This window comes from Macaca nemestrina, chromosome 7, assembly GCF_043159975.1.
Source record: "Macaca nemestrina isolate mMacNem1 chromosome 7, mMacNem.hap1, whole genome shotgun sequence".
Taxonomy (NCBI): Eukaryota; Metazoa; Chordata; class Mammalia; order Primates; family Cercopithecidae; genus Macaca; species Macaca nemestrina.
In genome coordinates this window covers 159,480,938-159,986,941 of record NC_092131.1, presented here as the reverse complement: position 1 = coordinate 159,986,941, position 506,004 = coordinate 159,480,938, and the positions used below count along the sequence as shown (strand labels likewise).

General features: G+C 43.4%; 8 protein-coding genes, 1 long non-coding RNA gene, 1 other non-coding gene and 1 pseudogene across 42 annotated transcripts; 4 read left to right on the top strand and 7 right to left on the bottom strand.

The window, feature by feature from the left end:
- Positions 1–9,265: 9,265 nt before the first annotated feature.
- On the bottom strand, positions 9,266–35,589 carry LOC105491721 (phospholipase A2 group IVD). Of its 6 annotated transcripts, none has more exons than XM_011758369.2 (21): positions 35,340–35,589; positions 32,558–32,735; positions 30,623–30,695; positions 30,295–30,431; positions 29,190–29,321; positions 28,465–28,505; positions 28,071–28,113; positions 26,676–26,739; positions 26,158–26,294; positions 24,908–25,015; positions 24,427–24,464; positions 24,110–24,245; positions 23,632–23,768; positions 21,853–22,075; positions 14,462–14,579; positions 13,970–14,107; positions 13,634–13,741; positions 13,311–13,505; positions 12,906–13,072; positions 12,103–12,289; positions 9,266–11,135 (listed from the first exon to the last, which is right to left on the bottom strand). In XM_011758369.2, exons 2-21 carry the CDS (start codon positions 32,618–32,620, stop codon positions 10,909–10,911), a joined length of 2,472 nt encoding a protein of 823 aa, XP_011756671.2. In that variant the 5' UTR covers positions 32,621–32,735; positions 35,340–35,589; the 3' UTR covers positions 9,266–10,908. The 6 variants fall into 6 exon arrangements, with proteins under 6 accessions (XP_011756671.2, XP_011756677.2, XP_011756687.2 ...); XM_011758375.2 differs by having other exon boundaries at positions 30,623–30,692; XM_011758385.2 differs by lacking the exon at positions 32,558–32,735.
- A 46,223-nt stretch (positions 35,590–81,812) lies between these two features.
- On the bottom strand, positions 81,813–97,634 carry LOC105491717 (phospholipase A2 group IVF). 2 transcript variants are annotated; one of them, XM_011758344.3, is made up of 20 exons: positions 97,437–97,634; positions 96,528–96,600; positions 95,353–95,489; positions 95,120–95,248; positions 94,649–94,689; positions 94,330–94,372; positions 93,779–93,845; positions 91,208–91,377; positions 90,974–91,087; positions 90,706–90,743; positions 90,319–90,454; positions 88,543–88,679; positions 88,040–88,262; positions 87,046–87,160; positions 86,688–86,825; positions 86,493–86,600; positions 85,032–85,226; positions 84,562–84,728; positions 83,126–83,312; positions 81,813–82,814 (listed from the first exon to the last, which is right to left on the bottom strand). In XM_011758344.3, exons 1-20 carry the CDS (start codon positions 97,545–97,547, stop codon positions 82,594–82,596), a joined length of 2,550 nt encoding a protein of 849 aa, XP_011756646.2. In that variant the 5' UTR covers positions 97,548–97,634; the 3' UTR covers positions 81,813–82,593. The 2 variants fall into 2 exon arrangements, with proteins under 2 accessions (XP_011756646.2, XP_011756657.2); XM_011758355.3 differs by lacking the exon at positions 83,126–83,312 and having other exon boundaries at positions 82,599–82,814; positions 97,437–97,618.
- A 2,284-nt stretch (positions 97,635–99,918) lies between these two features.
- Positions 99,919–146,951, bottom strand: LOC105491715 (VPS39 subunit of HOPS complex). 3 transcript variants are annotated; one of them, XM_011758320.2, is made up of 26 exons: positions 146,720–146,951; positions 138,184–138,249; positions 132,327–132,359; positions 131,760–131,824; positions 131,058–131,100; positions 130,109–130,203; positions 128,756–128,854; positions 128,268–128,360; positions 125,579–125,762; positions 119,221–119,341; positions 118,989–119,109; positions 114,929–115,058; positions 110,906–111,048; positions 108,582–108,725; positions 107,967–108,108; positions 107,758–107,844; positions 107,354–107,427; positions 106,915–107,013; positions 106,193–106,310; positions 105,562–105,690; positions 104,837–104,939; positions 104,566–104,611; positions 103,540–103,689; positions 103,251–103,385; positions 102,904–102,995; positions 99,919–102,045 (listed from the first exon to the last, which is right to left on the bottom strand). In XM_011758320.2, exons 1-26 carry the CDS (start codon positions 146,790–146,792, stop codon positions 101,970–101,972), a joined length of 2,661 nt encoding a protein of 886 aa, XP_011756622.1. In that variant the 5' UTR covers positions 146,793–146,951; the 3' UTR covers positions 99,919–101,969. The 3 variants fall into 3 exon arrangements, with proteins under 3 accessions (XP_011756622.1, XP_011756633.1, XP_024652119.1); XM_011758331.2 differs by lacking the exon at positions 132,327–132,359; XM_024796351.2 differs by lacking the exons at positions 138,184–138,249; positions 146,720–146,951 and adding an exon at positions 133,779–133,797.
- A 2,717-nt stretch (positions 146,952–149,668) lies between these two features.
- Positions 149,669–212,001, bottom strand: LOC105491681 (transmembrane protein 87A). Of its 3 annotated transcripts, none has more exons than XM_011758264.3 (20): positions 211,858–212,001; positions 210,675–210,735; positions 206,888–206,973; positions 203,111–203,224; positions 200,202–200,255; positions 199,965–200,009; positions 184,100–184,217; positions 179,823–179,884; positions 177,305–177,488; positions 176,196–176,295; positions 172,805–172,898; positions 171,142–171,213; positions 167,990–168,098; positions 166,983–167,041; positions 166,078–166,181; positions 158,811–158,884; positions 158,342–158,403; positions 157,089–157,144; positions 156,567–156,597; positions 149,669–150,376 (listed from the first exon to the last, which is right to left on the bottom strand). In XM_011758264.3, exons 1-20 carry the CDS (start codon positions 211,999–212,001, stop codon positions 150,335–150,337), a joined length of 1,671 nt encoding a protein of 556 aa, XP_011756566.2. In that variant the 3' UTR covers positions 149,669–150,334. The 3 variants fall into 3 exon arrangements, with proteins under 3 accessions (XP_011756566.2, XP_011756567.2, XP_070923135.1); XM_011758265.3 differs by lacking the exon at positions 171,142–171,213 and adding an exon at positions 170,493–170,561; XM_071067034.1 differs by lacking the exons at positions 171,142–171,213; positions 211,858–212,001 and adding exons at positions 170,493–170,561; positions 211,503–211,761 and having other exon boundaries at positions 210,675–210,737.
- Positions 211,957–308,194, top strand: LOC105491688 (glucosidase alpha, neutral C). Of its 7 annotated transcripts, none has more exons than XM_071067030.1 (25): positions 211,957–212,047; positions 213,031–213,115; positions 215,328–215,390; positions 217,325–217,433; positions 226,717–226,844; positions 237,918–238,100; positions 242,963–243,008; positions 257,584–257,650; positions 259,269–259,365; positions 261,020–261,200; positions 261,430–261,583; positions 274,835–275,070; positions 279,328–279,454; positions 280,398–280,477; positions 282,341–282,484; positions 283,595–283,691; positions 291,452–291,553; positions 292,723–292,966; positions 294,076–294,140; positions 296,463–296,539; positions 299,154–299,228; positions 301,490–301,603; positions 302,802–302,914; positions 305,079–305,182; positions 305,786–307,416. In XM_071067030.1, the coding sequence occupies exons 2-25, from the start codon at positions 213,087–213,089 to the stop codon at positions 305,893–305,895; spliced, it is 2,745 nt and encodes a 914-aa protein (XP_070923131.1). In that variant the 5' UTR covers positions 211,957–212,047; positions 213,031–213,086; the 3' UTR covers positions 305,896–307,416. The 7 variants fall into 7 exon arrangements, 6 of the variants coding, with proteins under 6 accessions (XP_070923131.1, XP_070923133.1, XP_011756573.2 ...); XM_071067031.1 differs by lacking the exon at positions 211,957–212,047 and adding an exon at positions 308,081–308,194 and having other exon boundaries at positions 212,221–213,115; positions 305,786–305,880; XM_071067032.1 differs by lacking the exon at positions 213,031–213,115 and having other exon boundaries at positions 211,964–212,047.
- On the top strand, positions 263,068–266,001 carry LOC139364153 (BCL2/adenovirus E1B 19 kDa protein-interacting protein 3-like; annotated as a pseudogene).
- On the top strand, positions 308,111–369,914 carry LOC105491693 (calpain 3). Of its 5 annotated transcripts, XM_011758284.3 has the most exons (25): positions 308,111–308,194; positions 311,956–312,273; positions 340,622–340,691; positions 342,321–342,439; positions 344,223–344,356; positions 345,385–345,553; positions 346,410–346,553; positions 349,070–349,153; positions 350,723–350,808; positions 353,225–353,302; positions 357,395–357,555; positions 359,540–359,709; positions 360,021–360,032; positions 360,676–360,884; positions 361,644–361,680; positions 363,800–363,817; positions 365,766–365,879; positions 366,912–366,989; positions 367,388–367,445; positions 367,530–367,594; positions 368,029–368,097; positions 368,189–368,267; positions 368,485–368,601; positions 368,878–368,936; positions 369,324–369,712. In XM_011758284.3, exons 2-25 carry the CDS (start codon positions 311,965–311,967, stop codon positions 369,348–369,350), a joined length of 2,466 nt encoding a protein of 821 aa, XP_011756586.1. In that variant the 5' UTR covers positions 308,111–308,194; positions 311,956–311,964; the 3' UTR covers positions 369,351–369,712. The 5 variants fall into 5 exon arrangements, with proteins under 5 accessions (XP_011756586.1, XP_011756581.1, XP_011756596.1 ...); XM_011758279.3 differs by lacking the exon at positions 308,111–308,194 and having other exon boundaries at positions 309,477–312,273; positions 369,324–369,914; XM_011758294.3 differs by lacking the exons at positions 308,111–308,194; positions 363,800–363,817 and having other exon boundaries at positions 310,073–312,273; positions 369,324–369,914.
- LOC139355455 (uncharacterized) lies at positions 311,643–312,921 on the bottom strand. Of its 2 annotated transcripts, XR_011606131.1 has the most exons (3): positions 312,844–312,921; positions 312,652–312,748; positions 311,643–312,523 (listed from the first exon to the last, which is right to left on the bottom strand). It is a non-coding gene; the product is annotated as an uncharacterized lncRNA (long non-coding RNA). The 2 variants fall into 2 exon arrangements; XR_011606130.1 differs by having other exon boundaries at positions 311,643–312,748.
- Positions 369,915–370,416: 502 nt separating the features above from the next.
- On the bottom strand, positions 370,417–453,879 carry LOC105491652 (zinc finger protein 106). Of its 9 annotated transcripts, none has more exons than XM_011758233.3 (22): positions 453,717–453,879; positions 430,479–430,564; positions 423,479–423,540; positions 413,951–414,151; positions 406,792–408,975; positions 405,083–405,716; positions 403,588–403,657; positions 401,823–401,977; positions 401,186–401,246; positions 399,114–399,455; positions 396,105–396,885; positions 395,683–395,738; positions 394,289–394,434; positions 392,467–392,601; positions 385,301–385,417; positions 382,080–382,271; positions 381,243–381,305; positions 379,724–379,843; positions 379,149–379,220; positions 378,310–378,381; positions 375,398–375,544; positions 370,417–374,951 (listed from the first exon to the last, which is right to left on the bottom strand). In XM_011758233.3, the coding sequence occupies exons 2-22, from the start codon at positions 430,530–430,532 to the stop codon at positions 374,895–374,897; spliced, it is 5,721 nt and encodes a 1,906-aa protein (XP_011756535.2). In that variant the 5' UTR covers positions 430,533–430,564; positions 453,717–453,879; the 3' UTR covers positions 370,417–374,894. The 9 variants fall into 9 exon arrangements, with proteins under 9 accessions (XP_011756535.2, XP_011756552.2, XP_070923126.1 ...); XM_011758250.2 differs by having other exon boundaries at positions 396,105–396,624; XM_071067025.1 differs by having other exon boundaries at positions 423,458–423,540; positions 453,717–453,864.
- Positions 384,874–384,980, bottom strand: LOC112428734 (U6 spliceosomal RNA). The gene has a single exon (XR_003020783.1). It is a non-coding gene; the product is annotated as a U6 spliceosomal RNA (small nuclear RNA).
- A 1,641-nt stretch (positions 453,880–455,520) lies between the features above and the next one.
- LOC105491627 (synaptosome associated protein 23) lies at positions 455,521–497,646 on the top strand. Of its 4 annotated transcripts, none has more exons than XM_011758210.3 (9): positions 455,521–455,672; positions 475,779–475,849; positions 477,557–477,598; positions 478,015–478,063; positions 479,298–479,415; positions 486,116–486,148; positions 492,525–492,683; positions 493,928–494,072; positions 495,984–497,646. In XM_011758210.3, exons 2-9 carry the CDS (start codon positions 475,793–475,795, stop codon positions 496,047–496,049), a joined length of 669 nt encoding a protein of 222 aa, XP_011756512.1. In that variant the 5' UTR covers positions 455,521–455,672; positions 475,779–475,792; the 3' UTR covers positions 496,050–497,646. The 4 variants fall into 4 exon arrangements, with proteins under 4 accessions (XP_011756512.1, XP_011756505.1, XP_011756520.1 ...); XM_011758203.3 differs by lacking the exon at positions 455,521–455,672 and adding an exon at positions 458,730–458,865; XM_071067037.1 differs by lacking the exon at positions 455,521–455,672 and adding an exon at positions 474,120–474,218.
- Positions 497,647–506,004: the final 8,358 nt, after the last annotated feature.

Genomic DNA, 506,004 nt, shown 5'->3' with positions numbered 1-506,004 from the left:
TTAATCAGTATCCCTGGGACTTTCCTGGTTATCGCTGATGGGAGAAGTCCAGGAAGGAAAGGAGCGTGTCTAAGCTCAAAGGTTGAAGGCTTCAAGACTTAGAAGTCAATTCGATCAATAATGAGAAAGAATATAATCTCAAGGTGCGTTCCAGAGTAGGGAGTATGTATCCTGACCTTGGGGACAAGTCATCGCCCCGGCCTAGACAAAGATGATGTAAAACACCTGCGTCAGGGTTGTGACAGCCTCCTGACGTCGAGGAGCGCCCACCCCTTCCTGGATGATGTGGCTCGCCAGCTCACACTTTCTCCGCCTCCTCTGGCCGTGCCTGCTTCAGTAAGTGCCCCTGCCATCCACCCAGTTGTGTAATGGATTAGTCAAGACTCCCTCAGTCATAGGTAGGAGCCAAACTAAGCAAGCTGAAGCATAAAAAGCAATTTACTGCCTCACCTAGCTGGGCAAGAGGCCGAACTAACTCACAGGTTTGACACAAGGAAGATTCCGGGAAGTTGAGGAAGAACAGAACCTGGGATTGGCAGCGGCCAGGACTCTTTGTCCTGCCCCTGTCTCCTCTGTCCCCCTTCGTCCATTGGCCTCATTCTCTCCTGCTGTAGACAGCCCCCCTCCACTGGTGGGGATACAGCCGCTGGCAGCCCAGGCTCAGCTACCCCAACATCAAGGGAGAAGTTTTTCAACAGGAAGCTTTATAATAGGGGAGGGCTCAGATGAGCTTGCTCAAGTTAGGTGTCTCCCCCCACCCCTAGGCAATCCCCAGTGGCAAGGAGATGACACACTGAGATAGGCCAGTCCTGGTCACACCCTCTCGCCTGGGGCCGCTGGGCAGGAGTCATCAACAGAGAAGAGTGACAGGAACACTTACTTGGCAGGCACAAATCATAGGTTGCTGTGCTCCACTATACAGATGATGACACCCTCAGATTTTCTTTTCCTTAGTAAACTCTTAAAGCGAGACATATACACAGAAAACTGCATGAATGATGAGTGTGCAGTGTCTATTCACAAGAGCAAAGACATGGAATCAACCCAGGCGCCCATCAAAAGTAGATTTTTTAAAAATGTGGTCCATATACAACATGGAATACTACACAGCCATTAAAAAGAACAAAATCGTGTCCTTAGCAGTAACATGGGTAAGGCTGGAGGCTGTTATCTTAATTGAAATAACACAGAATCAGAAAACTAAATACTATGTGTTCTTACCTGTAAGTGGCAGACACAAAGATGGGAAAAATAAACACTGGGAATTCCAAAAGCAGGGAGGGAGAGAGTGGGAGAAGGGTGGAGAAACTGCCTACTGGGTATTACGTTCACTATTTGGGTAGAGCCCAAACCTCAGTATCACGCAATATACCCATGTAACAAACCTCTACATGCACCCCCAGAATCTAAAATTTGTTTTAAAAACGAAAATACTTATAGCAAAATGAAAGATGTCTTTAAGTTCACCTTTCAGAGATAACACTGTTTATTATTTTCTTCAAGAATCTCATTTCTATTTATTTATTTATGTGTTTTTTTTTTTTAGAGACAGGGTCACTCCAGGCCCAGGCTGGAGTGCAGTGATGCAAGCATAGTTCACTGTAGCCTCAGACTCCCCTGTTCAAGCAATCCACCTGCTTTGGCCTCCCACAGCGCTGGAATTACAGGCTATGAGCCAGCACACCCGGCCAATAATCATTTTTATAGGCTCACGTTTAAAAAATAAAATAGTATACTGTATAAAGAAAAACAATGTGCAGCTTCACGAAGTTTCCCTTTTGAATACACGTATGTAAAAAGCATCCTGATTGAGAGACAGAACGTCACCAGCATCCTAGAAACCCTCGTTGGCTTGCTTCCAATCATGGCGCTCCTGTCTTCCAAAGGTAAGTGCTGTCCTGATTTCTGCTAATGTAATTAGTTTGATCAATTTTGGAACTTTATACCAACGCAGCTGTTCAATATTTTATTCTTTCATGCCTTGCTTCCTACATTTAACATTATGTTTATGAAACCCATCCATACTGTGGGTAATACACAGTGTTTGTTTTCGTGGCTGCATAATATTCCATTGTATGAATACACCAAACTTTATTTGCCCATTTTACTGTTGAGGGACACCCTAGCCGTGAAGAGGAAAATCCCAAGTGCCATTGGGTTGTGACAGTACTGTGAGACACTTTAGCTAGGCATTTATGTCTTTGAATTTTGCTTTGAATCATGTCCTTCTTTGAATATAGGTGTAAATGCTGGCTTCTAATTAATATATAAGGTTGTTACATGAGTTTAAAAGTGTTATTTCAGCCAGGTGCAGTGGTTCATGCTTGTAATCGTAGCACTTTGAGAGGCTGAGGCAGAAGGATTGCTTGAGCCCAAGAGTTCGAGACCAGCCTGAGCAACATAGCAGGACTTCTATAAATAAGAGCGTATTTTGTGGAAAGGTTTACAGAGTGACGAGTATGTCCTGTGATCCTGGGGTCCACTACTCCAGGTAAATAATTGTCCTGGCAACACAGTCACTTGGCAACACAGCCCCCTGGTGGCAGCCACCTGAACTGCAATCTTACCTCATAGAAAAGGTTAATTGCTGGTTTTCAAACCAGGCATTACAGCAAGCGTCACAACCCAGGACATAATTTATACTTAAACCAGTAATCATTTATGTGAATAAAAGTGCTCCATCTCCATGGCATTGTATCCAATCAGGATACAAGTCCATCTCTAAAATAATGATAAAAAATTTTAAAGAACTACCATTTATCAAGTACTTCCTGTTTCTGGTATCACACCAAACACTTCACATACAGTATTCAGCGCCATCCCTCCAGCAGTGCTGCGGAGTGCCATCGTTGTCACCTTTTAGAGACGAGGAAGCAGAAGCTTGCAAACCTTCAGGAATCATCTCAAGGTGAATGGAGCCAGGATGGCTTCTCCCACGATCCTGGTCTCCTCTGCCCCCTGCGATTGGAGGCACCTGGCTGTTCCACGCTCACTCAAGGTTCATTCCCACAGACCAGCCCCCGCCCCGAGGAGGGCTGGAGTCAGAGAACAGCTCCCACTTTCTCCTGCAGCTCTCTGCTGGGAGGCACATACTTCTAGTTCCTCTTCCCCCGTCCATACCTACCAGGGGGACAATCTGTTTTTCCCACTAGTAGAAGCCCAAGGCATTATCTGGGGCACATTGTACTAGCGGCTGGGATTCACGTGCGTGTCTTCCCCATCTTTCTGTGCCCAGGCAGTGTCAGGCTGGCCTGTCCTCCGTCCCTCCTTGGCTGCTCATGACCAGGTGGCAGGTAGAATAACCAACTTGCCCCGCTTCTCCATTTTTGCACTGAAAATCTCCCATCTCAGGAACCCCCTTGGCTCCAGGCAAGCTGCCTTTCCCCCTCAATCTTGGACAAGTCAGGCCCAAATTGCACCACAGATTCAGCTGTCCTAGATCCTGTGCGAGGATGAGAAACTCGTTAGGTCTCCTGGCTTATGATGCGTCGGCGAATCCAGCAAACCAGAGCCCTGCGTTGGGATTAACGATTAACAGGGGCTTGTCCTGCCTGTGAAAACAGGCCTTGGCAGCACGTCGGGTAGCCCAGCATGTGACTTCTGCAGGCAGGTGGCCTGGATTCGGATCCTGGTTCCACCTCCTGCTGGCTCTGTGGCTTTGAGCAGGTTATTTCACCAACCTGACCTCAGAACCCAATGCTGAGCACAGCACATACCTCACTGTGGCTGTTGTGAAAACTCAATATGAAAATGCGGATGCTTGGAAGCGTTCAGCTCACAGGTTGTGCTCCGCAAATGACAGCCCTTGCCATTCTCTTTGTTCCACGAGCTGCCAAATTGCCTCCCAAGTTCTAATCCTAAGACTTACTTATTTTTATTATGAAATGCTTCATAAATACAAAGGAATATAGATCACACATTCATATATAAAATGTGAAGAGTAACAAAATATATACCCATGTACTCAAACCTCCCTCCCTCTCCTTAAAATAGAATATTACCGACCAGGCATGGTGGTTCACATCTGTAATTCAGCAGTTTGGGAGGCCAAGTCAGGAGGATCGCTTGAGCCCAAAAGTTCAAAACCAGCCTGGGCAACATGGCGACACCCCATCTCTCCAAAAAAAAAAAAATTAGCAGGTGGTGGAGGGGTGGTGTGCACCTGTGGTCCCAGCTACTTGGAAGGTTGAGGTGGGAGGATCGCTTGAGCCTGGAAGGTGGAGGTTTCAGTGAACTGAGATCATGCTGCTGCACTCTAGCCTGGGTGACAGAGTGAGACCTTGTCTAAAAATAATAATAATAATAATAATATTACCAATGCTTTTGTATCCCCCTCTAATCATAACCTTCCCTGTAATGATAACTAATCTGAATTTTGTCATTTCCTCACTTTTTGTTATATGTTTACTACATATGTATGTATTGCTAATAACATATTGTTATGCTTGAGATATTTGGGTCCTGATCCAAATGCAATCATACTTATTTTTTTTTTCATTCAACATTGTGTTTTTGAGATTCATCCATGTTAATGTATGAAGCTGTAGTTCATTATTTTTCCCTGCTGTACAGCATTCCACTATTTGAATGTGTGGTCATTCGTCGATCTACTCCCCTATGCAAACAGTGCCACCACAAACGCTTTCATAGGTTTCCCGGTGCACGTGCGCACAAATGACTCTACAGTATCCATCTAATCCGAGAAGCCTTCACTGATGGCTCAGTGGCAACGGCCTGCCCTCTGGTTTGGTTTTCCTTGTGACCAGAATTCTGAGCTCAACCCTCTCTGCTGCATTAAAATCTTTTTCTGTATTTAAAGGAGGATTCAGGATTATGAGTGACAGAAAAACTCAAGTGATATCAAGCCAAAAAAAAAAAAAAGGTGGGGTAGAGAGGAGAATTGTATTGGGATGAATGATGGAGCAGGTTAGAGGGGACTGGTTGAATCTTAGCCTAAGCGCTGTCCACATAGCCCTGTGGATCTCTCGGTCACAGGGGTTGGCCACCCCCGTTTTCCTTCCATCCTTGGACAGACTCTTCCCTCCTCGGGAACAGACAGTGGCAGTCACTTCTGCCTGCGGTGCCCAGGTCTGAGTCCAGTGGGAGGGAGCGTCTATCTCTGCAGCTTTAAAAAAGCCTCCTGGTGTGTCACTGGTCACCTGCTCATGCCTATGCTAATCTCTGTGGCCAGAGGAATGCAGTCCATCCCTCGAGTTAGGGTGCAGTCAGTCACTGCCCTAAGCTTTCAGGCTGAGAGTGAAGTCAAGGGGATTTCTTCCCAGGGAAATAGGGGTACTGCTCCTAAAAGAAGGGTAATGACCACAGACGGCCCAAAACAGTAAGCGTCGTGCAGGCTTGGTGGCTCACACCTGTAATCCCAGCATGTGGGAAGCCAAGGTGGGCAGATTGCTTGAGGCCAGGAATTTGAGACCAACCTGAGCAAAATAGTGAGATCCTGTCTCTACAAAAAATAAAATTAGCTAGGTGGGAAAATGCACACCTGTTGTCCCAGGTATTCTGGAGGCTGAGGCAGGAGGATCACTTGTACCCAGGAGATCACGGCTGCAGTGAGCTATGATCACGCTACTGCACTCCAGCCTGGACAACAGAGTAAGACTGTCTCTAACAAAAAGCAAACAAAAAGTGAGTGTCCAACGCGCCCTGGGCTTGCTGTGTGACCTTGGACAAGAAACTTCACATCCCAAGTGTCTGAGTCTTCATCTTGGATGAGTGTGGCAGAGCTGAAGGTCCCTGAGATCCCATCGGGCCTTGACCTCTGATTGTGTGGGCTCTGGCTGCCCTGTCGTCCTCTTCCTTGCCACTCTTGTGGTCTTTAACATCATAGCTTGTCCAGTCCTCCGGATCTTTCCCCTATAATGTTGAGTGCATACTTCTGGGATCACCTCCATGAGCTCATTCCTCTTGCTGACAACATGGCTTCTCAGAGGTAGCCCACAGGAGGACAGCTCCTCAAACTGCACCCTCTGCCAAGACCGGGAGCCTCTCAAGAGTGCCTCATCATGCTCGCCACCACCGGCCTTTCAGGCCACAGCCTTCAGAGTCTTCTGTGGATCTCCATCTTCCTTAAGCCCCTAAACCTGCTCTATTATGGAATTTGGGCCTTTGTTTCCTCCTCTCAGAGTTCTTCTTGTTTGTTCACATCAATGAAGCCAGCTGCCATATTGTGACTACCCCATGGACAGGCCCATGTGGCAAGGAACTGAGGGCGGCCTCGGGATACATGGCCCACGAGGAGCTGACCCCTGCCAGCAGCCACATGTGTGAGCCGGAGACAGATCCCTCCCCAGCTGAGCCTCGGGGTGAGGACAGCCCCCGGCCAACACCTTGATTGCAGAGGGCAGCTAAGCCATGCCTCAATTCCTGACCCACAGAAACTGAATGAGCTCCAGAAAACCATTGTCAAGCAACAGAGATAGTGGGCATCCTGATCGTGTTCCTCAGCTGTAAGGAAATGAATCTAGGAGTTCACTTCACTATTCAGGATGACAGGTTTGGTTTTTTCATCAAATATATACTGTATTTGTCAATGCTCTACAGAGAAACAGAACTAACAGAGAGAGAGAGAGAGGGGGAGAGAGAGAGAGAGAGAGAGGCGCGAGAGAGACTTTTTTTATTGTTTATTTTTGTTTTCGTTTTTGAGATGGAGTTTTGCTCTTGTCACCCAGGCCAGAGTGCAATGGTGCGATCTCAGCTCACTGCAACCTCCACCTCCCGAGTTCAAGCAATTCTCCTGCCTCAGCCTCCTGAGCTGGGATTACAGGCATGTGCCACCATGCCTGGCTAATTTTTGTATTTTTAGTAGAGATGGGGTTTCACCATGTTGGCCAGGCTGGTCTCATACTCCTGGCCTCAGATGACCCACCCACCTTGGCCTCCCAAAGTGCTGGGATTCTAAGCGTGAGCCACCGTACCCAGCCAAGACATGTATTTTAAGGAATTAGCTCAACATGGTGGAGGCTTGTTGAGTCCAGAGTCTGATGGGGCAGGCTGGCATGCTGGAGACCGAGGGAGGAGTTGTAGTTGGGGTCCAATGGCACTCTGCCAACAGAATTCCTTCTTGCTGCAGGGAGGTCAGTCTTTAGTCTATTAAGGTCTTCAACTGATTGGTTAAGGCCCACCCACATGGTGGAGGATAACCTACTTTACTCAAAATCCACTAATTTATTTATAATTATTATTATTGTTATAGAGACAGGGTCTCACTTTACTGCCTACACTGGTCTTGAACTCCTGGCTTCACATGATCCTCTTGCCTCAGCCTCCCACAGTGCTGAGATTACTGGCATGAGCCACTGCACTCAGTCCAAAATCCAGTAATTTAAATGCTCACGTCCCTTCACAGAAGCACCTAGAATACTTTTAAACCAAATCTCTGGGCACTGGAGCACAGCCAAGTTGACACATAAAACGAACCAGCACAGTTACCTACATCAAGTTATGCAGATGCCCTAATTTATTAACAGCTGTTCATAATTTCCGAGTTTGTGTTGAATTTTATCAAGCAATTACTTTTATATTATTGTTCTCATTTGTTTATACATTGTTTTTTAAAAATTGTAAATATTCTAATATAAAAGCATTCTTGCATAGTTGAGATAAATCCAACTCGCTGAGGAAAAGGGAGCGTCTCTCAGTCCATCTTGCTCGCCGTTCCCCTGCCCACAGCCTGTGGTGAGCAGAGGGCAGAGTGCCAGCCATGTCCTGGGACTGTTGACAGATAGCCTGCTGTCTTCCTGTCTCTGGGCCGGCCCTGGGAGGGGCCCACAGGATGCAGGAAGAGCACTGTGCAATTTACATTGATGCCTTTGTGTGAGGGCCTGACAGCTGCTGGAGTCACGGTCCTCACCCAGGTCAGTGTGGGGCTGGGAGGGCCTCCGGGTGTTCAGGTAGTCAGGGGCTGGGGTGACAGCAGCCAGTGGGGGGCGGGTGTATGAGACAGATAAACACCCACATTCACATGCCAGGTGTGGCTTTGAGCCTCAGCCCAGCCACTCTCCTCAGCTGTCTGGCTGGCTTTATTGGAAGTTCACCAAACAGAAAAGGTCTCTTTTTTTTCTACTGTGCTGGCTCGCTCTCCAGAGTGCCTGCAGTTGGCCAAACCCTGAGGTTGGGAGCACAGTCCTCCAGACCACCACATCTTCCTGGACGTCTGACCTCTGCAGCAGAGGTTACCAAACTGTCCTGTCCGAGGGAACAGTCCCCACAAGACTGCCCCAACTTCAGCCACCAGCCTCAAGTTCAGAGTCCCCAGGGCCACCTTCACTTCAGACCAGTTGGCTTTAGTCTCCAAAGCCCCCCAGCAAACAAAGACACTCCTGTCACACAGGACATTCCAGGACCCACAGGTCACCTCCCACTAGCCAAGGGCAGAGGCTGGACCTCTCTTTGGGTGAGGTTAATTCTAAACTGTGAATAGGGCATGTTACAAAGTCAGTGACCAAAGACGCAGAGTGGTGTGGCTGTCAGAAGCTCCAGTCCTGGATCCGCCACCTTTGAGGTTAGCAAGTTATTTAATCCCTGTGGACGCCTACCGGCCAGAGGCCATCAAGAACAGCCCCGCAGTCAAGCAAATTGGAGTTAATTGGTACCCACTGCACTAAGAAGACTGCACACTAGGGGGCAGCGCAGAGTCTCATTAAGTGTGTTGTGGGGGTGGGGGTGCTTACTGAAGGATTTGGGCATTTGTAGGGGTGATATTAGGAGATGTTCAAGGAAGCAAAGTGTTTCTCTGAGGATTGGGTGCTGTTGGGGAGTGGGGTAAGTCTACAATTGGGGATCTTCACAATTTGTATCCAGGAGGTGGAAGAACAGGGGAGGTACGAAAAGCCTGGCAGGGAAACAGCAGTCTCTCGTGTGAAACAGGAGAGGGCACTGTTTGGCCATTTTTGTGGTTTCACGGTGACCTCGTTTTTTGGTCCACGCTCAGGCATATTTATGGAGTGGCCTTGATTCTGTCCTGCTGCATCATGGGGGCACGGTGACCCTGCCTGACGCGGGCGTTCTGTGAAGTTTGTGTGCATCAGGCAGACACCAGGGCCCGGCAGACGAGTCACGGGATGCTTTGTTCTGTTCCTTTCCCACCCCTGAGTTTCATTATTGATGACACGGAGACGGTAATTCTACCTAACACATTAGGCAGCTGTGAGAATTAAGGGGAATAATGTAAAACGCCCAGCATAAAATAAAACACAACGGCCAGTCAATTCCCATTATCATTGTTAAAAAAAATCAAAGTCTGTGATAAAATGGAAAAAGTGAAGAATCAAAATAAAGCCAAATGCAGAAGAGGCACAGGGAAGGAAGCTGAGAGAGGACATCAGATAAGGGCAGTCCCTGAGCCAAGATCTGTCCCGAAGCTCCTGGGGCCAGGTGTGTGTGTGTGTGTGTGTGTGTGTGTGTGTGCCCGCACCCTTGCATGAGGAAGGTAAGAAATGTGCCAGCAGCTGGCTGTTGTGGCTCATGCCTGTAATCCCAGCACTTTGGGAGGCTGAGGCAAGAGGACTGCTTGAGTTCACGAGTTCAAGACCAGCCTGGGCAACTTGGTGAGACCTCATCGCTACAAAAAAATTTTTTTCAAATTTAGCCAAGTATGGTGTTACATGCCTGTAGTCCCAGCTACTTGGGAGGCTGAAGTGGAAGGATCACTTGAGCCTAGGAAGTTGAGGATGCAGTGAGCCATGATTGCACCATTGAACTCAGCCTGGGTGACAGAGTATGATGAGATTCTATCTCAAAAAAAAAAGGGGGTTATATACCATAATCAAATGGAAACTGCCCCAGGAATGCAAAGTTGGTTTAATATCCAAAAACCAATTAATGCAATAGAGTACATTAATAAAATACAAGACAAAACCACATGATCATGCCCATAGACACAGAAAAATCAGTTGACAAAACCTAACACCCTTTCATCATAAAACACTCAATAAACTAGAAATAAAAGAGAACTTTCTCAACCTGATAAAGGATGTCTAAGAAAAACCCACAGTTAAAATCACACTAAATGGTTAGAGACGTATGCTCTCCTCTCAGTGTCAGGAACAAGACAAGATGTCTGCTCTTGAAACGTGTATTCATCATTGTACTGGTCAGGGCAATTGGGAAAAATAAATAAAAGGCATTCGGATCAGAAAGGAAGAAGTAAAACCATCTCTATTTGAAGATGGCATGATCTGTCTACAGAAAATTTTAAGAAATCTGCAAAAGTACTAGAGCCGGTAAACAACTTCAGCAAGACTGTGGAATACAAGATCAATATTTAAAAATCCATTGTATTTCTATAAAATAGCAATGAATAATCTAAAATGAAATTAAGAAAATAACTCCACTTATAAACAAGAATAAAATATTTAGGAATAAATTTAAACAAGTACTAGACTTGCATACTGAAAGCAGGAGGAGAAAGAGGAGAAGGACAAGGAGAGGAGGAGGAGGATGAGGAGCAGGAAGAAGACGGGGAGGCAATGTGTTCAGGATGTCTTGTGATTCCCGAGACCTGAAGCCACCTGTCAGGTCAGGCATCCCCTGTCCTTCCTCTCCCTACTCCTGATCTGCCGCCTCCGGCTTGCACCTCAAATCTATTCTTCTCAGGCATGGAAGTAATTGTGGTGTGAAAGTCTGCCTGGTTGGACCAGCTGTTCCACACACTGGCCTGGCGAAGTTATTTTCTACTCTTCTCAAGCCAGCCATGAACGTAAGGGAGAACTCTGCACTGGATGCAGTTCCCTCTGGGCAGTGAGACCAGCTGCAGAGGCCACCCAGGCCTGGGAGTGCCCAGAACTCCAGCCGGGAAGGCCTGTGGCTGAGCTCAGCTGCAGATCAGGTTATGCCCGCAGGCCCTGGAGGGTCAGATTGTGGCCCTCAGGGTCCTGGGGGCTCTGAGCAGCCTCAGGTCTGTGCCCCTGGAGGCCTCGCCTCTAGGGCCCGGTGCTTCAGTGCAGTCCTCAGGGCCTGCAGGATGGCACCCTGGCTGGTCTGCACGTTGTAGTCACTGAGCCGTAGCAGGCGCTCAAAGTCTTCCTCCTTGTAGGTCATGTTGGACAGGGCATAGGGGGAGGTAGCCCCGGTGAGATTCACTTGGCCAGCCTGGAGCTCTGCGGGGCTGCGCTGGACACCTGCCCAGGGGTGAGAGGGGTGTCAGGAGCAGAACGCTGGGGTCTCCACAGCCTGGCAGCAGCGCACAGGGAGGGCTGCCCCCACTGGAGGAGCCCCTGCTTTCCTCCCAGCTCTCTGTGTCCTTTGCCCAGGGATGTAAGTGTGGGTGGCAGGGTGCTCTTTGGAAGGATACTATTTGGTGGTAGAAAATACAATTTCATATTTCGTTGCCTTGCAGCGTGACACTCCTTAGGCTATTCTGGCAGCCCCACATGTCTGTACATTGCTTCGAGGCAAGGTGGAAATAGCCAGAAGAAGGAAGTCAACTGGGTTTGTGAACGGATTCTTAGGACTCACAGTGGAAGCAAGGGGGCAGCGAGAACTTGCTGAGACATGAAGGTTCTTTAGAATTCTCAGATGTGGGCTGAGCATGTTCAGAGGAAAGCTGGGAGATCTAGAATGATGGTGGGAACCGGAAAGCTGGGAATATCGCACAAAGACGGCAATGAGTTTTTCCCACCAGAAGGAAATAAAATTCTGACCAGTTGGTGAGAAGAGAGGATAGGAAGGAATGTGATGGGGGTTTACATTTCGGGAGCCCCTGAGGAGAGGCCCATCTCCTTGAGAAGGGGCCCAGCCTGGGCTGGGGAAGGATGATGGAGAGGCCGACTGAGTTTCCCACAGAGCAGGAAAGCAGAGGAGCCCCGGGCAGCTGGGGGCACTAGGGCAGATGGAAGGGCCGCAGGAGCCCGGCGTCATGACAAAGGGGACCACTGCATAGTGACCCTGCCAACAGAGGGCCTGCAGGGATGAGGGCATCAGCAAGGAGGCCAGGGTGGGCTCTAAGGTCTGGGTGGGCCTGGATGGGCCTGTCCTGAAGCCTTCTCCGGGCAGACTCACTTCCCTTCCCTCTGCTGGGCGGCAGGGGGCCCAGGGCAGGCCTCTGAGGGGCCAGGCAGCCTGGGTGCTTGCGAGGGGATGCCTCACCGGGGGCTGAGTGGTCCTTGAAGGAGGCATTGACCAGCGGGAAATGCAGCAGGATCGGGGCCTCGGGGCAGGCGGGGTCTGAGAAGAGGTGGCACTCCCTTGGCTGCTGGTGGTCCTGAGGGCTGGGTTCCACCCGGGGGAAGGGCAGCCCCCGGGCCCGGCAGTACAGCTCTGTCTGCTGCAGTGCCTGGTGGGGAGAAGGTGGCCCGGAGAGAACCAGCCCGTCCCAGGTCAGTGCTGGGCCAGTTCCAGCACACACCAGCTGCCTGTGTCAAGACAGCGGCCTGGCTCTGTCCTGTCTGTGGTCAGGCCAAGCTGCAGAGTGACTCGGAGGGAGACCCAGGAGGAGTCCAAGGACTCTGGTGGCCTGCAATGTTGCTTGGTTAAAATCTCTAGGTGGGGTACAGACCCACCCCCAGCCCCCCAAACTCCAACTCTGGATTGCTATTGCTGGATTGTTCAAATCCCAGAGCCGGGAGGGGACCTGCATTTGCACGGCGTCTCAGGGGAGGTCTGGGGGATGGACATGGAGATGCTAGGGTCTCCTCTCAGCTCTGTCCAGCCGTTCTTTGGAGGTGTGGGGAGGTCCCTCCCTGTTCACCTGGCCTGGGAGCCCAAGGCCCCTGCACCACCACAGCCCTTCCCACCTGAGGACCCTGGCAGGAGCCAGCAGATCAAGGCCTGACACCCCTCCTTCCCTTCGGGACCCAGGCGGTGTGGGGCAGTAGGTCAGTGGCCCTGCTATTTGCCTCTGGAGCTTGGCCTGGCTGGGCAGAGGGGTTCCCCTGGGGTGACCAGCGTACCTCAAAGGGCGCAGATAGAGAGTAGTCGAAGGAGAGGATGAGGTCCAGCCTGCGGCCCGGCCGGAACATGGAGGGACAGCTGGTGTTGATGAAGTAGCCAGCATCCACCAGGCAGAGCTGGGGCTCCTGGGGAGTCAGCTGGCTGGGCGTGGAGTCAAGCTGGCAGTCTGGTAGGAATTGCAGGATGGTCAGAGGCCACCACCCTGCCACAGGTCATCCATGTCCCCTTCTCTCCTCTGGGTCACTCCCTGAATGCCACCAGTCCTTCCCCAGGACCTTCCAAGGGGATCTTCTCCAGCCCATACCCCAGAAATGGATGCTGACCTCCTAGGCTTCGGCCAGTCCCTGCCACACCACCCAGAGGCCCAACCTTGTGACCTAAGGACCCCTGGCCGCGGCCCCGACCTGCCCAGGTGGAGAAGCCCTTGTGGCTGCAGTAGTCCTGGTGTAGCTGGAGGCCCTGGAGGAAGTTGGGGCTGCGCTGGTGGAGGGGCCTGCCGGTCAGGAAGCCTTTAAATGCCTGGGCCAGCGCCGTGCCCGGCTGCAGCCACGAGGCCTCCAGCCACGAGCAGGTCTCCAAGGAGGTCAGGGGCTCCTTCTCTGAAGCCAGAGAAACAGACATTGGACCCTTCTTCCCCTCACTTCTTCCCCTCAGACACCGCACACCGCAAGCAGAGTCTGAAGGAACAGCATCATCCCAGCCCCCTCAGTGCCCCCACCCTTCCCACCTAAGCTCCTGGTCTTGTCCTTGATGTGCTGTTTCCAGGACTCCCCAGAGCTGGTGAGGTCATACCAGGCGTCCAGCAGGTTCAGGGAGAAAACGTTGCTCCAGATGGCTGAGGGAACCCCAAGAGAGGTCAGCCTCAGGCCCCAGCCAGCGGCCCCACCCTCGGGTGCTGATGGAAAATGGGAGTGGGGAGAGGGCTGCCCCTACCATGTACCGCCCCCCGCCACCTACCCCTCCCCCTCGTCCTGAGGTTCTGCCCCACCTGAGCTACAGGACCCATGTCCATTCAGACGCCTGGCCCAGGGCTGCCCAGGGCCTTCAGAGCCATCACTCTCACCTTCCAGAAAGCAGATCCGGGGCTCCGGGATCCTCCTCATCAGCCGTCCCATGAAGAACTTGGAGCCGAAGAGCTCAGGAGGGACGAAGGCTCCGTACTTCAGGAACCCGACCTCATAGGGGGAGAACTCAACCCACTCTAATGGGGTGGGAGGGAGAGGCAGGAGTGTGAGGGGAGTGGATTACGGAAGCGCCAGCTCTGGCCAAAGATACTGCCCCTGCCCCCAGCAGGCCCGAGCCCCGCTGTGCCTGACGCCAATGCATCAGATGTGAGCAACGTGCACTCTTGGGCTGACCACACCCTTCCCAGGCCTTGGTCCACACCCTCAAGCACTCCCCACTGCCAAACACAGAGAGTGGCCCCAAGTCCCTCAGGACTCAGGAAGGTTGGGCAATCTGTGCGGAGCTTCCAGCGTGAATTCTCTGGGGACTCTCGGGCTGCAGAGGATTTGGAGGGTGGAGTATGAGGAAGGGGGAGTGGGTAGAACTGTACCCTTGAAGTCCAGTGTCTCCAGATTGTTCTCTTTGACATTGAGGCTCAGGTAGAGGGGCAGAGGGTTCTGACCCCGTTCCAGGGCGGCTCTCTGTCCTGACAGCTTCTGATCCATCACCTGGGGCCAGAGGGCATCAGGGCCTAAGTGAGGCTGGGAGTGTCCTGGAGGCAGCGGCTCCACCAGGACAGGGGCAGGATGGGGGACCAGGCTGGGGGTGAGGAGGCACCTCCTCCCATGGGATCTGGGGACCATATGTGGGTCAGTTCCCACTCATGCCCCCGTGTTCCGACCAGCCCTAGATGCAGGGTCGCTGGACAGAGCATGCAGGCTGTGTACTGTCAATCTCCAGCGAGGGCCATTCACAGGGACTACAATGCCAGCAGTGCTTCCAGGCCCATCTTCGTGGGTTTAAGGGTGAAGTGGGTGTGGATACTGACACACAGACACAAGGACACATGCACATATACATGTATTGCTTTGCAGAAAGGACACAGCAATGCCCTTTTAGCATATACCGAAGCCTATGCCAGGGATGGATTGCCTCCTCTTCTAGCTTTTCCTTAATGCAGTTCAAGTTTCAGCCCCTCCCGAATGCTTTCCTTACATCCTTGCCCCACCCCCCATTGTCCCTCTTATTTCTGGCTTTGCACAGCATGAGGTTGTACCCCATTGTTTATTCTTGCCTTCTGTTCTTAATTTCCTCTTCAATAGAGCTCCAAGCTCTGTCTTTGTTTTATCTTATTTTGAGATAGGGTTTCACTCTCTCACCCAGGCTGGAGTGCAGTGGTGCAATCTTGGCTCACTGCAACCTCCGCCTCCCAGGCCCAAGTGATCCTCCCACCTCAGCCTCCTGAGTAGAGTAGCTGGGACTACAAGTTACATTTGGCTAATTTTTGTATTTTTTGTAAAGATGGAGTTACACCATGTTGCCCAGGCTGGTCTCAAATTCCTGAGCTCAAGCAATCCATCTGCCTTGGCCTCTCAAAGTGCTGGGATTACAGGCATGAGGCACCACCATCCATGGCCCAAGTTCTTTGATGGCAACGACTATAGCTTGCCTTTTGGGGGAGCCTCCACAGAGCCTCCCTGAATTGTGGGGGAACAGAAAGACCTCATTCTATGCTGAACTAGAGTTGCAAATGGAGCTCTTCCCAAGCACCAGCAAGGCTAATGGTGCTGCCTGCCGGGAGCATCACCTTGGGAAGGATTCTGCCGCCAGAGCTGAGGTTGATGCCTTCAGCCCTGGGCTGTTTCTACTGGGCAGTACATGTACCACGAATATGTCATCCTTCCTTTGGGCTCTCCAAGCTGAAGAGTGTCTAGTTCTAGAGGCTCCCAACCTGCCACAGCAGCCCTTATCATCAGATTGACTCAGTGAATGTGTACATGTGAGAGCATGTGAAGCATGTGGACCTCTGGGTCTCCACTGAGAATCAGCCTGTCAGAAGTCACTTTGGAGTTTGCCTTTTAAAAACCTGCAGATGATCCTGATGGCCAGCCAGGTGTGAGGATTCCTACCCAGCCCACTCAAGGAGGGTCCCTCTCCCACATCCATGGCAAAACCCAACACACCCAGTGTGTGTGTCCTCCTCGCTGGCAGCTCATCTGTCCCTGACAAGAACACTCATGTGTCAACCAGTCGTTTTTCCACCCCATTCTTCAATGGTCCCCAGTATGAGTTATAGGGAATTTGCAGGAAATCTCTAAACAGGGCTCAATCCCCTGCCATGGATGGTGGTGGTATATGGACAAGTCAGTCCTTAGGTACAAATGTGTGTACATGATCCCTTCTCAAAATCTTTTTATTTAGAAACTCTGTTGCTCTTTTGATACATATGATGAGGGAAAATGTGTCCTTTTACTACAGTTGCGCAATTTATGCCCTAGGGAAAGTTCTGGAAAAAGATCAGCACACCCCTGCATCTACTGAAACAGCACCCACCCAGTATGTCTAATGGCTCACCAGTAAGCTGCGGCAGGACTCTCAGTCTCTAACCCCCCAGTTTCCAAGCGAGTAACCCCAACCCTGCAGAACACCGTTCTGATGATTTGAGGGTCCCATGGGAAACACTGGAGCTTGGTGCAGTACTGGCAATGCAGACTAAATGGAAGGCAAGTGTGTCAGTTCTTAACTCAGGAAAGGATAAGAGAACTACTCTGAGTTTCTCCTTGAGGAATGATGAGCAGCTTCTAAGCAGTTCAGTACTTGCCAGCAAAAGACTGAAGAAAAAAGTTTCAAAGAGATGAGAGTTTGAGAAGCACTTATTATAGCTAGTGTATTTTATGAATGGGTTTTTATAAAAACCTAATCATTATTAAAGATGTATGTAGGCTAATAAAGTCATTCTGAGCAAAATTTCAGGGTATGATATTCATTAATATTAACGAAATTGTGATTTGTCATAAATGGAGTTATATTTTCTGACATTGTAAAGTGACTTTTGGTACTTTAGATTATTACATTATAGAGGTAATAAATACCTGTTTTTATCTAACATCTTTAAAAAATTAGAAATAGACACTAAAATTGCCTGAATAAAACATTATTTTATAAAGTCTACAATGAATGTTGGCTTTAAGAGGTAAGGTATGATAAACAGAAGAAAAAAAATAATAAATTGAAAACCTTTCCTATTGGGACAAAATTTTAAAAATAGCATAGGTGCTTTTTTTTGAGACAGAGTCTCACTCTAAAGCCCAGGCTGGAATGCAGTGGCATGATTACAGCTCGCTGCAGCCTCAACCTCCCATGTTCAAGCAATCCTCCCACATTAGCCTCCTGAGTAGCTGGGACTATAGGTGTGTGCCACCACGCCCAGCTAATTTTTAAATTTTTTGTAGAGACGGGGTCTCACTATGTTGTTCAGGTTCATTTTTAAGAATATATAGGTATCTAATAATACCACAAGCATTTCTATTTTTGTGAACAATTAAAAAATTGTCTTCTAAAAATGTTTATAAAGCTTACACACAAAACCATGCATTAAGTCATTACTGGAGGATCCAATGGTAATTAAATAAGTCTGCTGTATAGCCTAGAATCAAACTGCATTTTCTAGCACCTTGTAAAGGGAACTGTTAAAAAAAGCTTCTCCCATTCTATAGTAACTAACTGCTGCCACCCAGCAGGAAAGTCAGTTAATAAAACATGACATCATCAAAACTGAATATGAACTTAAACAGTAGATCCAAAGACTACATAGCACATAGTGATAAAACGAAAATATTTCTAGTAATTATGTTGGCTTTATAAATTCAATGCCATTTCAATAAAAATCCCAAAAACATTTGTCACAAAACATGACTAGGTGATTCTATCATATAATTAGAACAGCAGGCCAGGTGTAATGGCTCACACCTGTAATCTCAGCACTTTGGGAGGCTGAAACAGGTGGATCACTCAAGGCCAGGAGTTGAAGGGCAGCCTGGGCAAAGTGGTGAAAAACCATCTCTACTAAAAATACAAAAATTCGCCGGGCATGGTGGTGTATGCCTGTAGTCCCAGGTGCGTGGAAGGCTGAGGCACAAGAATCACTTGAACCCAGGAGAAAGAGGTTGCAGTGAGCCGAGATTGTGCCACTGCACTCCAGCCTGGGTGACAGAGCAAGACTCTGAGGAAAAGAAGGAAGGGAGGGAGGGAGAGGGAAGGAGGGAGGGAGGGGAGGGGAGGGGAGGGGAGGGAAGGAAGGAAGGAAGGAAGGAAGGAAGGAAGGAAGGAAGGAAGGAAGGAAGGAAGGGAGGGAGGGAGGGAGGGAGGGAGGGAGGGAGGGAGGGAGGGAGGAAGGAAGGAAGGAAGGAAGGAAGGAAAGAAACAGCAAAGGGGCAAGTACAACCAAGAGAATACTGAAGAAGAATTCAAGTGGACTGGTAACTTGGCCTATCAGATACCAAGATTTATCACAAAACTTTAGTCAGTGTGCTATTGGCATAGGGATAGAGAATCTGTCCTGTTGGAACAGAATAGGGCACTCAGGAAGAGTCCCGGGAATATAAATATACGAAAAATATATGAAACCTGATATATGACAAAACTAGCAATGCAGATCAGTGGAGAAAAAATTCAGTAGATGAGACTGGGAGAATTTGTTATTAATGTGAGAAAAAGCAAAGTTGGATCCCTAGCCACATGATACCTGGAGATAAATTCTGGGTAGATTAAAGTCCTATTAATAAGAAATAAATCTTTTAAAAATTTTATAAGAATGTATAGAAAGATATTTTATAACTTTGGCGGAGGGAAAAGGAAGACTCCCCAAAATACAAACCATAAAGGAGAATGATAAATTAGATTATACTGAAATTATGCATTAAAACCATTAGAACTGATGAGGGTTCACATCAAAAATATATAAAGAATTCCTGCAAAAAAAAAATGAAAAAGTCAAATTAAACAGGAAAATGGAAAGGGGTTTGAATAGGTAATTCATGGAAGAGGAAGCCCAAATGATAAATATACTTAAAAACATAAACTGTCTAACTAAAATTCAAAGAAATGCTAAATGATAAATGTTCCTTTCACACCCCATAGTTAAACAAAAATTTAAAAGTCTACCCAAGATATAGAGAAAAAGCAACTATTATACACTGGTAGTGGGAGTGTGAATTAACACAACTCCTTTGGAGAATGGTTTGGCAATAGGTAGGAAAGTTGAAGGTGCACAAACCCAGTGGCCCAACAATTTAACTACTGGGTATGTATCTTGGAGGCTTAGAGAATCTCTAATGCAGGTGTACAAGGAGACTTGTACAAAATTGTTCATGCAAATAGTATCATATTTTTCTTAAGGATATATATGTTAAAATTTGTGAACTGGAAAACCTGGAAGAAATAGATAAATTCCTGGACACATTCAACCTACCAAGATTGAACCATGAAGAAATAGAAAAGCTGAACAGACCAATAACAAGCAATGAGATTGAACCAGTAATAAAATGTCACCCATTAAAGGTAAGTCAAGGACCTGATGGCTTCACTGCTGAATTCCACCAAACATTTAAAGAACTAATACCAATTCTACTCAAACTATTCGAAAAAATTCAAGAGGAGGGAATACTTCTAAAGTCATTATCCAAGGCCAGGACTACATTGATACCAAAGCCAGATAAGGACACAAACAAAAAAAGAAACCTACAGGCCAAGACCCCTGATGAATATAGATGCAAAAGTTCTCGACAAAAAACTATCATACCAAATTCAGCAACATATCGAAAAGATTATTCACCATTGATCAAGTGGAATCCATCCCAGGAATGCAAGGATAGTTCAACATACACAAATCAATAAATGTGATACATCATATCAACAGATATAGTTGGGATCAGTGCCCTGGTTACATAATCAAAAATGCCTTCCCAAGTCTCACCTTGTTCTTACCTCTCCTAGAACCTTTGAGAGCTATCTTTTTATTACTAATCTTTGGCCCTTGCTTGATTAACCTCTTAGTAAAGTTTGTGTCTTTTAGATTACAGTAGTTCCAGGTAAAGTCAATGCTGGTACAAGGCTTCCAATCCATCTTGCTTACTGACCAGGAGAATTAAAGTGTTCTGCCTACGGGCCCCTTAGATCGGGTATCCAGAGATTTTTACTCCTCTGGTGCCTGGCCAGGGCCTACGCCCATAACATAAGCAGGAAGCAGTTACAGAAGACAGATTTTCACCCTTCTGCAGCCCTGTTAAGATTAAGGAGGAGGGTCTAATCTCTGAGACAAGAATGAGATAGGAGGCGGGGCTCAACTCTGGAACCAGATTGGAGACTGGCTGAAACAGGGAAAGGCTGAAAGCACCTCTCCGTAAGACATGCTCACCAGTATCATGATAGTTTACTCATTCCCCGGCAACAACCCAGAAGTTACCACCCTTTTTCTAGAAATTTCTGAATAACCTACTCCTTAATTTGCATGTAATTAAAAATGGGTATAAATGTGACTGTGGAACTGCCCCTGAGCTGCTGCTCTGGACACACTGCTGATGGGTGCCCTGCTCTGCAGGAGCAGTCACAGAGCTGTAACACTGTGCCCTTGATAAAGCTGTTTTTCTACCACCAGCTAGCCCTTGAATTTCTTCCTGGGGGAAGCCAAGAACCTCCATGGGTGGAACCCCAGTTTTGAGGCTCCCTTGCTCTGCAACATGATGATAAACCTAAATTCAGGATGGTGTTTGCCCCTGGGGGCAGGAGGGAAATAAGACTGGGGAGGGAATACAAAGGGCTTTAACTGTATCTGTAACATTTCATTTCATAGGCTGGTTGGTAAGGTCATGCATATTCATTATGTCATTATGGTTTATTCAATGTCTTAGGTGTGAAGAGTTTCATAATAAGTAAAGATTGAGATTTGCATAATAAATATTTATAGCTAATACAAAAAATGAGGATGGTAGTTTCTAAGCAGTGTTGTACTTAACCGGTAAGAAAAATATTTAAAGAAAAAAATTCAAGGCAAATTCATTTTTGGTTAGTTTACACGATAATCATTCTTTTTAAATTCCTTCTATAAAAATTTATTTTTATACCCATTAACCAATTTTTCTTCCTCCCCTCCCATGATAATCATACTTGATCAAACTCCTGACCCAAAGATAAAGATGAGTCCTTCTGCTACTAATCTTTTCCTTACATTTTGTCTTTTCATTGTTTCAAATGCTTTTGAAACTTTGTTCAGATAGTTATGTGCGGTAAAACAATAGTGTGAAAAAATAGCTGATTTTAATAATTGTATCAGTGTAAAGTTCAGCAGTTAACTTACTAAGCTTTCCCTCAAGGAGCACTGTAATTTTTTTTAAAAAATGAATGTTTAGTTTTGTCTTGATGCTGTTAGAATAAAGAAAAATAGCTGACACTTCATGCTTATTCTATGCTGAGGTATCACTGAGTATTCCGAACAGCTCTATAACTTAAGAACCGTTGTTATCCCCATTGTACAGATCAGAAAACGGACATACAGAGAAGTTAAATAACTTGCCTAAGGACACACAGCTAGTAAGAGGTAGTAAGAGGACACACAGCTAGTAAGAGGTTAGAACTCAGGCAATCTGGTTCCAGAGTTTGTGCTTTTAACACCACCCTGAAGATGAAGAACAGTACATTTCATATTGCAGGATAAATAAAAATGGTTCTAGCAATCTTACCCACTCAAAACAAAAGCTTTGTTTGCCTGACTGACTTTGATACTGACTCATTCCCAGCTTTTGGGAGATCCAGAAATTTCTGTTTTATAGCAGTTAATTAAAGAATCTGCTAACTCAGAAAGGCAGAATTCCAAAGTCAGGCAGACACTAAAACACAGGGTCTTCCACGCTGCAGGAAATGCGCATCGCATGTCAGCTGCTTGGGCGCTCTGCCTTTGCCCCCGCGGTGCACACACACTTCTCCCCACGTGCTCAGCCGCCCTACCTGGCCGTGCAGCATGGACTCCAGCACTAGCGCCCACAGATCCACAAAAGATGTGGGGTGGCCCTGCTCAGCCCGCAGCTCCAGCTCCCGGCGGTAACTCCCCAGGCGCTCTGGGGAAAAGACCTCCAGCTTGCTCTTGGCCAGGTGCTCCCGGGCGTGTCTGATAGGTCCCTCCAGGTCCTTCTGCGACCACTCAGGGTCCCCGTACAGGTGGGCCATTGTCCTGGGAGAACGAGGGGACACAACAGTAGGAGCCCGAGGCCCAGCATGGGGCGCTGCAAGCCCGCCTTCCCACCCTGCAGCTTCTCCTGACGCGTGGCTTCTGCCGCCAAGGCTGGGCCGATCTGGGAAGCGGGTCTCAGGGCGGTCTCTCCTTCTAGACCGGCGCTGTCCAATATTAATACAATGTTTGCCACGCGCGGAACTTAAAATTTCCTAGTAACCACATTAAAAAGATATACAAGCCTGTAAAATTAATTTTAATATTTTATTTAATCGCTAGATTCAAAAATTATCATTTCAACATGTAATCAATACAGTTACTGATGTAATTTCTATTTTTGTTTTCAAACTAAGTCTTCCAAATTCACTGTGTGTTTTTTTTTTTTTTTTTTTTTTTGAGACAGACTCTTGCTCTGTCGCCAAGGCTGGAGTGCAGTGGGGCAATCTCAGCTCACTGCAAGCTCCGCCACCTGGGTTCATGCCATTCTCCTGCCTCAGCCTCCCCAGCAGCTGGGACTACAGGCACCCACCGCCGTGGCTGGCTACTTTTTGTATTTTTAGTAGAGACGGGGTTTCACCGTGGTAGCCAGGATGGTCTCAATCTCCTGACCTCGTGATCTGCCCACCTCAGACTCCCAAAGTGCTGGGATTACAGGCGTGAGCCACAGCGCTCGGCCTTCACTGTCTATTTATAACACACCTCAATGTGGACTGGCTGCATTTCAAGTGGTCAATAACCACATGTGGCTACTGGCTACCATAGTGGCTTACTGTACTGGACAGCCCAGTTCTGGACCCCACTCCCATCTTCATGGTTCTGTCCTGAAGCCTTTTCACACTGTGCTTGTCAACAGCTGTCACCTAAACTCCTCTGAGGAGTTTCCTCTTCTTTTACTCCTTAAAGTCACATTTCAGTAAGACTCAAAGGAACGAATCTCTAACAGTGGGATGCTGCACCTCATCATGCTGCAGGATGAGGGCGTAGGGAGGTCATGCTATCTTTAGGTAAAAATAGCATTTCGACCTCAATGTCTACACAGTCTTAAATGGACAATAAGGGAATCTACCTCAAGTGTGGTGAAGATTAAATGAAATAATAACAATGAACGATAAAAAGAGCTACCAGTTAGGAACTCCTGGCTGTGCCGGGCATTAAGTTAAGTGCTTTACTTGGGTGATCCTCCGACCCCAGTCCCACGTGGTATGTGCCATGATTGCCCCTGTTTGGAGCTGCGTCAACTGAGAATCGGAGGAGATAAGTTACTCAGGGTCAGCCAGCCAGTAAGTGGTGCTGCCGGGACTCAGACCCAGCTGCATCTGAGCCAGCTACCTCACAGCCCTTCAGTAACATCCGGAACACACCTCCTGCACCACCTTGCTCATGGCAGGGCTTCTGTAAACATCTGTTTCCTCCCTTGTGGGAAAGCTGCTTGGCTCCTATCAGATCACACTGCTCACACCTACTTGGCCTCCCCATACAGAGGGTCCCTCTGGTGTCCACTCTGCCCCACTATGGCCCCTGATCCTCTCTGCCGTCCAGTCCCCCAGAATCCTCACCACGTAGAGCCTGAGACGCCACTGAAGTAGGTCACACAGTCCAGCAGGCCCAGCTTCTGCAGGGCCAACAGGTGGCCGTAGAGTGAGGTCATGGCCCGGGCACCTCCTCCTGTGGCCATGATGCCCACAATGGGTACCTGGACCACATACAGACACAGGCTGGATTAACAAGGAAAGGGGCCAGCTGCCTCCTGTCTCACCCAAAGCCCTGCCCGCTCCCTGTCTCCAGGGCCCACATGGTTGAGGCCTGATAGAGTCAGGGTCAGAGCTAGGTCCAGCCTTCTTCTGGAAGCAACGGCTCTCAGCCCAGGATGGAGCTCCCAAGGGAGTTAGATCCCCAAAGACCACCCACGCTCCCATGTCTCCCCACATATGCCCACTCTCCACTGACTGGAGTTTCTGGAGAGGCATAGGAATCAGGTACTCCCTTATGGCCAGTCCAGGATATCTGCACACACATCTCCCTGCGCCCCCAGACCTCGTCCTCCTGCAGGTCTCCGTCCAGCTGCAGGGCCTGCTTCAGGGCTTTGGCCACCACCTGCTTCCTCCTGCTCAGGAAGGCCTGCTCCTCTGCACACAGATTGAAGCCCAGGTGCACGGCCAGCTCCTTGGAGCTGTGTCAATGGAGGATCCAGGGGTCAGGGGACACCTGCAGAGCTCAGCCACCGGCTGGCCAAGCCCACAGCGAGCTGCCAAAGAAGCCCCTCCTCCAATCTCAAGGACCACCCTTGTCCACAGCCCTCCCCTCCTGCATGCCCGCCTCTCACTGTCCCCACAGATGTGAATGTCCCTTACCAGCCCTCTGCCTTGAGCTGCAGCCTCACTCCTGGGACCTGAAATCAAAGCCAGACACCCTGCTGAGACCCTCCTAGACCCTAAGCAGCACATGGGTATCCCCTGGGGCCTTGGTCCCCTTCATCTTCTTCTTCTTCTTTTTTTTTTTTTTAAGATGGAGTTTCGCTCTTGTTGCTCAGGCTGGAGTGCAGTAGTGCGATCTTGACTCACCGCAACCTCCGCCTCCTGGGTTCAAGCGATTCTCCTGCCTCAGCCTCCAGAGTAGCTGGGATTACAGGTATGTGCCACCATGCCCAGCTAATTTTTGCATTTTTAGTAGAGACAGAATTTCCCCATGTTGGCCAGGCTGTTCTCGAACTCCTGACCTCAGGTGATCCGCCTGGCTCGGCCTCCCAAAGTGCTGGGATTACAGGCTTAAGCCACCGAGCCCAGCCTTATCTTCATTCTTACTGTCATTTCCCATCCAGTTGAGGCCACTTACATCTTGAGCAGGAACATCCATGGTCACCTCCTTCCCGATCAAAGGCCTCAGGGGCACAGTGAGGTGCTGAGCTGAGTTGTCCCCATTCCAGACATTGCTTGTGGAGCTCTGGAGGGAAAGCATCATTCATTCATTCAACAAATCCCTACTGAGTATCTAGACTGTAATCCAGACAGACACAGTCTCTCCCTGATAATACAGAATATTATAATATTGATAAGTATCGTAAGTATAATATTGATAAGTATCATAACTATAAAATTATAAGAGCTACCATTTATGTAGTACAAAGGCATTGTTCTCACTGAATAGCATGTGTAAATTTATAAAGACATGGGTAATGAACTGATGTTAGTAAATGTCGTGAAGGAAATAAGTGGTGTGATATGACAGTTTCTAATGCAACCGAAGGTGGAGTGCGTGGGGTTTATTTGAGGTGGGGGTCAAGGAGGACCCTCTGAAGAGGCAGCATTTGAGCTAAGATGTTGAGGAGGAGGAGGAGGAGGAGGAGGCAGTCTTGGAAGGAGCCAGTGGGGGACAGGAGAGCACCTGGCATGTTGGAAATGACAGAGGAGACAAGGATGGCTGGCACACTGTGCATGGGGGGAGTGTGGAACAAAATGAGGCAGCAGAGGTGGGCGAGTGCCAGGCTGTGCAGGGCCTTGTGGGCACAGATGTCATGTCTTATTCCTTTTTTTTTTTTTTTTTTTTTGAGACGGAGTCTCGCTCTGCCGCCCAGGCTGGAGTGCAGTGGCTGGATCTCAGCTCACTGCAAGCTCCGCCTCCCAGGTTTACGCCATTCTCCTGCCTCAGCCTCCTGAGTAGCTGGGACTACAGGCACCCGCCACCTCGCCCGGCTAGTTTTTTTGTATTTTTTAGTAGAGACGGGTTTTCACCGGGTTAGCCAGGATGGTCTCGATCTCCTGACCTCGTGATCCGCTCGTCTTGGCCTCCCAAAGTGCTGGGATTACAGGCTTGAGCCACCGAGCCCAGCCCGTCATGTCTTATTCTAAGGGTATCACTGGAGGGGCTGCTGGAGGATTCAAAGATTGATATGGTACAGCAACTCCATGACCACTCTGGCCCCTGGTGGTCCTCCATGTCTGCCAAGGGTGAGGTACCTAACTAGGGAGGCTGACAAGGCCACAGGGGCCTTGGCCCTGGTGGGCAGGGAGAGCAGGGAGGGGCCTGCAGCAGCTGGAGCTGCCCAAGCCTGGGGATTACAAATGAGGTCTAGAGCCAAGACCTACCCTCAGGCACCCACTCAGCTCTGTCTCTAGGGCTGCCATGTAGTGGAAGCGGAAGGCAGAGGCTGTGCCCAGGGAGGATGTCTGTGTGTCCTCATAGGACCCCTTCAACTCCAGCTCCAGCTCCAACTTGTCCTGATCTAGGGAGAGAGCGGGCAGGTTAGCATGAGAACAAGAGCCCAGAACCCCAGCTCGGACCTGGAACAGCAGCACCACCACTTGGACTCAGAGGATGCCTGGGAGCCTGGGCCATCGTCAATGGCATTCTGAAAAGGGCCCTTCCCAGTCCACGGGGCCCACAACCTCCCTGCCCCAGACACCTGCCTTCTGCAACATGCTCTCCCCCAGGTCAGGGGACCCTCCTGCCCAAAGGAGACCCATGGGCCTCTGTGCCATGTTGGTGAGAAGGGAGAGGCATGCTCTATCCTGCTGCTGGCCTCCCGCCCTGTGCAGGCTTCCCAGCAATCCTCCTCACCCCCACATCCAGGCAGAGTCCAGGCCTGGTTCCAAGCCGGTCTCACCTGCAACCACAGCGGTGCTACCTGCGCTGTCCAGATGCACATCCAGGCATGACAGCTCTCGGGCCTAGGGAAGACCACATCATGGGCGGGGGCCTCTGCAGGGTAAGCTGAGGTCCCCTCAACTTCAACCCTCTGAGCCCCACTGTCTCAAATCCACCACACACACAAGGAGTTGTGTGGGCTCAGGATGAGTTTGGCTGCAGAGGCCCTTGACCCCATGGCCGATCCTCTGCCGCTGCTGAAACTGATGCTCCCCAGCAGCCAGGCAGGCCTGGCTCCATATCTCCCCACCAGCTCTCCTGGCATTGCCAAACTCCCGAAACCTCCTAGAGTGCCCAATCCTCAGATATAGCTCTTTCTTCTCTTGTTTCCCTGTGGCTTGGAGCTGGAGGAGATATTCTACCACAACTCCAAATAATCTAAGTGAGCCGCCCGTCCACAGGAGGGTGGACTGGGTGCCGGAGAAACACTCCGAACATCTCCTGGCTGTCGTCTGTGGCCTAACTGGGGACACCGACAAGGCCAGGCCCCCGTGGCCTTGCCAAGGGAGTCTGTGTGCGATCTGTGAAGCATACCAGCAGATGCCCGCCACCCACGCTCCACACAATCACTGAATTTGCCCACCCGCTGCGTGTCTCCATCACCTCCTAAGAGGCAGTGCCATTGGCTTGACTTTATTTTCATGTGTATTTTTAAAAGTAATACCCGCCCATCAAACAGCCCCTGGGAGCTTAAATGCTGGGGCTCTAGGTGCCTTCGCACGTGACCCTGGACCCGCCTGCTCCCAGGTCTGTGCTGCTGGTCTGGGATACCGTGTGGCTGATCTGGGACACTGTGATAAAAGCTTCTAGCGCGTCGCCCGCTCGCCCCCTTGCGGCCATTTCTGTTCACTGCAGCTTCGCGAGCCCGCGGTCAGGAGCGCTGACGGGGACTCTCCCCGTCCCCAGTAGGAACTGCCTGAGCCCCGGATCCGATCTCTAGGATCGGGTCTCCGAGGTCGGCAGCACACCGCCCTGGGAGCTCCCTCTGAACCTCGGTGACCTCAACATGAACAACCAGAAGGTGGGCCTGGCCTGCCTGATTTCTTCACCACTTCCCAGGGAAGCGCTCAGTCAGTCCCTAAAACTATGAGTTCACCGCAGGTGACTAAACGCCTTCCGGAAGCACCCCCAACAGCTGTGGGCCAGAACCTCCTCTCGGCAGAGCCCTGCCTCCCCTCTCTCTATGCGCCCCTTAGCTCCAGGCCCCTGCAAGACCCACAGCCCCAGGTGACCACCTGGCTGGAACGCTAGGGGTGGTTTTACCACGAAGCCCTGCCCCTTCCTTGTCCCTGCTGGTCCACACCCCAGGCAGCTGCTCTGGGGCCCCTCCCCTAAGCCTGGGGAAAGCGCTTACCACAAGGACTTTGTTGGTGATGAGGTTTTCTGGGCGATCCGACCTGGAAAAATCAAACCATACAAAGGCAAACGCTTCTTGCATTGACCTCCCCCTCCCGCCCATGTGGGGTCTGCCCGGGTGATGCTGAGGGCTCTGTAGGTCCTGGATAAGGTTCAGAGGGAAGGGGAGATGCTTTGCAGGAAGAGAGGGGAGGGGAGAGAGCAGGCACTGAAAACATCGGCCTTCCTCTGCATTTCCCTGAGAAGCCCCACCCCACACCCAACCTCTCTGGCAGAGGTAGGAGATGAGGGCCAGTCAGGCAGACTGACCACAGGGAGATCTAGGTCAGGGCCATTTCCTCAGACAGAGCCTGAGTCCCGAGACCCTCCCTGGGCTGTGTGACATTACTCACGTTTCTTCCATCAGGAACTCCACATCCAGCTCCTCCTCTCCCTGAAATTAGAGAGGATGAGCAAGTCATCAGCACATACCTATTTCTTCAGAGTTGACACAGTTCTTTTACAGGTGTCATCTCATCCTCTCAAGCAGTCTCTAAGGGAGGCACGTTAGTACAATTATTTCCAATTTACAGATGAGGAAACTGAGGCTACCTGCCCACATTGCCCGTGGCTAGTAAGTCTGCAGAGAACAGGTCTCCCTCCCTTGGAGGTCCCACAACTCTGGGCAAGACTGAAGGGGAAGACAAGGAGCACAGCCAAAGGAGGCATGATGTGCAGGACCCATTTGTTTTTCTTGAGGAGGCCCCAGACCCCCGAACTCTGCCATCCCCACCCCCAGGCTGCAGCAGGAAGGCACGTAAGGCCTTCACAAAGCAGGCCTTGGCACCACCAGCAGGAGTGATGGATGCTAAGCTGTGTTTTGAGGGGTGTTAGGAAGTTCTCCACCTCCCAAAGACTTCCTGCCACCGGTGGCTAAAATTCCTCCACTGGGTGATTTAGCCTGTTAACTGTAAAGTGAAGCCTTCTCCTTGCTTATTAAAATGCAAATATTTCTGGAAGGGGTTTAGATTTTCTGTGAATGAGTTCACCCCAGCAGTCTCCCAACAGGTGGGAGAAACAGCAACTTCCTCAGCTTGGAGTCAGAAGAAGCGCGGCCCACGGGGACTTCCCCACCCACCTGGGGACTCTGGGAGAAGGTTCTCCGGAGCAGCTTGCCAGGGAGGACTTCTGCGATATCATAGAGAACCTTGAAGCAGATGTCATCCTCCGTGATTGAGTCCTCATCATAGATGCTAAGTTCCAGAACATTCTAGGAACCAGGAACAGCGACTTAGCATTTTACCTGCTCATAGCGAGAGTAGCTCACCTCTGTTGAGCCCTTACTTGATGTCTAGAGCCAGAGAAGATTATTATGCCCCCACTCTTCTGCACTTCAAAAAAAAAAAAACTGTAAAACTTAAATATAAGGAAATCTTATTAAATTTCAAATTTCCTCCTTCTAATTTTTGTTTTTATCAAACATAAAATTCTGAGCTGGACATGGTGGCTCATGCCTGTTATCCCAGCACTTTGGGAGGCTGAGGTGGGTGGATCACCTGATGTCAAGAGTTCGAGACCAGCCTGGCCAACGTGGTGAAACCCCATCTCTACTAAAAACACAAAAAAATTAGCTGGACATGGTGATGGGTGCCTATAATCCCAGTTACTCGGGAGGCTGAGGCAGGAGAATCCCTTGAACCTGGGAGGCGGAGGTTGCGGTGAGCTGAGATTGTGCCATTCAACTCCAGCCTGGGCAATAAGAGCAAACTCCGTCTCAAAACAAAAACAAAAACAAAACAAAACAAAACACATAAAAGTCTGTCAAAGAATTCTCTCTTTCTCTCTCTCTGTCTGTGTCTCTGTCTCTCTCCTTGGCTTCTCTGGCTCCCTGAGCTGCACCCTAAGGTATGTGCTGGTGACCTTCCACGGTCTTCCACACACAGTCTCATCTCACCCCACAGCACGACCCAGTCAGGAGGGGGCTCTTACTGTCTCTGTTTCATAGCTAGGCTTCGAGAGGAACCCAGCTTGCGGGAGTCAGTCCCACCGTCAGTTGGTGAAAGGACCATGTTCATGCTTTCATACATTTCCTTGCACACAGCACAGATGGGCCAGGCCACAGAGACCCCCTTCTCCTAACAGTTTCTTTGACAGCCCCGGAGGAAGCATGCTCGACCCCAGGAACCCTCGCATGGGGATCCGGCCTGCTCACAGGGAAGTGGCCAGGAGTCCCCGGCCTTCACCTTGACCTGACTTTGGATAAGGAAATGGAAGGCCTCATTCCACACAGGATGACTGGTGTCGGTGAGCGTCTTGGTCTTAAACTTCATTCCAGGCACGGTCGACAGCTGTAGGATCACGTAAGGGTCGGCCTCACTCACTGCCAAGGTTAAGGAAGGCTCCATGAGGGAGGATTCCTCACACCCCTCTCCACAGGCCACGCCAGTTTCCTATCAAGACCCTGGCGGTCACCACAGGTGACCCAGCCCAGCCCCAGGGTGCTCGTCTTGGCCCTTCCCATGGGATCCGGTCCTCCCTGCTCCCGCCAGAGCGCACAGGACGGTTACTCACACAGGTCGGCCCTGCGCAGGTTCCGCGCCTCCAGGACCCTCACGGTGAGCTGCCAGCAGGCAGAGGCCTCCTGCTGGAGAGAAAATCAAACTCCAGAGTCCTTCCCACATTCCCTCCCCTATGCCTGGAGCTGCTGTGCTGCACCGGGCTGCCGACACCCCTCACCACTCTCCTGGCACTTGGCGGTGCCGACACCGACCGCTGCCAGGCATTCCGAGACACCGTCTGGGGACCACACAGCCTTTGTCCACCTCTGTCTTTGGGGTCAGGGTTCTGGGCTGCAGCAGTCAGGGAATAGCAGCCCACCCAGGGTGGGATTTGTGGAACCCCCTCCCCCTCAGGAACAGAAACATGGGGTAGTGGACAGAGCAAGGAACTGAGGGCCAAGGAGTGGCCACCACATAGGTCAGTTAGATGTCAGCCCTTCCCAGAGCTCCCAGGGAGGGCAGCCCTTTGGCAAAACAAGGGCTACCTTTGGTGACCCTACTGCCAGCACTGCCCACCCCTCAGCCCTTCCGGACAGGAAACAGGCGCATGACTTAAGGGAGGCTGAGCCTCGGCAGCCCAGTCCACAGGTGCTACCCTGGATCTTGGCAATCTGCACTGTAAAGCGTATGAATGAGGAAACTCCAGGAGCACTAGGCCATCGTAGGGAGCAGTCGGTGCTGTGGGTGAAAGGCCACTAAGTATTAAGATGCTGATGAGGCCATGTCAGCCACAGGCAGCCCAGGTGAGAGGGAGAAGCAGCTGAGTGAGCAGAAGCTGGAGGAGAAGATGAACAGAGAGTAGGTGGCAGGAGGGAAAGCGGATGGCCAGTGGGGCGTGGCTGAGACCTGCTGGGGACAGAGCACTGGGGGTGTCCCCACACCCCACTGCTGAGGTCCCTGGCACTGCCGGGATCAGGAGGGCCCTGGGGTTTCTGTTCCTATGCCCTGCTGCTCGGCTTCTTCTGGGTACCTAGCACAGGTTTCTTATAAGCCCCTTTGATGTGAAGTTACTCACATGGGTTTGGCAGGGCAAATGGCATTTTTTTCCTGTGGGCTGACCCCAAGGAAGGTTGTTGGCCTTGCATCCTCTTGGAAAGGAGCCTTCCTAGGAGGACCACCTATGGGGCATGTGGCCGCAGCAGAAAGAGCCCACGTACAGAAGGTCCGTTAGAACAGGGGCTATCAGGAAGGAGCACTGCCTGTGCCAGGGAGTGGGGTAGTGGGAGCCCCCAGCCAGGAGGGGACCCTGCTGGGCCACAGGGTGGCAGGACCCCCAAGGGGCACCAGGCACATGAAGGCCTACGAAATGCTGAACGCAGGAGCCATGCAGTATGGCGGCCCTGCTGAAGAACCCACAGACCACCTTCATTCCAGAAAAATAAAACCCTGCTGGGGCTTCTGCCATTCAGCGGCTCTGCCACCAGGTTAGACTCCCCACTAAGTAAGTATGATTGTCTCAGACCCTTATATCCCTTCACCTGCTCCCCCCTGATCCTGAGGGAGCCACCAGGCAGTGCAGTGTTTGCACAGTGAACATTCGACATCGCATGGCTGGGAGACTGTTGTGGCAAAACCAGAGCTGTTTCCTGCTTTGCGCTCTCCCATGACCAGACCCACTTCCACGCATGTGGTTGGAAGTTCTCGGTGCCTACAAGGACTGGTCTCCGCTCTGCACAGATGCTGCTTGCCAGGGGCTGGCTCAGCACCCACAGGGACCTGACTCTCCACTCACCACCAGAAACCATAAAGGACCACGGGCCGCAGCAAAGCCATATGCCTGGTGGCCCTGCCCCTGCATCTTTCCTCTCTGTGGTTCCATGCCAACGTCCCTGTCACTCCAGGCAGCTTTCCAGCACAGCATGCACGACCTCCCTGAGCAAGGTAGACTTGTTTCTCTCTTCCTGGGGATTAACTCCAGTGGCACCAGCAACATGTCAACTCTACAAACCTTAAGCCTCATAGATGTTGTCAGCGGCAGAGATTTCATGAGCTTCGGGGCATCTAGCTCCATTTCCTCCCCTCACTCAGACTTCACCGCTGCCGGCCACAGGTAGCTCCATTTCCTCCCCTCACTCAGACTCCACCACTGCCGGCCACAGGGAGGTGATGGCTGGGACGCTGGGGCCCTGCAGGGTGTTGAGTTTCAATGTCCCACTCCAAGACAAGACAGGGGAAGGGCAGAGGCAGCCTGGCCTCGTTCCCCTGCTCCCCGGGGCCAGGCCGACGCTCCACAGGTCCACAGCTTGTGGGCTGCTCTAAAGCCACTTGGGCTACTAAGAAATGGCCCCAGTTACTCACTGTCTAGCCAGTCACCATCCCGGGTTTAAGCATTGTAGTTCATTTCTCCCTCCCATCACCCAGAGCTTCTCAACCTCAGAAAGCCCATTTTCCCTAAAGAGAAATCCCAATTCTCTTCGCCTCTAAGATCATCGCTAACATGGAGTGCCCAGAACATGGTATTATTGCGACAATGATTACAATGTCTGGTCTTTACGGGGGCTTCAAGGCAGACTCCGGAGCCAGCTTGTCTGGATTTAAACCCTGGCCCTGCCACTTACTTGCTGTGTGACCTTGGACGAGTCACTAAACTTCTCTTTGCCTTTGTTTCCTCATGTGTAGTGGAAATAATAAGAGTTCTGACCTCACATAGTATTCTGAGGCTTAGAATGTTAATGCCTGCAGGCTGCTTAGGAATAAAGTAAGCAGTTTTTAAGTAACTGCTATTACTACTACTGTTCATTAAGTATTTGTCATGTTTCCAAGCACTGTGGATGTTGCAGATACCAAGATGAAATCAGTTTTGCCAGACCCCAACAAATTAGGGCTGGGAACGCATGAAAGAGCAGAGCTCATGTTTACATGTCTGAGATGAGAGCTGTTTCCAAGGACTTTCTGCAAACCCCACAGAAAACAGCTTCACATCCTTCACACATCCTTCGGCATCTTCATGCCAAAGTCCTTCTTCAGCAGGAAGACGGAAATGAGCGGACCCGCCCTGTCCCCTGCTGGCACCAGTGCCCTGTGGTGGGGCAAAGCAGGAGGTCAGAGAGAAGAGAGGTGGAACCCCTGGGCACAGCCCCTGGTCCTGCGGACTCAGTCCTGCCAATGCCAGTTGGAGGCGAGGTGTTTTCCAGGTGTGGGGAAGACTCAGGCTCCCAAATCGCTGACACTTAGGCTTTTGTTTTACCCGGGAGCTAGACCTTGAGCAGGCTGAGGGAAAAGGGGGAAGGGGCACAGCCTTCGCCAGGGAGATTAGCTGACAAGGTTTATCACTAGACATCCATTAGGACTGCAGCAATTCAGATAAGATGCCCTCAAAAAATACACGTGCCCAGTAACAGCATCTCCACCAATGAACTGACAACTCTGGCTTTGAGCCTCCAGAACCAATGAATTCTGTTTCCAAGCAGTTTCTGTGAGCCTCCCCTTTTCTTTCCAGTGAAAGCTTCCCTTTCCCCTTCCCTCACCATTGCCCTGGCGGCCTGTCATTCGGCACATTCCGAGCCACAGTCATTTATCGTTCCAGAGTAAACACAACATAGTTAGAGATCATTTTCTCTCGTGTCTTTCTGTGGGGTGACAATACTGTACTAAGCATGTTACCTATTGTAACTTTATTTATCCTCCCACAACTTCAAAAGACAGTATTCCCATTTCCTCCCGTTTTCTAGATGAGGGAATTGAGGCTGAGAGAGGCTAACTTGCCGAGGTCACAGAGTTAGCAGACACAGAGTTGGAATTCAAACTTCGAGGCCAGAGCTCACAACCTGTCTATTCTCCCTTCCCAGGACTTTGCTCCTTTGGAAAAGCATGCAACTCTTCCCTCATTGCCCCACGGATATCTAGGATATCTAGACACTAGATTTTCATAGATTTGTCTAATTTGACTAATAGATATTCATAGATTGGTCACAGATTTGACTAATACGATTACTAAGCTAACCGACATAATTAACTGATAGGAATCTTTTCTCCTGAGGGCATAGGGGTGTCACCTTCCCTTGTGAAAGATCTTCCCATCTGAAATACCAGCTTAATTGATGACGAACCCAGAGGCTCCTGGAGGACATTCATCAGCCCAGTCACCTGTAGGTGACAGTAACCTTGGCACACTTAGCCTCATTCCTGGCCACCACCTGGGGCACCGGACCAGGAGCCAGCCCTGCTGGCCTTGGTCCCTGGCAGAGGATGACAACTCTGGGCTTTGGAGAAACACATGACAGAGGTGGGCGCGAGCAGTTTGCAGGCCTCCCTGGCCTGGGTGCAGCCCTCAGCTCTTGGGCTTAGTAAATACTTGGCAGTGGATGGGGATTTGGGCCCCCAGAGCTCCGGAGACACACAGGGTGATCCCAGGAGTCCAGCCAGTTCCAGGAAGTCTGCTGGCCTGTGGTGATGGGGCTGTGGACCTGGTGGGTCTCCTTTTGTGACACACGCAGCCACTATGTTCTCCGATGTTGGTGGGGGGCAGGTCCCTAAGGGCACTGCTGCGGTCACTGGTGGTGGCGAAAGGAAGCTCTGCTGACCAGACTCATGTTTCCCAGACCCCGCATCTACGGATGCTGCGCACCCACCCCACCCACTCTGCATCCCAAATCTCAGACTCCCTCGCCCTCTGGCCCAGTCTGGTAGAGACTGAAATCACCCTGATTCCAGCTACCACATTTCCCAGAAAGCACCCTGGCCCCAGGCCTGCCCTGACTGGTGCCCACATGCTCTGCAGACACTATTACCTGGTAAGGAAGGCCAGGTGGTCCCCCAGGTGACAGACTCTCCATGCTAGCCCTTCCAGCTTCACTCCAGGCCCAGCCCTTGCCAAGATGCTAGCTCTCTGGCTGGGTGGCAGCGACGGTCCCAATGGGATGGGACCAGCATGAATCTGCCAGCCTTCGATGAGCCACGATCCTATAAACAGGTTGGGGCTCCACCCCCAGGTCGCTCCTTCAGCCCTGCACCTGCCGCTCTTCCCCAGGAGGCTGGGTCAACCAGCATCTCCAGAAACCTCTGGCAGGGCTCCAGGACCTGCAGGTGGAGCACCTCTTCCAGACCTGGAGTTTCACGACAGAAGACGCAGCCAGGGGGAGGCAGATGAGTCCCAGGAGTGGTGGCAGGAAGCTGGTTCCCCTGAGGCTGAGGGCAGAGGCTGGGGTAGGGGTAGAGCTGAGGAAACCCCCAGCCCCACCAGAGCCAGGGCAGCCTCTAGAGGAGGGGAGGGCTGAGCACCTGAGACTAGGCAAGGGGCCAGCCCTCCTGGGCAGCTCTGTGCAGGGATCCCTGTCCAGGGGATGAAAACAAGAGCAGTCATGGTGACAGGCCCAGGCTAGTGCGTCCTCCTCACCTGACCTGAGCAGGCTCCAGGGAGCGGCAGAGGGGTCTGGACATCCCCCATCACAAGCCCCCCACCTCCATGCGGCGGGCCCTAAGAATTTAGGGGATTTCCGTTAGACTTTGTAATAAAGGGAAGAGAGAGCAATCAGGAGACTCTTAGGTTACGAAAATTGTAGAAGAAACCTTGTGAAGCCACCTCACCATTTAAAGCATTCAGTGTGCACGAGAGCACTGAACACTCTCCTAAAATGACACGAATTCGGTCATTTTACCATCAATTCTGTATACAGTTGAACAGTGATGATTTGTTTTTCAAAGCAAATGAAACTGAGTTAATGTTAAATTACTACAAATGGATCTCAAATGTATTAGAGTTGGCCAAAACAGAAATCTAATGGTCTATGAACAAGTAAACATTATTTGGATGGAAATACCTGTCATTTGCATGAACCAGATATAAAATCTAATAAAAAAGTGAATGGAGTGGTTGAGCATGGTGGCTCATGTCCGTAATCCCGGCACTTTGGGAGGTCGAGGAGGGAGAATCGCTTGAGGAGGGAATGGAGACCAGCCTGGGCAACATGGTGAGACCCCCATCTCTACAAAAAATTTTTTCTAAATTAGTGGGGCATGGTGGCACGTGCCTGTGGTCCCAGCTACTTAGGAGGCTGAGGTGGAAGAATTGTTTGAGCCCAGGAGTTCAAGGCTGCAGTGAGCTATAATTGCACCTTTGCACTCCAGCCTGGGTAACAGGGTGAGACGCTGTCTCTTTAAAAAAGAAAAAAAAAAAAAAGGAAGTAAGTGTAAGATGGAGAAAACTACAAAGGACAACTTATTTCAAGTGGGTCACAGACAGAGCGATACAGAAAGTCACCCAGCTGGTGACTGGAAAGGCTGGGATTGTACTCTCTATCCTGAAGCCCACCCACCAGAACTTCCCTGGTCCTTGGTGGCCTCCATTGTTTAGGCCTGTTCCAGAGGAATCCTGGGACCTTAGGAGTCTTGATTAACCTCCCTGCCCGTCATCTCCATACGCCCGCCGGGATCCACTGGGGGAGCCTAGGGAGGCAGAGCTGTAGCAAGACGTTCCATGAGGTGACCTCAGCCCCAGCACCCCACTCCAGTATGGGAGGGCCAGGCACCCCCTCCCCGCTAGAGGACAGCTGGGCATGCCCGGAGGAGGGCATGGTGCTCAGTTTCCCCACCTGTGCAATGATGGTGTGGTAGATGCTGGGCCTGGTGAAAACCACGAACTTCCTAATTCAGAGATTCTTAATCTGGGGCTAGGGTCCATGGATGGGAATTAGGATAGGTTTAACCAGCCCTGAAATTGTATAAAAATTATGTGATTATGTATGCATGTGTGAATGTTTCTAGAGAAGGGGTCTAGAACAGCACTGTCCAGTAGGAATGTTTGGGAGCTCTACAGATGTTGTATTAAACTTTCTAGTGGCCACACAAAAAGACGTAAAATGATACAGGTGAAATTAATATATATTTAGCCCAGTAATCTAAGGTATTATCAATTCAACATGTAATCAACATATAAAATTATTAAGGAGATATTTTACTTTTTTTCATACTAAGACTTCAAAATCCACTGTGTTTTATGCTTGCAGCACATCTTAGTTCAGCCCAGCCACATTTCCAGAGTCCAGCAGCTGCATGTGGCTACAGCCTACCTTACCAGAGAACTCAGGTCTACAACTTTAATCAGACTCTCAAAAAGAGTTTGAAATAGATGGGAAACCATTGCTCAACAGGTTGCACGTGGCTACCCCCACTTGAAGAGAGCCGCAGGGTTCTGCATGGATGAGAGGAAATATTTAGGATGCTCCCATCACAGTTTCCATGAATTATGTGCCAAGACTTAGGGTTTTGACACATGGTGGAGACCCAAGGTTGGAAGGCAGAAGCACCCGGAGCAGGGAAGCACAGTGGCTGGCCTTAGGCTGAAGTCCTAAAGATGTCCCCACTCCAACCCTCCAAGGGCTATGAATAGGGCGCTGTGAATAGGGATCAGAGCAAGAACGACAAAGGTCAGGACAAGAAGACAGAAGACAGGCAGAGGTGACCTGGAGGCAGTCAGCCTGGAACAGGGCTGGCAGGCACAGCGGGGCTGGGCTGAGGCCACATGCTGCTCTGCTCACCCAGGCCAGGGGGGTCCTCAAAGGAGGGCCACGCCTGGAGAGCCCATCAGAGCAGACCTGACCTAAGCAGCCACACTGGAGGAGGTCTTGGGTGCCATGCTTTCCACTCTCTCATCCCTCTCCCTTACAGGGTATCCTTCCCACCACTGTCTCTCTCAACATTTGCTCTACACTCACAGTAAACAAACATCATTTTTTTCATGCGGCACTCAAGGCTCCTTTAATTTCCCCAGATTTTCTCTGGAAACCAGCCCTCCCCTACTCTCTTTCCCCTGGGTTTGGGTGCTGTTGACTCCACTTCCAGCTGCAAAAACACAACATGTGGTCCAAGGCTGGCCAGTCAGCTCCTGGAATCTTTCTGACCAAGGTATTTGGTTCATTGGACTCATGACTCCAGCTGGTGCAATCACAACAAATGCTGGTGCATGAAGTTCTGAGAAAGACACTTTGTCTTTCCTGCTGGGCAGAACTTGGGAGGATATGAAGCTGGGCCTGCTAAATGTATCCATATTGCCACCACGAGAGGAAAATTTGTCAGGAAAATGGAGCCAAGAATGATAAATACCTATATAACTAACACTTCCTATGTGTCAGGCAGAGGCAGTTTTATTGTGCAGGTAATGATGCCTAAGCTGGGTCTTCTCCTTGCACACACATGCCCTTCCAAGGCTCCAAAGGGAGCCCTAGCAGTAGGTTCTTGTGATCATACATTTTAGTAAAATTCACAGTAGTAAACGATTGTATCCACAATTGGTAAAGACTGCTGTCTTCCCATTCCTACACTTCCATTAGCATTGGTGTGGCTATAGATATTTTTAGGATCTGGTTAAGGAGAGGTTGAGTTAGAGGTATGTTTTGTTTCAGTTTAGTGAGATATATTTATGGGATTTGCAGTCAGCTTCACATATAGTGAAGTCAGCTTCACATGTAGTCAGCTTCATGTATAGTGAAGTTCACTGTGATGTGGGTGTGTCCTTTGGTGCCAGAAGAATTGGATAGAGGAAGAGAAACGAGGTCTGAAATATCCAGAGCCAGAAACCAATCTGAAAAATTCCTCCAATCCAACACATGACATTATATGTGGAAGACCTGGTTTTCCTTGACACTTGATCAAAACAGAAACTCTCTCTCTCGAAAAAGGTGTTTCCCATCATGTCTTGAATGCATGTTTTCCTTTATCTGAGGGTAATTTTAAGAAATATTAATAGAATATGTATCATGATTCCTATACTACAGCAGCTAGCACAACACCTACAACAGCTTATACACCAAAGAAGCTTGATAGAGGCTGCGGCAGATTCTGTTTTCCAATAATGGTTGCACCAATATCTCCTGTCCATGCTCTTCCAGCACCTTGCCACTCCCCATCAAAAAATAGAGGCCAACTCCCCTTCTCTTAAATCTGGTGGGCTTGTGATTGGTAACTTACAGGATGTGAGAAAAGTGACTGCTTGACTCCCCAGGTTAGATCGTAAGGTGATGCAGCTCTCTTTTTTAATGGCTAGAACACTCCCCCTTAGAGCCCTGAGCCACCAGGTGAAACACCCAGCTCCCCTGAGGCGGCCATACTGTTGGGAAGCCCAGCCATACGGACAGGCCACCAGTGGGCGCTGGAGTCAGCAGCCCTAATTTCCTGCAGGCCCAGCGCAGGCTCCAGACCCATGGACGAATGAGCCTTCCCATGATTTTAGCCCCAGCCGCTGGGTCACCCCTAGCCAGGGCGCTTTCTGAATTTCTGACACACGAAATATCTGTGAGCCTGACAGAGTGGTTGCTGTGTTATGCCATTACATTTTGGGTGATTTATTACATAGCCATAGTAAGTAAAGCAGAGGTTTTCCTAAATTGGCAATGATCCTGAAGTTTTATGTAACATTACCACTAAAGAATTATGAAGCTGAAAGAAACAATAATGAACTACTATTAACTACCAGTAATTTTCTAAACATTCCAAACCACCAGACTAGAGGAAAGATTGCTACCTATTTGCACCAAAGAAAATGATATTACAAAATTGATATTGTTATATAGCAAGGAAGAAATGAAAAAAAAAAAAAACCTCACAAAATGGGTGTTGAACAAAAAGGCAATCAAGGTGTATTCAGGCAAGTAGTGGAGGGACAAGCCTGGAGGTGTGCCTGGCAGCTGATTCACACAAATATCATGGTGTTTTGTTGTTGTTGTTGTTGTTGTTGTTTGAGATGGAGTCTCGCTCTGTGGTCCAGGCTGGAGTGCAGTGGCATGATCTCAACTCACTGCAACCTCCACCTCCCCAGTTCGAGTGATTATGGTGTCTCAGCCACCCCAGCAGCTAGGATTACAGGTGTGCACCACCACGCCTGGCTAATTTTTCTGTTTTTAGCAGAGACAGCGTTTCACCATGTTGGCCAGGCTGGTCAAGAACTCCTGGTCTCAAGTGATCTGCCCGCTTCAGCCTCCCAAAGTGCTGGGATTACAGGCGTGAGCCACTGCACGCGGCCCATATCATGGTATTTTTAAAAATTTTGTGATATTTTAGAATTTATCGACCTTTTAAAATTTGAATTTTTGTGTGATTTATTTTTATCATTTGCAAAGAATATTAACTTTTGTACCTAACTTTGTGTCAACTTGTATAACCTTCAGGCTTCGTAATACACACCCTTGTGTCACACTGTTCAAAGCACTCTATACAGAGAACATTGTTATTTTATCCGCAATTGGTGAAGCTGGCTGTCTTCCTGTTTCTGCCTCTCTACCGACATTGGTGTGGCTATGGATGTTTTTAGGATCTGGCTAAGGAGATTCCCCAAGCCCTGTCAGATGGGGAACTTTTATTATCCTCATTCTACAAATGAGAAAACGGAGGCAGGAGTTGGTTGATGAACTGCCCCCAGGTCACCCTGGGAGTAGAGCCCAGAGGCCACAGCACAGTCTCCCTCCAGAAGAAGTGCAGACAAAAGGGAGCATAGAGTCCCTGGATCAAGCCTTGCCTGAAGGAGTAGATCTAGTCCTGGGCGTTTCACTTGGGTCTCAGCACCTCCCCACCTACCCCAGGAAAGAAGGGTTTGGCCACCCCCTTCCCTTTATCCTTGCTTAGAACAGCACTCGATGACAATGTCACAGAGAAGAGGAGGCAGCTGACTGAAAGGGGTGTAGGAAGCATCAGGGCCGATCATCTGTTGAGTTTCCATTCCAGGCAAAAGCCCTGGAGCAGGTGGTTGGTCAGATGGCAAGATACGTAGCGTGAGGCAGGCATGACACATGCTTCAGTGTTCGGCGCTGAGTACCATGGGAAGGCACAAGTGGGCCTGTACTCTTGCCTCATGAGGAAGTGGTTATTCACTCTGCTGACATGAGAGAAAGGACCATTTCCTGTCCAGGAGTGCTCAGGACCAACCAGGAAAGAGACACCTCACCCCTGTCCGCATTCTAGGGCTACTGGAAAGGATAAGCCTTGCTGTAAGCAAGGGACAGGGCACCACCAAGCCAAGCCATCCATTCATCCCACAAATCATTATTGAGTATCTACCATGTCCCAGACAGACAGCTGTGAGAGTAAAAACAGGCCTGATCCCCACCTCCGGTGTACAACCCACCTTCCACTCCATGTCTCTCAGCCAACGGGGTAAGTACAATGTTCCAGAACCTGGGACATTACACCTCAGGCCCTGGAGTGCTGGGGCAGATATGCAACCCAGAACAGAGCCTCTGGAATTCCATGTAAAGAGCCATGGAAGAACTGTAAACAAATATTAGTCAGCTAATTAACTTAGTTTGGAGGCAGTGGTAGCAGGCCCTTGAGCTTTGGGATAAGAAATAGAACCATGTTTCGTTTTGTTTTTTCTCTGAAATTTTTGTTTGTTTTAATACAATTGAACATTTCATCCCTCCCACAGTAATCAAAGCAAACATTTTATCATTATTTTTACCATATTATTCTTGGTATATCAAACTAAATTCCAGGAATGTAGGAAAGTCTGACTTGGAAATACTATATAGAAAAAGGTTGAATTAACACATTACATTTTTTAGTCTTTCCTTGTAAGTATACATTGACATCTACTTATCTGATAGCAGCACTGCTGGTTTTGAGTGAGTTTGGTTTGGTTTGCTTTCCTTACAGAGGGAATACAGTGTGGCAGTATTATCTTTGGAACAAATTTAAAAAGTAGTAACAAATAACAGAAGAAATACTTCTACACATGTATTTTCCATGGACAATAAATAGATAAGGATATAATTATGAAAAAAATATGCCTCAACTATGCTTTTTAAAATTTCTCTAGGTTTCCTGGTTTTTCTTATTAAAATAGAATGCACTATCAGTACTATCTGTGCTGGGAAAACAAACCCTGAGGTTTGAGTTTCCTCCCTCAGCCCATAGAGTGATATCAAGAGTAAACCTGGATTGAGGTAACCCCGTTTGAGCCAACAGAGAATTCTGTAGTATATCTGGTTATTTTACTAATGTGTACATATTCTAGGTTATAATCAAGATACTCATCAAGTATTTTCTATGAAACTTTTATATCCCCAACAGATTCTTTGATGATTTGTCATGCTACCATAGGAAATTTGAAGAAATAACACATTGTGTAACAGAAATAGACACACAATATAGAGGACAGAAAAGATATAGCTTGAGCCTGGGTTTTTCCTTTAGAATAATTCCTTCTGTAAATCAGACTTTATTTTTACATATAGATTCATCCTATAACTGGTCTTGAATCATAAAGTTAATGACATAGTTGGAAAAATCTAGGCCACACATTTTTGTGGTCTTTTGTCACCCTAGACCACACACAAAAAAACATTCTCCAAGTGGATGCTCTGGTTAGATTACGATGCTCTTAAATAACAATTGACTGAAGTTGAGAATGTAAAGTACACAACTATTTGCAGCAGCAATAGTCTTTCAAAAATGACTAAAACAAACTTTTAAATACAAGGCATATAAAACAGACTATTAAAGAGAGTTTTCCAAACTATATCTAGAAATCCAGGAAAATACGTGTTGCCTCATAATAAAGTTAAATCAATATTATTTCTGAATTCTATAAACACTATCAGAGGTTATCGTTTTATTTGAGAACAATGTTTTAAGATCTCCTGAGGTACCTGCTCTGACCTCTCCCAGAACCCCTCTGCCTCTCCTCACCAGGCCTTCTCCACCTCGAGGGCATCTCCCTGCTCCCCACTCTGCCCTGTTGGCCTTTTCCTCTGATTTCTGTTTTTCGCAAAGCTTCCAAGCAATGGAAATGTGTATGTGTGTTTTAAATGTACTGTATTTGTCACTTTCATATTCTAGTTCATAATATTTTTTAAAAAATAGATTGAGACTTTTATACATTTTCGAAACATAAACCGAAACAAAACTGGTTTAGGCATGAATAGGGCCCTCTAAAAGATTATTTCTGTAGGCTGGTTGATCTGAATAGAAGACACATCTTTCTCGAAACTCCAGTAGTGACCCCCTGCTGACCGCAGATTTGGTAAGAGAATCCCCAGTCCAGATTCTATGTTCAGAGTTTCATCCTAACACTCTATTGCCAGGAGTTCTATGAAATTTTGCCATCCCCTCCCCACATAGCACTGACTCATCTGAAAGGCAATAGGTTTCCTGTAAACACCCAGCTCACCAACAGCTGCCAAGGTGGATGACTGCGAGGTAACGACCAGCCTGCCCTGGGTTCAGGAGGGAGTGGGGTACACGTTTCCCACCTGCAAGGCCAAGGGCCCCAGCCACCCTGCTCTCCTCCTGCCCCTGAGGAAGCAGCACCTGAGCCCCCCGCCAGTGCAGAGGAGACTTCCCTTCTGTGCGCCACCATGGGTGGCCCAGGGGGACTTGAGGTGAAGCCCAGAGCTGAGGGCCAAGCCCAGCCCTCCCCATCACACTCCCTCAGCACCAGCCACAGTTGATGACTTCCCTCACGTGACAGGATTTGAAGTGCATATGTGGATGTGCTTTTAATGTTTTGCCCCTTCCTCCTATTCATTTCTCCCCTTCCTCCTACTCATTTCTCCCATCTTTAGCCAGTGGCACCGACTGTTAAAGCTGGAGATGAGAGAAAGAAAGGGGCCCTCCTGGCTGGGCGCAGTGGCTCACACCTGTAATTCCAGCACTTTGGGAGGCTGAGGCTGGCGGATCAACTGAGGTCAGGAATTCGAGACCAACCTGGCCAGCATGGCAAAACCCCGTCTCTACTAAAAATACAAAACAATTAGCCAGGTATGGTGGTGCACACCTGTAATCCCAGCTACTCGGGAGGCTGAGGCAGGAGAATCACTTGAGCCATAGAGGTGGAGGTTGCAGTGAGCTAAGATTGCACCATTACACTCCAACTGGGGCAATAGAGCAAAACTCTGTCTCAAAAAAAAAGAAAAAGAAAAAGAAAAAGAAAAAAAGGTGGGGGGGGGGGGGGCTCCTTCTGCCTCAAGTCTCAGAGCCAATGTTCCAGAAACAAGGCTCGAAGGCTGACCACTGTGAGGAAAATAAAGACTTTTCTAAATTCCCAAAGTTTCCTTTTACAGACCATAAGCATGGCTTTGAAATGTGGGTCCTGTGAAGAGAGAGTCTTGGAGAAAGTGCCCACCCAGCATACGATGAAAGGAGAAAGCCCCCCTACTTCCGGGAGGGGAGCAGGGAGAAGGACTCACATGTCCTCCCGGCCCAGCCCAAGCCCTCGGGGGTATTCCGCATGAACGAATCACGTGGGTGAAATCCCTTAACTGTGGGCTTGGCCCTGTCTCCACAGGCACATCCTGGGAAAAGTCACGTCCCGGGACAGGAGCACTGTGTCCCTCACAGTGATGCCTGTCAACCGTGGGTGTGGGAAATGATTGGGGAAGGGCCCAGGCAGGATGGGGGCCTGTGGTGGGGCTCTCTCATCTTCCTAGGCCCCTAGTGACCTTCTGGATCCTGATGGAAAGATCCAGAAGTCTTCCTGAACTCCCACTGGGGGTGTGGAGGTAGCTCAGCTGAGAGCAAGAGGCCTGCCTGGAGCTGCCGTGGATAGGATGAGGTGAGGCAGAAGCTGGGGGTGGTCAGCCTGAGCCAGGGCCTGCCCCGACCTGGCCAGCATGGAACACAACAGTGGTCCCATCAGCTGTGGCTTTGGCTGTGCATACAAGCAGGAGCGCAAAGGCCTGGCCAGGGACACCTCAGAAGACCCCACATAGATCCTAGACTATAACCCTCCCAAGACCACTGAGGGTCCCGCATGCTTAGCTGCCATCTCGGCTACAAGGATGGGGTAGAGAGAGCTCCAAAATGAGCATTTCCTAAAAGAAGCTCAGTTTATCCAAAAGTGAACCTGAATTTCTTATGTTAAGTGGGAAACTGTAATTCCTCCCAGCCTATTTGCAACCTCCTCCTTACACAACTGTCCAGAGATTTGGGGACTAGGAAATAAGATGTCACAAGTTACGAAGCAGAAAAGGAATCTAAAGGGGATATCTGGAAAGAGACTCGCAGAAGAGGCATTTCTTAAGTTGAGCCTTTAGAAGATGGGTTGGTGCTTACAGATTATTGCAACACCAATTGACAGCATTCTGTGCTGTTTAAAAGTGGAGTACCATTATTAGACAAAAGCTCTACTTCAGAGGTCATACAGCAGCTGCATTCAGCCTTTTTGGCTGTCTGTAACCCCTCCCCATATCCCCATCTACCCTCTTCTCAGAACCTCTCACCACACTCCATCCTAAGCCCTCTTCCTCATTCAACTACCGCAAACCGCCATCTCTTCCATATCATACTGCCAGCCCTTCTCAAAAAAGCTTGAGTTGGGCCAGGCACGGTGGCTCATGCCTGTAATCCCAGCACTTTGGGAGACCAAGGCAGGCAGATCACCTGAGGTCAGGAGTTCAAGACCAGCCTGGCCAACATGGTGAAACCCCATCTCTACTAAAAATACAAAAATTAGCTGGGCGTGGTAGTGCGCCCCTGTAGTCCCAGCTACTTGAGAGGCTGAGGCAGGAGACTCGCTTGAACATGGGAGGCGGAGGTTGTAGTGAGCCGAGATTGTGCCACTGCACTCCAGCCTGGGTGACAGAGTGAGACTCTGTCTCAAAAACAAAAAACAAAAGCTTGAGTAGAGGAGGTCTCCAAAGCAGATGCTCCACCAGGCATGCGGGGGGATTAGGCACCCACCACAGCCCCTTCACCAGGGCACAGCAGCAGCCCAGAAGCAGAAGTCCTGGGAGTTCCATTCCTAGAAGCCTCGAAGAGCAGGAAGGAAATCAGCCCCTTTCATCAAGGGCTGCCCCTCTGAGGACACCCAGGGAGGATGGCACCAAGATCAGAGGTGTCAGAGCCAGGAGGACAGAGGAACAAGGCCCTAGAATCCTTTTGGCATTTAAAATATGGAATCAGAATCATCTTGAAGGCAGTATCAGTGACTCTGTAATTCTATGTAAGCTGAAAATACTTGCTGAATACAACTCTCCCCTGTACAGACAGGCAGGCCCTGCAATAAAATGTGAAACCAAACTAAGGCACATTCTGTTTCTAAAACCTCTCAAAGTTTTCCTTAATCTTTATACTTCTTTAATCTTTAAGAAAAGAAAGAAAATTATAATCAACAAGGCAAAACTCCTACTGCAAAAATAATGTATACTTTAGTTAAATAATTTCTGGGCGGGGCGCAGTGACTCACACCTGTAATCCCAGCACCTTGGGAGGCCAAGGTGGGTGGATCACTTGAGGTAAGGAATTTGAGACAAGCCTAGCCAATATAGCGAAACCCCGTCTCTACCAAAAATACAAAAATTACCTGGGCCCGGTGGTGCATGCCTGTAATCCCAGATACTTGTGAGGCTGGGGCAGGAGAATTGCTTGAGCCCGGGAGGCAGAGACTGCAGAGAGCTGAGATCATACCACTGCACTCCAGCCTGGGCAACAAGAGTGAAACTCTGTCTCAAGAAAGAGAGTATCTGGACTATAAACGTGGCAGTATTGAAATCAGCAAAGATCATTCTGAATAGAATAGGCCGTCTGTATACAATGAAATCAAAGACCAAGACAACCGGTAAATGCTTTCTTTGATCTTAAAACATCGCAGGCTGGATGCAGTGGCTCATGACTGTAATCCCAGCACTTTGAGGGGCTGAGGTGGGAGGATTGCTTGAGCCCAGGAGTTTGAGACCAGCCTGAGCAACAGTGAGAACTAGTCTCCACAAAAATTTTTTTAAATTAGCCAGGCATGGGAGTGCTCGCCTGTGGTCCCGGCTACTCAGGAAGCTGAAGTGGCAGGATCACTTGAGCCCAGAAGGTCAAGGCTGCAGTGAGCCGAGATAGCACCACTACACTCCAGTGTGGGTGACAGAGCAAGAAAAAAAAAGTGTAACTTCTACAAAAAGATATGAAGTAAATTTTATTAAGAAGATGTCGGCCAGCCGCGGTGGCTCAAGCCTGTAATCCCAGCACTTTGGGAGGCCGAGACGGGCGGATCACGAGGTCAGGAGATCGAGACCATCCTGGCTAACACGGTGAAACCCCGTCTCTACTAAAAAATACAAAAAACTAGCCGGGCGAGGTGGCGGGCGCCTGTAGTCCCAGCTACTCGGGAGGCTGAGGCAGAAGAATGGCGTAAACCCGGGAAGGCGGAGCTTGCAGTGAGCTGAGATCCGGCCACTGCACTCCAGCCTGGGCGACAGAGCCAGACTCCGTCTCAAAAAAAAAAAAAAGAAGATGTCCTCAGTTTTCAAATAAGGGGTGGCCTTATTTGAAGATGAAGGACTGAGAGAAAAGCTAGAAGTTTGAAAGTCTGAAGTTAGTTTCAAGTTAGCTGTTTACCATTCCCATGGCTCATATAGATTCAGAAGAGCTTTTCTAGCAGGTAGAATTATTGGCTCTTAACTCCAAGGTAACAGCTTTGACACACTCAGTTTCTTCAACAGCATACTTTTCAAAAATCTCACGTGTTACTCTCATTCTGACCCACCAGTGTCATGCCTGTCACCCTGGCCGTGCTGAGCTTCCCGCAGTGGGGTTGCTGTGTGGCTTCTGCTGCTGTTCCCACTGGTCTTTAAAAAGGGGGGTTGGGGCCGGGCCTGGAGGCTCATGCCTGTAATCCCAGCACTTTGGGAGGCTGAGGTGGGCAGATCACCTGAGGTCAGGAGTTTAAGACCAGCCTGGCCAATATGGTGAAACTCTGTCTCTACTAAAAATACAAAAAATTAACCAGATGTGGTGGTGGGCACCTATAATCCCAGTTACTTGGGAGACTGAGGCAGGAGAATTGCTTGAACCTGGGAGGCGGAGGTTGCAGTGAGCCAAGATCGTGCCATTGCACTCCAGTCTGGGCAACAAGAGTGAAACTCTGTCTGAAAAATAAATAAATAAATAACATTTAAAAAGGCCAGAGGGTGTCAGGAAGAGACCACTGGCTGAGAATGAGTCTTTTCTTCACAGCCTAAAATCTACTGACCCTAAAGAAACTCACAATATTTGATGGATCCAAGGGGCTTGGAGGAATGAGAATCAGAGGGACAGAGAAACAGACTTGCCCAGATCAAAAGATGCATCGTGAAAGAGCCAAGAATTCAGATCAGACTTACATACCCTGCCATGCACACTTTCTCACAGACACTGTTTAGCTACCAGGAACAAAGAATGTATTTGCATGGGGTGGCAGTTGTGTACCTGGCCCAAGTTCAAAGAGCTGACTGTGGATAATTATCAAGGAAACTGTGCACACCCACCAGCTGGAGCCGTGCCGGGATGGGTTTGTCCCTTCACAGCCATCAGGAAGCTGATAAAGGAGACGCTGAGTTGTGAAGAGGGACAGGGGAGGCCACAGAGTCAAGAGGTGGAGAAGAAAGGATGGTGAATCAGAAAGCAAGACTAGCAACTCAAAACAAAATACCTGTACAGACATAATGTATCCTGAAAGAAGCCGGGCACAGAAGAGTGCATAGTGTGTGATTCCGTGGATACCAAGCTCTAGAACGAACACAATTAATCAATGGTGATGAAACTTAAAACTGTGGTTACCTCTGGTTGAGTGGTATTTTCTGGAAAGAGTCACAAGGGAATCTTCACACATGATGAAAATGTTCTGTATCTTGATCAAGGTGGTGGTCACAGGGGTAGAGACATATAAGCATTGATCCAGCTGCACACCTATGGTCTTGTGCTTTTCTGTCTATGTTATACTCAGTAACATTTTTAAAAAAAACAAAAACATTAAGAGTCTGCAGCTGGGGATGGAAGCAAAGAGCTATAAGCAAACTGATTGGTGGTTCAACTTCTAGAAGTGCTTAGTTACCATGAAAGGTAAAGGTGCAGATTAACCTGAAAATAGGATTAGTTGGAAGTTGGCAGAAGCATAATAGTCCCACAAACCACCTGTCCAGCCTCAGCAGAAGATTAAAGGTTTGCTCTTTAGGGAGGAGCAGGCAGAAGACATGGGAGTCCACGTGCTGGAATGGGAGTCATTGCCTTCAGACCTCTTTCTCCACTCAGCCCTGAGAATGCTGGCATCCAGTCTTACACCTCCCCTGCTGCCACCACCACCAGTATCACCAGGCAAGAGAACAGAAGATCCCTTTCCAGGGAAACACACCAACACAGAAGGAAAAACAAAAACAAACAAAAAACTACCAATACTAACAGGTGATTGTTGTACTCCAGAGTTCCAGGTCCCTGCCTAATCAACCTACGTGGAAGTTCCTATTCAGCCAGGTCAGGCCACGTGCACAGAGCTTCCAGCGATCACTTTAGTGCCTCACTCTTAAATGTGACCAGACAACCTGGGATCACCAAACATTTGAAGAAATCCTCTAACACGATTAAAGATTAAAACTACAAACCAAATAAAGAGACACAGAAACAGAGACAATGCTGGAAATATGAGAAAACTTTTTACAAAGCTGTAAGTAATGTTGTTAAAATAAAAACTTCAGCCAAATTAAATGTAAAGGAGTTTAATTGAGCAATGAACAATTCGCAAATTGGGCAGCCCTCAGAATCACAGCAGACTTAGAGAGACTCCAATGCAACCATGTGGTAGAAGAAGATTTATAGACAAAAATGGGAAGTGATGTACAGAAATCAGAAGTGAGGTACAGAAATAGCTGAATTGGTTACAGCTCAGCATTTGCCATATTTGAACACAGTTTAAACACTCAACAGTATATGAGTGGTTGGCCAAGACCCAGCCACTGTTAAGGCACACAGTCCCAAGGTAGGTTCAGTCTTGTCTACCTATTAGTTAGGTTGCAGTTCGTCCACAAGGACTCAAATATAGAAGTACAGAATCCTTCTCAAGCCATATTTAGTTTGCTTCAACAATGTCTTTACATGAAAAGACACAAAAAAGATGATGAAGATAAAAGATGATGGATCTTTGCAATGAAAAGGGTGGGGATGCCATGAAATGGAATGTTCAGAGTATAAAGAACCCTCGTATGTTAAAAATATGATGGCAGAAATAAGTACAATTAATGGAAGAATTAGATAATAGAGTTGAGAAAATCTCCCTAGAAAAGCAAATCAAAAATTCAAAGAAATGGGTCAGGCGCAGTGGCTTATATCCATAATCCCAGCTCAGCTCTTTGGGAGGCTGAGGCAGGCAGATTGTTCGAGCCCAGGAGTTCTAGACCAGCCCAGACAACATGGTGAAACCCCGTCTCTACAAAAAAATACAAAAATTGGCTGGGCATGGAGGCACATGCCTGTAGTCCCAGGTACTTGGAAGGCTGAGGTGGGTGGACTGCTTGAGCCCTGGAAGCAGAGGTTGCCGTGAGCCGTGATGGCGCCACTGCACTTCAGCCTGGGTGACAGAGTGAGACCTTGCCTCAAAAAAAAAAAAAAAAAAAAAAAAGAAAAGAAAAGAAAAAAAAAGAAAAAAAAAACCAAAGAAATGAAAATAGGAGATAAGATAAGACTATGTATTTAAAAGAGCATGCTAGGAAGCCTAATTTATTCTTTCTTCCCCGCTCCTCTGCCTTCTCCCTCTTTCCTCCCCAATCTTCTTCTCGTCCTCCCCCTTTTTCTTCTCTTCCTCCCCCTCCTCCTCCTCCATTTTTTTCTTCTTCTCCTCTTTAGAGATGTGGTCTCACTCTGTTGCTCAGCTGGAGTGGAGTAATATCTTCTTCTTGGGAGTTCCAGGAGTGGATAAAAGAAATAATTAAAGAAAATTATCAAAGAAATAATACAAGAAAAGATTGCAGGACCAGAAGAGTCTCTAGATAAAAGGGGTCGCTGAGTACACAGAACACCCAGCAAACAAGTAAAAAAACCAAACAAAACCCTCACCAAAGGATATTTATTAAATTTTAGAAAACTGGAAATAAAAAGGTCACACACCAAGGACTAAAAATCATAATGGGATTGAACTTATTAACAGCAACACTGGAGGTTAGGAGACAATGGAGGAATGTCTTGAAATGGGTTTTATGGAAAATTATTTACAACTTAGAAGTTTTTTTCCCCAATCAAACTGCTAGTCAAAAGTGAGAGTAGCATATAGGCATATACAGAAATGCAAGGACTCAAATTTTTTTAGCCTTTCCCACAGGCTACCAAAACATGCTTTCTAGATATTAAAGTGCCATGCATCACATGGGAACCTGTTACCATGCGAATTCTGGTTCAGCGGGTCTGGAGTGGGGCCTGAGCACTTCTGACAAGCTCAAGTGATGCCAGTGCTGCTGATCTGTATCCCACACAGTGAGAGTGAGGTGCTAGAGGACACGTCTCACCAAAATGAAAGAATAAACCAACAAAAAGGAAGAAGTAGGACCCAAGAAATTAAGGATCCAACATAAAAGCAAGTTAATATCCAAAATGATGCTGAAGGGAGATCCCAGGCCATTACCTAAAGGGAAACCAGTCCAGACTAGGACCTATAAGGAGATATTAAAGGAGGAGGAAGTTGAAGAGGAGAAAATAATGAAACTGATGATTACCTTATATATCGAGAGGAGATTTATACTTCTGTTGGAGAGTTAAAAGACAAATTACTGATAGTAACACAGAAATCTAAGCTAATCAGGAAGTAAGGTAATTACTAACTCCAGGGAAAACTAGAAGAATGAAAGTAACCATATCATGCTACATAATCACAATTAAAAAATGAATATTGACTGAAAAATTATAACATAACAATATTGAGGCGCTGAGAGAGGTTAGAGCAACAAAAAATTAAGCTGTCATCTTCCATAATAGGAAGTCAATAAAAATCAAGAAATAATAGTATAAGGATGTTATTTAGAAATCTGAAGATAGGTCTGGGCACCATGGCTCGCGCCTGTAATCCCAGCACTTTGGGAGGCCAAGGTGGGTGAATCGCGAGGTCAGGAGTTCAAGACCAGCCTGGTCAACAAGGTAAAACCCCATCTCTACTAAAAATACAAAAATTAGCTGGGCGTGGAGGCGCATGCCTGTAATTCCAGCTACTCGGAAGGCTGAGGCAGGAGAATCGTTTGAACCCAGGAAGCGGAGGTTGCAGTGAGTCAAGATCGCACCACTGCACTCCAACCTGGGAGACAGAGCGAGACTGTGTTTCAGGAAAGAAAGAAAAAAAAAGAAAGAAAGAAATCTGGAAATCGGGAGATCAATACCAAAAGACACAACTAAAAGAGTCCTCAGCAGTTGCTGCTGGGTGAATAGGAGCAGGGGAGGAAGCTTATGTTTCTTCATCATAAGATTTGTAAAGTTGTTTGACTTTCTAAAAAAATAATTACTTGGGCCGGGCATGGTGGCTCATGCCTGTAATCCCAGCACTTTGGGAGGCCAAGGTGGATAGATCACCTGAGGTCAGGAGTTCGAGACCAGCCTGACCAACATGCAGAAACCTCATCTCTACTAAAAATACAAAAATTAGCCGGGTGTGGTGGTGCATGCCTGTAATCCCAGCTACTTGGGAGGCTGGGGCAGGAGAATCGCTTGAACCCAGGAGGCGGAGGTTGCAGTGAGCTGAGATCACGTCATTGCACTCCAGCCTGGGCAACAAGAGCGAAACTTCGTCTAAAAAAATAAATAAAATAAAAATTACTTGATCAAAATAAACATTTCAAATTAAATGAAAATTATTTGAAAATGTGGATGTTTTGTCATTAATAATAACTGACTTAAACACATATCACAACTAGTTGCCACTCCCCAGTGTTTGGGGACTGCAAACCACAGCTCAGAGGCAGTTTTTTCCCTTTAGATGCTCAATTCTAGGCGAGGCCATATGGGCAGGAAACACATGGAGTACAGCAACAGTAAGTTCAAGAGATGGTTATGAAACTTCCTGACATTCATCAGGTTTCTAGATGAGACAAGATCATGCTGTATCTACTTTTTTCAAAAGAAGAACTTCTCCCTCGCAGGTATATCCAGCCAGTCAGCCCATAGACTAGTCAGTATTTTTTCGGTTGCAAGTACCAGAAACCAAACTTGAAATGGCTTAAGTAGAAAAGCAATTCATGGAGTCCCATAAAGTCCATGGGAAGCCCTGGGAAAAACCTAGGTTCAAATCCTACCTTCAGTATTTACCACTGTGTGACTTAATTGCCTGTAAAATGAATATGATAAAAGCATTATTGTGGATATGAAATGAGTTAACACTTACTTAGCGCCTGGTACAGAGTATATTAGTTCTCCCACTGCTATAAAGAAATACCTGAGACTGGGTAATTTATAAAGAAAAGAAATTTAATTGGCTCAAGATTCCACAGGCTGTACAAGAAGCATGGCTGGGAAGGCAAACTTACAATAGTGGCAGAAGGCAAAGAGGAAGCAGGCACATCTTCACATGGCCAGACCAGGAGAAAGAGAGAGAAGGGAGACGTGCTACACATTTTTGAATAACCAGATCTCCTGAGAACTCATTTATTATCATGAGAACAACAAGGAGGAAATCTGCCCCCGTGATCCAATCAACTTTCACCAGGCCCTTCTTCCAACATTGGGATTACAACTGGACATGAGATTTGAGTGAGGACACAAATCCAGACCATATCACACAGCTAACACTGAACAGATATTATAACATTATTATTATAAGCTATTATTCGGGAATCACAGCAAATCTGGAGAATAAATTAAAAAGTTCATCCTGGACATATTGTAGAGTAACTGCAGAAAACCAAAGATAAAGAAAAAAATACTAAAAGTCTTCAGGAAAAAAGACATAAGTTGCCTATGAAGGATAGGCTGGAGCAGGCTTCTCAACAGCAGTAACTGAAGTCAGAAGAAAGTAAAATATCTTCAAACTGCTGGGAGAAAAGAACCTGCCAACTGAGAATTTTATACTCAGCCAAACTATTATTGAAGGATGAGCATTAAATGAATAATATATCAGATCAACAAAAATGGAAGGTTTACCACTAAGAAACCTCACCAAGCTCTTCTATAGATTTTCCCTAGGCAGATGGAAATAGGTTATTAAACATATGGTAAAGCAAAATATTGACTATACAGATAATAATCATAATGATGACTAATATGGGGAATAAAAAATGAAGGAGGGAAGTAGAACACCAAACAGTAACAAGTGAAATGGGAAGATATGATAGAGCGAAGATTTTAAAACACCTGGCCTTGTTCTGGAATAGGGTAAAGAAGTTGGTTAACTTTAAACTTTGTTAATTCAAGTAAACAGGTTAAAATTTAGAGATACTTACACAAAGAATAAAATTAGAACATGAAATTCCAAGATAATAAACAAGTTAAAATTTAGAGGTACTTACAAAAAGAATAAAATTAGAGCGTGTAAATTCCAAGGTAATAAAGAAGGAGGGAAAAGAAAAGGAATCCAAAAAGTTCTCAGGGGGAAAAAAAATGCAGAAGAAAAGAGTGAATAGAAACCACAAAATAAGATAGCAGGCCGAGTGTGGTCGCTCACATCTGTGATCCCAGCACTTTGGGAGCCTGAGGCAGGCGGATCACCTGAGGTCGGGAATTCGACACCAGCCTGCCCAAGGTGGTGAAACTCCGTCTCTACTAAAACTACAAAAATTAGCCAGGTGTGGTGGCAGGCGCCTGTAATCCCAGCTACTTAGCAGGCTGAGGCAGGCAAATTGCTTGAACTCAGGAGGCGGAGGTTGCAGTGAGCTGAGATCGTGCCACTGGACTCTAGCCTGGGTGACAGAGTGAGACTCCATCTCCAAAAAAAAAAAAAAAAAAAAAAAATAGCAGTAAGAAATCCAAATATATCAATAATCATAATAAATGTTAATGGACTAAACTAATCCATTAAAAACTATAAATTTAATTTTCTATATGCTTGAATTTCTCCTAATAAAAAAATTTTAAAAGAGAGATTGTCAATCTAGTGTTTTCTTTAAACCCCACCTGTGGCTGTTTGCAAGAGCACACTGAAAACATAAGAACACACAAAAAAGTCGAAAATAAGAGATTGGATAAAGAGATTGGACACCAGGCAAACACTGATCGTGAGAAAACTGGTGTATATATAGATAAAAGATACCCTAATGTAAACATCATTAGGAATAAGGAGGATTGCTCTGGAAAGCTTAAAGGAATTTTTCGCCAGGAAGATAGTTTCCACTTGCATGTCTCTAGATAACATAGCCTTAAAATGTTCTAATTAAAACTTGACAAAATTAAAATGTTCTAAGCAAAACTTGACAAATCTACAATTCTACCTCTCTCATCAATGGATAAATAAAACATATAAAATATTATTGAGAATATAGAAGATTTGAACAAGCTTCATCTACAGGACATATACAGACCCCTACAGCCACAACATTTAGGGAATACACCTTCTTCTCAAACACAATCGAACATTTTTTACAAACATTGATCATGAACAGGGTTTTATGGTAAGTCTCAAAAATCTGAAAAAGGTACTGTACAGATAACATTTCTTTTACCAACATGCAAATAAGGTAGAAATCAATCACAAAAATATGCCTTACAAAATCTATGATTCGAGAATTATGAAACACCTTACCAAATGAAAACACAATAAACTTACTTTTTTTTTTTTTTTTTAAAAAGAGCTTTTCTTTAGAACAGAAAAATTGTGAAGATAGTACAGCATTCCCACAGACCCTGTGGCCAGTTTTCCTATTATTAACATCAAACATGAGTATATTTGCTACAATTAACCAATATTGATATGTTATTAACTAAATCTATCCTTTATTCAGATTTCCTTAGTTTTTACCTAATGTCCTCTTCTTTTCCAAGATTCCGTCTAGGATATGACATTTAGTAGTCATGTCTTAGGCTCTTCTTGGCTGCGATGGTTTCTCAGACTTCCCTTGTTTTTGATGACCTTGACAGTCTTGAGAAGTACTGGTCAGGTGTTTTGTAAAATGTCCTTCGATTGAGATGTGTCTGATGTTTTCCTCATTATTAGACTAGAACCATGGTTTTGAGGGAGGAAGACCACAGAGGTAAAGGGACATTTTCCTCACATCACGTCAAGGGTACATGCTATCAATGTGCCTTATCAATATTACTGTTGACCTGATCACCTGATCACCTGGCTGAGGTAGTATTTGCCAATTTTCTCTACTGTAAAGTTACTTCCTCCTTTCCATTCTGTACTCTTTGGAAGCAAGTCACTAAGTGGAGCTCATACTTAAGGGGTGGGGAATCATATTCTACCTCCTTTATTGAGTAGTGTCTACATAAATTATTCGGAATTATTCTGCTTGAAAGATTTGTCTCTTCTTTCCCATTGATTTATTTTATTAGTATTTATTTATATTAGTTTATATTAGTATGGACTCATGGATATTTATTTTATGCTTTGGGTTATAATCCAGTGCTACTTTATTTTTTAATTTTAAAATTTTTTTTTAATTTTTTATTTTATTTAATTTTTTAAAATTTTTAGTTATTATTAATTTTTTTTGAGACAGGACTCTTGCTCTGTCACCCAGGCTGGAGTACAGTGGCATGATCTCAGCTCACTGCAACCTTCGCCTCCCAGGTTCAAGTGATTCTCCTGCCTCAGCCTCCCAAATAGCTGGGATTACAGGTGTGTGCCACCACACCCAGCTAATTTTTTTTTGGATATTTAGTAGAAATGGGGTTTTACCATGTTGGCCAGGCTGGTCTTGAGCTCCTGACCTCAAGTGATCCACCTGCCTCAACCTCCCAAAGTGCTGGGATTACAGGCGTAAACCATCATGCCCAGTCAACTGTATTTATTTTTGTTGCTCAAATTGTTCCAGCATTGGCCATTGGGGGGCATTTGTGGTTGCCTCCTGTGTCTCTTTTGACACACATCTATTGTTTTCCTTTTTGAGCACCTCCTTGCTTTTTGATCACTTCCTTACTTTCTGGCACTACAAGATGCTTTAGGATCATCTTGCATCCTGACTGTTTCCACTCTAGAATGAACCATTTCTCCAAGAACCTGGTTCTTTCTTATTGAAGAATGGTATTAGAAGCCAAGATCTAGGCACCATGTGTGCTCATTGCTACTGGGGTGTCATTGCTTCTAGGTTCTCTCAGCAGACAGGGCTAGGCTGTTTTGTGTGTGTGTGTGTGTGTGTGTGTAACACATATTTAATATATTATATATGTTTATATAAATCCATATGTATATGACATATACTGATCTATGCATACACACATATCTATAACTATTTTTCTATCTATCCATCAATATCTAAACCAAACATGGTATCTCTGACTCTAATCCAGCACCATATTGTTCATTCTAGTAATCCAAAAGTCTTTTGAAAAAATGAATTAGTGGCTAGGTGTGATGGCTCACGCCTGTAATCCCAGCACTTTGGGAGGCCAAAGTGGGTGGATTGCCTGAGGTCAGGAGTTTGAGACCAGCCTGACTAACATGGTAAAACCCTGTCTCTACTAAAAAAAAAAAAAATAGCCAGGCATGGTGGCACACACCTGTAGTCCCATCTACCCAGGAGGCTGAGACAGGACAATTGCTTAAACCTGGGAGGCAGAGGTTGCAGTGAGCTGAGATTGCACCACTGCACTCCAGCCTGGGTGATAGAGCAAGACTCCGTCTCAAAAAAAAAGAAAAAAGAATAAAAGAAAAACTGAATTATTAATCAAAAATCTAACAACAACAAAAAATAAACCCAAGACCCAGATTGCTTTATAGGCAAGTGTTACCAGGTAAAGACTAGACAACATTTTTTTTTTTGAAATGGAGTCTCACTCTGTTGCCCAGGCTGGAGTGCAGTGGCGTGATCTCGGCTCACTGCAAGCTCTGCCTCCTGAGTTCACACCATTCTCCTGCCTCAGCCTCCTGAGTAGCTGGGACTACAGGCGCCCACCACCACGCCCGGCTAATTTTTTGTATTTTTAGTAGAGACGGAGTTTCACCGTGTTAGCCAGGATGCTCTCCATCTCCTGACCTCGTGATCTGCCTGCCTCGGCCTCCCAAAGTGCTGGGATTACAGGCGTGAGCCACCATGCCCGGCCAAGACTAGACAACATTTTAAATGTGCATTTGAAAAACATGAAGACCTCAAGAAAAATGGAAAAAATATGCCACGTTCCTTAGAATCTTTATCTAAAGATATCAATTCTCTCGAAAAACAATCTCTATATTTAATGCAACTTCAAATAGAATCCCAAAAGGGTTTTTCATGAAACTTGATGAGATGAATCAAAAATTTATATGGAAGATCAGAAAAACAGTAATAGCCAAGACAATACTAAAAGAACAGGAAGGAGGTTTGCCTTACTATAAATTAATTACAGCAACTGAGTCTTGGAGCAATAACAGACACACAGACAAATATAACAGAATATGGAACCCAGAAACATACCCATACATAGTTGGAAACTTGTTATATGATAAAAGTGGCAGTGCAGATCAAGGCAGAAAACATACTAGCTATTTAATGGTGCTAGGGAAAACATAAAATCAATTCAGGCCCTATATTTTATTTTATTTTTTTGAGACAGGGTCTGGCTCTGTCATAAGGCTGGAGTACAGTGGTACAACCTTAGCTCACTGCAACGTCCACCTCCCAGGTTCAAATGATCCTCCCACCTCAGCCTCCTGAGTAGCTGGGACTACAGATGCAAGCCACCATGCCTGGCTAATTTTTATATGTTTTGTAGATATGAAGTTTTGCCACGTTTCCCAGGCTAGGCTTGAACTCCTGAGCTCAAGCAATCCTCCCGTCTCAGTCTCCCAAAGTGCTGGGATTACAGGTATGAGCCACCGCGCCTAGACAGGCCCTGCATTTTAAAAGTAAAGGTTAAAACTCTTAGAATCAAATATATGATATTTAGAACATCAAGATAAGGAAGGATTTTTTAAACAAGAAACAAAACCCATAAATCATAAAGGAAAACTATTATTTATTCAATTACATTAAAATATAAAACTTTAAAATAAAAGACATCTTCCAATGTGGAAAAAATAATTCACAGACTGAGGGAAGATATTTGCAATATGTTTAGCCAAAAATGTATTAGAATAAAAAAATTTATAATTTACAAATCAGAAAAAGACAAAGAACTGAATAGAAAAATGGGCAGAATATACAAACCAGCATTATCGCAGATGAGCAAACCAGCATAGACAAAAACACACCCAAAATATGCTGCCTCGCACTAACATTTGGGGAAATGCAAATTAAATCCACAGTGGGATACTATCTCGAACACATCAGATCTGCAAAAACTCAAAAGTCTTAAAAGGTCCCTGAACTCAGCATTTTGCCTTCTCTTAAGTCATTCAAAGCCAACAGGAGAAAATAATAACAGAAACACAAACTCTACCTTTGATGAAATTAAAAAAACATTTGAATCCCAATCCACAAATGTATGTGGATTACCAAAAGCAACGACAAGCAAACAGGAGTGTGGAGGGAAGGGGATCAAGGATGCCTGCAACTTCTGAGCTCACAGACAACTACACGGTGCCCATGCCAAAGGGAGGAACACGCCTTAAATTGCAAAGCCAAAATAATGGATGGGGTGCATGGGCTTGTGGCAGGAACTTCTCTGGAGTTGATTTAGTTATGGGAAGTATTGGGGGCGGGGCTGACTGACAAATCCCAGAAGCAAGACTCTTTAAAGGAGAAGCTGTGTATTCCAACAGCTGCCTATCTCGTTCGGCTGCCTAATGATAAAGCTAAAGGAATTCACACACACTACCCTGAAAGGACAGTTCCTGCTGCAGCACAAGCAGCCCATGGCCCTCCCTGAGACTCGCATTCTGAAATAGCTGGTGTCTGTAGTAGGGTTCTTCAGAGAAACAAATAGGATGTATACAGAGAGAGAAAGAGATTTATTATACGGAACCAGCTCACAGTTATGGAGGCTGGCAAATCCAGAATCTGCAGTGTGGGCCAGCAGGCTGAAGACCCAGGAGAGCTGACGGTGCAGATGAGGTCCAAAGGCAGTCTGCTGCAGAGCAGCCTCTTGCTTGGGGAGGTCAGTCTCTTTGCTCAATTCAGGCCTTTAACTGATTGGATGAGGCGTACCTACATTATGGAGAGCAGTCTGCTTTACTCAGAGTTCACCAATTTAAACGTTAATCTCATCCCAAAACACCCTCCAAATTGACACATAACATTACCCATTACAGTGTCTTAGGTTTGGTTCCTTAGAAGCAGAGCCTGAGACAGGGACCGGGGGCACTTGTGGTACAGGGGGAATAATCCCAGGAGACAGGGAGAGAGGAAAGCAGGGAGGAAAAATAGCTAAACAAACACGTGGTCTCAGTTGCAGCCTCGCTTCAGTCTGATCCCACGGGGACCTCTGCCGCACAAATTGCAACGGAATTTGGAGCAGGGGGCCTGGCCTTCTGAGCCCCTCTGTCTGTTGGGAATTGACTCCTGACAGCCTCAGGGTTGCAGGTATGAGTGAGGACTTAACCTCTCAGGTATGATGGTTCATTGCATGGGCTTTCTTGGCTAGGCTATGATGCCCAGCAGTTTGGTCAAGCACTAGCGTAGATATTGCTATGAAGGTATTTTATAGATGTGACTAATTTACAGTAAGTTGACTTTAAGTACAGGGCATTACCCTCAGTAATGTGGGTGGGCCTCGTTTAATCAGTTGAAAAGCATTGGGAGCAAAAACTGAGGTTTCTCAGAGAAGGAGGAATTCTGCCTAAAGACTGCAGCTCCTGCCTGGGTTTCCAGCCTGCCAGCCTGCGCTACAAATTGCAGCCTGTCAGAGCCCACAATTGCATGAGCCAATTCTCTCCCTCTCTCATTGATATTGTTTCTCTGGAGAACCCTGAGTGATAAAGCAGGTATGGGGCTCTCATTCAGCCAAGAACAAATCTTTGGAGAAGGGGTTAGCTGAGGGCCATCAGCAACCAACCCTCTCAGCACAGGCTGGTCAAAGGAAGCTGTGCAGGCCACCAACAGCATGTACTATGGTCCACCTCCCGAACCACTGAGACCCAATTGCTTCCCACGTTAACTTCACTCAATCTAGGCACAGCTTTTCCAGGAATCTGGCTGGTCACAATTTGTGGGAACATTTACAGGAGAAGAGTTAGTGGAAGGAACTACAGCCCACACCACCGCAGTTTGTCTCAATCTGTCACTGACACTCGTCATCTTCCCCCTCCACCACCCATCTAGGTTCTCCTTCCTCTCAGCGAGCACTCCTGCTGCTCTCTGTGGCTCTCAGGAGGGGTGTTCCAGACTCTTATCTCCGAGGGGTCTGAAGCTCCAGTTATTATGCTTTACTTAGACCATAATAAGAGAAAAGCAAACCCAGGATCACCTGAGTGCCAAACATATTTCTCCCTGCCCCCATCGTCCCACTGTATAGCAGCAACTCTGTCTCTTCCTGATGATCAGGTCAATTACTCCTGCTGGACTTGTAACCCCTTCCTTTGCCTGCTGCAGAACAGGCCGACAGGCCAGCCCTGGTACTGGTGACTAACAGCCTGCTGGACCTCCCTGCCCCAGTCCTAAGCTTGAGCTCTGCCGGCTGGCTCTGGGCCTGGCCCTGGAGGGGTCCACAGGTTGCAAGAAGTACCTTGTGCAATCCACGCTGGAAGCCTGTCCTCACCCAGATCAGGGTGGGGCTGAGGAGGCCCTCAGGGTTTCAGGGCCTGGGTGTAACAGCAGCCAGTCAGATCAGGGTAGACACACACGTATTGTCCCTGAGGCTCAGCCCAGCCCACTCTGGAGGCTGAAGGCCCTCCCATCAGTCCTGCATCTGGCTTCATTGGAAGTTTCCCAAACGCAAACACGCAAAGACTTCTGTTGTTGTTGTTGAACTCAGGCCTCTTACTTTCTCCACACTCATGCCTAAAACACAAGATGCCAAAAAAAAAAAAAAAAAAAAAAAAAAGCCAAGTGCTCAGAGACATACGGTAGTATGGTGGCTAATTCTTTGGGTGTTGGAATGAAAAAAAAAGCCCTGAGTCTGAGTTCAAGGTATGGCTTTGTCACTTTTGACTTTAATGTTCTTGGATAAATAACAATTCTCTGAGCCTCAGTCTCTACATCTATAAAACATGAATATTACCTCCCTCACAGAATTGTGAGGATAAAGGAAAACACATACGTAAAATGTTTGACACAAAACAAGTATTCAACAGAGGCTATATAACATTATTAAAAACAAGAGTTCGTGATAAAATAGGGAACACAGACAGAAAACGCAAAATCAATGCAGAAGACAGAAAGAAATGGAAAACACTGAAGACACTGTGGCAAGCACGAAAATCAGATCTCCTTCAAGAGAACCTGCTGCAGGCTTACAGGGACCACCAGCCCCGGCCACCCTCTGGAGCCATCACTGCGTTCACACCAAGGCCACGCTTTCTTGAGCTACTCCCAGCCACAGACAGAATGTGGTGGGGTACTAGCGTCTGCCCATTCCTGTGGGATATGGAACTCCTCTAATGGGCACCTTTGGCTCCAGGACTCCCATCAGCCAGGCTGGGATTTTCTTAGAACTGCACTGAGTCTGAGGCCCTTCCTTCCATCGCCCCTTCCTTCCCTGTCTCCTTTCATAGGTGTCCAAATGGTATTACAATCTGAAGGCTCTCCTGCTTCTTTCCTTCCTCATTCACAGGTGTTCCCCTCAACAAGTCTCTGGCACAAATAATCCCATCTTGGCCTCTTTAGAGCACCTGAGCTAACACAGGCCCCTTTCCTGATGCTGGGCTTCCTTAGAGGGAGGGTCCTGAGATGATCTGTCCCAAATCCATGTTGTGCACCACCTGGGTGAGGGCAGTCACAGTTTCAGGTTGACATGAAATTCTTTGATCATGGAGCTTGAATGGGAAATAGGAAGTGAGTGTCCTTGGGACATGCTATGATGCCTGATGGTTCATATTCCTCTCTGTACCTGAAGTCACCCCTCAGGTTAAGCAATCCCTGCCTCTTCCTGCCCCCACTCCCTAGGCTGGCTCCTCTGGCCTGCACTTCAAATTCATCCTGCTTGTGCATAAACATAATTAGTGTGAATGCTTTGTTTGGTTGAACAAAGCAAGAAAGTGTGGCCTTGGTGTGAATGCAGTGATAGCTCCAGAGGGTGGCCAGGGGCTGGTGGTCACTATAAGCCTGCAGTAGGTTCTCTTGAAGGAGGTCTGATTCTATACAGGTCTGGGTAAGAGTTTATTGTTGGCTTCTCTGAAACCATAAATGTAAGGGAGAGCTTTAGGTGGTATGTGGCTCCCTGGGCAGGGAGACAAGCTGCAGAGGTGGCCCAAGCCTAGGAGAGCTGGGAAACTCCAGCCCAGGGAGGGCTGTGGCTGTGCCCACTTGCAGGTTGGGTTCAATCCCCAGCCCTTGCAGGGACAGTGTGGCCCTCAGGGTCCTGGGGGCTCTGGGGCAGATAAGGGTCTCTTGAGGACTTCCCTCCACCCCTCACTCCAGGGCCCAGTACATCAGGGCAGTCCTCAAGGTCTGCACATTGTGCTGTGGCCACACAAGTGCAACAAGTGGTTGTCAAAGTCTTTCACTTTGAACATCATGTAGTACAGAGAATAAGGTGAGGAAAAGTCACAAAGGTTTAATTGGCTTCCCTGCCTCCGAGGGGAGAGGAGATTAGGAGCAGGTCACAGAAGGCTGCCCCACATCTAGTAAGCTGAGGTCTCAAAGTAGGGGACAAGCCAGACTTCATGGTTGGAAACATGGAAATGTTGCACATTTTCTGGATTCAGACACATGTAACCACATGTAACCAACACTACAGTGTCATATGAAGTAGTTTCACTACCCTCAAAAGCCTCTGTGCTCTGCCTCTTCATCCCTCCCTCCCACCTAACCCTTGGCAATCACTGATTTTTTTTTCTTTACTATCGTTTAGTTTTTCCTTTTTCAGAATGTCATACAATCGAAATCATCCTCTGTTCTCTTTTCAGACTGGCTCTTTACACATTAAGTTTCCTCCATGTCTTTTCAAGGCTTGACTGCTTATTTCTTTTTAGCACTGAATCATATTCCATTGTGTGGATGTACCCCAGCTTGCTCATCAGTTCACTCACTGAAGGACAGCTTGGTTTCTTCTAAGGTTTAGCAATTATAGCTAAAGCTGCTATCAACATTCATGTGCAGTCTTTGTAAAGAGGTAAGTTTTCAACTCTTTTGGATAAATATTCCAAAATGAAACTGAGAATATGTTTAGTTTTGTAAGAAACCTCCAGATTTGTATCCAAAGTGACTGTATCATTTTGCATTCCCACCATTAATGAATGGAAGTTCCTGTTGCTCCACTTCTTCACCAGCATTTGATGTCGTCAGTGTTCTGGACCTAGTCATTCTCATAGATGTGGAGTGCTATTTCATTATTCCTTTAATTTGCATTTCCCTGATGATGTGTGATATGGAGCATCGTTTCATATGCTTACCTGTCATCTGTATTTCTTCTTTGGTGAGGTGTCTGTTAAGGTCTTTGGCCCATTTTTTAATAGGGTTTTCTTTTTATCAAGTGTTAAGAGTACTTTGTATTTTGGATAATAGTCATTTATTAGATATGTCTTTTGCAAATATTTTCTTCCAGTCTGTGGCTTCTCTTTTCAATCTCTTTGCAGTGTCATTTGAGGAGCAGAAACGGTTTTTTTGTTTTTGTTTTTTGAGACAGTCTTACTTTATTGCCCAGGCTGGAATGCAGTGGCACGATCTCGGCTCACTGCAACTTCCGCCTCCCAGGTTCAAGCAATTCTTCTGCCTCAGCCTCCCAAGTAGCTGGGATCACAGGCATGTGCCACCATGCCCAGCTAATTTTGTATTTTTAGTAGAGATGCAGTTTCACCATGTTAGCCAGGTTGGTCTCAAACTCCTGACCTCAGGTGATCCACCCGCCTCAGCCTCCCAAAGTGCTAGGATTACAAGTGTGCACCATGACGCCTGGCCAAGAAATGTTTTATTTTAGTAAAATCTGGCTTATCAATCATTTCTTTCATGGATGTTGCCTTTGGTATTGTATCCAAAAAGTCATTGCCAAACCCTGTCATCTAGATTTTCTCCTCTTATCTTCTAAGAGTTCTATAGTTTTACATTTTACATTTAAGTCTCTTATCCATTTTGAGATAATTTTTGTAAAGGGTGTAAGGTCTGTGTCTAGCCATCATTTTTTTTTTTTTTTTGCATGTGGATGTCCAGCTGCCCCAGCATCATTTGTTGAAAAGATTCTGCTTTCTTGTATTGCCTTTGCTCCATTGTCAAAGATCCTATATTTATGTGAGTCTATTTCTGGGCTCTCATTCTGTTCCATTGATCTGTTTGTCTCTGTGCTGTGTCTTCATCCCTTCCTCCCCTTTAACCTCTGTCACCAATACCACATTGTCTTGATTATCATAGCTTTATAGTCTTTAAGTTAGATAGTGTCAGTCTACCAACTTTGTTCTCTTTAATGTAGTTTTGGCTACTCAGGGTCTCTTGCCTCCCCATACAAACTCTAGAATCAGTTTGTCGGTATCCACAAACTAGCTTGCCAGGATTTTGATTGGAAGTGCATTAAAACTATAGATCAAGTTGTGGAGAACTGACATCTTGACAATATTGCATCTTCCTAACCATGAATATGGAACATCTCTCCATTTACTTAGTTCTTCTTTAAACTTCTTTCCTTGGGGTTTTATAGTTTTCCTCACATAGATGTTGTGCATATTTTTTAGCTTTATACCTAAGTATTCATTTGTGGGGGTGCTAAGTAGTATTGTGTGTTTTAATTTCAAATTCCACTCATTCATTGCTGGTATATAGGAAAGTGATAGACTTTTGGATATTAAACTTGTATCCTGCAACCTTGCCATAATTGCTTGTTCACTTGGAGTTTTTCTAGTACTTGGTATGGAGTATGTTAATCCAATTTTATTTTATTTTACAAATAACTATCTGGTTATCACAATATCTTATTTAAAAGTTATTTTTGGCCGGGCACGGTGGCTTAAGCCTGTAATCCCAGCACTTTGGGAGGCCGAGGCGGGTGGATCACGAGGTCAGGAGATCGAGACTATCCTGGCTAACATGGTGAAACCCCGTCTCTACTAAAAATACAAAAAACTAGCCGGGCGTGGTGGCGGGCGCCTGTAGTCTCAGCTACTTGGGAGGCTGAGGCGGGAGAATGGCGTGAACCCGGGAGGCGGAGCTTGCAGTGAGCCGAAATCACGCCACTGCACTCCAGCCTGGGAGACACAGCGAGACTCCGTCTCAAAAAAAAAAAAAAAAAAAAAAAGTTTTTTCTTCAGTGATTTGAGATATCATATATAGTTTATACTAAATGTTCATTTGTATTGCCATCTATTTTTATACTTCGTATTCTGTTCCATTCGTTATGTGTCAGCAGCATATAATTTTAATTATAAGGCCTTTACCATGTTTTAATATTTGATAAAGCTCATCCCCTGCCCTCCATTCACACCACAATTATTGCTTTTTTAAGAGAGAGGGTCTCACTGTATTGCTCAGGCTGATCTCAAACTCCTGGCCTCAAGCAGTCCTCTCGCCTTAGCCTCCCAAAGTACTAGAATTATAGGCGTGAGCCACCGTGCCTGGTTTATCTGTTCATATAAACTTTACAATTAACTTGCCTAGCTTAAAAAAGTTATTTTTAATTGAATTACATTGGGGGAAATTGATGACTTTATGACAGGGAGTGATTCTACTTATTTATTTTTTTTGAGACAGAGTTCTGCTTTGTCGCCCAGGCTAAAGCGCAGTGGCACAATCTCAGCTCACTGAAACCTCCGCCTCCCCAGGTTCAAGCAGTTCTTGTGCCTCAGCCTCCTGAGTAGCTGGCCATCGAGCGCCTGCCACCACACACAGCTACTTTTTCGTATTTTAGTAGAGACAGGGTTTCACCATGTTGGCCAAGCTGGTCTTAAACTCCTGATCTCAGGCTATCCGCCCGCCTCAGCCTCCCAAAGTGCTGGGATTACAGGCGTGAGCCACTGCCCCCTGTCTCTATTTACTTATTTATATTTTGGGATAGAGTCTCGCTCTATCACCCAGGCTGGAGTGCAGTGGCACAATCTTGGCTCACTGCAACTTCTGACTCCTGGGTTCAAGTTATTCTCCTGCCTCAGCCTCCTGAGTAATTGGGATTACAAGCGTGTGCCACCACGCCCAGCTAATTTTTTGTATTTTTAGTAGAGAAGGGGTTTCACCATGTTGGCCAAGCTGGTCTTGAACTCCCGATCTCAGGCTATCGGCCCGCCTCAGCCTCCCAAAGTGCTGGGATTACAGGCGTGAGCCACTGCCCCTGGTATCTACTTACTTATTTTTTGAGATGGAGTCTCTAGCACCCAGGCTGGAGTGCAGTGGCGCAATCTTGGCTCACTGCAACTCCTGCCTCCTGGGTTCAAGTTATTCTCCTGCCTTAGCCTCCAGAGTAATTGGGATTATAAGCGTGCGCCACCATGCCCAGCTAATTTTTTGTATTTTTAGTAGAGAAGGGGTTTCACCATGTTGGCCAGGCTGGTCTTGAACTCCTAACCTCCGCCTGCTGAGTTCAAGCAATTCTTGTGTCTCCGCCTCCCTAAGTGCTGGGATTACAGACACGAGTCACTGCATCCAGCCCATTTATTTATTTCAGATTCAGGAGGTATGTGTGTAGGTTTGTTACATGGGTATATTGCATGCTGAAATTTGGGCTTCTAACCCAAGTAGTTTGCCCAAATGATATGGGATGGGACAGGGAAGTGCTGGTTAGAGAAAGGCGGGGTCCCTGGCAAGGACTCCATCCCCATTTTGTGCCCAAATGTTGCATTTCCCAAGACCACCCTGGCCTGCCACACTCTCATCCTGTGCTATAAATACCCTGAGACCCTAGCGGGCCAAGCAGCTGGATATTGAGAGGAACACACTTGTGGAAGAAGACACAAGCCAACTACAGACGGCAAAACTGAAAGGGCACACCGTAACACACGCCCACTGGGGCTTCAGCTATAAACATTCATCCCAAGACACTGCCATGAGGTCAGAACCCCACAGCCTGTCTGTATGCTCCCCTAGAGATTTGAGCAGTGGGACAGTAAGAAGCGAGCCACACCCCCATTGCACACCCTGCAGGGGGATAAGGGAACGTTTCCCATTTCACAAGTATTGAATAGGTAGTTTTTCAACCCTTGCCCCCCTTCCTCTCTCCCTGCTTTTGGAATTCCTAGTGCTTATTGTTCCTATCTTTGTGTTTATTCATATCTAATGTTTAGCTCCCACTTATGAGTAAGGACATGCAGTGTTTGGCTTTCTGTTTATGTTAATTTGCTAAGGATAATGGCCTCCAGCTTCATCCAAGTTGCTGCAAAGGACATGATTTCATTCTTTTTTATAGCTGTGTAGTATTCCATAGTGTTTATGTGCCACATTTTCTTTATCCAATCCACCATTGACGGGCACCTGGGTTGATTCCATGTCTTTGCTCTTGTGAATAGTGCTGTGATGAACATACAAGTGCAGGTGGCTTTTTGGCAGAACAATTTATTTTCCTTTGGTTATATATCCAGTAATAGGATTGCTGGGTTAAATGGTAATTCTATTTTTACTCCTTTGAGAAATCTCCAAACTGCTTTCCACAGGGGCTGAATTAATTTGCACTCCCACCAACAGTGCATAAGCATCCCCTTTTCTCCACAACCTCACCATCATCTGTTATTTTTTGAGGTTTTAACAATAGCCATTCTGACGGGTGGGAGATTAAAAAGTACTTAAAGGAAGTGTATAGCTTTAAATGCATATATTAGAAAACAACCTGGGCTGGGTGTGGTGGCTCACACCTGTAGTCCTAGCATTTTGGGAGGCCAAGGTGGTCAGATAGCTTGAGCCCAGGAGTCTGAGACCATCCAGGGCAACATGGCAAAACCCCATCTCTACAAAAAAAGAAAAAAAATACAAAAATTAGCCAGACCTGGTGGTGCACACTTCTAGTCCCAGCTACCCAGGAGGCTGAGGTGGGAGGATCACTTTAGCCCAGGAAGTCAAGGCTGCAGTGACCCAAGATGGTGCCACTGCACTCCAGCCTGAGCGACAGAACAAGACCTGTCGAGGGGGGCAGAGGGAAGAGGGAAGAGGGGAGAGGGGAGAGGGGAGGGGCTGATAATTAATGATGTTGAACATATTTTCATATATCTATTAGCCATTTTGTATGTCTTCTTTGCAGAAATTTCTGTTCAAGTCCTTTGCTCAGTTTAAAATCAGATTATTTGTGTTGTTTTTGTTTTTTGCTATTGAGTTGCAGGATTTCCTTACATATTTTGGAAATTAACCCCTTATCAGATATATGATTTACAAATGCTTACTCCCATTCTATAGGTTACCTTTAAATTCTGTTAATTGCTTCCTTTGCTATGCAGAAGATTTTAGTTTGATGTTGTCCTTTCTATCTATTTTCAGGTTTGTTTCCTGTGCTTTTAGAGTCATATCCAATAAATCATTACCAATGCCAGTGTCAAGAAGTTTTCCCCTATAGTTTCTTTTAGAAGTTTTACAGTTTCATATCTAACATTTAAGTCTTAAATTCATTTAATTTTTGTGTGTAGTGTAAAGTAGGGTTCTAACTTCATTTTCATTTTCTGGTTTTTTTTTTTTTTTGGCATGTGGATATCCAATTTTCCCAGCACATTTGTTTCAAGAGACTATATTTTCTCACTGTCTCATTGTATATTCTTGGTAACTTTGTCAAAGATCAATTGACCATATATACATATGTTTACTTCTGGGCTCTCTATTTTGTTCAATTGGTCTATATGCCTGTCATTATGACAGTACTTTTTAGAGTCAGACTCATGGAATTTATTTTTGAAGAGTCAGACTCATGGAAGCAGAGAGTACCATAGTAGTTGCCAGAGTTTAGGTCTGAGAGAAATGAGGAATTGTTCAATGGGTACAAAGTTTCACTTTTGCTAGATCATTAAGTTCTGGAGATCTGCTCTACAACATAGCATCATATAGTTAACAACCTGGTATTGTAGAATTCAGAATTTGTTAGAGGGCAGATCCTACCTTAAGTGTTCTTACCACAAAAACAAAACAAAGCAGAAACAAAAACAAAAGCAAGCAGAAACAAAAACAAAACAAAGCAGAAACAAAAACAAAGGACACCAGGAACCTTTTTTAGGGGTTGACTGTGTTGACTTGACTGTGGTGATAATATCACAGGTGTTTGCCTATGTCCAAACTCATCAAATTTTACAAATTAAACATGTGCCGTTCTTTGTATGTCAATTATACACCAAAAAACCTGCTTTTTAAGAAAGGAAACCACTGAGTTGAAATGGTCAGCTTCTGCCTTAAGAAGCTAGACAAAGAGCAAATTAAACTCAAAGTAATTAGAAGGAAGTAAAAAAGAACAAAATTCATTTAAACAGAAAATAGGAAAATAATGCATAAAGTCAACAAAAGCAAAAGTTAGCTCTTCTTGAATATTTAATAAAATTGAGAAATCTCTTCGCTAGACTGACCAAGCAGAGAGAAAACACAAGTGAGCAACATCAGAAATGAAAGGGGACATTACTCTTCATCCTAAAATGAGAGACTTGACCTAGCTAGCCTCTGACATCCCTTCCAGCTCTAGTTCAACCTTCTCCCATGGCTCCCTGCAACTCTATTTCCACTCGTGCTGAACCCACCAGGAAGGAATCCCCCAGTAGCTTCACCAGCTCTGCAAGAGTCACTCACTAGGCTTGAGATGAAGGGGGCCAGGGAAGGAGCCTCCAGTATGACTGTGACTTGGGGTCCTCTGCAGGAAGAGCAGCCTCAGCAGATCGCTGACCCCCTCCCTGGTTGGTAAACTAGGACCCATTGATAGTAAGAAAGTTTGGGATGGGGAGCATCGGAGAAGGGACGTGGAACTACAGACAGAGCTGAGAGCCCTGCACCATAAGGAAATAGCTTCCTCCATGCCTCGGACCCCCCAGCGGTCAGGTTCCAGAACAGTCCTGGATGCCCAGGCTGCTCCCTAGCTGCTCTTTTGCCCACCATTTCTGCAGCCTTGAGCTCCTCCAGCCCATAGTAGGGCACTTCCATCTGCTAATGGATGAAGTCCTCTGGGACACCTAGCAAGAAACACTAGAAGCTCAGGCTGACACAGGCTGTGGTGGTAAATCCCTGGCTGTAACGGCGCTCGATGAAAGGAGATCTCTATCCCTGGGGCTCCCAAATGCCTCTCATTACCAGTTTCCCAGGGTCGGCTGGTCCCCACAGCAAGCCTCCTCTGAGAGGCCCAGTCGGGAACTGCTTGTCTAGACCCAGCTCAGGCCTAGGTGCCCAAGGTCAAGGCTTCAGTAGCCAGGCTCAGTCTGGGAAATAAGATGAGAGACCCAGGATAGTGACCCTGGTGACATGTGGGCCCCCTCTATAGCCAGGATATGGGACCCCAAGGGAGACTTGAGAAGGCAGCCTGCCTCCAACACTTCTCGCTCAGAGAAAGACACAGATCAGGAGCAGGGGCCATGAGGAGGCACCAAGGCGTGGATCAACAGGGGGCTTCTACTAAGTGTGAACCCTGCGGGTGCATCTGGGGAGCCTCTTGTCAGTGTGGTGAGGGCAGGGAAGGGGGTTTGTACGAAGCATGTAGCCTTGTAGCTGTTGATCATAGCAAGCGATGCAAAAATGTATGGCTTGAGGATGGCCCGGCGGTCCCTTAGGCCTGTACTTCCCGCCTGTTTCCATGTGAAGGCACTCCTGGAAAGTGAAGGCATCGATGCGGTACACTGGGTTAAACAGACAAGTCTGCAGGTGGTTGGAGGAGACTGGCAGCAAGACTCCTGTCTTCAGTTTGTGCTGCTCTAATAGAACACTGCAGCCTGGGTGATTTATACAGAACAGAAATGTATTTTTCAAGGTGTCAGCGGGTGAGGGCTGCTGTCTGCTTCCCATATGGCACCCTGTGGCTTTATCCTCCAGAACGAAGAACACCGTGTCCTCACGTGGCAGATGGGTCAGAAGGGGCAAATTTGCCTCCCGAATCCCTTCTGTAAGGTCACTAATCCCCATTCATGAGGGTGGAGTCCTCATGGCCTAATCACCTCCCAAAGTCCCTATCTCTTAATATTGTTGCATTGGGAGCTGAGTTTCAACATGAATTTTGGAGGGGACATCATCTTTCAAAACACAGCAGCTTCTAACAGCCCAGGCCCTTCCAGCCACCTTGGGGACTGAGGAGCTTGGCATCTCCCATCCAGGAATATGAGAGTACAGCTCTGGACTGCAGGCCCCTCCTGCCCTGGCTCTGGCTCCACTCCAAGCCCAGCTCTTAACAAAGATACCTACTCCCCGGGTGGTGGCAGCAACAGTCGCACAGAATGGGAGCTTGAATCTCCTGACCTCAGCAAGGCAGGTATCTATGAAGGCATCCAGGCTCTACCCTCTGGGTGGCTCCACACTGAGTGCTTTTCCCTCAGCTCTTTGAGGCCAGCCAGCACCAGGAACCTCTGGCACAGCTCACACACAAAAAAAGGAAAGGCCAGGCATGCACACAGGGGCACACAAAAGTAGACACCTCCCACCAGGCCAGCAGGTGAGGGAGGGAGATGAGGCAGATCCATGGGCAAAGACGAGGAGCCAGTCCTGTGAAACGTCCCATAAGGTCAGGTCCTCCCCGTGGCCTAGGTGAGGGTTGAGACCAGAAGACTGGTCACTCTGGCCAGCACCACCCCAACCCCCACCAGCGTGGCAGTAGTAAGGCCAGGTCTGAACCAAGCTGCTCTGAATGCACCTGGCAGAAAGTGGGGAGTAATGAGGACTGAGTCACTTAGGACCAGCCAAGAGGCCACTCCTGGGCAGCTTAGCGCAATCAACACCCTGTGTGAAATAATAACCATTTATACTGAGGACTCCCAGGGTGCCGGCCACTGTGCTCACCACGCTGCACACCTTATTTCAATTCACCTTCATGGCAACCTGTGAGCAGGTCCCTGAGAGACTTAGGGAGGCCTGGCAGCTCTCAGGTTAAAAAGCTCCTTATCCTTGCACATGTCAGGTCCAATTAGTCCACCCTCTGATTCAGCTGGTGGAGAGGAAGAACGGATGTCAGCTCAAATTGATGGTGCATTTGGGAATTGAAAAATACATGAGTAATCAACTGGGCGCAGTGGCTCATGCCTGTAATCCCAGCACTTTGGGAGGCCGAGGTGGCCGGATCACCTGAGGTCAGGAGTTTGAGACCAGCCTGACCAACATGGTGAAACCCGTTGCTACTAAAAATACAAAACTTAGCTGGGCGTGGTGGCTGTGCCTGTAATCCCAGCTACTTGGGAGGCTGAGGCAGGAGAAATCACTTGAATCTAGGGGGGCGGAGCTTGCAATGAGCTGAGATCGTACAACTGCACTCCAACCTGGGCAACAGAGTGAGACTCCATCTCAAAAAAAGAAAAAAAAAAAAAAGCGAATAATCAAAAAACTCAGATATTAATAGAATAAAATGTATAAAACAATTCATATCTAAAATTTCTTCATTGTTTCAGATGTAGAATAGTTAATTTAACTTAAATCATTTCTTAAAAAGACAAATTCAGAAAATTTATTGTGTAATTGAAAATACTTTTTAAAAAAATGTTGAGGGTGATCTTAGCCTGTTCTGTCTTTCATCTTGAAACCAGAACTTTTCCTTTATAACATTTTACTCATCCCCACCTTAGTTCATTTGTGTTGCTATGAAAGGATACCTGAAGCTGGGTAATTTATAAAGAAAACAGGTTCATTTGTCTCACGGCTTGGCAGGCTGTACAAAAAGCATGGTGCCAGTGTCTGCGTCTGCTTCTGGTGAGGGCCTCAGACGGCTTCCACTCATGGCAGAGGGCAAGGAGAGCCTTTGTGTGCAGGGATCACAGAGTGAGAGAGAAAGCAAGAGATGGGGGAGGTGCCAGGCTCTTTTCAACAACCAGCTCTTGGAGGAACTTATAGAGTGAGAACTCACCCAGCCCCCAACAAAGAGGGCAATAACCTATTCTTGAGGGATCTGGCCTCATAACCTAACACCTCCCATTAGGCCCCATCTTCAACACTGGGGATTAAATTTCAACATGACATTTGGAGGGAACAAACATCCAAGCCGAAGGACCCCCTATACCAAACCCATCATATTAGTAATAGAAAAGATATAAACATAGGTTAATACATTCATGACCCATGACTCAAAGCAAGAAAGAGAACTCTTCATGAGTCAGAAACTCAGAGGCAGCCCTGAATGAAAGAGGTAAACAGGCAGCGCAGAGGACACATGTGCACGCTACCCAGCCCTCCACGCCAAGGCTGCTACTGCTACTGCTACTGTTACCCAGAGGCTGCAGTGTCCCTTCAAGGCTATGCGAGACCCCCAACAGCATAGTTTCAGCCTCCCTGGCCCCAAGTCCCACACTGCCATCTGCAGGCCAGCCATCATTGCCATGGCATGGCCAAGGACACGCAGCCAGGAGCCATCACAGCCCAGGGCATGCAAGGAACTCTCTCAGAGATGAGGTTACAACCAACAATCACCAAATACATACAGAAGGCAGAATCCATGAAAGAGAGGCAACAAAGAACCTACCCCCAAGGAATCCAGTCATAGAACAATCAGAAAAACGTGTTAAAATACATACGCTAACCTCATCACAGTGAAAGGAATGAAGCCTATTTAGGAAATGAAAACATAGTTTTGGAAAAGATCCACTTAGAGAACTTAAAATGAAAAATGTGATAGTCAAGTTAAACAGAAACCCCAAAAGATGAATCCAGGAGCAGACTGGACACAGGAGAAGATTGTGTTCATGATCTGGAAAATCATGCTAAGAGAATCCCCCGGAATACAGCACAATGGAAAGACAGAATGCATAAGAGGAAAGTTTAGGGATACACAGCATTGATTCAGATATTTCTACATCCATTTAATATGAATTCCAGAAAGGGAGGATGAACAGCACTTTTGACAAAATTGACAGGTAATTTCTTAGAGCTTCAAGAAACATACGTCCAGAAGTCAAAAGAACTCACTGATAATTTTTTCCTTTACACTTTAGAAAAATCAAAATTAAACTTTCGGATTTTATTATTATTGGATTTTAGAGACATAGTTTTACTCTGTCACCCAGGCTGGAGTGCAGTGATGCAATCGTGGCTCACGGCAGCCTCGACCTCCTCCTGGGCTCAAGCAATTCTTTCGCCTCAGCCTCCCACATAGCTGGGACTACAGGTGTACACCACCATGCTCAGCTAATTTTTCATAGAGATGAAGTCTTGCTTTGTTGACCAGGTTTGTCTCTAACCCCTGGCTTCAAGTGATCCTCCTGCCTGGCTTCCCAAATTGTTGGGATTACAGATGTAAGCCATAGAGCCTGGCCAAAGTTAAACTTTAAAAATCAAAGACAGGCTGGGTATGGTGGCTCACACCTGTAATCCTATCACTTTACAGGGCCGAGGTTGGAGGATTGTTTGAGCCCAGGAGTTCGACACCAGCCTAAGCAACATAGGGAGACCCTGTCTCTACAAAATTTTAAAAAATAATAATAAAAATAGCCAGGAATGGTGGCACATGCCTATGGGCCCAGCTTCCTGGGAGGCTGAGTTGGGAGGATGCTTGAGCTTAGGAGGTTGAGGCTGCAGTGAGCCATGATCTGCCACTGCACTCCAGCCTGGGTGACAGAGTGAGACCTCATCTCAGAAAATAATAAATAAATAAAATAAAAAGACAAAGTCCTAAAAATTAGAGAAAGACAAATGACCTGCAATGGAGACTCCAACTGCCATCAGATTGTGTATCAGCAATATCAAATGCAAGAAGGCATTAACATCTGAGCAAATGCAAGCGTGAACCAAGAAATCTATACTCATTCAGGCTATTATTCATAAGTCAGGGCAAGAAAAGACAATTCTAGACATATAAAGACTCAGAATATTTACCATCCACGCACCCTTCATTAAATGTTCAATTTTGCACTCCACTAAAAAGAAAAGCAAACACAAAAGAAAGGAGTTACAAGAAGCAATGACAAACAACTAAATCAAGAAAATATATTGTAAAGTGGAAATAAAAATTTCTATTTTGAAGTTTTTAATACACTGGAAATAAGATTCCAGGTGATTAGTAGAACGTTTGGGTGGTGGGGGAGCAGAGTATAGCGCAGGAAACAGGAAGCCACAAGCATGCCGGGATGCTTGTCTTGTTTGGGGAGAGACAATAGAGACTGGTGGACTTTTTAAAGGGACTTTAAAAAAATAAAAGTTTAGGCTGGGTGCAGTGGCTCATGCCTGTAATCCCAGCACTTTGGGAGGCAGAATTGGGTGGATCACTTGAGGTCAGGAGTTCAAGACCAGCCTGGCCAACATGGTGAAACCCGTCTCTATTAAAAATACAAAAATTAGCTGGGCATGGTGGTACACACCTGTAATCCCAGCTACTCGGGAGGCTGAGGCAGGAGAGTCGCTTGAACCCGGGAGGCAGAGATTGCACCACTGCACTCCAGCCTGGGCGACAGAGTGAGACTCTGTCTAAATGAATGAATGAATATTTAAGTAAGAAGACTTTTTTTTTTTTTTTGAGACAGAGTCTCGCTCTGTCACCCAGGCTGGAGTGCAGTGGCACGATCTTGGCTCACTGCAAGCTATGCCTCCCAAGTTCATGCCATTCTCCTGCCTCAGCCTCCCGAGTAGCTGGGACTACAGATGCCCGTCACCACGCCCGGCTAATTTCTTGTATTTTTAGTACAGACAGGGTTTCACCATGTTAACCAGGATGGTCTCGATCTCCTGACCTCATGATCCTCCCGCCTCAGCCTCCCAAAGTGCTGGGATTGCAGGCGTGAGCCACCACATCCGGCCATAAGAAGACTTTTAATGAGAGCTCAATTTGGAAATAAACCAAATTTCCATCAGCAGGAGAATGGATAAACATTGTGGGATATCCACATAAATCCTAGTGAGTTATACTAAACAAAGAACTACAGACACATCAACAGGGATGACTGGCAAACGCAAAACATGTTGAGTGAGAGAAGCTGGACACAATGAGTGAAAAAGTCAACAAATTGTAAGTCAAAAAAATGTTTGAAAAACTCAACAAATTGTAAGTCAAAAAAATGTTTAAGCAGTTCAATGTAACAATTTTTTCACTGTATCATTCCATTTGTATGAAACTCTGGAAAAGACAAATCCACTGTGGGAGAAAGCTGATCAGTAGTCACCTGGGGCCAGGAGTGGGGAAACTGACTGGGATGGAACACAAGATAACGTTTGGGGTGATGGAAATGTTCCATATCGTGATTGTGGTGGTAGTTACACATGTATATAAATCAGAATTCATTGAACTGTACACTTACTCTCTTGTACACTTTGCACTTGGAGTGAATGTGTGCTATTGTAAATAAATGGTACGTCCATGAAATTGACAAGAGGAACCACCAGAATGGTAGAAATAGGATGCATAACATTCAAACCAGCAGACGGGGGAAGGAAGAAATCAAACCAGAAAGCAGGAAAAGGGAGGAGGAAGACAAAGCATGGCAAACAGAAAACAAGTGTGTCTCAAGACGCAGGACTTGCTTTGAAACCCAGTGATGGTAAAATAAACGGAGAGGTTGGGGTGCAGAGTGAAAGGAGACCTGGGGCATGGCACAGTGTTTTCTGGTACCCAAGATGGAACTGAAAATCTACAGGCCCTTAGAGGCCTTGAGGCACCTCCAGGAAATGCTGGCAGTGTTCAGGGACCCGAAGAGAGGGCGGGAGGACAAGGATGGCAGAAGGGCTGAGGCCAGAGGGAAGAAGGAAAAGCAAGAAGGGGCTTCAATGGTACCAACCCGAACTAGACGAAGCACAAGCAAGGGCCACCTGGACCCTCCTGTGGAAGCCTCAGCCGTCCAGAGGAGCCCAGTGGGGGTGGTGGGATGAGAAAGACGCCCTGCAGTAGACCAAGCAGAGCTGGGCCAGACGTCAGTCATTTAAAGCTCCCCAGGTGAATTCAATGTGCAGCCCAGGTGAGATCCACCACTCTGGGGTCAAAGGATAAAGAGCCACGAGGACTTGTGAACGCCAGCAAATCAGTCAGAGCCTCTCTCAAGAGCACCTGCCTGCCTCTCCCCACCCGGGTGGCTCCACTCTGGGTAGCTCCCCATCCCTTCTCTTCCGTACTCATATTTTCCTCCCCTTTGTCTATTCCTCTTTCCCCAGCCTCGCCTCCTTTTACCACTTACTTTGCCAAAGCTCCCCACCTAGTGTTGGTAGACTTTTCAAACTGTGGCCTTTATTACATGTTTATACAGATAGTCCCCAACTGAATGGTTTGACTCACAATTTTTTTACTTTCCAATGGGTTTATTGGGATGTAACCCCATTGTAAGTCGAGAAGCAACTGTGCATCTTTTTCAAAACCAAGACCTAAATCTTACTAAAGTAACTGGCTTTTTAACATAGTGACTCATTCACTGCTTAGTATTTCCTGTGCCTCAGCTTTCCTAATAGGAAAAAAAATCATTCCCCAGCCCCGACTTCTAGTGGTAAATAGCCTCCCTAACTCGCCCAGGACAGCCCCCTACAGACCACTGTCCTGCATGGAGAAAATTCCAGGACTCCTCTGTTGGGTGTCCCTGTGGAGTTTTACAGGACAGAGGTGCTAGGGAAAAATAGATTCCTGCAGGGTTATGCAGAGTGCCCTGCTTTCTGCTCTGCAGGAATGGTTCCATCTGAAATGAAGGACATTTCATTCAAACCCTCAGCTGATTACCACCACCAACGGAGCAATGTTAGCTGCATGGCCTGGGCTCGGAGAAGGCGGGGGTTACCCATGCCCACCAGCCACCTGCCAGTACCTGAGGCCCCTCTCCCAGTGCTGTACCATCCAAGGAATGGAAAGGATACTTGCTTATTTTTTTTCTGCAGGAGATTCTTGTGAATGCCCAGAGATGCATCGAAGCAGCCAGGGGGCCTGACATTTGAACCAGCCTCTGTCCTCATACTCAGTTGAGGCTGTGGTCCCAGGGCTGCTAGGTCACACAACTCCAAGGCACATCATCGGTTCATGTGAACAGCATCCCCTGAAGCTGTGCAGTGCACAACCTGTGCAGCCATATGTGACAGGCTTGTGGCCCCCTCTTTCTCTCATAAGGGGCTCTGACAAGTTGATGAATGATGCCCTTGCTCCTGTGTTTCTACCCACATTCAAGGGAAACCATTCTTGTTCTTCCGGACAAATCCCTCCAACTCCGTCACCTTCAGGACCTTGAAGCTTATTTCCAGCCATCTTAGACAAGGGTTGGCAATGAGGTAAAGACTCAGATACCACCTCACTGAGAAGTAACCCTGGCCGAGCAGTGGATGAAATGGGTACCCAGACACAGGTATGCAGTGTAAGCAGCCAGGGGACTGCCCGGCTCAAGTGGCCAAAGTGCAGCCCCGAGAAGCTGGAACTGCTTGCCTTTATTCAGTGCAGGCACAATGCCAAAAGCCTGGAGCAAACACTGGAGGTAATTAACATTTATTGTTCCCCTTTCAGGGAACGTCATGTGCGCAGATGATCAAAGGTCAGTTCCTGGTCAACAGAGGTAAACAAGCCTGTTTAAGATAAATTCCCCCACACTCCCTTGTACCTACTCCTTGCCCTCTGCTCAGGGTTATAGAACAGCTGCCTTCAGCTATTCTCCCCCGGGGCTCTGCAGGAGCTTCCAACCTTTCAGAAGGCCTGCTCCCTTCCCTGTAGTTTCTCCCACCACTCTGACCAATCTGCTACACTTGTGGCCCCCTTTTTCTTGCCTTGCCTCATGAAGGGCTCTGACAAAGTTGATGAATGATGTCCCTGCTCCTGTGTTTCTACCCAGCTTCAGCGGAAACCATGCTTGTTCTTCTGGACAAATCCCTCCAACTTTGTCACCTTCAGGACCTTGAAGCTTATTTCCAGCCATCTTAGACAAGGGTTGGGAATGAGGTAAAGACTCAGATCCCTCCTGAGGGGCAGGCATCAAACTGGCCGGGTTATCTTCAGCCCCTCCCCTGGCTTCTCACTCTGCATGGCTCCCAGTCAGTCTTGATGGAGCCTCCCCATCCCTGGCTGAGATCCTCCCTGCACCTCTGGCCAATATCTGGGCCACAGCACCAGTCCAGCCTCCAGCTCCCTGCCCTCGATCTTGTCCCAGTGTCCTCCCAAACCTGATCTGAGCACAAGTGGCATTGTCTACACTTCTGTGTGAGAAGGTCCCCGCCTACTCTGCACAAGCCTTACTGGCCTTGGGGGACAGTCACTGGCCTCTACAACCCTGGGGCTGGTGATCACACAGCTGAAGCAGAGACCCTGATGTAAGCAACTTTTCATGTGTGTGTGTGCCTTTTTCTTGGGAGAGGGTCTGTGGTTTACATCAGCTCTTCAAAAAGTCCAAATGGGTTAAGAATCATGAAAGCACTGCATGCTTTTTTGTGGTTGGTGGGTGATGATCCATCTCTTAGAATGTAGGTTCCCATTCATTTATCAAGTATTTATTGAGCACCTACCATGTATCAGCTGCTGCTCTAGGCACTGAGGATACAGCAGTGAACAAAACAGATGGTAGAATGACTTTCTAGGAGCCAGAGACAGCCTGAGGCTCTAATGGGCACTGAAGAAACACTGCAGATTCTAAGTTGTGAACACTGTGCGGTTCTAAGCTGGGAACCTATGAAGGTTTTACTAACAAGTTATTGATGACAGCAGGCACAGCAGTGTTGATGATGATGGCCACAGCAGGAGCCAGACAAACTCCCAGATAAACCTCTCACTGCTGAACCAAGAGGAGGAGCCGTGCCCTGTGACAGGCAGCCATGGTGAGGAGGCAGAGGAGAACTGAGATGCCCCCACCCCATGCCAGCCCAAATAACTGGCTCCCCCAGCCCTCGCAACTCATGCCAGCTGGAGGGCTGCAGGTCCCAGCCAGGCCAAGACACAGGCTGGGCTCCAGTCCCCCTTCCCCCATCTGGGAGCCAGAACTAGAGTCTTCTTCCCAGACTCAGGACAGGTAAGGCTTCCCAGCACGGGTGTCCCTGACAGCGTGTCTGTGTAAGAGAGCGAGGAGCGAGAGCACAGCCAAGTGGGAGCCCCGGCACAGGGGGCAGAAGGAACAAAGGCTCAAGCGCTGCTGCAGGGTCCTGGGCGGCTCAGCACCAGGGGCATACGCTGCAGAGGCCGTGGCCAGAATGGATCTCCTCTTCACCAATCTGAGGGCTGTCCGCACTAGAGAGGTTCTAGATATTTGGAGAGCCCCTGGTGGGTCAGGGGAAATGGAGAAGAGGGAGAGTGAGAAACAAAACTTGCCAAGACCCATTGGATGCATCTGGGAAAGAGGCAAGAGCCCAGGCGAGGCTCCCTCTGCACTGCCCATGCCACCAACCTACCCCAGGAACTTGCACCACCCCCCTGCCCCGCATACAGGTGCACATCCTCTCCCCCTTATGAACAGATGCCCCTTCTAGACACACTCATTGAGCTACTAGGAATGGTGAGAGTATATTTGCATGACGTGGCCACTACACACATGACCAGAGACTGTGGCCCAGGCTCGAAGAGTGAAGCCTGGGTAATTGGCAGGGAGACATGTGCAGATCTCCCACCTGGAGCAGCCAGAATGGGCCATCACCCCACAGGCTTTAGGTCTCTGGGAAGACAAGGGTGATCTGGGAGGAGGCACGAGGAGGCCAGAAGGCAGAAGGAGGGTTAGGATGATGGAGTCAGCAACATAGGCTGGCCACCCCCACTTGGCCCCTCGTTCTTGATAGCAGTGCATCCAGGAGCTCAAGGTGGGGTTGGGGCTTGGGCCGCTCTGCGGGAAGTGTGGGTGGGTGCATCTCTGCTTTCCGTCTCAGTGTAAGGAGGACAGCTGGCTTCTCGATGCCCTCAGCCCCTGTTCCGTGTGGGTCTGAGAACCTGGGCCCTGTGAGGTGCTTCTGTGTCTGGGGTGGGCCCTGTGGCTCACCTGATTCTCTCCACACCCGGCTGTGAGATGAGTGCTGCTGTCTTCTGCCCTACATCCCCAAGAGCCCCTGGAGAGATCTACTGCCCATCTTCTCCAAAAAACACACAAGGAGAGCCCTGCCCCAAGTCCAAGCTGCAATTCTGCAAGAGCTTTCTGGGGCCTGGGGCACCTTGAGGCAGGTCCTGGAGAGAAGGGAAGCAGACCCCGCACAGCGTCCCCATCGCTCCTCCCTCCACGAGCCCTGGCCACGAACAGGGTGTCTCCTCTCTGTCACAGTCCTCCGCCTCCTGCCTTGGTCAGTCCCCAGCCCTCTCCCGAGCCTGGTGCCGGTCCAGAGCCAGCTGGAGGGCACACTTCAAGGTCTCCACATTGTTCAGAATATTGTATCGACTCAGGGCCACCAGCCGATCAAAGTCCTGGGGCTCATAGGTGAAGTTCATCATGCCATAGGGGGTGTCTGGCCTGTTGATGACAAAGTCCCCAAAGGCCTTCTCCTCAGCTGTTTGTCGCTCCACACCTGTGGGTGGGGGAAGCAGAGAAGCCAGGCTGGAGCCCTCTGTGGAACTGGTTGGTACAGCCCAGAAATCTTCCTTGTGCAGGACACCTGACTGGCTCCATTCGGGCCCTGCTTGGGCCACATCTCAGCTCTCAAAGCCACCAGGAGGGGCTGGCCCCATGTGAACACTGAGACCCAGGGAGCAGAGGGCCAGCTCAGGCCTACCAGGAGGCGCGCTTAGCAACATTCTCCAGGGAACCCACCCTCAGAACAGCATCCCGTCACCATCGCAGGGCTCTGTGGGTCAGTCCCAGGCCTGGAGCTTCCCTAACCTGGGGCCAGGTGTGTGCGGAAGGTACGGTTGACAAGGGGGAAGTGCAGCACGACGGGGGAGCGGGGGTCCTCAGCCTTGGCAAACAGATAGCACTCACGGGCCTCCTCCATGTCTTCAGGGCCCACCTCGATGCTAGGGAAGGGGATTCCTCGGTCCAGGCAGTACTTCTCTGTCATCTTCAAGACCTTAGCAGGAGCAAACCTCTGACTCTGCCTCTCCTCCACCCTGGCCACTCCCCGCCGCCCTGGACTCACACACACCCAGACTTCAATGCCAGCTCTGTTTCTGACTAGCTGAGTGACTTCAGGCAGGTGACAGCTCCTTTCTGAGCTGGTTTCTCATGTGTAAAATAAAAAATGTTTAAACTCCAGGCTGGGCATGGTGGCTCATGCCTGTAATCCCAGCACTTTGGGAGGCCGAGGCTGGCGGATCATGAGGTCAAGAGATCAAGACCACCCTGGCCAACACGGTGAAACCCTGTCTCTACTAAAAATACAAAAATTAGCTGGGCGTGGTGGTGTGTGCCTATAGTCCCAGCTATTCGGGAGGCTGAGGCAGGAGAATCATTTGAACCTAGGAGGCAGAGGTTGCAGTGAGCCAAGATCACACCACTGCACTCCAGCGTGGTGACAGAGCAAGACTTCGTCTCAAAAAAAAAAACACAAAAGCTCCCCTATCCAGTGGGGTTGTGAAGATTAACAATAATCAGTAATGATCAACAACCAATCATCCACTGCCGCAACAGCATTCCTCCCCAGAAGCACTGTGTGGTCTTCCCTTCTGTCACCCCATCTGCTCCCTATCAGAGGCCGATGTCAGTTTCACAAGGTTGACACGCGACAATCACAGAAGGTCCGTGTCAGAAGAGGCTTTGTCAATCCCCAGTCAATCGCAGGCTCTCACTGGACCCAGGACAAGGAGGAGACCAAAGAAGGAAGGGCTGCTCCAGCAGCACCACCAGCGCCCACGCGGGAATGGGGGCCTCCGTCCACCACCCAGCAGAGTTGGAGGGACTTGCTGCAGGGCTTCAGCATCAGAGGGGACCCTCATGGCTCTGTTGTTACCATGGTAACAAAGGGGCCACAGACTCGGGTCCAAGCTGGAGTGGGGAACTCTGTCATGAACGGGCAGAGTCTAGAACTAGGGGGTCTCCTGTGGATGAGGTTAGAAGATTCCTGGGGACCCGCTTTGGCCTCCTCTTCCCACGCCCACCACCATCTCAGCAATTCTCCTGCAACTGGGAGACCTGTGCTGCCAACAGCATTCAGAAGGCAGCCCCTTCACACACAGAGTAGAACCCAGGCCGCCCACAAAGGGCAACCCCCACACACCCAGCCAGTCTCCCTCACCAGAGCCTTCTCTCCCCTCCTCTCCTCCCTCACCCTCTCTGTCCACTCACTGAAGGTGCTCCCCACATCCCTGCCCCCAGCTCACCTCAAAAGGAGCTTCCAAGGAATAGTCGAAGGACAGAATGAGGTCCACGGCTCTCTGAGGCCGCAGAGCCAGTGGGAACGGAGAGTTGATGGCAAAGCCTCCGTCCACCAGGTACAGGCAGTCCCGCATGGGGGTGAGATGGTGGGGGGAGGCGTCTGGGTGTCTGTCTGCAAGGAACCCATGTGTATGCACCGGGATGAATGCAGTTGCTCTTGCTAGCAACCCCTTCTGTATTTGCATTCACACTTGCCTTCTCTCTGTAGAGTTCTCTCTGACAGCCACGAGTCTCCCACCCCAAGCCCTCGGCCCCGCCTTCCAACTTCCAGCAGTACTTAGAGTCGCTCCACATCAGCCCATAGGCAGCAGGAGACCACACCTCAACCCCCAGCCCAAAGCCAGCACTGGCCCCAGTGAACCAGAGGCGCAGGCAGGAAGGGAAGCCCCCATCTCCCACCCAGGGCAGCACTCACCTTTCCAGGCCATAAACTCTCTGTCAGCCACATAGTCCTTGTGCAAGCAGAGACCCCGGGTGAAGTTAAAAATCTGGGCAGAAGTGAAGCGGGAGGTGAATATGCCCAGCACAGCCTGGGAGAAGGGCCCCTGTGGGGTAAGGATCCTTGTTGGCAGCGTCGATGGGTTGTGTGGCTGAGGCTTCTGGCAGTCATCTAGACAGGGGTGGGACAGCGAACTAGAGGGAGAAGTGGCATCCTCCTTTGCCCAGTGGTTCTTATAGTTCAGGGGTGCCCTTCCTCAACACTGAGCCCTCCCCACATCCCTCCTCCTCCCTGACCCCACCTCCCAGGCCTCTGACTGATGCTTCATCGAACCACTTTGAAACGACTTTTTCTTTTGTATCTTCTATGTTTTGTAAACTGCCTATAACATTGTATTTACTAAATAATAATTTATCTTCTACCCTCTCGAAAATAAAGTTTGAGTCTACAGCTTCCAATCAGAACTTCGTCCATTAAACAGTGACTGAGCGGTTATTATGCCCAGCACTGCACCAGGCACGAGGGCTGCGAAGGTGAACGGGGCCTGCGCTGGCCCTCCCAAGTGCACGGCCTACTTGTGGGGAAAGTCACATAAAGAGAGAATAGATGATGACAAAGCCCCGGGGTAAGGATGGCAAGGATGTGCACATGGTTCTAGGGGACCATGGTGGTAAGATTGTCAGGCAGGCCGGGTGCGGTGGCTCACGCCTGTAATCCCAGCACTTTGGGAGGCCGAGACGGGAGGATCACGAGGTCAGGAGATTGAGACCATCCCAGCTAACACGGTGAAACCCCGTCTCTACTAAAATACAAAAAACAAAATTAGCCTGGCGTGGTGGCGGGCGCCTGTAGTCCCAGCTACCTGGAGGCTGAGGCAGGAGAATGGCGTGAACCTGGAGGCGGAGCTTGCAGTGAGCTGAGATGATGCCACTGCACTCCAGCCTGGGCGACAGACAGAGCGAGACTCCGTCTCAAAAAAAAAAAAAAAAAAAAAAGATTCTCAGGCATTGTGGAGGGATGGAGTGGAAAAGGGATGTCTGACAAAATGACATCTGAGCTGAACTGAAGAACAGAGGAAAAGTGATCCAGGGGAGAAAGGCGGGAAAGGTGCTCTGCACCATGGGGCTCCCATGAGCCATTTAAGGACCAGATTGAAGAGGAGCCACTGAAGAGGGGTGGACAGAGTATCAACCCCATACCCAGCAGTCCTGCACCGAGTGGACCTAATCGGATCCCAGAACAGAGAACTCAAAGGTGTGACTTGATCACACCTCTGGACATCTAGAGACCCTAAGCTAAAGGTCATTTCCTCAGGACTTCCCTGAATCCAGTGGGACAGCCAAGTCCTTCTCTGTCCCCTCCCTCATTCTTTGTGTCTCTACCAGGGCCCCGTTGCTAGAATGTGGTGTGGGAGGGGCTCGGGGTCACTACCCTCACCTGTGATATTCACACTGCCTCTGTACCACTCCAGGAAGCTGAGGCCCGAGCCCACAGTCTTTAGGGAGATCTCTTCCAGGCTGGTGGCAAAGGCACTGCCCCACACACCTAAGGAGACAGGCAGGGCCCCACCCCATGTCAGTCAGGGCCTGGCCCCAGCACCTGCCTGTCCCCAGCCCTCCAGCCTCGACTCACCTTGCAGGTAGCAGATCCGGGGCTCGGGCTGGAGCTGCAGCAATCGTCCCATGAAAAGCTCTGAGCCAAAGAGCTCGGTGGGAACATAAGCCCCGTACTTGGGCAAGCCGACCTCGTAGGGCGTGAACTCGCACCACTCTAGGGGCCCGAGTAAAGGGAAAGTCACCAGGGGCTTCCCACCACAGTGCTTGTGCCCAAGCAGGAATCTTAGCTTTGCCAACGACAGGAAGCAGCAGCCCGGCTGTGCTCCAAGGTGGCTGTGTACAATCACCTCCTCTGGGCACCCTGATCACCCCATTCTCTCACCCCCTCCTCCCCACCTCCTCTACCTCCTTCCTTCATCACCACACCCAGGCACCTGCAAAATCTTCCCCACTCATGTCGGTGCAGACGTTGACACTGGTGTAAATGGGGTAAGGGTTCTGACCCTGGCGGACCGCCTCCTGTTGGTCAGACAGCTTGGCAGGGTTCTCCTGGGCAGGAAAGAAGGGAGGCAGCTCGGCCTCTCGGGAGTTCCATTCCCCATCCCTGTGGCCTGGGGCCAGCGCCCTGCAGGGTGTGGCATGCCCACAAGAGAGGCTTTGGGTCATCAAGGCCAGTGCCCTAAGGACAGCTCTCTGAGGGACAGGTTTCAGGCCACAGCCAAGGGGAGCCCAGTGTGGGTCTGTATAATTCCAGGGACTATAGGAACACCCTCCCTCCTTCTTTACTATTCAAAACAGCGTATCAGAACACCAGGAAGTCAGGGTGATGTTGCTAAAGGAATCCTTGAAAAGCCAGTCCAATTTCTTTAAAAAATAAATTACTAAGAAATGTAGATTATTTACTGAGAAATGAGAAATCACTTGTGATATCCATCCACACCTGATCGCCACACACGGGGTGGTGGGGAGCAGCTCCGCATCTTATTGCCTGGAACTGCAACTGGGTCTGAAGTGCCAGGAGCAGCCAGGCGGAGTGAGTTACGGCCGAATTGGCTGGGGAGTGGGTGTGGTGCTGGGCCTCACATCCAGGTGTGGGCTGAAATCTCTTTCAAAAAATCCTGAGACCAGCTAAAATCAGTATCTCTGGAAGGGGGGCCCAGGCATGGGTGTGTTTGCAAAGCTGTGCCGGTGATCTAATATGCAGCCAGAGCTGAGCGCTGTGGACCAGCCTCCTACTCCCCAGGGGTTAGGAGCTAGAGAGGCAAAGTGGTGCCAGCCCACCCTGGAGTCTTACTCCTGACCCCAGGGGAGCTGAGACCTCAAAACAGCTTTGTATATCAGATCTGAGCCTGAGGGATGAGGCAGAAGCAAAGGCGGGTGGAAGGAGTGGAGAGGAGCCTGTGTGTTTCCTTCTGGCTCTTCTCTCACCTCCTGGTACAGGAAATACTCCACAAAGAGGCCCCAGAGGTCGACCGGGGACACGCTGTGGCCACTGCGCTTCCGGACCCCCAGTTCCTGAGCGTAGTACTGTAGCCGCTCCGTGGACAAAGCTCCCATCTTACTGCTGCAGACGTGAACCTGGGCACGCTCAATGGGGCCCTGCAAGGCCACCTGGGACCAGGCTGGGTCCCTGTAGAGTGTGGAGATGCACCTGCGGATGGGGGGTGTGCCTGAGTCAGGGGCAGGAGAGCACGGCCACGGGAGAGAGGGGTGCAGAGTCTGTGAGTGGCCCTCCACCCCCGTTACTTGCCCCTGCTGCCCTGCAAGCAACCCCACTCAAAGGGGCGCTTGGGACTCAGCCTCTTCCTGCCCCTCCTAATCCCCTTGGAGGCAGGATCCCAGCCCCTCAGGGACTCCTTCAGATCACCAGGTCACAACCCCACCCTCTGTGGGGTCTCCTTTACCCTGTGCCCTGCCCCCACCTCACTTACCAGGTGGACCCAGAGACCCCACTCAGGTAGGTCACAGTGTCTAGCAGGCCGAGCTCCTGCAACCCTGCCAGGCTGCCGTACAGAGAGGACATGGCTCGGGTTCCACCCCCGGAACCCAACACAGCCACTACAGGAACCTGGGTACAACAGTAACAAGGAAAACGACTCCGACTACCACCGTCATTTACATATTACATGTAATGCCTATACATGTCGGACATTATTCTAAGAGCCTTACACGTATTATCTCATTGAATCCTCACAGCAGCCCAGTGAGAACCCCATTTCCAGATGAGGAAACTGAGGCAGGGGGTGGTTAAATAATGTGCCCACGATCATACAGTTATTAAGTGATGAGCTCTTACACCTAAGCAGTATGGCTCCAGAGATAGCCCTTCACCATTCGACCTGGAAGATATAGACCTGGAAGGTACATCTGATTCCCCAAAATCAGCTACGGCAGGTTCCTCTCAACCGTGGCACTCTTGATATTCCTGACCAGGTAGCTGTTTGCTGCTGGGGACTGTCCTGTGTGTGGTAGGATGTTTAGCAGCATTTCTGGCCGCCTCTACCCGGTAGAAGCCAGCAGCCTCGCTCCACCTCCCCTTTCCCCAGCAGCAACAACGAAATCCATCTCTACACATGGACAAATGTCCCCTGGGGTGCGGTGGGGAGGAACTCAATTGTGCCCCGCTGAGCACCACTGAGCTAAAGTGACAAAGGCCAGCAAGCAGTCTAGACCTGCCCCCAGACGCCAAAGGGGCCCCGAGGTTTTAAGGTCTCCTCAGGGTCGGAGGTGCCTGAGTGGTCAGAGTCGATACTTTCGGCTGCTTAGCTTTCCCACTAAGACTTGGCTCATTCCACTCTGGATTTTTGGCTCTTTTCCCTATTCTCTTTTCTTCCCTTGTCTTGAAAAAAATGTTCCCTGGCCACTGCTCACGGAAGGCGCTGTTGCTTCAGAGTGCTGGGTGAGACAGAGCAGACGCCTAGCACAGAGCGGGCACACATACTGCCCGAATGAACGAGCGCTGGGCCACAGTGGCAGCGTCTCCTGGGGACTCAGGCAGCCAGGAGGAAGCCGGCAGCCTGTTCCTGATCCCCAGTAAGTCCCTCTCTCAGCACTCCTTTCCTCCTGCCTCCCAACCACAGGCTGGCTGTCTCTAAACCCAGAGGATCCCAGGGACCCCCAAGCTCCACATCCCTTTGATCATGTTACGGACTCAGTTGTGCCCCTCCAAATTCCTGTGTTGGAGCCCTAACCCCCAACGTGATTTGGAAATAGGGCCTACAAGGAGGTGATAAAGGTGAAGTGGGTAAGGGCCTTCAACTGACAGGACTGGGGTCCTTAGAAGAGGAGGAAGAGACCCCAAGGCGTACGCTCTGCACACACACACAGAGGAAGGGCCACGTGAGGACACGGCGAGACAGCTCCACTAGGAAGAGGAGAGGGGCCCGAGCAGAAGCCAGCCCTGATGATGGCACCTTCCTCTTGGACTTCCAGCCTCCAGAACAGAGAGAAAAGTCATTTCTGTCATTTAAGCCACCTGGTCTGTGGGGTTTTGTTACGGCAGTCCATGCAGACCAAGACATCCAGCCTTGGCCAGGACTGTTTGGCGCTCGTCCCATATGGGGTCCTGGCTCTGCCGATGGTGTCCATCAGCTCAGGCAAACAGGCCAACCTCCTCTGGCCCCTCTTAGCCATGCTGGTCCTCTCAAGGGAAGAGGCTCAATTTGGTCCTAGCGGCTCTGGGGTCCAGCTCCTCCTCCATTCCGTACCTGGCCACTGTCCGGAGCCTCACTCAATCCCAGCACCTGCTGCAGGGCCTTGGCCACGACCTGCTTCCTCCTGTCCAGAAACTCCTGCTCCCCGTCACAGAGGTCAAAGCCAAGGCGTAGGTCTAGGTCTCCGGAGCTGTCTCAAGTGGGGCGGGGGCGGGGGGATTTTGGGTGACTGTCCAGTGGAGGAGAGCCCTGGGCCCAGCCCGGGTCTTTCACAGGAGCAGGTCCAAGGGATCCGCCCACCAGCACCAGAACCGGGGAGGGAAAGGTGTCACCCCCACCCCACAGCCTGAGCTTCTTGGGCAAGAGAGTGGAGCATGTTGGGGTGTGTCCCCACACTTCTAGCCCAGCCCCAAGAGGCCTTCTGCCTGGAGTCCCACTCACCTCATTTCCACCTTCACACTCAGAGCCACCTCCTGGCCCTGAAAGACAGAGCAGCCCCAGCCCTGAGCTCTCTGAGCAGGATTCTCCAGGGAAGTGGCTCCCCCACCTGCAGCCCCTATGGCCCTGCCATCACTGGCCCGATGTGGACATCATAACTGAGCTCTGGGCTGACCTGATCCAGCCACCCTCTTGGGTCCCTCCTCCAGACCTCTCTTGGTGGTCACAGAGAGCAGGCAGCAGTCCCTCTGGCACCCAGACAGAGCCTTACCTCCCCCAGGGCCACAGAACACTGTTCCTCCTGGCCTAGGGGCAGAGAGGAGAGCAGGATGCCCCCCTCGCCCAGCTTGCTGGTCTGAGCCTCCAGCTCCGCGCTGGGGTCGCTCTGTGGAGAAGAAAACACCCAAGAAGCTCTCCACGGGGAAGAAAAGGCTCCCCCAACGTGGCCCTGGAACGCCAGTCTGGGCTGAGTTGGATCTACAGACCGTCCTGGCGGCACACTCACCTGCACAGCCGAGAGCTGCTCCATCAGCTCCACGTGTAGCCTGGAGCTCAGCACTGGGTTCACATGGAAGGTAAAGGTGGGTTGGAGGCCTGGCTCTGTGGGAGGCTGCAGGGGCAAGAGCTGTGGCTTCTCGTAGGCCCCAGGCACTGTCAGCTGGAGCTGCCGAGAGCCTGAGAGCAGAAGGCCCAGGTGGGTGCGCAGGTGAGGGGGTGGGTCTGTGTCTGTGCGGCTTATGCTGGCAGCACCCCACCAGCAACCCCTCCCTTCTCTTCCCCTAGGAAATGCCAACTCCTATCGCCCTGCTCTCTCTCGAGCATTGCTCATAGAGAAAGCCTCCAGAAGGACTCGGGTCCTCTAGCCTGCCCTGGTCAGAACTGGAACTCAGGGAAGGGTGGGAAGCACAAAAATGCCTGGAGGGGAAGACAGGGAACGGGGAGGGAGAGGGGCCCTGCCCAGAGCCTGTGGGGCTGATGATTTGAGCTGATTCTATGTTTATTATAAGAATGAGCAGGCCAGGCACGGTGGCTTACGCCTGTAATCCCAGCACTTTGGGAGGCCGAGGCAGGTGGATCATGAGGTCAAGAGATCGAGACCATCCTGGCTAACACGGTGAAACCCCGTCTCTACTAAAAATACAAAAAATTAGCCGGGTGTGGTGGCGGGCACCTGTAGTCCCAGCTACTCAGGAGGCTGAGGCAGGAGAATGGCGTAAACCCGGGAGGCGGAGCTTGCAGTGAGCCGAGATTGTGTCACTGCACTCCAGCCTGGGCGGCAGAGCGAGACTCCATCTCAAAAAAAAAAAAGAATGAGCAGTTTTCAGGCGGTGGTTTCCCCCTTGCCCCACTTCAGGCTCTTTGCTCATTGTGTTGGAGGTTTGTGGCCCGAGAGAAAACCAATAGGCTGCAAGTTGTTCTGGCCTTTGTTTCCAAGTGTAGAACGCTGGGAGAGGAAGGTTTGTAGAGGCAGGAGGAGGAAGAATGGGATACGTGGATACAGAGAGATGCACGTCCTGGAGAAGAGGCAGAGGGCAAGCCCAGACTGGAAGGTGAGGCCCAGGCTGGAAGATGAGGCCCAGACTGGAAGATGAGGCCCAGGCTGGAAGGTGAGGCCCAGGCTGGAAGGTGAGGCCCAGGCTGGAAGGTGAGGCCCAGGCTGGAAGATGAGGCCCAGGCTGGAAGGTGAGGCCCAGGCTGGAAGGTGAGGCCCAGGCTGGAAGGTGAGGCCCAGGCTGGAAGATGAGGCCCAGGCTGGAAGGTGAGGCCCAGGCTGGGAGGAGTGAGGGGGCAGGCTTGTGGGCTTCAGAGCTCCCTGCCCAGCTTCCCAGCAGCTTTCTGGGGAGGAGGCCAGACCCCAGAAAGAAATGACTGCACATGACATCCAGGCAGAGGGGGCCACAGACAGCCTCCCAGCCCCTAACACAACGTGGAAGAACCAGAGACATAAAGTATACGAGGACAGCAGACACTGAGGGATCAGAGGAGTCCCTGCCCTGCAGCCCCTCCTTGCACTTGATGAGGCTCAGAGACTCGACATGACCAAGTGTGGGAAGGGAATTCAAGAATGTAAGGAAAGTGATATTTTATTCATGCCAAGGCCTATGGACTGAGATGGAGACGTGCTATTCGTAAGAAGAAGCCATATAATCCGTGGTTGAGAGAACCGGAGTGTCACCGACCTGGGTTTGACCCTGGCTCTACTACTTACTGGCTGTGTGCCCGTGAGCAAATGTCTTCTTTGGGCCTCAGCCTCATGAATTAGAGGATATTCTAATTGTGCCTGCTTTACAAGGTTGTTAGGAGGATTATAAGACACATTAAAATGCTTAGCCCAGGGCCTGCCTCAGAGTGAGCGCTCAGGGTTCCCTGGGCAGGACTCATCCTGCAGGCTCAGGCTGTCAGCACTGTCACACAGCCACCACTGCTGTCCCACATCTGGACTCCCCCGGCTGGGTGGCTGCCCTCTGTGGCACTGGGTTTGACAACCTCCGTTCTTCATTTCCCCTGTATTCTCACTGCCATGTGATTTCAGCTCCTCCCACTAAAGAGGTCAACTATGTTCCCCACCCTCCAGCTTTGAGTTCAACCCTGTTTGGGCCAATAACATGTTAGGTAGCAGCCAGGATGTGACCAGGCTTAACAAGCGTTTGTTCAGTTGGGCTTGCTCTCTTGTGCCTCTGCTGATGCCTTGAGAACATGCCCAGGCTAATGGGCTTGTCACAGGAGGCAGAGGAGAGACACATAGCACAGGGCTGGGTCACCCCCTGCCAAGCCCAGCCCAGCCCGGCCGGCTGACCACCGGGTGTGTGAGCCGAATAAACGCTGCTTGTATGCCACTGAGATCATGTGGGTGTTTGTTGTAGAGCAATAGTTGGGCGGATACAACCTCTTTGCTCGAATACTTCCAGGGACAGGTCGTTCACTGCCTCCTGGGGCCATCCATCCCATGTTAGTTAGTCGGCTTTGAGCAATGAAAACTTGAAGAGCTTCCTGACCCAGACTCACCTCCTTGACATCAGTAGTCCCAACCCCAGGAGAGAAGGCAAAAGAACCAAGGCCGCTGAGCCAGACTCACCGTACTCTTCCCGTGGGGCAGTCCCATCTCCCCGGAGTGTGCCCTGGATTCTCAGACAGGGGTGAGCCTGAGGAAAGCAGAGGCCTGTGGGAGCCAGACAGCCCACGGCCCCAGCCAGGATGGAGGGAGGGAGGAGTGCCTGGGGCAGGGTCTGGGAAACAGACCTCCCAGGACCTGGGCCTCATGGGTAGGAGTCTTTTGCAGCAGCCCAAGGTTATCCCCAGCCCCTCTTCCCAGACTCAGAGGAAGTGGGCGCTGGTGGGAAAGGGGGAGGAGTTGAGGGGCCATGAGAGTGGCTGCTCCAGTGATCTTAGCAGCCAGAGGCCCAAGTGAGTGACATGCTGTGTGGAAGTAGGAGGCTGGGGTCCTGGGCTGTCCACCAAGTGCCTGGCAGCTTCTTGTCCTTCCCCTAAGGAGGTGCCTCCCTAGCATGCCTCCCCTCTGAGGAGGGATTGGGTGTCCTTCAGAGACAAGTGGACCTGATGGGCCCCATCACAGGCTCCTCACTGCCCCCCGCCCGGAATGCCGCCAAGCTCGTCTTCCCCACTCACCACCAGAACCCCGTTGGTGATGATTTCAGATGCAGGCACCTGGCTGCAAAGGATGAGGAATACAGGGGGAATGCATCTGGCCCCATCATGATGCCTCTACAATCATAATGTGAGTGAAGCAGCGGGCAGAGCCTGGGGAGCACAGCAGGGTTTGGGCTGGGGCGAGCCTGCCGTCCAACATGCAGATGGGTGTCAAGACCAGGCCATCGCCTCCAGACCAGGCCTGCAAGGCCAGTGCAAGACATGGTGACTGGCACCTAGGAGCTGCCATGACTCAAATCTCTGAGTCTCCGAGGGCGTTGGCTCTGCCAGAACTCACCTCTTCTCCAGAACAAATTCCACCTGCAGCTCTTGTGAATCCTAAATGGAGGGGGAGGGAGCACCAGTTTTTTCAAGGCTCCAAAAGCCTCCAGAGCTGTTCCTGCCTGCCAGCCTGCTCGGCTCCAGGAACTAGAAGGGGAGACTGGCATTGTGGCTTGTCATGGACATAGGAGGGGCAGTGGTATCTCCATGGAGAGCCTCATTTATTCCAAAATGTGTGTCAGGCACTGTTCTAGACATTGAGAATCCAGCTGTGACTGAGGCAACACACAGCCCTCAAGGAGCTCATATTTTGGTTTCACGCAAGGAAGATGTATTGGAGGGAAACCTTTATAGGGTCAGGGCTGCGGGATGGAGGAAGGTCTGCCTTGGAGGCTTGGCCTGTGCTGACCAGAGCCCCCTCTTCGGTGGCCCTGTACTGGGCCTCCCCTCCCCCAGCTGGGCTCTCCGCCAGCACTGGTGGGCTCACCTGGCGGTTGAGTGGGAAGCTGTGTCTGTGAGGTTGGCCACACTCGAGGCTCCTCAGGTCAAACAGGAGCTGGGAATACTGGTCGCTGACCAGGATGTCCTTGTCATACAGAGTGAGCTCCAGAACATTCTGGGGACAGGGCAGGCAGGAGGTCGGAGCCTGAGGTAGGACAGGAGGGCAGCTGCCTGAAGATTACCCTTCCTTCCGCGGCCTGGCCCCTGGCTGGCCCTCACCTTCACAGCATCATGGATCTGGTAGTGGAAAGTCTCATTCCACTCGGGGTCACTGCAGTTGGCCACTGTCCTAGTCTGGGCAGGGCTGGGGGACGCCGTGGGCAGCCACAGTTGCACGTAGCAGTCAGCTTTGGACACTGCAGGTAGGACAGGGGAGAGGCCGGGGCCTCAAGCTCTCATTGCTGAAAAGGTTTCCTTGGGGAGGCTAGGGCGGAAGGGGAAGGAGCAGATCGGCGAGGAGGGGAAGCTGCCCATGTGGCATGGTGGGGTGAGGAGGTGGAGGGAGAGCTTTGATGTCTTTCACTCCACCTTGATTCCACACACCTCCCGTTCACCTGAACAGAAATCCTGCAGCAGCCAGTTGGAAAGATCCCATGGTAGCACAGACCATTAACTCCAGCTACTGCATGATTCAGGCAGTAAAATCCCCTCCCTGTGTGGGCACTGGCATGGAAAGCTCCCTGAGAGCACGTGCTGACTTGTAGCCACAGCGGGCCTCACGCTCTCACCCAGGGCGGCACTCCCAGGCACAGGGAGGAGGCCGAGTCTGCACAGCTGTCCCCTTCAGCCCTGCCTGCCCTCACCTCCACGGTCAGCACCAGTCCCTCCACCTACTCCACACACACACGCTCACACACACACTCTTGCACTCACACACGCACACATGTGTGTACGTACTCTCACATTGGCACTCACATACACATGCACTCAGTCACACTGGCACTCACTGTCATGTATGCACACACATATACAACATGCACACACATGTATACACACACGCACTCACTTTCACACACTCACACACACTTGCACTTACACACTCGCACACACATGCACACATGTATACACATACTTGTGCTCCCACACTCGCACTCACACGTTTACATTACACACATACGCTCACACACACGTATACACATGTACTCACACTTGCACTCACACATACTTGCACACACACATACACACATGTATACTCACGTATACACATACACACACGTATACACACACTTGCACACATGTATACACACATACACTCTCGCTTGTACTCACCCATGTATATACTCTCTTACACACACACCCACTGTCTCTCTCTCTCTGTCTTTGCCAGGCTGAGCTGAACTCTGAGGAGGCCTCAGAGAAAGGACAGGGAGAAGGGTGGAGATGGGGTCACTCACGCAGGTCTGTATTCCGGATGTTTGTGGCCCTCAGCACCTTCACCTGGAGGTCATAGTATGGGTGGGTTTCCCGCTGCAACAACAGAACTCCAGGGACTCAGTTAGCTAGTGTGAGCCTGGTCCCTCCCCACATTGTTCCCCTCGTCCCATCACGGAGCAGCAACCTGGCTTAGGGTCACTGATGACTCTGTGCGGGGGAGCAGGGAGACCTTGGCGGGGCCCGGGCATTGGGAATTCAACACCTTCGTGATGCGTCTGGATCCTGGAACCCAACCGGTCTGGGTTCAAATCTGAATCCAGCACGGACTCGCTGAACTATCGATGGCTGTTGTGCACCACACACCTGCGGCCCCCCTCAGACCCTCGCGCCCCCACCCTAGCTTGAGAGCGGCTGTGAGAGCTGCGCTAATGTTGTGCTTGAGGCGATTAAATATTAAAAGAGAAAACGGCGACACCCCTCCCTCGCTTGCTCCCTGACAGAGGCTCAAAGACAGCCTAGGAGGCAGCGAGCAGGTGAGGGGAAGCCGAGAGTCACGGCTGGTACCGGTCTGATGAGTCACCGAGCAGATTACAGCTGGGCTCAGGAGAGAGAGCATCAGCATGCCGCCTGCTGGCAGGGAACCTCTCCCCTCACAACCCCACCAGAGCCGGAGACTCTACAGCCAGGCTCGCGCATCCTTCGCAAAAGCCAACCCACCCCAGACAAGTGTCAGGTGAACTAACCCTCCATTTCCTAATCGGAGGGAGCTATTTTCAAGGTTTAATTTAAGCTCTGCCAGATCATCTAGAATAAACAGGTCCCACCCCAACTCAAAACCCAGGGCTGGGGCTGGTCTCAGTCCTCACAGGGCACTGTAGCTCCCAGGACTCCCCCAGTCTGGGTTTCCCAGGTAATCTCAGGTACGTTACCCGCCAGTGCCTCCGCAGAGGGCCCCTGTTCTCTCTCTTCTGAAGCAGCACTGCCCCCAAGAGGGGCAGCATCTTGCCTGCCAGCCACCTTGGCCAGAGTGCCCAGAGCATGGCTGGGCAGCCCAGGCCCCAGCAGGGAGCCCTGCCAGAGCTCCTCTGGCTGCACAAACTGCTGGCTCAGGTGTGACAGGTAGCACTGAGTTGGGAGGGTGGAGCTGCCTGCCCTGCAGAGGACCCAGGCTGGATGGCCTGCTGGAGGTGGAGTTTGACATGTTCCAGGAAGTGACTAGAGCTTAATTTTCCCAGGCAGGAGCCAGCTCAGTCTGTCTCCATGAGACTCTTGGAGTCTCTGGTTAGCACTCTTGTTCCCAAACCCAGCCCCCTGGTTATCACTGGGCTGTTTGTGAAAAACAGACCCCTCTAGGTGATGCTGGCACAGCTGGCCCAGAGACCAGCTGGCAAGTACAAATCAGTGACTAGTCTCCTTCAGCTGTGGAAAAGGCCTGACACTAGCCACACTTCAAGTCCCTCCTTCCCTGCGGCTCTTGAGCTGAAGCATTTCATCTGGGCTCAAAGATGTTTCTTTATATATATATATACAAATATATGTGTGTGTGTGTATGTATGTTTTTTTTTAAATTATACTTTAAGTTCTAGGGTACATGTGCACAACGTGCACGTTTGTTACATAGGTATAGATGTGCCATGTTGGTGTGCTGCACCCATTAACTCGTCATTTACATTAGGTATATCTCCTAATGCTATCCCTCTCCGCCTGCCACCCCACAACAGGCCCCAGTGTGTGATGTTCCCCTTCCTGTGTCCAAGTGTTCTCATTGTTCAGTTCCCACCTATGAGTGAGAACATGTGGTGTTTGGTTTTCTGTCCTTGCAGTAGTTTGCTCAGAATGATGGTTTCCAGCTTCATCCATGTCCCTACAAAGGACATGAACTCATCAAAGATATTTCTAATCTCTCCTGACCACCCTCATTAATTCTCCAAACACCAAGAGCCTGGTGGGTGCCAGACCTGTGCTAGGCCTAGAAATGCAAAGGTGACAAAGGTGAGGTGGGCCCATCCACATCCTGGAGAAATGCAGTCCATGACTCCCTGTGGCTTCGGCCCAGGCTCGCTTCCTGGGTCAGTGTACGGTGTCTAGGTACAGACAGGCATATGGGCAGGGGTTATAAATAAGGACAGGCCAAACAACAAGTCTGCCTGTCCTTCAGCCACTAGAGATACAGGCTTTAGCGTTCTCTTTGGCCACCGTAGGCCTTAGGCTGCAGATGGATGTGACGTCTGCTCTTCTGTGGACCACAACCATCAGAGTGGCTGAGACAGGCACAGTCTCCAGGAAGAGTGAGGATCTCTGGGGCTGTGAACTGTGGGAGGGACAAAATTTCTGTCCCTCAACTAAGATTCAGTCATCTCCTCTTCCCAAGGCCTAGAGTCGCAGGCTGAAAAATACATCCAAAAAAGATGTGATTCAACTCCAAAATGAACCAAATGGGCAAGTTCAGACCAGAAACTTCCCCCAAAAAGGAAGGTGTGACTGCCAGTGACCAGACCCCAAAGAAGGGCCTGTTTCTGCTTTATTTGGATTGTGAAGCAAAGACCTGGCCTGGGCTCTAAGAAATGAGAGTCCGGCACCTTGGTGATCGCTGTGAATGTGTGCAGGGGACCCGTGGATCCACACAAGAGGAGAGGGCACAGAGCTAGCTGGGGGTGGAACCAGGCTGGGGCCCTAGCTCCCGACTGATGTGAGTCTTTCTGGCTGTATCACCCTCTTCTGGAAGTCATCGGCCCACCACATGATAAAGTCATTGCCCCTAGTGCCAGATGTGACAGAGACAACAAGGGCTACATTTCTCTCTGGAGTTGGCCAAAGTGAACCAACACTTCTCCACTTCCCAAACACCCCTGTGTCCCTCCATCCCAATTCCTTCATCATGGGCTGCAGGAAGAGGCACCAGCTGCTACCACATGAAGGGGGAAAACACTTGGATCTTCCAGACCGCCAGTGTGTCCAGTAGAATTCTGTAATGATGGACATGTTCCGGATCTTCTAGAGCACCAGTGTGTCCGGTAGAATTCTGTAATGATGGACATGTTCCGGATCTTCCAGAGCGCCAGTGTGTCCGGTAGAATTCTGTAATGATGGACATGTTCCGGATCTTCTAGAGCGCCAGTGTGTCCGGTAGAATTCTGTAATGATGGACATGTTCCGGATCTTCTAGAGCGCCAGTGTGTCCGGTAGAATTCTGTAATGATGGACATGTTCCGGATCTGTGCTGACGACTTATCAGCCATGACCACACTGGCTGTACCAAGCGGCATGGGGCAACATTTGTAATGCAACTATTATATTCATTTTTTCTTGGTCACTAATTGGCTTATTCTTCTAAGTTCTTTGCTAAATTACTACCTTTTGTTATTTTCATCAAACTCCACGGGAGGGGGAAATAAAGAGACCCAGACAGGCTTGGTTTCTTGCTTTATTAGGTTTATTATGAGGAGCAGTGATGAGACCTTTATCAGTCTTCACTACAAAGCTTTCATCTCCAGCCTTCCCCATAGCTCTGTGGAGAGCAGAGTTGAGGGAAGGAGAATGGAGTTTGGCAGATGGGGTCATGTATGTATACCAGGAAAGAAAACACACGTTCTTTTTTCTATTGCTTCAAACAGTTCGTGATAATGGAAGATAACAAGCACAGCTAGCCAGGAAGGCAGGGCACACATGGCAGGGCAAGTTCCTGCTATCCAGGGAGGCAGCCCAGGCTTCCCTGATGCTCCTGGAGGAAGCAGGGTCCAAGCTGGCCCGGATGAGGCCACAGGCAGCACTGCTTCTGTGTGGGTATGGCCAGCTGGGAGGTGGCGCCACACACTGCTCCACTGCTCCTCCGAACTCTGGTGAAGGCCTGTCCAGCCTCACAGGCCTGAGCAGAGTCTCCCACGTCTGTGAATGGGGCCAACGGCACTCACTGTCTTTTCAGGCCCCCACGGACGGCATGCCTGGGGGAGCCTAGTCTACTTACCATCAGCACGTTGATCTGTCACACAGCATGAAGCCATGGTTTCCAAAGGACCACGGTATGTCAAGGACAGGCCACTAAAACTGTCAGTGTTGGGCACCATCACCCACCCCAATACCATCGAAGACACTGGTGCAGTGAGACTTCGAGTCTGCAAAAACCCCAGGGAGGACAGGAGGCTGGGCCACTCTCCCTGTGTGTCCTCAGCCTGCAGTGCCTGAAACTCCAGCCTGTGCACCTGTGGCAGGATCCCCCCCACTGCTCCACAGGTGTGGCCGTGAGCTATTTTTAAACCGGCGTGCTGCTGTTCTTGCCCCCCACGTCCTCTCTGCTGTGCCTGAACACCTCTCAGGAACACTTGGCAGCATGCCATTGTCAGTTCCAGGTCCGCTCATCCCCTGCGTCTTGCCGGGACCCACCTTCCTGCGCTATCCCAGCACAACCCTCCAACCACACCACTGCCGAACAAAGCTGGGGAGCCAGGGCAGGCTGTAAGGCAAGTGAATGGAAACTGGCTGGAAAAAGAGAAAGGGCCCAGAGCACAACATCGCCACTCACAACGACTAAGCCAGCTCGCCTGAGTGTCTGGTGAGCGAAAATGGAGCGGGGACCTCTGTGGGAACATGTGTCTAGGGATCACGCGTACCCCAGACAGGGCAGGCTCATCCGCAGGAGCTGCGGTCACACTCGGCCCGGCCTGAGGCGAGGGACGCAGGGCCTGGCCTAGGCAGAGAGTGGTGCTCTCCGAGGCATCTAGGCATGGAGGGTGTGGCCAAAGAGGGTCTATTTACAACATACCCGACAATCAACTAGCACTGTAATCCTAGGAACTGAGACTTCCCCTTGCTTCTCATCTTACCTTGCATAAATATTAGTTATTCCCAGAGTCAGGGAAGTGGGAGAGAAAGCCTGGGTAGGGCAGTGAGGGAAGGGATAAATGGTGAGAAAGAAAAGGAGACTGAAAACTAATAGGGCGGCTACTGAGGACTGCAGGGCATGGCTACCATGGGGACGTAAAACGCTACGCAGAACGTGAGCCATCGGGTCCATGTGGCCAGAAGCTTGAGCGCTGTTCTCTCATGGAACTCTCCAGTGAGCCATGCTGAGGGGTCCTTGTGAAGTCGTATACTTATCTTAATAGAAAAGCCCTTGATGAACAACCCCATGGTTACAAACACTTGTGACAAGTTTCCTTGTTCAGGTGACTGGTATGCAAAGGCAAGATGGTGCACCTCCTCCTGACCAAGCAGGTACTGAATTCTCTGGAATTGCCCACAGTATAATGGTATAAGGTATAACTAATCTCTTTTCCCATTAAAAAGCTGGCAATGCCAGACCATGAGTCTAATTAATTCGGAGTTGTTCCAGGGCACAAGATAGCCAGTAGTGTCCAAATAGGGAGCCTTGTGGTGGTGGCAGCCAGGATTCCTAAGGCCAGGTGCTCCTTCACCTCTCTGGGAGAGCCAAGCTGTCCATCTGCTGGATCCCCAAGATGCTGGGCTCAAGTGTCAGCTGGGTTTACCTCTTTGGAACAGAAGTAGTGCACGACCACTCCATTGGGGTATCTTGCAAATGCACTGCAGGGAAGAAAATGGCTTGGGAGTGAGGACTGCCCCTAAGTGACCACTTCTCTGGCAGCGGCACCTCCTACAGAAGAGGCACATTGCTGGGGGCCCATCCCAGAAGCAGCCCACCCAAACATCAAAGAACAGTTTGCCTTGAGGGGCTCTGGATTTCTGTAGCCATCATCTCTGTCAAATAACCAGAGGATGAGGTGCACACAGTTAAGAGTGCATGGGGTATTTTTTTACTATGCAAAACACACGGCGTAATAAAGATGGGCAGTGCAATAGCCCAAAACTCAGCACTGGCTTCCTCAGAGCCGACAAATGTCCATCAGAACAGATTTCAGGCTAATTCTAAAAAGGACAGCGAGTTTGTCTCTCTAAAGAAAAATATTTTTCCAGCTACATAAGAAAAGGGACAAGTCCCTCTCCTCTGAAGAAAGGGGCTAACTGGAGGATGTGTCTCAACACAGCACGAGGCTGGCTCACCGTCCTACTCCAGTCACACTGCAGTAACTCGAAAGATCTTTTTCTTCCTTCACTAGATCTTCCTTAAAATATAACAACTTTCTGCTGACCTGTATCTCTCTGGCACCCACTATATCAGTTTCTAGCTTCGAGAGAGGAAGAGTTTTATGGACAAGAATCCAACAGCTCCATACCATATATTGCGGGTCTTCAAATTCTCAAAGCCCACTCCCAACAGAGAGAACAGGCTGCTCTTTGAAGGCTCAAGAACTAAAAGTTGTCAGGACAGCCAGCAGCCATGTTCTCCTCCTCTGTTAAAGGGCAGAAATCCATCCTGAGCGTTCTCCACCCCCGGGCACCTCCACAGAGCCCAGACGCTGCACAGGTGTGAAGGAGGCTCACCTATTCCCAATCTTCTTCTTACACACCATGCACACCTTCTCCTCTGTGATGATGCACTTCACCTGCTGGTGTAAAATCCGCTCTTCCTGGACCTGGAAGAACAGGGGGATTGAGGAAGAAGTTCCACAGTGTGGCACCCAGAAACAGGAGGCAGAGGCCGGCACTGTTTCCTCTTTCAGCTGTCACAGATTCTTCTGCTTAGAACACTGGCAATTCAATGTCAAGCTGGCTACTGGATCAGCTTGAGCTGCACTGTACAGGCTCTGCCTTGGTGGGAAGGGAACATGTGGACACTGTCTGATACTGCAAGTTAAAAGCCCACCCGAGTTTGGAAGGCCCATACCTACCCTCAGGAACTCCGCATGGAGAAGGTTCTTGAGCACTTGATTGAACCGTTTCTTTTGTGCATTTTCTTCCAAGACCTTTTCCAGGAAGATGCGTATGTCATTGATCTGAGTGTTTGCTGGCAGAAGGTTGAGGGCCTAGGGACAGGAACAGAGATAGCGACTGTGTGAGGTGGAACAGGAGTGAGAATGCAGCCATGGAGCTCTTGGACCCTAGTCCCTTTCTGCATTTCCTCTTCTCACTCGATGCTCCCTGCAAACACCCTCCATCTCCCTGGGAACAACTCCTGACCTTGGTGGTGTCCAGTTTGCTGTGGTGCAGCTCCAGGACCTGCAGGGCAGCCTGGAGGTTGGCTTTTGGCTCCAGCAGTTCCAGCTTGATTGGCCCCAGGCAGTGAATGCTGGGGGGCGACAGGTACATCCGAAGCAGGGACAGATACACCTGTCTCAGAGAGAAAGGAGCCACGTCAGGCTGGCAGCAACCTGCCCAGAACCCCCAGCACGGAGCGCGCCTAAAGATGCGAGGGGCTCGCCTATAGTAACAGCTATCCCTGAGCATGTAAAACTCGTCATTTTCACCTTTTAAATTGGTAAGGTCAAACAGGCAACGGAAGATGTTAATTAAGGATTGCTTTTTCCCTGAGAGAAAAAAAAAAATGCCTTGTATTTGTTTACCATTATACCATTTACAAAATGCTACCACTGTAAAATAATTCAAAAAGATTCCTCATTTCCTTTGGCTTTAAAAGCTGATACCCTGTCCACACTTTTGCAGGTGGGGATAGCAAGTGAGACGCTGCATTTCCTACTGGTGCCAGTACCACAGGGTCTCGCAACCTCAGTGCACATTCGGGGCCAGATGATTCTTGGTTCGGCGGCTGTCCTGTGTGTTGTTTAGCAGCATCTCTGGCCTCTACCCCCTGGATTCTAGCAGCACCCCTGTCCTCAGTCACAACAATCAAAAATGTCTCCAGATATTGACAAGTCAACGTGTATTCGAGATGTAGTACATCAGAACCATGACAGGTTCCCGCTCGACAGGCGGACCTCATAATTTATGACACAAATCAAGACTCCTGAGAGTAAAGAGACAGGAGTGCTATTAATAATCACAGGGATGACAAAGATGTACACCGGAACTACCCCAAGCACACCAGGACAAATGGTCCCATGTTCTCCCTCAGTACACACATGCAAGATCAATCAGAGCCCTGACCCATGCCCCGTCTCATTCTGCCACTCATATTATTGCCACCTCTGGTCAAACCAACGGGGCGAGGTATGCACACGTGCTCCCTGGGTCAGGGCCACTACTCACATCTTTGTTGCCATCTTTGTTTTGGTCATAGTGTTTGTGGCAGTACCTGTAAGGGAGAGAGCGGTGAGAGCAGGTGGTGTGAGGGGGGCACATTTAAATGAGAGGCTGTGCGTGCAGCCTGTTGGAGCAGCCTAACCATAGCCAAAACTGGGGACCGGGATGGAGGCGATTCTTGCTCCCGCAGCAGAGTATGGGAAGAGGGACTTCTTAGCTCGCTCTCTCTGCGGGGCCTGTAGACTGCTTAGGAGGTAGGATGGCGGGGCAAACTTACTCCTCAGCCATCCTTGTATCCTTCAAGATGTGGACATAAATGAAAAGAGCTTGTTCGTGTTTCCCCATGCGCCCCAACAGGAGAGCTCGTTCTTCTAAGAGGCCTAGGGGGAAAAGGAATATGAGGAACCACTGCCACCAATCATGCAAGCACAAGCTGAGGACCAAGCTGTCCAGAGGAGTGGACACACGGCAATATAAAAGGGAAGAAGATAGGATTCTTACTGCTTGGGTTTTTCTTCAAGGAGAAAATGACTGAAGTTCAAAAGAGGAGGAGGGAGCTACTTTGGGAAGTACTTTATCCCATCTTTTTTGAGATCACATATAAACTGGGTAAGAATATTCATTCAGCAGCCAAGTACTTAACAACCACCTACAAGGTTCAGGTAAGATGGGCAAGTGCTTGCTCTCAGCTCTCATAAAGACAAATCATGCCAGATTACAAAAACTGCTGAGCAATGAACTTGGCCAAGAACATGTTCTGAAGCAAAAAACAGGTTGCAACCTGGCTATCAATTAGCATGTGGTTCACACCCAGGAAGGAGACTTTTCTCAGTTACCATACAAAAGTGAGTCTTCAGAGGGGACAAACAGGAGCACTGGCCTGAAACGCCTGGTTTTTCCAGGCCCAACTTCTGTGGAGAGTTGGGGAACAATGAAAGGGGTGGACTAGTCTTTGCACGACCTTCAGCTGAAGTGGCTTCTGGCCGTAAGCCAGACACTCACCATCAAAGGGAAAATCACAGATGAGCCGGCCCGGATCATAGTAGCTGGAAATCTCCAAGAACATGAGGAGCTTTTGCCGGTATTCTCCCAGTTCGCCCTCTTCCTCTCCAGCTGGGACTGGGGTTTTGCCTTTAAGGGAAACCAAGTTCAACATGAAAGTATGCTGCCAGATGGCAATGTGGGGTCAAGAAAAATGAAGGGAATGGGGTTCAAGGATGTCACCACATGACCAGAAAGGCCTCGAGGGTGGCTTCCATGCTCGCTTCTTTTAGTTCACAGTCTCTATGTGGCCCCAAAACATCAGCTTAAAGTTAAAAACAAATAAGCTGAGTAGAGAAATACTGTGGGCAAACCTGTTTATCAGTATAGCTGCCATCTGGCAGACAGGTCTGTTCCTTCCACCCTCCCCCAGCGATGAATCTGAGACACTCAGACATGCCAGGACCCAGACAAGGGCTCCTGAGTCTCATGTGCCAGGCCCGTGTCACTCAGCTCCCCTGGCTTCTCTTCAGAACTTCTGCCCACTTGGGCAGGGAACAGGGTGGCCTGCGTACCCCCACCACAGGTGGCACCTGGGTCTGTGCTCTCCTCTAAGGCCTGGGGCCAACCGACTTCCTAAGAGAACTGGTACCTGCGGGGAAGGACAGGAGGTACTCCTTCATCAGACCTTGCACCTTTTCACAGTACAGCTGGATCAGGCAGTTGTGGAACCGAGCTCCTGTCTCCTCCCAAACATGGATGATGTGTTCCTGAGGCAAGATGGACGTCTTTGTCACTAGTATTCTCCAGGCTGTGACTTGGTCTCCCAGCCTCCCGCACATTTTTAAGGCCCAAGAGGTCCCATCCAGATTATCCCCTAATCAGGCTGCAGAGACGACCAAGAGACAGCTCATCTAAAGCCACTGGGAAGCTTCACCAGAAGTTTCACAATGCGACCCAGTAACGTGAGGAGCCGTCTTCTCAATTTCTAAACTCCTTTTTACAAATTTGGTCCCATAATCCTCCAAACTCTCACATCGACCCGTGTAATTATGGTTAAGTATCTGCATCCTGGTACTGAAGCCTATTTGATTGTCCTGTGGTCACTTTTGAGTTTGGCTGTACAAATGTGGCTTTGGAATTTTTTTTTCTAAAACATCATTCTTTCATCCCTCTGTACTTTACCTAGATTTGCTAGGTAGCATTTCCAGCTTGGTCTACCGGGATCTTTTTCTTCAGAGGAAGCTGAAACAACCCTCATCCTTCCAATCCGCAAGTGACATAAATCCCAAATCTGAACAGCTGGATAACAGAACCATGCAGTCCTGGATCCTGGGTTTAAAGCTTTTTAGTGCAGACCAAAAAATACCTTACCAGATAAGGAACAGCCAGACCCTTAAAATTCTCTACTAAGAAGCCGAGGACTCGATCACGTGGCAGAGACTCCACTTCTGGGAGATCTTCAGTAAATATCTGTCAGAATGAACCCGAGTTCCAGCAGCAGAACCATCTGACTGCAGTTCCACCAAACACACATGCATGTGAGCGCAGCGATCAAACAGGCTTTAGGAGGGGAAGGGTACGAGAAGGCATCTGCAGGCAGTCAGCGTGTCAGACGAGGCACAGGCCTCCTCAAGCCTGTGTAAGGCTCTCTCTACCAACTTCAGCGCTGGCTCACGCTTCCCAGTCCACCCTTTCTAGCACCAATGAGGACGGATGCATGAATCCACCCTCCTCTCCATCCACTGCTGTCCCAAGTGCAGTCAGGACCAAGTGCGGTACCAGATAAATCCAAGGGACTCCCGTGGCTCACCTTCAGGCCATCTTCTGGGAAGTCTCTCAGCACCCACACAGAGTAGGAGAAAATTAAATGCAGGTTTTCTGTGCCTAGAGGGGAAAGCAGGACTTGTCAGCAGTTGAGGCCCATCTTGCCCGTGGCACTGGGAAGGCAGGTGGGCAGGTTGCCCCAGAATCCATTTTCCTGAAAAGATAGCTCAAGCATGAGCTACTCGGGGCTGTTAGTCCTACTGGGCTGGCTCCATACCAGGGGGCTGTCATAGGTCAACCACCGAGGGATTTTTATGCCATCCGGAGGAATGAAATTGAGTGAACACAAGCATGGAAGGGAGGGGAGCAACCAAGCAGAAACAGAAACGGAGAGAGACCAGGTCGTTTGAACAGGGGCGCTTTCCCCTCCCTTTCAAAAGGTGGACTTACCCAGACGCTGCAGATACTGCACTGTCCTCTCGTGGCCTTTCAGAGGGGAGTTGGCTTTCTTGGACTGGTCCACGAGCACCTGCAGAGCTGGCCACCAAGCCCAAGAACAAGGTCATGAGCCTTTTCCCCATGGGAGATTGGTCACATCTCAGTAGGTTCCGCTGCCATGTACAAGAGTCCCTCCCAGATCCAAGGAACCGCCCCCACACCTTTCTCGTGGAGCCCCTTCTTCTCATACAGGATGATAAGCTCACTGTACTTGTGAGCCTTCTTCAGCACGTGCTCGCTCTCCTCAATGTGGCAGTGATTGTTCTCCAGGCGTAGCAAGGGGGCCACCAGGGCCACGTTCGTCTGCAGAAAGAGCAGGAGTTCAGTGGAAACTGCTTCCCTAGCCCAGGCCTGCTCTAGGCTGAAAGGCCAGGAATGTAGCACAAGCAAGAGGAAGCAGACAGCTTCCTGTCTTTCAGGACAGCAGGTAGAGGCTTTTAGAGCATTTATGGACCTTCGCACAATGTGTTTTAATGTTCTGTGGGGGAGAAGAGGGACAGAACTTCTTGAAGGAAATACTGTCCCAGCTGACTTTGTAGCACGAACTGCAATCCGACCAGAGAAGATGAACCCACTGTACAATTGTGCATTGATATCTTGCCTTATCCTCTTAATTCCAAGAGACTCACAGGCATCAGGAAAGTCTATATGGTTTCCAGAATCAAAGACTTCACTCTTACTAGTGGCAGGTCCCCCGGGGTCTAGCATTCCCTTTTACTTTCCCAGACTGTCAGGGTAACTGGGAATTGCGGCACCCGAGCGCTCAGGTAACTCACATGGAGATAGCACTTGAGCAGGGTGGTGTCGATGATTTGTAGCAGCTTCTTCTTGGATTTGATGGTGGGAGTGCCTTCCATGAGTGGGGAGGTGCTTGACTGGTGATCAGAGTCGTTCAGCTTCTTTACCAATTGACTTCGTTTCTGCAAAGGTCAAAATGTGGGGTTAAGGCCAGGACTAAGTCTTCCTTTGTCACCTGAGCTACTGAGTAATTCTGAATACCTCCAAATCAGCTCATGCCCACTGGCCTGATCTCACATTAGCATTCGATTTTTAGTACTGCCAAACTGCCACGGAGGCAACAACAATTATTTATTGACTATTTACTACAGACCAGGCACCATGCCGAGCACTTTATATATACCGTCTTAATCCTAAAACAAGTGCCGATAATATTATCCTTATTTTACAGGTGAGGAACCCAAGGCACAGATGTCAGCTGCTACGTAAGGGGTAAGGCAGGATTCAAAGGGGGGTCTGACTCCAAAGCCCATGTTCTTTTATTTTTTTAAAAATCAACCTTATTGAGGTATAACTTACAATAAAATCTAATCTTTTAAAGTGTACCATCAGGTACATTTTGACAGATGTGTACATGCATGTAACCACCACCTCAGTGAAGGAAGATAACATTTCTATCACTCCAGAAAGTTCCTCGTGCTGTTCCCAAACAATCCCACCCACTGATCTGCTTTCAATCCCTGGAGATGAGTTTCTGCTTATCCTAGAACTTCATCCAGTAGGTATTCTCTAGAGTCTGGCAGAGCCCATGGTCTTGCTCTGCCATCTCTCTGGCACAATATTAGTGTCAGTTACTTCATGCATTCCCAGTGTCAGTGGAGAAGGCCAGGGAAGGACATGTGCTCACCTTCCTACGGCTAAGACACTGGCAGTGGAGGGCCTTCCACAGTGCCACAGGCTTTGGGAGATACTATGGCCAGGAATCTTTTTTACTTAGCACAGTGTGTGCAGTGTGTAGGCAGTGGCAAGTCTGTGTGCTCCTTGCAGGCTGCCAGCCCCAGGAGGGTACCCTTGGAGCCCCATGTCAAGGAAGGGCCAAGGCCACCCATGCCTGATCAGACCTGCGGGAACTCACTGACCCAGAGGCAGGGAGTGGAAAGCAGCATGACAATTTTTCCAGCAATACTTCTTTTTTTTTTTTTTTTTTGAGACAGAGTCTCGCTCTGTCGCTCAGGCTGGAGTGCAGTGGTGCAATCTCAGCTCACTGCCAGCTCTGCCTCCTGGGTTCACGCAATTCTCCTGCCTCAGCCTCCTGAGTAGCTGGGATTACAGGCGTGGGCCACCACACCCAGCTAATTTTTGTATTTTTAGTAGAGAAGGGTTTCACCATGTTGGCCAGGCTGGTTTCAAACTCCTGAGCTCAGGTGATCTTCCTGTCTCGGCCTTCCAAAGTGCTGGGATTACGGGCAGGAGCCACCGCCCCAGCCAACGGCAATACTCAGTGCCTACCCCGGAGCGTTCTGGAGACCCCTACAAAGGTCTGCAGAACACTTAAGAGGAAAAAATATCAATAAGGTCTCTGATTCTGAATGGGTACACAGGAAATAAACAATAGCCTTCTGTGACAGAAATCTAGGATTAAGGGACTAATGGAGATGCTGGTTTTAGTGCTGACTTAAAATATACATGTCTATAATAGTAAATCATAAAAAATTTTAAATCTAAATACCTCCCTTAAAAACATGTTATAGAAGGATATTTATTGACAAGGAAGTACTTTCTCAGTATATGGCTACATTTTTTAAAAGTAAGCTATAAAACAATCTATAATTTGATATCCATTTGCAATAAATAAACCAAGAAGTAAATAAACAAAAGCTAATTCACAGACATAAATGTCTAGAAGGGCAACACTAAAATGTTAGTTTCTTATATTCTGGTGGTAGAGTTATAGGTAATTTGTGTTTCTGTTTTGTACTTTTTTTGTGTGTTTTCCAAGTGGTTCCACATACAGGAGGCATTTTCCCCAAAACTATGTATGTTACAAAAAGTTTGTTTTAAAAAAAACTTGTATGCGTCTATCAACTAAAATTTACCTTTTTTAGTTTCTATAACAGCTTAGTGTGAATTTACTAGGAATTGGGTGTGTTTATTATTATCAAGATTTGGCAGAAAACCCCACTTCAATGGTACTGTTAAGTTAGAAGAAGTAGCAGAAAGAAACTTTACCCCAGGCAGACTTCCTAGAGCATTAATTTATAGAATGCCTTAGCATTAGAGAAGGCCTTAAATTCCTTGCCATAGAGAAACAAGTACTGAAACTCCCAGGCAAACTCTTTCACGCACTCTGTATTACACCTACCTGTGTCAGGTAGTCAATCAGAGCTAAGTGAGCCTTCTCCAATTCAGCCCCAGAGAGCACAGGCAGTGGGTTGGGATACTGCAACTGCTTCCTGTAGTCTGTGGGCAGCAGGTCCGGGTACAGGCCCATCACGTGGGTGGGATCTATATGGAAGGTAAACATGATTCCTCTGGAAAGGAGCCCAACAATTTAGGGATAAAATAAAACAAGACTATTACTGTAGCAAAATAAGTTCCAGACTGATTTTTTAAAAACAGACTCTCAGTTCATAAACATTCAATGAGCTGTAGACTTATGATTTGAGCATTCTTTATACATATGTTAAAATTCACTAAAACATCACAAAGATGGCATGACTATATTCAAATACACACACAGAATTAGAACTGAATATTTATCAAGCATCTGAAAGTAGAGAATAAAAAGTTTTTAAGGAAAAATGCTGATGTTGAAGTAGAAGAGATCAAGAAACTTAACAATAAAAAATTTGTGTCAAAAAAAGAAACATTACTAAAAAAAAAAAGCAAACAACAGGCTAGGGAATATATTTGTAATACACATGGCAAGAGACTAATTTGTTGATTACAAGACTGGGCAGCATAGTGAGACCCCATGTCTACAAAAAAATTTTAAATTTGCTGGGCATGGTGGCACGTGCCTGTATCCAGCTACTTGGGAGGCTGAGGTGGGAGGATCGCTTGAGCCCAGGAGGTCGAGGCTGCAGTGAGCTGTGGATCATGCCACTATACTCCAGCATGGGCAAGAGTGGAGACCCTGTCTCAAAAAAAATTTTAAAAAGAGGGTAATATGTTGATTAGATAAACAAATTCACATAAATTGGTAATAAAATGTAAGACTTCATTTGATAAATGACCAAAAGACAAGACCAACTGATAAGAGAGTATAAATAAGTGGGAAAATGTTCTGCTACTTTAAGAATCAAAATGGTACACATTAACAATATTAAAGAGGTGACATTTTCCTTCTGCCTTAGAATTTATGTTCTCACAGATGCTCACAGATTTTTTTTTTTTTTAGACAGGGTTTTGCTCTGTCTCCCAGGCTGGAACACAGTGGCACAATCTTGGCTTCTTGTAGTCTTGACCTCTTGGCTCAAGTGATCCTCCTGCCTCACCCTCCCAAGTAGCTGAGACTACAGGCATTACTACCCTGCCAACTAATTACTTTTAAATTTTTTGTAAAGATGATGTCCACGATGTTGCCTACGCTGGTCTTGAACTCCTGGGCTCAAGCAATCCTCTCTCTTTGGTCTCCCAAAAAGCTGGGATTATAGGCATGAGCCACTGTACCTGGCCACTCCCAGATTGTAACAGGAAAATGCTGTAAGTAGCCAACATATCCCCTCACTGCCACTGGGGGCTGGTTAACTGGTTATATAACTTACTATAATTTACATTTATTATAATTTATAATACTGTGGAATGCTATTGTTTATTGGTCAACTGGCACTTCCCATCCATTTCTACTCCTTTCTAGTCCACAGGGGCTATAAAACTGAAAACGACTTTTCTCAAACTCCCTAGCAGTCAGGGTTCTAAGTGAAAATCTGGTTCCACCAGACACAGGCTATGAGATGTGGAAATGAAAGTGAGACGGAAGCCTCCTTCTTCCAGCTCATGCGTGTGTGCCGCCAGACACAGCACTGCCAGTGTCTGGTTACAGCTCTGCCACTCTGTAGAGGCACCTGCCTGGATACAGCAGCCCACACCCAGTCGCCAGCTCTGTGGGAACGGAGGTCACTGCAGGCCTTAGGCAGTGGAAGCAGCAGCAACTTGCTGACCTCTGGGTCACAGGGATATGCCCATATCCATGTCCAGTAGTAGACCCCTGTCTTCTGCTACTTCAACTCATCCAACAATCTGTGTGTCTATATGTGGTAAAATACACACGCTGCAATATTTATCCTTTTAACTATTTGTAAGCCTACAATTCAGCGGCATTAAATACATTCACACTGTTGTGCAACCATCAGTACCATCCATCTCCAGGACTCTTCCACCATCTCAAATTGAAACTGCCCAATAATAAACAATTACTCCCCTATTGTCCCTCCATTCCAGCCCCTGGGAACCTCTATTTTACTTGTGGTCTCCATGAATCTGCCTACTCTAGGTACTTCAGATAAGGGCAAGTTCTCTCTTCCAGGCTATGTGGAGTCTTGGTGGGAGGATAGCTCTAGGGACCTACCTTTGCCTTCAGAAGCAGAGGGGAGCCAAACCTCTTTCTCCACCCCTGGTAGAGTCTGGGGGTCAGACCATGACCTAATCCTGGCTAATCAGATCCCCTGATCTGGAGAAAATGATGCAAGGATACAAGCAGTGTGGTACACACCAACATATATCATACATCCCATCCTATGTGCTCCTCATAGGTAACATGACCCTCCTCCATCAAGAGGCGATGTCTGAACTTCCTTGCCTTGAACATGGCAGGACCCTTATAAACCAACAGAATATAGCAGGAGTGAGAGTCACAAAAGACCACTGAGGCTTCTGCCTAGGTCCCTTAGACACTCCTTCCAGAAACAGCCAGCTGTTACGCATGAGGACACTCAAGCAGCTCTGAAGAGAGACCCACTTGGATAAGAACTGAGGCCCCCAGCTCCAGCTAGCACCACCTTGTCAGCCATATGAGTGAGCCAGCTTGGAAGTGGATCTTCTAGCCCGGTCCAGATTTCAAATGATGGTAGCCCAGTTGACATAAAACTACAACTGCCTGAAAGACGCGAAGCAAGGACAGCGCAGCTGACCCCTTCTCAAATTCCTGACCAACAAGTACTAACAGAGATGGATGACTACGGTTACTTTAAGCCATACAGTTTTGGGGAGATTTGTGACATAGCATTAGATAGCTAATACATCGTAGGGGGCAATTTTTATCAGGGATGCAACAACAGGGGAAGTGGCAGTGGCAACGGCTAAGGAGGTGGCTATGCTAGTGCAGGATGGCCCAGCCTGTCCTGGCTGCAAACTGATCATTCTGTGGCTTCCTGTTTCCAGCTGGGAGGGGCTCCAGAGCTCCCTTCATTTCCATCTATTCCCCACCTAATCTCCCATCAATTTTATGGGTTCTTCCAACTGTCATTACCCTAACGTTCCAATAAACTCTGCTTAATTTATCCAGATTCTACTTAAACGATCCAGAGTTGGTCTCCATTGCTCACAACCAAGAATCTTGACTGATACAGGGAGTCACCACAGTTCATTACTGGCCAAGGTTGAGGAATAGTAGAAAAAAGGCAAAGCAATGAAGAGGAGAAGAGGAGATACTAACTAGTATGATACAGAGTCAAACCAAGTATATATATAGATTGGTTCAAATTAAGCAAAACTGGAATATACAGTTTTGAATATACAGTAATGATATTCAATACTAATAACATCAAACACTTACGGAGCACTTGTTAAGTGCCACACACTGTTCAAAGCACTTCATATAATCCTTACAGCAACACTCTAAGGTAAGTAGTAGTATGATCATCTCTTTTTTGCAGAGGAGAAAGCAGAAACACAGAGAGGTCCAGTACTCTGCCGGATCTGAGGCAGACCCCAGGGCACCTGCTCCTCGCCACTACACTCACGTCGAGAGGTTTCAGGACACTAAGGAAAGGAAGGGCTTCATGGCACTGCCCTGTGTTGGCTCTCAAAAATGATTTGCAGTTTAATTCAAGGAATCTGGTCTAGAACAGCATTCAATAAACACTAGCTGATCAAATACCCATCTGTTGAACTGAATGACCTGCTGCTACCTTTCTTTAATGGCAAGGGCATATCATACTGGAAAACTGGGAGTCCACATTTATTGAGAAGACCAGATTCACAGGATTAGGAGTATAGACAGGTAACCACTATGGCCACCCCACAGGATCTTGCTAGGTATAAGGATCAATTTAGATGAGCCTAAACTCTCTCCATTCTCAGAAGTCTATTATCATTTCTTCCCATACTTTTCAGGCTCCCCTCCTCCACCAGTTCCTTATATGAAGGCCTCACCACTTGTTACCTGTGCCAAGTTTAGCAAAGACCTGCATGGACTCATCAAAACGCTTCTGGCAGAAGAGGTTGAAAGCATACAAGTTCTTGATGTGATGAATCTGTTGTTGCTTTTCACTGTCGGAATCATCTTTCATTTCCTAATAACGAAGTAGAATAGGTAAGAGCTCACTCACTCAACAAATACTGTTCAGTATGTTCTTGATGTTAGAGAAGATGCTAGGAGCTAGAGACGCCAAAGCATACAAGACAAGGCCGGGCGCAGTGGCTCACGCCTGTAATCCCAGCACTTTGGGAGGCCGAGGCGGGCAGATCATGAGGTCAAGAGATCGAGGCCATTCTGGCTAACATGTAAAACCCCGTCTCTACTAAAAATACAAAAAAGTAGCCGGGCATGGTGGCAAGTGCCTGTAGTCCCAGCTACTTGGGAGGCTGAGGCAGGAGAATCACCTGAACCCAGGAGGCAGAGGCTGCGGTGAGTCAAGATCATGCCACTGCACTCCAGCCTGGGTGACCGAGTGAGACTCCATCTCAAAATAAATAAATAAATAAATAAAAAATAAAACAAAGTGTACGAGACAGCCACATGGTATCCGCCTTGCAGCCTGCCCTTACAATCTAACCGTAAGACTGCTAAGTACGCAATTAAAACACAACAGGGTTTCTACGAGATGCCTAACTGGTAATCCTGAAAATTGTCATGGTCATGAAAAACAAGGAAAGATAAAATGTCACAGACCAGAGGACACTAAGGACACATGACAACTAAATGCAATCTGATTTCTGGATTTGATCCTGGAAGAGAAAAAAAGGACACTAATAGAAAAACTGGTCAAATCTGAATAAAACCTAGTTTAGTTTAAAAACACAAAATCAAAACAAAATAGGGTAAGAGTGATGACAAGCATGTGGGAGGGGTCCCCAATCCAGTCTGAGTCAGAGGTCCAGCATGGATTCCAAGAGGAACCTAATCTGAGACATAAAGGATGGGTTGGGTCAGGCACAGTGGCTCACGCCTGTAATCCCAGCACTTTGGGAGACCAAGGTGAGTGGATCACCTCAGGTCAGGAGTTCGAGACCCAGCCTAGCTAACATGGTGAAACCCGTCTCTACTAAAAACACAAAAATTAGCTGGGCGTGGTGGCACATGCCTGTAATCCCAGCTACTCAGGAGGCCAAGGCAGGAGAACTGCTTGAACTCAGGAGGTGGAGGTTGCAGTGAGCCAAGATTGCACCACTGCACTCCAGCCTGGCGACAGAGGAAGACTCTGAACTCTGTCTTGGGGGAAAAAAAAAAAAGAAAGCCATCTGGCATAGCTGGCACAGTTGGGAAAGGTCCTAGTCTCAGTAAAAGCTAAACAAATGCAGCTGCTATGAACTTTGCTTCTTCCTCATAACCTATTTTCTCCTTATACCTCTTTAGCCAATCTTTATCAAATTTAGTTTTTCCTTTCAAAATGTCTCTCAATTTCCCCCCTTCCTTTCTTTTCCTATTACCGCCACACTAGTCCAAGCCATCATCATGTGGCTGTCCCTGCTCTCAGCTCTCCTGCTTGGTGCTTCAAAGACTTCCAAAACCTGGTGCCAGCCTCCCTATCTAGCTGAGTCCCGAACACTTATGCCACACCTTCTTCTCCAGTCAGGACAGGCTCCAAATGTGATAGACATAGGCCACACTTTTCACTTCTTTAACTTCCTCTCCATCTGGAATGGAATGCTCCATTTCCTGCTCTTGATCCTAATCTAACATATTCTTAAAGGGTCAACTCAAGTGTCTAGCCATAGGATGCCTTTTCTAGCCCACAGTGAACTGTCCCTTTCTGACACTTGGCTCCAGGACTTATCAATGCCAAAGTTTAGTTTGTAATTTCCCTCTGAAAGTTCTATTATGTTTGCTTATCTATTAAAATAAAAGATAGGTTTTTCCTGGACTAAGATGATGTCAATCAAACCTTTTTTGTCATAAAAAGGGCAGAACACAAAATAACTATGAGCCTAGAAAAGAGAAGGAAAAATAGGAACCCACTTCCATTTTCTTTACCTGAGATTAAACAACCTGAACTAGGAAGATCACTGAGAAGACTCTGAGACCTTCCTGCTGAGAAAAATAGACTAAAGAGTTTCCTACTGCGTAACCTTTCTATAAAGTTCAAAAACTAAATACATACTTCCATATATTAAATATATGTAAAAGATTAAACATATGTGTTTAATCATTAAATACATATTTTACATGTAAACATACATTTATATATTAAATATACATTTTAAATGTATATGTAAAAGAGTAAGGTCATGATAAATACAAAATTTAGGATAATGATTACATCTGGAGGAGAGGCAGAGGGATGGGATGGGAAGGACTATAAAAAGTTATAAAAGTTATGGTTCTTGGGTAGGATGGTGCATTCATGGGCATTCAATTGTATTATTTTTAAAAATGAAAATAAAATAATACAGGACAATGCATGAGTAGAAAAAAAAACAGTAAGATGCTGAAATTCAGTGCTCCAAGAAAGCAATCATCCTTATGGAATATTAACTATGTCACACTATTAGACTATCAGATTTTTATTTTAAATCCAGAACATATATATCCAAAGTAAATATTCTTCACGAGTAGCTACCATAGATAACTAAAAGTATCTGCATTCTAAAAAATTGCTTTCCTTTCAGAAATTGTTTACAAGATACCCTAGAAATTCAGTTTTATTACTATCATCTTCATAAAAATCTCTTCTTTAAAGTATCACTATCTGAGGCTGGGCATGGTGGTTCACATCTATAACCCCAGCACTTTGGGAGGCTGAGACGGGAGGATCACTTGAGCTCAGGAGTTCAAGGCCAGCCTGGGCAACAAAGTAAGACCCTATCTCTACAAAAAATAAAAAAAATTAGCTGGGTGTGGTGGTACATGTTTGTGGTCCCAGCAATACAGGAGGCTGAGGTGGGCTGATCACTTGAGACCAGGAGGTTGAGGCTGCAGTGAGCCAAGACTGTATCACTGCACTCCAGCCTGGGTGACAGAGTGAGGCCCTGTCTCAAAACAAAACAAAACAAAACAAAACAAAACAACTCAAAAAACCCCCAAATACATAAAGTAGCGATATCTGGTTTAACAACTAGGTTAGGCTCAGAATGTCTTTTGGTTGCTTCCTAAAAGCAAATCCACCCCCTACAGATGACAATAATCATCACTAAGGATGTTTAAAATAACAAGACACAGACTCTGACATCAACCTTGGAACAAGAGGTGGTCACTATTTTGCTGTGGACAAGATCCCTTGCAAACATTACAGCAAGTATCATAAATATAAGACTGCAGCCTGGCTGAATACAACAACTTGAAGCAGTTTCAGAATATCAAAAGAAAGCCTACTTATCCAAACATAGGCGTCTACTGTGGAAGGGAATTTTGAGGGGTCCTCTAGTTGTTGCATTCAACTTGACTATAACAGCATATTTATGATTGTTACTAGAGTTTAATGTCTGCATTATCTTTATTTTATTCTCCCATTAATTTTTTTTTGTTTTTTGAGACAAAGTCTCGCTCTGTCACCCAGGCTGGAGTGCAGTGGCATGACCTCGGCTCACCGCAACCTCTGCTTCCTGGGTTCAAGCAATTCTCCTGCCTCAGCTTCCTGAGTAGCTGGGATTACAGGTGCCTGCCACCATGCCCAGCTAATTTTTGTGTTTTTAGTGGAGACGGGGTTTTGCCATGTTGGCCAAGCAGGTCTCGAACTCCTGATCTCAGGTGATCTGCTCGCCTTGGCCTCCCAAAATGCTGGGATTACAGGCGTGAGCCACCGCTCCTGGCCTCTCACATCAATTCTACAAGGTACTATTACTATAACTGATATTCATTCTACATTGGACAGATAAAGTGAAAAAGTAAAATCACTTAAGAGTTACACAGATACTTTACGGTGGAGTCAGACCTAGTATCCAAGGCCCCGGACTTTCAGCTATGTGCTTAGTCTACTAATCCAAAACAAATATGAACATTGACACTCAAATCACCTACTTTCAAGAACAATAAGGAAGGCAGACTAGTCACGAACGAGACTTACTGCGAGCTGCAGAGCCAATTCAAACTGCTTGTCCTGGAGAAGTTGTTGGATTTGGGTTGCCATCGGGACAGGGATGAGTCTCCAAACAAAATGATTGCTGGCCACATAGATAATGTTTGATCTGGAGGCAAGAGTAAGAATATTAGCAAAAGATCACAGGCTTTGTGATGACACAGGTGACTTTACAATTTTGGGATAATATATAGCCACAGTAAAAAAAGAAATTCTTTACCCTCCTGAGGTAATGAAACGGGGCCTTTGCAATTCAATGCTCTGGACCAGAAGCCTCGGTTCAAATGTTCGGATCTCCACGTATCGAGGCAACACTGCAATGATGTAGGGAGGCTGGTGCTCTGTGAAGGAGAACATATAAAGCAGCTGTTGCGGTCTAAGGCTTTGGGTTTATGCAGTGTTTCAGCTGCCCATTCTAAGATACATTTAAATGGATCTCTAAAAAGTCCACTAGTCAAGTATCAAGCCAGGATCTTACACTGTGATTCAGAAAGAAAGAAAAAAGAACTGGCATGTAATCCCAGCAACTTGAGAGTTTGAGGTGGGAAGGTCGTGTAGGCCGGGAGTTTGAGACCAACCTAGGCAACTTAGTGAGACACTGTCTTGACAAAAACATTTTTTTTTTAATTAGTCAGGTGTGGTGGCACGCGCCTGTAGTCCCAGCTACTCAGGAGGCTGAGGTGCGAAGATCATTTGAGCCCAGGAGTTTGAGGCTGCAATGAGCCATAACTGCACCACTGCACTCCAGCACGGGTGACACAGTGAGATCCTGGCTCTAAAAAAAGAAAAAGAAAAAAAATTGCTTTGCTTGAGTTATGATAAGAGAAATCTTTTGCACAAAAAAGACACATCAGCTGTGCTGACAGTCGCCTGATCCCACTCCTGCCTTATTCCCCAAAGAACTGTATAAAAGTTTCACTTGCTCCCTTTTCATCAGTCACAAAGCCAGGCCAGACAAAGGCCAGTTGCAGCTGCCCGTAACAATGCATCAGTGGGAGAACCAGGTAACAGAACCTCTTCCTTCATTCTCTTAGAAAGGGGGGAAAAGAGGCCGGGCGCAGTGGCTTATGCCTGTAATCCCAGCACTTTGGGAGGCCAAGGTGGGCGGATCACGAGGTCAGGAGATAGAGACCATCCTGGCTAACACGGTGAAACCCCATCTCTACTAAAAATACAAAAAAATTAGCCGGGTGTGGTGGCGGGCGCCTAAAGTCCCAGCCACTCAGGAGGCTGAGGCAGGAGAATGGTGTGAACTCGGGAGGCAGAGCTTGCCGTGAGTCGAGATTGCGCCACTGCACTCCAGCCTGGGTGACAGAGTGAGACCGTCTCAAAATATGAATAAATAAAATAAAAATAATAAATAAATAAATAAAAAGGAAGGGGGGCAGGGAAGGCAAATTCTATTCTCCCTAAAATTATTCTAAGGGAAGAGTTCCACATTTCCAGCCAATGTTGTTTCTGCTAGAGATTTCCACGGAGAAAAGGTGTGATGCTCCACCTGATGGCTGCTATGGTTTGACTGTTTTTATTCCCTCCCCAACTTATGCATTGGACACCTAATCCCCAGTGCAAAAGTGTTGGGAGGTGGGGCCTAATGGGAGGTGTTTAGGTGGTGAGGCTCCAGCCTCATCAACAGTTTAATGTGCTATGAAAAGGGCTTGTGGGAGTGGGTTCTCTCTCTTCTGCCATGTGAGAACACAGAGCTTATCTTCCTCTTACCCTTCTCCTTCCACCATGTGAAGGAGCATCAAAAAGGCCCTTATCAGACACCAGATGCTGGCACCCTGATCTAGGACTTCCAAGTCTCCAAAACTGTGAGGAAACAAATTTCTGTTTTTTATAAATTACCTAGCCTGTGGTATCCTCTTATAGCTGCACAAATGAACTAAGACAACGGCTTAATGGTACACAGAGAAGGTGGCTGGACAGAATTCTCAGTGTAGGCATTTCTATTTGATACTTGCTGTGAAGTCTTACAATTGTTTTCCTCTATTATATCTAAAAAAACACCTTTGATTCATCTATCCATAACATCAAATTTACCCTTCTGATCCAGTACAAATTATTGGGTTATACTCCTTTTCTTCACTCTTCCTCTCTCTTTTGAAAATAACTTTTAATAAATCCACTATTTTTTCTATACTTTTTGACAAGCATGTGACACTCCAAAGCTTAACATGCTGGATGAAGCAGAACAATTCCACACGGTGCTAATGAAGTCAGTATGCAAAAAGCAGAGCTGACAAAACCATAAAATCATTGCAAATCAAGTCTTCCAATATTTGAGAAGTTGTATGGTGAAGGAGATTTAACATAAATGGAGGGAATTTAGAAAATAAGCAACACAAAGCATATCTTTAAAAACACAAATCTCAGAACAAGATTGAATAAGGATCTGCTTTACCTTACAATGAACTGTAAAATAAATTTATTGTTTGTATACTATATGAAACATAATTTCTCTAACTTAGAGATAATAGAAGTATTTTCTATGACTATATTCTGTACTATCTCAAGAATTAGTAAAAAACCACAGTGAGATACCACCTTATCAGCCTTTAGGATGGCTACTATTAAAAAAAAAAAAAGAAAAGAAAGAAAATAACAAGTGTTGATGAGAATATGGAAAAACTGGAACCCTTGTGCACTATTGGTGGGACTGTAAAATGGTGCAGCTGCTATGGAAAACAGTATGGTCGTTCCTCAAAAAATTAAAAATAGAATCACCATATGGTCCAGGAATCCCATTTCTGGGTATATATTCAAAACAATTGAAAATCAGGATTTCAAGGAGATATTTGCACACACATGTTCGTAGCAGCATTATTCACAGTAGCCAAATGGTGAAAGTAACCCAACCATCCATGAACAGATAGACGGATAAAAAAAATGTGGTGTATACATACAGTGGAATAGTACCTTTTTAAGTAATTATTTTATTACCTAAATTTTAAGTGGAATACATATTACCCTTTTAAGGTTCAGCCTGAAAAAGGAAAGCATAACCTTGAAGACATTATGATAAATTAAATAAGGCAGTCACAGAAAGACAAATACTGTATGATTCCCCTTATACGAGGTATCTAGAAGATGTCAAATTCATAGAAGCAGAAAGGAGAATGGCGGCTTCAGGGGTTGGAGGGAGAACTGAGGAGTTGTTAATGGGTATAGAGTTTCAGTTTTGAAACCTAAAAAAGTTCTGAAGATCTATTGTACAACAATGTTAACATACTTAATACCACTTAACCATACACTTAAAAATGGCTCAGGTGGTAAATTGTATGTTATGTGTTTTTTACATTTAAAAATAAAAATGTTTTTAAAAGTAAAAAAAATAGTAAAAAGCAAACCACTACATGCATAATTACCACATAGAAGTTTAACTTCAAAGAATATATTCATAAAAATAATTTCTTAGTGTGTCTAATCTGCTATGAATTTATATTCCTAATTATCCTTTTTTTTTTTTTTTTTTTTTTTTGAGACAGAGTCTCCCTCTGCAGGCCCGGCTGGAATGCAGTGAGTGGTGTGATCACGGCTTACTGCCGCCTCCATCTCCCAGGCTCAAGCAATCCTCCCACCTCAGCCACCAAAGTCCTGGGACTACATGTGTGCAGCACAATGCCCAGCTAATTTCTTAAATTTATTTTTTGTAGGGACAGGGTCTCACTATGTTGTCCAGGCTGGTCTCAAACTCCCGGGCTCAAGTAGTCCTCCTGCCTCAGCCTCCCATTGTGCTGGGATTACAGGCATGAGCTGCTGCACTGGTTTAATTATCCATTTTCTGATAAAAAGTTTTTCCTATTATATTTGCAATTTATACTATCAATGAACAGTACAATCAAATTTCAAAGCTAGGAGGGAACTCAGAAATGAGTAACCTGAGAACTAAGTTGCAGTTCTATCATTTTGAATGCTACTGCTATTATTAGGCTGATATTTTTCATCCTACCAGAAAAATAAAATTAAAAGCGTATTGTTTTATATTGAATTTTTTCTTTTCTTTTTATGCTGGCCTCATTTTGAAAAGTTAGTACAATTCTCTTTAGTGCTAACTTGTAAAACATAAGTAAAATTTCTTTCTCCTTTTAAAATCTGGCCCACTTGAATACGTTCTCATTTAATTAAAAAGGTAATCTATAACAGAAACCCCTTTGGTTGTCATATCTTTTGTTGACAATAGAGATGGTCTGGATCTCTTTATCTCCAAAACTTGGGAGACTGGCTGGTGTACAGCAGGCATATAAATAATGACTGACAAGCATAATGCTGCAATTATTCAGCAAGCATTTTCTAAGTTGCTCTGATGTTTCAGGCACTGTACTATGCAGTAATGACTCAAAGTGGATCAAGACATGCATTCAGACCTCACAGAGCTCCTACAGGAACAGAGGAGACAGACTGCTCACGTGTGACAAGTTGCCATCACAGAGATATCGGAAAGGGTTACGGAAGCACCAAGGAGAAGTGACGAATCCTGTCGGGGGGTCAAAGGAGACCTTACAGGGCAAGTGCCTCAAAATGTACTTCAGCAGTAAGACACAGACATGGTTTTGAGAAGCACCGATGAAGGCCCCAGGCACTAACGAAGGTTGGAAAACAGGAACTCTCACACTGGAAAATCAGAAACACACTTGACCATTATATTACATGCCTCTTAAACTCATCTACCAACGTTCCTCTTCTGAAGGGAAAACAAGGTCCCCTAGAACATCAGGAAGCCTCTCATAGAGCCCCGTAAGCCCCTCAAACTTGTCACTATCCATAATCCTGGACCTTCTAAAATACTGACCTTTTGATTTCTCTTCCTTCTGGTCTACTCATGTCTAACCACAACCAGAATAATCACCCTAGAATATGATGCATTTTTTTGAGATGGAGTGTCGCTCTGTCGCCCAGGCTGGAGTGCAGTGGCGCAATCTCGGCTCACCACAACTTCCGCCTCCCTTCAAGCAATTCTCCTGCCTCAGCCTCCCAAGTAGATGGCACCACAGGCACACACCACCATGCCCGGCTAGCTTTTTTTTTTTTTTTTTTCACATTTTAGTAGAGACAGGGTTTCAACATGTTACGCAGGCTGGTCATGAACTCCTGAGCTCAGGCGATCTGCCTGCCTCACCCTCCCAAAGTGCTGGGATTACAGGTGTGAGCCACCGCGCCCAGCCAGAACATGATGCTTTTATCAAGACATTCTGCCATTTAGGAATCTACTGGCCTCCCAGACCTTCTCACGGACATCTAACAACCAGCCCTATTTCACTGCTCTGTAACTCAGACCACCTGTGTTAAGTCAGGCTCTGTAATGCCCTCTCCCAAATTGGCACGTCTTTGGACTTCCACTCATTTATCAAACCGCTTTCTGCCTAGATTGAATGGAAATTTTTCTTCAAGCCAGGTTCCAAACTCCCTGCCTGACGTAGTCCAATCTTACCTATGTAATGAAACTTCTTCCTGACTAATTAGATAACAAACTTCCCTTTTCCTGAACTACCGAATTTTTTTTTTTTTTTTTTTTTTGAGACGGAGTCTTGCTCTGTCGCCCAGGCTGGAGTGCAGTGGCCGGATCTCAGCTCACTGCAAGCTCCGCCTCCCGGGTTTACGCCATTCTCCTGCCTCAGCCTCCCGAGTAGCTGGGACTGCAGGTGCCCGCCACCTCGCCCGGCTAGTTTTTTGTATTTTTTAGTAGAGACAGGGTTTCACCGTGTTAGCCAGGATGGTCTCGATCTCCTGACCTCGTGATCCGCCCGTCTCGGCCTCCCAAAGTGCTGGGATTACAGGCGTGAGCCACCGCGCCCGGCCTGAACTACCGAATTTTAACTCATCCAATTTAACACCTTAAGCAGTGCCTTGTTTTATCTCTTTATCCAAGACTGTAACTCTTGTCTCCAGAGACAGGGGTCTTTAAAGACAGAAAGCACGTCAGCATGTCCCACTTCACAGCAGCAACTATTTTAGTAATACTCACTCTTCTGACTGAAAATAAAATGAGGCAAGAGTGGTTATATGCTTCCAAGCAATTCCACTGTGGAGAGCTGGGAACCTGAAGCAAGCATAAGAACAGAAGCACCTAATGCGTAGAATAGAGACTGACACCTAAATCACCTAAATGTTGTCTGTGCCTCTAAGCAACAACAACAACAAAATAGCAACAATAGAAAAACCCTTCAACATGGAATTACGACATTAAAAACCCTTCAATATGGAATTACTCATACTATAGGAACATACAACGAATTTCCACTCATTTCCAAATGTAGTCTATTTGCCAGAGGTCACAATCAAAACTCTTAAAAAAAGGAGGAAGAAAAAAAAAACTAAGAAGTAAAAAAATAGCAGTAGATAATCACTTCCTAAAATAAACATTTCTGTTTATATGTTTTCCCCCTCAGCTTCCTGCAAGAACTAGACTATCCCATTTTTAATGACCCTAAAATGTCATCTACTTATAAGAAGGGGAACGGAAAGTGAATGACACAATGTGAAGCAGTCTGCCAAAGCTATGAATGGGACTCCGTTCTTGCAGGAATGGCACACAACCCCAACCCAAAGTGGGAAACAGCAGCTACTGCTGGTCTCACCCATGGCCACGGGTATGTCCGTCCAGTTCAGGGCACACTTCTGTGTGCAGATCCCTTCCTCATTGAGTACCACGGTGAGATCATCCTGGCCCACAGCCACTTTTCCATCTGCCAGAGGTGCAACTAAGGGCTCCAGCTGTTTTCCTGTTGGAAAGAGCTCTTTGATGGACCCCTTTCCATCCACCTATAGGAAGAAACAGAGTGAGTCACCTAGCATTCCCCAGCCAGAGGCAGGAATACAGGCTGGAAAAATCCAGATAGAACCCGAAACCTAGAGGAGCCAATAATGTTCCTTGTTTGACATAAGAAAATGTTACGGAGTTCATTGTAATAAGCTTTGTTATCACAATGTAAAACCCGTTCTTTTGTTCTCTAATGCAAAGAAAAGCATCTAGCCTGGCAACTGACAATGCCAGGTGCTGGCGAGAATGCAGAGCAACTAGAACTCGCATTCACTGCTGGTGGGAATGCAAAATGGGGCAGCCTTTTTGTTTGTTGGTTTCTTATAAAGTTTAAGATACACTTACCATACGCCCCTTAAAGATACACTTATCATATGCCCCAGCAATCCCATTTCCAGGCATTTGCCCAGGAATGAAAATGTATGTTTACACAAACACTTGTATGCAAATGTCTTAGCAGCTTTATTCAAAATTGCTAAAAACTGAAAACAACTTTTTTTTTTTTTAATTGAGACAGAGTCTTGCTCTGACACCCAGGCTGGAGTGCAGTGGCGCAACCTCGGCTCACTGCAACCTCCGCCTCCTGGGTTCAAGCAATTCTCCTGCCTCAGCCTCCCAAGTAGCCGGAACTATAGGCGCCCAGCACCACACCAGGCTATTTTTTTTTTTTGTATTTTTAGTAGAGATGGGGTTCCACCATGTTAGCCAGAATGGTCTCGATCTCCTGACCTCGTGATCTGCCCGTCTTGGCCTCCCAAAGTGCTGGGATTACAGACGTGAGCCACCGCGCCAGTGGAAAACAACTTTGTCCATCAACTGATGAATGGATAAACAAACATCCATGCCATGGACTACTACTCAGCTATGAAAAAGAATAAACTATTAACACGCACAACGACATGGATGAATCTCCAATGCATTCTGCTAAGGGAAAGAAGCCAGACTCAAAAGGTGACATACTGTGTGATTCAATTTATATGACGTTCTGGAAAAGGCAAAGCTATAGGAGATGAAGAGCAGATGAGTGGTTACCACAGGTCTGAGAACAGAAGGAGGTGACTTCAAAGGGGCAATATGAGGGAATGTTGGGGGGTGATGGTAGTGTTGTGCATCTTGAGTGTGGCATTAGTCACATAAATCTAAGCATTTGTCAAAACACAGAACTGTACACCAAAAAGAATACATTTTACTGTATGTAAATAAGTAATTTCTGAATAACCTGGTCCTAAGGCAAGATTTCCCACCCTGCAGGTGATGTCAGCATCCAAGGTAGTCAGAAAACTGAGAGCCTTAACTCCAGCTTTTGCTGAGTTCCCTTACTCCTTGTGAGCTCTCTCACCATCTATAGACCTAATTGCTATTTAGTCAGTTGCACAGCAGTGACTCCTCCTGGAGTCTGCAACTCTGATGCTGATAAAATTAGGATATTCAAATGATACAAAGATGGCACAAATATATTAACAAAGTAACAATGGGGCCGGGCATGGTGACTGTAATCCCAGCACTTTGGGAGGCTGAGGCAGGAGGGCTGCTTGAGCCCAGGAGTTTAAGACCAGCCTATGCAACATATTGCGACCCCATCTCTACAAAAAATACAAAAATTAGCTGGGCACGGTGGTAGGCGTGTGTGATTCCAGCTACCTGGGAGGCTGAGGTGGGAGGATTGCTTGAGCCCAGGAGGCAGAGGTTGCAGTGAGCCAAGATCCTGCCACTGCACTCTAGCCTGGTGACACAGGGAAACCCTGTCTAAAACAAACAAACAAACAAAAAAAAAACAATGAAGAGCTCACCCAGTGGAAGACAGAGAGAAAAGTTTCTAGAATTGCCATGTCTGAATTACGAGAGGGGTGTGAAGCTAAGAGATTTAGGTTATTCAATGAAACGAACAGTGTATCAATCTTCTCTACATATAGTATGCATATTGGAGAAAAACAACATCATGGATATTTACAACTTATGTTAAGAGAAAACACAGGTTATAAAACAATTGTATAACATGGTATTTTTACAAATAGGATGGAAGCTCATATACCAAAAAGTTGGCAGTGACTATTTCTGAGTGGGGGGACTAAGGTTGATTTGTACTTCCTTTATCTCCTTATCTATATTTTCTGTAATAAACACTTGTGGCTTTTGAAATTTGAAAATCACTTTTAGTACAAATATACAAAAAGATAGGAGGGCAGGAGATGAAACTCAAAGTCTTAAAAATACTTAAGTTTATGCTAAAATTAGTTTATAATTCCTGAGCACCGAAGCCTTAGGACAGCAGTCCATGATGATCCACCGGACAGAGGTAAACAGCCTTCATCATTTGTCCCAATAGTCCTGAATAAGACATCTTATTTATGAAAAGTGCTGAGCATGAATGATAACTACACATACAAATAACAAATCCTGTTATGCCAAAAGCTCTACTTAAAGTGGTCTCTTGACCTGGAGTTCAGAGCACATAATCATCTTTCCCAAGACAAACTAATGATATTTGCAAAATAATAAGGTTTTACCCGTATTAGGTAGTAGTCTCTCTTGAAACCCACACAGATAGAATTTTCACACCACGCCATGGACTTGGGCACATCTGGTACACTAAAGTCCCCCTGAAAAAAGAGAGCAAGGATCTGAATGAAATAAATATTTTTTTAAAAAATCATGATTTTCCTGTTATTCTGCAACCTCCATTCTGCAAAACAACCCTCGCCCTCACCAGGCACAATTCTACGGGCACAAGGCCGGGAAACTACCCTTAACAAAAATATAAGTCCACGAACTGGACAAAGTACATTTGGAAACGGTGAAAACCCACTCTGAAATAAACCGATCTGTAGAAACACTGTAGAATCATATTACAAGTAAGCATCAACGAGCTCTCACGCACTTCATACCAGAGTATTCATCTGTGTAGAACGACAAGACTGGAATCCTGAACTTCATTAGAACTGAGCTACTGCAGCAGTTCCTACTCAACCCATGGGCCAAGGAACAGAGGACTCACCTGCAATTCATGAAATTCCCTGTCCTTCCAGAAATAGAGCTGCAGCTTCTTTTTTACTGCCACACACATCCGCAACACCTCCTCACCGGTCTCTGTGTGCTGGGAGGAGACACACAGAGCAAATGAGAATACAATGACTCTCCCTAACTGAGTGATGACTAAATTAGAGACTGTCTACCTTGAAATGGCTACTAGTCTGAAAATTCCCTGTAACACAGTCATCCTGCCAGGAAAGCTGAGCAGAACACCATTCTCTAAGATGCACTAAGAAACAAGCGACTGAGGAACACTTCCTCCGGAAGGGCTGCCAGCCAAAGACCACAGCACCAGCAAATCACATGGACATTCACAATTCAGAGGAGAAAATCCTGGGGCAGTCCTTCCCCTATATAACTCCTCCCCCCTTTTTTTCTCTTAAATGTTTCTTGCTCCTGGCCATCAACGCATGCTGGGTCAGGCGTGACCATGTGCTAGTGACGTCAAGCCCACTTTTAAGCCTTTAAAGAGCAAGGAAAAGAATATTCCTAGGCATAAAATGATGCAGTGTCATTGTAGAACATAAATGCTAAAAAATGGTAAGTTGAGTAGACGGGTGAGGCAGATTCTGAAGAATGCAAAAATGATAAATTGGCAAAAATAAAGAGAGATGTCTTTTCCGAACAATGAAAAGTCCCTAATGACAAAGACCTCAGTGATCTGTTTAAAACAAGAGTCCATTTAATGTCTTATAATTATCTTCATGATATTTTACAGTCTTGCTTTCCCAATAATGGCTTGTCCAGGACAAGCTTTTTGTCCGTGGTTAGTTGTCTCTTGCCAATAGCACTAGATTCTCATTAACCTACACACAGGGAATGCAAACGCTTCAACTTCACGTTACGCACCAATAGAGAAATTTCTCTGACACAATTAAGTATTCTCTTTGGGCCGGACGCGGTGGCTCACACCTGTAATCCCAGCACTTTGGGAGGTCAAGGCAGGCGGATCACCTGAGGTTAGGAGTTCGAGACCAGCCTGGCCAACATGGTGAAACCCCATCTCTAATTTAAAAAATACAAAAAATAGCTGGACATGGTGGTGCATGCCTGTAGTCCCAGCTACAGAGGAGGCTGAGGCAAGATAATCACTTGAGCCCAAGAGGTAGGGGTCGCAGTGAGCCGAGATCATGCCACTACACTCTAGCCTGGGCGACAGAACAAGATTCTATCTCAGGAAAAAAAATTAAAATTATCTTTGGAGTCTCCGTTGGGTATGGATCATCAATGTCATTCTTCCCATCTAATGGTAGGAATGATGTAGGAAAGACTGTATTGATTAAAGCATAAAGCTAAATTTCATCTCGGGTAAACTTACCTGGAGGTCACACGTAAACAGTGATGCTCCCTTTGCCTTTGAAACCGTAGTGATTTGTTGAAATGTCAATAGGTCATGGACATAAATGTTATTTTCTGTTTGGGAGGAGGTATAACATCAGAATCAATGATAATAATTCTCTAGTATAGCCACTATCGAGGCAAAAAAAGTAACTGTGTTAACATTTAGAAGAAGCAAATGGCAGATGTTGGCTGAAGATGTACCTTCAGTTTCACTAAGATGATTCATTCTCACCTATAACCAGCACAAAACATTTAAGAGGTCACCTGGTCTTCTAAACTTGGATATTTTCTTCCTTAAACATTTGAGCTTGGCCAGGCACGGTGGCTCATACCTGTCATCCCAGCACTTTGGGAGGCCGAGACAGGCAGATCACTTGAGGTCAGGAGTTTGCGACCAGTCTGGGTAACATGGTGAAACCCTGTCTCTACTAAAAATACAAAAATTAGCTGGGCATGGTGGTGGGTGCCTGCAATCCCAGCTACTCGGGAGGCTGAAGCAGGAGAATTGCTTGAACCCAGGAGGCAGAGGCTGCTGTGAGCTGAGATCATGCCACTGTAACTTACCACATTGTATCGTGATTACTTCCTGTCATTTAGTCTTTGTAATCAGAACGTAAATCTCAAAGATAGCAACGATGTCTCACTGAACTTGGTATCTCCAATGTCTAGTCCAGACTTTGCATAGAATAGGCTCAATAAATATTTGATCAATGAATGAATGAATGAATAAAGTGAGACTCCTTGGAGAGCAGAGTTCGAGTTTATGGAGGATGCTGCTGCCTTTATTACCCATGTACCCTGTTATACCAGGTTTGGAACACGCCTGTTCGTTGTTAAGTAACCACTATCAAATTAACCATGAAAGGGTTAATTAGTCATCTCTTTTCTTTTTAAACACAGGATACAAATGCAACTCCTTTTCTTACCTAACAAGCTGACCAGAATCTTAAACTGGGAAACCACATGGATCTGGAAAACAGCAAATCATGAGGCTCAATTAAACATTTCTGACAAGGTTTAGCAAATGTTCATTCAATAACAGTACTAAAAAGGGACCACGGAGCCTATCCAGTTACAGGGCTCTCACTTATTTTCTGGGCATTATAATTTCTGTGATTATCATTTCTGCTTGTGAGAGAGGATCTCAGGCACATGATATATGGGCAGAGACCCCTGGATAAATGGAAGGTCAAAGAGAAGAGGATTCGGAGTTAATAAATAACATTACCGGCCGGGCGCGGTGGCTCATGCCTGTAATCCCAGCACTTTGGGAGGCCGAGGCGGGTGGATCACGAGGTCAAGAGATCAAGACCATCCTGGCTAACACAGTGAAACCCCGTCTCTACTAAATAAAAAAAATTAGCTGGGTGTGCTGGCGGGCGCCTGTAGTCCCAGCTACTCGGGAGGCTGAGGCAGGAGAATGGCGTGAACCCAGGAGGCAGAGCTTGCAGTGAGCCAAGATCGCGCCACTGCACTCCAGCCTGGGTGACAGAGCGAGACTCCATCTCAAAAAAATAAATAAATAAATAAATACATACATAAATACATAAATAACATTACCAAAATCCTAGTCTGACAGGGTCTCATATAAGTCAAATATTCTTGTAAGGACTGCCATCACTGCTTACCTGCTGAATTTTTTTGGAGAAGTTCTTATTGGATTTCTCTAGTGTCACTTCAAATCTGTTGCAACCTATGGAAAAGAAATAAACATTGGAAGTTCCAAATACAGGAATACATATAAAAACCACTACTAGAAAAATACTGTTCCATACTGCTGTCCTACATAAATCTTTAGAAGTTCCTGAAAGACTAAAAATCAGAGATCTAAATAGCCAGCTGTCTTACGAGCACTGTAAGATGCTTTCAACTCCAATTTTAGAGCAGAGCGTTTCATGCACCTTCACTCGGCATCAGCAGAAAGGATCACACAAAGTTTACTGAAGCTGCAAGGTACTTGTGAGTCTGAAGATCTTATCTTGCAAAATCAGTACCTTGGCAAAGTGTTCCACAAGGAAGAGTGTAAAAAGTAACAGTCAAACATAAGAGCCCAAGCCATGAAACCCAGCCCAAAGCATCCTCAGATCTAGACCAACTAATTTCCAGCAGCTACTCTTAAGTCCTGTGTCATGGAGACAGAGCAAACACTCAAACCCATCTCCAGAGCTAAGGCAATTCAATGCGTCTACACTTACTGCCACTTTCAGGTGATGCTACAGCTGCTGGCACTGTTACAAAAAAGGGGAAGAAAGTTATATACCATAAAAACATGTGAATTCAGCCTTGCTGGGGATGACAAAAATATTCAGCCTCAGAAGTCACCAATGAGTCAAAAAGAGAGTATCATCATCATCATCATCATCAGAGCAGCTATCATTAAGCAATAACTACATACTGGGTTCTGGGTTTAAAAATTTATACTTTTTTTTTTCTGTAAACTCACAACTCCCAAGAAGTAGGTATTATTATTCCAAGCTCATATCTGAGGGCCCTGAGGGGTAAAGCAGTTAGGTAACAGCCAGTGAGGGAGCCTACAAGCAAACCCAGGCTGACTCTAAAGCCTGTGCCCTGAGCCCACACCCTGCTACCTGCCTTCTAGTTCATGGACAGGATGCTCGTACTGCTGACCCGAATTGTTCCCCACAGCTAGCTCTGCCCTTGCCCTCTGGGAATCAGGGAGACTCTTTGGGGCAGCCATAAGAACTAATGTCACCAAAGCTGGTCTCACTTCTTCCATGTGTCCCTCAGTAGAGGGGATGAAGAAAGGGCCCTAAAGTTGCAGGGAGTGTGCCCTGGTATTCTGCTGTTACATTTCATGAGGAAAAAAAACAATTCAGACACTTCCTACACTTCAAAGCGCCTTATTATTGCACTTAATAATTCTCCTTTTTTTTTTTTTTTGAGACAGAGTATCATTCTGTTGCCCAGACCAGAGTGCAGTGGTGCGATCTCAGCTTACTGCAACTTCCACCTCCTGGGTTCAAGCAATTCTTGTGCCCTTAGCCTCTGGAGTAGCTGGGATTATAGGCATGTACCACCACGCCCAGCTAATTTTTATATTTTTAGTAGAGACGGGGTTTCACCATATTGGCCAGGCTGGTCTTGTACTCTTGACCTCAGGCGATCCACCCACCTCGGCCTGCTGGGATTACAGGTGTGAGCCACTGCTCCAGGCCTATAATTCTCTTTACAAATAGAATTTTCTAAGGCAGAGATTCCTAAACTTTTTTTTCTCCAAATCTTGATATCTTAAAAATTACTGAGGACTTCAAAGAACTCTTTTGGGGATTATATACATGAATATTTACATTAGAAATTTAAATACATTTAAAAACATGTATGTATTTAAAAATAACAATAACCCCATAAGTAAGAACCCACATCTGCTTCTGCATTTAATCTGTTTTGATAATTTAATTTGTTTTGATTGAAGTATATGACAAAAAATCTGTCCTCATGTAGATATACAGTTGAAAAGGGAAAAGTACTTTAATAGATTTTTCAGATTCTTCTTTGACACTATACCAACACTTAACAAATGTAATTTCTCGTAAAGTGAAATCTCATACTTGTCAATGAACTTTTCATTTTCCGTCACGTCAAAAAACATTGGTCTACCTCACACTTTGAATGTATCTTTTACTCACACATGATTTTAAAACTTCATGCATTCGTCATCTGGAAAATGTTGGTTTACTGAGTTATGCAGATTTTCCAATCCAGACCTACATTTCATTATAGGATGTTAAAAAATGACATTCATTATTATCACCCCCAATCTCATCAGAAAAAAATCTTTAATTATGGAGAAGCTGTCACACTCAGTGGGGTGAACACAAGTTTTCCACAATTCTATTTTTTTTCTTGAAAGCTCTAACTTTATTGTTCACAACAAATACTGCCAGTTCCTTTACCTTAAAGCAACAGATTCCCTTTGCTCATTAAAAACAAAACAAAACAAAACAAAAAAAACCTTCCAAATATCCAAATGGTCTGAAAAAACCACAACCTGTCATTCTTTCAAACAAAAACAATACTCCATGAAAAAAGCAGCCAGTTTAGCTCATAACTCAATCACACAAGCATTTTTCCCTCAAGACAGCCATCGGACTTCACGCCTTGGCACACAGCAGAAGTACTGTATGTGTACTTCTCATCATATCACAAGAGATTACTAAAAAGATGTGTTGCCAAAAGTCAAAATACAATAAAAATAACAACTTTTACTGCCTAACCAAGAACATTCTTAAGTGAAACTAGCTTTCTCACACACACACACACACACACACACACGCACACACACAACTGGCCGGGCGTGATGGCTCACGTCTATAATCCCCGCACTTTGGGAGGCCGAGACAGGTAGGTCACCTGAGGTCAGGAGTTCAAGAACAGCCTGGCCAACATGGTGAAATACTGTCTCTAATAAAAATACAAAAATTAGCCATGTGTGGTGGTGGGCACCTGTAATCCCAGTTACTCAGGAGGCTGAGGCACGAGAATTGCTTGAACCTGGGAGGGGGAGGTTGCAGTGAGCCGAGATTGCGCCATTGCATTCCAGCTTAGGTGACAAGAGTGAAATTTCGTCTCAAAAAAAAAAAAAGAAAAAACAACAACAACCCATCACTTGAGGCAAGGAGTTTGAGGCCACCCTGGGCAACAAGAGACACCTCATCTTTATGAGGAGTAAAACCTATCTGGGCATGCTGGTGTGTGCTGGTGGTCCTAGCTGCTTGAGAGGCTGAGGCAGGAGGATCGCCTGAGCCTAGGAGTTACAGGTTGCAGTGAGTCACGATTGTGCCACTGCACTCTAGTCTGAGTGACAGAGTGAGCCCATCTCAAACAAACACAAACAAAAACCCACGGTGAGCACATGGTGAGAATTACACAATGACTATTAGTACAGCTTGGTACCACTTTTTTTTTCTTGTTTTTTTCAAGTCTCTATTTGAAGTTAGGTGCTACTGTTCTGATTTGTGTTCAGGTGCCCACCAGTTTTAATCACCATTCCTTTTGCACCATCATTGTAAATGTCAATACAGTGGGAAAAAAAAAAAAAAGAAATGTTTCAGTGTTTTTGCAAACTTGGTTTTGTCCTTGTAGGTCCTCTGAAAGGATCTTGGGGATCCCCAGGGGTCTAGAGACCACACTTTGAGAACGCTGCTCAGCACGACTGAAACAAACCTAGAGTTGTAAAGGCCTCAGACATGAACTAATCTAACCCCTCTCAGTTCAAGATAAGAGTAGACTGGGCTGGGCACAGTGGTTCACGCCTGTAATCCCAGCACTTTGGGAGGCTGAGGCGGGTGGATCACTTGAGGTCAAGAATTCCAGAATAGCCTGGCCAAGATGGTGAAACCCTGTCTCTAAAAAAATACAAAAATTAGCTGGGCATGGTGGCACGCAACTGTAGTCCCAGAACTTTGGGAGGCTGAGGTGGGCAGATTACTTGAGCCCAGGAATTCAAGTCCAGCCTGGGCAATCTGGCGAAACCCCATCTCTACAAAAGATACAAAAATGGGTTGGACATGTTGGTGTGTGCCTGTGGTCCCAGCTACCTGGGAGGCTGAGATGGGAGGATGGTTTGAACCCAGGAGGTTGAGGCTACAGTGAGCCAGGATAGCGCCACTACACTCCAGTCTAGGCAACAGAGCAAGACCCTGTCTCAAAAAATAAAGGAGTAAAATGAAGCCTAGAGATGTCTGTTGAGAAATGTTTATACTCATGTTTGAGAATTAACCAATTCAAAACACATTTATTGAATAATTACTAGGCTAGACATATCAGAGGATAAAAATGTCACTGGCTCAACTGAGCTCCAGGGAAATGACTGAGATCAGATCGGAGCCTATGATCCCTAGCCCTAGTCTTTTCTTGACCCTATTATCCCCTCCCTTTCCTCAGAAAGACAGTCTACCCATAGATCTATTTAGGCTTGAAATATCTCAAATCTAGAAACCAAACTAACCCTAGAACTAATTCACACAGGCCCAGGTCTATTTCTGGCCCACATCAGGCCAGAGCTGGGCCAGAACTACACTGTTCACCAAGAGTATAGGGAAAAATGACATTTCTTGAAGAAAAAGTTTCAAATCAGAGTTTGATTTCCTAATTGTCTATATTTAAGCTACCTATGGAGAAACTGAGGCCCAGGAACATTAACTAATTTGTCAAAGTTGACATGATAAAATGATCACAGAGCAAGGAATAGTCGCCACTAGGGTTCCAAGCCAGATTAACGCTCATATTACCAGTTTAGGTCTATACTGTGTTGAAAGACTTCATTTGTAAAATCTTGTTTTCAATTTCTGATCACCACTACATCTGAAAGTAGAGAGTCAAAAAACAGTTGTTGAATGCTGAATAAGATAAGCATTTTTAGCTTTAAAATTAAAATGTGAGCTTAATTTTAAAATTATAGACCAGGCAAATATCACAGAATGCAAATATTTTGGCTCTGAGAACTAAAAAAAAAATTTTTTTTTGAGACAAGGTCTGTTGCTAAGGCTGGAGAGCAATGGTGTGATCACAGCTCACTGCAGCCTCAACCTCCTGGGCTCAAGCGATCCTCTCAGCTTAGCCTCCAGAGCAGCTGGAATTATAAGCACGTGCCACCACATTCAGCTAATTTTTAGTAGAGAGGGTGTCGCTATGTTGCCCAGGCTGGTCTCGAACTCCTGGCCTCAATCATTCCTCCTACTTCAGTCTCCCAAAGTGCTCAGATTATAGGCATGAGCCACTTCACCTGGCCAATAATTAAAAATTTAAAACATTAAAACAAAGATCAACAATGTACTGCCCAAGGGCCAAATTGAGGCCTTTGCATGTTTTTGTAAATAAAGTTTTATTGAAACATAACCATATTGAAACATAATTACGTTTTATGAAACATAACCAATTCATTATATATTGCTTACAGCTGCTTTCATGTTACAATGGCAGAGTTAAGTACTTACAACACTGCAAAGCCTAAAATATTTATTCTTTGGACCTTTTCAGAACAAGTTTGCTGACCCCTGATTTAGAGGACAGTTGAAAAACTTAGAAATGAAATAAATTCTCTATTTTGTTCTCTGGTTTATTTTCTTACCCTGCTGCAGAAACTGACCAGGATATCTTTCTCTTTGCCGGGTGCACTAGTAAGGTGCTTTTTCCCCCCAATGTTACCCTTGCTCCAGGTTCCAAAAGACAGCTCTATTTATCTTAAGCTGTCTCTCAAGCTATTTATCAGAGAAATATATATTAGATTGAAAGGTATGAAATTAACTGCAGATTTCTGTAGAGTGGCTTCAGGGCATAATACCTAAACACATCTATTCTCCATAAAGAGAGCACAAAAATGAAAACAGGGAAGGGCAGTGAGGTACTTTCTGCCCCAATAAAAAAACACTCTTTAACAGAATACATTTCAAATACTTTAGTTATTACTCTACGTTACTGACAGTCACATTTGATTAGAATTTTAGTTTTCACAGTTTCTTCAAGCCTATTATTGCATCTGCCCCAACAACTTTGTGAGACAGAGAGTTTATAGAAAACTGATGTTGGAAAGAACCTGCTCACAGTCACGCAGCCGGGGGAAGTGCACATGAACACAAACCCTGGTCCTCTCTTCCTGGTCTACCCCTCACAAGCTAACAAGATATTTTAAACCAATGTTTCCTAATTTTTTTTCCTACCACCACACCATATATACAGGAATCTTATTCCCATTAGTAGTATTTCTTATTACTGGTAGTGAGTCTCTAAGAAAAGAGGAGGAAAACCACCGCCTCCTCTTTTCTTACAGACTCACTACCGGTAATAAGTAATTCAGTAATAAGTAAACCAGCAACTCATCCTCACCTCCCAGATGTAGGTAGGGCAATACAGTTTGAAGGAGAAAAGCCCTAGGCATTCTCAAGTCTTCTCCCCATTTTCCCACCGTGCTCCCTCTAACCTTCACTCTCTCTTTCAATGGTCCAGGAATAACTGATTTCACCGTTGTATACTAGCTGACTATTAAAACATGATTATTATTATTATTATTTTTCATGAGCAATACGCACTTACCAACGTCCTTCCGAATCCTATAGAGAAGAAGATGTCCTTGTTTGGTTCCCACAAGAAGCCATTCCTCTGGAAAAAAAACAGCTTTGAGAAAGGTCAGTCAGCTTGAGTATAACCCTATTTCTTTAGCTGGGGCTTGTAATCAGAAATCAATGTGTCAAGAAAATGAGTTGCTTTTGATAGCAGGTGTTTTGCAAAGCTAAGGAATGTTTATACTCATGTTTGAGAATCAACCAATTAAAAATACATTTATTGAATAATTACTAGGCTAGACATATCAGAGGATAAAAATGTCACTGCCTCAATTAATATTAAACTAATAAAAAAGATAGAAGGGCTTTGTACGTTTAAGATTAAATGATTGATTTTTATTTTTTATTTTATATATACTTATATTAAGATATATATCTTTAGATCTATATTTTTTAATTCAGCTAAAAAGAATATGATGAAAGTTTATAAAATCACAAAATGGAAGTACAAATGTGAAACCAGGTATCCAACCTCAGAAATAATAGCTAAGAGGCATCCTTTAAATGCTTTTACTTTCAGGAAAATAAATGATATAGCATAATAGGCTTACAGAATTCATTATCTCAAAAGATAGTCTAGTAGAAAATATTTAATAACAAGTGTTGATGAGAATATAAAGACATTAGAACCCTCATACACTGCTGGCAGGAATGTAAAATGGGACAGCCACTTTGGAAAAGTCTCGCAGTTCCTCAAAAGGCTAAACATAGCTACCCTGGGAACCAGCAATTCCACTCCTGGGTACATACCCAACAGAAATGAAAACATATTCTACACAAAAACTTGTACACAAATGTTCACAGCAGTATTATTTGTAATAGCTAAAAGATGGAAACAAACCAAATGTCCACCAACTGATGAATGAATAAACAAAATGTGGCATGTCTATATAATGGAATATTAGCTAACAATGAAAAGAAAGAAAGTATGGGTATATGCTGCAACATAGATGCACCTGAAAACATGATGCTTACTGAAGGAAGCCAGACCACAAAAGGCCACATGATTCCATTTATATCAAACGTCCAGAGTAGGCAAATCCACAGAGGTAGAAAGATTAGTGGTTGCCCAGGGTTGGTGAGCTTGGGGGAAAATGGAAAGTAAATACTAATTAAGGTACTGAGTTTCTTCTGAAAGTGATGAATATGTTCTAAAATTAATTGTGGTGATAGTTGCACAACTCTGTGAATGTACTAAAAACCATTTAATTGTACACTTTTTTAAAACTTTTATTTTTTAAGATAGGGTTCCACTCTGTCGCCCAGGCTAGATAGCAGTGGCGTGATCATGGCTCACTGCAGCCTCCACCTCCCTGGCTCAAGTGATCCTCCCACCTCAGCCTCCTGAGTGTGATCATGGCTCACTGCAGCCTCTGCCTCCTGGGCTCAAGTGATATGCCCACCTCAGCCTCCCGAGTGGCAACAACTGCAGGCATGCACAACCACGCTCAGTTATTTTTTTAAAAATTTTTATAGAGATGAGGGCTCATAATATTGCCCAATCTGGTCTCCAACTCTTGACCTCAAGCAATGCCCCTTCAGCTTCCCAAAGTGTTGGGATTACAGGGGTGAGCCACTGTGCCCAGGCAAATTGTACATTTTAAAAGATGGTCTAGGCTAGTGGTTCTTAAACTTTAGTGTATCACAATTATTTGAGAGTTTGTTAAAACAGAATGCTAGGCTCTACCCCAGAGCTTCTGATTCAGTAGGTCTAAAAGTAGGCCCAGGAATTTTCATTTCTAATGACTTCCCAGATGATGCTGATGCTGGTGGTTGAAGGACCACGTTGTGGGAGGCACTGGTCTAGGTAAAAAGAGGCTCCGAAAGAGTTTAAATAACTACCCTGACAGACCCAAATTACGTCATTCGAGGAAGGTAAGCATGTACAGATACTTCCTTCGCTTTTTGATAACATAAAGGTCCCTCATTCCTTTCATAAACTCTGTTGATTCTGGATCTCTGCAAAATAAAATCTTGCATAATAGGACAAATAGATAACTTTTATTGCACATGTATTGTGTTCCAGGAAATGCTAAGCACATCTGTTAGTTCACTAATCCTCACAACTATCCCTTGAAGTAAGTCCTTTTTTCCAATCCCCATTTTATAGATGAGGAAGTTGAGGCCTAGGGAATACATAACTTTTCCAGAGTCACACATGTGGCAAGCAGCAGAGTTGGGATCCCAACCCCAATTTGTCTGATTCCCAACCACATGCTGTGATGTACTTACTAAGGCACCCATGTCAAAAGAATGGGTGTCAGCCAAAGGTTGTCTGAAACACAGTAGTTATATTTATTAAAACAGGTCAGCATCTACATTCTTTATCTAAAGGATCAGTAATACTTCTCCAGGATGATGTTCTTAGGCATCCAGAAAAACAGAGTGATTCTACTTTCTTTGATTTGTGGTCTTAAAGGAAAGGCAGGTCACAAAAAGTAACACTGTGTGCTCTTAATAACATTAAGTTGAAATCAGAAATAACAGCAGCTCTAATGAAGGCTGGAGATTTATGCTGGGACAGAACATGAAAAAGTAAAAGAATTCATTTTGCAATGCTTGCTTTGTAAAAGATATTATCTTTAGAACTTTATTTATAGATATCATGATATCAGGCAATTTGGCAATACTAAAGTTGATTTTTAGGCCACCCACTGATATTTCAGATATAAATAAAATGAAGTGGAAATTTTTTAAAAATCCCCTCATGCATAAAAATCTGTAACCAAAACAAAAGGCCAACATAATGTTCACCATCTTCCCCATTCTTCTCTCTCCACTCTGTCCCCCAAGTCCCCGCCAGTTCCTGTTTTTCTTTATCTATTTTAATAGCCTCAGCTTCCTCCCAAGTTGGCCAGGGTCTATCAATTTTACCTCTAATGGTTCCTCATGACAGCCTCCTGTAGAGTCTCTCCAGGGACCCCTGTGACAGCTTCAACTGGTCTCATTCACTCCATGCATTCTCTCACATTTGCTGTCAGTTATCTTAGAGCAGATCTCTGAAGCTGTCACACTGGGGCTTAAAAAAATCTTAGGAAGCTACACTACCAAAATATGAAGTCAAATTCCTAAACATGACATTCAAGAGTCTATTTTCCATTTTTATTGAAATGTTTGTTGCCAATAGATTTTTAGATTAATTTACTTTTTTTTCTTGTGAACTCAAACTAAGACATGTCAAAACATTTTTAAAAATCAAATGTCTAGGGGCCGGGCATGGTGGCTCACACCTGTAATCCCAGCACTTTGGGAGGCCGAGGTGGGCGAATCACCGGAGGTCAGGAGTTTAAGACCAGCCTGGCCAATATAGTGAAACCCCATCTCTACTAAAAAATACAAAAATTAGGCCAGGTGTGGTGGCTCACGCTTGTAATCCCAGCACTTTGGGAGGCCAAGGCAGGCAGATCACCTGAAGTCAGGAGTTCAAGACCAGTTCAATATAGTGGAACCCTGTCTCTACTAAAAATACAAAAACAATTAGCTGGGCATGGTGTGTGTGCCTGTAATCCCAGCTACTCAGGAGACTGAGGCAAGAGAATCGTGTCAACCCCGGAGGGAGAGGTTGCAGTGAGCTGAGATCGCACCACTGTACTCCAGCCTGGGTGACAGGGCAGGACTCCTGTCTCAAAAAAAAAAAAAAAAAAAAAATTAGCCAGGTGTGGTGGCGAGCACCTGTAATCCCAGGTACTCGGGAGGCTGAGCCAGGAGAATCACTTGAACCCAGGAGGCAGAGGTTGCGCCACTGCACTCCAGCCTAGGTGACAAGTGTGAAACTCCACCTCAAAAAAAAAAAAAAAAAAAAAAAAAAAAAATCAAATGTCTATTCTACTGGTCATAAAAGGGAATCATTCTGATGTATTAAATTCACTGAAAACTTTTAAATCAACCTGATTGATTAAATGTGCCATCAGCCAGAGGACCTGTCCCATGTTGGGTCCTCCACGCTCTAAGACACGTTATTTAACACAGCTGTGCATGCACAACACAGAGAACGACAAGCCTGCAGAGCACGTGCAGCATGGGGTGGACAGACCCTTCTGAGACTCAAGACAGTAACACACAACAGAAAGCGAGACATACTACGCAAACACATAACGCACACATAAGCAAAGCAGTATCAGCCCTGGAAAACTCCTGACGGCCTAACCCTGAGCCACAGGTTGACTTAATTCCTCCTGGGAAGGAGGGCTAGGCCCTGTTGCTCATAATTACCCTAATGGAACTCCTTCCAACAGTGCAATGCAGTCCAGCTTCATGTAATAAATTCCATTTCTGGCCCAATGCTGGCCACTGCAGGGAACACAAAGATGAATAAGATAGTAGTCACTTCCCTTCGTTGGATAACATGGCAAATAACAGTACTTCTCAACTGGGCATAAGCCCCCAGTCAGCTGCATTAGAATCACCTGGACTTATTAAAAATGCACATTCCTGGGCCCTGCACATGGAGATTCAGATTCAATGGCTTTGAGGTGGTACTCTGAAACCTACTTTTTAAAATTTAATTTTGTTGGCTGGGCACAGTGGCTCACGCCTGTAATCCCAGCTCTTTGGGAGGCCGAGGTGGGTGGATCACCTGAGGTCAGGAGTTTGAGACCAGCTTGGCCAACATGGCGAAACCCCGTCTCTACTAAAAGTACAAAAAATAGCCAGGCATGGTGGTAGGCGCCTGTAATCCCAGCTACTCAGGAGGCTGAGGCACAACAATGGCTTGTACAGGTACACGCCTGGGAGGCGGAGGTTGCAGTGAGCTGAGATTGTACTGCTGGACTCCAGCCTGGGTGACATAGCGAGACTTGGTCTCAAAAAATAATAACAATAAAATAAAATAAAATAAAATTTTATTATTTGTTTTTATGAAACATTTTTGTAGTTCCAAAGCTAAAACGATGAAAAGTCTAATTTCTATCATTGTCCATCTTATCCTCTCCTCTCCCTTCTGCTATGAGCATCATTTTAGTAATTTTTGAGTTATCTTTCCATTGTTTCTCTGGAAAATATAGGTATGTACATATATATGGACATACAGATACTCATATATACACATGAAGTCTGCATTTTTTTTTACAGGCTTTGAATATACATTCAAGTTTGGGAACCAGGCTCTAGAAGCAGACATGATTTACAGGACATGTGACCTTGGAAAAATTTCTTAAATTATCTAAGCCTCAGGTCCTTCTTCTGTAAAATGGAGTCTTATTTTATAAAAGCCTAATACAGATTAGCATTTAACAACTGCAAGCTATTACTATTCATATCAACATGAGTCAGGAAACGTTTTAGGTACTCCGGATACAGCAATGTAGAAAACAAAGCTCCTGCCCTGAGGGAACTTATATTCTAATGTGGAGTGAGAGATGCGATAATAATTAAATACATAAAACAACAGTAGATGGTGACCCATGATTAGAAGATAAGGCTAAGAAAACAGCACAGTGGTGGATGTGGCAATCTCTTTCATATAGGATACGTAGGGAAGGTTCCGCTGATTTGGGTGACATTTCAGCAGAGAACTGAGTGAAATGAGGAATGAACCATATATACAAAGGTAAGTGAGTGGCAGGCCGAGGAAGCAGCAAGTGTAAAGGCCCTGAGGTGGGTATGTGCTTTGTGCACTGATGGAACAAGGAAGGCTGTGTGGGACTGGTACCAGAAAGGTGTGAGAGGAAAGTGCACAGGAAACAGGGAAGTTACCAGGGCCTCCGCATGTCAGATGTTGCCAGACAGGGTAAAGACTTTGGAACTTATTCTAGTTGTGATGTAATACCATGGGAGGGTTTTGAGCCGAGGATGGAATCAGATTTAGGTTTTCAAAGTTTCACTCTACCTGGTAGATAAAAAACTGAAAATGGCACAATGGCAAATATAGGGTGGTCAATGAGAAGACTACTACAGTAATTCAGGTGACAGATGATGGTGCCTTCAAGAGTAGGCACCACCAATTATCAAGACAGAAATGACTGGATTTCAGATTTATTCTAGGGGTAGAACACACAAGATTTGCTGATAGATGGGATATAGTGTAAAACAGAATGAAAGAAGTCAGGAACGATTCCAAAGCTTTTGGCCTTAGTCAAAGAGGTAAATAGAAATGCCACTTGCTGAGATGTAAGATACAGGAGGACAGGCATGTTTGAGGGGAGAGGAATCAAGAACTGTTTTGGTTATGCTATGAGATATCCAAATGAAGATGCTGAAAAGGCAGCAGGATTATACATATTTGGAGTTTAGAAAGAAATCACCCTCATCATGTTCCCCTGATTTCCCTTTTTTTTTTTTGAGACGGAGTCTCACTCTGTTGCCCAGGCTGGAGTGCAGTGGTGTGATCTCAGCTCACTGCAAGCTCCGCCTCCTGGGTTCACGCCATTCTCCTGCCTCAGCCTCCCAAGTAGCTGGGACTACAGGCGTCTGCCACCACGCCCGGCTAATTTTTTGTATTTTTAGTAGCGACAGGGTTTCACCATGTTAGCCAGGATGGTCTCGATCTCCTGACCTCGTGATCCGCCTGCCTCAGCCTCCCAAAGTGCTGGGATTACAGGCATGTGCCACCACGCCCAGCCCCCCTGATTTCTATTTCCTAGGAGACAGAGTATGTTGTCTCTAAGACATTTACACCTTAAATATTATTTGGCCCTGTGTGACCTGCCTCTGGAAATTCCTGGACGAACTTTGCATCCAAAGGCACAATGTAGTTAAAAAGGGGTAATGACTAGAAACAGCAATAATTACTGCTGCTCAAATCTGGAAATAAAGCACTTTTGAAGCAGGAGGCAGTTAATGGCCTCTTGTAACCTAATGTGTACCAAAGCGCCTTAGGAAGCAAAGAGCATTTCTCCTGTTTGGTGGGTGATCAAGGAAGGCCAAAAGCTACCTATCGTTTCAAAACTGTGTTCCTGAAAACCACAGGTGCAAGGAATTTTTACTGTGACAAAGTGGAGTTACTGAGAGTCTAGGAGCACTATGTGCTAATGGTCCAACAGGAGATCGGAGTCAAGGATTCTGACGGGCTAAGTCAAGTGTGGCAACAGCTGCATTAATCCTTAATCCCTTTCAGAAACATGTCCTTAGCTGAGTTGGCTACCCCCTCATCCATGTTGCAATAATAGGCAGCATATGTCTCTAGTATCATAATCTGTTCACATGTCTTTGTCCCCCCAATGTGTGTCCTAGGAGCACAGGCACCGTTTCTTATTCATCATTGTATTACTGTCCCTAGCAAAGAGAATGGCCCATGTAGGCACCTAATACGTATATCTGATGAAGCAATGGGGGAATTAATCCCTTCATGCAGCGTCACGTCTTTCATTTAAAAACTTTCTCCTCCTCTATTTAAATGTTTAATGAGAGCATTTAATGACAGAAATTGGTTTTCTTGAGATGTCTGGAGGAAATAGGATTCTCCTCTTAACCCAAAGGACTAGAACTGCTTACTGTGGAGGTGTGATTTTAAAGAGACCCAGAGCTGCTAAAGGAGGAAGGGTGCACATTAACATGAAAATTCTTCGTGAAAGGACCCTACAGAAGAAGTCATGAAGAACTCTGCAAGGATGACTCGGTGACACTGTGAACAGCTGATGCACATAATATCAGACACACCAAGATTCCATGAGGCCCATCATGGTTACCTATGTAGCCCAGTATAAGATCTGATTAAGGGATCTGAATCATCTTTTTATGGTCCTTGACTTCTAGGACCTAAACATTAGGAGGAAAGTTAGAAATGATCTCCTTGGTCTTTGGGGGCTGGTATCAAACCAGTCACTCATAGATAAGAGCACAATGTTCACCGTTATCCCTGAAACCTTCATTTGTATTTCAGAGCACACAAGAGATGTCTGTCCCTGCCTTCTGCACTAGTCAATCCCAAAAGGACTATGCTAGTTTTTATGGATTAGGTTACATGACAGTCTGGAAACTCTTCCGCCTACAGAGTTAGGTAACTTGGACACTTTGGATATAAGGTAATCAACCACTTGGCTAGACTCAAAGGTTAGCTAACTACATGAGTTCCCTACAGGAATGAGAAGTGAACGAGTGATCACTATAGGGAAAAAATAGCATATGGTGTTAACTTGTTCTATGCCCCCAAAACCAGGGTTGACTTTCATCTAGAAAACAACACAAACATCTGGACAACTTCAAGCCCCTGGCAGGCTGAGAACTTCTTACTGCTTTGGCCCTCTAAAATGAAGACTTCTTGGGAATCAAAACGGGCTAAAGCTGAGCACAATTAAAAAGGAAAGCTCATCCTCTCACTCTGCACAGGGAGCAAGAGCAAGGGGAACTCCCCTAAATGACTGGATCACTGGGATCACCCAAGCAGCCCCATAGACATCGATGTCTACAGCCGGTGGTCATCTCTCTGCTTTCTCTCATCCCAAGTCCCTCTCGGGTAGCATCCAACCGAAGCCCACATGGATGAACGCCTGTCCACTTCCCCGGCCTCAGAAAAGATCCGGGCCGCTCCCGTGCTGACTCCGCCTCGGCCCCGCGGCCCCTCGGCTCACCCCAGGCAGCGAGACAGTCGATTTGAAGAGGCAGCTTTTCTAGGATCGGCACTGGCTCGAAAGCGTCGTGCATGGCGGCAAGGGGAGAGTCGCCACCGCCGTCTCGCCCACAGTGTTCCGGGCCGGGTTGGGGTCCGGAACGAGGCTGGGCTAAGAGTAGGCCGGGATCCGGCTAGGATGCCCCCCAGCTACAAGCCCTTCAACAACACAGCCATCGTCAACCCCGGACTTCCTGCTGGTTAGGCCCGCCCCTTCCGCAGCCGAAGTCCCGCCCCTTCCTCCCGGTGCACTCTCAAGGAATTGACTTGTTGCTGAGTTGCCATTGTCACTCTTTACCCAGAGCCACTCTGTCCCGAGTAGCCATGGGCTTACCATAGAAGGAACAAACTGTTAATCTTAGAACTGTTTTAGGCAATGGGTGTGATGGTTAAAAACTCGGCCTTTGGCGTCAGACCTCAGACGGAGATCTACCAATTAGGAAATTCGCTGTGATTTAGAAAATTTAATATTTCGATGCCATACTTTCCTAATCTGCAAAATGATTTGTGTAAATACCTGTGATCCAGTATCATGAGCGCTTAGCAACACCTGACACACACTAAGCTCTCAATAAATGGTAGCTTTAGTATTACCATTATATCCCAATTAGTACAAGCACCTTACCTTTATGCTTTCATGGTTGTTCTAGACCAGCAACAACAGCAGTAGCAGCAGCACCTGTGAACTTGTTAGAAATGCAAAGTTTCAGGCCCATTCCAGTTCTACTGAATCTGAAACTCTGGAAGGAACAGTAATCTATGTTTTAATAAACCCCAAGGTGAGTCCATGCATTTAAAAGCTTGAGAACCACCATCTTAGGCTAGGGTTGTTCAGTGGTAGCACTACCCACCTTTAGGACAGGATAATTTCTTGTTGGGGAGGGGGCATGTTCTGTGCAATGTAAGGTGTTTAACAGTATCCTTAACCTCCACCCACCAGATGCCAGTATCTTCCCTACAGAGGTATAAAAATGTCTCTTTGCTGTATATCCTCTGGAAGGCAAAATCACCCTGAGAACCATTTGAGGCCAATGCTTTTCAAATTGAATGTGCATACAAATCACCTAGAGACAGTGTTAAAATGCCTCTTTTGATTCAGTAGGACCAGAGTAAGACCCTCAATTGAGCATCAAAAATCTCCCAGATGTTGCTCGTCCCTGGATCACATTTTGAGTAGCAAGAGTTTAGGCAACAGATGATTCACTAACTCTTGAAAGTGAGTGAAATAAGCCTCCTTTTAATTTGATGATCATATTCCTACCAATTCAACTTTCCCAAGTTGTGTCTTACATCCTAATATTCCTTTTAGGAAGGTGTCATGGCTCTTCCTCCTACAGGACCCGGGACCTGTACTGTCTGAGGTTACCTTAGTATTCCCCTTGAAGACTTAAAAAACAACAAAACTTAGTTTGAGCTGCAAGAATGATCGATATCTGGTAATTTCCCCCTAGGAAAACATCAGATAGGTCAAAAAATTAAGCATTTGGGTTTAAAGCAAAAATGTAAAAGAAAAAGACTAAGTCTATGATATGAAGCCAAAAAAACTGGTCCTGGTCATTTTATTTTTACACAGTATCAATTTCTTCATATGTAAACTAGGAATACTTGTCCCATCTTAACAAATGCTGTTCTGATAATCAAGTGAAAGTACACTTTCAAGTAGTCATAAACACAAAAATTGCTAAACAAATCCTGTGTTACAGTTGATTTTCACCATAGAAGCTGATCACCTTCTTAAAAATTTAGAATTACCAGCTGTTGTGCTGGAAGGTCTAGTACCTTTTCGTTCAGGCCCAAAACCCTAAGGTTTATATTGTTTTACAGATTAGTGTAAAGCTATAAATTTCTGCTGAACCTGTCCTAAGAAATGACACACTATATCCACTCCCAGTAATACAGAGAGCTGTAAGCAGAATTATCAAGGCCCAAGCTATAGAATTTGTACTATACACTCCTGCTTAACACAAGGGATTTTTGGTTTTTTTTTTCCTAGTCTCAAGTCAACATCAAACCAGCCTAAAAAAATAATTTGACCAACTATCTTGCTGCATTACAACTATTATTCATCTGCTAAGTTTTAATATGCAATAGCAGCATGCAACAATACCACCAGCCTTTGGCTAATGAATTAGCATGAGAATATAGTCAGTTCTTCAGACTGCAGTTCCTCAGAGATACTTCCCAGGAAACTTTTTTTAAAATCACCATAGCAAAGAGTTGTAGAGAAACTACCTAAGGGTTAACACTTTCACTGCAGTATGAGTTAGTGAAGATTGTGGTCATGTGGTCATTGGTTTTAACAGAAAACAAGATAATCTAGAATAAAAGCCATGGAAGGAAATGTTTCATAAGTTTGAGAGAAAGGGTCTTCAGAAAAAGTTTGAAAAAACTGAGAAAAATACATTAATTTTGTTAAATTTTTTTATATTAAAAAGTGGCATGAACTTTTTATGTAGAACAAAAATCTTGGGAAGGCAAAATTGGATAAAACCATTAAAACAGAAATAGAGTGCTTCAAATGAATCCCATCACCTTGTGATGTCCCTTATAAACAGGCTCTAAACCAATACCAGATACCAGAACAGTCCATCCTAAAGAATGAGCAGCAGTCCAGGGCCTCCACATTACTTCATGCAATAACTGTTTAAATTAAGCCAGCAGGACCTGTTTCCTTTGTATAAGCTACCACTTCTGAAGCATTACAGTTCCTCTAGCATGGTGCTCAATCACAGCACTTGGAGCACCTCTCTGCATAAAGGCAAGCAAAACATTGCCTAGGACCCTGCAATGCCACCCTTGGAGGCTTACAAAACAGTAGTTAAAAGTTTTGGAGTGTGCACCACATTGCCAGCAATGGGATGTGTCACAATAGCAGATGTCAAAAGAGTTAAGCTAATATTTCTCTTTAAAGTACATCTGAAATAGAAAAATCTTTAATATACACCATTTGTAAACAAAATTGCACTTGATTTTGCTTTTTTAAATGATCTGAATCATACTGTAACAGTTTCTTTTTTCTTTCTTTTGATCACTCACAGAATTATGGCTCCTTAACTCAGAAGGGCCCTTTTTTTCTCAAAACAACCTCTGCAAGATGTAACCTTGACTTCCCAGGAAAATTAAAGGTAGTTAACAATTTCCCCCATCACCTATGTAACTCCCTAAATAAATAAAAATTACAGGCAGTTGCTCCTGGAGATTACATATTATGGTGTTGATGACAGTCCTTTAGAAGACGTTAAACTTTTTAGTTTGTCAGATTAAAAAAATGAAACATTACAGAAAGTTCAGGAACAACACATTTAAGTTGCATGAACATCCAGTCAGAGTCTGGGAGGAAAGGGGGCATCAGTGTTGTAAATATGAAGCTTGCAGATTTTTCTCATCTTATGAACTTGTTTTCAGTAAGATGTTCTCTTTGTTCTGACACCTCTTGCCAACTCCAATGCCCAAAGATCAAGGAACAGATCAGGATGTCATTGCTTCCTTTAATCCCATGGAGCCGTACAGAAGACTGACACAGATGCTGATCTCTTCCCTGATAGGAGCCATCTTTAACTGCAAATCTTCCCATTCCTTACTCCATTTTGGACCTTTCAAAGTGTGTGATCATTCGTTCCTAGGGACAAAAAAGGTTTAAGTACATTAGGTTAAACTGATCTATATTCCAAATATCTTCTATATAGACTATCCAAGCAAACATCTTCCACGAGTACTTGTTTATGTTAGTTAAATGTTTAGAGAAATGGTTCCTCAACATTTATGAAGATTTTGAACCTACAGATGTCCAGACCTCACCCAAGAACAACTAAATCAAAAGCTCTAGGCTTCTGGACAGCAAATCAGCACTCAGAAGGAAATGTATAGAGTCAGTTAAGATGACTAAACAAATATTTACATAAGATTAGGCTTTAATAAAAATGTGTACTTCCTCTAATTCAGGAATTTAACTTGAAGACCCAGTGAAGGATGAGGGCAAAGATGTGCACATAGTTAACACTTTGCACTTTAGAATGGTTAGGAGGGTAGATTTCTTTTTTTTTTTTTTTTTTTTTTTTTTTTTTTTTTTTTTTTTTTTGAGACGGAGTCTCGCTCTGCCGCCCAGGCTGGAGTGCAGTGGCCGGATCTCAGCTCACTGCAAGCTCCGCCTCCCGGGTTCACGCCATTCTCCTGCCTCAGCCTCCCGAGTAGCTGGGACTACAGGCGCCCGCCACCTCGCCCGGCTAGTTTTCTGTATTTTTTAGTAGAGACGGGGTTTCACCGTGTTAGCCAGGATGGTCTCGATCTCCTGACCTCGTGATCCGCCCGTCTCAGCCTCCCAAAGTGCTGGGATTACAGGCTTGAGCCACCGCGCCCGGCGAGGGTAGATTTCTTATGTGTTTTTTACTACAATTTTAATAAATCATGTAAAAAATAAAATTACATTTAATTTAATATAGTATTTATAGTATCCCATTTCAATTAAAATAATTAATGCACTACCATTAAATTTCCCTTCTTAGGCAATTTTATACCTTAGAGTTAATTTTCATTTTTCTTCTGCTTCATTTGCTAAGTACCTCTCACTGTTGTATCACAAACTGACAGAACTACAAATCCTTTTTGAATATAATCAATCACATCAGATAATCTATAGATGTTTTCCCTTTTTCTTAAAAATATCCTTTCCAATGCTCTCTGTTCTCTAATCCATCCAAGCCTGCTGCCCAGCTGCCAACCTGAGAATTTCTTACATCATACTGAGAATTTTTCTTGTCTGTGTTGGACCCTTTATTTCCTAGATCCCAAGTCTTTTTCTTAGCTTCCTCATTTTTGTGGAGAACATTTTCTACTGCTTTCCTCAGAAACTGCATATAGGACATCAATTATTTTACTTCTTGTGTGGCTGGAAACATCTTTATTTTACCCTCATAAGGATAGTTTAGTTGAGTACAGAATTCTAGGTTGAAAATAATTCAAAGGCTTTGTTCTGGCTTCCAAAGATGTTGTTGAAGAGCCTTATGCCATTTTGATTCCTGGTCCATCATGTATATTGTTTCTCCTGTAATTCATTTAAGTTCTTTTTCAGTTTTAAGTGAAAAAAAGGCCTTGGAGAAAGTGATGTCAGCAAGATGACAGAATAGGAAGTCCTGGACCCTCCTTCCCCCCACAGACACACTGATTCAGTAACACATGGAAAAATTCCCTCTGTGAGAAATCCAGAAACCAGCTGAGGGTCTTCTGCACTATCGGAAAGCATGAAACCAGCTGTATCAAAGTCAGCAGAAAAGTCTGAGGCACCCTCTTGCCATAATTCTTCCCTTCCCATGGACCCAGTACAGTACCACATGATAGGGTGGAAACCTTCAGCTCCCAGCTTCTTTTTGGAGAGGGAAGGAAATGACTGGAATGTACACCCAACATTCTGACTTTTCTGGAACCTGCACAAGAGACTGTTTTCTGTCTTGCCTGAATCCGAGAGCTAACAACAAAGGGCCCAGGTTGGAAGTTGCTGAAATCAAAAGTGGAAGTTTGGACTAGCAAGTATGAGCTCACCACAGCCCCTCCCCCAGCTCAGTGCAGAGTAAGCAGGTAGAATCCCCAACATCCCCAAATCCCAGCTTTTCCCTAGGGAGGAGAGTTGGACTGTGAAAATGTTCCAACTTTGTAAGAGGTTACCTGAGGGAATACTTTCTGTAGGGAATGGTTTGAAGCACAGATGGGACCAGTATACTTTAGGTGCCTGGGGTCAGTATAAATAAAAAAGAGCTGGGCTATGCCACTGGCTCCAGGAGACCCATGATACAGCAGATGAACACAAAAGGGAGCAAGAGATTATAAATTCCTGGGGAGGGAAAAACCCAGCAAATCCCTCTGATTGGGAATATATATGCAGAAGTCCAGAAAAGATATAATACAGAGTGGGTTAGAGAGGTCCTCAGAATCTCCATGCAGGATGATTGGTGAGGGTGTTCTCCTGTACAATGCCAGTCCATGAACACTGGAAAGGTAACTGTTTTTTTTCTAATGCACTGAAACCAACACAAGGAATTAAGGAAAATGGAGAATCAGAGAAACATGGCCCAAACAAAGGAAGATAAATCTCTGGAAACCAACCCCGATGAAACAGAAGTATAGGAATTATTTGAAAGAGAATGCAAAATAACTATCATGAAGATTTCAACAAACTCAGGAGAACAATGCATGAACAAAGTAAGAATTTCAACAAAAATATACAAAACATTTTAAAAAGTATGCCAACAAATTGGATAACCTAGAACAAAATATATAGTTCCTAGAAGTATACAACCTACCAAGACTGAATCATCAAAGAATAGAAAATCGGGGGGGTGGGGGGGAAGAAAAAACACAACCTGGTAAGACCTACAACAAGAAAGAAGATTCCATCAGTAATCAAAAACACCCCAACAAAAAAGCAGCCCAGGACCAGATGGCTTCTTTAGTTGAGTCCTACCAAGTATTTAAAGACAAAGTAACACTAATCCTTCTTAAACTCTTTCAAAAAAATTCAAGAGGAAAAAATGTATTTGGAAGGATCTTCCAAACTTATTCTATGAGGCCAGCATTACCCTAATGCCAAAGCCAAAGACATGACAAGAAGAGAAAATGACAGGCCAATATCCCTGATGAGCACAGACGCAAAAATCTTCAACAAAACACTGGAAAACAGAATTCAACGGCACATTAAAAGAATCATACACTATGACCAAGTGGAACAAAACAGAAAGCCCAGAAATAAAACTACACATATATGGTCAACTGATCTTCGAAAAGACAGACAACACTGCACAGTGGGGAAACTGATAGTTTCCTCAACAAATGGTGCTGGAAAAACTAGATATTCACATGAGAAAGAATGAAAGTAACTCATCTTCATGATACACAAAAATCAATTCAAAATAGATTAAAGACTTAGCCAAGTCAAAATAGATGAAAGAATTAGACATAAGATCTGTAAACCACAAAACTCCTAGAAGACAACCTAAGTTTCTTGAAATTGGTCTTGGCAGTGATTTCTTGGCTATGACACCAAAAGCACAAAACAACAAGAGCAAAACAGACCAATGGCACTACATCAAACTAAAAAGCTTCTGCAGAGCAAGGGAAGTACACAACAGAACGAAAGGCAACCTACAGAACTGGAGAAAATATTTGCATACCACATACAGTCATGTATCACTTAATGACAGGGATACATTCTAAGAACTGTGTCATTAGGCAATTTCATAGTTGTGTGAACTTCACAGAATATACTTACACAAATCTAGATGTTATATAGCCTACTACATACCTTGGCTATGTGGTATAAACCTATTGCTCTAGGCTAAAAACCTATACAGCATGTTACTGTACTGAATACCAAAGGCAACTGGAATACAATGGTAAGTATTTGGGTACCTAAAGATATCCAAACATTGAAAAGGTACAGTAAAAATACACTATTATTTTATGGGACCACTGTCATATATGTGGTCTGTTGCTGACTGAAATGTGGCATAGGACTGTTTCTGATAAGGATTAATATCCAAAATATATAAGAAACCCCTACAATTCAACAGCAAAAAAAAAATCAACTAACCTGATTAAAAACTGGGACAGGGACTGGAAGAGACATTTCTCAAAAGAGGGCTTCCAAATGGCTGACAGGTATATTAAAAAATGCTCATCATAACTAATCATCAGAGAAATACAAACCAAAACCACAAGGTGTCACCTCACACCTGTTAGGATGGCCACTATCAAAAAACAAAAAATAACAAATATTGGCGAAGAAAGAAATTGGAACCCCTGTGCCTCGCTGGTGGAAATGTAAAATGGTGCAATCACTATGGAAAACAGTATGAAAGCTACTCAAAAAATTAAAAAAAAACAACTACCATATAATCCAGTAATCCCACTTCTGCATATATACCTAAAAGAAATGAAGCAGGATCTCAAAGAGAAATGTGCACTCCCATGTTCACTGCAACATTATTCACAATAGCCAAGGTATAGAAATAACCCAAGTGTCCACTGACAGATAAATGGATGATGATAACATGTTACATATATACAATGGAACACTTGTCACCCTTAAAAAGGAAGGAAATTCTGACACGTGCTACAACTTAGATAAATCTTGAAGACATTATGCTAAGTGAAATAAGCAAGCCACAGGAGGACAAATACTGCATGATTCCACTTCTATGAGTTATCTAAAATAGAACTCAAAGGCAGAAAGAACGGTAGATGCCAGGGGCTGAGGGAGGGAGAAAGGAAGAGTTGCTATTCAACAGGCATAAAATTTCAGTTAAACGAGATGAAAATGTTCTAGAGATCTGCTGTACAACATTGTGCTCATACCTAACAATACTGTAATGTACACTAAAGGAATTGTTAAGAGGGTAGATATCATTATGTTTTCTTGCCACAAGAAAGCCTTATGTATACTTGCAAACTCTTGCACAGTGTTTTCACAGAGGAAAATATGAAGAGATGGCTGAACTCAGTGCCACCAAATTACTATAGCAAACTTGCATTCCCATGAAGGGCATAATCAGGTTTCACTTAATCAGCCTTCTCTGCTTATAGCAGCTCATGGAGAGCTGAAGTCAAAGGGAAGCCCTAAAGGCAAATAATTAGCAGAGGAAGACCTCAAGAGGGAGATGTGGGAACAGCAGAATATACCGCAGAAAGCAAAGTGTTTGGCAGATAGGTTCAAATCTGAATGGTAGAGTTCTCAATTATTTCAATGCATAAAACAGCTAAGGAATTTGATACTGTACATGCTGTGTCAAATATCATGTCAGTGAGAAATGAACAAATCATTTTTAGCAGCCAATTCAACACAATGAATCAGAATCAGACAAGATGCTTCCAAAAGGCTTCCTGAAAAAAAAACAAAAACAAACAAAAATTCTATAATGACCTAATATTCAGAACATGTCCAGAACTAGTTTCCATGAACTCAGGCCACAATTCCTTTTTTTTTTTTTTTTCCTTTGAGATGGGGTCTCACTCTTTTGTCCAGGCTGGAGTGGCATGATCTCAGCTCACTGCAACTTCTGCCTCCAGGACTCAAGTGATCCTCCCACTTCACCTCCCAAGTAGCTGAGACTACAGGTGTATGCCACCATCTCTGGCTAATTTTTGTATGTTTTGTAGAGATGAGGTTTCATCATGTTGCCCAGGCTGGTGTCAAGCTCCTGACCTAAAGTGATCCTCCTGCCTCGGCCTCCCAAAGTGCTGGGATTACAGGCATGAGCCACTATACCTGGCCCACAATCCTAACATAAGACTTCATGTGAAGCCTTCTAGATTAACTGTATGGAGGCAAAGTAAAAGATTAAAAACATAAATATTAGAGGTACTAATTATAATCCTTACTATCTGAAGAAGGTAGTGACATAAATATTATGAAATAGTAGGTAAAAATTTAGATTTTGTTTTGGTCTACTATATTCCTTTCTCAATATTTTTCCTTATTATTTTTGCCAATATTAGATTAGGGTTAAATTTGCATTTCTTTCAGACAAAAGAACTAGATGGTGGAGAGTACTGTACTTACTATCCAATTTAAACAAAAACATTCTCAAGTCTGACGGTGTAACTTTGAAAAGTGAAACATGCATAGACAGATGCAAAGAAAGGAAAGATTCTTGAATGTTTGAACTCTATTAGTATTTCTATTCTTATCCTTTTCAACTATATAAACTACAGTTTTCAGGCCACTACTGAGTCAAATAAAGAGAATCTCCATGAACAGAGGATTCATGACTTTCTATTTAGTCACCATATACACAATTTATGCATGTGAATTGAGTACCAACCTCATCTGAATCCAGAAGGGCTGGAAGTGCTCTGCAGAGAGAGAGAAATACTGAATTGAAGAATGTAAAATAAAGCCATAAATGGTTCATAAAAGACATTGGAATAATGCAATTTAAAGCTTTTTTATAATTATCTAAGATATGCATTTTATTAATGGCCCTTATAGGGAAAATAAACAGCAAATACAATAAGCAACAGTTACAGAAATTGTACAGAAAAAAAAACGTATTTTGCAATGCGACAGGACCAATGTTTCATTAAAATTACAGCCCTGGAAAGGAACTAAAAAATTTCAAAAGGAGTATCCCATTCATTTTAAGATCTACTACATAGCTAAATCTTTCTAAGCAGAAATGTCATCTAAATGAATAAACCCAATTAATTTTGTTTGCAGATTATTCCTATTCTTTTAATTATTTTTCAGTATCTTGTATTTTCATGAGCATAACTTGCTCATTTAAAATAACAACATAGTACTAACTTTGAAACAGGATTCTTGTGATAATCATTCAAAAACTTACACATCTGTCACAGAAGAAGGAACATTCTCTTCTACCCACTTCAAATCATCTTCCTGCTGGGAACATACAAATACCACTCGTTACTAAAATGCACCACATAATACATCTCAAGTAAGGATATAAAGGCCTTAAATCTTGTCTTTCTTAATTCTGTAGCAGTACATTCACAAATGGGACTGCTGACAGAAAAGTCAAATATTTTAATTTTTAAAAACATTTTTTAAAATCCCTTTGACCAACATCTCCCCAGTTCTCCCACAGCCCCGGTAACCACCACTCAACCCTGTGCTTCTAGGAATTCAATTTTTTTAGATTCGACGTAAGTGAGATCATGTGGTATTTGTCTTTCTGTGCCTGGCTTATTTTATTTCACGTAATATCTTCCAGCCTTCTTCACACTGTTGCGAATGACAAGATTTCCTTCTGAGTCTAAATAGTATTCCACTGTATACTGAAATACACCACCTTTTCCTTATCCATTCATCTATTGATGGACATGCAGGTTGATTCTGTATCTTGGCTACTGTGATTAATGCTGCAATGAACATGACAGTGCAAGTATCTCTTTGACATACTGATTTCATTTCATTTCAGTATATACCCAGTGATATGAATGCTGGATCATAAGGTAGTTCTATTTTTAATTTTGAGGAACCTCCATACTGTTTTCCATAATGGCTATACTAACTCACATTCCTATCAACAGTGTGCAAGGGTTCCCTTTTTTCCATGTCCTTGCCAACACTTGTTATTTCTTCATTTTGATATATGCCATTCAAACAGGTGTGAGGTGTTATCTCATTGTAGTTTTCATTTGCATTTCCCTCAGGATTAGTAATGACGAAAATTTTTTCATATACTTGTTGGCCATTTGTAGGTCTTATGTTAAGAAATGTATATTCAGGTTCACTGCCCATTTTTAAACTGGGCTATTCGTTTTCTTGATACTGAGTTCCATATATAAATTGGATATTAACCCCTTAACAGATGCAATGTTTGCAAATGTTTTCTCCCATTCTGTAGGTTGCCTTTTCACTTTGTTAACTGTTTCCTTTGCTGTGCAGAAGCTTTATAGTTTGATGTACTCTCACTTCTCTATTTTTGCTTTGTTCCCTGTGCTTTTGGGGTCATATAGAAAAAAAATCATTGCCAAGACCAATGTCATGAACTTGCCTCCTGTTTTCTTCTAGTAGTTCTACTGAGGGTTGGAAGATGGGGCAAAGAACAAAGATGAATGCAAAAGTCATACTTACTGCTTTGTTAACTTTACTATTTCCATTGGGTTCTTGTTTGGTACTTCTCATTTTCATTCCCTCTGTAGAAGAAAATAAACGTACACTGGTTAACTTTGTGAACAGACTGACAATGATGGCAAAATGGATTCAGAACTTTTTTTTTCTTTTTTTAAATTAAAAGCCCCAAGGTTAGTTTAAGCTTTCTAATACTTGTGAAGTATACAACAGATGTTTTTCCATCTTTACATGTATGCTGGGAAGTTCAAAGCAAAATTTTTAGCTCACTTCTAGCAAGTAAAATGGATACTTAATGTGCAATTACTTACTGAATTTACCATGGCTTCATCTTAAGAGTCACACCCTTATTTTCTTTACCCTAACTTCATCCCATACCAAATATAGGAACAACATAGTTACAAAATGATAAACAATGTACTTATAGAAAAAAAAATTTAAAGTACTAATGAGACGTGAATTTTATGACTACCAAAGCTTTCTTTCAGCATAGGTTCCTTTTGTTCATCTTCCTCCTCTTCCTCAGACAATGGTGAAAAGGCAAACCTAACACAAGAAAAAATTAGAAAACTTCAAAAACTGCTATACCAGTTGCATTTTACAAAACTAATTATTGAAACTGCAATTATAGTAACTCATTAAATCAGTTTAATAATAAAACTTCTTCCCCTTCAGAAAGCTCTTAATTGCCTATAATAGCAAGGGAGAAGCAGGACAGTATCATATTTATGAGTGCAGGCTCTGCTGAATACTACCTGTGACACTAGACTAGTTATTTAATCTCTCTATACCCAGTTTCCTCATCTGTAAATAAGGGGATAATAGAACACTACTAATAGGGGTGTTTTGTAAAAGTAAGTCATTACAAATAAAGTGCTTAGAACAATACCTGTGTCATTTAGTAGGCAGTCAACAAATGTTCATTCATAAGGATATGTATCAAATAAAATTAGGTAAATTCTCATCTAATTTAAAATCGCAGCCTTCAAATTGGGAGTTAAGAGAAGGGAGGCCTATTCCAGGTAATTTAAAATTTCAGCCTACAAGTGGGAAGCTCAGAAGATGAAGGTCTGATCTGGTATATCTCAGATGCCTTTCCTTAACAACTTCCAAGAGATTCAGCAAAGCAGCTCCCAGACACGTAATTCCTAGAATGTTTTAGCTTTTATTTATTTATTATTATTATTTTTTTGAGATGGAGTCTTGCTCTGTTGCCCAGGCTGGAGTGCAGTGACATGATCTTGGCTCACTGCAAGCTCCGCCTCCTGGGTTCACATCATTCTCCTGCCTCAGCTTCCTGAGGTGCGGGGACTACAGGCGCCCGCCACCACACCTGGCTAATTTTTTTGTATTTTTAGTAGAGACGGGGTTTCACCGTGTTAGCCAGGATGGTATCGATCTCCTGACCTCATGATCTGCCTGCCTCAGTCTCCCAAAGTGCTGGGATTACAGGCATGAACCACCGCACCCGGCTGAATGCTTTAGCTTTGACCTCACTCTATACTTCCCATTTTATTGTTACTACTTTCATTCTACCTTGCTTTTAAAACTCCCTTTCATGATAAAAATTCTTAATAAACTAGGAATAGAAGGGAACATCTATAACTTGTTAATGGGTAACAAATTCCATGGTAAATATCATAGTTGATGATATTTGAGAAGCATTTAATGTCAGAGTAAGATAAGAGGGCCCATTGTCATTGACTCTATTCAGTATTATACAGGAGGGCTTAGCCAAGCTAATAATATAAGAATCAAAATTGAGGCAGAAGATTATTTGGCAAGAAAGCAGCTTGTAATGATTACTTTAGACAAAAATCTATCTGAAAAGAAAATGTGGAAATTATCAGAACTAACAATGTAACAGGAGGGTTGCTGGGTATGATATACATTAAAAAAGCAAACCGGACTCGGTGGCTCACACCTGTAATCCCAGCACTTTGGGAGGCTGAGGAGGATGGATCACTTGAGGTCAGGAGTTTGAGACCAGCCTGGCCTACATGGTGAATCCCCGTCTCTACTAAAAGTACAAAAATTAGCTGGGCACGGTGGCAGGTGCCTATAATCCCAGCTACCCAGGAGGCTGAAGCAGGAGAATCCCTCGACCCCGGGGAGCAGAAGTTGCAGTGAGCCAAGACTGCACCACTGCACTCCAGCCTGGGCGACAGAGCAAGACTCCGTCAAGAAAAGAAAGAAAGGAGACAGAGACAGAGAGAGACGGGGCGGCGCTGGGGGAGGCAACAGCATTCCCACATATTTGGAAAAGCTGTATATATTTTTAAAGGTTGCATTCGTAAGAGCCACAAAAATTTAAATCAGAAGTTACAAAACATAATTGAAGGACTAAAAAATGGAGAGATGCCACAGTCAAGGAATTATCAAAAAAATATAATCTCGCTAATTCATTAATTCAATTAAGTTCCAATAGAAATCTTCATAGGTTTTCCTAGAATTAAACAATCTAAATTTTTTTTATTAAAAAACAAAAGCTGAGTGTAGTGACATGTACCATTAGTCTCAGCTACTGAGGAGGCTGAGGTAGGAGGATCCCTTGAGCCCAGAAGTTTGAGTCTAGCCTAGGCAACATAGCAAGACCCCATCTAAAATAAAAACATTTTTAAAATAAAGGGCAAAAATTTAACACCAAAGGCTTTTCAAAAATTTTTTTGAGACAGGGTCTCGCTCCATTGCCCAGGCTGGAATGCGGTGGTATGACCATGGCTCATTGCAGCCTCAACATCCTAGGTTCCAGTAATCCTCCCAACTCAGCCTCCCTAGAAGCTGGGATTACAGGCACGCACTACCATGCCCACATAACCTAAAACAATTTTTTTTTTTTGGTAGAAATGGGATCTTGCTATATTGCCAGGGCTGGTCTCAAACTCCTGGGTTCAAGCAATCCTCCCAGCCAGGCCTCCCAAAGTGCTGGAATGACAGGTGTGAGCCATCACACCTGGCCAAAGGCTTTTTTTTTTTTTTTGAGAAGGAGTTTCACTCTTGTTGCCCAGGCTAGAGTACAATGGTGTGATCTCAGTTCACTGCAACCTCCCCTTCCCAGGTTCAAGCAATTCTCCTGCCTCAGTCTCCCAAATAGGTGGGATTACAGGCATGCGCCATCACACCCAACTAATTTGGTATTTTTAGTAGAGACGGGGTTTCTCTAGTTGGTCAGACTGGTCTCGAACTCCCGACCTCAGGTGATCCTCCCGCTTCGGCCTCCCAAAGTGCTGGGATTATAGGCGTGAGCCGCTGCGCCCAGCCCAAAAGCTATTTTTAAAAGAGCCAGATAGTATGCAGCTAAGCCTACACTTATAAATATGATTAGAGGTTCAGGCCCTCCAGATACCACGATTTATCAGAAGCCTAGGGTAATTCAGACAGTGTGCTACTGATGCAGGACCAGAACACAAGAGAGTAGAGAGCCTAGAATCAAGTAATTCCTGGTGCATGAACATCTTGATTGTGATTTTTTTTTTTTTTTTTTTTTTTTGAGACGATGTTTCGCTCGTGTTGCCCAGGCTAGAGTACAATGGCACAATTTCAGCTCACTGCAACCTCTGCCTCCTGGGTTCAAGCGACTCTGCTGTCTCAGCCTCCCAAGTAGCTGGGATGACAGGTGCCCACCACCACGTCCAGCTAATTTTTGTCATTTTTAGTAGAGATGAGGTTTCATCATGTTGATCAGGCTGGTCTCAAACTCCTGACCTCAGGTTATCCACCCGCCGCCTCAGCCTCCCAAAGTGCTGGGATTACAGGCATGAGCCACTGTGCCCGGCCTGATTGTGAAATTTTTAAAAAGTCATCAGAGAATAATTTTTTGACCTCACCTTAGGCTAGACAAGAATTTGCCAAAATAAGATGCAAAATGTACAATCCTTGAAGGGAAAAACTAACTCTATATTTCTGAGACTTTGTATGATTGAAAACAGCATTAAAAAATCAAAAGATAATTAACTGGCTGAAAATATATGCAATACTTAGAACAAACAAAATATTGGCATACAAAATATATTAGAAATTCCTACAAATTGGGCCTGGTATGGTGGCTTACGCCTGTAATCCCAGCGTTTTGGGAGGCCAAGGTGGGTGGATCACTGGAGCTCAGGAGTTTGAAACGAGCCTGGGAACATGGCAAAACCCCATCTCTACAAAAAATAGAAAGATTAGCCCAGTGTAGTGGTGCACACCTGTGGTCCCAGGTACTCGGGAGGCTGAGGTGGGAGGATTATTTGAGCCCAGGAGGTGGAGGTTGTAGTGAGCCAAGGTTGCTCCACTACACTCCAGCCTTGGCTTCAGAGCAAGACCCCATCTCAAAATAAATAAATTCCTACGAATCAATACATAAGTGATTGTTACAGTCTGAATGTCTGTCCCCTCCAAAACTCATGTTGAAACCTAATTCCCAGTGTGACAGTGTTGGGAGTTGGGCCTAATGGAAAGCATTTAGGTCATGAGGGCTCCACTCTCATGAATGAATTAATGCTGTCATATAAAGGGTTTTCTGGAGTGGGCTCTCCCTTTTGCCCTTCCACCTTCTGTCATGTGACGACCCAGTAAAAAGGCCCTCACCAGATGCTGACACTGCTAGCCAACAAATTTCTGTTCATTATAAACAGTCTGTGGTATTTTGTTATAGCAGCAGAAAATGGACAGAGACAATGATCAATAAGCCAATAAAAAATAAGCTAAAGATCCAACCTTAAATGCAAAAAGTAACAATATTAATTCTCATCCACCAAATCTGCAAAAATTAAATAAAATGATGGGACATAAAAAGAGGGAAGAAAAAACCCCTTTCATACCATTGTTATTAAATATGAAATTTCCTTCAGGTTTCTTTCGGGAACATAATCTGGAAATACTTTAAAAATTACAAATACACATATCCTTCAACCTAGCAAATCCAAGCCCACTCATTAAGTATTTCTTGAGTATGTGCCAGTGTGTAGTAAGAAATTAACCTTCATTGACTAATGTGAGGTTATCTCTACACCCATAAAATGTCCTGTCTTTATTTGCCTGGGGACTTTGGCCGACAGTCTAACAGTATGGTTTATGATAGGGGCTTTGGGCCATGCCATATCAGTTTTAACCTCCAGAGGAAATGGTATCAGCCTGACTGCCAGGAGGGGTTGGAAACTAAAAGTCAGCAACAGAGACAGTATGTGATTGAGCCCCAGTAAAAACTCTGGACATTGAAAGCTCAAATCAGTTTCCCTCGTTGGCAGTAGTCTGTGCATACTATCACATATTTGGCTGGGAGGAGGTAATACATTCCAATAAAAATCTTGAGTGCTGAACATCAATGGGCTTTCCTGGACAGAAACAATGTGTTACTACATTTTTGTTGCTGGGGAAAAGGACTGACTTGATCTACTTCCTCAGAAGAGAGACAGAACACAAGGAAAGAAAATACAGATTTCCCCAGATAGACCTGCTATCACCATTTTGTCGTAATACACCTTAACTGTAAGCATAACTGTATGCTGCGTCCCATGAGGCCTTCCAGTAAATCGCTGAACATTAGATGGTCTTGAGGACCCTGACAAACCTCAAACTGGAAATATCCCAAATGCCCATTAATAAGATAATATGTTAATGCAACTGTACTACACATGTCCCATATTTATGCTATCCATGAAAATCAATGAGTTCAATTAAACCTGTTACACTGGAAGGAATCTCCACAATGTACTGTTACAAAAGTAATGGAAGATTCCGTAAGTGAACAGGGAAAAGACACATTATAATATACAGTTAACACTGAAGTCACGGAGAAAGGGAGCAATGTTTTAAAGGAAAAGGGGAGAAAAAATAAGAGGAAGGTAATGCAAAAATTTTTTAATGACTGAGGAAGGGAAAATATTTAAATACAAATATAGCTAGTGAGTAACCAGTAGATCAACAGACGGATATAAAAGAAGCGTCTCCAGAATGTAAAAGTTCTTTCTCAATAGTGTGATTTCAGATCTCCTTTATTTTCTTTCATGACTTTTCTCTATTCTTTGACTTTTTTTGATAAACACATATAAAGTGCATAGTTTGAAATGACAGCAAGGCCATTTTCATCGGGTAAAAGGATTTCACCTATTTTCTATCTCAATCTTTCATTGGTAAGTCTGGTTATAAAATTAGTCGTTTATACCATGTTACCCTTTCCTTCTTTGGTGGTATGGGTGTTTAATATAAGCTCTTAACCGTCTAAATGCAAATGAGGGGGGAAAAGAGGGAAAAAAGGCATATTCACAAAATAAAGATAGGCAGTTCCTAAATATCTGAAATTTGCCTATAGTTGGACAAATCAAATTTACACATAGATTTTTAATTTCAAAGCTGGTTATGTAAGTTTTAATTTTACCCTTTCTATCATTACAAAGTGAGCTGGGCTGCTGGTTACAAAAGTTTTCTTTCCTTCTAGACACTAGACAGGAGAGACTCAGTATAAGTGACACAATTATATCTTTTTTTTTCTTTGAGACAGAGTCTCACTCTGTCACCCAGGCTGGAGTGCAGTGGCGCCATCTCGCCTCACTGCGACCTCCGCTTCCAGGTTCAAGCGATTCTTGTGCCTCGGCCTCCGGAGTAGCTGGGATTAGAGGTATGCACCGCCATGCTCGGTTAATTTTTGTAGTTTTACTAGAGGTGGGGTTTTGCCATGTTGGTCAAGCTGGTCTCAAACTCCTGGATTCATGTGATTTGACACCTTGGCCTCCCAAAGTGCTGGGATTACAGGTATGAGCCACCGTGCCCAGTTGACACAACAGATGATATATCTATCTCCCTTGTTTACTATACAAATACTTACAGGCATACTCGGTTTTATGGTGTTTCATTTTATTGTGCTTCCCAGATTTTGTGGCAATCCTGCATCAAGGAAGTCCATTGGTACCATTTTCTAACAGTAATGTGCTCACTTTGTGTGTCAGCATTTTTTTTTTTTTTTTTGAGATGGAGTCTCGCTCTGTCACTTATGCTGTGCAGTGGCATGATCTCGGCTCACTGCAACCTCTGCCTCCCAGGTTTAAGCGATTCTCCTGCCTCAGGTGCCCAAGTAGCTGGCATTACAGGCGTCCACCTCCACACCCAGCTAATGTTTGTATTTTTAGTAGAGACGGGGTTCCACCACAGTTGTCAGGCTGATCTTGAACTCCTGACCTCAGGTGATCCGACTGCCTCGGCTTCCCAAAGTGCTGGAATTACAGGCGTGAGCCAGCACGCCCAGCCCCTGTGTCAGCATTTTCTTTCTTTCTTTCTTTTTTTTAACAATAAAGTGTTTTTAAATTAAGGTGTGTACATTTTTTAGACATAATGCTATTGCATACATAGTAGACTACAGAATAGTGTAAACATAACTTTGATATGCCCTGGAAAAAACAAAAAATGCATGTAACTCAGTATCTGCTTTATTGTGATGGTCTGAAACCAAACTTGCAATTTATCTCCATAGCATGCCTGTGTATTTATCACAAAATGTCAGAGCTGAAAGGAACTTCATGTTGCTGGGTTTAATTCCCCCTCATTATATAGAAAGGGAACTAAGGCCAGAGAGGTGGAGAGGCCACATGCCAAAAATCGTGAAGTTAAGAGGAGAGCTGAGATAGGAACCCAGTTCCTCTGATTCCAGGCCCAGTGTTCCTTCCACTATATGACACAGCCCTGATACTGTCTCCCAATGCACCACCCCTAGTTGATGACATGGTCATCTCATGTTAGCAGAGTAAACAGAAGAGTCCAAGAACCTCTGGTTGTTTGCAGACGGTCGCCAGAGAACCATGATGACAAAGAGGATCATGGAGAACAGCAAACGCCAGATGGCATCGTCTACCCACAGCTCCCGCCAGTCCTACAATACGGGGGAGAAGTACAACATTTATAAACCTTATCTTAACCCCTTGTTCATAAAGCCTTTGGCATAGAACAAAAATCACGTATTTGTTCATTCACGTTATGTTTACTAAGAGCCTGCTATGTGCTTAATACTGTGGTAAGGGTGGGGAAACAAAGTGAATGAATGTAGTTTTTGCCCTTGTAGTGCTTACTGTTGTTAAAGAAAATGCATCAACAGAACAGAGTATTTGTCAAAGCTTCATCATCCCTCTGAGAAGCTTTAAGAAAGGGTTTTATACAGGGTAAGAGAAAGTTACCTTATACAGGGTAAGGGAAAGTTACATTAGGTTGGTATACTTTATAATTTTCATTTTCATTTATTTATTTATTTTTAACAAAATAGAGCCTTAGCTGCTTCTAAAGAAATCCTATTGGCCACAGTCTTTGAGCTCAGATCTTAAGGACGTGGCTTCTATTCAGGTTAGTATTATTTACACATATGGTACTTAATATTTAGTACTCTGGACTTCTTAAGATTTTTAGTTAAAGTAAGACTGGGTTGCAGCATACTGTAGTTATAACTTAAAAAATTCTCTCCCAAAACTGGGAGACATACAGTCAGATAAACAAAAAACTATCTACTATACCAAGCACCATGACGGTACAGAATACTTAGGAGGAGGGAAGTATTACAACCCTCAGAGTAGAGACCTAGTTTTTTATAAGGTATGTAACTCAGAAGAACCTTACTACTGTCATCAACATCATCAGTTGTTTATAAGACAGTACATTATTCATAAATGTGCTTATAACTCACCGACTGACATGTCACTATTCTGAACTTCATGGTTGTCCAGATGATAAACACAATAGACGCTAACGGTAAATGAAAAACCAGGTCAGAGTATGAATGCTGGTTTACATCCCCAATTACATTCCCCCATTTCTGGTTAAGTGGAATCCCACACACCCCAAACTACCAAATACATCACAATTCTATGAGTTATTTTAACAAGTGTATTCAATACAAATGTACTGTATACCTGCTATCAGCAAGGCTCATGATACATACTCTGGCCAATCCTTTCTGTATTTAAAGGATAATTTGGTAATAATTTTATTTGCCATCTACTACATCAGTAACCATCGTGGTTGGAAAATAAGGTATTGGAAATATAGCTCCTTCCAGCATTATCAACATCTTTTTTTTCTCCTTTTATCCCTAGTATAGTAATGCTAATTTTTCTTTGGCTGGTCAGATGAAAAAAAAATGGCTGATAAAACGACTGTAACACAAGCAGAAGAGCTAGTTTCAATCATAAATCAGACCTCACTATTCCTGGTACAAGGGTAATGAGGTAGGCAAATTAGCCTAGTTTGGTTACAGTCCACCTAATCTCAATTTCTTACATAGGCTTGCTGACATATGGAAAAACACTATAATAGCAATGTACCCCAATCTAAAATTCTACAACTACTTAATAAAACTAAACAAACATGTGGTAATGTCTTCTAAAAGGAGCACTCTCTGGCACTTAAGCTAACTAACCTCAAGACAAAGAATGCCTCAAGAAAGAATGCAAATAGAAGAGGGATAAATGAAGAGCTGAAATATGAGGTTGATTTCCAGCTACTGTACGAAAAAATAAATGGTTCTCAACTTCTTTAAAACCACAGATCCTTCTGAGAATTTGACAAGAGCTAAGAATCCTTTTCCAAGTGAAATATACAAAACTTTCTATGCCTACCCATGGCCTTTCAGGTTAAGAATGTCCATTCTAAACAGATCACATTTGAACTCCAAGAAGAAAGTCCCAGACTTACCTGCCACTGCCAAAATAAGCGTGTTGGTGAAATGCCGATACAAAGAGAGTTTTACAATGTTCCTCCGAAGTTTTAATAGCTTCATTGTTTGAGTCAGGCTAATAAATATGTGTTTGCAGGTCAAGGAATTCAACATTCAGGAAAAAACAGTAAGCTAGCCAATTAGTTTTCAGGTTTCTTTGAGGATCTGGGGTCATGCTAATAAACTTATAGATCTCTCAGAGGCCTTAGAGCTCTCTTATTCTCACTTAATCTCACAAACACCTCAAGATTAAGAAGAAAGTTGTCATTTTCTTTTCTTTTCCTTTTTTTTTTGTGAGGCAGGGTCTAGCCCAGGCTAGAGTGCAGTGGCACAATCACGGCTCACTGTAGCCTTGCCCACCACTGAGGCTCAAGCAATCCTCCCACCTCAGCCTCCCGAGCAGCTGGGACTACAGGCATGCGCCACCATGCCTGGCTAATTTTTATTTTTTTTTGTAGAGATAAGGTCTCGCTATGTGGCTCAGGCTGGTCTTAAACTCCTGGCCTCAACTGATCCTCCTGCCTTGGCCTCCCAAAGCACTGGCATTACAGGCACGAGCCACCATACCTGGCCGAAAGTCATCATTTTCAATGAGACATTAAAGAGGAGACAGACCAGGATAAAGTAAGAACGTACAAAATCACAAGAGAAAAAAATATAAAAAAGAGAAAGACAGGAAGAGGCTTTCTAGAGAAACAAAAAAAGAAAATAAATAGAAAGGGAAATGGCGGAAGATAAAGTGAACATGAGTAATAGGCAAGGGACAGAGAGTTAACATCATCTTCTCTCTCCCTTTAAGGTGGGTAGCTCTGTTCCCATCTGTCCAGCAAATCTAGTCGAGGGTCATCATTACACTCATGCCTATAATATCCCAGAGATCTATACTCAGTCCCCTCATGCCATCTTAAGGATCTTGCCATCAGTTGCCTGCACTATCCTGAATTAAAAGGACCTTACAACTGGTTGAGAAGCTCATACGGTTTGCTTCCAAAAGCAATGACTCTCCATTTTCAGAACATTATTCTGAAAATGGAGAAGTAGTAAGTTGCCAGAGAAAAACAGGAGGGGAATTGGTGAGTACTAAAAATGGTATCTGCTCTCAGGTTCAATTTTCTTTTATTTTTGAGACAGGGTCTCAGGGTCTCACTCTGTCACTCAGGCTGGAGTGCAGTGGTGTGATCTTGGCTCACTGCAACCTCCGCTTCCAGGGCTCAAGCAATTCTCCTGCTTCAGCCTCCCCAGCAGCTGGGACTACAGGTGCAAGCCCCCATGCTCGACTAATTTTTATATTTTTTGTAGAGATAGGGCTTTGCCATGTTGCCCAGGCTGGTCTCAAACTCCTGAGCTTAAAGCAATCTGCCCACCTCAGCCTCCCAAAGTCCTGCGATTACAGGCATGAGCCACTGCACCTGGCTCAATTTTCAGAATAAGAAGCAGATACAAAAATAAGAGATTTGACATTTGCTCTGCTCTTACAGAGCCTTAGCTGTTACCTAGTCATTGGGTTATCTTACTGCACAATCCATTCCCACCTCCCTCTTCTCTCAATGCTTGTAGAGGTTCACAAAACACTTGGAAAGATACTAATCTAGAAAAGCTTTGGCTATTTAGACTGAGGACACTTTTTAAAACTCTTATATGGCAACCCACTCAAATTCACAAAACAATTTTGTTTACATTCACAGTTTTTCAACAATCACAATCTATCAGGTCAGTAATAATGAAAACTGCAAATAGGACCAAATATAAAATAACCAAAACAAATTCAATATAAGATAAAGTCCAAAAACTTGAATCCTTTAGCCATCAGGCCAAGTCCCTAATAAATAAATTTAATTTTAAAGAGCAGGAGAATAAGATTGCTCAAATAGAAGCTTGTTTGTTATCTGCTGGTTGACTCTGCCTGTAAATAAACCAATTATTTATTCTAAAGGGTGGAAATCTTCAAACAATTCCAAGTCAGCTTTTGAATGAGGCAACAAAACACTCACTCCATGAGGGTTAAAACCTACTGAACCTACACAGAGTTTCAGAAGAGTCAAAGCACGTCACATAGTTCCTGAAATCAAATTTTAAGGATCAAAATCGTTTTATAAGTTTCAAAGCATTTAAGAATTGCTAGAGACTAAAAGGCAGAGCAGGACCAGCACAGCCAGTGATTCTAACATTAAATGATTAGGTATACAAATAACAAGTGCAAAATCAAGATGAAATGCTCATTTAAAAGAAAAAAGCCAAAAGCTTTTATCTTGAGCTTGGTCCACAGTCACCAATTTCCAATTTGATTTTTAAAATTAAAAAAATAAAAACAAAAAAACTGCTTACCTGAACCCTCAAGTTGTTAAGACTTAGCATGCACTATTCCCCTCGCTAAGGAGTAATCAACAAAACTGATAAAAACTCTTTGCAGAAAGATCAACGGAAACCCATCTCCAAGGGGAGAAAATGGACCATCATCAAACAAGCCAATGAGAAGGATATCCACCAGCACAAGGCAGTGTCTAGGAAAGCCAAGGGGATAAAGGCCAAGGAAGCAAGATCAGTCTGGGCCTGCAGACAAAGAAAAAGAAGTGGTGAAAAACAGATGTCTAGAGAGGCACAGAGAAGAACCACCACATGATTCTGCATTTACATAATCACCGGAATGTTTTTGCATAAAGAAAATAAAAAGAACACTTGACACCTAATCATTCTTCCCTTCTTATAAACCATCACGTAGAATATACGGCTATTAGCATTTCACATAAATTGTCAGTTACAATCTTGAAACATACTGCTAACTACGAGTTTTTCATATATAAAGATCCATGTTAACAAGTGACCATATTCCAAAAAAGTCCTAATGTTTGTAAGTCCTATCCTTAACCTATCATTTCCTATCATTGCGATTTTGGCTACAAGTCTGAAAAGACTTTTCTCATATTTACAAAATATTGCTGCATCATATACAAAGAATTATTAATTTCCAAAACTGTAATACAAGATTTTATAAATAAGAGCTCACCCCAAAATAAAATGTAAGGCAATTATCTGTCTGAAAAACTACGCTGCATGTTTCCAGGAGTTTATATAGAGTATGTTTTTTATATAACCCTAATTACCCGATCAACAGGCATTATTGAAAGGATATCCATAAAATAACACAGGCATCAATTGCTGAGAGGGCCAGGTTTACTATCAGAGTCAAGGGATAAGAAAAATACTATAGCAACAGCAGAAGAAAGAAAATGAAATTAACAGAGGGTTAAAGTTGCTAAAAGTCTAAGAAAATTACACACAGAGGACAGTGTGATTTGAAAAGTAAATTTGCATCCACAAAGTGTTTTATTTAAGAGGCAATTTATTGCAAAACATATGGAGCCCACTTTTCTTGTGGGCAAAGCCAAGTTTATAGTATTTGCAATATTGAATCTAATAGGTTGCTGCGGAGTCTGACCTTTTTTAAAAAATAAGAAAATTGCCTGGTGTGGTGGCTCATGCCTGTAATCCCAGCACTTTGGGAGGCCGAGGTGGGCGGATCACGAGGTCAGGAGATCAAGACCATCCTGGCTAACACGGTGAAACCCCGTCTCTACTAAAAATACAAAAAATTAGCCGGGCGTGGTGGTGGGCACTTGTAGTCCCAGCTACTCAGGAGGCTGAGGCAGGAGAATGGCGTGAACCCGGGAGGCGGAGCTTGTAGTGAGCTGAGATCCGGCCACTGCACTCCAGCTTGGGCGACAGAGCGAGACTCCGTCTCAAACAAAAAAAAAAAAAAAAAAAAGAAAATTAATTGAAATGGCCTGGAGAACCCTACTTCTTCGTATTAATCCAGTGGTAACATAAATTTCTTCTCTTTTTTAAGGAAGAGGTAACACTCTGTTGCTGGAGTGTAATGGCACAATCATGGCTCACTGCAGCCTGAACTCAATCAGTCCTTCCACCTCAGCCTCCTAAGAAGCCAGGACTACAGGTGCCCACCACCGCTCCCAGCCATAAATTTCTTTATCACTTGTATCTCAGTGCTTTGGTTTCCTTCCCTGGCAAAGGGAATAATTTTACAATTCTCAAAAATGGTGTGAAACTTCATTAGCTACATTTTTTTTTTGAGATGGAGACTTGCTCTGTCGCCCAGGCTGGAGTGCAGCAGCATGATCTCGGCTCACTGCAAGCTCCGCCTCCCGGGTTCACGCCACTCTCCTGCCTCAGCCTCCCAAGTAGCTGGGACTACAGGTGCCCACCACCACGCCCGGCTGATTTTTTGTATTTTTTTTTTAGTAGAGACAGGGTTTCACCGTGTTAGCCAGGATGGTCTCGATCTCCTGACCTCGTGATCCGCCCGTCTTGGCCTCCCAAAGTGCTGGGATTACAGGCGTGAGCCACACACCAGGCCTCATCAGCTGCATTTTAAGGAAGTTTTTGAAACTCCAATGTTGATTAAGAAACAACAGTTACTTTAGATTAGATTAACTAGTAAATGCATGACTCCAAAGTCTGCCATTTATACAAGAATTTCAGTCTAGATTCCATCGATTAGAAAAAAAAAATGCAAGTCCACTGCTTGGGAGGAGGAACTAAAACAATTACCAATTTGGAGACAGGTGGAAAAGCATTCATCCCGGGCACACATTAAATTTACAAAGCTCTAATAGATTAAAAAGAAAACATGAACTATACATATATTTTGAGAATCAGAGCCCAAAAGTGACATAAAGCAAACAGAAAGAAGACCACAGACATTTCCGACTCACACTGTCAAGATGTAAACAATATAATTGAACTGACCACAGAAAATGAGATTAAGCAGTACTAACCCCAGTAACTCTGAGGACCCCTTCCATGCCAGAGAACAAAAGATAGAGGGCTCCTGCTACTACAACCTTATGAAGAGTGACTCCAAGGCGTGGCCTAAAGAGGAAGCAAAGAGATATTTGAGTACATATGGGACAAATCCCAAAACAAGCTAAGTAACAGGAACTTGTGTTAACTAATATAGACCAACAATTTAAAGCAATAAACAATATACATTTGAATCACCTAAGAGAAAAAAACTAAGAACTTATGGTCTTAAAACAAGACAGGGAACACTACAACTTAAGATCTGGTATCTGGTTACCACGTTTTATAAAATGTTTCCTTGGAGAGTTTTGAAGCATATTCACAAGTAGTATAATGCACCCTTATAAACCCTTCACTGAGGTCCAACCACCACCAACCTATGGTTAATTCTGTCCCATGCATACCCCATCCACTTTCCACTCTTTCATATTCTCTTGATGCAAATCCTAGACAGTATATCTTCGATATATTTCAGTATGTTTTTAATAAATGAGGACTTTTTTCTTCTTTGGTATTTCAATGGCTATAAAAGGGCCTTTCTTTTTTTTCTCCTAAAGAAACAGAGTCTGACTCTGTCGCCCACGCTGAAGTACAGCAGCACAGTCACAGCTCACTGCAGCCGTGAACTCCTGGGCTCAAGCAACCCTCCCACCTCACCCTCCTGAGTAGCTGAGGACTACAGGGAAGTCCCACTACACCCGGCTAATTTTTTATTTTTTTAAATGTTTTGTAGAGACAAGGTCTCACTGTGTTGTTCAGGCTGGTCTAGAACTCCTAAGATCAAGTGATTCTCCTGCATTGGCCTCCCCAAGGGCTGGGATTACAGGCATGAGCCACTGTGCCCGGCCCACAAAAGAAACACCACCAAAATACCACTATCAAATCTAAAAATTCTAACAATTCCTTAATGTAATCAAATATCTGATTACAGTTCACTAAATAGTATATTTGCAAGCTTGAAACCTAATATATGAAAAGTCTTCTGAGGAACTTCTGTTTGAAGGAGAAAAAATCTTACATCCTTGAGATTCAAAATCCTACACAACCAGAATCCACATGTTAACAAAATCCTTAGGTGATTCCTTAGTGTAGTTTAGTTTAAGATGCGCTGCCTTAAATCATGTCTGCATAGGCCTTACCAATATTTGTTCTTATATTTTTTGTTATACATTGGGGAAAACTCCGTAGGAGCAGGGAATTTTCTCCCCATTCATCTTGGAAACCTAGAATACTTCCTGGCATATAGGAGGCACTCAAATAATTGTCAAATAAATAAGTTTTAAGAATTAAAATTCCCCATATCTCTAATCCCATTTAAAGCAAAACTCCTTTAAATGAATAAATAAACTTAAAACAACTAACCTTAATCCTACTTAAGCACTATAAAGTGATGCTATAGCTATAGCATCACTTAATCCCACTTAAAGCAAAATTCCTTTAAATAATTGTCTATACAATTATTCTAATTCCTCTCCTCCTATTCTCTCTGGAACTCTCCCCAGTTGGGCTTTTGTACCTATCACTTCACCAAAACTACTCCTGTGATGGTCACTACGACCCTCCATGTAGGTAAACTCAATGGCCAATTCTCACTTGACCTATCAGGATCGCTTGACACAATCACATCCTCCTTGAAACACATTCTTCAGTTTTCTACCCACCTCACTGGTCACTCCTCAATTTCTTCTGCTAACTACTTCATCTTACAGACTTCTAAATAATATTAAATATTCAAGGGCCCAGCCCTTGGACCTCTTCTCTATATATACTCACTTACTTGGTGACCAAATCCAGTCTCATGACCTTATTTATTTATTTATTTATTTATTTTTGGAGACAGAGTCTCGCTTTGTTACCCAGGCTAGAGTGTAGTGGCGTGATCTTGGCTCACTGCAATCTCCACCTCCAGGATTCAAGAGATTCTCTTGCCTCAGCCTCCCAAGTAGCTGGGACTATAGGTGCATGCCACCATATCCGGCTAATTTTTTGTATTTTAGTAGACACAGGGTTTCACTGTGTTGTCCAGGCTGGTCCTGAACCCCTGACCTCAGGCAATCTGCCCGCCTTGGCCTCCCAAAGGGTTAGGATTACAGGCATGAGCCACCATGCCTGGCCCTCGTGACTTTAAATAACATCTGTATCTTCATGACTCCCAAACTTTTATCTCTGCCCCAACCTCTCCCCTTTGTTTCCCCTACCTAGTTACCTAACTGAACTCCAATCTTGCCCCTGCTCCACACTTATTTCACCTAAGGTCTTCCTGAACTCAGTAAATCTTCAATTCCATCCTGCCATGTGATCAGATCAAAACAGTTGGCATCATCCTTAATTCCTCTTCTCTTTCACATCACACATCTGATCCATCAGCAAATTCCACTGGTTCCACCTTCAAAAATATATATAGAATCTGATCTCTACTCAGCATCTCTTCCCTTGGGTATACATATAGCTTCCTCACCTCCTTGAAGTCTCTGCTTAAATGTTATTAAGTGAAGCCCTCCTTGATCACCCTATATACAACTGCAAGCTCTAGCTCCGGCATTACCTGCTCCACTGCACTTTTCACTGACATATTAAAATATTTTACTCACTTAAATTTTGTCTTTGTCCCCTCCCTCCACAAATGTAAGCTCAAAATCTTCTGTTTACTTGCTATATCCCCAGGGCCTGGAACAATGCCTCGAAGAATGCCTAGAGAAGACACTCAATACAAATAAAATTTTTTGGATAGAAAAATATTTTCAGTTACAGCAAGAATGAGTTTCTCATAAAAAATCTAATTTGCAAAAAATATTTTGGAAGTATAAAGTCACTGTAAGTTTATTATAAAAGCCTGGTGTTTCAATCTTATTTGTTCTAAGTTTTCCTGCAGATGCTCCTCTTAGGAAGTGAAATGAAACACTAACATTTTCCCAACATTTACAAGGCTACAAAATTTCAGATACCTTTCTTGTTTCAGAATTCTTTTTTTTTTTTTTTTTGAGTCGGAGTCTCGCTGTGTTGCCCAGGCTGGAGTGCAGTGGCACGATCCTGGCTCACTGCAAGCTCCGCCTTCCGGGTTCACGCCATTCTCCTGCCTCAGCCTCCGGAGTAGCTGGGACTACAGGCGCCTGCCACCACGCCCAGCTAATCTTTTGTATTTTTAGTAGAGACCGGGTTTCATCGTGTTAGCCAGGATGATCTCGATCTCCTGACCTCATGATTCGGCCTCCCAAAGTGCTGGCATTACAGGCGTGAACCACCGCACCCGGCCAGAATTATTTCTTTTATCAACTATTTCAGAACTACTACATTGGGAACATGCAGTACTGTTTTAATTTAATCAGCATTTAAATTTGCTCTTCCATACAGGAAGTTAATACTTACTTGACGATGCCATATCCCAGACTGACTATGATGACCAGGGTTCGAGCCAGTGAGCGTTTCACTGCTGAAAGCAGCTCTGCAAGGATCAAAGCACCCTGGACTATGAAAAAGAAGGGGAGAAATGGCACCATAACCTAAGTTTGGCAACAGGCAAGATGCCAATACTAGACTGCTGATTTCTACACTCTTCAGAGTAAGCATTGATATTAGTCCTGCTAAAATAGAATACCTCTTCTGCAGCTTTTACAGTATACAAGCTGATACCACTCACAATCTTACTCATGTGTATGTATGGCAATCCGAGTATGCTCAACTCAGCTCCCTCCCCCACCTGCCCCCAAATTCACTAAAACTTTAACAGAATACCTCACCCTATATGGAGAGTTTGTAGCATCAAGACAACTTCCCCCATTTTTAAAAACTGTGAAATACAGCTACACATAGAAAAGCATAAAACACACTCGTGTACACACTTGTTGGCATGTATAGTTTAACTCATTTTCAGATCTACTATTTTTAAGACCTTTCAAGGACCAGGGAAAATCTTATCAGTTTATCTCACAATAATGATTATGACTAAATTAAATGGTCTGACAAGAAAAAAACCAAAGCAATCACAAAAAACTACAGTATAAAACTTCTGTCATTACCAGTTCACCTTACTAAACCATAAGCACCCTCCTATTTTCTTGAGATGACTATATTTTATCAATTAGATGCACTTTCCCACCACATTTTGAGGTTTTTTAAATCAAGGTGTGTCTTACAATCAATGACATTTTACAACTAAATTGACACCGTTTACTTTCTCAGATGGATAATGGTGCCTTAGAAATCAATGGAAATTGAGATTTGATGATGTTAATAATTACTCCCAAAGTGGCCACTACTGTTGTGACTTTTGTGAGCATATTTCAGTAAAATTACTCTTACATCACTGAACTCATAAGATTAAAAACAAAAGTCAGAATCATAGTGATTCTGCTTAAGTTATTGCAATAATTAAGTAATTGAAAAGTTAAGCCTGTTTAGTGACTGCTGACCTTAGGAATATTTTCACACATCTCAGCTTCCAACCACTCGAACCGGCAAAGATTTTGGTTACTTACCAGATTCTCCTTTGTATCGGATATTCTGAAATTCTGCATAGAAGACAGCTTTCTCAAGCATTCCCAGGAATATGACAGCACCAATCCAAAACTGAATTCTCAGGAGATCTCTCCAGTAGCAGGCAGACCATGCCAGCCACAGAACACCAAACAGGACATATACAATACACATCACCATGAAAAACTGTTATCAAATTGGGTAAAAGATAAAAAGGAGAATTAGAACCAAGAGTCAAGTCTGTATATATACTATATACATATTTTTTTTAAAGAGATGGGGTTTTGCTATGTTGCCCAGGATGGTCTTGAACTTCTGGGCTCAAGCAATTCTCCCATCTCTGCCTCCCAAAGTGTTAGGATTACAGGCATAAGCCACAGTGCCTGTCCTGAATTAATATACAGTCTTAACAAGTTATAAAAATATACATATTCTACCTTCTAGTTAAAAAATAATTATTCCTTTGGAGCTTAACACTAACTAACATGAAAAATTATCTTGTCTTGAGCAGAGAAGACTACATAGGAACTTGTCCTCGAGAGCGAATGCTCTCATATACGTGTGTGTGTATATATATATGTATCACACATGCATACCATATAAAAGGTGCTATTATACACATACACACATGTATGGTATATACAGAGAGCACTCAGTCTGCTCTCCTAGAGTAAAAGAGCTTTTTCTGGTCAGGCGTGGTAATTCACACCTATAATAGTGCCTTGGGAAGCTGAGGCAGGAGGATTGCTTGAGGTCATGAGTTCAAGGCCAGTCTGGGCAACATAGCAAGACTCTGTCCCTACAAAAAATAAAAATTAGGCCAGGCATGGTGGCTCACGCCTATAATCCCAGCACTTTGGGAGGCAGAGGTGGGCAGATCACATGAGGTTAGGAGTTCAATACCAGCCTGGCCAAAACATGGTGAAACCCTGTCTCTACTAAAAATATGAAAATTAGCTGGGCATGGTGGCTCACACCTGTAGTCCCAGCTACTCAGGAGGCTGAGGCAGGAGAATCACTTGAACCCAGGAGCTGGAGGTTGCAGTGAGCCGAGATCGTGTCATTCCACTCCAGTCTGGGTGACAGAGTGAGACTACGTTTCAAGATAAAAAATAATAAAATAAAATAAAAATTAGCCAGGCATAGTGGCACACGCCTGTTGTCCTAGCTGCTCGAGAGGCTAAGGTGGAGGGTAGCTTGAGCCTGGAGTTTAAGGCTGCAGTGAGCCATTATCCATTATCATGCCACTGCACTCCAGCCTGGGAGACACAGTGAGACTCTCTTTCTTTTTTTTTTTTTAAAAGAAGGAGCTATTTCAGCTCACGATCTAAATTATATAGATGAAGACAACACTGAAGAAGAAAAATGGCATGATTAGGATACATCTAGAGGCAAGGAAACACAGCAAAATAAGAAAACGATTAAAGGGAAAGGAGGAAGAGAATAATCATGAACAAAGGAAAGCAAAAATATATTAAGGATATTCTGAGGCTGGGCGCGGTGGCTCATGCCTGTAATCCCAGCACTTTGGGAGGCCGAGGCAGGCGGATCATGAGGTCAGGGGATCGAGACCATCCTGGTTAACACGGGGAAACCCCGTCTCTACTAAAAATACAAAAAATTAGCCGGGTGTGGTGGCGGGCACCTGTAGTCCCAGCTACTTGGGAGGCTGAGGCAGGAGAATGGCGTGAACCCAGGAGGCAGAGGTTGCCGTGAGCCGAGATTGCGCCATTGCACTACTCCAGCCTAGGCAACAAAGCGAGACTCTGTCTCAAACAAACAAAAAACAAAACAAAAAAAAGAAAAGGATATTCTGAGACACAGACGTATGCACACATACATGTATGTGCACACGTACACACACAAAATGAAGAGAAGGGAGCTTCATCATTTAGCTAATTTTTTGTTGTTGAGACAGTCTCACTCTGTCGCCCAGGCTGGAGTACAGTGGCACGATCTTGGCTCACAGCAGCCTCTGCCTCCTGGGTTCAAGCAATTCTCCTGCTTCAAACTCCCGAGTAGCTAAGACTACAGACACCTGCCACCACACCCAGCTAGTTTTTGTATTTTTAGTACAGACGGGGTTTCACCACGTTGGCCGGGCTGGTCTCGAACTCCTCACCTCAAGTGATCTGCCTGCCTCAGCCTCCCAAAGTGTTGGGATTACAGACATGAGCCAGGGTACCCAGCCTCATTTAGTTAATGTAAGTGGGATCAGAAACGACAGAGTTGTAGTAAAAAGTGCCCCACTATGGATCCTAGAGAGAATGTGAGATGACCTTTGAGGTATTTCCACAGGTCACTGACCCCTTCATTATATGGATAAGAAAATGAGGCACACAAGGGTATACTGACTCTCTCAAAGTCCCAGTCTAATAAGAAATAAATCCAGGACTACAAGCAACATTTTCTGAATTGCATAGGAACAATTCATTAAAAAGAATACTGCCACAAAGTATGGGACGATCTTCGAACCCGAAACCATTCAATACTGAGGTTAAATAATATAAAGTCACTTACAATCATCAAAGGATAGTCTTCAAGCGTGAGGTATTCATAGGGACCCTTCACTTCAACAGTCACTGCCAAAACACAGTCCTCAGAATTAATTTACAGGATGCAGAAATTAAACAAAAATATTGCCTAACATTTGTTTCATGAAATCAGTAAGAATTTCACTGGGTCATTTACTTTTAGGCACTTCAATCCTGGTCAATATTACATTATATTTGTACAGCATTTGGAAAGTCATTAAGTGTTCTCATAGTTCACGCTGTGTCCTGCACAGGTTTCCATGCCTCCACCATAGTCTGAAGTGGGAAGGCTCTTTTGCTTCCATACTCACATCTTTAAAAAGACTAGACTGAATATTTCCTCCACGCAGCCTTCTCTGGCTGCCCATCTGGAACAACTCTACACATACTCTAAATTCTAAACATATTTCACATATACTTTTCCTTACTACACATCAGTAAAATATGCCTTACAGGACTTCCTTTTTACATACTGCCATCTTCTTTGTTTTCTATCTTTCCTCATCTGTATTTTCCTATTGCTTTACTATTTTTTCATGGACTCCAATTTTATGTGATCTTGCTACATTCATGTATCATTTTCAGAATGAAGGCAATGGAAAAAAACTTAAAAATTTAAATTAACTTACACAAAAAAAATACCATCCTTGATACAATAAGATTGAAATCTTGGCCGGGCGCGGTGGCTCAAGCCTGTAATCCCAGCACTTTGGGAGGCCGAGACGGGGGGATCACGAGGTCAGGAGATTGAGACCATCCTGGCTAACACAGTGAAACCCCGTCTCTACTGAAAAATACAAAAAAATAGCCGGGTGAGGTGGCCCCGGACGCCTGTAGTCCCAGCTACTCGGGCGGCTGAGGCAGGAGAATGGCGTGAACCCGGGAGGCGGAGCTTGCAGTGAGCTGAGATCCGGCCACAGCGCTCCAGCCTGGGCGACAGCGCGAGACTCCCTCTCAAAAAAAAAAAATGAAATCTAGCTTCACAATCATGTACCCTAGATTCTCACTCAAAAGTAAAAATAACTCAAAAGTTCAGATGCTTTGAAGCAAAGCTCCATCCAATAAACATAGAATTGAACTTCCCCAAAACCTGCTAGTTAACATTTTTCAAAGAATTTGTTAATAACAAAGTGCTTAATGAGACAGAAAAAGGAATAGTAATAACAGAAATCTGAAAGACGTATTTGCCTTAGTAAAGCAAACTTATTGACTAATTCTAAGATTATCTGTAATTTAAAAAACGATTTCAAGATGGACTATTTTATTACTGTATTGATAAAATAATTTGGATACATTCTAGGTATAATTAATAAATAAAAATCTGACTTATTTGAGCAGTGATCATCCCTAGAGACAGACTAGTAACTGTTCATTCAACAAAAATTCCCTACTAGCTTCTGATATACCATTATTTAAAGTAAACCATATCCAATACTTACACGAAAAAAAGCACTCCATAAGAGCAATTATAAAAATTTCAGAGCAAAACTGATTATTAAATCTATACCTTCCTAATTCAATAAAAGAGTAAACAAAATATTCAGTAAATATTTGCATCATATTCTTTGCCTACTCTATGCCTTGGTCAGCAAAATACAGCACATGTGCCAAATCTGGCCATCAGCTTTTTCTGTTAGTAAAGTTTTATTGGAATACAGCCACATCCACTCATTTACATATTGTCTACAGTTGCCTCTGCACCACCATCGCAGAGTTGGGTAGTTATAATAGAGAAAATATTTACTATCTGGCTCTTTAAGAAAAAAATCTGCCATCCCCTGCTCTATGCTAAAATATACATTTACTAAGCACTTATTATTTCACAGGCCTATGGAAAACATAGCAGATAAAATGTAAGTAAGATGTTTTCTACCATTAAATGGGTAACCGCCTTGCAGGGGAGAGGGAGTTGAAAAGTTACATAGAGAACTGTCCCTCTCAGCCAGACTAGAAGGATAAGTATATATTTTCCAGAACAAAGTAAAAAGCCTTCTAGGTAGAGGAAATAACATGAACAAAACAGCTGTGAAAATGTGCGGTATATTTAAAGAACAAATATAGTCTGAGACTGCACATAATACCATATAGTAGTAGTATTTTGGCATAAGGCAGCAAAAGGTAAACTGGGGCAAGTTGTAAAGAGTTTTATAAACCTTGCTGCAAAACGTAGACATTCTATAGGCAATGGGGAGCCATTAAAGGTTTCGATGAAGGCAAGAAAAATGACAAAACTGTATTAGCGATAATGTAGCTTCTCCCTTCCAAAAAAAGAAGGGTAAGATATTTTCAAAATGAGAAAACAAGGCCAGGTATGGTGGCTCACGCCTGTAATCCCAGCACATTGTGAGGCCAAGGCGGGCAGATCACTCGAAGTCAGGAGTTCAAGACCAGTCTGGCCAACGTGGTGAAACTAAAAATATAATCTACTAAATAAAAATTTAGTATATTTAATAATTTAGCAGATAAATAATAATTTAGTAGGTTGTAAAAATACAATCTACTAAAAATACAAAAATTAGCTAGGTGTGATGGTGCAGGCCTGTAATCCCAGCTACTTGGCAGGCTGAGGCAGCAGAATCACTTGAACCCAGGAGGCAGAGGTTGCATTGAAATGAGATCACACCACTGCACTCCAGCCTGGGTGACAGAGTGAGACTCTATCTCAAAAAAAAAAAAAAGAAAAAAGAAAGAAAAAGAAACAAAACAAAAAAGGATATAAGCTCAAAAACAAGACAGACATTTCCAAGAATCAAAACAAAAACTCAGAACAATGCATGAGGCTAACTCCGTGATCATGCTGGGCTCTTGGACCAAAAGCAGGCTATGGTAGTTGGAAGTGCTGTCCCTATGGGATCTATGGTAGTTGGAAGTAGAGTTCCTATGGGATCACTGAAGCTAGCAGGTTTCAAAGAAAAAGAAGAGGGACCAGAGCCAGGCTGGATGCATGAAGAAGCTGAAGTAGGGTGGAATACAGCTTCTCTTCCAACATTTTCAAAGAAAGAAGGTTGAAAATGAACACTAGTAACTGTGCCTTGAGACTATAATCCATTAAGTCATAGGCCTAAAGAGACAGGAGGATACACATGTATGAGTGAGGGGGAGAGGGGCAGGGAGAGAGGAAGAAGGAGGGAGGGAGGAAGAGAAAGAGAGAGACAGAGAGAATGTGTGTGTGTGTATGTGTGTGTGTGTGTCAAAACCAAGTAGTGGTATCCCAGAAGTTCAACAATGATTTAATGTTAGAATATCAGTTAATTTAATGTATGACATTACCTTATTAAATGAGAAAGCCCATATGATCATTTAAATCAGTACAATTAAACTATTTGATAAAGCTAAATATTCATTCTTAACTTTTTTTTTAACAAAGGAAACTACTCTCATTAAACTAGGAATAGAAAGGAACATCCTTAACCAAATAAAGAATATTTCAAAAGTTCTACAGTAAACATAGTACTTAATGATGAAATATACCAATACAGCCAGTAAAGTCAGGAGCGAAGTAATGGTGGCTGCCATCATTGTTTCTATTCCATATTCTGCTTAAGAAAGCAGGGTAGGAAAGGAAATTGCAAAAATACAAAGATGAAACAGAGGGGAAACCACAGGAAATAAGACCAGTTAGGAAGTTCTTGCAAATTCCAGGTAAGAGATGATGACTCTATGAAACTAGGCAGCAACCCTGGAAAGGAGAACACTTAAATTCTTGAGACACTAAAAACTACCAATGTTAATTTTTTCTTTTTTTTTTTTTGAGATGGAGTTTCATTCTTGTTGCCCAGGCTGGAGTGCAATGGTGCGATCTCAGCTCCCGCAACTTCCATCTCCCGGGTTCAAGCAATTCTCCTGCCACAGCCTCCTGAGTAGCTGGGATTACAGGCATGTGCCACCACACCCAGCTAATTTTGTATTTTTAGTAGAGACGGGGTTTCTCCATGTTGGTCAGGCTGGTCTTGAACTCCCGACCTCACGTGATCTGCCTGCCTCGGCCTCCCAAAGTGCTGGGATTACAGGCATGAGCCACCGCACCTGGCCAACATTAATTTAAAATTTCCTGATCTCTAGCTTGGTGACCAAGTTTTGATAATTCTAGTTCAGAATACTGAAAACATGTTACTAACTAAAAATTTTAAAAGCAGGAGTACCAAATGAAGGAAAAAGAAATCTGATATCTGTAATACCTAATAAAAAAGCATATGTAAAGTACATGAAAGACATAACCAGATAATAACATAACCATTAAAAAAAAAAAAACACTGAACTTACTGGTAAAAAGATTACTCAGTGAATTTTCTTTTGATGATTCCTTTGAGGATGAAATGCCAATATGTACAATAAAAATGTATGGTGCATCTTGCCAAGTTTGCAATGGTTCATGCATTGCCTAGAGAGGGAAAAGGGCAACACATCTGTAAATCTTAAGAATTAAGAGCACAAATTAATAATACAATATGCAAATTTTGCTCCAGAATGTGCCCAGAAATATGATAAAGTCCTTCTCTTTCATTCATTGAAACAATAGGCACAACAAACCAAACAAGCCTAAAGTAGGCTAGATTATGAAGACTACATAAAGTAGGCTAGATTATGAATACCGCATAAAGTAGGCTAGATTATGAATAATACTGCATAAAGTAGGCTAGATTATGCATACTGCATAAAGTAGGCTAGATTATGCATACTGCATAAAGTAGGCTAGATTATGAATACTACATAAAGTAGGCTGGATTATGAATACTGCATAAAGTAGGCTGGATTATGAATACTGCATAAAGTAGGCTAGATTATGAATTACTAAAAGGCAAGATACCACAAGTCTTGTACACAAAAATCACATTTAAGGTATTTTTTTAACGAGGAAAACCCCAACTAAAATCACTAAATTTAATCTTTGTTTAACTAAGCCATAGTAGGATACTAGTTTGTGTTTTATGCAGACATTACAAAGGAATTTAAAGAATTATTTAAATCACCTTAAACAAAAATTAATGATGGTATCAGTAAAATGAATTCTAATTGCCAATTCCTGAATAATTCCCTTTGTTCAACATGCTTCCCAAGAATATCAGAATTTCTGCTGACACGGTCTCACATTTATACCGAAATTCAACCTTGGGCTAGTCTATGTGGTAAGCAAGAGTCACTAACCCTCAAAGTCAAAGAAGACAAATTAACAGTGTCCAAGTCCTTGACTTTGAGGGGTAGTGACTCTTGCTTTCCACATAGACTAGAGTCTTCACAAACAGAAGACTAAGATATAATGATAAAGATGAACACAGAAAATAACTGGTTTCTTCTTCCTTGGAATTGCAATTTATTACCACCTGGTCTTAAAAGGAGAAACGTTTACCCAGAGATCTCTGGGTAAGCTTCTATGATCTGCGAACCCCTCAAAACGAATAGCTGGTTTTGTATGTTTATGCATTTTCCTTTGGAGCCACAGTTCTCAAATGGTTAAAATACCCTACAACCAAGAAAAGGCTAACATAGTTCAAAAATTATATTCCATGAAAAAAATCCACGTCAAACAAAGAAGACTAAACAATTCTCCAGATTATCTATTTACTAGGTTATCTTAGTAAAACATAAGAACATAAATGCCTTCCTAATCATACCTTGATTTATCCCCACCTACTAGTCTCTGATGAGACTCAGGACCAATTTGTGAGAAAACTTTACAGTTTCAAAGTTATGGGTAATACATGTCTGATTAGCCATAATTACAGAACTTTTCCTGAACTTACTCATCAGCCTATAAAACGCTGGTGTAATAACCTGCTCTATTAATCATATATGTCTATAAACCACCTTTTACAAATTCCAAAATAAATTGATCAATTCTCATATTCCAGAATTTGAGAAAGTTTACATTTAACTCTGGAATGCAGAGATTCTGACCCTGTAAAAAATAACATTTATATGCCAGATAACTCTGTTAAGCATCTGACATTACTTTTTTTTTTTTTGAGGCAGAGTCTCGCTCCATTGCCCAGGCTGGAGTACAGCAATGCGATCTTGGCTCACTGTGACCTCCACCTCCCGGGTTCTAGAATTCTCCTGCCTCAGCCTCGCAAGTAGCTGGGATTACAGGCGCATGACACCACACCAGGCTAATTTTTTTTTTTTTTTTTTTGTATTTTTGGTAGACACGGGGTTTCGCCATGTTGGCCAGCCTGGTCTCGAACTCTTGACCTCAGGTGATCCACCACCTTGCCCTCCCTAAGTGCTGGGATTAAGGTGTGAGCCACTGTGCCCGGCCCATTTATTACATTTTTAAATCCTCAAAGCAGCCCTATCAGATAGGTATTATTATTAACTCCTTTGTAAACTAAATTTTACATAAAATTCACAATTTTAATGTGTATAAATCAGTGATATGTGGTAGAAGCACAATGATGTGCAAATATCACCTCTATCTAGTTCTAAAACATTTTCATCAACCGAAAAGGAGACCCTGTATTCATTAAGCAGGTAGCTTCCCATTTCTTCCTCCTCTCACTTATTTACCTCCTGTCTCCATGGAGTCATCTATTACGGTCATTTCATATAAATGTGTCCGGCTTCTCTCACTTAACATGTTTTCAGGGTTCATCTATATTGTTGTATGTATCAGTACGTCATTCTTTTTTTTTTTTTTTTTTGAATTGAAGGAATTGGCAAATGTTTATTTTATTGATCATGGTTGTTTTCTAAGTACTGAGACCCAAGTTGTTGCTGTTGTTTTTATTATAGTTTAAATTCTAGGGTACGTGTGCACAAAGTGCAGGTTTGTTACATATGTATACATGTACCATGTTGGTTTGCTGCACCCATTGACTCATCATTTATATTAGTTATTTCTCCTAATGCAATCCCTCTCCCATTCCCCCATCCGACGACAGGCCCCAGTGTGTGATGTTCCCCGCCCTGTGTCCAAGTATTCTCACTGTTCAGTTCCCACCTATGAATGACAACATGCGGTATCTGGTTTTCTGTCCTTGTGATAGTCTGCTCAGAATGATGGTTTCCAGCCTCATCCATGTCCCTACAAAGGACACAAGCTCATCCTTTTTTATGGCTGCATACTATTCCATGATGTATATGTGCCACATTTTCTTAATCCAGTCTCTCATTGATGGACATTTGGGTTGGTTCCTAGTCTTCGCTATTGTGAATAGTGTCGCAATAAACGTAAGTGTGCATGTGTCTTTATAGCAGCATGATTTATAATTCTTTGGGTATATACCCAGTAATGGGATGGCTGGGTCAAATGGTATTTCTAGCTCTAGATCCTTGAGGAATCGCCACATTGTCTTCCACAATGGTTGAACTAGTTTACAGTACCACCAACAGTGTAAAAGTGTTCCTATTTCTCCACTTCCTCTCCAGCATCTGTTGTTTCCTGACTTTTCAATGATCACCATTCTAACTGGTGTGAGATGGTATTACACTGTGGTTTTGATTTGCATTTCTCTGATGACCAGTGATGATGAGCATTTTTTCATGTGTCTGTTGGCTGCATAAATGTCTTCTTTTGAAAAGTGTCTGTTCATATCCTTTGCCCACTTTTTGATGGGGTTGATTTTTTCGTGTAAATTTGAGTTCTTTGTAGATTCTGGATATTAGCCCTTGGTCAGATGGGTAGATTGCAAAAATTTTCTCCTATTCTGCAGGTTGCCTGTTCACTCTGATGGCAGTTTCTTTTGTTGTGCAGAAGCTCGTTAGTTTAATTAGATCAGATTTATCTATTTTGGCTTTTGTTGCCATTGCTTTTGGTGTTTTAGTTATGAAGTCCTTGCCCATGCCTCTGTCCTGAATGGTATTGCCTAGGTTTTCTTCTAGGGTTTTTATGGTTTTAGGTCACACATTTAAGTCTTTAATCCATCTTGAATTAATTTTTGTATAAGGTGTAAGGAAGGGATCCAGTTTCAGCTTTCTACATATGGATAGCCAGTTTTCCCAGCACCATTTATTATATAGGGAATCCTTTCCCCATTTCTTGTTTTTGTCAGGTTTGTCAAAGATCAGATGGTTGTAGATGTGTGGTGTTATTTCTGTGCCCTCTGTTCTGTTCAATTGGTTTATATGTCTGTTTTGGTACCAGCACCATGCTGTTTGGTTACTGTAGCCTTGTAGTATAGTTTGAAGTCAGGCAGCATGATGCCTCCAGCTTTGTTCTTTATGTTTAGGATTGTCTTGGCAATGTGGGCTCTTTTTTGGTTCCATATGAACTTTAAAGTATTTTTCCAATTCTGTGAAGAAAGTCATTGGTAGCTTGATGGGGATGGCATTGAATCTGTAAATTACCTTGGGCAGTATGGCCATTTTCACGATATTGATCTTGAGATTCATTTTGTTATTTACCCAGCAGTCATTCAGAAGCAGGTTGTTCAGTTTCCATATAGTTGCGCAGTTTTGAGTGGGTTTCTTAATCCTGAGTTCTAATTTGATTGCACTGTGGTCTGAGAGACTGTTTGTTGTGACTTCTGTTCTTTTACATTTGTCGATGAGTGCTTTCCTTCCAACTCTGTGGTCAATTTTGGAATAAGTGTGATGTGGTGCTGAGTAGAATGTACATTCTGTTTATTTGGGGTGGAGAGTTCTGTAGATGTCTATTAGGTCTGCTTGGTGCAGAGCTGAGTTCAAGTCCTGGATATCCTTGATAACTTTGTCCCGTTGATCTGACAGTGGGGTGTTAAAGTCTCCCATTATTATTGTGTGGGAGTCTAAGTCTCTTTCTAGGTCTCTAAGGACTTGCTTTATTAATCTGGGTGTTCCTGTATCAGGTACATACATATTTAGGATAGTTAGCTCTTCTTGTTGAATTGACCCCTTTACCATTATGTAGTGGCCTTGTCTCTTTTGATCTTTGTTGGTTTAAAGTCTGTTTTATCAGAGACTAGGATTGCAACCTCTGCTTTTTTTTTTTTTTTTTTTTTTTTTTGCTTTCCCTTTGCTTGATATATCTTCCTCCATCCCTTTATTTTGAACCTATGTCTGTCTCTGCACGTGAGATGGGTCTACTGAACACAGCACACTGATGGGTCCTGACTCTTTATCCAATTTGCCAGTCTTGTCTTTTAATTGGGGCATTGAGCCCGTCTACATTTAAGGTTAATATTGTTATGTGTGAATTTGATTCTGTCATTATGATACTAGCTGCTTATTTTGCCCATTAGTTAATGTAGTTTCTTCCTAGCATTGATGGTCTTTACAATTTGGCATGTTTTTGCAGTGGCTGGTACCAGTTGTTCCTTTCCACGTTTAGTGCTTCCTTCAGGGGCTCTTGTAAGGCAGGCCTGGTGGTGACAAAATCTCTCAGCATTTGCTTGCCTGTAAAGGATTTTATTTCTCCTTTGCTTATGAAGCTTAGTTTGGCTGGATATGAAATTCTGGGTTGAAAATTCTTTAAGAATGTTGAATATTGGCCCCCACTCTCTTCTGGCTTGTAGAGTTTCTGCCGAGAGATCCGCTGTTTGTCTGATGGCCTTCCCTTTGTGGGCAACCCGACCTTTCTGTCTGGCTGCCCTTAACAGTTAATTTTTTTCTTTCATTTCAATCTTGGTGAATCTGACAATTATGTGTCTTTGGGTTACTCTTCTCAAGGAGTATCTTTGTGGCATTCTCTGTATTTCCTGAATCTGAATGTTGGCCTGCCTTGCTAGGTTGGGGAAGTTCTCCTAGATAATATCCTGAAGAGTGTTTTCCAACTTGGTTCCATTCTCCCCGTCACTTTCAGGTACACCAATCAGATGTAGATTTGCTCTTTTTTCACACAGTCCCATACTTCTTGGAGGCTTTGTTCATTTCTTTTTACTCTTTTTTCTCTAAAGTTCTCTTCTTGCTTCATTTCATTCATTTGATTTTCAATCACTGATACCCTTTCTTCCAGTTGATCAAATTGGCTAATGAAGCTTGTGCATGCGTCACGTAGTTCTCGTGCCATGGTTTTCAGCTCCATCAGGTCATTTAAGGTCTTCTCTACACTGTTTATTCTAGTCATTCGTCTAATCTTTTTTCAAGGTTTTTAGCTTCCTTGCAATGGGATCGAACATCCTTCTTTAGCTTGGAGAGGTTTGTTATTACTGACCTTCTGAAGCCTACTTCTGTCAACTCGTCAAATTCATTCTTTGTCCAGCTTTGTTCCGTTGCTGGCGAGGAGCTGCGAGCCTTTGGAGAAGAGGTGCTCTGGTTTTGAGAATTTTCAGCTTTTCTGCTCTGGTTTCTCCCCATCTTTCTGGTTTTATCTACCTTTGATCTTTGATGTTGGTGACCTACAGATGGGGTTTTGGTGTGGATGTCCTTTTTGTTGATGTTGATACTATTCCTTTCTGTTTGTTAGTTTTCCTTCTAAGAGTCAGGTCCCTCAGCTGCAGGTCTGTTGGAGTTTGCTAGAGGTCCACTCCACACCGTTTGCCTGGTTATCACCAGCGGAGGCTGCAGAACAGTAAATGTTGCTGCCTGATCCTTCCTCTGGAAGCTTCGTCTCAGAGGAGCACCTGGCTGTATGAAGCATCAGCTGGCCCCTATTGGGATGTATCTCCCAGTCAGGCAACACGGGGGTCAGGGACCCACTTCAGGAAGCAGTCTGTCCATTCTCAGAGCTCAAACACTGTGCTGGGAGAACCACTGCTCTCTTCAGAGCTGTCAGACAGGGATGTTTAAATCTTCAGAAGTTTCTGCTGCCTTTTGTTCAGCTATGCCCTGCCCCCAGAGCTGGAGTCTACAGAGGCAGGCAGGCCTCGCTGAGCTGTGCTGGGCTCCACCCAATGTGAACTTCCTGGCCGCTTTACCTACTCAAGCCTCAGCAATGGCGACGCCCCTTCCCCAGCCGGGCTGCCACTTCACAGTTCTATTTGGGACTGCTGCGCTAGCAGTGAGCAAGGCTCCGTGGGTGTGGGACCCGCTGAGCCAGGTGCGGTATATAATCTCCTGGTGTGCCCTTTGCTAAGACCATTGGAAAAGTGCAGTATTAAGGCGGAAGTGTCCCAATTTTCCTGGTACAGTCTATCACGGCTTCCCTTGGCTAGGAAAGGGATATCCCTGACCCCTTGCACTTCCCGGGTGAGGCGATGCCCCGCCCTGCTTTGGCTTGCCCTCCGTGGGCTGCACCCACTATCCAACCAGTCCCAGTGAGATGAACCAGGTATCTCAGGTGGAAATGCAGAAATCACCCATCTTCTGTGTCAATCACGCTGGGAGCTGCAGACAGAGCTGTTCCTATTCGGCCATCTTGGAATCCAGCTCCCATTCATTTTTATAGATGAATGATATTCCATTTTATGGACATAAAACATTTTACTTTTTCATTCCTGGTTGTAGTTTGAGATCTGTGAGCTTCTCAATTTTTCTGAAATTCATAATTTCATCAAATTTAGGAAGTTGCTGGGCATTATTCCTTCAAATATTCTTTCCATACCTTTCTCTCTCTCTTCTCCCTCTGATGAATTCCTACTATGTGGATGTTGATACACTTAAGGGTGTCCCATAGGTCTCTCAGGCTCATCTTCATTCTTTTTATCATTTTTATCTCTATGTTCTCCTGGTTTCCTTTAGGTTCTTCATCCATGGTTTTTTTAATTTTTAGCTCTTTGAGCATATTTAAGACAGTTCATTTAAAATCTTTGGTCTGGTGAGTCTAATGCTGAGGCTTCCTCTTTGAAGCATGTATACTTTTTTAATCCTGTAAATATGCCATACTTTGTTTATATGGATGCCTCATAATTTTCCACTGAAAACTAAATGTTATAAAGTGACAACTCTGGAAACCACAATCTGCCCCCTCCTTGGGGTTTGTTAGCTGGTAATAATATGGGTTGTCTCTTTTACTTAGTAACTTTTCTAAACCATTTTTTAAAAGTCTGCATTCTTAGACCTGTGTGGCTACTGGAATCTATATTCCTTTAGCTTAGCGGTCAGCTAGTGTTTTGACAAAGATTTCTTAAACACCAGGAGCCAAAGACAAAAAAGAACAGAATATTCTCCCAGTCTTTGCACCCTGGGGCAATCCTTCAATGCTTAGCTGGGCCAATTAAAGCTGTTCCTTAGTCTTCACTTTTTGCTTGTACAGAGCCTGAAGGTTAGCCAGAATGAAAGCTTAAGGTCATCTAAGGTCTTTTCTGATCATATGTCCAGTCGTGAGAATATACATGGCTTTCTTCATACCTCAATATACACAGAAGCTTTAAAAAGCCTTGTTCTTCCACAAATCTCCTTTCTGGACCCCTTCCTTCTCATGCTTGACAGTCTCTCTATTGCTTATCCCCACTGTTATCCCCTTCCCTATGTACGCAATACTTCTGCCTTCAAATGCTTTTGGCAAACACAACCCAGGAAGCCACTCCAGCCCTGGGAACACTCTAAATTGGGGAAAACAGAGGCAAGTCCTTGCACGGGTCCTTCAGGGAGCCTCCAGACAGGTGAAAACACACAATGGCAAGTCTTTAAGAAAAAGGTCTGTATTAGTTCCCCTGGCACTAGTGACTTGCACCATGACTGTGGGTTGCCATCTTCCTGCCTCTGAACTGGGAAGGAGGGTATGGTAAACAAATTACAATATCACAGAACTTTCTTAATGTAATGTAGCAGCTTCTTTGTTGAACTTTTTCCTTATTTAAGTTTTGGCTCGATTTCAAAGTTCTGTGAAAGTTGCATGTGACAGTTTTCATCAGTTTACTAGTTGCTTTTGTGGAAGCATGGAGACCTGGACTTCGCTACTCGACAATTCTTGGTAATATCATTCTTATTAGCTCCATTTTATTATGTAAGAAACTGAAGCACAATAACATTTCCAAGGGAAATATTAAGTTATGAAGTTGGGATTTCAAAATCTAGGACACCTGACCCCAGAGCCTGGGCTCTTAACTACCATCTCAACTATTAATTATTTTGTTCTCCATAACAGAACTATTTTTTTCTTTATTTCCCTTTTTCACAGTCTACCGCTAGCTTGTGAACAGAATTATTTTTAAAGCACTGTCTTCATGGTATGATCTCAAAATTGTAAGTGCCCTTCAACAGAACTTTTTAACCCCATGAGTAAGGTAATTAAAGCTACAAGTGACAATCCATTATTGATGCTGTCAGACAGACAGACTACAAGAGTAGTTTTGTTGCCAGAACATGCTATTTTTGATTAAGCACTGCGTTGTCAAAATTGCAATGGTTACAAAACTAAACATACTCTTACCATACAATCTAGCAATCATGCTCCTTGATAGTTACCCAGATGAGTTGAAAACTTACGTCCACATAAAACCCTGGACACAAATGTTTACAACAGCTTTATCTATAATTGTTATAATTTGAAAGCAATCAAGATGTCCTTCAATAGATGAATGGATAAACTGTGATATATCCAAACAATGGAATATGATTCAGCACTAAAAGGAAATGAACTATCAAGCCACCAGAAGACATGGAGGAACCTTAAATGCATATTACTAAGTGAACGAAGCCAATCTAAAAAGGTCACATATTTGTACAACTCCAACTAGATGACATTCTGGAAAAGGCAAAACTATGAAGACGGTAAAAAGATCAGTGATTGCCAGTTCAAGGCGAAAGGAGAGACGAACAGGCAGAGCCCAGAGGATTTTTAGGCACTGAACCTATTCTGTATGATACTACAAAGGTGAAGATGTCTTTACACATTTATCAAAATTCATACAATGTACAATGCAGAGTGAACCTTAATGTAAACTACAGACTTTGGTTGATAATGACATGTCAACATGGTTCATCAATTATAACTGTGTGCCACAGTGGCGCAGTATGTTGATGACGGGGGAGGCTAAGTGTACAGGTATAGACAGGGCATGTGGGACCACTCCTTTTTTTTTTTTTTTGAGACAGAGTGTTGCTTTATTGCTTAGACTAGAGTACAGTGGCATGATCATGGCTCACTGCAGCCTTGAACTCCTGGGCTTAAGTGACCCTCCCACTTCAGCCTCCCTTGTAGCTGTGACTATAGGCATGCACAACCATGCTGGGTAATTTGGGTTTTGTTTGTTTTTAAGATGGAGTTTTGCTCTTGTCGCCCAGGCTGGAGTGCAATGGTGCGATCTTGGCTCACCACAAACTCCGCCTCCCAGGTTCAAGTTATTCTCCTGCCTCAGCCTCCCAAGTAGCTGAGATTACAGGCATACGCCACCACGCCCAGCTAATTTTATATTTTTAGTAGAGATGGGTTTCTCCATGTTGGTCAGGTTGGTCTCAAACTCCCGACCTCAGGTGATCTGTCTGCCTGGGCCTCCCAAAGTGCTGGGATTACAGACATGAGCCACTGTACCCAGCCAACTTTTGCTTTTTGTAGAGATAGGGTCTCAATGTTTTCCAGGCTGCTCTTGAACTCCTGGGTTCAAGTGATCCTCCCACCTTGGCCTCCCAAAGGGCGTAAGCCACTGCACTGGCCTCTCTGTACCTTTTATTCAATTCTGTTGTGAACCTAAAACTGCTCTAAACAATAAACTCTATTAATTTTTTTTAAATTGTAATGTTAAATGTATCACATTATTGCTTAAATCCAAAACAACTGAGTTAATCAAAATATTAAAGTGTTCTCTTTTATCATTCTTTCCTTAGAAGAAGGGACATGCAGAGGACCTTCCTTCCATAAACATATAGGTTTTTTTTTTTCTTTAGATGGAGTCTTGGTCTGTTGCCCAGGCTGGAGTGCAGTGGAACGATCTCGGCTCAATGTAATCTCCGCCTCCTGGGTTTAGGCAATTCTCCCACCTCAGCCTCCCACGTAGCTGGGATTACAGGCGTGCGCCACCACGCCTAGTTAATTTTCCTTTTTTTTTTTTTTTTTGTATTTTTAGTAGAGATGCAGTTTCACCACGTTGGCCAGGCTGACCTTGAACTCCTGACATCAGGTGATCCACCCACCTTGGCCTCCCAAAGTGCTGGGATCACAGGTGTCAGCCACTACACCCGGCCCATAAACATATATATTTAATCAGAGCTTTAATGAAATAGGATGGAGGTACTGAATTTGTGAGTATCCTTTTTGTTTTTTTGAGACAGAGTCTCATTTTGTCACTCAGGCTGGAGTGCAGTGGTGCAATCATAGATCACTACAACCTGTGCCTTTTGGGCTCAAGTGATTCTCAGGCCTCAAGCACTCAAGTAGCTAGGATTACAGATGTACCCCACCACACCAAGCTAATTTTTGCATTTTTAGTAGAGACAGGGTTTTGCCATGTTGACCGGACTGGTCTCAAACCCTGGCTTTAAGTGATCCACCCACTTTGGGCCTCAAAAATGCGGAGATTACCATTGAACCCAGCCTGTGAATATCCTTTAAATAGGATTATAAGGTATTTGCCTTGGACCAAATTTTCAGGAAGAAAGATCAAAAGATAGTTAATTCTTTCATTTCTTTTGACTATATTTTGACTAAGTATTCCTAAATATTACTTGTGGTATTCAACAGGGTCACCTTTCAGCCAGTTCTAATCACTGTAACAAGACTGAAGCCTTGAATAGAACTCAAAGTATGCTGTGCACAGAAGACAAATGAAGAAAGCACAAGAGCCAATATCCATATAAATGAATGTTCACCTTCAACAATAATTTTTTTGTTGTTGTTTTTGTTTTTGAGACAAGGTATGGCTCTATTGCCTAGAGTGAAGTGGTGTGATCTTGGCTCACTGCAATCTCTGCCTCCCAGGCTCAAGCCATCCTCCCACATCAGTCACCCAAGTAGCTGGGACTACAGGCGCACGTGCCATCTTCTGGCTAATTTTTCCATCATTTTTTGTAGAGACAAGGTTTCACCATATTGCCCAGGCTGGTCTTAAACTCATGAGCTCAAGTGATCCGCCTGCTGTGGCCTTCCAACGTGCTGGGGTTATAGGCGTGAGCCACAGCGCCTGGCTTAACAATAATTTTTTAAATATAATTTACAACAACAAATTATTGCTTAACTAGACAAACTGCATAAAATCTATTTTAAATGACAGCCATTGTTTTTGTGAGGAAAGATGGAAACTCACTGCTATGGTTTAGATATCTGTCCTCCCAAATTTCGTATTGAAATTTGATCCCCAGTGTTGGAGGTGAAATCTAGAGAGAGGTGTTTGGGTCACGGAGCCAATCCCTAACGAATGGCTTGGTGCCACTGTCCTTTCAGTAATGACTTCTCCCTCTATTGCTTCCTTGATTATTAAAAAAGAGTCCACTACGTCCTCTCCTCCTCCTCCCTCTTTCCTTCTTCCTCCCTTGCCATGTGATCTGCACACACAGACTCCCCTTCACCGGTGTCCCACCATGAGTGGAAGCAGCCTCAAGCCCTCACTAGAAACAGATGCCGGCCCCATGCTTCTTTCATAGCCCACAGAACAGTGAGCCAAATAAACCTCTTTTTTTTAATAAATTACCCAGCTCCAGGTGTCCTTCCATAGCAACATAAACAAACTAAGACACTCTCACTTTCTTGGGGCCATAAATTGCTACGAAAAAGAGGTTTAAACTGTGCATACATGTGGATCTAGCAATTCTACCTCCAGGAATTTAGCCTAAAGATTATAAATGTACACAGAGATACAGCTACACATTATGAACATGACCTTATCCATAATAGGGAAAATTTGGGAACAACCCAAATATTCATCAATTGGGAGTTAATTATTAAAATCATAATAAAATGGAACAATAAGCAGCCATGAAAAGGTGAAGTAGTATTCAATGTACCAGTTTGGTAGTAAAAATAAAAAATTATACAACGGTGTCTAATATGATCTTATTTTGGTTAATATGCATGTGCTCTGTGTAATCACACCAAACGCAAACTATTAGAACATAAAATTACAAAGGATTTTTACTTTTAAGTTATAGAATTAAAAACTTATCCCAATATACAATTCTTCAGAGATCAGAAAATAAAGACTTAAAAGCAAATGTAGTTAAAATATTAATCACAACACTGCATAAAATTCCAAGATAATGAAACTCATAAATGTTCAAGAATAGAGAATTGAACAAATTGCAATGTACTCATACAATAAGACACTACACAAGCATTTAAGTAACAATGTAATACAATATTTACCAAACTGAAGAGATAGATGTCCATGTTATATTGCTAAGCTACAAAAAAAGTCATATAATACATACTATAAGATCCCCTTTTTAAAATAAATATCAACATGCCCATATACAAAAGACTAGGAAAATAAATACATCACTGCATGGTATTATAGATTACTACTTTCTTCTTTTCATTCATTTCGTCTCCATTTTCACAGTGAATATATGCCTATTAGTAAGAGAAAATCCAATGGATATCTTTTTTCTTTTTTTTTTTTTTGAGATGGAATCTCAGTGGTCACCCAGACTGGAGTGCAGTAGCGTGATCTCAGCTCACAGCAACCTCCACCTCCCACGTTCAAGTGATTCTCCTGCCTCAGCCTCCCGAGTTGCTTGGATTACAGGTGCCTGCCACCATGACCAACTAATTTTTGTATTTTTAGTAAAGACAAAGTTTCACCACATTGGCCAGGCTGGTCTCAAACTCCCCACCTCAAGTGATCTGCCCACCTTGGCCTCCCAAAGTGTTGGCATTATAGGCGTGAGCCACTGCACCCAGTCCTAACGGCTATCTTTTGTTTAAAAAAATTAACAGGCCGGGCGCGGTAGCTAAAGCCTGTAATCCCAGCACTTTGGGAGGCCGAGACGGGCGGATCACGAGGTCAGGAGTTCGAGACCATCCTGGCTAACACGATGAAACCCCGTCTCTACTAAAAAATACAAAAAACTAGCCGGGCGAGGTGGCGGACGCCTGTAGTCCCGGCTACTCGGGAGGCTGAGGCAGGAGAATGGCGTAAAAACCCGGGAGGCAGAGCTTCCAGTGAGCTGAGATCCGGCCACTGCACTCCAGCCTGGGCGACACAGCGAGACTCCGTCTCAAAAAAAAAAAAAAAAAAAAAAATTAACAAAGATTGTCATGCCTAACCTACTTTCAGTTAAAATTCTGTATAAATAAAACTGGGGTTTGGGTAGTGAGAATATTTTCCGAATGGCAGAATAAGAAACTCTGAAAATCTACTCATCTATAAAAGCAACAAAAACACTGGCAAAAACTATCAAAATCAACTTTTGGAACTTTGGAAATTAATTAAAGTCTTTCAACAATACAAGAAATGCTTCTTCGAGAAAGGCAACTGAATCTAGGAAAGAAAAGTAAGCTTGAGATGTCTGTGTTCACTGTAATCCCATCCCTCTCTCTCAAGTTCCTTAAAACCAAAGTCGCTGAAACCGTTAACAGCTGAGAAAAACAACAGCTTAGCAGCCACTGGGCAAAGGGGACAGGGGAAGGGAACATAGAGTTTCACTCTGTTGCCTAGGCTGGAGTGCAGTGGTGTGATCTCAGCTCACTGCAGCCTCCACTTTCTGGGTTCAAGTGATTCTCCTGCTTCAGCCTCCCAAGTAGCTGGGATTACAGGTGTGCACCACCATGCCTGCCTAATTTTTGTATTTTTGGCAGAGACAAGTTTCACCATGTTGGCCAGGCTGGTGTCAAACTCCTGGCCTCAAGTGATCTGCTCACGTAGGCCTCCGAAAGGAAAAAACAAATTTGGAGGTCCCTAAAAGACTGATCACCTGAGCTGTCTGGCAAATTGCTGAAAAGCTCCATTCTCAGGGCTTGTCTTTATCTGACCTGACTCAGAGATCACCTAGTGTCAACAGCCCTGTACTCAAAGCATTTGCCAAACACACTGAATAGCAATCCTTCAAAATCACAGCTGCCTGAGGTGACATTACCAACCGGGGCTACTAAGAGGCTGATCGGAAACTTAAAAGGAAAAACTGGAGAATGGGATGTCCACAGGGACTTTGGAAAGCTCCAAAATATTCCTGGAAATCTAGAAGGCCATATGCCCAGGGCTGTGCACAGGTCCAGGAGAGACCTGAGAAGGCCCTAATCACTCGCTGGCTGATCTTAAGGCTCTGTGCAAGCAGGAAGTAAAAGTTAAGACAAAGTGGAAACTGTGAAAGAGGCCAGACACAAGGCCACGTATTATATGATTTCAGTTATATAAAATGTCCAGAAAAGGCAAATACAGAGACAGAAAATAGATTACTGATTGTCAGAGGCTGGGGGCAGGAAAAATGGGGAGTGACTGATAATGAGTATGGGGCTACTTTTGGGGACGATGAACAATTCTGGAACTAGACTTTGAGTGGTGCTTGCACAACTTGAGAATACTAAAAACCACTAAATTATATGCTTTAATATAATAACTTTAACAGTAACTTTTAGGCTGGGCGCAGTGGCTCACACCTATAATCCCAGCACTTTGGGAGGCTGAAGTGAGATGATTACTTGAGCCTAGGAGTTCCATACCAGCCTGGGCAACATGGTGAGACCCAATCTCTACAAAAAAATTTTAAAAATTAGCCAGGCATGGCGGTATGTGCCTGTGGTCCCAGTTACTTGGGAGTCTGAGGCAGGAGGATCACTTGAGCCCAGGAGGTCAAGGCAGCAGGGAGCCATGTTCACACCACTGTTCTTCAGCATGGGCAAGAGTGAGAGCTTGTCTCAAAAAACAAAACAAAACAAAACAAAACATAACTTCTGTCATATGTATACTATACCTTCATAAGGTTATAAAATTAAAAACTTTAATCAGCCTTATAAAAACCGTAATCCCACATTGATAGCTGTCATCCTTCCTCTAAATTTTTAACTGGTGATGTTTTGAGGGATTAGTTATTATGAATTTTTAAATAGTATCCATACAATGCATATTTATGAAAACTTAAGGCATATTTACAGTTTTAGACCTTATTTCAATTTTCCAAACTCTCTTTCAATTATATTTTATCACAGATAATTTTAGATGAAGTTTAAGAGTTCTTATTTTTAATAAGTTTCTTCCTGTTTACAGATACGTATTGAGGGATAATTATAAAAGCAATACAGGTGTACAGAAGAAAATGTAGAAATACAAAAAACACAAAGAAGTAACTAAAAATCACTCATGGTTATCATCCAGAGATCCAACCATTTTTAAGATTTTGGTCTATAGCTTCCAGACTTAACTTTCTTTTCAAATGTTAGCATCATATGCGAGAACAATTCAAAAATATATGAATATAAGAAAACTAAAATATGTGTTCAATGCCCCAAATCCCCAAATATACTTACAGTTTTGTCTCCAATAAAGGTAAGGTTTGTTCCATTCTCCTTAGCCTTTAAATATTAAAAAATAATAATAATTAATTCAGAACTTCTCGTTTTTAGCTGCCCAAGTTCCTGTAGCCTCTGTCTGAGCCTGCTCCCCAGGTGCAGCACTCCCTCCCTGGAGATGTAGCGAGCATGGGTGTCTCCTGCACCACCAAAGTTTTTACTGCACTCTCAGAAATATATAATGAAAACAATTACCTCCTGTTTTTCTCCTAAAAGAGGCAGTCGATGCATAAAATCTCCAGAAAAGCTCTATAAAAGAAACACAAAACTAAAAAAATTAAAGGTGTGTAAATACTAGAAGAAAAGTGTAGCTGAAAATACAAAGAAATGGTTAAAACAAAACACCACACCCTAACTAGTAAATATAACAACACAGCATCAGTAGACAAAACATTTCCAATTAACCACAAACAAGTGAATAAAACCCTGCTGGGAACTAGAAAATAGTATCAAACCAAAACGGCCATTCAATTTTTCTATGAGAATAATAAACATTTAAGAATGACAAAGTCTTAGATATAGGATGTATACTTAGGATAGAAGAATCTTAGATCACTTCCCCTCATTTTACAGGTGAGTAAAATGTGGCTCAAAACTACAAAGCTTTAGACAAAGAAATAGGATTTAAACCTAATATTCTTTTTTTTTTTTTTTTTGAGACGGAGTCTTGCTCTGTCGCTCAGGCTGGAGCGCAGCAGTAGGATCTTGGCTCACTGCAAGCTCCGCCTCCCAGGTTCACGCCATTCTCCTGCCTCAGCCTCCCGAGTAGCTGGGACTACGGGTGCCTGCTACCACGCCCGGCTAATTTTTTTTGTATTTTTAGTAGAGCCGGGGTTTCACCATGTTAGCCAGGATGGTCTCGATCTCTTGACTTTGTGATCCACCTGCCTCGGCCTCCCAAAGTGCTGGGATTACAGGCGTGAATCACCGCGCCCGACCTAAACCTAATATTCTTGACACTTAGGTCTGCTGTCCCTTCCACCGCACTACATTTCATGCCTGTAAAAAACTACACTAATTATCTTTCTTACCAATTATCGGTAGATGAGGCATTCTCCTTCCTGAGTAATGAGACTGTGTAATTCAACCTGTTACATTAGACTGGAGGAGGAGAGGAAACCTTACCAATAAGCCAAGACCCTGGAAAGATTATAGCACATCTGAAAGTAGTCAGCCTCAGGCAACCAGAGGCAACAGGTAGCTTTCCATAATCAAATCCAGGAAAGACCAACCAATCCTCCTAGTCTAAGGGATAAATTTGGAAAACCAACAGAAAACATACAAACTACACAACATCACATTGTTTCTAGCTTTCTCTACCATTCTTTCACCATCTTAAAGCTATTTTCTTCTCCCTTCAAGATCATAAAACCTAAGTTATAATAAAAGCTGAACTCTTCCTTCAATTACCAATTACTTCATCTGCTCATCAACTATCAATTTTTTTTTTTTTTTGAGACCAAGTTTCACTCTTGTTGCCCAGGCTGGAGTGCAGTGGCACGATCTCAGCCTTCTGGGTTCAAGTGATTCTCCCACCTCAGCCTCCCGAGTAGCTGGGATTACACGCCCAGATAATTTTTTTTGTATTTTTAGTAGAGACAGGGTTTCACCATGTTGGCCAGGTTGGTCTTGAACTCCTGACCTCAGGTGATCCGCCCACCTCAGCCTCTCAAAGTGATGGGATTACAGGCCTGAGCCACCGTGTCCAGGCTCAATTACAATTCAATAATTAAATTTGTCTTCTTAATAATAAACTTTACTTCCAGTAATTTAACAGTTCAAGGCAAGCTGCTAAATATTCCAAAACGATTTTTAAATATAGTAAGGACAAGTATAGATGATAATTACTATAACTATTTTTAACACATATAAAACTTTTCTATCAAAAAAATTGGTATTAGATTACTATTTCTAAGACAAAATTTCATATCAGAATCCCACTTACATTACATATATGTAAGCGTGAAAAATACATGATTATTCACATCTCCCTCTTTCTACAAAATTAAGGTGTGAAATTGAACTCTAAGATGATGATACCCTTCTGATTTCAGATCTATAGCAGTAAAATTTTAAAGACTTGATTTTTCTAGGAACATATTAACGAGATGAGGAGACCAGAGAATTAAAAATGTGAGGTTTTAAATGTCTATCAACAGATGAATGGAAAAACAAAATGTGGTACATACATACCATAAATCATCATTTAGCCTTAAAAAGGAATGAAATTCTGATAATGCTACAACATGGATGAACCTTAAAAACATTATGCTAAGTGAAAGAAGTCAGACAAAAAAAAAAAACAAAAGTTGTATGATTCTATTTATATGAGGTATCTAGAATAGTCAAATTCATGGAAAGTAGAAGAGTGGTTACTGTGGACTTGGGGTTGGAGGGTGGGGAATTTTTGTTTAATAGGTATGCTGTTTTAGTTTGGGATGATAAAAGTACTAGACATGCGGCTCAGCCCGGTGGCTCACAACTGTAATCCCAGCATTTCAGGAGGCTAAGGTGGGTAGATCACTTGAGGTCAAGAGTTCAAGACCAGCCTGGCTAACATGGTGAAATCCTGTCTCTACTGAAAATACAAAAAGAATTAGCCAGGTGTAATGGTGTGAACCTATAGCCCTAGCCACTTGGGAGGCTGAGGCGAAAGAATTACTTGGACCCCGGACGGAGGTGGAGACTGCAGTGAGCCAAGATTGCGCCACTGCACTCCAGCCTGGGGGACAGAGCGAGACTCTGCCTTGGAAAAAAAAAAAAAGTACTGGAGATATGGAGATGGGTTGATGGCTGCACAGCAATGTGAATATACTTAATGCCACTGTATTATACACTTAGAAATGGTTAAAATGGTAAATTTTATGTAGTGTATATTTTACCACATTAAAAAAAATGGGGGTTTGCTTTTTACACACAAAGGAAAATACAATCTCTCTTTGATGAGTTGAGTATGTAAGTGGCTTACTATGTACCTATCAGAACATGCTTCCACTTACTTCTACCAAAAGAAATACTTGAGGAGTGGGAGAGGATACAGCCAAAAATACAGACATTCCATTTTTTACCTATTCTATTTACCTCCAACCACTTGCAAAGATTACCTGTGTTTTAAAGAGTTCACTGCAGTTTTGGAACAATTTTGATGACGTTTGATATCTCCCAGACAAGCCTCTTTTTTCCTTAAGTTTTTCCAAATACATCTCTACTTCTTCTGCCTGAAAAAAGAGATAATACAGAGTAGTTAATTCACCTTTCAAAAAATAAGATACTAAGAGCACAACAAATAGTTCACCTGTAGTACAAATATAATTTTGAGTTTGCTATTTTAAAAATGAACAGCATCAGATAAAGGCTCCATATAAAAGTATCTAAGAATCGTACACTATTAGACTCAAGGGCATAATTCTAGTCTTGGCTCACAAGGCATAGTTCTACTAACAATTCTGAGTAGACTGGGAAACTGCCAAAGTGTAGAGGGTTTTGTCACATTAAAATATACTTAAAAGAGTTTACTTGACCAAATTAACATCATCAACAAAAAGATAGTCATGCTCATAAACTAAGATAGAGCACAAAATTGCTGCAAGCACAAAAGAAGGACAATCTTTTTTAAAAAATGCAAATAGGGAGATAGAAACAGAATGGAAAAGGTCTGAACAATTCAACTCAGAACTCTATATATTTTTTAAAAAATTTTTACTTTAGGTTCAGGTAGACACATGCAACTTTGTTACACAGGTAATCTCAACTCACAGGGGATTGTTTCACAGATTATTTCATCACCCAGGTACCGCCTAGTACTCAAGAGTTATTTTTTCTGATCCTCTCCCTCCACCCTGAAGTAGGCCCAGTATCTGTCATTCCCCTCTTTGTGACCATGTGTTCTCATCATTCAGCTCCATCTTATAAGTGAAAACGTGATATTTCGCTTTCTGCTCCTGTGTTAGGTTGCTAAGGATAATGGCCTCCAGCTCCTTCTGTGTTCTCACAAAGGAAATGATCTCTCATTCTTGTTTATGGCTGCATATGTACTGCATTCTTTTTTATGGCTGCATATGTACCACATTTTATTTATCCAGTTTACCACTGATGAGCATTTAGGTTGATTCCATGTCTTTGCTATCGTGAACAGTGCTGCAGTGAACATACGTGTGCATGTGTCTTTATGGCAGAATGATTTATATTACTTTGTATATATACCCAGTAATGGGACTGCTGGGTCAAATGGTAATTCTGTTTTTATCTCTTTGAGGAACTGCCACACTGCTTTCCACAGTGGCTGAACTAATTTACACTCCCACTAACAATGTATATGCATTCCTTTTCCTCCACAACCTTGCCAGCATATATTATCCTTCGACTTTTTAATAATAGCCATTCTGATGTGAGATGGTATCTCATTGTGATTTTGATTTGCATTTCTCTAATAATCAGTGATACAGAGCTGTTTTTTTCATATGCTTGTTAGCTGTATGTATGTCTTCTTTTGAAAAGTGTCTGTTCATGTCCTTTACCCGCTTTTCTATGGGGTTGTTTTTTGCATATAAATTTGTTTAACTTCCTCATAGAGGCTGGATATTAAATCTTTGTTGGATGCATAGTTTGTAAATATTTTTTCCCATTCTGTAGGTTGTCTGCTTACTTTGTTGATAGTTTCTTTTGCTGTGCAGAGGCTCTTAAGTTTAATTAAATCCCATTTGTCAATTTTTGCTTTTGTTGCAATTGCTTTTGGCATCATCATGAAATCTTTGCCACTTACCATGTCCAGAATGGTATTGCCTAGGTTGTCTTCCAGGGTTTTTATAGTTTTGGTTTTAGATTTAAGTTTTTAATCTATCTTGAGTTGATTTTTGAATATGGTGTGAGCAAGGGATCCAGTTTCAATCTTCTGCATATGGCCAGCACGCTAATGCAACACTATTTACTAAATAGGGAGTCCTTTCCCCATTGTTTGTTTTTGTCAGCTTTGTTAAATGTCAGATGGTTGTAGGTGTGCGGCCTTATTTCTGGGCTCTCTTTTCTGTTCCCCTGGTCTTTGTGTCTGTTTTGGTTACTGTAGCCCTGTAGCATAGTTTGAAGTCAGGTAATGTGATGCTTCCAGCTTTGTTCTTTGAGCAATATATTTTCAGTGCTCAAGTATTCCGGATTATGGCAATTCTCAAAAGTGTGGTCGCTGAACCCTTTCACAAAGTCTAGGTGGTCAAAACTATTTTCATGGCCAGGTATGGTGGTTCACACCTATAATCCCAGCACTTTGGGAGGCTGAGGCAGGTGGTTCACCTGAGGTCAGGAGTTCGAGACCAGCCTGGCCAACATCTTTACTAAAAATACAAAAATTAGCCAGGTGTGGTGGCAGACACCTGTAATCCCAGCCACTCGGGAGGCTGAGGCCAGAGAATCACTTAAACCGGGAGGCAGAGATTGTGGTGAGTCGAGATCACGCCACTGCACTCCAGCCTGGGCGACAGAGTGAGACTTCATCTCAAAAAAAAAAAAAAAAAAAAAATAGTATGCTATTTGACTCGCAATGATATTACGAAAGCAACAGTGGGGAAAACTGCTGCCCCTTATCAGGAACTAAGGCAATGGCACTTAATTGTACTAGCAATCATATTCTTCACAGTCGCAAACTGGCAGTTCTTAAAAATGCCAGTTTTATGTAAGAATATCCTTGATAAAACAGAAAAATTATTAATGTTATTAAATCTGGACATTTTGAGTACCTGACTTTTTAAATAATCTAGGTGACAAAATGGAAGTATGCAAAATACAATAAATTATTGTCCTGAGATAAAGCACTCTGCAACTGCTTTGACTTGTGAGTTAAACTAATCATTTTTTTCATGAAACACATTTACTTGAAAGAATGACTGAAAAACTACCATTACTCAGATGTGGTTATTTGAGAGATATTTCTCTGGAAATAGGCAATGGAGGCTGTCACCTCAAGGAAGACAACTGACAGTATTCACTGCCAAATAAAATTTGAGATTTCAAGCAAAAACTGGAATTGTGAAGAACTTGTATCTGCTACACTGAATTTAACTCCTTCCAAAACTTAAGAACCTACTGATGAGATGAAGAGGGCAGGGGATAGTTACAAACAATGTAAGTTTTAGCTAAATGTGAAATGAGTTAATATTTAGAAAATGTATATAATTCAGTCAACTATTTTCTAAATGACCAATAAATGATGCTACAAGATCACACACAGGTGAAAGATACATTCATAGCAGTGGATTTTTTTTATCAGAGTACAAAAAAAGTTCACTAATATTTCAGATTCCACATTGCAACTAACCTTTAAAAACTTCCACTTGAGTTTTCATACAGAATCAAAAAAGAATATCCTCAGTTATCTGAAAAGGCCATTAAAATACCATTCCTTTTCCCAACTATATATCTGTATGAGGTCATTATTTTCTACATGTACTTAAATCAAATTATTGCAACAGGCTGACTGAAGAAGGGAATATAAGAATCCAGTGATCTTCTGTTATCCCAGATAGTAAACAAACTTAAAAAAATACGAAACAATCGTACTCTTTTATGTAGTTTTCTTGGAAAAACAGTTATTTATATTAACATGTAATAAGTTTATTATTGCTACTTTAAAATTAATAAATATTTCTATATTTTCTGTTGTAATTTCTAATAGCATAAAAAGGCTTTCTGGAGTCTGCAATAATTTTTACAAATATAAAAGTTCTGAAACTAAAAAGTTTGAGAATTGATGGTCTGCAAATTGGGAAGCATGTGTTCTAGTTTCAGCTCTCCTCCTCCATAGCTACATGATACTCTTTCCTCCATGAAATCAAGAGACTGGAACCAGATAATCACTAAGGTCCAAGAAAAGTCTACAATTTTATGTTCGTTACCTTGAAGTTGTAGATTTCATTGTAACAATCAGCACTTTTCAGATACCAGGTTATATTCAAAGACAGGTCACAAGGTTCTCCATCAACTATAAAAGAATAAATTTTTGTTAACAAAAGATAATTCCCGAAAAAAGCATTTTTCCTAAACTGTTAACCTGCATCCTATTTATTTCCTACCCTAAACTGAGATACTCAAAGACAATCCTTTCTCCAAACATAAGGTATTGAAATAATATAGCAAAAAAAGCTGGATATTAAGATAAAAGTATTGTTGTTCATAGAAAAATAGCAGGTAGGCAGTTTTTAACCTCTTGAAACTGTGGATCTATTTTTATGCCATAAAGTCCTAACTTCTGGATCTCTATTGGGAAAAACCTGGGAGTGATAAAGCAGTCCTAAATTAAAGCCAGTCTTCTATTATTTAAGTTGAGCGGGCTAGGTGCAGTAGCTCACACCTATAACCCCAGAAGTTTGGGAGGCCAAGGCAGGGGGATCACTTGAGCCCAGGAGTTCAAGACCACCTTAGGCAACATAGTGAGAACTCATCTCTACAAAAAAATGTTTAAAAAGCTAGGCGTGGTGGTACTTGCTTGTAGCCCCAGCTACTCAGGTGAGGGAGGCAGGAGGATCACTTGAGCCCAGGAAGTCCAGTCTGCAGTGAGCCATGATGGTACCACTGCACTCTAGCTTGGGCGACAGAGCGAGACTCTGTCTCGAAAAACATAAATAAATAAATATGGCACACTGTTAGGCCAAAAAGGGAAATGAGTGGAAACAAATTATTAAGACCCTTCAAAAGGCTAGTTGAGACAAGGAATAACAAAATTAGGAATGCATGTCACAGGGCAATATTCGTAACTGTTAAATGGTGTTAAATGATGATATACATAATAGTGGATAACAATTCCACTGAGAGCATAATTCATATCTTGAACCTTGAAAGACATCAAGATAGAACAGAAAGAGCAATGAACGAAAAGCAAACATGGCTGTGGAAGGTAAAAATAGCAAAAGCAAAGATAAGCGTATCAGATTTTTTTTTCAAAGCCTACCTTAAAAGAGGCCTCAAGGAAGCTCATGTTATCATGGAAGCTTCATAAAACTCATTAAACACAGTTTGAAACAGTATTCTAATGAATCAAAACATTATTCTGAAGACTTGGGAGGGTAAATCTGACTATATGACTGATTAGCTAAAGGAAGTCAGTATTCGCTTTTATCTCTAATTCTAGCTGTGAAAGGAAAAATACACTAAAGACTCCCTACTTTATACAAATGTGACAAAAATAAACATGACTGCATTTAGGAATCTACTTTTGGTTCATAATAAAAGATGTAACCTAATTATAAGCTTCCTTTTTTTCTTTCTTTTAAACTGTTTTCTCAAACTAATTTTTAAATGACCAACACATTTTCAAAGGACTCTACTAGAATGTTCAAAAATCTAACCCGTTGGATAGAATTTATGGAAATGGTAAAAAGCAATCAGGCTATGAACTATTCAAAAGAATCCATACAGAGATAAAATTAACTAGTAAAAAGCCACTAAGAACACATCCCCCAAACAGGAGACTTGTAAGGAAATTTGGCAGCAAAAATACTGCTGTTTATGTTAAAAGACAACATTTAGAACCTTAAATGAAAGGTTTTAAGAGACAATAAAAATGGTTCCAGCTATTCCATGGAAAGCTATATACCATTCCCCAAAAAGTACAAAATCAAAGACAACTGGTAAATATGAGAAAGCACAGGAATAACTAAGAAAAAGATAATGTAAATGTTAAAGTGTCTCAGGCCAGGCATGGTAGCTCATACCTGTAATCCCAGAACTTTGGGAGGCCAAGGCAGGCAGATAACTTGAGGTCACGAGTTCGAGACCAGCCTGGCCAATATGGTGAAACCCCATCTCTATTAAAAATATAAAAATTAGCCGGCATGGTGGCACACGCCTATAGTCCCAGGTACTCGGGAGGCTGGGGCAGGAGAATCGCTTGAACCCGGGAAGCAGAGGTTACAGTGAGCAGAGATCGCGCCATTGCATTCCATCCTGGGCGTCACAGTGAAACTCCGTCTCAAAAAACAACAACAAAAAATAAAGTGCCTCAAATCCTCCAAAAACAATGAAATATAAACACTTCAAAATATGTAGTTGGGGCCAGGCATAGAGACTCATGCCTGTAATCCCAGTTACTCGGGAGGCCGAGGCAGGAGAATCACTTGAACCTGGGAGGCAGAGGTTGCAGTGAGCCAAGATCACGCCACTGCACTCCAGTCTGGGTGACAGAGCGAGACACCATCTTAAAAAAAAAAAAAAAAATGCAGTTGGTTTAACTTGGCAAAACACCACTAGATCAAACTACAAGTGAAAAAAAGACTGGACCTAATAAAAGAATAGAACAGCAAACAGGCTGTCAGACTATTCCAAAAGACAAGGGTTATTAGGTTACCTAGTAAACCAATCTCACAAGGCCAGTGTCAGAGTAGATTTGATCTAAATCAAATGTAAGTCATTGGTCAGGAGACTGATTATATATTCATGTACAGAGCATATACTCTTCAGAGAAATTCTACCTGCTGCTTTCACTCCCACTAGAATGTAAGCTCGATGAGGGAAGAACATTTTTCTATCACTTCCCCGCAGTCTATGCAATGAGTAATAGTTACTTATTAAACAATTGAAAAGAATAAAATCATCCAACTATGACTTACAATTTTGTACTTCCGTGAAGACAGTATGCATAGAATCACACATCTATCATCAGGATTTTTATCCCTCATCTAGAAATAAAGCTGCCCACAATCAATTATTTGCTAAATTAAAGCCAGTTTCAGAACTAAAAGGAACCTTTATTTAACACACAATGGGATACTTTAGATTCAGACACAGTCATTTTTCCACTAGACAAACTAGTTTTGTTCTACATTGTCCCTATTTCTTGATCATATCTGAGCTTCCTCTTCCAAGGCAGTAAAATACTCCTTTTGTAAATAAAAGATCTACTTAATATATTCCTTCACAGCCAATGGCCTGACAAACCTAGGTCATGTTTTCAGTAAACATTTAACAAGCACACAAGAGTAAAACCTCTTTAATCTACACAAAACAGATTAAAACCACCATGCAGGGAATCAACCCCAACATAACCACAGTCATGCACTATGTAACATTTCAGTAAATGAAAGACTACATATACAACGGGGGTCCCACTGTAATATCGTATTTGTACTCTACTTTCCTATGTTGAGATATACAAAAACTTACCATTGTGTCACAACCACCTATGTTATTCAGACAATAACATGTTATACAGGCTTATAGCCTAGGAGCAATAGGCTGTTCCATACAGACTAGGCGTGTAGTGCCATCCAGTTTTAAGTATGCCATCCAGTTTTAAGTATACTCTATGATGTCTGCATAATGACAAAATCACCTAAGGATGCTTTTCTCAGAACATATCAACCGTAAATGTAATTCGACTGAGATGTGACTGAATATTCAATGTAGTATATATAACACATGTATTAATATATACATTATATGTTAATATATAATGTATACATAGTGTATACACGCAATGTAAACGCCAAAAAAAACAAAAGAAGAAAATAAAGTTCACACGAGTACTTTGAAGATGATTCAGTGAAAGGACCTTAGTAATCCTAAAAACATTTATACCTAGATAATGCCAGACTATTAGATTTCAGAACTTTAAAAATAGGTAATTTAAAACATTACCTATGAATTTTAAAAATTCAAATTAAAACTTCATGGAATTCAAAAACTCACACTTCAGGAAGATAGTGGTATTTCTGAAGAGGATCTTTCCAAAACTAAAATAATTTTTCCCCTGAAAAGATAAAGCAAAGATAATTAGCCTCAGATGGCTTCAATTACCAAAGCATCATATAACTATCTAAGGCTGCTAGAAATTCCAACTTAACTTAAAATCTTTATGGAATGTACCCCTTAATCAGTTCATTCCCTTTACTCACCAATCACTGCTCAGAATAACCAATCATTTTTTCAAATGAACTATTCTGTGTGCAGATAACCAGAGTTTTATTTTCAAACCTAAAGACTTTATTAATCACTTTAATAACAAGCAAACACCTAACTGAACACCTGAAAATCTTCACCATTGAACAAAAGGTATAATGTTTGCCATATACAAAAGTCCAAACAAGATTTGGACATTACAATCAGTGAGCAGTGCAGAATGAAACAAAAAGGCCAACATAGGTTTAACGGGGCTAATGCTTTTCAGCACTTCCTCCCTGCATCTGGTTTTTGTCTGCTCACAGGACTATACCTGTTACTGAAATAAGGTTTAAAATGGGTAAGGGGCAGAAAGGGTCAACCCATGTAGTTAATTATCCAAATGAAAGATTAGCCTTACCACATTAAATTTTAAGTACTATTTCTTTCATTTTAACCACTCTCATGTTAAAACACATTTTAAAAATCTCTATGCTTTCTAGTTACACAGTAAAGCTTAGAATAGCCATTTCAAAGTTGAAGCGAAGTCGAACCATCTCGTAAGCAGGATTACTCAGGGACCAAGAAGTGCAGAGGAAAAAAAAGAAAGAAAGAAATGAAGACTCTATTTACATATCTTTCTTATCCAACCCGGGGGCACTGGATTCTGTGAAACATAATCTGAAACATAAACAACTCTCCGTTTGTACATCAAGTTTACATCTCAAGTCAGGCACTGAAAGTTCTGTTTTTCTGATGAGAAGCCGCTCCACCACTCCTGTCTGTTGCTGAAGTGGCCCTGACATTCCCGCTAGCCTCATCAGTGCGCGGCTTTCCCCTCCAGGGGGAGGTGGGTCCCAGTTGGCCAGCCACACAGACCATCCCGGCAACCCCACCCCTTTTGAAGAGACTTTTGCGGAACCTTCATGGACCCCTTGGGCCGCCGTAGCCCCACCTCTTGCTCCTCTAGGTTCAGACGCTAGTGAATACTCACCGACGGTATTGGAATGTGCCATTTGGACCGGTCGGCAGCAGCTACGGGTGCCGGTCCCACACTGAAAAGCGACAGTGGTGACGGGTGAGCTCCCAGAAGCAGAACAACGACAGGTAACACCTGAAGCCACGCAGCCGCCGCCATCTTCACAGCCGTGGAGTGACTACCGAAAGCATTTCACCCTCTTCCGGTTCGTCCCGCCTTCTTCCGGCTCTCCTCTGGGGGTGGGATTATCCGGGTCCTGGAAACGTCGCGGGGCTTGTTTGCTGTGCGACGTAGCGGCCCCTCCCTCAGACAGTCATCGTTGCGCCCTGAGACTTTGGACCTACTGCGCAAGCGTCACTCTGTTGGAACCTGGTCAGCTGGGTTAGGGAGATCGCTACATGCCAGCCCGGCCTGAGTCTTTTCTCTCTCCCAGCCCTTAAAGGTTTTGGGACCAGGCAGGCACCCCGTGCAGGATTTGGCTCTTTACTTCTTCCGCTCGCCCCAGCCCCTCATACCTTATAAGTCAGTGTCAGACATTGGGGCCAGAAAGTCTGGAAAAGCCCTAAGTCTGGCTGCCCAATTGGCGTCTACTAGTGAGTTCTCTGGTTTGGGTGGTATTTAAGCAAAGGCTGGAATTCGGCGGTGGTGGAGTACACGCGATTCCTAGACTGGGTAGTGTAACAACCTTCAAAGGCCCCTTCTAGCCCTGAAGAGGACGATGCTGCAGTAGAATCTGGCCGGAGACCTAACCTCCAGCAAAGACCCGGCCGGCACTTCCCACTCTTAACCGAAAACGGAGACAGAGAGGGTCAGTTTTCAAAATCTGTGGCGTGACCCCGCCACTGAGGTAGATCTGCAGATGCTTCGTCCCAGTCAGGGAGGCCGTCTCGGCATTTCCCGGTTCACACGCTCTTGATTTTTACCCTCTAGGACTCATTGCGTACACGCCCTCACCGCCGCCCAGTTTCGGTTCCTAACAAAAGCATGTTCCTCCTCAGCCACCCATAATCAAGACAAATTTGCCAAATAAATCATTGTAGAAACGCTAGTTTGGGCCTGAAAAATTCCAGGAGCAAGAGTCAAGATTTGTCACTCCATGAGGATCTGGAGAGAACTCCCTTTCCAGAAACTTGACGGTGAAGTGCTGGTTGTAATTTTAGAAAGACATCCAATCGTCTTTTTTAAAAGATCGCCCAGGGCCCTTGTCCTGAGAGCTGGGAGCTGGTCGGAGTGACAGAGAAGCCATGGAAGCAGCTGAGAAAGAGGAAATAAGGTAAAGGCCAAGTGCTTCTGTAGCAAGTGACCCCAGGGTCCCTAGAAACAGGGAATAGTACCTGAAAGTACCTGAAAACATTTTGGCTTTGAAGATTTCATTGATTTTTTTTTTAATTGCGCTTCTTATTTGCGTATTTGGTATTTGCTCATCTTTATCTTTTCTCTCAATTCGCGGGGAGTTAGTTGATATTAATAGCATCTTGTAAAATACTTTCAGGATGGTTAAATAGGCCGGGTGCAGTGGCTTAAGCAGGTAATCCCACAGCACTTTGGGAGGCCAAGGCGGGAGGATCGCTTGAGTCCAGGAGTTCCAGACCCCCTCCCCACCCCCTTGGAGTCCCAGCTACTTGGGAGACCAGTGGGGGGGATGGATTTGGAGGCTGCAGTGAGCTGTGATCTTGCCACTGCTTGGGCAACAAAGTGAGACCCTGTCTCCAAAAAAAGGGATGGTTAAATAACATTGACAGTGGAAAAGTTGCAATCAGAACTCTAACACATGAATTTCAGGCATGTTGCTTTCCAAGTTCAACTATAACCACTCCCTTCCTATGTCATCCCAGAGTTAATTCTTCAAAGCTGTAAAAAGGAAACAAAAGATTCTCCAATCTTTGTACACTTGATTAAAATAAACTGGGCCGGGTCGCTCATGCCTGTAATCCCAGCACTTTGGGAGTGTAGGTGGGCAGATTGCTTGAACCCAGGAGTTCAAGACCAGTCTGGGCAACATGGTGAATCCCTGTCTCTACAAAAAATTTTAAAGTTAGCCAGACATGGTGATGTGGGCCTGTAGTCTCAGCTACTCAAGAGGCTGCGGCAGGAGGATAGCCTGAGCCCAGGAGGCGGTGGTTGCAGCAAGCCAAGATCGTGCCACTTCACTCCAACCAAGGCAGCAGAGCGAGATCCTGTCTCAAAAAAATTTTTTTAATAAATTAAAATAAACAGACAGAGGGCCGGGCGCGGTGGCTCAAGCCTGTAATCCCAGCACTTTGGGAGGCCGAGACGGGTGGATCACGAGGTCAGGAGATCGAGACTATCCTGGCTAACACGGTGAAACCCCGTCTCTACTAAAAAATACAAAAAACTAGCCGGGCGAGGTGGCGGGCGCCTGTAGTCCCAGCTACTCGGGAGGCTGAGGCAGGAGAATGGCGTGAACCCGGGAGGCGGAGCTTGCAGTGAGCTGAGATCCGGCCACTGCACTCCAGCCTGGGCGACAGAGCGAGACTCCGTCTCAAAAAAAATAAATAAATAAAATAAAATAAAATAAACAGACAAAGACTGAGTTCAGTGGAGGACAAACAGTTTTTTAGTATGGCCGAGTATATATGCCTGGGCTTGTTTTCATAATATTTGGACATTTGTGTTCAGTGATAGCTTTCTACGTAATCATGGACATGCTGACTACAGATGCATTCAGCCACACCGGTGCATGAAAGCCAGTGTTATTTTTTCTTCTCATTATAATCTGTAGTTGTTTTAATCAGATGGAGGCTAGTTTAAATACATATACTCAAACTGCAGTATACACATACATCTCATTCATGTTTTATTCCAGAGAGAGCTCTTCTGGAAACTTGGTTTTAAAAAACATGGCCCCTAGATTGTCACCTCATCTTAAAAAGCAAGAAATTCCCCTTCTATGTCTGTTCTGTTCTTATTCTAGCACCTTGCACCTCTATTAAAGCATTTGTCAGCTTGTATTGTGATTGTTGGTAAAACCCTTACTGACAGCTTGAACACAGTCCATATCTTCCTCAGAGCCCAGCACCCAGGAAGAATGTTCTGAAAATATTTTGTTGAATAAATCTGTGGGTGGGTTATGGTTGTTAGTTTGTCTGGTTTGTTGGTTTTGGTTTGTTCGTTTTGGCATGCTGTTTTGGTTTTGCTCCTTCAGATTTTACTTTTGCAGTCATAACCTTCAGTCATTATTTCCAAAGAATATGTCCTCTTAAGTGACAGTGATCTTTTCCCATTACTTTCGGAGTGATCCCAGAACCTGATCTTTTGTTGTTTACCTCAGAGGATTTACAAAAGGCTATTGTTCTGCAGCATAATGTGCTATTATGTTATACTATGGCCGTGACACAATTTTGCATTGCAGAATAGACTCCAAAGGTTTATTTTGCATGTTCATACTGTAGTTAGAGAAGGTACAAAAATTGGACTCACAAGCCCTGTGTAAAATAAATTTCTCAAAATGTCTTTTTATTTAGCGTTGAAGATGAAGCTGTGGATAAAAACATTTTCAGAGACTGCAACAAGATCGCATTTTACAGGTAAGGAAGATAAATATAGTAACTAGATCAAAACATTTCTTGACAGTAATTTCAAAATTGATACTTATTAAATTTTTGAGAACTGATAGACTTTCCAAGGAAAGGATAATTTAATAATTAAGGAAATCGCCAGACAGGAGACTCACTTTAACTTTATACATTTACTCCTGAAGTATTTAAATTTTTCAGTAAACAGCTATTTTATTTTAAAAGCCAAAATATTTTTAAACTAGTTTTTAAATTTTGATGCTTTGAATAGATACACTTTTACATGGTTCAAAAATAATATGAAGAGGTATACACTGAAAAATGTTACTTCCACTCCTGTCCCATTCTACCCATTCCTCATCTTGTCCCAAATAACCAAATTTCATCATTTCTTATTTATCCTTCTAGTATTTCTTTTTGTAAATACATGTATTTTTATATTATTCCCTTTCTCTTTTGTTATCACCCCTTTCTTATATCAAATAGGTTTTTTTTTTTCCTGTTTTATAGTTTGTTCTGAGGAGGAATTCATATGAGTGCATGGAGATTGCTTCCCCTTTTTACAGCTGCATAATATTCCATGGAGTAGATATACTATTAATATAATGTATTCAGTCTGTCTCTTATTGCTAGACCCTTGGGTTGCTTTTAATCTTTTGCTAAATTAGCACTACCACAATGAAGAACTATACATAGGTCATTTTCTACGCATGCATGTGTATTTATAGGATACATTTCTAGGAGTAGGATTACTGGGTCAAAGAGTAAAGGCATTTGAAATGTGTTAAGTATTGCCAAATTTCCCTCCATAGGAATTATACCATTTGTACTCCTACCACCATTATATAAGATTGCCTGGTCGGGCGAGGTGGCTCACACCTGTAATCCCAGCACTTTGGGAGGCCAAGGCAGGCAGATCACCTGAGGTCGGGAGTTCGAGACCAGCCTGACCAACATGGAGAAACCCCATCTCTACTAAAAATACAAAATTAGCCAGACATGGTGGCGCATACCTCAAAAAATAAATAAATAAAATAAAATGAAGATTTTAAAGGCATATTTTTTGTAGCTCTGGAGAAACAGGCAATCTTTTTTTTTTTTCTTTGAGATGGAGTTTCACTCTTGTTGCCCAGGCTGGAGTGCAGTGGCACAATCACTGCCCACTGCAACCTCCACCACCTGGGTTCAAGTGATTCTCCTGCCTCAGCCTCCCGAGTAGCTGGGATTACAGACATGCGCCACCACGCCTGGCTAATTTTTTGTGTTTTTAGTAGAGAGGGGGTGTCACCATGTTGGTCAGGCTGGTCTTGAACTCCTGACCTCAGATGATCCACCCACCTTAGCCTCCCAAAGTACTGGGATTATAGGCATGAGCCACCACACCCGGCTGAATCTTCATTTTAAAAAAAAGTATGTGATCTTGAAACTGAAATTATCAAAAATTGTATTATACAGTATAGCTTTCTAACGTATTCACTCTCTGTTCAATAGGAAGAAAAGCGTATTATTTTAATTCTGAACAGGTATCTAGAGGGAAGTGTACAGTGAATGCCTGGTAACCTTGTTAAACGACTAGATTCTATTGAATTTCCACTAGAAATTATTTAGTTACTATTAAAGTCCATTTTATGGAAAGAGGGAGGGAAATTAACAAGCTCACAAATGTCATCTATGAAAATTATCCCACCATCTCAAGAAAGGAGACAAGATGTCATCCTTTGAGCAGCATTATATTAATCAATTTTATTAGTGTTCTTACTAATACTCATTAGCACTCTAATAATAAAGTTCTTGATTAGCACTTTATTATAGTACTAATGCTGTTTGTGCCCTGAAATTCCCTGAATATCATAGTGAATTTTAATGACTTCCACATGATAATATAGTCTGTTGGATACTGGCAATCACAAATAATTATCAAGCATCTGCATACTCCTTATCTATAGGCGTCAGAAACAGTGGCTTTCCAAGAAGTCCGCCTATCAGGCATTACTGGACTCAGTCACAACAGATGAAGACAGCACCAGGTTCCAAATCATCAATGAAGCAAGTAAGGTGAGATGGAAGTATTTTCTACAGAGAATAATTTATTTCTGTATTTATTGGGGCTGAATGAAGTAAATTTCCACAAAAGCCAATTGAAGCTATGTAGCTTCAAAAATAAACCTCATTAGAAAAGGAATATTGGCCTTTTAGTGATTAGTGGCTCATGCCTGTAATCCCAGCATTCTGGGAGGCAGAGGCGGGCAGATTGCTTGAGCCCAGGAGTTCAAGACCAGCCTGGGTAACATGGCGAAAACCCATCTCTGCAAAAAGTACAAAAAATTAGCCAGGCACAGTCGTGCGTGCCTGTAGTCCCAGCTCACTGTTTACTCAGGAAGCTGAGATGGGAGGATCTCTTGAGCCTGGGAAGTAGAGGCTGCAGTGAGCCATGAGAGTGCTGCTGCACTTCAGCCTGGGTGACACAGCGAGACCCTCCCTCAAAAAAGAAAGAAAAAATGAGTGTCATCTTTTCATATCTCTAGTAATAATACTGTAATAGTTATATTAGTATCAGTATGTAGATTGCCTGTGTATCAGATGTTTTCCTAAATGTCTTACAGATGTTATTTCCTTTTTATTAGTCTTCATAACACATCTAAGAGGTACATTATATTTTCCCAGTTTTCAGATAAGGAAAATGAAGTCTAGAAAATCCCTTGCCCAGAGTCTCACATTTAGTAACCAAAATTTTCTCCTACATCTGTCAGACGCTATCACCCATGTGCTTTCTAACACTATTACACAATGCCCAGTTGCATGTGTAGCCTGAGCAAGGTACAAATTTAGGGTATGTCCAAACCTCAAAATGCAGGTGGGCCAGGGGGAACAGGGGACAGGCAAAAGGACTATGCAGTTGAAAACCCAAGTAACAAGTGTTCCCTTACCTGAGCTGCTTCACTAGAGGTTACTATAGTTTTTGCCTAGTGAGAGGGTTAGGGAAGTATATCTTAAGTGCTTTCTCTCACCCATGAAGTTGTCATGTTACTTTAGATGGGCCAGTCATAGAGGAAGCACTATGGACTGTGCTAGGACGTGTGACTCTTCACTACTACCTGATGCCCTCAACCTGACCCTCACTTTCAGATCCGCCCTGCATTCTAAAGGCATCCTAGGTTTCTAAGTCCTCTGAGACCTATCTGACTTAACTGGTAATTCATATCACTGAAAGACAGTTAAGGCCATTAGGTGTGGGTCCCCTAACTGCTTGGATAATAACTGCACCAACTCACTAACAAGTCCTGGTTCTGGGAAGCTGATGTTCATGGCAAAGCTGTGAACCATGTGACTACCGTAGTTCCTGCCCTGCAGCGCTCTGCTGACGTTAGTGGGTTCTCCATAATAATTGTAAGGCCTTTAATTTAGAAATGGGTCCAAACTTTATTCCCAAACAGAAAGAACAATTGTACAGTGAGGAAAACTACCTTCATTATGGAGTTTTAGAGATTTTAGTCATATGGAGTCTTCTTTCATAACTTTCTTGCCCAAATTCAAAATATGAGCTAGAATCATATCAATAGTTTTGTGTTCTCTATCCCCATCCCCTGTCCTCAACTTCTACAACATAGTTGTTATGGCAGTACATGTAGCCCATCTCTCTTAGCTGCACAGATGGGGCAGTTAGCCTTTCTCCAAAACCTAGTGCTAATTCTTACACCACCCATCTTTCTGGAGTAATTTTCCTCCTTGCCTCGTATCTTTGATACATTCGAGTTCTCAGCTTATGGAACCCCCAAAGCCATAGGTCATCTAATGCTGATTCAGGTCTCCCTTTATGTTCTTATTTATACATGTTGTTTATATATCCTTTTGTAGCCTAGTTTAATAGCCGTTCATGGGGGAAAAAAATGGGACCGCAGTAATTTCCGTCTTGGAGAGCCAACCACTGTTTGCGTGTGGTCTAATAGCCTGACACCCGGCCAAACCACTCTATTCAGGGTCAGCAGAAGCAATCGGCTCCAGGAAATGCATCAAGTCCACCAGAGGCCTTCCAGGAGTCTTTAGGCCTTAACCAGATGTCAAGAATTTCCTGTTGCATTTTTCTTGTCATTGTCTCATTCTCTTTCCTGTTTCCATTGTGTCTAACTTGAGAGAGTTGTAGCTGTCCATAGTCAGAGCAAGAATCCCTGTGCATCCTTGAGGATGCTTAGTATGTTGAGCACCTGGTCATGAAGACATGCTGAGGTAAAGTAAATGAGGCAAAATCACCCTGAATATCAGTGGTGAGCCAAAATGAAAATTCTCAACACAGCGTGATACCAGTTTGCAGTGGACACCCACATATGCCATTTTACATTACTGTAGATCAGTTTTTTTTTTAGATCCTGAAAAAGTGAGGGACAATGCTGTTCAGGTCAGGTGCCGGGACCAGAGCCCAGCAACTCTGGATGCCTTCAAAGGCAAAGAAACCACAGTCCAGGAGGAGCCACAGGATCTCAGCACAAGACAGCACCTGGCTCAAAAGGAAGCTGAGGAGCCTGATAAACAAGGACAAATTACCTGGGACATCAGCAACGTAGCTCCCAAGACCGAGAACTTTGAGGACCTCTTGGAACAGACTCCATGCTCAGGTATTAGAAATTTTGGAACCACATGAGGAATCTGCATGCACCGATCTCAGGCAAATGTATGCAAATATATATTTCGGGAGATCACCCTGAAATTCTGCACTGAACTCCATTTTAATGTCCTCCTTGTCATGTGGTGTTGAGATGACTAGTAGGTACATAAGGTTTCATGCCCTCTGTCAGTCTGTTAGGGACAACAGCGGTGATGGTGATCGCTAATGTTGCCTGCATCTTGTATGCAACTCATTGCATAGTGAAAGAGCCTCTTTTACACCAGGTGTGGTGTCTCACACCTATAATCTCAGCACTTTGGGAGGCCAAAGCAGGCAGATTGCTTGAGGCCAGGAGTTCAAGACCAGCTATGGCCAACGTGGCAAAACCCTGTCTCTACTAAAAATACACAAATTAGCCAGGCATGGTGATGCATGCCTGTAATCTCAGCTACTCCAAAGGCTGAGACATGAGAATTGCTTGACCCTGGGAGGCAGAGGTTGCAGTGAGCCAAGATTGTGCCACTGCACTGCAGCCTGGGCAACACAGTGAGACACTGTCCAAAAGAAGTTGACCTAAAATATGGCAAAGACAGCATGAAAAAAGAAAAAATTAGGCCAAGTGCAGTGGCTCACACCTGTGATCCCAGCACTGTGGAAGGCCAGGGTGGGCAGATCACGAGGTCAGGAGTTCAAGACCAGCCTGACCAACATGGTAAGACCCATCTCTACTAAAAAATACAAAACTTAGCCAGGCATGGTGGCGTGTGCCCATAGTCCCAGCTACTCAGGAGACTGAGGCAGGAGAATCACTTCTCACACACACACACATAAAAACAAAAATACAAAAATTAGCTGGATATGGTGGCACATGCCTGTAGTCCCAGCTACTTGGGAGGCTGAGGCAGGAGAATTGCTTGAACCTGGGAGTCAGAGGTTGTATTGAGCCAAGATTATGCCACTGCACTGCAGCCTGGGCAACACAGTGAGACTCTGTCTCCAAAAAAAATTTTGTTTTAAGAATAACAAAGAACTTCTGTTAAAAGTGGTTTCTGGGATGAGATGGGTGTTTCAAGGAGATTGCACGTTAAGATATGGTATGCGTATGATCTGAAGTTTTAAAATAAGCTGGATACATCCATTTATTCAGAATGATAGCTTTTTATTTCAGGTTGAGAGGGACAGCCCAGAGTCTAAGAGGATCGTATTCAGCTCACAGCTGCAGTTCTCAAATTGCACTGATCAGGCGGATTCTGACAAATCCAACACTCTTGGTGCCTGCCTGCCCCTACACCTTTAAAACCCTTAAAGCAGTAACTTTAGAGTTGTCAAGATTTGTTAATTGTTGAATTTCTTCCTCTCAATTCCCTTCCCCAATCTGCTCCTTAATAAACAACCAGGAAGCAGAACCAAGCTTCATTCAACATTGTGTTAGGCTGCCATAACTAAATACCACAGGCTGGGCAACTTAAACAACAGATGTTTATTTCTTGCAGTTTTGAAGGCTGTAAATTCCAAGATCAAAGTGCCAGCAGCTTCACTGTCTGGTGAGGGCTCTCTTCTTGCTTTGTAGATGGCTCCCTTCTTGTGCCCTCACATAGTGGAGAGAGAGTGTGTACACAAGCTCTCTGGTCTTTTCTTTTTTCTTTTTTTTTTTTTTTTGAGACGGAGTCTTGCTGTGTCGCCCAGGCTGGAGTGCAGTGGCGCGATCTCAGTTCACTACAAGCTCCGCCTCCCGGGTTCACTCCATTCTCCTGCCTCAGCCTCCCAAATAGCTGGACTACAGGCACCTGCCACCACACCCAGCTAATGTTTTGTATTTTTAGTAGAGATGGGGTTTCACCGTGTTAGCCAGGATGGGTCTCGATCTCCTGACCTCGTGATCCACCCGCCTCAGCCTCCCAAAAGTGCTGGGATTACAGGCGTGAGCCACTGCGCCCAGCTCTGGTCTTTTCTTATGAGGGCACTAATCCATTCCTGAGGACTTCTTCAACCTCGTGACCTCATCTAAACCTAATTACCTCCCAAGGGCTTCATCTCTGTATACCATCATATTGTAGGTTGGGGCTTTAATAGCAAATTTTGGGAAGACACCAGTCCATAGCAAATGTGATGTTCCTAGGACATTTATCTGTTACAAAACAAGCTGGAATGTTGACCTGTGTGTTGTCACAAGGTCAGAACATCCAGGCTTTGGAGAAAAACTGGTTGCAGGTTCACATGCGTAAGTTTTCTCACATGGGGTCCTAATATAGTGTTGTGCTTATTCCTGATGACAGAATAATCAGGTAGATATTTAGTAAAGAAGCTTCCAGAAAATAAAAAGAAAGTGATCAGGAAAGTGTTGACTGCTTTTGTAGAACTCAGTTGTTTTCTTTTTTTTCCTACTACTCTCAGTTTTCTATCTTCAGTGAAAATTTGGTTTGGATTGAGAAAGAGACATCTAGTCTTGTGATCTAGGCAAAGGAAAATGTATGCTGTCTTGTGAGTCTAGCTTAAAAAGCATTGCTAGCAAGGATGTCTGGAGGAATCTACTTTATATTGCTAATTATGATGATTTCTGATGATATAGGTGACCATTTGGCAACATGTTTATTTTCTTTTGCAGCCAGTTTTCAAGGTTTCACCAGAGACAGCACTTCCAGCAGCTTCTCCAAGGATGCAGGAATATCTCCGAGCATCTCTGTGAAGTTACCCCTTGCCTCTTCATCTGAGCCTAATGAAAATGAGGCTTTGCCCAACCAGCCACCTTCTCAGCAGATGAGGCACGACTGCCACTTGTTAGCTAGTACTGTGTCTGCAGAAATGGCCAGGAAGAGGCAGCTAATTTGGGAACTGGCCAGACAATCAGAAGCACACCTGGACAGGCTAATTGTCCTTGGGGAACAGGCCAGTACCCAGCGTGAGGTTGCCAGTATTCTTCATAGAAAATCAGTGCTTGCAATAAACCAACTGGCTGCCACTGTGGAAGGGACGATTAGTGCCCTACAGCAATTTGATGAACTATTAGACCATTCTCTGGATCCCGGGAGGTCTTGATCACAGCTGGTAGAGGTGGTCGCTCACTGTTCTAGGTCTTTTAGGTTAACAGTTCTTTATGTAATAGTGAAGAGTCCTGGTGCCTTAGGAAAAGCAAGATCAACCTACCAAGGAGGAGTTGATGGAGTCATAATTTTCCTACTTAACACCCACTTCAAATTTAAATATGTGTTCTAGGGCTGTTCTGTTAACTCTGTTACGGTCTTTACTAATTGTGATTCCCAGTTCTGGGTGAATGAAAAGTTTTTGTTTTAATGTAATTGTGATCAACCCTATGCTTGAAGACATAGACAAAGCTATTTCTACCACCATGATGTTTACAAAATATCTGATATTTTTGCTTATATGGCCATAAAAAAACTAGATTCGTGGATAACAAACCACCAAGTTTTAATTGTTTTTATTTAGTAAGAGAGAAATAAGACAGGAAAAGAGAATTAATACTCTTTTTCCCAGACTGAGAGGTGGGCTTCTAAGTAAAGATATATGAAAAACTGAGTAGAGGCTTGTAGTATTAAAATGAACCTCCAAAATGTATTCTTTTCTCTGAGGATGTATCTCAGCTTCTCTGTGTAATTGGACATTAACACATCTTAAATTTTTTTAAGAGATGGGGTCTCACTGTGTTTTTCAGGGTGGAGTGCAGTGGTTACTCACAGGTGCAGTTAAGGCACACTGTAACCTCAAACTGCTAGGCTTAAGCAATCCTCTTGCCTCAGCCCCACTGAGCAGCTTGGGCTATATGCATGCAGCACCCACTGGCACATCTTAAATATTTCTAAGGGAGCAAAACCCATGCTTTCTCACCTCATTGTAACTATCCATTTAAAATTATTATTTTACATAAATTGATCTGGCTGGAATTGTGTTTAACTACTTATACTATCTAAGGATTCATACTAAATTCTCAATTTAAGCAGTCCAACATCTGTAACTTCTTAGTGTATTTTTTCATTGTCATTTCCAATCATCACTAACAAGAGGAAGAGATTTGGTAGTTTATTTGTATATTATTTACATTTATAAATATCCAGCAGGTCCCAGCAAATAGGAAAGGAGTATCTACAAATGTTTACTATTTTAGGTAGAAGAATATAATAACAGTCATGTCCAGACTTTTTGAAAGAGCAAGGATGTGGTGGAAGGATTGGGAAAGAACTGGCAGTTAAGCCTCAGGGAAGTGGCTTTTGAACTGTCATCCACAGAGCCCTGAGGTTTTGACAGAGGTGCCTTAGGACTCAATACTGGGAAGGCAGGGGACCCTAAGGTGGGACACTGAGCCATTCCCTACTGTCTTTAACCCAAGAGGCTTTACTTATTGGACGTCTGGGAGTCTGGTGATATTAAAAGAAAAAAAAATCTGATAAGAAAAAAAAACACATGAGCTTAGATCATAGGAGGAAGTGCATACTAAGGTCTAAGATAAGTAATGCCTGGACCAACAAAACCATGTTGATGATAATGAGATATAAGAATGAATCTGTTCATTGATTAAAAGGATGAGAAAAAAAGAAGGCCAGGCATGGGTGGCTCATATCTGTAATCCCAGCACTTTGGGAGACTGAGGCAGGAGGATCACTTGAGGTCAGGAGTTTGAGCCAGCCTGGTCAACAGGGTGAAACCCTGTCTCTATTAAAAATACAAAAATTAGCCTGGTGTGGTGGCGTGCACCTGTAATTCCAGCTACTCAGGAGGCCGAGGCACAAGAATTGCTTAAACCCAGGCGGTGGAGGTTGCAGTGAGCCAAAATTGTGCCGCTGCACTCCAACCTGGGCGACAGAACAAGATCCATCTCAAAATAAATAAATAGATAAATTTAAAGAAAGAATGACTCTAAATATTGCTAAATTTCAGAGTGATTTTTGCTAAAATAAGTTTGCTAAATTAAAATTAAAATGAGGATGAATCTGATTTATACATGAAGTCATTATAGTGAAAACAGGGTTATTGCTCTCTTTTTTCCCCCTGGGCTGCAGCCTCAAGAACAGAATTACAGATAAGTCTTTGGTTTAAACAAAAATTAGTTGTGTTTTTTTATAGAGAAATCTATTTTACTAAAAATGGGATAATCTCGAGTGAATAACTAGATGTAAATTGTTAATCATATATAGGCAGACAACCTGATTATTGGTTGTCTAAGCCCCCTGCTTAGGATGTTCTTGCCCATTTTTGCCTACTCAAAGTCTTACTAATTCCTAAAGGCCCTGCTTAAATGTCTACTCCTCCAGAGAAACGTCCAGAACTTCTCACCCTACAGTCATCATTAATAACCCCCTTAATCTCTTGCCTTTCTGCTTTAAAACATTGCAGAATGCTCTGTGTTAGCTTTGCATCTCTTTTATCTGCTTCAAATTGCAGCCTCCTCAAAAGTTCAATCATTGCAATAATAGATGCCAAATAAATGTTAATTGAATGGAATTTGAGAGAGCAATGGGAATATATGTTTAAATAGTGAGACAATACATAATCTAACAATTTGAACTTTGTACTTGGACATATTTCCAAATGTGAAAATTCTGATAGTACACTGAAAGTAGCTTAAATATATAAAAGAACATTAAACATGCAAGCAGTAATGGATCACTATTGCATCATAACCCTGCCTTAGAATATCTAGAAAAGGATCCACAGCCATAGCACTGTTTACTCGGTCACTGTTCAGTATCATGTTACAGTTTAACTGCCCTGATTGCTTCCCTGTATTCGCAAGAGGCAAAGTTCCAGTAACATCACCTTTTTGGTGCCGGCTTGATAGTCTCCATACTTCTTATCTTTTACTTGTACCACATTGTATCCATTCTAAGCTGTGTCACACAACTTACCCAGTTTAGCTGTCGTTTAACAGACATAATAACAGTAACAGCACAGGCACCCATTTGTAACCAAAATTTGGCATGGTACTTCATGAAGAAATTGCAATTGACTAGTGCAGCATGGCCCACCAGTTGAAAACCATGGTCTTAAAATATTTTTCTGATCTAGGTGCCTCATTTTGTAACCTGAATCCAGTCATTTCTATTCTCCTAGAGCTGCTGCTTCTGTGTTTTATTTTTTAAGTTCTGTATTATCTTCAGGGTTCTACATTGTTTCTGTGTCCCATTGTAGGCAGAATTTTACCTACGTTCCCCAGCCTCTTATAAAAGTTCCCTGGGTCTATTCCCAGCTGTGAGCCAATCAATTCCAGTTTTAGAGCAGCAAGCCTCATTTCATCCACCACTAGAGAACTCCAATAATCATTTTATTTTCTACTCTTTTCTCTTCTGTAGCCTGCCACCCTTCATCTTTCATCCGGCTGGAATCTAGTTACTCTGCTTATAACACCCAAAGTCTTATTCTTAACATATCTGTAGTTTATCATAGATACAGTAGCCACATGTCCCAATCTTCCAAGGCAAGTTTCAGTTTATGCCTGTCTTTCCGTGTAATTATTAATAGAGACTCCTTTCACTCTAAAGATCCTGGTTTGGACAACTATGTGTTCACCAGCCACAGAACACATAGAAGATATTTCTTGCTGCTATACAGCTATATCCAAGCAAATACATACATGAACTGGGAGCTTTTCTTTTAAATTACCATTGTTCTCCAATTTGCTTGGCCTATTGTAATTTAAACAAATACTTTTCTAATTATTGTAATTTGTGCAAAATTGGCCATCACTTGGGTAACCTGTTGAAGGTAATCTCTTGAATCTGTTTCCAGGTTACTCTCCTGGCTGAAATTTATGGTATAGAAGGAAACATTTTCAGGCTTAAAATTAATGAAGAGACTCCTCTAAAACCCAGGTTTGAAGTTCCTGATGTCCTCACAAGAAAGCCAAGCACTGTAAGGTAAGCCAAGGAGTGAGGTATCTTAGAGACGCACCTGATATATTCTTTTATCATATCTTGAGTAGTAAATTTTGTTATGTGCACCTCTTATTTTGACTGTTCAAAACTACAGTCATTTACAGAGTTATAGGTTGGTGCAAAAGTAATTGTGGTTTTTGCCATTACTTTTAATGTATTCAGTTATTTGGGGATAAGTCTATCCATTTTACTTATCCATTCTGTTTTTTCTTCATCCACCATTTGATTTGTCAGGACTTATTTAACGGGGAGAAGCAGAACTTTCATCCCTGCTCTCCTTCTCACAAAGAAAGTGGTTTTATTAGCCAGACTATGGGAGCAAGTAGAAGGAAAGCTACTTAATTTACTCACTCAGATTAGCAGCAGGGCTCCAGAGATCTAATACACTAGCCAAACTCCCGTGCTTACAGTAATTTGTACAGTTGGACATACTCACTTTTAATTAAGGTTATTCTCAGAAGTCTAACATGTAATTTTACTTAGAGTCAAGGTAAATTAATAATCAGTGTCTAGGTGAAAAACAATCTTTGGGGACTAAAGCATTTTCAAGTACCTGCAAAACCTTCATCTGTTCTCATAACACTTTCCAGTGATATTTCAACTCCGTTTTGCTGGTTGGTTTCCATTATATTTTCATATTATTTTACCAAAGGAATATAAGATTATGCCAGATGCTTTCATTTTTACTATATCATCACTGTAGTTTTATGTAAATTATTTTTTCCATGAAAACCTTATAAAAGACCAATACAGGGGGGTCACCAAGATGGCTGAATAGGAACAGCTCCAGGCTACAGCTCCCAGCATGAGTGACACAGAAGACGGGTGATTTCTGCATTTCCAACTGAAGTACCGGGTTCATCTCACTGGGGCATGTCGGACAGTGGGTGCAGGACAGTGAGTGCAGCCCACTGAGCGAGAGCTGAAGCAGGGCGAGGCATCACCTCACCCAGGAAGCGCAAGAGCTAAGGAAATTCCCTTTCTTAGCCAAGGGAAACCATGACACACAGCACCTGGAAAATCAGGTCACTCCCACCCTAATACTGCGCTTTTCCAAGGGTCTTAGCAAACAGCATACCAGGAGATTATATCCCGCGCCTGGCTCGGAGGGTCCCACACACACAGGGCCTCCCTCATTGCTAGCACAGCAGTCTGAGATCTAACGGTAAGGCGGCAGTGAGGCTGTGGGAGGGGCGCCCGCCATTGCTGAGGCTTGAGTAGGTAAACAAAGTGTCTGGGAAGCTCAAACTGGGTGGAGCCCACCACAGCTCAAGGAGGCCTGCCTGCCTCTGTAGACTCCACCTCTGGGGACAGGGCATAGCCAAACAAAAGGCAGCAGAAACCTCTGCAGATTTAAATGTCCTTGTCTGACAGCTTTGAAGAGAGTAGTGGTTCTCCCAGCATGGAGTTTGAGATCTGAGAACGGATAGACTGCCTCCTCAAGTGGGTCCCAGACCCCTAAGTAGCCTAACTGGGAGGCAACCCCCAGCAGGGGCATACTGACACCTCACACAGCCGGGTGCCCATCTGAGACAAAGCTTCCAGAGGAATGATCAGGCAGCAACATTTGCTGTTCAGCAGTATTCACTCTTCTGCAGTCTCTGCTGCTGATACCCAGGCAAACAGGGTCTGGAGTGGACCTCCAGCAAAAGACCTGCAGCTGAGATTCCTGACTGTTAGAAGGAAAACTAACAAACAGAAAGGACATCCACACCAAAACCCCATCTGTACGTCACCATCATCAAAGACCAAAGGTAGATAAAACCACAAAGATGGGGAAAAAACAGAGCACAAAAGCTGAAAATTCTAAAAATCAGAGCGCCTCTCCCCCTCCAAAGGAACACAGCTCCTCTCCAGCAACGGAACAAAGCTGGACAGAGAGTGACATTGATGAATTGAGAGAAGAAGGCTTCAGATGATCAAACTTCTCCCAGCTAAAGGAGGAAGTTCAAACCCATCGCAAAGAAGCTAAAAAACTTGAAAAAAGATAAGACAAATGGCAGACTAGAATAACCAATGTAGAGAAGTCCTTAAATGACCTGATAGAACTGAAAACCATGGCACAAGAACTATGTGACAAATGCACAAGCTTCAGTAACCGATTCAATCAACTGGAAGAAGGGGTATTAGTAGTTGAAGATCACATGAATGAAATGAAGCGAGAAGAGAAGTTTAGAGAGAAGACAGTAAAAAGAAATAAACAAAGCCTCCAAGAAATATGGGACTATGTGAAAAGACCAAATCTACGTCTGATTGCTGTACCTGAAAGTGACAGAATGGAACCAAGTTGGAAAACACTCTGCAGAATATTATCCAGGAGAACTTCCCCAACCTAGCAAGGCAGGCCAACATTCAAATTCAGGAAATACAGAGAACACCACAAAGATAATCCTCAAGAAGAGCAACTCCAAGACACATAATTGTCAGATTCACCAAAGTTGAAATGAAGAAAAAAACGTTAAGGGCAGCCATAGAGAAAGGTCAGGTTACCCACAAAGGGAAGCCCATCAGACTAACAGTGAATCTCTTGGCAGAAACTCTAAAAGCCAGAAGAGAGTGGGGGCCAATATTCAACCTTCTTAAAGAAAAGAATTTTCAACCCAGAATTTCATATCCAGCCAAACTAAGTTTCATAAGTGAAGGAGAAATAAAATCCTTTACAGGCAAGCAAATGCTGAGAGATTTTGTCACCACCAGGCCTGCCCTACAAGAGCTCCTGAAGGAAGCACTAAACATGGAAAGGAACAACCGGTACCAGCCACTGCAAAGACATGCCAAAATGTAAAGACTATCCAGTTAGGAAGAAACTGCATCAACTAACTAGCAAAATAACCAGCTAACATCATAAAGACAGGATCAGATTCACACATAACAATATTAACCTTGAATGTAAATGGGCTAAATGCTCCAATTAAAAAACACAGACTGACAAATTGGATAAAGAGTCAAGACCCATCAGTGTGCTGTATTCAAGACACCGATCTCACGTGCAGAGACACACATAGGCTCAAAATAAAGGGAATGGAGGAAGATCTGCCAAGCAAATGGAAAACAAAAAAAGGCAGGGGTTGCAATCCTAGTCTCTGACAACACAGACTTTAAACCAACAAAGATCAAAAGAGACAAAGAAGGCCACTACATAATGGTAAAGGAATCAATTCAACAAGAAGAGCTAACTATCCTAAATATTTATGTACCCAATACAGGAGCACCCAGATTCATAAAGCAAGTCCTTAGAGACTTATAAAGGGACTTAGACTCCCACACAATAATAGTGGGAGACTTTAACACCCCACTGTCAACATTAGACAAATCAACAAGACAGAAAGTTAACAAGGATATCCAGAAATTGAACTCAGCTCTGCACCAAGCGGACCTAATAGACATCTAGAGAACTCTCCACCCCAAATCAACAGAATATACATTCTTCTCAGCACCACATTGCACTTATTCCAAAATTGACCACAGAGTTGGAAGTAAAGCACTCCTCAGGGAATGTAAAAGAACAGAAATTGTAACAAACTGTCTCTCAGACCACAGTGCTATCAAACTAGAACTCAGGATTAAGAAACTCACTCAAAACCACTCAACTACATGGAAACTGAACAACCCTCTCCTGAATTACTACTGGGTACATAATGAAATGAAGTCAGAAATAAAGATGTTCTTTGAAACCAGTGAGAATAAAGATACAATGTATCAGAATCTCTGGGACACATTTAAAGCAGTATGTAGAGGGAAATTTACAGCACTAAACACCCACAAGAGAAAGCAGGAAAGATCTAAAATTGACTCCCTAACATCACAATTAAAAGAACTAGAGAAGCAAGTGCAAACACATTAAAAAGCTAGCAGAAGGCAAGAAGTAACTAAGATCAGAGCAGAACTAAAGGAGATAGAGACACAAAAAACCCTTCAAAAAATCAATGAATCCAGGATCTGGTTTTTTTTGAAGAGATCAACAAACTTGATAGACTGCTAGCAAGACTAATAAAGAAGGAAAGAGAGAAGAATCAAATAGACGCAATAAAAAATGATAAAGTGGATATCACCACCGACCCCACAGAAATACAAGCTACCATCAGAGAATACTATAAACACCTCTATGCAAATAAACTAGAAAACCTAAAAGAAATTGATAAATTCCTGTACACGTACACTCTCCAAAGACTAAACCAGAAAGACGTTGAATCCCTGAATAGACCAATAACAGGCTCTGAAATTGAGGCAATAATTAATAGCCTACCAACTAAAAAAAGTCCAGGACCAGACAGATTCATAGCCGAACTCTACCAGAGGTACAAGGAGGAGCTGGTACCATTCCTTCTGAAAGCATTCCAATCAATAGAAAAAGAGGGAATCCTCCCTAACTCATTTTATGAGGCCAACATCATCTTGATACCAAAGCCTGGCAGAGACACAACCAAAAAAGAGAATTTTAGACCAATATCCCTGATGAACATCGATGCAAAACTCCTCAGTAAAATACTGGCAAACTGAATCCAGCAGCACATCAAAAAGCTTATCCACCATGATCAAGTGGGCTTCATCCCTGGGATGCAAGGCTGGTTCAACATACACAAATCAATAAATGTAATCCAGCATGTAAACAGAACCAAAGACAAAAACCACTTGATTATCTCAATAGATGCAGAAAAGGCCTTTGACAAAATTCAATAGCCCTTTATGCTAAAAACTCTCAATAAATTCTGTATTGATGGAACGTATTTCAAAATGATAAGAGCTATTTATGACAAACTCACAGCCAATACCATACTGAATGGGCAAAAACTGGAAGCATTCACTTTGAAAACTGGCACAAGACAGGGATGCCCTCTCTCACCACTCCTATTCAACATAGTGTTGGAAGTTCTGGCCAGGGCAATCAGGCAGAAGAAAGAAATAAAGGGTATTCAATTCAATTAGGAAAAGAGGAATTCAAATTGTCTCTGTTTGCAGATGACATGATTGTATATTTAGAAAACCCCATCGTCTCAGCCCAAAATCTCCCTTAAGTTGATAAGCAACTTCAGCAAAGTCTCAGGATACAAAATCAATGTGCAAAAATCACAAGCATTCCTACACACCAATAACAGACAAACAGCCAAATCATGAGGGAACTCGTATTCACAATTGCTTCAAATAGAATAAAATACCTAGGAATCCAACTTACAAGGAACGTGAAGGACCTCTTCAAGGAGAACCACAAACTGCTGCTCAATGAAATAAAAGAGGACACAAACAAATGGAAGGACATTCCATGCTCATGGATAGGAAGAATCAATATCGTGAAAATAGCCATACTGCCCAAGGTGATTTATAGATTCAATGCCATCCCCAGTAAGCTACCAATGACTTTCTTCACAGAATTGGAAAAAACTACTTTAAAGTTCATATGGAACCAAAAAAGAGCCAACATTGCCAAGACAATCCTGAGCCAAAAGAACAAAGCTGAAGGCATCACACTACCTGACTTCTAACTATACTATAAGGCTACAGTAAGCAAAACAGCATGGTGCTGGTACCAAAACAGAGATATAGACCAATGGAACAGAACAGAGCCCTCAGAAATAATACCACATATCTATAACTATCTGATCTTAGACAAACCTGAGAAAAACAAGAAATGGGGAAAGGATTCCCTATTTAATAAATGGTGCTGGGAAAACTGGCTAGCCATATGTAGAAAGCTGAAATTGGATCCCTTCTTTACACCTTATACAAAAATTAATTAAAGATGGATTAGAGACTCAAATGTCAGACCTAAAACCATAAAAACCCTAGAAGAAAACCTAGGAAATACTGTTCAGGACATAGACATGGGCAAGGACTTCATGTCTAAAACACCAAAAGCAATGTCAACAAAAGCCAAAATTGACAAATGGGATCTAATCAAACTAAAGAGCTTCTGCACAGCAAAAGAAACTACCATCAGAGTGAACAGGCAACCTACAGAACGGGAGAAAATTTTTGCAATCTACGCATCTGACAAAGGGCTAATATCCAGAACCTACAAAGAACTCAAACAAATTTACAAGAAAAAAACAACCCCATCAAAAAGTGGGTGAAGGATATGAAGACACTTCTCAAAAGAAGACATTTATGCAGCCAACAGACACATGAAAAAGTGCTCATCGTCACTCGCCATCAGAAAAATGCAAATCAAAACCACAGTGAGGTACTGCCTCACACCAGTTATAATGGTGATCATTAAAAAGTTGGGAAACAACAGGTGCTGGGAGGATGTGGAGAAATAGGAACACTTTTACACCGTTGGTCAGACTGTAATCTAGTTCAACCATTGTGGAAGACAGTGTGGCAATTCCTCAAGGATCTTGAACTAGAAATACCATTTGACCCAGCCATCCCATTACTGGGTATATACCCAAAGGATTATAAATCATGCTGCTATAAAGACACATGCACACATATGTTTATTGTGGCACTATTCACAATAGCAAAGACTTGGAACCAACCCAAATGTCCATCAGTGACAGATTGGATTAAGAAAATGCGGCACATATACACTATGGAATACTATGCAGTCATAAAAAAGGATGAGTTCATGTCTTTTGTAGGGAAATGGATGCAGCTGGATACCATCATTCTCAGTAAACTGTCACAAGAACAGAAAATCAAACACTGCATGTTCTCACTCATAGGTGGGAATTGAACAATTAGAACACTTGGACACAGGAAGGGGAACATCACACACCAGGGCCTGTTGTGGGGTGGGGGGAGGGGAGAGGGATAGCATTAGGAGAAATACCTTATGTAAATGACAAGTTAATGGGTGCAGCACACCAATGTGGCACAGGTATACATATGTAACCTGCACGTTGTGCACATGTACCCTAGAACTTAAAGTATAATTTAAAAAAAAGTCAATACATTATAATGAGAAATTAATTCATTTATGATAGAATTATCAAAAGTTTAAAATACATCTATTCACTGAGCCACACTATGTGCCAATAACTTAGTAAACATAATTTTTTAAAATTTTATTCTTTGATAGAGACAGAGTCTTGCTGTGTTTCCCCAGCTGGTTTCAAACTCCTGGCCTCAAATGATTCTCCCTCCTCTTCCTCCGACAGTGTTGGGGTTATCAGCATGAGCCACAATGCCTGCCCTGAATAAGAACTTAAAAGAGACTGTTTCTGAAGTCTTTTGCAGTTTGGCAATTGAATCAATGCATACATAAAACCTGGCCACAATATGTTATTTTCTGTTATCCTGAAGAATATACAGCCTTCACAATTTTTACACTTGTGTTCATAAGTAAGTTAATGTGTAATTTTCTCTTTCCATGCTGGCTTTGCCATGATTTAGGGTCCAGGTGATAATTCATTTGGTATGGTAAATATGGTATTAGTTCTGCTTCTGTTCTGACTTCTTTCTGGAGGGCCTTTGGCTACTGTAGGAACTGGAAAGCTAAAAACTACATTTCTTCATTTCCCAGACTCCCTTTTTCTATAGGTTCTGATGTAATTCAGTTTCCACCAGTCAGATGCACTTAAAAAACCTGGATTTCAGAACTGAGTTCCTCTTTTTGCTTATATGGAGTTTGTACCTGTAGAGTGACTCTTAAGGCCATTAGTTAAGGCCATGATTTACTCATCTCTGAATTATAGCTAAGGTGGCATGATCCCAGAGCCCAGCAGTTATCATAGTGACTTCTGATAACTCAAGTTCCTGATTCTAGCTAAGATAGAAGGTCAATTGGCCATACAGTTACACAGTATTGTTCTAGGGGTCATTCCTGGACATGCAGCCTGGAACCTATTACCTCAACCCTTCCCATGATGTCATAAGTAACAGATTATCCATATGAAGTCATTTATTTTCTGCTTAAAATAGCCAGAGTTGTTTTTGTTTTCTACAATAGAGCCTTGGTTGATATAGTAGTTGCTGTTAGAAATGAATATAAGCAATAGCCCCTCAAGGATGGGAATATGAGATTGACTGCCTGACCTAGCTGGATTTGGAGGCAGTGAGGACGTATTTACCAATAGAGGATGGGATACTATTGTTACAGGCTGAATTGTGTTCCCCCAAAATTTCAGGTGTTGAGCCCTAACCTCTAGTACTCAGAATGTGACTGTAATTTGAGATAGGGCCTTTAAAGCACTAAATAAGTTAAAACGGGGTGATTAGGGTAGGCCCTAATCCGTTAAACCTGGTGCCCTTGTGAGAAGTGGAGATTAGGACACAGACGTAGGCACAGAGGGACAACCACGTGAAGATACAGTGAGAGGCAGCCATCTGCAAGCCCAGGAAATAGGCCTCACAAGAAACCCAACTTTCGGACACCTTGATCTTGGACTTCTAGCCTCCAGAATTAAGAGAAAATAAATTTCTGTTGTTCAAGCTACCCAGTTTGTCATATTTTCTTATGGTAGCCCTGCCAAACTAATACAACTAATAATAGACCACAAAATTCTGTGGCAACGTTACTTAAATGACTACTGGTGGTCAACTAAAATAAAGTGGCCCATTGAAAGCAGACCAAGAGGTAGGGCCATACTGCATCATGATTATCATGCAGAATTCAGAGCTCTAAGGTGGCTTGGCTGCTTCAACTTCACTGAAGAGTTTAAAGAAAGAAAACTGTAGTCTCAGGGCTTTAAATTCTTAGCTCAAGGTATTGTCAGAAGATTGATAATTTTCTGTGACAATCCTAAAAGTCCTCTTATCTGCTGTAGCTGCAGGTACATGTAGCTGAAAATCAGAGGCAGAGTTTGATATTGCAGGCTCTGAATTAGGCCATAAGTTGAATTCATAGCCTCATCAGGCCTGTGAATTTCAGGCATTAACTGGAAAAACCTAGAAGTCTTCAAAATTGAATAGCAGGCTGAGTGCAGCAGCTCACACCTATAATCCCAATACTTTGGGAGGCCAAGGCAGGAGGATTGCTTGAGGTCAAGGGTTGTAAACCAGACTGGACAACAAAGTGAGACTGCGTCTCTACAAGAAATTTAAAAATTAACCAGGCATGGTAGCACACACCTGTAGTCCTAGCTACTCAGGAGGCTGTGGTGGAAGGATCACTTGAGCCCCGTGGTTCAAGGCCGCAGTGAACTATGATCACACCACTGCACTCCAGCCTGGCTGATGGAGCAAGACCCTGTCTCTAAAAAAAAATCAAGTTTTTAAAAATTGAATAACAATATTTGGGAAGAGTTGGATAATTCTAAATAGTCAAACCTCAAAATTTCACTAGCCCTCCCATTTCAGCAGAAGCAACCCCTCCTATGAAGGCAGGTGAAACTGATCCTGCCTTGCTTGGATACCCTGTATTGACCTCACCTAAAATATACATGCACAGGGATTCCAGTGCTCCTTGTGCCCAACCCCTACCACCCTTCACTGCCTCCAGACCCACCATCAAAGTCAGATCCCGACATGCCCAGAGAGCCAATTACAGACAAACCCAGGGGGAGAAGGCTTGCATGCCTGAAAAATTGTAAGACTACATAATGGCAAAAAAAAAAAAAACAACTGGGAAATATGCATGGAAATGGTTTCCAAGGAATTCCTAGACCAGAAGGAACTTAATTGTAGATCAGGCTAAATTTATTGACACAGGAACACGTACCAGAGAATGTAGATTTGATATATGCTAGCTTGGGCAGTGAGAATGGCTCTGATTGATGGCTTAGTTGGTTAATTATCATCTGAACTCAGCTATGGATTCTTTTGAGTGAAGCTGAGATATCAGGAATTCCTTGGCATGGTATAGAGGAAATGATCCATAAACTTAGACAGATAAAGATGTTGGAGTGGATTTGTTTCATGCAACCAGCTCATCTAGCCCCTCTGGATTCTGTTCCCCACGAGATCCAGAACATACCCCCTTCACTGAGAAACTGATGAGGGAGTACTTGGAAAGCACTGTAGTGAACATCTTCCTTTTGTGGGCTGGAGATGATGGTGGGAAATGATGCCGTTAAAATGGTCTCCCTGATTTCAGTGGAGATAATGAGACTCCAGGTAGCAGAGGCAGAGTAGAAACATTTAGTTGTCAGAGACAAGGGGAATATAATTCCATTATGTGTGGTAGGGCCCATGTAGTACTCAAAATGGTTTAATGCTTGGGGCAGTAAGCAATTTATGGCGGGGTGCATTAGACTGACAAATATGAACCACAGTCCTACTTAATGGAATAATCAAAAGAACTCTGTCTAGGTTCATTGAACAGTGAGAGACAGCCTCTCAGCCTTCTCCAGAGTTAATTTCCAGATCCGAAGCATCTTGCTTGAAGAGGAGACATAGAATCCATGGAGAAGGACTGAAAAGACGTAATAAGAACCTAAACTGTCTCTTTTTACCTTCCTTAAAGAGTCCTGTGAACATTTACTAGGCACACTGTGCACTGGAGAAAGGGAATTATCTAGCTTTGAGGGATTTTAAGTGCTGTGTTTGAGCTTACATAATTCTTGTGGATCTAAAACATCCTAACAGTGTACCTGTGAAATTGGAGGCTGGTGGGAATCAGGCAATAAATAGGTAAATAAAAATTTGACCCAGTTCCATCTCACTGTGGACCCTATCTGTGTTATTTCCTCGGTTTCTGAGTATGTGATTGGAATGAGAAAGAAAAACAATATTTAGATTTTGCACACCAAAATCTAGAAAGTTACTAGGCATTCCAGACCAAGGTAATGATGATGACGATGATGATAGCTAACATTTATTGTTTTTTTTTTTAATGTGTCTGGCACTGTGTCAAGAGCTTTACACATGTGATCTCATTTAATTCTCTGCAGAAATTTTGTTGTTCCTTTTGTTATTTTTACTTTACAGATAAGGAAACCAAAACCTAGAAAGGTTGGATAACTTTGTTATCCAAAGTTATAAAGTATATGTAGAGTTATGCTCAATTTAAGTTCTTTGGCACCAAAACCAATGCTCTCGTTAACGTTTCTCTATTGCCTTATCTATGGCTATGTCACATGAATAGTGATTTACTAATTAATTACTTGGCAGTACAAATCACATAAGGCCATGTAAACCTATAGCGGCTTGTTTTTCTCTTCCTGCTTTGTTTTCTAGGCTGATTTCATGCTCAGGGGACACAGGGAATCTGATATTGGCAGATGGAAAAGGAGGCCTGAAGTGCCATATCACAGCAAACCCATTCAAGGTAGACTTGGTGTCTGAAGAAGAGGTTGTGATTAGCATAAATTCCCTGGGCCAATTATACTTTGAGCATTTACAGATTCTTCACAAACAAAGGTATTCTTATGCATTACTTGACACATAAAGACCTTAACATAACCTGATTAATGAATATCAGTTGCCTAAACAGATAACATATCACCATAGAAAATTGGTTTGCCTTATTTACTCTAGTTTTGTTTTTTTTTGGTTTTTTTTTGTTTTTTTTTTTTTTTTTTTTTTGAGACGGAGTCTCGCTCTGTCACCCAGGCTGGAGTGCAGTGGCCGGATCTCAGCTCACTGCAAGCTCCGCCTCCCGGGTTCACGCCATTCTCCTGCCTCAGCCTCCCAAGTAGCTGGGACTACAGGCGCCTGCCACCTCACCCGGCTAAGTTTTTGTATTTTTAGTAGAGACAGGGTTTCACTCTAGTATTGTTTTTGAGAAATTTTATCTTTTCACCTGTGAAGGTGAATACAGGCTTTATGACAAAAATAATTCCCAAACTTTTATAAATGTTACACTCTTAACATGTCCTGTGTGTGACTGATGGCATTCTCTACCCTACACACCCTTCTATAAAAGCACCCTGTTGACCCGACAAATGTTAATGTGAACTAGCATACCTTCGTAATTTCACTTCACTCCCTTACAATAACACAGATTACCCTAGACTTGAATAGTTGTCCAGGAATTTTCTGGGACCATCTGCTTGATCAAAGCTGTTTGTGTGGGTGCTCACATGAATTAGGAGGTGGTGGTAAGGAAAAGATTCTTCTTCCGTTCTTACCAATACTGTTTTAAAATCTTAGAGTCTATAGTTCTTTCTATTTTTATCACAATAATAAACATATTATATGGTCTTCAGAAAACATTCAACATTCCTTATTCCAACATAGTGATTTTTCTGAGTTTCAACTCATTTGTATTTTAAAATTTTGATATTAAAAATATCATCTTCTCATCTCAGAACTAATACTTGTTCATCATAGGCAAATTAGAAAATATTGAAAAGAAGAAAATTTAAAATCCCTATAATCTCTCCACCTACTCTGTTAGTGTCTTATGAATATCCAAGTACTTGTTTAACTGAAAAATACTAATCATAGCATAACAAATATCTGTGTACCCACTACCCATGTTCTTTATATTTAAAGCCTTTTTTCTAGCCAGGTGCAGTGGCTCACGCCTGTAATCATAATACTTTGGGAGGCCGAGTTGGGCAAATCAGTTGAGCCCAAGAATTTGAGGTCAGCCTGGGCAACATGGTGAAACCCTGTCCTACAAAAACTACAAAAAAATTAGCTGAGTGTAATAGCATGCGCCTGTAGTCCCAACTACTTGGGAGGCTGAGGTGGGAGGATCACTTGAGCCCAGGAGGTCAAGACTGCAGTGAGCTGTGATTGTGCCACTGCACTCCAGCCTGGGCAACAAAGCGAGATTCTGTCTCAAAACAAACAAAAAAAACCGCTTTTTTTTCTTTTGTAAACCCCCATGATTTTGTTCTGTTTTCTTTTAAACGTTGTTCCTTTCCTATCTAAGTTGATCCTTTTACTTACTTATGTAGAAGAGGCACATGGTACAAAGGAGTGTATATTAATACACATTTCTATATAATAGTAGTAAAGAATCTCCTTCCCCCTTTGTCCTCTAGCGACCCACTTTCCATCCTTGAAAGTAATGTGTTCTGGCCAGGCACGGTGGCTCATGCCTGCAATCCCAGCACTTTGGGAGGCCAAGGCAGGCGGATCACCTGAGGTCAGGAGTTCGAGACCAGCCTGGCCAATATGGTGAAACACTGTCTCTAACTAAAAATACAAAAATTTAGCCAGGTGTAGTAGCGCGTGCCTGTAGTACCAGCTACTCAAGAGGCCGAGGCAGGAGAATCACTTGAACCCGGGAGGCGGAGGTTGCAGTAAGCTGAGAACACGCCACTGCACTCCAGCCTGGGCAACAGAGCAAGACTTTGTCTCAAAGAAAAAGAAAAAAAAGAAAGTAATGTGTTTCCAGTTTTTTTGTGTATCCTTTCAGAAACAATTTATGTATATACATTTTATATATATTCTTTGACTTTTCCTTTCCTGACACAAATGGCGCCACCTTTACACATTATTCTACACCTTGCTTTTTTTCTCTTAACAATGTGATAATTCTTAATTTCTTTAAAGCAGCTACATAATTTCTGTTTTATGGCTGTACTGTGATTCACTGAGTAAATTCTCTATTGAAGAATTTAAAGTTGTTTCTAATCTTGTTTTACAACTAGTTTACTAATAACCTTGAATATGTGTCATTGTGCAGATATACAAGTGTATTTATAGTATAGAGTCATAAAAAGATAGTTGTTGATCAGATGGTTTGTGCATTTGTAGTTTTTTCTTTTTGTTGAGATGGAGTCTCGCTCTGTCGCCCAGGCTGGAGTGCAGCGGCATGATCTCGGCTCACTGCAAGCTCCGCCTCCTGGGTTCATTCCATTCTCCTGCCTTAGCCTGCCAAGTAGCTGGGACTACAGGTGCCCGCCACCATGCCCGGCTAATTTTCTTTTTGTATTTTTAGTAGAGAGGGGGTTTCACTGTGTTAGGATGATCTCGATCTCCTGACCTCGTGATCCACCTGCCTCAGCCTCCCAAAGTGCTGTGATTAAAGGCGTGAGCCACCGTGCCCGGCCTATAGTTTTCATAGGTATGGCCAAATTGCCTTCCATAGAGGTTGTACTGGTAGTTATAGTTCCATGATTTACATTTATATTTATAATTATATTTGTGTTAGAAAAATCAGATGATCTAACTGGAAAAAATTTTGTTAGATTTTAACTTCGTAACATTAACAAAAATAAATTGCAGATGAATTAAAATTAAACATAACAAGACAAAAACAGAAGAAAATATAGAACAATATTTTTGTAATTGTGATAGTGTGACATAAACTAAAGAGCCATAGGAAAAGATTGATGCATTTGGTTACTTACACATTTTAAGCTTTGATTCTACTCAGAAAGCAACACAAGAAAAAAAAAATAAGCTTTATTATAGACACACACACACACACACACAGCATGAACAAAATTAAAAGTCAAGGACTTCCAGTTTCCCATCTGGCATGTAAGGAGGTTAGAAGTCACTACTCCATCCTAACAATGGCTAAAAAGCTCAACAAATCAGTTTTTGCCTTATATAGTTTGATGTTCTGTTAGACTCATACACACATTAAGGATTGTTATGTTGGGCTGGGCACAATGGCTTATGGCTGTAATCCCAGCACTTTGGGAGGCTGAGGCAGGCAGATCTTCTGAGGTCAGGAGTTCAAGACCAGCCTGGCCAACATGCTGAAACTCTGTCTCTACTAAAAATATGAAAAATTAGCCAGGTGTGGTGGCAGGTACCCGTAGTTCCAGCTAATTAGGAGGTTGAGGCAGAAGAATCGCTTGAACCTGGGAGGTGGAGGTTGCAGTGAGCCGAGATCACGCTATTGCACTCCAGGCTGGGCGACAAGAGTGAAATTCCGTCTCAAAAAAAAAAAAGATTGTTATGTCTGCTTGGAGTATTAATCCCTTTATCATTATGTAATATCCTTCTTTATCCCCCCAAATTTTCCTTGCTTTGAAATCTGTTCTGTCTGAAATTAATACATCTACTCTTACTCTCTTTTGATTGGTGTTAGCATAGTATATCTTACCTTCAGAGGTAACCAGTTTACTAAATTTTGTGTTAATCACTTCCTTGGGTTTGGTTTGGTTTTAAGATGGAGTTTCACTGTTGTTGCTCAGGCTGGAGTGCAGTGATGCGATCTTGGCTCACTGCAACCTCCGCTTCCCAGGTTCAAGCGATTCTTCTGCCTCAGCCTCCCAAGTAGCTGGGATTACAGGCTCCCACTACCATATTCCAGCTAATTTTTGTATTTTTAGTAGAGACAAGGTTTCACCAGGGGTTCAAGGCTCGTCTTGAACTCCTGACCTCAGGTAATCTACCCACATCAGCCTCCCAAAGTGCCCAGATTATAGGTATGAGCTGCTGCACCCGGCCTCCTTGGGGGTTTTTAATTGCATTCCCACATATGTATGAATTTCCAAACAACATATTATTTGGATTTGCCTTTTCTAAAAAAACTTTTATGTAATAAAAGTATGCTGTATAGATCCTTTTGTAATATATTTTTCACTCAAATTTTTTTTCTTTTTCCATTTCTTTTTTTTTTGGAAGACAGGGTCTCACTATGTTGCCCATTAAATGTGTAAAAGTTAGCCTACATCATTCATGCTCATAGAAATACAAACTGAAATACATTTATTTTTTTCTACAATTTTAGATTTGGCAAAAACTGAAAGATTGATAAAATCCAACATTGTTAAGAATGTGGGGAAATGAGCGCTCAAATACAACTCTAGGTGGAAGACTAAATTGTCACAGTCATTCCAAAAGACTGTACATTATGGTGCTGTGTTCTGGGAGTAAGGAGAGTCACACTGAGTGAAGGGAGCTATGTTCTACCTTGCTTACTGAGGTTTTGTTGAAATATTATGAGCATGTTTACCATTTATAATAAAAAATGATAAAAGCATTTTTTAAAGAGTTAACAAAATTAAAATACTTCTACATTAAGAAATGAAGTTATTAGATGAATGTTCATCATTACTGTCCAATTTTATAAACTCATTTAAAAATTTTTTTTTATTGTTTAAAGATGAGAGCTCACTATGTTACCCAGGCTGACATCGAACTCCTGGGTTTAAGTGACACTCTAGCCTCAGCCTCCCAAGTAGCTGGGATTACAGGCAGGCACCACTGCACCTGGCTTCATTTTTATTTTTATAATGATGTTATATTTAATACGTTAAAGATATAACTTATGGGGTCTTAAAAGTTGGAAATGAAAATCTTTATCATTGAACAAAATTCTATCAGTCTTGCCATTGAGTGAAACAACTTTATTTATGTTAAAACAGAGCTGCTAAAGAAAATGAGGAGGAGGCATCAGTGGACACCTCTCAGGTAATCTAGATTGATCTATTTATTGTTATCTTTTTCACCATCATCATAATGATAGGGCATATAAGGAATTCTCTTTCTTCCTTCTATGGAAGGGTGCTTGTTAAATGATCTACTGCATATAAATAGGACCACCTGTTTATTTGGCTCACCTTGTCATCTCATTCATTCATTCACTCATTCATTCATAAAAACAGATGCTTCCTGAGTGCCTGCCTTTTGCCAGGCATTATTGCTAGGCAAGGAGAATCAGCCTTGAATAAAACAAATCCCAAACCTGTTCTCATGGAAATTAGAATCTACTGGGAAAGATAGACATTAAGTAAGTAATTACAAGCATGAGGAGTGTTACAAAATTGTGCTACAGAAGAATACAAGAGATCTGGCCAAGATGAGGGTCAAGAAAGACCTTCTGAGGGAAATAATGTTAAAGCTGAAACTGATGTGTTAGTATACACAAATCAAAAAGTGGGGAAAAGAACATTCCAGGTAGAGGGAACTGCATATTCAAAGATCTGGAGGTAGGACGGAGCATATTCCATTTGAAGAAATGGAATATGTATGCAATATATATTTATTTTAGCTGGAGAAAGGAAAGCAAAGGGGAGGGTGGTATGTAACGAGGCTAGAGAGATAGGCAGGGCAGTGCTGTGGACAGATTTGTAATAATTCTTTTATCTAACAATTATTTGTTAAGTACCTCCTATATCCCAGTCTCTTTTCATGGAATTGGTGAGACATCATTGAAAAATATAAGTCCCCCATTTATCATGGAGCTTACCTTCTTCCAAGCCATATCAACCTTTCTGAGTTTGTCATAAGAGCAAAGGAAAACTTTGGAACAGTTCTAAGTAGCAGAGATGCATGGTCTTATTTCTATTTTAAAAAGATTATTTTGCTGAATTGTGAAGAATGGACACTCCAGAAATCATCTCTCTCTTCATTCCCAGTCAGATGTATCTTCAAAAGAGCACTTTTCACGATATTGATTCTTCCTATCCATGAGGATGGAATGTTTTATCATTTGTGTCCTCACTTGTTTCCTTGAGCAGTGGTTTGTAGTTCTCCTTGAAGAGGCCCTTCACATCCCTTGTTAGCTGTATTCCTAGGTATTTTATTCCCTTTGTAGCAATTGTGAATGGGAGTTCATTCAGGATTTGACTCTCTGATTGTCTAGTGTGAATGTAAAGGCATGCTTGTGATTTTTGCACATTGATTTTGTATCCTCAGACTTCGCTGAAGTTGCTTATCAGTTTAAGGATTTTTGGGGGCTGAGATGATGGTATTTTCTAAATATAAAATCATGTCGTCTACAAGCAGACAATTTGACTTCCTCTCTTCCTATTTGAATACTCTTTATTTCTTCCTCTTGCCTGATTGCCTTGGCCAGAACTTCCAATTACTACGTTGAATAGGAGTGGTGAGAGAGGGCATCCTTGTCCTGTGCCAGTTTTCAAAGGGAATGCTTCCAGCTTTTGCCCATTCAATATGATATTGGCTGTGGGTTTGTCATAAGTAACTCTTACTATTTTGAGATATATTCCATCAATATGTAGTTCATTGAGAGTTTTTAACATGAAGGATGTTGAATTTTATCAAAGGCCTTTTCTGCATCTGTTGAGATAATCATGTGATTTTTGTCTTTGGTTCTGTTTATGTGATGGATTATGTTTATTGATTTGCGTATGTTGAACCAGCCTTGCTCCAGAGATGAAGCTGAGTTGATCACGTTGGATAAATTTTTTGATGTGCTGCTGGATTCGGTTTGCCAGTATTTTATTGAGGATTTTCACTTTGATATTTATCAGGGATGTTGGCCTGAAGTTTTCTTACTGCCCAAAATAATTTATAGAGTCAATGCTATTCCTATCAAACTACCATTGACATTCTTCACAGAATTAGAAACAACTATCTTAAATTTCGCATGGAATCAAAGAAGATCCCATATAGCCAAGACAATCCTAAGCAAAAAGAACAAATCTGGAGCCATCACATTACCTGACTTCAGACTATACTACAAGGCTACAGTAAGCAAAACAGCATGGTACTGGTACCAGAACAGACATATAGACCAGTGGAACAGAACAGAGACCTCAGAAATAACCAAATAACACCACACATGTACAACCATTTGATCTTCGAGACACCTGAAAAAAACAAGCAATGGGGAAAGGATCTCCTATTGAATAAATGGTGCTGGGAAAACTGACTAGCCATATGCGGAAAACTGAAACTGGATCCCTTCCATACACCTTATACAAAAATTAACTCAAGATGAATTAAATACTTAAATGTAAAACCCAAAACCATAAAAACCCTAGAAGAAAACCTAGACAATACCATTCAGGACATGGGCATGGGCAAAGACTTCATGATGAAAACACCAAAAGCAAATGCAATAAAAACCAAAATTGACAAATGGGATCTAATTAAACTAAAGAGCTTCTGCACAGCAAAAGAAATGATCATCAGAGTAAACAGGCAACTTACAGAATGGGAGAAAATTTTTGCAATCTACCCATCTGAAAAAGTGCTAATATCCAGAATTTACAAGGAACCTAAGCAAATTTACAAGAAAAAACAACCCTATCAAAACATAGGCAAAGGATATGAACAGACACTTCTCAAAAGAAGACATTTACATGGCCAACAAACATATGAAAAAAAGCTCATCATCACTGATCATCAGAGAAATGCAAATCAAAACCACAGTGAGATACCATCTCACACCAGTCAGAATGATGATTATTAAAAAGTCAAAAAACAATAGATGCTGGCAAGGCTCTGGAGAAATAGGAACGCTTTTACACTCTTGGTGGAAATGTAAATTAGTTCATTGTAGAAGACAGTATAGTGATTCCTCAAGGATCTAGAACCAGAAATACCATTTGACCCAGCAGCCCCATTAACTGGGTATATACCCAAAGGAATATAAATCATTCTACTATAAAGACACATGCACATGTATGTTGATTGCAGCACTGTTTACAATAGCAAAGACATGGAACCAACCCAAGTGCCCATCAATGATAAACTGGATAAAGAAAATGTGGGACTGGGTGTGTGGCTCATGCCTGTAATCCCAGCACTTTGGGAGGCCGAGGCAAGCGGATCACCTGAGGTTGGGAGTTCGAGACCAGCCTGATCAACATGGAGAAACCCTGTCTGTACTAAAAATACAAAATTAGCTGGGCATGGTAGTGCACACCTGTAATCCCAGCCACTAGGGAGGCTGAAGCAGGAGAATCACATGAACCTGGGAGGTGGAGGTTGCGGCGAGCCAAGATTGCGCCATTGCACTCCAGCCTGGGCAACAAGAGCGAAACTCCATCTCAAAAAAAAAAAAAGAAAATGTGGTACGCTGGCAAGATGGCCGCACAGCTCCGGTCTGCAGCTCCCAGCAAGATCAACGCAGAAGGCAGGTGATCTCTGAATATCCAACTGAAGTGTCTGACTCATCCCATTGGGACTGGTTAGAGAGTGGGTGCAGCCCACGGAGGCTGAGCCGAAGCAGGGTGGGGCATTGCCTCACCCGGGAAGCACAAGGGATCGGGAACCTCCCTCCCCTAGCCAAGAGAAACCACAAGAGACTGTGCTGTGAGAAATGGTGCATTCTGGCCCAGATACTACACTTCTCCCATTGTCTTGGTAACCCACAGACCAGGAGATTCCCTCAGGTGCCTACACCACCAGGGCCCTGGTTTTCAAGCACAAAACTGGGTGGCTGTTTGGGCAGACACCAAGCTAGCTGCATGGTTTTTTTTAAATACCCCAGTAGCGCCTGGAACACCAGCGAGACAGAACTGTTCACTCCCCTGGAAAGGGGACTGAAGTCAGGGAGCCAAGTGGTCTAGCTCAGCAGATCCCAATGCCACGGAACCCAGCAAGTTAAGATCCACTAACTTGAAATTCTCACTGCCAGCACAGCAGTCTGAAGTTGACCTGGGACACTCAAGCTTGGTGGGACGAGTGGCGTCCGCCATTACTGAGGCTTGAGTAGGCAGTTTTCCCCTCACAGTCTAAACAGAGCCACCTGGAAGTTTGAACTGGGTGGAGCCCACTGCAGCTTGGCAAAGCTGCTGTAGCCAGACTGCCTTTCTAGATTCCTCCTGCCTGGGCAGGGCATCTCTGAAAGAAAGGCAGCAGCCCCAGTCAGGGGCTTATAGATAAAACTCCCATCTCTCTGGGACAGAGCATCTGGGGGGAAGGGGCAACTGTGGGTACAGCTTCAGCAGACTTAAACATTTCTGCCTGCCAGCTCTGAAGAGATCAGTGGGTCTCCCAGCACAGCGCTCAAGCTCTACTAAGGGACAGACTGCCTCCTCAAGTGGGTCCCTGACCCTCATGCCTCCTGACTGGGAGATACCTCCCAGCAAGGGTCAACAGACACCTCATACAGGAGAGCTCCGGCTGGCATCTTCCACATGCCTCTCTGGGATGAGGCTTCTAGAGGAAGGAACAGGCAGCAATCTTTGCTGTTCTGCAGCCTCTGCTGGTGATACCCAGTCAAACAGGGTCTGGTATGGACCTCCAGCAAACTCCAGCAGACCTGCAGCAGAGGGGCCTGACTGTTAGAAGGAAAACTAACAAACAGAAAGGAATAGTATCAACATCAACAAAAAGGACGTCCACACAAAAACCCTATCCAAAGGTCACCAACATCAAAGACCAAAGTAGATAAATCCATGAAGGTGAGGAAAAACCAGCCCAAAAGGCTGAAAATTCCAAAAACCAGAATACCTATTCTCCTTCAAAGGATCACAACTCACCAGTGAGGGAACAAAATTGGATGGCGAATGAGTTTAATGAATTGACAGAAGTAGGCTTCAGAAGGTGGGTAATAACAAACTCCTCCAAGCTAAAGGAGCATGTTCTAACCCAATGCAAGGAAGCTAAGAACCTTGAAAAAAGGTTAGAGGAATTGCTAACTAGAATAACCAGTTTAGAGAAGAGTGTAAATGACCTGATGGAGGTGAAAAACACAGCATGAGAACCTCATGAGGCATACACAAGTATCAATAGCCAAATTGATCAAGTGGAAGAAAGAATATCAGAGATTGAAGATCAACTTAATGGAATAACGAGTGAAGACAAGATTAGAGGGAAAAAAAATGAAAAGGAACGAACAAAGCCTCCAAGATATATGGGACTATGTGAAAAGGCCAAACCTACCTATGATTGGTATACCTGAAAGTGACAGGGAAAATGGAACCAAGTTGGAAAACACTCTTCAGGATATTATCCAGGAGAACTTCCCCAACATGGCAAGACAGACCAACATTCAAATTCAAGAAATACAGAGAACACCACAAAGATACTACTTGAGAAGAACAACCCTAAGACACATAATCGTCAGACCAAGGTTGAAATGAAGGAAAAAAATGTTAAGGGCAGCCATAGAGAAAGGTCAGGTTACCCACAAAGGGAAGCCCATCAGACTAACACCAGATCTCTCTGCAGAAGCCCTACAAGCCAGAAGAGAGTGGGGGCCAATATTCAACATTCTTAAAGAAAATAATTTTAATCCAGAATTCATATCCAGCCAAACTAAGCTTCATAAGCAAAGGAGAAAGAAAATCCTTTACAGACAAGCAAATACTGAGAGATTTTGTTACCACCAGGCCTGCCTTACAAGAGCTTCTGAAGGAAGCACTGAATATGGAAAGGAAAAACCAGTACTAGCCACTGCAAAAACATACCAAATTGTAAAGACCATCAACACAATGAAGAAACTGCATCAACTAATGGGCAAAATAACCAGCTAGTATCATAATGACAGGATCAAATTCACACATAACAATATTAACTGTAAATGTAGACAGGCTAAATCCCCCAATTAAAAGACACAGATGGGCAAATTGGATAAAGAGTTAAGACCCATTGGTGTGCTGTATTCAGGAGACCCATCTCACGTGCAGAGACACACATAGGCTCAAAATAAAGAGAGGAAGGAATATTTACCAAGCAAATGGAAAGCAAAAAATAAATAAATAAGAAAGCAGAGGTTGCAATCTTAGTCTCTGATAAAACAGACTTTAAACCAACGAAGATTGAAAGAAACAAAAAAGAGCATTACATAATGGTGAAGGGATCAATGCAACAAGAAGAGCTAACTATCCTAAATATATATGCACCCAATACAGGAGTACCCAGATTCATAAAGCAAGTTCTTAGAGACCTACAAAGAGACTTAGACTCCCACAAAATAGTAGGGGGAGACTATAACACCCCATTGTCAATATTAGACAGATTAACAAAACAGAAAATTAACAAGGATACTCAGGACTTGAACCCAATGCTGCAGCAAGTGGACCTAATAAACATCTACAGAACTCTCCACCCCAAATCAGTAGAATGTACATTCTTCTCAGCACCACATCGCACTTACTCTAAAATTGACTACATAATTGGAAGTAAAATACTCCTCAGCAAATGGAAAATAATGGAAATCATAACAAACAATCTCTTAGAGCGCAGTGCAATCAAATTAGAACTCAGGATTAAGAAACTCACTCAAAACTGCACAACTACATGGAAGCTGAACAACCTGCTCCTGAATGACTACTGGGTAAATGACAAAATGAAGGCAGAAATAAGTAAGTTCTTTGAAACCAATGAGAACAAAAACACAATGTACCAGAATCTCTGGGACACAGCCAAAGCAGTGTTTGGAGGGAAATTTATAGCACTAAATGCCCATGGGAGAAAGCAGGAAAGATCTAAAAATCAACACCCTAACATCACAATTAAAATAACTGGAGAAGCAAGAGTATACAAATTCAAAAGCTACCAGAAGACAAGAAATAACTAAGATCAGAGCAGAACTGAAGGAGATAGAAACATGAAAAACCCTTCAAAAAAATCAATGAATCCAGAAGCTGGTTTTTTGAAAAGATTAACAGAATAGATAGACTGCTAGCCAGAATAATAAAGAATAAAAGTGAGAAGAATCAAATAGACATAATAAAAAATGATAAAAGGGATATCACCACTGATCCCACAGAAATACAAAATACCATCAGAGAATACTATAAACATCTCTATGCAAATAAACTAGAAAAACTAGAAGAAATGAATAAATTCCTGGACACATACACCCTCCCAAGACTAAACCAGGAAGAAGTTGAATCCCTGAATAGAACAATAACAAGTTCTGAAATTGAGGCAGTAATTAATAGTCTACCAACCAAAAAAAGCACAAGACCAGACGGATTCACAGCTGAATTCTACCAGAGATACAAAGAGGAGCTGATACCATTCCTTCTGAAACTATTCCAAACAATAGAAAAAGAGAGACTCCTCCCTGACTCATTGTGTGAGGCCAGCATCATCCTCATACCCATACCTGGCAGACACACAACAAAACAAGAAAATTTGAGGCCAATGTCCCTAATGAATGTTGATGAGAAAATCCTCAATAAAATACCAGCAAGCCAAATCCAGCAGCACGTCAAAAAGCTTATCCATCACGATCAAGTCGGCTTCATCCCTGGGATGCAAAGCTGATTCAACCTATACAAATCAATAAACGTAATCCATCACATAAGCAGAACCAATGACAAAAACCACATGATTATCTTAATAGATCCAGAAAAGGCCTTCAATAAAATTCAACACCCCTTCATGCTAAAAACTCTTAATAAACTAGGTATTGACGGAATGTATCTCAAAATAATAAGAGCTATTTATGACAAACCCACAGCCAATATCATACTGAGTGGGCAAAAGCTGGAAACATTCCCTTTGGAAGCATTCCCTTGGCACAAGACAAGGATACCCTTTCTCACCACTCCTATTCAACATAGTAATTGCAAGTTCTGGCCAGGGCAGTCAGGTAAGAGAAAGAAATAAAAAGTATTCAAATAGGAAGAGAGGAAGTCAAATTGTCTCGGTTTGCAGATGGCATGATTATATATTTAGAAAACCACATCATCTCAGCCCAAAATCTCCTTAAGCTGATAAGCAACTTCAGCAAAGTCTCAAGATATAAAATCAATGTGCAAAAATCACAAGCATTCCTATACACCAGTAATAGAGAGTCAAATCATAAGCAAACTCCCATTCACAGTTGCTACAAAGATAATAAAACACCTAGGAACACAACTTACAAGGGATGTGAAGGACCTCTTCAAGGAGAACTACAAACCACTGCTCAAAGAAATGAAAGAGGACACAAACAAATGGAAGAGCATTCCATACTCATGGATAGTAAGAATCAATATTGTGAAAATGGCCATACTGCCCAAAGTAATTTATAGATTCAATGCTATCCCCATCAAGCTACCATTGACTTTCTTCACAGAATTAGAAAAAACTACTTTAAATGTCACATGGAACCAAAAAAGAGCCCATATAGCCAAGACGATCCTAAGCAGAAAGAACAAAGCTGGAGGTATCACGCTACCTGACTTCAAATTATACTACAAGGATACAGTAACCAAAACAGCATGGTACTGGTATCAAAACAGATGTGTGGGCCAATGGAACAGAACAGAGGCCTCAAAAATAATGCCACACATCTACAACCATCTAATCTTTGACAACCTGACAAAAGCAATGGGGAAAGGATTCTCTAATAAATGGTGTTGGGAAAACTGACTAGCCATATGCAGAAGACTGAAACTGGACCCCTTCCTTACACCTTATACAAAAATTAACACAAGATGAATTAAAGACTTAAACATACGATCTAAAACCATAAAAACCCTAGAAGAAAACCTGGGCAATACCATTCAGGACATAGGCATGGGCAAAGACTTCATGACTAAAACATCAAAAGCAATAGCAACAAAAGCCAAAATTGACAAATGGGATCTAATTAAACTAAAGAGCTTCTGCACAGCAAAAGAAACTATCATCAGAGTAAACATGTAACCTACAGAATGGAAGAAAATTTTTGTAATCTATCCATCTGACAAAGGGCTAATATCCAGAATCTATAAGGAGCTTAAACAAATTTACAGGAAGAAAACAACCCCATCAAAAAATGGACAAAGGTTCTGAATCGACACTTCTCAAAAGAAGACATTTATGTGGCCAACAAACATAAAAGAAAGCTCATCATCACTGGTCATTACAGAAATGCAAATCAAAACTACAATGAGTACCATCTCACACCAGTTAGAATGGCAATCATTAAAAAATCAGGAAACAACAGATCCTGGAGAGGATGTGGAGAAATAGGAATGCTTTTACACTGTTGGTGGGAGTGTAAATTAGTTCAACCATTGTGGAAGGCTGTGGTGATTCCTCAAGGATCTAGAACCAGAAATACCATCGGACCCAGCCATCCCATTACTGGGGATATTCCTAAAGAATTATAAATCATTCTGTAAAGACACATTCACACATATGTTTATTGCAGCACTGTTCACATTAGCAAAGACTTGGAACCAACTCAAATGCCTGTCAGTGATAGACTGGATAAAGAAAATATGGCACATATATACTACGGAATACTATGCAGCCATAAAAAAGGATGAGTTCATGTCCTTTGCAGGGACATGGATGAAGCTAGAAACCATTATTCTCAGCAAACTAACAGAGGAATAGAAAACCAAACGCCACATGTTCTCACTCATAAGTAGGAGTTGAACAGTGAGAACACATGGACACAGGGAGGGGAACATCACACACCAGGGCCTGTTGCGGGGTGGGGGCCTAGGGGAGAGAGAGCATTAGGAGTAATACCTAATATAGATGATGGGTTGATGGGTGTAGCAAACCACCATGGCACGTGTATACCTATGTAACCTGCACATTCTGTACATGTATCCCAGAACTTAAAGTATAATAAAATAAACCAATAATAAAAATCAACATAAAAGTAACAAAATCCACTGTTCAGAGATTTAAAAAGAAAAGAAAATGTGGTACATATACACCATGGAGTACTATGCAGCTATAAAAAGGAATGGAATTATGTACTTTGCAGGGACCTGGATGAAGCTGGAAGCCATCATCCTCAGCAAACTAGCACAGAGACAGAAAAACAAACACTGCATGTTCTCACTCGTAAGCGGGAGTTGCAATGAGAACACATGGACATGGGAAGGGGAACATCACACACCAGGGCCTGTTGTGGGCTGGAGGGCGAGGGGAAGGAACTTAGAGGATGGGTCAATAGGTGCAGCAAACCACCATGGCACTTGTATACCTGTGTAACAAACCTGCACGTTCTGCACGTGTATCCCCCCACTTTTTTTTAAGAAGAAATAAAAACAAAAAAAAGAGCCCTGACAATAGATAGATTAGGTAGTGGTTTTGAGTCACAGACCCCTTTGCAAGAATCTGATGGAAACTATGAACTGTCTCTGTAGAAAAATTAAAATTGTTCATATTGTTTGAGGGAGTTAATGGACTCTAAAGCCCATCCAGGGACCCCAGAATAGTAGCCCCTGTATTATGCATTCAGGTGTTTTGGTTTTTTTTAACATACAGCTGGCTAGATATGGTGGCTCACGCCTGTAATCGCAACAGATTGGGAGGCCAAGGAGGGAGGATTGCTTGAGCCCAGGAGTTCAAGACCAGTCTGGGCAACATAGTGAGACTTGTCTCTATAAAAAATAAAAATAAATTAACCAGGCATGGTGACATGTGCCTGTAGTCTCAGCTACTCGGAAGGCTGAGGCGGAAGAATTACTTAAGCCCAGGAGGTCAAGGCTGCAGTGATTGTGCCACTGAACTCCAGCTTGGCTGACAGAGCAAGACCCTGTCAAAAACAAACAAACAAACAAAAAAAAAAAAAAACAGGCTTGCTTTACAGAAGCTTTAATTATGAACCTAGAAATGGACAAAGAGTCATTTAAAGAAATATGCATTTCACACATACACAATTTTTTAAAGTTTTTATTCTAGGGAAAAGAAGACTTTTATAAGGCTGAGAAAGTTTGTACCTTTGCTTCAAAAGATTATGGACCTGAGCAGTCATTGCCATCCCAGTTGACTCGACTTCTCAAACTAGCACAAGAATGTAGCCAGTAGTTTGGCTGATTGATTGAAGCAGGGGGGTAAAGTGCCCATCTCAGCAAAAACGAATCTCTGCATAGGATCTCTTAAAACAGACCTAAGTTATTTGGTTCTAAATGTTTTGCCTCACATATTTACAAGAAGAAAAATTTTTTAATTCTTACATATTAAAGATTGCATTTTTCAAAGCACTTTTACATTTTGGTTCCTGTAAAGATATTCATGTCAAGAGTTACGGCAGTTCCTCAAAGAATTAAACATAGAATCACAATATGATCCAGCAATTCCACTTCTGGGTCTATACCCAGAAGTGAAGACAGGGACTCAAAACAGATATTTATATGCCCATGTTCATAGCAGCATTATTCACAATAGCCAAAAGGTGGAGGCAACCGAAGTGTGTCCATTGATGGATGAATGCCCAAACAAAATGTGATAAATACATGCAATGGAATATTATTTAGTCTTAAAAAGGAAGGAAATTCTGATACATACTGCAACATGGATGAAACCTGAAGTTGTTATCCTAAGTGAAATAAGCCAGTTACAAAAGGACAAATTATATATCATTCTACTTGTAGGAGGTACCTAGAGTAGTCAAATTCATAAAGACAGAAAGTAGAATGGTGGCTGCCAGGGACTGACGGGGGGGAAACGGGGAGTTGCTCTTTAATGGTCAAGGAGGTTCAGTTTGGGACGATGAAAAAGTTCTGCAGATGGGCAGTGCTCAGGGGTTTCCACAGAGACTCCCTCCACACCCCCGGGCACTGCCCAGGAAAAAAAAAATGTTCTGGAGGCCGGCCATGGTGGCTCACACCTGTAATTCCAGCACTTTGGGAGGCCAAGGCGAGTGGATCACGAGGTCAGGAGATCAAGACCATTCTTGCCAACATGGTGAAACCCTGTCTCTACTAAAAATACAAAAATTAGCTGGGCGTGGTGGTGCACGCCTGTAATCCCAGCTACTTGGGTGGCTGAGGCAGGAGAATAGCTTGAACCCAGGAGTTGGAGGTTGCAGTGAGCCGAGATCACACCACTGCATTTCAGCCTGGCAACAGAGCGAGACTCCATCTCAAAAAAAAAAAAAAAAAAATTCAATGCCATCCCCATCAAGCTACCAATGAGTTTCTTCACAGAATTGGAAAAAACTGCTTTAAAGTTCATATGGAGCCAAAAAAGAGCCCGCATCTCCAAGACAATCCTAAGTCAAAAGAACAAAGCTGGAGGCATCACACTACCTGACTTCAAACTATACTACAAGGCTACAGTAACCAAAACAGCATGGTACTGGTACCAAAACAGAGATATAGACCAATGGAACAGAACAGAGTCCTCAGAAATAATACCACACATCTACAGCCATCTGATCTTTGACAAACCTGAGAGAAACAAGAAATGGGGAAAGGATTCCCTATTTAATAAATGGTGCTGGGAAAATTGGCTAGCCATAAGTAGAAAGCTGAAACTGGATCCTTTCCTTACTCCTTATACGAAAATTAATTCAAGATGGATTAGAGACTTAAATTTAGACCTAATACCATAAAAACCCTAGAGGAAAACCTAGGTAGTACCATTCAGGACATAGGCATGGGCAAAGACTTCATGTCTAAAACACCAAAAGCAATGGCAGCAAAAGCCAAAATTGACAAATGGGATCTAATTAAACTAAAAAGCTTCTGCACAGCAAAAGAAACTACCATCAGAGTGAACAGGCAACCTACAGAATGGGAGAAAATTTTTGCAATCTACTCATCTGGCAAAGGGCTAATATCCAGAACCTACAAAGAACTCAAACAAATTTACAAGAAAAAAACAAACAACCCCATCAAAAAGTGGGCAAAGGATATGAACAGACATTTCTCAAAAGAAGACATTCATACAGCCAACAGACACATGAAAAAATGCTCATCATCACTGGCCATCAGAGAAATGCAAATCAAAACCACAATGAGATACCATCTCACACCAGTTAGAATGGCAATCATTAAAAAGTCAGGAAACAACAGGTGCTGGAGAGGATGTGGAGAAATAGGAACACTTTTACACTGTTGGTGGGATTGTAAACTAGTTCAACCATTATGGAAAACAGTATGGTGATTCCTCAAGGATCTAGAACTAGATGTACCATATGACGCAGCCATCCCATTACTGGGGATATACCCAAAGGATTATAAATCATGCTGCTATAAAGACACATGCACACGTATGTTCATTGCGGCACTATTCACAATAGCAAAGACTTGGAATCAACCCAGATGTCCATCAGTGACAGACTGGATTAAGAAAATGTGGCACATATACACCATGGAATACTATGCAGCCATAAAAAGGATGAGTTTGTGTCCTTTGTAGGGACATGGATGCAGCTGGAAACCATCATTCTTAGCAAACTATCACAAGAACAGAAAACCAAACACCGCATGTTCTCACTCATAGGTGGGAACTGAACAATGAGATCACTTGGACTCGGGAAGGGGGACATCACACACCGGCGCCTATTATGGGGAGGGGGGAGGGGGGAGGGATTGCATTGGGAGTTATACCTGATGTAAATGACGAGTTGTTGGGTGCTGACGAGTTGATGGGTGCAGCACAGCAACATGGCACAAGTATACATATGTAACAAACCTGCACGTTATGCACATGTACCCTAGAACTTAAAGTATAATAATAATAATAATAATAATAATAATAAATTTTTTTTAAAAAAGGGTAAAAAAAAAAATTCTGGAGATGGATGGTGACAGTGTTACTGAGCGAAGGGGCTTGCTGCCTGATGCACTAGAAACCAATACTATGACAGCAGGTCTTTGAGAACAGAAAAGGTTTTTATTTTAGATTGACCAACAAGGAGATAGGAGTCCAGCTCAAATTTGTCTCTGTGCTGGCCTTAAAGCAGTAATTTATTAGAAAGTTTTAGGGAGTAGATTCTGGGATTATATTATAGCAGGCGGTTGGTGGAAGGAAAGGGAAGTCTGAAGAGTCGTTGGGCATGTGCAGTTATCTCTTCATGCTTCCTCATAGGTTGCCTGTGCAAATTCAAAGGGAATTAGTATGAAATATGTGGTGGCAGTTCAGTCTATGTTGCCAGCAAGCTTGTTCTGCAGACTCTAATTGGCCATATTGGTTCCAACTGATTTCAGCCAGTTTTTTAATCTCACAAGCAGTGGGTTTTAGCATTTCAGCAACTTGTTTTTTTTTTTTCTTATCTGCCATCTTATAAGCTCAAGAATTTCTGTTAATCACTGGCTTATTTAACTCTTTGGGGTACAGTTTCAATAGTTGCACAGCAATGTGAATGTACTTAAAGCCACTGAACCTGAACTTTATACTTAAAAGTAGTTGAAATGGTAAATTTTATGTTGTGTATATTTTACCACAATAAAAAATATATAGTCATGTCAGCTGTGACTCATAAAGATGGTTATTGACATATATATAGAACACAGATTTGATTTGTTAAATGTACTGACATCACACACTGTTCTTCTAAAAGATGAACTCACTTTCTCAGTCTTTCAGGAAAAAAATCCAAATAAAATGTGCTATTGTGGTGAACACATTTGTTACAATTTGTAAACTCACTTTGCTCCCTTTTTTGTACCAACAGGAAAATCAAGAGGATCTGGGCCTGTGGGAAGAGAAATTTGGAAAATTTGTGGATATCAAAGCTAATGGTAAAATTGAAACTGGTATAGTATTAAAACAGATCATTCCAAAAATGGCTGCATAATTCTATCTAAAAGCCCCTTGATCTCTGGCACCTAAAACAAGTGACTTTAACAGAAGAACAGAAATCTCAGATCAGATTCGCTATCCTTCAGTAATGCATTGCAACAGAGAAATAGCAATTATATGCCTTTTGTGGGAAGTGTAAAAGAAATATAGGCCACATGGAGCTTATGGTCTCGTGGAGGGGCCTAGGTCAGCACACTGCTTGCACTGTTCATTAGATAAGAAAGCTACAAATTCCACATTCAATTTTTATGAGAGTCAAGTGATGAGAAACCCAAGTTCTAGAGCTCCTCAGTGGCAACATTTCAAGCCAATGGTTCTCAACCTTTTCCAGGCCCATCATTCGCATGAGTATCACATTCCCATCTGTTACATTTCTTACCAGGCTTAGTGATGGAATTGGGATGGGGGGCAAGTTTGTCTCTTTAGGAGGTGTCTTTCAGGTACTAGGGACTTAGGCAGTTAGAAAAGTACTCATTTTCCTCTTTCCTCCTCCCTACTCTGTAGAATAACAAACCCTTTCTAACACCTTTAAAATTCCCATTCTAGCCGTTATTATCCACAACATAGTATAATGATCAGGGCTGACAGAATGCCCCAAATTAAAAGTGGGGGCATGGGTTCTCAGGCCTTCCTTTCTATAACATCATAATCTTTTAATCTTTTTGTTTGTTTGTTTGAGCCAGGTTCTCACTCTGTCACCCAGGCTGGAGTGCAGTGGCGTGATCATGGCTTACTGCACCCTTGAACTCCTGGCCTCAAGTGATGCACCTGCCTCAGCCTCCCAAAGTGCTGGGATTACAGGAGGAAGCCACCATACCCGTCCATGTTTTAATATTTTTTATCTTCTCTGTAGCATCTCTTTTCCACAAGCTCCTACAAATAAGGACCATTTGATGTCAAATACTTTAACCTAGCATAAAGTCCACGTTATACCTCCTAGTCATTTACATTTTTCCCGTAGCTCTAAAATGATTGCTAGATAAAGGACTTTGTCTTTGGTTAAAGGAAGTTTATATAATCACAATCACAGAGGAGGAATATTTTGAGGAACCAGTTATGGCCCTCCTGGTGCCCTTGACGTTTGCATTCTCTATAGGCAGTCACAGATGAGGCTGGCAGTAAGAATGAGTGATCAGGCACAAGACATTCAGTCATTTCATCTAGTGAAGACTGAAAATGCGCAATATCCTTTGCTTCCTAAAGCAAAGAAATATGTGATAAGGAAAATTTCGATTAGGAAAAAACTCTAAAACTTTGTTATCATGTTTTATAGAGAGAAAAGAGATTTACTGGAAAGAGGAAACAGAGAGCTTCATCACACCGCTAAGGCAACAGAACTAATACGTGACCAGAACTTTGAGTTAAACATTTTTGTATCCCCACAACACCTGAATATAATATCTCACAGATGGTCAGTACACAGCATTTGCTGATTGATCTAGCTGAGCCCAGGTCTCTCAGCCTCTAGTCTAGTCATCTCTCTGCACTCAGAATTAACTGAATCTCCTTACGTGAGTGTCCTTTCAAAAACAAAACTTGGTGTCCTGGTTTCTACAGGTCCTTCTTCCATTGGTTTGGATTTCTCCTTGCATGGATTTGAGCATCTCTATGGGATCCCACAACATGCAGAATCACACCAACTTAAAAATACTGGGTAAGTGAAAACAAGAATTCTTATGGGAGGCTCTGGTTTCTGTATTGAGATGATTTGAAAACATTTATTAGCTATCTGAGCCAGTGCTAATACGTGCCAGGCCTTTTCCTCCTTTATATTGCTTGTGGATATTTAAGAACCCTCCTTGAATGATCACTCAGAGCAGTGGTTTTCCTTTTTTTTTGTGACGGAGTCTTGCTCTGTTGGCCAGGCTGGAGTGCAGTGGCACAATCTTGGCTCACTTCAACCTCCACCTCCTGGGTTCAAGCAATTCTCCTGCTTCAGCCTGCTGAGTAGCTAGGACTACAGGTACCTGTCACCACGCCTGGCTAATTTATTTTGTATTTTTAGTGGAGGTGGGGTTTCACCATATTGGCCAGTCTGGTCTCGAACTCCCAACCTTGTGATTCGCCCACCTTGGCCTCCCAAAGTGCTGGTATTACAGCTGTGAGCCACCGTGCCTGGCCGGTTTTCCATTTTTATTTATTTTTTCTATGGTAAAATTAGATAACTGTAAAAACTATAGTACTGAACCTAGAAATACAGAAGAAGTAAAATTATGGAGCTGCTGTGATCAGAGTAGAGGGAAGATCTTTATCCCCAGGTTTCACTTCTACCTCTCAAGGCCTTTTGTGGAACCCTAGGAGAACATATTGTGAAAAATCACTGACCCAGAAAAAGTCTTTTACCAAAATGGGAGAGTGAGCCAGAGAATGGAATAATGTGGCATCTGATCACCTTTAGTTGCCTCAGGGATATCATGTCAGACTAACACTATTGACAAATAGATGCCAGAGGCATCAGACTAAGAGGAAACAAAACCAAAGAGAAACAGAGTCTGATAAGGTTGCCAGGTTCAGGTGCTGTTGACTTTCAGGTAGGCATAGTGACAAGTCCAGCAGAAACTGTGCTGCGCTCACACTGATCTGAGCTCTGTGCTGCCTCCCCCAATTCAGTTCCCCATCTTCCCCTGCTAAACACTGTGGAAGCCTGTTGGACACAATTCTTTTAACTGCGGAGAAGTACTCACAGAATTCATCAGTGGATACTTACTGTGTGCTTGCTATTGTGGAGTATTCACTGGAGAGAGTCCTCCACTCAAAGGATATTTAGGCCGGGCACAGTGGCTCACAGCTGTAATCCCAGCACTTTGGGAGGCCGAGGTGGGTAGATCACTTGAGGTCAGGAGTTTGAGACCAGTCTGGCCAACATGGTGAAACCTCATCTCTACCAAAAAATACAAAAATTAGCTGGGTGTAGTGGTGCACACCTGTATCCCAGCTACTCAGGAGGCTGAGGTGGGAGAACTGCCGAGCCTGGAAAGTGGAGGTTGCAGTGAGCTAAGATCGTGCCACTGCACTCCAGCCTGGGTGACAGAGTGAGGCCCTGTCTGGAAAAAAGAAAAAGATATTTAGAAAAGATGTGTAAGATGTGATCGTATGTGCTAATGTCACAGGAAGTGGTGCCAAAGGAGTCAAGGGAAGAGGACCACATTCACCCAAGTTGGGTCAGGAAATCTTTAGGGAAGTGGCAAGACTTGAGCCTTCAAAGATGCATGGGACCTAAGTGTTTTCAGAGAAGAGTAGAGCTATTCTGTTTATTAATATTAATAATATATTTGTGATGGTAATTGATGATAATCTTTGCGTTTCAGTGATGAAGATGCTTACCGTCTTTATAACCTGGATGTCTATGGATACCAAATATATGATAAAATGGGCATTTATGGTTCAGTACCTTATCTCCTGGCCCACAAACTGGGCAGAACTATAGGCATTTTCTGGCTGAATGCCTCAGAAACACTAGTGGAGATCAATACAGAGCCTGCAGTAGAGGTGAGCTATGGATCATGGCTATGTGTCATACTTAAAGAAGAAGCAAAACCACTGCAGTGGAGTCATAGCTATTATATTTTTAGTGGCACTTCTCTGCCACCAAAAGCTTTACAGTATAATCAGTGAATATCAGTAGTATCTACTAAAGGAACAGACTGTTACTTATATATGGCTGGATGTTGCAGGTTAAAGGGAAATTTCTCAAATTTTTATTCCGTTCTTTTTCCAGTATACACTGTCCCAGATGGGCCCAGTTGCTGCTAAACAAAAGGTCAGATCTCAAACTCATGTGCACTGGATGTCAGAAAGTGGAATCATTGATGTTTTTCTGCTGACAGGACCTACACCTTCTGATGTCTTCAAACAGTACTCACACCTTACAGGTATTTGCATGGAGAAGTGCCAGTTTCTTGTTCTATTATACATCCTATATCCCATGTGTTATCACTGTAAGTTAATATTTGTTGCACACTGTGTAGAATTTATAACTTACCCAAACGTTTTAATTAGCAAGCATTTCTATTCCCATCCTCATCCCATTCAGTTAAGTAAAACATTGCACTGCGTCTAGAATGCTCCACTGTCTAATTCCTAATACTTACCATCTGCTTTCCTTGGAGCTTTTAGCCCCTGGGCTATCTCTACCTTTATCTCAGATGACCAGTATCCCAACTTCAAGTTTTCTATGTTTTCTTCTTCATTTTAAATATGCAACTGGCTTTAACATGAGAGCATTTTATTTTAAAAGAATGCAAGCTTTTCTCTAAGATCAGAAACAAGACAAGGCATTGCATTTTTACCACTGTTACTCAACATTGTACTGGAATTTCTAGCCAGAGAAATTAGGCAAGAAAACTAAATAGAAGACATCAAAATTGGAAAAGAATAAATAAGATTATAGGAGATGATATGATCCTATATATAGAAAATCCCAAAGAATCCACAAAAAAATTACTAGAGGTAGTAAATTCAGCAAAGTTGCAGGGTACAAGATCAGTATATTAATCTACTCTTGCACTGCTATGAAGAAATACCTGAAACTGGGCAATTTATAAAGAAAATAGGTTTAATTGGCTTATGGTTCTGCAGGCTGTACAGGAAGCATGACTGGGGAGGCCTCAGGAAACTTAACAATTATGATGGAAGGCGAAGGGGAAGCAGGCACATCTAACTTGGTTGGAGCAGGAGGAATAGAGGGAGGAGGTGCCACACACTTTTAAACAACCAGATCTTGTGAGAAATCACTATCACAAGAACAGCAAGGGAGAAATCCGCCCCCATGATCCAGTCACCTCCCACCAGGCTCCTCTTCCAACATTGGGGATTACAATTCGACATGAGATTTGGGTGGGAACACAAATCCAAACCATATCAATCAATAACAAAAAAAATTAGTTCTGTTTCTATATTCCCTCAATGAACAATCCAAAAAAAATTAAGAAAACAGTTCCATTTACAATAACATCCAAAAGAATAAAATACCTAGGAATGCACTTAACGAAGGAGGCGAAAGACTTATACACTGAAAACTATAAAACATTCCTGAAAGAAATTAAAGAATGCCTAAATCAATGGAAAGATATCCCATGTTCATAGGTTGGAAGGCAATGTTAAGATGGCAGTAATACAGAAAGTGATTTACAGATTCACTGCAGTCCCTATCAAAATTGCAATAGCTTCTTTTGCAGTAGTGGAAAAGCTGAACTTCCATAGAATTGCAAAGGGACCTGAATAGCCAAAACAATCTTAAAAAAGAGAAACAAAGTTGGAAAATTTATACTTCTGATAGGATTTAGCTGTGTCCCCACTCAAATCTCATAACGAATTCCCATGTTGTGGGAGAGACCCGGTGGGAGGTAATCGAATCATGGGGGCAGATCTTTCCCGTACTGTTCTGTTGATAGTAAGTCTGTCTCATGAGACCTGATGGTTATAAAAAGGGGAGTTTCCCTGCACAAGCACTCTCTTTGTCTACTGCCATTCACGTAGGATGTGACATGCTCCTTCTTGCCTTCAGCCACGATTGTGAGGCTTCATGTGGAACTGTAAGTCCAATTAAACTTCTCTCTTTTGTAGATTGTCCAGTCTCAGGTATGTCTTAAGCAGATTGAAAATGGAATACAGCTTCTCAATTTCAAACTTACTTCAAAGCTATGGCAATCAAAAGAACATGCCACTGCCCAGGCACAGTGGCCCATGCCTGTAATCCCAGCACTTTGGGAGGCTGGGGTGGGTGGATCACTTGAGGTCAGGAGTTTGAGACCAGCCTGACCAACATGGTGAAAACCTGTCTCTACTAAAAATACAAAAATGAGCCAGGCGTGGTGGTGGGCACCTGTAATCCCAGCTACTCGGGAGGCTGAGGCAGGAGAATCGATTGAACTCATGAGGCGAGGTGGAGGTTGCAGTGAGCCAGGATTGTGCCACTGCACTCCAGCCTGGGTGACAAAACAAGACTGTCTCAAAAAAAAAAAAAAAAAAAGAACGTGCTACTAGAATAAGGATAGACATATAGACCAGTGAAATAGAATTGAGAATCTAGAAATAAACCCATACATTTATAGCCACCCAAACACTGGGATTACAGGCACAAGCCACAGTACTTTGTCCTTGTCACCATTATAATTTCAATAAAGGTTCATGACCATTCAATGAAGAAGAAATAGTCTCTTGAGCATATGGTGTGAGACAGTTGGATATCTGCTTGCAAAAGAATGAAGTTGGACTCCTATATTCAAAATATGTTATATGTATATCATATGCAAAAAACTAACTCAAAATAGATCAACTATGTAAGAGCTAAAACCATAAAACTCTCAGAAGAAAATGGGTCAATCTCCGTGAACTTGGATTTGGCAATGGATTCTTAGATATGACAACAAAATCATGAGCAACAATGACAACAAATACGTGTTAGAATTCACTAAGATTAAAAACTTTTTTGCATCAAAGAACATAAGAAAGTGAAAAAGCAACCTACAGAATGGGAGAAAATGTTTGCAGATTGTGTATCTGATATGGGTCTCTTATCTAGAATACATGCAGAACTTTCTACAACTCAACAACAAAAAGACAGGCTGAGCACTGGGCCCATACCCTTCATGCTTGCCTGCTATACTGTCTGCCACTGAGGGCACATGCAACCCCTAGACCACAACCAACCAGTGACCCAGACTGCTACAGCCACCTTCTGGCACCATATCACAGAGCAGGGGCCCCAGGCTGCAGAGAAAGAGCTTGCAGGGCTCCTGGATAGAACTGCACTTTAGCAATGATAGGAAGGGGAACAGTGCTCCAATATCAGTTTCTGTTTATAATGGTGACATGGGCTGGACACAGTGGCTCACGCCTGTAATCCCAGTGCTTTGGGAAGCCTCCAAAGTACTTCTTTGAATTCAAGTAATCCTCTGCTTTGCTTCCCAAAGGAAGGCTGCAGTGAGCAATGTTCACACTACTGCTCTCCAGCCTAGGCAACAGAGCGAGACCCGATCTCTAAAAAAAAAAAAAAAAAAAATTAATGTAATAGTGACATGGAAAAAATATAGCTAGATGCTTAAAATGAATTTGAATTTGGACAGAGTAGCTCCAAAAGTTCTATGACAGCCTACCTCCTTCACAGACATTGGAGAAAAATAGCTCTCAGTCTGAGGAAGATACCGAGAGAAAGAAAGACGTTGAAAGCATCTTGAAGAAAAGCTCAGGTTGGATATGGGATTGGTCAAGTTGGCCAGAAAATATTCCCCACAAGGAGTTCCTCTTTGAAGCACCTGAAGCACACAGCTACCTAGCATGGAATTTAAAGCCTGATGAGGAAAGGGGGCATTTTCTCAGCAGAATTTCTAAAGAGTTTTGCTGCTGTCTCATCTGGTGGCCAAGGGATTGGGGATCTATATTGGAAGGCATCCGACAACTTCTACCAGCACCTTTTGATGAATAATTTGAATCCAGCTTTGTGCATATAGTGGGGATTTCTATCTGAGCTTGTGACACAGCTAACTCAGGAGCTGTTATGGTCCTTGGGTGGCTACTTCACTTGTTTTTATTTGTTCTGCAAATACTGCTTTCCTAATTTAGTAAATGAAAGAATAGACACTAAAATCATACTGACCTATACTTATACCTATAGAATCAGTTAATAAGGGAGTCAGACTGTTTAATATCTACTGTTAACAATTTGGCAGTGAATTTTCTTTGGGTATTAGATATAAATATGTAAGTATAGTTTTAATATGTTAGTCATGATATAGTATTTAAAAAATTATCTGTAACCTTAATTCAGTTAAAACACTTTATATTCCAAAAGAATGAATGACAGTGATATTAAAATCACTACATTAAAGGGTTTGCTCAAAATAAATATTGTGGCCTTACTTACACTACTGTGGAAAATATTATGTTTAATTTAAATGGATGTAGATTGTATACTAAAGACTACACTTAACTATGCTAATTGGGCTTAATAAACAGAAAACAAGTTACAGCTACAAATGCCACCATACACTTCATACACCAGATTATTCTCACTTTTGCAGCATAAGGACTTTAATGTCCAACTATTAGGTAATCAACTTGGATAATGTATCTGTTGAAGGCACCTACTTAGTGTCTTTTCCTTTTTATCACTCTGGATTGCTGAATTTAATCCTATCCTTTGTGCTCAACTTTTTTGTGCTGTTAAAATCAGCTTTAACCTAAGCGTATCTGTGTCTACTTTAAAAGACTGGAAATGGAAAAAAAGATAAATATTTTCCATATCCTTTAAAAAAAGAAAAGAAACCATACTTTAAAAGACTAGAAATGGGCCGGGCGCGGTGGCTCAAGCCTGTAATCCCAGCACTTTGGGAGGCCGAGACGGGCGGATCACTAGGTCAGGAGATCGAGACCATCCTGGCTAACACGGTGAAACCCCGTCTCTACTAAAAAATACAAAAAACTAGCCGGGCGAGGTGGCGGGCGCCTGTAGTCCCAGCTACTCGGGAGGCTGAGGCAGGAGAATGGCGTGAACCCGGGAGGCGGAGCTTGCAGTGAGCTGAGATCCGGCCACTGCACTCCAGCCTGGGTGACAGAGCAAGACTCCGTCTCAAAAAAAAAAAAAAAAAAAAAAAAAAGACTAGAAATGGAAAATAAATAAATAAATCTTTACCAAATCCTTAAAAAAAAAAAAGACAACCCAACTCTAAAATGAGCAAAGGGTTTAAAGAGATATTTCTCCAAAGGAGATAAATAAATGAACAACAAGCACATGAAAATATGCTCAACATTGTTAGTCATTAGGAAAATGCAAGTCAAAACCACAGTAAAATATCACTTTGCACCCACTAGGATGGCTAAATCCAAAAAATGGAAAAACATAAGTGTTTACGAGGATGTAGAGAAATTGGAACATTGCCGGTGGAAATGTAAAATGGTTCAGCCATTGCAGAAAACAGTTTGGCATTTCCTCAAAACGTTAAACATAGAATTACCATATGAACCAGTGTGATGGTTAATTTTATGTGTCAATTTGTCTAGTTTAGATGTCTCTGTGAAGGTATTTTTTAATGAGATTAACATTTAAGTCAGTAGACTTTGAAGAAAGCACATTACTCTCCATAATGAGAGTGGGCCTCATCCAGTAGTTGAAGGCCTTGGAGAAAAAGACTAAGGTCCCTGGGGAAAACAGAATATTTCCAGCTTGCCTTCAGGCTCAAGCTGCAGCATCAACTCTTCCCTGGTTCTCTAGTATGCCAGTATCTCCTGCAAAACTCAGACTTGCCAGCCCCTACAATCACATGAGCCAGTTACTTTAAGTAAATCAGTATTTGTATCTCTCTCTGTGTGTGTATACATAATTTATAAATATATAAATATATTCAATATAAATCCTATTAATTCTGTTTCTCTGAAAAACCCTGTGTTCTCTGAAGAACGCTAACTGATACACCCAGCAATTCTACTCCTAGGAATATGCACAAGGGAATTGAAAGCAGGGACTCAACAGATACATGTATGCCAATGATCACTGTAGCATTATTCATGACTGTAGGATCCAGCCTTACGGGGCTTAGTGGGTGTTCTCCCCGTGTGTAGAGACGAGAGATTGTAAGAAATAAAGATACAAGACAAAGAGATAAAGAGAAAACAGCTGGGCCCCAGGGACCACTACCACCAAGATGCAGAGACCGGTAGTGGCCCTGAATGACTGGGCACGCTGATATTTATTGCGTACAAGACGGGGAGGCAGGGTAAGGAAGGTGAGTCGTCCTAGTGATTGATAAGGTCAAGCAAGTCATGTGATCATGGGACAGGGGGCCCTTCCCTTTTAGGTAGTCAAAGCAGAGAGGAAAGGCAGCATACATCAGTGTTTTCTTCTGTGCACTTGTAAGAAGATCAAAGACTTTAAGACTTTCACTATTTCTTCTACCGCTATCTACTACGAACTTCAAAGAGGAACCAGGAGTATGGGAGGAACATGAGAGTGGACAAGGAGCGTGACCACTGAAGCACAGCACCACAGGGAGGGGTTTAAGCCTCCAGATGACTGTGGGCAGGCCTGGATAATATCCAGCCTCCCACAAGAAGCTGGTGGAGCAGAGTGTTCTCTGACTCCTCCAAGGAAAGAGAGACTCCCTTTCATGGTCTGCTAAGTAACGGGTGCCTTCCCAGTCACTGGCGTTACTGCTTGACCAAGGAGCCCTCAGGCGGCCCTTATGCAGGTGTGACAGAGGGCTCACCTCTTGCCTTCTAGGTCACTTCTCACAATGTCCCTTCTGTACCTGACCCTATACCCACCAGTTATTCCTAGGTTGTATTAGTAATGCAACAAAGAGTAATATTAAAAGCTAATGATTAATAATGTTTATACTAATGATTGATAATTATCCATGATCATCTCTATATCTAATTTGTATTGTAACTATTCTTTATTGTAACTATTTTCTTTATTATACTGCTACAGTTTGTGCCTTCAGTCTCTTGCCTTGGCACCTGGGTAATCTTTCACCCACACATGATAACCAAAAGGTAGAAACAATCCAAGTGCCCATCAAAGATTAACAAATAAAATGTGGTATATACATATCACAGAATATTATTCAGCTATAAAAAGAAATGAAGTTCTGATACATGCTGCAACATGAATGAACCTTGAAAATATGGAAAATGAAATAAGACAGTCATGAAAGGACAAGTATTGGCCGGGCGTGGTGGCTCAAGCCTGTAATCCCAGCGCTTTGGGAGGCCGAGATGGGCGGATCACGAGGTCAGGAGATCGAGACCATCCTGGCTGACACGGTGAAACCCTGTCTCTACTAAAAAATACAAAAAATTAGCCGGGCGCGCGCCTGTAGTCCCAGCTATTCAGGAGGCTGAGGCAGGAGAATGGCCTGAACCCGGGAGACGGAGCTTGCAGTGAGCTGAGATCCGGCCACTGCACTCCAGCCTGGGCGACAGAGCAAGACTCCATCTCAAAAAAAAAAAAAAAAAAAAAAAAGAAAGGACAAGTATTATACAATCCACTTATATGAAGTAGCTACAATACGCAAATTTGTCAAGACAGAGATTAGAGGGGGCTGACAGGTGTGCTTACTGATTACAGAGTTTCTGCTTGGGGTGATGTAAAGTTTTTAGAAATAGTGGTAATGCTTGTACTACATGGTGAATGTGATTAATGCCACTGAATTGGATACTTGGAAATGATTAAAGTGGCGAATTTTGCTATACATGTTTTACCACAATTCTTAAGAATCAGTAATGTAATATGCCATAAAAACCCACATTGAATTGTGCATTTTAGATGGGTGAATTGCATGGTATGTGAATTCAGTAAAGCTGTTAAAAATAAAAGTGTTGCAGCATCATTTCTGCTGCATTCAGTTGATAAAAGCAAGCTAAGTCTAGCCCATGTTCAAGGGTGTTCAATTCCAATTGCGACGGGAGGAATGACAATTTATGGATATGGGTACCCGTGCAGGAATGAGTGCTATCAAAGCCCGCCTGCAGCTACATTCCACATTGTTATTAGTGAGAATGCTGGTTTATGATAAAGCTCTTCAAAAATACTGGATCTCCCACCATGTTCAAAGACAGTAAAGATTATTTGTGGACTCCTACTGAGGGTTTAGCTCAATCATACACCATACCCGCCTCTGTCTCCCACCCAATCTAGTTATATCACAATTTTTGGTTAAATCAATATTCAGTGTTTACATTTTTCACATGCTCAAGGGTGTCTGATACTTTATCCAGTCTACTTCTTTCCCTGGAGACTATCTTCCCTACCAGAGCTCTTCATCTTTCTCCTCCCATCTGGACCATTGCTCTCTAGGTTCCCTGCACAGCTTTCATCTCAGAACTTACCTTCACTGTTTTCTGGTGTTGTATCCCTCCTTTCTTCAGTTCCTTGTTTTTCTCTTTTCTGATGTATTCCCTTGTTGTGTTTATTTGTTTGTAGCATCTTCTGGTAGTTTCCCAAGAACATTTGCATTGGAGGTACTCTTTTTGCCTCCTTGCAGGTATGAAACCATCTTTTTTCCTACCTTTACCCTTGGTTGATAATTTGCCTATCAGGGCTGAATATTCTTTCTCTGAGAATTTGAAGGCATTTCTCCTCAGAAATAATATCACACACATCTACAACCATCTGATCTTTGACAAACCTGACAAAAAAAAAAAAAAAGAGGAAAGGATTCTGTATTTAATAAATGGTGCTGGGAAAACTGGCTAGCCATAAGTAGAAAGCTGAAATTGGATCCTTTCCTTACACTTCATACAAAAATTAATTCAAAATGGATTAGAGACTTAAATGTCAGACCTAAAACCATAAAAACCCTAGAAGAAAACCTAGGCAATACCATTCAGGACATAGGCATGGGCAAGGACTTCATGTCTAAAACACCAAAAGCAACGTCAACAAAAGCCAACATTGACAAATGGGATCTAATTAAACTAAAGAGCTTTTGCACAGCAAAAGAAACTGCCATCAGAGTGAACAGGCAACCTGCAGAATGGGAGAAAATTCTTGCAATCTACTCATCTGACAAAGGGCTAATATCCAGAACCTACAAAGAACTCAAACAAATTTACAAGAAAAAACAACCCCATCAAAAAATGGGGAAAGGATATGAACAGACACTTCTCAAAAGAAGACATTTATGCAGCCAACAGACACATGAAAAAATGTTTATCATCACTCACCATCAGATAAATACAAATCAAAACCACAATGAGATACCATCTCACACCAGTTAGAATGGCAATCATTAAAAAGTCAAGAAACAACAGGTGCTGGAGAGGATGTGGAGAAATAGGAACACTTTTACACTGTTGGTGGTACTGTAAACTAGATCAACCATTGTGGAAGACAGTGTGGCAATTCCTCAGGGACCTAAAACTAGAAATACCATTTGACCCAGCCATCCCATTACTGTGTATATACCCAAAGGATTATAAATCATGCTGCTATAAAGACACATGCACACGTGTGTTTATTGCGGCACTATTCACAATAGCAACCCAAATGTCCATCAGTGACAGACTGGATTAAGAAAATGTGGCACATATACACCTATACAGCTGGGCCCCAGGTAATCTATGCAGCTATAAAAAAGGATGAGTTTTATAGCTGGGCCCTGGGAATACTATGCAGCTATAAAAAAGGATGAGTTCATGTCCTTTGTAGGGACATGGATGCAGTTGGAAACCATCATTCTCAGCAAACTATCGCAAGAACAGAAAACCAAACACCGCATGTTCTCATAGATGGGAACTGAACAATTAGAACACTTGGACACAGGGTGGGGAACATCACACACCGGGGCCTGTTGTGGGGTGGGGGGATGGGGGAGGGATAGCATTAGGAGATATACCTAATGTAAATGACGAGTTAATGGGTACAGCACACCCACATGGCACATGTATACATATGTAACAAACCTGCACATTGTGCACACGTACCCTAGAACATAAAGTATTAAAAAAAAAAAAAGATATAGGAGACTTGAACAACATTAAAAAAAAAGAATTTGAAGGCATTTCTTTTATTGTCTTCTACCTTCTTGCTCCAAAACCATTCTTAATTCTATTCCTTTGTTCCTCTGTGTGTAATCTATCTTTTCTCTCTGAAATACCTTCTCTTTATCATTAACATTCCAAATTTCCAGTATTCTGAAATTTTATAATAAAATCCCTTGATGGAGATCTTTTGTTTGTTTGTTTGAGTCAGGATTTTGCTCTATGTCCAGGTTGGAGTGCAGTGGTGTCATCATGGTTCACTGCAGTGTCAAACTCCTGGGCTCAAGTGATCATCACACCTCAGAATCCTGAGTAGATGGGACTTACAGGCATGTGCCACCATGCCCAACTAATTTTTTCATTTTTTGTATAGACAGGGTTTCCCTAGGTTACCCAGGCTAGTCTTAAAACCCTAGGCTCAAGGGATCCGCCCACCTTGGCCTCCCAGAGTGCTCTGCAGGGATTACAGGTGTGAGCCACTGTGACTGGCCCTAGGTCTTTTAAAATAATCATTGTTCTGGATGTTAGATGTGGACCCCTTCAATCCTGAGAATTGTGTCCTTCAGTTCTGAGAAACTGTTTTGTATTATTCCTTAGATTAATTTTTCCCTTCCTTCTTTTGCCTAGTTTTTGAGCAATTTTCTCAATTTTATCTTCTAGGCCTTCCATTTATGCTATCATGTTTCTGCTTTCTAGGACCTCTTTCTTATCCTCTGATGGTTCCTTGGTTTTTGTTTTCATGTTATGCAAAGCAATGGCAAAACATTTATTATCCTGAAATGTGTACATCCTATTTTTTTTCAAGTAGCAAATTTGTTGGTGATGTAATTTATTTAACCTGTTTCAGTTGGACAGACTCATGATCAGTGCTGCTCTGTATAATTTCAAGTCTGATGAGCCTCTAAGTTTTTTGTTTTTTTGTTTTTAGGAGACAGGGTCTCACTCTGTTGCCCAGGCTGGAGTGCAGTGGCGTGACCATGGCTCACTGCAGCCTCTAGCTCCTGGGCTCAAGCGATCCTTCCAGTTTAGCCTCCTAAGTAGAATTCTTTTTATTTATGTACTTTAATTTTTTTGTTGAGATGGGGTCTTGCTATGTTGCCCAGGTTAGTCTTGAACTCCTGGTCTCAATCAATCCTCTTGCCTCATCTTTCCAAAGCACTGAGATCTTCTAAGTATTTTTACCCCACTTCTAAAACTTGATGAGGAATTCAAAATAGCACACCGCATTAAATGACATTTATTGTTTTATAAATTGTATACAGGTTGAGTATTCCATGCTTGGGACTCTAGAGTGTTTCAGATTTGGGATTATTTTGAATTTTTGAATATTTTCATTAAACTTACTGGTTGAACATCCCAATCTGAAAATCTAAAACCCAAAATGCTCCAATGAGCATTTCCTTTGAGTGTCATGTTGGTATTCAAAAAGTTTCAGATTTTAGAGGCCAGGTGTGGTGGCTCATGACTGTAATCCCAGCACTTTGAGGGGCCAAGGTGGGTGATCACCTAAGGTCAGGAGTTTGAGACCAGCCTAGTCAACATGGTGAAACCCCGTCTCTACTAAAAAGTACAAAAATTAGCTGGGCATGGTGGCACGCACCTGTGGTCCCAGCTACTCAGGAGGCTGAGGCAGGAGAATTGCTTGAACCCAGAGGCAGAGGTTGCAGTGAGCCAAGATCGTACCACTGCACTCTAGCCTGGGTGACAGAGCTAGACTCCATCTTAAAAAAAAAAAAAAAAAAAAAAAAAAAAAAAATTCAGATTTTAGAGTACTTCAGATTTTGGATTTTTGAATTAGGGATACTCAATGTACACTTGTTTTTTTTGTTTTTTTGTGGGTTTTTTTAAGGCTGAGTCTCACTCTGTCACCCAGGCTGGAGTGCAGTGGCGCAATCTCGGCTCACTGCAAGCTCCACCTCCCGGGTTTACGTCATTCTCCTGCCTCAGCCTCCCGAGTAGCTGGGACTACAGGTGCCCGCCACCTCGCCCGGCTAGTTTTTTGTACTTTTTAGTAGAGACGGGGTTTCACCGTGTTAGCCAGGATGGTCTCGATCTCCTGACCTCGTGATCCGCCCGTCTCGGCCTCCCAGAGTGCTGGGATTACAGGCTTGAGCCACCGCGCCCGGCTCAACCTACACTTGTTTTATGCTATCCTAGTCTTGTTTAAGGGTACAATACTTTTTTTCGTCTCTCTAGAGATACTGATAATGTTTTGATATTTACTTTGATTCCTTGCATTGTCCCTGTTTTTTTGGAGATCTTTTTATTCTGTTTCCTTATTTGAGTCACTTTCTCTGATTTTGGAGACTTTGCTCAAATGTGAGTTTTGAGACGGAGTCTCACTCTATTGCCCAGGCTGGAGGGCAGTGGTGCAATCTCAGCTCACTGCAACCTCTGCCTCCTGGGTTCAAGCAATTCTCCTGCCTCAGCCTCCTGAGTAGCTGGGACTACAGGTGCCCGCCACCACACCTGGATAATTTTTGTATTTTTAGTAGAGACAGGATTTCACCATGTTGGCCAGGCTGGTCTAGAACTCCTGACTTCAAGTGATCCACTCGCCCCAGCCTCCCAAAGTGCTGGGATTACAGACATGAGCCCCCACACCCACCTCCATTCATATTTCATGGTGAGGCTCTGTGTGCCTAGATGAGGCTTCCACTCTAGTTTTGAGAGTGGGTGTGTCTACTGGTGTTTGGGACCAGGATGAGCTCTTCCATCAGTAGCCTCCTCAATAGCACTCTGGGGAGAGCTTCCCTGGCTTTGCCCCACAGTTACCACCCCACTCCTGCCTGCCACCTGCCAAATTTTTGTTGAAATTACTCCACTCCCGTTCTCTTTGTTTTTATGGCTTTCTTTCTTTTTTCTTTACTCAGATTTTAGTGTGACTTTAGGAGGGGAAGGAGATACATGCAAGTGGTTGACCAGAAGTCCTTCACATTATCAGTAAACATTTTGATAATAATTTACTGAAATTTCTTCCCAACTTCAGTCTCTTTACCTTCAAGTGAGTCCGAATGCTGCACCCTGACTTAATTTTTCTTAAATATAGATCTGCTAAGATTACATCTTGCCAGACTTTTGATGGCTTCTCATAAGACAAGATTCAGAATTCCTAACCTCAATTACAAAGCCCTTGACAATCTGACCCTATTCAGTTTCATCTTCTACTGGTCTTTCTCACACTGTGACACCCTGGAGTATTTATTTTTCTGTAAACCTGTCACGTACTTCTCTGCCTCTGTGTTTTTTCTATTCCCTGTGCCCCGAATGCTCTATCTATTCTTCCTATCTGGTCTATTCCTACTTAGTCTGCAAGGTCCAAACCAGGTTTTATCTCCTCTGTGAAGCCTTTCAAGAGCCTATACTTCACCGCAGGCAGAATGTATTAACCTCTCTGTGTTCTGGTAGCGCTAGACTGATACGTTAACCTGGTAGTTATACCTCAGGACAGAGCACTTTATTTACACTCCTGCCTCATTAGCCAGGTTGTCACTTCCTTAAAGGCAAGGACTATGCTGTCTTCTCCTTGATATTCTAAGCGTGAGCTCAGTGCTGAATACTCTGTAGACATTCAGGAAATGTTTATCAAATGAATAATGCTCATTGCGGTGGCAGTTGACTCAGTTGTCATCTCCCTCTTTTAGGCACACAAGCCATGCCCCCTCTTTTCTCTTTGGGATACCACCAGTGCCGCTGGAACTATGAAGATGAGCAGGACGTAAAAGCAGTGGATGCAGGGTTTGATGAGCATGACATTCCTTATGATGCCATGTGGCTGGACATAGAGCACACTGAGGGCAAGAGGTACTTCACCTGGGACAAAAAAAGATTCCCAAACCCCGAGAGGATGCAAGAGCTGCTTAGGAGCAAAAAGCGTAAGGTAAAATAAGCCAACATTTCTGAACCTTTTAATTACAGAGTTTTAAAAAATGTTTAAACTTGCCTTGGTACGTCGATGGTGGAGAAACATCTAATAAAAAATGGCTGTGAAAATAGTAGATTCAAATATAATTGTCACTGTGATAAGAGAGAAAATGAATGGTGAAAAGGCGATGACCCCATCCATTCCTGGCTTAGTTATCTAGGTCCCCATAATGAAGAAAGGGTCTAGCATTTTCAGTTCCATTTGTTGTGGCCACCCTGTAGTAATATGATCTCCCCACTCAAAATTTGGTTTCCATGTCTCAGTTGGTGACACCACCCAGGCACCAAGGGTAATTAAAAAGTTTATTACTCATATGATGAGAATTTCTGGGGAGAGCAGGGGTGGCTCCCAAGCCGGTTTGAAAATGGCTTGAGAGAACTGAGAAAGCAGATTGACTCAGTTTTTATGGTGGTTAGTGGGTGGGGACAGGGCAAGGGCTCTTGCACGCAGGCTGAAGCTTAGATAGTTTGAACCCCCTGCTGGCACCAAAGGAGGGAGCACTAGAGCTTTATTTGTTGGCTTGTCCAGATACGGGCAGAAGGGTAAGCGGGGAGTAGCAGGGCTTGAAAAACCCTTAACAGTCAAATATCAAATATTATCAAATTCTTTAATACACTGCTTTGCATTCATGCTTCCTTGGTGGACTCCAGCTGTCAATCTGGCCAAAAAAAGAATAGAAATAGAAAATGGGGAGGGAGAGAAGCCACTGGAACATGTATAATGCTGTTTTCCAGTTCCAGGAGTGGTGGTGGTGGTAATAGCGATAATGAAAAGATGGAAGGAGAGAAAAAAATGGAGAGAGGAGAAGTGGGGTGAAACCCTATGTGTATCATGTAAATGAATAAAGTCCCTCTCCTTGAAAGTAAGGTTGACTTTTCAACCCATTCCTTTGACCTCCCCACCAGGCTTTTCACAGATGGCCAGAGCCAATCCATTTAACTCCTAATTTCCTAATTAATAAATAGCTACTATATATCAAGCTATTATGGGCTAGGCAATATAGTAAAACACATTATTCCATCCAGTGATGACAAAACTATAAGGTAGGTCTTGTTACCCCATATTTTAGATGAGGAAGCTAAGGCTTAGACTGGTTTCAAAATTTACGCAAAGGCACACGGTGAATAAATAGCAAGACAAGAATCTGAACCCTGGTCTGCCTGACTCCAGATCTTCTGTCCTTAATAAGTAGTTATTTACCGAGGAACCTTCAAGATGCTATACTAGTGCTGAAGAGTATACAGAGATGAGCTCCTTGTGGTCTTACAGGGAGTGAAGAAAAGGCAAGTATCCAGCCACAATACAGGGAAGTAACATAAGGGCCAAAGAAAGGTCAGGGTGGGGGACAGGCCAAGAAAGAGAAGATTGTATCCTCAAGACTTAAGCAGGGCTTTGTTTCAGAGGTGCATTTTATTTTATTTATTTATTTTTATTTAATTTTTTTTTCGGGACAGAGTCTCACTCTGTCACCCAGGCTGGAGTGCCATATTGCAGTCTTGGCTCACTGCGTCCTCTACCTCCTGGATTCATGTAATTCTCCTGCCTCAGCCTTCTGAGTAGCTAGAATTACAGGCATGTGCCACTATGGCCAGCTAATTTTTGTATTTTTAGTAGAGACGGGGTTTCACCATGTTGGCCAGGCTGGTCTTGAACTCCTGACCTCAGGTGATCTGCCTGCCTGGGGCTCCCAAAGTGCTGGGGTTACAGGCGTGAGCCACCATGTCTGGCCTAGAAGTGCATTTTAGATGAGCCCTGAAGGATGTCCCTAACTAATGGGTAAGCAGGGAGAGGGAAGAGGGCAGTGCAGCCAGAGGAAGGAGCATTAAGGGTGTTCGGAAAGTAGTGCACAGGCAAGGCTGACAGCAAGGCATGTGAGGGTTCTAATAGTGGAGGATCTGACCAGAAAGGTTGGGACCTTTTTGTAAACTGCTTTGTATGCATTTGGAAACATTACAAGTTTTTGAATAAGGGTTTAATATCCAGAATATATAACAAACTCCTACAACTCAGCAACAGAAAAACAGTTAAAAAGTGGGCAAGGAACTTGAATAGACATCTCTCCAAAGCAGATACACAAGTAGCCAACAAGCACAAGAAAAGATGCTCAACACCACTAATCATTAGGGAAATGCAAACCAAGACCACAGTGAAATCCCATTTTACATAATTAAGATGACTACTATTTAAAAAAAAAAAAACAATTGTTGGCAAGGATGTAGAGAAATTGGAATCCTTGTGCACCGTTGGTAGGAATGCAAAATGGTACAGCTGTTATGATATGATCGTTCCTCAAAAATTTTAAAATGGAATTACTGTATGATCCAACAATTCCACTTATGGGTATATACCCAAAGGAATTGGAAGCAGGAACCTGAACAGATATTTATACACCCATGTTCATCGCAGCATTAGTCACAGTAGTCAAAAGGTCAAAGCAACCCGAGCTGCTTGGGTTGCAGCTCCCTTGACAGATGAATATGTAAACAAAATGTGGTATATACATACAACAGAATATTATTCAGCCTTTAAAAGGAAGGAAATTCTAATAGATACTAAAGCATGGATGAACCTTGAGGATAAATGCTAAGTGAAATAAGCCAGTTACAAAAAGACAAATACCACGTGATTCCACTAATTTGAAGTAATTGGAGTAGTCAGATTCATAGAGACAGAAAGTATTATAGAATGGTAGTTGCTGGAGCTGGGAGGAGGGAATGAGAAATCATTATTTAATGGGTATAAAGGTTTAGTTTTGCAACATGAGAGAGTTCTGGAGATTGACTACACAACATTGTGAATGTGCATACTTAACAGTACTAAACTGCACACTTAAAAAAGGTTAAGATGGTAAATTTTATGTTATGTGTATTTTACCACAATTAAAATATTTAGGCTGGGTGCAGTGGCTCACACCTGTAATCCCAGCACTTTGGGAGGCCGAGGTGGGCGGATCATCTGAGGTCAGGAGTTCGAGATCAGCCTGGCCAATATGATGAAACCCTATCTCTACTAAAAATACAAAAAAAAAAAAAATTAGCCCGGCATGGTGGCGGGCACCTGTAATCCTAGCGACTTGGGAGGCTGAGGCAGGAGAATCGCTTGAACCCAGGAGGTGGAGGTTGCAGTGAGCCGAGATCATGCCACTGCACTCCAGCCTAAGTGACAGAGCAAGACTGTCTCAAAAAACAAACAAACAAAATTTAAGAAAAAGTTTGAGCAATGAAGAATTAAACTTTAATATTCAGGACTGATTAGAATAGAGATGAGGAAGGAGGATTAGATGGTGTTCTGGCCACATAAAGTGTTATTGAGGCCCTAGACTGGTAGAAGTGATGGTATTACAAAGTCACGGAGAGATGCTAGAGATGTGACACTGTGGCTTACAACTTTTCTCAAATCTCCTTCCTAATATGCCTGCACCAGTGGGCTTGGGGACTTCATTTGTTTTTAACATGTTATCCTCTTAGTTTCTTTAATGTTTGCTCATATCAATGTTATCTGAGCATCTAAATGTCTAGGGAGCACGTACCCTGCCTACTTAGTTCTCTATGTATAGTATGCAGCACCCATCATCATGGACAGATAGACACTTAATGCTATTTAAAGAACATCTGTTGGTTAGGCAGCAATAATTAAAAAAGAGCATTGGCCTATTTTGTTTTTGTTTTTGTTTTTGTTTTTTTTCTTTTTTAGAGATAGGGTCTTGTTCTGTCACTCAAGCTGGATTGCAGTGTCATCATCATGGCTCACTGTAGCTGCAACCTCCCCAGCTCAAACAATCCTGTTGCCTCAGCCTCCTGAGTAGCTGGGACCACAAGTGGACACCACCGCGCCCAGCTAATTTTTAAATTTTTTTGTGGAGACAGGGTACCACTATGTTGCCCAGGCTGGTCTTAAACTCCTGGCCTTAAGCAATCCTCCCACCTTGACCTCCCAAAGTGTTGGGATTGCAGGTGTGAGCCACTGCGCCTGGCCAGCATTGACCCAGTTTTGCTATCAGTTGAAATTCTCATAAGCACATGAAAGGTTATAGGGTTTTACTGGTGTCTGAAATACTTATTTTGTTTTGTTTTTGGTTTTGTGTCTGAAATATTTCAATACTAGTTGTAGTTGTTTGTAAAAACTTAGCCCCCAAACTATGGTGAAAACATATACATGAACATTTGTCTTACATAAAACTGATGAGACCTCCAAACCTTCATGTCCTGACAGCTTGTGGTCATCAGTGATCCCCACATCAAGATTGATCCTGACTACTCAGTATATGTGAAGGCCAAAGATCAGGGCTTCTTTGTGAAGAATCAGGAAGGGGAAGACTTTGAAGGGGTGTGCTGGCCAGGTTTGAAATCACTTTATACACTTATTATTTCCACTTGTTCTGTCCCAATTAATAAAGGCTGCATGGTGCTCATTGTGCTCCCTTGTAGATGTCTTTTGCTCCTCTAGCTACATTTTAAGCATATAATTTAAGGAAGAGATAGTATTGCCTTCTTTTATATCTTTCATAACACTTGGTACTGTATGCTTTGTATGTATTTATCAATCAATAATTGAATGAATGAAAAATAAGCAAACCTCAGTGGCATGCTGTTTCTCTAAGCAAACAGTGGTAAAAAGTTGGGGAATAAGAAAAGCGGAGGAGGAGAAAGAAAAAAGGGGGTTCTGCAAGCTCTCTCCTTGTAATTGCTCTTCACCCTTTTAGCCCATAGTTTTGGCTTCCCAGGCTTTCATGAGTGACCTCAGCCACCCTGGTGACTATGAATTGTTCATTTCAAAAGTTATTAAAAATTATTAATTTAAAGCCTTGGTAGAAACTCCCCAAGGACAAAAGGAAAATCACCACATTGTTTAGAAATAGAGATAAAGAGTCAGCACCATCTCTTATAAATCCATGCACTGTAGAAAAACCCTGTACCTTTCTTTTTTTCCCTTTACATCCCTTGAACACAATTCTCTGTTCTCTTTAAGAACCAAGAGATCACTGCAGGATATTTACCATCCTTACTTGGGCTGTCTTAGGCCATCAGTAAGGGACAGGCTCCATCATGATGCTTGTGCATTGGCATTCCCCTGGGCCTCTGGTATTGAAAGATCTAGTGATTATCACTGGAGCCCAGCATTGCCTTCATTCACTTCTCAACAGACCATGCCTGTGTCAGCCAACTTTCATGTTTATGTAAGGTACCCATTTCCCAGCTCTCACATCTGATATCTTCTTTACAATGCATCTTACTGTGAGGACCACTGTTCTTGACACGCTCCCTACTGTTCTGCCTCCACAGGTCTCTCCTCTTACCTGGATTTCACCAATCCCAAGGTCAGAGAGTGGTATTCAAGTCTTTTTGCTTTCCCTGTTTATCAGGTTGGTTTTTATTCCTTTGTTCTTTTCGAGTTACCTGAAAGAGTGAAAGAAGCAGAAAAAGTGATTGAATAAAACTATTCTTTTTCATTGAGTAGCTTTTCATATATAATGCTTTTATTAAAAGGCAAGTATGGCCACCACATTACAGACTCTGGGGGTGCTGGGAGAGGTGCCATATGCATAACCAAATGCACAAAAGCTGTGATTTTGACCTCTATTATAATAGACTCTATGATATATCAAAGTACTTTATAGCAGAGGTTTATTATATTTTCAAATTGCTATATATATTTTTTATATAAAATTGTATTCCATAACTATTATTTAAATACGATGATACATGTGAAAATATCTTACAACATATTTGTCATTAAAAGTGAAGTGTGATTTTTAAATAATCTGATAAGAACCACAGAGAAAACTGGAGAGGCCACATCTGGAGAACTGTTTTCAACCAATTATGATGATATTAATGATGGCAGTGATGATGATGATACCTAATGCAAATTGAGTACTTGCTGTGTGCCAAGCACTGTGCTAAGGACTTTATGTGCATCATACCATTTGTCTTCATAATAACCCTCTGAAGTTGGAACTATAACTAAATTTAACCCCATAGATGAGGAAACTGAGACATAGAGAAGCTTAAAAACTTGCCAAGGTCACGCATCTAGTAAATGGTGGAACCAAAATTTGAACTCAGGTCTGTTTGTCCCCTAAGCCCAGCTTTTAACCACTGAACTCTAGTTTCTGGCATCAAGTATTAGGGCACTAGTAAACAACTTAGTACAGGGATAGACAAGCCTTGGGCCAAATCTGGCCATGCCTATTCATTTCCCTATTATTTGTGGCTGCTTTCGTACTACAATGCAGAGTTGAATAATTGAAAAAGAGACCTCATGGCCTGCAAAATTGAAAATATTTACTATCTGTACCCTTACCAAAAATGTTTGCCAATCCCTGCCTTAGATGGTTCTAAAGGAAAGATATGGTAGTTAAATATTTGGAAATCATTTACCCTTATTCATAGAAGTACACGTTTAGAAATAAAGATTAAAAAACAAACAAACAAAAAATCAAGTAAGCCACCTCCAGGCATTTGAAAGACTTCCATGTGGGCGAGGTGACAGATGTATTCTGTGGGGTCTCAGAAGGTAAGCTAGGTAGGCTCTGCAAGGGGAATGTTATGCACAAAGAGCAGGATTTTTGAAAAATAATGGAATGAGCTGTCTGAGGGACTCCCTGTCTTTTTAGCTATTCAGTCAAATGCCAAAAGATAAGGGATTCTAGAAAAGACCAGGGATTCTGCAATACCATGTTAACTAGATGACTCAACTGTCCCTAAATTGAACAGTTCTGTGTAGAATACAAACTATAGATCATGTTAACAAACAAGTATATTGGCTGTCAAGTCTTTCAGAGTATTAGAGAGAAGGTAGAATCTTGTCATGTTCAGCTGTAGCTGCCCTTAGTTAAGAGTTACAGCATCCGATGAATGAGAAAGAGCCCAATTGTGAACATTCACAACCTTTCCCATAGGAGTCCTGCATGGAGGTCTTGGAATGAATTTGCCAGGTAATATATATTTCACAGACAACACAGGGCAGCACTCTTTTATTCATCAGCAAATATTTATTGAGATCTGTCTATGGGCCAGGTATTATTCTAGATGTTTGGGATTTATTAATGAACAAAACAGACAAAATGTCATGCCCTGTGGAACTTAAACTCTAGCAGTGGAGCAGAGGACAGAGCATAGATAATAAACATAATTTTTAAAATGAGGTAGGAAAGAGGAATGATGAGAGCTATTATATAGACATCATCAATGTAGGAGTGTCATGACCAAGGTTTACTTCCTAGGGATCTACGGACATCCTCTTCCTTTGGAATGACATGAATGAGCCCTCTGTCTTTAGAGGGCCAGAGCAAACCATGCAGAAGAATGCCATTCATCATGGCAATTGGGAGCACAGAGAACTCCACAACATCTACGGTTTTTATCATGTAAGACATCCAAAAAGAAGTAAATTGGGCTCGTGTGACCTGCCTTTTGGCTGAAAGTCATTTGCTTTGTAATATAATGGCTATCCTCTACTGTTCATTTCTCTTTGTGTGTCTTTTCTGACAGTTGCAATGAGTGTTAAGTAGTAGCCAATACAAGACTTTTTATTATTTCTCCCTTTGCTTCTTTTCATGATGAACTTTTAAATATTATGAAATTAATTATAACATAAAACCTCTGCCTCGATAGGAGCCATTAATAAGTGGCACTCACTGGCTACCACCTCAAACTTTTATCGATGCAAGCAGTGTATAAATATGTGAATGAAGGTAATTAAAACAAGTGTTTTAAGATTTCACAAATATCTACATACAGCAAGTCTTATATTCACACTGGAGGAGCAATATTTAGAACACAGACACACAATTTCAATAAGTATACTTCAAAAATGTAGAGCCTTCCTTAAGTACTTAGCTTCCTCAATAAAGGTGGTAAAATTATCTTTCATTTGCCAACTACATCCAAAAGACATGGCAGACACTTGCCCTCATGTATACCCATGGTTCTTTGTTATTTTCAAATTGTGACTGTATTCCTGTGGCCCTCTCACCTATTGGTATTTTCCAATGGGAGCTTTTGGCTAAATATAAGCCTAGTTTTCAGATAGTATGCGTTTGCCTCTGTAACAGCCTGTTGCAGTAACTGTAGACTGCTTTAGTTAGTGAGCTTTCTTATATAGGTCAGGGCCAGTCATTTAACCTCTCTGAATCTCAGTTTTTCCTGCCAATGAAAACTGTCTCTCAGAGGTTGTTATGTAGATTATATGAGAAAATTGTATTAAGTGCCTAGCAATAGTAAGCACCAAATAAATGCTAGATGATTGTTTATTATTATTTCATTGCTATTGTTAACCAAAGAAAATTTTCCATTCTTTTAATAGGGGAATTTAGAGTAGTTTCATTATACTATGAAACTTATTTGATGGATTTATTTTAATATTTTCCATTTCATGCTCCTGCTTACTGTTTGCTTTTTGTATTTTAGATAGCTTATTGAGAATGTCTATACAAATCCAATCATCTCTTTGAAATTTTTCTTGTTTGGTGATATAGCAAATGGCCACTGCAGAAGGACTGATACAGCGATCTAAAGGGAAGGAGAGACCCTTTGTTCTTACACGTTCTTTCTTTGCTGGATCACAAAAGTATGGTAAGGAATGGCTCATATCAGACTTAAAAACACATTAGCAACTTTTTTTTAACCATTTATAGAATGTGATATTACTGTGTTGATACCTTCCTTTTCTTTTTTTTTCTTTTTTTCATTTTTTCATTTGTTTGTTTGAGACGGAGTCTTGCTTTGTCCCCCAGGCTGGAGTGCAGTGGCACAGTCATGACTCACTGCAGCATTGACCACCTGGGTTCAAGCAATCCTCCCACCTAAGCCTCGTGAGTAGCTGGAATTACAGGTGCACACCACCACACCCCGTTAATTTATATATGTGTATGTATTTTTTGGTAGAGACAGGGTTTCACCATGTTGCCCAGGCTAGTCTTGAACTCCTGGACTGAAGCGATCTGCCCACCTTGGCCTCCCAAAGTGTTGGGATTATAGGTGTGAGCCACCACACTCAGCTGATGCCTTTGTTTTCAGTAGCCATTGGTCAGGCCTTTGATTGTAGACAGTGGTATGCCCTAAAGTATGCATTTTGTCCTGTAAGGCGGAATAAACAAATTTTAGTCCTTTGATACTTGTTTCCCACTGAAGAAATGGGCACTTAATTGTTGGGAGAGTAACTTCTAAGTATTCAGTTTGTTGGGATAGTCATCTTTGATCCTGTCTCTTTGATTTATCAAAGCCAGGGAGATACACCTCTAACACATTCCGTTAACCAACTGTTCCACTTAGCAATGTGGCTTAAAATAGACCTGGCTGTTGCATGTGGTCAGGGTCATCTGTAACTGGATGCAGTTTACCAGCTAATGCAGATCTGGTTCAACTTAACCACCCTGTGGCAGGAAGACTATTTTAAGTCCCCTGGCCTTGCATAAACAACAAAGAGCTTAGATCCTAGTTTAAAGAATCCAGCCCTTACTATGCTGTGGACATTATTAAGCCTCCCACTCCACCCCTGAAAACCAGGCCCTGTGGCATTCTGGAAAGGGCCAAAATACTACAATCTCAGGCAAAGATTCATATACAGAGGTATTCAACACAGCAGTAGTCCTTGAAACAAAAGTAAGAAAGAAAATCTAAATACATAACAATAAGAGAATAGTTATAAAAGTATGGTATAGCAACATGATAGATTATCGTGAGGCTATTTATGTTTAAAAAAATGTTTTTCTTTTTTTATTTTCATAAGGCTATTTTAAATGGTAGCTTTAATTGCATGAGAAAATGTTTGTGATATGATAAATTAAAAAAGGAATGCCTAAGTGTTTATAATATCCTAATTTTGTATTGATATGTATTAGATGTACATATTTTCAGGATATGTGTGATAATTTGATATGTTCATATAATTAAATCAGAGTAATTGGGATATCACCTTAAATATGTATCTTTTCTTTATGCTAGGAGCATTTAAATTATTCTCTTTTAGCTTTTTTAAAATGCACAATCAAGGCTAACTATAGTCACCTTACTGATCTATCAAACATCAAGTCATTTCTTATCTCAATTTTATAAAAGATAAATGAAAGATAGTAATTTAAATAAATATGTAGGTAGATAGGCAGACAGTTAAATATAAGAAAATGATATCATTTATATAATTTATATAAATATATATATTTGATAATATCAAAAAGAAAATATAAAAAGATAAAAATACCTTGGTGATTTTGAGTGATTTTCATTTTTTTCTTTTACCTAACTTTATTTTACAAACTGTCTACAAGTATCATTTTTAATCACAAAAGAAGTATTTTTAATGAAAACATTTACCAGCAACAGTTAAAAAAAAGGTAACAGAAGATTTGAATATTAGGTTATTGTTGATCTCTTATGTTGCTCCATTGCTTAGCCTGCAGTATTCTGTGTGAAGCTATCAGCTTTGCTTCATTGGGTAGCAAGACATTACAGGAAACACTACTTTGTTAAGTCGTATGCGATGATCAATAGCCATAGAGACCTTCTGACTAAACAATGATATGAGACATGAAAATATCTGCATGTTTACGTGAGCTTTCTTGATGAGAATGTCTCCATATGGATTTCAAAATCTTTATGTAGATACGTACATATCTCACTTGAAGTCAAGAGGAAATTAGAATACTTTTTTAAAAGAATAATCCCTGGAAAATATTTTTTTGGGCCAGGGCGCAGTGGCTCACACCTGTAATCCCAGCACTTTGGGAGGCCGAGGCGGGTGGATCACCTGAGGTAAGGAGTTCGAGACTAGCCTGATCAACATGGTGAAACCCTGTCTCTACTAAAAAAAGAAAAAAAATTAGCTGGGCGTGGTAGTGCGCACCTGTATTCCCAGCTACTAGGGAGGCTGAGGCAGGAGAATCACTTGAACCTGGGAGGCAGAGGTTGTAGTGAGTAGAGATCACACCATTGCACTCCAGCCTGGGCAACAAGAGCAAAACAAAAAACAAAAAAAAGTATTTTATTGGTCAGGAACAGTGGCTCATATCTGTAATCCCAGCACTTTTCTGAGGCAGGTGGGCAGATCACTTGAGATTAGGAGTTTGAGACCAGCCTGGCCAACATGATGAAACCCTGTCTCTACTAAAAATACAAAAATGAGCCAGGCATAGTGACATGTGCCTGTAGTCCCAGCTATTCAGGAAGCTGAGGCAGGAGAATTGCTTGAAACTGGGAGGTGGAGGTTGCAGTGAGCCAAGAGTGCACCACTGCACTCCAGCCTGGGTGACAGAGTGAAACCCCATCTCAGAAAAAAAAAAAAAAAAAAGAAAAAAAATTTTTCCTGGCCATAGGGCAGCCTAAAATTTCTATGAAAGATTAAAACAAAAATAGCTACCAAAACTATTTTGGTAGAAGATAGACAAAAATGCTTCAGGAGTAGTATATATTTAGTAAAATAAGATTTTCCCTTTTATGGCTGTCTTTGGTGGTATATAATCTCTCATCACAAACTCTTAGCAACTCTTCAGTAAATAAGAACAAGAACACTGGCTTAGGCATCAGAGTGCCTGGGCTCAAATCATGCCTCTACCACTTAATAACTGTGTAACTCTGGGTAGATTATGTATCCATTGCTTGCTATACTTCCCTCATCTGCAAAATTGAGTTTATAATAGCGTTTATCTGATAGGATTGTTGTGATTATTAAGTAGGATAATACTAGCAAACTATTCAGCACAACGCCTGGATCAGTATGGGTTAAATAAATGTTAATTATTGTTATTGCTACTGTTATTGGGTCTCTGCTTTATGGCCTGTAACCGTTCTCTCGAATTTTTTAGGGTTTTCTTTGGGAGCGGGGGTGGTGGAGGTGGGAGGAAATAGGTACATAGATCAATGGAACAGAGTAGAGAATCCAGAGTATCCAACACATATGTGATCAATTGCTTTGCAACAAAGTTTCCAAGGCAATTTAATGGAGAGATTATAATTTTTCTTCAGTGTAAATGGTTCTGAAACAACTGGATATCTGTGTGGGGAAAAAAAATGAAACTACACCCCTGCCTCATATCATATTCAAAATTAAACTAAAAAATCAACTCATTTTAAAAGCTAAAAATACAAGCTAACTTCTGGAAAAAACATAGAATAAAATCTTTTTTTTTTTTGAGATGGAGTCTCACTCTGTTGCCCAGGCTGGGATGCAGTGGCATCGTCTCGGATCACTGCAACCTCCACCTCCCTGGTTCAAGTGATTCTCCTGCCTCAGCCTCCTGAGTAGCTGGGATTACAGGTGCCCACCACCACACCCGGCTAACTTTTACATTTTTAGCAGAGACAGGGTTTCACCATGTTGGGCAGTCCGGTCTTAAACTCTTGACATCAAGTGATCCGCGCTCCTCGGCTTCCCAAAGTGCTGAGATTACAGGCATGAGCCATCGCATCTGGCCAGGAGAAAATCTTTATGGCTTTGAAACAGACAAAAATTTCTTAGAAAGAACACAAAAAGTATGAATCATAAAAGAAAAAAATGACAAATTAGACTTCATCAAAATTTTAAAATGTCTGCCCTTTCAAAGACATTGGTAAGAAAATGAAATGGCAAACCACAGACTGAGGAAAAAAATATTTGAAATATACATATATAGGTATATCAGCCAAAATACTTGTATCCAGAATATATAAAGAACTTTTACTACTCAATAATAATAAGAAAGACAACCTACTTTAAAAAACAACCTACTTTAAGAGTTGGTTTTCTGAAAAAAAAAAAAATAATAACAAAATAGATAGACTGCTAGCTAGACTAATAAAGAAGAAAAGAGAGAAGATCCAAATAAACATAATTAGAAATTACAAAAGAGAAAATCTAGGAGAAATGGATAAATTCCTGGACACATATACCCTCCTAAGACTGAACCAAGAACAAATTGAATTCCTGAAAAGACCAATAACAAGCTCCAAAATTGAATCAGTAGTAAAAAACCTACCAACCAAAAATAGCCCAGGACCAGAGAGATTCACAGCCCAGTTCTACCAGATGTACAAAGGAGAGCTGATACCATTTCTACTGACACTATTTCAAAAAATTGAGGAGGAGGGACTCCTCCCTAACTCACTCTATGATGCCAGCATCATCCTGATGCCAAAACCTGGCAGACACACAAAAAAGAGAAAATTTCAAGCCAATATCCTTGATGAACATTGATGCAAAAATCCTCAAAAAAATACTGGCAGACTGAATTCAGCAGCACATCAGAAAGCTTATCCACCATGATCAAGAAGGCTTTATCATTGGAATGCAAGGTTGGTTTAACATACCCAAGTCAATGTGATTCATCACATAAACAGAACTAAAGACGAAAACCACATTATCATCTCAATAGATGCAGAAAAAGCTTTCAATAAAATTCAGCATCCCTTCTTGTTAAAAACTCTCAGCAAACTAGGTACTGAAGGAACATACCTCAAAATAAGAGCCATTATTTGACAAATCCACAGCCCACATCATACTAAATGGGCAAAAGCTGGAAGCATTCCCCTTGAAAACTGGCACAATACAAGGATGCCCCCTCTCACCACTCCTATTCAAAATGGTATTGAAAGAAGTCCTGGCCAGAGCAGTCAGGCAAGAGAAAGAAAGAAAGTGCATCCAGATAGAAAGAGAAAGGAAGTCAAACTATTGCTATTTGCAGATGACATGACTCTATATCTAGAAAACCCCATAGTCTGAGCCCAAAACCTCCTTAAGCTAATAAACAACTTCAGCAAAGTCTCAGGATACAAAATCAACATATAAAAATCATTAGCATTTCTATACACCAACAACAGTCAAGCCTAGAGCCAAATCAGGAACATAGTCCCATTCATAATTGCCACGAAAAGAAGAAAATACCTAGGAATACAGCTAACCAGCGAGGTGAAAGATCTCTACAATGAAAACTACAAAATGCTGCTCAAAGAAATCAGATATGACACAAACAAATGGAAAAACATTCCATGCTCATGGATAGGAAGAATCAATATTGTTGAAATGGCCATACCGCCCAAAGCAATTGATAGATTCAGTGCTATTCCTGTCAAACTACCAATGACATTCTTCACAAAACTAGAAAAAAACTATTTTAAAATTCATATGGAACCAAAAAAAAAAAAAAAAAAACCAACAAAGCCTGAATAGCCAAGGCAATCCTAAGCAAAAAGAACAAAGCAGGAGGCAATATGCTACCCAACCTCAAACTACTACAAGGCTGCAGTAACCAAAACAACATGATACTGGCACAAAAATAGGCGTATAGACCAATGGAGAAGAATAGAGAGCCCAGAAATAAGATTGCACACCTACAATCATCTGATCTTTGACAAAGCTACAAAAACAAGCAATGGGGAAAGGACTCCCTCTTCAATAAGTGGTGCTGGGACAACTGGCAAGCCATATACAGAAGATTGAAACTGCACTCCTTTCATATGCCATATACAAAATTAACTCAAGATGGATTAAAGACTTAAAAGTAAAACCCAAAACTATATAAAAACCCTGGAAGACAACCTAAGCATTACCATTCTGGACATGGGAATAGGCAAAGATTTCATGATGAGGACACCAAAAACAATTGCAACAAAAGCAAAATTGACAAACAGGATCTAATTAAAGAGCTTCTGCAGAGCAAAAGAAACTATCAATAGAGTAAACAGACAATCTACAGAATGGGAGAAAATATTTACAAACTATGCATCTGACAAAGGTCTAATATCCAGCATCTATAAGGAACTTAAGCAAATTTATGAGAAAAAAACAAACAGCCCCATTAAAAAGTGGGCAAAGAACATGAACAGACACTTTTCAAAAGAAGACATACATGTGGCCAACAAGCATATGAAAAAAAGCTCAACATCACTGATCAATAGAAAAAAGCATATCAAAACCACAATGAAATACCACCTCACACCATTCAGAATGGCTATTATTAAAAAGTGAAAAGGTAACAGATGCTGGCAAGGTTGCAGAGAAAGGAGAATGCTTATACACTGCTGGTAGGAGTGTAAAATAGTTCAACCATTGTGGAAAGGAGTGTGGTGTTTCCTCAGATAATTAAGAACAGAACTACCATTTGACCCAGCAATCCCATTACTAGGTATATACCCAAAGGAATACAAATCATTCTGTCATAAAGACACATGAGCGTGTCTGTTCACTGCAGCACTATTCACGATAGCAAAGACATGGAGTAAACTTAAATGCCTATCAGTTGTAAACTGGATAAAGAAAATGTGGTACATATACACCATGGACTACTATGCAGCCATAAAAAAGAATGGGCTATCTTGCCTGTGATCTAGTCTTTGATGTTTTTCTTTTTTATTAAATTTATTTTTATATATGTGAATGAGATCATGCCCTTTGCAGGAACATGGATGGAGTTGGAGGCCATTATCCTTAGCAAACTAATGCAGAAACAGAAAACTTTGGTTCTGTTCCACATGTTCTCACTTAGGAGTGGGAGCTAAATGATTAGAACACATGGACAAATAGAGGGGAACAACAGACACTGGGGCCTGCCTGAGAATAGAGGGTGGGAAGAGGAAGAGGATCAGGAAAAATAACTAATGGGTATTAGGCTTAACATCAGGGTGACAAAATGAGAAAATAATCTGTTTACCGACATAACACACCTGTGCATGTACCCCTGAACTTAAATTTTTTAAAAAATGAGCAAAAGATTTCTGTAGACACTTTACAAAAGAAGATACATGAAGAGGCTGGGCATGGTGGCTCATGCCTCTAATTTTAGCACTTTGGGAAGCCAAGGCAGGTGGATCACTTGAGGCTAGGAGTTCGAGACCATCCTGGCCAACGTGGTGAAACCCCATCTCTGCTAAAAATACAAAATTTAGCCAGGCGTTATGGTACACACTTGTAATCCCAGCTACTTGGGAGGCTGAGGCAGGAGACTCACTTGAACCCCGGGAGACAGAGGTTGCAGTGAGCAGAGATCACGGCACTGCACTCCAGCCTGGGCAAGTGAGAACATGACTCCATCTAAAAAAAACAAAAAACCCATATGTATTATATGCAAGTTATATCTTAAAGTTGATTTTTCAAAGGGTTCCTCCTCTATCCGACCTAAACTATACTTCAAAAATAAGTGCAATTTCAGAATATTTTCCTAGAATGCTTGTTTTGTAGATTTTAATAACTTTTCACATTAGAAAATTGATAATTTTCATTGTAGAAAATTAGAAGTTATTTATTTTAAGGCAAGAAATCGGTTTTCCTTTTCATTAAGTTGTCTTTTACAAATAAGGAATCTACATAGGAAATTGAACGCATGGGTTGATTTGTGATTTTAATACATTGTTGCTTGTGACCAAAGGTGCTGTGTGGACAGGCGACAACACAGCAGAATGGAGCTACCTGAAAATTTCTATCCCAATGTTACTCACTCTCAGCATTACTGGGATCTCTTTTTGTGGAGGTAAGATGAGTCCTTTGAGGCTTGAAGTGCAAGAAAATAAAAAGTGAGGGTGTTTTCGTCAAAGCTGATTACAAATCCCTTCTCATTAGCTGTTGTGGGCAGACATAAATGTGGGAAAGAGAAACTGTGAGAAAGTGAAGAGGAGCGGATTAGAGGGGAGAGTGAAAGGCTTGCCTCAGAGCTATTTCTGTCTGGTCTGTGTTGAGGACATGAAATCAAGTTGTCGGAAAGGGAGCCAGAGCCATCTTCTTATCACTTCCTTCCTGGACAGTCTTGATAACTAAGTTTCTCTTCCTGACAGCTGTCTTTTCTTCTTGAAAGTGAGAAAAATAGAAGTACAAGGAATTTAGAAAATCAGAAAGCCTTACAGAAATTCTTTTCACTCAGCAGATTTAAAATTCTGTGGCATATTTTAACTGTACTAAAACAAAAGATATGCTCTTGAGAAAGATAAATTTAGTTAAAATAAGATTTTCCGATGGACTGTCTTCCCTGCATCCTAAGAATTCTCTGTAGATGAGAGATCTCAATATGGAAGGGGCTCAAGATGGCTGCAGTTCCAGCTGCTCCTTGTTTCCTGTAGGAGTAGAAGCAAATTATTATCATTCTTTTGATGCATGTGTTTTTATTTCATTGGTCTATGTACAACACAAGGAATATATATGCTGCTCAATGGCCCAGCATGGGATTCTATTCAGATAATCACAACCTCTACTTCTGATTATCTGCTTCTCTTCAGTTCTTTCTGTTTTTATCTTAGTCCAGCTGTTGCTTCCAAAGGAAATCAGTTGCCAACCACCCCCCTCCAACACACACACACACACACACACACACACACACACACACACACACACACACAGAGTTATTTAATCAGGCAGACATTTTTCAGTGTCTGGGTTATCTGTTTTGGGGAACATACAGGAATATTGATCTTGAAATAAAGCTTCTGACCTTTTGACAAGAAAGTAATATTCTAAGAACCCATTGTCAGATCCCCAAACAGACTGAATTATGTAGTAAGGGTCACCTGTTTGAGGCCACGGCTTTATCCTGTCCTTTGGAGTGCATATACTCTGCTTTTCTCCTGTCGGTCTTCAAGACCTTAATTTCCCTGTGTGCATGATTTATTCAAAGCTTGGTTGCCTCACTTGGCCTTCTTTTGCTTCCAGCTGACATAGGCGGGTTCATTGGGAATCCAGAGACAGAGCTGCTAGTGCGTTGGTACCAGGCCGGAGCCTACCAGCCCTTCTTCCGTGGCCATGCCACCATGAATGCCAAGCGACGGGAGCCCTGGCTCTTTGGGAAGGAACACACCCGGCTCATCCGAGAAGCCATCAGAGAGCGCTATGGCCTCTTGCCATATTGGTATTCTCTGTTCTACCATGCACACGTGGCTTCCCAACCTGTCATGAGGTAAAAAGCTTCCTCCATTCAGGGACTCCAGCAACCAGTCTGTAATAGAAGATCTCAGTCATTAAAGAATGCAGTAATTATAGTGATTTCAAGAGAAAGGTGAAGAAATGCTACATAGTTAATCAAATTTCAATAAGCTTATTGAGCAGCAGCGGTGAACAGGGTGCTGGCTGTTGGGGACACAGAAGATAAAAACTAGGTCTCCTGCTTTGTGATTAAAATGTGAATATTTGATAGGAGACAGAATAGAGATATTTCAGAGAAAATGGAAGTGGCTTTGTAGTAACATTCATTCAGTATTTAACCTATAAGTATCTTCTCATGAAGAATAACTTATTTTGCTAGTCTTAGGCTTGAATCATATGAAAAAGAGTCTTGGCTCTTTGGCATGTTCCCATTTCCTTTGAATAGTTATAAAACTGAAAATAGGCCAGGCGTGGTGGCTCACACCTGTAATCCCAGCACTTTGGGAGGCCAAGGTAGGAGGATTACCTGAGGTCAGGAGTTCGAGACCAGCCTGACCAACATGGTGAAACCCTGTCTCTAAAAATACAAAAATTGGGCCAGGCGCGGTGGCTCAAGCCTGTAATCCCAGCACTTTAGGAGACCGAGACGGGCGGCTCACGAGGTCAGGAGCTCAAGACCATCCTGGCTAACACGGTGAAACCCTGTCTCTACTAAAAAAAAATGCAAAAAACTAGCCGGGTGAGGTGGCAGGCGCCTGTAGTCCCAGCTATTCAGGAGGCTGAGGCAGGAGAATGGTGTAAACCCGGGAGGCGGAGCTTGCAGTGAGCTGAGATCCGGCCACTGCACTCCAGCCTGGGCGACAGAGCAAGACTCCGTCTCAAAAAAAAAAAAAAAAAAATGCAAAAATTGGCCAGGCGTGGTGGTGTGTGCCTGTAATCCCAGCTACTTGGGAGGCCAAGGCAGGAGAATCGGTTGAACCCAAGAGGCAGAGACTGCAGGGAGCCAAGATAGCACCACTGCATTCCAGCCTGGGCAACAGAGCAAGATCCATCTCAAAAAAAAAAAAAATCACTAAAAATGTAAGTGATTGATTGCAATAAGATGTCTATAATGATAAAACAATACTTTTTTTCTTTCCCCAGGCCTCTGTGGGTGGAGTTCCCAGATGAACTAAAGACTTTTGATATGGAAGATGAATACATGCTGGGTGAGCATTTCTGGGTTTTGTTGTTGTTGTTGTTTTGTTTTTTTTGAGACAGAGTCTCACTCTGTCACCCAGGCTAGAGTGCAGTGGTGCAATCTCAGCTCACTGCAACTCCACCTCCCGGTTTCAAGCAATTCTCTGCCTCAGCCTCCTGAGCAGGTGAGATTACAGGTGCCTGCCACCATGCCTGGCTAATTTTTGTATTTTTAGTAGGGACAGGGTTTCATCATCTTGGCTGGGTGGTCTTGAACTCCTGACCTCATGATCCACCTACTTTGGCCTCCCAAAGTGTTGGGATTACAGGCGTGAGCCACTGTGCCTGGCCAAGCATTTATTGATTAATTATAGTCATTTTTAAAAGTGTAATTATGTTTTTATTATATTTTCTAATATAAGAGCCCTAAAAAAAAATCCGAATTCCAAGAAAGCCAAAAAATAAAAATAAAGGAAATTCCTTCACCAAGATTTCTAATGCATTATTAGTAGGATCATACCTCCATTCTGTTGTGATGTAGCATTTCTCATAAATTGTTCTTGCTGACTTATTTGGTGGATGTCTTTTAGGATTCTTGTTCTGGGTTCACTCTTCTAATCCTGTGAGATCACTTTAGGGAAGGGAAGTAGAAAAAAACAGCCCGGGTGGTGATAGGAAAGAACCAGAAGAGCTTATTTCGTATGCAATAATAGGATTTTTTTTGGTTGACCTCTTCTTTAAGAAAGATTAACTATCAAATCCAGAACATAGAATTTTATCAGCTTAGTAACAGGGCTCAAGAAGCCAGGCTAAATATACTGTTCCCCAAAGGGTGAATCTCATTTCTGGGTTTTTTTTTTTTTTTTTTTTTGAGATGGAGCCTCACTCTGTTACCCAGGCTGGAGTGCAGTAGTGTAATCTCAACTCACTGCAACCTCTGCCTCCTGGGCTCAAGCAATCCTCCCACCTCAGCCTGCTGAGTAGGTGGGACCACAGGCATGCACCACTATGTCTGGCTAATTTTTTTCTATTTTTAGTAGAGATGGGGTTTCGTCTTGCTGCCCAGGCTGATCTCGAACTCCTGACTTCAGGTGATCCACCCACCTTGGCCTTCCAAAGTGCTGGAATTACAGGCGTGAGCCACCACGGCCAGCCCCATTTCTGAGTTCTTTAAGTCTCCACTCATCATTAGGTCTCAGTTTAATCGTCACTGCCTTGGAGACACTTCCTTGACCACTGCTTGTTTCCTTATACCTAATTCTACCTAGTAAAAATCAGCCCCTCTTATTATGTAACTTTCATTCCATTTTGTAATTTTGCCTCTTTTGGTATTTGTCTTAATTCTAATTCATTTGTAATTATTTTTTACTATTTGTTTTCACTAACTGTAAACTTCACAAGGTCAGGAGCCACGCTTGTCTTATTGGCCACTACATCCCAGAGCCTCACATGGTGCCCAGCATGCAGTAGGCACTCAAAATAACTATTTATTGAATAAAAGAACAAATTAGTAAGTGGGTAAATTTTACATATGTGTTGTACCAAGGTCAAAGCAAATTTAATAATCCAGATTGCCGTTAAGAAAACCAGAGGCCAGGCATGGTGGCTCATGCCTGTAATCCCAACACTGCAGGAGGCCGAGTGTGAGATCGCTTAAATTGAGGAGTTTGAGATTAGCATTAGCCTGGGCAATATAGCAAGACCCTATCTCTACAAAAAATTTAAAAATTAGCTGGGCACGGTGTGTGTGTACCTGTAGTCCTGTCTACTCAGAGGCTGAGGCTGGAGGATTACATGAGCATAGGAGTTAAAGGTTGCAATAAGCTGTGATTACACTGCTGCACTCCTGCTTGGGGAACAGAGTGAGACCCCATCTCCTGTCTCTAAAAAAAAAAGAAAGAAAAAGAAAACTACAGCCTCTCTGATGATAACCGTCCAAGCAAGAGGTGCTGAGCATCCACACTGACCACACTTCTGGATAATAGTTGTGGGCTTCCCATCATCAGTGTCACTCACAGCAAATAGTGAAGCACTTGGAAAGGAGCAATGGTGCTTTGACTACTGACACACTAGCAGTTAGACAAAAAATGAGACCGATGGACTGTGTCAGAATCCCTTCCTATAATCGCAGTATACCCAAAGTGCATTAATGACAAGTGATGACCTTTTTGAGCTCACCTCTTTGAGCACCTGTCCTCTTTCTATCAGTGCATCTCTCTGACAAATCACTGGTTCAACTCTCCGAAGTTCACAGTTGGGAGGTCTGTAACCCCATGATAGCTAGCACTCAATTAAAGAGAAAGGAGATTTTTAGACCTCTTATAATGATACTCAACTTTATTTCCTCTTAGGGAGTGCATTATTGGTTCATCCAGTCACAGAACCAAAAGCCACCACAGTTGATGTGTTTCTTCCGGGATCAAATGAGGTAAGAGTAATAACAAACAGCCACATATCTGATACGTCTCATATTTCTCATCCCTTCTTTTCTTTTAGGAAAGAGATTTCTTCTTCATGTGTTTGTGAACACACCCCAAATGACTATAGCAATTAATGATTATAGTAAGTCATGACCACTGTCCTCAGAGGTCAAAACACTTAACGGAGGAGAGAAGGGAGAAAGCTGAATTGGTGAGGATTCCGAGGAGGATCAGAGTGATTTTTAATCTTCACACTTTGACTAGTAAAAGTGAATCCTGATAAACACACCGAGGCTTGGGGTAGGAAGAAATCTTCAGCAAACTCTGGGGGAAAGCAAGTATGAAGTGACTTTGCTCTTTGGTCTAGCTCTATCTGAAACCTGAGTTTTGGGTACCAAAAGCTGGTCTCAATACACTCACCGAAGTGGGCAAAAAGTAACAGTCGTGACTCCTCTCCCAGATTCCTCTGCTCTTTTATTATTGTCACTAATTACTGTCCCAGGTATAAAATATCATCCTGGACCTGCTGCAGCCCAGGGCACTGAACCCACGCAGGGCACAGGGGAGAGGAGGGAATTCCGTTGGTCTGCAGACAGAGAGCCATGGGTAATAAGAGCAGCCTCCAGAGACAGGCCACAGATAAATCCAGAGGGGCCAGGAGAAGAACTGGAGCAAAACTCAGGGCACCACACTAAGGGAGGAGGGTGTAGAAGGGAGAGTAGGAAGGAGACAGACCCTACAGAGAGTCCTTGAGCACTGGAGCATGCCACAGGGTTCAGCAGGCAGGGGAAGAGCCACGCAGGTATGGAGCTGATATGGGACTGCCAGGCCACATAGTCATGGACTGTAAAGGCAAGTGGCAAGGTAGCTGAGCCAGGCCACGCTTGCTGCTCAGTGCTGTCAGGCTCTGGGCTGGCAACCCCGTGAAACCACATCTAGTGCCGTCCTCTCCCTCAATCTAGCTTTACGTATTTGGTTGTTCTTTTAGTTTCTTAAGGCTTCTATAACAAGTAACTACAAACCTAGTGGCTTAAAACAACAAAACTTTATTCTCTCACAGTTCTGGAGGCTTGAAATCTGAAATCAAGGTGTCGTCAGGGTCGGTTTATTCTGGAGGCTCTGAGGTAGAATCTGTTCATGCCTCCCTCCTGGCTTCTGGAGGTTGCCAGCAACCCTGGCCTTCCTTGGTTTGTAGCCACATCACTTCCTTGGTTTGTAGCCACATCTCGCCTATCTTCATGTTGCCTTTTCCTCCGTGTGTCTCTGTCTGTCTCTTATAAGGACACTTGTGGTCACATTGAAGGCCCACCTGGATAATCTGGGATAACCTCCTTGTCTCGGGATCTTTAACTTAATCAAACCTGTGACCATAGAAGGTAATATTCATTCCTTCCAGGGATTGTGACATGAATACATCTTTTTGAGGGGGGACCGTTCCACCTACTATGCTTGTCATTATTGACAGAGCAATAACCAGGCTTCTCTCCAGAATGTTCATGAACTATGGTCCGTCCTCTTGGTTTCTCCAGTTATTTGGAGTTCTGAAGATGAGGGCTCTTTACTAAGGTTCCCCTGCCAAGTAGAAACCTGAGGAAAAGGTTAAATGCAACAACTGCTGAATAAATGCCCTACCAGATATTTCTGCTGAGAATTTCTCAAGTTGATTCCAGCAAAGTGGTGGGTTCCCATTAAGAGGAACTGGCTCCCTTTCTGACTTAGTCACAGAGTTTTACTCGTGATCTATCATCATTCCAAACACGTTGTTGTGAGTGTGTATTATGTTCCTTCAGCACTATTTCCTGGACTGTTGTGTGATTGTTTCTCTTGCTTCACAAACTGCCATATAAAGGATGTGGTAATACCAGGAGGTGAACTTGCAAAATGGACTCCAGGGCTGCCAGGAAGCGTTCTGAGCTAGAAGAAAGAAAAAGATGTTTGTTTTCATTCTGCTTCTGATGATATCTTAAGAATTTATCCCATCAAATTAGTTTAGAGACCTTATTGGTACTTCAGCAACTAAACCCCCTTGATAGATAAGAACATTATCCTTGAATTATGCTTTGTTTAAAAAAAAAAAAAAGATACTATAGTAGTAATTCAAGTTTCCATTTGTTTTCCTCCCAGGAAGGAGGAGGAAGCATTTCCTTCTCTTATGCTTCCTTTTCTCATGCTTTTGTAATTTATTTGCCTGCAATGTGTTTGTCTTCTTTGCTGTCTTTTTTCTTTTCTCCATCACCTCTTTCACTACTAGAAGCATTAAGTTTTTATAAGCCAAGTGGACTATAAGATCCATGAGGACAGGAACTATGTCTTTTCTGTTCAGTCATATATACTCAGCACCTGGCACAGTGCTGGGCACATGGTAGATTGTTCAATAGATAGCTTTTGGATGAATAGAAAACAAATGGCCTTTTAGTTAAATTAATCAGCCATAGTCCTTTGGGATCTTCTTAAAAAGCACATGTTCTTCGTAACTTCTACCCAATATATTTTTTAAGTTATACTTATTTTAGCTTTCTGTCTATTTGAAATCCAGGTAAGTGGATATTTTGCTGAATAATGAAATGGTGAACAGAATTGCTCATGTACTTTTTTTTTTTACTGGACTCCATTACTTTCTAGATCTGGTATGACTATAAGACATTTGCTCATTGGGAAGGAGGGTGTACTGTAAAGATCCCAGTAGCCTTGGACACTGTAAGTTATTTTCAGACTACTGTTTTTACCTATTGTGCTCTGTTGGTTGGCTAGGGCTGCCATGACAAAATACCATAGACTGGGTGGTTTTACACAACAGAAACTTATTTTCTCGAAGTTTTGGAGGCTGGAAGTCACAGATCAAGGTGCCAGCCAATTCTGTTCCTGGTGAGGGACCTTTTCCTGGCCTGTAGACTGCTACCTTCTTGCTGTGCCTACACATGGCAGAGAGAGATAAACAGAGGATGCTGTCTCAGTTCTCTTCTTACAAGGATACTATTCCTATCGTTTCAGGACCCCATCCTTATGACCACATTTTTAACTTTAGTTAACTCCGTAAAGGCCCAATGTCCAAATATCTCGGGCTTGGGGATTCAGCATTTGGGGGAGATACAAACATTCAGTCCATAATAAGTTCCTCTATAAAAAGAACCAAGGATGCTAGTGTTCTACACAATAGCACATACGCATAGAGACAGAAGGTAGGTCCGGGGGTGCCTAGTGCTGGGGCAGAGGAGGGTTAAGGAGTCATAAGGAATAACTGTTAACTGGTTCAGGGTTTCTTTTTGGGGTGATGAAAACGCTTTAAAATTGATTGTGGTGATGGTTGCATGACTCTTAATATGCTGAAAACTGTTTAATTGTACACTTTAAATTGATGAGTTGTATGGTATGTGAATTCTATCAAAGCTGTAACATGTGAGAAAAAAAGAGTTAAGAATCACATCTACTCAGATTTCACAGATTGAGACATCAGAGACAAACATAGCTCTTCCCCGTATGTTTACATTTGTGTGTCTAAGAAGAACAAAAACACTGAAAACAGAGAAAACACGGTAGTCACTGTCCGTGCTGTCTGGAATGTCATTCTGCAGGACTAAGGCAAAAAACAGGAGCTTTCAGTTGTAATCCTGGGCCCAGGGGAAGACATCAGTTATGATGTTAAAATCAAAGTGGTCCATCCAGGCTATCTTGAGTTTCTAAAGGGAACTTTCTTTCTACACTTGAATTGCAACCACTGCCACACTACCACAGCCCTAAGTAGTGTAAAGATTGATAAGTAGATACTGATATTATTTTGTAAACCATCAGCAGAAATATGAACCCCATTATTTAAAAAAATAGTTTCAGATGTCAACTTTCAGATCTAAAAGAGAACTTAACAATCATCTACTCTAATCCCTCACACAGGTAAAAAACCCTGAGATTCAGAGAAGTTACATTATTTGTCCAGGAACACAGCAGACTTGTGGCAGAACTGAAACAAGCCCCCAGGTGCATTCGCTTGGGCTGGACTCCCATTCTAGAACCCATTTCACTCTAACTTATGGCCTTGTTCTTTGAAAAAAAAAGAAGAAGAGAGAGATTGGCCAATGAGGGAGGGACATGTGTGGGGAGATGGAAATGCTTTACTTCTCGCTGCCAAGGCAAGTTAAGTAGAGGTAGGACATCTGAACTAGTGGGTCCTCAGTCTCAACTTCACGTATGTTCTTGTACTCTCCTGCGTGCTCATTCTTGAGTCAGAGCAAAGCAGAAGCCCTCCTGTGACACAGGCAGCTTCCTTACAGGAGGCAGGAAACCTGCCCAGGCAGTGCTGCCTGGAGTGCCATTCCAGAAGACTCATAGGTATGGGCCTGTTGTTAGGGTCTCTTAAAGTACCCTTGGTGGTCTCTAATGTAACAGCAGCAGTTTCACAGATTTACCTTCAGAATTGAGTCAGTCATCCAGGTGATCCATAGAAACAGGGAGCAAGAGGGGACAGGCTGCAGTGAGTGAGGACAAAAGTCATCTGCCCAAACCAAGAAACCACCATCGGTTATACACACACATACACAGACTTCTGGGCCCACTCACACAGACAGAAAACTTCAGTCATTAGCAGGGCTCTAGAAATAAGCATGTATATACTACACTGATAGGAAAATTTAAAATACAAAATAGGAAAGGCCACTTATAGGATGGGCAGAAAAGAATTCATCACTTAAGAGGAAAAAACAGCAAAGACAGACATAGATAACAAACCAATGAAGGGCGGGAAGTTTCCCTAATAATTAAAAAATGGACCATTCTTCAGCATTAGAGCTCTTTTCCTTTCAATGCCAGGACCCCCATATTTGCCATCTCTCTGCCCCAAAATTTATTTTGCCTATGAATCCGCACTTGAAAAGAGTGTGAATCTTATAAAATGAAATATTTTTAAATTCTACCCTGAAATGTTCTTATATGAATACTGCTTCCCTGAGTGTGCTGCTCTGTTACAGATTCCAGTGTTTCAGCGAGGTGGAAGTGTGGTACCAATAAAGACAACTGTAGGAAAATCCACAGGCTGGATGACTGAATCCTCCTATGGACTCCGGGTTGCTCTAAGCACTAAGGTATTTGGTAAATCTGTTACCCATTTTGTTTCTACTCTCTCTTTACAGTGTTAGCCTTTTGAGTGTGTGACACTACTTAAAAGTGATGAGCTCCGTCTATGAGATAGGCGCTCCTGACATTTATCTAGAAATCAAGGTTTGAATCATTTCCGAATCATTGTTCACTTATCTGCCTTCCCTGGAATTGTTCTTAAGGGAACTCTTGAACTAGGAATAACAGAAATGTTCCTCTTGGGCACTGTGATTGTTGGTGCTCTTCAACTTGACATTGATTACTACTGGAATGAATGCTTTTCGAGCCATAGACAGCCTTCCCACATGGATTAGCCCTGAAACCCAGTCTCCCATAAAATGGTACCCATGTCTATGCACCATTTCAGAGATCCCAATCCCAACCAGTGATTTCTCATCAGGCAGCTCCAACAACTAAAACCCCCTTGGGCAAAGCCTGGGAGGACCCAGAAATGATGTGTCCTTTTGAGAAGATTTTTTGAGCCTATTGAGGCCTGTAGCAGATTCCTCTCCTGTCCATTTGTTCAAACATAGTACAGGGCCAAACAAACACCAACTCTTACGCTTACTATATTAATACTTACTTGCATTGATATCAGTATTATAAAATGATTCAGTTATAGGGGTTTTTTCCCCATCTTTTTCACTTAGGCATGTCTTTTTGGGCCAAACTATGGGCCCCAGACCCATGCGAGGCCCCAGAATAAATGCAAAAGACTAGTGATGCATAGCATATCAAGTATTGTCAATAATAGTAAACTGCCATGTACTCCACGTGAAAAAGGAACCAGATACCATTCTCTAAGTGGAGGGCCTTCTAAAGATAGTTGATCTCATCTATTATACATTAATTTTTTTTAACATCAGTATTATTCAATGAACTTTCTTGACCTTGTTGTCACATTCTGGTGGAGTATTTTCAGGGAATCCACTTATACCATTGAACATACTTCATAGTTTAAATTCTTTCAACAAAGCCTAACTCTTTGTGTTCCTCTTATGTGACTTTCCTATTGTTTTACTATCTACTCGGGAGTGATTGGTTATTGAATATGTTAGGTATTTGTATGACTATTTTATATAGCTTGAATTTTTCACAAACTTTTAATTCTATTGCTACCCTTTAGGAGCTTTTCCTGTAAACCTATCATATAAGTACATTCTGTCTCTGTAATTCATTCTCCAGGGTTCTTCAGTGGGTGAGTTGTATCTTGATGATGGCCATTCATTCCAATACCTCCACCAGAAGCAATTTTTGCACAGGAAGTTTTCATTCTGTTCCAGCATTTTGATCAATAGGTAATGGCAGCTAAAGAAACTGTTTGTTTTCTTAAGTAAATCACACTGTCCGTTCGGCATCCTCAAGTACACAGGTATGTTTTAAGGTACATTTTTTTTTTTATTGAGATGGAGTCTTGCTCTGTCGCCCAGGCTGGAGTGCAGTGGCACAATCTCGGCTCACGGCAAGCTCCACCTCGTGGGTTTACGCCATTCTCCTGCCTCAGCCTTGTAAGTAGCTGGGACTACAGGCGCCCGCCACCACGCCTGGCTAATTTTTTTGTATTTTTTTTAGTGGAGACAGGGTTTCACTGTGTTAGCCAGGATGAACTCAATCTCCTGACCTCGTGATCCACCCGCCTCGGCCTCCCAAAGTGCTGGGATTACAGACGTGAGCCACCGCACCCAGCCATTTTAAGGTACTATTTAAGAAATGAATGGTGAAGGCCATTTCTGGAGTATTTTTCTTTTTCTTTTCTTTTCTTTTTTTTTTGAGACTGAGTCTCACTCACTCTGTTGCTCAGGCTAGAGTGCAGTGGTGTGATCTTGGCTCACTGCAACCTCCACCTCCCAGGTTCAAGCAATTCTCCTGCCTCAACCTCCCAAGTAGCTGGAAGTACAGTCACGCACCAGCACACCTGGCTAATTTTTGTATTTTTAGTAGAGACAGGGTTTCACTATGTTAGCTAGACTGTTCTCGAACTCCTAACCTCAGGTGATCCACCCACCTCAGCCTCCCAAAGTGCTGGGATTACGGATGTGAGCCACCGTGCCCAGCCCATTTCTGGAATATTTTTCAACCACTCTACCATGAATGATCCTCCCTTATTGTCTCTACCTTCCTTTCCCCGACTTTCTGTTTTTTTTTTTTTTGGTTGTTTTTTTTTTTTCAGATGGAGTTTCGCTCTTGTTGCCCAGGCTGGAGAGCAGTGGCACAACCTCGACTCACTGCAACCTCCGCCTCCCAGGTTCAAGCGATTCTCCTGCCTCAGCCTCCTGAGTAGCTGAGATTATAGGCATGTGCCACCACGCCTGGTTAATTTTGTATTTTTAGTAGAGACAGGGTTTTTCCATTTGGTCAGGCTGGTCTTGAACTCCCAACCTCAGGTGATCTGCCCGCTTCGGCCTCCCAAAGTGCTGAGATTACAGGTATGAGCCACTGCGCCCAGCCCCCTGACTTTCTAAAAAATAAAAAAGGACTTAATTTAAGCTCCCACTAATTCCATTCATTCATCCATTCACCAATTCACTAAGTATATGATTTATTACAATTTGATTATCTAAGTCACATGTGTAACTTTTGTGTTCTTCAGTGATTTTCCTTCAAATAACTTGTTAAAGAAAGCCTGATTTGGCCACCAGTTAACTCTTCCTTGATACACACAGTCGTCTTTTTTTTTTTTTTTTTTGGAGACAGAGTTTCATTCTTGTTGCCCAGGCTGGAGTGCAGTGGCTCAATCTCGGCTCACTGCAACTTCTGCCTCCTGGGTTCAAGCAATTCTCCTGCCTCAGCCTCCCGAGTAGCTGGGATTACAGATGCCCACCACCACGCCTGGCTAATTTTTTGTATTTTTTAGTAGAGATGGGATTTTGTCACGTTGAGCAGGCTGGTCTTGATCTCCTGACCTCAGGCGATCCACCCACCTTGGCCTCCCAAAGTGCTGGGATTACAGGTGTGAGCCACCATGCCCGGCCGAGTCGTCTTTTTTTTTTTTTCTTTTTTTTTTTTTTTTGAGACAGAGTCTTACTTTATCACCCAGGCTGGAGTACAGTGGTGTGATCTCAGTTCACTGCAACCTCCACCTCCCAGGTTCAGGGGTTTCTCATGTCTCAGCCTCCCAAGTAGCTGGGACTACAGGTACGTACCACCACTCCTGGCTAATTTTTGTATTTTTAGTGGAGACAGGATTTTGCCATGTTGCCCAGGCTGGTCTTGAACTCCTGGCCTCAAGTGATCTGCCCACCTCTGCCTCCCAATGTGCTGGGATTACAGGCATGAGCCACTGTGCCTGGCTCTTTGATTATCTTCTTTTATTATCTCTTCATCCTGATAAATATGACTCTTATATGGATTATGCCTCCAAGGGACAGATGAGAGAGGAACTCACAAGGCTGGAGATGTTGAGCTGGTGACCACTTCAAACCCCCATCACTCTCCTTTTAATACTGTTTGTATCTATTCCAGTTCTGCCGACCAGAGAGGTCATTATCCCAGCAAGTGTGTGGTGGAGCAGATCTTGGTCTTAGGCCTCAGGAAGGAGCCATCTTTTGTGACTACCCACTCATCTGGTGAGAAAGCAGTCCATTCTTACCTCACCATTTCTTTTTATAAGCAAGTATCTGCAGTGAGGAGATGGTTAGTCCCCACACTGACATAATATGCTCAGCCTGAGTGGACTGTGTGCTTTCAGGTAGAGGTGAAATCTACTAGTTTCTAGAATAAATGAGGCCATCTTGCTTCTCTTCATGAATTGATATTTCTCCTCACTTTTAGTGTTTTTCTAAGGAAACTTATTTGGGGCTTGAGATAATATCATGGCTTCTCTGAATATTTGTTTAAACTGTAGCTGCCTGAAGACTTGGAGAATCCTATCCATGTGTTTGGAGTTTATGAAAGGGCAGGATGGGGCTTATATCCTTTCTTGCTTCCCAAAGTTCTTGGACAAATTTATTTGTTCCTTATGGTTTCTTTTCAACCAGTCTTGCTGTCAAAACAATGAAGTTTTCCATGTTTCTAAAACTTCATGGAAACTCATGGGTAAAAGTGCTATTAATTTGGAGTGGGGTATAAGGTTTTATGATAGAGTGAGAAAACATTTCAGATTTGAAGAAAAGATTTTTCCCTTCTAGAGATTCATCAAAATTTCCCTCTTTTATTGTCTTGCTATTTAGATGGTAAAGATCAGCCTGTGGCTTTTACGTATTGTGCCAAAACGTCCAGCCTGAGCCTGGAGAAGCTCTCGCTCAACATTGCCACTGACTGGGAGGTCCGCATCATATGACAAAGAACTGCCCCTGGTGATGTGAGCAGGGACCTGCCAGTCCCTTTCAACCTTCCCCTCGCCTTTTTTGAGATTTGTGCAGCAATCTACTTGCCTTTCCTGAGTCAAAATAATCTTTCATTCGTCACCATTATACTAATGAACAATAGATTTCATGTTTTAAATTTTCAGATTTTACATGTTAAGATGTACTAGCAATATTCCTTGTGTCAAACATCCCCTTTTCTCCCGGATACATAGCCCTGAGACATAGCGTTCAAGAGTCTTCTGTTGCTTCCATTGCTTGAGCAAGGCTGCATGGTTCTGTTTTAATGTGGGCCAAGCCTACCTGGGCAGCCCCTTTGCCAGGGCTTGCCTCGGGCCATGTAGCATTGGCGTTGTGGCTGCAGCAACTGAGTTGCTCAAGGCCAGTCTCCAAGTGGACAGCAGCCTCTGATAGTCCCCACAGTTATCTTCCACCCACATGGACTGGGCAAAGCAGCCCTCTTCCGTGTGCACTGCATACGCTGCAGCAGTGGGAGTTATTCTCCCCTAGAGATCCACTTGGCAGCACGAAGGATTCTTTTCTCTTTCGTGCTTCTCAGGCTCAATAGTTTCTAGTTAATCTTAAAATCCATGTCTTTTAAATTGTTTTTTAATTAAGTGCTGTCTGCTAACCAAAGAATATTTGTAACATGAGTAAGCTATGATTAATAACAATGAAATGAATACCCATGTACCCACCACTGGATTTCCGAAGTAGAACTCATGACTGGGACTAGGATGAGGCAAGGGAGGCCCTGGCCTTGGGCACAAAATGTAAGGGATGCCAAAAAATACAGTAATCAAAATAAGTAATATTTCAATCCACTATTTTTAAAAATCAGAATTAATGCAAAAAAAAAAAAAAAACCATGATGAACAAAATATCAAAATTTAAAATAAAGACAGGATTAGTATTACTGGGTTTTCCTTTTGTCCCAGGCTCTAATGTGGCTTGGCATGGAGCAGAACATTACAATATACCAGTCGCATCATAATGCCCAAGGCTCTGCAGACCCCAGTGGCTCCCTGCTGCCTGCCTCAGCATCTGTTTTGGCAGCCTCAACTCCCCAGCACTCCTCAGCACACACCTCTTCTTATCAGGCTTCCTCCCCTTAGCAACTTGCCAGTGGCCACCTCTGTGCCTTCTCATCCCTGGGCACCAATATCCTCTTGCCCTTACCATCCTTCCAGGCCCAACTCAAATCCCACTTTCCCATTAAGCCTAACTACGTGAACACCCCTACCCCCATACCCATTAGCAGTGATTAGCCCTTCCCTGTAATGCTATCCCACTTATAACTGTGCTCTACTTACCATTCTCAGGGATCATACCTTAATGTTTTCAGTGTGTCTCTGTTCTCACTAGATTGTATGTTCCTCAAGAGCATGTTCTATTTCTCTTCTATCTGACACAGCACTATTATACCTGACTTTCAGTAACTGTTAGCTGTGATTGGTTAGCTGGTGGATTTAATTGATTAAAAAGTTACATTTGAATGTATTTCCATCTCATTTACTTTTCTGATACAAGATTCTTCCCAAAGGCAGTCAGCATTGTACATGTGTATAAGTTGAGATTTGAGCTCTGCACCATATGTAAGCTCACAGAGACCTGCACAGATTCTTTGCTCCTATTTCTGTAAGTTTTGCAGTTGAGAAGAAAGGAGCAACCTTACATTAGCTGAAGCCACGGTTCCTATCTTCAAATTTCCCTTGCCAACCTAAACTAAAACTTAGCCAGAAGACTGGGTGCTCCTCCCTAATATAAATGATAGTTTTTAATATCATTTAAAGTTGAATCAGAACTCTCTTTAGGTCAACATTTATTGCACATCTGTTCTTCCATTTAAAATATTGTTGGAGGAATGGAACAGTAACTAGTAGATAAGTTAATGAGGAGCTGCTCTGTTTTGACCCAAATCTATATTGAAACATTTGGCTAGAGACAAGTGGAGAGAAAGATAACCTGGGTGTTTTTAATGGTTTTCTGCGCTTATTGCTTCTCACACTTTACCTGCCTCCCATTTCTGAATTTGTGTACCAGAGAGCAATATGGGGCTGAGTTGGCCTACAGGTAATAAGTTACTTTTTTGTGGCTAATTCTTAATATAGTTTCATAGGAAACTGGATTTTATATAAGAAGTTTTATTCATTTCAACAGGGTTCCTAAAAAAGCTCTAAAATGAATTCATAGTGTGTCTTTCCTTCAAGATATAAATGTCAAGGAATGAGTTGACAAATCAGTTTAAAAACAGAAACTACCCAACAGAAAAATGTAAGTATAATCTTTCAGGATTATATAAAATCAATATTAAAAATATTTTATAATATTTTATATAAATATATAAACATTTTATATATGGAGCCTGGTGACAGAGACTCCATCTAAAAAAAAAAAAGAGATAATCTCTAAAATGTTGTATGTTTTCTGATACTTAACTGTCAAAATACAGCAGATATCTCAAGTTTCCTCAGATGTAAAATGGAATTAGTGAAACTTGCAGAGTGTTTCTACAAATTTGAAATATTTTATGTGTACAGAAAGGGAAAAATAGTAACATTACCAGGGAGAAACTCGGTAAACATTACTTTAGGCAAGTGATCAAAGTTGACATCACCTGTAATAAAACCTATCAATATCGTGTACCCCCAAATATGGTTTGAGGAGGTGGCCATGTCAAATCTGTGACAGTCTTCCCCCAAATCCATAACCTTAGTCTAATCATGTGAAAAATATCAGAGAAACCCAAATTTAGGGTCATTCTACAAAAACCTGACAAGTACTCTTCAAAAGTGTCAAGGTCATGAGAGACAAAGACTGTGGAATGATCAGAGACTGGAGGACACTAAAGAGTTCTATCTTTGCAACTCTTTTGTAAGTCTAAAATTATCTTAAAATAAAAAGTTTTTTAAAGGTCTCTGTGAAGTGGCTAGCTCCCAGTAGGCACTTAATGAATGAGAGGTATTATAATGATAAGCAAAAACATTGCTTCCAATAGTGTTAGAAATCAAAGAAATGCTTCTTGGTGGAAAAGACAGAGCCATTAGTTGGCAATGCTGTGCAACAGAAACCATTCCAGCCACAGATATTACATGACCGTGAGTGAAATATGTTATAAAAACTGGTTCTTTATCCTTAAAGGGGCTTCTGGGAATTGAAATGTGCAGCTGTTTATGTGTTCATTATCTGCCCTTTGTTCATGGGCTCGAGTTGGATTTCTCCCTAATAGCATTGGTTTCCACAGCTGTGCCATTGAATAAACCTTGAGTTTGGACCTATTCATCTGAGAGAATGTTTTATCCACAACAACTGACAGAGCAAAATGATTGGCACCTTGCCCTTTCTGTGTTTGACATGCCCACCCGGCTCTGACAAGAGGCTTGCTGCTGTCACACGCTTCTGTTAGTTCCTCACAGATGGTGCTGGCTGAGACAGCTGAGGAAAGAAAGCCCAGTGGGTATATGGCCCAGGATAGCTCCTTCGCCTGAAGCAGATCAGCAGAGAAACTTTGATTGCACTGGCAAAGCCAGAAGTGTAAGACATTTCTCTTTGCATAGGAAAATTTCATTCACCAGATACATAACACATATTTATTAAGGGCCTTCAATATATCTAAACCTGAGAGAGAAATGGGAACCCACTTCCCAGCTCCACGGTCTTACAGGCAAACAGGAAGTTAAATAAGCAAAAACAATAAAGTGTGGGTCAGTGCTGTGAATTTCAGGGTGGGATAGCATGCTAGCCTGGGACCCAAACGTACAACAGTGGGGTAAGGAAACCCCACCTTTGCTGTCTGTGCCATTGGTGACTTTGAGGGTGGAAGTCAGTCTTTTTAGTGCAGGCAGATAGGCCAGCCGCTGACTGGAGATGCTGCGTACCACATGAGCCTGGGCAGACTATACCTATTCCTGTGCTGTCCACATAGCAGATATTCAGTTAATGCCCACTGAGTGAATGCTGATTTGCATCAGTGAGTGAATGTTATCATTCAACCTGATCTAACTCCAAAGTAATATTAAATTCAGGTCTTCTCTAACACCATTTATTGAGTGCTTAACAAAATCCTGGCACTGTGTTAAATGTATTACATAAATTATTTAATTGTTATAAAAACCTAATAACAGAATGACTATAATTGTACCTATTTTATAGGTGAGAAATCTGAGACAGAAAGGAAGAAATAACTCACCTAAAGTTACACAGGCACAGCCAGTAAAGGGCCAACCTAGACTTTGAACCGAGGTGGTCAGCCACCAGAGACCGCTGTCCTCTATTCTGCCTCTCCAAGACTAGTAAAGAGCCCTGGGCGTTTTCCTGGAGGAACAGAAGGCTGGGCTGATGGTTCCTGCAAGCCCAGACATAAGAGTTCTTCAATGCCGCAATCCCAGGGATCAGGAGGCTGATAGTACTCCCTGTTTTACCTGTCACTTCCCACCTTCTTCCATAGCCTCTAATCTTCGATTATTGAGACTGGTCGCATAGGAACAGGCATGACTACAGCCTAGGACATGCCTCCACTCTGCCATACTTGAAATGTGGTCATCTCCTTACAGCCCAGGGAGCAGCTGTTGTGGGTAGAAGACAAGGTGGAGGCCAGGCAGGCACTTCCCTTCCCCAGAGCCACTTATGCTCTCATCTAAGAGCCCTGAAACCAGGTGTGACATCCCAGGGCTTGACAGGCAGTCTGGTTCAGTATCCAGTTCCAGCTTCTGTCTCAGATGCCTAATGTGGCATGGCTGAATGAGTCAACATGTAACCTATACAGTAAGTCCTCACTTAACATCGTTGATAGGTTCTTGTAAACTGTGACTTTAACCAAAACAAGCTTACTAGAACCTATTGATGACACTGGGGATTTACTGTGCTCAGGTGCACTTTTTTTTTAAGATGGAGTCTCGTTCTGTCACCCAGGCTGGAGTACAGTGGCGCAATCTGGGTTCACTCCAACCTCTGCCTCCTGGGTTCAAGCGATTCTTCTGTCTCAGCCTCCCAAGTAGCTGGGATTACAGGCACCCACCACCATGCCTGTCTTATTTATGTGTTTTCACTGGTTTCACTATTGTTGGCCAGGCTGATCTCGAACTCCTGACCTCATGTGATCCACCCGCCTCGGCATCCCAAAGTGCTGAGATTACAGATGTGAGCCCCCGCGCCTGGCAGGTACACTTTTTATAGCAGATTCAGTCCCAGTGTTTATTTTGGGGATGGGAAGAGACAAGAGGTGGCAAGGTCAAGTCTGCAGGTACAGGCAGGGATTTTCTCAACCAAGGACTCTGCTGAGTAGCATTTTCCATGCAGACATTTCCAATAAACGCTGACCCAAGAACATTCTAGAAAAGATGCCAAATCTAACATTGAATAATGTTCTGATATCCTAAAATTTTAGGACTAAAAATCATGTTCTCTAAAATTCACAGAATATTTTCCTAGAATTCAGTACCTCTCATTCACCCTAACTAGCTTTTTTGCAATACTGTTTTCCATTCATTTGGTGGCCAGTAGTTGGGTGGTCTGTATAACTGCCTCCTCAATAACATGTCAGCAGTTCTCAGCTTCTTTCCAGTGTTCACCTTACTCAGATACTCCCTTTTCATTTTCTGACAACACCAGCACTTCATGGCAACAGAGATGTCCCTAGCCAGGTTCTCCTCTCTCTTGCTCTCATACTCACAGTGTTTCTTCACATCTATTTTTAGTTTTTCTGGCTCAAGCATCTTCAGGCCACTGAAACACAACCCTCACTCTCTTTCTCTCTCCCTCTGGCATGCATGCTGCTGGTAGGAGACCCCAGGTCAACATTGCTTCAGAAATCCTTTAGCACTCATTTCTCAGGAGAACTTATGGCTTCAGAATCACAGCTCGGTTTTTAAGATGGACATAACCTGTACGACCTTCTGATGGGCTTTCAACTTCAAACTGGATGTGGACACTTTTCTCTCAGATGACAGAATTACTCTAACTTCCCCTTTGCAGTTGCTTCCTTTCCTTGAAGGTAGCTGTATCTTGTTTTCTTTAAAAAGCTTTTTCTTCCAAAGCCACTTGCCATGCCGACCGTCATTAGCGCATCTGTGGCTCCAAGGACAGCGGCTGAGCCAAGGTCCCCAGGGCCAGTTCCTCACCCGGCTCAGAGCAAGGCCACCGAGGCTGGGGGTGGAAACGCAAGTGGCATCTATTCAGCCATCATCAGCCGCAATTTTCCTATTATCGGAGTGAAAGAGAAGACATTCGAGCAGCTTCACAAGAAATGTCTAGAAAAGAAAGTTCTTTATGTGGACCCCGAGTTCCCACCGGATGAGACCTCTCTCTTTTATAGCCAGAAGTTCCCCATCCAGTTCATCTGGAAGAGACCTCCGGTGAGTAACTTCCTGCTTACTTGCTGGGTTTTCCCCCCACGGAGGAGTCCTCCCACTCAGCACCTCCGGCAGCTCAGCTGTGCACATGGGCAATGGGGGAAGGATCCTGGCAGCAATTCTGCTGGGCTCTGTCCTTAAGTGTGAAGCAGGGAGGAGAGGAACAGGTCTCAGATATTTCACCAAATCTCAGCAAAATCCAGAGGGAGAGCGGGGGAGGTGGGGCTGATTCTCATGCTCTGACTCTTTCTCTCTGAAAAAAAAAAAAAAATCTTGCTTTTTATAAAAGTGGTTGGAACTCAGTTTAATTCATCCTGTAAAAATTTTCCTTTCTCAGAACAAATTCCAGACAGCCCAGATCTACCCTTTCATTTTAAATACCTTTCATCTTTGTAAGATCACTTTAGTTTCTCTGGCTAAAATCATGATGTTATTCTTCAATTTACCAGTGGCCATATCTTTCTGAAACATAGCAACCCTAGAAAGAAGAGAGTCATAGGCAAGGAATATTTTTTCATGCATAAAATGTTGGGGTTAGAGAGAGAGACCTAGCAATCGTTTTTGTCCACCTACCTCACCTCATAAGCGAGGAGTCAAGGCACACCAGAGCGAAATATATCCAGTGGGCACATGACAGAGCCTGGATTAAAACTTTCTCTTTTAGGAAACTCTCCCAGCCTCTGGGTTTCATTTATAGTGATCACCAGGAGGGAAATCACATTCCCCTGGCTCGCCTCTCTGATCATCCCTCCAGTGTGACTTTTGTTCTTAATTCAAGAAATATTTATTGAGCATCTACTAGTGCCAGCATTGGACAAGCAACTGGGGGGACAGCAGTGAGTAAGAAAAACCAAAATCCAAGCTGTCTTGGAACCTAGGGTCCTGAAGAGAAGATGGGCGTTGAACAAGAGTGACGTTGTCAGGAGACGATGTTCTGGGTGCCACGGGATCATGTGGCAAGGAGAGCTAACCTGGTCCAGGGAGAGAAACCCTTCCTGAGGAAACGATGGCAACCTGACACCTGATACTATTCATTAGTCATGTTTTTCTTTAACCTAAGATGGGCCAGGCGTGGTGGCTCACGCCTGTAATCCCAGCATTTTGGGAGGCCCAGGCTGGAGGATTGCTTAAGCCCAAGAGTTTGAGACCAGCCTGGGCAACAGGGCAAAAATCTATCTCTTTTGTACTAAAAATTCAAAAAATTATCCAGGCACGGTGGCACATGCCTGTGGTCCTACCTACTTGTAGGCTGAGGTGGGAAGATCACTTGAACTCACGAAGTCCGAGGCAGCAGTGAGCTGAGATCACGCCACTGCACTCCAGGCTGGGTGACAGGACTGAGACCCAGTCTCAAACAACAACAACAACAAACCTGAGGTGGAATACTCCACAACCCCATGTATTCCATAGGTGCTCTTCTCGGTTCTATGGTAAGGCCCATAACTGTCCTGCAGGCCTTCAGTTTAGAAGATAACACTGCTCTGCTATCAGAGTAGTTGGACACGTCATAACCCCCTGCTGAAATATCTTCAGTGACATCCCTCTCTCGGCTGCCTTCAGGACAAATCCCCCACTGCCTTCAGGACAAATCCAAACTCCTTAGCCAAGCCATAGGCCCTTCTCAGCTGGTCCCTGCCTACCTATCCAGGCCCATCTCCATCCTCTTTTCGCAGATCCTGACACACCAGCAGTGCTTGGACATTTAGCTGCTCTGTGGTTCCAAGTCTTCTCACACCGGAGGCCTTTGCTCATGCTGTCTGTCTGCCTGGCATGCCCTTTTTGTTCCTGTCTGAAACTCTGCTCAGGTGTCACTTCCTTCAATCTTTCTCATGACTGTTTTCCTCTCACTGAGAGCAGAGACTCTTCCTGTTCATCTTTGAGGCCCACTCACCAAGTTCAGGCCAGTCCCATAGTGGGTACTCAGCTGATGCTGGTGAATGAAAACCCATGCCCGAGGGCCTTGACCGGTGAGACAGGATAGTCCTGCGTTCCCAGGCAGGGAGTTCTTAAAAACCCTTTCTTGTGCCAGACGTGGTGGCTTATGCCTGTAATCCCAGCACTTTGGGAGGCAGAGGTGGGAGCATCACTTGAGCTCAGGAGTTGGAGACCAGCCTGGGCAACATAGTGAGACCCTATCTCTATAAAAAAAGTTTAAAAAAATAAAAGCCCTTTCTCAGAATGGGTAAAATTAAAACCTACAAATACTATTTTCAGTGAAATCATTGGTGAACTTGAGTCACAAGCTAGACTTACAAATTAATAAAAATGCTTTAAGGGCCTGTTATGCTCTAGGTACTAGATTGGGCAGTGCCCATATTTGAAATGAGGGGTGCAGAAGACCTCTCTGTTCTAAATTGTGCCCCCACCACCACCACCACCACCAACAAAGATCCTGGATCTTCGACTGTTTGAGTCACTAAAGGACCAGATAGCAAAGGCCACTCTTCAATAAAATGCCCACATGTTCCCCTGGGGTTAAGATCACAGGAACACTGCCCATTGGGTTCACTAGTATAAATAAGAAATATAAAATTAGAGATGGTCAGAGTTGAAATGATTCTTGGAGAGGTGGTCCAGTGTCCTTGCTTTATAGGTGAAGTGATTAAGGCCCAGAAAGGGCAAATGACTTATCTACAGCCACACAAGTTGACTTGAAACTGAAAAACTGAAATGACTCCAGAACTTTCTGACTATGAAGCACTTCTTGGAGACATCAGTTTTCCGTTAACTTCTTCAGATGTAGTGACCTTTGCCAGCCCTGAGCAGTCTGAAAAGACTGTGTCCTATCAGGAAAAGCACCACGCAGGTGAGTAAAGGCCTTCCTGCTTTTACTATCTAAGGCACAGAACCTTTGGAAACCAATCTGAATTTTTTTCAACCATCAAGTATTATTTATTATAATTACAGTGATAATTATGATGATGATGATAAAGGGAGAATTATTCCTGGCCAACTATAATTCTAGTTAAAATAGCATGCTACACTTTCAGCCTTTCCCTCTTAAAAGAAAACAGGCTCTGGCCAACTGTTCCCAGCACAGCTGTAATCTCTTCTCTCACTTACCAGTGCTACTGTCACACGCATCTGTGTGAAGAGACCACCAAACAGACTTTGTGTGAGCAACAAGGCTGTTTATTTCACCTGGGTGCAGGCGGGCTGAGTCCAAAAAAGGAGTCAGCAAAGGGTGGTGAGATTATCATTAGTTCTTATAGGTTTGGGATAGATGTACAAAGTACATTCTCAAGGGCGGGGAGAATATTACAAAGTACCTTCTTAAGGGTGGGGGAGAATATTACAAAGTACCTTCTTAAGGGCAGGGGAGAATATTACAAAGTACCTTCTTAAGGGTCAGGGGAGAATATATCCTATCAGTTAGGGTGGGGCAGGAACAAATCACAATGGTGGAATGTCATCAGTTAAGGCTATTTGCACTTCTTTTGTGGATCTTCAGTTGCTTCAGGCCATCTGGATGTATATGTGCAGGTCACAGGGGATATGATGGCTTATCTTGGGCTCAGAGGCCTGACAGCTACCTCACAGCCTTTCTTCCTCTACTCGGGAGCATCATGCATTGAGTTTCCAGGGCAAACAATCTGATTCCTCTAGCCTTTCCTTATATGATCTATTTCTAGGATCAGAAAGCATACAAATTATTCAATACTTCCTAACTGTTAAGACAAGTTTTCTTGATGATAGATCCCAGGGCAGAATATAATGGCCTCTAGAACAGGGCTTCTGGGATGCTGGTGCCCAATACACTAGGGATAGGTTGGGGATGGGAGGGCAGGTCATGTTTCATTCCATGGGGTGGAAGGTTCAATTGCCCCACACTCCTGGCCTCTCTTCTTCTCATGGTGGGTTTGTAAAGAGAACTTGAGCTGTAAAGCCCAGTTCTTGGCTTCCGTCTTTCTCTGGGAAGCAAGCTGCCTGCAAGAAGCATGACTTCTGCTTTCTACCCTCCTTGCAGCAATTTTTCTGGAGGTAAGACCTCATGGGGAGTCATGCAGGAGTCCCTGGGCCACCTGGTCATATATAGTTAATAGTAAAGATAATCGCTAGTCTTGAGTGAGAACTCACCACATGCCAGTAACTAAGTGCTTTCCATATGTTAATTAATTTAATCTTCACAACAATCCTGTAAGGAAGTACCATTATTGTCCCACTTTACAAAGGAGGGAACTGAGTCTCAGAGGGATTCTCCAGATCTCCCAGTTAGTGAAGGTTGGAGCTGGGATTTAAACCCACACAATCTGGCTCTAGAGCCCCCAATCTATCTAATTCTGAGATTTAGCTGTCAATACCCATTTTTATTAAACAATAAATGTAGGATTTTGGATTCCCACCTGCCCTGCACTTTTGTAGCATTCCTTTATTGGCTCAAAACTCAGGCATGGAAATAAGGTGTCATTTATTGGGCCTCCTCAAGATACAACAGGCATTGAGTGACACCCCAGGGGTAGCCCCTAAAAGCAGCAGCCTCTGTAAGTTGGAGATGGAATGGCACAGTGGCTAAGAGCCCAGGCTCTGAGGTCAGATAACCTATGTTCAAGTCTTGGCCTGCTACCTAACACTTAGGTAATCTTGGTCACATACCCTCATTTTGCCACAGGTTCTCCATGTGAAAAATGGAGAGCAACCATAATAGAAGAACCCATCTCATAATTGAGGATTAAATGAGTTAATGCAGGCTAAAGGCTTACGACCAGCACGTGGGCGAGTGCTCAGTAAACATAGACTACTCTTATTACTGCCTACAAGCAGCTGTGCAGTCTCTTAAAAGTGGCAACATCATAAACATTTTTCCAGCTTAATTTGTGCCTGTGACCAGTAAAGATATTAACCACAGCGATGTATTTGAGTACTTCATGCCTGGTCTAAATGCATCCATCCATCTCAGCATGAGGATGTGTGTGTGAATGCTCCCCTCATGGGCAGGGAACTCCTTGTCCTTTAGGGCAATTCCAGTTGTCTACATCAAATATCAAATGTATGTTTGGTTGTGAAAATCTGAGTGTATCATAGAGCCAGGAAGGCGACGACAAAAGAGGGTCACTCTTGGCTGGGAACTTGGCCACTTGCTCAGTGATTAGCTTTGAAGCCCCACTGAGACCAACATGGTGAGCAAGGGCTTCCTTTTTCCCATGCTTGCACCACAGTCATGCCAGGTGGAGAGTTCTTAAACTACTTCTCTCTGATCTCCTGCAATCCCCAAATCAGGGGCAACCTAGATCCCTGCTTCTTTTGGAGGGATGAGAAGTGAAGGGCCAGTTGCAGGACCTTCTGATGAAAAGGTATCTGGTCCCCTCCTCACCCTTGGTAACGTGGGATCGCAGAATTGCTCCACAGTGCCCTGCCCTGCACCATCAGCTCAGCTGGCCAGGGCCTCCAGCAGTGGACCCTGACAACAGTGAGGTTCCTGGGCTTCCCCCTGTCTCTGGTGCTAGGTGGAGTCACCTTTCTGTAAATTCCATGTTATTCCAGACCCACCCTAACCTAGAGCTTGGAGAAGGAAGGGCCCACCCTATTTAGGAGCTAGATTAACCCAGACTTCAGGTTAAACTTGAAACAACCCAGACTTCAGGTTAAACAGACCATCAGCATGGTCTCAGTGTTTCTTGGCTCTGCTAGGAGAGGTTATTTCTGGTTGGGTCTCCAGTTCACAGCCCTGAATTGGAGTCAAAACTGCATCATTGATATACAGCCACCTCCAGCTTAACCTCCAGCTCTTTCCCTAGGAAATCCCGTTCTCCCTCCACCGTCCTCCAAGCTCCTGGGGCTGATAGCTGGGCCCTGCAGTTTCTCATCGCAACCTTCTGCTTAACTCTTCTATTAGCTGTTGGGAGTTGGGGGAGCTCGTCACCTTCCCACTTAACTCAAGATCCAGTGCCTTCTCATTTGCTGGTGGTGGCTGTAGCTTCAGCTATGGGTTGCCTAACCCACCTCTTTCCCTCAACTCCTGTCCCCACCTCTCTTATCATTACAGGGCCCCACCCATTACCAGCTCAGAGCTGGGTCTCCACTTCACCCATATTTCTCTACTGTTTGCCTTTCTTCTTGCAAGGTATTACTATCATACCCGTATCCAGCCATGCTTTGCGCAGTAGTCCAACCTGACCCTTAGCCCTGCTCTTCCTCACTCCTGGGGCCAGTAGTTCCCTCCGCCAACACCTGGACCTGTAGAAGCCTCTTTCCCAGACAGACAGCAGCAGCCCCTTAATCCTTTGAACAGATGACTTTATTCCTTGTATTCTGGTACACAAAAATCTCTTGTATTAGGCTCATTTTTTTTTTTTTTTTTTTTTTTTTTTTTTTTTTTTTTTGAGACGGAGTCTCACGCTGTTGCCCAGGCTGGAGTGCAGTGGCGCGATCTCGGCTCACTGCATGCTCCGCCTCCCGGGTTCCCGCCATTCTCCCGGTATTAGGCTCATTTTAAGGATAGAGTTTAGGTAAGTTTCCCAAGCTGTAATTCATCATGAACCTTATTTTCCCATGTCTAGAAGATTCTCAATACTAGTACTTTCTTCATCTTATCAGAGGGTGTCCATGGAAGGTCATGACCATCACCCAGCTGAGTGCAGTAGAAGGAAGCTTTCTAATGTAAGTTGCATCATAGTTTCAGAGATGTGAGAGAAATTCAGAAATGTGAGGGAAATTGTGAAATGTAAAATGTGAGGGAGAAAAGCATTGAGAATGGAAAAAATAAGACAAAGTCCCTTCCCATCTAACTCACAGCCCTGCCATCCCCAACCTATTCCTTTTCCCAGGCTTGCTCTTTCTTCCATGCTGTCTATCAACATGGACCCAGCCACACTGGCTGGTTTTTGCTGCTTTCTATATGACCTGGTCTCTTGCCACTTCCCAGCATCCTTGGCATCCAGGCAGAACCAGCTTCTTCCTTGTGCCAGGGCTGTTACACCAGGAGAAAAAAAAGTATGACATTCTTCAGGGTAGATCTTCTTACTACTATGGAATTATTGTCGAGTCTTTAAACTTATATCGCCAAATATGCTCACTTTCTGTACCCTTAACGTGGCAGAAACATCTTTCTTCTCGAGGAAAACCTGTAAGAAAAAATTAGAAAGATTATTGTAATTACAGAATTACAATAATCTCTGGGGTGGGGGAAGGAGAATTAAATATGATTGTTTTCTAGGAAGAAAACAAAAACACCTGCCCTTACTTACGAGAAGGAGGGGCTCGCGATGACCCCCCACCCGGTGTTCTTCCTCTCCACGACCCGACCCTCACAGAATTCTTTTTTTTTTTTTTTTTTTTTGGAGACAGAGTCTTGCTCTGTTGCCCAGGCTGGAGTGCAGTGGCTCCAGCTCGGCTCACTGCAACCTCTGCGTCCCGGGTTCAAGCAATCCTCCCACCTTAGCCTCCCTAGTAACTGGGACTACAGACATGTGCCACCACGCCTGGCTAATTTTCATATTTTTAGTAGAGACGGGGTTTCACGTATTGATCAGGCTGGTCTCGAACTCCTGACTCAAAGTGATCCACCTGCCTCAGCCTCCCGAAGTGCCAGGATTATAGGCATGAGGCACTTCTCCCGGCCTCCCTCACAGAATTCTTTCCGAGTGCTTGTGAAACTTCTGAGGCAAGTGACTTGGTAGAGGGTGGAGGTTCCTATTTTGGTTTACACAAGCAGGGGTGAGCCAACATTCAGAAGTCAGAATGTGGAAAGCACAGGAGTGTGTGGAGAGAGAAGCACACAGAAGGGAGCTGCTGGGAACCGGCTGAACTGTGGTGGGAATGAGAGGTTCTGCTCTCTCAGAGGCTATGGAGTGGTGTCAAGACTAATTCACAAGGAAGCCTGGTGCCTCAGGAAGCATTCTGCTGGAGAGGAGCTGACACGTACTTTTCCATTTTCATTCAACCTTCAAATTTAAACAGTCACCATCAGAACTTTCAGAAGTGTATTATATACTCCAGAACACCAGGAATATAGTATAAAAAGCTATTTTTAAAATACCCCAGAGATCATAGGACCAAAAAATGGGAACTACTTTCAGCCTTTCCAGATAGATGGCTTTCTTTCCTGATACAAAGGTTTTGAAGGGAAAAGGATGACTCCATCTCCTTCAGTAACCTACAGCTTGTAACTTTCACAGTCTGAACATTCATCCTTATTTCTAACTAGAACATTTTCAGATGCAAATGTAGTACATTTTCTCTGGCCGTGACCCAAAAAGACAGTGAAATAGAGTCAGCTGATTTTCCCTGTATGGGAAATCCTCCCTATTCTTTTTTTTTTTTTTTTTTTTTTTAATAGAGATAGGGGTCTCACTATGTTGTCCACACTGGACTTGAACTCCTGGGTTTAAGTGATCCTCCTGCCTCAGACTCTGAGTAGCTGGGACTACAGGCATATCCTGTTCTTGAATCATGTCATCCCTCTTTTAATTACTTCAGATCAGTCACAAAATTGTTCCAACTTTATGCCATAGGCATGGCTTTTCCAACATGGGGGACATCAGTGCTATAAACCTTACACAGCCAATCCTTGTTATTCGCAGATGCCATATTTGCAAATTCACCTACTCGCTAAAGTTTGTCTCCCCAAAATTAGTACTTGAGGTGTTTTTGCAGTCATTTGTGAGCATACACAGAGCTGTGAAAAATCTGAGTCACCCCACACGCATGTTCTCAGCTCAGGTCAAACAAGGCAACACTCTGTCTTCTTGTTTCAGCTTTCATACTGTAAAGAGTGTCCTTTTCATGATGTCTTTAGTGCCATGTTTTTCTCATTTCTGTGCTTTTTATTGGTGACCTCCAAGCATAGTGCTGAAATGCTGTCTAGCATTCTAGGAGGCTGTGGTGTGCCTCATCAAAGCAATGCGTGTGTCAGATAAGCTTTGTTCACACACAAGTTATAGTCAGTTGGCTGTGAGTTCAATGTTATTGAATAATTAAACAATAATTTAATGAATCAATATTAAATAAGGTGTCTTTAAGCAGAAACATACATAAAATCAGGCTCTGTATTGATTGGTTGATGAAAATGTGACCAGAGACTCACAGGACCCTAACTCTGTATGTCCCCTAGGAGCAATGGTTCAGTATTTACTAATACAGTGATCTCAGCAATATTACAAAACATAACTACCAAGAATAATGAGTATTGACTATACTTCATTTTCTCTGTATTCTTAAATATTACAGCTTGAAACAATACTCTATTAAAAATGTGGCCAAGCATGGTGGCTCATGCCTGCAGTTCCAGCACTTTGGGAGGCCAAGGCAGGTGGATCACTTGAGCCCAGGAGTTCAAGACCAGCCTGGGCAACATGGCGAAACCCTCTCTCTACTAAAAATATAAAAATTAGCCAGGTATGGTGGTTTCTGCCTATAGTCCTAGCTATAAGAGTTAAAAAGAAAGAGGAAAGAAACATGAAAAATGGCTCAACAAAGACAGGTTTATTTTGGAGAATAAACCTGAGAGGGGCTTCTGGCCGATTTTTGGTCAGGAGTACTCTCTCTTACAGACTAAGTGTATTTAAGGGTTCTTGGTGAGAGAGTCTATCACAGGCTTGAAATATTTCTGTGTGGAGGAGAAGTTCATTGTGGGTTTGGAATGTCTCTGGTCAGAGGAGAGGTTATCTTGGGACTGGCATGTCTCTGGTCAGGGAGGGGGTTTATCTTAGGATTGGAATGTTTCTGGTTGGAGATGTCATTTGTGGTTTATGGTCATGCTGACATTAGCCATTAGGCCGATGCCCTTTGGGTTGGATTTAGGCAGTGTTTGATCAAGGGGCACTTTAAAATGGTGGTGCTTGTCCAAGATGGCGATTCTCCTGCTCTGTCACTAGCTACTTGGGAGACTGAGGTGGGAGGATCACTTGAGCTAGGGAGGTTGAGGCTGCAGTGAGCCAAAATTGTGCCACTGCATTCCAGCCTGAGTGACAGAATGAGACCCTCTCTCAAAAAGAAGAAGAAAAAAAGAAGAATGTGATCAGTATGAAGTATCGCAGCATGTTTTAATCCATTGCAGTCATTCTTCTTTTTCATGTTCAAATTGTCCCATCTTTGGACAGTAGGAGCCTGTGCATATTGCCTGTATCATTTCACATTACTCCATTAATCTTTTATCCTTTCCTTATTTTCTGGCCATAACAAAATGTGCCACGCCCATCTTGTACATTTCTTGCCTCACACCTAGAATGAATAATTTCTTCAAGAAACCTGGTTCCTTTGGTCTGAAATGGAGTGAAAGAAAGGGCATAAGATTGAGAGGACAGATGGCAACTTCCTAGGACCCAGCACTTGGCCATCGCATCAGCACTTTGTTTCTTTTTTTTCTTTTTCTTTTTTTTTTTTTTTTTGAGACAGAGTCTTACTCTTGTTGCCCAGGCTGGAGTGCAGTGGCGCCATCTCAGCTCACTACAACCTCCGTCTCCTGGGTTCAAGCGATTCTCCTGCCTCAGCTTCTGAAGTAGCTGGGACTACAGGTGCCCAGCATCATGCTTGGCTAATTTTTGTATTTTTAGTGGAGACGGGGTTTCACCATGTTGGCCAGGCTGGTCTCAAACTCCTGACCTCAGATGATCCACCCGCCTCAGCCTCCCAAGGTGCTAGGATTACAGGCGTGAGCCACCACGCCCAGCCTCGCATCAGAACCTTCAAGTTGGAAGCTTTCTGTCCATACCAGACAGTCTCTTGCTCTAATGACTTCTTCCATGTGCCCCACTGCCTCTAAAATTAATACTGACTCCTGTGTATCTTCTCAGCCAGGAATCATTTGACCTGTGTTACTCAGTTCTAAAAAGAAGAAATCCTCGGTTGGCACAAAATAAAAGTTACTCCATGCCAGCGTGAGAAGAGAGGGAGGGGGCTGAACCACAGAAAAACCTAGGCTGTGGCAAGAAGGTCTCTGCTGCTAGGCCTAGGACCCAGTTGTTTCTTCTCCCAGGAAAATTATTTACCTTTCCAATGAAGCTGGCTCAGCGAGTGGTCTGCTTGTGATCTGCTTTAAGAGTGTTACCTTGGCCGGGCGCGGTGGCTCAAGCCTGTAATCCCAGCACTTTGGGAGGCCGATACGGGCGGATCACTAGGTCAGGAGATCGAGACCATCCTGGCGAACACGGTGAAACCCCGTCTCTACTAAAAAATACAAAAAACTAGCCGGGCGAGGCGGCGGGCGCCTGTAGTCCCAGCTACTCAGTCTCTACTAAAAAATACAAAAAACTAGCCGGGCGAGGCGGCGGGCGCCTGTAGTCCCAGCTACTCGGGAGACTGAGGCAGGAGAATGGCATAAACCCGGGGGGCGGAGCTTGCAGTGAGCTGAGATCCGGCCACTGCACTCCAGCCCGGGCGACAGAGCCAGACTCAGTCTCAAAAAAAAAAAAAAAAAAAAAAAGAGTGTTACCTTTTTTCAGACAGTTGACAGAGAAGTGAGGTCACTGTCCTAGCCACAGAGAGGAAGAACTGGGGACATTGTGCAGAGTGGATAAGACAGCTAGAGTTAGAACCAAACAGACCCGGTCTCAACACTGACTCAGGCACTAGTAAGTCACATAAGTCACATTTTTTAAGTTTTGCTTTTCTCTTCTGTAATGAGGATAAGGATATTCCCATCATAGGGCTGATTTGAGTGGCATTCAGTAAGTTCTAGTAGGTGTGCAAGGTAAGGTAGCAATTACTATTAGCATAGGCAGCAAAGGGCAGGAGCATAACACAGTGATGAGGAGCACAGGCTGTGATGTCAGGCGAACTTCATTCAAATCCCAGCTCCACCAATTAACGATGTGACCTTGGGCAAATTATTGACCATTCCAAGGTCTCAGTTTCTGCATCTGTGACTAGAAAATGAAAATTCCTACTTTCATAGAGTTGTTGTAAGGATTAAATGAGATTCTATACGTAACATGCTTAATACAATGAGTCAATAAATAATGATGATAGTAACTGAAAGGCAAAATGAGGTACCCAGTTGAGAGCCAGCCTTCTGTCTACTCAGCAGAGAATCATGATAATGTCATCATGGGAGTAGCGGGGATAGGGAAGGTGCAAATGTTTCAGTGAAAATGACAATTCTATAAGTAACTTTTAGGAGCATCTTCTATTATATTCCACAAGACAGCAGCTCCTCCTGGGGGTCATGATGGGGACAGAGCTGTAGACATCATGGTGAACAAATTAAAGTGACTCAGCAGTTTAATGCTTACAGTGAGAGGGGCTGGGACAGAAATGGCCAAGAAATACAAGAAAAGATGCATTTTCCTAATTATAAATAAGGCAAAGCATCTTTTTTGTACACTTGTCTTTTTCTTGATCTGTATTTCACTGTATATGAAACACCTGCTAATGTCTTTTGCTCATTTTTCTACTGAGTTGTCTTTTTCAATTTGAATCGCAGGCATTCTTTATGTATCCTGGATACTAATCCTTTCTTGGTTAGATGTGTTACATACATCTTATCCCACCTTGTGACTTGCCTCTTCACTCTCTTAAGAATACTTTTCTTAGGCTGGACGCCATGGCTCATGCCTGTAATCCCAGCACTTTGGAAGGCTGAGGTAGGCAGATCACCTGAGGTCAGGAGTTCAAGACCAGCCTGGCCAACATGCCAAAACCCCATCTCTACTAAAAATACAAAAATTAGCTGGACATAATGGCAGGGGCCTGTAATCCCAGCTACTCAGGAGGCTGTGGCAGGAGAATCACTTGAACCCAGGAGACGGAGGTTGCAGTGAGCCAAAATCCTGCCACTGCACTCCAGCCTGGGTGACAGAGCAAGACTCCATCTTAAAAAAATTTAAAAATTTTTTAAAAATTCAAAAAAAGCCTGTTGGGATTTTTATTGCAGTTGCATTGAATCAATATGGGAAGAATACATCTTGACAATATTGAGTCTTCCTATCCATGAAGTGGGGATGTTTCTCCATTTAAATAGGTGTCTTTTAATAAAAGTTTTATGATTTTCTCAATGACATCTTGAACATCTTTTTTGTTTGTTTGTTTGTTTGTTTGAGATGGAGTTTCATTCTTGTTGCCCAGGCTGTAGTACAATGGTGCAATCTCGGCTCACTGCAAACATCACCTCCCAAGTTCAAGCAATTCTCCTGCCTTAGTCTCCCAAGTAGCTGGGATTACAGCCATGTACCATCATGCCTGGCTACTTTTGTATTTTTAGTAAAGACAGGGTTTCACCATGTTGGTCAGGCTAGTCTCAAACTCCTGACCTCAGGTGACCCCCCACTCCTCGGCCTCCCAAAGTGCTGGGATTACAGGCATGAGCCACTGTGCCCAGCCTGCCTTGAACATCTTTTGTCAGATTTATTCCTAGGCATCTTTTAACAAAAATAGTTAAATAAAAGTCATTTTTGTTAGTGGCATCTTTCTTAAAATTGTACTCAGTTGCTCAGGTATAAACATGCATTTGACTCTTATATGCAATATATTTGCTAAACTAATAGTAATTCTAGTAATTTTTTTCTTTTTTTTTTTTTTGAGATAGAGTCTTGCTCTGTCACCCAGGCTGGAGTGCTCACTGTAACCTCCACCTCCCAGGTTCGAGTGATTCTCCTGCCTCAACCTCCTAAGTAGCTAGGATTACAGGTGCCCGGCACCACATCCAGCTAATTTTTGTTTTTTTTTTTTGAGACGGAGTCTTGCTCTGTCTCCCAGGCTGGAGTGCAGTGGCCGGATCTCAGCTCACTGCAAGCTCCGCCTCCCGGGTCTACGCCATTCTCCTGCCTCATCTTCCTGAGTAGCTGGGACTACAGGCGCCTGCCACCTCGCCCGGCTAGTTTTTTGTATTTTTTTGGTAGAGACGGAGTTTCACCGTGTTAGCCAGGCTGGTCTCGATCTCCTGACCTAGTGATCCGCCCGTCTCGGCCTCCCAAAGTGCTGGGATTACAGGCTTGAGCCACCACGCCCGGCCTTAATTTTTGTATTTTTAGTAGAGATAGGGTTTCACCATTTTGTCCAGGCTGGTCTTGAACTCCTGACCTCAAGTGATCTGCCCACCTCGGCCTCCTAAAGTGCTAGGATTAAAGGCATGAGCCACCACTCCCAGCTGTAATTCTAGTAATTTGATTGTAGATCTGTAGATTCTATATTGTTATGTAGATAGATAATTTAGAAATAATGACAGGGCTGCCAAGTACCTTTTGCAGTAGCCTCATTCTTGTTCTATAGCACTGGCTAAACCCTTCAGCATAATGTTAAAGGTAAAGAAAATAACAGGAATCCTTTTCTGGTTCCCAATTTTAAAGAGAATTTTTTTTTTTTTGAGACGGAGTCTCGCTCTGTCGCCCAGGCTGGAGTGCAGTGGCCAGATCTCAGCTCACTGCAAGCTCTGCCTCCCGAGTTTACACCATTCTCCTGCCTCAGCCTCCTGAGTAGCTGGGAATACAGGTGCCCGCCACCTCGCCCGGCTAGTTTTTTGTATTTTTTAGTAGAGACAGGGTTTCACCGTGTTAGCCAGGATGGTCTCGATCTCCTGACATTGTGATCCGCCCACCTCGGCCTCCCAAAGTGCTGGGGATTACAGGCTTGAGCCACCGCGCCCGGCCGAGAATATTCTTAATTTTTCACTGTTGAATAGATTAATAGATACCATTTATCATTAAGAAAGTCCCCCACTAGTCTTGCTGTGCCTTAAAAGATTTTTTGAAATCATAAATGGTTGTTGAACTTTATAAAATACTGTTCCCCATCTGTTGAGAAAATCATGTAATTATCCTCCTTTAAAAAGTTAATATGCAAAATTACATTAATTGAGTTTTCTAATGTTGACACCTGGCATTCTTAGAAAAGCACATTTAGACCATATTAACGTTCTTACATATCACTGAATTTTGGTTTGCTAATCTTTTATTTAGGTTTTTTATTGTCTGCTCATAGATAGATCATAGCTTTATGAGATTGGCTTATTATTTATCTTTCTTGTGCTGTCCAATTTTGATAATATAAAATGAATGCAGAGGCCGGTCATGGTAGCTCACGCTTGTAATCCCAGCACTTTGGGGGGCTGAGGTGGGCAGTTCACTTGAGGTCAGGAGTTCGAGACCAGCCTGCCCAACATGGCAAAACCTGTCTCTACTAAAAATACAAAAATTAGCCAGACATGATGGTGCATGCCTGTAATCCCAGCTACTTAGGAGGCTGATGCACGAGAAACGCTTGAACCCAGCAGGCAGAGCTCAGCTCAAACATTGCAGTGAACCGAGATCGCACCATTGCACTCCAACCTGGGCAACAAAGCAAGACTGTGTCTCAAAAAGAAAAAAATGAATGCGGGATGTGCCTTGTTCTGAAAGAGACTGCATAAGATTAAAACTAAATGTTCCTTAAATACTTGGTAGCATTTTGCCAATGTTTTCTTTAAAGGAAGATTTCTATCTACAACCTCTTTAATAATCATGGGATCATTTGAAATTGTTTTTCTTCTTGAGTCAGTGGTAATATTTATTTTTCTAGGAATTTGTAGTGATCCTATCTCAGAGGTGTTTGTTTTTGGCTTTAAAGTCAGTTTTGCTGAGTATTAGCGAAGGTACACAAGCTTTTGGGGCAAGGTTTGTGTTGTATATATTTTTATCTTTCTTTTACTTTCAGCAGTTCTATGTTCTAATATCATGGGTATATTTCTTATAAACCGCTATGGCTTTTTAAGCAAACACATTCTAAAAACCTTTGTCTTTTAGCTAGAAATGTTAGTCTGTTTACATTGATGATAAGTATTAATATATTTTGGGTTTGTTTCATTATCTTAACCATATACTTTGTATTGCCTTTTAAATGTTCTTTGTTTCTTTTATCTACCCTTCTTTTAAATTTATTATAAGTGGATTTTTTTCTTTTTTTCCTTTCTACTAATTTGAAAGATATAGACGATTTTTGTTTTTCCATTGATTGCCCCAAAAATGTTAACATACATATTAATCTTACAAAGTCTGAACTTAATCAATAATTTTATTTTTCTCTTAATATGAGAACCGTAGAACATTTTAACCCTAAATACTCCTCTCCTAACTAATATGCCATTGTTGTTATTCAGAATTTTAGTTCTTTCTTTTTCTGTTTTTTTGAGCTGGAGTCTTGCTGTCACCCAGGCTGAAGTGCAGTGGCGCCATCTCAGCACACTGCAACCTCTGCCTCCCAGGTTCAAGCAGTTCTTCTGCCTCAGCCTCCCTAGTAGCTGGGATTACAGGCACCCACCACCACGCCTGGCTAATTTTTGTATATTTAGTAGAGACAGGGTTTTGCCATGTTGGCCAGGCTTGTCTCGAACTCCTGACCTCAGGCCATCTGCCCGCCTCAGCTTCCCAAAGTGCTGGGATTACAGGCATGAGACACCACACCCTTTAAAGATAAAGGCCCTATCTTTATTTTTCAACCTTAAAATGAGAAATTATAATTTTTAATCCAGTCAATATTTGCTTAGATTTACACATGTTTACCAGTTTCTTTACTTACTGTTTTTGTTCTATCCTGTGTCTTAGATTGTTCCTTCTAGAATAATTTTACTTTTTCTTGAAGTACAATGTTTAGAAGTTCTCTCAGTAAGGGTCTATTTGTAGTAAGTAAGAACGCTGCATTTTTATTTGTATGAAATTTGCTGTCACTCTTGAAAAGTTTTCCTGTATAATCAGTCCTAGGTTGATGCTAGTACTATCTTCTGGCTTACACTGCTGTTGAGAAGCAGCAGTCTTTCTAATCAGTGTACCTTCACAGGCCATCTGTCTTTTTCTCTGACTCTTGGAGAACTTCTCTTTATCTATGGCATTCTGCAGTATCACTATGTTGTGCCTGATGAGCTCAAGTATTTGGAGGATCTCTTGCTGCTAAAAAGCATGGTAAATACATAGAAAAAGAAGAGAATTATCAGTAACAGGAAGAAAGGAACATTTATACAGAAAGGAAATATAATTACAACATATCACTTAGCTAAGAAGTAAACAATATTTACCTAATAACCCTAAAGTAAATAATGAATTTTGATTTTACCAAAAATTTTTTGTTTTGTCTTGAGACGGAGTCTCACTCTTTTGCCCAGGGTGGAGTGCAATAGCACAGTCTTGGCTCTCTGCAATCTTCACCTCCCAGGTTCAAGCTATTTTCCTGCCTCAGCCTCCTGAGTAGCTGCGGTTACAGGCATGCACCACCACGCCCGGCTAATTTTTGTAATTTTAGTAGAGACCAGTTTCACCGTGTTGGCCAGGCTGGTCTTAAACTCCTGACCTCAAGTGATCCACCCGCTTCAGCTTCACAAAGTGCTTGGATTACAGGCATGAGCCACTGTGCCCAGCCTGAGTTTACCAAAATTTATGACATAGTTATTTTGGGAAAATGGTGGGCAGAATATAGTACAAGAAGCCTAAATCTGATTCACAAAACAGAAGTTCTGGTACTTTGTAAAAATAACAAATTAGAATAATAAAATAAGCATATTAGTTATTTTAAAATATGGGGTAAATACCAGTGAAAGAGCTAAAAGAATTCAAAGTGGCTGCCTCTGAGGAGAGGGATTTGGAGATGGAAAGAGGAAAGGAAAGAAACTGCTATTGCATTGCTTTACATGGTCTTTTGTATTATTTGTTTTTTTGTTTGTTTGTTTGTTTGTTTGTTTGTTTTTGAGACAGAGTCTCACTCTGTCCCCCAGGCTGGAGTGCAGTGGTGTGATCTTGGCTCACTGCAAGCTCCGCCTCCCGAGTTCATGCCATTCTTCTGCCTCAGCTTCCCAAGTAGCTGGGACTACAGGCGCCCGCCACCATGCCCGGCTAAGGTTTTGTATATTTTGGTGGAGACGGGGTTTCACCATGTTTGCCAGGATGGTCTCGATCTCCTGACCTCATTATCTGCCCGCCTCGGCCTCCCACAGTGCTGGGATGACAGGCGTGAGCCACTGCTCCCAGCCTTATTATTTGCCAATGTGGCAAAACCCTGTCTCTATTAAAAATACAAAAATTAGCCAGGCATGGTGGTGTGTGCCTGTAATCCCAGATATTTGGGAGGCTGAGGCGGGAGAATTGCTCAAACCCAGGAGGTGGAGGTTGCAGTGAGCCGAGATCACGCCACTGCACTCCAGCCTGAGTGACAGAGCAAGACCCTATCTCAAAAATAAATAAATAAATAAATAAATAAAGTCATTGGTTTCAAACTTTAGTGAACACAAGACTGTCCTGGTGAACCTATTCCAAATGCAGAGTCCCAGACCCCTACCAAATCCTCAAGTAGGGATGGGCCCTGGGATGGGCCCTGGGAATCTGTATTTTCATCTGGCAGACCAGATGATTCTGATGCATGAAGTTCAAAGATCGCACTTCGAGAAGCACAGATTAGACAAAGGCCATCAGGCGTTCATGAGCAGACAGGGAGACTGGGCATCCTCCTAGCGGGCAAGCCACCAGGCCTGAGTTTCCTCCCATGTCAGCTCCCTGGTCTTACATTAGAGCTGCCTATTTAAGCACAGTGCAAGTTGAAAAAGCTGTGCTTTCTTATGAATATAATTCCCACACGACACACATTCATCTGCTTTCCCCATCCAGCACATTCTCCACCCTAAAGGTCCTGAATTTGCAACAACAGATGTCTGCTCACTGCCACGGAGACCTACTCTTAACAGGGACTTCCATTTGCGGTCAAGTTACCTACCCTCTGCATCATTTTCACATAAGAGAGTCCCTAAATGACTGGTCAAGGTCTTTGAGGGGTGGGCCAGGGACATCAGGAGTGTGAAGGTGTCATCACCTCCAAACAATGGCATGGAGCAGATTCCTCCTATGCATTCAGTTACCTGTATAGGATTAGTATATCAGAAGGTCCCATGCTATAGCCTTTTGATCACCAGTGTCAAAGGCATGAACACCTTTTGCTGAGACGAAGTAAGCCTCTCTGTAACTATATTAATATTTTCTTTTTAGAGGAAGAATCCCAGCAAGGCTGATGAAGGTGCCCTAAGGGTCCTCAGGCCATTGCAGTCGATCCCGAGGCTGTCCTTGGAACTCTCTCTCCCCTCCTTGGCTCCCTCTCACAGTGTTGCTCCTAGACCACAGGCTCAGGGGCCTCCAGTCAAAGGTGCTGACTCTGACCATGACCTTTCTCTGGTCTGTTTTCATTTGCATGGTGTTGCTGAGGGTGGAAGAGCTATATCGGCTCCAGGCCATTCCCAAGAGGATTAGGCCTGGGCTGAGGATGCAGTGGGAAGAGGCAGCAGGGAAGGCCCAGCTCCACTCCCTGAGCACTCGTCATGCCCTGCCTGCTGTCAGGATTCTTCTGTGACTGTGTGATCCGAGAGAGGGACAGGAGAAAATGCCCCTCAAGTTTGAGGAGCAGGATTTTGTTGTTCTCAAACAAAGATGTCTGGCCCAGAAGTGCCTCTTTGAAGATCATGTGTTCCCAGCAGGTGTTCAGGTCCTGGCCTCCCATGAGCTGAGCCACAAAACCAAGATTAAGGCCATCATGTGGAAAAGGCCAAAGGTAGGGATGGAGGGGATGGGGCTTCAGCAGCCAGCTCTTGGGGAACAAGAAGCCAAGTGGTCCAGAGCCAGAGGCCATGGATCTGTCCTCTGGGCAATTGACTTATCAAGGGTCTCTTTATCCAAGATACCTTTCTGCTTCCTCCTGAAACTGGAGATGTTATTTTCTATTCCTGAGCTAGAGATTATTATAACACTTTATGGGTCCCTGAAATCATAAATATTTTTAGGGAGCTAATGCACTGTAGTCGAATATCATATCTCTTTTTTCTTTTTTTCTTTTTTTTTTTTTTTTGAGAGAGAGACTTGCTCTGTCACCCAGGCTGGAGTGCAGTGGCTTGATTATAGCTCACTGCAGCCTCAATCCCCCAGGCCCAAACAATGATCCCACTTCACACCTCAGCCTTCCGAGTAGCTGGGACCCCAGGCATGTGCCACCACCTTTTTATTTGTTTAAATAAATAAATTTATTTATTTATTTATAGAGATGGGGCCTCACTGTGTTGCCCAGGCTGGTCTCAAACCCCTGGGCTCAAACAATCCTTCTACCTAGGCCTCCCAAAGTGCTGGGACTACAGGCAAGATCCATTTCACCTGGCCTCATGTCGCTTCTTCAGAGCAGGTGTTTTGGGGGTGGGAGAGTAGAGTGGTTAAAAGTACTAAGGCTCACAGTTTCAGGGAGAGTTCTGTGGAAGGTGGTGAACAGTAAAGAAATGGAAGGATGGAGACCTGCCTTCTTAATCTTTCACCTAACGCTTGTTCATTCATGTGCTGTCACTTCTGTTTAAGTGGAAAGGTCCGTGCTGAGCAGCCAGAGTCCTTACAGGATGAAGCAGTTTGCATCAGGCTACCTTATGGTGCAACCTATAAGCCCCTCGTGTCAACTTGAGTAGATGAAAGTGCCTGGGAGTGTGTAGCACAAGGCCCTTCTTCCTGCTTGGAGAGGCTTAGAGCTCCAAAAAGCGTTCACTGCATTTAGAGCAGGCGAGAAACTCTCTAGACCAGTAGGCTCTGAGGAGGGTGTATACAACCCAGTAGATCTGCAAGATGATCTGTTGGAGTGGATGAAAAAACTGTTAGAAGTATTTATATCTTTTTTTTTTTTTTTTTGAGACGGAGTCTCCCAGGCTGGAGTGCAGTGGCCGGATCTCAGCTCACTGCAAGCTCCGCCTCCCAGGTTCACGCCATTCTCCTGCCTCAGCCTCCCGAGTAGCTGGGACTACAGGCGCCCGCCACCTTGCCCGGCTAGTTTTTTGTATTTTTTTAGTAGAGATGGGGTTTCACCGTGCTAGCCAGGATGGTCTCGATCTCCTGACCTCGTGATCCGCCTGTCTCGGCCTCCCAAAGTGGTGGGATTACAGGCTTGAGCCACCGCACCCGGCCTATATCTATTTTTTAAATAAACCATAAATTTCAGAATGGTTTTAGATTTACAGGAAAAAAAATGTGAAGATGGTACAGAGTTCTCATATACCTTGCAGTCATTTGTTCCTATTACCAACATCTTGCATTAGTATAGTACATTTGCTACAACTAATTAGCCAGTGTTAATATATTATTATTAGCTGAAGTCCATAATTTTTCTTAGTATTTTGTCTGATGTCCTTTTTCTGTTCCAAGATCCCACCCAATATACGACATTATGTTTAGTAGTAACATTTTCTTAGCCTTCTCTTGGCTCTGACAGTATCTCTGCCTTCCCTGGTGTTTTATGACCTTCACAGGTCAGGTATTCTGTAAAATAATGACCCTCAATTTACATTTGTCTGCTGTGTTTCTCCTTATGGGCTTAAGGGTTTGGGGGAGGAAGACCACAGGGTAAAGTGCCATTTTCGTCACATTATATATCAAGGATGCAGACAATAAACATGCCTTCTCATTGTTGGTGTTGACCTTGGTCATGTGGCTGAAGTAGTGCCAGTCAGGCTTCTCTACTGTGAAATTACTTCTTCCCCTCTTTCCATACTATACTCTGGAAGCAAGACACTAAGCATAAGCCCATACTTAAGCAAGGGGGAGTTGTGCTCCACCCTCTTGAGGGCAGAGGATCTGCATCAATTATTGGGAATCATTCTGTATGGGAGCTTTGACTATTCTCCCCATTTATTTATTCAGTCACTTGTTTATATCAATATGGATTCATGGATCTTGATTTTTAAGTCGTAATCCAATACTGCTTTATTTAGGTGCTCAGCTTGTCCCAGCTTTCTGCATTGGGGGCTCTCAGTTGGCTCCTGTGCCTATTTAACATGCCCTAATTGCTTGTGGGTTGTTTTTTTTTTTCCTTGAGCACTTTCTTACTTTCTGGCACTACCAGCTCATAATGTGTATCTCCTGCCCCAGTCCTAGAATCAGTCATTTCTCCAAGGAGCACTGGTTTCTTTTATTGCAAAAGGTATTAGATATCAAGATCTGGTTGCTAAGTCTGCTCATTGCTACCGGAGTGTGATTGCTTCTGTTCCTCTCAGCTGATAGAGAAAGGAGATATGTGGGTGTACTAAGCCAGCGATCTACACATATCTATAATACTTCTATGTATAACCATCTCACATATCTGAAAATACTTCTATATAAAGCGATTTGTATCTATACTAAGCTAAACATGAGTTCACACTGACATATCTAAATATTTCTTGGCCTTGTGTGTTAATATAAAAGGAATTTTTAAAATTTCGAATTCCAGTTGTTCATTGCTGGTATATAGAAAACTAATTGGTATTTATATACTAACTTGGAATCTTGCAACTGAGTTATATTCACTTACTAGTTCCCAGTGGATTTTTTGGGGTCATTTGTTTGGAATTTTCTACATAGACAATCGTGTCATCTGTAAATATAGTTTTTTTTTTTTGTTTCCAACATTTATATCTTTCATTTCTTTTTCTTATCTTGTTGCATTAGCTAAGACTTCCAGTATGACACTGAATAGGAGAGGTACAAGGGGACATCTTGCTTTGTTCCCAATCTTAAGGGGAAAGCATCTAGTTTCTCACCCTTAAGTATGAAGTTAGCTGTTATTATTTTTGAAAGCGGATGATCGTTACCAAGTTGAGGACATTCTCCTCTCTTCCTAGTTAGCTGAGAGGTTTTTTTAAATCATGAATGGGTGTCAGATTTTGTCAAGGGCATTTTCTCCATCAATTAATATGGTTATATGATTGCTCTTCTTAGCCTGTTGATGTGGTAAATTACATTAATTGATTATTGAATGTTGAACAAATCTTGTACCTCAAATAAATCCCACTTGGTCATGGTGTCTGTTTATACATTGTTATATTTGAGTTGCTCATGTTTCATTGAGGATTTTGCTTGTATGTTCATAACAGATATTGGTCTGTAGTTTTCCTTTATTACGATATCTTTTTCTGGCTTGCATATTAGGATAATGCTGGCCTGATAGAATGAGTTAGGAAGTGTTCCCTATGTTTCTATTTTATGGAACATATTGTGGAAAATTCATATTATTTCTTCCTTGAATATTTGGTAGAATTCACTAGTGAAACCATCTGATTCTGGTGCCTTGTTTTTTGGAGGGTTATTAATTATTGACTCAATATTCTTGATAGGTGTAGCACTATTCAGATTATCTAATCCTCCTCAAATGAATTTTGGTAGTTTTTATCATTCAAGAACTTTGTCAGTTTCACCTGTTATCAAATTTGTGGGCATGGAGCTGTCCATATATTTCTTTATTATCCCTTTAATGTCCAAAAGTTCAGTAATGATTGCAGGAGTCCTGCAGACCCCAGCTCCCACGACAGATGAATAACATACCAAGACACTGATATTTAGTGAAAGAGCAGCCAGGGGTCCAAGCCGCTCACAGACACTAAGGAAGGTGCTGTAAACAGTCAGCAGCCAAGGCCCTGACTAGCTGGCCCTATGGGCATTTATTTAGCACAGTTTTAATGACAAAGGCTTTGAGTCAACATACCTGTGGGTAATTAAGTGAATTCACTGCCTTCAGCCAAACACTATGCAAACCTCTAGGCCTTCCCAGAGGGTTTGTGTTTGTATCCTATAAATTCATCTTAAAATTTTTCCCACCAGCCTGACTGAACTCCCACAAGTGATAACCTGTCATTCATTTTTGATATTACTAATTTGTGTTTTCTGTTTTTCTTGTTTAGCATGGCTAGAGGTTTATCAATTCTATTGATCTTTCCACAGAACTATTTTTGTTTTCATTGACTTTCTATTGTTTTCTTGTTTTTTATTTCATTTATTTCTGCTCTGATTTTTTATTATTTCTTTTCTTCTGCTTGCTTTAGGCTTAAATATCTCTTCTTTAGTGTCCTAAGGTGGAATATTGCTTACTGATTTTTCTTTTCTTTCTTTTCTAACTTTCGCATTTAATGCTATAACTTTCTCTTTAAACATTGCTTTTGTTGCATCCCACAAATTTTGATGTTATATTTTTATTTTCACTTAGTTGAAAATATTTTGTAAATTCTTTTGACATTTCTTCTTTGGCCCATGTGTTATTTAGAACTGTGTTGTTTGGTTTCCAAATAATTTGGGATTTTCAACTATCTTTTTGTTATTGATTTCAGGTATCATTCTACTGTGGTCTGTGAAGACACTTATGCTTTCTATTCTTTTAAATTGGTTGCCGGATGCAGTGGTGCACCCCTGTAATCCTAGCACTTTGGGAGGCCGAGGCAGGTGGATCATGAGGTCAGGAGTTTGAGACCAGCCTGACCAACATGGTGAAACCCCGTCTTTACTAAAAATACAAAAATTAGCCAGGCGTGGTGGCATGCATCTGTAATCCCAGCTACTCAGGAGGCTGAGGCAGGAAACTCACTTGAACTGGGAGGCAGAGGTTGCAGTGAGTGCTGAGATCACACCACTGCACTCCAGCGTGGATGACAGAGAGAGACTATCTCAAAAAAGAAAAATTTGGTTAAGGTGTATTTTATGGCTCAGAATGTGGTCTATCTTACTGACTTGTTGCATATGAGTTTGAGAAAATGGTTTATTCCGCTATTGTTGGATGTAGACTTCTATTAATGTCAATTTGATCCAGTTGGTTGATAGTGTTGTTCAGGTCAGCAATATCCGTATTGCTTTTCTGCCTGCCTGCTTGATCTATAATTACTGAAAGAGGGTGTTGACGTCACCAACTATAATTTTGGATTTGTCTATTTCTCCTTTCAGTTCTATCACTCTTTGCCTCATGTATTTTGATACTCTTGTTAGGTGCACACACATTTAGGATTGTATGTCTTCTTGGAAAATTGACCAATTGATCTGTTCATCTATATGTAATGCTCTCCTTATCTCTGATAATTGTCCTTGTTCTGAAATCTGCTGTTTCTGAAATTAATACAACTACAACTTTCTTTTGATTATTGTTAGCATGATACATCCTTCCCTATGTATGAGTTTTTATATTTAAAATGGGTTTCTTGGCCAGGCATGGTGGCTCACGCCTGTAATCCCAGCACTTTGGGAGGCTGAGGCGGGCGCATGACCTGAGGTCAGAAGTTTGAGACCAGCCTGACCAACATGGTGAAACCCCATCTCTACTAAAAATACAAAAGTAGCCGAGTATGGTGGCACATGCTTGTAATCGCAGCTACTCAGGACGCTGAGGCAGGAGAATCGCTTGAAACCGAGAGGTGGAGACTGTGCCATTGCACTCCAGCCTGGGCGACAAGAGCGAAACTCTGTCTCAAAAAAATAAATAAATAAAGTGAGTTTCTTGCAGACAACATATAGTTGAGTCTTGTTTTTATCTACTTTTACAGTCTTTGCCTTTAAATTGGTGTATTTTGATCATTCACATGTAAGTGATTATAATATAGTTAGATTACTACCTACATGTTTGTAACTGATTTCTATTTATTGCATTTGTTCTTGTCCCCTCCCCTTTTTCTGGGGCTTCTCTGGTTTAACTGAAAGGTTTTTTTTGTTTTTTGTTTCTTGTTTTTTGAGACAGAGTCTCGCTCTGTCGCCCAGGCCAGAGCGCAGTGGCGTGATCTTGGCTCACTGCGAGCTCTGCTTCCTGGGTTCACACCATTCTCCTGCCTCAGCCTCCTGAGTAGCTGGGATTACAGGCACCCGCCACTACACCTGGCTAATTTTTTTTGTATTTTTTAGTAGAGATGGGGTTTCAACGTGTTAGCCAGGATGGTCTTGATTTCCTGACCTCCTGATCCGCCCGCCTCAGCCTCCCAAAGTGCTGGGATAACAGACCTGAGCCACCACACCCGGCTGAAAGTTTTATATTTTATCCTTTTACCTCCTCATTTTTGTCATCTTGTTTGTTTTTTTGGTTTTTTTTTTTTTTTTTTTTTTTTTGAGACAGGGTCTGGCTCTGTCACCCAGGCTGGAATGCAGTGGCATGATCTTGGCTCACTGCAACTTCCGCCTCCTGGGCTCAAGCGATCCTCCCATCTCAGCCTCCTGAGTAGCTAAGACTACAGGTGCATGCCATGCCACCATGACCAACTAATATGTGTGTGTGTGTGTGTGTGTGTGTGTGTATATATATATATTTTTTTTTAAAGACGGGATTTTGCCATGTTGCCCAGGCTGGTCTCAAACTCCTGAGCTCAAGCAATCTGCCCACCTTGGCCTCCCAAAGTGCTGAGATTACAGGTGTGAACCTGTGGCACCCGGCCTTACCTCCTCTCTTGGTATATCAATTATATTTATTTTTTCCAATTCTAGTGGTCATGCTAGAGTTTCCAGTATACGTTTTCAACTAAGTCCACCCTCAAATAACTCTATACCATTTAGTTTGTAGTATGGGTATTTTATAACAAAGTATTACCATTTCCTTCCTTCCTTTGCTTATGACATTACTGTCATTCGTTTCACTTACCTGTATGCTATAATTGCTCAGCACATTATTTTTATTATAATTTTAACTAAGTTACCCTTTAGATTAAGAATTTATTTTATCTTCATTTATTTCCTCTCCAGTGCTCTTCCTTTCTTTATGTGGGTCCAAGTTTCTGATCTATATCATTTTTCTTCTCCCTAAATAACTTCTTTCAACATTTCTTTATGGCAAGTCTGCTGGCAATGAATTTCCTCTACTTTTGTTTGTCTGATTAAGCTGCAGAATAACAATATTAATAATATCATTACCAAAATAATTCCTGAAAACAGTGTAGTCTTTCCATAGGCTTTCTTCTTTCACCTTTCATTTAAAATGGTTTTAAATAGTTGTTCATTGCCCGAACACTATAGGCAATATATTACATACTTTACATCCTCCCTTTAATCAGCATGTACTTTGTTGGGCTTTTTTGTTGTTGTTGTTGTTGTTGTTTTGTTTGTTTGTTTTGACAGAGTCTCACTCTGTCGCCCAGGCTGGAGTGCAATGATGCGATCTTGGCTCACTGCAACCTCTGCGTCCAGGCTCAAGCAATTCTCCTGCCTCAGCCTCCTGAGTAGCTGGTACTACAGGCATGAGCCACCACGCCTGGCTAATTTTTATATTTTTAGTAGAGAGGGGATTTCGTCATGTTGGCCAGGCTGGTCTTGAACTCCTGGCCTCGTGATCCACCCACCTCGGCCTCCCAAACTGCTGCGATTACAGGTGTGAGTCATTGCACCCAGCCATCATGTAGTTTTAAATCTACAAATAACGATATACTAACTACTTATTCCCAGTTCTTATGTTAATGTCCTTCTAAACCTTCTGGTTGTCTGAAAGTTATTCTTTAGTATATTCCTCAGGAAGAGCTTCTGGGAACAATATTCCCTGAATTCTTATGTATTAGAAACAGTTTGCCCACATCCCTTATTCTTGAAATGAATAAAAGAAGTCATGTTGTATATAAATCCTTGGTTCACATTTTCTTTCCTTGAGCATCTTAAATATACTGCTCCAATTGCTTCTGGCATTAAAAAAAAGAAGTCTTTACTAAGAATACGAAAACCAGCCAGGCGTGGTGGCACACATCTGTAGTCCCAGCTACTCGGGAGGCTGAGGCAGGAGAATTGCTTGAACCTGGGAGACGGAGTTTGCAGTGAGCCGAGATGGCACCACTGCACTCCAGCCTGGGTGACACAGTGAGACTCTGTCTCAAAAACAAAACAAAACACTGAATCTATATTTTATTTTAATTAATTTATTATTATTATTATTTTGATTCTCCTGTCTCAGCCTCCCAAGTAGTTGAGATTACCTGTCACCATGCCTGGCTGATTTGTGTATTTTTAGTAGAGACAGGGTTTCACTATGTTGGCCAGGTTGGTCTCGAACTCCTGACCTCAAGTGATCCACCCGCCTCGGCCTCCCAAAGTGCTGGGATTACAGGCGTGAGCCACCGCGCCCGGCCGACACTGCCCTAACTCTCAAAGTGCATCCTTACTCGGATAGTATGACAGTGTGGGAAGCAGCATGGGACAATATAAAAAGGAGACATGCTTCTGGCTTCTGCCACTTACTAGCTGTTTGTCTTTGCACGAGTTTCTTAACCTCGCTGGGCCTCAGTTTCATTATCTGAAAAATAAGAATGATAGTATTCCCTTCATAGGGCCAAATGGAATACTATCAGGAACACTACATAATGGAACTCCATAAATAATAGCTGCTGAAGCCGGGCGCGGTGGCTCACACCTGTAATCCCAGCACTTTGGGAGGCCGAGGCGGGCGGATCACGAGGTCAAGAGATGGAGACCATCCTGGCCAACATGGTGAAACCCCATCTCTACTAAAGATACAAAAATTAGCTGGGCGTGGTGGTGCATGCCTCTAGTCCCAGCTACTTGGGAGGCTGAGGCAGGAGAATCACTTGAACCCCAGAGGCAGAGGTTGTGGTGAGCCAAGATCACACCACTGCACTCCAGCCTGGGGACAGAGTGAGACTCTGTCTGAAATAAATAAATAAATAAATAAATAAATAAATATTCTATATATACACACACTATTATTATTACCTGGTCATTTCCTTTTCGTTTCACAGGAAATTTGCGAGAATCCCCGATTTATCATTGATGGAGCCAACAGAACTGACATCTGTCAAGGAGATCTAGGTAGGAAAGTGCCTCATATCAGATCCTGCCAGATGATCAAGGGGTGATTACAAGGTGTGATCCCTTTCCAGGAGGTAAAGGGACAATCTGTTCTTGCTTCTAGTAACTTTTTGGAAGATTTTTTATAACAGTTGCTTTATGGTCGTTTACATGCTGGCGATGGCTTCGTTTCCTCCTATATGCCTCTTTCGCACTCTGCCATGCATCACAGGGGGTATATGCATCCTGTGGCCTCTTCTCCAGCATCTCAAGGACACTTACATACCCCACTCAGCATGACAAAAGCCCTGCTTTTCCCTGTACCCGTCTTTCTTGGAAGACAGCTCTCTGACTGTGCACCAAGCATGCCCCTTGGGCATGGAGACTCTAGATACACACAAAAGGCATCGCCAGGGAAAGCACTTGTAACTGGAACCCCTGTTTAAATTGCCCCAGCACAGCTCCGTATTAAAGGAGTCTTTCAACAAAGATGGCATCTGCCATGTAGATGAGCATCTAATTTTCTCTTTGGTTAGCTTGGCTGCTCCATCTGATCTTCCTCTCTCTCGACCTCTTGTTCAGAAAGTATTGTCTTTGGTGTGGACTATAAGCAAGCTCTATGAAGTAAAATTGGAGAGAACATCAACAGAAACAATTTAAATTTGAGGAAAAGGGGCACCCAAGACCAAATGAAAGGAATTTGTCTTATTTCGTTCCAGAAAGGGAGGCGGAGAAGAAATCAGATGAATATCTGGGTTCCTGCACCTGGGGGAAGGCTTCCTGCAGAGCCCTGGACATAATACTCTGGGACCTTCAAACCAATACACTCTTTCCAAGGAAAGACTGGCTGCTTCCGAGGAGCGTAGGGGAGGGTGGCTGCAGGCAGCTCTCGTCTCCCCTGCACACTCTCAGTTGCATTTCACTTAACCCATCCTCCTTAGAAGGCAGCTCTATGACCAGGTACACCCCCTATTACACACACACACACACACACACACACACACACAGAGAGAGAGAGAGAGAGAGAGAGAGAAAGAGAGAGAGCAAGAGCGCAAAGTGTTACCTCCAACTACATACAGTACTCTGTCAGAAAAGAACTCTAGAGAGTAAGAAAATGTCCCGCTCTCATTCCGTTGCCGGCAATGTCTCACTGCCCCCTAGAGACCGGTTCCAGGGCAGCTGCCTACCTGGCCTTCCTTCCAGTACCAATCATCTTGGTGGATGGTTCTCTGATGCTCAGTCTTCGCTGAGGTCGGAAGAGGAATTGGACTTACATTGCAAAGGCACGGGGCAGGGCGGATTTCCTACAGGTGTTAGGAAGAACAGCCCGGTTATGATCACCTACTGCTCTGTCTCCATTGAGGCCTAAAAAGGAAGTGAGTTTATACTGCAGTTGGAGGAACTGCCTGCAGCCTTGAGGAAAATGTCTAGTCACAGGGAGTAAGTTACCTGTTGATCATATTGTCAAGGAATTCCTGTCCAGTTCTCCTTCCCTGGGTTGACACCTCTGTAAGGTCAGATCTGGAAGTAGGACAGTGGGCACCAGGGGAGTTCCTGTTCAGGGAAGTGGAGTGGCTGGCTGGGATTGGGGCTTTTTCTTCCCAGGAGGAGCAGGACTGCTCACAATCTGTGCCCTGTGTCTGCCTGCAGGGGACTGCTGGTTTCTCGCAGCCATCGCCTGCCTGACCCTGAACCAGCGCCTTCTTTTCCGAGTCATACCCCATGATCAAAGTTTCATCGAAAACTACGCAGGGATCTTCCACTTCCAGGTGAGGTAATGAGAGTGTAGTTAAGAGGGTCAGCTGCAGGACACCCACCGCGGGTCTCCTGGTCTTGACTTCCCAGAAGCTGGAGGAAACTTTCCACCCATCTAACCCCAGCAGCAACAGTGGGCATGGATCCCCTTAAGGCTTCAGGCCTGGGAGGAAGCAGTTGCTCTTATCTCTGGATCCCTAATCCCTCCCCCACCACCTTCCACTATGTCCCAGAAAGGCAGGAAGACGTCCTGTTTACTGTGGGTCTATTTTTGTCTTTGCAGCTGTCTGGCTGCTGTTACTGCCTGCAGCGCTTCTCAAGTAGGTCCCTAAGATACTAGCCCCGGGACACCACAGGACCCTTCAGGTTGTACAGGAACCCCTGTCCAGGGCTCCTGTGTACTTCTTCCTCTCTAAGGCATGGCGGTACCGAGGCTATCACTCCTCTCTTCCAAGCCCTGGAAGAAGAGTCTGCTTAACCTGGGGATCAGGCTTCTTGTCTGCCCTAGAACTGAGTCCGATGGTTCTAGAATCCATCCAGTTACTGGAAGTTTTCTGAGTCCCAGTCATCTTGGCATAGAGCTAGTGCTAGAGCAGAACCAAACCGAGTTCTACCTGTGAGGGTCTCGTAGGTTCTGGGATGCTGGGGAGTCAGCCTGTCTCCAGCCTCAAAGGCTCCCTCATGTCCCAGGATGACCCACGTTACCAGTTCTTGCTCTGCTGATCTTGCACCTCAGCACAGAAGGCCTCAGAAAAGGTCTATCCCCAGGCTCAGACTCCCCCTCCTGCTGCCTTGGGAACATGGCACATTTAAAGAGTCTTAGATCTAAAGGGCCTTAAACACAAATATCAGATAGATTTCTGTTCTCTTTTCAATGAGGGAGAAAGTGCCATTGAAAAGGAGACTAAACTGCATTTGGCTCTTTTCAGTTCAAACTGATTGATTCAAAAAAGAGCAACATCCAAACTTGAAATGATTGGACAATGTTCCTGCTACAGCTAGAATAGATTCTGGGTCACTTTGTTCCTCCATTTCAATCCTTGTTCTTCAGTTTGGCATCAAGAAATACCTAAATCAAGGCTAGGAGTGATGGCTCCCGCCTGTAATTCCAGCACTTCGGGAGGCCGAGGCAAGCGGATCACGAGGTCAGGAGATCGAGACCATCCTGGCTAACGCGATGAAACCCCGTCTCTACTAAAAAAATACAAAAAATTAGCCGGGCGTAGTGGTGGGCGCCTGTAGTCCCAGCTACTCGGGAGGCTGAGGCTGGAGAATGGCGTGAACCCAGGAGACGGAGCTTGCAGTGAGCCGAGATTGCGCCACTGCACTCCAGCCTGGGCAACAGAGTGAGACTCTGTCAAAAACAAACAAGCAAGCAAAAAACCTAAATCAGTACAGTGCTTTCACTGCATAGTTCCCAACCCTGGCCACATTGAATCAGCTGGGGGCACCTGAGAGCACTGACAGCCAGGCCCTGCCCCCGACCTGCTGAGCAGGAGAATGAAAATCTTACATCTTAAGACACTCATGGAGCACCTACTGTACCCATTACAGGGCTGGACTCTGTGGAAGACATGAAGTGTATGTAACTCACTTCCAGCCCTCGAAAAGCACACAGTCCAGTTAGAGACAGATTCACACACCCCAAACCAGAATAGGATGAACAGGCACCCAGATGCAGAGTTTAGGAAATGATGCTGCTTTGGGATCCAAGAACCCCCTGAGGAATGTGGAGGAAGGACACATTTCCTAACAGTAATTTGAGTATGTGACTCTGTGCTTGACGCTTCTGTGCAGTTCTGGCGCTATGGAGAGTGGGTGGACGTAGTTATTGATGACTGCCTGCCAACCTACAACAATCAACTGGTTTTCACCAAGTCCAACCACCGCAATGAGTTCTGGAGCGCTCTGCTGGAGAAGGCTTATGCTAAGTAAGCAACGCTTTGGAATGTGAGATGGGACTAGAGGTGAGAAAGGGGGTTGCAAAATCCAGCCAAGGCCTCACTCACAGGAAGAGGCATGTGCCTCTGTACACGCATATGTGTGGGTGTTGGTGTCCAACTGTGACCCAAAGTTAGGGATCAGTTCCAGGCAGCAACAGCTCTAATTAAAAACATTACATTTACAAGTAGAAATGAAGATTTGCCTAGAAGACCTTTAGCTTTAGCTTACCAAGGCGAGTTCTTTCATTGCGCCTCCATGGTGGCATTGCAAGTCTTGGATCAGAGCATCCTATCTCTGGAGCTCAGATCCCAGGGTCTTGCTTGGCTCAACCTCACGTGCTTATAGCAGATTTATAAAACCATGTTGTCTCTCAACTTAAAAGCTCACCCCAGATGCTAATAATGGATTTAAAAAATTTTTTTGAAACAAGGTCTCACTCTGTAACGCAGGCTGGAGTGCAGTGGTGCAGTCACGGCTCACTGCAGCATTGACCTCCAGGGTTCAAGGTGCTCTTCCCACCTCAGCCTCCCAAGTAGCTGGGACTACATGTGGGCATCACCATGCCCGGTTAATTTTTGTAGAGACAGGGTTTTGCCATGTTGCCCAGACTGGTCTCGAACTCTTGGGCTCATGCAATCCACCAGCCTCGGCCTCCCGAAGTGCTGGGATTGCCGGTGTGAGCCACCACACCGGCAGCTGCTAATGACTTTAATGCAGCCCTTCCTCAAGGTTCAGGATGTAGTGAAAATAGCTCTCAGGAAGTGGGAATAGCTGGGTTTCAATCCCAGTGCCTCTGGCTCTCTGTGGTCTTGGGTGGGTCACTTAGCCTCTTGAGCTCAGTTTCTTCGTTTATGAAGAAAGGGAATCGTTTCCACCCCATTAGCTCACAGGGTTAATGTGGAATTGATGAAAGAACATCACAGCATCCAAGAGGTAAAGTTCTGGTGGCAGTGGTACCTGGACTTTGTTTCCTGGAACTCTGTGACCCCAAATTGGTCTTCATCCTCTTTCTAAGGCTCCATGGTTCCTACGAAGCTCTGAAAGGTGGGAACACCACAGAGGCCATGGAGGACTTCACAGGAGGGGTGACAGAGTTTTTTGAGATCAGGGACGCTCCTAGTGACATGCACAAGATCATGAAGAAAGCCATCGAGAGAGGCTCCCTCATGGGCTGCTCCATTGATGTAAGTCTGGGGTATGGGGCACAGGGCAGGGAGCTCCAAGTGTCAGGAAGCCTTTTACCCAATGAAGGGCAGCACAGAGCTTTTGTGTGGGACAGAGTGCATGTTTCGTTTGAGGAAGCAGGAACTGGCTGTCAACTTTGAGGACTGGGCATTTCTCAAGGGAGAACAGTTCTTGGGGATTTTCAATAAAGACACTGGTCAGGGACATTTCAAGCTCTGGAATGTCAGTGGAAATCAGTCCAGAGGCCTGTGTCAGTGGAGGCCTCCCTTGCTGATGCTCCTCAGTCTCAGCACGCTCCCATTAAGCTGGTCACATACTTGGCTGTGGACCTGAGCCCCCCATTTCCCTAAGAAAGCCCCCCAGTCACTGCACTTTCACCACACCCCCCACTTGGGACGTGGGCTTTGTGGTGTTACCTGGGAGAAGCTAAACCCGCAGCCCCTTTCAGTGCAAAGAAATGCTGTGAACTGAGACAGGAGCCAAGGGTAGGGAGATGGCCACCCGTGGCCAGGCCTCCTTCAGGGGGCATGTCTTCCCTGAGGGCTGCTCAGTATATTGCTATGATAGGCTTAGTGGTTTCCATCGGGGAGGATGGGGTCCAAGCTGAATTCCTGTCCCTTTCTCCCCATAAGACGCCCGGTGGAGCTTGGAAGATGAGTTAGCACACAACAGCATGGATGAACTTTTTTTTCCTGTATCATTTTTCTCCATCTTTCCTCCATTCGTGCTCTGTTGATCTCTCCTCTCTCCCTTTGTCTGTCCCATCTCTTCCTCCTCTCTCCTTCCCTTTCCACCCTTCTGTATTTGTTCTTTCCCTCTCCTGGGTTGTTCCCTGCTCTCTCTGTTGGGCCTCAGGATGGCACGAACATGACCTATGGAACCTCTCCTTCTGGTCTGAACATGGGAGAGCTGATTGCACGGATGGTGAGGAATATGGATAACTCGCTGTTCCGGGACTCAGACCTCGACCCCAGAGCCTCAGTTGAAAGACCGACCCGGGTGTGTATGCCTCCGATTATCAGGACTGACCATCCCTCCAACCCACACGACCCCGCCCTGCCAGTGTCAGACTCCCCTCAGCAGCCAGGGCCTTACCCACACACCCCTACCTGCCTCCTCCCAAGGGTCTGGGTTGAAATAACTTGCTCAGCCAAGGCTCCTGAAGAACGTGCAAGAACCAGGATTTTGGAGGGAATCTCTGCTGGAGTTTCTGCATATTCCATGGTCCAGGCAGTTCCTCTTATAACGAACTATCAGACAGAAATAGCAGAGAGACTTAATTTATTTTAAAATACTTTTCCTCTTCTAACGTATTCATTTATTCATTCAGCACTTATTTTTGAGCTCCTACTATGCTCCAGGCACTCCTCTAGCAAAGCAAATTCTCTCCTCTTTTTCAGTATTTGTGGAAAAAGCCAGGTCTCCCTCTTGTAGCGTTTATATTCTAATACTTTCATAAGTTATGCCTGCTCACTGGAGAATACTGAGCCATACAGAAAAACACAGAAGAAAATGTCACGTATATTTTTCCCCATGTAAAGATAACCACTGTTAACACCTAGTATATGTTCTTCCAGGATTTTTCTATGCACACACTGAATCTGTATTTTTATTTTTTAAATGTTTTCATATTGTATGTACCTCTTTGCAGCCTGCTTTTTTCAGTTAGTTTGATTTTTTTTTTTTTTTTTTTGGAGACCAAGTCTCGCTCTGTTGCCTAGGCTGGATCACAGTGGTGCCATCTCGGCTCACTGCAACCTCTGCTGCCCAAGTAAAAGTAATTCTCCTGCCTCAGCCTCCTGACATAGCTGGGATTACAGGTGCACACCACCACACCTGGCTAATTTTTGTATTTTTAGTAGAGATGGGGTTTCACCATGTTGGCTGGAATGGTCTTGAACTCCTGACCTCAAGTGATCCACCTGCCCCAGCCTCCCAAAATGCTGGGATTACAGGTGTGAACCACTGCGTCCAGCCTAGTTTGATATTCTTAATGTGCCCAAAGTATTCTCCTGTAACATTTTTTAGTAGCTACACAATATTCAAACACGCAGATATGTTATAATTTATTTACCCGATACCCTATTATTGGAAAGCTGAGTTTTTTTTCTTTGTTTTGTTTTGCTACTATTCTAAAATGCTATAATGAACGTTCCAATAGATACATCTTTGTATACATCCATGGTGACTTCCATAGGACAGATTCCCAGCAGTAGAATTGCTGGGTTGAATGATATGCTTAGGTAATGACAGAAGACTCATTTCAAGCAGCTTCCCAGGTCTACAACTAAGGATTAATGAGTCTCCCGCCCCCTCCCAGTCCATTCAGCATGATCTGGATCATGAGGACTGAGATCTGGAAGAGACTGAGATCTGGGAGAGGCTGAGATGCCAAAAGCCCTGGCTCCACCCATACCCCTCACCCTGAAAAAGGCTCTAGGAATTCTGCAGCCTAGCAAGGCTGTGGGAAGCTCATTTTAAAGCTGTTACGTTAGTCGGCACACGGAAGCCATAGAGAGCCTATCCAGGGCTCATGGGACTTTAGTGATCCTACCCTTCTGCCAAGGATCCCCCATGGCTGCAGCTTGGAAATTTCTGCAAATGGAAGAGCTACCCCTTAGGCACAGTCGTGTCTGAGCAGGGATCTCCTCGGGCCTTCTCAGAATTCTCTCCCTGGGCACTGGGACTCTTGATTTCTTGAATATTATGTTCTAGGTGGCTGTGGAGGAGGTGAGGGGATGTAAAGAAAAAGCCTAGACTTGGCCGGGCATGGTGGCTCATGCCTGTAATCCCAGCACTTTGGGAGGCTGAGGTGGGTGGATCACCTGAGGTCAGGAGTTCGAGACCAGCCTGGCTAACATGGTGAAACCCTGTTTCTACTAAAAATACAAAAAATTAGCTGGGCATGGTGGCACGTGCCTGTAATCCCAGCTACTCGGGAGGGAGGCAGGAAAATCGCTTGAACCCAGGAGGCGGAGGTTGCGGTGAGCTGAGATCGCACCACTGCACTCCAGCCTGGCCGACAGAGCGAGACTCTGGCTTGAAAAAACAAAAAGAAAAAAAAAAAGAAAAAGCTAGACTTACGTGTCATCTAACCCCTTTTCTCAACCCCTTTCTCTTCCAGGAATAGTCAACCCTGGATGGCCTCAGGGGAAGGGGGATCCTGAAGCCCAGGGCAGCCTCCAACTCTACCCCTTCCTCCTTTGAAGGATACTAAGGAATCCAGAAAGGAGGGGCAGGGACGCTGTTACCCACCCCATATCCCAGCATCCACATTGCTCTCTGATGGTCAGGACAGAGCCTTCTCAGGGAGACCAGCTTGTCTGGAGCTGTGTCTCTTGACACTCTTAAAGAGCCAGTGAAGGTCTCTTCGTGGTCATGAGGCACACCTTCAGCGAGCAGAGTGGCCTGTGTCTTCACAGAGCCCGGAAATTGAACTAGTATGAACTTTGCCTCCAAGCAGCAGAACTTCTGTTTCCCTGCCCCTAATAGGCTCTCTGGTTACTGCTTTACAGACAATCGTTCCCGTTCAGTATGAGACAAGAATGGCCTGCGGGCTGGTCAGAGGTCACGCCTACTCTGTCACGGGGCTGGATGAGGTGAGCCTGGTGGGGCTTGGTGGGGCAGGGGCACCCTCCTGGGTTAACCTCCTGAAGTCAGGACTTAGCTGTTGGGGCCCCTTCCCTGTCTGCAGAGCTTGCCTCTGATCAGGACATTCAGTTCAAGGTCCAAGCCACGCAGAGGGGCCTGTGAAACTGGTAAAGGTGGATCCTGCCACAGTTGATGCATAGTTTATCTTTGCTTTTCGAGCTAAAGATGGCAATTTTTCCAACATTTCCAATGAATAAATTGAAATATCACTTAACTTTGCTTTTACAAAGTTGGTTTCATGTGTTCTTGAGCTTCCTGTTCTCTCATGTTCAGAAAGCTACATTTGTCTCTGGGTAGCCACGGGGACTGGTTCCAGAAGCCCCAATGTTAACAAAATCTGCAGATGCTCAAATTCCTTCTATAAAATGGAGTAGTATTTGCATGTCACCTATGCACATCCTCCCGTATATTTCAATCATCTCTGGATTACTTATGGTACTGAACACAATGGAAATGCTATGTAAATAGTTGTTACACTGCGTTGGGGTTTTTTTGGTATTACTTTCTATTGTTTTTTCTTTGTTTTTTGGAATATTTTTGATCCACAATTGGTTATATGCCAAAGCCATGGATACGAGAGGCTGACTGTTCTGTTTTGGTCCTTCTGGGACTTCTGGGCTTTCCTGGGCCATGTCTGAGACAGGAACATTGTAAGGCCTGTTGCACACAGTTGGGCAGGTTGTGCCCTGTACAGAGGGATGGCCTGAGAGGGGCAGTTGCCTGCATCGGCCCATTGCAGCAGACCGGAGGAAGTCTGCTTGTTTGTAGTTCCTCAGTCAGCAGGGGCCTTTTGTCTGTCTGTCTGTCTGTCTGTCTTTCTCTCTCTCTCTCTCTCTTTCTCTCTTTTTCTCTTTTCTTTTCTTTCTTCTTTTCTTTTTTTCCTTTGAGATGGAGTCTCACTCTGTCACCCAGGCTGGAGTGCAGTGGCACAATATTGGCTCACTGCAACGTCCGCCTTCTGGATTCAAGCAATTCTCCTGCTTCAGCCTCCTGAGTAGCTGGGATTACAGGCGCGTGCCACCAGGCCCAGCTAATTTTTGTGTTTTTAGTAGAGACGGGGGTTTCTCCATGTTGGTCAGGCTGGTCTCGAACTCCTGACCTTGTGATCTGCCTGCCACGGCCTCCCAAAGTGCTAGGATTACAGGCGTGAGCCACCACACCTGGCCAGCAGAGGCCTTTTTTCTCATTTATATGAAGACACCTGATGTGCTAGCAGGCCCTACTGTTTATGCCCCGCCTCCTCCCCTGAAGCTCATAATAGCAGGATGTTCCTGAGAAAATTGCCTCTTAGAAGATAGAGAGGAGATGGCCAAGCCCTAAATCAGGCAGACTCAGGAGGAAAGGTCTGACCCTTCCATTCCCCAGCACACTTCTGATGAGTCTCCTTGGCCAGAGTCAGGCAGAACACCCTCCCGTAAGGGATTTGCCCCCCAGCCCCCTCCCAGCCCGCAGGGCAAGACAGAAGATTCCCTTTCCAGACAGGCTGCGGAGCATGAGAGCTCTTTCTCTGTCTTAAGGTCCTGTTCAAAGGTGAGAAAGTGAAGCTGGTGCGGCTGCGGAATCCCTGGGGCCAGGTGGAGTGGAACGGCTCTTGGAGTGATGGGTAGGTGAGGGGACCCCACGGGATTGGCAGTGGGGGACAACAGGGCCCCGGACAAGGCTGTGTTGGGAACTGAGCCATGAGAGTATTGAAGATGCTTGGTAGAAGATCACCCTCAAAACCAATGATCCACAGAGAAGAGGGGCACAAGTGTTGGCTCCAGGGAAGGGCCAGGAGCAGAAGCGGGGTGCCGGGGACCCAGAGAGGTTACTGACAGCCATGGGCTGGAAAGGAAGGATTCCAGAAAGTGTGGGGAAGGTCCAGGCAGGAAAAGAGTATGAATGCAGGGGTCTGGGCTAGACAAGTGACTTCCCTTCTTGGAGTCTTGTGTTGTCTTACCTGTAAAATGAGAACAGTATTATTAGCACTTACTGTGTGGGCTGTTATGAGGAGTAAATGGGACTGTTTTTGGAAAGTTCTGAGCCATTGCCAAGATTTCCTTACCCATGCTATCCCTGTATGAAGGCACAAGAGCCCTTTGAATTTTACTGCTTATCACGGAAAGGAATAGACTGGGCGCAACAAAAATAACAAACATGGGAAGTTATTTTGACGGCTCCAGCACATTTGCAAAACTTCCATGGTCCCACTGGTTCCTGATGACCTCTACTGAATGGGAGGCGATTCACTACTGAATGAGCCCATGAGCTCCTCTTATTTCAAGAGGGGGATGGCAGGACTCAGTAGAGGAGAAGGACCACCCCCAGGCAGCCTGGGCCCCTGGCTTCTGTGCTTATGTACCGCTGGGTACCTCTTAGCCCAGCATGTAATTACTGGTTTGTTCAGTCATTCGTTTAGCAAATGTTTCTTGGGCACCTACTACATAGGAGGCACAGGTCAAGGCACTGGGAATATTCTGTGAACCCACAGCCTCCCTTGATACACTGTGATTAGGGGCTGATCCTCGTGTCCTGACTGCCTCCTGCAGACATTCACATGCCTTCCTTCACTTATCCACGCTACAAATCCTGACTTCCTCAGTGCTGACTTCTGCCAGGCCCTAGGCTACCGTCTGGGGATGTAGAAATGAACGCAGACTCATGGGCCTTGTGCCTGTGGGTTTAAGGTCCGGGGAAGGACAGGCAAGCACACACCAATAATTGAGATCAATGCCACAGTAAGTATCACAAAGAGGGGGCCTCCGCACCTAGTTTGGGTGGGAGGGGAAGCGTAGAGAAAGGTTACCTGGAGGGAGCGAGTCTCTGCTCTGGGAAGGCCCTCAGTGACTCCTCAGTTGTCTGCTTCACTGGCCCAGGTCACCTGCAGGGACCCTTGCTGTGTTCTCCAGCCTCAGAGCTTGGTGTGCGGCCCCACCCTGCTTACCATGACGCTGCCATCACGGGCTGGAGACAAGTGGACCCAACGCTGTTCACTCAAGGAGATTCCCTCTACTGCATCCCTCCTCCTGGTCTCAGGAATCTCCATGTCCCCTGCAGGGCTCTCTCACTGACTCCAAGCACCTCCTCAACCCCTTACCTTTCCAGGGAGCACCTAGTTTAGTTGAATTCTCCTCAGTGAGCCTGAAACATATGTGCACGTTATTGGCCCCATTGTGAGGAGAGAGAGAGTGTGAAAACTGCCCAGCCTTTAGAAACACAATGCTGGGCTGTTTCCCGGCACAGGAAAGGAGATGTTTACAGGCTTGGCCTTTTTTTCTTAGTAACTCAGAGTTTCTTATTATATGACAGGCACTCTACTAACAGCTTTGCATGCATTATTTCATCTGCCTAGCCCAGCCCTGTGAACAGGTGACATAATCATTTTCCTTTTGCAATTGAGGAAGCAGAGTCTGACAGAGGTTAAGTGACCTGCCCAAGGTTGCATAGCTAGCACTATTATTAAATGGAACTCCCAGTTTGTCTACGTCCAGAACCGAATTCTTCTTTTTTTTGAGACGGAGTCTTGCTCTGCCACCCAGGCTGGAGTACAGTGGCGCAATCTCAGCTCACTGCAACCTCTGCCTCCTGGGTTCAAGCGATTCTTCTGCCTCAGCCTCCTGAGTACCTGGGACTATGGGCGCTCACCACCACACCCTGCTAATTTTTGTATTTTTAATAGAGACGGGGTTTTACCATATTGGCCAGGCTGGTGTCGAACTCCTGACCTCATGATCCGCCCACCTCGGCCTCCCAAAGTGCTGTGATTACAGGTGTGAGCCATTGCGACCGGACCAGAACCCAATTCTTAACCTTTGAAGTATGATGATGAGAAGGGTCAAGCCCTCGCAGGCCCATTTAAGGAGTTTAGGCTCAGTCTTGATGTGAGAAGTCGCTGCTATTGGGTTTCACACTGAGGGTAACAGATGAGGTCAATATTTTGGTGGTTCACAGTGGCTGCAACTCTTTGTATTTCTCCTGTCCCAACCTACATCAGGCCTTCCCTTCTTCCTCCTTCCTTAATTCCTCCGTTTTCCCACCAGTTGGAAGGACTGGAGCTTTGTGGACAAAGATGAGAAGGCCCGTCTGCAGCACCAGGTCACTGAGGATGGAGAGTTCTGGTGAGTCCAGAACCCAGGAAGACCCAGAAGGGTAAGGGATGGGGAAAAGAGGGGAAATCTCAGACGTCAGTCCCCAGCTGAGGTTATCAGATTCCAGCCCTTGAGAGATGTGGGCTGTGTTCTTCTCCTCCAGCCCAAGGCCCAGCAAGGATGAGGTTCTGAGAGGAGCCTTCCAGGCCACAGGGACAACTGAGCCCAGGACCAGACCAACATGACATGGCTCTTGCCTCCCCTGTGCCCCTCCGCCGCATACTCTATTCCAGCCACATGCACCTTGGCCTTAGCACAGTTCTTTTCTGAGCCTAGGAAGCTCCACTTACCCTGATCTTCCAACGTCAACCTCACCGTCTCAGGTTGCTTCTACTCAGGCTTCAAGTCTCAGCTTAAGGAGAGCCCCCTAAGTTCCCCCAGGACTGGGATTAATTTATGATGCTCATCACCCTTAAAATTGTTTGCTTGTCTGTTCTTTCCCAAACAATCTCTCCTTTCCGTGCACCTGGCACAGCGCCTGGTGCACAGCGGTGGGACACACGGTAATCTTTTAGAGAATGGAATTTCTGTTGAGCTCGCCCATCAAGATACATGAGTTGGAGTCATTGTTTTTTAAGATTTCTGCACCTTGGCCGGGCGTGGTGGCTCAAGCCTGTAATCCCAGCACTTTGGGAGGCCGAGACGGGCGGATCACGAGGCCAGGAGATCGAGAGACAATCCCGGCTAACACGGTGAAACCCCGTCTCTACTAAAAAATACAAAAAAACTAGCCGGGCGAGGTGGCGGGCGCCTGTAGTCCCAGCTACTCGGGAGGCTGAGGCAGGAGAACGGCGTAAACCCGGGAGGCGGAGCTTGCAGTGAGCTGAGATCCGGCCACTGCACTCCAGCCTGGGTGACAGAGCAAGACTCCGTCTCAAAAAAAAAAAAAAAAAAAAAAAAAAAAAAAAAAAAAGATTTCTGCACCTTATTGTTCATAAGTTATACTTCAGTTTCTTAAAAAGGAAAAGTATGTAAATGAAGAATGAATGGATAGGAACAAAAAATGAAAATGGGTTTTATGGGTTTCTAATTTTTATAGCCATGTTATTTGTATTCCAATTACAACTGATCAGAGGTGCAGAAAGCTTTTAGGTGTATTTATTAAGAGAGTTGTGTTAGAGTTGGAAATCACATTCCTCATACCATATGAAAGCAAAGCCTCATGACAGTTTGAGTATTTTAGTTTCCTTTTCTTCAGATTCCTTCATATTTTTCAGCTTGAAGAGGTATATGTAGAATATAAGTTTGGACATAAACCAACAGGCAAATTTGTAGCAGAGCTTTTCTCATTACGAGGAAATTTGAGTTTTCCAAATCAATGATGATAATAAAGCTTAAGCAATAGCTAAGAGCAGTCGCTTAGAAAACGAGATGCAAGCTGGGTATGGTGGCATATGCCATAGTCTCAGCTACTTGGGACGCTGAGGTGGGAGGATCGCTTGAGCCCAGGAGTTCAAGTATAGCTGGAATAACATCATGAGACCCCATATCTAAAAAATAAAAACAAAAAAAAATAAATAAAATGAGAAACATGGCTTGTGGCCAGTATGTTAGGGGAAAAAAAAAAATGTTCTCTTTTTCTTAGTTCCTTTTGGGAAAATAATAATTCTTCTGTCAACATATTTAATGTCTGACACTGTGGCAGACATTAAGTATGTTGTCTTACACTTGGGAAGGCCAAGGTGGGCGGATCACTTGAGGTCAGGAGTTCGAGACCAACCTGGCCAACATGGTGAAACCCCATCTCTACTAAAAATACAAAATTTAGCCAGGCATGATGGGCGTGGGCCTATAATTCCAGCTACTCGGAAGGCTGAGGCAGAAGAATCACTTGAACCCGGGAGCCAGAGGTTGCAGTGAGCCCAGATTGCACCACTGCACTCCAGCCTGGATGACAGAGTGAGACTCTGCCTCGGGAAAAAAAAAAAAAAAAAGTTGTCTTAGTATAATGTCAAGGGAAAGGTTTTTTGTGTTTTTATTACTTTATTTTTTAATTTATTTAAAAACTACAATAGAGATGGGCCTTGCTATATTGCTCAGGCTGGTCTCAAACTCCTGGGCTCAAGTGATCCTCCTACCTTGGCCTCCCAAAATGCTGGGATGTGGGCCTGGGTAACATATGGGACCCCAACTTTACAGAAAAATTTAAAATTAGGCAGGTGTGGTGGTGTGTGCCTGTAGTCCCAGCTATTTGAGAGGCTGAAGCAGGGGGTCACTTGAGCCCAGGAGGTTGAGGCTGCAGTGAACTATGGTTGTACCACTGCACTCCATCCTGGGCAACAGAGCAAGACCCTGTCTTAAAAAAAAAGTGCTGGGATTACAGATGTAAGCCACCACACCTGGCCTTCTATTTTTTACGGATATATCATAGCTATATATATTTTGGGGGTACATATGTACCCATATTTTGGGGGTACATATGATATTTTGATACACATATACAATGTGTAATGATCAAATTAGGGTAATTGGGATACCATCATCTCAAATATGTATCTTTTCTTTGTGTTGGGAACATTACAATTCTTTTCCTCTAGCTATTTTGAAAGATACTATAGGCTGGGCATGGTGGCTCATGCCTGTAATCCCAGCACCTTGGGAGGCTGAGGTGGGTGGATCACCTGAGGCTAGGAGTTTGAGACCAGACTGGCCAACATGGTGAAACCCCATCTCTACTGAAAATACAAAATACAAAAATTAGCTGAGCATCATGGCAAGCAACCTGTAATCCTAGTTACTTGGGAGGCTGAGGCAGGAGAATCCCTTGACCACAGGAAGTGGAGGTTGCAGTGAGCCAAGATCACGCCATTGCACTCCAGCCTGGGCAACAGAGCGAGACTGTCTCAAAAAAAATATATATATATATGTATACACACACACACGTATATATACAGACGTGTGTGTGTATATATACATATATGTATACACGTATACGTATTAAATGTGTGTGTGTGTATATATACGTATATATATATACAGTATGAAAGCAAAGCCTCATGACAGTTTGAGTATTTTAGTTTCCTTTTCTTCAGATTCCTTCATATTTTTCAGCTTGAAGAGGTATATGTAGAATATAAGTTTGGACATAAACCAGCAGGTAAATTTGTAGCAGAGTTTTTCTCATTACAAGGAAATTTGAGTTTTCCAAATCAATGATGATAATATGTATACAGTTTACTTATATATTTTACACAATACGTATATATTTTAATACATATATATGTGTACACACACATATATACACATATATATGTCTGTATATATATGTGTGTATATACACACACACACTATACTATAAATTCTTGTTTAGCTGTGTTTGCCTTACTGACTGTGCTACTGAGCACTAGAGCCTTTTTTTTTTTTTTTTTTTTTTTGAGACAGAGTCTCACTCTGTTGCCCAGGCTGGAGTGCAATGGCGCAATATCGGCTCAATGCAACTTCTGCCTCCTGGGTTCAAGTGATTCTCCTGCCTCAGCCTCCCAAGTAACTGGGATTACAGGTGCCCGCCATGACGCTCAGCTAATTTTTGTATTTTGTATTTTCAGTAGAGATGGGGTTTCACCATGTTGGCCGGGCTGGTCTTGAATTCCTAGCCTCAGGTGATCCACCCGTCTCAGCCTCCCAAGGTGCTGGGATTACAGGCGTGAGCCACCGCGCCCGGGTGAGCACTAGAGCTTATTTCTTCTATTTAACTGTATTTTGTATCCATTAGCCACCCCCTTTTCATTCTCCCCTCTCTTTCCCTTCCTAGCCTCTGGTAACCACCATCTACTCCCTCTTCCATTACATACACTTTGTTTTAGCTTTCACATATGAGAGCATGCGACATTTGTCTTTCAGGGCCTGGCTCATTTTTGAATCATTGTTAGGAAAGATGGTGGTTTGGAGTAGATGCATCAGAAGTGACAGCGTTTGCCCTGAAAAGGAAACAGAGGCTCCTCTGGGACCCTGGCCAAGTTCCTGTGACTGTTTTATTATTGTGCGTGTTAGCCCTGGGGTCTTCCACTCCCAGCCCTCCTCACCTTTTCCCGTATGGGTCTCTCTTTTCTTCCAACCTCTCAGGATGTCCTATGAGGATTTCATCTACCATTTCACAAAGTTGGAGATCTGCAACCTCACGGCCGACGCTCTGCAGTCTGACAAGCTTCAGACCTGGACAGTGTCTGTGAACGAGGGCCGCTGGGTGCGGGGTTGCTCAGCCGGAGGCTGCCGCAACTTCCCAGGTGAGAGATGCTCTTGATGGGGGGAGGGTCCAAGCAGAACAAGTTCCAGGCAGAAGAAGCCTAACTAGCGCTTATGAAGTCTCTCTGTTCCAGATGTCCACTATCTTATTAAACTCTCCCTATTTTACTGAGAAGGAAACCACCATGCTGAGAAGTTTGCAGTAGGGAGCTGGTAGTGACTTTGAAGCAGGAAATTGTGGGAACAATGCAGATGTTGCTTGACTTATGATGAGGTTATGTCTAGATAAACCTGTCCATCTTTGAAAACACCCTGAGTCGAAAGTGCATTTAATATGCCTAATCCACCAAACGTCATAGCTTAGCCTGGCCCACCTTAAACATGCTCGGAACACTGACCTTAGCCTAACTAACCTCAGCCTAACCTTAGGGCAAAATCATCTAACACAAAGCCTATTTTACAATACAATGTTGAATATCTCATGTAACTTACTTAATACTGCACTAAAAGTGAAAAACAGAATGGTTGTATGAGTACTCGAAATCCAGTTTCTATTGAATGTGCATCACTTTCACATTGTAAAGTTAAAAAATTGTAGCTGAACCATCCTAAGTCGGGGACTGTGAGTACTGTGTCAGTAACAGTAAGGGCGGTATTGGAGAACCAAGTTAGCAGCTGCTGCAATAGTTTAAGTCAGAGATGATGAAAACCTAGACCAAGTCAGTAGCAGCAGAGATAGAGGGGAGAGAGCAGATTTAGGGAGAGCATATTGGGTGATGTATGGAAGGAAGAATAAAGAATGATGTCAAGATTCCCAGTTGGGGACCTGACAACATTACAACATAAGACACACAAGACTGGGTGGGTGGCTCACGCCTATAATCCCAGCACTTTGGGAGACAGAAGCAGGAGGATCACTTGAGCCCAGGAGTTCAAGACCAGCACAAGCAACATAGTGAGATCTCATCTTTACAAAAAATTTAAAAAATGAGGCAGGAGGATTGCTTGAGCTCGGGAGGTTGAGGCTGCAATGAACCATGATCGTGCCATTGCACTCCTGCCTGGGTGACAGAGTAAGACCCTGCCTCAACAAAAATAAAAAAGACAAGAGAAAAATATCAGCGTGTTGTTTTTGGTGGAGTTGACTGTGGGGTTATAGGGAAAGGAATTTAGCTTGGGACAAGGAAAGGTTGAGGTTCCTGTAGAGTATCCCAGTGAAGATTTGTAATAGAGTATTGGATGCGCATATTAGATGGCACTTGGTGATATGATAAGAACTCAAAAAATAAAAGACCAGAAACGGTGGCTCCGCCTGTAATCCCAGCACTTTGGGAGGTGGAGGCAGGCAGATCACTTGTGGTCAGCAGTTCAAGACCAGCTTGGCTAACATGGGGAAACCCCATCTCTACTAAAAATACAAAAATTAACCAGGGATGGTGGCGGGCGCCTATAATCCCTGCTACTTGGGAGGCTGAATCAGAAGAATCGCTTGAACCCAGGAGGCAGAGGCTGCAGTAAGCCGAGATCGTGCCACTGCACTCCAGCCTGGGCAACAGAGCCAGACTGTGTCTCAAAAAATAAAAAATAAAAAAAAAAAAGGTAAGAGAGATTGAGGCTGGGATATATGGCTCAGGCATCATGAGTGTGTAGGGGGCAGTTAAAAAGCAGAAGTAAGAAAGATTGCCTAGGGAGGCAGGAAGGGTGAGGTAAGAGGAGAAGAGGCCAAGACCAGATTCCAGACACCAACAGCGTTTAAGGTGCAGGTAAGGAAAACAAAATCATCAGCAAAGACTGAGAACGAAAGCTCAGAGGAAGGAAGAGCCACACATCCGGTCAGTACAGCTCTATCTGTATAAAGGGAGCACCCCGCCCCCCGCATAGACAAATGCCTGAATCGTGTTTTCTGTTGATATTTTCTAAGCACCCAGATGCAGGGCATAGAAATAAATAGGTTCCCTCTGTCTCATCTCCTTCCTGCCCTCTGAGAGGCCCCTCTGAATGCATGTTTCCTTTCTGGGGGGGCAGATACTTTCTGGACCAACCCTCAGTACCGTCTGAAGCTCCTGGAGGAGGACGATGACCCTGACGACTCGGAGGTGATTTGCAGCTTCCTGGTGGCGCTGATGCAGAAGAACCGGCGCAAGGACCGGAAGCTGGGGGCCAATCTCTTCACCATCGGCTTCGCCATCTATGAGGTGTGCAGTCCTGATCGGCTCCAGCCCGGGAAACATACTTCCCCAGCGAGGACGCTTCCAGGGGCTTCTAGAGGGGTCCTCTGGCTTCCTCGATATTCAGTGACCCCCAGAGCTCCTGGTATCAGGCCCACTTGTGTTAGTAATAAGCAAAAAATACCAGGGGGGCATCGGAGCAGCAGTGGGGTGGGCCTGGCAGGACGGGTGCTGGGGATCAGGCTTCCACATGCGGGCTGCAGTTGCTGGCATTCCCTTCCGCAGGCTCCTCATCCCCATTCAGATCTGAAGCATCTTCCTTTCTGTTTCTCCTCAAGGTTCCCAAAGAGGTATAGCAGCAGCAGCGGCCAGCAGTTGTGTGCAGCACTACCCAGGGGGCCCCGAGTCTGTCTGTGGCTCATCGAGAAGCTTCCTGGTGGGGTGTGTGGGCAGGACTATGATAGGAGAGGGCCTTGCCCGCGTTAATTCCACTGCAGAGCAGGTGCCTCGGGGCATTGCATGACCTGTGACTACCACCCCCAGATGTGTACTTTCCCCCTCGCACCAGACACTGCGTGTCACACGCCTTTGCACACGCACCCTCCATGCTCACAGCCACACACACAGTCACACAGATGCATTCTGAGGGTGGCTGCCCTCTTGGGATGGAGGAATCACTTCCCTCAGAACCCAGCCAAGTCCTCTAGGCCTTCTTGGGGGTCCTTCCAGCCTGAGGGGCTCTGGAGCTGAGGAGCAGCTGTTCTGGTAAGTGTCCCTGAGTGTGGGGATGGCACAGTTGCCATTCACTGTGAATCACAACAGAAAAGGAAGTGAGGTAGGGAGGCTATTTAAGCCTTGGGAGTCTGAAGTAGGGAGGTTGAGACTGTGACATGGGTGACCAGGGAGTCGGGAAGGGACCCTCGGAGGTGGCTGTGGCAGGACAGGGCGTCCCTCCCAAGCGGCTCATGTCCCGCGGGCTCTCCCATGTCTCAGATGCACGGGAACAGGCAGCACCTGCAGAAGGACTTCTTCCTGTACAACGCCTCGAGGGCCAGGAGCAAAACCTACATCAACATGCGGGAGGTGTCTCAGCGCTTCCGCCTGCCTCCCAGCGAGTATGTCATCGTGCCCTCCACCTACGAGCCCCACCAGGAGGGGGAATTCATCCTCCGGGTCTTCTCTGAAAAGAGGAACCTCTCCGAGTGAGTGCCCGCCCAGCTTTCCCACCTGTTTCTAAAAGCTCACGTGGCCCACTCCAGAGATGAAAGGCGTGAGGCAGCTAGTCACGTCTCCTCCAGAGGTCCTGGGATATGTTGACCAGCTGAACGTTTTCTGCTCCTGAGCCACTGGCCACATTACCCCCATTCATTCACTCGTCCATTCTGCAGATATTTATTGAGCACCTACTATGTTCCAGGCACTCTCCTAGGCACTAGGCCTAGAGTACTGAAGTAAACAGAAAGAAATCCCTGCCTTCATGGAGCTTAATATTCTAATATGAGACAATAATGGATAGGAAAAATATACGTAGCACGTTAGATTTGGAGAGGCGATATGGAGCAAAAATAAAGTACGGAAGAGGGATAGGAGGTGTTGGGGATGCTTGAAATTTTAGTTTAGCATGGCCAGGAAAGCCACATCCTGTCCCTGGTCACCATAGACGAACTCATAGCCCCTGTCACTCTGATCTCTGTCCTTGGAAGACGCACCAGGTACATGGGTAGGTGGCTGGCCATGGGGGGCTCTGAGCAATGCCAACAAGAACCTGTGTGCCTGGGCTTGGCTGTTGGGGATGGTGCTGACATGGGCTGGTTCCTGGGGTTGGGGGTGTTAGTTCCAGGGGTTCTCTAGAGGCTGGTCCTGGCTTGGCCGCGGGAAGCCGTGCACCACAGCAAACCCTCCACGGGCTTCCTGCTTGCTTCTGGTGACACTGAGACCCCACATGTCTGTGTTCCTCACAGGGAAGTTGAAAATACAATCTCCGTGGATCGGCCAGTGGTGAGTGGTTTAGATCTTCTGTGTGGAAAGTCCAGAGGGTACCCTTCTCTGACCATGCAGGGGACAGATGGTGCAGGGGACAGATGGTGCAGGGGACAGTGGGCAGTGGCAGAGGGAATGGGAGTCTGGGCTGTGCTGAGCAGTCCCTCCATGGCACTGCAAATCTTGCTTGGCATGGCCGGAAGTAATGGGCCTTATGCACCGGGGGCCATTGAGGCAGTTCAGGGGCTGGGAATTACGGGAGAGGGTCCTGGAAGGGAGAAGCAATTTGAACAATCAGAGGGAGGGAACAAGACCACAGGAAGGGATGACAAGAGCCGCAGTGAACACTGGATTCTTAGCCTGGATAACATTGGATTTCACACTTAGAGAAAAGAAAGTAAGCTGGTGCGGACCTGGTGTCGACACCTGGATCCTCCACCTACCAGTGGGGTGACCCGGACAATTTCTATAGTCACTCTCACTCAGTTTCCTGCTCTGTAAAACGGGGACAATAATGTGCCTCGCAAGCCTTTTGGGAGGTTTCATCAATGAGATGATGTATGTGAAGTGTCTGGCACAGCATGGGCACTCAAACAGAGGTGTTTTTCACATTTCACACTTTACAAGGTACTTTTCACATGTGTTATCGCAATACTTGCGAGGTTTCTGAGAGGTAGACGGGGTTATAATCCCTGGTGTTCAAGAAAGGAAGTAGGGGCTCAATGGGGTTGAATGACTGCTCTGAGTTCACAGAGCTCAGTAAGTGGCAGGGTTGGAATTCACATTCAGACTCTCTGACTCCACGCTGAGGCCAGCCCCCGGCAGTGCGAAGCCCAAAGTCTGAAGCACAGAGTGCTGTGTGTTGGGCTCTCTGTGCTGAGTCTTGTGACTGCCTTGGGGCTTTGGGCTGTAGTCAGTTGGCAGTCTGTGGGGATGACATAGGTCAATGGGAGGACAAATACCCCTCTGAACAGCCTTCTGGGCAGTGAGTCATGGTCATAATCCTGACCCTGACCCAGGTCTCTAAGTGCCTTCTGAATGACCACAGGCGATTGGTTTTAGTGGTAGGTGTGGGGGGGTCTGTTCTGGTCATCTGGATGCTGGTCATCGGTGTACAGTATTGATCAGGACCTGCAAACTCAAAAGCTTACAGGAGCTGGCATGTCACCTGAGTAGAGTAGGCAGGTGCAGGGGTTTTGATGTCCCTGCACTGACACAGTTGTCTGCAGTTCTCACCTGACATTTGGCTCCAGTGTGGAGGGTCAACAGGAATGTTGGGGCCGTGGGAAATCTGGAAGACACAGGGAGCAGCGGCCCTCGGCTTAGCGGATAGTTGCCACAGGGATTACAGGCCCAGGCAGCCTGCCAGAGCTGCTGCTTTTACCAAAGAAAACCTCCCTATGGTAAATGGTTGCTCGAAGATTTTTAAAAATATTCTATAAATCAAAATCCATTGTCAGGTCAGTTTGAGTGAGCCATGTTTTTGGTGTTTTAGTAACCAATTTCATTTTTATTATTATTTCTATTTATTTATTTATTTTGAGATGGAGTTTCACTCTTGTCGCCCAGGCTGGAGTGCAGTGGCGCGATCTCGGCTCACTGCAACCTCCGCTCCCCGGTTCAAGCAATTCTCCTGCCTCAGCCTCCTGAGTAGCTGAGATTACAGGTGCCCACCACGACGCCTAGCTAATTTGTGTATTTTTTAGTCGAGATGGGGTTTCACTATGTTGATCAGGCTGGTCCTGAACTCCTGACCTCAGGTGATCCACCCACCTCGGCCTCCCAAAGTGTTGGGATTACAGGCGTGAGCCACTGCACCCAGCCACCAATTTCATTTTTTAAAAAAAGGAAGAAAGCAAGCCTTAGCCAGAAGATCCTTTTCCTTGCCATATGCAGTAAGAGTAAATTACAAAAACAATGGCAGAGTAGTCACTGGTGTCTGGACATGGGGAAGAAAGAATTCTTTTCTCCCTTCACCCTCCATGCCCTTTTTTGGCTCCATGTGACTCAGATTTCTGGACCCCGGAGCCTCACCCCCAAGCTAAAGACCAGGATACAGGGAAGCCAAAAGCCACTGGCCATTCTGGCAACTTGCTTTTCACTTATTCTGCATTTACTGTTTCCTTTTCTTGTGCAGAAAAAGAAAAAAACCAAGGTAGGTGTGTGGGTAGAGAGCACGAAGTGTGTGTACTCATGCATGTGTGTGCATGCGTGTGTGTGTGTGCATGTGTGTTGGAGCTCATATGCATGCATGCACCAGAGTTGCCTCCTCCTCCCCCTCCTTCCCTGAGCTCCTGCTGGGGCTGAGAGTACAGTAATGACAGCTGAGATTTGCTGGGGGAAGGCTACGTGCCAAGCACTCTTCTAGGTGATTTCCATGATTAATTCCATCCTCACAACAGCCCTATCCCCATTTTCAGAGGGAGAAAAGGTACAGACAGATTGACTAACTTGCCCAAGGCCACACAGCCAGGGAGGGGCAGAGCCAGTACTTAGAGCCAGGCAGTCTGGGTCCAGAGTCTGTGTCCTGAACCACAAGAGGCCATCATACACCATCAGATTTGGTGCTAGCATTTCTGGTGGTGCCTGGTGGTGATGGATCCATCACAGGGGACCTCTGGGTACTGGTGCTGGCCCAGACCAGAGCTGACACTCATCAGGCACTACCACATGCCAGGCACTGTGCTTGGGGTCAAACTCTCTTTTTGTGTTTTTTTTCCCCCAATTATAACAGTATCTACAAAGTAGGGTGCTGTTATTTTTCCCCTTTCATAGGTGAGATAGACTCAAAGAAGTGAACTTGCCCAAGGAACAGAACTAATAAGTGGGGAAAATGGAACTGGAAACCATGTCTGTTTACTCCAATACCTGTGTTTATTGCCCTCTGTCTCTGCTGCCAGGCCCCTACACTTCAAGGCCTGCATTGTCTCAGGCCTGCTGGCGTGTGCCTGGCAGGGATGCTCCATGGCCACATCACATCCATCCTACACATCCTCCCTCAGACTGTGACCTCCATTTGCTCTGGGATCCCCACAGGCTTCAGCTGCTTGAGCAAGACACTTTGCTTAGAAGGCAGAGCAAGCCAGGGCCTCTGGAGCCTGCTGGGAGCCAAAGCTGGGGAGCCGTTTCCATGGGTCTATCTGCTTGAGCTGTCCTAGATGAGCCGCATGGAAGGGCAGTGACGCCTGAGCCCAGGCGGGCTGCTTTTCTGCTCTGAGAGGCTCTGCCTGCCCCGTTGTTCTCTTCATTGCAGCCTCAATCCCCACAGCCTTGCCTTCCCTGGGCTTTCCCTACAGGTGCACCGCACCCACCAGTGTTGGCGCCATGCAGCAGCCGCTCTCCACCCTTTTCATATCCTTGTCACTTGCACGAGCATGTCTTGAAAATATCCCTTGTTTGTGTAGTATCTTAAATGGTTTTGCAGTATGATTTTGCATTCCGTATCTCATTTGATCCCCACAAGAGCCCGATGAGGAGGGAAAGCAGGTTTTACTATTAAAGGATGAGTAAACTGAGGCCCGAGAGATTTCTCATATGAGGGGCAGGGCTGGGATTCCGGCCCAGTGTTCTGATGGCTCACCCACTGACCATGCCGCTGATCCGTGTCCTTTTTCAGTCTGTACTTTGCAGAGTCCTAGAGGATCCTTGGAGGTGCCTCAGTAGCTGCCATGGTGATGTGGGGTGCTGAGGGCAAAGAGCTCTGTTCTCATTAATCAGAGCAGCTCTGTTTCTTAATGACTTTATATACACGGTGTTTCTGCAGGAAATTTAATTTGAACAGTGTTTCCATCTGGAAAAAAAAAAAAAGTCCACAAAATACTTGACAATCACTGCACTTTTAGCATTCTTAGCATTTCACATGCTGAGCTCAGTACTCCACCATGAGGAGGGATGGAGTGGGTATGAAAAGATAAAGAACTGAAGTCACACGGCTTGTCAGTGGCAGAGATAGAGCTTGAACTGAGGTTGAAGAGCTCCCGCCTGTTCTTTTCCTCTTCTCACTGGATAAAGCTGCTCCGAGAGAGAGGCTGCCTCAGTGTGCCTGTTCAGACTGTAATCCTCACTTCCTTCCTGCCCGCTCCCTCCTTCCCTCCTCTCTCCAGCCCATCATCTTCGTTTCGGACAGAGCAAACAGCAACAAGGAGCTGGGTGTGGACCAGGAGTCAGAGGAGGGCAAAGGCAAAACAAGCCCTGATAAGCAAGAGCAGTCCCCACAGGTGTCTGAGCACGTGGCATGGGTGGGGGCGGCCAGCGCACTACGGGGGCTTCCTATGCGCTTGGGATACACGGGCTGGAGGCTTCCCAGGGGGTTGTCTTGAACATCTAGAGGTTTGGATTCGTCCCACTGACCTTTTCTCTCAGCAAGTTCCCCTGAAATTCGGGCTGCTGCTTGGGTGAATATCCCAGGATGGGGATTCCATTCTAGGAGTGGACTGGCAGGCTGAACCTCCCATGGAGCTGATCCAGCCAGGACAGAGAGAAGGGGAGGCAAAGGCTGAGACAGAATCAGCCCAGACAGAGAGAAGGGGAGGCAAGGGCTGAGACAGAACCAGTTTGAGAGTAGATCTAGCCAGGACAGAGAGAAGGGGAGGCAAAGGCTGAGACAGAACCAGCTTGAGAGCAGAGGTACAACTCCTGTCTCCTGGTGTCCTTGAGCATTTTACAATAGGGGGATAAAGAATAGGAGCAGAAAGTGGGGATGACATCAGAAATGGGGTCCTCTAGGGCTCACAGGAGGGTGTTAGATTGGAGTGGGGTGCTTAGTGGAGGTGAGCCTTAGAGGCAAAAGTCTTCAGACCAATCGAGGCCTCTCTTCTATCCATGGCCTCGTGCACTGGGGCCTAGGGGAGGTTCTCTGAGGACTTGGCCTTGACGACAGAGTGGCTGGAGGAATCAGAACAGTCAGACCTTTGACCTGCGGGCACCTTTGTTTGGAATGGTCGGGCCTGGGATGGTGGAGGCGGCTCTTGTGGGTGGGGACTGGGGTGGTGGGGAGGAGGCTGTCTGTGTCTGCATGGCCGCCACATCTTTGGCTGGGGGCGTCAGGGCTGGAGAGGTGTGGAGTGAGGTGTCACTGAGGCCTCGATGCATCTCACTGCAGCTCACCGGTCTGCATTTGCCCCTGTCCCAGCTCCTGCTGTCACCTCTGGCCGTTTTAGGCACTTGGCTCCCTTGGCCCAGAGGAGCTTGCCCCTCAGGCCTGTGCACCTCTGACCCCTGTGAACCAGTTTTCCTTTGTGCCTCCACAGCCACAGCCTGGCAGCTCTGACCAGGAAAGTGAGGAACAGCAACAATTCCGGAACATTTTCAAGCAGATAGCAGGAGACGTGAGTACCTCCAAGCCCAGGACGCCCACAGGTGCTGCTTCTCTCCTGGATTAACTGCTCAGATTACCAATTATTTTGTTACTGTTTGGTAGGGTCATTTTGGACTTCGGTGGAGCCACGGAATGTGTGTGTGGCACAGAAATCCACAAGTCCTTGAGTTTTGGACTGCCACATCCACTGGTGGGCTCAGAGGCCTTTTTGCTCTGCTCACGGTGGTCCTGATAGCTGGGGTGCAGTATCTGGCCCCCGTCTTCCTCAGAAAAGCCCTAGCTTCCCATGACATAACAGCACCGACAGGGATTTCACAAACACGGCCAGCTGGAATTTGTTTTACAAAGCGTCTGCGCCAGGAGCTGCTGTACTCCTGAACCATGACCCTCCTCTCCCTTCCTCCTCAGGACATGGAAATCTGTGCAGATGAGCTCAAGAAGGTCCTTAACACAGTCGTGAACAAACGTGAGTTGCTCAAACCAAATGTGGGGGGTGGGTGGGGAGTCCCATTGTCTCAAAGCACCTTCTCACTCTTCTCCATCCCCCCAGACAAGGACCTGAAGACACACGGGTTCACACTGGAGTCCTGCCGTAGCATGATTGCGCTCATGGATGTATCCTTCCTGCCGCCCCTTCCCGACCCTCTGTCATCAGCCCACGGGGGCCAAGGCACCATACAGGGTGCCCAGTCAGGCAAAGGGCCCTAATTTGTGCCCAGGAAAACACTTAATTCAGAACCTGATTCAGAACATCTTGGATACTCCTCTGAAAGGGGTTGTTAGAGGCTGAAGGGGAGGACGTTGGGTTGTAACTGCCCTAACCCCTGTGCTTCTCTCAGGCCTGGGATCCTGCCCAAGCAAAAGTGGCCCTTAGGAGATCGGCTCCCTGGGTTACAGAGTAGGTGCAATCTCTGACTGGTGGCGGAGTGGAGGGGAGGGTTAAATACCACAACAGGGTTAGGACAGCCCAGGCAGAGTCTTCTAGACCCTCCCTCCAAATCCAGGGGGATTTTGCTATGTGCTGTGTAGCCCTGACCTCCCTCCTCCAGACAGATGGCTCTGGGAAGCTCAACCTGCAAGAGTTCCACCACCTCTGGAACAAGATTAAGGCCTGGCAGGTGGGAAGAGAAAATGAAGTGTGGGAGTGAAGAACGGGGTTGATTTGGAGATTCAGTGTGTGACCTCCATCCTCAAATTTTCTATTGCCAGAAAATTTTCAAACACTATGACACAGACCAGTCTGGCACCATTAACAGCTACGAGATGCGAAATGCAGTCAATGACGCAGGTGCTAAGAAGGAAGGGGTGGGAGGGATGTGGACCCGAGGCGGTGGGAGCAGGAATGGGAGGGGACTAGGCTACTAGGACCCCACTAGAGAAAGGAGAGGGAAAGGGCTTCTCATTTTCCTTTCCCAGGTCACAGGGTGGCCGAGAGGCAAGGAAAATAGAAGGCAGGCCCAAGGCCTCCAGCTCCATGTCCCCCTTTAACGTGGTCCCCTCCACAGGATTCCACCTCAACAACCAGCTCTACGACATCATTACCATGCGGTACGCAGACAAACACATGAACATCGACTTCGACAGTTTCATCTGCTGCTTCGTCAGGCTGGAGGGCATGTTCAGTAAGTGGGGGAGAGGGGCTGCCCTCCGCTTTCTTGCAGGGGCAGTTGTGGCAACAGGCATCTCACCTGATAATCTCCAGTCTGCCCCATCCAGGCGCAACAAGGGCCAAGGCCCTCTTTAGGCCCAGAATGGGATGGCAAAGCTGGTGATTCTCTGCCTGCAGATCTTTGTGCTGATGAGGGACAGCACTGGGCACATGGTCCTCTTTGGGAAGTTACAGTAGTACAGGTAGAGTGCACCTGTAACTGGCCTCTGGCCTGTGCCTTCTTTCACAGGAGCTTTTCATGCATTTGACAAGGATGGAGACGGTATCATCAAACTCAATGTTCTGGAGGTAAAGCATAGGCACAGCCCATTCCCCCTGCACATTAAAACGCAAGGTGAGGGTCAGCAAGGCAGACTGGACCCACGGTGTGCTCATTTCCACACAGTGGTGGAGGGAGGGGATAGGAACAGAACGTGGAGGGAGGCTCAGCGGGCTCACAGGACACATGCACTTGAGGCCCAAAGGGACCTCTGCCCCCCCAGTCACTCGATGCTGGAAAACATGCACCTTCTTAGGGAAGATCTAGGAGAAAGGAAACAGTAAACCACTGCTGCTTGGAAAATCTTCCGGAGGTCTGACCTACTGGGACTGTTCCCTTTCCTCTTGCCCGTAAGATTCCTGGGGCGCGGGGTCACTCTTTTCAGATCTACGTTCTGATCTTGGGACTTCTTTCAGTGGCTGCAGCTCACCATGTATGCCTGAACCAGGCTGGCCTCATCCAAAGCCACGCAGGATCACTCAGGATATCCGTCTCGCCCTCTATTTCCAAAGCCACGTACCTCAAAGGACCCAGCAGCTGCACCCCTGCAGTCCTCCAGGCACCTCATCAGTCCTGTTCCTCCTCCATTTTACCCCCTCCTCATCCCTGATTAGTCATGCCTAGCCTGGCCCTTTAGTAAAGCAGTGAGGTAGGAAGAACAAGCCCTTGTCTCTCTGCCGTGTGTAGGAAAGTGCCTGCCTCTGGTCCGAGCCGCCTTGGTTCTGAAGCGAGTGCTCCTGCTAACCTTGCTCCAGGCTGTCTGCAGAAGCACCTGCTGGTGGCACTCAGCACCCCCTTGTGCTAGAGCCCTCCATCATCTTCACACTCTCCCACCATGGACCAGGAACCAAACCAGCACTGGGTTCTGCCTGGTTATTTCAGGAGAGGCCTGCTGTGGGGTAAACTCACTCAGTGGAATAGGGCTGGTTACTTTGGGCTGTCCGACTCGTAAGTTTGGCTGCATTTTGAAAAAAGCTGATCTAAATAAAGGCATGTGTATGGCTGGTCCCCTTGTGTTTTGTTGTCTCACATTTAGATATCAGCCATAGCATGACTGAATGGCTTCCAATCCTACACTCACCTATGACCTAGAAGAGAACAATGAAAAACATACACAAAAAATCTTGAGCCCCCCCTTTAATCATGCCTATTGCTATTTCTTGAGCATAGGAATTGCTCAGATACTTTCCAAGACATAAAAGGAAGGCAGAGGAATAGTTGTTACTGTAAAAGACATCAAGAATAAATGGGTTATGTACAACAGGAGGGGCCAGTTACCTGAATGTAATGGAGTGGAGATTGAGCTATCCTAGCTCCTCTGTTCACTAACTGGCCTGTCGTGTGACCGTGGACAAAACCCTGAACGCAGCAGTTTGCTAAACTTACCTGGACCATGGCCTGTGGCATATCTACAGGCATCCTGTGTTTTCCACCCAGTTTCCTTCTTCCTCGCTAAGCCGTGGAAAGGGCTGACCATGAATATGCAGACAAGGTAACGAAAGTAAACTGTCAGTTAGTAAAAGTACTTTATTTTCCTCTTGTATTTGCTTTATATCTTGCTTTACAAAGTTATGAAGTTCACAGCTTTATACCAAAATGTAAGAAGGCTATTTGCTTATAAACATTTTTGCAGTCATCTGATTTCATTCTTGTAATCCATATTCAATATTAAAAAAATCAGAAACCAAGGGTGCTGGAGCAGCTCTAGGGCATATATTTCTCTTAAATAGGAGAAAGATTTTCAACAGCTTTTCCTCCTTGACACGCTCCTCTCCCAGTTTATTTGGGTCACTACCTCGAGTTTAGAGTGAATCTGGGAAATTTAGTCACCAGGTAACCCAGCAGGGCTGTACACTTGGGCTTGGAGGAGGTGAGGTTAGAGGTTACTGTCTAACACAGTAGGTCTGGTTTCTATGAGGAGCTCACATCCACTTGCATAGGGAACTCAGTCTATCCCAAATCACCTCCACCACAACTTCTATTCCCGTCTGTGAGACCGCTTCTCTTAAACCCGAGGAACCTGATGATTTGGGGGCAGGAATAAAACCATTATTTTATAAATGTGGCAGGTATGGCCTTCATAATTCTAGAAGCTCCCATTTAGGTAACAGAAACAAAATTGAGAAGCAAGCATAAACTGCAGTTACTTGAGCAAACCAGAGCATATGTGCTGTTCAAATCCCACTTTACAATATACTTCAATCTCACCTCCAATGAATTCTCTTCCATAAAATATACCATTCCACTAAGTATATACCTACTCCCACCAAATCATTCACATGCCTCATCACTAAAGTTGTCCATTGTATAATCTACCAGAAAAAAGACAAAATAAAACCTGTGGCAAGCAAATAATCACTTAAACAGTAATAATATTGCCTCTAAATTAAAGGTAAGTCAGGAGCTGAACACTCAACTGTTAACTCTTCTGGGGAAGAAAAAAGTTTTTCCCACAAAAGCAGGAGTGCAGTAGTAAGTAATGACTTTCTCTCAAATTCAAGTAACATCAGGTCAAGATAACCTTTGCTGTTAGAGTTTTGTTTGCATTGTGTGGAATTGCTTTATAAACTGAGTAGAGAGGTATGCCAAAATTATTTTTAACCTAATTAAAAACTCTCACATAAAACTTGATGTGACATATTTCATCAGAACAAACTGCCATTTTAACACTAGCATAGGTACACAAAAGGATTTATACTATGGTTTTCTTGGCTTTAAGCCATTAGAAGTAGGCAAAAGCAACCAAGAATAACATTCTAAAAGTGGTTCCAACTACTTTAAAGACATCAATCAGTTTTTGTCAGGTCACTTAATGGTTTCCTTCCTTCACAAAGCTACTAAATGCCAGAGTCAACAAAGATCCCTGAGCCACAGCTCTTCTCTGAGGGGAAACAGGGTTATAATAAGTCACGACATTGTGGAAGACATTAAAAAAAGAAGGCAAAGTTCTGCATAATTTTCAAGACACTTGTAAGTAGTAACACACAACCATAAGCAGCCAAAATGCTTATGGTCCCTTTATTTCTTAACAGAGGGCTAGAACGGTTCATTTTGGGTAACATGCTAATCTGGTGTTAAAAGAATTTCGTGTGTTCTTGAAACAAAGGCATTATTACTGCCACTGCTTCAAAAAAAGCTTTCGTGAAATGAAGAAAAATATGACAAGTACAGGTTCCCACGCGTACACATGCACACAAAGGAACCTGCACACTTGCACGTACACAGGCAGATACAGACACACAGTTCCACCAAAGCGACATCCAAACTGGAGTTCTTGCTGATCCTACCAGTCTGTAATACTCTCAGAAGTTCCCCACAACGGCTGACACCTCACCCAGCCTCCTCCTGCTGCACAAAGGCTCCTCCACTCTCATCTTTTCGACACATCCTCAGGCAGGGCAGAAGGGCACTATGCGGCAGAGCATTCGAGGCTCTCTCAGCACACAGCCAGCCAGCATGAAAATGCGGCTTCACTACAGCCCAGAGAAAAGGGCCAGGTTTAGTCATCAATCCAAATGCATCTTCCCGGGAAACGACCATTCCCAAACACACACAACAGCTTGGCTTCTCTGGATATCCTTATAGGAAACAGGGGTGAGAGGTGGGAAAAGCTTCTTAATCTCATACAGAAACAGCACAAATATTTAACACATTTTTTGCAACAAGATCTTCTCTGTTCTCCATTAAGCATCACATAAATTTCACTAGTGTGGTTAACAAAATGGCTTTCCCCAAGGACAGAAGTCAAGAGCTTGTGGGGGCATTTATTATCTAGTACTAGGCCATTCATTATCTCCTAGATTAACCTTTTTTTGTTTTTTGAGGTGGAGTTTCACTCTGTTGCCCAGGCTGGAGTGCAGTGGTAGGATCTTGGCTCACTGCAACTTCTACCTCCCAGGTTCAAGTGATTCTCCTGTCTCAGCCTCCCAAGTAGCTGAGACTACAGGCACACGCCACCACACCCAGCTAATTTTTGTATTTTTAGTAGAGACTGGGTTTCACCATGTTGGCCAGGCTGGTCTCAAATGCCTGACCTTGAGTGATCCACCCACCTCGGCCTCCCAAAGTGCTAGGATTACAGGCATGAACCACCAAGCCCAGCCTTCTAGATTAATTCTTAACATTTTTTGGATCAACTAAGAACCACTGGAGCCTTTTCTGGAAAAAACACATACTCAGTCTCACACACAATTTCTGGGGGTTCACAGACCCTCTTGAAGCCTATCCATGAACCCCCTGGTGAAGTCCCCCTGCCCGATAGCCTGAGGGAACACATGTGAGTAGATGTGTGTGCACTAATAGGGGCGAAGACAGACCTGGATGCTCTGCAATCCCAGAGAGCATGTCCCAAAGCTTGGTATGTGGCCCTGGGCTCCTCCCCCTTATTTTCTCTCTCTGAAGAAGCTTTCTGAGGTTTTTTTTTTTTTTTTTTTTTTGAGACGGAGTCTCACTCTGTCACCCAGGCTGGAGTGCAGTAGCGCAATCTCGGCTCACTACAATCTCCACCTCCCGGGTTCAAGCGATTCTCCTGCCTCAGCCTCCTGAGCAGCTGGGATTACAAGCACACACCATCACGCCCAGCTTATTTTTGTATTTTTAGTAGAAATGGGGTTTTGCCATGTTGGCCAGGCTGGTCTCCAACTCCTAACCTCAGGTGATCTGCCTGCCTCAGCCTCCCAAAGTGCTGGGATTACAGGCATGAGCCACCACGCCTGGCCACTTTCTGAGTTTTGAGGATCCAGAAACAAAAGGCTGGAAAGCAACACTTCTACAGGTTTACTGATGAGTCTGGAGAAAATCCAAAAACAAAGCCCCACTGAGGGTTTGTGAATTTGGCTGTTCTCAGTGGCCAGGCAGTCTCTGCTCCACTCTTCTTTCCCACCTAGCAGGGAAGTGAAGGCAAAGAACTGTCTCAGAAACAAGTCTCTAGGAAGTCTGCTTGAGGTCCTAAAAACCGTATTCAGATGCTTTATCCTAACCCCTTCTCCCCGACCGTCTTGGGTGCTGCAGAGGGGTGGAAAACACCCATGAGCCCAGAGGAATACTGGATGGCTGCCATCAGTCTAGGCACAGCCATATAGTGGGAGAGATGGAGGCTGGCAACTGAACAAACCAAAAAGGGTTCAAACCGACATTAGGCTTGCAGGGTCAGACGCTAGAAAGGAAGATAAAGGTACACCTCCAGCTGCAACAGCCTGACAGGATCTGTGGCAGGTAGTGCCCAGTTCAACAGCAAACGTAAAGGTAGACATTAGGTCTATGCACTGCCTCACACTGAGCTTTCTATCCACATTTACAGAGGTTTGCTAGGAAGTGGTGTTGTAAGGACTTGTCACCATGTGATTTGCTTTCTGAATTCCTAAAATATGGTCAGCAGAGCAGCCACTGTTTGTCAAAAATCTACTGTGTCCTTTAGCACTTAAAGCCAGCTCTGTCCATCTATGAAGCAAGAAAACAAGGACACACACTGCACATAATTGTTAAGAAAGAAAACTATTTGCTTCCAATTTGAATACCCAGCTATTACAAATAGAGAAATTAAAACTGATCCCGAAAGTCTAGCACTTAAACAAATTTGTACTTGAAAGCCTGACTATAGGTTTAAACCATCATAAGAACATAAACTAAACATTGCAAACTGAAGTCAATAAAATATACATATGATTAGGGTCAAACTGGGTAACCAATTAGGATCTGTATCTTTAATAAACACCTGGAGAATGCAAGTAGCATAAATCACTATATGCCATGCTGTCCCAGAGGAGTGTGGTTCCCTAACATCTGTCTAAATCTATTTAAAACCTCCAGCACGAACTTAAAGAGTAATTTATCATCCCATAGAGCTGCCCAGACGTATGCTAGAGGCCTGGCTAGTAACCGCTTTCTCCTTCCTTGCTTCACCAAGGAAGGGAAGAGAGTGGCCTATGTGGGGGGCTGATGTGAAAATAGTTCAACTAATGACTTCCCAACGTGGGAGGCAAACAACTTCATGAATCAATTTTGCTGTCATCTTCAGCGTGTCGTTCAATATGTCCTGCAGCATCCTAGGAATGAAGGAAAAGGACCCATGAGAGAGAAGTTGAGAGTAAGACAGGAGAAAGCCAAAGCCAAGGAAAGCCGCGTGGGTCCATTCCACCTAGGATCCAGACGGGAAAGGCAGTCAGGAGCCAGTACTTCGCTAACTTACACGAAAGCGTGTACTTAAAGGTGAGCTGCTGTCTCAGCACGAGAGCACTGTAATAAATCTCCAGGTTCAGTTACTGGATTTGAAACATCTGAAAACATTCTCTAGGCCCTTTCTCAAAAATGACCTAATTCTTCATTTGAAACTTCATTAAGCTACCCCCCAAATCTCTGAATCATAAAAAAAAAAAACCGTAGGCCCTCCCTATATATGGCAATTCTCAATAATAAAACAAAAAAGGTTTTCTAGCCCCTGCTCTGAGCAGTCTACTGAATCCCAGGCGAACCTCAAGTCCCACTAATGTACCTGTTTGGATCCTTTCCTAGCAGTGAAAAAAGCATCGCAGTTTTTCCAGCGACATTTCAGAGTCTGGAAGTTGGGATTAGTGTGGTCGGTCAGCAAGTGTTGTTTTAAATGATCTACAACGCCGAATATCAGAGAGCAGCCATGCCACTGGAGAGAAAGAAAATGAGGGGACTCGGTGAAAAAGGGTGCAGTGAACGTGAATCAGAACAGCCCCTACCTGGATCCCATAGGCACTATGGAAGCAAAAAGCCAGCCCCTTATTTTAAATTTATTCTTGGCTAGAAAAGACAACAAAGCCAAGGCGACCAAAATATCAGCATAACGAGGAACCTTGAAAAGACTGGAAAAATCTTTTGCTATTTTGATATTTTGAGAGGGCAAAGCACTAACATAGCAATTACAACTTCTTAAATCAGAAAAAGGTCAGCAAATATTTATGGATAAATTACCATAAAATTCTGTTGAAACTGTATTTTTTATGTTGCCATCATGAAATTGAGTTTCTTTCTTAGTTTATTCAACACAAAAGACAAATACCTTTCCTATTGTACCAAAAGGGCTTTTCTTTTTTTTTTTTTTTTTCTTGAGATGCAGTTTCACTCTTGTAGCCCAGGCTAGAGTGCGGTGGCGCGATCTCGGCTCACTGCAACCTCTGCCCCCCAGGTTCAAGCAGTTCTCCTGCCTCAGCCTCCCAAGTAGCTGGGATTACAGGTGTGCACCACCACACCCAGTTAATTTTGTATTTTTTTTTTTTTTTTTTTAGTAAAGACAGGGTTTCACCATGTTGGTCAGGCTGGTCTCAAACTCCCAACCTCAAGTGATCTGCCCACCTTGGCCTCCCAAAGTGCTGGGATTATAGGCGTGAGCCACTACGCCCGGCCCGAAAGGGCTATTTTTAACAATTCTAAGAGCTACTGAATGTAAATGTGAAAATAAAAATGTCTGATAAAGAAAACTACATTTGTGGAAATATTTATTGCAGAATACTGTGTTTGCCATGGAAGCCTGACTTTACTCACAGCCTTTATCACTTGAATCTCAATCTTACGATTACCTACTTTTTTTTTTTTTTTTTTTGAGACGGAGTCTCGCTCTGTCGCCCAGGCTGGAGTGCAGTGGCGCTATCTCGGCTCACTGCAAGCTCCGCCTCCCGGGTTTACGCCATTCTCCTGCCTCAGCCTCCCGAGTAGCTGGGACTACAGGCACCTGCCACCTCGCCCGGCTAATTTTTTTGTATTTTTAGTAGAGACGGGGTTTCATTGTGTTAGCCAGGATGGTCTCGATCTCCTGACCTCGTGATCCGCCCGTCTCGGCCTCCCAAAGTGCTGGGATTACAGGCTTGAGCCACCGCGCCCGGCCCCTACTTATTTTTTTAAGCTATAATTTTACTTATAAATGTAGCTTAATTTCATGTATTAGAAAGCACAAGCCAGTGTCTTATGCTTCCCAAGTGGTGGCTCAGTGAGAGGTGGCACTTTGAGAGGCCGAGGTGGGTGGTTCACTTCAGCCCAGGAGTTCAAGACCAGCCTGGGCAACACAGTGAGACCCTGTCCCTACAGAAAAAAAAAAAGAAAAAATACAGGCTGGGCGCGAGTTCAAGACCAGCCTGGCCAACATGGTGAAACCCTGTCTGTACTAAAAATACAAAAATTAGCTGGGTGTGGTGGTGGGCGCCTGTGTTCCCAGCTACTTGGGAGGCTGAGGCAGGAGAATCGCTTGAACTCCGGAGGTGGAGGTTGCAGTGAGCTGAGATCATGCCACTGCATTCCAGCTTGGCAACAGAAGATTCTGTCTCCAAAAAAAAAAAAAAAAGGGGAATGCAAAGTTAAGTTTCTCCTCTGTCAGTACTACTCCATCCTTCTCTCTATAAAGTCAGAGGTATCTTTCCCATTTCTCTCTATAGATTAACTCTATTTGTGTACTCTGCATCCTGTCATTCAGTAGTGCCTCCTTATCCATGGTTTTACTTTCTGAGGTTTTAGTTACCTGTGGTTAACTGATCTTCAAAAACATTAATTGGAAAATTTCCAAAATAAACAATTCTTGAGTTTTAAATTACACACTATTCTGAGCAGTGTGATGAAATCTACTGCCATCCCACTGCATCTCACCCCTTTGTCCAACATATCTACACTGTGAATTGTCCCTTTGTCCAACATATCTACACTATATTGGCTACTGCCTGTTAGTCACTTAGCCCTCTTGATTACCACATCAAAAAAACATTGACCATATCCCCCTTGGATTAAGAGGAACTGTACTAGATTTTGCTTGCCTTCACTGAGAAAATTAAAAAGCAAAGATAGTAATGTGTAGAGAGCTGAAAAGTCACTAGGCTGTGGACAAGTGTAAAGTCGAATTTTAAAATGGAGAGTGTCAAGTTCATGCCATCAATGCTGAAAAGGATCTTAGGGTTTTAGGGAAAAGCTACCATTGTTAGAACTGACAAAAAAAAATTAAGTCTTGTAAGAAATAGTGTGAAAATTTTAAGGGTTAATCATCAGCCCTCACCCCAAAATAAAAATCACACAATTCAGCCTGATGAACTAAGGTTTGGAACTTACAAGACCTTAAACTGTTTTTATTTGCCTATTCCTCAAAAACCAATGAGGACACAAACCAAACCGTTAATACTAGTAATCTCTGATGAGCGGGAGTAGAAGGGATAGTACCATTACCAAAATAAGCACTTCCACTTTTTATTTCATATATTGCTGTACTGTTGCTTTCTAAGCATGTATTGATTTTATGATAAACAAAACCACCACCTAGGAGACAGCCTGTGATCTACAGTGTAAGGCATAAAGTAGATGCTAAAATATAAAATGCTACACTGATGCTAATGAAGATCAATTAGTCTAGGGTGAAGCAACCTCTCCAAGTCCAGTGACAAGAAGAGTTTCACTCCTTACCCAACAGCGGTAATTCTGCATCAGATTAAGCCTCACGGCCTGAATACTGCCATCATAACAGCCAGTGTAAATCTGGAGAAAGACAGGTTTATAGTGTCAGACCAAAATACATACAAACTACAGAACACCCTCAAAACAAGTCACAAGCTCCTTGAAGCAGCTACAAGAAAACAAAAACCTAAATCAAAACCAGCTCCAGAGTAGCAGAATGGGAAAGTAGTTTCCAGATCTTCCAGTCTAGGTATTTTGCAGCTGTGCTCCTTAGAAAGCCACTCGGGACCAGGGCAGAGAGGAGTGGCAGGCCTCAGAGGCACCCACTTGGCCTTTCTACTTTAACTGGGGTAGCCCTGGTTTCTATTGGGTGCTCTGTTAGGCACCTGCATTTCACTGGAAAAGAAAGGATTCTACCACTCAGAGTCTGAAAAACATCCATAACTTAAAAGTAAAAAAAAAAAAAAGGCTTAGCAGGGTTATGTGAGTTGGTTTCTACTTTTAGATCTGCTGTAGCCATGCCACACTGGCCAAATCTCCTGACTCCATTCCAGTGTTCTATTCAGATCACGTCTCTGGAAAAGGCACCACTCAGTTTTTTGAAGCATCTTAAATTTACCTTCTATTTAACTGTAGTTGATACTACCATTTTTATTGTAATAATTTTGGCTGTTAATAGACAATGGAATATTCAACACTGTCCCCTGGTTACTTCCCTATTATGCCAAGAGATGGGAAGGTACTTAACAATGAGGCATATCAGAAGCAGATGTCACTTTTGGAAGTGACAAGAATTTTTTAGCAAACACGTTCAAAAGCAAATATCTGACATGACAAATAACACTTACCATGCTTTTATGGATGGTCATACACATAATCATGTCTTTGTGTCCTCCATAAACTTGTAATCGATCATGAGACTTAGGCAGAAGAAAAAAAAAAAAGAAAGAATTAAAGTTATTTATACCTTGCGTTTAATAAGTACAGTCCCTAAAGGCCTTTGGCAGGTTTAAAACCACACCTGAGGTGCTAAGTGGAAGCACTAGTAGCATTCTAACAGAAATATAATCTAACGACAATTTTTCTTTTACATTCTACTATACAAGGAGGGAGCTGGTAATTAGAAGTAATAAAATCAATTTTGTCAGAATCAGAGTTTCAAACTTGAAATTGCACACAAGGAGAACTATAAATTAACTAGAACTAGAAATTAAGTTATGACACCCATGAGCCAGATCAAGTGTCTCAGAGCAGTTTCTGAAAGTTGTAGTCCACAGGCCAGCTTCTTTATAATTATCTAGAAAGCTCATGAAAATGCAGATTCCTGGGTTCCATCCCACCTTACTGTATCAAAAATCAACACTAAACTCAAATAGACAATCTCCCCAAATCATTCAAGCAAAGTACTGAATCTAAATTCTACCTGTAATTCATAGACACGAACAAATTTATCCAGGCAAGCAGTCACCATCACTTTTCCTAGGATATTCACCACTGTCACTGCGTGATTGTGACCTTTATAGATCCGCACAAGCTCACCAGTCTGTCAGAAGAGAAGTAAGAGTCACCAGACTGACTTTTGAGACTCCTTCCTGGTTATAATTCTATAATTCTAAGAGGCATAATTCTGAGAATACTATACATGTACAATTAATACAATTAATAGCATTAACTGTACAAATAGTATTAATAGTATTAACTTTAACAGCAGAAGTATTCCACAATCATTTATCACATATACAAAATATATGGATTGTATCCTGATGGAAAGACTCTAATGTCATGGAAAGAAAGCGGCCAAAACTCTACCTGTATTTACAGCCTTCCAAGTACTTTTACTTTTTTCATTTCACTGGATCTAGACCGCAAGTCTATCAGTTGGGAATTATTATTCTGAGGTTACAGACCAGGAACTGAGCTTCAAATTATTATTCTGAGGTTATAGACCAGGAACGTAGCTGCCTCTATGACCTGAGAACACTCTCTCAGCTATTTCTGTTGTTCATTTTTTTAAGAGACAGGGTCTCACAGGCCGGGTGCAGGGGCTCACGCCTATAATTCCAACACTTTGGGAGGCCGAGGTGGGCAGATCACTTGAGCTCAGGAGTTCAAGACCAGCCTGGGCAAAAGACCCCATCTCTACAAAAAAATATGAAAAAATTAGCCAGGCATGGAGGCTCACACCCTTAGTCCCAGCTACCTGGGGGGCTGAGGTGGGAGGATCCCTTGAGCTTAGGAGGTTGAGGCTACAGTGAGTCAAGATCGCACCACTGCACTCCAGCCTGGGTGACAAAGTGAGATCCCCATTTCAAAAAAAAAAGATAAAAAGAAAAAGAAATGGGGTCTCACTTGGTCACCCAGGCTGGAGTGCGGTGGTGCGATCATACCTCACTGCAGCCTTGAACTCCTGGGCCCAAACAATCCTCCCACCTCGGCCTCCTGAGTAGCTAGAATTACAGGACACACTGCCATGCCCAGCTTATTAAAAAAAATTTTTTTTAAGAGACAGGGCCACTATTTTGCCTAGGCTAATCTCAAACTCCTGGCCTCAAGTGATCCTCCCGCCTCAGCCTTCTGAGTAGCTGGCATTACCGGTGACAGCCATTGGGCCCAGCTCTCAGCTGTTTTTACTAGTTCTATTTTAACTACATATCATACCCACTTTCTGAAAGCCTCAGCTGCTCCGTTTATTTCAAGTTTAAATGGGGCATTCAAACTAAATCTTACATAAACTTTGAGTCTGTCTGTCCACCATTAAAAACATTGATGAGGCAGAATTTCTAGGTTACACAATATTATCCAAGAGCACATGCATAGGGATGATAACAAATCCCTTCAGTGGATAAAGGGCTTAATCTAAATTGCAAGAGGTTTAAGAAAACCATCAAGCTTTAACCATTATTTTATTCAAAGTTTCTTTACACAACACCAACATAGCTTACATGAATGTTGTGGGCATGGACTGACTGATCACTGGAGCCACTGAACACGAGATCATTCACCACCTTAAAGAAAAAAATTCAACATGTCAGATTCTGTACACAGTTCTCAATTTTCTCTACAACTTGTAAAACACATTGGCAAATTCTAATTTCCATCCTATTTTGAGATGAGCACAATGAACTAGGTATAAAAGTTTCTCAGACAAATTTTCTTAGCTGAAACCTATGCCCCCCTACCAAGCATGCTAATTAACTGATAATGTATTATTAGGTTTGTTACCTTTCCAGAATGACTATGAAGCAGCCTAGAAATGCATTCGAGTATACCCACTCTATAACAAAATACACTCATTGCTTCTCAAAGGAAAGTGCATCACTTGGTGATGTTGGTGTGAAGAAAAGGTTTGCAATCTCCTCACTCTTTCCAAGGTGGTGTTTCTAAATGATGCGTGAGACAACACGGGAAATGCCATTTAAAACCCTTCTCTGTTTTGTTTTGCTTTGCTTGAGTCAAGGTCTCACTCTGTTGCCTGCGCTGGAGTACAGTGGCACAATCATGGCTCACTGCTGCCTCGATCTTCTGTGCTCAAGTGATCCTCCCACCTCAGCCTCGTGAGTACTACAGGTGCACACCACAACATCCCACTAACTTTTGTATTTTTTTGGAGAGATGGAGTTTTGCCATGCTGCCCTGGCTGGTCTCGAACTTCTGAGCTCAAGCGATCCCCCTGCCTTGCCCTCCCAAAGTGCTGGGACTACAGACGAGAGTCACCCCGCCTGGCCTCAAAACCCTTCTATTTGGGCCAGACAACTCCTATTCTCTTGCACTGTACTTGCCTTCATGCAAAGAATGGTTTTGCTATGGCCCTCCAGAGTTCTGAGAAGCAGTCCATTCCGGGCGTCGCGTACACTAATGGTGCAGTCATAAGAGCCCACGACCAGCAGTTTTCGGGCACCTTCCTGAGCTGTGGCAAGACAGCTGACTGCCCGGGGGCCATGGCATTCAAAGATCTCAAGACGTTTGTTGTTCTGGAAAATAAGCCAAGATTACAGCTAAAAACAACTTAGCTGGAAAACTTCAAAACCAATTAACCAAAATCATTACTTTGGTACAAACTCTCATTTCTGTCACCTGTACTCAAATTTTCATACCCACTCTGCAGCCTTCATGTATCCATCTCTGCTATTTCCCACTCCAACCCTCTTTGCTGAACCTCCCTATCCCCTGATCTGAGGAGGGCAAACTCTTACATTATAAACTCATTTATAATTTCAACCCACACCATCCCCATCCTAATTAGAAACTGGCTCTTTCACCCCCTGTGAGTTAATAATAATGAAAGGTGAACCTTTTTTTTTGAAACTCTAGTGCGTTTTCCTGACACGGACCCAGGAACTATTTCTGTCATCCAAAATTTAGGCAATCTATGTGTCATGCTGTTTCCAAAAATCTCTACTTAGAATTACCTTCCCAGGCAATTTCAGTAAGTCACAAATTCTCCACTTTTTTTTTTTTTTTTGAGACAGAGTCTCACTCTGTCGCCCAGGCTGGAATGCAGTGGTGCCAGCTCAGCTCACTGCAACCTCCGCCTCCTGGGTTCAAGCAATTCTCCTGCCTCAGCCTCCCGAGTAGCTGGGACTACAGGTGCCCGCCACCACGCCCGGCTAGCTTTTATATTTTTGTAAAGACAGGGTTTCACCATGTTGGACAGGATGGTCTTGAATTCCTAACCTCAGGTGATCCGCCCGCCTCAGCCTCCCAAAGTGCTGGGATTATAGGCGTGAGCCATCATGCCTGGCCTAAATTCTCCTTATTATGATGATCTTCTGGCACCTGGCTCCATGTCATCTCTGTTATCATTTAGTAGACTATAGAAGTCTAATTATACCAGAGTGGCAGGGTCACATCCTGAATCCCAAAACATTCTTTTATCTCAGATTTTAGACTTCTTTCCTTCATCCCCCAACCAACCCCGTTCATTAAGCCTCCCAATTCCACAAAAGTTCTTTAGGTGCATGCCTGGAATAAGGCTTCTAAAAATTAAGTAGCTGATCATTGCTCAGATAGGCTCAATATAGGCTGGGAGCCTATATTGCTAAGCAATGATTTCAGTCGTCTTGAAGTGCTAGGGAGACAGACTGAATGGAGGTCAGGACCCAAAGGTGGACCGGCCCTGGTAAACAGTCCTGGTTTTCTGTTGTGACTCCAGAAGCACTACATTCTAAGAGTATGGACAAACTAGGAAAAAGCCCAGCCCTCATTTTCAAAATTCACATCTATGCAGAGATTCTCAAATGTCTGTCTCTAGGACCATCTTCTCCAGGGCTTTTCAATCCTTCAAAGAACTTCTCCATTTGAATTTCTTGTCATCATCTCATCATTTTGCCTCAATATTGTCTTGTTCCTTACTTCTGTCTACTACTTAAAAAAAAAAAGAGAGAGAGAGAGACAGAGAGAGACAGGGTCTCACTCTGTCACCCAGGCTTGAGTACAGTGGTGTGATTATAGCTCACTGCAGCCTTGAAGTCCTGGCCCAAGCAATCCTCCTGCCTCAGCTTCCTAAGTAGCTGGGAATACAGGCGTGTGCCACCATACTTAGCTTTTTTTTTTTTAAATAGTTAAAAAATCTTTTTTTTTTTTTTTTTTTTTTTTTTTGAGAAACAGGAGTCTTGCTTTGTTGCTCAGGCTGGTCTCGAACTTCAGGGCTCAAGCAATCCTCCTACCTCAGTCTCCCAAAGTGCTGGGATTATATGCATGAGCCACCATATCCAGCCACTTCTGTCTACCTCTTATAATCTCACAAAAGAGAAGATAATTAGGTAATTATCACATTTTAGCCTTTAAAATATTTTAAATTTACTTTCCTCTACATTTCTATTGCCCTAATCCAATTTAATCAGACTTAGGACTTCTCTGCAATCTGTGATGTATCATATCAAATAGACCAAATCACTTGGCACTTGATTATATACACACTAGATTCTTCTAACTTGATTTTTAAGTTTCCTGTAGGCAGAAACCATGACATATTTTAATGCACATCTTCTGTTAGTTCCAGCTAGCATGTAGCCTATGAATAACACTGTAATAGTACCATTCTAACACATGGTTACAAGATGACCAGGGGATATGGTGCCACAATTAATTAGCAATCAAACTTATCAATTCTACCTCTTAGATTATATCTTTCCTCCATTCCCTTCTCTTCATCCTGTTTAACCTTTTTCATGTCAGCTTCCACTACAAAGCCTCCTAAATGGTCTCCATGCCTTTGCTAATACCAATCTTTCCCAATCTTATCAACTCCAGTGACTTTTCCTGAAACATAATGGGATCATGTTTCTCATACTTTAAAGCCTGTAAGATGAAGTCCAACTACCTTATCAAAGCTCACAGGGCCATCAAAAACTAAACCTTATCCTGGGCCTAGCACATAACAGATGCTCAATAAAGGCTAGGTCAACAAATGAATTTATCTCTGGGTTAGGAAAGAATGAAGCCATTCGGGCATTACAGCAAACCTCTCAGTTCACCTCACAGATGGACTGCCCTCATGAAACCCTAAACCAGTGCCAAGCCACACCAATGTCATACTCAATGGAATTTAAGTTCATTTTTCTTCATTTATTTTTTAATATGGAATGCTTCATGAATTTGCGTGTCATCCTTGCGCAGGGGCCATGCTAATCTTCTCTGTAACATTCCAAATTTAGTGTATGTGCTGTCGAAGTGAGCACTTAAGTTCATTTTTTATGATGTCATTCTTAAGTTGAGACAGACTAGTTTAATCCATGACTCATTATTTGGCCCCAAATCTTCAGGCTTGGTTTAATTTAGTGGAGTTACATTTTGGTCCTGGCACATTTGAGTAGAAACAGAGAGAATGGAGGATCTTGTTTCACTTACATCAGAAGATAACTGTGTTTGAGTAGCGGCTGATTCTGCTGCTTCCCCACAGAAGAAAACAGGAAAATCCCTGCCTGCTACTTCTTCCCACACAGGCTCACACTATTTTCAAGTAGCATGGGAAGCAAGCCTTTTCTCCCCAACCACTAACCTTTATGTTGAAGGTGACCACAGTGCCATTTGCCAGGCCCGCATAGAGGATTCGCCACCTACTGTGCAGGCAGAGGACCCGGTCTTCCAGCTGTAACTGCTCCACACACTCTCGGCTCTGATAAAAGCACACAGCCTTGAATCAGCAGAGGGTACTGGCAAATGAGATGTCAAAAACAGTTCCTCCAGAAGCAGACTTTACAATGACTCTTACGTGGAAGAAAATGTGACATCCTCTATTTTGTATGGGACTATCTTAGATCTGCTTTTCCTTTGAAATATGAGGCCAAAGACTCCCAAGCTGTAGGTAATGTGAAAATAAACATAAATTCTAGTAATGTTACCTACCCATGCTTCTAACTTAGAATGTAGAGATTTTTCAAAGGGCACTATGAGTTGGATCTTAGCCTCTTAAATTAAGAGGCCAAATATAAAAGACAAAGCTGTATGTTGACATCTAAAGAGGAAAATCAGGATTAGAGTTACATATTTGATAAATGCACTAATCAATATGTGGTTTTCTGCAACTTACTCTCTATTTCAATAGCTCCCAAATGCCCCCTTCAAACTGGTGCTGGGTTAGCTGGGCTAAATTACTCAAGAAGCTTTTAAAATATATAGAACCCAAGTTCCAACCCCATCCCTGAGAGTCTTAATTCAGTGGGCTCTAGAATCTGTGTTGTAAAAAATTTCCCTAGTAATTCAGATGTACATGCAGGTTTAATACCCACTGTTTGATCTGACCTTCAAAAAACGATTTCTATCAATTTCCTCCAACTAGATTATACTAGCAAATCTCTTTACCTAGAACCAAGAATTGGGCCAGGAAATAGGACATTCAAAGTTTGTTGTTGAGGCCAGGCACGGTGGCTCACACCTGTAATCCCAACACTTTGGGAGTCCGAGGCGGGTGAATCATGAGGTCAGGAGATCGAGACCATCCTGGCTAACATGGTGAAATCCCATCTCTACTAAAAATCCAAAAATTAGCCAGGCATGGTGGCGCACGCCTGTAGTCCCAGCTGCTCGGGAGACCGAGGCAGAAGAATCGCTTGAACCCGGGAGGTGGAGGTTACAGTGAGCCGAGATCACGCCACCACACTCCAGCCTGGGCCACAGAGCAAGACTCTGTCTCAAACAAACAAACAAACCAAAACTTTTATTGTTGAAGGCTACTAAAGACCCAGGGGTAGCTTTTTAAGTGGGCTTGGCACTAGATGTTAAAATCAAGATGGTTATAATTGGGTAGGGTGGGACAAGCTGTGGGTAGGATGAGAAAAGCTGTGGGTTGTCAAACCCGTTGATCTCCTCTCCCAGCCTTCTTTCATACCTAAAAGAGTCAGTCACTTAAATTATTCAATTTCTCCCCTGAAAAAATTACAAACACAAGTGCCATATATGAAATTGTAAGATATAGCAAAACACAGTGAATATGCCTAAATATTAAGATTCATGTTGCTTCCGGTTAATCCATATGAGATTTTTTTAACTTTATAGGGGAAATTGAACATTACATAGTAATAAAAAAAGAACAAACTGTTGGCACATATACCAATACAGATGAATTTTCAAACATCATGGTGAGCTAAAGCTAGACATTAAAGAATACATGTGGTATAGTTATACTGACATGACAGCCAAGCACAGACAAAAGTCATCCATGACAGTAGTCAAAATAGTGATTCGCTTTAGAAGAAGGTTATGCCTAGGGAGGCATTTGAGGGAAGCTTCAGGGCTATGAAATGGTCTATGTTTTGATCTTTGTGGTAGTTATACAAACAAATATCTGCTTTTCCGCAAGCTGTATACTTAAAATCTGTGTGCTTTACTGTATGAAGTTATGTCTCCATGTCAAATAACGGTTACAAAATCTTTTTCACTAGTGTACAGTCCTGCTATGCCAAACACTACACATTAGAACCCTTAATACTGAAAAGCTTTTTAAAACGTTTTTTGCTAATATTATGAGTAAAAACGGTATTCCTTGTACTTCGATTTTAATTTGCATTTATTTGCAAGACTGTATTTTTTTCAGTTATCTGTATTTCTTAAGAGACTTGCTTGTTTTTTGTCAATGTATGTTTAGAGATTTATTTATTTATTTGTTTTTTGAAAGACAAGGTCTCCCTCTGTCTCCTGGCTAGAGTGCAGTGGCGTGATTACTGCTTACTGCAGCCTTGACCTCCGGGGCTCAAGGAATCCTCCCACCTCAGCCTCCTGAGTAGCTGGAACTGCAGGCGTGGGCCATCACGCACGCCTAGTTAATTTTTAAATTTTTTTTGGAGAGATGTGGTCTCGCCATGCTACCTAGGCTGTTTTGAACTCCTGGGCTCAAGCGATCCTCCCGACTTGGCCTCCTGAAGTGTTGGGATTATGGGCATGAATCACAGCACCTGGCTGTAGGAATTTAAAGGTGTAAGCCCCTTACAACATATACCAAACCTATGTTTGTCCTATCTTAAGTTACAGCTTTTTCCCCCGTTTTTATGTAAGACTATTTCTTGCCAAAATATGCTTACAATTTTTTTTCACAAGTTTGTATAATTTTTTACAGGTTTGTACAAGTTGCCTAGCTAGGCTTGAACTCCTGGCCTCAAATGATCCTCCTACCGCAACCTCCCAAGGCACTGGGATTACAGACATGAGCCACCGTGCCCAGCCTCTTTTTGTAGTTTCTTGAATTTTAAAGCTTTCTTCTTTTCTAATACAAGCAATTAAAAATACAAATTTCCCTTTCAGCAATGCTTTAGCTGCATCCTACAAATGATATGTTGCATTTTCATTTAGTTAGATATTTTCTAATTTTCCTTGTGATTCCTTCTCTGAACCACCATAATTTAGAAGTATGTTATTTTCATCTCCCTATATTTGGGGATTTCCAAGATTTCTGTTACTGCTTTCTAATAAATGTCACTGTGGTTAGAAAACATACTCTGTATGATCTTGGTGCTTTTAAATTGATTGAGACTTATTTAATAGCCCAGTATGAGGGTCCTGGTGAATGTCTATGTGCGCATTCTTGAAAAAAATGTGTATTCTGCAATTTTGAGTGGAGTGTTCTATAAATGCTAATTGGATCTTATTTGTTAATGGTGTTGTACAGTTCTTTTTTTTTTTTTTTTGAAATGAAGTTTTTCTCTGTTGCCCAGGCTGGAGTACAGTGGCGCAATCTCAGCTCACTGCAACCTTCACCTCCCAGGTTCAAGTGATTCTCCTGCCTCAGCCTCCTGAGTAGCTGGGATTATAGGCACTACCACCAGGCCCGGCTAATTTTTTTGTATTCTTATTTTTGTTTGTTAATTTTTTGAGACGGAGTTTCATTCTGTTGCCCAGGCTGGAGTGCAGTGGCACAATCTTGGCTCACTGCAACCTCTGCCTCACAGGTTCAAGCAATTCTCCTGCCTCAGCCTCCTAAGAAGCTGGGACTACAGGCATGAGCACCACACCTGGCTAATTTTTGTATGAGGGGGTTTCAACATGTTGGTCAGGCTGGTCTCAAACTCCTGACCTCAGGTGATATGCCCACCTTGGCCTCCCAAAGTGCTGGAATTACAGGCGTAAGCCACCACATCCAGCCTAATTTTTTTGTATTTTTAGTAGAGACAGGGTTTCACCATGTTGGCTAGTCTGGTCTCAAACTCCTGACCTCAAGTGATCCACCCGCCTCAGCCTCCCAAAGTGCTGGGATAACAGGCATGAGCCACCACATCCAGCTGGTGTTGTACAGTTCTTATATATCCTTGACGGTTTTTTATTTAGTAGTCTATCAATTATTGAGAAAGGGTTGTTGATGTCCCCAACTATAATTGTGAATTTGTCTATTTCTCCTTTCGGTTCTATCAGTTACTGTTTCATATATTTTAGAGTTCTGTTATTAGGTACCTGTACTTATAATTGTTGTATCGTTTGGCTGTGCTGACTCATCATTATGGAACGTCCTCCTTTCTCCAGTAGTATTGTCCTTTTCACTATTTAAAGGGATAGTGTCTCGCTCTGTCACCCAGGCTGGAGTGCAGTGGCATTGTCATAGCTCACTATAACCTCAAATTCCTCAGCTCAAATGATCCTCTCACCTCAACCTCCCAAGTAGCTAGGACTAGAGGTACATACAACCATGCTTACCTCACTTTTTCATTTTTTGTGGAGGCAGGATCTCACTATGTTACCCAGACTGGTCTGGAACTTCTGGTCTCAAGCGATCTTCTCACCTCAGCCTCCCAAATTGGGATGCAGGCATGAGCCACAGTGCTCAGTCACTTGTTTTAAAGTCTACTTGCCCAATATTAACATAACCACTCCAGTTCTGTTACTATTTGGATAGTGTATCTTCTTCCATTCTTATTCTTTTACTTTCAACCCATTTTGTCTTTACATTTAAAGCAGTCTCTTTGGCTGGGCATGGTGGTGCATGCCTGTAATCCCAGCACTGTGGGAGACCAAAGCAGGGGGACTGCTTGTGCCCAGGAGCTTCAGACTAGTCTAGGCAACATAGCAAGACCCTCTTTCTAAAAAAAAAAAAAAAAAAAAAAAAAAAAAAAAAAAAATTAATTAGCAAACCATAGTGACGTGTGCCTGTAATCCCAATTACTCGGGAGGCTGAGGCAGGAGGATCACTTGAGCCCAGGAGTTCCAGCCTGCAGCGACTTATAATCACGCCACTGCACTCCAGCCAGGGTGACAGGCCAAGACCGTGTCTCAAAAATAAAAGTGTGTCTCTTGTAGACAACAAAGATTTTGATGTTACTTCTGTATCCAGTCAATTTCTGCCTTTTGATTTTAGTGTCAGTTCACTCACATTTAATATAATTATTAAATATGGGTAAATTTAGGTCTCCAATTTGCTATTTGCTTTCTATTTGTCTCATTTTTATTCCTCTATTTCTCCTTCTACCTTCTCTTGTATTAAGTATATTTTTAGCTTGCCATTTTAACCCCTCAACTGACTTTCTAAGCTCAATTTCTTTTTTTTTTTTTTTTTTTGAGACGGAGTCTTGCTCTGTCGCCCAGGCTGGAGTGCAGTGGCCGGATCTCAGCTCACTGCAAGCTCCGCCTCCTGGGTTTACGCCATTCTCCTGCCTCAGCCTCCCGAGTAGCTGGGACTACAGGCACCCGCCACCTCGCCCGGCTAGTTTTTTGTATTTTTTAGTAGAGACGGGGTTTCACCATGTTAGCCAGGATGGTCTTGATCTCCTGACCTCGTGATCCGCCCGTCTCGGCCTCCCAAAGTGCTGGGATTACAGGCTTGAGCCACCGCGCCCGGCTAAGCTCAATTTCTTTGCATTATTCTTTTTTTTTTTTTTTTTTTGAGAAGGAGTCTCGCTCTGGCACCCAGGCTGGAGTGCAGTGGCATGATCTTGGCTCACTGCAATCTCCGTCTCCCAGTTCAAGTGATTCTCCAGCCTCAGCCTCCCGAGTAGCTGGGATTACAGGTGTGCACCACCACGCCTGACTAATTTTTGTATTTTTAGTAGAGACGGGGTTTCACCAGGTTGGCCAGTCTGGTCTCGAACTCCTGACCTCATGATCCTCTTTGCATTATTAGTTTAGTAATTACTCTAGGGCAGTATTTCTCAAAGTGTGGTCCCCAAACCATCTCCATCAATATCACATAATACCTTATTAGAAGTGTAAATTCTTTTTGTTTTGGTTAATTTTTATGCTTTTTTGAGGTAGGCTCTTGTTCTGACACCCAGGCTGTAGTGAAGTGACACAATCATAGCTCACTATAACCTTGAACTTCTGGGCTCAAGTGATCCTCCCACCTCAGCCTCCGGAACAGCTAGGACTATAGGTATGAGCCACCACATCCAGTTCATTTTTATTTTTTTATAGAGACAGGGTCTTGCTATGTTGCCCAGGTTGGTCTTGAGCTCCTGGCCTCAAGCAGTCCTCCTGCTCTGGTCTTCCAAAGTGCTGGGATTACAGATATGAACCATAGTACCTGGCCTAGAAATGTAAATTTGTGAGTTTGACCCCAAGCCTACTGGATCAGAAGCTCTGGGAAGGGCTGCGTGTGGTGGCTCATGCCCGTAATCTCAGCACTTTGGGATGCCGAGGTGGGAGGATTGCCTGACTCCAGGAGCTCAAAACCAGCCCGAGCAACATGATGAGACCCTGTCTCTTAAAAAAACAAAAAACAAACAAAAAAACACCTCTGGGAGTGGGGACCAGTAATATGTGTTTTAACAAGCTGTCCAGGTCAATGTGATGCACACTAAAGTTGTAAGCCAGTGCCTCTAGGGATTACATTTTTAAAATTGTAACAATCTAGTTCAAATTAGTACATATTCCCAGTAAAATATAAGAACCTTCTTCTAGCACAGCTCCATCCCCTCCCACTTCTTTATGTTCCTATTATCACATATATTCCATCTATGTTATAAACTTAATGATAGCCTTAAAATTCTGCTTCATGTATCTCCATCTTTTAAAGAAATTAAGAACATACTGTATATAATTTTAAACATAATTTTCTCATTTCTTTCAGTGCATTTAAGTTTAAAAAACTCTCAGAGGAGATGTCCATTTCTAATTCTTCAGATTTAAAAAATTTATACATTTTTCTCTTTTTTTTTTTTTCTGAGACGGAGTTTCGCTCTTGTTGCCAAGGCTGGAGTGCTGTGGCACGACCTCGGCTCACTACAACCTCCGCCTCCTGGGTTCAAGCGATTCTCCTGCCTCAGCCTCCCAAGTAGCTGGGATTACAGGCATGCGCCACCACACCCGGCTAATTTTGTATTTTTAGTAGAGACGGGGTTTCTCCATGTTGGTCAAGCTGGTCTCGAACTCCCAACCTCAGGTGAATCCGCCCACCTCTGCCTCCCAAAGTGCTGGGACTACAGGCGTGAGCCACCACACCCAGCCTACATTTTTCTCTTTATTCTATCTAGGATTAATTTTGATATATGATATGCATAACATTTGTGGCAAAGACCAAGGAAGGTATATTATTAATAGTAGGAAGTGAAAAAATACTGGTGGAGACAGAAAATACAGTTTATGTCTAAGTCTCATATCTACCTAAAGCTACAACAATGTGCTAAACATTGTTTAGAAGCGAAAAGGAGACAGTGGGTAGAATGAAGCATCTGCCAGTGTCTCCACTCCACACAGTAAATACAAAGCGACTCAATATGAACCACTTTGGATTTCTCTGGACCCACCTACCTTAACATTATAGCAGCGGACGGTATGGTCACTGGAGCCGGTGTAAAGGGCAGCGTTCTTCCCAGAGGTCTGAGTCACCAGGAGGCAGTTCACTTTCGAGGTATGGCCCTCAAAGACACCAACACATTTCCGACTCTAAAGTTTAAGCACAGACCAGATTATTACTTATGAGATACAGAAGGATTAGATAATATATTTCCTCAAAAAAAAAAAAAAAAGATGCTAAAACATTCAGTTCACTGCTGTATCCTCAGTGTCTAAAACAGCACCTGGTATACAAAAGATGTTCAGTAAATGTATGTTCACCAAATGCCCAGCAAACAGTCATAGGCAATGAGGTATCTGAAAGTATATGTTAGTTGAGCCATACCAAAAAATATTTACGACAATTCACTGTAAGATAGCCAGAATTTTAATTAATGTTTAGGGCAAAGCTTCTTTCTGACACAGACCAAGGACCTAGCAAATCCAAACTGTAGCTAATTACCCACAAAAGATGTGCATTTGATAAGCAGCTTGTGAGAATGCACCATGGTATTCAAAAACATATCAGGTGCTATCACAGGTCTAGTGGTTCTGGTGCTGTTTCTCTTTTTTTCTTTTTTTCTTTTTTTTTGAGATGGAGTCTCACTCTGTCACCTAGGCTGGAGTGCAGTGGCGCGATCTCGGCTGACTGCAAGCTCTGTCTCTTAGATTCACGCCATTCTCCTGCCTCAGGCTCCCGAGTAGCTGGGACTACAGGCACCCGCCACCACGCCTGGCTAGTTTTTTGTATTTTTAGTAGAGACGGGGTTTCATCATGTTAGCCAGGATGGTCTCGATCTCCTGACCTCGTGACCCACCCGCCTCGGCCTCCCAAAGTGCTGGGATTACAGGCGTGAGCCACTGTACCCGGCCTCTGGTGTTGTTTCTTAAGGGTACATTCCAAATGTTATCTCAGTGCACATACTGAGATCTATTTAGAATGTACATGTATACATACACATACATATTTTGATATCCTGTTCCCCTAGATCTTACACCTATACATCCTGGTAGCATTGCTTCCTTTTTTCAGTCATTCGTGTTCATCCTCATATCATTAAGCTAAAGGAATCTACATACCTGTTGCCTATAGCAAACACATTTTCCTGGTCCATCATCTAACTTTTTAATTTTCACTGACTCTAGCAATTTTAAATATTTTCATGGTGTTCATTCAGACAACATCATGTTCCTCAAATTTCTTAAGCTGTCATTGTTCATAATTAGTTTATGAACAAATTCAAATTCAAAACTCAAAAGTTCATTCTTTTGACAGTAACAAGCATCAGATAATACTAAGTGTGAGGTAGTGGAAAAGTGTTGCTCTCCTTAATAACTCGAACTCTGTAATCAATCACTTGTTAGGGAAAATACCTCCTCCAATACTTCCCCATATTCGCTTCATCCTTCCTCTATTATGTAGCTGCTACGCAAGTGACCCCATTACCAACTCCAGTGTTGGGACCTGAACAGTCCAAGACCACTGGTATAATCCCGACCCTTTTGTGCTGGTGGGAGGGAAAAAGAGATCCCAGCGGCTCCTGACATTTACCTTGTGATCAGGAGGGGAACTAGCTTTCAGAAACAGGTAATACCAGAGAAGGCAGAGTAGAGAGACAAAAAGAAATTAAGTCCCCAGTGACCTTGTGGAGCTACTGGATCAAATGCATCTAAAGTCAATCTAAGGCCCACCCCTTCCTCCAGACAGCCAACAAATTCCCTTTATTGTTTAAAAGAGTATAAACTGGATTTTCCAAAACCTGCAACCAAAAACATACTACATGTTCTATCAACTTACCACCAGATTATAAACCCGGACAGTTTTATCTGCTGAACAGGTATATAGTAAGTTCCCAAATATCTGAATTGCATTTACAGCAGCTTGGTGCCCCTCAAAGCTTCCTTCTGTGGGCTCATCATCATCTCCTGGCTCTGAAGATATTTCTGGAAAACAAGAGTAGGTTTCAGAGACATGTCTGCTAGTCTGAAAAGACCCTCAAAAATCAGAACTATTATACAATACAGCAGTCCCTAGATTAAACCAAAAGTAGATCCCCTTAAAGCTTAGTTCCCCTATCAGACTACTCCAATTCTGATTACACATCTTCACTATGAAGACTGCATAATAAGCAAAGGCCTTTCACTTAGGAAAAAGATAATTATATAACGAGCTTTTGGGCTGGGTGTGGTGGCTCACACCTGTAATCCCAATACTTTGGGAGGCTGAGGTGGGCAAATCACCTGAGGCCAGGAGTTCGAGACTAGCCTGGCCAAGATGGTGAAACCCTGTCTCTACTAAAAATACAAAAATTAGCTGGGCATGGTGGCGTGTGCCTGTAGTCCCAGTTACTTAGGGAGTCTGAGGCAGGAGAATCACTTGAACCCAGGGGCAGAGGTTGCAGTTAGCTGAGATCATACCACTGGACTCCAGCCGGGGGGCGGGGCAAGACTCTGCCTCAAAAACAAACAACCAACCAAATAAATAAATAAATAAATAAATAAAAGCTTTGAGTGATACTTGGAAGGTACCCAACCTCTCCCACACTTCCAAAAAGTTATTTCTTTGAGTAAGGTAGTATTCCTTAAGCAGTTCCTTCTGAAAGCAAATATCCTTAGAGCCAATGAAACCTTAATACTAATTAGTTGAACAGGTAAGGGAGCTGGATAAGACAGATTAGAAGGGCCAGGCATGATGGCTTACACCTGTAATCCCAGAACTTTAGGAGGCTGAGGCGTGAGGATCACTTGAGGCCAGGAGTTGGAGACCAGCCTGGCCAACATGATGAAACTCTGTCTCTACTAAAAATACAAAAAAAAATTTGCCAGGCATGATGGCACGCACCTGTGGTCCCAGCTATTTGGGAGGCTGAGGCAGGAGAATTGCTTGAACCTGGGAGGTGGAAGTTGCAGTGAGCAGAGATCATGTCACTGCACTCCAGCCTAGGTGACAAAGCAAGACTCCGTTACAATCAATCAATCAATCAATAAGACAGATGAAAATAAGAATCTGAAAGACCAGAATTTGAGGTTTTAAGAATAGCAGAACTGTTGATCAAGGCAATCCTCTTGGTGATAAACCTGTCCCCATTCTCTTATTCTATAAATATATTTAAGTAGGTTTAAATTCTGGCTTTAATATTTACAACGCTTTTAATTCTGTGGTTAATTTAAATAAAACTGAACAGCAAATACCTGAAGAATTCTTTGATCCTTTTATGGAAGAGATCACAGTCTGAGTTTCTGCCACACTACAAAATAATAGCAAAAGTGTTCTCAGCATCTGTGTGAACAGGGCGGGTAGCAAAAGTAAAAATTTCCTGACTCAAAGGATTTTTCTAAACAATGGGCAAAGTAGCAATGATATAAGAAATTAGTTTTTCCATCTGAAATTTCTAAAGGAAGGGAAATAAAAGCGGAGTGAATATTTATAACACAGTCAAAAGAGAAAGCAGAAAATCTCTACTGCCGAGCTTTAATTTTTCCATGTCCACAATCCCTGCTGCATTCACGTAAATTTTGATTTTTAAATAAATTCTGATTCATAATTTAAAATTCTATTAAAAAAAATAAAGTTGGTGAAAGTTCTTCTGACTGGACCAATACAATACTCTTACCTTACAGGGATGCCGTCTTTATAGCGAGTGCCAATTTCACTGGTCGAGCTAACTTCATCACACCCAGAACGAGAAGTTTCTAGCAGGTTTTGCTCTGTAGAGTTCCAAATATCCTTTTTAGATGGGCTGTCTGGTTTCTCTTCTCCTGATTCTGAAGAATCAATGGCTACTACTTCTAACTGAGGATTAGGAATTTCTAGGACTTCCAGAGACGAGTCACTATCTGGCTCATCTCTGACACTCCCTTGCTCCCGACCAGTCCTGCTGTCTTCCCAAGTGGAGGTTGTTACTTTCCCCCCTTTAATTAACTTTCCAGCTTTTACTTTCCTTACGGGTTTAACAGTCAAAACATCCTGTTCAGTGTCACTATTCTCAGGAACATGGGCAGCCCGTAGACTTTTCTTCTTCCGAAGTTTCTTCTTTTTCTTGCTTCCCCTAGTCTCAGCTGATGTCAAAGTGGATTCTGCCTGTTGTTCAGGCTGGTCAGCTGGAGAGTGGGGTTCCTTTTCCAAAGGGGTTTCTGAAGCAAAAGACAATCTTAGAAAAGAACTAGTATAGGCTTCAGACCCACTATTGCCTCTGGTTGGCTCTTCCCCCTCTTTATTTATGCTAGAAAGACCAGCTGATTGGGAAGAGGGAGAGTTCTCTCTGTTTCTGGTATTTCTTTGCTCCACAGAAAACTTCAGTTCTTGGCTAGGCTCATGGAAACTTTCTGTTGACTCTGATAAGGACAATCTAGCAGTGATGACTGGATAAACTGGACAACTGTCACTGATCTCTCCTGAATTGAGAGGAAAACAATTATTGCATCCTTTTTTGTGTTTGCTGCAATTTATCACTGACTGAAACTCTACCAAATATTTCAATGAGATGTTCACAAAACCATGAGTGTTTCAGCTGGTATCTCACCCCTCAGTTTCCCATCACCTACATACACTCCTATGACAGCACTTACTACCCTCTGCCTTGCGTGAATGTCACAGACACTGTGTGTCTTATTCCCTACAAAAGCTCCTTGTGGGGAGGGATTGTTTCTATTAATCCTTTTTCTTGTTTTAAATGTCCACACATTTAACATTGTGTTTTATTCTTAGCAGACACTTAAATGTCTACTTAGCTGAAGTCCTTTTACTTTTATTTCTCTGAAGTTTTCATTATCCCCACCCATCCAATTTAGCTACACCCTAGTAGTTAAAAAATTTGCTGACTTAGAAATGTCAATTTCCTTTGACTTAATTACTTCATGTCTAGGAGTTAAAAGTGATGAAATAATCACAGATGTACTCAAAGACATATACAACGCAGTGTTATACAGAATATGAAGTCAGAAAACTAAATATTCAAAAAAGATTCACCACTTAAATTATTGTATATTCAAATTATGCAACTATTCAAATATTATGCAACTTGTAATATAAAATATTTTAGATAAATTATTTTTACGACAGAAAAATCATAATACATTAAATGGAAAAAGTCAGGTTATATATGATTGCTCCTTTGTATAAGTTCTACATGTAAACACAAAAACATGATTTAAGAAAGACTGAAATAATATGTAATATGAAAAACAGTACCAAAATATTTCATGTAATCCATAAATATATACACCTATTATGTACCCACAAAAATTTTAAATAATTTTTAAAAATATGCTAGGGACTGGGCACGGTGGCTTACGTCTGTAATCCCAGCATTTTGGGAGGCTGAGGAGGGCGGATCACTCGAGGTCAGGAGTTCAAGACCAGCTTGGCCAACATGATGAAACCCTGTCTCTATTAAAAATACATAAATTAGCTGGGCATGATGGTGGGCACCTGAAATCCCAGCTATTCAGGAGCCTGAGACAAGACAATCACTTGAACCTGGGAGGTAGACGTTGCAGTGAGCCAAGAGCACGCCACTGAACACCAGCCTGGACAACAAAAAGCGAAACTCTGCCTTAAAAAAAAAAAAAAAAAGTTGCATATATATATATAGGCTAAGCCAGGCACAGTGGCTCACATCTATAATCCGAGCACTTTGGGAGGCCAAGGTGGGTGGATCACTTGAGCCCAGGAGATCAAGACCAGCCTGGGTAACATGGTGAATCCCCATCTCTACAAAAAAAAAAAAAAAAAATACAAAAACCAGCCGGGCATGGTGGCAGGCGTCTGTAGTCCTAGCTACTCCGGAGGCTGAGGTGGGAGCATCATCTGAGCCCAGGAGGTCAAGCCTGTGGTGAGCTGTGATTGTGCCACCGCACTCCAGCCTGAGGGACAGAGTGAGACTCTGTCTCAATAAACAAATAAGCTATACATTTGATACTAACATCTAGATTAATATTGCAACACAGTACTGGTAGTAAAATCTAGAGTAATTTTTTAGACTTTTTGCTTTTGCTTAGGAAACCACACGATGCCAGTTTGTTGGACTTAATTTTCAAATACAGCACCACTGTGGTAATGCAAACTTCTAACAGGATTTTACATAGCTTAGATATATTCTCAAATGATAACCAGGTAAGTGTTATTTTTTGAAAAGAGTGAAAACCCTGGCTATTTCTCAACACAAACTTCTTAGTAGATGATTCCAAACCCCATCATGGCCACCTGCCTCTCGAGCTTATATTAATCCTGGTTTGTATTTGAGATTATATAGACAGTTAAGTGCAAAGAAATTCAGAGGATAGACCTTATTTAGAAAATTGGTTGAATTAACTTCAACCTCATTTATTTCACACAAAACAAATTTTATACTTATCCTAATAAATGGAACCTTGTGGGTATTAATACAAAGTCAACTCTAACCCTAGATTATAGGAAATGATAGAAAATGACTGATATTTAAATTACATTCTCTAAAATACTTTAAAAGAATCTTCCTGTATATATGAAGAGAATTTCAGTGAAAAATTAGTTGTATTTGCTCATTTTAGTTTTAATGAGCAAGTATGGCTTATATTACTCATATAAAAATGCCCCAGTCCCACTACTGGGATGCCCTTAACCCAAAGAAAAGCTTACATACTATTAGCTTCCAGTAGTTCGTTGGACACATTGCAGGCAGAGCTTGGTGGCACAGCATTCACAGTCTCATCTTGTTCAGGAGACATGGGCTCTTGTTTAATCTGAACGGATGAGTCTGGAGCAGGGACGCTGCCATGGGTTTGGAAAGTAGGAGATGTGGTTATTTGAAGAGAGGCTCCGGTGGGTGATGGAGACACATGGGAAGATGGAGGCTCCAGAAAAAGTGGGAAAAAGGGAGTGGGCAGCAGTGCAGCATCAACAGATGTTTGAGATCTACTGTTCCTTCGTTCTCGTGTGAGGCTACAGGGAACCTGGTCTGGGTGCTCAGAAGGTTCGTATGTTTCTAGAATGGGAAACAGACATACACAGAAATGCAAAAATGTTATCTGAAAAGTCATTTGTTTCTGAGCTAATTTGTATATTTAAACATTAGAAAAGAATTTTAAGTTAGTAAGTATATTAGTATAGTCTGTCATAATTCTCTGAAATATAGAGAATATAATCTCTACAACCACCAAGGATACAGACAGAATAGGCATCAACATTCTTTTTTTTTAAGATAGGGTCTCGCTTTGTCACCCAGGCTGCAGTGCATGGACTCAAGCAATCCTCCTGCCTCAGCCTCCCAAGCAGCTGGGATTATAGGCACATGCCACTATGCCCAGTTATTATTGTTATTATTTTTTCGAGACAGAGTCTCACTCTGTCACCCAGGCTGGAGTGCAGTGGCGCAATCTCGGCTCACTGCAACCTCTGCCTCCCAAGTTCGAGCGAGTCTCCTGCCTCAGAGTCCTGAGTAGCTGGGATTACCGGCGCACGCCACCATGCCCAGCTAATTTTTGTATTTTTAGTAGGGATGGGGTTTCACCATGTTGGTCAGGCTGGAATTATTAATTATTAATAATTATTAATAATTTTTGTATTTATTTCTAGAGACAGGGTTTCACCATGTTGCTTGGGCTGGTCTCAAACTCCTGGGCTCAAGGAATCCACCTGCCTCAGATTCCCAAAGTGCTGGGATTACAGGCATGAGCCACTGTGCCTGGCTACATTCCAATTTTTCAAATCTTAAATGACTTATCCAAAGTTATATAGGTTACTAATGGAAAAGCGAAGATTTGAATCCAGGCCTCTTGATTCCTAATCAAAACTTTTTCCAAAACATATTGTCTGTTGCTAAACATTTTTGGGATGCACCATCTACAGACCTTTCTATAGAAGGATGAAACTGGCCAGGCGTGGTGGCTCAGGCCTGTAATCCTAACCATTTGGGAGGTCAAGTTAGGAGGATTGCTTGAGCCCAGGAGTTTGGGACTATCCTGGGAAACACTGGGAGATCCCATCTCTATAAAAACATTTTTAAAATTTTTATAACTTTTCTAATTTTATATAACTTTTTATAATTTTTATAACCTTTAAATTTTAACGATTTTAAATTATAACTTTATAAAATTAAAAGTTAAAAATTTTAATAACCAGGCATGGTGACACACATCTGTAGTCCCAGCTACTGGGGGGAGTGAGGTGGGAAGATTGCTAGAGCCCAGGAGGTCGAGGCTGCAATGAGCCGTGATCATGCCACTGCGCTCCAGCCTGAGTGACAGAGCAAGGCCCTGTCTCAAAAAAAACAAAAAAGGATGAAACCAAGGAGACAGGAGAGAAATAACATGATCTTTTCATGACTACTTTTCATTTCCCTCAAAGAGAACAAAAAGGCCTGGTGCAGTGGGTCACGCCTGTAATCCCAGCACTTTGGGAGGCTGAGGCAGGCGGATCACCTGAGGTCAGGAATTTGAGACCAGTCTGGCCAACATGGTGAAACCCTGTCTCTACCAAAAATACAAAAATTAGCTGGGGGTGGGGTGGGCACCTGTAATTCCAGCTAATCAACTGCTGAGGCACGAGAATCACTTGAACCTGGGAGGCAGAGGTTGCAGTGAGCAGAGATTGCATCACTGCACTCCAGCCTGGGGGATAGAGCAAGACGCTGTCTAAAAAACCAAAAACGAACAAACAAACAAAAAAAACAGAACAAAAAAGTAACAAGCTATCCATCAGATGCTCTCTGAATACCTTGTAATCCCTGTAGAATCTGTATTCTATGGGTCCTCAGTGCACTCATCTCCATAGTTATCTAAAAATAAAGTATTTTATTAAGCATTTTGAAATCCAACTTGTAGGGTCCTCTAGGTCTCCCCACTTTTCTTCTATATCCTGACCAAAAATCAGTGTTTTGGCTGCTCTGTGACCCAGCCAGCTGCAGGTTTTCCCCAGCAGGCTTGAACCCCACCTGGGGCCTTGAAGAATCCCAGGCACTGATAAAAGTATCTAGGTTGTTGCCCGAAACACTGAAAGAAAGTGGCCCTGGCCTGGAGCCGAATTCCTTCAACCCTCATATAAACTCCACATCCCGCCCGCTGGCTGTGGATGCACCTAGGGAGAACACTCCTTCCTTGCTGTCCCTTGTTGGGACTGCTGCAGCCTACTCTGTAAGTCAGCTCTGCTAATAAATGCTTTGGACTCATCACCCCGGCATTTCGTGCTTCTTTCTTTGGAATCCTAACTGTCCCCCATTAGGCACAGTCTGGGCACTTCCCTTGTGGAAACTCCCCTGCCACTGCTTTTGGAGTGACTCCGGCTGTGAGTTTGGCAGGACAAAACATGATTTCAGAGATGATCCATTTTTATTAAATCCTCCACATGCCGTTACCTGCTGCTTGAGCATAAGTAGCCTCTGAACTTCCACATAAGCTGTCTGAAGGGCTGCACGGGCTTGCAGAAGATTGTTATCCATGCACTGCAATGACTTACTAAGTTCTTCCTCCCTTAAAGAAATATTCAGCAGCTGGTCAACCTGAGAACGTTCTGCCAAAAGAAACCATAAGGTTCAGGTTAATACTAGATTTCCGCCTCATCACACAGCTCCTCACAAGATTGAACTATTCCCATTATCCGGAATAAGCCTTTATGTTCTCCTCAATAGGTCACTGGAAATTCACAAAACATTTAGTCAAGCACAATGATATTTGATTCAAAGCTAGGAACCAAAAGTGACACCTGCTAAGATGGAGGAGTCTCATAAGCTCCAGGGTCCACCACATCATTCTGTCTCATCTGATCACCACCTTCCACCACTGCCTTTCTAGGTGAAATCTGTCCCATGCAAACCATCTGTTCTAGGTCTCGTTTCCCATTCTTCCTTTATCTACCACTGTCTTCACAAAGGATTTTTGCTTAGATTGGACTCTGGACCTAGACTGCTTGCACTCTCTTTCCAATCCATATTTAGTCTGTCAGTTGACTTAAAAATTGTTTTTATTAGAGAAGACTTCCTGAAGAAAATACAGCTGTGAAATAGTACACTTAACTTACTTTGAATAAAATGTTCTGTGTATGTATTTACCATCACTGGGTTTGTCTGTTTGCTACTGAATATGCCAGGACCTCTCCCTTAAGCTCCACACCCACATATCCAACTATTGACTATGATATTTCTGGCTAGGTTATCTCAAAGGTCCTTTAAGTCAAAGAATCCCTGAGGGAATTCATCACTTTTCTCTATTCTCAATCTGCTCCTCTCATGGAGCTTTCCAGCTCTACATATGATCCATCTGGTTGCTCCAGCCAGAAATGTGGGTTGTCCTTGACTCCTCCCTTATCCATCACATCCACTCACTCAAGCCTCATCCAATCACTTCCGGGACTAGCCCTTATACTAGAACTGGGTTAGAGTCAAGGAAAAGCAGGAATCACAGAAATATATCAATGAGGGAGCAATGTTAATAACTTCTTTCCATAATTCACTTTAGAAAAACAACCAAGGAAGGGAGTGTAGAGGTAGGGCAGGGGGGAAGCAACCAAGATGCCTCAAAAACAGAAAGTGAGAGAAATGGCTACACATGACCAAGAGGGCCAACATGTTTTATCCCACTGAAAAGGCTTAAGGAAACTTTCTGGCTTTATATTGTCCCAGTGATATACTAACCTTGGCTTACAAGTCTATGTGACATCATATATTTCTTCTACAGTTGTAACTGGATGTATTAGGAAATCAAACATTTCTTTCCTCTTAAGCAAGGCAACAAAAATGTCCAAAAAAAAGTCAATGGACAATCAGTGTTTGACAAATGACAAGCTATGCTCTGTGTCAAGTTGTACAAACACTGAACTGTTACAAGAACCTCTTGGGGCTGGACACAGTGGCTTACACCTGTAATCCCAACACTTTGGGAGGCCAAGGTGAGAGGATCACTGGAGCCCAAGAGTTTGAGTCCAGCCTGGGCAATATAGCTAGACCCTGTCTCTACAAAAAAATAAAAAGAATTAGTGTGTTATCACACACCAGTAGTCCTATCTACTCGGGAGGCTGAGAGAAGAGGATTGCTTGAGCCCAAGAGTTGGGAGGTTACCAAAAAAACCCAAAAAACGAAACAAAAAACACCAACTTCTTTCTCCCAAAATATTCTGCACCATACCTTTTTTTCCTTTAATTTTCCTTCTTTTATTTTTTCTCTCAAGACTTGGGAGTTCAGGAGAAGATCCATCCTGGAGCGATAAAGAAAACTGCATAAAATCCAATGTGTAAAAGCCATTATCCAAGAGGAGCAAAAGGAATCAATTCCAAGATAGCCGTATGCTGTTCTTCACTATTGCTACCATCTCTAACATGATCATAGGAGTCTCACGCACATAGTACAAACTCAAATTTTAGTTGAATAAACATATCTGATTCAAAAAGAAAGAAAGAAAAAAAAAGAATCCAGGGTGAAGTGCCTTCTAGCATCCTAGAGGTAGGAAAGCCCATGGAGGTCAGACAAAGCATTCTATCTTGGTGTAGTAAGGCACAAGTAGAAGTATTGACAAAGCCAGTTATATATATATATATAAATATATATATTTATAACTTGGCATAGTTTCTACTTTAAATTTCAGCAAGAAAACCTTTACAACAAAAAGCTTAACAGTCCACGAGACAAGCTCTTTGTCATAGGACAGTTCCTCAGCTTGAAGTGTATTTTAAGTCATCCGATAACATCCACTACATATAGCATCTAGCTCAAAGGAGCAGAATTGCAATTTGAAGCAAGCCTAGAATTCATTACCTTAACTACTATGTTTATCACCTCAGTAGTAAATGAGAGAAGCCCAGCACAGTGATACATGCTTGTAGTTCCCAATACTTGGGAGGCTGAGGCAGGAGGACTGCTTGAGTCCAGGAGTTCCAGAACAGTCTGGACTACATTGTGAGACCTCGTCTCTAATATAAATTTTAAAATATTATAAAATAAACAAATAATGAAGAGAAGAACCCATTTTTTTTCACATCGCCAGATCCCAGACTATCTCACTACCAGCACCTCTTTCTTTCCAGAAAGGGATACTGAGAGGGTTAAGCAGTATTACCAGCAGAATTGCCAGAAGAGCAGAAGTGCTATCAGTGAAATAAAAGATTCTTAAAGGCCAGGCTGGGTAACTGAAGGACGAAGGACAGAGTTACACAGACTAAAAATATTTCTATACTCTGTTCATATATACGCACTCTAATAGTATTAAAACCATCTTAGTGTTAAGCCTAGCACTCCTGAATCCAGCAATCATCCATGCTCTACAACAGTAGAATGCCTTTCTTCAGCAGCAGTGCAGAATGCATCTATGAAAACAGATTGAGTTACAGTTGAAGATGTGACTGATCCTTGGTCAGGTGACACAAAGAATCATTGGCTTGGACACTGGTTTTAGATATGACTTCATATTTTCCTGGTACTGTACATTCATATTAGATTACATTTAATTTAGCAGGATTACTCAGTGTAAGAAACCAGTAGGATGAAAGTAAGAACCTCACAATTCTTCTAGAAGTTGAGAGAATCACAATCCCAGACACCCAAGAAAAACAGTTGAAGCTTTTTTAATAAGCAACCAACTTGCCACATGCGATGTTCTACAAAAAGCAGAGGGAATTATACTCACTCCAGTGGCTCTTCGTTTCTTCCTAATACTTTGGCCATCATTTTGTTCAGCACCAGAGGTACAGCTACTATCTGTGGCTGCATCCGCTAAACTGGAGATCGCAAGGGCTGAGGATGCATTTGATGACAGAGAGTTTCCTTCTCCGTTACTCTCTTGGGAATTCTGACTCTCTGAAGGTGGCATAGACCTCTCCTGGCTGTTCAAGTCTTTTGCCGAATGCATCAAAGGTATTATATCGTCAGAAGGTAATTGTGCACTATGTCGCCTTCGGGTAGCAACATTTTCAGCCCTTTCACCTGTTCGGAGGGAGGCAGCCAGAGGTGTCACTTCTTGTTTGAGGTGCATGGTTGCGTTCTGACTCTGTCCAGCCCTCAGTGAGTTACTAGGTGAAACCATCTGCTGGGGCTCATTTTCTTTGCCTGTACCTTCCTCACTGAAGAAGCTATACACAGAAGGAGCTCTGTCCATGATCACGCTGCTCTCAGAAAGGCTTCGCTTTCTTGCCAAGCCAGGGGATGAGGAAATGGAAACGCCTTCCCACTGGAATCCTTCTAGACTGGACAGATCAGGTTCCCCGTCCAAATCTAAGGCTTCTTGTTCATTTTGAACAAGCGGTACCATTTCTATGCCAAACCTTAAGGAAGAAAGAAAAAATGAAAACATAAATTGGATATGGTTGTTGGGAGAGGCATTATTTTTTAATGTGCCAGCTTCTCTCAAGCACTGAGGTTATAAAAAGTAAGGTAGTTCTTGTCTTCAAGGAGCTCACAGTCTAGTAAGTAATACAGATATAAATATATTATGTTGTGACAAGTACCAGATTAGAGGTTTGTATACAGCTACAATAATATATTTGAGGGAGTAAAAATTGAGTTTTATTTCATATGGAGCTCTAAATCTATAATAATACATACAGCATGTAATTTTTAAAAGCAAACAAACCAAACCAAAAGAAAAAAAAACCCTTTTATTGAGCATTTACGGGTGCTATATACTGATAATTTCAAGTGCTACTCACAGGGTGTGGGAAAAAGAAAGTGGGGGAAAATAAATCCATTATTTCAACAAGTACAGAAATGCCCCTGAAGCCTGCAGACTGTATCATCGTGCAGCAGTTATGACTTTCAAGTAGCAAACCTATGTTGAACACTGTTTTACCATTCAGAAAAGTCTAGTAACTCAACATAAGATGAAGAGCCAAAATATTACACAAGTGCTCAAGAGAAAGCATGTTGTAGTAATAAATACAATGCCCAGAGTACATACAGAAAAGCTAACTATTCGTGGGTTCCAAGTAAAAGGTAATGAGAACAGTTCTATTTAAAAGTTACAGCACGCATTCCAAAATTAAGATCTAGACAAAGACACAGATCTATAGCTCTACATTTTTATACTGTCGTTTTCTACCCCCATAAAGTGATGGATTTTACCCCTATAAAGTGATGACTTTTTTCTTACGTCACCATCTTGTTTCTCAAGTAGGTGTGCTTCCATTTTAACCTGCACTCTCTGCTAGGAAATACTTTATTCCATCTGTCATAGAGTATCAGTCACTATTTGATATTAAATCAAGACATCTACAACAGATATTGTTGGCAAACATTTAATTAAATGAAACACGTAGAATTCTCTTGATCAGGGTCAAAGGGTTACTTTAAAAGAGAGCGAGGGGGAAAAAAAAAAGAAAGACACCGAAAAGCAGCACACACCTGGGTAAGCCTTTGCCCAGCTCTTGCTTTTTCTTGGTTACTTGCTGAATGACCTGTTCCCAGTTGACATTTCTCCGAGATGCATTTAGAATCTGCCGTAGGGTTGGCTTGAGCCCAGACTCCTTCTCTGTCTCACTCTTTCGGTGACCGCTAATATTGCGAATGCGGCGGGCACTATTGAGGTTTGGCTCAGGAAGGTGCACTCCAGTTTTGCTCTTCAAACTAATGTGCCGGGTTAGATCCCTCTGAAGTGAGGCAGGAAAGCCAAGCTTACTTAGTTCAGGCAGGAGAGGGCCCGAGGGCTGACTGATGTCACTTTTTTGAAGCTCTGCATCCAAGCTAGTACTCTCAAAGCCTTCTGTTTCATAAGATACATGAGATTTAATAGAGTCATCAACCTGTGCATCTTCTAGAGAGGTTTTCAAGTCTAGCAATAAGCCAGGGTGTGGACTGGCTGCAGATGTCATTTGTAATTCAGATTCTTTCTGGTGAACTGTGGGATTACATGGGGAAGTGGATAGTTCTCTAGAAGTCTTCAGGATTCGGTCATCGTCCTCTTTCTCATCAGCAGTACGAGTGCTGCCGGATAACAATTCTGTAGTTGCAGAACCTAGGGTTCCAATTTTTGTTCCCTGCTTTTCCGTGTCAGATGTCTCCCCATCACTTTCATCTTCTAGTGCGTGCACTTGAAACTCAATTTTCAAAGACCCTTTTTCAGATTCTTCTACATTTCTACTTGCTTTTGCATAGTTCCTGGTCCTTTTAGAAGTGCTAAGAAGTGGATTTTGCAATGACTCATGACACTGTAGCACCTCTTTGGCCTTTCGTAACGTATCATTTAAATTGTCACCAGATTGCTTTTGAGAGCCAAATGTACTTTTACTCCCTTTTAAAACATGAGAACATGAACTACGCAGTTTGGATATGTAAGGACCATGGTTATCTTCCGCAGAGGGCTTGTTCGAGGGATCTGAGTGTTCTCCAGGGGAAAAAAAATTTGTTTTGGTGTTTTCTGAGGTATTCTTTGGATCTTGTTTTTGAGGAAATGATTTAGTGGCTGGACATGGAAGGAGTGGGGATTTCAATGACGGCATTTTATTTGGGGTATGCTCTTGTTCAGGTTTTTCTGTAATGGAGCACTGTCTCACCACCTCGAAGGAAGCAGCAGGATCAGAAGAGGCCTTGTGATTAAGAGATCCAGTATGCATTTCTTTTTGTGTTTTCTGTGTTGGGGAATTATGTGTTTCATCAGTTTGGGGCTCCTGTATTCCTGTAGTTATCAAGCTAAAATCAAAGAGAGGTTTCTCCATCATTTCTGACTTGTTACCAGTGACGTCTTTCAATCCTGACTGTAAATCCAGAGTCTTCTGGGAAGGGTAAGGCGTCCAGCGACGAGGCTTTTCCCTTGCCGCACTGCCATTCTTTCCACTAACTTTGGAAGTAGCAGTGTCTGTTTGTTTAGTGGTTTGGCTTTCCGGCTGCTCAAAATTGAAGTCGAGTAAGCCTTCTGAAGGAAATGTATCACTTGTAAATCCTTCAGAAGGACCTCTATATGTGGCAACTTTACCAAGTTTGTCATTTTCTTGCCGCTGCCAATTATATCTGTCCTGACTGTATTTGTTTGACTTACTAGATTTCTTGTTCCATAGCATAGTCATGTCTTCCATTGGACAGTTAGAATTTCTGTTTCTGCCTGGTTGAAATTTGTCTCCAGGGCCACTGTAATTCCAATTATTTGTACTACGTACACTGGATTTCCAGTTTCCGTTACTGTTGTTCATATGCCAACTGGAAAAGCCACCTGTTCCTTCAGAAAGCCAACTGGAATTCCTTCCTGTGCCATTATGATTCCAATCTACCGTTCCGCTATTTGAAAGCCAACCACCTCCAGAATTACTATGGTTGTGAAACCAAGTTGAGGAGCCTCCTGCAACACCCTTATGCCACCCGGAACGTCCTCTTGGCCCACCACCATTCCTCAAAGAATGTGGAAAGCTGTTTTTCCTAGTATTATTAAAGCCATCTTTTTCCCATTTCCAATCCCGCTGTGGAGGTCCACGATGATGCCATGCAGCCTGACTGTAACTCTCTCTGTCTTGGTAAGGAATTCGGTCTTCTCGTCTCCATTGAGGTCGTCTGTCATCAGAGTTTATTTCTTGGTTGCTATTGGAAGGTTCATCTTGTCTGGAAGAAAAACAGTTTTTCATTAGTAATTTAAAGGAATTCCTATGCTACCTTGAAAGGCATAACCCTCCAAACTTCCCTTGTACTTTCCTCCCGTTACTTAGAATATGTAACCGAGTCTAGTTTAATATCTAATAGTGGTTGTTTTCATATCTTTAAATGATATATTTAAACTTATATTCCTCAACTTATTAACTTAAAAATTAAACATTTTAAATTATTTAAATTTCAAATAATTACAACTATCTCCTCTATCACCCAGAAATATTAAAAATTTGGCACATTTGGCCAGGTGTGGTGGCTCACATCTATAATTCCAGCCACTTTGGGAGGCCGAGGCAGGCAGATCACTTGAGGTCAGGAGTTCAAGACCAACATGGCCAATATGGAGAAACCCCATCTCTACTAAAAATACAAAAATTAGCCATGCGTAGTGCCGCACGCCTGTAACCCCAGCTACTCAGGAGGCTGAGGAATGATAATCACTTGAACCCAGGAGGCGGAGGTTGCAGTGAGCTGAGATCGCACCATTGCACTCCAGCCTGGGCAACAGAGCGAGACTATCTCAAAAAAACAAGCAAACAAAAATTTGACACATTTATATTCTCCTCCCTTTCTTGGTCCTGTTTTTCTTGGCATGTTCTGAAATTTTGTCCCTATCATCCAATTATTATTTTTATATTATGCAGTTTTTTTGGAATAAGAACAATTATATTTTATAGCTATAGTTATCTTTTTTTTTTTTTCTTTTTGAGACAGAGTCTTGCTCTGTTGGCCAGGCTGGAGTGCAGTGGCACAATCTCAGCTCACTGCAATCTTTGTCTCTGAGGCTCAAGCAATTCTCCTGCCTCAGCCTCCCAAGTAGCTGGGATTACAGGCATGCGCCACCATGCCCGGCTAATTTTTGTATTTTTGGTAGACACGGTGTTTCATCATGTTGGCCAGGCTGGTCTCAAACTCCTGACCTCAGGTAATTCACCCACCGCAGCCTCCCAAAGTGCTGGGATTACAGGCGTACAGGCATGAGCCACCGCGCCTGGCCTAGTTATCATATTTAATACTATTTTATATTCAGCTGCCCTTAATACCATGATTTTTCCAGTTGTAGGTTCTTTCTGAAAAACTCCCATTTCTTAACCTATTTTAAATAAGATTATACTTTGCATGGTTATTTTTATTAATAAACACTTTGACGAGTACCCATTCAATAACCATTAGTGGTATAAGAAGACTTTTATGTACAGTTCCGGTTTGTGAAGGGCTTAGCACCTAGCTGAGATAATAAGGTCATAAACAGGAGGAAAATAGCATATACCAAACAAGTAGTAACCATAAGATGTGCTATAAGAGCTTCATGAGCTAGAGGTTTTTATAAAGAAACTACAGCTGTGTCATGTATTCATGTTAGATGAGGAGTCTACAGAAACATGAATAAACTTCAGTAAGCATCACAGCAGTAGGTGTAAATACTATTTTCTTCTACAAACAGCCTATGGTGTGCATGGCCATGGTGCTTATCATGTGCTAAGTGCTCAAAATACTGAGTACTGCTAGTTAAAATTTACTGAGTACCTAAGTATCAGGCATTTAATGCCAAGCACCTTATATATAGATTATCTCTTTTAGTTTTTATAATCCTGAGGCAAGTATTCTTTTTTTTTTTTTTTTGAGATGGAGTCTTGCTTTGTCACCTAGGCTGGAGTGCAATGGCATGATCTTGGCTCACTGCAACCTCCACCTCTCGAGTTCAAGTGATTCTCCTGCCTCAGCCTCCTGAGTAGCTGGGATTACAGGTGCCCGCCACCATGCCTGGCTAATTTTTATATTTTTAGTAGAGGCGGGGTTGCACCATGTTGGCCAGGCTGATCTTGAACTCCTGACCTCATGATCTGCCTGCCTCAGCCTCCCAAAACACTGGGATTACAGGCATGGCAAGTATTCTTATTATTCCTACTTTTCAGATGAGAAATTGAGCAGTAGAGAGGTTATATAACTTGACTAGAATAAGACAGCCAGAAAGTAGCAGAGCAGAGATTTAAACCTTGTCAGTCTGACTCCAGCCAGAGTCTATACTCCTAACCATAGGCCTTCATAGAATCAACATCTCAAAACAAAGTTTCCACATCTAAGTTCCTTCCTCTGACCTTGACTTAAAAATCTTAAACTCAGTACTGACTTAAATTGGCTTTAAAGGGTTTTAATGTCTATGATATTTTGGACACAAATTGGAACTTCTTCCTTTTTCACAAGATGGAATTTAAAAGTCTATCTAGAAATTCAAACATCCACTAATGTTATATAAATTACAATCATTTCTAAACAGGAGACTGTTTAGAAAGTAACAAGTATTATTATATACAGTAGCAGAATTTTTTTTATAATCATTACCCAAATTGCCTTTATGTTTTGATTCTATGTAAAAACTTTTGACATCCAAGGAGACCACTGACACAGCTATACTGATATGATCAGAAATGGGAGAATTGGGGGATAAATAACTCACGAAGTAGAATTCCTAGATCTCATGAATTGGCTAGATTCAGAAGATAGGAGCATTCAGCTAAACCCACAGACCAGAAAGAATAATCTAAGTTAAAAATCATGAAGGAAAAAAGAAAAACAACACTCCTGAAGAAGTAGATGATTTTGGCCAGGTGTGGTGGCTCATGTCTGTAATCTCAGCACTTTGGGAGGCCAAGGCGGGTGGATCACTTGAGCCCAGAAGTTCGAGGCCAGCCTGGGCAACATACCTAAACCCCATCTCTACCAAAAATAAAAATTAAAAGAAAAATTAGCCAGGCATGGTGGCAATGCATGCCTGTAGCCCCAGCTTCTTGGGAAGCTGAGGTGGGAGGACTGTTGGAGCCTCAGGAAGTTGAGGCTGCAGTGAGGTGTCATCGTGCCACTACACTCAAGCCTGGGTGACAGACCAACACTCTGTCTCCAAAAAAAAAAAAGAAGAAGTAGATTATTTTATAAATAGGTCACCAAGGAGGCATATCAAAAGACTCAAAAAATAGTAACTATGATATGAATATCTAATCTATTCTGTCTTAATGTTTAATTATTTACACAGATAAAGCTAAAAATGGCACTAGTATGTAAGAACAAAATAGAAGTTAGTCTCCCAGAGGCTTCAACTGCCTAAAGTAGGAGAAAGTAAACTGCAACGATATTAAAAGTAATGAAAATGTCATTTGAAGGACTAAGCTACTAAATGATTTAAGAACCATGTTGTTTGAGTGTCCCTCATCTGAAATGCTTGGGACCAGAAATGTTTTGCATTTCAAATTGCTTTGGATTTTGGAATATTTTTGCATATACATAATGGGATATTATGGGAATGTGACCCAAGTCTAAACATAAAATTCATTTATGTTTCATATATACCTTTTATACACAGTCTGAAGATAATTTTAGGTAATAGTTTAAATAATTTTGTAAAATGAAATGAGGTGTGGAATTTTCCACTGGTGGCCTCATGTTGGCACTCAGAAGTTTTGGATTTTGGTGCATTTTCAGATTTTGGATTACGGATGCTTACCCTTTATTGATATTTTAAGACTAAGAAAGTCTCCTTCAAGGACTTGTTCAAAAAACTTTTTTTTTTTTATTTAAATTTTCTTTTTTTTTTTGGTTACATAGATAAGGGCTTCCTATGTTGCCCAGGCTGGTCTTGTAGCCCTGGCCTCATCTCCTCGTGCACCAGGACAACAGGCCTGAGCCACGGTGCCTCCCGGCAAAAAAATTTTAAACACACAGAGTAAAAACAACTTCCTTTTTATAGTCAAGCCTCTAACTAAAAAGGAGGTACAGACCAGGTATAACTAGTATTCAAGAATAATCTTTAAATTTTTATTTTAGAATCTGAAATGATTCTCTTCATATTCTGGGACTTAAAAAATTATCCCACCTCATAAGTGCTTCTCTCTCTTCCCCTCACATCTGAAAATTTCTACCTCATTAATTAAATTCTTTTTAACAAATTTTATAATTAAACTCTTTAGACCAGAAAACAGTAAGGTAAAAACGTAAATGCCCAATATCTGAATGTATAAATGTAGGTATGAAATTAAGCAGTACAAATTAGAAACTTTATATTGCTTAAATGATCTTGACACTATCAAAAAAATTTACTCAATAAAGCACTGTGGTAGTCACTGGGGATTCAAAGACAAAAAGATAAATCACATCTGGCAGAAGCACCACGTTAATTCACACCAGTCAAAAAACATTTTCCTAAGAAATGTTATTTTGGTAATAAGACTATACTATGTACTATATAATTTATACAATGAAGCTTATATTCTAACACCTTTCCACTAGAAAATTTAAACGCCAAATAACAACTTATTGGTATTCAAAAGATTTGGATACTGGCCAGGTATGGTGGCTCACGCCTATAATCCCAGCACTTTGGGAGGCTGAGGCAGGCAGATTGCTTGAGGTCAGGAGTTTGAGACCAGCTTGGCTAATGGGGTGAAACCCCGTCTCTACTAAAAATACAAAAAAAATTCGCCAGGTGTGGTGGCGGGCATCTGTAATCCCAGCTACTCAGGAGGCTGAGGCAGGAGAATTGCTTGAACCCAGGAGGCAGAGGTTACAGTGAACCAAGATCACACCACTACAGTCCAGCCTGGGTGGGTGACAGAGTGAGACGCCATCTTAAAAAAAAAAAAAAAAAAAAAAAGATTTGGATACCAATAAAACCATTCTCAACATAGTTACCAACATGGCAAAAATTTCAGATATGTGGCTACAGCTTACGTAGGAACAATACTGAGTTTGCTTTTTTAAGAAGATATTACAGTAGTTCAACAAAGCATTTCACTGCCCTTTGATTAATAAGACAACAACCTCCAGCTAAACTTTATACCTAAGTTTAAAGGCTATGGGCTGAACAGTACAAAGATATAAAATGTATTCTCTGCTGTGTTCTGTTATAGATAGGCTTTTTAAAAAATCAATTACTTACCGACTTTGTTCTTTCCTTTGTTTTATTAACTGAACGAGTTCCTTGTCAAAATAATCTTCTTCCTCTTCCTCTCCTTTTCCATCATCTTCTCTTTCCTGGGCATCAACGTTATCTTTGTGCAACTGGCCAGAAATGTGCTTTGCATATGCAGAAAGACCCACTTCTGTGACCCCGCACACTCGGCACTCATGACTAATGTCCCTAGGGAAAGAGGGAGATGAGGGACATTCAATTCTCCCCACTGGCATGGCACACTCACCAGATCTGCTATCGTTTCCTCTGAAGGACACTGCACACTTTGGCACAGTGAAAAATTAGTGCTAATTAATTTCAATGCTCCTTTCATCACTTTTAATAAGTTTGTTTATAAGTTACTTTTGAAATGAGTTTAAGATTTTTTTCCAGCAATCAAGAGGCAATACACTTCAGATAAATGTCGTTTAGGAGGAGAAATCTTCTTGAATTGCTGTACTTAAAATCTTGTCAGAGGAAACATGGTGAAAGGGGAGGCAGGGCAGGGGGCTCGGAGCAAGCAGAAGTTGCTCTGGAGCACACCCATGGTGCCAGCTGCACTCAGAAGGCCTGGTGACAGCACTTACATTTAATCTTCAGTCTAGAGCTTTCTTCCAGTGAAAGTTAAGGGGTGGAAACAAGAGTAGGTGGCGCAGCCAATCCCAAGTGGGTAACTAAATCGGAACAGCTGGAGCTCTGCCTGGAATGTGAGGATTCCGGACCCAGGAGTAGTCCAGGCAAACTTTTTTGGTCTGGATGATACATGTGATCTACATTCTGCTTCAGAAGGGCTTATTTTAAAGGGAATGGAAAGCATTTCAGTTGTAGGAAGTTAACAGCTGTGCCAAGCAAATGTATTTTCTCAAGTTTCAGAAAATGCTACAGTTCAGAGAGATGCAAAACCAGGTTTTTAGTTAAACTAGGCAGACTTTTTTGCTTTGTTTTGTTTTTTTACTTTACATACTTCATGGCAAATCTCACTTAGCCAGTCTTCAGAATCCAAAGTCTTGAATCAGTGTCCAGAGCTGCAGCAGATCAATAATTTAACTGCTTTTTAGCTTCTGGAAATCCCTTGACTGGGTCAGCTGACTATGCAGTCATTTATGAGAAACATCTGAACGCCATAGTTACAAGACAGCAGTATCCATTCAACAATCCAAATTGGCTTAACTCTGTATCATGTGTCTTGGATTTAGACTAGTTATATTTTTGCACTTCCTATGCCAATCTATTAAAAAAAACCCAACAACCCAAAAAGACATGCCGTCTTTGTCCAGACAGAAATACATACACACACGTGCACCTCTGTTCCATCTTTCCCTCACAAATACCTAACTAGATATAGGCAGAATTTACATCAATCAACCAGAAGAGACCCTCAAAACTGGGCACTTCATTTACTAGAAGACAGTTACTGTCACAGATCACCTGAACATTCATTCAAGAAAAAAAAAAAAGGCCAGGCTTGGTGGCTCACGCCTGTAGTCCCAGCACTTGGGGAGGCCAAGACGGGTGGATCATGAGGTCAGGAGTTCGAGACCAGCCTGACCAACCTGGTAAAACCCCATCTCTACTAAAAATACAAAAATTAGCCGGGTGTGGTGGTGGCACCTGTAATCCCAGCTACTCGGGAGGGTGAGGCACGAGAATCACTTGAACCCGGGAGGCGGAGGTTGTAGTGAGCTGAGATCATGCCACTGCACTCCAGCATGAGCAACAGAGTGAGACTCCATCTCAAAAAAAAAAAAAAGAAAAAAAGAAAAAAAAATAATCCTCAACTTTCTCCAGTTTACCAGGGATACTGATACTTTTCTCTCAGGCAATTAAATTGATGGTAGCTCATTCCAACTGAACATTAATAACAAGCTGTTTCTCAAAGCAACACACAAAGAAGTTAATTATATAAATCTATCACAATGGGCAGCATGAGAACAGTCTGAGGACTATAACAAATCTACAATATCTCCTGTACACTATAAACATTCCAATCAACTCAATTTTCCAGTTAGAAAATCTTTTTGTCGGCCGGGCGCAGTGGCTGAAGCCTGTAATCCCAGCACTTTGGGAGGCTGAAGTGGGTGGATCACGAGGTCAGGAGTTCGAGACCAGCTTGGCCAATACGGTGAAACCCCACCTCTACTTAAAATACAAAAATCAGCCGGGCACGGTGGTGCACACCTGTAATCCCAGCTACTCAGGAGGCTGAGGCAGAAGAACCGCTTGAACCTGGGAGGTGGAGGCTGCAGTGAGCCGAGATCACTCCACTGCACTCCAACCTGGGTAACAGAGTGAGACTTGGTCTCAAAAAAAAAAAAAAAAAAAAAAAAAAAAAAAAGAAAATATTTTTGCCTTAAAACTTTCTAAAACTACGGAAAATACCTTAGCCTACTTTTCTTTTTTTTTTTTTTTTTTTTTTTTTTTTTGAGACGGAGTCTCACTCTGTCACCCAAGCTGGAGTGCAGTGGCCGGATCTCAGCTCACTGCAAGCTCCACCTCCCGGGTTCACGCCATTCTCCTGCCTCAGCCTCCCGAGTAGCTGGGACTACAGGCATCCACCACCTCGCCCGGCTAGTTTTTTGTATTTTTTTAGTAGAGACGGGGTTTCACCATGTTAGCCAGGATGGTCTCGATCTCCTGACCTCGTGATCCGCCCGTCTCGGCCTCCCAAAGTGCTGGAATTACAGGCTTGAGCCACCGCGCCCGGCCCCCTTAGCCTACTTTTCTATCTGAAAACTCACAGACTGCTAAACTGAATACTGCAGTACCAGGGACATCTTTCAACTAGGGACTTTAGTATAATCCCTAAAAGGTATTTTAAAATAAAATTCCTGATTTTATCCTTACTTCTAAAATGCAGAGAATTTGTCTAATGCTCAAACTATCTATCAAAACCCCTCACTCTTAAAAGACACAGCTAGAAAGCAATACTGACTTTCCAAAATATTAAGGAATGTTGTACAAAGTAGGCAGAACTTAACTGTTAAAAATAAACATCCATAATAATAAACCCACACACCCTGCAACCCCCAAAGCACAAACATATGTTGGATTCTTAACAGTGGAACATTTTCAAACCATTCTGCAATCCTAGTGAGAAAGAATATAACCATAGTTCCAAAATTATTTGACAGAGAACAAATCAGAGACCCTGCCCAGAAGGGCACAGGCAGTAAGCGCAGTATAAAAGTTAACACTAGCCGGGTGCTTACGCCTGTAATCCCAGCACTTTGGGAGGCTGAGGTGGGCAGATCACCTGAGGTCAGGAGTTCAAGACCAGCCTGACCAACATGGAGAAACCCAGTCTCTACTAAAAATACAAAATTAGTCGGGTGTGGTGGCGCATGCCTGTAATCCCAACTACTCGGGAGGCTGAGGCAGGAGAATCACTTGAATCCAGGAGATGGAAGTTATGGTGAGCGGAGATTGTACCATTGCACTCCAGCCTGGGCAACAAGAGCAAAACTCCATCTCAAAAAAAAAAAAAGTTAATACTAAAAATGATTTTTCAAAAAACCAAATCCCTAACATTTTCCTATAAATAAAATCCAGTTTAAAATAGAAACTCTGCAAAAAACTTACAAAAAAAAAACTTTATAAGAAACTTCAAAAAGTGTAAAGAAGTAATACGGTGACCTCCACACACATCTGTGTTTTCAGAAGATGCGGTTAGACCACCCTGTTCTTTCTCTGTGTGACCACATCTTCTGAAAATTCAAGTGTGTGTGGAGTAAGCATATTTACCTCTGTTCTCTACACAACAGGCATTCATGCTTCAACATATAGTGTTTGGGAAACCACGTTTTAAAAACCTAATAGCAAATTAAATAATATTTTAATGATGCTACTTGACATTTATTAATAATCAGTTAAAATCCTACACTGTGTGAATAAATAAAATAATTATGGGGGAAATGTACAGCTTTGCTCCTTGGCTAGCAAAGGCAATAATTTTCCTTAGGGCATTTAAAGGAGGGACTAAATTAGCTTCATCCTGTTACCACACAATTTCCTCTCATGTGCGAAATGCAAAGTCTTAAGATATTCTCTCCATAAGCTTTTCTTTATTAAGCTTGCTCTAACTACCCGACAACAGCTGCTGAATAAATAAAGGTTGTGCCTTTTTAATAGTCTCTATCTGGAGATGCTACTTACGGCCCACACATCTGAAGAAGTATATTAGGAAAAAACAGGGAAATGTTTCACATGTCCACAGCTGTGAACCAAATAAGACCAGTTACTTATTGCTTATTCAAGCTTGCATGCAAAGCCTAAACAACACGTACTTTGCAATTCTTAACCAGATCACAACCAAAAACTGTAGACACAACTACACTGAGCAAAAGAAAGTCTCAGTGTCAGAAACTCAGTAGTTAAAAATGAAATCCAGAGGAAATAATCACAAACTCAGGATAACAGGGTAAAGAAATAATGACTGATAATAATTTGTCCCTATGGTACAAGCTGGTGAAGATCATCCTTACAGTAAAAGCTCCAAGCCAGTAAACAGTTTTTGAGATTTTATGGGATTTCCTATAATTTTGTAAGCTGTTTTTTCTTGCTACCTGTTTGTCTTCTCCCTTATATGTAACATAATTTGTTACAGGTCAGGAACACTATATCCAATATGTGAGTAAATAAGTACTAAAGGCTATCCTCTAAAGAAAATGAGTTAGGGTGTGAAACCTGACATTCCCATTGGCAGCTCAGGGAGGCTTTTAGTGCCTTTTTCCTAATTATTTTAATGTGATCCAAATAATTAAAAATGGTAGATAAAATCTCCATGGCACAGCATAGCTGCATGGGTGGAAAAGAACACATTACAGAACAAAACATAAATGACAATGTGATTCATTATGTTAATATCACAAAATGAAATGTGTATCTATAAATGTAAGTGTATAGGCCGGGTGTGGTGGCTCACGCCTGTAATCCCAGCACTTTGGGAGGCTGAGGCAGGTGGATCACCTGAGGTCAGGAGTTCGAGACCAGCCTGGTCAACATGGCGAAACCCAGTTTCTACTAAAAATACAAAAAATTAGCGGGGCGTGGTTGCACGCACCTGTAATCCCAGCTACTTGGGAGGCTGAGGCAGGAGAATCGCTTGAACCCAGGAGGCGGAGGTTGCGGTGGGCCAAGATCGCACCACTGCACTCCAGTTTGGGCTACAAGTGTGAAACTCCATCTCAATAAATAAATAAGTAAGTATGTAAATACATAGAAAGAGATCTGGATAGGATATACACCAACCACTGAGTCTCCCCTAAGAGAGAAATAGGATTTAGAGGGGAAAGGGGAGTGGGGTAGGGAGAAGACTTTTACTTTTTAAAAAACTTTTTATGATTCTGCATTGATTATAAACATAAGTCTTAGGTAACCAAACTTGGTTTTGAGACAGGGTCTCACTGTCGCCCAGGCTGGAGTGCAGTGGCACAATCATAGCTCACTGCAGCCTCAAACTCCTAGGCTCAAGGGATCCTCCTGCCTCAGCATCCTTTACGTAGCTGGACTACAGGTGCAACCCACCACACCTGGCTATTTATTTATTTATTTTTGGGTAGAGACGGGGTCCCACTATGTTGCCCAGGTTGGTCTCGAACTCCTGGGCTCAAGTGATCCTCCTGTCTTAGCCTCCCAAGGTGCTGGGATTATAGGCACGAGCATTGCGGCCGGTCCAAACTTTTAAAAACATTTTAAATGGCTGATTAGTGATGTCTGAAATAAATGAGGCATTAATCTTTGAATGCAATGGGCTTCTCTCCTACAGACTAGATTTACTGACCTCGTTCGTTTTGTTTAATGATGTAGTGCAGATGGGTCGGGTGGCAGGTAAGTAACCCTTAATGAACTCTAGAAGGAAGTCTGTTGAAAATGGGATTTTAGGCTGGGCGCGGTGGCTCACGCCTGTAATCCCAGCACTTTGGGGGGCCAAGTCGGGCGGATCACGAGGTCAGGAGATCGAGACCATCCTGGCTAACACGGTGAAACCCCGTCTCTACTAAAAAAAATACAAAAAAAATTAGCCGGGCGTGGTGGTGGGCTCCTGTAGTCCCAGCTACTCAGGAGGCTGAGACAGGAGAATGGCGTGAACCTAGGAGGCGGAGCTTGCAGTGAGCCGAGATCGTGCCAGTGCACTCCAGCCTGGGCGACAGAGTGAGACTCCGTCTCAAAAAAAAAAAGAAGAAAAAGAAAAAGAGAAAGAAAATGGGATTTTAAAGTAAAATACTCCACGTAATCAAAAGTCAACTGTATTTCATAGATTTTGAATGTTAATGAGGTAGAGATCATATATACTCAAGGTACTATGATAAGGGTTTCTGGCCATGCAGAGTGGCTCATGCCTGTCGCTCCACCAATTTGGAAGGCAGAGGCAGGAGGATCAGCTAGAGCCCAGGAATTCAAGACCACCCTGAGCAACAGAGTGGAACCTTGTTTTTACAAAAAATAAAAGCCAAATAAAAGACAGAATGGAACCCTGTCTTTATAAAAAATAAAAGCCAAAACTAAAAGCCAAAAGGGTGTGGTGGCACACACCTGTAGTCCCAGCTACACAGTAAGCTAAGGTGGGAGGATTGTTTGAGCCCAGAAGTTTGAGGTTGCAGTGAGCTGTGATTGTGCTACGGCACCCCAGTCTGGTGATAGACTGAGTGAGACCCTGTCTCAAAAAAGCATATATTAAAAATAATAAGGGCTCCCCATACTAAATTTGAGTGAGTCTCCTTTATATTGCTAAGACCTAACCTTCACACAGTAAGAGACTGGGGGCAGGGAAAAATTCCACTAATAGGCTAAAGAGATGCTGAAAGTTTAATAACACATTAATTTGCTCACAGAATCTTAAACTGTGGGTCATAAAAAAAATAAATTTTTTTTTTTTTTTTTTTTTGAGAGGCATCTCGCTCTGTCGCCCAGGCTGGAGTGCAGTGGCCGGATCTCGGCTCACTGCAAGCTCCGCCTCCAGGGTTCACGCCATTCTCCTGCCTCGGCCTCCCGAGTAGCTGGCACTACAGGCACCCACCACCTCGCCCGGCTAGTTTTTTGTATTTTTTAGTAGAGACGGGGTTTCACCGTGTTAGCCAGGATGGTCTTGATCTCCTGACCTCGTGATCTGCCTATCTTGGCCTCCCAAAGTGCTGGGATTACAGGCTTAAGCCACCGCTCCCGGCCTAAAAAAATAAATTTCAAATGACCTAGGTTGACATCCTGATCAAAACTTGTAACTATTGGCCAGGCACAGTGGCTCACGCCTGTAATCCCAACACTTTGGGAGGCCGAGGCGGGCGGATCACAAGGTCAGGAGTTCAAGACCAGCCTGACTAATATGGTGAAACCCCGTCTCTACTAAAAGTACAAAAATTAGCCACGCGTGGTGGCGCACACCTGTAATCCCAGCTACTCAGGAGGGTGGAGAGTTGCTTGAACCCAGGAGGCGGAGGCTGCAGTGAGCAGAGATGGCACCACTGCACTCCAGCCTGGGAGACAGAGTGAGACTCTATCTCAAAGAAAAAAAAAAACAAAAAACTTGTAACTTTTACTCATGGGATAAGATACAATTCCTATTTCCTAGGTTCCCATTGTTTCTCCATCTATCCTGTTTCCAAACTTCAAACTGACAGAAGTCAAATACATCAAAAAAAAGAAATCACAAATAGACAAAAGACATGGAATACACACACATGCTACTTTTTTTTTTGAGACAGGTTCTGGCTCTGTCACCAGGCTGGAGTGTGGTGGTGTGATCTTGGCTCACCGCAACCTCCAACTCCCAGGTTCAAGTATCTTCCTACCTCAGGCTGATGAATAGCTGGGACTATGGGCACACACCACTACGCCCAGCTAATTTTGGAGTTTTTTGTGGGGTAGGGCATAGAGAGAGGTGATATGGTTTGGCTGTGTCCCCACCCAAATCTCACCTTGAATTGTAGTAATCCTCACATGTCAAGGGTAGGGCCAGGTGGAGATAATCGAATCATAGGGGCAGTTTCCCCCATACTGTTCTCATGGTAGTGAATAAGCCTCAGGAGATCTGATGGTTTTATAAATGGGAATTCCCCTGCACGAGCTCTGTTGCCTGCTGCCATGTAAGATGTAACTCTGCTCCTCATTCACCTTCCGCCATGACTGTGAGGCCTCCCCAGCCATGTGGAATGGTGAGTCAATTAAACCTCCCTCCTTTATAAATTACCCACTCTCGGGTATGTCTTTATTAGCAGCATGAGAATAGACTAATACAATGGGGTTTCCCCATGTTGTCCAGGTTGGTCTTGAACTCCTGGGCTCAAGCAATCTGCCTGGCTCAGTTTTCCAAAATGCTGGGATTATAGGCATGAGCCACTGCACCCGGCCTACATTTCATTTTTTAAAAGTGTCCACTTTTAGATTTCCTTTCCTTAAACAGCTCAAGCTTTAAATCACAGAACAGCATTCTTTTTTTTTTTTTTTTTTTTTGGAGACAGGGTCTCACTGTGTCACCCAGGCAGGAGGGCAGTGGCCCAATCACTGTAGCCCGGACCTACCTAAGCTCAAGTGATCCTCCCAACCTAAGCCTCCCAAATAGCTGAGACCACAGGCTATTAGCTGCCACACCCACCTAATTTCTTTTTTTTTTTTTCTTTTTTTTTTTTTTGAGACGGAGTCTGGCTCTGTCGCCCAGGCTGGAGTGCAGTGGCCAGATCTCCGCTCACTGCAAGCTCCGCCTCCCGGGTTCGCGCAATTCTCCTGCCTCAGCCTCCCGAGCAGCTGGGACTACAGGCGCCCGCCACCTCGCCCGACTTATTTTTTTTTGTATTTTTAGTAGAGACGGGGTTTCACTGTGTTAGCCAGGATGGTCTCGATCTCCTGACCTCGTGATCCGCCCATCTCGGCATCCCAAAGTGCTGGGATTACAGGCTTGAGCCACCGTGCCCGGCTAATTTCTTTATTTGTAGAGACAAGGTCTTGCTATGTTGCCCAGGCTGGTCTCAGACTCCTGGGTTCAAGTAATCCTTCCACCCTGGGCTCCCAAAGTGTTGGGATTACAGGCATGAGCCACTGTACCTGGCCAGCATTCTTAAATACACTTAAGGTTTATATTTCAATTTTGTTTATACCAATGAGACTCAGTGCTATCTAGGAGACTTTGGATGTCTCAGACAATTTCAGCAATACTAAATGTTTATGGCATTCAGTAATGTGTAGCACTACTGAAGTAAAAATACAAAATGCCCTAGTTGTAAGGCTGGCAGGTAGGAATGACACAGCTTACTAATGAGAGAGTTAGCTCATCCCAACTCACCTTTGTTGTAATCTACTCAATAGGGCCGCTGTAAATTCACATATTTGAGATGCCCAGAGGGATCAGAGTTTTTCTTCTTTTGAATGCCAAAAATCTACTATACTTTGTATTAATTCTAAAAGATTGTTCTACACCATAAGACAACATTTGCTTATGATGGATTACTGCAAAACAAACTGACAGGCACCATCATCACTCAGATCCACCCACATTCACAAACTTACGGAAGAGAGCCGTTCTCATACCTGCCCTTCAGGTTCTCAAGTTCCCTGTGATGCAACATGCTCCGCATGTGTTCGTCCATCTCCTTCAAAAGTAAAGAAAGTAGATTAAAACTAAGCAGGATTGCTTTGAAAAAACTCCTCTGTTCCTATTCAATGAAAAATTGAGGCTCAAACTCCTTATGTCAAAATGTGTTTGTGGTTATTCTCAATTTAATACTGAAATCAGTTCCTTAATAATTGACTGTGTTTTTTTTTTTTTTTTTTTTTTTTTGAGACGGAGTCTCGCTCTGTCGCCCGGGCTGGAGTGCAGTGGCCGGATCTCAGCTCACTGCAAGCTCCGCCTCCCAGGTTTACGCCATTCTCCTGCCTCAGCCTCCCGAGTAGCTGGGACTACAGGCGCCCGCCACCTCGCCCGGCTAGTTTTTTGTATTTTTTAGTAGAGACGGGGTTTCACGGTGTTCGCCAGGATGGTCTCGATCTCCTGACCTCGTGATCCGCCCGTCTCGGCCTCCCAAAGTGCTGGGATTACAGGCGTGAACCACCGCGCCCGGCGACTGTGTTTTTAAATATATTTCATGTTTAAATAAAAAGAATTCTTCAAAAGACATATTTAAGTGGCTTTCCAAAAAGATTAGAAAGCATTGTCTTTAGCAAGCAAAAGACTTACAAGTAAACTAAGTAGGTTAAATTCTATCCCATTATAAAGAATTTACTAAAGTTCATTTTTAAAAAACCTGTCAAACCACTCAACTTTTCAACTATTTGGCTTCTTTTATCCATAGTTTCTCAAGAGTAAGCTACAACCCTTACTTTACCCATGTCTTGGACAGGGCCTAGCATAGAGTCATCAATAAGCATTTGTTGAATGAATATAGATAGATACATCAATACTAGATAGGAGTTACAAACATAACAGAGCCTCTCTATGCTAGATAAGAAAGTTTTAAAAAAATACTTTGAACATAGCAGCTTAATCATTCCTTTATCTTCACTGTCCACTCCCTCACTTCCTCAATGGATTTGTTTGGTTCCAGTGAAAAGTTTGAACATTTATAGTAGATTCCCTCCTTTCCATCCTTAGAGGGAAGAAAATATGTGAGAAAGCTGCCACTTAAAAACATGCAAACTGCCAGGTGCAGTGGCTCACGCCTGTAATCCCAGCACTTTGGGAGGCTGAGGCGGGTGGCTCACGAGGTCAGGAAATCAAGACCATCCTGGCTAACATGATGAAACCCCGTCTCTACTAAAAATACGAAAATTAGCCAGGCATGGCAGCGCGTGCCTATAGTCCCAGCTACTCAGGAGGCTGAGGCAGGAGAATCGCTCGAACCTGGGAGGCGGGGACTGCAGTGAGTCAAGATTGTGCCATTGCACTCCAGCCTGGCAACAGAACAAGACTCCATCTCAAAAAAAAAAAAAAAGAAAAAGAAAAAAACACACACACGTGTACATACACATGCACAAAACTCAAAAAGCTGGCCGGGCGCGGTGGCTCACGCCTGTAATCCCAGCACTTTGGAAGGCCGAGGCGGGCGGATCACAAGGTCAGCAGATCGAGACCATGGCGAAACCCCGCCTCTACTAAAAAAATAGAAAAAAATTAGCCGGGCGCAGTGGCGGGCGCCTGTAGTCCCAGCTACTCGGGAAGCTGAGGCCCGAGAATGGCGTGAACCTGGGAGGCGGAGCTTGCAGTGAGCGGAGATCGCGCCACTGCACTCCAGCCTGGGCAACAGAGCGAGACTCTGTCTCAAAAAAAAAAAAAAAAAACTCAAAAAGCTATAAATGTCTATCCCTTTGTCACTCTACAGTATATGCAGCCAGAATGCCATAATTAGAGAATGGGTATTCACATATATAATAATAAAGGGCTACTACACTTGTTGTGTTATTGCTATTTACTGCATCCCGTGTGAAGTCCCTCAAACAATTTCTCACTTGAACTGCAAAATACTGCCAAAGGAGTATGATTAATTTCATGCTGAAGAATGCAGAGAAGTTAACTCATTCATTCACCAAATATTTATCAAGTTCTTATTATATGCCAAGAACAGCGCTAGGCATTAAAGGTTAAGTGTGAAAATATTCAGTTTTGGCCGGGCACAGTGGCTCATGCCTGTAATCCCAGCACTTTGGGAGGCTGAGGCAGGCGGATCATGAGGTCAGGAGTTTGAGACCAGCCTAACCAACATGGTGAAACCCCGTCTCTACTAAAAAAACAAACAAACAAACAAACAAAAAAAACATAACACTAGCTGGGCATGGTGGTGGGCGCCTGTAATCCCAGCTACTTGGAAGGCTGAGGCAGGAGAATCGCTTGAACCCGGGAAGGCGGAGGTTGGAGTGAGCCGAGATCATGCCACTGCACTCCAGCCTGGGCAACAAGAGTGAGACTCCGTCTCAAAAAACAAACAAACAAACAAAATATTCAGTCTTGCCCTCTCAGAGTCACAAATAATCAAGTGGTCAAAGTGGGATTCAAACCCAGGCAGATCTGACACCAAAGCTAATGCTTCAGACACCATGTCACATTGTAAGCATTGGGTGCATTGACATTTTTTCATTATATACAGGTCATTTGTCTCGCTCTGTCACCCAGGTTGGAGAGTAGTGGCTCGATCTCGGCTCACCGCAACCTCTGCCTCCCAGGTTTCAAGAGATTCTCCTGCCTCAGCCTCCTGAGTAGCCTGGATTACAGGCATGCGTCACTACGCCCAGCTAATTTTTTGTATTTTAAGTAGAGATGGGGTTTCACCATGTTGGCCAGGCTGGTCTTGAACTCCTGACCTCAGGTAATATGCCCGCCTCGGCCTTCCAAAGTTCTGGGATTATAGGCGTGAGCCACCGTGCCCAGCCAAAACACTTCTTTTAAATGGCAATTTTACTGAAGATGAGCATTGTTTCTTTCCTATCTCTACAAATGCTTCATAAGGAGACAGTAGCTTTACACATTACCTCTTCTAGCCACAACTGATTGGCCAGTAACTAAAATTAACACTTGCAGACTTGAAAACTAAGACAAGTTAGTGACAGAATAGAATGAAAAAAATCCATTAATATACACAACTTCGGCGGGGCACAGTGGCTCATGCCTGTAACCCCAACACTTTCGGAGACCAAGGTGAGTGGATCACCTGAGGTCAGCAGTTCTCGACCAGCCTGACCAACATGGTGAAACCCGGTCTCTACTAAAAATACAAAATTAGCTGGATGTGGTGGCACATGCCTGTAATCCCAGCTACTCAGGAGGCTGAAGCAGGAGAATCACTTGAACCCAGGAGGTGGAGGTTGCAGTGAGCCAAGGTCACGCCATTGCACTCCAGCCTGGGCAACAAGAACAAAAACGCCGTCTCCAAAAAAAAAAAAAAAAAAAAAAAAAAAAAAAATATATATATATATATATATATATATATATGAAGTCTCTATGCTTCCTGTTATTTAACTCTTCCTTGATTTAGATGCTTATCAACATGCCTAACCCCCTTTACTTGAGCTAAATTTAAGTGAGTTCTGTTCCTTACAACAAAACCATTCCTGACAAAACAGCATTCATTGAAATGGGTTTGTCTGATATAAAAACTGATTCTTCTTACTATAAAAATGTTATCATCCACTAATAGTTTTAATGTGACTTTTGATTTTTTAAAAACACTTCACTGGCCGGGCGCGGTGGCTCAAGCCTGTAATCCCAGCACTTTGGGAGGCCGAGATGGGCGGATCACAAGGTCAGGAGATCGAGACCATCCTGGCTAACATGGTGAAACCCCGTCTCTACTAAAAATACAAAAAACTAGCCGGGCGAGGTGGCGGGCGCCTGTAGTCCCAGCTACTCGGGAGGCTGAGGCAGGAGAATGGCGTAAACCCGGGAAGCGGAGCTTGCAGTGAGCTGAGATCTAGCCACTGCACTCCAGCCTGGGCGACAGAGCGAGACTCCGTCTCAAAAAACAAACAAACAAACAAACAAAAAAAAACACTTCACTAATCTTGTCCTAAATTTACATGCAAATCTTCTCCCATCCTGCTCCAAGGAATGAATGTTAACAGTGAGACAACCAAGCTTTCAAAAATCATTAGAAAACATTCAGCCAGACATGGTGGCTCACACCTGGAAGCCCAGGACTCGGGAGATTGAGGTGGAAGGATCACTTGAGCCTACGAGTTGAAGATCAGTGTGGGCAGTCTAGTAAGACCTCATCCCTCCCTACAAAAAATTTTTAATTAAAAAATAGCTGAATGTGGTGGCACACGCCTGTAGTCCAAGCTACTCAGGAGGCTGAGATGGGAGCATCACCTGAGCCTGGGACACAGAGGTTGCAGTGAGCTGAGATGGCTCCACTGCACTCCAGCAGTGGGTAAGACCCTGTCTCAAAACAAAACTTAACAACAACAACAACAAAAATAATAAGAAAAAAGATCCACAGGCACAGGATTAAGGTAATAGCCCAAATGCATTCCTTCTCATGTATTAGGCTTCTATTTAGGCCTTGTATATTAATCAGTTATTATATTTTTAAAGGCTGGGTTGGTTGGAGGGGAGGGGGGAACTCATGGTTAAACACATGTGGAAAACATTGAATAATACAAAAAATACGACCCGGTGTACTGGCTCACACTTGAGGCCAGGAATTCACCACCAGCTGGGCCACATAGTGAGACTCCATCTCTATGATATACATATATTTAACTCCAGGGCTTCTCAGTCTTTTATCTGTCAATGGGCCTCAGGATACTCAGGGATATCTTACACAGCTTTTCTCCATACTCAAGTCACTTAGAACCTTTTCTCCTCCAGAGTGTATTTGGAGAAACCAGAGTTACACTAGTCTGGAAAATCGGAGAAAAGCTCAGCTTCAACACCAATTGTTCATAGTCCTATCTAAAAGTAAGTATCAGTTATCCCTTCCAACTAACCCATTTTGTTATTTTCTTAAATCATACTGCTCACTTAAAGCAGGCCATTCCCTTGCTTTAAAAAAACAAAGTGGGGGCGGGGGGGCAAAAAAAAAAAAAAAAAAAACTACAACCAGCTTTTCCTTTTTTTAAAAGAAAGAAAATAAATAAAAACTACAATCAGCTTTTCCTAGGGCAGGAGTAGACAATTCCAGCCCTTCATTTAACTTCATTATGATCATGGAAAAGTATGAAGAGATAAAAGTATGTTTGAAACCAGAGTAGAAGAGCCAAAAAGATTTAAAATGGCAAAAGCACAAAATCATGGTATCCCAAGATAGGACTGCTATTCCATGAAACTCTGATATCACGTCTCTGAGCAGCAGCCTATCCATCTCACATCTTCTCCCTACCTCTGTCCAATCTGAAAGTAGTCATAAGGAATTCCGACTTATTTACAATTTGTGTCAACCTTCATCAAATTTTTAAAACTAGAAGAGCATTCTTTTATTTTTGTAAATAGTAGCAGGTATATTACATGATTTTTTTTTTTTTTTTGAGACGGAGTCTCACTCTGTCGCCCAGGCTGGAGTGCAGTGGCCGGATCTCAGCTCACTGCAAGCTCCGCCTCCTGGGTTTACGCCCTTCTCCTGCCTCAGCCTCCCGAGTAGCCGGGACTACAGGCGCCCCCCTGCCACCTTGCCCGGCTAGTTTTTTGTATTTTTAGTAGAGACGGGGTTTCACCGTGTTAGCCAGGATGGTCTCGATCTCCTGACCTCGTGATCCGCCTGTCTCGGCCTCCCAAAGTGCTAGGATTACAGGCTTGATATTACATGATTTTTAAATCTCACTGATTTTTCCATCACCAACAGAAATCTAGACAGAAAAAAAAATAGAATCCACCCAAGTCTACTTGGTGGATCACAATCAACCCTTCAATCTGGCATCCAACACTGTTTATCAACTGTCTTCACTTAAATTACAAATTATAGTCCTGCTATTCCCAAGGCAAAACTGTTTTAATCAGATGAGCCTTCTTGCCAACTCCTAGAACTGTCATACTCCATTCCATTTGTCTCTGTACATGTTGTTCTCCTACCTAAAATATATCTTCCTCATTTCTCTTAAACCATCATTACTCTAGTCGTTTTTCAAAGTTTACCACTTCCACTCACACTTCCCTGGTAACCTAGCCCATGATCCTCCCAGTTCTCTGAATTTCCAGTGACAATCAAAAGCATCTTAAAAGCAAAGAGAATAAATTCCTCAGTATTTAAACTAGCAGCACTACTCTGAAAGCAAATGATAAAGGCAGGCAAAGGCAAAAAGTGACACAAATTGCAGTCAATTTTAGGTCCTAAAAAGATGTTTTGCCCGGGCACGGTGGCTCATGCCTGTAATCCTAGCACTTTGGGAGGCCCGAGGCAGGTGAGTGACCTGTGGTCAGGAGTTCAAGACCAGCCTGGGCAACATGGTGAAACCCCGTCTCTACTAAAAATACAAAAGTCAGTCATGCCTGGCAGCACAATCCCAGTTACTTGAGAGGCTGAGGCGGGAGAATCACCTGAACCTGGGAGGCAGAGGTTGCAGTGAGCTGAGATTGTGCCACTGCACTACAGCCTGGGCAACACAGTAAGACTCCATTTCAAAAAAAAAAAAAAAAAAAAAAGCTTTTCTTTGAGCAACATCCCCACCTTGTGGACATCTAGGATATTGTCAACACTATTTCTGCTGTGCTGCACTTTCCACAAGCATAGGCATAAACAGAATGTAGGTACATATAACAAATGCTATATCCTTAGCTAATCAACAAGTACATGATTTTAAAATTGCAGAAAGCAGTATAACTTCAAATAACCTTGGAATTTTAAGGTATCTTCCCTATAACTGGTTACTAATAAATTTCCCTAGGTCATCTAGTTTTGAATACCCTCAAATTCTGGATGGACAGAAGTTTAATAACACAGGCACTGGCTTTAGGAGGCAGTAACGAGAAAGAAACCAGTGGAATGGAGACTATGGTTTAGGAAAGAAGCATAAATAAGACATTGTCAAGCTTTTCCCATCTATTAATAACATATGTCTCTTTAAAAAATAGTCATAAAGCCTCAGATTCTCCCTCTTGCATTATTACCTTTTTTGAGCTGTACACAATGTGGCACAATATGCATTTTCGTTCTCGTACCATAGTGACCAGATCTGAAGCACTCAACGTCACACCTGCAATGAGGAAGTAACATTTAGTAACATTTTCTCCTCAGATACTTTCTTACATTCATCTTCACATAGCCAAAATTACAAGTCTTGTCTTCCTCACCTCCACCTTACTCCTCCCCTAGTCTTCCCGTTTCCAGGTGCATAGGGGTAACATTTTGGGAGCCATCCTTGATCCTTCTTTTTTACCCCATATCCACCCTCATTAGGAAACTGTCAGTCCTACTTTGATATATAGCCAAATTCCGACCACTTCTCACCACCCAGCACACCCATCATCCCACATGGCATTACCCTACTACTGAAATGACTCCTTCCTTCTGCTCTTGTCCTCTCATAGCTGATTCTCAAAATAGTGTTTTGAGAGTAGCCCAAGATTCTTAGAAGAACATTATTTTAAAGTTTAATTCAGAACAGCCGGGTGCAGTGGCTCACACCTGTAATCCCAGCACTTTGGGAGGCCGAAGCGGGCAGATCACGAGGTCAGGAGTTAGAGACCTGCCTGGCCAACACTGTGAAACCCCGTCTCTACTAAAAATACATAAATTAGCTGGGCGTGGTGGCAGGCGCCTGTAATACCAGCTACCCAGGAGGCTAAGGCAGAATTGCTTGAACCTGGCAGCGGAGGTTGCAGTGAGCTGAGATTGCACCACTACACTCCAGCCTGGGCGACAGAGCAAGACTCCGTCTGGGGAAAAAAAAAAAAAAAAGTTTAAGTTAGAACATATACAGGTTGAACATTCCAAATCTAAAAAACTGAAATCTGAAATGATCCAAAACCAGAAACTTTTTGGGTGTCAATAAGATGCTCAAAGGAAATGCCCATTGGAGCATTTTAGATTTGGAATGTTCCGACTTGGGATGTTCAGCCAGTAAGTATGCAAATATTCCAAGATCCGAAAAAATCTGAAATCCACAATACTTTTGGTCCCAAGCATGTCGGATAAAGGAACTCAACCTGCATGTAATTCCTCTGCTCAGAATTTTCCAACGGCGTCCATCTCACTCACAGAAAACCTAGTCTTTGCAAAAAAAAAAAAAAAAAAAAAAAGAAGAAGAAAAAAAACCTAGTCTTTGCTTTGGCTACAAAATCTGTTTCTCTCTTCTTCTCTGAATCATTCACATGCCCTACCGTTCTTCCTCTATCATTTTAGTGCACTCGCATTGCCCTCGTTGCTATTCTTTGACCACATCACAGATCCTCCCACCTTAGCACCTCCACATTTCCTGTTCTCTGCCTGGAATATTCTTCCTTAAAAAGTCCTTATGGTTCCCGTGGCTCATTGCTTTTCATCAGGTATCTAAAATATTGCCTATGGGAGAGGCCCTGCCTGACATTCTACGTAACATTGCACTTTCTGACATCCCACCTCTCCACATAGTTCCAGTTTCTCTATTCCCCTATTAACCTGCTCAATATTTTTATAGCATTATGGGAGATCATGTTTCCATAGAAGGCCTCAACAATATCTGCTACCGCATGTGCTCTTTTGCAATGTGATCTTGCTCCCATCCATGAAAAGGTGGATGGAGTCTGTTTCCCCTCCTTGTGAACTATTATGATCAATAAAATGTGGCAGAAGTGATGCTGTATAACTTATGAGGCTGGGCTTTCAGAAATCTGTACCTTCTGCCTCTGCCCACTTGTTATGCTCCTTCTTGAAAGCCAGCCACTGTGCTGTGAGAAGCCAAAGCCACAGGGAAAGGCCAGGTAAAAAAAAGAACTGAGGCCCCCACTGAGCACCCAAACAACAACCAGGACCAACTGACAGCCAGAAGCATGAACCATCTTGGGGGCTCCAGGTCCAGCCACCAATGAGAGACCCCCAAGTGAGACCAATACATAAACCATCCAGATAAGCTCTTTTCAACCCACAGAATTGTGAGACACAATACAATAGTTGTTTTAAGCCAGTAAATTTTGGAATAGTTTATGAACAAGCAATATCTGGAACATGCGTTTTTTACTACCTGATATAGTATGTGTTATTCTCTGTCTCTGCCAATTAAAATTTAAATTCCATGAGAAAAAGGACTTTGTATAGTTTGTTCACTAGTATAGTTCTGTCTAGCACTTAGAACAGTATATGATATACCATAAGCAATTCAAAAGTATTTGTTGATTATTCCAAATGGAACTAACATGTGAATTAAGTAACCGAGCTGAGTAAATACTGGGGTTTGAGGCCAGGCACAGTGGCTCACACCTGTTATGCCAGCACTTTGGGAGGCTGAGGTCGTAGGATCACTTGAGGACAGGAGTTCAACACCAGTCTGGGCAACATAGTGTCTCCACAAAAAATGAAAGAATTAGCTGGGTACTGTGGCTCATGCCTGTAATCCCAGCTACTTGGGAGGCACAGCAAGGAGGATTCCTTGACCCTAGGAGTTTGAGGTTATAATGAGCTATGATTGTGCCACTGTACTTCACCCTGGGCAAGAGTGAGGCTCTCTAAAAAAAACAAAACAAACAAAAAAAAAAAAAAGCAAGAAAAAAGAAAACACCAGGGGTTTAGATTAAGACTCAACAATGGTTGACTCTTTCATAATCCTCTAGCACTAGCACACTTTCCTCGAGTCCCTGCTAAAGATGCTCTATATGAAATTTTAAATCTACTCCCCAAGCAGCATTGCTCCTTCCTCTACAGAATAACATCAGGCCCTAATAGACACATCTGCTTCCTCACCTGAGGTACATTCCTTAGGAGATTTTAAAACTGTGACATAATGAGGTTACAAACTACCACAGTTTAATCTGTAACTCCTAGATAATACGGCAGAAGGAAAGAGGCCTAAGGTTCTCCACTCCTCTGATTACTCAGCAGTTTTCTTGCCACGTAACCTACTTCATAATATTACTGAATTCCTAAATAATTTTATTCAATAATAAAGTTCAGGCCGGGCATGGTGGCTCATGCCTATAATCCCAGCACTTTGGGAGGCTGAGGTGGGTGGATAACTTGAGGTCAGGAGTTCAAGACCAGCCTGGCCAACGTGGTGAAACCCCGTCTCTATTAAAAATACAAAAATTAGCTGGGTGTGGTGGCATGTGCCTGTAATCCCAGCTACTCCGGAGGCTGAGGCAGAAGAATTGCTTGAACCCAGGAGGCGGAGGTTGTAGTGAGCCGAGATGACGCCCCTGCACTCCTGCCTAAGTGACACAGCGAGACTCTGTCTCAAAAAATAAAATTAAAAAATAAAATTCAAAATGCTAAAGTAAGATTATGGAGTAAAAATATGGACATTTAAGAAAGTTGAATGTCAATTAGCTACCAAAACAAAGAAATACACCTTTGTGGATAGGTACAGTATTACACTTTCCATATTACTAATAATCTCTTAAATCTCAGACAGAAATGTTAAGTGCTATAGCACGCTACTTCTAACTGCTTTATAATGTAACATTTACTTCAACTTTAATTACTACTTACATGTGTTATTTTGTTACTTCAACAAACATTTATTGAGCACTAAGCACACTATTCTAAGGGTTGGAGAAATTGGTGAAGATACATCCAGAAATGTTTTAAGTTGTGCTTCCAGTTATCAACCACTAAAGCAAAACAGGAACAAGAAACTTAGAAGCAATAAAGTCAGTGAAACAGTGTGACTCTCTGGTAGAAATTATAGCAGTTACCGTGGAGGTTTCACATATTTACTTGGTTGAAAACCAAGCACTAAAATACAAACTGTGCTTTTATATGACAAAGCCAACAACATCAACCCCTAGTAAATGGATAAAGAAATAAAGCCATACAGCATAATAGAAATACTCTATATCAACCTTTTAACCAAAGTCTCCCTCTTTTTAGTTATTTTTTCCTTTCACAAGCTCGTTTCTAATCTGCATATGTTAAGAATACTCATTTTCATTTTCTTAAAAAAATCAAAATGTAACTGCCAGCAAAGTATTCAATCGATAAGAAAGACTTAGTATTTAAACCCTGAGGTGACATGATTCCAGGCAAAGTAACTTTAGTTTGTATATTCTTAAATTGGGTAAACATATAAATTCCATTAAGCTTTCTGAAATACTGTAATTAGCCCAGCCTTCTAGATGGGAACCATTGCTCTTTTTAAAAGCCTTGACAAAGACTAGAAGCCACGGAAATACAAACCATCCAACTCTGTGATCTCAACCAAGGTGACTGAGAAGTGACAAACTACAAGTAAGGAAGGAATTCAAACCCACTGTCATCCTCACTTTAGCCACCTTACATTTTCCCCTATGTCAATTAAATATAACCTTCATGAAATTTTTCAATTCTTCTCTAAATAACTGAGAAAGAGCTGTGATATTCTAACTGTAATAACCTAAAAACCCTATCAAAGGTATTTTTTCTCAACATTCTAATTAATATTGTCAATAAAATTACCATCCTCCCTAGGCAAAACCATACCATGTCTAGTTCTTTTCTTTTAGACTCTCATACTTAGTCACAAAGGCACTCACCCCCAGGCAAGGAAATGGACAGGGTAGATCACAGCCTGATTCTTTAACTCAGAATTATAACTAGTGTCAGTTTCCAATTCCTTACTTAATTCTGGAACTTGGCAAGCATTCTGCCCTAGAGGAAAAAATAACCCAGAAAGAAGCTGGGATAACACAGACCCTAACAAGGGAATAAAACTACTAGCAAAAGTTATCATCTAACAAAGTAAGTTATAAGCCCAAGACAGCATGTACAAAGACTGCCTGTTTTGGGTTTTTTTTTTGTTTGTTTTTTGTTTTTTTTAGAAGATGGAGTCTCGCTCTGTCACCCAGGCTGGAGTGCAGTGGTGCGATCTTGGCTCACCACAACCTCTGCCACCTGGGTTCAAGCGATTCTCCTGCCTCAGTCTTGCGAGTAGCTGGCATTACAGGCATACACCACCAAGCCCAGCTAATTTTTTTATGGTTTTTTAGTAGAGATTGGGTTACACCATATTGGCCAGGCTGGTCTCGAACTCCTGACCTCCCTCAGGTGATCCGCCCACCTCAGCCTCCTAAAGTACTAGGATTACAGGTGTGAGCCACCACACCCAGCACAAAGACTGTTTTAAAAGTGCAACCAGATAGCTTGTTGCATTTACTTAATAGTTGAAAGTTTGTATTCTTGTATTTAACAGTATCATTTATATATACTTTTTTCCCCCAAAGGTTCACACCATAATTTAAAATTCTGTGACATGAATCATAAGCACTGCAAGCTAATGAATGAGCCTAGATGAATGATCACTATTCTTCTCAAAGAGTTTTGTTGTTCTCCATTCGTCTTATTGTTTGTGTTTGAGACAGAGCCTCACTCTTGTGATCCAGGCTGGAGTGCAATGGCGTGATCTCGGCTCACTGCAACCTCCACCTCCCGGGTTCAAGCGATTCTCCAGCCTCCCAAGTAGCTGGGATTGCAGGCTCCTGCCATCACGCCTGGCTAATTTTTTAATTTTTAGTAGAGATGGGGTTTCACCATGCTGGCCAGGCTGATCAAGAACTCCTGACCTCGTGATCCACCTGCCTTGGCTTCCAAAGTGCTGGGATTACAGGAGTGAGCCACTGCACCCAGCCTCATCTCATTGTTAACAGTACATTTAATAATCTTTATCCATTTTGTATATGTACAAAAGAAAATTCTGTACTGTTCATAAAGTGGAAGTGGATCATCATAAAGATCTTCATCCTCAGTCTTCACATTGAGTACACTGAGGAGGAAGCAGGGGAGGGGTTGGTCTTGCTGTCTCAGGGGTGGCAGAGGCAGAGAAAAATCTATGTATAAGTGGACCTGCGAACCACAAACCTGTGCGGTTCAAGGGTCAACTGTATACTTTCTCTTCCTTAAGATTTCCTTAATATTTTCTTTTCTCTAGCTTACTTTATCGTAAGGCTACAGTATACAACATATATAACATGCAAAATATGTGCTAATTAACTCTTATGTTATCAGTAAGGCTGCTGGTCAACAGGAAACTATTAGTAGTTAAGTTTTGGGGGAGTCAAAGGCTATAAATGGATTATTGACTTCACATGATATCGGTGCCCCAACCCTTGAGTTGTTCAAGGGTCAACTGTATTTTTCTTTATCAGTCTATCTATGGGTTTGTTAATATTATTAATCTTTTCAAAGAACCAACTTTGTCATTTTGTCTATTGTCTTTTTCTATTTCCTTAATTTCGACTGTTGTCTTTATTACCTTTCCTTTTATATACTTTAGGTTTATTTTGTTCTTCATTTACTAGCTTCTTAAGGTAGAACTTGAGGTCACTGTCTTTAGGCCTTTTTTCTTTTCCAATAAATACGTTTAAACCCATAAACTTCTCTGTAAGCACTGCTTTAGTGGCATCCCACATTTTTAAGTACTTTTTAATAAATGTTTTACTTTAGAATAGTTTTACATTGATATAAAAGTGGTAAAGAAAGAGATAGTACAGTTTCCATATACCCCATGTCTAGTTTCCCACATTAACATCTTTCATTTCGCCACATCAGTGGCTCATGTCTGTAATCCCAGCACTTTGGGAGGATGGCTTGAAGCCAGGAATTCAAGACCAGCCTAGTCAACACAGCAAAATTCGTGTATCCACAAAAAAATTAAAAATTATCCAAGTTAGTCAGGTGTGGTGGCTCACACCTGTAATCCCAACACTTTGGGAGGCCGAGTCAGGTAGATCACCTGAGGTCGGAAGTTGCAAGACCAGCGTGACCAACATGGTGTAATCCCAGCTACTCAAGAGGCTGAGGCAGGAGAGTCACTTGAACCCGGGAGGCAGAGGTTGCAGTGAGCCGAGATCTCACCATTGCATTCCAGCCTGGGCAGCAAGAGTGAAACTCAGTCTAAAAAAAAGAAAAATCTTACATTAGTATGTTACATTTGTCACAATTAACAAACCAATATTGATACACTGTTATTTATTTATTTATTTATTTTTGAGACAGAGCCTCAGCTGTTGACCAGACTGGAGTGCAGTGGTGCCATGTTGGCTCACTGCAACCTCTGTAACCTCCGCCTGAAACTATGTCGCGAAAAAGAAACAAAAATCTTACATCAGAATGTTACATTTGTCACAATTAACAAACCAATATTGATACACTGTTATTTATTTTATTTATTTATTTTTTTGAGACAGAGTATCACTTTGTTGCCCAGGCTGGAACGCAATGGCGCAATCTCAGCTCACTGCAACCTCCGCCTCCTGAGTTCAAGCAATTCTCCTGCCTCAGCCTCCTGAGTAGCTGGGACTATAGGCACCCGCCACCACGCCCGGCTAATTTTTGTAATTTTAGTAGAGACGGGGTTTCACCATATTGGCCAGGCTGGTCTCAAACTCCTGACCTTGTGATCTGCCCGCCTTGGCCTCCCAAAGTGCTGGGATTACAGGTGTGAGCCACCTCACCAGCCTGATACACTGTTATTATGGAAGCCATATTTTATTCAGAAGTCCCTTTTTTTTTTTTTTTTTTTTTTGAGACACACTCTTGCTCTGACTCCCAGGCAGGAGTGAAGTGGCATGATCTCAGCTTACTGCAACCTCCGCCTCCTGGGTTCAAGTGATTCTCCTGCCTCAGCCTCCCGAGTAGCTTTACAGGTGCCTGCCACCATGCCCAGCTAATTTTTGTGTTTTTAGTAGAGACAGGGTTTCACCATGTTGGCCAGGCTGGTCTGCAACTCCTGACCTCAGGCAATCTGCCTGCCTTGGCCTCTGAAAGTGCTGGGATTACAGGCGTGAGCCACTGTTGCCCAGCCCAGATATCCTCATTCTTTACCTCCTACCTTTTTTCTCTTCCGGCATGTCATAGAGGATACCACATGACATTTAGTCATCATTTCTCCTCTGGCTCCCCTTGGCCATGACAGTTATTCCACAAATTTTGATGTCATATTTTCAATAACATTCAATTCAAAGTACTTTCTAATTTCCCTTGTGATGTCTTCTTTGACTCACAGATTATTTAGAAGATTCATTGAATTTCCAAATACTTGTGGCCTTTTACATATCTTGGTTTCTAATTTAATCTTATTAAGAGGCTGGGAACTATGACTCACGCCTGTAATCCCAGCACTTTGGGAGACCGAGGTGAGTGGATCACCGGAGGTCAGGAGTTTGAGACCAGCCTGGCCAATACGGTGAAACCCCGTCTCTACTAAAACTAAAAAATTAGCTGGGCGTGGTGGCAGGCACCTGTAATCCCAACTACTTGGGAGGCTGAGGCAGAAGAATCACTTGAACCCAGGAGGCAGAGGTTGCAGTGAGCTGAGACTGCACCATTGTACTCCAGCCTGGGCTACAAGATCGAAACACTGTTTCAAAAAAAAAATTAATTAACAATAATCATAATAATCTTACTACACTCAAAGAACATATACTATATTAGTTTAATCCTTTCAAATATACTGAGAATTACAGCCCAGCATCTGGTTTATATATACAGTGGGGGAAATAAAGTATATTCTGTAGCTGTTGTATGGAAATCATTTATACTATTTTTTTTTGTTTGTTTGTTTTTGAAGACATGGTCTCGGCCAGGCACAGTGGCTCACGCCTGTAATCCTAGTACTTTGGGAGGCTGAGGTGGGCAGATCACAAGGGGTCAGGAGTTTGAGACCAGCGTGGCCAACATGGCAAAACCCTAACTCTACTAAAAATACAAAAATTAGTCTGGTGTAGTGGCAGGAGGCTATAATCCCAGTTACTTGGGAAGCTGAGGCAAGAGAATCGCTTGGACCTGGCGGGTAGAGGTTGCAGTGAGCCGAGATTGCTCCACTTCATTCCAGCCTTGGCAAAAGAGCAAAACTCCGTCTCAATAAATAAATAAATAAATAAAAATAAATAAAGACACGGTCCCACTCTATCACCCAGGCTGGAGTGCCATGACACAAACATGGCTCACTGCAGCCTCAACCTTCCAGGTTCAAGCTATCTTTCCTACATCAGCCTCCCAAGTAGCTGGGACCATGGGCACATGCCACCACACTGGGCTAATGGTTTTATTTTGAACAGACTGGGTCTCTTTATGCTGGCCAGGCTAGTCTTGAACTCCTGGGCTCAAGCAATCCTCCCACGTCAGCCTCCCAAAATGTATACTAATTTTTGTTGTTATCATTGAGAGAAGAATGTTCAAATCTCTATGATAGTGAATTGTCTATTCCTTTAGTTGTATCCATTTTTGCTTCATGTATTTTGAAGCTCTGATATCAGGCACAAGCATAGTTATAACTGTTACATCTTTCTCACGAACTGACCTTTTATTGTTATGAAATGATCCCTTTAACTCTGGTGATACTTTTTTTTTTTTTTTTTTTTTGAGACAGAGTCTCGTTCTGTCGCCCAGGCTGGAGTGCTGTGGCCGGATCTCAGCTCACTACAAGCTCCGCCTCCCGGGTTCCCGCCATTCTCCTGCCTCAGCCTCCCGAGTAGCTGGGACTACAGGCGCCCGCCACCTCGCCCGGCTAGTTTTTTGCATTTTTTAGTAGAGACGGGGTTTCACCATGTTAGCCAGGATGGTCTCGATCTCCTGACCTCCCGATCCGCCCGTCTCGGCCTCCCAAAGTGCTGGGATTACAGGCTTGAGCCACCGCGCCCGGCCTGGTGATACTTTTTATATTGAAGTCTATTTTATCTGATATAAATATAACCACTCTAGGCTTCTTATGCTACTTTGTCTGATCTTTTTCCATGCATTTGCTTTTAGTCATTTTGTCTTTATGCATTAAATCAGTGTGTATTCCATTAAAGCCAATGAAGTTATTAATACAGTTGAATTACAGCTACCATTTTATTATTTTTAGCTCCTCTATTTTTGTTCAGTTATACCTGTTTCTGTCTCCTTTGGATTATTCACTTTAATTTTTCTAGTAGTTTTTTTTTTAGCAACACTTCTTTGCATGATTATATTTTCCCCCCAGTGGTTGCTGTAGGAATTCCAACATGTATCTTTACCATTATACTCTTTACTGTGTTAAAAAGTACCACTGGCCGGGCATGGTGGCTCATGCCTGTAATCCTAGCACTTTGGGAGGCCAAGATGGGTGGATCGCCTGAGGTCAGGAGTTCGAGACCAGCCTGACCAACAAGGTGAAACCCGTCTCTACCGAAAATACAAAAATTAGCTGCGCATGGAGGCGGTGCCTGTACTCCCAGCTACTCAAGAGGCTAAGGCAGGAGAATCGCTTGAACCCAGGAGGCAGAGATTGCAGTGAGCAGAGATGGCACCACTGCACTCCAGCCTGAATGACAAGAATGAAACTCTGTTTCAAAAAAAAAGAAAAAAAGTACCACTACAGGTAATATGTAAAAACCTTGCAACCATATAGGCCCATTTACCCTCACCCATCATCCCATGCTTTATGGGATATGTTTTATATCTACCATATGTAATGAACCCCCAAGATGATACTTTTTTGTGCTATAGTCATTTTTTTAAGAAATGAAAAAGAAAGTTTCAAAATATCTATCCAGATATTTACAAGTTCTAACCTTCATTGCTTTCTGAAGATTCAACTTTCCATCTGGTATCATTTCCCTACAGCCTGAAGAACTCCTTTTAGCATTTCTTATAGTGCAGATCTACTAGCAATGAATTATCTTACAATATCTTTATTTCATATTATTTCTCTTTTTTTTTTTTTTTTTTTTTTTTTGAGACAGAGTCTTGCTCTGTCACCCAGGCTGGAGTGCAGTGGTATCATCTCAGCTCACTGCAACCTCCGCCTCCGGGGTTCAAGCGATTCTCCTGCTTCAGTCTCCCAAGTACCTGGGATTACAGGTGCCACTAATCATGCCTGGCTTTTTTGTATTTTTAGTAGAGATGGGGTTTCACCATGTTGGCCAGGCTGGTCTCAAACTCCTGACCTTGGGTCATCCACCCGCATCAACCTCCCAAAAGTGTTGGGATTACAGGCATGAGCCACTGCACCCAGCCCCATATTCTTTCTTGAAGGCTATTCTGCTGAATCTGAAATTCTGGGCTGACATGTTTTTTCCTTCAGCACTTTAAGGATTCTCTATTCGCTTCTGGCCTCCACTATTTCTGATGATTCATCAGTGGTAAACGGAATTGTCTCTTTGTATCTAATATGTTGTTTTCTTTGCTGTTTTCTAGATTTTTCCTTTTGTCTGCCAATAGTTTAACTATAAGGCACTCACCCACAGTTTTCTTTGTATTAAAATTCTTGAGGTTTCTGTGGTTTTATTTTTATCTTTCTTGGGGTTTGCTGAGCTTACTGAATCAACCAATGTATGTCCTTCACCAAATTTGGGAAATTTTCAGCCATTAAATTTTTAAACATTTTTTTCTTTCTCATTGTTTTTCTTCTCCCTTCCAGATTTCAATTAAATGTGCTGGGTTTTTAAAATATTGATCCCAGGTCACTGAGGATGTATTTCTTTTTCCCTCTCACTCTTTCTTCAACTTTAATTTCAAGGATGTTTTCCTCTGTCATCTCCATTCTTCCATTAAGCCTCATCCAGTTTACATTTTTATTTCAGGTATCATATTTTTCATTTCTAGAATGTCTATTTAGTTATCTTAGTTTCACACACATTCTTTATGAGTACATTTTCCTTTATATCATTTTTATTTCCTTTACTAATACACAGTTATAAAAGTTTAAAATCATTTCCTGCTAATCCCAGCATTTGAGCATTTTAAGGTTACTGTCTAGAGTCTCATTTAGCTTGAGAATAGGTTACATTTCCCTGTTTCTTTGTATGTGAGTAGTTTTGGAATATATCCTGGATATTTTGAATGTTATGTTGCAGCAACTCTGGAGTCCTTTATATTCCTCTGAAGAGTATTTTTTTTTTAGTTTTGTTTTCGTAGTATCTAACTTGGTTAACTCAAACTACAAATCTGTCTCCTAGGCAGCAATGAAATCTTCAGTTATTTCATCCTTAGCTGGGCTTCTTTGGAGTCTGCTCCACATATGCATAATTCAGCGGTCTGCCGAGATCTGGGCAGAGTTTATTCACAGAGTCTGATGCTTCTTCTCTCTCTCTGCTTTCCAGGATTCTCCTCTCACTTCCCAACAGCTGTAGTTGCTTGAGCTTTATCTTCTGGTTCTTCAGGCCACAAAGACTAAAGTTTACTATTGGAATTTTAAGCACCCTACATGACATAGATCAGGGCCTGCCGTAATGTTAGAAGCCATGAAAATGGGAAATTACTCCAAGTAGTCCCATTCTTCTGTTAACTCTCCTCTAGAATCTGCCTGGTTTTTTGTAACGCTCCAGTAGATTTTACTGGTTTTATGTATTTATGTACAGATGTAATAATTGTTATCTGTGGGGGCATTGGCCAGGAGGAGCTTACTCAGCCTATGACCAGAACAGGACTCCCATGTTTGCACTTTTGTGACCCACCAGCCTGTTTGAATGGCTCCAAGCAATACTCAAGCAGGTCAGACTTATCAAAGAAGACATATCCTCAATCATGCAATGGAGTAGGAGGCCCTAGGTTTAGTGACAAAGTCTGCTGGGACCTGGGTGACTCTTGAATGGCAGCTGTTCATGAGGTGGCTTGGCATTCCAGCCTACTTCAATTTTATGGTGCCTCCATCTAAACACACACATATATGGTTTGCTCAACCATACACTGAAAAAACCATTCTCATGCATGCTTATGTTTAATGCCTTTGTCCCTCACTATTAAAAGCCCTTCAAAGGCATCTAATTATGTAAGATATAAATAAAAATATTTAAACTGTCTTACAAGGCCCACTTGAAAGAACCCTTGCTAATGTGTATTACATAGGTTTGAGCTACTTTCTTGTAGGTCTCTGTGATCAGATAAAATGGCATTTTCAGTTCTTCCCAGCTACCACACTCCTCCCACCTTTGGGCTTTTTCATGTGCTGGTCCCTCTCCTTGGAAAGCTCTTACTCCTTTTCATCTAGTTAATTATTCATCCTTCAAATCTCAGTCCAAATGTCAGTTGCCTAGGAAAGCACTCCCTCATCTCCCAGACTAGGTCATACCCCTCACTGTGCACTGCTCTTCTGAAACCCTGTCCCTTCTTTACAACACTTATCCCAATTGTGGCTATCTCTGAGGCACATTGTAGAGCAGCAATTCTCAATCACATCAGACCCAACTCTTTTTTCCTAAAACATATCATTGTGGAAATTTTCATTCATACATAAAAATAGAAGGATTATTATAACAATCCCTGGTGTTCTGATCAGCCAGCTTCCCCAATTGTCACAATGTTTTCTTTAAAGATAACCTTCTTATCCTTCCTGAAATAAAATGCAGAGCTACTGTAACTTACTTACACATGTAAAACTTCAAATATCAATATAATGTGCTAATTATAAAAATGAAAAATTAAAGGAAAGTGAGTTATAAAATAACATGTATATCAACATATAAATGCTCAGACATGACTATATTAGAAGGATAAAACTATAAATGTGACTACTACAAAATCAGACGAATATAGACAGGTATGTGATACTGTTGATTAAAAAAAAAAAAAAATACCATGAATAGGCTGGACATGGTGGCTTATGCCTATAATCCCAGTACTTTGGGAGGCTGAGGCAGGCAAATCACCTTAGGGTGGGAGTTCAAGACCAGCCTGGCCAACATAGTGAAATCCCATCTCTACTAAACATAAAAATTAGCCAGGTGTGGTGATGCATGCCCATAGTCCCACATACTCAGGAAGCTTAGGCATGAGAATTGGTTGAACTCGGGAGGCAGAGGTTGCAGTGAGCCGAGATCATGCCACCACACTCCAGCCTGGGTGACAGAGTAAGACTCTGTCTCAAAACAAACAAACACAAACAGCATTGCTGTCTGCAATATAATTTCCCAAAATAGTGACCAACTCAATAATCTTTCTGAACTAGAGGAAGTACAATCCCTTGATTTACATGATAACTATGCTTCATGCAAAAAAATACTCTGTGTTGACAGGTGCAGTAGCTCAAGCCTGCAATCCCAGCATCTGGGAGGCGGAGGCAGGCGGATCATTAGAGTCCAGGAGTTCAAGACCAGTCTGGCCAACATGGCAAAACCCTGTATCTACAAAAAAAAAAAAATTAGCTGGGTTTGGGGGTCCATGCTTGTAATCCCAGCTATTCAGGTGGCTGAGACACAAGAAACACTTGAACCCAGGAGGCAGAGGTTGCAGTAAGCCAAGACCATGCCACTGCACTCCAGCCTGGGGGGTCAGAGTGAGACCTTACCTCAGGAAAAAAAAAAAAAAATACTGTGTGTTTATGTTAAACAAATTTGGTTTGAGGCTCAGATAATTATAAACCGATTTTTCACCTACATGAACATCTTCTGGGACATTAGAAAGCGATGCAAGGCAGGGCGCGGTGGCTCAAGCCTGTAATCCCAGCACTTTGGGAGGCCGAGACGGGCGAATCACGAGGTCAGGAGATCGAGACCAACCTGGTTAACACGGTGAAACCTCGTCTCTACTAAAAATACAAAAAACTAGCCGGGCGAGGTGGCGGGCGCCTGTAGTCCCAGCTACTTGGGAGACTGAGGCAGGAGAATGGCGTAAACCTGGGAGGCGGAGCTTGCAGTGAGCTGAGATCCGGCCACTGTACTCCAACCTGGGCAGCAGAGCGAGACTCCGTCTCAAAAAAAAAAAAAAAAAAAAAAAAAAAAAAAAAAAAAAAAAAAGAAAGCGATGCAAGATTTATGTGTTCTCACCACAAAAACTTGTAAGTAATACATATGTTAGTTTCATCTAGCTATTCCACAAGGTACAGCAGATCCTCAAAAAATGTTGTTTCATTCAATACCATGCTGTTATAACATTAATGAGAAAAAGTAAATTATTTCCAGCTGAGGCCACTGTCTATGTAGAGCTTGTATGTTCTCCCTATTCCTTCATGGGATTCTTCCAGGTCTCTAGTTTCCTCCCACACCCCAAAGATGTGCCTGATAGGTGAACCGGGTGTCTAAATAGTCACAGTCTCGGTGAGTGTGTGTGTGTGTGTCTGAGTGCACCCTGTGATGGAATGGCATCCTGTCCAGGGTTGGTTTCTACCTTGTAAACTTAGCTGCTCTGACCACCTGAACACTGAACTGGAATAAAGAGGTTGGAAAATAAAAGAGTGGATAAATACAAATTATTGTAAAATAAAAATGTGTGAAGTATGCACGACAATAAACAATGTGGTATGAAAGCACCCATCTGTCATATTTGTTGATTTTTAACCACATGGTAGTAGGCAGTGCTCCTTAAAATTTTTGCTTTGGAAACATTTATTCCTTGACTTAGCCCACCACCAGTGTGACTGTGGTCACCCACTGATTCACCAAAAATCAGGCAAATATCCTGTTTTTATTACTCTTTTTTTTTTTTTTTTGGAGACGGAGTCTCATTCTGTTGCCAGGCTGGAGTGTGGTGGCGTGATCTCAGCTCACTGCAACCTCCGCCTCCCGGGTTCAATCGATTCTCCTGCCTCAGCTTCCCAAGTAGCTAGGACTACAGGCATGTACCACCACACCCAGCTAACTTTTGTATTTTTTAGTAGATATAGGGTTTCACTGTGTTGACCAGGATGATCTAGATCTCTTGACCTCATGATCCGCCTGCCTTGGCCTCCGAAAGTGCTGGGACTACAGTCGTGAGCCACTGCGCCCAGCTCTTTTTTTTCTCCCCCTAGAGACAGGGGTTTGCTCTGTCACCTGGGGTGGAGTGCAGGGGCATGATCATAGCTCACTGCAGCTTCAAACTCCTGGGCTCAAGTGATCCTTCCACCTCAGCCTCCCAAGTAGCTGGGATTACAGGTATACGCTACCACACTTAGTCAACTTTTTAAATTTTTTGTAGAGACAGGGTCTTGCTTTGTAGCCAAGGCTGATCTCAAACTCCCAGCTTCAAGTGTCCTCCCACCTTGGCCTCCCAAAGTGGTAGGATTACAGGTATAAGCCACCATGCCCAGGCTACTACTCTTTTTTACATCTACGTATAGCTCACATTTATTTCAATGTTTAATATTAGAAGTGTTTGGGGTCTCTGTTTAGAAGTTTGGTGATGTTTTTGTGATCAGAAATATGCCATAGGAACTTAATTCTTTTTTATATCAATTAGCCTGTGGCAAAATTAGTTTTGTTACATGCTGTTTTGCTTAGAGTCACAGTTTCCAAGATCCTATTGATGTTAAGTGAGGACTTGTTATATACATATGTCGAGGCACCATGTTGTACACAATAAATATATATATATTTTATTGCCAATTAAAACACTAATTTTTTTGGCCAGGCACAGTGGATCATGCCTGTAATCCCAGCACTTTGGGAGGCTGAGGTGGGTGGATCACCAGGTCAGATATTCGAGACCAGCCTGGCCAACATAGTGAAATCCCATCTCTACTAAAAATACAAAAAATTAGCCGGGCATGGTGGCGGGTGCCTGTAATCCCAGCTATTCGGGAGACTGAGGCAGGAGAATTGCTTGAACCTGGGAGGCAGAGGTTGCAGTGAGCAGAGATTGTGCCATTGCACTCCAGCCTGGGAAACAAGAGTGAGACTCTGTCTCAAAAAAATAAATAAAACCCAGCTCTATTACTCACTAGTTGTGGTCGTGAGTAATTTAATCTTTCTGTGCTTTAGTTTCCCACATTTATAAAAGAATTATGATATTAGTATCAAAGCCACAGGGTTATTGTGAGGAATAAATTAGCAAATCTATTCAGTCATGCCTATGTAATGAAACAAATTAGTGAATCCACAGGAAGCATTTTACACAAAAGTATTTTATTCACTAAATCTATGCTATATTATTAGCGTAATTATTCACTTAATGATTGCCTCTGCCAACAGACTGCAAGCTCCATGAGGGCAAGCGAGAATGCCTTCTTGTTCATTGTTTTATTCCCATTACCTGGCACATCATCTGGGTATGGACTAGGTATTCAGTATTTGCTGTATAAATTAATACAAATTAACAAAGATGTTTGTAACAGAAATAAACAGTAAGAACTGGAGTATAACATTCAACAGTATTATTTTAGGTTATACTGCTAAGGTGCTTATATATATAGATGTCAGAATTTATCCTCATGATATGCACTCATGTAGAATATCTCTAGAGGGATTCCCAGGAAACTGCTAACAGACACGGCCTCTGGCAAAAGAACTGAGAGCATGAGGGTCAGGGATGGATTTACTTTTCACTGAAAATCCTGTACTTTCCAAAAATTTAAGCAACATACACTAATATTTTTAAAAATTAAAAACAGCAGGGCATTATGGCATGTTCCTGTAATCCTACCTACAAGGAAGACTAAGGCAGAAGGACTGTTTGAGCCTAAGAATTTGAGACGAGCCTGGGCAACATAGCAAGACCCCATTTCTGTTTTCATTAAAAAATGGGGGGAAAAAGAAAACCAAACTTAAACCAAACTTAAAAAAAACCGCACTCGTATTTTTAACTTGCAATTTTTTTTTTTTTTTTTTTTTGACTTTAGGTCTAAGAATGAAGACTGCCAGGACGGTTCCAGGTATGTTACTTTTTTGAAACTCCAGAAATCAAGAGATATGATTTTCACATATTTTTGAACTTTCAGAATGGCTAATTATAGACTACCACACTACACAGACCTAACCTGGTTTACTGGTACTCCAAAACTATTAGACACTGATTACCTGTCTAATAAGATACAAAGAAGATATGAGTAACATAACTACTAGAATAGTAATATTTTACATTTATATACTAGCTTATAAAGTAGGGTGAAAAAGTATGGACCTTGGAATCAGACAAAAATACTTCATAGGACGACTACCTTGAGTAAATCTTAATCTCTCCAAACTTCAAATTCCTCTTTTGTAAAAAGGAAATCCTTCTGTACTTTCCAAAAATTTAAGCAATATACATTACTGTTTTTAAAATTAAAAACAGCAGGGCATTATGGCACATTCCTGTAATCCCACCTACAAGAGAGACTAAGGCAGAAGGACTGTGTGAGCCTAAGAATTTGAGACTAGCCTGGGCAACATAGCAAAACCCCATCTCTGTTTTCATTAAAAAATGAAATAGTTAACATGGATTCAGTCAAAAAAAAAAAAAAGCAATTTCTTGCAGTGAGCTTTGTTTTAAAAGTAATCATTTCTATTTTGAACAGAGGTAATGCTAGTGGTTTCAAAATGTAAAAGGTACAAAAGGGTTTACAGCTGGTTTCAAACAGAGACACGTAATTTAACAATGGAGAACTCAGATTCACCATCTGACCTCACTTATCAATCTCAGCACCACTAATAGTGGGAAAACTAAAGTACACAGCATGGCCTAGCTATCATCCCAAAAGTGTTTCACCTGCATCATATCAAGTGGTCTGCTCTAACTTCCAGTTTGTAGTAACAAGTGAAATGATATCACCAGAAATCAATCAGGGACAAATCTAGATAACTGACCAGGTCCTTTCAACAAGTCATGTGGAGGGGGTAGCAAGGGAAGGGAAGGGAAAAAGGTAACCTCTAGATAAAAGAGACTTCAAGAGATATACAAATCAACTGCAATCTGTGGCCTTTGATTAGAAACTGGATTTAAAAAGTTTTTTAAAAGAGACAATCTGGAGAAATTTTAATAAGAATTGAGTATTAGATAATAGAAAAGAATTACTGTTCACTGTAATTATGATATTGGGATTGGCATGGGAAAATGTTCTTTTTATTAGAGATATTAAAATATTTAGGGGTTAAATGTCAAGAATAGGCTAGGCGCGGTGGCTCACACCTGTAATCCCAGGACTTTGGGAGGCCAAGACTGGTGGATCACTTGAGGTCAGAAGTTTGAGACCAGACTGGCCAACATTGTGAAACCCCGTCTCTACTAAAAATATAAAAATCAGCTGGGTGTCAGGTCACACACCTGTAATCCTAGCTACTTGGGAGGCTGAGGCACAAGAATCTCTTGAACTCAGGAGGCAGAGGTTGTAGCGAACTGAGATCGTACCACTGCACTCCAGCCTGGTCAAAAGAGCAAGACTCCATCTCAAAAAATAAAAATAAAATAAAATTTAAAACATCAAGAATAAAAGCAAATATGGCAAAATATTAACAGATTTTAAAATCTGAGTGATAGGTTTACAGGGGTTCAATATTTTTTCTACTTTTCTGGTTTAAAATTTTTCATAATAAACAGTAAAATGAAAAAGCTTATAGGAGGCCAGGCACGGTGGCTCATGCCTATAATCCCAACACTTTGGGAGGCCAAGGTGAGTGGTTTACCTGAGGTCAGGCGTTCAAGACCAGCCTGGCCAACACGGCGAAACCCCCTCTCTACTAAAATACAAAAAATTAGCCAGACATGGTGGCAGGTACCTGTAATCCCAGCTACTCGGGAGGCTGAGGCAGGAGAATCGCTTGAACCTGGGAGGTGGAGGTTGCAGTGAGCTGAGATCGTGCCACTGCACTCCAGCCTGGGCACCAAGAGCAAAACTCTGTCTTAAAGAAAAACAAAGCTTATAGGGAAAATATGGCCTGGATGCAGTGGCAGCACACTTATAATCCTACCACTTTGGGAGGCCGAGGCAGGAGAATCACTTGAGGCCAGGAGTTCAAGACCATTCTGGGCAACACAGCAAGACCTCTTCTTGATAAAAAAAAAAATTTCTTAATTAGCTGGGCATGGTGGCACGCACCTGTAGTCCCAGCTACTAAGAAGGGTGAGGCGGGAAGAGGATTGCTGGGGCTCAGGAGTTTAAGGGTGTAGTGAGCCATGATAACGCCACTGCACTTCAGCCTAGGTGACTGAGCAAGACCCTGTCTCAAAAAAAAAAAAAAAAGCTTTTAGGGAAAATTATTACCACCCCCCTCCTGTATCCTAGCCACCGTCACTTCCACAGTCATGAATTTGTTTTCCAGAGATATTTTTCAATTTTTTTGCATGAAAATACAAAACATAAAATTTACCATCTTAATCATTTAAGTGTAGTTTAGTGGTATTAAATACATTCATAATGTTGTACAACCATCACTACCATCCATCTCCATAACTATTTGCATCTTGCATAACTGAAACTTTATATCCATTAAACAGTAACTCCTCATTTCCTCCTCCCTCAACCCCTGGCAACCACCATTCTACTTGATGTCTCCATGATTCTGACTATCCTCCACAGAGAATATGCTATGCATATACGGTTGTCTCTTGCTATCCATGGGGGACTGGTTCCAGAATCTCCCTCAGTACCAAAATCTGAGAATGCTAAAAACTCTTATATGAAACGGCACAGTATATGCATGTAACCTATGCATACCTTCCACATACTTTAAATCATCTCTAGATTACACAGAAGACTAATACAATGCCTACACATAACCTCATTCTGTGGATGCAATGAAGTATGTACTCAGCACGTAGCAAATTCAAGTTTTGCTTTTCAGAACTTTGTGAATTTTTTTCCCCCAAATATTATCCATCCAAAGTTGGTAGAATCCATGGATGCAGAACCCATGGACGGATATGGAGGACCAATTGTATATGTAATACATAATATTTTTATAAAACCACAGTGGTCGCAAAATGCATACCCTCTTTTGCACCTTTTCTTTCTCACTATATGGGAGGTCATTCAATATTAGCACATACAGAGTTGGCTCATTCTTTCTAGCAAATGCATACATTTATTTAACCAATCCTTTACTGATGAAGACCTGGGAGCTTCTTGATAGTTTCTTTCAGATTAAAACATGCACACACGCGTGCACACACACACACACTCGACTGTAGGGTTTCCACTAGTGATTTTACATGTTAGAGGTCCAAGTAGAGCATTCATATGTAACTTGACTGCCCAGGTGCTCTTATTCATTGGGTACACAAATTAATCCTAAACTCTCCACTAAGATACTCCAATTACAAAACATGCAGTACACAGACTTCTCACTGAGCCATTCCTGGTCCCAGACCCAAGTTGTCTAGCATCTACCATTCCTTTCAACTCTTGTAGAGCAGCCTTCAGACTACATTCGCACTAATCTAGATGTACAATAATCGCTATTCATAGTCTTTCCTTTTTAAATGCCTTCCTTTTAATCAAAAAAATTGAGGCCGGGTGCAGTGGCTCACGCCTGTAATCCCAGCAATTTGGGAGGCCAGGTGGATCACCTGAGGTCAGGAGTTCGAGACCAGCCTAGCCAACATGGTGAAGCCCTGCCTATTAAAAATGCAAAAAGTTAGCCAGGCAGGTGGTGGGCACCTGTATTCCCAGCTACTTGGGAGGTTGAGACAGGAGAATCACCTGAACCCAAGAAGCAGAGGTTGCAGTGAGCTGGGATCATGCCACTACACTCCAGCCTGGGTGACAGAGCAAGGATCTTAAAAAAAAAAAAAAAAAAAAACACACACACACACACACACACACACACAAGGTTCTGAACTCAGCTGATCAGATTCGTTCACATCCTCTACCTCCTGCCAGGCCATTTTATTTACTTATTATTTTTTAATTTTTGAGATGGAGTTTCGTTTTTGGAGTGCAATGGCACGAGCTCGGCTCACTGCAACCTCTGCCTCCCAGGTTCAAGCGATTTTCCTGCCTCAGCCTTCTGGGTAGCTGGAATTACAGGCATGTGCCATCACACCCAGCTACTTTTGTATTTCTAGTAGAGACGGGGTTTCTCCATGTTGGTCAGGCTGGTCTCAAACTCCTGACCTAATGTGATCCGCCCGCCTCAGCCTCCCAAAGTGCTGGGATTACAGGTGTGAGTCATTGCGCCTGGCCCCTTCCAGGCCATTTTTAAGTTCTCCTCAAAAACCATGTAGTATTTCTAATTAAAGGGCTCCTACCATCTTCTAGACTCAAGAGTTAACTCTAGGCATGGCGCGGTATTTGGCAAATGTGTGGTAGATACTAAATAAATTCTAATTGCATCTGAATATTGTCTTTCATTATTTCATTCACGACCAAACTTGAGAATGGGGCTTAAAACAAATTTTAAGATTTCCCATGGTATTTACAACAGTCCTAAGCGCTTAGTAAGTACTCAAAAGTTATTTGTGGGCAGGGCGCGGTGGCTCACGCCTGTAAACCCAGCACTTTCAGAGGCCGAGGCGGGTGGATCATCTAAGGTCAGGAGTTCGAGACTAGCCTGGCCAACGTGGTGAAACCCCGTCTCCACTAAAAATACAAAAATTAGCTGGGCACGGTGGTGGTGCATGCCTGTAATCCCAGCTACTCGGGAGGCTGAGGCAGGAGAATCTCTTGAAACTGGAGGGCGGAGGTTGCAGTGGGCCAAGATCCCGCCACTGCACTCCAGCCTGGGGGAAAGAGTGAAACACCGTCCTAAAATAATAATAATAATAATAATAAATAAATAAAAATACAAAAAATTAGCCAGGTATGGTGGCGGGCGCCTGTAATCCCAGCTACTGGGGAGGCTGAGGCAGGAGAATCCCTTGAATCCAGGAGGCGGAGGTTGCAGTGAGCCGAGATCGCGCCACTGCACTCCAGCCTGGGCAACAAGAGCGAAACTTTGTCTCCAAAAAAAAGTTATTTGTGGTTTGAATAAATTGGATATAAACCATTATGGTGGATACAGCTCTTATTTGTTAGGTAAGAGAACTTCGCTTACCTAGGATGACAGTCTCAAGTCGCTAAAAGCCATGGATATCTCAAACTTCTCAATAAGATGGCTTAATCTTACTCCCAAAAATGATTACACAACAAATTGAAAGGGGAAGAGGGTGTAAAGCGTTTCCTCTCTACAATTATACACCGAGATTCGGACTAAATATTAAACGGACACAGTAAGCTGTTACTGGTTGTTATTATTAAGACGCATCCCACAAGGAGAGAAACGAAAGGAGGAAAAAGAACGGAGGTTGTCAGTCGCGAGAGGCTGAAATGTGTTCCTGGCCTGAGACCTACGGGCTTTAAGGACCAGGATCTTTGGACTCCCTGCCCACCTGGGGATCGAAGCAGGTCAGCGGCTTCCCCTAAAGGTCAAGGCTTTGGAGCCACGTTTCCTTCTGGGGCTGGGAGCAGAGCTGGAACGCCCCCGCGAAAATCCGTACCCCGAAGCCAGCAGCACCGCCTGCCCATAAACCCGCGCCGGCTCTGGGAGAGCGGACCACCAGCTCGCCCCCGCGCCGCAGCCTGCAGGAGCAGAAACCCGGCGGTGTCTCGCAGCCCCACAACCTGCCTGAGGGACAGACCACCAGGACCCTTGGGCTCCGATACCCTCAACGCAGGCCGGCCCGTCGATACTCACATTCACAGCCAACCCCGCTTACTCCATCAGGCCGTCGTGGGCCAGGCGAGGGAGCTCCCTGACGCCCCAGACGCCCCCTTCAGTTTTGGGTCCGGGAGCCTGCTCCGGACCCGCTCCCCGCCGGGCCCCGCCACAGCCGCCGCCAGCGCGCAGGCGCACACCGAGGCCGTCACGCTCTTTTTTTTTTTTTTCCTTTGCGGTCCGCCGTTTTCAATAATCTAGCTTTATTTGAACACGAGAGTGAACAACGGACACACAGGAAGAGGTTTTTCTCAAAAAGAATGGAGGAAGAACAAAGGCAGGCCAGCTTGCCCGAGAGTCAGTACGCAGCGTCGGACGCTATGAACAGCCTCCCTGGTCCCTTTTTCATTCTCCTTGTTTCTCCTTGTTCTTTCCCCGCCTCCCTCTAGCTCCTGCTCTCTTCCTTGGTGTCCCGCCATTTCCTTTAGTCAGTGGCAACTGTTCGGGCTAAATTTTGAAATCACTCCTTCCTTGTAAAACTTACTGAAGTTTAATGGAAGGTGCAAGAGCTTTAGAACAGACAGACCTGAGTTTCAGATCTTGAACTAGCTACTAATAATTTGTGACTTTGGGTAAACTACCGTTCTTGGAATCTCAGGTTCTTGAGTTAAAATTAGGATAATGTTATCTCACAGGGTGTTGCTACGATTAAATAACATAGGTCAAGTGTTTATCCATGAATGCTGCCTATCACAGAGCAGACATTCCATAATACTGATTTTATTCTTACTCATGCCTAAGGTATTTATAATATTTTTAAAGTAGAGACGGGGTTTCACCATGTTGCCCAGGCTGGTCTCAAACTCCTGGGCTCAAGTGATCGGCCTGCCTCAGCCTTCCAAAGTTCTGGGATTGAAGGTGTCAGCTACTGCGTCCAGCCTACATTTATTATTATTATCTATGTATGTATGTATGTATTTTGAGACGGAGTCTTGCTCTCGTTCGGGCTGTAGTGCAGAGCCGTTATCTTGGTTCACTGCAACCTCCGTCTTCTGGGTTCAAACGATACTTCAGCCTCAGCCTCCCAAGTAGCTGGAATTACAGACGTGCACCACCACGCCCAACAGATTTTTGTATTTTTAGTAGAGATGGAGTTTCGCCATATTGGCCAGGCAGGTCTCAAACTCCTGATCGCAAATGATCCACCCACCTCGGCTTCCCTAAGTGCTGGAATTACAGGTGTGAGCCACCACGCTGGCCGGCTATATTTATTATTAAATGTAGCCCATACCCATTCCCTCAGAAACCTAATTTTAGTGACTAAGACTAGTCAGATAAATGAAATGACATTAAGGGTGATAATTATGTGAAGTGTTCCTCCTATATTATTGAGATTATAACATCTGTGTTTAACAAGACCTTCAATGCCTCAAATGAAAGTAAGCAGCGACGGGGCGCGGTGGCTCACGCCTGTAATCCCAGCACTTTGGGAGGCTGAGGCGGGTGGATCGTGAGGTCCGGAGATCAAGATCATCCTGGTCAACATGGTGAAACCCCTTCTCTACTAAAAATATAAAATTTAGCAGGGCGTAGTGGTGCGTGCCTGTAGTCCCAGTTACTCGGGAGACTGAGGAAGGAGAATCGCTTGAATCCGGGAGTGCGAGGTTGCAGTGAGCCGAGATCGAGCCACTGCACTCCAACCTAGCGACAGAGCCAGACTCCCTCTCAAAAAAAAAAAAAAAAAAAAAAAAAAAAAAAAAAAAAAAGGAAGCGGCTGTATTCATCTTTTCTGTGTAAATCCAGATTTGTTCTAGAGCTTTAGGAAATTTCCAGTTCCGTGTTTGTGACATCACAAGTCCTTGAAACACTCAAGAGCTGTGGCACACTGCTCATTCTATTCACCTTCAAAGGCATGCAATGGAAGAACTATTTTACCCTATAAACTCTGGGCCATCCTTCCAGGAAAAGCCTGTAGAAGACTACAGTCAGATATTGGTGAGTGCCAAGGTAACGCTAGATTAGGGTTTCTCAACTTTGGGGTTACTGACATTTTGGAACATAAACTTTTTTGTCAGGGGTATCCTGTGCATTGTAAGATGTTTAGCAGCAGATTGGGAGTGGTGGCTCACACATGTAATCCTAGAACTTTGGGAGGTCAAGGGAGGCAGATCGCTTGAGTCCAGGAGTTTGAGACCAGGCTAGGTGACATGGTGAAACCCTGTCTCTACAAAAAATGCAAAAATTAGCGGGCAGTGGTGGTGCACACCTGTAGTCCCAGCTACTCGGCAGGCTGAGGTGGGAGGATTTGAGCTGCAGAGGTAGAGGTTGCAGTGAGCTGACATCACACCATTGCACTCCACCCTGGGCAACAGAGTAAGACCTCTCTCTCTCTCACTCTCTCTGTTTTATATATATATACATATATATATAATATGTGTGTGTGTGTGTGTGTTTAACACCACTGCTGGACACGATGCTAGCAGTACCCACCCCTGTTTCCCTGTCATCACAATAAAGCGTCTCCAGACATTGCCAAATATCCCCTGGAGGACAAAATCATCCCTGGTTGAGAACCACGGAATTATATCAATGACCATCACAACCCTAAATGAACTAATTAACTCAACTGTACATTTTCTCCACCTCTGCCCTCAAAAAGTGACTGCTGCTTGAGAAAATTACACAGGAGGGCAGAAAATGGTGAATTCATTTTTGCCCATATTAAAAAGGACCTCAATATTGCTTATCAGTCCTACAACATTTTTCTGTCAACTTGTTGTATTACTTTCTACAATATTCCCAATCTTCTCAACTTTCCTTTAAACTCCCAATACCACTTCCTTTTCTATGGGAAGATGACCCCATCTCCAACTTCACAGAGAAAACAAGTTAGCAAATGAGAACTTTTAACTTCCTGTTACTAAACATACAGAAACATACTTCCTGTCATAACTGGGGAGATATCTCCTCTATCTCTCTTTCTCCCCTCCCTCCTCTCTTCCAAAACCATTCCTCTCACCAGTGTTTTGAATTGCCTCTAAACTGCCTCTATTCTTACCCTTTCACCATCTTTGCCTACTGACTGTCCCTTCTCTTCCTTTATTCAACCATTTTTTTTTCTCAGTTGAATCTTCCCTACCATACTCAAGTTTCTCCTGTCTTAATTCTAACAAAAAAAACAAAAACAAAAAACCAATAACAAAAAATCTTGATCCTTCATCATTCTCCCTCCTTCCTCCCTGTCAAGGCCAAACTTTCCAAAAGCATTCTACAACTTGTCCCCATCTCTACATCTCCCCCGTCTCCAAACTAATAAGTTGTTTTTTTCAACCCCAGCATTCCACCAAACAGCTTTCACTGACATAATCAGTGACCTCTGTGTTATGAAATTTAAAAAAAACATTTCTCAGGCTTCATCTTCCTTGATCCCTTAGGAACCGACAGACTATTTCCTCCTTGAAGCACTGTTTTTTTGTTGTTTTTTTTGTGTGTTTTGAGAGGGAGTCTGGCACTGTCGCCAGACAGTGATAGACATTATGATAGTAACGTAGCTGGGATTACAGGCGCCTGCCACCACACCCAGCTATTTTTTCTTTTTTTTTTTTTTTTTTGTCGGGGGTGGGGGGCAGACGGAGTTTTGCTCTTGTTGCCCAGGCTGGAGTGCAATGCGTGATCTTGGCCCACTGCAACCTCCGCCTCCTGGGTTCAGGCGATTCTCCTGCCTCAGCCTCCCGACTAGCTGGAATTACAGGCGTCTGCCACCACACCCGGCTAATTTAAAATATAAAAATATAAACATACAAAATATGAAAATACAAAATTTATATATATATATATATATTTTTTTTTTTTTTTTTTTTTTTTTGAGACAGAGTCTTGCTCTATCGCCCAGGCTGGAGTGCAGTGGCTGGAGCTTGGCTCACTGCAAGCTCCGCCTCCTGGGTTCAGGCCATTCTCCTGCCTCAGCCTCCTGAGTAGCTGTGACTACAGGCGCCCGCCACCACGCCACCACGCCCGGCTAATTTTTTTGTATTTTTAGTAGAGACGGGGTTTCACCGTGTTAAGCAGGATGGTCTCGATCTCCTGACCTCGCGATCCGCCCACCTTGGCCTCCCAAAGTGCTGGGATTACAGGCGTGAGCCACCACGCCCGGCCATATTTTGTATTTTTAGTAGAGACGGGGGTTTCTCTATTTTTGCTAGGCTGGTCTCAAACTCCTGACCTCGTGATCTGCCCGCTTCAGCCTCCCAAAGTGCTGGGATTGATTACAGGTGTGAGCCACTGTGCCTGGTGAAGCACTTTATTTTCTTGATTTCCAGCAGTTTGTTTTATTCTTAGAGGTGCATGGAAGGGTTCCTGCAGCAAATAGTTTACAATAATCATCCATCTGCTTAAAACTCTTCAATAGTTTTCAGTGCCCATAGTACAAAGTGGTCTAAAATTCCAAGGCCTTCCAAAATCTAGCGATTGTCGGCCTTCTAAAGCTTTCTTCCCTCTACACTCTGGGATGTACGATTAGCACTAAGCCTCTTACAAGGATGAACTACTAGAAATTTCCAGAAGGCGTTATGCTGTTCTCGACATAAGCTGTTTCCCAGAGCCTGGAAAACTCTAGCTCTTTCTCTGCCGGATTTCCGGGGGAACTCCTACTATCCTTCAGGACTCAAGTCACTTCCTCCGGGAACCCTTCCAGACACCCCTAAGAATAAAACGCTTTGTTCATTATCAGCCAAAGGCGCCTCAGATTTTCTATGTGCTATGCACTGTATTCTATTCACTATAAATTTGTTTACATATCTATATCTTAGTCTAGACATATTGAAAGACGCTGAAGGGCAGGGAAAGCATTCTATTCGCTTTCTTTTCTTCATCGTTCATCCAGCACAGTGCCTGGCACACGGTTTGCCCTCAGTAAATGTTTATTGCATGAACACCTCCCAGCTTCGGGCATGACCGGAATCTATCCGGTTAACTGGTGAATTGCCAGACTCTCCGCCTGCGTGGCAGGGACATTTAAACCCCCAGCACCGTGATTGGCTCCAGCTGCAGGGGTGTGTCCGAGTCCTCGGCGCACGGGATGTGCGCAGGCGCGCGGGCTCGGCGCGCGCAGGCGCGACTAGGGCGCCGCGCCAGGTCCGGTGTTGGGGTGTCCGAGCTGCGGCTGGAGAGGAGTGGCCTTACCCGCTTGGTGAGTCTCCAGGAGTGGGACGGAGGGAGCTGACCGGGATGAAGTCGGAGAGTATGTCCTGAGAAGAAAGAGTATATCGTATTGGTTGAAAAGTTGGTGGGGTCGGGCTTAAGCGGAGGAGGGGGCGCTCTGGCCCTTACTGGGCAAATGGGCCCGGAGCGAGGACGGGAGGTGCCGTGAGAACATCGAGGGGCCAGTGGAGGAAGGTGGCTGGATGGTGATTCTCTGGACCCTTCCTCGAAATTAAACAGAGATCACCTCCCGTCCCTCACCCCCACTGTGTTGCTGTGGTTGACATTAATAGACTGCATGTCTGGTGACCAAGGTGACCAGATAGCTCTGAGATAATGGCTTGAGGAAGGACTCTCAGGTTCCTGGTATTGGATAGCACTTTCTCTGTAGAAAGGTTCAGCCTTACCTCGCGGCACAAATTAGAGGATCAGGAAAAGAATGAATTCCACAATTCGGGATTGGAGTGGTGGGGGGAAAAAGTACTGTAAAGTGCAGTTTCATCTCGTCCTTTTTTTCTTCTTTAATCATTAGTCACCACAATGTTAGGAAAGGCAGTTGATGGTAGGAGAAAACGTAAAGACATAAAAGTAGGGGAGAAAAAAAGTCAAGAAGGGAGTATCACTTTGCCTTTTGCTATTTGTCATCTCCTGGAATGGAGTCTGTATTAGTCCGATCTCACACTGCTATAAAGAAGTACCCGAGGCCGGGCTTGGTGGCTCATGCCTGTAATCCCAGCACTTTGGGAGGCCCAGGTGGGAAGATCACTTGAGATCAGGAGTTCGAGACCAGCCTGGCCAACATGATGAACTCCCATCTCTACTAAAAATACAAAAATTAGCCAGGCATGGTGGCATATGCTTGTAATCCCAGCTACTCCGGAGGCTGAGGCAGGAGAATTCCCTGAACCTGGGAAGCAGAGTTTGCAGTCAACTGAGATCATGCCACTGTGCTCCAGCCTGGGAGGCAGAGTCAGACTCCATCTCCAAAAGAAAAAGAAAAAGAAATACCTGAGACTGGGTAATTGATAAAGGAAAGACGTTTAATTGACTCTCAGTTCTGCATGGCTGGGGAGGCCTCAAGAAACTTATAATCGTGGTGGAAGGCAAAGGAGAAGCCAAGTACCTTCTTCACAAGATGGCAGGAGAGACAGAGTGAAGGGGAAAGAGCCCCTTATAAAACCAGTATCATGAGAACAGCATGGAGGAAACCACCTCCATAATTTAATCACCTCCCACCAGATTCGAGATGAGGTTATGGGTAGCCAAACCGTATCATTCTGCCCCTGGCCCCTTTCTTTCTTTCTTTCTTTCTTTTTTTTTTTTTTTTTGAGACAGAGTCACCCAGGCTGGAGCGCAGTGGCGCTATGTCGGCTCACTACAACCTCCAACACTTCAGCCATCCTCCTGCCTCACCCTCCTGAATAGAGACTACAGATGCATTCCACCAAACCTGCCTTTTTTTTTTTTTTTTTTTTTTTTTTTGAGATGGGGTCTTGCTCTGTTGCTCAGATTGGAGTGCAGTGGCATGATCTCCGCTCACTGCAACCTCCATCTCCCAGGGTCAAGCAGTTCTCCTGCATCAGCCTCCCAAGTAGCTGGGATTACAGGCGCCTGCCACCACACCTGGCTAATTTTTGTATTTTTAGTAGAGATGGGGTTTGGCCATGTTGGCCAGGCTGGTCTTGAACTCCCGACCTCAGGTTATCCACTGGCTTCCACCTCCCAAAGTGCTGGGATTACAGGCGTGAGCCACCGCACCTGGCTAATTTTTGTATTTTTTAGTAGAGACGGGATTTCACTATATTGGCCAGGCTGGTCTTGAACTCCTGACCTCATGATCCACCCGCCTCGTCCTCCCAGGGTTCTGGGATTACAGACATGAGCCACCACTCCCGGCTCCCCTGGCCCTTTTCTAATCTCATGTCCTCACAGTTCAAAACACAATCATGCCTTCCCAACAGGCCTCCAAAGTCTTAACTCATTCCAGTATTAACCCAAAAGTCCAAGTCCAAAGTCTCATCTGAGACAAGGCAAGTCCCTTTTGCCTAGGAGCCTGTAAAATCAAAAGCAAGTTAGTTACTTCTAAGATGCTATGGGGGAATAGGCATTGGTAAATGCTCCCATTCCAAATGGGAGAAATTGGACAAAACAAAGGGGTTACTGGCCCTATACAAGTCCAAAATCCAGTGGGACAGTCATTCCATCTTAAAGCTTATTTTAATCTCCTTTGACTCCATGTCTCACATCTAGGGCATGCTGATGCAAAGGGTGGGCTCCCAAGGGCTTGAGCAGTTCCGACCCTGTGGCTTTGCAGGGTTCAGGCCCAGAGGCTGCTCTCCTGGGCTGGCATTCAGTGCCTGCAGCTTTTCCAGGTGTATGGTGCAAGCTGTTTGTAGACCTGCCATTCTGGAGTCTGGAGGATGGTGGCCATCTTCTCACAGCTCCACTAGGCAGTGCCCCAGTGGGGACTCTGGGGGGGCTCCAACCCCATGTTTCCTTTCTGCAACACCCTAGCAGAGGTTCTCCTTGAGGTCTCTTCCCCTGCAGCAGACTTTGGCCTGGACATCCAGGGATTTCCATACATCTTCTGAAATCTAGACAGAGGTTCCCAAACCTCAATTCTTGACTTCTGTGCACCTGCAGCCCCAGCATCACGTGCAAGCTACCAAGGTTTTGGGGCTTGCAGCCTCTGAAGCAACAGCCCAAGCTGTACCTTGGTCCCTTTTAGCCATGAGCTGGAGCAGCTGGGACTCAGGGCCCCAAGTCCTGAGGCTGCCCACGAAACCATTTTTTCTTCCTAGGCCTCAGGTCCTGTGATGGGAGGGGCTACTATGAAGATCTCTGACATGCCCTGGATACATTTTTCCCATTGTTTTTGTGATTAACATTCAACTCCTTGTTACTTATGCAAATTTATGCAGCTGGCTTAAATTGCTTCATAAATTATTCAGTGGTCTCAACTCACTGAGATCACTGAGTGATCTCAGGAAAATAAAGAAATATTAGCAAATAAGAGAAACACCTTACATTGCCATACTCCTTTGACAGGTCATGTGAAAGTAATTTAAGTGATCATGTAACTTAGCCTGCAGTTTGAATATTTGTCTTGGTAGGTTTTTCTTTAGGTGCTTGTAGTATGTGTTTATGCACTAGAAAGTTGGTGTTATCATAGTTCCAGCATAAGGATGACTTACTGTGCCATTATTTTCCTAACAATATTATACCATTTCATATAAACAGTGGAATTCCTATATATATCTTGATGTTTGTTTCTTATATGAACTTAGATACACTACACAAGCTCACTTAACTAAAGGTCACATCTTTTCTTTTTTTTTTGTTTTGAGACGGAGTTTTGCTCTTATTGCCCAGGCTGGAGTGCAATGGCATGATCTCGGGTCACCTCAATCTCTGCCTCCCGGCTTCAAGTGATTCTTCTGCCTCAGCCTCCCGAGTAGCTGGGATTACAGGCATATGCCACCACACCTGGCTAATTTTGTATTTTTAGTAGAGAGTAGGTTGGTCAGGCTGGTCTCGAACTCCCGACCTCAGGTGATCCCGCTCACTTCTGCCTCCTAAAGTGCTGGGATTACAGGCGTGAGCCACCACGCCCAGCCTAAGATCACATCATTCAGAACACAACCTAGAATCACAAAGAAAGTAAACAAAAACAGGCCTGTACTCATGGGACAGCTGTGGAGTCTTCACCTATGAGTCATACCACCATCATAGTTTTTGCTGTTTAGAGTACTATTATTTTACTTCATGTTTAATGAGTTTTTTTAAAAAAACATTGCCCACTTCCAAAGTGATAATCTGTGAAATCATGGTTTTTATGTATTTTATACCTTTTTTAGTATCCATTATAATAAATACATAACTATTAAATATATAACTCTTCTGTATATAACAGTTAAAATCATATTCTTGCTCTGCACTTCGGAGAATACTGCTTTGGGCCTAATCAGCTCATTTTTAAAATGAAGATTGAACTAAAGTTTATGGACTTGAAAATTTTGTGATCTCTATGATGATGTTCATTATCATAACACAATTCTAGCAAAGTTAACTGGTTCCACCAGATGAAAGTAGATTATAGCCGGGCGGTGGCTCATGCCTGTAATCCTGCACTTTGGGAGGCTGAGGCAGGAGGATTGCTTGAGCCCGGGAGTTTGAGACCAGCCTGGACAACATGCCAAGACTGTCTCTACAAAATTAAAAAAAAAAAAAAAAAAAATAGCTGGGCCTAGTGCCCGGTGCCTGTGGTCCCAGCTACTCGGAAGGCTGAGGTGGAGAATCACTTCAGACTGGGAGGTCAAGGCTGCTGTAGATCAGAATAGCAAAAAGGAAAAAGAGGATGTTTGCTCTTTGATGTTTTTGTGAAATCAGCTGCCTTTTTTTTTTTTTTTTTTCTGAATTCAGGCTCCCCCCTGCCCCCACAATTTGGTTTCTTTATCTGCAACACTCTGGACATCTGTTTTTGAGCTATGTTTGTACTCCACATTAAGTATGTATTAGCATGATAATATATAATGTTGCTTATCTCCAAGGGTGCTGAACTTTTTATTCCATTACTATAGTTTGTTTCCAGATCTGTAGGTTGACGGAGGGGCAGATGACAAGGACTGCTCTTTTCTTTTTTTTTTTTTTTTTTTTTTGAGACGGAGTCTGGCTCTGTCCCCCAGGCTGGGGTGCAGTGGCCAGATCTCAGCTCACTGCAAGCTCCGCCTCCTGGGTTTACGCCATTCTCTTGCCTCAGCCTCCTGACTAGCTGGAACTACAGGCGCCCGCCACCTCGCCCGGCTAGTTTTTTGTACTTTTTAGTAGAGACAGGGTTTCACCGTGTTAGCCAGGATGGTCTCGATCTCCTGACCTCGTGATCCGCCCGTCTCGGCCTCCCAAAGTGCTGGGATTACAGGCTTGAGCCACCGCGCCCGGCCCTTTTTTTTTTTTTGAGACGTAGTTTTGCTCTTGTTGCCCAAGCCGGAGTGCAATGGTGTGATCTCGGCTCACCGCAACCTCCACCTCCTGGGTTCAAGTGATTCTCCTGCCTCAGCCTCCTGAGTAGCTGGGATTACAGGCATGCGCCACCATGCCTGGCTAATTTTTTGTGTTTTTAGGAGAAACGAGGTTTCACCATTTTAGCCTGGCTGGTCTCAATCTCCTGACCTCAGATGATCCGCCCACCTCGGCCTCCCAAAGTGCAGGGATTACAGGCATGAGCCACCTCACCCGGCCAGGACTACTCTTTTCTTTGCTGTGGTAGGTAGAAACTTGAAACAGACGGATCCAGTGCCTCCAACAATTGGAGGAAGTGGATTATGGAGCCAGGAAACAGCATGTACTGTGTCTTTTTAAATATTAGGAGTAGAAGAAGCCCATTTGTATTCATTTAGATTCACTGACATTTTGGTTTGGGTTTCAATTTAGGTTGTATTGCTATTAAGATATTTAAATCACTGATTCCTATGTTTTTCCAGAATTCTCTTTTCTTGTTTTCTGTAAGTTCTGTAACTTAGATGTAAAGTTTGTTTAAATTTATTTTGACAGTGTTTTGGAAATTGAAATTACTTTAGATGGCCTTTCTATACTTATAAAACTCAAGCCAGTTGTGGTGGTTTGTCTGTAGTCCCAGATACTTGGGAGGCTGAGGTGGGAGCGTCAGTTGAGGTCAGGAGTTCAAGACCAACCTAGGCAGCATAGCAAAATGAATTTCAAACTTCTTGGTATAGTATACAGAGCTCTTCACAATATGTGTTCTGTCTGCCTTGAAAGCCATCCCCTGCCCTCCATACACACACACACACACACACACACACACACACACACACACACACACACACATTATATTCCTGCCTGACCACTGAATCCTTACATTGTGACTTTTTTTGATAATTTAATTTAAAACCATAATTTTTTGGACTTGATCATACTTGGATTTTGACCCACACAAGTGAGAATCAGGGTGTTAGTGTTTTTTGTTTGTTTTTTAAGACGGTCTTGCTGTGTCACCAAGGAGTCCAGTGGCATGATCATAGCTCACTGCAGTCTCAAACTGCTGAGCTCAAGTGATCCCCCTGCTTCAGCCTCCTGAGTAGCTGGGACTACAGGTGCAAACCACCAGGCCTGGCTGATTTTTTTTTTTTTTTTTTCGTGTAGAGGTGGGGGACTTGCTTAATTACCCGGGCTGGTCTCGAACTCCTGGCTTTAAGCAATCTTTTTGCCTTGGCCTCCTAATGTGCTGAAATTATAAGCATGAGCTACCATGCCTGGCCAAAATCATGAGAGATATTTAATAATTATTATGAAAAGTTATAATAGTTTTATTGAGCACTATGTGCCAGGCACTGCTTTAAATACTGTGCATGAATTAGCTCAATCCATGTAACAACACTTAAAGTAAGCATTATTATTCTATTTAATGAGGAAACTGAAGCACAGAAAAGTTAAGTAAACAGTAGTCAGGATTTGAAACTATTATGCCTTCAGATATTGGGCACATAACCACTATACTATGTTGTCTTTTGTATAAGCAAGAATGCTACTCTTTTTTTTTTTTTTTGAGACGGAGTCTCGTGCTGTTGCCCAGGCTGGAGTGCAGTGGCCGGATCTCAGCTCGCTGCAAGCTCCGCCTCCCGGGTTCCCGCCATTCTCCTGCCTCAGCCTCCCGAGTAGCTGGGACTACAGGCGCCCGCCACCTCGCCCGGCTAGTTTTTTGTATTTTTTAGTAGAGACGGGGTTTCACTGTGTTAGCCAGGATGGTCTCGATCTCCTGACCTTGTGATCCGCCCGTCTCGGCCTTCCAAAGTGCTGGGATTACAGGCTTGAGCCACCGCGCCCGGCCAAGAGTGCTACTCTTTTAATGTTCTGCTGGGGGTATCCTTTTCCAGGGACATGAGTGCTTATGTTCTCTATCTGTAGCTTCTGACTCTTCATATCAGAATATTTGAAAAACTAACCAGAAAGCATCTAAGTGTCTGGGTGTGGTGTCTCATGCCTTCTGGCATTTGGGGAGTCCAAGACAGAAGGATTGTTTGAGGCCAGGAGTTCAAGAGCAGCCTGGGCAACATAGTAAGACACCCTATCTCTGCATACGTACACATGTACGTACATACATAAAGCATCTAAGTGAACTTAATCAGAGCTAAACTATGTGGATGGTTTCGCTGAATATTTCATTCAGGCAGGGTGAATCCCTGCCAATTAATCTCACCCCATACTTGGTATCTCCCTGGCAGAGACCACACTTATGCCTGCCATATTGTCTCCTCCTGGGTTGGCTCTTGAGTCCCGTTCTTATCTTTCACATAGAACATCCCCTTTCTGTTCACACAACCATTCTCATAGATAGGGTTAATATAACTGATTACAATCAAAACTACATCTACCTCCTCAGTATTACTCCTGGGTCACTTAGAGGAGAATTGTGGAAGTTCCAAATTTGACAGGGACTTGAAGACCAGGCATTGGATATCAAGCAATTAAGTTACCAGAGGTGCTTCTGTAAAACTGAAGTGTCGTGTTTTTTTTTTGTGTGTGTGTGTGTAATTAGAGTCAGGGTTTTGCTATGTTGCCCAGGTTACATTTAAACTCCTGGGCTCAGGTGATCCTCCTGCCTCAGCCTCCTGAGTAGCTGGGACTATAGGCCTGAAAATGTAATTTTGGTTTTCTTTTTGGTTCCTGATTTTTAGTGGGACTTTCCCACTTGTTAATATGATTTCTGTCTTGAATCATGTGCTTCAGTGTACTTTGAAACCAGGCTGATTTTTTTGTTTTGTTTTTTGTTGTTGTTATTTTTTAAGATGGAGTCTTACTCTGTCGCTGAGGCTGGAGTGCAGTGGTGTGATCTCGGCTTACCGCAACCTCTGCCTCTCCGGTTCAAGCGATTCTTCTGCCTTAGCCTCCTGAGTAGCTGGGATTACAGGTGCCCACCACCACACCTGGCTAATTTTTGGGGGTTTTTTTTGTTTTTTTTTTTGAGAAGGAGTCTCACTCTGTTGCCCAGGCTGGAGTACAGTGGCACAATCTCGACTCACTGCAACCTCTGCCTACTGAGTTCAAGTGATTTTCCTGCCTCAGCCTCCCAAGTAGGGATTACAGGTGCATGCCACCATACCTGGCTAATTTTTGTATTTTTAGTAGAGACGGGGTTTCACCATGTTGGCCAGGCTGGTCTCAAACCCGTGACCTCAAGTGATCCGCCCTCCTTAGCCTCCCAAAATGCTAGGATTACAGGCGTGAGCCACCGCACCTGGCCTTTGGTATTTTTTAGTGGAGACAGAGTTTCTCCATGTTGGCCAGTCTGGTCTCAAACTCCTGACCTCAGGTGATCCGCCCGCCTCGGCCTCCCAAATTGCTGGGATTACAAATGTGAGCCACTGTGCCCAGCCTGAAACCAGGCTGTTTAGTAGTTATGATTCTGTGGTGTTCTTAGTATATTTGCATTTGAGTTATAGACTTTGTATGGTAAAAAGAAAAGAATTTTTAAAAAGAAAAAAAACAATATATGTATGTATATTTGCATAGTTTTGGGGCCTATATATAAAAATGGTTAAAGTTGTTTGTGTAGAAGGAGATAGAAAGGAAAGCTGAGAGAAGAAGTAAAAGGAGGAAGCTATCCTTAACATAAATGAGACCCATGCCAGGCAAAGTGGCTCGTTAATGTAATCCCAGCACTTAGGGAGGCTGAGCCAGGAGCATCACTTGAGCCCAGGAGTTTGAGACCAGCCTGGGCAACATAGTGAGACCCTGCCTCTACAATAATAGTAGTGATTAAAAAAAAGGCCGGGTGTGGTAGTGGGCACCTGTAATCCCAGCTACTTGGGAGGCTGAGGCAGGAGAATCACTTGAACACGGGGGCAGAGGTTGCAGTGAACCAAGATCACACCACTGCACTCCAGCCTGGGCAACAGAGTGAGACTCCATCTCAAAAAAAAAAAAAAAAATACAAATTGAGACTCTGTCTCAAAAAAAAAAAAAGATATATATAGCCTATATAGTATCATCAACTTTAATATTCAAATTTAGCCTTGCAGATGGAACTGTTAATATTTAGTAGCTATTATTTTCAGTTACATTTACGTAAATGTGACTCATATTCAACATTGCTACTTTCCTTTTGTTTTGCGTACTGTTTATTTCCACTTCAGTAAAAGTATTAAAATAATGGCTAACATTGAACACTGGCCATGTGCAAGGCATTGTACTAAGTACTTTGCATAGATCATCTCTTTTTAATCTTCACAAAAAAACCAAAACTATGAAATAGAATGTTATTCCTGTTTTACAAATACAGAAACTGAATTTAGTGGGGTTAGGTAATTTCCTTGGGGTCACACAACAAATACATTCTGAGGCTGGAATTTGAATTCTGGAGTTCCCACTCACCCACTATGCTATCTGCTGTAAACAGAAGTTTCCTCTCGTTGCAGATGCATTGGTTACCATGGAAGTAGACTTCTATCAAAATAAGCCAAAGAGAATGCTGAACTTAAAAGTACAATAATAAACCCTTTGAGTGTAACTCATTGAGCTTTATTGTGATTAATTTTCAGAGAAGAAATAAGTCAGGAAACTAATTTGGTAGAATATTTTAGCTGCAAAATCCTTGTTTACCTGTATAAAAATAATTATCTTATAAAATCATTCTTTGCAGGACCCTGTGAAATTGATGGTGATTTTTTTTTTTTTTTTTTAGACAGTCTTGCTCTGTTGCCCAGCCTCCGCCTCCCAGGCTCAAGCCAGAGACATGCACTACCGCACTGGGCTAATTTTTATATTTTCTTTTTAGTAGAGATGGGGTTTCACCATATTGGTCAGTCTGGTCTTGAACTACTGGCCTCAAGTGATCCACCCACCTCTGCCTCCCACAGTGCTGGAATTACAAGCGTGAGCCACCTGCACCTGGCCTGATGGTGATTTAAAGTGCTCTTTCTTCATTACTTCTCGAGTAGCTTTCCAGTTTTATAAATGAAGCCACATGGATCTTCCAAGGCCTTATTTGAATTCCAGGGCCTTTTTTCTGTGTATTTCTTTCCAAGAAGCTTATTTACTTTTCCTTTCTTCTTTTCTTCTTTTTTCTTTTATTTCCTTTCTGCTTGCCTTTTTTTTTTTTTTTTTCCCCCTGAGACAGAGTCTTGCTGTTGCCCAGGCTGAAGTACAGTGATCTCGGCTCACTGCAACCTTTGCCTCTCAGGTTCAAGCAACTCTCCTGTCTCAGCCTCCTGAGTAGCTGGGATTACAGGCATGCATCACCACACCTGGCTAGTTTTTGTATTTTTAGTACTTACGGGGTTTCACCATGTTGGCCAGGCTGGTCTCGAACCCCTGACCTCAGGCGATCCGCCCACCTCGGCCTCCCAGAGTGCTGGGACTACAGGTGTGAGCCACCACACCTGGCCTCTTGCTTGCTTTCTTGTTGTCTTCTTCCCTCCCTCCGTCTTTCTCTTTTCTTTTCTTTTCTTTATTTCTTTTTTTTTTTTTTTTTTTTTTTTTTTAAAAGACAGTTTCGCTCTTGTCGCCCAGGCTGGAGTGCAGTGGCACGATCTTGGCTCACTGCAACCTCTACCTCTCTCCTGGGTTCAAACAATTCTCCTGCCTCAGCGTCCCGAGTAGCTGGGACTATAGGCGCCCACCATCACACCCAGCTAATTTTTCTATTTTTAGTAGAGATGGGGTTTCACCATATTGGCAAGGCTGGTCTCGAACTCCTGACCTTGTGATCCACCCACCTCGGCTTCCCAAAGTGCTGGGATTACAGGCATGAGCCACTGTGCTGAGCCCATTTTTTTTTTTTCTTTGGGGTCTTGCTCTGTCAGGCAGGCTGGAGTGTAGTGGGGATCATGGCTCACTGCAGCCCTGAACTCCCAGGCTCAAGTGAACCTCCTAACTCAGCCTCCCAAGTAGCTGGGACTGCAGGCACTGATCACCACACCTGGCTATTTTTGTTGTTACTTTTTGTGGAGACAGAGTCTTGTTGTGTTGCCTAGGCTGGTCTCAAACTAGCCTCAAGCCGTTTTCCTACCTCAACCCTCAAAAGTGTCAGAGTTACAGGCGTGAGCCACTGCGCCTGACCAATAGACTTCTTTCCATTTTCTAAATTAATGTAGATTATTTTTAGCTTCTGAAATACTAGAAGACAGTTGAAAACCATGATTACTCTGGTCTTTCTATTTCTCCTTCAATGTAATTGTCTTATTTGAGTCTATAGACGAGATGAAATCTCGGGGTCTTACAGAAAGCATCTGAAATTTTGAAATGAACCATCATACAGGGTTGCTTGGCCTATTTTCTAATATTCAGCAGTTCTCATATCATCTGTTGTTTGTTAAGGGGGCGGTGGATACAGTCAACAGAAAGACTCTTTTTTTGGAAACAGGGTCTTGCTCTGTCACCCAGTGCCATCTCAGCTCACTGCACCCTCTGCCTCCCAGGTTCAAGTGATTCTTGTGCCTCAGCCTCCTGAGTAGCTGGGACTACAGGCATGCACTCCCATGCCCAGCTAATTTTTTGATTATTTGTAGAGACCAGGTCTCACTGTGTTGCCCAGGCTGGTCTTGAACTCCTGGCCTCAAGCAGACCTCCTGCCTTGGCCTCCCAAAGTACTGGGATTACAGATGTGTGCCACAACTCCCAGCTCCAGAAAGACTCTTTATCAGACCATGAACTATACTTAATTTGCAAGTAGATCCCGACTTGAATAATTAATCTGCTCTTTACTAACTCAGTCGTCTTAGGTAAGTTACTTAAACTGAGCCTTAGTTTCTTCATCTGTAAAATAGTATAATGGAGATAATGATGTAGATAAATACTTAGTAGGGTATCTGATGCCTAAGAGGTACTCTGTGAACTTCTTTCCCTGCCTAGTTTTAAATTAGAAAAGAAAAAGGTCAAATTAGGAGTCTTTGAGTAAGCCCAAGTGAGCCATAGCCTGAGAAATAGGGTGTGAAAGCACTGAGACAAATCTTGCATTTTCCTCTCAAGGGCACACAGTTAGCATAGTGTAAGTTCCCAGCAGCACTGGAAAAATGACACAAGTATTTAATAGATTAGATTAAATCTGAGAAAAGTACATTTAATGGCATCTTTGTGTCAGCTGATGTTTTATTTTTTACCCCACCCCACCAGTTCTCTTTTCTCTAATATTCTGGGTAACCTTTTCCTGATTCCGTGAGGAAAATGTCTGCAGAGAATGATAAATATGAGTAAGGCTATGTAACTATGTAGCTATTTTGCATGCGTGAATACTGTATTTTCTTTTCTTTTTTCTTTTTTTTTTTTTTTTTTGAGGCAAGGCCTCACTCTGTCACCCAGGTTGGAGAGCAGTGGTGCAGTCAGGTTCACTGCAGCCTTGCCTTCCCGGGCTCGAGCAATCCTCCCATTTAGCCCCCTAAATAGCTGGGAGGGGGCTATGTAGCTAATTCTAGGTTACATTCTCTCTGACCCATCTGAGCAAACTTACAAAGGCCAATAAGAACTTAAAGAGTATTATTCCTTTTCTCTCTTTGTCCTTCCCCTTACAATTCTACTTTGACTCTCTTACTTTCATACACAGTCGACCCTTGAACAACATGGCTTTAACTGCATGGATTCACTTATAGGTAAATTTTGTTTTTCAGTACATACAGTCAGCCCTCCGTATCAGCAGGGTCCACATCTACAACCAAATGCAGATAGAAAATACGGTATTCAGCTAGGTACAGTAGCTTCTCCCTATAATTCCAGGACTTTGGGAGGCCGAGGTGGGAGGATTGCTTGAGCCCAAAAGTTTGAGACCAGCCCGGATAACATAGTGAGACCCGGTCTCTATAAAACAGCTTAAAAATTAGCCTGGCATAGTGCATGCACCTGCAGTCCCAGTTATTTAGGGGGCTAAATGGGAGGATTGGTGAGCCCAGGAGGGCAAGGCTATAGTGAACCTGATTGCACCACTGCTCTCCAACCTGGGTGACAGAGTGAGGCCTTGCCTCAAAAAAAAAAAAAAAAAGAAAGAAAAGAAAATACGATATTCATGCATGCAAAACTCTCGTCTACAGATGGATATACAGTTTTATATCTGCAGGTTCCTAAGGGCCAACTGGTATCCACAGGCAGTCCTGAATCCAACCCTCTGAGGGACGACCATACTATAATCTTGTGCTCAAAACCCTCAAGAATCCAGAGTAATCTTAGGCACCTGCATCCTGACGTCAGCATGCCAAACTTGGGAGATCTTTATAGATATCTGTTACTTGTCTTGCGTGTTGTCTGGTCAGGGAAGAAAAAAATATTAAGTAGAACTTCGAGTTCACACAGAAAGAGTGTGTCCTTCAGACTGAGCTCATTGCATTGTCAGGGTGATTCTTCACGTTATTCATCCCCAGTTACATCTGCTTTTGCTTTCTTTTTTATTTTAAAGAAGGCAGAACAGAGGTCAGGAGTACATTCACCCGTAACTCTGTAGTTTTGCTTTTTTTTTCCCCTAGGAAGCTAGCAAAGACTGACTTGTAATTGCAATAATCACCTCTAGGAATAGAATTACAAAATTACATAATTTGTGATATTTGGGCTTTCTTACCCCAGAATGTCACCCGACCCACAGGATACTATATCTGAAAACCTCACTAAGGGTGCCTTTTCCAGGCACTAATGGATTAGCGTATATTATTTTTCATATTTTTTTCTCTGTCGGGCATTGAGGAGTTATACATGACAGGAATAGATAACTTCAGAGCATTACTGCCTGGGAAGGGCAGGGTTTGGAGAGGTATCTCGGTTGGGGCTTTAGGAAGTGATGGAAAGGCGGGGCGCGGTGGCTCAAGCCTGTAATCCCAGCACTTTGGGAGGCCGAGATGGGCGGATCACGAGGTCAGGAGATCGAGACCATCCTGGCTAACCCAGTGAAATCCCGTCTCTACTAAAAAATACAAAAAACTAGCCGGGCGAGGTGGCGGGCGCCTGTAGTCCCAGCTACTCGGGAGGCTGAGGCAGGAGAATGGCGTAAACCCGGGAGGCGGAGCTTGCAGTGAGCTGAGATCCGGCCACTGCACTCCAGCCTGGGCGACAAAGCGAGACTCCGTCTCAACAACAACAAAAAAAAAAACAAGGAAGTGATGGAGAAGCATAAGGCTACCTGGGCAGATGTGGGGTATTATAGAAAGGAAAGGTGTGCCAAAATGTGGAGGTGAGAGGGTACAAAAAATAATCTCCATTTTCTTTCTGTAGTTGTAAATAGGAAAGAGTGACAAAAGAACAGTAGCGTGGACATGTGTATGTATGATAAAGCTTAAGACTCAAACAATTAGCAAATTAATAAAATACATGGTTCCTTTAACGCTTATATCTAATGAATGATATCTTTATGTCTTGATTATATCTTTTGTGTGGAAACCTGCCTGAACCACATTCTGTGGCAAGCAAGATAGAAACCTAAATTTGGAACTTAAAATTCTTTCTTTCATGAGCACTAATAGCTTTAATCAAGGCTCAAAATCTTTTTTTTTTTTTTTGAGACAGAGCCTCACTCTGTTGCCCAGGCTGGAGTGCGGTGGCGCAGTGGCGCGATCTCGGCTCACTGCAACCTCCGCCTCCCAGGTTCAAGCAATTCTCCTGCCTCAGCCTCCCAAGTAGCTGGGATTACAGGTGCTTACCACCACCTTCGGCTAATTTTTGTATTTTTAGTAGAGAGGGGGATTTACCATGTTGATCAAGCTGGCCTCTATCTCCTAACCTCGTGATCCACCCACCTCAGCCTCCCAAAGTGCTGGGATTACAGGCGTGAGCCACCATGCCTGGCCCTCAAAATCTTAAACCATAAAGCAGTTATGACAGTAGAATTATAAACAGGGCCGGGCGCAGTAGCTCAGGCTGGGCGCAGTGACTCATGCCTGTAATCTTGGCAATTTGAGAGGCTGAGGTGGATGGATCACCTGAGGTCTGGAGTTCGAGATCAGCCTGGCCAACATGGTGAAACCCCATCTCTACTAAAAATACAAAAATTAGCAGGGTGTGGTGGTGCATGCCTGTAATCCCAGCTCCTTGGGAGGCTGAGGCAGGAGAGTTGCTTGAACCCAGGATGTGGAAGTTGCAGTGTGTCAAGGTTGCACCACTGAACTCCAGCCGGGGCAATAGAGTGAGACTCCATCTCAAAAAAATAAAAAATAAAATGATAGTAGTGGTTCACCTAAAAACAACTGAAAAGATTATTATTATTATTTTATTTTTATTTTATTTATTTTTTTGAGATAGGGTCTTGCTCTGTCACCCAGGCTGGAGTGCAGTGCCATGATCTTGACTTACTTCAGCCTCAACCTCCTGGACTCAAGCAATCCGCCCACCTCAGCCTCCCCAGTAGCTGGACTACAGGTGCGCGCCACTATGCCCAGCTAATTTTTGTATTTTTGGTAGAGACGGGGTTTTGCCATGTTGCCCAGGCTGAACTACAACTCCTGAGATCAAGCCATCCACTCACCTCAGCCTCCCAAAGTGCTAGGATTCCAGTCATGAGGCACCACGCCCAGCCAAAAGTGACTGAAAAGATTTGTATGTGATCATATCATACACTTGGAATAGCAGTTTTTGGTTTGTGGCTCTAGTGATTCTTTGCAGGCTTTGTGCTACTGTTACATGCAGCTTTGTTTCTAAGAGCCACGTAAATACTTTGAGAGTACACCCTGTTTTTCTACTTATTTGTTCATTCAGCTATTTTCGGAGTATCTACTGTCAGATCCTATTAGGTGTTAGAGATACAAAGATAAAATCTCTGCCTTCCAAGAATTCAGTCCAGTACATTCTTGGGGGAATTAGGTTTTCTGCTTATCATAGGGTATATCCATGGCAAGGTTTCTCACCTCAAATTGACATTTTGGGTCAGATTATTCTTTGCTGGAGGGCTTTCCTGAAGAGTATTGTAGGATGTTAAATGGCTTCCCTGCCTCTACCTACTAGGTGCCAGTAACCAGCCCCATCATCTGGCCCAAGTTGTGACAATCAAGCATCTCCAGACATTGCCAGATTCCTGGGGGCAAATCTGTAATAAGAACCAGAGTTTATCTGTGTCATTGACAGTGAGCTTTGGTAAATGAGTTTTGAGAAAATTCATACAAAGCTAGCAAATGTAACAAAGAAAGAACCTAGATCCGTTGCACAATGCTTGTTATTACTCCACATGACTTCTCAAAGAGGAATTAGATAACAGCCGTGCTGAATAACACCTACAAAATGTTTTATTTTTTAGCTTGGATGTCTATGAGATCTCTTTCTGAGTTACTATGTGTAGGAGAATAATTGTTTGGTTTCTTAGGGACTCCACTAAAACAACAAACAATATAAGCCATTGGAGAGGAAGACTCTAATGCATAATAAAAATCTTAGTCTTTTCTGAGCTGTTTGTACCAGCATTTCCCTTTTCTTGTTAAGAGCGAAAGTATTTTCTCCAGTGAGTACGCGGGACAACTGGCATATTTAGAAATGCCTGTGTTCTTCAGGCATGTAACTTAAAATTTTGTTACTTTACTAAATTGGACTTTTCTTCACTTACTGCTTTTCCATGTTCAGACAACACGTGAAGAACATCGAACAACCAAAAATTCATTTTAATATAATAGTCTTTTAACGCTTGTCTTCCAGTAATGCCTTGGTTCTCAAAGTAAAGGATCCACTTTCCTGTTGGAAAGAGTACTTCCCTAGAAGTCCTAAAACCTGTATTTTAGGTTCACCCTTAGCACTCTTATTAAACATTCATTTAGCCTCTCTCGGTCTTGATTTCTTTACTTGTGGTAGACTAATAGATATAGAAAGAGGCTCTTTTATCCTGTTTTCCTGATAAGTTCCTAAATTCCATAAATCTACACTTTTTGCTCACACAAACTTTTATATATCCTTATTCTTATACAATATCCACATTTCCATTTCTGTGCCTAATAGAGTTTTGATTCATCATGGATAATCTGTCATCAGAAGAAATTCAACTGAGAGCTCACCAGATTACTGATGAGGTAAATGTTTTACCTAAAATAAGTAAATAATTCTATTTCAGTTTTCATATTGGAGGGAGAGGGCCTTCTTAGGGACCATTTTGGCCTCTTCCTAGTCCATTAATATCAAAGAACACATTTGCCCCTTAGTGCCTTTGCTGGTTTTTATTTTCTTAAAGTGAAAACAATTTGTATGATTTTTATTTTTTAGGTACTTATTACTTAAGTGCAACAAAGATACTCTATTATGTATTTGAGAAATGCTAGACTTCTATTTAACAATTTCCTAATATCTGTAATTTACTTAGATTTCTACCTACATTAAATTTTTATGACTATAAAATTTTTATTCCCATGAACTTCACCATCCAAATATTCTCTCTTTTTTAAAAAAACTTTCCCTTTCAACATCACACTGGAAGTCCTTACACATTTTCTCTTAAGGAGCACTTGAAAATAACCGAAAAGGCCGGGCGTGGTGGCTCACGCCTGTAATCCCAGCACTTTGGGAGGCCGAGGTGGGCGGATCACAAGGTCAGGAGATCGAGACCATGGTGAAACCCCGTCTCTACTAAAAATAGAAAAAAAAAATTAGCCGGGCGCAGGGGCGGGCGCCTGTAGTCCCAGCTACTCGGGAGGCTGAGGCAGGAGAATGGCGTGAACCCGGGAGGCGGAGCTTGCAGTGAGCCGAGATTGTGCCACTGCACTCCAGCCTGGGCGACAGAGCGAGACTCCATCTCAAAAAAAAAAAAAAAAAAAAAAAAAAAAAAAAAAGAAAATAACCGAAAATGTAGTGATCAACTTACTTTTTTTTTTTTTTTTTGAGACAGAGTCTCACTCTATTGCCCAGGCTGCAGTGCAGTGATGTGATCTCGGCTCACTGCATCCTCTGCCTCCTGTGTTCATCAAGCGATTCTCCTGCCTCAGCTTCCTGGGTAGCTGGGATTACAGGCATGTGCCACCACGCCCAGCTAATTTTTGTAGTTTTAGTAGAGACGGGGTTTCACCATGTTGGGCATACTGCTCTCGAACTCCTGACCTCGTGATCCACCCACCTCAGCCTCCCAAAGTGCTGGGATTATAGGCATGAGCCACCACACCCGGCCATTGTTTTGTTTTTTTGTTTGTTTGTTTGTTTGTTTTTGAGACGGAGTCTCGCTCTGTCACCCAGGCTGGAGTGCAGTGGCCAGATCTCAGCTCACTGCAAGCTCCGCCTCCCGGGTTCACGCCATTCTCCTGCCTCAGCCTCCCGAGTAGCTGGGACTACAGGCGCCCGCCACCTCGCCCGGCTAGTTTTTTGTAGTTTTAGTAGAGACGGGGTTTCACTGTGTTCACCAGGATGGTCTCGATCTCCTGACCTCGTGATCCACCCGTCTCGGCCTCCCAAAGTGCTGGGATTACAGGCTTGAGCCACCGCGCCCGGCCCATTGTTTTAAAGGAAGGGATAGGCTGGCAATTCTTTTTGTTTTTTCCTTTAATGGAGACAGTCTCTCCGTTGGGCTATGTTGCCTGGGCTGGTCTTGGACTCTGGTACTCAAGAAATTCCCCTGCCTCGGCCTCCCAAAGTGCTGGGATTGTAGGCATGAGCCACTGTGCCCAGCCTGAGCTGGCCATTTTTAAAGATAGAATAGCATCATGAATGTGGCCTGTGATCAGATGGTTTTTTTGTTTTGTTTTGTTTTGTTTTTTACATATTTTGGAATGCTAAAACTCTGTGTTTTTTCTTAGTCTCTGGAAAGTACGAGGAGAATCCTGGGTTTAGCCATTGAGGTAAGAAAATGTTAGTCACCAACTTAAGTATAAAAATGTATAGGAGATATCCTAATACTTCTGGCTGGAATTAGTGTTAAAGGGTAATGTATCAATATGCTTTATTATTTGAAATTAACAGTTGCTGAAATTGTCAAATTATGCACTAATGGGCCTTTTTTGTTTTTCCCTTTGACAGTATTGGAATATGACAGGGAAGATGAATTCACTATGAGTTTGTGACTTAATTATTTTGGGGGGCTACTATGTTAAAGTGTGTTAGTTTAAGAATACTAGTTCTGTCTGTAGCTCTAATCCTCTGAGAGCTTGGGTTTCTAAATTATTCTGTCTTGCTATTTGACAGCTCTTGTAGGTTTTGTTTCTGTTGTTTTTGGTTTGTTTTGTTTTACTATCAGCCTTTTTCCCACTTCTTTTAGTCTCAGGATGCAGGAATCAAGACCATCACTATGCTGGATGAACAAGGGGGTGAGTTAAATTATTAGCAGAAATTCTTAATTTGACCATGATGCCAAAAAGCCCTATCAGATTAGCCACATACAAATTTCAGCCTTTGGGAGGGCCTTCCCTTTGTAAAGTAAGAATAATATGTTTACTTCTTGTCTTCTGGTTTGAATAATGTCATGTTCACTGTCTATTTGGGATGGCAGGCAACAATGCCCAACTGTGTATATACTGAGTATGTGTTAGACCAGCATGGCTAACACATTAGACATTATGATAGTAATGTAGCTGGGATTACAGGTACCCACCACCACACCCAGCTAATTTTTTGTATTTTCAGTAGAGACAGGTTTCACCGTGTTGGCCAGGTTGATCTCAAAGTCTTGACCTCAAGTGATCCGTCCACCTTGGCCTCCCGAAGTGCTGGGATTATAAGCATGAGCCACCATGTCTGGGCAGACATTGTGATATTCTTACATCATCCTCAAATCAAGTTAAGTCCTAAAACAGATCTAGATTCAAGTGTGCTTGGAAGCACTTGAGTTGGCCCTGAGTAATCAGGTCTAGTTTTTATTACTCCTATAACAGCCCTCAGGTTTTGAACCTCATAGAAATGATGGGGATTTGACCTGGTCAGAGTACCCTTAACTTGGTTGTAAGGATGATCTCTAAATAACCATCCCTTGGTCCTACTATACAAGATTCTTTTATTTTTTATTTTTATTTTATTTTTTTTTTTTTTGAGGGGAATCCCACTCTGTCATCTAGGCTGGAGTTCAGTGGTGCAATTGCAGCTCACTGCAACCTCCAGCTGCCAGGTTCAAGTGATTCTCCTGCCTCAGCCTCCCAGGTAGCTGGGATTACAGGCACCCATCATCACACCCAGCTAATTTTTGTATTTTTAGTAGAGATGGGGTTTCATCATGTTGGCCAGGCTGGTCTTGAACTCCTGACCTCAGGTGATCCGCCCACCTCGGCCTCCCAAAGTGCTGGGATCACAGGCATGAGCCACCATACCCAGCCATATACAAACTTCTTAGAACAAATTTTTCCACAGCAAGAGGCTAGGTGCCTCAGGATCAGTACGTGAAAGATTGTTATCATGTTGAATAGCTTCTAATACCTTTTGACACTGACATATTCACTGTGGGGAGTTATTGGTAGATTCAAGGTTGAAGTTGACTGCTCCATAATAATAGCATTTTCTGGTTGACACTGTGAATGGAACACAAAATGTAACTTTACAACTTATTCTTAGAACAACTAAACCGCATAGAAGAAGGCTTGGACCAAATAAATAAAGATATGAGAGAGACAGAGAAGACCTTAACAGAACTCAACAAATGCTGTGGCCTTTGTGTCTGCCCATGTAATAGGTGAGTTGATAAATTAAGACGGTTTCAAAATAAATAAATGACAGTACCCCACCTTCTCCCGCCAGCTAAGGTCAGAAGTATGACTGGGTTTAATGAGGAACTCTATTAGATAAATCTAAGTTGTCTCTCCTTCAGGCAGATTAAGCTTTTTGTGTCAATACTGCTTGTTCACTGAAAACTATGACTTATAGTTGACCAATCCTGGGATCAAGTTCCAATTTCAATTTGTAGTGATACATGAAAAGGTTAAGAAGTATAGAGAAATGTATATCTGGATGATGGTGAGCAGGATGGAGTTATTTTCTTTTCCTTTCAAAAGGCAGAGTATTAACAAAATATTTATTTTGTGGTAGGCACATGAGGGATGGCCAAAAGAGTAGAAAAGTTGGGAAAGAATGGCAAAACTTAAAAAATACATAAATCTGATGTTAGATTATATGATAGTGACCAAAGCTAGGTATACAGAACTGATAAAGGTTGGGTTGGAGAGCATCTTATAGAAGAGTTAGGATGTGGGTTGGGCTTTGAGTGATTAGAAGGATTTGGATGAACAGGGAGGAACAGTGAGGGCATTTCCTATGAAAGGTTCAAAATAAAGATTAACAAGGAGCTTGACTTAACTGAGCTGTGTGCTCATGTAGATGAGAAGTGGAAAGTAAGATATAAGTAGGTAGTAGAGGAACTTGAATGCCAAACTAAAGAGTTGATAGATTGGAGTGGAGTGTAAAAAGAAATGACAGTATCTGGAGATTGAATGACTGTACTCACTGCTGAAAGGTTTTTTTTTTTTTTTCCCCCTGAGACAGGGTCTCTGTTACTCAGGCTGGAATGCAGCGGTGTGATCACGGCTTACTTAAGCCTCTCTTTCCTGGGCACAAGAGATCCTCCCACCTCGGCCTCCCAAAGTGCTGGGATGCAGTGGCACAATCTTGGCTCACTGCAACCTCTGTCTCCCCGGTTAAAGTGATTCTCCTGCCTCAGCCTCTCAAGTAGCTGGGACTACAGGCGCCCACCACCACACTCAGCTAATTTTTGTATTTTTAGTTGAGACAGGGTTTCACCATGTTGGCCAGATGGTCTTGATCTCTTGACCTCATGATCCGCCCGCCTCAGCCTCCCCAGTTGCTGGGATTACAGGTGTGAGCCACCGCACCTGGCCTCAAAGTATTCATTTTTAAAGAGCTTCTTAGACATTAGTATTTCATCCAGTTCTCAGCTGGTCTTGTAAACCAACAGTGGTTATATTTTTATATTTTCAGATAAGTGTTTTATGTAACAGCATTTTTGTGCCATTTCTACTGGAGAAAGTAGAGATTAATTGCTTGTCAGTCAACTTTAGTGTTTGTTTTGGCCATGAGGAGTTAAGATTTGACAGTGTTCTTCCTAGTCTTATCCATTGACTTCCTGTTCTAACAAGTCTGTTGACCTGTTTACACCTTGGTTGACTAACGGAGAGTTTTTTTTTTTTTTTTGAGACGGAGTCTTGCTCTGTCACCCAGGCTGGAGTACAGTGGTGTGATCTCAGCTCACTGCAACTTCCACCTTACAGGTTCAAGTGATTCTCCTGCCTCAGCCTCCCAAGTAGCTGGGATTACAAATATGTGCCACCACACCCGGCTAATTTTTATATTTTTAGTAGAGACAGGCTTTCACCATGTCGGCCAGGCTGGTCTCAAACTCCTAACCTCAGGTGATCTGCCCACCTCTGCCTCCCAAAGTGCTGGGATTACAGGCGTGAGCCACTGCTCCCAGCTGAAAGTTCATATTTTAATAACTATAACTTGTCAATCAGAGCAGATTACTTTAAGCAAACAAGTTAAAATGTACAGATTGTTTGATACAAACTCTTAGCTATGTTTTACAAAAATAATTGTACCTTTCTTTTGTGTTCCATCTACCTTCTTGGAAGAGTACAGAAGAGAGGAAGTAGATGAATTTTCTTGAGATCAGATGTTAGGAGAACAAGGAAAAAGAAGTCTTCTCTAAAATCTTAGAGCAAGATCAACTCTAAGTCACGTGTTGATAAACAGGAAGAGCATTGAATTAGACCTAAGATGGTCTAATATCATAGAAAGTGGGAAATGTAGCTACAGAATATTAATTTTATGTCTCTTTGTGTATCCCAGCCAAGCATAGGCAAGCTTTTCTTGAAGACTGGTAGGAAACAAGGTAGAGTATGGTCCTGAATCAGCGTTCTTCAGCCTCTAACCTCAGTAGAACCCTTTCTCAGTGGATCAAGAGAAGGCACTACTTTTTTAGAGATGGCATCTGCCTCTGTCTCCTGGGCTTGAGTGCAGTGGCACCACCATAGCTCAGTGTAGCTTCAAACATCTGGGCTCAAGCGATTCACCCACCTCAGCCTACCAAGTAGCTAGGATTACAGGTGTGTGCCACCATGCCCAGCTAATTGTTTAAATTTTTTGTAGATACGGGGGTCTTGCTATGTTGCCCAGGCTTGTATCAAACTCCTGGCCTCAAGAAATCCTCAACCTCCCAAAGCACTGGGATTGCAGGCTTGAGCCACTGAACCCAACTGGCACTTCTTTCTTTTCTTTTTTCTGGTACTTCTTGAGAGATGGAATCAAGGGACTGCTGTAACAAAACAGTTCCCTGAAGAGAAGAAAGTATTATCTCAGTTAAAGATGTCTGATTATAATTACCTTTCTTCCACCTATTTCTTTCTTATACCATTGAGACCTTGGCCAGTATGATATCTCTCATCCTCAGCTCTTCCTATCATTCTTGCCTGTGTCTTGATCTTTCTAATCTGCTAGTCTGTGTTTCCATTAGGCTCATTATATGAATAACCATAATATGAGCTTCTTAAAGGTAGACGTGAGATCTTGGTCTTTTGTATAAGGCCTAGTCTTAATACTGGCAGGAGTAGTCACAACCCAGGTCAGGTCCAGAGTTCCTTATTTGCCATTTGGAAATACTTTTTCTTTCTTTCTTTCTTTTTTTTTTTTTTTCCGAGACAGAGTCTCACTCTGTTACCTAGGCTGGAGTGCAGTGGCACAGTCATGACTCACTGAAGCCTCAACCCATCCTCCAGCATCAGCCTCCCAAGTAGCTGGGATTACAGGCACATGTCACCACGCCCAGCTAATTTTGTATTTTTTGTAGAGACAAGGTTTCACCATGTTGGCCAGGCTGGTCTCAGACCCTTGGGCTCAGGCAATCCACCCACCTTGGCCTGCAGAAGTGCTGGGATTGCAGGCATAAGCCATTAAGCCCTGCCGGCCATTCAGAAATCTAAAAAACTCTGAAAGCTTAAGTTTTGTTTCATTTTTGCTGTAATGGTGCCACAACTCATTAGGGTATAAAATGTAGCCTGAACTGAAGCTATGTTTAGCCTTTATTACTTGCTGTAAATATTAATTGGTTTCACTACAGAAATACTGTTTTTGAGTCAGGGTCTCACTCTGTCACCCAGGTTGGAGTATAGTGGTATGATCTTGGCTCACTGCAGCCTCGACCTCCCAGGTTCAAGTGATCCCCCTACCTCAGCCTCGTAAGTAGCTGGGACTACAGGTGTGTGTCACCATGGCTGACATGTTTTTAAAACTTTTGTTTCTTCTTCTTTCTTTTTTTTTTTTTTTTTTTGAGACGGAGTCTCACTCTGTTGCCCAGGTTGGAGTACAGTGATACAGTCTCAGTTCACTGCAACCTCTGCCTCCTGGGTTCAACCGATTCTCCTGCCTCAGCCTCCCAAATAGCTGGGATTACTGGTGCCCGCCACCACGCCCAGCTAATTTTTGTATTTTTAGTAGAGATGGGGTTTCACCATGTTGGCCAGGCTGGTCTTGAACTCCTGACCTCAGGTGATCCGCCTGCCTCAGCCTCCCAAAGTGCTGGGATTACAGGCATGAGCCACCATGCCCAACCCTGTGTTTCTTTTTCCTTTTCTTTCGTTCTTTTTTTTTTTTTTTTGAGACAGAATTTTACGTTGTCGCCCAGAGCGGAGTGCAGCCGTGTGGTCTCGACTCACTGAAACCTTAACTTCCTGGGTTCAATCAATTCTCATGCCTCAGCCACCCAAGTAGCTGAGATTAGAGGCATGCGCCAACACCTTGCTAACTATTGTATTTTTAGTAGAGACGGGTTTTGCCATGTTGGCCAGGATGGTCTTGAACTCCTGACCTCAAGTGATCCACCCACCTTGGCCTCCCAATATGCTGGGGTTATAGGCGTGAGCTACCGCACCTGGACTTTAAAAAGTTTTTGTAGAGACGAGGTCTCACTATGTTGCTCAGGCTGGTCTCAAACTCCTAAGCTCAAGCAATCCTCCCACATTGGCCTCCCAAAGTGCTGGTATTACAGACGTGAGCCACCACGCCCAATGTCACTACAGAAATATTAATGTATTTAATTATGTGGTACTGCCCAAAACATCTTGCCCCCAGTGGATTGGGATAACAGTTGTGGGCCTGCGTGTTAATTTAAGGTACTCTTCTGAGCATGTTAATTTAATCCTTAAATAGTAGCCTTAATATGAGATAGATGTTCTTTATTATTATCATTTTACATCCAGGCTACACTGTGTAGTTAAATTGAGACCAACCTGGCAGAGGGTCAAAACTAGGCAGAGCCCTTACCTTTTTTTTTTTTTTTTTTGAGACGGAGTCTCGCTCGGTCACCAGGCTGGAGTGCAGTGGCGTGATCTCAGCTCACCGCAACCTCCGCCTCCCAGGTTCAACCGATTCTCCTGCCTCAGCCTCCCAGGTAGCTGGGATTACAGGCGTGCACCACCACGCCTGGCTAATTTTTGTATTTTTTGTATAGACAGAGTTTTGCTTTGTTGCCTAGGCTGGCACATCTTTTTTAAATAAGACATTGAAATAGCTTTACTTAAAAAAATTCTGTATTAGAAGGATATTTTAACTGTAGCAAATTCTTTCTAAAGGATTAGTAGAATTTAGTAACAGATTACCAGGGTTAAACTTTAAGATGATGAATAAATGTCATTCTATGGTTTGTAAAATTTGAATTCTAAAAGAATAATAACACAAATCCTTTTTTTTTTCTTTTTTTTTTTTTTGAGACGGAGTCTCACGCTGTTGCCCAGGCTGGAGTGCAGTGGCGCGATCTCGGCTCACTGCAAGCTCCGCCTCCCGGGTTCCCGCCATTCTCCTGCCTCAGCCTCCTGAGTAGCTGGGACTACAGGCGCCCGCCACCGCGCCCGACTAATTTTTTGTATTTTTAGTAGAGACGGGGTTTCACTGTGGTCTCATCTCCTGACCTTGTGATCCGCCCGCCTCGGCCTCCCAAAGTGCTGGGATTACAGGCTTGAGCCACCGCGCCCGGCCCCTTTTTTTTTTTTTTTTTTTGAGATGGAGTCTCACTCTCACCTAGGCTGGAGTGCAGTGGTGCAGTGGCAGGATCTCGGCTCAGCTGACTGCAAGCTCCCCCTCCTGGGTTCACGCCATTCTCCTGCCTCAGCCTCCCAAGTAGCTGGGACTACAGGCGTCCACCACCACACCTGGCTAACTTTTTGTATTTTTAGTACAGACGGGGTTTCACCGTGTTAGCCAGGATGGTCTCCATTTCCTGATCTCGTGATCCGCCCGCCTCAGCCTCCCAAAGTGCTGGGATTACAGGTGTGAGCCACCGCACCCAGCCCAGAATTCCTTTTTTAAAATCACGTATCTTAGGCAGTAATTGATAAATTTTAATTCTAATTAATAAGAACTTGAGACAGATTTAAAATGATAAGTCTCAGAATAGTAAACTGCTTGATGTCCCAGTTTAAACTTTTTTTTTTTTTTTTGAGATGGAGCCTCGCCCTGTTGCCCAGGCTGGAGTACAGTGGCGCCATCTCTGCTTTCTGCAAGCTCCACCTCCCAGGTTCACTCCATTCTCCTGCCTCAGCCTCCTGAGTAGCTGGGACTATAGGCGCCCGCCACCGTGCCCGGCTAATTTTTTGTATTTTTAGTAGAGACGGGGTTTCACCATGTTAGCCGGGTTGGTCTCAATCTCCTGACCTCATGATCGGCCTGCCTCGGCCTCCCAAAGTGCTGGGATTACAGGCGTGAGCCACCGTGCCTGGCCTTAAACATTCTTAGATAAGGTATTCTTCTGTCTTAACTTGCCTGTTTTATAAAGTCTAACAGCGGCACGTAGTTTGAACACAGATTGGCATTTCTGACCACTTACTAAAGTTCCAAATTGGCACTACAGGTTTTCTGCTATTCCAATCTTAAGTCATACTGAGGTGTAAAAATTCAGCTCCGACTAATTAAAATGAATATTGAATTATATTTCATTCAGTAGTTGAGTGCTTCTTCCATCCTGCTCACTAGAGACACAAATATGAGTAAGGCATACCTCTGGCCCTGCCTGTTTGTTTATCTTGACATTATTTTTTGTACCTCATGTAGTATGGATATACAGTAGTTACTCAATAAATACTTGTTGATTTGAGTGTCCTTGAGAAACTTGTTGGCTGGTGGGAGAGTTTGATGTGTAAAAAGATTTTTTTAAATTACAATGAAAATAAAATATATAAGAAAATAAAATATATAATAGAAGTAATTAAGAGAAATCTTAATCACTAAGAGGAAGGAGTCTCATAGCATCTCCATTGGTTTTTGACTTCTCTCGTATTTTCTAATTTTAGGAAAGAATATAATCACCCAAAATTCTGAGGAAAAATGAAATGTGCTCTGGTTTAAATAGTTTTCTTATTTTTCTTTTTGTCTAGATTCTCAGATGTTGGTTGTTTCTGTGAAACCAGGCAGGAAATTGAATACATTATGTTTTTAAACATTAAACCTGCTTCTGTTCTGTTTGAGTGGCATTTACTATTTTCTGCATTTCATTCTCTCACCTAATCTCTTCCTTTCTAATCTGCTTACTAAAAATGAAGATTTAACATCAGAAGCCGGGCTCAGTAACTGATCAAAGGGAACTTTAAGATGCAGTCTTGTGGCGCAGTTTGGGCTGCTAACCTGCTATCTAAAGGTGATGCTTCAAATGGCTTTTCTGTGCATGTGCATGGATTTTGTGAATGGTGGAAACTGTCTCTAAACCTGTGTGGTGGTGTGTAGTGTAAAGTGAATTTGTTCTTGATGGGTGCTGTCTCACAAAAGATGGACTTGACAAAAGGACCTTAATTTATAATACCATTCTTTGACAAATGTCTCTGATAACTAAGTTTTTGCTAAATAACATTTAAGATTACCAAAATAACAATACTCCTGGAGTTTCTTAAGAAATTTAAAATAGGTTGATCTTTGAGACAGCTGCTGCAGTCTAGTTCTGATAAAAGGTAAGGGAAGTCATGCTAAATGCTTCTCTGTCTTCATAGGACTTTGATTTTAGCATCCTGTCTTCCATTAAGTTTCCCTACTTCTTACTGGTTCTTGAGTCAAGATTTCCTCTGTTAAAGTTTTGCTTCTAATGATTTAGATTACCCATGATTTAGGCCACTACCAAATTAAGGAATCAATTGTCAGTCTAGTCATCGCAAATCCTATTTGGAACAAGGTGGGATATAAAATTTTAAATGCTACCATATCTGGTATCTTCTTCCCTTAAATAAGGGTTTCCCCTTTACATATGTTATAAACTATTCTATAATCCCTGTTACATCATGTGTTAACTTGCTGTGATTTCATGTTGAATTAATACAGAGCTAACTAATCTTAATTTTTCATGGGGGATAAGTTTTGTCAGCTTACTGTTTATTATTGTGTCTCTTAATTTTAGATCTTTATAAGAATTATGAAGACCATGATTAAATGTTAACAAATTAAGTATTTGATTTCTACCCTTTGTTTCCTGCCCTCCTTTTTCCTTCTTTCCTTAGTTTGACCATCCAAAGCACACACACACTCACATTCACTCTTTATTATTAGTTTGTATTTATTTGGTCCCTTTTCTCCTTGATGTGAAATAATCACAGCTAATATTTGTTTTATTTTTGCTATTTTTAATTCAGTTAAAACTAATATTGATGCAACCAAAACTAAAATAAGAAATTATTGTTTTTGTGCTCATATCTTAATATTACAGTTTTATCCTCAATAGCAGTTTCCTGAATTGACTAGGGATATTTCAGATTCTTAAAACTTGACTTTTTTTTTGAGACAGTCTTGCTGTGTCCCCCAGGCTGGAGTATAGTGGCTCAATCTCAGCTCACTGCAACCTCTGCCTCCCGGGTTCAAGCAATTCTCCTGCCTCAGCCTCACGAGTAGCTGGGATTATAAGCTTGTGCCACCACACCCGGCTAATTTTTTGTATTTTTAGTACAGAAGGGGTTTCACCATGTTGACCAGGCTGGTCTTGAACTCCTGACCTCAAGTAATTCACCTGCCTTGGCCTCCCAAAATGCTGAAATTACAGGCATGAGCCACCATGCCCAAAAACTTGCCATTTTTGAATGAGACATTTAAGTGGAAAAAAAAAGAGGTTCCAGTTAAAGACTATTAGACCACTCAAAACTAACAGTCAGTTGTAAATCTAAGTTTCTAGATGGAGTTCTGAATTAAGACTTATCACAAATTTACTTAGGCATTTTATCATGAAGACTAATTTCTTCTCAGAGGGCCTGTTTTTTTTCAAGAGTCCTGTCACAGATTAGAGCTATTATTTCTTACTGTAGACTAAAACAACCTGGTCCTAGTAATCTTTCATGTCACTGTATTCCAGCTACTTTCATCTACCTGTAGATCTCAAAGCTAAGAAATGGTAGTGGACCAAAAAATAAACATGCCAGTTGGTAATCCGTGCACTTACAGGCATGAACTGTTGACTAAGGGTCAGGTTGAAGTTGAAGCCAATGAATTAAAATATTTATCCAGTGATTTACAAAGCAGTTTTATGTCTGTTATCAACAGAACATTTTATAGCCCTGCTAAACATTAAGTGTTGTTATTATCCTAGTTTACTTACAAAGAAAGGGATTCTCTGAAATTGAAGTTTGCTTAAGATTCTGTAGCTTCTGAATGACATGTGTAGGATTGGGATTTAAGTTATTTTACTCCAAATGCTGTTACTTTTGTTTGTTTGGTTTTTGTTTGTTTGTTTGTTTTTAGATGGAGTCTCACTCTGTCGCTCAGGCTGGAGTGCAGTGGCGCGATCTCGGTCCACTGTACCCTCCGCCCTCCGAGTTCAAGTGATTCTCCTGCCTCAGGCTCCCAAGTAGCTAGGATTACAGGCATCTGCCACCGCGCCTGGCTAATTTTTCGTACTTTTAGTAGAGACAGGGTTTCACCATCTTGGCCAGGCTGGTCTTGAATTCCTGACCTCATGATCCACCCGCTTTGGCCTCCCAAACTGCTGGGATTACAGGTGTGAGCCACTGCGCCTGGCCTTTTTGTTTGTTTTAATCCTGACCTGTCCCTTTGCTTCTTCCAGATTAACTACTTAGTGTTCCAATATATAGACTACTAGAGTCTGTAGACAGACTACCAGCGTAATCTAAAGTACTCCTCCTGGATCGCTAAATGTCCCACTGACCTTATATAAAACAACAAGTGATTCCCAGGCTTTACCCCATATGTATTGGAGTAGAATCTCCAGATTGCAACCTACATATCTATGTGTTCTACAGCAGGGGCCCTCAACACCCCAGCCATGGACCGCTACTAGTCCATGGCCTGTTAATAGAAACTGGTCCTCATAGCAGGAGGTGAGCATTACTGCCTGAGCTCCGCGTCCTCTCAGATCAGCAGTGGCATTACATTCTCATAGGAGCAAGAACCCTATTGTGAACTGTGTGTGTGAGGGATCTAGTTGTGTCCTCCTTATGAGAATCTAACTAATGCCTGATGATCTGGGGTGGAACAATTTCATCCCCAAAGCATCACCTGGTCCCCATCTGTGGAAAAATAGTCTTCCATGAAACTGGTCCCCAGTGCCAAAAAGGTTGGGGACCGCTGAGGTCGCTCTGATACTCAGTTAAGTTTGGAAGGTATTACCTTTAAAGCATCTAAGACCCTTTGGAAGGAAAGTAATTAATTTAAAAACATTACTATGTTTGTGAACATTTTTTATTTTATTAACTTAGGTAAGCAGCTATCTGACAATGCCTTAAAAACAGGTTCCAACTTGATGGAGGAAACTCCAGGGTGATGGCAAGTGACAGGGTCTCGAGCAACCAAAAGGCATTACCTAGAGTGGATGTGCTGAATGAGACACACTGAACTGTCACACCACCTCTTCATAAACATGCAGAACATACTATAACTGCAAGAAAAAAAGTAGTTTTTTTCCCATCCCATTTGAAGGTAAACATGCCAACACAATGCAAAGCTGTAAAAAAAAATCAAAGGCAGCTTTTTGTGTCTTTTCCCCTTGATACAGAAAGAACATCTTCAAAGATCCAGTCTTCTTTTTTTTTTTTTTTTTTTTTTTTGAGACAGAGTCTCACTCTGTTGCCCAGGCTGGAGTGCAGTGGCATAATCTGGGCTCACTGCAACCTCTGCCTCCCGGGTTCAAGTGATTCTTCTGCCTCAGCCTCCTGAATTGCTGGGACTACAGGGGAGCGCCATCATGCCCAGCTAATTTTTATGTTTTTGGTAGAGACAGGGTTTCACCACGTTGGCCAGGCTGGTCTCAAACTCCTGATTTTGTGATCCGCCTGCCTCGGCCTCCCAAAGTGTGGTATTACAGATGTGAACCACCGCACTTAGCCAAGATCCAGTCATTTTAAAGACAGCAGAGTTTGATAACCAATCTGATTCTTTGTTTATAGACTATGCTTCAATTAAAAATCATTCACATGATCATTTTAAAACAATTCATTGGCACCTTATGCCCTTATATCTAATTATGGAAAGAATAATTCTCATAAGTGTAAAGAATTTTTTCAGATATTGCCTCTTAATGTTGGGAAGGAGTTTGGAGCGCATATATATCCCTTAATAGACCAGAACCCACAGGTCATGTCCCAGTCTACTCCTCTTTTTGTGCTGTCAGAAACATAATATCTCATTAGTTACTTTGGAATTTCAACCCTCTCTCTCGAACCTGTTCCACAATCTGAAATTCTAATAAAAGCCCCACTTCTGTTACCTCTGTTAATATTTGTGGTTATTAACTTTCTGCTAAACTAATATATTGCTTTTGTTTTATTTAGTAGCACTTACTCTGCTCTAGAATTTTGCCTGGGACCTTTCTTACTATTAACAAAGGATACATGTGAATATTTATTTTAAAAATGTATATCCTACCTTGTTCCAGGAAAAATTTAACATGACTTCTTAATAAATAAATGAGTTAATTAATAAAAATAGCATAGAAACATAATTATGAGAACTTAAAGTGGTACCATGAAACACACTTTGATAACTAGCCTTTCAGTGTTCATAAATTTGCCTTTGCAGTGCCTCTCCCAAAAAAAGTAGTAGTATCCTTTCTGTAATATTAATGGTAAAGGTCTAAGATTCAATTCTAGGTTTGCCAAAAATGAATCCTCACATGCCTATCAAGAAATAAGTCACTTTTTTCATAAAATCTCTTCCCTACCTTTTTATTTTGAAATTTTAACACTTCTTTATTAATGTAAAAGGTAGAATAAATCAGAGACCAATATTTGAGCAACATTCTATTTTGTTTTTGTTTATAGAAAAGTGAAAACTAAAATTGAATGAAAACTTGACTTTAGCCAAATAATCAAGAAAAGTTTTGTGTTACTTTTCCATAATAGCCATTTTTTTTTCCTGTAATTGCCACTTTTTCTTTCTTTCTTAAGATGGAGTCTCACCCTCTTGCCCAGGCTGGAGTGCAGTGGTGCAATCTCAGCTCACTGCAACCTCCACCTCTCAGGCTCAAGCAATTCTCCCGACTCAGCCTCCCCAGTAGCTGGGATTATAGGCAGATGCTGCTGCACCCAGCTAATTTTTGTATTTTTAGTAGAGATGGGGTTTCATCATGTTGCCCAGGTTGGTCTTGAACTCCTGACCTCAGGTGATCCACCCACCTCAACCTCCCAAAGTGCTGGGATTACTGGTGTGAGCCACTGTGCCTGGCCTCAATCTTTTTTTTTTTTTGTTTTAAGAGGAAACTCTTAAATGAAAAGCTCCTACACTATAGGATTTATGAATGACCGCTTGTGTGGTCAGGGTACTTATTTGTCCGCTGATTGTCCAATTTGGAAATTATTCATGCTTTTCTTTCCTGATGGCTGGTTTGTTTGTAAGAAACCATTGTTTAAAATTTCATGGAAAATTCTAATAAAAACTGATTAGCTGGAACTACACTGGTTCAAATTCAGCCTCCTTATTTTAAAAATTTTATTTATTTATTTAAGATATAAGGTCTCACTCTGTCACCCAGGCTGGAGTGCAGTGGCACTATCATGGCTCACTGCAGCCTTGACCTGGGCTCAAGCAGTCCTCCCACCTCAGCCTCTCGAGTAGCTGGGACCACAGACGTGCACCACCACACCCAGCTAATATTTGTATTTTTTTATAGAGATGGCATTTTGAGGCAGGGAGCAGTGGCTCACAAGCCTGTAGTCCCAGCACTTTGGGATGCTGAGGTGGGTGGATCACTTGAGGTCAGGAGTTTGAGAGATGGGGTTTTGCCATGTTGCCCTGGCTGATCTTAAACTCCTAAGTTAAAGCAACCCACCTGCCTTGGCCTCCCAAAGTGCTGGGAGTACAGGCGTGAGCCACTGCACCCAGCATCAGCCCTCTTATTCTGTCATCCCTTGTCAACCTCTGAGGTGCCTTTAAGGAACCTCTTAAGGTATCCCAGAACACTTTTTCTAAGAGACCTTTTTTTAAGTAATGTGCATTAACCTCTTTTCCAGATAGTGCTGGATACACTAGGAAGAGAAAAGCAAAACGATAGTGCCAGAGGCTAAGGGAACCTGAAAAATCAAATAGTTTTTTTTTTTGCTACTTGCTAACAACCTAGTGAAGATTTGGTAGAAGCAGTATTTGGACCTTTTTAAAAAATTTTTTAGTGTCAATGGGTTTACATAATTCATCTATTTCCTATCCCATATTGCCATGGAGCATAGTATAGATCATCTAGACTTAGCTGTATGCAGCTTTTCTACTAGAGTTGTTAGTGTCATCCTCAAGGTAACAGGCACTAATAATTAGAACTCTCCCTCTTCTTTTTTTTGGTATCTCCCTACACTCCTGACTCTTATATAGAACAAAGAACTTTGAGTCTGGCAAGGCTTATAAGACAACATGGGGAGATGGTGGAGAAAACTCACCTTGCAATGTAGTATCTAAACAGCCAGGCCCGGTGACAAATGGTCAGCCTCAGCAACCAATGACAGGAGCAGCCAGTGGTGGATACATTAAACGGTATGCCAACTCCTCCCGATATTCCTGTACCTTTCTTAATGAATGGTTCACTTAGGAGATGAGTTTAGCAGTACATGACCCCTAACTGATAAATAAAAATTGTGTTTATTCTATTTTTAAAATGCATTTAAAAATCTGCCCACTGACATAATGTGGGTTTTTTTGTTTTTTGTTTTTGTTTGTTTGTTGTTTTGTTTTGAGACAGAGTCTTGCTGTGTTGCCCAGGCTGGAGTGCAGTGGCGTGATCTCAGCGCACTGCAACCTCCACCTCCCAGGTTCAAGTAATTCTCCTGCCACAGCCTCCTGAGTAGCTGGGACTACAGGCGTGCACCACCACGCCCAGCTAATTTTTGTATTTTTAGTAGAGACAGGGTTTCACCATTCTGACCAGGCTAGTCTTGGACTCCTGACCTCAGGTGATCCACCTGCCTCGGCCTCCCAAAGTGCTGGGATTACAGGCATGAACTACCACACCTGGCCAGACAAAATATTGACTGTGGTGGTTGACCTTGGGTGATGGGATTAACTTTTCTTTATACTTTTCCGTACTTTCCGAATTATTGAACTAGACATACTTTACTTTTGTAGATAGAAAAAACTATGTTTTAAAATGTGTCATCTAGAGCAAGGATCAGCTAGATTCCTATAAGATCTGTAACGAGCCAGAGAGTCAATATTTCAGACTTTTCAGGCCATACAGTCTCTTGCAATTACTCAACTCTGTTGTAGGGTTAAAGCAGGCACAAACAATGTGTAAACAAATGTGCATACTGTGTTTGAATAACACTTGATTTACATAATCAGATGCTGATCCAACCTCTCTTTTAGAGCCGTGGTTCTTTAGATAGACTTAACTGTGCATTAGAACCACTTGAGGGGCTTATGAAACCATAGGTTTCTGGGATGCACTTACAGTTTCTGATTTAGTAGGTCTGGAGTGGAGTGTGAGAATTAGCATGTTCCCACGTCTAACAGCTTCCCAGGTGATGCTGGGAATTACGCTTTGAGAAACGCTGTTTTAGAGTTGTTTCATTCTTTTCTTACATGGCTTTAAGACACTGTGCTCTCTTTGATGAGTCTTCCAGTTTTTATTATAGAATGTTTCCCAAGAATGGTAACCTATATTCCTTTGGATCTTATACTTGCTAAGCGTCATTTTGGTTATACTTTTATGAAAATTAAATCCAGATTTACTCCATTTAAATTCAGAAAAATCTATGGAATTAACTCTCTTCTTGTAATAGCATAACTAATGATGCCAGAGAAGATGAAATGGAAGAGAACCTGACTCAAGTGGGTAGTATCCTGGGAAATCTAAAAGACATGGCCTTGAACATAGGCAATGAGATTGATGCTCAAAATCCGCAAATAAAACGAATCACAGACAAGGTAAAAGCTTTTTATTGCCACAAGAAAATGAGACACCCAGTTCAGTGTTTCCGTAATAGACATCTGTGCTAGATGCTGTGGGGGACATGGTAGAAGAAGCTCCTGGACTCATAGGTCTTAGTTCTGATGAGGTGGTGGTTTTTTTTGTTTGTTTGTTTGTTTGTTTTTGAGATGGAGTGTCACTCTGTTGCCAGGCTGGAGTGCAGTGGCACAATCTCAGCTCACTGCAACCTCCGTCTCCCAGGTTCAAGCAATTCTGCTGCCTCCGCCTCCCGAGTCCCTGGGACTACAGGCACACGCCACCACGCCCAGCTAATTTTTTTATTTTTAGTAAAGACGGGGTTTCATCATGTTGGCCAGGATGGTCTCAATCTGTTGACCTCATGATCTGCCTGCCTCTGCCTCCCAAAGTGCTGGGATTACAGGCGTGAGCCAACACGCCTGGCGAGGTGGTGGTTCTAACACATAAAACAAGAGCCAAGTCCTCCCCCTCATGGCAGTTGGTGCCTTTTGAAACCAGAGTTTTGGAATGTAGTAGTTTTACTTAAACCTTCACACATGAAGCTTAGTATCTACTTTAGCCTTTGAGTGTGTTTTTTTCTCTCCCAAATGAGTAAGTTTTATTTTGTTAACTAATTTTTTAATTGAGAATGAGGTCTTGCTCTGTCACCTAGGGTAGTGCAGTGGTACAATCACAGCCCACTGCAGCCTACCTCCCAGGCTAAAGCTAAAGCTTTCCTCCCACATCAGCCTATTTTGTTAACTAAAAATAAATTAAGTTCCTGAATCCTTATCTCATGAAAGAAAATCCGTTCTGCAGAATAGTTCGTATAGAGTGGTCACACGAAATAGAGTCATGTGAGTGAAAGAAAGTTGTGGTTCTTTTTTCTTTCCCCCTTAACTTTACATGATACCGTGAAAGTGAAATTGTTTTTGGTGTTTCGATGTGTCACATGTAAAAGTCATACCTTGACTAGCTGTAGTAGCTTCACACCTGTAATCTCAACACTTTGAGAGGCCGAGGCAGGAGGATTGCTTGAGCTCAGGAGTTTAAGAACAGAGCAAGACCTAGACTGTACTAAAAACATTTAAAAATTGACTAGGCATGGTGGCATGTGCCTATTGTCCCAGTTACTCTGGAGGCTGAGGAGAAGGATTGCTTGAGTGTAGGAGTTGAAGGCTGCAGTGAGCTGTGATTGCACCATTGCATTCCAGCCTGGGCAACAGAGTGAGACCCTGTCTCAAAAAGAAAGAAAAAAAAGTCATACCTCACTGAAATCTCAGTGAACTTTAAAGTTTAGGGTGAGTTTTTAAGCTTGGCTCTCTGTTAAATCACTTTTGATGGATTTAATTGAAACAGTGGTTCACAAGATGCTTTAAATGCTGCAGTCTGGGTTTAGGCTACATTTACCTGTCATTTTAATTCAGATGTTGGTGTGGATGGTTATAGATTCGTTCCAAAGATCTTTGGAAAGGTTATTTCAGTCTCTCCAGGTTAGACTTAGGGTGTCTGAATCCAGATGAGATTCTGTGATTCAGTTCAGAGGACTCACACAAGGTCCAATCTTTAACACAGAAGAGCACTCTTTCATATTTCATCACATCAAAAAATGCCATTGATTACAGGATGCATCCCAGTTTTCGGCGTGTTAAACTATGAAAAAATGTGTTATAGAATTGATGAAATATTGACAAGGTCTTATATGTTACACCTTTGTCATGTTTATATACCAGGGTTTTTCCAAATGAATTTCATGTTCTGTTACTTCTTGCCCAACATGAGTTTTGTAATGTAACCTCACGTGGTTTCTTGGATTTTCTCACTGTCAGTTACTCCAAATGTAAAATGTTTAATTTTTATTAGAGTTACTTACCTTGTAAAATAAAGCTGATATCTTTCTTGTTTTTCAGGCTGACACCAACAAAGATCGTATTGATATTGCCAATGCCAGAGCAAAGAAACTCATTGACAGCTAAAGCTACTGCTGTTCTTCTTTATCATTTATTCACTTCCGTAGCTCCTCCTTGAAAGTTATTACCTTTTCAGAGTTTAAATTTTCGGTTCCACGCTCTTCTAATTGGGAGATAATATGGAAGAAGGGCCAGAGCAGTCACAGCCCTCCTTCTCTTTTGTTTCCTATTGAGGGCCAACCGCTGCTCGGCCTTCCTTCTAGTATTTTCTTTTTCAATTCATACTCTTAGATTGGTTTTCATATGTCATGTATAATGTTTTCATCCTCCTCATATACTTTAGCAGGTTCTTTTGCTTTCAGGTTTTGGAAGCACTGCCAAAGACGGCCATGAAGAGGGAAGCTGTAGAGGTGTTCTTTGTTGTTGTTGTTTATTTTTGCTTTTGTGGTAGAGGGAGGGACAAGAGATAAGAGGTTGTTACCTCAGTAAAAACCTTCAGGCCACAAAACAAAAAGTTGCATAGCCACAGCGAAGATATAGTTAAATATAGTTTTTGATTTAAGTTGCGGTTATAGCCAATTTAGGCTAATGCTTGATTTTGGAGCTTTTATACACAAAATTTTTGTTAAGCATCACAGTTTTGCAACCTCTGCTCCAAAGAGAAAAATAGAATGAGTTTTCTTTCTTTTTTTTTTTTTTTTCCTGAGTCAGAGTCTCGCTCTGTCACCCAGGCTGGAGTGCAGTGGCGCGATCTGGGCTCACTGCAACCTCAGCCTGCTCGATTCAAGTGATTCTCCTGCCTCAGCCTCCTGAGTAGCTGGGATTACAGGCGCATGCCACCATGCTCAGCTAATTTTTGTATTTTTAGTAGAGACAGGGTTTCACCACGTCAGGCTGGGCTTGAACTCCTGACCTCGTGATCCACCCACCTTGACCTCCCAAAGTACTGGGATTACAGGTGTGAGCCACCGTGCCTGGCCAAGTTTTCTTAAAGTGAGCTTAATTTCTGAACTCTTAGTGATTCATATATGTACATAAATCTGTGATCCCATTTCTTATTGCACCATTCAGGAACACTTTGTATAAATGAGTGGCTTTTTATTTCATACTATTAGTAGTATCATGGTTCCATTACAGGCCTATTAACCTCATACATTGTCATTAGTCTTTGAAGAAAAAATATGTAAATATATATGTGTAACAAGAGAATTTCTCTCTAAAGCAAGGGCTTAAAATTTTTTGGAAAAGTTTGACAAAGTATACCACATGAATTCAGATTTACCTCAATGCTAAGAATTATGTTTAGTTAGGAAAAGGAAAGTCATTTTGATCTCAGGTAGAAAAGTAGATTGCTTTGAGTTTTATGTAGCTTTAGACTTCAAAAAGTTAGAATTTATTCTGTTACTAAAAATTATTTGAAAAAATTATGCCTCTGGTTTAATTGTTGGTGATTAATTACACACTGTCTTTCTCTTACCCTTGTGTATTGAATTATGTCCATAATCAAGTTGATGTGGATCCTAAAAAGTGTTAAGAAAATCTGATTGGTATTTGTCACATTTATTTTAAAATTAGCATCTGAACACTTCAAAGCTGTCAGTGTGAATTGGTTTCACCAATAACCACTGCTTGATCCTTACAATTAAAATTTTTAACTAACTAATGGTATTGTTCTTTCAAATAGGTAACATGTTTCTATGACTGTTATTTGGGGGAAAATAGTTTCATCAGCTCTCATTTAACAAATTAATAAAGCAAAGATCCATAGAGCACTACAACAGGAAGCTGCCTTTAGCATCTTTTCGGTATTTATTGAAAATATTGATAGGACTTAAACTTACCTTGCTAAAATTTGTTGTGAGGTTCATTTTAATCATTACTAGTCTTACTCACTTGAGCTTAAATACACTAGTGACTGGAAGGGTAATGGTTCTGTGTGAGAACAACTCACTGGAGAAGATACAGTTAATGTGGGAGCTTTCAAAGGCTAAAGTGGAAAATATTTAAATAAAGTGAGATGCAACTACACCCTCTATAATAGAAATGTTCCACGTCAAAATGAGCGGTTTGGCAGGTGATGGTAAATGTGTAAAGTAAGAAGGTGTAAAACGGAGGATTGTGCTTTATCTAAATGCATTTCCTAAAACCATTTACCCAAAAAAAATTTTTAGCACTGTTCTGGATAAAGGAAATAGTTCTGAGAATACCAGCATGCTACACTCACAGTATAATTGGTTAGAAGCATGGGCTGAGGCATTATCTGAATTTTCACTCTAGCCGAAGTGACTGTAAGGTCATTTCTGTGCCTTAATTTGTCTGTAAATGCAGATTAATACAAGCATACCTCAGATACTGAGGGTTTCGTTCTAGACCACTACCATAAAGCTAGTGTTGCAATAAAGTGAGTCACATGAATTTTTGGTTTCCCAGTGCATATTAAAGTTCTGTTTATACTATTCTGTAGTCTATTAAATGTGCAATAGCATTATGTCTTTTAAAAACAAAGTATGTGCCTTAATTAAAAATACCATGTGCCGGGCGTGGTGGCTCATGCCTGTAATCCTAGCACTTTGGGAGGCCAAGGCGGATGGATCACTTTACGTCAGGAGTTTGAGACCAGCCTGGCCAACATGGTAAAACCACATCTCTACTAAAAATGCAAAAATTAGCTGGGTTTGGTGGCACGTGCCTGTAATTCCTCCACTGAAGTCTCTTTTTTTGTTTGTTTGTTTGTTTTGAGATGAGGTCTCACTCTGTCGCCTAGGCTGGAGTGCATTGGCATGATCTCAGCTCACTGCAACCTCTGCCTCCTGGGTTCAAGCGATTCTCCTGCCTCAGCCTCCTGAGTAGCTGGGATTACAGGCAGGCACCACCATGCCTAGCTCATTTTTGTATTTTTAGTAGAGACAGGGTTTCACCACGTTGGTCAGGCTGGTCTCGAACTCCTGACCTTGTGATCCACCTGCCTCAGCCTCCCAAAGTGCTGGGGTTACAGGCATGGGCCACCATACTTGGCCTCCTGCACTGAAGTCTTGAAACGCTCAGTCATCCATGAGGGTTGGAATCAACTTCTTCTAAACCCCTGTTAATGTTGGTATCTTGACCTCCTTTCATGAATCATGAATATCCTTAATGGCATCCTTTCCAGAAGGTTTTCAGTTTACTTTGCCCATATCCATGAGAAGAATCACTATGGCATCTCTACCTTTATTCTTAAGCAATAAGACCTGGAAGCTGAAATGACTCTTTTATCCAAGGGCTGTAGAATGGATATGTTAGCAAGCATGAAAACAACACAACATTAATCTTGTACATCTTCATCAGAGCTCTTGGGTGACCAGATGCTCTGATGCTCACTATCAATAAGCAGTAAGATTTTGAAAAGAATTTTTTTTTCTGAGCAGTAGTTCTCAACAGTGGGTTTAAAATATTCAGTAAATCATGCTGTAAACAGATGTGTTATCCAGGTTTCATTGTTCCATTTATAGCGCACAGGTATAGTAGACTTAGCATGATTCTTAAGGCCCCTATATTTTCAAAATGGTAAATAAGCAATGCCTTCAGCTTGAAGTCACCAGCTCTATTAGCCTCTAACAAGAGAGTCAGTCTGTCTTTTCAAACAAGCGAGGCATTGGCTTCTCTCTAGCTATGTGAGTCCTAAATGGTGTCATTTTCCAATAGAAGGCAGTTTTATCTACATTGAAAAATCTATTGTTTACTGTAGCCACTGTCATCAATTATCCGGATAATGCTGCAGCTTCTCCATCAGCACTTGCTGTTTCATCTTACACTTTTATGTTAACAGATACAGCTTCTTCCCTTAAACCTCATGAACCAACCTTGGCTAACTTCCAACTTTTCTTCTGCAGCTTCCTCACCTCTCAGCCTTTATAAGCATTGAAGGGAGTTAGGACCTTGTGTTTACTGGAGTAGCACTTTTAACTTCCTTCAAGAACTTTTCCTTTGCATTCACCACTTGGTTAATCGGTGCAAGAGGCCTAGCCTTTGGCCTGTCTTGGCTTTTTTTTTTTTTTTTTTTTTTTTTTTTGAGACGGAGTCTTGCTCTGTTGCCCAGGCTGGAGTATAATGGCACCATCTCAGCTCACTGCAACCTCTGTCTCCCGAGTAGCTGGGATTGCAGGTGTGTGCCACCATGTCCAGCTAGTTTCTGTATTTTTAGTAGAGACAGGGTTTCGCCATGTTGACCAGGCTGGTTCAAACTCCTGACCTCAGGTGATCTGCCTGCCTTGGCCTCCCGAAGTGCTGGGATTACAGGTGTGAGCCAACACACCCAGCTATGATTCTTCTTTTCACTTGAACTTAGAGGCCATTGCAGGGCTATATATTGGCTTAATTTCAATATTCTGTCTTAGATTAGGGAGGCCCAAGGAGAGGAGAGTGATAAGGAATGGCTACTTGTTAGAGCAGTCAGAACACACATTTATCCATTAAGTTCGCCATCTGATGGCTTAGGCAAGAAGATGAGACCGTTTCTACAAAAAAATTTTAAAATTAGCCAGTTGTGGTGGTGCCTATCTGTAGTCCAGCTACTCAGGAGGCTGAGATGGGATGATCGCTTGAGCCTAGGGGGTTGAGGCTGCAGCGAGCCATGATTGTGCCACTGCACTCCAGCATGGGTGACAGAGTGAGACCCTGTCAAAAAAAGTTTGCCATCTTATATTGGCATGGTTTGTGGCATCCCAAAACAGTTAAAATAGTACCATCAGTGATCACAGATCACCATAACACATATCATAATAATGAGAAAATTTGAAATATTGTGAGAATTTTCAAAATGTGAGACATGAATTGAGCACATGCTGTTGGAAAGACGGCAGTGATAGACTTGCTCGATGTAGGCTGCCGCAAACTATCTGTGGAAAAACTTAATGGAGTGCAGTAAAATGAGGTGCCTATAATTCCTACATAGCATTGTATTGCATAGAGTGGTAACAGGTAAAGCACTTAGAACAGTTCCTGGCTAATGTAAAAGCTTAATAAGTGTTAGCTGCTATTCTCTCCAAAGTGGAGCTCTTTCTGGTCAAGCAGCTCTGTGAATTTGATGAAAGGCAACATAGCCTCTCCCCAGAGAAACAGGCACACAAATGCGAATCATGCATAAATGAGGTTCATAAATGGAGGTCTTGAAAGCCCGTCCATGGAACCCAGGTTAAAACTTTCCCATAGCTTCTGCTATTGAGAAAGAAGAGAGGTGAGGCCATAGAAATTAGACTCCATTTAAATTAGCCCATAAAAGGGCTGTTCATTTAAAGCCCTCTCTGATTTTCTCCCATAACATTGTCTGGAAGCTTGATTCACTTTTGAAAGGTAGTAAATGGTTAACACAAGCTCTGGAGTCTGACCACCTGGGATCAAATTTTGGTTCATTCATTTACTTTTAGTTGTGTGGCCTTGAGCATAATACTGACCTGTAACTAAAGAGGTAAACAACTGTATCCCCCACTGAACTTGTTTTTTAACACTAAGCTCCCTCTTCAAGTTTCCAGTCTTATAACCATAATGATCTGTATCCCCTATAGCCACGCCTATTTTTTTCCTTCAGTTTTAATTCATCTTTTGTTTCTAGACTTCAACTCTAAATCTTTCCATTTCATGTATGGATTATGAGTCTGTCCTTAACTTAAACATATATGGCCCAGACATCCTATACTCAGTTGTACTTAGAATTAGCTTTTTAAAGACATACACTATAATCCTAGCTACTTGGGAGGCTGAGTTGGGAGGATCACTTGGGCTCAGGTGTTCAGGACCAGCCTGGGCAACATAGTGCAATTCTCTCTCTCTCTCTCTCTCGCCCCTCTTCTCTCTCTCTCTCTCTCTCTCTCTCTCACACACACACACACACACACACACACACACACACAAATGGCCAAGAGGTAGGTGGAAAAATTCTCAACACTGCTAATTATCATGGAAATGAAATAAAACCTACAATTAGATGATCTCATTACAGTTATAATAGCCATTATCAAAAGGGAGAAAATGCTGGCAAGGATGCTGAGAAAAGGGAACTCATTCCCACTTGGTGGCAATGTGAATGAGTACAGCCACTATAGAAAACAATATGGAGACCTCTCAGAAAACTAAAAATAGAACTACCATACTGTCTAGCAATCACACTACTGGGTATTTATTGAAAGGAAAGGAAATCAATATATTAAAGGGATACCTGCACTTCCATGGTTATTGCAGCACTATTCACGATAGCAAAGATAATAGAATCAACCTAAGGGTCCATCAGCAGATGAATGGATAAAGGAAATGTGGTATATATACACAGTGGAATACTATTCAGCCATAAAAAGGAATGAAATCCTATTGTTTGCAGTGACATGAATACACTGGAGGTGTATCCATGGAACTGGAAGTCATTGTATTAAGTGAAATAATCCAGGCACAGAAAGACAAATACTGCATGTTCTTACTCATGAGAGCTAAAAAATTTATTTCATGGAGGTAGAGAGTAGAATGATAGTTACCAGAGGCTGGGTAGGGGGTGTACAGGGTGGGGTGATGAAGGAAGGTATGTTAATGGGTAGATACAAACATACAGTTAGATAGAAGGAATAAGTTTTAATGCTTGATAGCATAGTAGGGTGACTATACTTAACAATGTAAATTTCAAAATGGCTAGATTTGAAATGTTCCCAACACAAATAAATGATAAATGTTTGAGATAATGAATAACATAAATATCCTGGCTTGATCATTATACATTCTATGCATGTCTCAGAATATCACAAGTACCCCGTAAATCGGAACAAATATATATAAAAAAAAAAGTAAAGTGAAAAAGGAAAACAAAGTAGCTTATCTAAGTGCTATTTTCTTTAGGTCACTCTTACCAAAAGTTTAGGTTATCCCAATTACATTCCTAATCAGATTTTATTTCTCAGATTGATATTCAAGTTTCTCATCTAGTCATTTAAAAGTTTATTTTTTCCATAAAGTAAAAGCAAGTTTATTTAAAAAGTAAAGGAATAAAAGAATGCTACTCCATAGGCAGAGCAACCTATTTACTATTTTTTTTGGAGCCACAATCTCACTATGTTGCCCAGGCTGACCTCAAACTCCTAGGTTCAAGGGATCCTCCAGCCTCAGGCCTCCTGAATAGCTGGGACTATAGATGCCTGCCTCTGCCTGGCTCCATTTTTTAAATCCTTTTAATGTAGTGTCTACTCCAAGCCTTCTACTTCTGTACAACTTGTAAAATTCTACTTTCATGCCTTATAGATGAGATAAATGGCATGATTTACCAAGTGCTTTCTCTGTCATGGCCACTATGCTAAGTGCTTTTATATAATTTTTTGCAACATACCTGAGAGGTAGGAGCTATTCCCTATATTTACAAGTGAGACGAAATTGCTCAAATTCATAAAGCTAATAAATGACAGACTCTGGATTTAAACCTGGATCTTTCTGACTCCAGGACCCACGATTTTAATATATTACATTGCCTTCCAAACCAAGCTATAAAAAATTTGGGCGACTTGGGCCAGATGTGGTGGCTCACACCTGTAATCCCAGCACTTTGGGAGGTAAAGCAGGATTGCTTGAGCCCAGGAGTTTGGGGTCAGCCTGGGGAACACAGGAAGACCCCTGTCTGTCTAAAAAATTAAAAATTAGCTGAGTATGGTGGCAGATACCTGCAGCTCCAGCTACTTAAGAGGAGTGGGAGGAGATAGCTTGAGCCCAGAAGATCAAGGCGTCCGTGAGCTGTGATCGTGCCACTGCACTTCAGCCTGGGCAATAGAGCAAGACCCTGTCTCAAAAAATATATATAGGCTGGGCGTGGTGACTCATACCTGTAATCCCAGCACTATGGGAGGCCAAGGCAGGCGGATCACCTGAGGTTGGGAGTCTGAGATGAGCCTGGCCAACATAGTGAAACCCCATCTCTACTAAAAATACAAAAATTAGCTGGGCCTGGTGGTGGGTGCCTGTAATCCCAGCTACTCGGGAGGCTGAGGCAGAAGAATCACTAGAACCCAGGAGGTGGAGGTTGCAGTGAGCTGAGATTGTGCCACTGCACTCCAACCTGGGTGACACAGAAAGCCTCTGTCTTTAAAAAAAAAAAAAAAAAAAGTGACTTAAAAGCCAGGCAGTGGCTCATGCCTGTAATCTCAACACTTTGGGAGGCCAAGATGGGAGGATCACTTGAGCCCAGGTGTTTAAGACTAGCCCAGGCAACATTGCAAGATCTGTTGGAAAAAAAAAAAAAATGAGGTGACTTGGGCTAGTGGCCAAATTAGAATCTGGGTCTTAAACCACAAGCCAGTCTACTTGATTAGCTCATATTTAAATTTAAATCTTGTTTGCTGTAACTTTGGGCATATTACTGTATATAGCCCTTGCCCTCAAAGAGTTAGTCTATCATGAAAGACAAATATAGAATGTGAGAAGTGCTATAGTAACAGATGGGTGAGCAGTTAATTTGACTTAGATGCAGGAAAGAGGCTTAGACATAGAGAATGAGCATATTAAGAGAGGGCAGGCTGGGCACGTTAGCTCATGCCTGAAATCCCAGCATTTTGGGAGGCCAGGGCAGTGGATCAACTGAGGTTAGGAGTTTGAGACCAGCCTGACCAATATGGTGAAACCTCGTCTCTACTAAAAATACAAAAATTAGCCAGGAGTGGTGGTGCCTGCCTGTAATCCCAGCTACTCAGAAGGCTGAGGCAGGACAATCACTTGAACCCAGGAGGCGGAGGTTGCAGTGAGCAAAGATTGTGCCATTGTACTCCAGCCTGGGTGACAGAGTGAGCCTCTAGGAAAAAAAAAAAAAGAGAGAGAATGGGCATTCCCAACTGAGTGAACAATACGGTTGGCCCTAAGTATCCGGGTTCCACATCTGTGGATTCAACTGCAAATCAGACATATTTGAGGGGGAAAATGCCTCAAAATTCCAAGAAACAAAACCTGAATTTGGCATGCATCAAATACTATGTTGAATCTATGCAAATGAAGTTATGTGTAGGCATATTAGGTATTGTAAGTAATCTAGAGATAATTTAAAGTTTCAGGAAGATAATATGTCATTTTATATAAGGGACTTGAGCATCATGAATTTGGTATCCATGGAGGTCTTGAAACCAGTCCTCCATGGACACCGAGGGACAAGCTCTATAAAGGGAGTCAGAGGAGAGAGACTGCACCGTGGGTTTAGACAGAATAATCTGATATGGATGCGCAGGCAAATGAGAGTGAAGAAAGGGAAATAAGTCGGGGTCCAAGTTGTAAAGGGTGGTAGTTGCAGATTCTGATAAGAGTATGGACTAAGTTCCAATTAACAATTAAATGGGAACATTTAAATTGTTAAATGTGTAAATTCTGGCCTGGCACAGTGGCTCACGCCTGTAATCCCAGCCCTTTGGGAGGCCAAGGCGATCGGATCACCTGAGGTCAGGAGTTCAAGACTAACCTGGCCAACATGGTGAAACCCCATCTCTACTAAAACAAAAAATTAGCAGGGCGTGGTGGCGTAAACCTGTAGTACCAGCTACGCAGGAGGCTGAAGCAGGAGAATTGCTTGAACCTGGGAGGCAGAGGTTGCAACGAGCCAAGATTGCGCCGCTGCACTCCGGCCTGGGTGACAGAGTGAGATTCCATCTCAAAAAAAAAAAAAAATGTATAAGTTCTGATTTATTAGATGAGAAGTACTGATAAAACACTTAGAGAAATGTTAATTGTTCAGTAGATCAATAAGATTAATAAACTAAACATTAAACTTTAGAAAAAACAAAACTCCTCAACTGATATGGATAAACTAGTACCCCTGGAGCCCTTTCAAAGTGAGAAACAGAAAATGACATATGGGAGGCTGGGTGTGTTGGCTCCCACCTATAATCCCAGCATTTTGGGAGGCCGAGGTGGGTGGATCACCTGAGGCCAGGAGTTCAAGACCAGTCTGGCCAACATGGTGAAACCCTGTCTCTACTAAAAATACAAAAATGAGCTGGGTGTGGTGGTACATGCCTGTAATCCCAATTACTCAGGAGAA

Excerpts from the sequence above, each read along its gene's own strand:
- LOC105491627 (XM_011758210.3), top strand. The coding sequence starts at position 475,793 with ATGGATAATCTGTCATCAGAAGAAATTCAACTGAGAGCTCACCAGATT. Across the intron at positions 477,599-478,014 it reads TCCTGGGTTTAGCCATTGAG|TCTCAGGATGCAGGAATCAA; the intron begins GTAAGAAAATGT and ends CACTTCTTTTAG. Across the intron at positions 494,073-495,983 it reads TAAAACGAATCACAGACAAG|GCTGACACCAACAAAGATCG; the intron begins GTAAAAGCTTTT and ends CTTGTTTTTCAG.
- LOC105491717 (XM_011758344.3), bottom strand. The coding sequence starts at position 97,547 with ATGCTCTGGGCACTCTGGCCAAGGTGGCTGGCAGGCAAGATGCTGCCC. Across the intron at positions 94,690-95,119 it reads GCTTCCCACTCAACCGCCAG|GATTCACAAGAGCTGCAGGT; the intron begins GTGAGCCCACCA and ends CCCTCCATTTAG. Across the intron at positions 90,455-90,705 it reads AGTGTGAAGGTGGAAATGAG|CTCCGGAGACCTAGACCTAC; the intron begins GTGAGTGGGACT and ends CACTTGAGACAG.
- LOC105491715 (XM_011758320.2), bottom strand. The coding sequence starts at position 146,792 with ATGCACGACGCTTTCGAGCCAGTGCCGATCCTAGAAAAGCTGCCTCTT. Across the intron at positions 115,059-118,988 it reads AATTGGCTCTGCAGCTCGCA|GAAATGAAAGATGATTCCGA; the intron begins GTAAGTCTCGTT and ends CTTCGTTATTAG. Across the intron at positions 103,386-103,539 it reads GCAAACTGGACACCACCAAG|GCCCTCAACCTTCTGCCAGC; the intron begins GTCAGGAGTTGT and ends TCCTGTCCCTAG.
- LOC105491681 (XM_011758264.3), bottom strand. The coding sequence starts at position 212,001 with ATGGCGGCGGCTGCGTGGCTTCAGGTGTTACCTGTCGTTGTTCTGCTT. Across the intron at positions 210,736-211,857 it reads GGCACATTCCAATACCGTCG|GGGAAAAATTATTTTAGTTT; the intron begins GTGAGTATTCAC and ends TTATCTTTTCAG. Across the intron at positions 200,256-203,110 it reads GTGAACTCTTTAAAACACAG|AGCTTTTCTGGAGATTTTAT; the intron begins GTAATCTTTGCA and ends TTTCTTTTATAG.
- LOC105491693 (XM_011758279.3), top strand. The coding sequence starts at position 311,965 with ATGCCGACCGTCATTAGCGCATCTGTGGCTCCAAGGACAGCGGCTGAG. Across the intron at positions 368,268-368,484 it reads AAATGCAGTCAATGACGCAG|GATTCCACCTCAACAACCAG; the intron begins GTGCTAAGAAGG and ends TCCCCTCCACAG. Across the intron at positions 368,937-369,323 it reads TCAAACTCAATGTTCTGGAG|TGGCTGCAGCTCACCATGTA; the intron begins GTAAAGCATAGG and ends GACTTCTTTCAG.
- LOC105491652 (XM_071067025.1), bottom strand. The coding sequence starts at position 430,532 with ATGGTACGAGAACGAAAATGCATATTGTGCCACATTGTGTACAGCTCA. Across the intron at positions 414,152-423,457 it reads TATGAGAACGGCTCTCTTCC|GGACATTAGTCATGAGTGCC; the intron begins GTAAGTTTGTGA and ends CTCTTTCCCTAG. Across the intron at positions 374,952-375,397 it reads CTAGGAAAGGATCCAAACAG|GATGCTGCAGGACATATTGA; the intron begins GTACATTAGTGG and ends CTTCATTCCTAG.
- LOC105491721 (XM_011758369.2), bottom strand. The coding sequence starts at position 32,620 with ATGGAGCTAGATGCCCCGAAGCTCATGAAATCTCTGCCGCTGACAACA. Across the intron at positions 29,322-30,294 it reads TTATCCAAAGTCAGGTCAAG|AATGTTCTGGAACTTAGCAT; the intron begins GTGAAGGCCGGG and ends CCTGGTTCCTAG. Across the intron at positions 25,016-26,157 it reads AGCTGAGTGGGTGCCTGAGG|AGCTCCACAAGCAATGTCTG; the intron begins GTAGGTCTTGGC and ends CTTTCCCTCCAG.
- LOC105491688 (XM_071067030.1), top strand. The coding sequence starts at position 213,087 with ATGGAAGCAGCTGAGAAAGAGGAAATAAG. Across the intron at positions 280,478-282,340 it reads TTGCTTTCCCTGTTTATCAG|GGATCTACGGACATCCTCTT; the intron begins GTTGGTTTTTAT and ends TTTACTTCCTAG. Across the intron at positions 292,967-294,075 it reads GCTTCCCAACCTGTCATGAG|GCCTCTGTGGGTGGAGTTCC; the intron begins GTAAAAAGCTTC and ends TTCTTTCCCCAG.